This window comes from Pelobates fuscus, chromosome 3 (genome assembly GCF_036172605.1).
Source record: "Pelobates fuscus isolate aPelFus1 chromosome 3, aPelFus1.pri, whole genome shotgun sequence".
NCBI lineage: Eukaryota > Metazoa > Chordata > Amphibia > Anura > Pelobatidae > Pelobates > Pelobates fuscus.
The window spans coordinates 356,737,780-357,227,167 of NC_086319.1; the positions used below are offsets into that span (position 1 = coordinate 356,737,780).

At 42.6% G+C, this 489,388-nt stretch overlaps 6 protein-coding genes across 9 annotated transcripts; 4 read left to right on the plus strand and 2 right to left on the minus strand.

Annotated features, from left to right (window-relative positions):
• The first annotated feature begins 20,881 nt into the window (after positions 1-20,881).
• Positions 20,882-29,969, plus strand: DNAJB1 (DnaJ heat shock protein family (Hsp40) member B1). Its single transcript, XM_063445760.1, has 4 exons — positions 20,882-21,045; positions 24,696-24,939; positions 26,469-27,031; positions 28,510-29,969. The coding sequence occupies exons 2-4, from the start codon at positions 24,729-24,731 to the stop codon at positions 28,738-28,740; spliced, it is 1,005 nt and encodes a 334-aa protein (XP_063301830.1). The 5' UTR covers positions 20,882-21,045; positions 24,696-24,728; the 3' UTR covers positions 28,741-29,969.
• Positions 29,970-64,852: 34,883 nt separating this feature from the next.
• On the plus strand, positions 64,853-94,464 carry GIPC1 (GIPC PDZ domain containing family member 1). Its single transcript, XM_063449219.1, has 7 exons — positions 64,853-64,955; positions 67,916-68,249; positions 74,735-74,920; positions 75,073-75,253; positions 76,306-76,415; positions 81,407-81,488; positions 92,894-94,464. The coding sequence occupies exons 2-7, from the start codon at positions 67,965-67,967 to the stop codon at positions 93,043-93,045; spliced, it is 996 nt and encodes a 331-aa protein (XP_063305289.1). The 5' UTR covers positions 64,853-64,955; positions 67,916-67,964; the 3' UTR covers positions 93,046-94,464.
• A 31,354-nt stretch (positions 94,465-125,818) lies between these two features.
• On the plus strand, positions 125,819-134,185 carry PTGER1 (prostaglandin E receptor 1). The gene is made up of 3 exons (XM_063449228.1): positions 125,819-126,236; positions 126,599-127,420; positions 133,210-134,185. The coding sequence occupies exons 2-3, from the start codon at positions 126,611-126,613 to the stop codon at positions 133,453-133,455; spliced, it is 1,056 nt and encodes a 351-aa protein (XP_063305298.1). The 5' UTR covers positions 125,819-126,236; positions 126,599-126,610; the 3' UTR covers positions 133,456-134,185.
• On the minus strand, positions 128,336-391,270 carry ADGRE5 (adhesion G protein-coupled receptor E5). Of its 3 annotated transcripts, XR_010090463.1 has the most exons (19): positions 390,223-391,270; positions 332,332-332,388; positions 331,697-331,831; positions 328,252-328,428; positions 279,785-279,913; positions 277,963-278,018; positions 276,648-276,734; positions 274,278-274,443; positions 272,462-272,569; positions 271,636-271,826; positions 269,206-269,373; positions 268,669-268,860; positions 251,576-251,796; positions 250,287-250,353; positions 249,717-249,808; positions 229,383-229,551; positions 229,164-229,268; positions 228,991-229,084; positions 128,336-128,346 (listed from the first exon to the last, which is right to left on the minus strand). XR_010090463.1 is itself a non-coding variant. In XM_063449225.1 (18 exons), exons 1-18 carry the CDS (start codon positions 390,260-390,262, stop codon positions 229,052-229,054), a joined length of 2,178 nt encoding a protein of 725 aa, XP_063305295.1. In that variant the 5' UTR covers positions 390,263-391,270; the 3' UTR covers positions 228,694-229,051. The 3 variants fall into 3 exon arrangements, 2 of the variants coding, with proteins under 2 accessions (XP_063305295.1, XP_063305294.1); XM_063449225.1 differs by lacking the exon at positions 128,336-128,346 and having other exon boundaries at positions 228,694-229,084; positions 328,267-328,428; XM_063449224.1 differs by lacking the exon at positions 128,336-128,346 and having other exon boundaries at positions 228,694-229,084.
• Positions 151,918-200,234, minus strand: LOC134603352 (serine/threonine-protein kinase N1-like). 2 transcript variants are annotated; one of them, XM_063449221.1, is made up of 22 exons: positions 200,073-200,234; positions 190,146-190,569; positions 189,618-189,757; positions 187,510-187,624; positions 181,344-181,489; positions 174,437-174,641; positions 170,498-170,668; positions 170,233-170,342; positions 169,602-169,745; positions 169,085-169,160; positions 167,678-167,792; positions 167,350-167,404; positions 165,381-165,436; positions 164,658-164,733; positions 162,575-162,666; positions 161,346-161,522; positions 159,734-159,796; positions 158,985-159,061; positions 157,865-158,007; positions 156,624-156,731; positions 152,781-152,861; positions 151,918-152,540 (listed from the first exon to the last, which is right to left on the minus strand). In XM_063449221.1, the coding sequence occupies exons 1-22, from the start codon at positions 200,142-200,144 to the stop codon at positions 152,337-152,339; spliced, it is 2,850 nt and encodes a 949-aa protein (XP_063305291.1). In that variant the 5' UTR covers positions 200,145-200,234; the 3' UTR covers positions 151,918-152,336. The 2 variants fall into 2 exon arrangements, with proteins under 2 accessions (XP_063305291.1, XP_063305293.1); XM_063449223.1 differs by lacking the exon at positions 200,073-200,234 and adding an exon at positions 198,652-198,694.
• DDX39A (DExD-box helicase 39A) lies at positions 222,398-228,631 on the plus strand. Its single transcript, XM_063449227.1, has 10 exons — positions 222,398-222,527; positions 224,552-224,764; positions 225,164-225,384; positions 225,470-225,653; positions 225,946-226,064; positions 226,846-226,977; positions 227,087-227,196; positions 227,311-227,455; positions 227,572-227,719; positions 228,435-228,631. The coding sequence occupies exons 2-10, from the start codon at positions 224,557-224,559 to the stop codon at positions 228,449-228,451; spliced, it is 1,284 nt and encodes a 427-aa protein (XP_063305297.1). The 5' UTR covers positions 222,398-222,527; positions 224,552-224,556; the 3' UTR covers positions 228,452-228,631.
• Positions 391,271-489,388: the final 98,118 nt, after the last annotated feature.

Consider the following 489,388-nt stretch of genomic DNA (forward strand, 5'->3'; position numbering starts at 1 on the left):
GTTGCTTACAAATTGCCAGGGTAAACTTTTAGACTCTCTGAGTCCTGTGACTAAGTTGCATGAACTGTTGGAAGCTGCCCAATCTGGGATGCAACATTTGAATTTTGAAGTTGCCAAGGGTTGGCTGCAGAGGATTTTCTATATGTTGGATAATGCCAACACAGCGTTGGTCACAGAATAAAGAAAGGATATTCTCTTCAAAACAGAGCCTAAATTGGTCCAAACTGCCTTAAATGAACCTGGTGCTAAGGGTTTGTTATTTAGAGAATCCTTTGTCAAGGATTTGGAACCTTTGTAAAACCCTTTTATGGTCTTGGATAAGGTACAAAGCTCAATAAGGTGTGTGTTTACAGCAGAGGTTTTTGGTGGGGTAGAACGAAAGAGCCATCTGTCTGGTCGTGGTTAACGAGGTTCCTTTCCAACAATGCAACTTCCTCCAAATTTAAACCAGCACAGTTTTTCTGGTCTGGGCAGGCAAGTCTGGGTTACCTAGTAACCATATACCCCCAATAAGCACAGAGTGACTTAAACATAAGAAGGGACTGTAAAACTTGGAAAAAAGTCCCCCATGAATTTGTCATGCCCCTCCTCCCAAACTCAAACCTTCCCAATATGTCACCATTCTCAGAGAGTCGCTGAGACACACACACACATTAAAACACTAAATCTGGTACCTCATGTTTCCACCCTAGGGCAATTTCTGTTACACTCAGTATAAAGACATACTTAAAAGAGGCACTCCAAATACCTAAAGGACTTTAGCTTGTTGTAGCACTTTATCTGTAAAGAGTTCATCCTCTTTTTTTAAAATGTTGCAAAAACTGCAGTTTTCAACAGGAATTGTTGCTTTTATACATTGACCCGCCCCCCAAGGCTGTCAATCAGACATCTGGTCCTGTTACTTCCTGGTTGTACAGCTCAATAGAGCTAAACTCAAGAGGCAGTACCTGCCTTGCAAAGACTTTGCATTGGGAAGTCTGTTATTGGACAGTCACAGATAGTCTGGGCTGGGGAAGAAGTGGAGGGCTTGCAAAGACTTCAGACAAGAGATCTTGCCTGAAGCCAATAAAAACAAGTGTAATTGGGGGGCGGGGCTTGACCGCCATACCGAGCGGACACACGGTCGGTGAGCTCCCCACGCGATCTACCAAAAATCGATTAAATAAAGCTCACCGCCGATCACAGAAACCACAGACCGAGGTCTGAGGGTGCAGAGAACGAGCAGGTTATACTCCGCGACACTCGAGCGCCCGGCGGGACCGAAGAACTGACTCAGTACAAGCGGCCTCTCAGAAACTGAATGGGAGGGACGGACGACCTCCCCATCGGTAACTAAGCAGACTCTGCCGCTACTCGAACCCCGTTCCCCCCCCTGGGGGTTATCCCAGTCCCAGCTGATCACGCTTGGAATAAAGCCCACCACCCTAGCATCTGACTTGAAAGTCGATACGCACTGCTGCATCTCTCATTACCCAAAATGGCGACAGCCTCCCCCTGCAACATGTGGGGCATGGGCCTCATGCAGCAAACCGCTCACAGCTACATCGAACAAGGCAAACAGCACCTGGATGAAATCTTTAATACCTTCTGGGCTAAACTGCAAACCAGAACACAGCCGCTACAACAACAGCCCATACCAGAGGTTAGAAACCGTGTAGTGCTAAAGCAGGGGAAATCGCCTGTGGGCAAAGAATCTTCTACCCACACTCCAGCGACAAACCGCCGTCACAGGCTCAAAATCTCCTGAGGTACAACAGGTAGACGCCGACCAAACCGGCTGAAAATCTCCAGTAGGAGCAACCACCCTCCACCAAGCTCCTACAGCCATCCCGGCAGGGGACCAGGCTTAGCTCCCAGGCAGCCCCGAAACCCTGGATTCCAAGCTATGGCATACACCCATGCCTGGATATGGAGGGGAAACCTACCACAGCGCACACAAGCAAATGAATATGCAGACCCACCGGACTGCACCCACATTTTCCAGCACCTCGACACAGACCTACTGCACTCGCCGTTGGCCAGTCAGCCCTCACTAGACCCTGAGTACACGCTGTTCGGGGAATGTACCCTGCCATTGGTGGGCATTGGGTGAGCTGAGCTCATGGACTGGGACTTACAAAAGGCATACGACCACGCACCTTCTCTCTCCTCACGGTATCTGCGGACATAACACTTTAACGGTGACTTCATCCTGTGCCAGTAGCTTTAATAGGCATGATTGATTTACGTTGCATTTGTAATGTTTCTAAAGCTCACAGTGCTTAGCATGAATGTAGTTCAGCATGTCCATCCATATATTTTATAATTTATCAGATAGTCCCCGTCATGCATGATCTTTTGTTATACTCATGGTTTCTGGCCTAATTAAGCACAGGTCTTAGTTTACATTCAGCAGCTGCTACCGGTGGCATCACTCTCTAATGCAGGATATTACATGAGCACAGCGTGCACTTACCCAGCACTGCTCCCTGTACGCAGTGCCCTAACTTAGCATAGAACATTAGTGCCAACCAGCCTACCAAGCAGACCTTCTTTATAATCGTGCAACATATGACAGCAATTCCAAGACTACACATCTCTCACTGCTTACTCTCCTACGTTGTATTTAAAGCTTAACATGCACGTTCTCTTGTTTAATACTACCTTTTAAAAAATTGTGCTGATTTTCTAATGCCATACATCTGTTTTACTATGTTGAAATAACTGAGCCTGTTTCTGTTCATGTGGCATTACAGGCATCATTGTATTCATCTGCACAACAAAAATAAAGAATATATATAAAAAAAAAAAAAAGTAATTAAATGCATGCCTGTTTTCCATGAAGCTATATCTACTAAATAGTGATTTAAAAAAAAAATTCCTTTAAGGGAAAACTCCAATGTTCAAAATACAGATCTGTATTTATAACATTAGAGTGCTCCTGGTTTCTTTTTGATTGTTACGGAATCTCTGGTGCTCCTGTCTGTGAAGTCAAAACTTTACTTAAATTAATTAACTGAACAGGTATTGAATTAATGTTTTGCAATCCAGACTGGTGGCACTGGGGCGGGTTAGTTCTATTGTTTTGTTAAACTCCCCCTGCTGTTGTTTCCTCTATAAATACCTGTGTGCTGTGATAATAAAGGTTGCACTTCTTTCACCTATACTATGTTTTGGCTAGTGTCTGGGGAAAGGGCTATTATCACTATTGCTGTATCCTGTGGCTGGCAGGAGGGAAAACAGAGGAGACACTCTGGCTGAGTACCAAGCTCCGCTACATTTAGTGGCAGGGGTGGGAAACCATTTCCTCCTTCACAGGGTACGGAGAAAGCAGTGCCGAGAACCTGGTGGATGGAGCACCACTACCAGCAACTTAAAATGAGTAAGCTAAAGGATCTCCTAGCAGCCCGAGGACAAGCAACCAGTAAGCACTATCACATGTAGCATACAATCATATTGGCACACAATCATATTTAGTACTTTGACACACACATACACAAGTCACACTGTTTCAACCAGGGCCGTCTTTAACGCGGGGCAAGTGGGGCCCTGCGATTTGCACAGCCCCCATGGACCAGGAGGTGCGGCTGCACAGAGCCGCCCCGGCCCGCACACTAAGGAGGCCAACTGGTGGCTCATGCACTAAAGGCGAGCATGTGTCAGCAGGGGCTCGGTCAGGCGCTATGACGCTTAAACAGCCAGCTGGGAGGAAGTGAGTGCCGCGCGTCACTTCCTCCCACTGGAGAGAAGAGCCACGCGGGAGGAGGGGAGTTCCAGAAGATAACTCCCAACTGCCTCAGCCTGCCACTGGACCACAGGGATACCACCCTCCAGAAAAAAATAAGTACCTGGAGGGTGGCTAAATGTAGCATGTGTGTCAGTATGTCTGTCAGTGTGTGTGTCAGTATGTCTGTCTGTATATTAGTATTCCGGTTTGTGTGTCAGTATGTCTGTCTGTGTGTGTCAGTATGTCTGTGTGTCAATACTTCTGTCAGTGTGTGTGTCTGTGTTGCAGTATTTCTGTTAGTTGTCTGAGTGTGTGTCAGTGTATGTGTCTGTGTGTGTCAATATGTCTATCAGTATATATTTGTGTATCAGTATGTCTGTGTGTGTCAATATGTATCTGTGAATGTGTCAATATGTCTGTCTGTGTGTGTATGTGTCAGTATGTCTGTCAGTATATATGGCTGTGTAAGTATGTTTTGAATCTCTCTACTTTAGTTGCCCCACAGCATTGGGTGGAAAAGTGTGATTAGGTGTAATTGGGGATGTGGGAAGGGCAGGGCCCAGGGGGCCCAAGAAAATGCTTTGCCCAGGGTCCTATTCATATTATAGATGGCCCTAGTCTAGACCATACATTTAATAAGCCAAAACTCACCAAATTAGATGTGTTTAATTAGCTAGTATCCATGAACTCTCACCCATGCATACATATCTAGCACTATAACTCTCTCTCTCTCTCTCTCTCTCTCAATTTGCCACTGTCTCTTATATCTGCATCATGAGCTACACACACATTCTCTGAAGTACATTTTCCACTTTTCTGTCAGCTGCTGGTTTCTGCGGTATTTGAGTTGAAGGGCTCCTGTTGTTTGCAGCCTTGTTGGCTCTGGTCTCCTGGGTGCTCAGAGGAGATGTGCACAGTGATGGGCAGACTTTGTCGGTCTTCCTCGAGCAAGCTACAGGTTGACAGTCAGCGCTGCCTGGCATCTGATTCAACTGGAGGACACATTAAAGATGCCAAGATGTAAAGTTGTTAACGTAAACCTGTCATGACAGGTGCAATGCATTGAATACACCCTCTGTCACAGAGATGCACAATGTGTTCAGTGTAAAATATATAGATACAATCTCACTTTACCTCCGATAAAGCGCCTCCATGTCCTCTATGTTTGTGGGTGTTACTTTCCTGACAGTTACTTTTTAAAGAACTTAGTCTCACCCTTTAACCGAAGAAAAACTGAGTGTCTTTTATTTATTTTTAATCATCTAATTTTCCATAGAATACATGAAAGTGGTTACAGTACTTTTTTTTTTCAATCCCCTACAGCAGGGCTCACAATTTACATGGGAAGTTTCATGTGCCATGGCCCCTACAAGCTTGCAGTGGCTAGTCATTTTTAAGGTCTGACTAGTAGCTTAGGACTTAAAATTGTAAACCTTGCCCCAGAGAGTACATTGAAATAAGCTGGAGGTTGTTGATGATTATTTTTGTAGTTATAGGTATCAAAAAACCACAAACAATACGGGATACGGCTGTAAAATCTAAAGAGAAAACATACAAAGAACACAATAGTGTAATACAGTTTAAACAGTTAATCTTGCGCTAATAATGAATGCACTCACGAGATGGTGTAGAAAAAAGCGCTCATAAGGGTGCCTCCCCTGATGGTATGGGGGGCTAGTAACCTCCTTGCCAATGTGAAGTAGCTGAAAGGTACACAGGACTCCAAGTAGGATCAAATTCCAGATTTTTATTTTTTAAAAGGTGAAAAAACCACCAATAAGAACAAAGTTAAGAATGCAGCAATAGATCCTATGCGTTTCGTTCAAGCATGAACTTCTTCAGGGACCGCAATAGTTAAATAACCACATACAATATTACACATAGTAAAATCATACATCCTCAAAATCATACATCCGAGGATGTATGATTTTACTATGTGTAATATTGTATGTGGTTATTTAACTATTGCGATATTAGATTTTAGATTTTTTTTGTATTGTTTAAATATCGTTGGTTGTGGATAAACGATCCCGGGAGGCTGCATATTAATTGAAGCTAAGTAATTTACACTTTTTTTCTGGTGTTTATATTTGTGTTCTTTTGCTATAGTAGTTATCAGGTTCAGCCTGCAGGTGGTGCATTCTGCATAGCAGTCATTCTACATTTGCTGCTGTAGAAGCATTTCCAGCCTGTTCAATGTGGGATTTCACCATGTACAGAAAATGGCAAAGACCTGTTTCAATTGCTCTAGCCTCCAGCTTCAGGTTTTGGCAAACTTTGAAGCTGTGAAGCTGTGATGATGGTAAAATCCCCTCTACTGGTAACAACAAGCATAATAAACAATGCAGAAAATGCATGAGAGAAAAGTAACAGAAAATAACATTGCCACCTACAAAGCAATGAAATTAGCACAATTCACTATTTTCTCAGGTCTGATATCTCACGTAAACCTAATCATGATATTAAAGAAAAGCAACGCTGTTTAGACATGGAACAAGTCCACACGCCAGAGTTGTAATGGTTGGGAGATACCCTGGGGCTTAACCCCTGTAAATACAAAAAGAAGAGTGGACTAATGGGTGGCAGATATAAACAAACAATCTGCCTCCCAAAGAGACCTGGTATCCTTATGAAGAAAGCTGCTCTGCAGTGAATCAATATATAAATAGGGCGCAGAGAGCAAAAACAAAAAAACTCTTTAATAATCCCTCGTAGGGGAGAAACTAAAACAAACGTGAAAAAAGAATAAATATAAAATAGGATCCAAATGGAATAGTGTATCGACTAGTCCACAGAGAGACGATATGGTGATGTATATTGATAATTTAATCTCTCTGACTACATGTAGCAAAGTTGCTAAATATTGTTGCAAATAATAGAGGAAATAGGATACAATAAATGTAGCAAACTAGGAGCCCTTGGATGCAAAATAAATGAAGTCTAGAAGTAGAAAGTTAATTGCATCGAAAACAAGAATGGCAAACTAAATCTGCAGCATTACAAAGTAAGCCAGCGGTCTGAATGACCAGTGGTGCCGATGTGAGAAGGTTGCCTATAAAACTATAGGAGATTTGGGGGAAGGAGTCCCTAACATCGTGATAATAATAAACTAGTATCCAATCCTACCATCAGATAAATGAGGACAGTCTAAGAACCAAAATGATCCTAAGTTAAAATCATCCGCTTAGAAGTGCTGAGCGGATGATTTTAACTTAGGATCATTTTGGTTCTTCTTCCCCCAAATCTCTTATAGTTTTATAGGTAACCTTCTCACATCGGCACCACTGGTCATTCAGACCGCTGGCTTACTTTGTAATGCTGCAGATTTAGTTTGCCATTCTTGTTTTCGATGCCATTAACTTTCTACTTCTAGACTTCATTTATTTTGCATCCAAGGGCTCCTAGTTTGCTACATTTATTGTATCCTATCTCCTCTATTATTTGCAACAATATTTAGCAACTTTGCTACATGTAGTCAGAGAGATTAAATTATCAATATACATCACCATATCGTCTCTCTGTGGACTAGTCGATACACTATTCCATTTGGATCCTATTTTATATTTATTCTTTTTTCACGTTTGTTTTAGTTTCTCCCCTACGAGGGATTATTAAAGAGTTTTTTGTTTTTGCTCTCTGCGCCCTATTTATATATTGATACACTGCAGAGCATAAGGATACCAGGTCTCTTTGGGAGGCAGATTGTTTATATCTGCCACCCATTAGTCCACTCTTCTTCTAATAATGACATTACTTGTCATTTTACTGATTAGCATAATTGCATTTCAGCTGGAAACTTTTGTCATAGGGGGCAAAAACAAACAAATAGCCAACATAGTATTTGCTCCTTAAAAAGCAGGAATAAATGCTTCTAATCCAATGGGCTAAGGAAAGTGTGTAGTGGACCTTCAGTAAACATTTTTTTTCCAAATTTCTATTTCAAATTTCTAGGAGACCGCTGATGGTGCAATTGGCTGTGCAGCAATAAAAATGGAAATTCAATAAATCTACAGAGGAAAATTAATTTACAAATATGCAAAAGTATAACATGAGATGATACAGAAGTACATATTGTAATTAATGTACTCACAAACATAATAGTAAGAAAAGACTTGAATATTTCAAGTGATGACTCCTGGGAATCTTAAGCCTCATAAGTTGTAAAACCAAAGAATGTCCACTTTAACTTAAAGCTGACAGACCTCATATAAAACATGCAAATAAAAAATAATATTCAATATAAAACATCTAAATTAAGGTTTGTGTTATTTTATGTAACCTAACATATCACCGTGAAAAACACTCCCACCGTGAAAAATGCTCTGTCTTACGCATCTCATCATTAATGGAACTTTATCAGACTGTCTGCCAATTGATCAGACAAACTTGCCCCATTCCCAGCTGGACCTATTCCATTACCACAGCACCAGTGATGCGATTTTCATCACTGGCCCTCCCATATTTACATACACTCAGGTTCGCTTGCAGGGACAAGGTAGTCCCAAGGTAGGAAATATGTAGGAGTCAGTGTCTCGAGACAAATTCAAATTATTATTGTTTATATAGCGCCAACAAATTCCCCAGCGCTGTGCAATGGGTGGACTAACAAACATGTAATTGTAACCAGACAAGTTGGATGCACAGACACAGAGGGATTGAGGGCCCTGTTCAATGAGCTTACATGCAAGAGGGAGTGGGGTAAAGTCACAAAAAAATTAAGGATAGTAATAGAGAAGTAATGACAGTTGTAGGAGAGAAATTAGATGGGAACTATTCAAAGTTTAATTGATATGCTTTTGTAAAGAAGTTAGTTTTTAATGATTTTTTGAAGGAGTGGAGACTGGATGAGTGTCTAACGGAGAAGGGAGTTCAACAAGAACAGTGCAGTTGTTTTGAAGGCGAGCATCAGAGGTAGGAGTACAAACAGGAGATAGATGTTTGTCTTCTGTAGAGCGTAGGGGCCTCGACGGGACATACTTGTGTATTAGGGAGGATAGATAGGTGGGAGCAGCATTATGTAGAGATTTGAAAGCAGGAACCAGAATTTTAAATGGAGCCCTATATCTTACTGGTAGCCAATGTAGGGACTGACAGAAGGGTGAGGCGTGGGAGGTGCGGGCAGACAGAAAGATAAACCTTGCCGCCGCATTCATTATAGACTTAACGGCAGGATTTGATGATAGACTGAACATGAGGCGTGAAGGAGAGGTCGGAGTCAAAGAGAACACCTAGGCAGCGAGCCTGCGTGGTGGAGCTGATGGTAGCGCCGTTGACTTGGAGGGAGTTGCTACAAAGAAACCTTACTGTGACAAAACTGCAAGTCTGCCACATTCACCCCAATTTCTCAAGTAAGAGCTAAAGTCACACTCCCTGGTTGTCCCCTTCACCAGGCACAGCCCCAAAGAGCTCCCTCAATCCAACCCACCTGGTGACCAAGCCTCACAGGGAAAGCTGCAAGTCTCCTAGCAGTCACTCTGGCTGGCTGCATGGAACTCTCCGTCAGATCAGAAATCAGCCGTGGCCGGCTAAAACCAGATGGTGATTCAACACAATGAGTGTAACAAGAGCGCTCTTTTGACCAATGGAGGCAGAGGGGGAGAGACATGTGAGAGTTATTTGTGTGATTTCATATGTATTAAGGTATACTGTAATACCACCCTGATGCCTGGGGGGTATTTAGGTTATCAGTTACTGATTTAGTTCTCTCCCAAACTCAGAGGTGCCAGAGTGCCAAGAAACCCATGTTGGGGTTGTGTATATAAAAGTATGCTATAAAGACAGATCTTTTTCATCCTTCACTAAGTTTCGGCTAGTGTTTGGGTGAGACAACTTTAACAGCTATAATCACTCCAAGTATCCAGCACTCAAAGAGAGGGATACTTGACAGAGACACTCAAGTTAAGTGCTGAGCACTGACACTTTTTGAGACTCTCTGCGAAAGATCTCTAATGACACATATCCACTATCTGTCAGCTCCTCATAATCTCCCTAAACCATGCCACACTAAAACATGTAAGTAAATGGGAAACTAAACTGGAAAAGATTTTAACTAGCATACAATGGTCTAAGATACATATCATCACATATAAAGCTTCCATTAATTCATCTATGCAAGAAGCTATAAACAGTTAACAAGATGATATTGAACGCCACAAGATCTCTAGAGAACTGACGAAGACTAGCCGATTTCCACACCTATTGCACATAGCTTGAATTCGTTACCACATGGAAAAACGCAAATGTGCCTCCAACTGTTCACCAAATGAAATACTTACATAAAAAAAACTGGGACAGCGCAACTCTGCGCATGCTTCCTTTAATTCTTTCACCTCTACCTACTTTTCTGATTATTATATGTGAAAAAAAATTATCGCAAAAGCACAGATGACTACTTTTAGCTGAACTGTTGTTGCTTGTAGCCATGACAAGTGCACTTTAAAGATTTATATATTTTCCAAGAAAGATGGAAATGATGAACATTGAAAGTTGTCCAGTAAAATATGGTTTCCTTGCATTATTTGATGTGCACGGTGTCATTTGAACAGAAAGAAAAGAAAAACAAAAGAAAAAATATCCTATAGGCTTCACAAAAACACTTTTAAAAAAGGCCAATTTCAAAAGTATAGAGGCATTACAGTGACTGGCAGGAAATAAAACACAGAGGATAAACGGAATGTCTTTAAATTAATATTGTAAAAGTACGGATCTCAACATATACCATTTTGAAAAAATATTTAAAAAAAATAATAATTAAAACAAACGTGGCTTTGATGTTTTGTAAAGCTTGACGCTGGTGGGATGGGTAAAAGGAGGTGTACTCTCCCAGAGAACTGGCAGGTCAGTTTGGCATGAATCCATGACAGGCTGCCTGCCAATTATGTAAGCTGACCCACCAAGGGTGAACCATGCAGGAAGCACTAATGTCCTGAGCTCAGCACAAGTGCATCTATTGTAGCTCTCATGCTAGACTTGTTGAGGACATTTCCCTGTTGTCCCCAAAAACGGGACACCTAGAACAAAGATGGGACAGCGGGAAAAGACCTGAAAATCAGGTCTGTCCTGCCAATATTGGGATGGTTGTGAGGCCTGGTAGGGGGTCAGTCACATAATACAAGGCCATTTAAAACATTTTATTTAGATTGTTCAATGGGCCATACATAAAATATAAGGATTGTACCAGAGATGCAAAAGGGGAACTAAATGTACTAAATATAAAAATTAAAAACATTTTATGAACCCTACTTTCTGGCAAAGTAAGGACAAATAAATGAGGGGGCCCCCTGAGGCGGTATTAAATAAGTGGCTAGATTCACTGCAGTGGAGACATTCATAATGGACGGGACTGTCTAGAAAATGGTGGATCATCCACTGAAAGGGTGTGTCAGTCTGGCATAAAATACAGGCTGACTGCCTGTCTGGCTGACCCCCTCCACCCCCAACCAACAGGACCATACAGGGACTGCTGGAGAAGTGCCTACATCTTAGTTCCCACCTCACATCTCATGCTGTGCTGCCTGGAAAAAGTTTCCTGGTAAATAAATCGGGACAGTGGGAGAGGACACCGAAATCAGGACTGCTCCACTGAAAGCAGGACACTTGGGAGGCCTGTATTTGCTTCACATTCTATGTTTAACATAAATGGCATAATTATTTTGTCTAAGAAAAAAATAACTTGGCAGTTAAATGGGGAATATTCTTTTCAATTAAACGTTTAAGTGAAAGGGAAAAAACACACACATTCCTGTAATTGCTAAATTAACTTGGATTTAATCATGTCAGGATATTCCCAGCTTGTCTATTCTGAGTCAGTATGAAGTCGTATTATAAAGAATGTTTGTGTGTTGCTTAGGGAGTCTCCCAAAGTTCTGTAGTCGTCGGAGCACAGTCATGGAGTGGAAATCGCTATTGCCTGCAGCAGTTTCAGGAGGTTTTGCAACGTTGCTAGAAACATCCAGAAGATCCTCAAAGAACCCCTTGAACTTTGGGAACAAAACAAAATAAAAGCACTAACAAAACGTGTCAAGAAGTTGAAATTCAAATGTAATAATCCAGTTCAATAAAGACATTCCTGTTGATTAATTAATGATTCTCTGCTACCAAACATAGAACATACTTATTCTAGAGGCCAGACCACAAACAGAGATTAAAGGAACACTCTAGGACTGAGAATGCAAATATGCATAATGCTAGAGTGTTACACTAACTAGATAGATTAAGCCCCCTCCTCCATGGAAAGTAATTTAAAAAAAGTCTTACTCATGTCTTCTCGTACCCATCCCCCAACCCCAACTGAGCTTATCATTACTACCGTAATAACCTGAGCCAGTCCAATGCTACCCAGTTGGAAGGCAATGTGGGCTAGTGTGCTAGTGCTGCACTGCACCAATCAACATTTTCTCATTGATGTGCATTGACTCAAGGCAATCTGTATGGAGAGTGTGAAGACACTGAATGTTGGTCCTGCTATCCAGAAAGTCCCTTTAGTGGTTATCTGAGTGATAGCTACTAGCAGCAATGTGAACACTACTAGGCATGCAGGGATAATCTCTTTGCCCAAGAACCTCCACATTAAGATGTAGCGGTTCCAGTGCATTGAGTGTGTTTTTTTCTTAATTCTTTATTTTACTTGTACGAAAAGTGACAACAAGCGTGCATAGCCACAATAGCATCTGCAGGCATTTTTCAAAACATTTCAAAGTGTGGCAGTTGAGACAGCACATTTTTTTTGAGGATGGGGGCCCTAAATACTAATAAGGGGGAGGGACCTAATGTCCTCCCCCCTGGCCCCCACCCCTGAGCGGTGGGTGGGGGCCCTACAGTAAAATAAGGGGGGGTGAACCTAATGTCCTCCCCCCTGGCCCCCACCCCTGAGCGGCAGGTGGGGGCCCTAAATACTAAAAAGGGGGGGGGACCTAAGGTCCTCTCCCCTGTCCCCCACCCCTGAGCGGTGGGTGGGGGCCCTAAATACTAAAAAGGGGGGGGGACCTAATGTCCTCCCCCCGGCACCCACCCCTGAGCGGCGGGTGGGGGCCCTAACAAAAATGTCCCCCCCCCAGGTGACTAGGAGTCCCCAAACCCCTAGTCAACCCCTCACCCCCACAAAAAAAATTATCCCCCTACCTACCCCCCTCACCCTAAAAATAATGAGGGGGGGGACCTTTAACTAAAAACCTGTAAAGAAAAACAAAAAAAAAAACTTACCATTCGATGTTTTCTTTCTTTCCAAAAAAGGGCAAATAAAAAACCATAATAACCGACGGAATAAAAAAATAAAAAAAATAAATAAAAAAAATTATCCATCTTCAGGGCTCCGTGCTCACTGAGCTCTGCAGGGTCGGGGGAAGGCTTATTATGCCCAGCCCTGCAATTAGGCTCAGAGCACTCTGATTGGTGGGTTTAAGCCATCCAATCAGAGTGCTCTGACAGGTAAATGAAGAGACTGACAGGTAAGTCTCTACATTTACCTGTCACCGCACTCTGATTGGTTGGTTTGAAATCCACCAATCAGAGTGCTCTGTGTCATTTTACACAGCGTGGGCAAGTTCTTTGGAATTTTCCCACGCTGTGTAATTTGACTCATAACACTCTAATTGGTTACTTAATCCACCAATCAGAGTGTTATGAGTCAAATTACACAGCGTGGGAAAATTCCAAAGAACTTTCCCACGCTATGTAACCGAAACGAATTGCACATGTCTAATTTACAGGATGCAAATAGAAGATAATAAAAACGAAGGATGGTATAAGATGGAACTTACTGCAGGAGGAGTCTCTAGTTTGGACTGTTTAATCTGGAACACTATTAAATCTAAAAAAAAAGAGAGTACTCCAACACAATTTTAACACATTTATTGAATAGCTGGTTTAAAATAAAAAAAAATATTAAAAAATGAAAATAAAGTCCCAAGCTACTTAGAGCTGAATTTTGTTGGTTGGCTCAGCTATTCGTAGAAGGAACAATTAAAACCTTCATTCAATTAATACAGGAATACAGCTTACCATCAAAAGAGCTGCTTAATTTTTTTGAGACTTAAAGGGACACTATAGTCACCTGAACAACTTCAGCTTAATGAGGTTGTTCAGGTGAGTGCTACAGCTCCCTGCAGCCTTTTTCTTGTAAGCACTGTGAACGCGCTTTGTGTGCTGAGGCTGTCAGCACTGCTGTGGGAGTGGCTCCACAGGGACTCTTTCTGGCCACAATAGTGGTTGAAGGGGGGTGGGGGGAGACCTACTCTCCTTCCCCCCCCGGCCCCCACCCCTGGGCGGCGGGTGGGGGCGATGAAGATAATGAGGGGGGGAACTACTGTCCCCCCCCCCGGCCCCCACCCCTGAGCGGTGGGTGGAGGTCCTAAAATTAAAAATAAGGGGGGACCTACTGTCCCCCCCGGCCCCCACCCCTGTGCGGCGGGTGGGGGCCCTAAAAATAACAATAAGGTGGGGACCTACTGTCCCCCCCCCGGCCCCCACCCCTGAGCGGCGGGTGGGGGCCCTAAAATTAAAAATAAGGGGGGGACCTACTGTCCCCCCCGGCCCCCACCCCTGAGCGGTGGGTGGGGGCCCTAAATACAAAGGGGGGGGGACCCTAGTCACCCCTCCCCCCCAAAAAAAAAATATCTCCCTACCTACCCCCCTCACCCTTAAAAATAATGAGGGGGGGACCTTTAACTAAAAACCTGTAAAAAAAAAAAAAAAATGAGATAAAAACAACTTACCATTCAATGTTTTCTTTCTTCTAAAATCTTCTTTCTTCAGCCCCCAAAAAGGCCAAATAAAAATCCATAAGAACCGACGCAATAAAAAAAAAAATCCATGTTCACCCATGGAGGGCTTCGCGCAGACTGAGCTCTGCAGGGCGGGGGAAGGCTTATAAAGCCTTGCCACGCCCTGCAATTAGGCTAAGAACACTCTGATTGGCTGGTTTAAGCCAATCAGAGTGCTCTGTCATTTTACACAGCGTGGGAAAGTTCCAAAGAACTTTCCCACGCTGTGTAAAATGACACAGAGCACTGTGATTGGATGGATTTCAAGCCATCCAATCACAGTTCTCTGTGTCATTTTACACAGCGTGGGAAAGTTCAATTTTCCCACTCTGTGTAAAATGACACAGAGCACTGTGATTGGATGGATTTCAAGCAATCCAATCACAGTGCTCTGTGTCATTTTACACAGCGTGGGAAAGTTCTTTGGAATTTTCCCACGCTGTGTAAAATGACAAAGAGCACTCTGATTGGCTTAAACCAGCCAATCAGAGTGTTCTTAGCCTAATAGCAGGGCTTGGCAAGGCTTTATAAGCCTTCCCCGCCCTGCAGAGCTCAGTCTGCGCGGAGCCCTCCATGGGTGAACATGGATTTTTTATTTTTTTTGAATCAGTTTTTATGGCTTTTTATTTGGCCTTTTGGGGCTGAAGAAAGAAGATTTTAGAAGAAAGAAAACATCGAATGGTAAGTTGTTTTTATCTCATTTTTTTTTTTACAGGTTTTTAGTTAAAGGTCCCGCCCTCATTATTTATAAGGGTGAGGGGGGTAGGTAGGGAGATATTTTTTTTGGGGGGGGGGGAGGGGTGACTAGGGTCCCCCCCTTTGTATTTAGGGCCCCCACCCACCGCTCAGGGGTGGGGGCCGGGGGGGACAATAGGTCCCCCCCTTATTGTTAGTTTTAGGGCCCCCACCCACCGCTCAGGGGTGGGGCCGGGGGGGGGGACAGTAGGTCCCCCACCTTATTGTTAATTTTAGGGCCCCCACCCACCGCTCAGGGGTGGGGGCTAGAGGGACAGTAGGTCCCCTCCTTATTGTTCATTTTAGGGCCCCCACCCACCGCTCAGGGGTGGGGGCTGGGGGGGACAGAAGGTCCCCCCCTTATTGTTAATTTTAGGGCCCCCACCCACCGCTCAGGGATGGGGTCCGGGGGGGACAGTAGGTCCCCCCCCTTATTGTTAATTTTAGGGCCCCCACCCACCGCTCAGGGGTGGGGGCCGGGGGGGGAGAGTAGGTCCCCCCCTTATTGTTAATTTTAGGGCTCCCACCCACCGCTCAGGGGTGGGGGCCGGGGGGACAGTAGATCCCCCCCCTTATTGTTAATTTTAGGGCCCCCACCCACCGCTCATGGGTGGGGGCCGGGGGGGGACAGTAGGTCCCCCCCTTATTGGATGATATGGGAGTGGATGGATGATATGGATGATGGGAGTGGATGGATTTGGGGATGGATGTGGATGATGGGAGTGAATGGATGATATGGATGATGGGAGTGGATGGATTTGGGGATGTATATGGATGAAAGGAATAGATAGAAATAGATAGATATGGATAGATAGAAAGAAATAGATAGATAGATAGAAAGAATTAGATAGAAAGAATTGGGTAGATAGAAAGGAATAGATAGATAGAAAGAAATAGATATAGATAAATAGAAAGAAGTAGAAATAGAGTGTGTATGTGTTTAACAATATTTATTTAAAGTGTGTGTGTATGTTTAACAATATGTGTGTGTTTGTATGCAAACACTATATATAGAAAAATCTCTATATATAGTGTTTGCATGCAAAGTTTGGAGTAGGAGGGGGGCGGGTATAGAAAGCGAGCTGAGCTGTCAGTCAGACAGCTCAGCTCGCGAACGCGCATTCCGCGCACATGCGCGGTAAAGCGCTGAGTGTCTTCATAGGGCGGCTGTCAATGCCGCTCTATGAAGAACGCGATTGGTGCAGCGCGAAGCCGCGCATGCGCACCACATCGCGATGACGCTTCTCTCAGAGAAGCGCCCTATTGGGCCCCGCGATTTCGTCATTTTGACGAAAAAGGGGGCGCGGCATGGCTGGGAGCTCTGCGCTGGAACGGAGGTAAGTTTTTAATATAAAAACGCTCTGAAAATTATTTTTATTAAATGAAAGTTCATATAAAAGCAAGAAGGAAGGCTGGGGGACCTGTCTTTCCTGCTTTTATATGTTGACTATAGAGTCCCTTTAACAATAAAGGAAGCGTAAACATTAGATGGCTCTACAGGAAGTGTTTAGTAAGGCTATGTAAGTCACATGCAGAGAGGTGTGGCTAGGGCTCTATAAACAAACCAATTGAACTCATAAATGGCAGACAATTGAGTAGTGAGACTGCAGGGTCATGATCTATATACCAAAACTGCTTTATTAAGCTACAGTTGTTTTGGTGACTGTAGCGGATTGGTATCGGGCTGTCCTACAACATGTATGGGAATAATTGTATTTGGTCATATTGCTAGTTTAATGTGTGTGAACATGCATAGAAATCATTGTATCCGGTTATATTGGCAGTTGAATGTGTGTAAAGTACTGTATTCCTCTGGTTGTTCGGTAGAATCATTCGAATGAAACAAGGGAATGAAACTACCGAACAACCAGACCACCCTGTGTAAAGTGTGCCTTCAATTACCGTTTGCAACAATGTTGCAAACAGGTAATTACCTATTCGTGCAGTGTGGTCTTTGTCCTCTGGGTGGCCGCCATTCGGGATACGAACACGTGGCGGCGGCCATCTTAAACTGCCGAACACGGTGTTTTGCCGTCGAGGGTCTGGAACCGAAATCGGACACTTGACTAGGCAACCACCGCTGAGACCACCAGACTCCTAATACTTCGTGGGGAAACTACCGAACGGCCCGCCGTTCGGTAGAAAGAACCCCACGAACTAGGGGATTCATCCGAATCCCCGTCAGGCCACTTATCAGCAATACTTCACCCGTTTGTATTCGCCTGTTTGTGACCGACAGCAGGGCCAAAATGCATGGAACTGTTTTCGGATACTTTACCCCTGCGGTCGGTCAATACTTTAAAGTCCCATAACTCCTGAACGCTTTATCCGAATGGGCTGATTTTAAAATATGTTGTTCCTCCAGACTAGGGCTATCTGGAGATATTGGATTTGTGGATGTACCCCAACTATTTAGGGTACATACAAAACTTGGGTAAAACTATGTACATGATAAGGGGATTATGATGCTAGAGGAGGGGGGGAGATGTGTGGGAGGTTACTGTTCACAGATTGGATAATGTCTTAAGTGATAGAACCTCCTCCCTTGCATGGGAGAGGGCTTTATAAGGAACTGTGGAATAAAGCTTGTCAGTTCTACTCCTGAAACTGTGTGTCGTCCAGTTATTGGGATTGCGATGGGGATATTGCTGTATTACTCTACCTGCTAGAAACCTTGCCTGTGGACTTATCATCACCTTGTTCCTGAGCCTCACTGGGATCTCTAGTGGAGAATAGCTGTGAAAGATCGGCTCTCCGCTACAGTGACTATAGTGTTCCTCTAACACAAGTTATAGGTTGGTTTCAATGTTTTATTTGATTAATGTAATTTCCATAGAAGTAACAGCTCTAACTTAACTAGCCATATAATCAGCCAGGATGTATTTCTCACACTTATACTAGCTGCTTTAGCCAGTTTTCTCCACAATGAACAAATTAGTGTAGTCATATAGGAGTATCTTCAACTATATCTTCAACTTCACCAGACAATCGCACAGTCCTGATCCGATTAACAGTTCTTGAGTGTTTCAGGGTATCTCGAGGTCAGGTGCTCAATGTGTAGGACGAGTCCAGGCAATTCCCAAGTCCAGTTGAGAAGCAAACTAACCTTAGTGCCTCAGTGTCCACATGTCTCCCAGTGTCCTCATTTCTCCCTTAGTGTCTCAGTGTCCCCATATTTCTCCCAGTGTCCCCTAGTGTCCCCATGTCTCCCTTAGTGTCTCAGTGTCCCCTAGTTTTCCCATGTCTCCCCAGTGACCCCATGTTTCACAGTGTTTTAGTGAAGCTATGTTTCCCCTAGTGTCCCAGTGTCCCTATGTATCCCCTATGTCCCCTTGTGTCTCAGTGTCCCCATGTCTCCCTTAATGTCTCAGTGTCCCCTAGTTTCCCCATGTCTCCCCTAGTGTCTGTGTCCCCTAGTATCCCCATGTCTCCCAGTGTTTCAGTGCCCCCATGTCTCCCAGTGTCCCCTAGTATCTGTGTCACCATGTATGTGTCTCCATGTGTCCCCATGTCTCTGTGTCCCCCAGGATCACCATGTCTCTGTGTCCCCATGTCTATGTGTCTCTCAGGATCCCCTGTGTCCCCATGTCTCTCTCCCGTGTTACCTGTTACAGACTGCCCTTCAATTTGTCTCCACCCATCCCTCACTTACCTGAGCTGCTGGCTGGACTGTCTGGGCAGAGCTGCTCGCCCGCAGATCAGTGAGTAGAGAGAGGCAGGGATACGCTGACTTCCTATCCCTATCTCTCTCCACACACAGTCTAATCTCAGTTTATACTCACTTTATACTGAGAAAATTACCGGCATTTTTATTGCCGGTATTACTACACTACCGGCACCGGCCAGGCGGCCTCAAACACAGACTGTGCCGGTAAAATACCAGCCAGGTGTCAACCCTAGCTGTGATTGGTGGTGAGTGAATCGAGCGACACACATTCACGATCCAGTGAATAGTTAAATAAAGATTTCTCTGTGTGAGAATGGGTCATGGCGATCCCCAAAGTTCATCCAGCTCCAGCAGGGATGATTAAAGGCACACTATAGTCACCCAGACTTCAGCTCCATGAAGTGGTCTGGGTGCCAGGTCCCTCAGGTTTTAACCCTTCACATGTAAACATAGCAGTTTCAGAGAAACTGCTATGTTTACATTAGGGGTTAATCCAACCTCTAGTGGCTGTCTTCCTGATAGCCGCTAGAGGCGTATCTGCGACGCTTGAGGCGAAATTCGCATCCAACGTGCAGAACCTCCATAGGAAAGCATTGAGAAATGCTTTCCTATAGACAGTTTGAATGCACATGTGGGTCTTGCCGCGCATGTGCATTCCGTTCCACTCTGGAGCTGACGTCAGCGGGGGAGGAGAGGTCACCAGCGCCGAGGGAGCCCGGTGCTGGATTAAGGTAAGCTGCTGAAGGGGTTTATCCTCCACGGGAGGGGGCCCTGAGGGTGGGGGCACCCTCAGGGCACTATAGTGTCAGGAAAACTGCTTTGATCCTTTAAGCACCCGGGGATCCCTTATACCTCCTCCCCACATTTGCAATAACTCTTTTGTGCACTTTCAGCAGAGGGCTCCGGGACAGGGTCCTTAGTCTGTGGGGACGAGGCTGGCATCCAAGCCCCTCCACAAGTATGATGAATGGAGGCATCCTTTAGATGGACTGTGTATCATGTTATATGTGTGAATATGGGCTGTGTATGGGGGCTATATGTTGTATTGCGTGTGAGGTGTGTGTATGTTTGGTGTTGTGTGTATGAGGGTTGTCAGCTGTATTTGTGTGGGCTGCTAGTGAAGCTGTGTGTGTTTGAACCATTTCATACCTCCCAAATGTTCCTAGTTAAGAGTGGCAGTCCGTGTTTTGGGCCCAAATTCCTAAAGTCCCTCTACAGTATTCTAGAATCTCCATATAGTTGGTGTGTTTTAGCGTATAACAGAACTCCACAACAATAATAAGCGATCACAGATCATGGCAATAATAAGCATTGAAAGATCAGTCTGTGTAAATAAGATAATAATAACAAAGTATTTTACCACCAAAGGTACATTCAAATTACTCTGGTTTTCAAGTATGACCTGGGGATAATATGCAATGTTCTTGTTTTAAATTACATTTTATATGCATAAATTGCTATTGCCAGATCACCTCAAATTTGCTAGAACAGACTTACTCCTGGCCACACCCCAAAAATTAGTGTCCCTCTTTGTCCATTTGAAATGTTTGGAGGCATGGTGCTTGTCACTAGAATGACCCTCATCAATAATCCTGGCTCTGGGTAGGATGGTGCAGGTACCAAATTAAGGAGTGCTCCTTTTCCCAACGTTTGGAATTTTCTTTTACAGATAAATAAACGAGGAGACAAATTACAGTGTTATATCGGTGTTCTAATTCACAAAGCAGTAACCATGGCAATGCACTATGTGAATAAAAACACATTGCTATCTCCAGCTTCACTACCAGGGCTGCCCCTGAAGTCACGTGTCCTGATGACGTTCTATCACAGAACACCGCGACATCAGCGCAGCCTAACAGTTGACTGAAAGAGGCGGAGTCAAGTCGCTTTTCCTCCACCAATCACTTATGTTTTTTCTCGCAAGACCGCCATTGGCCAACGGCCTTCGCAATTCCGATTGGTCGCGTCGTGCGTCCCATCTTCTGATTGGTCGATTTGCGGCTCGCCGAGGAGAGCGGCGCCTGCGATTGGCCCGAGCGAGGGGGCGTGCCGGTGAAGTTTCCGGAGTGCGGAAGAAAGATCTGGAAGGTTCTGGGGGGCGGAGTCGCGCTGGTACAAGAGCTGTGTGAGGATTAGCAGAGGAGACATACCGAGTGACAGAGCGCTGACACGCACAGGTACGGCCACACCGGGCTGGGGGAGAGGGTCTCCATTACTGCTCCAAGCACACAGAGCGGCCCCTGGGGGCCAGTGTGGACAGAGCTCCTATAGAGGGAATCTGATATCAGATCTCAGTGGCTGACAGGGGGGGAGCACAGCTGGCTGGGATGGCTACTCTCTCCCCTGGGTCTCCTGTCTCCATCCTCGCCTGGTGCATTCTGGGACATGTAGTTCCGAAATATCCAGGTGACAGGGGAGCCATCAGTGGTTTCAGGGCAGCAGTCAGTCCCATGGAGAGGAGTGTTAATGGGCTGCGAGCTTGCTGGTGTTCTCCTCCTAGTCCTGGGGCAGCCAACCTTTTGGTAAACCAGATGTATTGGACTACTCTTACAAGAGCACTGCTGGCAAAGCATCATGGGAGATGTAGTCCACAACATCTGGAAGGATGCCTAGTCCAATTACATCAGGGATCCTCAAACTCCGCCCCCCCCCCCCCCATCCCCCAGATGTTGCTGAACTACAACTCCATGATTCTCTGGCTATCTATGTAAATCAAAGAATCATGGGAGTTATAGTTCAGCAACATCTGGGGGGCCGGAGTTTGAGGACCCATGAATTACATCATCATCACCTTTATGTCACAGGAGATCAGGCACCTAATATCTACTGTACAGGTTGTTTTTTTTTTTGTTTGTTTGTTTTTCTCCTCATATGTGGGGGTTTACATTTTACCCATGTTGATGTAAATTGCCATGCACACATGTGCCTGTTGGCTCTCAGTCAATATAAGTGTGTGATCTAGGAATATAATGCATTGCTATTATATTATAATGTGGTAGTCGATAATAAGACGTCATTGCAAATAATTATAGGCTCACATATGTGTGGTACAGTACTGTCAGCCTTTGTAAACTTCAATATCACTTGTGGCCCCTTTCTGTTATGCTTGGCTGCTGGCAGCAAAACTCTGTGTGTGTGTGTGTGTGTGTGTGTGTGGAAGGAACATGGGATGTGATTTTACTTGCTTAAACTCCTTCATGACCAATGGCATTCTAGACCCTATGTGATACAAATAAAATAACTATTCTCTTGTTAGAGTTTAACCCCTTAATGACACAACTTCTGGAATAAAAGGGAATCATGACAGAATATTTCCGTCAGGTGTCCTTAAGATTGTTGCTGTAGTAGCAGAGGTTCAAGATGATATACGTATGCTGATCAGTTGCTGAAGAGATGCTTACTCTCGCATCTCCAGCCCTTGTGTCTTTAATGTATCATGGAAGATTGATCAGTGCCCAATTCTAAAAAAAAAAAAAAAAAAAAAAAAAACACAATGGGCAGTCACCATGGTAACCTGTGTAATCTGCAGGTAGATTCCATTGGTGACTCCTCTACTACATCTTTAAACCACTTTTCAGCACATATCACTCTGATAACCTAGCCCCCCCCCCCCCTTTAGTATGTCACAGAAAAAATACCCTGCTCTGAGTGTCTCTTGTTTCGTTCTCCTAGTACTTTAGTTTGGAGCCCAGTATCTACAGGTTTTCTATGGAGAACTGTATTTTTAACAGAGATTACAGCTCCTAGCAGATAAAGCTACCAGAAATAGGAAGCTGATGGGCATCAAAAGACAACTCTCTAGCTGTGATTCGGTCTTCCTTTTTTGTCCCATAGGGTCCAGGTTTGGGTGGTTATGTCACCTTCATGACGGCTCCACTTAATTCTTGGTGCAGATAAACCAAATCCACTGGTGTCAAGTCTGTTTTAGCAGTAGTCCCCGATTATGGGGTATTTACCATCTCCCCTCCACCCATATCTTCAGGATCTTGCATGTTCGGAGCATAAAAAACTGACTTAAAGGAAAGCTTCAAGCACCCTAGCAACTTCATCCTGTTCTAGTTCTTTTGGTGCCAGGAGTGCCCTGGCCTCCCTCCACTGAGCTAAACACGCCTCGTACAGGGCCGTGCTTATTGGCTCAGTATGCTCTACTGACGTCTCCAACGGTAGAGTTGGCCCTGCTTACCTTGCAGGAGAATCTGGAAAGCGGCCACGTGCACTCAGGGGAACCCAGGTAAGCTGTCAAACTGTTCTCAAACGGTTAAACAAACTGCTCTGGGAGGCTGCCAAGGCACTCGTGAAACAATCATTACTACAGGAGGCTATGGTGCTTGGAGTGTTCCTTTTAAAGAATGTTTCCATTTAATCTATTTTGGCCTAACATCTGAAATTCTCTGTACAATTCCCAATAATACTGCTTGTGTCTTTTTCATCCCTTCATGTTTGATTAGGAGAGCGGTGCATGAGCGTGATGTGGTGCAAGTGTTTTTATTATCATTCCGTTCCTGTGTTTGACAAAACACGCAAAGTATCATGCAAAGTATAATGAAAATTTGTTAGATGGGAGTATGTCACAGCAGCTGAAAACTATTATTGCCTAGTAATTATTGACATCTCTTGGATAACTGGGACTTTCAAGGAGCACTCCAAGCAACATCGTACCACCATAGTAGTGGTTAGATTGCGTCCCTTTCAGAGTGATGTGTTAAACTATTTTAACCTGGGTTCCTCTAGCCTGCTTTTGCAAGTAATGTCTGTTTAGCTATTACTTTTTTTTTTTTTTTCAATTTAAATTTGACATTTGTCTCTCCTTAAGACCAAATCATAGTGATTTTAACTTGCCTGACCGTGCCCCTTGTGGCGACGCCACTCCCCCCCCCCCCCCCCCCAGCTGTTCCTGTTCTGCTCCTGGTGTTTTACGCTGAGAGACGATGCCACTGCTGTACTCTAGCACATGCACAAGAGTACAGTATTAAGGTCTGTGGAGGATTCCACGGGATCCTCCATAGATGGGGCCAATTCCCTGCTGCTGTCACTGGTGATTGCTGGGAGATTGACACTTCTATGTGGCGGTAGCTGCTTCCAGTGTCTTGAACTATCTGGCGTAGGAAGAAATACTGAGAAACTAGTCCCAACTTTAGCTCAGTGTATCTTGTGACTGGGATGGAATTTTAGTAAAACTTCAACAGTCAATAGATTTTACCTTTTATAAAATACTCATTTTGTAGAGGGGGTTGGGGGGCTGGCAGTGGCAATGTTATCTTTTTAGTGTTCATTTAAAATGGACAATTCTAAGCACCATAACCGCTTTGCATGGTTTCAAATGTCCTGTTCCAAAGTTGTACTTGTCTCTCACTATCGCTGAAAAGAGTGGCTTATAATTGTAGTGATTTTGTAAGAAAAAGAAAATCTCTCCACTGAATTTTGAATTTCAGGCTGCCTATATAACATTTGTCCAACTTGTGTGCACATACAACATTAGCTTATTGCACTGTACACATGACTTGCAGAACCTGTATGGCAGCCATCAATTTATTAAGTAGAAAAACTGAACTCTAATGAGGTAAAAACAAAAGTCAATATACTCTGTTATAAAATGTATATAGTTTAAAATACAATGTGTAATTCCGTATATTGTAGTATATTTCTAATTCTGTATACGCAGGCCATAGTTCTATAAACCTATACAGTATGATAATTTAAAGGAACAGTGTTGTCCCTTATTTGTGTTCTACCAATCTATTTTACCATAGAAGTTTGTGCCGACTTTGGTTTTGGAATACAATAAGTAAGGTGTGTGTTTTTTTTCTCTCTCTCTTCCACTGCGTAGGTCTTTCTGTAGTGTTACACTCCACCCAAAAGCATGGGGAAGGATTATTACAAAATCCTTGGACTTTCCAAAGGAGCAACAGAAGAGGAGATTAAAAAGGCTTACAGAAAACAAGCACTGAAGTATCACCCAGACAAGAACAAAGACCCAGGAGCTGAGGAACGCTTCAAAGAGATTGCCGAGGCATATGATGTACTCAGTGATCCCAAAAAGAAGGAAATATTTGACAAGTTTGGGGAAGAAGGTGTGTAGATGCATAGATTTGATTTTTGTTTTGGGCTTTTATAGCACTTCACTTGTTATAAGCAGATACTGTTTGGTGACTCTATAAATTACTAAATGAATTGACAGACCTGCAAAAGTTAGGTCAACTTTAGTTTGGGGGGGGGGGGGGGGGGGGCTAGATGTGCCCACTCATCCTGATGTATTATTGCTTGACAATGTGCAAAGACTGGATCCAACTTGGCACCTGGTACATAAGTGTGTAGCTCTAATCTCTAAATACCAAAAAGATTGGATCCATGTACCTGGGAAGGGTGTGTTTAGTTTTATGCAGTGGGGAAGTGAATAGAAAATGTGTGGTGAGACGGTTTGCTTTTTAAATAAGGAGCAGCACAGTATAGTGACTTTTTTTATTAGGATTGTTTGGCGCAAATTGTCAAAAGGCGTCCTAGTGGGGTTGGAATAAAATTTACTCGCATTTAAATTCTGCAAATCATCTGGCTTAACCCCTTAAGGACCAAACTTCTGGAATAAAAGGGAATCATGACATGTCACGCATGTCATGTGTCCTTAAGGGGTTAATAAGGCTTATGGGCCAACAGTAGCTGTAGATCCACATTTGCCCTGCCCTGATTTAAAAATGAATATTTGATAAAGGGGAGTCCTGCTCTAAATTGGCTTAAAAAGTTGGTTACAACTGTATGTAGGATTGTTGCATTTCTTGAGATGTTGTGATGTATAGCTAGTATGGAACAACTGATTAGCAACTGGTTGCTCTCCCATATCCTTTGAATTTTTGATGCATTGGACTAACCTAGTTGTCACTATATTTGGTAATCCAACAGTTCTCCTTAATCTACTTTAGATCAGTCATGTGAAACTTAATCTTGAAACGCTGCTGTGGCAAAGTGACTGTCACTGAGTTAGTGTTAAAACTGTCAATTAAAGTGGAGAAGTTCTAGAATTAATGTGGAATTCTGCAGGTTGCATCCTGTCTGAGTGCTTTGTATTCCTGCAAATCAAGACATGTCTTATTGCCCTGCCTTCTGCTTTCACTTACTAAGTCTCTGAACCTTGCTATTCATTGACTGTCCATTTATCTTGCACTTTGGACTATTACTTATCAACATAATTTGCAGCTATATTGACTGCAAACTGAACATTTTCCTTCCAGCAAAGGAGTAGGTAAAATAAAATGTCACATCTCGGAATTACTTGAGGTTGTGCATGTGTGAGATATATATCTCTATCTCTATCTCTCTCATTCATGTACTGCAGATACTGTTTAAAAAGTGGCCCTACAGATTGACCTTCTGATTATTTTATTATACCTACAGAAGACAATTCCTTTCTATTTCCGACTTCCTTCACTGACTTTATGCAAAGCAAAATATCACAGAAGGTGTACTTACTTATCCTCTAAGGGTGTGGCCTCTTTCTAAGGTGTCTCCATCTCCCCCCTCATAAAAAAGCAAAAAACAAGCTGTAACCTGATTCTATCCTCAATATAGTGAGGGGCATCCATACTAAATGTTTGTTTTCTCTTCGCAGGTCTAAAGGGAACCCCAGGTGGTGGTGGTGGAGGAGGAGGAGGTGGTCCATCTTACAGCTACACATTCCATGGAGACCCTCATGCCATGTTTGCAGAATTCTTTGGAGGTCGTAATCCATTTGACAACTTCTTTGCCCGTAATGATGATGACATGGACACTGATGACCCCTTTGCTAGTTTTGGCATGGGAGGGTTTAGTCATTATCCTAGGGCTCCTGTGGGCCGACGAGAGCCAGTCACCAAGAAGCAAGACCCCCCAGTGGTGAGGGAACTACCTGTCTCGCTAGAAGATGTATACAATGGTTGCACTAAGAAAATGAAGATCTCACATAAGAGGCTGGGTCCAGATGGGAGGAGTGTGCATAATGAAGATAAAATCCTGACCATTCAGGTTAAGAGAGGTTGGAAGGAAGGCACCAAAATCACATTTCCCAAGGAAGGGGATGAGACCCCAAACAACATCCCTGCAGACATTGTCTTTGTTTTGAAAGATAAACCTCACACTTTGTACAAGAGAGACTCTTCAAATGTTATCTATACAGCCAAGATCAGCCTGCGGGAGGTAAGGGATACATTGGTTATATGTAAACCTAGTAGGAGGGTGTCTACAAATGCATATGACCCTTGAGCTTTTACGTGAACCGCATCATTTGTTGGGTTTACTTTTACACAAACTATTTTTATACCTCCTGGAAAATATTACTCCGTTAGATAAAACTGGTATGTAGAGATATAGGTGCAGCTAAGTTAATTAATGGTTTTGTATTTTGTGCAAATACATCTCAGAACACTGAAGATGTCTGCTTGTTGACAGGGTAATTGCTTACTGTTAAGGAGTGGGAGCTAAACATGTTAACTTTTCTTCATACACCTGTCGAAGTGTGTGTGTGCTTTGTGTTTTTTTTTGTTCGTTTAAAAAAAAAAAAAAAAAAAAAAATTCCTTTAATTCAGTGGCAGAGGGGTACTTCTGCTTGAGGTATTTTGTTAAATCCATTATCGCAAGTCAAAGTGCATGGTCTAGAACAAAATGGTGGTCTGTTTTTTTTTTTGCATTATTATGTCCACACACTGTGCTAACTACCTAATGTTGCAAACATTTTCCTAATTTTTGATTATAGTTTAGCTTCGGACGCTGTCTTCAGTTTTAGTACAGGGTGAAGCAAAACTGCATGGAGGTCCCTAGGGTTTTGTAATCTGGGTAATGGGAGAGCAAAAAAATGACTATTAAAGTGCTTACATGGACACTATAGTCATCAAAACAAATTTAGCTTACTGAAGCAGTTTTGGTGTTTAGATTATGCCCCTGCAGTCTCGCTGCTCAATTCTTTGTGATTTAGAAGTTAAAACACTTTGTTTATGCACCTTAGTCACACCTCCCTGCCTGTGACTTGCATAGCCTTCCTAATCACTTCCTGTAAAGCGTCATCTAATGTTTATACTTCCTCTGTTGCAGATTCTGTTAAATTTAGAATTTCTTATCTTCTCCTCTGTTAATAGCTTGCTAGACCCTGCAGGATCCTCCTGTATGCAATTAAATTTTAATTTACAGAGCTGGAGATTTTTTTTTTTTATTTTTTTTTCCATGCAGGCTGTGTCAGTCACAGCCAGAGGAGGTGTGACAAGGGCTGCATAAACAAGTGATTCAACTCTTTAATGGATGTGAATTGAGCAGTTAGACTACAGGGGCATGATCTATACACCAAAACTGATTAAACTAAATTTGTTTTGGTGACTATAGTGTCTCTTTAAGGTGTACTTCTGTCATTCACATATTTAGTGGATGATTTGCTCACTTTAAAGTAAAACATGATAGTTGCAGATCACAAGTATGTACTCCTAGATGTAAAAAATAAATATTACATGTAGCTGTTATATAGTGCAGGTATTTTCTTGTAAGAAGTCCTGCAAGGATATGGAGGACTGCAACTACAGTCTGTGAACAACTTAATGCCTTCCTGTTGTTGGGCGGCATGCTCGTTTTCTCTCTTTTTCCTCTCTCTGATCTGTATTTTGAAAATATTTTTGTTTCTTTATTGCTAGGCTCTTTGTGGCTGCTCCCTCAACATCCCCACCTTGGAAGGTCGCACCATTCCTCTAGTGGTCAAAGACATAGTCTCTCCTGGGACCAAGCGGCGAATCCCCGGTGAAGGACTCCCACTTCCAAAGTCTCCTGAACAACGAGGAGACTTAATTGTGGAGTTTGACATTCGGTTTCCAGAGCGACTTCCCGCTGCATCTCGTGAAGTATTGGAAAGGATCCTTCCTGCATAAGGACAACGCAGTGCCTAATCTTAGTGACAGACCAAAGTAGATCTGACGGGACTAGCTGTACACTCCTTAAGTTTCAGGAGGGGTTCACTGTCCCAAATGATGGCATACATTGAGCTCAGAGGTGTATATATGAGTTTCCTTATATTTAATGTTTTTGGTTTTAAACTAAATTTCTCACCACCAGAGAGCCATTAACGGAACATTTAATTTACTCAATTTCAGAAAGTCTTAGAAATTAGTTTAGAACCAGGAATTTGAATCTGTAGGAGCCATAAACCTCTGAAATTCTCATGTGCCTGCAAGTCTACATAATGGCTTTGTTCATGATCTGTTGGCAACAAAGGTCATCTGCATTTAATTGGAAGCTGGTGCAAAGCAACAGCAAAAAGTGATGAGGGTGCAGCATTTGGGAATAAATTTTTCAGGTTTTGCACTTTCTAGAAATATTAAAACATGAAGCACAAGAGGGTGCCACAAATGTGTAGTAAATGTATCCCAACCAGGCTCAAAGTACTTATTTTTGTGTTCCTATGTAGACATAAACTTCGCTTTACCCTTAATTACCCGTCATCATACTCTAATCTGAATTAAGGCACTTTCAGAACTCTGTAAAACTGGCCGATCCAAAGACCAGTATGTGTACGTGAATGTATGAAGCATTAGGTTGTGGCCTGCAAATTTTCTTTCGTTGGAAGTAAGAGAAATCTGGGAATATTCTTACATTTGTTGCTTTTTAGTAGATCAATAATGTTCGTATGAATATTTGCCACCTTTCCTGCCCTTGTGATTTGTATGTGGTGAATTCCAATTGTCGGCGTGACTGCAGCCATTCTGAAATGTTGCTTTTTGATTCAGAAACATCTCATCTGGTTTTCTCACAGTGTTCACGCCTCAATTATGTGGTTTGTGGAAACCATGTTTTTGGTTGTGAAACCATATCTCCTTGCTGATCGAAGGCTCCAAATCTTGTTATTCCAAGTTCAGTACTTGTCTTTTTCTGTAAGGTTAAACCTTTACGTGTGTATTTGCTATACATGTTATTTTTTTATATGGGATTTTTTTTATAATATATATATATATATATATATATATACAAGACTCAAATCTTTATCTTGTGGATGTCCAGGAAAGTAGTTTAAGGAATGATCTCCTGTTGATCGAACATGTGTTTATCTATTGTAACTGGAACTGTTTATAACAGAAAACCTGCTTTGAGAATCTCCACTTTTTTATTTTTATTTTTTTTTAATCAATCATTGAACATAAAGATTACATCTATTATATTGTTATGAATACATATCAAATCCATTCTTTTCAGTGCATCTTTTAGCTTGTGCTTTTTCCATGCACATATCAATCTTAAAGTCCTATACGGTTGGAAGTTCACTAATCTGACACAAGACTTCAGGAGCATCCGTTCAATGATTAGAGACTAGATGGACATAAAACTGACAACTTGGGTGAAGAGAAGGATAAGCCATGAGATATTGCTTATATGTATGTATTCCAATATAAAATACAGAGCGGCTATATATAATGCATGTACCTTATTTTTTATTTTATTTTTTTGGCAATAAAATCTGCCGGTCTTTTGCATGGAAAAGAATGGGTAGGATAATTAGATTATTACAGTGGCAAAGTAATATTGCTACATACATTTTAAATGTATTCTTGAACCCAAGAATATCTCCTGATTGTACATTCATGTTTGCCAGTGGACAAAAAGCCAATTCATGTGTAACTGAGTAATTTTAGAATTTTTATATATTTTTTTTTTTTTCTTTCTCTCTCCTTTTTTGTATATACTGGAAATACTGGTATATTCAGTTCTCTACTATGACTTATCCACATTGGCATTGTTGCTGTAAATGAAGATTGGGTACTAGATCAGCTTTTAAGTAATGCTTGGCATCACTTGCTGTACTGTACAGAGATAGGGTTGTGCTTATAAAGTGCGCAATAAATAGCTGTTGGTGTTTTTTTTATTTTTTGTGTAAAACTTCAAATATTCCATGCGCACTGTAGTTAAATAGTGTGCTAACCCTGAAGCTTGTATGTGTGCTGAACTGTGTCTGTGGGAGTAAACATATGGATTCAAGGAATGGATTCCTGTTACGCTGAATGTGATGTTTAAATAAACATATTTTCAATTTGTATTATTGTCTTTATTTACTGAGCATTAATAGTATTCTATTCCATAACACCTTAACATTAAAGTTAAAATAAACTATAGCACTATAGTGCCAGGAAAACACTTTTTTTTTTTCCTGGCACTATAGTGCCCTGAGGGTGCCCCCACCCTCAGGGTCCCCCTCCTGCCGGGCTGGATGGAGTGGAAGGGGTTAAACTTACCTCTTACCAGCGCTTGGCGGGGGACTCTCCGCCTCCTCGGCTGCATGCGCGGCAAGAGCCGGTCTCATAGGAAAGCATTTACAATGAGACAGCCACTAGAGGATGGCTTAACCCTAATATAAACATAGCAGTTTCTCTGAAACTGCTATGTTTATATATTAAAAAAAGGGTTAAACCTAGCTGGACCAGGCACCCAGACCACTTCATTAAGCTGAAGTGGTCTGGGTGCCTAGAGTGGTCCTTTAAGCCAGGCAGCTCAAACTCTGCACCTCCTCCCGATGTTAAAGTACAACTCCCATGACTATCTGGCCAATGTTAGCATTCAGTGAATTCTTAAGATCGTAAACCATTAATAACTGGGGGACCAGTGTTTGAGATCCATTCATTAAACTCTTTCTCCAGTGTTGGGGAGTCTATTGCACTGGGAAAGACAATGAAACTGCACTAATTAACGTATGATGAGGAATGTAATAAGCCGCTTCCAACTGTAGAGTAAGACCATTTATACACAGTCCTATATACACCTATAAGTAACATACTCTTGTTTAACTAAAATGCCTATCCTTAACCCTCCAGCTGCTATTGGCTTGTGTATTTTAAAATGGATCAATAACCATGTTTCATGAAGCACCTGCTGATTGTCAAATCACCATATTTTTATAATACACATGGATGCTGCATATGCTACACATGGTTTGTGCATGAAATGACTATAGTTTTTACAGGATGTAAATGCTTAAAGGAAAAATGTAACCGTTTAAGTATTTACAATGTAGTGGTGCCAGGACCCTCCTGGCACTGTAACCACAACAGACTTTTGTGGTTATGGTGCATGGACTGCTTTTTTATTTATTTATTTTTTTTATTATTTTTTATTTAAAAAATAGCTTCCTTGGGGATCATATTGCTAATGCCCATTTGCATAGTATTTTTTTTTCATAGACATGAGCATTCTTTCCTATATTTATAATACATGCTTCAGTAGACTTACACTTACATTCTCTCTCACCCATAGTCTTTGAATATCATTTCATAAACTTACTGTGAACATCATTTATAGAATTACCTTAATCATTATGGAATTTATCCATGGATTTGCAATAAATATGTGCTTTCTGAATATGATAAACTATAATCTTACAAAATGAGAGACCTTATTTAGCAGTCAGTACCAAGATCAAAAAACTGTGCTATTTGTGGGGAGGGAATTGAGGCAGTAACGAGTTATCTAAGGACACTAAGAACTGGAGGGCGCTCCCTGTCCTGGAGCTATAGGAAGCCAGCATCTATGACTGGGACTTCCCACCCAACAGCGCCAGATTGGAGAGTAGTTGCAGCCAAACTTCCCCTAATGATTGCACATTCTAGACTTCTCAGATTCAGGTGCTTTTTGGACAGCTTGCCCCCTCACGATAAGAGCTTTCCTTGGACATGCACTTGTTTTGGGATAATCTAGGGGAAATGTATTATTTTGGGGGATACTGTTGCAAGGTGTCTAGTAGGTAACTGAATACTAGATAATTTAATTATGTCCCAGGCACCAAGGAGGCGGAGTGGGGAATGTACTGTGTGCTGTGATGACCTCATTTTGAGGACAGGCGTATATTAACTTGACTGTTGCCAAAAAAAGTTGTTCTTGCTTTTCAGCTGACAATTGTGTACACTGCTATAATCACTCTTAACCTCCTGTACCAAGGAAATGGAATACTTGGCGGAGCTATTCAGGTTGAGCATAGGAGCTTTCCCACAGGCCGGTTCCTGTGTTACAGTTGTTTCGGGATATGGGAGCTCTGGATGTTTATTCTGCTTCTCAGTTGCTTTGGAAACCTGTGGGGATTGCTTGGACTCATCCTACACATCAAGCACCTGACCGGGAGATCTCCTTAATCAGTCTGTAACTGTTCACCTGATCGGACTGCCGCAATCCAATAAATCTTTAATCTGGTGTCACTCGGTCCTCTGACCACCAAATAGGGCGCTCGTTGAAGGGGAGGCAATGAGGCATCAGAGAATACCTGGGACCTGAGAGCACTCCCAAGAATCCTAGGAACCCCTTTTGTGAAACAAACTAAATCGCCACACTCCTGGAACTCCTCGTTGAATCGGAGAATAGCCTCGACTAACACGATGTAACTCGGGCACCGATTCTCACATTATTGCAAAATTTGGAAAGTGAAGACACTCTGTGATGCCATATTCACAGATATATAATGTGTCTGGGTGCTGTCCAGGAAAAGGGAGTTCTGGGGGTCATTTTGCATAACATGCCTCTAGGTCTCTGAGGGCACAGCAGGGAGCTGATTGTGTTAACTGGGGCTACCATAATTAAGTCCTCAGACAGAGTGGTGCTGGGAGGGACTGTTGTACTGTACATTTCTTTGTATGGAGGACCCCCTACAGGAAGAATCCACATTTCTCTGTATAAATAGCTGTGTTGTGTACAATAAAGATCTTCTATCCACTACATTTAGTCTCAACCTGTGTGCGTAAAAACTTTAAAGGGACACTCCAGGTGTGGTGGAATCTCGGTAAAAATAAATTTAGTAGGCCGAGATTACCACGTGGCATGTGTACGTGCATATGCTGACGTATCGATCAGTTGGTTGCACGAGGCAAGATACGATCAGTAGTGTACGGAGCATGTGCAAGAATACAGGATATAGTATTCCCCTCCTCCATTGTGCTGGACAAGCCATGCGGTCAAGCAGGAAGTTAATTCTTACTTGTATTGATTGGTCAAGAGAATGTGCGGGTGGAGCTTAATATGGGAGGAGTTATGTGCCTACATAAGGAGCCTGCACTATTGTCCGGGGCTCAGAACTTGCTGTATTTTGGTGACATTAGTCCCTCTGAGTCCCGATCGGTGATCCAATAAAGAATCTCTTCCTTCCTGAAGAAACCTGTGTCCATCTCTCTGTGCTTTGCTTCCGTCAGTTTCTCCGGTATCATTTGGTGCATTGGCCGGGAAGCTCATCGTTCAACGGTAGCTGAGAGGCAGAGGCGTGAGACGGTCTATCTTTGCCCACATTCTCTACGGCTGCACCCCTGAACTTCTGCGTGGACCTCCCTTCGTCTCGGCGCCACTGGTCTGTTGTCCAGGAGATCATCGGCCTCTACGTAAGAAGTGCTGGGGTGTCCCCGTCGATGAGTGTGAACTCAGGTTCAGGAACGAGGAGGTAAGACAACTGCTGTTTTAGACGGCAGACCCACTAGGGGTATACCGATTGTGCGGTAGGCCCATAAGGGCTTTGAATTGTGTATGGAATCTGCCCCCTCTGTCGGAGGGAAGGAGCGAAGGCGCACCGCTCAATCGAACGCTCTTTAGTAAGACCGTTTTATTTGGTTTGGAGTCAGGCGGGGTCCTGTGTAAATAGCCCTAGCCGGACACCGGTGTCTTGTCTAGACTAGCGTTCTAGGGTGTATATTACGTTCGCTAGGTCGGAGGGACCGGGAGACTAAGCGGCGCCTGTGTAAATTCGGTTCGCTAGCTCTCAACCTATCTTGGCTAAGTGGGAAGGCGTGTAAATTTGGAACCCACTAGATTTTTGATAGAGTAATAGACTAAGAGGCGCCTGTGTAAATTCGGTCCTCTAGTTCGCTATATGTGGTGCTTGGGCAGTGTGGCTAACCAAAACGGGTGTATATAGTTTTAGGTAGTCCATTCAAGGTACTGGCCAATAGTTTAGTTGGGATTGTAAATGTGTTAAAGATTGTTAGTAAAGTGTATATCTTGTTAGATAGCGCGAGCTCAGCCGTCTAGCGAGAGTGTTAATAGTGTGTTGCTGTATCATAGTGCACGGTACCATAACCCTGTATATTTACTGACACTGTATATAAGTACTAATCATTGTCGTCTATTGCATGTTTAACACCATAACCACTAATAATTGTATTGTGACCTTAAATTGTGCTTTGACCTATGCTAACCGTACTGTAACCGCTATTTGTAAAAGACGATGTTACTGGGGTGTGTTATAGACGGGTAATTCATATATAGAGAATTATAGCGTGGGTGACTGTATAGTTTCGCCAAAGGGCATAATATTGATTATTTAGTGACTGGTGTAACAGCTGTGTGTGTACGGGAATTTCCTGAGTGTTTATTGTGTTATTGTGTACGTTTCACTTGGTAACCGTACCACGTGGTGCTGTTGTCAGAGGAAACGGGTGTGACTGTTGAATAGAACGCGTGCATAGTATTCGTTGTCAACGACGTTCCATTGATAAGTATGGGCGCGTCGGAGTCAACGATTCCGGATCCCTTAGGTTGTATGGTAAAGAATTTTAAAAAGGGATTCAAAACATGTGATTTGGGGGTTAAAATGTCTCCTGTACGTTTGGTCACTTTGTGCACTAGGGAGTGGCCTACTTTGGTTGCGGCATGGCCGCCACGTGGTAGTTTGGATCCAACCCTGATACAGCGTGTACACGTGGCTGTGTCAGGTAGGCCTGAACTTTACGGACAGTTTCCATATATTGATTGTTGGAGACAGGCCGTAAACGACTCGCCAAAATGGATTCAGATATGCCACGAGGAGCAATGTCGCCTCATGGTGGCCAGGACTTGTTTGTCCACTTGGACTGTGGTTAGGCCCATTTTGGATACGCCCCCTGAGTCCGAGATCCCTTTGCCGCCCCCTTACTTTCCTTTAAGAGGAAGTGACGCGAATGCAGGAAGTTCTGCACCCCTTCCTCCATTGCCCCCATCCACTTCCGCTTCCTCCTCTAGTACAGAATCCACCCCCTCTCGTACTAAATCTCCCCTTCCGGAACCAGAACCCACCCCCGTTAGATCTGAATATCCTGATTTGGCGCCACTTCAAACTTCCGGTCAAGCTTCTTCTAGCTCGGCTCGGAGTATTCTATTTACCAACTTTTCCCAAAATCAAGCTCTATTACCCCCCGACCGGAACCTTCACGTGGCCCCTTCACGTAGCCCCATACTAACCCGACAACTGACCGGTACCCAACAATTAAAACATTACCAGATGCCTCTTCGTCTGAATCCTGGGTCAGCCTATATCGATGCCGCAGGTCAAATGGCACATGCTGACCCAGTCTTCGTATATGTCCCGTTCACGACTACCGATCTCTTGAATTGGAAGACCCACAACTCCTCGTACACTGAGAAACCACAAGCTATGACCGATCTGTTCACCTCGATAGTTCAGACACATAATCCGACATGGGCTGATTGCCAGCAGTTATTAATGACATTGTTCAATAATGAGGAAAGGACAAGGATTAACCAAGCGGCCATTAAAGCGCTAGAGGATAGAGCCCGTGCTTTAAATCAAGCCAATCCGGCAGCATGGGCCGCAACACATTACCCTAATACCGATCCCGATTGGAATGTTAATGGCGCAGATATGGTTCAACTTAAAGCCTATAGAGACGCTATAATTGCTGGCATGAAAGCCGGAGGAAAGAAAGCTATTAATATGTCGAAGACAGTTGAGGTGATTCAGAAAAGTGATGAAGCACCCAGTGTCTTTTATGACCGATTATTGGAGGCATACCGCTTGTATACCCCCTTTAATCCGGAAGACGCTGATAACTCCTGAATGATAAACTCCGCCTTTGTCAGCCAAGCTTACGGAGATATTAAGCGCAAGCTACAGAAGTTAGAAGGGTTTGCAGGTATGTCTATCACCCAACTAATGGAGGTAGCGAATAAAGTATATATGAACAGGGAAACAGAAAGAAAGAGGAAGAGCGCAAGATGCGTAGAAAGGCAGATATGCTGGCGGTAGCGATCGCAGGCGTAGATAGACGGGGCCCAGATAGAGGCGATAGTAGATGGAATAGGGAGCCTTTGAGTAGGAATCAGTGCGCATATTGCAAGGAAGAAGGGCATTGGAGGAACGAGTGTCCGCAAAGAGAGCAGTACGAGAGAGACCAACCCAGGGCAGGTTACGGAAACTTTAGAGGCAGAGCGAGAGGTAGAGGAGGCCCCGGAGGGAGTAATGGTAATAGAGGGAGCAATGGGAACAGAGGAAGTGTTAGGGAAGATAGGTATTATCCAGCAGCGCAAAGGTCCCGCGATAGAGAAGGTAGGGACTTTGTAGGATTTGCTGACACGGTCATGGAGGACTATTGATACCGACCGAGCTCCATCACCCTTGGTCGAGCGGAGCCTATGGTCGATGTATCAATAGGGGGAAAAAGGAGTGCGTTCATGATCGACACTGGTGCTGAACATTCGGTGGTGACTAATCTAGTTGCTCCTCCATCTGGAAGAACTATTACTGTAATAGGAGCAACTGGAAGAAGTGCTGAAAAACCGGTTCTTAAAAGTCGACTCTGTACATTGGGAGGCCACGTAGTAAAACACCAATTCCTTTACATGCCTGAATGTCCAGTCCAATTGCTGGGACGTGATATGCTATCTAAATTACAAGCGCAGATTACGTTCCTCCCAAATGGAACAACATCCCTAAAGTTTAATGGACCTTCAGGTATTATGACATTATCCGTACCAAAGGAAGAAGAGTGGCGACTTTATACAGCGTTGACTAGCCAAAACCCTAGGAGTGATGAATCCTTATTCAACATACCAGGAGTTTGGGCAGAGAACAACCCACCAGGACTGGCCCGCAATATTCCACCTATTAAAATCGAACTAAAACTTGGGGTTTATCCAGTGAGCCTAAGACAATATCACATCCCGCAGAAGGCTAAGAAGAACATCCAATCTTATCTGGATAAGTTCATACGGTATGGTATCCTAAAATTCTGTACTTCCCCCTGGAACACCCCATTGCTGCCTGTTCAAAAGCCCGGTACAGATGAGTATCGACCTGTGCAGGACTTGAGAGCAGTCAATGATGCGGTTGTTAGTATACATCCAGTTGTGCCCAATCCATATAACCTGCTTGCTTTAATTCCGGGCGGGGCTACTTATTTTACAGTCTTAGACCTCAAAGATGCCTTCTTTTGCCTCCGAATTGCCGCAGAAAGCCAATGTATCTTCGCTTTCCAATGGGAAAACGCTGTAACGGGCTCGAAACGCCAAATGACCTGGACAAGACTGCCCCAAGGGTTTAAAAATTCACCTACCCTATTTGGTTCAGCTCTAAGTCAAGATCTACTGGATTTCGAGTCTATCCCAGGAGAGTGTGTACTGTTACAATATGTAGATGACTTGTTGATAGCAGCAGTTACAAAGGAAATATGTCAGCAAGCAACGCACGATCTACTACACATTCTCTGGAAGGCAGGATACAAGGTGTCTAGAAAGAAGGCTCAGTTGTGTTTGCCAACTGTCAAATATCTGGGATTCCATATCTCTGAAGGTCAAAGAATTAAGGGGCCAGAGAGAAAAGAAGCTGTGTGCCAAATACCAATACCTAAGAATAGAAGACAAGTGCGAGAATTCTTGGGGGCAGCAGGCTTCTGTAGGATATGGATTCCCAGCTACGCGATACTGGCAAAACCTCTGTATGCAGCTATCAAAGGTACAGAGCACGACCCCTTCTTATGGACTCAAGAACAGCAAACGGTATTTGAAGATGTGAAGAAGGCTTTGATGAGTGCCCCAGCATTAGGTCTACCTGATCACACACGACCATTCTACCTGTATGTACATGAGCAAAGAAGAATGGCTGTGGGAGTATTGACACAGTACTTGGGATCATGGCAAAGACCTGTTGCCTACATGTCTAAGCAACTGGATGCAGTGGCCAGCGGACTTCCACCTTGTCTAAGAGCCGTAGCTGCAGCCGCCCTGCTAGTAGCTGAAGCCAATAAACTCACTCTGGGTCAAGAACTTTATGTACGAGTTCCACATGCAGTACAGACGTTGTTGGATTACAAAGGAAATCATTGGTTTAGTAACAGCCGTATGACCAAGTATCAAGCAATGTTGTGTGAAAACCCAAGAGTGCATTTAGAGACTGTAAACACCTTAAATCCAGCTACCCTTTTGCCACAACCTACTGAAAGTCAACATGATTGTTTGGAAGTAATGGATGAAGTATTTTCAAGTAGACCAGATCTTCGTGATTTTCCCATCCAGAACCCTGATGTTCAATATTACACCGACGGCAGTAGTTATGTGAAAGAAGGGATCCGCTATGCAGGATATGCAGTAACAACGATAGACAAGGTGATAGAAGCTCGGCCACTGGCAAAAGGAACATCAGCACAAAAGGCAGAATTGATAGCACTGACACGAGCGTTACAATTGGCTGAAGGTTTAAGAGTGAACATCTACACGGACTCCAAGTATGCGTTTTTAACCACTCATGCCCACGGAGCTTTGTATAAAGAAAGAGGACTATTGAATTCAGAAGGCAAAGAAATTAAGTACGCAGCTGAAATCCTACAACTATTGGAAGCAGTGTGGGAGCCGAAAGAAGTCGGTATTATACATTGTCGAGCACATCTGAGAGGAGATGGTGATGTAACCAAAGGAAATCGGATGGCAGATAGTGCAGCTAAGCGTGCCGCTGAATCAGGAAGACAGGAATATGTGGAGCATATAGCTGCTCTTATACCAACTCCACTGTCTCAATGGACTCCAGTTTATACAACTCAAGAAGAGGAGTGGTTAAAGACTGAACCTGGAAAGTATTTGGAGAACAAATGGTATCAGTTAGAAGACGGAAGAATAGTCATTCCAGCATCACTAGCGGTAGAAATTGTCCAAAACTATCACAACGGGACACATTCTGGGAGAGACAGCACAGAAGAATCTCTCAGAAAACATTTCTACATACCAAGATTGTCCAACTTGACTCAGGCCATTGTACGAAGATGTGTAACGTGTGCTAAAAATAATGCAAGACAAGGACCAGTAAAGCCACCAGGAGTCCAGTTCATGGGGGGACTCCCCATGTCCGATTTACAAATTGACTATACAGTGATGCCTAAATCGGGTGGACACCGCTACCTGCTGGTAGTTGTGTGTACCTATTCAGGCTGGGTAGAAGCATGTCCTACTCGTACGGAGAAAGCAGGAGAAGTTGTGAGATTCCTGCTACGAGAAATAATACCCCGATATGGACTACCCTGCTCTATAGGATCGGACAATGGTCCAGCTTTTGTTCATCAGTGCCTACAACAACTGACTCCTATGCTTGGTATAAAGTGGAGGCTTCATACGGCATATAGACCCCAGAGTTCTGGTAAGGTAGAGAGAATGAATAGAACTATTAAGAATCAGTTGGCTAAAATGTGTCAGGAAACCCAACTTAAGTGGAACGTTCTCTTACCCATAGCTTTATTGCGAATCCGCAGTACACCTACCAGAAGGATGGGCCTCTCTCCTTTTGAAATCATGTATGGGCGACCACCTCCCGTACTTGGTAACTTAAGGGGGGATTTGAGTCAGTTGGGAGAAGGAATTACCCGGCAGCAGGTTGTAGAGTTGGGTAAGACCATGGAGGAGGTACAGAAATGGGTACAAGATAGATTACCTGTGAATATTTATCCCCCAGTTCATAGTTACCACCCAGGAGACCAAGTGTGGATTAAAGAGTGGAATAATGTACCGTTAGGGCCCAAGTGGAGAGGTCCTTATGTTGTTCTTTTGTCTACCCCTACAGCGATAAAAGTAGCCGAAGTGACTCCGTGGATACATCACTCCAGGGTTAAACCAGCAGCAGTCGATTCTTGGCAAGCTACAGCAGATCCAGAGAATCCCTGCAAGATCCGGTTAAAACGCACGACTCAGTCGGAGTGACGAGGAACCTTGTGGATTACAAATTTTATTGTTTCAGAGATTTGGTAAGTGAGTGAGAAGGCCATAATAAAGCCTGTCCACCCACCAACGAGTATATAAGTCCGGAAAAGTCTCGAAGGGACCCCTGTGAAGACGAGCAGAACTCCATTCCCTGCAGCCCTTACATCCTGGAAGCTGAGGTGCCTTCGCACGGACGAAGACTGAGGATGACGACGAAAGATGTATTCTTAATAATGTTTTTATATACGTATTTTTATATTCAGGAAGGTAGAGGTACCGACACTCCTAGCTGTGAGGTATGCATTAAGACTACAAGAACAGGTAACCATATATCCCAGACCCTAATTTGGCATTCGCATAATGAGTGTAAAGGAGATGTATCAAGATGTAGATACCTAAATATAGAATATAGTGTGTGCCATTTAGGAGTAGGAGAACCCAAGTGCTTCAGTCCAGAGTATCAACCCCGTACAATTTGGTTGACTCTCAGGAATGGAGATCCTCAGGGGACCCTAATTAATAAGACGGTATTAGAATCCATATATTCTTCAGGTGTTCTGCTATTTGATGCGTGTAAGGCGATATCAAGTGGTAGAAAGCCGTGGAATGTATGTGGGGATCTTAGATGGGAGAGGACGTATGGGTCTAACGATAAATATATTTTTCCCAGTAGTAAAAATAAATATGTAAGTCCTAGATGCCCAAATAGAGATTATAACTTTTGTCCATATTGGTCTTGTGTGGGGTGGGCAACTTGGGGACAGACAGTAGACAAGGACATGATTGCGACTAAGTTGCCTACCAATCCATATTGTAAGTCTATGGAATGCAATCCAATCCATATACTTATAAATAACCCCGACAAGTTCTTAGATAAATATGGTAATTTATTTGGGTTTCAAATATATGGGACGGGTTTAGATCCTGGGACAGTATTGTTTATAGGAATAGAGACTGATACGGTAACCTCCCAAACTCATCAAGTATACCATTCCTTTTATGAAGAGATGAGCATAGATAATAAGATTCCCCATAATGCTAAAAACCTGTTCATAGATTTAGCCGAAAGTATTGCCGGTAGTCTTAATGTTACCAACTGCTATGTGTGTGGAGGTACTAACATGGAAGACCAATGGCCTTGGGAAGCAAAGGAGGTAATGTCCGGTTCTGAGGCAGTTGACCAATTAATATCTACACAAGCCGACTATCATATGAGTGTTAGAGGTAAATCTGAGTGGAGATTAAAGACCTCCATCATAGGTTATGTTTGCATAGCGAGGAAAGGAATGATGTATAATACTTCTGTAGGAGAATTAACTTGTCTAGGGCAAAAAGCTTATGATGATGATACAAAGAATACAACTTGGTGGTCGGCTTCAAATGTCTCAGAACCATCTAACCCGTTTGCTAGATACGCCAATTTAAAGGATGTGTGGTTTGATTTATCCATCACATCTAACTGGAGAGCCCCAGCAAATTTGTACTGGATCTGGGGTAAGAAAGCCTATTCGGAGTTGCCACAGGACTGAGAAGGGGCATGTGTGTTGGGTATGCTCAAACCATCCTTCTTCTTGTTACCTATCGAAACAGGTGAGACTTTAGGTGTTAAAGTGTATGATGTGAATCATAGGAAGAAAAGGGGACCCATAGAGATAGGTACCTGGGAAGCTAATGAATGGCCTCCCCAGCGTATTATAGATTATTATGGGCCAGCCACGTGGGCAGAAGATGGTACCTTTGGTTATAGAACCCCAATTTATATGCTCAACCGTATTATAAGATTACAGGCAGTGGTTGAGATCATTACTAACGAGACATCACAAGCGCTCAATCTTCTAGCGAAGCACAATACCAGGATGAGGACAGCAGTCTACCAAAATAGATTAGCTTTGGATTACCTTTTGGCAGTAGAGGGAGGTGTATGTGGGAAGTTTAACCTGAGCAATTGCTGTCTTCAAATAGATGACGAAGGGCAAGCAATAGCTGAGCTTACTAGCCATATGGTTAAACTAGCGCATGTGCCTACTCAGGTATGGAAAGGGTACAATCCAAGTAGTTGGTTTGGTAGCTGGTATGAGTGGTTTGGAGGGCTTAAGGCAGTGGTAGGTGGAGTCCTACTGATTTTAATGTTGTGTCTACTCCTGCCGTGTCTTATACCCTTAGTAGTTAGGTCTGTGCAAAGCCTGAAAGAAAATATAGCAGAGAGGAAGGCTGCTGCACAGATAATGGCAATTTATAAATATAGGGCTCTAGATCAGGGAGAACCAATGCAGGAAGACGAGTGTTGAAGATTCACATCATAGGATAAGTCTGGTCTGGTTCAAGGTAACTTGTGGTGTAGGCAAACCAAGGTTAAGTGATGCTTCAAGTAATTGTGAAATATCAAGAGGCATCAAAGGGGGGAATGTGGTGGAATCTCGGTAAAAATAAATTTAGTAGGCCGAGATTACCACGTGGCATGTGTACGTGCATATGCTGACGTATTGATCAGTTGGTTGCACGAGGCAAGATACGATCAGTAGTGTACGGAGCATGTGCAAGAATACAGGATATAGTATTCCCCTCCTCCATTGTGCTGGACAAGCCATGCGGTCAAGCAGGAAGTTAATTCTTACTTGTATTGATTGGTCAAGAGAATGTGCGGGTGGAGCTTAATATGGGAGGAGTTATGTGCCTATATAAGGAGCCTGCACTATTGTCCGGGGCTCAGAACTTGCTGTATTTTGGTGACATTAGTCCCTCTGAGTCCCGATCGGTGATCCAATAAAGAATCTCTTCCTTCCTGAAGAAACCTGTGTCCATCTCTCTGTGCTTTGCTTCCGTCAGTTTCTCCGGTATCACAGGCACCCAGACCACTTCTGCTCATTGGAGTGGTCTGGGTGCCAACTCCCACTACCCTTAACCCTGCAAGTGTTATTATTGCAGTTTTTTTTAAACTGCAATAATTATCTTGCAGGGTTAAGTCCTCCCCTAGTGGCTGTCTATTAGACAGCCACTAGAGGGAACTTCCTGCTCTAAAGGTCTCCTCGGCCGGCGGGCGAGATCAGTCTCGCCCACCGGCCGACATAAGCAGAAGGAGGAGCGGCGGGGGAGGAGGAAACAGCGACGTGGGACATGTCGCTGCCTCTGGTAAGTCACTGAAGGGGTTTTTACCCCTTCAGCAACTGGGGATTGGGGGCTGGGAGGGAGAGGGACCCTCCAGTGCCAGGAAAACGGATCGTTTTCCTGGCACTGGAGTTTCCCTTTAATCACTGCTTTACAGACTGGTCCAGTAAAAGAGGTCCTGGGCGACTGGGTCTGAAGCGCTTCAGAGACTCCTGGAAGCAGCGAAGAAGCTGACCTGGCGGAGGTACGGAGTCGGAGTACAGGAGCTCCATCACATAAGCAAAGTAATATCAACAGAATTAAGATGTGAAGAGAGACACTGTAGCCCCTTCGATGAGCTGAAGCAGTCACAGTGCTTACAGCCTACAGTGTTCCTTTAACCCCTTAAGGACACATGACATGTGTGACATGTCATGATTTCCTTTTGTTCCAGAAGTTTGGTCCTTAAGGGGTTAAGTTTGAAACCCTCTTTGAACCATCACGTTAGTAAATAACCCTATATGTATTAGGGACACTAGACCTAACCGGAAAAATAACCCTTGTATAACAGCTGGGACACTTTCCAAAATCCTCAGGCTGCTAAGAAGGACTCCTAACCAGGGCCGGCCTTAGGGGTGTGCGAGCTGTGCGGCCGCACAGGGCGCCATGGAGCAGGGGGCGCCGTGCGGCCGCACAGCCGATTTTAAAAAAAAAAAAATTTTTTTTTTTTTTTTTTAAATTTGCAGCGGGGGCGGAGCTTACCGTGCGGCGGGGGCGGAGCTAAAAGCGCCGGAAAACTGCTGCAGGGGAAGCAGGAAGGAGTCCCTGCTTCCCCACCAAACAGTCACCAGGAGCTGCACTGCCTCCACAATTAACTCCACAGGTAACTGTGTGATTGTCAGGTGAGTGTGACTCTCTGCCTGTGTGTATTACTGCCTGTGTGTGTATGACTGTCTGCCTGTGTGTGTGTGTGTGTCTGTGTATGACTGTCTGCCTGTGTGTGTCTGTGTGTGTGTGTGTGTTACTGTCTGTGTGTGTGTGTGTGTATGACTGTCTGCCTCTGTGTGTCTGTGTGTATGACTGTCTGCCTCTGTGTGTGTGTCTGTGTGTATGACTGTCTGCCTCTGTGTGTATGACTATCTGCCTGTGTGTGTCTGTGTGTGTGTGTGTGTGTGTATGACTGTCTGCGTGTGTGTGTATGACTGTCTGCGTGTGTGTGTATAACTGTCTGCCTCTGTGTGTATTACTGTCTGCCTCTGTGTGTTTGTCTGTGTGTATTACTGTCTGCCTCTGTGTGTGTGACTATCTTACATAGTTACATAGTTAGATAGCTGAAAAGAGACTTGCGTCCATCAAGTTCAGCCTTCCTCACACCTGTTTTTTGCTGTTGATCCAAAAGAAAAAAAAAAAAAAAAAAAAAAACCCCAGTTTGAAGCACAATTTTGCAACAAGCTAGGACAAAAAAATCCTTATTGACCCCAGAATGGCAGTCAGATTTATCCTTGAATCAAGCAGTTATTACCCTACATTGAAAGATTATATCCTTGAATATTCTGTCTTTGCAAGTATGCATCTAGTAGCTGTTTGAACATCTGTATGGACTCTGATGAAACCACTTCTTCAGGCAGAGAATTCCACATCCTGATTGTTCTTACAGTAAAAAAACCTTTCCTTTGCCTTAGACGAAATCTTCTTTCTTCCAGTCTAAACGCATGGCCTCGTGTCCTATGTAAAGTCCGGTTTGTGAATAGATTTCCACACAATGGTTTGTATTGGCCCCGAATATATTTGTATAATGTTATCATATCCCCTCTCAGGCGACGTTTTTCTAAACTAAATAGGTTTAAATTTGTTAACCTTTCTTCATAGCTGATATGTTCCATTCCTTTTATTAATTTTGTAGCCCGCCTCTGCACTTTTTCTAGTGCCATGATATCCTTCTTTAGAACAGGTGCCCAAAATTGCACAGCATATTCAATATGTGGTCTTACCAGTGATTTATAGAGAGGCAAAATGATATTCTCGTCCCGAGAATGAATGCCCTTTTTCATGCATGACAATACCTTACTGGCCTTGGCCACTGCTGATTGACATTGCACATTGTTGCATAGTTTGTTGTCTATAACAATTCCCAAGTCCTTTTTGTGTGTTGTTATCCCTAATTCGCTTCCATTAAGGGTATACGTTGCTTGTGTATTCTTTACGCCGAAGTGCATAACTTTGCATTTTTCAACATTAAATTTCATCTGCCATTTGAGTGCCCAGTCCTCCAGTCTATCTAAATCCTTCTGCAGCAAAGTAATATCTTGCTCACATTGTATTATTTTATAAAGTTTTGTGTCATCTGCAAACACTGAAACATGACTTTCAATGCTGTCTTCAAGATCATTTATAAAAATGTTAAATAGAAGGGGTCCCAGAACAGACCCCTGAGGGACACCACTTGCCACCTCTGTCCAGCTTGAAAATTTACCATTAACGACAACTCTTTGTATTCTGTTTTTAAGCCAATGTTCTACCCAAGAACAAGCATTTTCATCGAGACCGATTTCCTTGAGTTTGAACACTAATCTTTTGTGTGGAACTGTATCAAATGCCTTGGCAAAATCCAAATAGATCACATCCACTGCAACACCCTGATCTATACTTCTACTTACTTCTTCGTAGAACGCAATCAAGTTAGTTTGACATGACCTGTGCTTCATAAAACCGTGCTGATTTTTGCTGATAACCATATTCTTCTCAAGGAATTCTTGAATATTATCCCTTAATAACCTTTCAAATATTTTACAAGCCACAGAAGTTAAGCTCACAGGTCTATAATTTCCAGGCAAGGATTTTGAACCCTTTTTGAATATAGGAACCACATCTGCCTTCCTCCAATCCTCCGGAACACTTCCTGAAAGAAAAGAATCTTGAAAGATTAAAAACAGAGGTTCACTTATTTCTACACTTAGTTCCTTAAGTACACGTGGATGGATACCGTCAGGCCCTGGAGCTTTGTTTATATTAACTTTCTTTAGTTGCTGCAGCACATTGTCTTGAGTTAACCAATTACAATTATTCTGCAAGTTTTTAGTAGCAATCATTTGCACATCTATTGCCATGGGTTCTTCTTTAATATATACGGAGGAGAAATAGTTATTTAGAATTCCTGCCTTTTCTTGGTCTTCATTAACTAACACCCCCGTTTCAGTTTTAAGTGTACCTATACTTTCATTTTTGGGTTTTTTGGAATTTATGTACTTAAAAAATGCTTTGGGGTTGGTTTTGCTCTCTTTAGCTATCATTTTTTCATTTTGAAGTTTAGCAAGTTTAATTGCCTTTTTGCACGCATTATTTGCTTTCTTATATCTTTTATAAGATGCATCTGATTTGTCTGATTTAAATGCTTTAAATGCCCTTTTCTTATTTTTAATCTCTTGTTTTACTTCTCTACTAAGCCACATTGGTTTTAATTTGTTTCTTTTATACTTATTTCCCAATGGTACATACTGAGAAATGTACCTTTCTAATATTTGTTGGAAGATGATCCATTTATCCTCAGTGTTCTTTTCACTAAAGAGTTTATGCCAGTCAATATATTGTAAAGCTTCCCTTATCTTATTGAAATTGGCCTTTTTAAAATTATATGTTTTAGTATACCCCATGTGCTTTTGTTTTTTTGAGTTTATTTCAAAGGACACTATATTGTGATCACTATTTCCCAAGTGCTCACCTACTTGAATGTTGGTCAAAAGATCAACGTTGTTTGTTAAAACCAGGTCCAGACAAGCGTCCATTCTAGTTGGTGCTTGTACAAGTTGTGACATGAAGTTGTCATTTAACAAGTTTAAAAACCTAATTCCCTTTGCTGAGCTACTAGTCCCTATGTCCCAATTTATGTCTGGGTAATTAAAATCTCCAATAATTAAAGTGTTACCAAGATTTGCAGCTTTCTCAATTTGCTCAAACAGCTGTTGTTCCTCGTCAATATTAACATTAGGTGGTTTATAACATATCCCAACCAATAGTTGGTTTCCCTTCTTTTCCCCCAAGCAGATATTTACCCATAAAGCTTCCACATTTTCCTCATCGCATTCAATTTGCTTAAGATTTGGCTTTAAATCATGGTTGACATACAAACATACCCCACCACCCTTCTTGTTTTTCCTATCCTTCCTAAATAATGTGTACCCATTTAAGTTAACTGCCCAGTCATGTGTCTCATCCCACCATGTTTCAGTTATGCCTATTATATCATATTGTTTAGTGTATGCTAATGCCTCTAGTTCCCCCATTTTGTTATTTAGGCTCCTTGCATTAGTAAGCATACATTTAATATCATGCGTCTCTTGTTTATTTTGTGAATTACCAACATTACATAGCTTCTCTGTTCTGAGCTTGCCCCTCCCCCCGTCTCCACCCTCCTTATACTGTTCTAAAGCCCATCTCCTTTCTGTCCTATCTCCATTTTGTAGATTGCTATGACCCTCCCCCCCTACTACTAGTTTAAAATCTCCTCCAACCTTCTAGCCATCCTATCCCCCAGCACTGCAGACCCCCTTCCGTTTAGGCTGTGTGTTTGTCTGTGTGTGTGTGTGTGTGTGTATGACTGTCTGCGTGTGTGTGTGTATGACTGTCTGCATGTGTGTGTATATGACTGTCTGCCACTGTGTGTCTGTGTGTATTACTGTCTGCCACTGTGTGTCTGTGTGTATTACTGTATGCCTCTGTGTGTTTGTCTGTGTGTATTACTGTCTGCCTCTGTGTGTGTGACTGTGTATGACTGCCTCTGTGTGTATGACTGCCTCTGTGTGTATGACTGTCTGCCTCTGTGTGTATGACTGTCTGCCTGTGTGTGTCTGTGTGTTTGACTGTCTGCGTGTGTGTGTGTGTGTATGACTGTCTACCTGTGTGTGTGTGTATGACTGTCTGCTTGTGCATGTGTGGATGTCTTCCTGTGTGTGTATGGCCGTCTGACTCTGTGTGTGTGTGTGTGTCACATACAACCAATACACGCATATCACACACTGTTAATATACCCATTACAAATATCACACATAGCATACATATCACACACAGTCATCACACGTACTATTACATACACAGACAACACAAACATAACAGCATACATGAATGACGGGGGGGGGGGGGGGCGCTGTGAAGATTTTTCGCACAGGGCGTCTAAATGCCTAAGGCCGGCCCTGCTCCTAACACTGTTTAGTGATTAAACTCTAAGTGCAATAACAAGCTTGAGGGCAACTCACTGTAGGAGAGTTTTGTTTTACCTAAAATAACAGATCAGTAAATGGAGCTTATTTGGATTGCAATAAATACAATATTAATATATTACTTGTGGGGATATTTATGGGATGATAATAGTAAACAGTTGAGAATTGCCCACTATTTCCCAAAGATCGTTATCATGTAAGTGAAATGTATTCCATATAAATAAAATCACAATTTGTTATAAAAATAAATACAATTTATTGTGACAATTTAAATAATAATAATATGTAACATGCGTGATAATAATGAATGAATATTCAGTATAACATGAGTATGCAATACAAATGGCATTACATTCCCATGGTTAACACAGCCAATTGTCAAGACAATGATTTATGATGGGCTTCGCAGAGAAACGAAAGTGAAACTTACACACAGAGAGCTGGCAGCTTAAGACCATAAAACTTTAGCTAACCTTTCAATGCTGGTTAGAACTTCTAGGTAATTAAGATCTATTCTTATGTAATTTTAAATAAAATAACATTTAAACCAGCTCATTAGTCATTTCCTAGAACCATCCAATAAGAGTAATCTACCATGTTCTATAAGCAGAATCTTAACTTGCCTAAACAGATATTTCATCTTATGTAATCACACTAATATATAATTAATCTTTTCCATCTGCAGAATAGAATGCTTAATTATATATTCTTTAGTAACTAAGATTTCTAAATATCGAAATCTGATCGTGATTTATCCAGTCATATATCATGCTGTTAGAAAATGTTAATTAATTTAGATTAAGTAAATGAAATCAGTATAATTACCAGTTGAGTAGATATTTTCATCAGATTAGTAGGTAGTCTCAGGAACTGAATGGATGTGTGATTGGTGTGTAAGGATTTCTGAGTGCCCTGGAGTGGATATCTGTCATGGATTTCTCTGAATTGCCCCCGACTGCTCACCTCTTTGCTTCTTTGCTTCCTTTGCATCCCCTTCTCTTCCCTTTGTCTTAACTTTTTAAAGGGAAAATTCACTAGGTGATAGACCAATAGAAAACTGGAGGTGTGGTTACCTTCCAGATAGCAATTTAAGTATTTGGTCTATAGAGGGCAGTCTCGTCCCACTAAACATTCCTATCCAGGAAAGAGTTAACTTTTCCTGTTGGCTATTCTGACATTATTTACCTTATCTTTATGGTTATTTATAATTATATCCCATTAGCATTTAGACAGTCTGTCCATCCCCCGTTCTCATTTCTTATCAACAGGTTTGTATATACTAAGCATTCCTTTAGCTCTGGCAAAGTGGTTAGTTTTACAGAAGGGATAGAAATCTTGTGTCTTTTGTTAGCTTGAAGATAACAAAATGGAGTCTGCTCTGTTCAGAATGATTTAGGCAATATACACTTTAATTTCTATCATAGCACAATATGTCTGCCGATATAAATACCCTGACATACTGAGTCTCTAGACCAGGGATAGGCAACCTTCAGCACTCCAGATGTTGTGGACTACATCCCCCATAATGCTCTTACACACATAATGCTGGCAAAGCATCATGGGAGGTGTAGTCCAAAACATCTGCAGAGCCGAAGGTTGCCTATGCCTGCTCTAGACAGTTGTCTGATATGCAGAGAAGTGTCCTCTTAAATGGAGTGCATTCAAATGCTCACATTTAAGCATTCTAACCCACTTATTTTTAAAAATACATAAATGAACCATGGTGTATTAGTGATTTCATAATTGAAATTAAACAGACGTGGTAGATTCCAAAATCATTACATCTTAATGAAGTGATTTAGGTGCAGTCTTGCAAAAGAAAACAGTGCTGTTTGCGAGAATGGTTTATATTTGGCAATGTTCACAACTACTAACGGCTATAGGACAGTCATTGTGACGACTTCCAACACAAAAAAGATTCAATAACTGAATGTATTTGATGTCTGGCATCAGCACGCAAAGTGTGATTATGCTGGACACTGCATCTAAATATTGTGGTAAACATCTGATTGGACAAAAGCAATGTTTTGATGACTTAACAGTAGGTGGATTGGGCTGCAGTATATTATGGCTTTTTAATGTATTATTTTACACACCACCACCACCTCTCTCCCCCCTCTCACTTTAACAGTTCTCTCACTACTGCAAGGGATTCTGGGTAGGCATGTCCAAATGAGCTCAATTTTTGCCTCATAATTCCACTATATATATATATTCCAGTCCAGTAAGAGAGGTCCTTGAAGACATCAGTCAAGCTACCGCGACTATATATAATTTTATTAAAGGACACGGAGGCTCATATTAGGCTTTATCTCTTTCTTTATTCCTCAGCAGCAAAGAAAGGATATTACATATATAGTTACATAGTTACATAGCTGAAAAGAGACTTGCGTCCATCAAGTTCAGCCTTCCTCACATATGTTTTTTGCTGTTGATCCAAAAGAAGGCAAAAAAAAAAACCCCAGTTTGAAGCACTTCCAATTTTGCAACAAGCTAGGAAAAAAAATCCTTCTTGACCCCAGAATGGCAGTCAGATTTGTCCTTGGATCAAGCAGTTATTACCCTACATTGAAAGATTATATCCTTGAATATTCTGTTTTTGCAAGTATGCATCTAGTAGCTGTTTGAACATCAGTATGGACTCTGATAAAACCACTTCTTCAGGCAGAGAATTCCACATCCTGATTGTTCTTACAGTAAAAAAACCTTTCCTTTGCCTTAGACGAAATCTTTTTTCTTCTAGTCTAAACGCATGACCTCGTGTCCTATGTAAAGTCCGGTTTGTGAATAGATTTCCACACAATGATTTGTATTGGCCTCGAATATATTTGTATAATGTTATCATATCCCCTCTCATGCGACGTTTTTCTAAACTAAATAGGTTTAAATTTGTTAACCTTTCTTCATAGCTGATATGTTCCATTCCTTTTATTAATTTTGTAGCCCGCCTCTGCACTTTTTCTAGTGCCATAATATCCTTCTTTAGAACAGGTGCCCAAAATTGCACAGCATATTCAATGTGTGGTCTTACCAGTGATTTATAAAGAGGCAAAATGATATTCTCGTCCCGAGAATGAATGCCCTTTTTCATGCATGACAATACCCTACTGGCCTTGGCCACTGCTGATTGACATTGCACATTGTTGCATAGTTTGTTGTCTATAACAATTCCCAAGTCCTTTTCGTGTGTTGTTATCCCTAATTCGCTTCCATTAAGGGTATACGTTGCTTGTGTATTCTTTACTCCGAAGTGCATAACTTTGCATTTTTCAACATTAAATTTCATCTGCCATTTGAGTGCCCAGTTCTCCAGTCTATCTTAATCCCTCTGCAGCAAAGTAATATCTTGATCACATTGTATTATTTTACAAAGTTTTGTGTCATCTGCAAACACTGAAACATGACTTTCAATGCTGTCTTCAAGATCATTTATAAACATGTTAAATAGAAGGGGTCCCAGAACAGACCCCTGAGGGACACCACTTGCCACCTCTGTCCAGCTTGAAAATTGACCATTAACGACAACTCTTTGTACTCTGTTTTTAAGCCAATGTTCTACCCAAGAACAAACATTTTCATCTAGACAGATTTCCTTGAGTTTGAACACTAATCTTCTGTGTGGAACTGCAGAGGCGGCTCTAGACTTTATGAGGCCTTAGGCGAAACGCAAACATGAGGCCCCACTAACAAAAAAGTGTCACATATACACATTGACGCACTGTCTACCTGTGTATGTGCCTGAGAGTGTAACTGACAGAGAGTATCCTTGTGTGTGCGAATGTATGTCTCTGTGAGCATGTTTGTGTTTTTGTCTGAGACCCTATGTGTATGGGGTAGCTGATGGTGAGAGGGAACGGGGGTGTGATGGTGAGAGGGAGTGGACGGTGATGGTGAAAGGGAGCGGGAGGTTGATGGTAATGTGAGAGGGAGCAGGGGGTGATAGTAATGTGAGAGTGAGAGGGGGTAATGTGAGAGTGAGGAGGTTAATGTGAGAGTGAGGGGGTTAATGTGAGAGTGAGGGGGTTAATGTGAGAGTGAGGGGGTTAATGTGAGAGTGAGGGGGTTAATGTGAGAGTGAGGGGGTTAATGTGAGAGTGAGAGGGGGTAATGTGAGAGTGAGAGGGGGTAATGTGAGAGTGAGAGGGGGTAATGTGAGAGTGAGAGGGGGGTAATGTGAGAGTGAGAGGGGGGTAATGTGAGAGTGAGAGGGGGGTAATGTGAGAGTGAGGTAATGTGAGAGTGAGAGGGGGGTAATGTGAGAGTGAGGTAATGTGAGAGTGAGGTAATGTGAGAGTGAGAGTGAGGTAATGTGAGAGTGAGAGGGGGGTAATGTGAGAGTGAGGTAATGTGAGAGTGAGGTAATGTGAGAGTGAGAGGGGGGTAATGTGAGAGTGAGAGGGGGTAATGTGAGAGTGAGAGGGGGTAATGTGAGAGTGAGAGGGGGTAATGTGAGAGTGAGAGGGGGTAATGTGAGAGTGGGGGGGCTAATGTGAGAGTGAGAGGGGGTAATGTGAGAGTGAGAAGGGGGTGATGTGAGAAGGAGGGGGTGATGGTGAGTGGGGGGAAGCTGAGGGTGGTGACGGAGGGTTATGCTGAGGGTGGTGATGCTGAGGGTGGTGGGGGGTAATGCTGAGGGTGGTGGGGGGGTGATGCTGAGGGTGGTGGGGGGTGATGCTGAGGGTGGTGGGGGGTGATGCTGGGGGGGGTGACGGGGGTGATGCTGAAGGTGGTGGGGGGAGTGATGCTGAGGGGTGGTGAAGCTGAGGGTGGGGTGAGGCTGAGGGTGGTGAGGGGTTATGGGGGATGGTGAGGCTGAGGGTGGTGGGGGGTGAGGCTGAGGGTGGTGGGGGTGAGGCTGAGGGTGGGCAGGGGTGAAGCTGAGGGTGGGCAGGGGTGAAGCTGAGGGTGGTGGGGGGTGAAGCTGAGGGTGGTGGGGGGTGAAGCTGAGGGTGGTGGGGGGTGAAGCTGAGGGTGGTGGGGGGTGATGGTGACGGTGGTGGTGGGTGTAGCTGAGGGTGGTGGGGGTGAGGCTGAGGGTGGTGGGGGTGATGGTGGGGAGGGGTGATGGTGGTGGGGGTTAAGCTGAGGGTGGTGCGGTGAGGCTGAGGGTGGTGATGGTGGGTGATGGTGGTGGGGAATGAGGCTGAGGTTGGTGGGGGGTGATGGTGACGGTGGTGGGGGGGTGAAGCTGATGGTGGTGGTGGGTGTAGCTGAGGGTGGTGGGGGTGAAGCTGAGGGTGGGGAGGGGTGATGGTGAGGGTGGTGGGGGTGATGGTGGTGGGTGGTGAGGCTGAGGGTGGTGGGGGGTGAGGCTGAGGGTGGTGAGATGGTGGTGGGGGTGAGGTTGAGGGTGGGGTGATGGTGGTGGGGTGAGGCTGAGGGTGGTGGGGGTGATGGTGGTGGGGGTTAAGCTGAGGGTTAAGCTGAGGGTGGTGGGGGGTGAGGCTGAGGGTGGTGATGGTGGGTGATGGTGGTGGGGAATGAGGCTGAGGTTGGTGGGGGGTGATGGTGACGGTGGTGGGGGGGTGAAGCTGATGGTGGTGGTGGGTGTAGCTGAGGGTGGTGGGGGTGAGGCTGAGGGTGGTGGGGGTGAGGCTGAGGGTGGGGAGATGGTGGTGGGGTGAGGCTGAGGGTGGGGTGATGGTGGTGGGGTGAGGCTGAGGGTGGGGTGATGGTGGTGGGGGGTGAAGCGGAGGGTGGTGCGGGGTGATGGTGGTGGTGGGGGGTGAGGCTGAGGGTGGTGGGGGTGATGGTGGTGGGGGTGAGGCTGAGGGTGGTGGGGGTGATGGTGGTGGGTGGTGAAACTGAGGGTGGTGGGGGTGATGGTGGTGGGAGGTGAGGCTGAGGGTGGTGGGGGGTGAGGCTGAGGGTGGTGGGGGGTGATGGTGAGGGTGAGGGTGGGGGGTGAGGCTGAGGGGGGTGGGGGGTGAGGCTGAGGGGGGTGGTGGGTGATGGTGAGGGTGGGGGGTGAGGTTGATGGTGGTGGGGGGTGAAGCTGAGGGTGGTGGGGGTGATGGTGGTGGGGGTGAGGCTGAGGGTGGTGGGGGGTGATGGTGGTGGGGGTGAGGCTGAGGGTGGTGGGGGTGATGGTGGTGGGGGTGAGGCTGAGGGTGGTGGGGGTGATGGTGGTGGGGGTGAGGCTGAGGGTGGTGGGGGTGAGGCTGAGGGTGGTGGGGGTGATGGGGGGTGAAGCTGAGGGTGGTGGGGGGTGATGGTGGTGGGGGGTGAGGCTGAGGGTGGTGGGGGGTGATGGTGAGGGGTGAGGCTGAGGGTGGTGGGGTTGATGGTGGTGAGGGGTGAGGCTGAGGGTGGTGGGGTTGATGGTGGTGGGGGGTGAAGCTAAGGGTGGTGGGGGTGAGGCTAAGGGTGGTGGTGGGTGGTGATGGTGGTCGGGGGTGAGCCTGAGTTTGGTGGGGGGTGATGGGGAGGGAGAGCCTACCTTTCCCTGGTGGTCCAGTGGGCTCCCTGGTGGTCCGGTGGCCCCTGCTCCCGGTCTGCAGCTCCACAGAGCTGCAGACCGTGTAATCTCGCGAGATTCAGAGCGTTGCCGTGGTAACCCGCGGCAACGCTCTGATTGGCCAATTCTCGCGAGTCACATGGTCTGCAGCTCTGCACACTGCGGAGCTGCAGACCAGTGTCTGCGGTGGCCGGCCTGGCAGCAAGGAGGGGCCTCGCACCCGGCGGCATACCGGGCAAGCCGCCGGGCCCCCTCCTGGTGTCAGGTCCTCGGTCACTGACCGAGGACCTGACACACTCTGCCAACAGGCGGTTTAGGCGGCCGCGAGGCCCCAGCCAGCGCGAGGCCTTAGGCGGCCGCCTAAACCGCCTAATTAGAGAGCCGCCTCTGTGGAACTGTATCAAATGCCTTGGCAAAGTCCAAATAGATCACATCCACTGCAACACCCTGATCTATACTTCTACTTACTTCTTCGTAGAATGCAATCAAGTTAGTTTGACACGACCTGTGCTTCATAAAACCGTGCTGATTTTTGCTGATAACCATGTTCTTCTCAAGGAATTCTTGAATATAATCCCTTAATAACCTTTCAAATATTTTACCAGCCACAGAAGTTAAGCTCACAGGTCTATAATTTCCAGGCAAGGATTTTGAACCCTTTTTGAATATAGGAACCACATCTGCCTTCCTCCAATCCTCCGGAACACTTCCTGAAAGAAAAGAATCTTGAAAGATTAAAAACAGAGGTTCACTTATTTCACTTATAATATTGATATTTTTAATATAGCAATTACAAAAAAACAAATAACCTTCAGGGTTAACCATATAACATTCCAGATATATTAGCCAATGGGATCATTCCTTGTACTATGTCTCTTTCTTTGCTGCTGCCTCAGCTAAGTACTTCATATTTTCTACTCTGAAACATTTGTACTGTATTGAAGTGTTTTCCCTAAGTGTTAATGTACCTTGCATATCATTTCATTAATTATTACGGATGTCTTTTACTGTTTAGTGTTTGTTAGTGTTTGTTTTTCTGTTTCCTCAGTGCAGAGTACTTGCCCCTCCCCTGGGACAAGCCTCCACTCTGCACTGCCGCACAGGTTGTTTATAACCCAGTTTCCTTCCACAACCCACCCCCTCTCTCCATCCTCCTCCACCTCCTCCTCCATTCCGCTGCTCATAACAAACAGCCTAGCCGCCCGACGGATCGCGGCCAGTGATAACCGATATTTCGGCCGCCCGCGCATGCGCGGTTCACTCCCGCGCTTCGTGGCGGCCATCTTGCGATTGGCGGATTTGCCGCCTTTTTTCATCCGAAGCTCGTGCAACTCGTTAAGGGAGGGGCGCGAGCTGATTGGCTAAGGGAGGTGTTGGGCAGGTTACCAGTGTCCCCCAGGAGTCATTCCTGAGGGAACACTTGGTAAGCTGCCATATTATTTGTGCAATACCTTGTTTTATGTGCCATATAGTGTGCCTTTGCCCCCAAGTGCCATACTTAGGTCATTACCCACTATAAAGAGTGTCAGTTGAACTGTGCCATTCCCATTACCCACCATACCGTGTAGTGCCTGTTTCCCCAATTCAAGCTCTGTATTAAACTCTGGCCAGTATGCAGTCTCAGGCTGCGGCCATTAGTGGTGGTGAGGAAGCATCCCAGGACCACGTGAACTCAGAGGAGTTCCAGGCGCTCCTGGATGCTACAATGAACAAGTCAGTGACTCAGGCTATATTTAATGCCATGGGAGTGATGTCAGACACCCTGTCACACACTATCTCCTCCGCCATTATGGCATCCGGCAGAACCTCCGGTTCAGCACCCCTTATACCAGCTGACAGCAAGCCAATGGTCCCTAGCGGCCGTAAGGCTACATGCAAGTCACACCACCTAACGGGTCGCCTCCAAAACTAGTATGACGGACAGGTTGCACCCTGTTGAAACTGAGGACGTGATGCCCCCACGTAAAAGAGCCCCCCGCCGGGCAAAAGCGGTGCGGAATTGGAAGCGGGCAAAAGCCCTACCTGATTTGTCCGACTCAGATTCGGACTCAGAGGAGGCTTTAGATGGGTCCGAGGCAATCGACCCGATTTATTCAGACAACTTGTCCCCTGAAAGCAGCGAGACTGCACACCCAGCGATAGACACTGAACAAGAAGTGGATGAATCTGCTGTTCTAGACCCCCAAGGGGAACCCCTCTTTGACCCTGACACTTTGCACAATCCACGCTCAGTGGAATGGTACCCCACAACTCATGTGGCTATCTATATAGCAACCAGGGTGAGAAAACCCCTTGATAAGGCCACAAGGAGTAAACTGAGCGCGGAATGCCCACGTGCCACGTTCCCAGACATGGCCTGCATGACCCCCGAGGTGGAGCCCAAGATTGCCCAGTTCTTGGGCAAGTTGGGATGGAAGGCCAAGAAGGGATTAGACTACTCCCTCATACTCAGGCCTATAGCCAAGATTTTCGACATGGTCGAAACGGCTCTTACTGAGGGGACCCCAATTGACTTACTGGCCATCAGGGGGTGGATCCAGAGAGGCATTTGCCTAGTTGGAAATGCCAATACTGCTTTGGCTACAGAACGGCGTAAAGCCATATTAATGAAAATCGAGCCAAAACTGATACATTTGGCAATTTCAGAACCTGGCACACAGGCAAAAGGTCTCCTATTCGGAGACGACTTTGTCAAAACCCTGGGTAATTATGTCAGCACTTTCACGGCACTAGACAAGGCACAACATAATATGAAGTGGGTGTTCTCACAAAAGGTTTTTGGTGGGGCCGGCAGACAGCGGGGCCGTCTGTCCGGCCGCCCTTCCCGGACATCATACCGGGGCTACAGAGGCTCCGCCACAACACGGTTCCATCCTCCCGAACCCAGGACACAGTCACCATTTTTTCCGACCAGGGGCAGGTCATGGCACCCACGGGGAACTAGGGGATCCTCCTATGGCTGTCGGCCTTATGGTGAGTTGTTTCCCTTTACATATCTGTTCCTTATCACAGGTGGGGGGCAGACTGTTTCATTTCCACGATGCCTGGCACAAAATAACCTCAGATGCCTGGGTCCTAGAGACCGTTCTAGGTTACCGCATAGAATTCACACAACAACCGATCCAACACTCAGTGCCACATCGGATTATATTTTCCCCACAAGACAAAAACTTAGTATCAGAAGACGTTCGCACATTGAAGGAGAAAGGTGCGATCTACAAAGTAACCACTACCGCCCCTGGTTTCCTAAGCAACATCTTCTTAGTGCCCAAGAAGGGTGGAGGCATGAGGCTAGTAATAAACCTGCGACCTCTCAACAACTTTGTCACATACCATCACTTCAAGATGGAAGGCATACACTGCCTCCGAGACCTCCTAAGACTGGGAGACTGGATGGTGAAATTGGACCTCCAAGGTGCATATCTGACGATCCCGATAGCCGAAGAATGTCACCACTTACTTCAATTCCAATGGGAAAACACTATGTGGTGGTTCAGATGCCTCCCCTTTGGCCTGTCCTCAGCCCCGTGGTGCTTCACCAAACTGCTGAAACCGGTAGTCGCCCTTCTCTGCAGCAGAGGTGTACGTATGATCATATACCTCGACGACATGCTGATCATGGCACACGACACCCTTCTATTGAACCAACATCTATCTTGGACGTTGACCCTTCTGCAAAACCTGGGTTTCATAATCAACTGGGACAAGTCAATCATACAACCTTCACAATCGATAGAATTTCTAGGTTTCGACATAGACGCAATTCACGGAATGCTCAGTCTACCTGCCACAAAGGTAAAACTCATAAAGAAGGAAATCCGGCGGACCTTATCACGACCAGTCTTGACCTTACCACAACTGGCCAGGATAATTGGTCTGCTGTCCGCTTCCATACAAGCGATTTTCCCGGGACCCCTCCATTACAGATCCCTGCAACAACTCAAAGCCACCCATCTACGCTTGGGTCAATCTTACTCAGATTCTGTGCCTCTAGACTGCGCAGGAAAAGAGGAATTAGCATGATCGCTTCAACATATGGAAGCATGGAACGGCAAAGCGATATTCGGAACCACCCCGGATCTCATCATAGAATCCGACGCGAGCAGACTCGGATGGGGCGCTCGTTGTAGTCCCACCTCTACAGGTGGAAAATGGTCCTCACATGAAAAGGAACTCCACATCAATGGTTTGGAACTCCTAGCGGGGTCATTCGCTCTCCGGAGGCTCCTCGGACACATAAATGTGTACAGATCGACGATCTCAGCCGGCCACAGTGGATGGGAGGGTTTCCCAGCTGGGAAGCATCTATTGGTTTGTCGCCTTCTACAAGGCATAAAATTTGCATGACTACCACAACCCCGATATACGGCCTTATCGGATGTTAATAAGGTCCTTCGCTTACTGGACGAATGGCCTCCAAATAAGGATCTCACACTCAAGCAAGTGTCCGCAAAATTGGCTATGCTCCTGTGCTTAATTTCCTGCAAAAGGGTGTCAGACGTTCGAGCCCTGGATATCGATGCGCAGTCCTTCACCCCACAGGGTGTCCTGTTTAATATCACCAAATGTACAAAGTCAAAAATAACGTCAGTCTTCTACCCATCATTTCCTCACAACGCTTACCTCTGCCCGGTGGCATGCCTTCAAGAGTACGAAAAAAGGACCCAGTCAGTTCGGAACCCTACAACACACAACCTATTCTAGGCGGTGAGGAAACCTCAACACCCGGTATCCACGGTAACTCTGGCACGCTGGGTGAAATGGATAATGTCGGCTCAGTGATGTATTCTGGATTTGTGCTGCCCTAGGCACGACTAATTTCGTCTCTCCCTTATCTAAATTTGACCCACCAATTCGTGTCCAGGCTTTTTTTTTGACTGACTGACACACACTCACAATGTCAGACACAAACACACACTCACTGACAGTCACACACATACTCACTGCCAGACACACACACACACACACACACTTAATCATACACTCACCAATTATTAATATTTTTTTAATCTAAAAGGACATATCTTCCTCATCGCCCGGCTAGAATATTAGTACTTTAACACCTAGGGGGGCCCTAAGGTGGCAGCCAGCTCTTGGGCCCCCCAGTACACACAACAAACAAGGCATCTACCTGGGCACTTGGGGCGGCATTTTTTGGCGCCCCCCCTGAAAGTGCCGCCCTAGGCAAATGCCTTGTTTGCCTTGTGGTAAATACACCCCTGTGTCGGCTGCTGGCATCGACACATCAGTTTACGGAGCACATACTACTAGAGGCGCTATGGCCTCTAAAGCATTCTCAGTGGGTTGTAAACTGGAGGACCTTCTCCGCACAGCTGATTGGTCCCGAGAATCAACATTTAAAGAATACTATTTTCGGCCAACAGAACATATCTCCTCTATGGTCATCTCACAGCTTTAAACTGGCCTAATATGAGCATCCGTGTCCTTTAATAAAATTGCCAGATATTACTAATTACATGACGTAAAGTCATGATTTTATAAAGGACACGGAGGCGAGTATTAGCCCACCCGATGACAGGTAAGCCATACATGTATCTTCCCACCCAATTGCCTATAAACAGGTAGAAGTGCTTTAGATTTTCAGGTGCAATGTGATACACCACTAATGTTAAATTTGAATCTGAATTTCCTGGACTTAAGGAAAAGGTTTCATATATGAACGTTTTTGAAAAACTGGTACGGCTTATATGCATGACAACGATATTTTAATATATTTTACCATATATATCTCTGTCTCCTACAGCTTAACCCTGTGATGGACTAACCGGGATCATCCTCTAACCCCTAACTATACCAGAAGACTCACCGGAACCCTCTACCGGAGACTATCCAAGTTCATGAATTTTCCCGTTGATGTGTTCGGCTTCGGCGTCAGCTAGAAAGAGGGAGTGGCTTAGGTCACATGAGGGGACATAGTACAAGGAATGATCCCATTGGTTAATATATCTGGAATGTTATATGGTTAACGCTGAAGGGTATTTGTTTTTTTGTTATTGCTACATTAAAAGTATCAATATCCTTTCTTTGCTGCTGAGGAATAAAGAAAGAGATAAAGCCTAATATGAGCCTCCGTGTCTTTTATAAAATCATGACTTTACGTCATGTAATTAGTAAAATCTGGTAATTTTCATTTAAATAGTTTATTGGTTGCAAGCCAAACATTAGTGAGAGATAAGGGAACAGTGCCATCTGCTGTACAAATTTTGCACTACCTTTGCGCTTCCAGAGTTTGCAGCTCATTCACCGTGTGATTTTTGCAATGAATGCATGATACACAGAAATTGAATTTAAATGAGACAGGATAAAAATCTATGTATTATGGTAACAGAATTTCTATCAAATATATAGATTTCTTTAAAAGCTGTAAAAAAAAAAAAAAGTATAGTCCTTCCCCTCATCTGTCAATTTTCAATTGTGTGGTCTCCGCCTGTGCTCCACCAAGAAATGAGTGTCACAACGAACTCATAACAGTAATTGTATTGGGGGTTCCATGAGTTAATACTTGTAGGTGACCTCCGAAAATCCCATGAAATGTAAAACAAAACAGTATATTTCACTGAGTGTGTGACTGATGTATATAAAGGCATTTATTAGGCTTTTTACTAAAGGGACAAGTTCAGCTATCAACCGAAATGTCAGACATGCATTAAAGCCCTTTGAATGTACATTTTTAGCTCAATTAAGGTCCACTTGCATTTTGCAAGCAGTTATATTTCTATGTTATTAGGTACCATGTTTCATATTAAAATAATACATTTATTGTGTGTTAAGTTTTGTAATCTCATCTGGCCACAATAACCTAGGATTCACTAGTTTTAAATCATTCAAGTGGTGGTGTTCTATTAAATTTCCCTACCTGTGAAAATCCTCTACCCTCGTCACGAGGTAGGGGAATTGGATAGAACAGTGGCAGCTTTTATATCGAAAGCAATGTAGGTGATGTTAAACAGAGATTTTTATTTCTTTTCAGTCTAGAGTAGATTATTATTATTGGTAATAATATAGCGCCAGCATATTCCGTAGCGCTTTACAAAATTATCAGAGGGGGAGATTTAACAATAAATAAGACAATTACAAAAACTTAGGTTAGGAAACAATAGGTTGAAGAGGACCCTGCTCAAATGAGCTGACAGTCTAGACTCTAGATCAGCGTTGCCGAATTAGTGTTCCGCGGAACCCTAGGGTGTATGTATCTGTGTACCAATATGTATCAATGTGTGTGTGTGTATATATCTATGTCAGATACATATATACACACACACACAGATACACACTGACACACAGATACACACACTGGCACATCCAAACACAGATACACACATCTTGACACACACCGGCACATACAAACACAGATACACACACACACACACACACAGATAGACTCTGTGTGTCAAGGTGTTTGTATCTGTGTGCCACTATGTGCCAGTGTGTTTGTATCTGTGTGTCAGATACATACACACAGATACACACACCTTTACACACAGACACACTGGCACATACAAAAAAAAGGTTTATGCAAAATTGTTGCTGTTTTTTTTACGGTGGGGGGAGGGAGGGGTTCACGATGTTGATACACTATATGTTAATTGGGAACCCCTGCTCTAGATGAAAAGGGATTTTCGCTCCTTGTATCCACTGAGCCAATTAAAGGGTGTGAGTGAAGTGGCCATGTTAGTGACACTGTGTGAACCAGGCAGTTCTCCTGCTGTCCCTAACAGCAACTACCATGCTTTCCTAGTGGAATACAGAAGTGGACCAGATGTTCTGGCATTGAAGCCAATGTGGCAAGATAGGGAAGTGGGTGTTAAATTTGTGTAATACTCATGGACCATGGATAGTTGTGGTTCTGGCAGCACTTGAAGGAATAATGTTCATGTCATTGCACATCTGCTGGGTCAGGTCTAGATTGCTTTCTAGAGCAAATTATTTCCACGCAGGATAATGCACACTGGCTTTACTGGTTAGCTTTGCGTCCTTGGCCAGTAAGTGCAGTCCTGCATTGGCCGTAGCTCACTCTACAGAGACATCTAGCTTCTCCTACTGGAGAAGACCAGATGCAGGGGTTGTGGTGCAGGCACCCAGCAAGACCCAGTTATGTTGTGAAACACTTTGACATGCTACTGTGGAATGCCGCCAAAGTACTCCTGGCACTATAACCTCTACTGCGAGCATCATTTCCTATGGTGCTTGAAATGTTCATTAAATCAGCATCACTGGCAATGAGCTGAGAGAGCTAGACCGCTTAGAAAGGGCATTTGTCAGCCTGTCAAACTAGCATTCCAGGCAAACTGGCCACCATGCTGGCGAGACCTCCTTCAGGTTGCCTATGTTACACGTGTTGCTGAAGTGCTCTGTATGGATAGAAAGAGCTTTTAATGACACATTTACACTGCACTTACGGAGTTTTCTGTTGTCTTAATTATTAGCTGGGGGCTAGAGAAGAAATCCAAGGAAGGGCCTTAAAATTGGGATTGTCAGCACTAACCTATGGGCATAAATGTTCTTTAGCTTTGCCAATCACTAAAGTATTTATTGTACCTGGGCTGTTTGGATATATTTCCTGTGTCCTTGAAAGCAGGACACCAGAGGAAACCCTAGGATGGCAGAACAGGGTCTCCCATTTGGACTTTCCTGTTGGATCTAGGCAATAGAGACACATGCTCTCAGTTGTCTAGGATTTGAGCATAACCCCACAATGAGCCCAAGGGAGCAATGTGAAAAATATGAACAATTGTAGCTCCTCTGCAACTGTCCTGTTGGAGCCTCCACCACAGACACAGCTGTGCAGTACACCCTTTCCTAATATCATACTAGATGCACTTGTTGTGTGCTTTAATTTGCTATTAAATTCCATTCCTTTTTCAAGCCTACATTTTTATTCCCCCCACCCCGCCCCAGAATTATAAAAAATAGAACACTGAAAGCTAGCTTAATACTCTGTAACTGGGATGAACTGCCCATCATGTAAAGTCATTTGGCTGGCTAGGCATGATGTGAATTATAGTCCACAAATCACCTATAAGCCACCACTACTGGAGCACTAAGATGGATTCCAGGACCCGCCCCTTTCCCCTCTGTACCATCACCATGGCGACAAACAAAACAACAACAAAAAAAAACTTCACTTTTTTTCCCTCTACATTCCAAACCAACTTTATTGATAAACCCGCCCCAATCCACAACAAGCATCCATTCCTGGCTACGCCCCATTCCTAGTCCAGCGCCTGTTTGCTATTGGTCAGTTTTTAACCCTGTCTCACCCGCAGCTCCACCTCCCCTGACTAATACAGGGAGAGACAACGAAACCGGAAGCGGTACCGGGGAGAGAGAGCCTGAAACCGGAAGCTTCAGGAGACACACCGGTGTGACGGGTCTGACAGCAGAGCTGCGCATCCTGATAGAGGTATGGGCACCTATTAGAGAATATAGAGTGTATATAAACATGTTATACTGACAGCAGCCCTAACACTAGGAATAGGGGCACACAAAGCACTTATATATATATATATATATATATATATATTGTGTATTTTAATTTGCTATTAAATTCCATTCCTTTTACAAGCCTACATTTTTACTATTATTTTTATTTATTTTTTATTTTTTAATTTTTTTTTTTTATTTTGCATGTGATGGCTCCAGTTATATTGTACTATTACAGTGTTGGTTAGACCAACTAATAAATATTGTTACCAGTGGTGTATCCTGGTTTTGTGCTGCCCTAGGCAGGACAAAACTCAGGCGCCCCCCTCCCGCCCGCGCCACCCCCACCCAACCCTTCCCCCGCCTTCTAAATACAAACACACACTAACACACAGACATACATACGCACACACGCTAACAGACATACAAACACACACTAACAGACATACACACAGTGGTGTATCCTGGTTTTGTGCAGCCCTAGGCAGTACAAAACTCAGGCGCCCCCCTCCCGCGCGCGCCACCCAACCCTTCCCCCGCCTTCTAAATACACACATTCACTGACAGATATGCATACACTCGCTAACAGACGCATACACTCGCTAACAGACGCATACACTCGCTAACAGACGCATACACTCGCTAACAGACGCATACACTCGCTAACAGACGCATACACTCGCTAAAAGACGCACACACTCGCTAACAGACACACACACTCGCTAACAGACACACACTCACACACACTCACACACGCTAACAGACACACACTCACACACGCTAACAGACACACACACTCGCTAACAGACACTCACACTCGCTAACAGACACTCACACTCGCTAACAGACACTCACACTCGCTAACAGACACACACACTCGCTAACAGACACACACACTCGCTAACAGACACACACTCACACACACTCACACACGCTAACAGACACACACTCACACACGCTAACAGACACACACGCTAACAGACATACACACACACACTCTAACAGACATACACATACATATACACACACACACACTAACAGACATACACACACTCACTCACATATTTAACACATATTTGTTTTTTAAATGTACCCCCCCCCCCCCCCAGCCTCCTTACCTTTGGAAATGCTGGGGGGGGTTGTTTCTCTTCCTCCCTGGGGGTACAGTGGCTGCTAGGTGGGCGGCATTGGCGGGCGGGCGGCTGGCGAGGGAGCACTTCCCCTGAGCTGTCTGCTCAGCTCCCTCGTGCGTCACAGAGTGAGGCTGGGAGCTGGAATAAGACGTCATATTCTGGCTCCCAGCCTCACTCTGCGGCGCGCGTGCGAGGGAGCTGAGCAGACAGCTCAGAGGAAGTGCTCCCTCACCAGCCGCCCGCCTGCCAAGCCCAGCATGTCAGTTAGCCGCAAGGCTAACAAGACATTTGCCCTGGGCATTTGGGGGCTAAGTTCCGGTCTCCAAAAAGGTTCCCGTATCTCTGGGGAGGAGTGCGCTCTCATGTCTAAGTTATCCTTGTATACCACCCCTCCAAATAGTGCTCCATGGACCCAGTTAATAGTCTGTGGGCAGAAGCCTGGCCTTAAAGTCTAACCTAAAGTCTGTGGCATTGGAGCTTCCATCACAACTCTTAAAAGTGGAATGGGGCCAGGGAACGATATGTAAAATATAATATTACATTGAAATACAAGAAAGTGTGCAGCGCTCGTGGTGAATACACACAGTAATATATTAATGGTATATCCCAAGGTGTGTGTGTGTAAGATGAAGGTAAATACCTTATTATAATAGGTCTCTATAAATATAGCTCCTATACATAATAGAAAAGGATCATAGTATAATACTGCAGTGTAAAATAAATCAAATACAGCAGTCTTAATGGTCCCACTCACATGGGTTGGAGCCTGTCAATGAATAAACTGGCTCAGGTAAAAGCGCTTAGGGAGGAGTTTTCTTTGAAGTCCACAAGGCTGGAGCTTGAACCTCATTAGGGGCTCGGTCGGGTGTATATATAATAAGGTATATAATAAGGTATTTACCTTCATCTTACACACACACCTTGGGATATACCATTAATATATTACTGTGTGTATTCACCACGAGCGCTGCACACTTTCTTGTATTTCTGTGTTATGCTTACTGTGGGATTGTGGTGATTAAATCCCACTAGTGTGTTCCAGCAGCTGTCTCTTAGCGCCACAAACTACACCTTTTTTGTTTGTATAATATTACATTGTAGTCTGATACAGTTAATGTTTACATTTGTTTTTCTTTATTTTCCCTTAATAATCTGATTCCATGCAATATGTCATATCAGCTCGTGTGTACACTGTGCAACGTAGTTGTCTTAGAAACGTAAAGATTAGCATTTGTTTTATAAGTCATTTTTATACATCTTTTGCTAGCATTGGCAGTATGAGATTGAAACTAAATATGTTAGTTAGCAACATTTTAGTCTTGCCATTTGGCTGGCACAATGTAGATATAAAAGTGGCCCATTGTAATGCCATGCTATGGGAATCGTAAACGTCTCTAATGAATTACAGTGTAATGCAGTACCAGTTCACAAATTCATGCTCCTATTAAAAAAATAAAATAAAAAATACAAAACCGCACAAATAAATACTTTATCTAAAAGGGGAAGCTTTCTGAGATAAGACAAGCTGGTCCTAACATTTTTAATGAATAATAGCATTGTCCAAACTCACAGTGAATATATTATTAAAATAACATTACCCACCAATTCATATGCAGTATCTATGCCTATGTACAAGGTTTATAATTTGCAAAACAAATGCCTGGTTTAGATCAGAATGTTCCCTTTATTTTATCTGGTGCAAAATGTTACATTTATTTCCGTGCTGAGCACAGTGAACAATCAGTCGCAGAAGATATTTTGTAATGTAGTGTAATTCTTTATATTTATTCCTATTTTCTCCCCTTAGCTTGTGGTTTTGTCGTGTATCTCAGAAACTGTCAGATTGGGGTGCCCCAATGCCGCTGGGACTTGGCCGTAAAAAGAAGGCTACTCCTCTTATGGAGGAGGAAGATGTTGGGGAACGCAGCTCATTGGCAGTGTCGCAAACAGGTGGTGTGTCTGGTGGGACTCTCTCACCGGTTGCTCCCGGCTTGCCGCCTCCTGCCCTTGCCCTGCGCCCTCGGTTGGTTTTCCACGCTCAGCTTGCACATGGCAGTCCGACAGGCAGAATTGAGGGATTCAGCAATGTGAAGGAGCTGTATGCAAAGATAGCGGAGGCATTCAATTTGTCTCCAGGGGAGGTAAGTAGTGCAAGGAAAAATGGCTACATGATTTTCAAAACTGTAATAAATGTCTTTATTTCATTTTATATACATTATTATTTTAATCAGTTGTGTATTGTTCAAGCAGAGTCTAGCTTTCACTAGTCTATTCAAGTGAATAGAATATTATTGTTTCTATTATATACATTAACAATGTCTTTAATGTATTATAGAGAAATCTTGTAAAGTACCTTACGCCATCCTTTTTCATGAGACAACTCTTGAGTTTGTCTAAAGGTTTTCTGTGCTGTAGGCATTTGATAGTGTTCCTTTGGGATCCAGAGCTGAATCCATCCATAATGTTAAATGTGTCATAAGTGCACACTCCAGTTATGTGAGACTGCTCATATTGGTCCATATTTTCTCCGTCACAATTTTCTCTGGATGACTCCATAATATTACAGGAAGCTGGAGAGCAAGTGGTCCTTGATCGTTTCAATGAAAAACCACTTGTTTTTTTTAAATGTATGTAAACTGTGTAAAAGCATATTTTTGCATCTTGGATCACATGACTAGTAGTATGCTGACCCTTAATTTGGGACTATCCCAGCAAATGTACAGTCTAAAGCATGTGTGGCATTGATGGAGCAGTAATACAAGTACAGTGACCATATAGAGGAGCAATAACAATGTATATTTAATTTTCCACTAGGCGTAGTACTGCATGATCAAAGTTATTTAAAGGCTTATGCTTGTTGACACACCTTACAGACGATACATTTAACAATGGAAATGAAAGTGCATGTTTTAGATGTTCTTTAGCAGGGTAGCCCAAAGGTAGATCCTCAGCTGTTGGAAAAACTACAGCATCCACACGTTTTTGCCAGCATTAATGCATTTACTTTGTTAAATCAAACAGCATTAAGTAGAAACATACCTTTTGCTATTCTTCCAGATTATAGTCATATATTAATTTTCATCGATGTTGACCCAAATTTAGCAGTTTCCTTGTTTGTTCAACAAACCGAAACAGTGTTTTAATAAAGCATGTTATGCTATATATGCTGACGACAGATGCCCAGTATGCACAGAATTAACAATAGCCAGCAGCAAAATTAGTGATGTCCCGAACAGTTCGCCAGGAACCGTTCGCCGGCGAACATAGCGTGTTCGCCGGCGAACATAGCATGTTCGCGGTCGTGAACATAGCGTGTTTGCGGTCGCGAACATGCGCAATGTTCGGTCCGCCCCCTATTCGTCATGGAGGTGGAAGGGTCTGGGAGGGAGGATCTGTTGCTGATTGGCTTGAATGTGTCTGCTGACTGTGAGGTACAGGGTCAAAGTTTACTCAATGATGACGAATAGGGGGCGGACCGAACAGCGCAGGTGTTCGCGACTGCAAACAAGCTATGTTCGCCGGCGAACGGTTCCCGGCGAACTGTTCGGGACATCACTAAGCAAAATACATATTCTCTATGTGCAGCATTTCGTAGTGAAAAGGTTCAGCACTAACCCTTGACTTTTTACTGTTGATTTAGACCTAGCAGTGCCAAGTTTAAGGAGTACTATAGATGATCAACTTTAGCAATGTAGAACTATATACCCTAGTATGCTTATCCAGCCTGTAGGGAAACTGTAATTCTCCACCTCTATTGACAAAGTTCACTATCACTGCTACATGAGTTGCGAGGTGAGCATCAACAATGAGGATGTGACTTTATCCTGACTGACTGCATGCTAAGGAAATCAGCTGAATAGTGTGCAGGAAGTGTCTCTGCACCCGCAGTTTTCATAGAAACTGTTATACATCCTAGATCTGAATGAATTAAAAATTCTGAAATACTTTGTTCTTTACATAGTTGAATGTGCTGACAACAAAATCACACAAAAATAAAAAAATGGAAATCAAATTTTTCAACCCATGGAGGTCTGGATTTGGAGTCATACTCAAAATTAAAGTGGAAAAACACACTACAGGCTGATCCAACTTTGATGTAATGGCCTTAAAACAAGTAAAAATGAGGCTTAGTAGTGTGTGGCCTCCACGTGCCTGTATGACCTCCTTACAACGCCTGTGCATGCTCCTGATGAGGTGGCGTATGGTCTCCTGAGGGATCTCCTCCAAGACCTGGACTAAAGCATCTGCCAACTCCTGGACAGTCTGTGGTGCAATGTGACATTGGTGGATGGAGCGAGACATAATGTCCCAGATGTGCTCAACTGGATTCAGGTCCATAGCATCGGGCCAATCCATAGCATCAATGCCTTAGTCTTGCAGGAACTGCTGACACACTCCAGCCACATGAGGTCTAGCATTGTCTTGCATTAGGAGGAATCCAGGGCCAACCACACCAGCATATGGTCTCACAAGGGGTCTGAGGATCTCATCTCGGTACCTAATGGCAGTCCGGCTACCTCTGGCGAGCACATGGAGGGCTGTGCGGCCCTCCAAAGAAATGCCACCCCACACCATTACTGACCCACTGCCAAACCAGTCATGCTGGAGAATGTTGCAGGCAACAGAACGTTCTACACGGCGTCTTCAGACTCTCACGTCTGTCACATGTGCTCAGTGTGAACCTGCTTTCATCTGTGAAGAGCACAGGGCGCCAGTGGCGAATTTGCCAAACTTGGTGTTCTCTGGCAAATGCCAAACGTCCTGCAGGGTGTTGGACTGTAAGCACAACCCCCACCTGTGAACGTCGGGCCCTCCTACCACTCTCTCATGGAGTCTGTGTCTGACCGTTTGAGCAGACACATGCACATTTGTGGCCTGCTGGAGGTCATTTTGCAGGGCTCTGGCAGTGCTCCTCCTGTTCCTCCTTGCACAAAGGCGGAGGTAGCGGGTCCTGCTGCTGGGTTGTTGCCCTCCTACGGCTTCCTCCACGTCTCTTGATGTACTGGCCTGTCTCCTGGTAGCGCCTCCATGCGCTGGACACTACGCTGACAGACACTGCAAACCTTCTTGCCACAGCTCGCATTGATGTGCCATCCTGGATGAGCTGCTCTACCTGAGCCACTTGTGTGGGTTGTAGACTCCGTCTCATGCTACCACTAGAGTGAAAGCACCGCCAGCATTCAAAAGTGACCAAAACATCAGCTAGGAAGCATAGGAACTGAGAAGTGGTCTGTGGTCACCACCTGCAGAACCACTCCTTTATTGGGGGTGTCTTGCTAATTGCATATCATTTCCACCTGTTGTCTCCCATTTGCACAACAGCATGTGAAATTTATTGTCACTCAGTGTTGCTTTCTAAGTGGACAGTTTAATTTCACAGAAGTGTGATTGACTTGGAGTTACATTGTGTTGTTTAAGTGTTCCCTTTATTCTTTTGAGGTGTGTGTGTGTGTGTGTGTGTATGTGTGTGTATATATATATATATCTCAAAAGGCACATTAAAAAGAAAAAAAAAAGGTTTTGCTCTGTAGTGGATATTTATTGAAAATACAATTGATAAAAACTAGGATTCGGGTTTCACATCACTGGTTTTCCCCATAAGTAACATTTTGTTTTTTGTTAATAAAGTTCTCACTAAGGCACGCTCGCCCTCCCTACATGGAATTGCACTCTGTCTTGGGAGAGCAAAAGTGACCTAGAAATTCATAATTTATTCCCAGATCACAGGAAGGGAAATTACCCTCTTTAGAGAAAATCATGATTTCCATAGAATTTACAATCTGCTGCTGCAATCCGTTTGTTCGTGTTGCCAAGTGTGTGGTTTTTTTTTTTTAATTCATATATATTTCATCAGGTCTAGTATTCTAACGGTTTCTGCAGAATCATGTTTCATTGATAAATAACAGATGACAGCTGAACATGTACAGTCTAATACAGGAAATGTTTAATCAAGGCCACTAAGCTGTACTGAGTAGCAATCATAGTGCCTGTGCATTTATATCAGAAACTGGCAGACCAGATGGGAAAACCTCCTTACATAGTATGGAAATCAACCTTTCTATGCAATTGAAAATCCATAAAAAGGCCTATCTCCCTGCAATAATAATCACTTAAGCAAATGTATAAGTATTTCCTTTTAATGCAACTTGCATAAAGAGGATCAGTCGCCAAACACAATGCATGAAAACAAAACAGTGCTTGAAAAGTTTCCCAATAATTTTTTTTCGCCAAGGACAAAACATTTCATGAGAACTATGACTAGAGTTAACAAATATTTTCAAACACGTATATTATTCGTTGTTTCTACTCGAACTCTCATTCTGCATCCTACTGCCTCCCTCCCTGTAACTGTGTCTCAGACCCTCCTAGGACATATTGTACACTTGGCCCCTTTCTTTCTCAGCCTTTATATGAGGCCCACAGCCTCTCTATTTTTCCCTGACCACTACTGCCCTAATCTCATCAAAGATTTAAATCCCTCCCCAGTATTTCCAAGCTTCCTCTGCACATGTTTCTCTCCTCCCTGGTGTGTCAGGCCATCCCCAGTGTCTCTCTACCACATTTACTTTCCCTCACCCAGTATTCTAACCCTCCTGATCTTTTATACACTCCACATTGTGCCACATCTTTAAAGTATGCCAAATATCAGTGGTTTAATCCCATGCGTCATTCCACTCAGTCCTGACCCCTCTGTAATCCTTTTGTCTCTAGCCTCCTGTCCCAAATAACCATTGCCTCGTAATCACTGTCTTGTGCCTCCCTTCTCTGTATCATCTCGATTTGTCATCTCGATTTGGGTGTGGGGGGGGGGGGGGGGGGTGGTATTTTATTTTTGGGGCACTTAGTGTCAATGTATGTGTGAATGCAGTGCTGATCAGTAACACAAGAAGTCCAGGTTCTTGCAGTTATCATTCATACCACAGATAGGAACTTAGATCATTGAGCCTCCAATAAGAAAATCACTGATGATATCCGTTGCACCTTGTGACTGCATACATTAGATAATCCTACATTTGCTTGCTATGGCTTCATTTCCTCTCTCCGGTGGCATAAAGGAAGTCTTATTGTAAATATAAGAATTTTTTTATTTATTTTAATTCACAATTAAATCTTTGTGGTCCCCTCTGTAGCAAGCTTATTATTCAACAACTAAGCTTGACTGCAATTGTTTCATCTATATGCTATTACTATCTGAAATTAAACAGTACTAATTTATCTCTTAACCAATATAATAAACACAAAAGAAATGGTGTGGTGTACTACAATTACATGTGTGAGGATCACCAATGAGATAATATACATACACTGGTTATCTGTCTCCCAAAATATACTGGTAGTAATCCAGTTAGGAAATGATATTCCAGCTTTTAATCACTTAAAAACATAAAACAAAACAGTCTAAAACTGTTAGATACAATGATAAGGTGATTAATGCACTCACAAGTGGTCCACCACTAATGGTGGCCAGAAAGGCACATCAATAGGTCAAAAGACCTTCCACAAAGGGACTCCTAGATGTTCAGTCAGCTCCTGAATGCACCAAGGTTTTGGATTCCAAGGGGTAATAAAGGAGTGAGTTATGGATAAGTATGTCCCAAATAGAGTGGAGAGAGAGTTATAGAGGATCCCTATGTATCCGACCGGTTTCGTTCTCAGGACTTTTTCAGGACTTATAAACCTCACCGATTTTTGTGTTGGTGACAACTAGATGACTCGCTATACTTTTTGTGCTTTTGTATCAATAAAATAAATAGTCTGTCTTATTTTGATCAACAAAATCTAGTAAGTTTAATTACACAAGGTATTTATCCCGTGTTACGGAGCAGGGTCTCTCCATCACTTTACCTACCTTAATTGGTTTAGCTGCTTCAGCATCAGTATAACCACTTCTTCTTCTTTTTTTTTTTTTTTTTTAGCAGTGAATTTAGCCCCCTTCCCCATACACTAGGGGAAAGTTCTCTTTAAAATGCTGCACATACAGATATTACATACATACATACATACATACATACATACATACATACATACATACATACATACATACATACATACAATGAAAGCATTGGATTGGCTGAGAACACCAAGTAGGTGGTGTGGGGGCAGGGTCAGCCAATCAGCTTCTCCTTATAGAGATGCATTGAATCAATGCATCTCTATGAGAAACGTTCATCGTTTCCTTGCAGAGAGTAGACACTGAATGGCAGTGCTGTCCACTGCAGATGTCCCTATGCTTTAATGTACAGTCTTCCTTTTTCTCTGAAAAGACCGTATTTGCAACAAAAAATCTGCAGGGACTGTCTATACTCACCAGAACAACTACAATGCGCTGTAGTTGTTCTGGTAATTTATATTGTCCCTTTTAACACCTCTTAGTAGAGGTGTACAGAGGACTATAGTGATTACGATGCTTGGAGTAACCCTTTGTATGAATTACATCAAAGCAGATTTGTGAGAATCTGTAATTTGAGGCAACTTAAAACTCCCTGATCACAGTGAATCTCCCCTTCCAATTCTCTGCGGTATTTCTATAGTACCTGACAAGATGGCCTAACCGTTTAAGGCATTGTTTTAAAACGGTTTGGTTTGTTAAAGCTACCTCACCTCTTTCTCACTTGTCTTACTTCAGGTTATGTTCTGTACTCTGAATACTCACAAACTGGACATGGATAAGCTTCTCGGAGGCCAGATTGGTTTGGAGGATTTCATCTTTGCTCATGTACGAGGACAGAAGAAGGAGCTAGAAGTCTATAAATTTGAGGACTCCCTTGGACTCACAATCACTGATAATGGAGCTGGCTATGCCTTCATTAAGGTACCTTTTATTGATTTACTGTTATTTTTGTAGCCTTTTTTTTTTTTTTTTTTTTAAGGAGCCTATTCTACTACTTGAACTCTAGTTCAGTTTGTTTTCTAATGAGTACATCCCCATTTTATTTAATATTCTTAATGGTCCATCTTCTGCAGCGTATCAAGGAGGGCAGTACTATCGATCGCATGCAGCTAATTAATGTTGGAGACCTTATCGAATCCATCAATGGAAAAAATCTGATCGGTTGTCGTCATTTTGAGGTGGCCAGGACTCTGAAAGAACTTCCTCGAGGGAAAACCTTCACTCTGAAACTGTGTGAACCAAGAAAGGCATTTGGTATGTATGTCAGCTGTGTGTATTTCTACTGCAGACAGGCCAATATATTAAAGGAGTACTCTCTGACTCAGGTGTGTGTATTCTACACTTCTCAAATCACAGGAACATTAAAACTATCAATAATCCCCAAATCAACCCTAAAAATCACATACAATAAAAGGTACATAATGGCAAAACATATATTGCAGGGAAATGCCTTTTGAGGTGTTTTGGGGACATTCATAATCCAACTGACCTATTGATTTTTATTATGATGTCTGCAGAACTCCTCAATTAAATTATTTTATTCCAGAGTAGCAGAATTCACAGTGATTGCAGTACCAGGTGCTCAAAGTGTCATATATTAGAAATGTATTGGTCCTTTCTTATACTTGCTTACTGCTGAAAGTGTGTCCTTCTGGGGCTTTGAACACCATGTTCAAGGGTTTGTTGGTGTGTGTAATCTCTACCTACAATAATTCAAACCTTGCTTCCATCAAATGCAAGGCTCCAAAACAGTGTGTTGATATGGGGCAAAGAGCTGAGTCCTGCGTTGGGAAATGCTCAGTTTTTGCAAATAAAACCCACATGTCAGAAACCTGGTTGTAGCAGGATGTAGGGGGTTTTAAACCCCAGAGTATTTTTCAAAATATAAAATACCTCTTTTGAACTTTCCTGGCATAATGTAAAGATGCCCAGTTGGGTTATTTATGTATTTTGTATGATCTTTATGCTTCCAGAAGCTACATTCATTCTTACACCCTTAAGTACTTCCAGAGTCCCTTTTCCTTTTTTGTTGAGTTGGCTAAAAGTAGTGCTCAGTACTCTGAAATTCAAGCAATTAAATTAGTGTGTGGGTATTTTTTTTTGTTTGTTTTTGTTTTTTTTACAATCTAGTCTACTTTTTTACAGTTCTCTATTCTCCAAAAGCACATTGCTTGTTTTAGGACTGTACCAGGATTTGTGTAACCCCTTGTCATGAAGGGATTAAGAAAATCTGCCTTACTCTGTGATGTAATGTAAATACCAGCAGTAACTGATTCATTTTGTGTGTGTTTAATAACCCTTCTTAGACATGATTGGTCAACGTTCCGGATCCACTGCTGTCAATTCTGGTGTATCACACTCTGGTAGAGGAACCTTGCGTCTCAGAGCCAAGGGGCCACCCACAGTGGAAGAACTGGTGAGCGAAATTGCTGTATTATTGTGAGAACAGAAGAGCAAAAGAAAGTAACCTTTGTCTCTGGTTATGTTCTTATAATAAAATGTACTGGTTATGTTAGGGGATGGGCAAGAAGGAAAGTGAAATAATATTTCAATAAAAAAAGTAATTGCAGGCACAGCATTAGATCCCTCCCCCCACCTCCCACACCCTTTAGAGTTGGCAAAATGTATGTGTGATTGCTACTTCTTTACGACAACACTGAGTTGCAAACATTTGTAAGAAATGCACACAGAGGGAAAAAAAAAAAAAAAAAAAAGCACATAGACAAAATCGGTGAATGAACCAAATCTCAACTGAGGCGTCTCTATGCATTTCATTGGAAAATACAATCTAAATAAATCTTTCATATGCAGATCAATATTCCAAAATATAGACCATCCAGATTGATCCGCCTCGATATTTGCACCACAGTTCCGGACCTGTATAAAGAATCACACATGCTGTGCCTTTAAGCATTTTTCCCTGTAATCCGTCATGGTTTACACTTACAATATCTGGATAGTTTGAATTTTCGTCTTAGCCTTGCCCACTTGCGTCTCATCCAACTGGATTACACATCATATCGTTTTATGAGTGCCTGTGATTGCATAAACACCATTCTAAAGGCATGGCCAGGAGACAAATACCCTTTGAGTACTTCTAAGTTGTTGTTTTTTTTCTCAAATTAGATCTCTTTAAAAAAAAAAAAAAATTTTAGCTCTTCTGCAGTATTTTTATTTGAAGATTAGAAGTCTCAGAAATGTAGATATATTTCAGTACTTTGTATGTCAGGCTACATTCTCTAAAACCTACTACCGTATATACTCGAGTATAAGCCGACCCGAATATAAGCCGAGGCCCCTACTTTTTCCCCAAAAAACTGGGAAAACTTATTGACTCGAGTATAAGACTAGGGTGGGAAATGCAGCAGCTACTGGTAAATTTCTAAATAAAATTAGATCCTAAAAAAAATATATTAATTGAATATTTATTTACAGTGTGTGCGTATGAGTGCAGCGTGTGTGTGTGTGTGTATGAGTGCAGTGTGTATGAATGCAGTGTATGAATGCAGTGTGTGCAGGGCCGGTGCAAGGATATTTGCCCCCCCCCCCCCCCCCCCCCATATGTCCTGACCTCCCCTCCTCCCCTCCTCCTCCCTCAGTGGTCCTTACCTCCCCACCCCCGTGTTCCTTCACCCCCCTCCCCCAGTGGTCCTGACTCACCCCTCCCCCAGTGGTCCTGACTCACCCCTCCCCCAGTGGTCCTGACTCACCCCTCCCCTAGTGGTCCTGACTCACCCCTCCCCTAGTGGTCCTTACTTCCCCCTCCCCTAGTGGTCCTTACTTCCCCCTCCCCTCCCCTAGTGGTCCTTACATCCCCCCCCCTCCCTCCCATAGTGGTCCTTATCCCCCCCTCCCTCCCATAGTGGTCCTTATCCCCCCCTCCCTCCCATAGTGGTCCTTATCCCCCCTCCCTCCCATAGTGTTCCTTTTCTCCCTCCCTCCCATAGTGGTCCTTATCTCCCCCCTCCCTCCCATAGTGTTCCTTTTCTCCCTCCCTCCCATAGTGGTCCTTATCCCCCCCTCCCTCCCATAGTGGTCCTTATCCCCCCCTCCCTCCCATAGTGGTCCTTATCCCCCCCTCCCTCCCATAGTGGTCCTTATCCCCCCCTCCCTCCCATAGTGGTCCTTATCCCCCCCTCCCTCCCATAGTGGTCCTTATCCCCCCCTCCCTCCCATAGTGGTCCTTATCCCCCCCTCCCTCCCATAGTGGTCCTTATCCCACCCCTCCCTCCCATAGTGGTCCTTATCCCACCCCTCCCTCCCTCCCTCCCATAGTGGTCCTTTTCTCCCTCCCTCCCTCCCATAGTGGTCCTTATCCCACCCCTCCCTCCCATAGTGGTCCTTATCCCACCCCTCCCTCCCATAGCGGTCCTTATCCCACCCCTCCCTCCCATAGTGGTCCTTATACCCCCCTCCCTCCCATAGTGGTCCTTATCCCACCCCCTCCCTCCCATAGTGGTCCTTATACCCCCTTTTTTTTATTATTATTATTTTTTTTTATTATTATTATTTCTTATTTTATTTATATTTTTATTTATTTTTCGTCCGCCCTCCCTGCTTGATACATGGCAGGGAGGGGGGCTCTCCTTCCCTGGTGGTCCAGTGGCAGTTCAGTGGGGGGGAGAGGGGGGCTGGCAGAGCTGTAACTTACCTTTCCTGCAGCTCCTGTCAGCTCTCTCCTCCTCTGCGCCGTCCGTGCAGCTCCTTCTATCAGCTCACACTGTAAGTCTCGCGAGACTTACACTGGGAGCTGACCGAGGTGCTGAACGGACGGCGCGGAGGAGGAGAGAGCTGACAGAAGCTGCAGGAAAGGTAAGTACAGCTCTGCCAGCACCCCTCTCCCCCAGTCTGTATTATGGCAATGCAAATTGCCATAATACAGACCTTGACTCGAGTATAAGCCGAGTTGGGGTTTTTCAGCCCAAAAAATGGGCTGAAAAACTCGGCTTATACTCGAGTATATACGGTATTTTGTTGACTTTGCAGACTGAAATTTAGTCTGCTGCCATAAAACAAAATAAAGAAATAGAAATTACTGTTTAGTAGAGAATACACTAAGGAAAACATGCATGCATTTAATTATGAAAAAGCTACAGTAATCTTGTCTGAAGCCTCTGCAAGCCCTCCCTTTCTAACCCATCCCAGACTTTCTATGGCCAATCACAGACTCCCCAATGTAGCTCAATGATAAGTCTTTGCAAGGCAAGCGCTCTGGGCAATTGCCTGTCTTTTTTGAGTTTAGCTCTACTGAGCTAAACAACCAGGAAGTAACTGGACCGGTTGTCTAGTTTACAGCCAGGGGGTGTAAAAAGGTTAAATTAGAAAAGTTCCAATTTCTGTTGAAATATGTTTATGCAAAATGAAAAAAATGGGATGCATTCTTCACACATGTAGCACCTCAGCAAGCTGAAGTGCTTTAGGGGTGTGGAGTGACCCTTATAAGGATTTAGATGGTTTTTAGTGTCCATGTGTGCAAGGTGAAGTTACAAAAAGTACTGTAGATGAAGAGCACAGACCGGGCAGTGCAGCAAAGGAGTATGATGCGTGGCTTTTAAATCTGAGGAGCAGTTACCGTATATACTCGAGTATAAGCCGAGTTTTTCAGCCCATTTTTTGGGCTGAAAAACCCCAACTCGGCTTATACTCGAGTCAAGGTCTGTATTATGGCAATTTGCATTGCCATAATACAGACTGGGGGGAGAGGGGGGCTGGCAGAGCTGTAACTTACCTGTTCTGCAGCTCCTGTCAGCTCTCTCCTCCTCCGCGCCGTCCGTTCAGCACCTCGGTCAGCTCCCAGTGTAAATCTCGCGAGAGCCGCGGCTCTCGCGAGACTTACACTGGGAGCTGACAGAGGGAGCTGCACGGACGGCGCAGAGGAGGAGAGAGCTGACAGGAGCTGCAGAACAGGTAAGTTACAGCTCTGCCAGCCCCCCTCTCCCCCCCACTGAACTGCCACTGGACCACCAGGGAAGGAGAGCCCCCCTCCCTGCCATATATCAAGCAGGGAGGGGGGACGAAAAAAAAATATATAAATAAAATAAGAAATATAATAAAAAATAATAATAATAATAATAAAAAAAAAAAATAATAATAAAAAAAGGGGGTATAAGGACCACTGTGGGAGGGGGGGGGTATAAGGACCACTATGGGAGGGAGGGGGTGGGATAAGGACCACTATGGGAGGGAGGGGGGTATAAGGACCGCTATGGGAGGAAGGGGGGGGGGATAAGGACCACTATGGGAGGGAGGGGGGGGGATAAGGACCACTATGGGAGGGAGGGGGGTATAAGGACCGCTATGGGAGGGAGGGGGGGTATAAGGACCGCTATGGGAGGGAGGGGGGGGGGATAAGGACCACTATGGGAGGGAGGGGGGGATAAGGACCACTATGGGAGGGAGGGGGGGGTAAGGACCATTATGGAAGGGAGGGGGGATAAGGACCACTATCGGAGGGAGGGGGGTGGGATAAGGACCACTATGGGAGGGAGGGGGGGAGAAAAGGAACACTATGGGAGGGAGGGGGGGATAAGGACAACTATGGGAGGGAGGGGGGGGATAAGGACCACTATGGGAGGGAGGGGGATAAGGACCATTATGGGAGGGAGGGGGGGATAAGGACCACTATGGGAGGGAGGGGGGATAAGGACCACTAGGGGAGGGGAGGGGGAAGTAAGGACCACTAGGGGAGGGGACGGGGAAGTAAGGACCACTAGGGGAGGGGTGAGTCAGGACCACTGGGGGAGGGGGGTGAAGGAACACGGGGGTGGGGAGGTAAGGACCACTGAGGGAGGAGGAGGGGAGGTCAGGACATATGGGGGGGAGGCAAATATCCTTGCACCGGCCCTGCACACACTGCATTCATACACTGCATTCATACACACACTGCACTCATACACACACACACACTGCACTCATACACACACACACACTGCACTCATACACACGCTGCACTCATACACACGCTGCACTCATACACACGCTGCACTCATACACACACACGCTGCACTCATACACACACACACGCTGCACTCATACACACACACACGCTGCACTCATACACACACTGCACTCATACACACACACGCTGCACTCATACACACACACGCTGCACTCATACGCACACACTGCATTCATTATACACACACTGTAAATAAATATTCAATTAATATATTTTTTTTAGGATCTAATTTTATTTAGAAATTTACCAGTAGCTGCTGCATTTCCCACCCTAGTCTTATACTCGAGTCAATAAGTTTTCCCAGTTTTTTGGGGAAAAATTAGGGGCCTCGGCTTATATTCGGGTCGGCTTATACTCGAGTATATACGGTATGTTTGTTTTTTTTTTTTTATTATTTTGAGTTTGTGTGCAAACTTAGTTGATACTTACTTTTTACCTTCTCTTTTGAGATGTCCGTTATTGAAGAGAAAGCGGTGCAGAAGGTGGATGATCTTCTAGAGAGCTACATGGGGATCCGAGACAGCGAGTTGGGTGAGTTAGATGTGTCTTATTAGAATGCTGTTGTCCAACCTATCAGCTCTTTCTCCTCTACTCATTGACACCTTCGTACACCATATCAGACCAAGACATGAAAAACATTGTCTGATATTCTATTGCATACCTTATGCAAAGTCCAAAGTGCTGCATATTCAATACAAAATATAAAAGGTGAAATACAGACTTGATATTTTTTTTTTTTTTTTTTTTTTATAAAGCCTTATTTTAGGTTCTGTGTAAAAAGCTGTGCAAACACTTTAATTCACATAAGATTAGGCAGAAAGAGGCTAAGCAAGTTATAAGAGCCTCCAAATCACACACAGAAGAGAAAATAACACAGTCAGTAAAAAGGGGGGATAAAACATTTTTTAGATAGATAAATGAAAAAAGGAAAGTAAAACAAGGTTTAGTTAGATTAAAAATAAAAGCAGGAAGGTATGTAGAAGAGGATAGAGGTCTAGCTGATTGCCCCAATTAATATTTGTGTTCAGTATTTACAGATGAAAATGAAGGAAAGGGGCCACAGTTAAGAAAAAGGACAGCTGAGTCATTTGATACATGTGAGTTTACAGAGGAAGAGGTTCTATTTCAACTGTCAAAAGTAAAGACAAATAAGTTGATGGGGGCCTGATGAGATACACCCAAAGTTATTAAGAGAGTGGTGTACTAGCAAAACCATTAATGGATTTATTTGACCAATTATTGTTAACAGAGTAGTCCCGGAAGATTTGAAATTAGCGAATGTTGTGCCCATTCACAAGAAAGGTAATAGGGAGGAGTCGGGCAACTATAGGCCAGTAAGCCTTACTTCAGTAGTGGGGAAAGTGATGGAAACCATGTTAAAAGATGTGATTTGTTGAACATCTAAAATCACATAGAATGTGACGGCAGATAAGAACCATTTGGCCCATCTAGTCTGCCCAGTTTTCTAAATACTTTCATTAGTCCCTGGCCTTATCTTATAGTTAGGATAGCCTTATGCCTATCCCACGCATGCTTAAACTCCTTTACTGTGTTAACCTCTACCACTTCAGCTGGAAGGCTATTCCATGCATCCACTACCCTCTTGTCCAGTAAAGTAATACTTCCTGATATTATTTTTAAACCTTTGTCCCTCTAATTTTAGACTATGTCCTCTTGTTGTGGTAGTTTTTCTTCTTTTAAATATAGTCTCCTCCTTTACTGTGTTGATTCCCTTTATGTATTTAAATGTTTCTATCATATCCCCCCTGTCACGTCTTTCCTCCAAGCTACACATGTTAAGATCCTTTAACCTTTCCTGGTAAGTTTTTATCCTGCAATCAATGAACCAGTTTAGTAGCCCTTCTCTGAACTCTCTCTAAGGTATCAATATCCTTCTGAAGATACGGTCTCCAGTACTGCGTACAATACTCCAAGTGAGGTATCTCCAGTGTTCTGTACAGTGGCACGAGCACTTCCCTCTTTCTACTGCTAATACCTCTCCCTATACAACCAAGCATTCTGCTAGCGTTTTCTGCTGCTCTATTACATTGTCTGCCTACCTTTAACCCCTTAAGGACACATGACATGTGTGACATGTCATGATTCCCTTTTATTCCAGAAATTTGGTCCTTAAGGGGTTAAGTCATCAGAAATAATCACCCCTAAATCCCTTTCCTCAGATGTTTAGGTTATGACTCTAGCAAATATTCTGTACTCTGCCCTTGGGTTTTTACTTTCAAGATGCATTATCTTGCACTTATCCACATTAAATGTCAGTTGCTACAACTCTGACCATTTTTCTAGTTTACCTAAATCATTTGCCATTTGGCTTAACCCTCCTGGAACATCAACACTGTTACATATCTTGGTATCATCAGCAAAAAGACATACCTTACCATCAAGATCTTCTGCAATATCACTAATAAAAATATTAAAGAGAATGGGTCCAAGTACAGATCCCTGAGGTACCCACTGGTGACAAGACCAAGCTTCGAATATACTCCATTGACTACAACCCTCTGTTGCTTGTCACTCAGCCACTGCCTTACCCATTAACCAATATTGGAATCCAAACTTAAAGATTGCAGTTTATTGATAAGCCTTACTGAAATCTAGGTAAGCAATGTCTACTGCACCACCTGATCTATAATTTTAGTTACCCAATCAAAAAAAAAATCAATAAGATTAGTTTGGCACGATCTCCCTGAAGTAAACCCATGTTATCCCTGATCTTGAAATCCATGTGTTTTTAGATGTTCAACAATCCTATCCTTTAACATGGTTTCCATCACTTTCCCCACTACTGAAGTAAGGCTTACTGGCCTATAGTTGCCCGACTCCTCCCTATTACCTTTTTTGTGGATGGGCACAACATTCGCTATCTTCCAATCTTCTGGGTCTACTCCTATTAACAATGATTGGTTAAATAAATCTGTTAATGGTTTTGCTAGTACACCACTAAGCTCTTTTAATAGCTTTGGGTGTATTCCATCAGGTCCCATTGACTTATTTGTCTTTACTTTTGACAGTTGAAATAGAACCTCTTCCTCTGTAAACTCACGTGTAATAAATGACTCATTTATCCTTTTTCTTAACTGAGGACCCTTTCCTTCATTTTCATCTGTAAAAACCGAACAAAAATATTAATTGAGGCAGTCAGCTAGAACTTTATCCCCTTCTACATACCTTCCTTCTTTTGTTTTTAATCTAACTAATCCTTGTTTTACTTTTCTTTTCTTATTTATGTATCTAAAAAAAGTTTTGTCCCCCTTTTTTACTGACTCTGCTACTTTCTCTTCTGTGTGTGATTTGGAAGCTCTTATTTCAAGATCAGAGACAACATGGGTTTACTTCAGGGAGATCATGCCAAACTAATGTTTTTTTTGATTGGATAACTAAAATAATAGATCAGGGTGGTGCAGTAGACATTGCTTACCTAGATTTCAAATAGTGAATATACATGATAATACAATTACCACATCAATAAACACCCAATGTGACACTTATGTGGGTATACTTCCCAATAGTAGCGTCTAATGATAACAGCAAGATTCTTTCTTGGAAAATCTACAAGAGACAAATATTGCCACACATAACGAAATCTGTATAATAATATTGTAAGAAAAAATATAAGATAACAACTCCCAAATGTAGAGTCGTGCTAGGCTCTGTATGGTCAGCGTTGGGGGTGCCAATAACTGGCTTTTGAAAATACTCCAAAAGCAGGATCTCAGTAGCAGTAGAAAATTTATTAAAGCAATAATGGTAAAATAAAATAAAAATAGGACATATATAAGCAGTGTGTAAGAAGATAATAGTAGACACTACCGCAGGATATATAAGAGGTCCTAATAAAAGTCCAAATAGCAAACGCGTTTCGACTAAAAATAGTCTTCCTCCGTGCAAGATAAATCATAGCTAGCATCATGTTCCCTATTATATCCTTATAGAGTTGAATTTTCGCGGTAATTCTTCTCATTACTTCCGGGTCGTGGCAAAGTCCGGGATGTGGAATTCTCTGCCTGAAGAAGTGGTTTTATCAGAGTCCATACAGATGTTCAAACAGCTACTAGATGCATACTTGCAAAAACAGAATATTCAAGGATATAATCTTTCAATGTAGGGTAATAACTGCTTGATCCAAGGATAAATCTGACTGCCATTCTGGGGTCAAGAAGCATTTTTTTCCTAGCTTGTTGCAAAATTGGAAGTGCTTCAAACTGGGTTTTTTTGCCTTCTTTTGGATCAACAGCAAAAAACATATGTGAGAAAGGCTGAACTTGATGGACGCAAGTCTCATTCCAGCTATGTAACTATGAAACTATGAAAGTACCGTTTATTTCTGGGTCACGTGGTTGCGGCGTCGGCTTCCGGTTGCGTGCGTGCGTCACTGCGCACGTGTTGCAATCATTTTATGTTGATATAGGAAGTGCTGTATCGTCCATGTAGAGTATGGGCAATGTTGCCCTACATGCAGGAAACATATCCATATAGCCATCATAAACAGAAAGACATTAGTTATATAGTGGTTATATCTACCTTTAGCCCTAATTTTATTCTTTAGTAAGTAGGAATGTATTAACTCAATGTAATACATACATGTATATAATGTACCAATAAGATTATCCATTCATTTTAACTGTCTTTCTGTTTATGATGGCTATATGGATATGTTTCCTGCATGTAGGACAACATTGCCCATACTCTATATGGACGATACAGCACTTCTTATATCAACAGAAAATGATCGCAACACGTGCACGGTGACGCACCTATCCGGAAGTTGACGCCGACAACCACGTGACCCGGAAATAAACAGTACTTTGCAGTGACCCTGAAGTAATGAGAAGAATTACCGCGAAAATTCAACTTCATAAGGATATAATAGGGAACATGATGCTAGCTTTGATTTATCCTGCACTGAGGAAGACTATTTTTAGTCGAAATGCGTTTGCTATTTGGACTTTTATTAGGACTTATTATATATCCTGCGGTAGTGTCTATTATCTTCTTACACACTGCTTATATATGTCCTATTTTTATTTTATTTTACTATTATTGTTTTTAATACATTTTCTACTGCTACGAAGATCCTGCTTTTGGAGTATTTTCGAAGCCAGTTATTGGCACCCCAACGCTGACCATACAGTCTGGCACGGCTCTACACTTGTTGATATCTCATATTTCTTCTTACATTGTTATTATTCTACAGATTTCACTATGTGTGGCAATATTTGTCTCTTGTAGATTTTCAAAGAAAGAATCTTGCTGTTATCATTGTTATCTTGCTGTTATCATTAGACACTACTATTGGGAAGTATACCCACATAAGTGTCACATTGGGTATGTATTGATGTGGTAATTGTATTATCACGTATATTCGCTATTTGTACCTTTTAACCCCTTAAGACCGCAGGGGCATTCTATGCCGCCCCTATTTTGATGGCTCTAGACGCTGCAGGGCGGCATAGAACGCCCTGCCATCTTGTGTACTTACCCGGTCGCTGGCGATCCCACGCCAGCAATCCCGGTATGGGTACTCACCTGGGAGCCCAGGGAATCCCCCTCTGTCCTCTTCGGCCCCCCAGGGCCATGTGATCGCGAGGTCCTCGCGATCACATGGACGGCATAGCCGTTGATTGCAATGCCAGCAGGGGGAGTGCCTGTAATGACAGGTACTCCCCCTGCTGTCTGAAAATGACATAAAATAGGTTAACAGTGTAAAAATAAATAATATATACCGGTACTTAGATCATATATATATATATATATATTACACACATAAATATACATACACTAAGTGTATTTTAATATTAATATATACATAATTATATAAAAATACACGTACGATGTTGATTAAATATATATATCTTTCATTATATATATTTATATGTAATAAATATGAAAATACGTTAAAATTTTAAAAAATAAAAAATAAATTTCAAATATATAATACATGTGTAAGTTCGTTCTAACTGTATTTTAAAATTAATATATATTGATATCAAAATAGAACGAAATAATATATCTACAGTTGCAAGAAAAAGTATGTGAACCCTTTGGAATGATATGGATTTCTGCACAAATTGGTCATAGAATGTGATCTGATCATCATCTAAGTCACAACAATAGACAATCACAGTCTGCTTAAACGAATAACACACAAAGAATGAAATGTTGCCATGTTTTTATTGAACACACCATGTAAACATTTACAGTGCAGGTGGAAAAAGTATGTGAACCCTTGGATTTAATAACTGGTTGAACCTCCTTTGGCAGCAATAACTTCAACCAAACGTTTCCTGTAGTTGCAGATCAGACGTGCACAACGGTCAGGAGTAATTCTTGACCATTCCTCTTTACAGAACTGTTTCAGTTCAGCAACATTCTTGGGATGTCTGGTGTGAATCGCTTTCTTGAGGTCATGCCACAGCATCTCAATTGGATTGAGGTCAGGACTCTGACTGGGCCACTTCAGAAGGCGTATTTTCTTCTGTTTAAGCCATTCTGTTGTTGATTTACTTCTACGCTTTGGGTCATTGTCCTGTTGCAACACCCATCTTCTGTTGAGCTTCAGCTGGTAGACAGATGGCCTTAGGTTCTCCTGCAAAATGTCTTGATAAACTTGGGAATTCATTTTTCCTTCGATGATAGCAATCCGTCCAGGCCCTGACGCAGCAAAGCAGCCCCAAACCATGATGCCCCCACCACCATACTTCACAGTTGGGATGAGATTTTGATGTTGGTGTGCTGTGCCTCTTTTTCGCCACACATAGTGTTGTGTGTTTCTTCCAAACAACTCAACTTTGGTTTCATCTGTCCACAGAATATTTTGCCGGTACTGCTGTGGAACATCCAGGTGCTCTTGTGCAAACTGGAAAACGTGCAGCAATGTTTTGTTTGGACAGCAGTGGCTTCCTCTGGTATCCTCCCATGAAATCCATTCTTGTTTAGGGTTTTACGTATTGTAGATTCGCTAACAGGGATGTTAGCATTTGCCAGTGACTTTTGTAAGTCTTTAGCTGACACTCTAGGATTCTTCTTCACCTCATTGAGCAGTCTGCGCTGTGCTCTTGCAGTCATCTTTACAGGACGGCCACTCCTAGGGAGAGTAGCAGCAGTGCTGAACTTTCTCCATTTATAGACAATTTGTCTTACCGTGGACTGATGAACAGCAAGGCTTTTGGAGATACTTTTATAACCCTTTCCAGCTTTATGCAAGTCAACAATTCTTAATCGTAGGTCTTCTGAGAGCTCTTTTGTGCAAGGCATCATTCACATCAGGCAATGCTTCCTGTGAAAAGCAAACCCAGAACTGGTGTGTGTTTTTTATAGGGCAGGGCAGCTGTAACCAACACCTCCAATCTCATCTCATTGATTGGACTCCAGTTGGCTGACATCTCACTCCAATTAGCTCTTAGAGATGTCATTAGTCTAGGGGTTCACATACTTTTTCCACCTGCACTGTGAATGTTTACGTGGTGTGTTCAATAAAAACATGGTAACATTTCATTCTTTGTTTGTTATTAGTTTAAGCAGACTGTGATTGTCTATTGTTGTGACTTTGATGATGATCAGATCACATTTTATGACCAATTTGTGCAGAAATCCATATCATTCCAAAGGGTTCACATACTTTTTCTTGCAACTGTATATACATAAGTATATATCACTGTGTGTGTGTGTGTGTGTGTGTGTGTAGATATACCTATATATAAATAAAAATAATAAAAAAAATCATATATATATGTATATGTATTTATGTATGTATATATTTATTTATTTATTTATTTAATAATAATTTTACATAATTAGGTCATTTTATTAATTACAATTTGAAGGACCTGCATGACAACCCAGGCCGAAAGTATAGGGAATTTAATTTGCTAGCACTATATTTAACCCTATAACTTTCCAAGACACCATAAAACCCTGTACATGAGAGGTACTGTTTTACTCGGAAGACTTCGCTGAACACAAATATTAGTGTTTCAAAACAGTAAAATGTATTACAACGACGATTCACACACAAATGGCACTTACACTGACTATATAATTGTTGTGATAGTGTTTCAAAACAGTAATATTTGTGTTCAGCGAAGTCTCCCGAGTAAAACAGTACCCTTCATGTACAGGTTTTATGGTGTTTTCAAAAGTTACAGAGTCAAATATAAGGCTTGCGTTTCAGTTTTTTCACATTGAAATTCGCCATATTGGTTAAGTTGCCTTTGAGACCGTATGGTAGCCCAGGAATTGTCGTTCAAATTAATTTTTTGCGTTTTCAAATATTAACACTAACTTTGGCCAGTGTTTGTGACTAAGTGGCTACTAAAAAAGACTGGACATACCCCATTTGCAATACCTTGGGTTGTCTACTATTGCAAATGGTATGCCATCATGGGGGTACTTCTTGTTCCTGGGTTACCATATGGTCTCAAAGGCAATGTAACCAATCTGGCGAATTTCAATGTGAAAAAAACTGAAATATGTAACATGCTATATTTGACCCTGTAACTTCCCAAAACACCATAAAACATGTACATAATGGGGTACTGTTTTACATGTGAGACATCGCTGAATACAAATATGTGTATTTTATTGCAGTAAAAGCATACAGTATTTTGACATTCACAATTAACCTCCCTGGCGGTATTCCCGAGCGTGACTCGGGGTTAATTTTCGCTGCCAGAAGCGGTAACCCCGAGTCACGCTCGGGGTAGATAACAGAGCTGGAGCTGGTAAGATGTACTTACCTCCGCCGCGATCCGCTTCGGGAGGACTGCCTCACAGCCCAGGCAGCCCTCCCACGGCAGATCAGGCCCCCGGGGGCCATGTGATCGCTCTCAAAGAGCGATCACATGGCCCTCTATAGCTGGCTGTGGATCTGCCAGCAGGGGGACTGTTTGAAATATCAGACAGTCCCCCTGCTGGTGGGAAGTATAAAAAAATAAATAAAAGACAAGTGTAAAAATAAATTAAATATATTTTTATATATATATATTATATATATATATATAATATATATATATAAAAATATATTTATTATATATATATATATATATATATATATGTAACGTCATACAAAGTGTATTTTAATATTAATATAAGTATATATATATTAATATTAAAATACACTTAGAATGACGTTACATATATATATATATATATTATATATATATATATATATATATATATATATATATATATATATATATAATATATAAATACGTATAATTAAAATAATAAATAAATAAAATAATAAAATAAATAAAATATTGAAACAAAATTTAGTCACAAACACTGGCCAAATGTTAGTTTTTTTCACACAAAAACAAATATGAACGCTAACTTTGGCCAGTGTTTGTGACTAAGTGGCTACTAAAAAAGACTAAACATACCCCACTTTCAATACCTTGGCTTGTCTACCTTTTCAAATGGTATGCCATTATGGGTGTAATTCTCATTCCTGGGCTACCACACCGTCTCAAAGGTAACATTACCAATCTGGCAAATTTCAATTTGAAAATGGAATGTTCTATATTTGACCCTGTAACTTTCCAAAACAACATAAAACCTGTTAATGGGGGGTACTGTTGTACTCGTGAGACATCGCTGATTACAAATATGTGCATTTTTTTGCAGTAAAACCTAACCGTATTATGACATTCACAGTTAAAATGTCAGACGGAAATGCAAATTTAAAAAAAAATCTTATTTTCTCACTTTTTTTTTACTTTTATTCATAATAAATGATGTTCCATATATGAATAGTTAATGATAGATTAAAGCCCTGTTTCTCCTGAACAAAATGATATATAATAAGTGTGGGTGCATATAATTTGAAAGAGGGGAACTACGGGTGAACAGACATATAGCGCAAATTCCAGTTTTTGTTTACGTTTTGTTTTGATCAGAACGTGCACTATTGACTCCGTCCTGAAGGGGTTAACTTCTCCTTGCGATCCAGCGATGTCCCCGCGCTGTGATTGCCGGTGAGAGCCCTGGCGGATGCCTCCATCTGACTTCCTGGTTCCGTCTCTGTGAGCCGCAGAGGCTCATGGGGGCGGAACTGGGCGGGTAATTCAAATGCAAAAAAATGGTACCGCTTTTGGTACAAAATTCCTGACATAATCATACCGCCAGGGAGGTTAAAATGTCACGTAGAACTAAGAAAATTTAAATCTTATTTTCTCCCATTTTTTTTTTTTTTTACCATTTTATTCATATTAAATTATGTTTCATACCTGAATATTTGATGTTAAACGAAAGCCCTGTTTCCCCTGAATAAAATGATATATAATAAGTGTGGGTGCATTTAATATGAAGGTTGGACAGACATATAGCGCAAATGCCAGGTTTTGTTAACGTTTTGTTTTGATCACAACTTGTACATTTGGCTGTGGTCTTAAGGGGTTAAGGTGATTGGGAACACCTGTATTTACACACACCCTATATATACCACTTGAAGCGCTTAAACACCTCTTAACTCTTTGAGTTTCTGTTTTTACTTAGATTTCAGTAAGGCTTTTGACACTGTTCCACATAGAAGGCTTATCAATAAACTGCAATCTTTAAGTTTGGATTCCAATATTGTTGAATGGGTTAGGCAGTGACTAAATGACAGGAAACAGAGGGTTGTTGTCAACGGAGTATATTTGAAGCAAGGCCTAGTTACCAATGGGGTACCTCAGGGATCTGTACTTGGACCCATTCTCTTTAATATTTTTATTAGTGATATTGCAGAAGGTCTTGATGGTAAGGTATGTCTTTTTGCTGATGATGCTAAGATATGTAACAGGGTTGATGTTCCAGGAGGGATAAGCCAAATGGCAAATGATTTAGGTAAACTAGAAAAATGGTCAGAGTTGTGGCAACTGACATTTAATGTGGACGTAAAAACCCAAGGGCAGAGTATAGGATATTTGATAGAGTCCTAACCTCAACATCTGAGGAAAGTGATTTAGGAGTAATTATTTCGGATGACTTAAAGGACTGGTAGGAAGAAAATGTAATAGAGCAGCTGGAAATGCTAGCAGAATGCTTGGTTGTATAGGGAGAGGTATTGGCAGTAGAAAGAGGGAAGTGCTCATGCCATTGTACAGAACACTGGTGAGACCTCACTTGGAGTATTGTACGCAGTACTGGAGACCGTATCTTCAGAAGGATATTGATACCTTAGAGAGAGTTCAGAGAAGGGCTACTAAACTGGTTCACGGATTGCAGGATAAAACTTACAAGGAAAGGTTAAAGGATCTTAACATGTATAGATTGGAGGAAAGACGTGACAGGGCGGATATGATAGAAACATTTAAATACATAAAGGGAATCAACACAGTAAAGGAGGAGACTATATTTAAAAGAAGAAAAACTACCACAACAAGAGGACATAGTCTAAAATTAGAGGGACAAAGGTTTAAAAATAATATCCGTAAGTATTACTTTACTGAGAGGATAGTGGATGCATGGAATAGCCTTCCAGCTGAAGTGGTAGAGGTTAACACAGTAAAGGAGTTTAAGCATGCGTGGGATAGGCATAAGGCTATCCTAATTATAAGATAAGGCCAGAGACTAATGAAAGTATTTAGAACATTGGGCAGACTAGATGGGCCGAATGGTTCTTATCTGCCGTCACATTATATGTGTCATGCATGTACACGACAAGATAGTATGCTTCTGGGCTTATTTGTGAATTCAACCTTCGAGACCTTCTGAGTGCATGCATACTTGGGTGCATTTGCTGTCTAAATGGGATAATACACTGACATGGGTTAATACATTGGGTGAGACCTCCACCAGTTGTTCAAGAGATTTAAAAAACTAGTAAGCTACCAGTTCAAAACAGTACATGAGGGGCATGCTGGAAAAATGCTATTCTAAGTGACCAGTTTTAAAATAAATATAAATGTTTCATTTATCGACTCTCGTTCCCTTTACAGCTGGCACAATGGTGGAGCTGGGCCTGGATAAACACAACCCTGATGATTTCTCTCAAGCCTTAGACCGCACTCTGGGGGACTTTGCCTTTCCAGATGAGTTTGTATTTGACGTGTGGGGGGCAATAGGAGATGCCAAGGCTGGACGATACTAACTTTACACCAGCCATCCTAAAGCACTTCCCTGATGGGGCTACTGAATCCATCCTCGTCTTCAACACTAAGAAATGCTTTGTTCACAGCTGGGGTTTGGTGGTTGTATGAGGGTTGCACAAACTTAAATGGCCAATGTATGGCCTGCATCTAGCAATAAAATGGACATGCCTGCAGTTGGACCCATACTGTTATACCAGCAGCAGAAATGGTTTCTCTTGGGTTAACTGCACAAGCACAGCCCTGCTATCTGAAGGGACCGTGAAGAGTTAACTGGTTCTAAATGCGTCCAAGTGAAAGACTAAACATCTTAAATAATGGGTTATTTTACCCTTGTAAGAATCATTAAATAATGTACTAGTTGCTAATCCCTTTTCCCGTACAAAGTAAGTGGATGCTGTGAAGATTCTTTTAGAAACTCAAGTGTGTTTTCAATTAGGTCATCCTTTTCCTCATAGTGAGGATTTACACACCAACTATCTGTTCGTAACATGACATGCCGACTGCAAACCTTTCAGTATTTATAGAGAGTCCCTGACACTGGCTGTTTTGAGTTACTCATATGGACAAGGTTTAAAAACAGGTTTTATAAAGTCTGAAGATAATGTTTTAAATGAGGTTCCTAAGGCCTTTGGAATCTCCCTCCTATGGGAGAAGATGTCAAGGACCCGAATATTAAGTGCCAGTGGAATAACGTATATGATGTCATGGAGTCTCATGGAGGTTAAAAGATTTAATTATATAACACTTAAGGCAAAGTGTATCTTTTGGGCATTTTTCTGTTGCATAACAATAGGTTGCCACAAATGGGAGACGTTGTTACTAAATGCTAAAGGGACACTATCTTGATTTTTTTATTTATTTTTTTTGTGTGTTTGTTTAATAAGAATGTCGCATAGATTAGTGGTGAAAAAACTAAACTATACTTTATATGTGGGAGTTAAGGTTTCACTACACCCCGTTTATTGCTTTGGGGGAGGTTTTGTTACAATTTTATACTGTCCATAGTGGTTTTAAAATAGAGCTGGTACTGGCAAGTATTAAGAGAAAAGTAGGCTGAAAAAAATAAATTAAAATAAACGTGTGTCTTTTGTTCTCTATTACATTTGATTGATTGCTAGTCCCGTGGCCAATATTCTGTGTTGTATTTTCATTTTATATTTAAAAAAATAAATAAAAATTACAGTGATCATTTCTGTAACAGCATTGTATGGGGAGGTTTTCTGTTAGTACCGCACACACATAGCTGAGAGGGATGACTTGAAGATGCTTAGAGTATAATTGATTTAGATTTCTAAGCAAAAGTGATTTGTAATGAATACAAAGTCTGAAAAAAAAAACTATTTCAGCAATCCTTAATCTAGATTCATTACATTGCTTTTTGTTCTGCGAATTAAAGTTACACTCCAGGCCAGATCTGATGCGCCTTTTTCTTCTTTGTAAAAATCATGTATCCTTTTTTTATTTTTATTTCCACCTGTGAGTTCTCACCGAACCATGTAATTCAGTCTGCATTTTTTTCAATTGGTTTAAAAAAAACATGAGCAGAACTATTGGGTTGAGCTAATCCAAACCAGTAGCAAACTGTTTCATTCATTAAAAAAAACCATGCTCAAAATAATATATGCCATATGTTATCAGTCTGTCTGTAGTTGGATATGCAAGATAGTACATCTATATATGTTGAGGGGGAGTTAGATATTTAGATGAATCGGGAAACATTTTCATACTTATATTATTTATTAATCTACAAAATCACACTCAAAGTTCACCTATTTGGTGTCCTTAATGAACAACAGCAAGCTGCTGTTATGGTGCCTGGAGGGCCCTGGTGGTCCACATAAGTAAGTAGTCAAACCATTTTTAGAATGATTAAAATTCTTACCTGTGGTTTTCCATGCACCTTTCCCTGACTCCACTCCATCTGATATCCTACTTAGTAGCTTTCATGACTGCTTACAATGGGAGGGTGCGAGGGCACTCATGGCACCATAACCCCTAGAGCACACTGTACTAATTATGATGCTTAAAATATTCCTTTAATTGCAGCTTGTGTGTGTGTGTGTATGTATGTATGTATGTATGTATGTATGTATGTGTGGCATATATACTATGCCATTATTTGTTGGAACTACCTGGAAGAGATACTACTTTAACAGAGTGTGTTATGTAAACAAAGTCCTGCTGAAATGTAATGAAGGTTTGTGCTAAAACACTTCTAATATAGTATGAGTTTGTTGCACCTCCTAATGTTGGGTTATGGTGCTGCATTCATTGTGTAGAGCATATGGTAACAGAAATCGTTAAGCAAATGCAAGTACTGTGTTAATGTAATTTTATAATCTCTGTGGGGGGGGGGGGGGAGAAACATCTTTTGTAACCTTGAAATCTTTTCGTTTACTGCTTGAAGGTGAGATTTTCCTACAACTATATTAATATATATATATTTTCTTTATCAATTCTCCAAGAAATAAGGCAAATTTCTGCCTTTGTTTTTTTTCTTCCCTGAAATCTACATTAGAATTGTATGTTTTGTCACAATACCAGTTACAAATGTTCTTTGAATAAAATGTTTTTTTTTTTCCCAGCTTGTTTTGTATAGTGTCTGCTTTGGTTAAGATGTATCTACAGATGTGGTTTACTGCGCTAAAAACAGATTAGATAACAGTGATGTCACTAATTTGGGCCTGTTAGTGCCCTATTAGTTAATTAAGCCATGCCTGTAGAGGAAATTGTACTAAGGTATGATATGGTGAGTACAATTGTTGCTGCAGTTCTTCTGTTCTTTTCAGTTCTCTGTATGAAAATGTATAAAGTAGAACTGACCAACCTGATGGGCTGGTAAAGTATCATGAGAATTGTAGTTTAACGGCTGAGGATTGAGAATTGTAGTTCAACGGCTGTTGCTCTAAAAAAAAGAATTTAAATTTTTATCTCATTTTCTATTTTTTCATCCATACTCTGTAGATCTCAGTTATGTAGAATAAGCTTCTCTCTAAATCCATTCTCACTCTTCCCTCCATTATTATTTTTATTTTATTTTTTTTCTCCCCTGCACATTTTTCTCTACACCATTCCCTCCTCCCGGTCGGATTCTGTCTATTTTATACACAGACTCTAGGAACTGGTTTATCTCAACTGCAGAAAACAATGTGCTGCTAATCACACCTTATTCTGTCTAATAAACTCCTACAACTTGGTATGTCTGTTTCCAACAATTATTCAAACATCTGACACGAATGCTGTAAGACTGGATTATTAGTCACAAATGTACATTTAAAGCTACTTCATGCAAGCCCTACATTTTCACCCGAAAGCTCTTTTTTTCAAGCTTTAGAAGTCTAAATGTTTTTTAAAAAGTTAATATTTCCTTACATGTCATTTTACTTTTCTTTTGCACAATAAAAATGTAATTGGTACATTTACTCCCTTAAGGACATGGGACGGTCTGTGGCAATGCAGCAGTTTAGTTTTAAGTTATTCTACTACAAAATGGAATATGCCACTTATTTAACATCATTGGGGGTTTTCTAGAGCTGCCAATGCAAAATTAGGAGGATATCTGTGCTGACAGAAGGCATTTTAGGAAACAAAGTGTGATTACAGCAAACAATATAAGAGGTTGGGAATTACTTGCTCCTTATTTGGGAGACTCTATACTCTGTTATTTATTAGTACGTGCTCATAGTTCTATCAGTCTATTTACCACAGCTATCTCTTTCCCTTCCACACCACTGGTTGGTTGTTATTTCTGTAAAGTGGGAGTAATGCTGTTAGTTTGTTTATATATATATATAATTTTTTTGTTTGTTTTGTTTCCTTAAAAAGGACATACAGTTTTATGGGTACTTTCCTGGTGACTCTTTGTACTGTGGTTTGGAGAAAGGCCTCCTTATGTTCTTTTTGTTGCATGTGGAACTTTTGAGATATTGCTGTCTTTTGGTGAGTTTGTTTCCTGACAGCAGACTTTGAATCGTGTGCCTTGGGGTAAATGTAAAACTCAGGGCAGCTCACAGTTCCCGTAAGGTGGAAGTACTTTTTTAAAAGCCCTTTAACTAGGCTTCCAGAGTTCTCATATATTGGAAATCCGATAAGAAACCCGACTCAGTGTTTCCTTTCTCTAATTAGTGGTTTTAAGAATTTAGATTCCTTCGGCACTGCTCACTTTCCTTACCTCCCATGGAATGATCAAGGAGGTATGGTTTCCTTGGCACTGGTCCAATGCAATTCCCCTAATAGAAGAGCATTGGGGACCTGATGAGCTGCAATGAAACATTGCAGTTTCTATAAAAAATAAAACAGAACTATTGCAGCGAGATCACTTTATGGGATATGAAGTGGTCTGCATGACTTTAATGGTCCTTTCAATTTGTCCTTTATTGAATATGGCGGTAGCGAACGGCCTGGCACCACACCTGGGTACCTCCGCCAAACACGCTTCCTAGTAATAATCAAGCTACCATAAGCACTTTAGCTGCCGCAGCTTGGCTGGGGTCTCGCCACCTCTTCCCACCCTAAACCAACCACCTGGATCCAGCTCCCAGTGGTAGTGCTCTTTTCCATAGAGTATAGCTGTATAGCATTCCCCCTCACACACATTACCCAAGACTTAATGCTGGGAGTAGACTGTCTTTATTCAGGGCCACACATGGCTTTCTTATGCAAAAGCCCCATGCAAGGGGTCTCCAACACAACGTTACAAGGTCATCCCTCCCATGATCCTCTGTGCCTGAGAGGCAATCCAGTCCCCTCTCAGGTGCAGATAAATCCTTTTACTTTGTCACATATGATTTGGTAGGCAAAAACCCCTACATGGGGTCTAACACAATGCATTCAGAAAGGGGAGAGGCACAGACATGCAATACATTGTTAAATAACCCTGACCTGAACCCGATAAGTAGGCAAGCATATGGGCATGGTACGCAGTGACGGTGTTCCGTCACAATGTCCCTTAAACATTCGTAATTGCTCACTGATGCCCACTGTGTGTGTTTTTTGTTTTGTTTTCGATGGTTGGAAATAGCTTGGTACTTTTACAGCTGCATAATTCACACAATTTGTATGGTGAAAGAAACAAATAGCACCAGATACTGTTTTTAATAATTTATTAATCCGTTACATCAATAATGAGCAGAAAAATTAAATGGATTTTATTTAGGAAGGGCATACAAGAACTTTGTCTTTTAAAGTATGTAGAGTCAACAAATGAATCATTTTCTCCACTGACTCTTTTTATTGTTTAATAAAACCCTTCCTGACTTGAGCAAAAGTTAAATGGAGTTTATTAAAAATATTGTATATAGATATTTGGTGCTGTCAAACAAAAAACAGAGAAAAAAACGGTGGCGCTAAATATAAGTGAAATATCACAGGTAAACCCAGTGCAGCATAGAGAAAAATCACCAAAGTGTATAGTCATTAAATAACACTTAAATACAAGAGTTTAAAAATGGGGAATGGTAATTGCGCACACATTGGATGATATTTTTGCATTAAGTAAATGATCCCTAGGTTCTGTTGGTATAAAAAACCAACATAGGGTAATATATCAACACAAATGAAATATTATATAATTTGGAAAACTCACAATATTTAGAGCCTTTATGAGTTGGCTCTAAACTATGACAGCAGATACATCAATCAGATGTGGATATGTGGGTTCAGGTCCCTCAGAAGGTATCAGAATTCCTCTTTTTGGAATATCAGGAACCGGGTAACCAAATGAATAAAAGGTAAGTGCTTTTATTTAGACAAATAGAAAATGGCACAACGCGTTTCGACCTAGTGTTGTTTTCCTCCGGTGCATCTAGTGACAAATGTGCAAACTTTTTTTTTATATATATCATACATAATGAATAACATTCAATTACAAACATTAACAGCAGTGTGGCAGTTGGCCATCCTCTTCTCCATATATGGAGTGTTTCCGGCTGTTTTTTTAGGCGCTTCCGCCTCCTCTAGCATGTCCGCCTGGCCGTGCGTTCATGCCGTATCACGGCTAATTGAAAAGAATCGTCACTTCCGGTTACGTCCGGCAGTGATCACGTGGTTTCGGCGGGCTGGGACATGTATATTTCCAAATGTCCATCATCCGTTCTCAACAAACTATGGGCAGAGTCAAAAGGTTCCACATGGTAACAATGTTCATTTGATTGCCATTTTAAAAGAGGGAAAGAATAAGGGCAATTATATAAGTAAAATCAATGGATACAATTTTTAAATGTAATAAATAAACATATCATGAAATACAATGATAGCACAATAATCTATCATCATAAAAATGAATACATAGCAAATATAATGTTATTTATTAAAGGGACGCTATAGTCACCCAGACCACTTCAGCTCAACAAAGTGGTCTGGGGGCCAGGTCCCTTTAGGGTTAACCCTGCCTGCTCTAAACATAGCAGTTTCAGAGAAACTGCTATGTTTACATTTGGGGTTAAGCCAGCCTCTAGTGGCTGTCTTCCGAACAGCTATCACGCAGAGCGTCCATGGCAAAGCATTGAAAAATGCTTTCCTATGGACACTTTGAATGCGCGCGCGGCCCTGCTCCACTGACGGTGGAGAAGGAGAGGTAAGGGAGCCCGGCGGTGGAAGAAGGTGAGTAACTGAAGGGGTTTTAACCCTCAGGGTACTATTGTTTCAGGAAAACCAATTTGTTTTCCTGACACTAGTGATCCTTTAATATAAGGGTGTAATGGAACGCCTTTACTCCGACCGAGTACCTTCCGTTGATGGATGCTCCTAGTGCTTCCTAAGGGCTCCAAGCACTCCACTAGACACCATAACCACTGCAGACCCCACGAACCGCTGCAGCTTGGTTGGGGTCTCACAGTCTTCCTCCTACTCTGGGCCCAAGACTATGGACCAGCTTCCAGTAGGCAGACCTCTCCTAATTCCAGAGAGCAGGAACCAGGAACAAGAACAAGCTCTTACAAGAGCTTATTCTGGGGAGTATTGTGATATAGCAATCCCCAGAGTGTAGGCAATTCTCCAATCCCCCAAACATGAGCTGAAACTTCATGAAGGTACAAGATGATCTGTTTAATCAGCACCAAAGGGCTTTCTTTTATGCAAGTTTTCAGGCCAGAGGCACACCCCCTGGACCTGGTGGTAAACTGTGACAAAAGGGACACAAACCAATGGGGACACTAATTAACAAAATAACACTCCCACATACACAGTAAAATCCCTCCCCTCTATCCTGGAGATAATTGGCTTAAGGAACTGCAGTAAACTCAATTATCTCCAGGTACAGAAAATATCTCCATTTCACACTAACAGTAAAATACATACAAATACATAATTCCTATTATATCACACAGTACCCCCATATTTAACCTATCCCCAGATAGCTCGGATACCACGAACAGAGTAAATTTGCCATAGGGTTAAAGTTTTGCAAGGGCTGATGAGAGATTGAGGAGGGAGAAGGCAGACAGTTTTAACTGGTCTGGCAGTGTCCCTGGGACAACGCCCTGCTGGAGAACAATGGGATAGGTATTAAAGGGGGAGGGGAAGAGGCACATTCTCCCATGGAATCAAAGGGGCAGAAACAGTCTTTAAACGTCCCAATATGCCCACATATAGTTTTTGAAGGGCCATACACCCAAGGGACATAGTCATGAGGCAGGAGGCTAGCAATCAGGCTCCTCCAAAACCCAGTGACAAAAGGCAGTTTGTCACATATCTCCCCTTTGGGGGGGAGACTAACCAGGTACCTGACCTGTTGGTCAGTGCCTGAGTTAGTCGATATACCCACCCACAATAAACAAGAACAGGAATAGCCCACCCACAATAAACAGTTACTGCACCTGGGGATTCCTCCGGTGGTACTGGGCAACACGCTGTGGGGACTTGGGGGGGCAGAGGCCAGCTGCGCTCGGCCCTGATGCCAGCGCTTCTGCTGGGGTAGCCTGGATAGGGGTAGTGACCATCTCCACTTCCAGTGATGATGGTTGTTGCAGGGATGAGGGACCGACAATCTCCTCTCTCTGGGATGCTGGCTGCCACTGGGGAGAGAGACTGGTTGTCTCTTCTCCCTTGACAACACACTGCCGCTGGGGAGTCAGACCGACTGTCTCGACTCCCAGTGATGGTTGCTGCAGGGATGAGGGACAGACAATCTCCTCTCCCTGGGATGCTGGCTGCCGCTGGGGATCTTCCCAGCTGAAGGGGAGTAGATCTGGTGGAATGAAGCTGAGTAGGTGTTGGTAGTTCTGCTCCAGCTCCCACTCCATGGTTACCATGTGAGTCATGTCCCATCTCACCTCGCGGGCAGCAGCCCAAATATGCATGCCCACTCTGTAGTTATAGATGTCTCAGAATCTCGACTCCTCCTTGCTGCCGAAATCCAGGTCTTCCTCCTGGGCATCCCAGAGGCGACCAGGGCCATAGAAATCGTCCCCTTCGGGCCAGTCATGCTCCGCCAATGGCTGCTGAGCCGTATACCACCATAGGGCCTGGTAGGCATCGTCTAGCCAAAGCTCCTGCCATACCCGGTGCTCGAGCTCCTTCACCCACTCCTCCTGAGGCTGCTCTCCCAATAGACACACACGCTCCTGTAGCCGCTGCTCCTCACTGGGGAGATTCTTACCGCGCCGACGCTGCACGTCCTCCAGAGCCTCGTACCACATCCCTTTTCGAACGGCATTTCTCCAGTTCAGCATGACCTCCTCTGTTACAGGCCCATCATGTTGGACCGCATATTGCTGCAACCTCCAGCGGAACTCCTCCTCATATAGATTTGCTGCATAGGGACTCACCTGTCTATGCTGCTGTGAACAGGGGCACTGTACGAATACTAGCGTTGCCCTCAATTTGTAATTCCAAACGTTACCGGTGCTTCTCTTTGCACTAGGGGATTGGGGATTAGGTGCGTTTGGAGCATATACATTAATAATGTGGATTCTAGTGTTATGTAGGGTACCCGATATAGAAATTTACCGACCGTCAGGGTCTGCCACAGAACCCGAAACTTGAATGGGGCAGCTTTTGTGAGTGAGGATTGCTACGTTTCCTGGATTAGAGCAAGATCAGCCCTTTTTGCTTTCAACTCAATCGCCGTTTTGTGGGGTATTCAACCCCTTAACATTAAAAGATAGTATTTTCATCAACATTGTGGGGCCATGTGTGTTTGCTTGGGCAGTGGGGTTCAGAGGTGTAGAGTCGGGTTGGGTGGGTGGGATTGAGTTGTTGCGTTTGTATAGGGCAAAAGAAGCCTGAACGTTCCCCGTGCCGTGGAGGGATACCAAAAAAGAAAAATGAAAACATAACATAACTGAAAATACATAACCTCAGAACAGAGGTGCATAAACAATGAAAACGAACAGACTGGTCTTACAGATTGCCATAGCAGTCTGGGGGTGCAAGCCTCCCACGGTCGGAATCGCATTGTTTCCACTACAGGGTGGTGACTCCCATCCCCAATCCGCTGTGCTACAATGCGCACAACCTATATAACATGTCACCATTTCAGTATGAGTTTAGTAGAAAAGGAGTGATCTTCATTAGGGACAATACAAACACGTTACACAGACTGCCCCAAAAGATTCAGGAAACAATCAGGGCTTACTACGCCAAACTCTACTCGCTCCCACGACCACACACACACGACACGCTGACGAACACCTCACGGACTTGATCAACAAATACCTACACTCACACTCGACGCCCACACTGGACAAGGCTGTAGCAGAGCTCTTAGACGAGGAGATAACTCTGGGGGAACTAACCACGGCGGTGAAGCAGACGAAGCCGGGCAAGAGTCCGGGCCCAGACGGCCTGCCGCTCCGCTACTATAAAACATACGCAGACATTCTATACGCCCCACTAGTCTCCACGTTTAACGCCATTAAGGAGGGCCACCAATTTCCCAAACAATCCCTGGCGGCACACATAACGGTTATCCCCAAAGACGGTAAAGACGGGGACCAATGCGGTAGCTACCGCCCCATATCGCTCATAAACTGTGATCTCAAACTGCTAGCTAAAATCCTTGCAAATAGACTACAAACGCACGTCCCCATGTTAGTTCACCCAGGTGGGATTCGTGATGGGACGAGAGGCACGGGAAAACACCATGCGCATGCTCACAGTGATGCACAGTGGTAGACGAGCCACGGGAGGCCTTCTCCTGCTGTCCACGGACGCGGAGAAGGCCTTCGATCAGGTGGGGTGGAAGTACCTATTCCACACTCTCACACACATGGGCCTTGGGCCAGGGCTTCGGGGATGGATAGAGGCACTATATACACAACCTACGGCACAGGTAATCGTAAATGGTGCCCTGTCAGAGTCATTTGAAATCCTGAATGGCACGCGCCAGGGATGCCCCCTGTCCCTGATCCTCTTCGTCCTGGCCCTGGAGCCGCTACTGGTTGCCATCAGGAGCAACCCAGACATTCAAGGGATACAACTAGGGACTACACACCACAAAATCGCGGCGTACGCGGATGACCTACTATTTTATGTAACCAACCCAGAAATCTCCCTCCCTAACATACTGAAGGCATTCCATGACTTCGGGAACATCTCCAACTTCAAAATAAACCTGAGCAAATCCTTCATACTTAACGTGTCCATCCCGGAGCGCAGGGCAGAGCCATTACGCCAACACTACACTTTCCAATGGGCGAACCAAAAAATTAAATACCTGGGGATTTGGCTAACAAAAAGAGAAGGGGATATGTTCAGGGAAAATTTTGCCGCCATGCAGACGAAGTTGCGCACAGACATGCAGGAATGGGCATACCCACACATCTCCTGGCTGGGTAGGATACAGGTGGTGAAAATGAATTTTCTCCCATGCCTAGTCTACCTGTTCCAAACCATCCCCATAACAATACCCCGCCCTTTCTTCACTGCACACGGCCCTGGGACAATACGTGTGGAACGGTAAACAACCTCGGCTTCGCCATGCACTGCTGACACAACTGAAAAACAGGGGCGGACTGGCACTGCCGGACTTCACCCTCTACTATAAAGCATGCCACTTCCTGCGGATAGTGGAATGGACTAAGGCAGAGACCCACAAACTGTGGAAACAGGCTGAAGAACATGTGGCGGGCATATCGGTCGCGGCCCTACCGTGGTTGGCCTCGGTGGGCGACGCAAAACGCTCCCCCTACACTAGAGCCACTCTACAGATCTGGAACCGCACAAAAGGGAGACACGGCCTTACCACGTACCCGACCCCCCTATTACCACTCACACACAACTCGACCTTCCCACCAGGTCTGGACCCCAGAGCATTCAAGGACCTAATAGAAGACCCAATACCCAGACTTAAACACCTACACACGACAGACGGCATAAAAACACTAGTGGACCTATGTGGAACAGTGGAACACACCCTCCTGACGCAACTAAAATACAAACAAATCCGCAGCTACATTGCAACACTCCCTCAGGGCCCGATACTAACACGGACGACCACAGCCTTTGAGAACCTCTGCCTAGACCCGAACCCAATCACACACGGGGTTTCCACCCAATATACCCTACTACTAACACACACACCAACAGAACTACCTGGATTCTATGGGAAATGGGAGGCGGCACTAGGCCAGACGCTGGAGCAGGAGGATTGGGAGAAAATATGTTACCTCACACACCACTGCTCCAGCTATAGCAAAACACAAGAGACGGCTTACAAGCTGTTAACACAATGGTACTATACCCCCGAGACCCTGTACACACGAATCCCGTCGCACTCCCCTCAGTGTTGGCGATGCGAGGAGGACGAGGGCACTCTCCTACACATATGGTGGGAATGCAAGAAGATAGCCCCATACTGGAATGACATACACAAGATACTCCGACGGTTTACAGACGACCCACCGCCATTCAGCGCAGCGGCCATGCTGTTGCACCACACCACGGCCCCCAGTTCTGCATACAAAAAAATCACTCACGATACGCATATTGAACACAGCCAAATCACTGATACCACTGTTCTGGAAACAGCGAGACACCCCCCCCTAAAAGCTTGGTTCGCACAAATGGAGGAACTGAGATCCCTTGAAGAACTCCACCATACTGCTAATGACACATTCCAAAAGTACTTAAACACATGGACTCACTGGATTCTCCAGACTTCCAAACCTGACTTCACCAACATACTACAAGACACACCCTCCAGCTAACAATACGAAAACGCCAAGTCTAAAACGCCTCACTAGGAGATAGCTCAGGGGACAACGGGGCCTCGGCTGCTACGGGATCCTCCCCTAACTCACACACATCCCCACACAAAACACCACCACACACACAACCTACACTAGGAACAACCCGTGTGACACATAGGCCCTGACGAGGCCGAGGACATGCCAACACACCAGATTAGGCTGCTGACCAACCAGTATAACATACCCTAAGACCCGGACACGAACGACCAAACGGTCACCAGCCTACACGCACCGACATAGGACACCTAACAACATGTCAGACTCAGGGCAAAAGGGCAACAGTGCCAGGACATACATTCCATAGGTAAGAACCTTAGGTTTCTAGAGATCTTTGGGTCATCCAAATCACTCGACCGCACCACCTGGAAATACCACCTACTGTTCGCTCCCGGTGGGACCTGCGAGTCCCCTATACACATAATAGCTCTGATGTACAGTGACCTGCGTGTCACAAAATTGTGTTACAAGTCTTATGTAAACATGCATACTTGTGAGCATGCCGCACGAGTCGATGAACGAACTGTTGGGACCTGCGAGTCCCTGTCGCTTATTTCATAACACAAAAGTAACTTACCTGAAAATGTGAACAACCCAAATAACAATTATATTTACAAAACACAAAGTATGTACTCGCGCATGTTGCGCTTTAAACCCTGTGACTGAAACAATGCTTGCGACCTACGAGCCTCACTGTATCTGGCTCCCATTGTCATAGCACCGCATATACCCGCACATGATACGCTCTGAACGCTATGCTTGACGCACTGCTAGAGGCCTGCGAGTCTCATTATATCTTGTTTTCATTGACACCTAACCGTATATAAGTGCGCATGTTGCGCTTTGAACGTTCTGCTTGGAACACTGCTAGAGACCTGCGAGTCTCACTGTATGTCGCTTTCATCGATATAAAACTAAATAAAAATCATATTTACAAAAAAAGAAAAGGAGTGATCTTGTGGGGGGACTATCCCGTAGGATTGTGAATTGGTTCCACCTGTGACCTTGGAAGGTGGTGCAAATGTTGGTGTGATTTGTATCCGTGAACGCCGCAGGGCAAGGCATGGGTATCCCTGCATACGGACAATGGTGACCGTGCCCCCAATCTCTTGCCCACTGCCTGCCCCCCACAATAAAATGCAAAAATGTGGGGTGATGAAAGTGGGGCAGAAAGGTCACAACAAACAAGACCCAGTGGAGCGCTAATAAAATAACTTGACTCACCCTTATATTAAGGGATATGGAGTATGAGAAAATCTAAAGGGAAAGAAATATAATGGAGACAATGGTTCTTCACTACATTACATTCTGAGCGTCTATATAGCACGGTTTATTTGCTATTGCCCCCCACAATACCCTGAGTGGACTAAATTGGGGATGGGCTAAAAGGATCCCGCCCAAGCAGCAGGCGCATATCCGTTTCTGCTCGAGTGACTGACCACAGTTGTGTGTTCAACAAATGATATATGATCAAAAATACCTATATACAGTGCAACAAAAATAAAATTGTGTGAGTTGTCAGTCAGGCTGTTGGTGGAGTAATATGTGGCATATTAAGGTGTCTTCCACATGTCCTCCCAGAGCTCCCAGCTCAATAGTCCCTATTCCCTCTTGGTACTTCGCCGGACCAGTGTGGAAGTGAGAGTTCAGTCACTGAGGTGTGGAGTCCATCGTGTTAAGGTTCGTGGAGTACTGGTATGGTGTCTTCAGGTGAGGTTTTCAGCACTGCCTGAAACGTCATGCCACTCGCTGGGGAGAGAGGTGAGTGCAGGACATACAGGCAGAGGCATTCGAAAGTCGGGCGGAACATCTATGCGTAATCAATGGAGGAATGGTGCGGGTCACTGCCCGGGTGCAGGGTATAGGCCCTGCAGGCTTGGAACGCAATAAGCTTGAAAGGGTGGCCCCAAGTATATCGGGTGTCATTCTTCCGTAGTAGTTCAGTGATGGGTTTCCAGTCCTTCCGGCGCTGTAGAGTAGTGGGAGACAGATCCTGGTATATGGTCAGCGTGGCATCCTGGTACTGCAGGACGTTGTCTCTGCTATATCGCACTATGGCTTCCTTAGTGGAGTAGTAGTGGAAGCGGAGAATAACATCGCAGGGTACTGCTCCTTCCATTCTTCTGGCATGCAGAACTCTGTCTGCTCGGTCAATCTGCTATTTCTCCTCGGGTATGTCGGGTAGTAGATGTTTGAAGAAATCTTCAAGCTTCACTGCAAAGGGAGATTCTGGGAGGCCTCTTATGCGCAGATTATTGCACCTGGAATGGTTTAAAAGGTTCTCCACCTGCATCTCTAAACTATCCAGTTGCTGGGCCATGTAGTCCGCATGTATCACTGCTGTGTTCTGTGCTCTTACCACTGTTTCCATGTGGTGTTCCAGGTCAAAGGTGCGTGCACCTAAAGCTTGGATTTCAGCTTTTACTTCCCTGAAGCTGTGAGCAATTGCCCCAGCCAGATACATTTTCACCTATGAGAGTTTCTGGAGGATCTGGGAGGTTTCACCAGGGCTGTCCGTCCCGTGCTTCACTTTCTGCCGTGGATGCAGGGGACCGCGAGCCTTGTGGTGTGGTGGCCATCTTGCAAGGTCTGAAGCGCGTGGCAGCCCGCGAACAGGTCAATCACGACATTGCAGGATCCACCTCTCTCTCTTCTTCTTGCGCGGCGGTTTAGCTCCGGACATAGTGAGGTGACTCTGTGGCAGTTTAGGGTTACGTTGCAGCTAGTCTGTGCTAATTACAGTGTGTGTGGATGGGAGCACTCAGTCCATGCGGCCATTAGGGTTGACGGCCAAACCACACTCCTCGGAACTCTATTTTTAAATGGACTATATGGCAAGTCTCCCTGGGTGAGTACATTTTTACCTTATGTTTATTGCATATTTTATTCTACTGAGCGCACTATTAGTTGTCTTTTATATATCTTTCTCCTGAGTGCTGGACATCATCCCACTGGAAGACTCCCAACACATATCCTTTTAAAGTGGGGATTATACCGCTGTCCTGTATGCTCTTCACACCAGAGCTGGCTATAGCTCTTTTAAATGTGAGTTGATTACATGTATTGGTTCATTTTATTCACAGTGGCTTGTACATACTACACCATTGTTTGTCTTTGCTTTTGTTTTTCATACAAGCGGAAAGGTTGGAACTAAATGCATTGAGGACTCCACACCCAAAATAAAGTACCTTATAAGACATTCACCTTTGAGGAGCTTTTTCTTGTATGTAATCCTAAAAGTATTCTAATCCCACTATTTCAGTGAGATCAGATATGTTGTATTACTGTACTTGTTGATACTAAGTATTATATTATTATTTCTATTGCTATTATTATCATCTTTACGGCTTTTTATCTGGCGCAGCCCTTTTTCTTGTTATCTACTGTATTCCACGTTTCCTTCTCAGAGGGTTTTGAGGTTTACCTTCTGTTGAGCCGCTGCCTATTACATCTCCTCTGTTATTAGCACTGACCTCTTTCCCATTTTTTCCTACCTGGGTGTAGCACTGTATCTTCTCAATGTATTGGGTTTAATGTCTCTATCCCCCCTCCCTCTGTCTGTGGATTAGTTACTATCTATATAGCGTTGGATGGGCACAGCTTGTCTCATCATTAATTCATATCCCACAGGAGTACTCTCTCAGCAATAATCCCTGCAGCGCCATTAACACCCATCAACGAAGAGCCGGTGTGTATGTTTAAATGAGATGTGTACGCTGACTTGTTTATTGATGGAATTTATCTATTTCTGCTAGTTTCACAACTGAAAACAGCAACCCACATTTGACTCTTTGGAGACTGTGTTAATATGTGAAAGTTTATACAGTAAATAGATATATATTTACACTGCATTATTGGAAAGCCAATGCTCACTTCCTCTACTGAAGTCTCAAGTGTGTCTTTAGAAGTTGCATCCAGAATTCTGTCAACTTGAGATGGTTTAATTGAGTAGGTCAATAACCTGATATGTGTTTATATGATGACTGATGTTTTGTGCTATATGTTTCGTACGTCTGTTTAGGCATGTGTTGTATGTGTGGGAATCATTTCACTAGCTCTGAGAGGAGATTAGCAGTTCCCTAAACAACCAAAGCCCTTAAATCCCCAAAGACCTACAGAGCATCACTCTATTAACCCTTCTTTGTCACGGACCTGTGTTTTATCACTCATGTTTGTTCTGCCTGTATTGAAAGGGGCTTGAGACTCTGGCTTACTCTTCTCAGACACCACAGGTCATAAATGAAAAGGCCTCGAATCATTAAAGACTGTTATTATAATACATATTCTCTACTGTTCGCCTGTCGTATTCCTCTGCATTTCCTGTAATCCTAACACATATTTCACCGTGGTCGCTTGAATACGGCTCAGACATAAACACACAGCTTTCACACCCATGCTACTGTAATACACACATTCACATCTTCATAACTGTCCATGTTGTAATACAACATCCATCCTCCCATAAGACACACAATTCACACTTGCACTCCTATGATAAACACAGTGCATACAGAAACCCCTTTCACAACCCATACTCCTTTAATTCATGCACGACTTTCACAACCTCATCTGTAATTCGCGATTCATGCACACACCTTTCATATCCTTACTCCTTGGATACACTACGTAGCGGAGCTCGGGTATTCAGCCCAAGTACCTCCTCTAGCTTTCCTCCTTTGTACTGCAGAATACAGTCTAGTGAGCAAAGCCAATCACCCAAAGTCCAGTTGCGACTTGATGAAGTCAAGATATCAATAACACTTGATTACACAAATAACACACACGTTTATACAGACTCAATGCATATTCAACCTGAAGAGTTAATTATGAATAAAAAAGATGAACCCGCTCTGGCACTGTCTGGTATAGGGTGAATACAATCCGGCCTGGAGCTTATACCAGTCTCCCACCCACTGGGAATTTTAACTACTGGCGCTGGCACGTCTGGAGCTCCTGTTCTGCCTTTGTTCCCAATAACCAATGTACCTCTGAACAGCTCACCCCCCAAGTATCCTCTGCCCAAATAGCACCCCGATAGTCCGCATGGTCTCCAGTTGCCACCCAGTTGAATGATTAGCTGGCCACCGTTGAGTCCCAAAACAATGAATAGTTCCAAGTGACCGGCATTAGTTCTTGGTCTTTGGTCGGTGTCTTTAACAGGGTAACTCTGCTATCAGGTAGATAGTGTGTTGGGTGCTGTTCTAGGCTCTGCCTGTCAGGTAGAGTGGGAGAGCTCAGCTCAGTTTTGAGAAAATAGACCATTTTTAATATAATAAAAACAATGTTCAGAGATCCTCTGTAAAGCACTACAACTATTGAATTCTTAGTCCTAACACACACACACCCTGTTTTTTCACTATTCATTTTATAATGCACACCATTACTAATATCTGATGCTCCATTTGTTTATACAGGTCTCACATTTCTACTCTTGTAATCTGTACAAATATATATTTGCTGTTCCAGTAACTGCCACCTGTTATCATGTAATGCAACTACACAGCTCGAACACTTGCCATTCTTGTTATACACACCACTTCTCTAATCTACATTATTCTATCGTTCCTACACGCAATGCACACCGCTTCACGGATTTCTGTTCCCTTGAAGGCACACAAAATGCGCACTCTAATTCCACAGACTCCCCTATCGCTGCTATTCCAGATAATGCACAGGCAGTGAAAGGAGTGTGTGACTTAAAGGAGCATGAGTTCATATAATGCAAACTGCTTCAATGTGTTTTTTGTAATGCGCACAGTTGGTACTCTGCGATTCCTGAAATACAGATATGAAAATAAACTAGCAACTGTGAGCTGCAGATTTTAAGCTACAGTGGAAAATAAGCGGAGTTGGAAAATTTACTACAATTTTGTTACTGCCGTTAGATTTTACAAACTCTTTGTCTGTTCTCCACAATTAATATTTTAGTGAATAGACCTATTCACAATTTACTGCATCATGCACCCTAACATGTTAAATGGACAAAGAGCAAAACTTTAATTTAGGGTTCTGAGTGGGGTGTGGCCAGGGACAGGGCTATCCTGAAAATTTTTACGTGATTTACTAATAATTTAAGCAACTAAAATGTAATTTATACCAAAAAGAATGTATTTATATATGCAGACTGATTTATAAACACATTTATAACTGAGCTCCACAGCACTGTTCAGTTCTCTGCCGTTTAGGAGTTAAATTGCTTTTGTTTCTGTCCATTCATCCCTCACACCGGCTGCATGAAAAATCTAATGTTAATTACTTCAGGTGTTTTTTATCTCCTGCTCTGTAAATTAAACTTTAATCACATACTGGAGGCTCCTGCAAGGTCTAGCAAGATATCAACAAAGCAGGAGACGAGACATTCTAGATTAAACAGACTGTGCAATAAAGGAAGTGTAAACATTAGATGACTCTTTACAGGAAGCATTTAGGAAGGTTGTGTAAGTCACATGCAGGAAGGTGTGACTAGGACTGTATAAACAAAGTGACTTAACTCCTAAATGGCAGAACAGTGAGATCTATACACCCAAAACTGCTTAATTAAGCTAAAGTTGCTTTGGTGACTATGATGTCCCTTTAATATTTTCCTCCTCTTGGCATTTTTTTGAATGAAAAGGGTCTTCATCTAAGCCATGTGAAAACCAGAGAAGCAATCAAAGTATTAACCCCTTAAGGACGCAAGACGGTTCAGGACCGTCGTCGGCATTTTTCCCTTGCCGACCGACGACGGTCCTGAACTGTCCTAAATTTAAAATGTACTTACCCGATCGCCGTCGTTCCCCCTGTGGCGATCGGCGGTGCTCCCGGTGTGGGGAGACTGCCTGCAGCCCAGACAGTCTCCCCATGGCGGATTAGGACCCCTGGGGCCATGTGATCGCCCAACAGGGCGACCACATGGTCACAATAGGTGTCCTAGTCTCTGCCTGCAGGGGGACTATCTGTGCTGACAGGCAGTCTCCCTGCAACTGTAAAATCATAAAAAAAATTAAAGTGAAAGTTAATTAAAAAAAAATATTATTATATATGTGTGTATATATATATATGATATATAGACATATATTATACCTATATAATATGTCTATATATCATATATATAATGTCATGCTAAGTGTATTTTTATATTAATATGTACATATATTAATATAAAAATACACTTATAATTAATTTACACACATGTATATATATAATATATATAATAACTATATATATATTGTATATATATTATTATAAAATACGAATAATAAATAATTTAAATTAAATTAAAAAAATTAAAAATAATAATAAAAATTAAAAAAAATTATATATCTATACGAAATGTTATTCTAACTGTATTTTGATATTAATATATAGAAAAAAGGGGAAAAACCTTGCACTCCTACTTACAATATTAATGACCCGGTGCTCGATTGCACTATTCAATATGTGTAAAGGATAATCAGCACTCCCAGGTTTTCTACAAAACCTGGGAGTGCTGATTATCCTTTACAGATATTAATATATATATATTTATATCAAAATACACTTAGAATGAAATTGTATATATATCTATGTATATATAAATAAATAAAAAGAATACGAACTATTCATATGTCCATATACAAAATGACATAAATAATTATATAAATATACACGTAGACTTCAAATATTTAAATATGCACATATATTTAAATTCTACGTGCGTATTTATGTAATATTTTTACATAATTAAGTTATTTTATTGATTGCAATTTAAGGGACCTGCCTGCCAACCCAGGCCGAAAGTCTAGAGAATTTAATTTGCTAGCACTGTATTTTACCCTGTAACGTTCTACGACACCCTAAAACCTGTACATGGGGGGTACTGTTTTACTCGGGAGACTTTGCTGAACACAAATATTAGTGATTCAAAACAGTAAAACATATCACAGCGATGATATTGTCAGTGAAAGTGACTTTTTTTGCATTTTTCACACATAAACAGCACGTTTACTGATGATATAATTGTTGTGATACATTTTCCAGTTTTGAAACACTAATATTTGTGTTCAGCAAAGTCTCCTGAGTATAACAGTACCCCCCATGTACAGGTTTTATAGCGTTTTTGAAAGTTACAGGGGCAAATATATGGGTCAAATATTTTTACATTGAAAATGGCCAGGTTGGTTACGTTGCCTTTGAGAGCGTATGGTAGCCCAGGAATGAGAATTACCCCCATGATGGCATACCATTTGCGAAAGAAGACAACCCAAGGTATTGCAAATGGGGTATGTCCAGTCTTTTTTAGTAACCACTTGGTCACAAACACTGGCCAAAATTAGCGTTCAATTTAGTTTTTTACTTTTTTCACACACAAACAAATATGAACGCTAACTTTGGCCAGTGTTTGCGACTAAGTGGCTACTAAAAAAGTCTGGACATACCCCATATTGAATACCCTGGGTTGTCTACTTTAAAAAAAATATGTACATGTGGGGTGTTATTCAGCGATTTATGACAGATAATAGTGTTACAATGTCACTATTGATACATTTTAAAAATATATGTTTTGAAACCGCAATATCCTACTTGTACTTATAGCCCTATAACATGCAAAAAAATAGCAAAAAGCATGTAAACACTGGGTATTTTTAAACTCAGGACAAATTTTGAATCTATTTAGCAGTTTTTTTCATTCGCTTTTGTAGATGAATAAAAGATTTTTCACATAAAAGTCAAAAAACATGTATTTTTTTCAATTTTTCATCATATTTTTTCATTTTTTAAAAATTAAATTACATGAGATTATATAAATAATGGTATGTAAAGAAAGCCCCTTTTGTCCTGAAAAAAACAATATATAATTTGTATAGGAACAGTAAATGAGAGAGCGGAAAATTACAGCTAAACACAAACACCACAAAAGTGTAAAAAGATGCCTGGTCGCAAATGTACAACATCGCAAAAAAAGTCCAGTCCTTAAGGGGTTAAAGTAACCCCTCTATTATGGGATCCCTGAGTTGGAACACTTCTTACAGGACAAGCGGACCCATGTTCCTCAGAAATATGAGACTGATAATCACTTCCAGAAAATGCTTACTTGATGACAATAATCATTAATGTTGTTCTAGCAGGTATTGAGTGTATGCATTCATATACTTTTGCACACATGAATAATGTGAATCCTGATGTGTATATTTTGACAAAACCTCACATGTGTAATCCTTGGGGTACTACTGGTGTGTTGAGGGGGTAAGGGGGTGGGTGTCATTGGAACCAGTTTTATTTTGAAACTTTTTGGGAGTTTTATACAATTTTTTTAAAAAAAAGGGGGGGGGGGTAATTGTTGAATACAATTTATTAAAGTTACTAGGAAAAAGAAAAAAGCTGTGCAAAAATGTAAGTAGTAACTTAGTTAAAATGTAATTAATTGAAAGAAGGGAGAATATTTTTTTAGAGGATTTAAGAGGTTTTTTTTATTAATGTGGTAATTGTATTGGGTGCAAAAATAGCAGTCAAAAAGAGAGAAAACAGGTTTTATATCCACTGTCACAGGGAAAGAGTAGTCTATTAAAGCACATATAACGTGTAAAAGTAATAATGTAATACATTGTTAACATGTCTCAGTGGACTGCAGTGTTTAGGACTAAGACCACTGTATGGTAGTGTTAGGGAACATTTTTACAATATTGAAATTAGAATAGAGAGACATGCTATGTTGGATCATTTCAAGAAATTATCTTAACCAAAGTCCCAAAGGTTTGGAGTTTCTAGGTAATAAAAAAGTTTTAAAAGATTGAAGAGGTGGTGACTTTATTAGAAAAGTTACGACAAGTTGAAATGGAGTGGGTTTTTAATTTAAGAACTTTAGCTCCTGAGGGTCTTAATATAGAATTTAATCTTTTAAATTTTTTTAGCAATCGAGAATTTTTTTTTTTTATTGTTTTGTTTAGGCGCTTGGGCCTCATTTGTATATTTTTTTTATTTATATATTCTTTATATTTTTAGTTTTATTTTTTGTAATTATTTTTATTTTGATAATTATTTACATTTAATACTAATCTACTTATACAGATCGTTTAAAATTGACATCTTGGATTTTTTTTTGCCAGTTCTCCACAACCTTTTATCACCCAAGGCAAACTCTTCCTAGAAATCCATGGCACACAAGCAAAAAATATATAGAAAAAAAAGTAGGAATAAGTAAGTGAATACACAGTACATTGTTACCTTGCCCCACAGAACATACCAGTCGGCTTGCCCATTAAACAAATACCAAACCTGGTGCCTATTAATAAATACCACAGTCAGTGTTCCCATTAATAAATACCGCAGTAAGTTTGCCTATTAAACAATACCACAGTATTTTGACCATTAATAAATATCACAGTCATGGTTAACCATTAATGAATATCTCTGTCCTGGTGTCCATTAATTGATATTACAGTCAGTGTGCCTCTTAAACATATGCCACAGCTAAGTGCCCAACGTGCTAGCACGACATTCATCTCCTCTTCTGGGAATAATGCTGTGAGCTCCATACCTGGCTGGGACGTGCACTCAGAATACTATGTGTTTCCAGTTCCTTGCGCAGCGGAGGCACTGTTCTCGGGAACTAATTTTTTTCTTGCACAACCAGTGCAGAGCCGCAGCACTGCTCCCAGGAGGCATTCTTCTTGCGCGGGTGGTGGCATATCCAGCACATCCGGCGCCAGCTCACATAGCAGAGTGACGCTGCACACCAGTTGTGGAGCATGACTTTAGATGAAGTGCCCCTCATTTTATAACCTTCTTTCTAATTCATACCCCTTTTTTTAGTAAGTCTTCGATATTTATCTGGCGTCTAAGTAATCCTAGACAGTCCGTCACTTGTTGCAAAATTGGAAGTGCTTCAAACTTTTTTTTTGCCTTCTTTTGGATCAACAGCAAAAAACAAATGTGAGGAAGGCTGAACTTGATGGACGCAAGTCTCTTTTCAGCTATGTAACTATGTAACTATATAACTATGTAACATTTGTTATCTGGTTAAGGCTGTCATAGACCGTTATTTTTTTCATAGTTTGTTTAATTGTCAGTTGTTTTTTCTTTTTGTTTCTTTGTGGTGGGGGGGTTTTCAGCGCTTTCTTCTTTAGTATGTTATATTTTTTGGTGATCATATATTTTTTCTGGATTTTGTAGCAGAGCTCCGGTAGTCCGGCTGAGTACCTCCGCTAAGAACCTCTCCCTGATTCTGCAAAGTTGTTGGTGATTATAGCACTCACCCATCCATCAGCAATGACTTGTTGTAGGGTGAAAATAGTGAACAGTTTGAGCGAAACACGGGTTTATAGACAGAGAAAATCGATCACATAAGTTGAAGTTTGTTTCACGCTATTATTGATAGATTCTACCTTTCTGTTTAATTAAGTACGTTTTTTTTTTTTGTTTTTTTTTAAAGATGTACTAACATAGATTCCAAGCTGTGGATATATAAGGAGGCTTAAGAGAATGGATTTTTGCACTTGAGAAAACCCCCGTGGGAAGGATGAAACGTGTTGTGTGACGGCAGGAATCCAGGATGTATTTGGAACACGCTAAGGGAGAGAGGGCTGAAGTTTCATTTGTTGCGACTATTTGGGCTAAATTGTAACTCTTGGATACTTGGTATCAGGGCATTAGCCACAATTGTTTCACATCATGTGCCTGAGACCTCCTTAGATATATACAGCACTATGGAATTGTTTTTTTTTTTTTTTTTTTTTTTTTAACCATTTCTGTTTATTAGAAGGATTTTTTTTTATTGTATTTTTTTACTTTTTGTAAGACAAATACAACAATGGTATGTAACAGTGCAGTACACGCAGGTACTTGTGAAGGCATATAAAAAAAACAAGATTGGCAGATTTCCAAATAAAGAAAGTTTTTAATTTACCAATAATCAATAAATGGCAGTGATATTTCTGGATATCTGGGTGTCATCTCCACCCTTATCCCAGCATTGAATGTACCTGCTATGTAGGATTCAACGTTCTCATGGGGCTATTCCTCCCAGAATTCACGTGTTTATAGCCACTCTTCCTTTGTGCATTGCCATTTTTTTTTTTTTATTCTTTATTTTTCTTGTGCATTAGATTACAGAACAGAGTAGTCTGTAGCGCCACGACAGTGGTTACAGGCATTTCAACGGCATACATGGTCACGGCAAAGATAAACTGCACTTTTTTCTTTTTTTTTTTTGTAGGTAAATAAATAAAACACGCTAGGAACATTGTTAAGCTGATAAACATAGTAAATAGATGTTTGCTTTGCACGTCTATTGTGTTGGGTCACGAGTGGGTTGACAAGCTTAAAATATTAAACATAGTATGATTTCACCTTGCTCAGTGGTGATTAGGGACAAGTAAACATTGCCTGACTAGTTAAGATTTACACATTAGACATATCAGCATAATTGCACACATTTTGCTAAGTTATCAAGAGTGGCACTTTTAAGGTAGGTCGTCGCATGCCGCTTGGTTATGTTAGCCTGAAATCGCTTTATAATAATGAACTGCCTAATTTCCTAGCATTTATACAGATAGGCTTGGGATTATGAGGGTATGTTCTCAAGATTGCCTATGTGTGTCATTTTTAAGTAAACAAGATAAGTCAGACGCTTGTGTTTCATAGTATGCAAGTTGTACAGTTGTAGTTAGCCTGATCCAGCAGTTATACACAAACAATTTCTGCCGACTCTAGACAGTAGCAAAAGTAAACTAAGTTAACTGAAGACAGGTTGAACATATATGCCTTTGGACTTATGTGATATTATCATTATATCTAGCTGCTTGCTGACATTCCAGGTTATGTGAAGCTCGGTTAAGGCCCTGCATAACACGCTAAATTCAATGCTTGTGTTTTGTATAGCCCTAATAAAAAGTAGGATGTAACATGCTAGGTAACTTGTTCCCTTTCAAAGTATAAGATGATATGCAAGGCAATTCGCACATTTTAAAGTAAAATACAACCCGCTAGGTTACTATCAAATTTTTAGGGCAGAGTATAACATGCCATGGCCCGGTTTACTTGGTGTTATATTCATGTAGTGGATTCAGCCAGGTTCAGACTGTGATAGTCCCAGTGTCTCTATGTCGTGATCGTTGCATATGCCTCTGGTGTGGAGCTCTGAGGAATGAATGGGGCGCTCCTCCACGGGGAGCTGTTGTTGTCCGTCGTGGCTGGCCCCGCCGGGGTCAGCAAATCGTGGGGTAAGTTCAGGAGCTGGAGGAAGGCCGGGGCGTCTCGGATGTCCTGGATGTTGTGTGAGTTCGTTCCTCGCGTGACTGTTAGTGTCCTGGGGGATTCGCCACCGGTAATCCACTTTGTGGTCACGGAGGATCAAGGTGAGTGGCTTAAGCGATCTGCGCCACGCAAGGGTGCTGTTGGACAGATCCGAGTAGAGTGAAATGTCCATGTTCTCGAATCGGAAGGGGGTCTTGGCTCGGAAGGCTGATAAAATCGTCGCTTTGTGTCCGCTGTTGTGGAGGCTCAGGATGACATCCCTCGTGGCATTGTTTGGCGCGTTCGTTGGTTTGGGGATTCTGAAGATCCCTTCTGGGGTGATCGTTGCGTGCTTTCCTTGTGGTCGTATTTCAAGTAACATGCGCTCAATTAGTTTAGGTAGATCGGCCTCGGCAATGTCCCCTTATTTTTATATTGGATGCCCGCCTGGCGTCTTCAAGCGCCGCGAGGCGATGTTCAATTTGCCGGTTCTGTTGTTCCAGGCCTTGTACCGTGTGTTGTAGTACGGTGACGTCCTGGACTTGGGATAGTGAAGAGCCCTCCAGTTTGGAGATGCGGCCTGTCACGCCCTGCAGGTCTGCGCGGAGCGCTGTGACTTCCTCATGGAAGCTACGTTTCAGGTCCGCCGTTAACGCCTTCATGACCTATGGTGATCGGTTCTGCGTCTGCCCCTTTGCCACAGTGTTGTGCCTTCCGTGGTGGGTCTGGAGGCTGTAAATATCCCCCTTCCTCCGCATCGGATATGTCCTCGGAGAAGTCCGAGCACCCGCCGTGTTGGGCCGCCATGTTGGCTTCAGAGGCACCGTGTGCCTGCATCCACATCTCCCCTATTGTTAGACCCGAGGTGGGCTTGTGTGGTGCTGTTTTCTTCCCCTTTCTCCCCATTTGGTCTTGGGGTGTTCGCTTGCAAGTAAGAGTAAAAAAAAAGGGGGGGTATATTGATCGTTTTTCACCGTTTGGGGCTCGGAGCTCCCTTTGCATGTGTTCAGTCGCTTCAGCGTTCCTGTGCATTACCATTTTAAAGGGACATTGTGCTTTTAATGTGTTTTGAGTGTAGCAGAATCAAGAACTCCAATATACTTTTATTTCCTTTTGTTTGGCTGTCCATATGCCCCGTTAATTTCCTGAACCCCCTTGCTGTGTGGTCCCTTGTTTGCACCTTCATAATCACCGACCACCCCTGGCTGTTAACCACAAATTGCTTTATTAGTTCAAGTGCCCCGGTGTGGCCGCCGTTCGTATACCCGAACGCACGTGTTCAAACCATTTTGTCTCTCGAATGAGGGCAGCGGCACATGGTCGTTGACAGCGTGGAACTGTTTTGCCCATCTAACTTCCCGAATGAGGAATGCTTAAATAACAGTAAGTAGTATAGTCCATATGACTTTAATAAGGTTACCAAGCAGGTGACTTCTGTAGTACAAAGTAACAGTCTCTTAGTATAAAGACATAACTTGGAAAGATTTATCCTGGTATGTGAAGTGGTTGTAGTAAGCTCCAATAGCAATAATTAATATCATTGAGTAACTGGCAAATTATATTTCAAATAGATATAGCAGGTAGAATCTCAGAGGCAGACTTTGGATAACCCTTATACTTCCCAGAAACTTGTGGCTAGAACCAATTAGTAAATGCAATTATAGGAGAACGTATCTTTCCTTAATGAATGATGGGAGTTGACGTCCTTCCAGTCTAGATTGATTTATGGTTCCTTAGAGTAACTGAAGAGATGCAGGAATGCAAAGTTAAGTCTGTTTCTTGAGCGGCAGAGTAGAATGAAGCATAGCCAGAAACAAAACCAGAGGTTCAGTACAGAGGAATTCAAATGAGCAGAGTTCTGCAGTGAAATGGCAACCATGTAGGAAGAAGCGAGAGCACATCAATCACAGAGGATTGCCAGATTGAGCGCCTGAGATCATGTGCAGCTTCATTTTAACTCAGGAAGGGATGACATCACAAGCATATGGGGCCTTATCACTAAATGCTGATCTGGCTGGAATCAAATATGGAGGAATTCCCAAACAACATGGGGGAATCCTGACATAGGGAATGGATCCACCAGTGTTCGTGTTAGAACCCCCGAAAGATGACCGGTCGTTGCCTTGTTTTCTCTGGAACTGTTTTGGGGCATCACCTCGTGGTCGACCGGTCAAAACTTCATTCGAATAGCGTTCCCGAACCACCGAAGGAATCTGAGTGAAATTTTGGCAAAGTGTGCGATTAGATCCAATCTATTCGGTGATATGGCTTTCGTGGGATTCTGAAGTTATTAAAAGTGATTTTTGGATGTTTTTAAATCTTGTAGATTTTTCTGTACCTAAGAGATAATTGAGTTATATTTTTTTCGCACGCAATTATCTCTCAGGCACAGAGGATCTTGGTAAGAAAACCCCATGCTAGGGGCAATGTATAAAAGCTGTGTATGGGAGGAATAATGTCAGTTGTACTCCCAGGACTGTGTGTCGTCCAGTTACTGTGGAGGAGGTGGGATATCTACTTGATGTTTTCTTGTTCCTGATTTTACACTTGGGTGATCCAGCGGAGAGAAAGTCCCTGCTAGGACTAGGACTCCCCTATGTTGAGTACATACAATAATCACAATTTTTTGTGTAGTTTAGAATTTGATATTCTTCTACTTTTTGGGTTTAATTATTTTACATATATTTTTTTTGCACCTTTTTTCTTTGTTTTGTTCTGAATTTGTCTGTTATTTTGGGATGTATAACACTGCTTAGTGCTGCATGTGATGTGATTTATGGCTAGAAACACATCTGTTTAGTTTAGGCTTATATTCATTTATTTTTGGTTGCACTGTTAGCTATTTTAAGTCATTATCACGAAGTTACAGTGCCTACGCTCACCATTATTTTTGTTTAAACATTTACAAAGAAAAATATGTTCCTAATATTATTTGGTTAATATAGGCTTGCGAAACACTAAGCTACTTCTATAACAGGTCATGAACCTGTGGAATTGTTCTTTGTCTGCATCTAGTACACCTCTGTCAATGTGACACTGAAATGTGCGTAGAATTGCATTGTTGATCCCGTAACATTCCCGTAATACACACCTCTTCACTGTATTGCAGAACACGCAACCCTATTACAGCTTCGCCTTCGCTATCCTTTTTTGTTCTTTTATTGATGCGATCTCTATCCCATTGCGCCACTACTCTGACATCACTTACATTCTAGAACATTTTTTTAAACTCTGTTATTTCTAGAACATACGCAGTTTTCTTACTGCCTGCGCTAAGCTATTGCTATTTATTGCTGTTCCACAGAATCATATCCCTTCATTGTTCCTCTCCAACTGTGAATGTACACACACTGTGCTATGTTAAGTCTCCTGGTATGGGATGGTGGGGGGGGGGGGGAGAATTACAAGAATGAAGTTTTCCAGGGTCCTGAAATTGGGGAATCTCCAGGGATTTAGTGCCTTATTAGGAGCGTCACCCTGCAGTGCAGAGGCGTCTGTGTATGTGGGAGGGGGTGGGAGTTATATTTGATATCAGACAAAATGTCAGGAGTCATGATAAACATGAGTATCCATGCCAAAGGGAGGGCGTGGAGTGCAAGCGATAAACCCAGATGTTACCAAAGATAGACCAAGTGACTGTCAGAGGTAAAAACTGTTTGGTGGCAATGTCTGATAAATAATGAGGGGATCCAGTCAGAAATACAACTAAATACTCAGACTGTCATACATGACAGATTGTGACTGGTAGTGACAGAGGCGATTACACTGAATTTTCTTGGCGTTACAGGTATGTGTGGTCACCTTAAAGGCATCTCAATTAAGTGGTCCTGGTGCAGTGGTCGTTTAATTTTAACCCTGCAATGTAAAATGTTGCCATTTAGTAGATACGGTAATGCTAAAATTTCTGAGCTAAATACGCCTCTAGTGGTTGTCCTGAAACAGAAGCATTTCCACTATAACAGAGTCAAATTTGGTTTTCACAGCCAACTTCAATTTCATTGGGGAGCACTGGGCATATGTCCATTTCCCCCGCAATGCTCCTCCATTGAAAAAAAAAAAATAAGAGTTGGCCTGATGCCTCGTTTAGATTTTGGGGCAGACACCTTAAACTAAAGGCAGAGGAGAACACTATAGCATTAGGAATACATATTTGTGTTCCTTTAAATGGACAATCTAAACACCATAATATTTAGCTCACTGAAGTGGTTTTGGTGTGTGGGCCATGTAGTCCTAATGTTCAATTCTCTGCCATCTAGGATTTAAATCACTGTTTCTGCTGCCCTAGACATACCTGCCCAGCTGACACTTACACAACCTTCCTACTCTCTCTCTGAAAACGAATCGAAATGTTTTAGCTTCTCTTCTTGCAAGGTGTGTTTAACTAGAATGTCTTATCTCCTGCTCTGTTAATAGCCTGCTAGAGTATAAAGCAGCCTCCTGTGTGCTATTTATGTCCAAACAAAGTGATGCATTCTAAATTGAATTTAGCAGAGAGACTGCAGGGGCATGATCCATACACAAAAACCACATCATGAAGCTAAAGTTGTTTTGGTGCTTAGAGTGTCCCTTTAAGATACATGTGGCTGGACCTGGGAAGTCATAAAATAGTAGGAATTACAGCTGTAGTAAACATGTGTGTCAGTGAGCTAGTGAGCATGTGTGTGTCAGTGAGCTTGTCTGTAGGGAATCTGTGTGTTAGTGAGCTCTTCTGTAGTGAGCGTGTGTGTGGGACAGTGAGCTTGTCTGTAGTAAGCTTGTGTGTGTATCAGAGTTTGTCTGTACTAAATTTGTGTGTGTGTCAGTAACCTTGTCTGTGTGTGTCATTGAGATTGTCTGTCAATGAGCCTATTTGTGTGCATCAGTAAGATTGTCTGTGTGAGTATGCTTTACTGTATAATTTTATTACCCTGAAAGGACTAATATTTAGAATTAGAAGAAATGTATCAATAATATATATATATATATATCAACACCCTACATAGCACAATGACTTATGGGGCTGGCATAGATTTTTTTTCCAGGGCTGCTTCGTATCCCCAGTCCGGCCCTGCATATATGTGTAGTAGCATAAGCGAATTGTGCTAATACAAAAAACAAAAGTGTTACAGTGCACTAGTGATAAAACCCCACTTCATAAACAGGGCTTTACATAGGACACGAGGTCACACATTTAGGCTGGAAGAAAGGAGATTTCATCTAAGGCAAAGAAAAGAGCAATAAGGATATGGAGTTCTCTGCCTGAAGAGGTGGCTTTATTAGAGTCCATACAGATGTTTAAACTGCAATTGGATAAATACTTGCAAAAACACAACATACAGGAATATAATTTCTAATTAGTGAGGTAATAACTGCTTGATCCAAGCAGATATCTGACTGCTATTTTGGGGTCAAGAAGGAATTTTTTCCTAGTTTGTTGCAAAATTGGAAGCGCTTCAGACTAGGTTTTTTGCCTTCTTTTGGATCAACAGCAAAAACATATGTGAGGAAGGCTGAACTTAATGGACGCAAGTCTCTTTTCAGCTATGTAACTATGTAACTATTGGTATGTAGAGATGGTTCAGGCCTCCCAAAAGTCCCGCTTTGCGTGAGACTGTCCCAATATTGTGGTCCTGTCTCGATTTAGTTCCCAAAACTGTCCCCAGGCAGCACAGCGCAAGTGCATCACTTGATGCCCCCACGCTGTGTAGTGTACAGAAGCACTCCGCAGAGGGGCAAGCCTGTCATTGGGGAGGCTGTTTCTTTTGTGGGCAGGCAAACTCATTGTGGGCATTGCTTGTAATGCGGTCTGCGTTACTGGAGATGCCCTTTCAGTGGCCCATCCGTGTCTTCCCAATTCCATGGGCTTGATTGTTGGGAGATATGTGGGGGGAGATATGAGTTTGGGACATGGGACATGGGCAGAAGCTGTATGATGACTGCTGACCTGTGGCAAAGTGGCAGATATACAGACCTAATCAAGACTCACATGTAACTTGTCCTCTTGCAGTGGATGTGGCATGATGATTGATTGCACCAGGGCTTTACTTAACCAACATTATTATTATTATTATTATATTATTTATAGAGCGCCGTCAAATTCCGCAGCGCTTTACAATGGGTGGACGAACAGAGATGTAATTCTTACCAGACAAGTTGGACACACAGGAACAGAGGGGTTGAAGGCCCTGCTCAATTAGCTTAAATGCTAGAGGGAGTGGGGTAAAATGACACAAAAGGTAAGGATAGTATTAGACTAGTGACAGTTGCAGAAGAGGAATCAGTTGGGAGCTATTAAGAGTTTAATTGATACGCTTTTATGAAGAAGTGGGTTTTTAATGATTTTTTGAAGGAGTGGAGACTGGGTGAGCATCTAACGGAGGAGGGAAGCGAGTTCCACAGGAACGGTGCAGCCCTCGAGAAGTCTTGAAGGCGAGCATCAGAGGTTGGAGTACGGACAGAAGATAGACGTAAGTCTTCAGCAGATCGTAACGGCCTAGATGGGACATACTTGTGTATAAGGGAGGATAGATAGGTGGGAGCAGCATTATGTAGACCTTTGAAAGCAAGAACCAGAATTTTAAATTGAGCTCTATATTTTATAGGAAGCCAATGTAGGGACTGACAGAAGGGTGAGGCATGGGAGGTGCGGGCGGACAGGAAGATGAGCCTCGCCGCCGCATTCATTATGGACTGTAACGGCGCAAGTTGGGAGCACGTAAGACCACTGAGAAGCGGATTACAGTAGTCAAGGTGAGAAAGTACAGTGGAATGGACCAACACCTTAGTCGCATCTGGCGTTAAGTAGGGGCGGATGCGTGCAATGTTTTTGAGATGGAAATGACAGGATTTGGCGATAGAGTGAACATGAGGCTTGAAGGAGAGGTCGGAGTCAAAGAGAACACCTAGGCAGCGAGCCTGCGTGGTGGAGCTGATGGTAGCACCATTGACTTGGAGGGAGACAGACACAGGAGTAACAACACTTGAGGGAGGAAAGACCAGAATTTCAGTTTTGGTCAAGTTTAGTTTAAGGAAGTGGGCAACCATCCAGTTAGAAATAGCAGAGAGGCAGTCAGAGACACTAGTCAAGAGGGACGGGGTAAACATTTGCCTTTACCACTGCTATTATCTTCATCCCAAGATTTCTCTTGTCCCCTTGTCCACACTGCTTTCCTGTCCAGATCCTGCATTTTTTTTTTGCATGCTTTCTTTCTTATTAACTCTTGAACTGACAAAAATCTGAAATAACTATTCTTTAACACAGTCGTTTCAGATTTCTATTCCTTCTAAATTGTTCATTTAAAAAACAAAACAAAAAAAAACATTTGTTTTTTCTCCTAAAAAAAAATCTCATGTCTCTGAATTACAGCTGTCTCTCCCTTTAACTTCAGTCTGTCTCTGTCTTTATAGAGGAGGAGGCACCATCCAGGGGAGGATGAGAGAAAAGACCAGGGGGAACGTGTACACGAGTGAGACATGGCTAGGGTTAGGAGACAGAGAAAAGTGTGAGAGGGCTGATACAGAGAAGCAGCAGTGAACATGACAAGCAATTAGGAATAAGGACGGAAGAAGAAGGAGGGAGTGATACAAAAGCACAGAGAGTGAGAGGGAGAGAGAGAGAGAGAGAGAGAGAGAGAGAGAAAGAGCACATCAGAACACAGTGACACAGAAGAGAGTGAAAAGACCTCTGTATGACATCCTTGCAATGAAGCACACTGTAAAGTGAGATAACCGGACCCCATGGACTATTTAATAGCCACAGACACACCCAGCATCAGCCACCCTGGAGTCAGAAATTACATACCATAAGAATCCGCAGCCAAAGTACCATTACGGAGGTGAGTACTGTACTTATATGAGTGACAGCTTGGATTAGTCCCAGTAGGGAGTTCAATGAAAGGACACCGAGGCCAGCATTTTTATGAATTCTGTAGTTAGAGGTGTAACGTAGAAAACAATCTGCATATTTTGCATTGTGAAATTTGTATCACTGATGAAATGGCTATTTCTAACACAAATACCTTCTCTCTCTCTCTCCCCCCCCCCCCCCCCCCTTGTTTTTCTTCCTTGTCGTTCTCTAATTTTCATATTCCATTTGTCCTGGATTCTTCTGCCTGACTTTACCTTCCAACACCATATTCTTAACTCTTCTCTTTTCCTGTGCCCTCTCTTATATGCCTTCTCTTTTTGCCTAAGACAGTCCTACAATCCCATGTTTCCACCTTTACATGCCAACTCTTCCCTCCCCTCTGTCCTTTCGCCCTTACCTCCTACTTCTCCTACCTTCTCTCCAACATCTTCCTACCCCCGTTCTTCTCCTTCTCCTCTCTTACCGTCTCTATCAATGGCCTTTGGGGCTTCCTCCAATGCACTGGGCCTGTGGATCCTTGCTCGGGCCTATTCCCACTCTCGCAGACTTCGACGCTCTAGAGCCCAGTTTCTACTCTTGGCATCAGGACTTCTAATGACCGACTTGGCTGGACATGTTATCGCTGGTTCTTTTGTCCTTTGGCTGTATTCACAAGGAAGGATTCCAGCTCTTGGATGCCAGTTTCTTGGTGGTTGTATGGTATTTTTTGGCCTTTCTCCTCTACTCCTTGGATTTCTCATGGCATGCGAACGCTGCCTTGGTTTGACCAAACCATTATGGCATTCTTTTATGGTGACACAAACCCGTGCTCGTTTAAGTCTGGCATTAGTTTGGGCTGTAGCCTTTTTGGTGGCCATTCTTCCACTGATGGGATATGGAGTATATGGACTTCAACCTTCTAGAACCTGGTGCTTCCTACAAGGACCTCCAAGTTTCTGTTTGTTATTCTCAGGTCTTGGCTTGAGTTCACTAACCGCTGCACTGGTGTGCAATGCTTTGGTTGGAGTAACCCTGCTGAAAGCCCGACTCTTAAAAGCCTCTGGGGAGGAAAGAAGAAGGAGGCGGCGTGGAGCCCGCTCCCATGACCTGGAGATGATGGTGCAACTGCTGGCAATCACTCTTGTTTCATGTGTGTGCTGGAGTCCCTTGCTGGTAAGAATGGTTGGATGGAGTTATGATTAGCAGTTACTTATTTGGCTGTTCACAGCTTAGTTTAATTTTCTGGAAAAAAAATTCTAATCCAATCTCGCTCTGTTACACTATTACTCTGTGATCTTTTGACAGTATTTACTCACACTGAACATTTCTCGCTGAACTATTTCTCTCTTTTTGTTCATCTTTCTCACTCACATTTTTTCTGCTTTCTTTTTATGGTTGGACATCTTCACGTCACTTGCAAACATTACATTCCAGTATAGAACACCTCTCTAGTATAGATCAAGAAACAAGTGTAAGCAAAGTTCATAGGATAATTTATTATAGGCTTTACAGCTTTCCATAAGAGAAATGAGCTAAGGATAACTGCTGCCCTAGGCTTTTCCTATTGTATACCCACTCTCTCAATTTAATTAGTTCCTGTATCTACCCATGATCCCTTCAATTTGGAAATCGCTATTTCTACCCTACCTATGCCCCTCTTCCTAGATATAAGAAATCATGCATTTTCTCTCCCTCATTAGAATACAGGCTCTCAGTCCCACCCTCTCCAGACTTCAGATTGTTTTTATTTTCCTCCCCTACTCTTGTTCCTTCCCTCCCTACCCCAGGACCTTTTGCTTTGTTTTTTCTTCTCTCACCTCCTTTCCCAGAAATCAGGTCCCCTTCTTTCCTTTTTCCTATGCCTCCAGAGAAAACCAGATAACCTCTCTCTTGCACTCCTACCCCAGAAATCAGGTATCTCCCTCCCCTTAGTCCCCATTTTCTACAAAAATCAAACCTTCTCTTCCTATTTAGCATAAATATCATTATTTCCATCCCCAGAAATCAGGTCACCTTTTTTTTTTTTGAATTTCCTAAAATCCAGTTCTTTGCTTATGGTCTGCTAACATTCCCCATTGTAGGAATCAGGTCATGTCCTTCTACACAAAATAAATCAAATACCTTTCCTTACCTAATTCCAATAAAAGAAAAAGTGCCATTATTCTCTTAGCACCCTAAGTATTTATTTCCTCTCCCCTTCAGAAATAATATCCTCTTGTATCATGCCCTCTTTTCCTTACAGAAATAATCTCCTTTCCCTCCCCAAATTTGTTCTTCCCAGAACTGGCCCGACATGGGTCCAGAGTGGATCCTTTAGACCCATGCAGTATTTAGAGAAGGCAGCATTTTGCCACTGTGTCTGGGTTGTTTTCCCCATCTAGTGACCCCCTCTCCAATCCCCCCCAATATGCAATAGTGGGGGTTAGCACAGTATTTCCTGCTGTGAGGAGGTTGACTATTTCAAGTCCCTCTTACTGCTGGAATAGTGGGGCTTGCCTGGGTTCTGTGCTCTGGTTACACAGACCAACCCCAGGAACTCCATGGTGGGAGGCACTGGTTTATATTGCATCCCATCCTTCACACCTGAATTCAGGATACAGATTGTAAGTATATAAAATTGTGTGTGTGAAACATAGCATGTGACGGCAAATATGAACCATTCGGCCCATCTAGTTTGCCCAGTTTTCTAAATACTTTCATTAGTCCCTGGCCTTTTCTTATAGTTAGGATAGCCTTATGCCTATCCCACGCATGCTTAAACTCCTTCACTGTGTTAACCTCTACCACTTCAGATGGAAGGCTATTCCATGCATCCACTACCCTCTCAGTAAAGTAATACTTTCTGATATAATTTTTAAACCTTTTCCCCTCTAATTTATGTCCTCTTGTTGTGGTAGTTTTTCTTCTTTTAAATATAGTCTCCTCCTTTACTGTGTTGATTCCCTTTATGTATTTAAATGTTTCTATCATATCCCCCTGTCTCGTCTTTCCTCCAAGCTATACATGTTGAGATCCTTTAACCTTTCCGGTAAATGTTTAAGTGTGTGTCTGTATGTAATGAACTGAGGGATAGAGGGAGATTTACAGGGCTGCAGGGACTCCAGGAGGTGGTATTGTGTGGGCTTAGGCAGAAGAATGTCTTGGGCTACCCTGGTTATTTCCATTCCAAATTACTTTAAAACACTCTCCCCAAAAATACTTCCCTTTTCTACTTCCTTTACAGAAACCATATCTGCTTCAGTTACTTTGTGAAAACATCTATCCTATGTCTTCCCTGAAATTAGGTTCCTTTCTGTCCCCTGCTTATCTCCCAATCCATAACTCTTTCACTTCTTCCCCATAAATTATACCTTGAGCCAAGGTTTGACTGAATTTAAGGTCCACACAACATGCATGAAACCAGCAGCTTTTCTTTGGTTAGTTATTTGTATGTTTACTGGTTTTCTTTATCTTAAAAGAACACTCCAAGAATCATAACCACTTTAGCCTGATGTAGTGGTCATGGTGCCAGGAATGTACTGGCACCCCCAATGTCATTAGTCAAAGCCAACTGCATGATAACAAGGTCCTCCTGGTGCTAGTCACCTCCTCCATGAGAACCGGAAGCTCTCTGAATCGAGCTAAGCATGGCTTAACTCATTGGCTGAGAATGATGAGCTAATACTCTCAGCCAATGAACTGGCTCAACACCACAGGGCTTAGCTCAAGAGAGTTAACAGAATCTCTATGTATAAGCTTCCAGCTCTCAATGGAGGAAGTGACCAGCCCCCGGCTGACACCAGCTAAGTTATCAAACTGCTAGCAAATGGTTTGACTACTGACATGGGGAACGGCAGCAGGGCATTTCTGGCACCATAAACACTACAACACATTTGGTGGTTATGGTGCAGGTAGTGTTCCTTTAATTTGTACCCCTTCTCTGACCTAGAACAATGATCTGGAAAAGGGAGAAGGACACCAGAAACCCTAGTTTGACAATACATGGAGTATTAATGTACCTCACCTCTTAAAGCTTTTAACATTTGTCCAAAAATAATCTGACAATAGATATGCTAATGATGCTTTAACATACCATTCCCTATGTACCATTTCCACCACATATTGGGGCTGAACAATGACTCCATTTTAGGTAAAGAATATATATATATATTTTTTTTTATTCTTTATTTTTGTCGTGCAAGAGTTTACAACAGTGTCTGTGTAGCCACAATAGCCATAACAGACGCCTTCAAATTCAACATTTAAAAACATTTTCGTGGCTTATTTAAACTCAGCACGTTTTTATCATTTAAGTATCATTTAAGACAACATTAAGCATTGTACGATTTAACATGTTTGTCGGTAACAGCATTTAAATGGCTAGGGAACATGTTGGTCTACGCATTTATTATGTGTATAAGTAACACGCTTATCTATGTTGACAGGCTAGTAGGCAATGTTTTTAATATAACACGCTAGGGTAGGTATGCCTTTAGAAAAGCTATTCAAGCATGCATGGGTTAAACACTAGTATTGACAATATGGCATTCAGGAGTTGCACATTTTTTTTTTGTAAAGGCATATTTGAAACGATCTAGGAACAATTTTTGCATGAAATGAAAGTGATATCCGTTTAACTGATATCAATAAAACAATGCTAAAGTACCTAGTGCATCTTGATTCAAGCCAGGTTCAAATACATTTTTACAAAGCTCTATAAGATGAAACCACAGGTGTGTTATAATTGCTTATAGTGTCCCTCTTGTGTTAACCTATGGTAAGGTAAAAGCATGAAATTCAAAATTGGGACATGTAATGTGTACTCCGCTGTTTTAAACTAAATGTGTAGCTAGGGCATTCTCTGTATGCATGAGGGTACCTAGGCAACTACAAAGATTTTAAGTCCATCAGAGTCCCGCAGTGCTTGTGCCTCGGCCCCCGTCTTGAGTGGTCATCTCCCAGGCCTGTAAGAAAAAATAAGGGAACAAAAGGGTCTCCACGGTATTAGCAGGGCCGTGGGCTGTGGGCTACTCCGTGAGTCAGTCCATGGTGTGTTAGCCGATGCCCGATCTGGAGGCGTTATGTGCCTGCTTAGGACGGAGGTCAGGCCATGCTGGTGGTATACTCTGGGTCCTCCAGCCCGATTCATGGGTGCGTCTCTGCTTGGAATGGTTCAGGCGAGCCCTCGGCCCAGAAGAGTGGTGGGAGGCTGGCAAGGCTGTGGGCTGTAAAGCAGTGGGCTCTGGAGGGGTGAGTACCCACCGTGCTTGTGTTCCACTGGTTCGTGGCTTGAGTTTGAGTGGCTGTGCTTTGCGAGCTGCTCTCAGCCGGTGTGCTGGGTATTTCCCGCCTCGCGGCCATTTTGGTCTCTTCATCCGTGCCAGGATTGCTGGTGTCCGTCTTCTGTTTAGTCGCTTGTTTGGTGGCGCCGGTGAAGGTGAGTGCTTTTTTGGGTGCTGTGGAGCCTGGAGCTGCAGCCTCTCTTCCAGTTTACTCCAGAATGTTGTGAAGGCTCTGGTCAGTCTGGCCTCTATGTCCGCCCACATTGGGCGCTGTAGTGTCTGGGTTCCTCGTGGCGTCCGCCATGTTGGCTGGGTCGGCAGAGGTGCTCTTTGTTATAGTTCCTCTGTTCCTCGTTTGGTGTGGGTCAGAGTAGTCCCCCAGAGTTAGACCGGGATTACCCCCACCGGTCCAGGGGGGGGGGGGCGGTTGCAGGGTACCTGCTCTACATTATGTGCATCTGTGCCTCTTGGGGCTTGGAGGTCGGCCGTCCCTCCCGCCCGGTGGTCAGCAGGCCGCATGGCTCCGAGTGTGCCGCTCGTTGGCTTCGGTGTAGCTTCTATCCTCGGTGGTGCCTCGTAGCTCTGTGCTAAGTTAGGTGAGGCTTTAGCTGAGTTTTGTCGGGTTAATTTGGTTTAAAAGTCGCTTTTTCGGCAATAATAGTGAGGAGCTCATGCAAGATGCGTCTTTGCTGCTCGGCGGTCAGGCCCCGCCCCCTTTAGGTAAAGAATTTCATTTATTCATCAGTGCGTTGAAAGTCATTGTTCATCTATGCTTTCTTACAAGCTCTTCCCCGGACTCCAATTGTCTCTGGCAAATTCAAATGATTGCTGAGAACGATAGCGGAGTTAAAGTTCACTGCAGCTGCAATGAAAGAGCTTTCAGATACCTGATTTTGGGGGTAATTCCTCAACTACATGTTTTATACCATTTTTATACCCCTTAAAAGACCACCAATGTCGCTCCATGGAGTGGTCTGGGGGCAGCGGTCCTGCCATTTTAACCCTGCAATGTAAATATTGCAGTTTTATAGGGTTAAACATGCCTCTAGTGACTGGAGTCACTAGAGGTGCATCCACTGCACTAATGAAATAAAACACAGTCATGTGTCGTTGCAGCTCATAGAAAAGTATTGATTCAATGCTCTGTTATGAGAAGCATTGGATGCGTGCATGACACTCTCTGCGCATGTGCATCACATGTCCAGTTAATGCTATGAAGAGCATTTGATTAAACCAGGGATAGAAGAAGAGGACAAGAGGCGATAAGCTCCAAGTGAGTCTTGGCGCTGGAAAAAGATAAGTAAAAATCTTTTTCTAATTTTTATTTTTATGGCAAACGGGGTAAGGGAGGCACCAGGGGCAGGTTTCCTTTAAAGGGCAATTTTCACTTGTCTGGAAATTACACTATTGACTATCACATTGAAAATCACCTTGAACTTGTGGTAATTTTGTTAAGATTTTGCTCTGTTTAAATACAATCAAGATTTAGCAATTGTCATTACCACCCAATTCAGTTCCCAGACAGAGAATGTGGAATTCTACATGTAATTTTATTTTTCATATCTCAAAAATATTAATTTGTTAAATATCGAAGATAAGTAAACTTATTATAAAAAGCAAAAAACAAAAAAGAAAAACCTTGGGAAGTGACAGTTTCCCTTTAAATGACTATTTAACTTCTTACCTCTCCTTTATTTACAGGTGTCTGTGGTGATGCAACACACCGGCATCTCCCTTCCAAACTCCGGTTGGCTACTCTTTGCTGTGCGCTTAGCTTCCTGTAACCAGATACTGGATCCCTGGGTGTATATCCTCCTGCGACGTTCCATGTTCCACCGACTCTGCACCATATTTGTAAGATTGGCGCACACTCATGGAGGCAAGCTCAGCCGCTGGGACCCTGGGGACTTCCAGAGTTCAGATCGCAGCGAAGTGAGTCGTTTATAGACTTTTTAACAAATGAAGAGTACCCCTTGCATGAGACTAAAACATAACACAAAAAGTGATACACAATTCTGGGAGAAGCTAACAAAAATCCAAGAAAAAATCTCAAAGTGCATAAAAAATGACAAACTTGCAATCTCCATTTAGACATGCAAGCTGAATTGAGTGATACAAACAAATGGCAAGCTTAATGCCTAGTGACTAGCTCTTTTCACAACACAATTAAACGATTCCCCAAAAAGACGTCCAGCCGGTGGAGAAATGCTGCCTAAAGGCATGTTTAGAGCGTGTCACACATGTCCGTTATGATCATATGAAGAACTGCACATGAGGAAAAAAAAAAAAACTACTGTACTTTTCTTCCAGTCAATGAAGCCTGCTGAGATATTGCCTACTGCATCCCAGGGTAACTTGTTCCCCACATCGACCTATATTTAAGGAAAAGCTGTAATGGAAAATATATTGTAAAAGATAGTGCATGGAAAATTATATTTGCAGCACATTCTAATGATGCACTGTGGTAACAAGAAAGATGTCTATAGAAATACTTTGAATATATCCTTGGGGACACAGATACGAAATCCCAGCTGCTGTAAAAATTAATCTAAATGCATTTGAGCATAAGAAATTATTTTACAAAATGTGGACCATCCAAGCCCGAGATTCTCGCAAAGAATATTTTGCTGTACATAGATTTATCTAAACTATCTATCTATCTATCTATCTATCTATCTATCTACTTTGGCAATAGTTTGTCATGAAGTTTGTGGTGGTGTCTGTGGGCCAAGAATTTCCCCAGCACCGATGGATTTGACCTTTTTTTCATCTCCAACCACTTTATTGTTTGGCTGAATTTCTTTTACATTTTGACGTGACACTATATGCCTCTGCTGTAAGTGTTGTGATTGAGAACTCTATGGCCAGTGATGAGGACGGAGGTCCTTGTAATATGAAGGAATCAGTACTGACACTTGGTCATGTTTCCAGTTTCAGGTAATGATGTTGGCTGAAGGAGATTATTTTGATCCCCAAAACAGGGTTTTACCAGAAATATCTGTCAGTTAGGCACTTAACATACTCAGACATGCATAAAACAGTATAACCACCATCAACGGTTTATAGTGTGATATAAACTTATATATTATATTGGTCTTGTTTCCTCATTTTCCTTATAGAAAGGGTTGAGGTAGTGTGTACCCCCCTTTCCCCGCCCCCAAAAGAACGTTTCCAGTTTATCTATATTGGCCTAAATTTTGGAATTCGCTGTGAATTGCTGATGATTCACACTTTAATGAAAAAATCCTGTTGGTCAGCATTTGACCCATGACGTGGATGGCATAGTGAAGAGCTTGTAGGAACACGTGTTGGTTCACAAAGAACCTTGCTTGTGTGGAGACACCTATACTGACCTCACAGGAATGAGGCAATATTAAAAAGTAAAGAGAAGAGTATGAAAAACAAGGTGGCAGTGGAGATAAAAAGGGGATACGGTTTTGCATGAATAATGATAATTTATTTATTTCATGCTCAAGACCACCATTAGACCTTGGTGTATTGGAACTACTGGGGGTTCAGAGTGCAAATCCTCAGCCTCTATATTTTAAGGGTTCTATTCGCATAACTCTGAGACAGAATTTCAGAATAGCTCTTGAATTAGTTACCATAATTTGAGTCCAAAATCACAAGGGACCCGAATTCTATTCACTAAGCACAGAGATAACTACTGAATTTGGAACTATATTACTAAACACTGGGACAGATCTCAAAGAACCTTCATCTTTTCCAGTTTGTTGCCAGAAAGTGATTCGATTCAGCCAATTCTGGGACTGTTTCATTGTAAATAAACTCTGCGAAGTTGAAAGTTGTGGTATTCTATGGAACTTGGAAAGGAATACAGCCAAGTGTCTCAGTTTAACCTTTAAACAGAAGCTCTTCGTGTACTTTTACCATTCATCTTTGTATGTTCTTTTAACATATTCCATAAATATATTTTCCTCTTAAATATGCTGGACATGTTACCGTAATCCATGGTACATGCCTTTTGCACCGCATTCATTTGAGTGAAATTGTGTCTTATTAAGTCAGTAAAAATGTTTTATTTTGCGTCTCTGAACTGAAGATGTCTGGGCAGGACAACCATGTATAACTATGGTGACATAAACGCCACTTGTGAGTTTGGTAATTGAAATGTATTATTACAATTATATCAAAGGAATCTGTGCAGTTTGAAAAATAAAAATATCAAATATATATATTATTGGTTAATGTAAGGCACTTTTGTCGTTTTCAGGTGACGTCTTAAAGACCGCGTGGTATTGTTTTGAACCCTTACGCCAGAATCTTTAGCATTGGTAGAACATTAAGGCACTGCATTACTTAAAATAGAAATGAGTTTTCTTTGGAATAATAACACATTGTTTTGATAGCTGTAGACTGTCATTGGTCCTTAAGGGGTTAAACGGTATATTCAGCACCATGTCCCCTTCTGCCCACCCTGAGCTCTTCTAGATGCACTAAGCTTCCCAAGGCCATGTGACTCTGCCACCCAAGGCTATGGCATGATCATTGCAATCTTTTGCGAGGTCATCCTGTCTTTACAAAGATTTATGTGTGAATGTCTAGTTTTATTTATTTCTTTATTTCTGGACAGAAAAAAATGTAGTTACAATCCTTTTATGGAGTTGTTGGCTGGGTGTCCTGCGTTAGTTGTCATATAGTTTGGATGGGCTGTCACAATTTGACGTGAAATAGTGACTCTCCAAACTACTAAAGAGTACTCTCAAATCTGAAGCTCTCTATCATAAACAGAGGCTGGTCATCTATTCAGAGCAGGTTATGCAAGGCTATTCTATAATGAATGTAAAAATCTATATACGGCTATTATATGCTGGTGATGTAATCTATATATGACTGCTATATGATGATCACATACTCTATATATGGCTATTGGTGGTGGGATAATGTATATATGACTGTTGTTAAAAGGTGGAGAAATCTATATATGACTGTTATCTGGTGCTTTCATTATCTGTATATGACTATTTTACGGTGCTGGAATTGGTAATGCCATTTATATATGGATATATCCATGTGGTGGTGGTGCCATCTACATATATCTATTACTTAGTGTCGCCATATACGTTTGGCTATTATAGAGTAGCAGTGGCACTATCCATCTATGTCTGTGAATTGTGGTGGGTGTCTAATTTGAACCTAGTGTTCCACTTGACATCTTATCTACTCACTTTTGTAATGATGTGGTTTTCAGTAATAAGTAAGTTGGGGTGAGTTCTCCAAGCCATTTAGTGTTTTGTTTTGTTGTTGTTTTGTTTGTTTTTCTCCCCAATTTGACTATTTTGCTATAGTTGGCAACTATGATTTCCAGTGACATAAACTAAGTATTTTATGAGTAAAACCCTTTGTCATTGACTGAATATTAATTGTAATGGCAGTCCATTGTTCTGGGCAGAACAGTACCTGTTAATCCCTTTCTGTTTAACAGTTTCCATCCAAGAAAATTCTCCCTTCTGTATTGCTGTTAGACTGCTACTGTTTATTCCCAGAGGTTGTCCTATACTTTCCGTACAAAATGTGGCCATCCCGGTGCGTTTTCCATTCACCCAGACAATGTTTTAATATAGCCACGATACCCCACACCTCCTGGGGTAGCGATGTCGCAGCAACCTGGTAAAAACAAAAATGGATATTGCAGGTGACCGGGATGCACCAAAATTGCATCGATCTCCACCGGGAAGCCTTGTTGTTAAAGAAAATAGCCAGGTGGCCATAAGACAGAATGGCGTTAAACTTGATGCTTGCAGGGCTTATAAAAAAAGACACAATGAAATATTAAACGGCGCAATCTGAGAGATGTATGCAATTTGTTATTGTGTGTTTACTGTTAAAACAAAAATGTATATCTGATTACCCAATAAAGCTGTATTCTTTCCCACTCCATCAAGTGTCTGACTGATGGTTGGGGGTTCTTGAGGGAGAAGCAAGACTCCACCGCAAATACTGACACTACTATCTGGTTAGGTTTGTTGGTGATTTCTGTTTATTTGAGGTTTCTTCGGGTGAAGAAGGAACAAATGGTGTAACTGGTAAGGTCTGGATCCAAAGCTAAGGACCAGCCGCTCTGGGGTTTCCGTTACATTGCTCTGTTGCCTGATTCATGGTGTGATTTTAAGAACTCAGTTTACTTGAATCTGTGAAACTGAGTTTTGTTCTTGTACCCTTAATTTAGTGTATCCAGTGATGTAGAAATGTTAGTAATAATCTATAATTAAGAGCACCTTGTCTACTTATCTTCCAGATATATGCACTATTTGTCTTTGAAAACTTCCCTCTAGCCCCGGGGTAGGCAACCTTCAACACCCTAGATGTTGTGGACTACATTATCACTGATGCTTTGCAAACATTATGGCTGTAAGAGAAGGATGAGAGATGTGGTCCACAACATTTGCTCTAGTCTGATCTTTGCACTACGCCTCGCAGTTGACAATTTACAGCCAAATAATAATAATAAAAAAAGACTATCACTATTAATTGGCATTGGACCGCCACTGCACTCAAACTCCTGACGAAATTTGTGACAATTCTCATTAATTTTATTCACACATGCAAACACACAAAAATGAAATAAATAAATAATATTAAAAAAAAAAAAAAAAAAACAGAAAAGGGAAGCATTTTTCACTCTCGATTCCTGCTTACTGGTAAACGTATAATTCACTTTGAAATTGATCAAAATAAATAATAGCATTTAAACTTCTTTCTGAGTCTTAGAGATCACGTAAGGATCCTCACCATCTCTTTACGAATAGCCTTATCTTTCATGTACTGCAGATACACAATACTTTTGATTACCTTCATGCCAGTAAGTCAGTTGTAATTTACAAGTACCTCGCTGCTTAACTATCTGTTTCAAAGCAAACAATACGAATAGTTACAATAAATATTAGCATATTCGCACTCTCAGATACATCCCAGAAATCTCAATCGAGGAGGTTTTGCTGAGAAGAGAAAGTGGCAGTAATATATGCAAGTGAAATACAACGTAGGACACAGCAGGGAATTGTATGAGCTCATCACTTTAGATCGTACATGCACTCGCGAGTATAATAAATATTTCAGCAGGTAACCACATTGGACATATCATGGTCTCCACATCTCTTCCAGAGCTTGGAGTGAGTGATAGACTTAAATACATGAATGGAAAAGGGAAGAAGCCAACCAGGAGATATCATACATCAGCATATGTTAAAGGGTCAATGGTGTCTAAATATAAATGACTTTTATAGGAAATATCAAGCTGAGATAATGTCATATACATATGTTAAAACTATTCGACGGGCCTGTTATGCATTTTTTTTTACAGCAAAAGGCCCTTGGCTTTTAGTGAATGATAATAATGAAAGCCCCAGGGAGAAAGAAGGGGGGAAATTATATTGAAGCTGTATTTTGATTGGCTGCTTGTTATATGTATCTCCTTACTATACAGCTGGAATTAAAATCCCGGTCAGAGACCAGAAAGTGCACGTAATGGCAGCCCCCAGTCTGCTATAAAATGCATACTTTGTGTTATTTAAAAAGCTATAAAAGTAAAATTAGACAGTTACTTTTACATATAAACTCAAATGTCTTTAAGTTTTCTCTTTTTATAGAAAATGAATATATGTTTTACAAGGGAACTATCATTTTCTGGGATAGTTATGACGATTTTTTTATCCTGTTAAATATGAATCTGTTTTCCCAACACTATAGTGTCCATGTGCCCCTTCCACCCATGGCATTGAAAGGAATCAATAGCCCTTTAAACACTCACCTTAGCTCCATCTCCATAGAAGCCTAGAAGAGCTCCAGAGTCGGCCTCCAGGGTCATAGTGGTGCATTTCCACACCAACAAGGATAACGCAGCGGTGCAGGCAGCACTGAGAGGATCCTCCCCATACGCGTTCGAAAACACGAGACTCACATTTTATGCAGATCTCACAGGGGATATCTTGCAATGGCGGAGATCTTTACAGCCCATTACCACACAGCTCAGGGCTCATGATATCTGCTACAGATGGTGATCACCACGAACACTGCAAGTTCACTAGGGAGAGACCACACACTCCGTCCAGGACCCACAGCAGGTGGCGACTCTATTGGACCTCTTGTGGTCTAGGAACCCCCAGCATGGCCTGGACCACAAGAGGCTCCAGCGAAGCAACGTCTCTGGGATCCGGCAAGGGTTGTTCCATTTACACCTCGGGAGGCACACTCAGAAGCATACGCCTCGGCAATGACCTGAAGCACCTTGTACATCCTTCTACCCCAAGGACGCAAAACTCTTTATACATGCTTCTCTATTCGCATAATGATCCTTCTTCAGATCTCAGAAATGTCTTAACTTTTTAAACTTTATTCTACTAGCATATAAAGTAGTTTACATGTAAAACCTCACCGATGATGAAACTAGTCCACCGCTTAGATCTCTCCCTCCCCCCCCCCCCCCCCCCCCCCACAGCCCCTCTGCCTCTACACGCTAACAGCTAACACATTCCCCAGCGAGACTTAGAGGCGCATAACCACCCTAGGGCTATTAGCCTGGCATGTTTTCATTCTGTACTTTCCTACTCTACTCTTCCAGAGTACTCAGGCAATGGCACATACAGAATGGCTGCAAGGCTGGTATACACTACCTTATATCAATGTCCACTATTTCTTTTTATTGAATATATTGTTTTATGGTCTTTATCTCCTGCCAAATGCATTCATTAGACAGCAACCCCACTTAGCAAGACATGCCACTGGCAGGCAGAGCACACAATCACCTTTGAATTGGCCATTATTATGAGAGAATACAAAAATAAAAACCCTCAGCTCCCTGTATGGTCCCTTACACATGCTTTTGCCATCTAATATATACATCTTATATATTGTTATGTTATTGCATACATGCGTATTTGTAACTCAAAGTCAGCACCTCTCACGATGGTGAGCTGGGAATAAATAAAGAATTTTATATATATATATATATATACAGCCTGTGTACATAACATATATTGTTCTTGATCTAAATTACTTTGTACGTGCATAAATTGTTATTAGTAAGCCAGCTAATATTTTTCAGAACAGCCCGGCCGTGGCCACACCCCACACTCACACCCCTAACAGTAATGTGTCCATCTTTGTCCAGTTGAACTGTTGGGAGGGTTTTATATAAGAATAGATGGATAGAAGCCACTGGTGCCACATATATTTCTACATTATTGCCACAAGAGTGAGACCACCAGCATTATGGAACCCAATATCCCTTTCTCTCTGAAAAATATGTGCTAATAATTTAAGAAATGGTGGCCTCCCTAAAATATTTAGCTTTACCGCTTTACATTCCTCTTTTCTTTGCTTTTCTGATTTAGTAGATATACATTTCTTTCCAACATTGGAGCATATGGGGCCTGTCAGTAACCACACATCTCCATGCTACTTCCTCTCCTCAGAGACATAAAGCATGGCCAGGGAGAGGGCCCGAGATGCTTGCTGTGTGATATATATTTCCTTTACATCCAGATTTAGAGATTTCTGGGAGCTTTCTTTTAGTTTGACCCACAGTATTAGGAATGTGCTATAGTCTGAAAGGGAAAAAAAACACATCTAAAGCTGCATTCTTCAGTCTGTACTTTAACCTTTCGAGCGTTAAAAATCCTAGAGGTTGTACAGCGCTGCAGAACATGTTGGAGCTTTATAAATGACAGAATCATGACATTCTTAATTTAGTGTTCCTGTCACCAGGGGGGAATCACCATATAGTCTTTAAGGGAGAAGGTGGTGCCAGTGATGCAGATTTTGTTCTTGGACTGCCACTTTTAGGCTCACCCACTCTATTCCTGATTTACATACCTCGTTATGTTGGAAGGTATTTAAAGTCCCATACTCCAGTTCCCGTTTCACAATGTTGATACTGGTTAACCTTTTAAGACCACATAAATGCTACGACTAATGTTACGTTAATTAACCCTTCATGAGTCTAACTTGTCTTTTGTTTGTTGGATATCAATCTTTCATCTCAGGGTTCCACAGTCTCTGGATTAGAAGTAGACCAGCAAACATCTCTATTGCTTTAAGTTACAGCTAATGTTTGCAGTCTCCATCGGGAATACACAGACCCCACACCACAAAAGGGTAAAAGCCTAGGCTGGGGCTGCTGGCTTCTGTAAGTAAGACGTAGGCTGATATACTGGGTTATGCCATAATAGAGCCGAGATAGTTTAAGGGACATTCCAAACACCTAAAGCACTTTAGCTTGCCAAAGTGCTTTATGTGTAAAGAGTGTGTCCTATTTATTTCATTTTATATAACATGCAGATTTCAATTGAAATTGGCACTTTTATAAATTAACCTTGTTACATCCCCCCTGACTGTCAATCAGACAACAGGTCTTGTCACTTCCTGGTTTGTTTATCTCAGTAGAGCTAAACTCAAGAGAGAGCAATTGCTCAGAGCCCCTGGCTTGTAAAGACTTCTCATTGAGCTGCATTGGGAAGTCTGTGATTGGACAGCCACAGAAAGTCTGAGCAGGGCTAGAAGGGGAGGGTTTACAATGATAGCAGACTAGAACTTCAGGTTTGGCAAGGAGTTTTAGATATACACTCCAATGGAAAATTAACAAATAAATGCATGCATGTTTTGGAGTATATCTACTTAACTGTGATTAATTTATTTTGTATTTGGGTAGTGGAGTGTTCTTTTAAATGGTATATGTAACAAAACAGATCAATACAAAATAATCAAGAAAACCTTGCATGCTATGTTTTTTGCATGTCTCTCATTTCCCTGGCTGTCTATGCAAGGATGTCTATAATCCAAAGCGATCTGTTGTAGAGTTTTTGATGAGAAGGAAACAATAATGATGTTAAAATCCCAAAGTGTTTCTCAAAGCAGGTGTCAGATATTTAGGCATAGAAAACTGATAGGGTATAGTTTTCTGATAGAAACCGGACCTCCCATAGCACACAATGAAAACTCACAAGAGACAGATCTAAGGTAAAGGAGATTGGTTATAAACAGAAATATGGAAATATTCACTTTATTGACTGAGTAGGTGCCAGTGGAGGACTTCTTTCACATATTTATTGTGGGGACACGATTGTAGTTTTGAAGCTGCAGAACAGTTAGTGTAAGGGATGAATAAAGCCAGAACAACATGGAACATTTTTTTTAATATTAATGTAATTTAGTTTGCATAAAAAGATGATAATGGTTTTGACTTTGAAGTCTGTGAAAAACCTGCTTTGAGTTGACGGCACAATTTAATTTGTTTTAAATTAAAAATAAATCATATGCCATATTTGTAATGCATGTACTTAATCAAGGTAAAATATCGATTTCCTAAAATTTGCATGTTTCAAAGCCCTAGAAACTTTAATTAGCAGAATGGACGTCTTCGGTTAATAAAGATCCACCCTCTTTTTGTCCAGCAATGCCTTCTTATTAGTGCTGAGAAGAGGCATTTAGAAGTCTCCATTCCAAAGTTTCTCATAATGATGGATGACTTTATTAAGATTTATGTGTTTGTATAAATACATACTATATGGCTTTATTAGATGGTGTCATTTTTAAACTATTACATTTCAAATAATGACTTGATTTAGGAAGCTATTGTGGAAAAAAATTCTTAGGAATTCAGCCAACCACTGGATGGGATTCATCACCGTTATACTCCACGTAAGCTGTTTAGCACGTGGTTTCTTCACCATGCTATTACATCCAGTTTATAGTTTAACTCCCACTACGGTCAGCCAGAATCTCACTTAGCAAGACAGGAGTTATTGTCCAGCAGAATGTTCGCACTCAAATTGATGAAGTGTGAATTCTCAACAGAGGGGATTGTGTGTTTTTTTCCTCTGACCCCTGTACCTAGGACAGAGGTCAAAAACCAGAAGCAATATATGTTTTTTATCAGGAAATAATAAGAGCATATTTTCCATACTTATTGTAATTTTCTTTCTTGATCAACATGGCAGCATTAATTAATAAGTTATATCACAGCCAAAAGAACAGGAAACACAACTCTAAAATTAGTATAAATAGAACCGTCAATCCCATATAAAGTATTCTTAGCAACTATCATCACAGATTATATGTCATCAAATGGAAAAAAAAAATTATGTATAGTGATTTTATTCTTAAAAAAAATAATTTCAGTATCTAGTTGAAGTTTGGTCAGATTCAACTGCTGCTCAACGTAGTTGCCTGATGTTGCAGAACACCGTGCAATTACAGTAGCAGGCAAGTAAGGTTGAGCAGAGGTTGGTCAGATAGCCGAAAAAACTGACCCCAAATTTTCTAAAAATAAAAATCAATGTACGTTATTTAAAAAAAATAAAATAATTTTTTTTTTAAGTTTAATTAAATATAACCTTTTATGACAGTTGCCATATCATGATGGGAAAGTCATTCTATAATGTTAATTGATACAGTAGACTGTATTGTATTTACCTGATTGGATGAAATAAGCAAGAAGCAATATACTTAATGGATTTACACTAGTGCTTTCATTTATTGAAATAGATTTGCCAAATTGTGAATTGTTAATAGACTACACTACCTAGATCGATATCAATTTAATGCAAAAATGACAGTCAGGTATTATTAGAGTGTATTGTAAAATGTGCTGATACACAGGAAGTAAATGTTAACTTTCTTCAAAACTTTGCTTGAACCTCACTTTGTGTATGACGAATAGTTTTAGGCATCGTGTCAAGAAATCATTACTGCATTTTGACTGCCACGTTGCATTTTAATCCGTCTACTTAGAAAATATATACGTCTCAAACCACAGTCTGTATTCAGTTTGCAGGTCTGTAGTTCAAATTTTATCAAATATATAAAAAAAAAATTCAAATCTAACTGTGCCGACATATAAGGATCTTTGATTACAATAAAAAAAAAAGTCAAATTTAGCTGAAAACGATTTAGAGATAAGCAATAAAAAAAATTCCAGATGTTTTATTGAAAGTTTTAAATATCATAATAAACCAAACAATAATGATAATAATAATAAGAACAACATCCAACAAACAAGGAAAAGTGGTAAATATACAAGTACTATAATCATCCAATACTATTTAAAATTGAAAAATAATTAATCAATAATTGAAAGAACTTGTACAATAATAAGTATAACTTTACCATTGGCAGTGCCTTATTTAGGAACCATAATGCAGTGCAAAGTGAATATAAAAATAAAAAATAAAACTATGTAACAATGTTTGGTGACCGGCTGGGGGGAAAGAACTTAATATGATATTGAGGCCTAATATCTTCTTCTCAAATCGTCCAATCGAGTTGTCAGGTGGTATTCGCATCCTATGGCAATCTTGTAGCTAGCTGACAACGTTTGTTTTCAAAAAGGAGCTGTAATACCTCGATAACTGAAGGGACAGTTGATGATTTCCAGTGTCGTGAGATTGCGGAAGTCACAGAAATAAGCAGATGATCCAACATTACTCCTCTTTGACTTTTGGATATATTTTCCGGTAAATTTATAAATAAACAAAGATGTGGGGATATTTCAACTTGAAATTTTATGATGGATTGAATGAGTTTATGTATGCCTTTCCAGAATGGAGTTATCAAAGCACATGTCCAAAAGATATGATATAAAGTTCCAACCCTCCGTGGGACTCCATAGGCACCAGCAGCTTCAAATATCTGTTTGCTGCTATGTAATGGTATTTTAGCAGCTGCTCTCCTGATCCGATGCACGGATCTGGCATAAATCTTCCTCAATGTGCCTTTATCTGCACGAACTCGTCTGTGCTCTGAATCAGTCACAAATCTCTTAATAGTGCGATGATCACGCTTAAGTTTTCGTGAAATATCTAATGTTTTCATACCTCGTCCAAGGCATTGAACTATTTCACTCTTTTTGGCAGCAGAGAGATCCTTTTTCTTCCCCATATTGCATGAAAATGGTGCTCTGCTTAATAATGTGGAACACCCTCTTTTAGTAGTTTTTCCTTAAATTGGGCTCACCTGGCAATCTAATTATAACAGGTGTCCGAGATTGTTTTCAGTGATCAAAAGAGCCCTGAGACACAATGCCATCCATGAGTTAAACTGAAAAACTAAATATTTAATCTTTGTGACACTTAAATATAATTTGCATAATAATTTGGAAAAAGGTGTGTATATATATATATATGTAAACATCTCCTACTTGGCCTCCGCACTTGATATTATTCAGAAAAAAGTACTTACTCCTGGTGACCGGTGTCTTATTTAACACACAGCTGACATACTTGAAGGTATCCTGTATTTAAAAAATATATTTCCTTTCAAAGCTTGATAAAATGGTTTGTGTATTAAAAATAGTTTTGAGGTGACAGTTGTCCTTTAAGATTCCCAAGTTTTCTTCTTTAAGTTTGTTATATATAAATGTTATCCTTTCATTGACCTCAAACTGCCTTTTTTGTTATCCTTTTTTTTTGCAATTTACCTGTTGATTCCATTAGTTGTTTACATTCAGAAGATGCCATTGTGTTACCATAACAAGACACAAACAGTTGTATGTGCAATCTACATTTTCATTAGTACCCAGGCATACTGTACAACAAGCATGTCAAACTCAAAGTCTGGCACGGGCCGCATAAACAAGGTTTAAAGGACCACTATAGGCACCCAGACCACTTCAGCTTAACCCCTTAAGGACACATGACATGTGTGACATGTCATGATTCCCTTTTATTCCAGAAGTTTGGTCCTTAAGGGGTTAATGAAGTGGTCTGGGTGTCAGGTCCATCTAGGATTAAACCTTTCTGCTGTAAACATAGCAGTTTCAGAGAAACTGCTACGTTTACAAATGGGTTAATCCAGCCTCTAGTGGCTGTCTCATTGACAGCCACTAGAGGCGCTTCCGCGCTTCTCACTGTGATTTTCACAGTGAGAAGACGCCAGCGTCCTTAGGAAAGCATTGAGAATGCTTTCCTATAGACTGACTGAATGCCGATGACGTCCAAAGGAGGAGGAGAGTCCCCAGCGCCGAGGGAGCCCGGCGCTGGAGAAAGGTAAGTGATTTAACCCCTTCCTCTCCCTTCAGCCCGGCGGGAGGGGGGCCATGAGGGTGGGGGGGGACCTATTAATACTATAGTGCCAGGAAAACGAGTTTATTTTCCTGGCACTATAGTGGTCCTTTAAGTTTATGTGGGCCACAAAAAAAAAATACCTTAAATTTTCATAGAAACGTAGGTTTATTTTAAAAAGTACAGTATAAAAAAAAACAGCATACCCCTCTACTAAACCACAGCACCCTCCTCTACTAAATCCCAGTCCCCCCCTCTACTAAACCACAGCACCCCCCTCTACCACCCTGTGCCAAATCTGATCCTCCCGCTACTTCTTGAAACCCTGTGAAGGTGGAGCACGTTGATGTCATGTGGCGTTGCGTACCTCCATACACCTCCAGGTCACAGACAGAAACACACTCACACAGACACACACACACATACTCACTGACAGACAGACACACACTGACAGACACACACATATACTCACTGACAGACAAACACATACTCACTGACAGACACACACACATACTCACTGACAGACCCACATACTCACTGACAGACAGACACACACACAGACACACACACTGACACACACACACACACTGACAGACACACACACACACACATTTACACATTCTTGCACTCACATAATTTAATTTATTGTTCCCTACTTTTGGGAGCTGGTTTGGGGCTCTTCTGTCTGGAGATCTCCTTCCTGCTCCTCATTGCCCGCTTGCGCGGTTTAGTAATGCCGGGTGCCAGAATATGACGTCATATTCTGGAGCCCGGCTTCACTACAGATGGCGAGCGAGAGGGAGTAGTGAGGAGCAGGAACTCTGAGCTCCCTCGCTGGCCCTCCTCGCCGGCAAGGTAAGTTTTAGCAGAGTAGGCACCTGCAATGTGGGGAAAGCAGGTGCCTACTCTGCTATAACACTGAGCATGCACTCATGGCTTGCCGGGCCGCAAAGATAGTCCTTGTGGGTCGCAAGTTTGACATGCTTGCTGTATAACATATAAACCGTCTGCAGCAAAAATATATCTGCACATATTTTATACAGAGGGCACTATATTGTTTTTTTCTGGAACATCCTAACTCTGAGAGATCTGTTGGAAGTACCATCACTTATATCCTACCAGTGGGGGATTAACACCACTGAATGTGTATCACACTAGAGCTTGTACTGACTCCGTAATATGTGAGTAGGACCATTACGCTTTATATATCACTCATCATTTGTTTGTGACATACCACACCATTTTTGTTTTTTCTTCTTTTTTTATGGTCAAAATAGACTGAAGGAGCAGTAATCCCCAGATTCCCACAAGAAAACCAACTGAAAGAGGGTCCTCACTTACTGTACCTCATATTTTTGGACTTTTTATTTTTTATTTCTATTATTTGTATATTGGACTGTTTCAGATTTTTTACCTACTGATATTTTTATCACTAATTTAATATTATCTATTTGTGGCGCAACCTATTTTTGTTCAATTATATGATCGTAAAGACCCAAAAGTCAAGATGTATGCAGGCAAATGCTGTTGGTCTTGGAGTGTGCCAAATAATCCAAGTAAGTAAGGTACCATAAACTTTCAATGTATGTTCTATTGATCAATGACAATTATTTTAGAAACAGAATGCTTCAGTTCTGAGTTAAAACTGTACAACATGGTTTATTGATTTAAGATAAAAGAAATGCATGAAATAGAATGCAGTTAGTTTATCTGGTTTTATATAAAGTAATTGTAGAGTAATTGAAAACATTTGAAATTGAAGCAACCACCCACTTGTCCTGAACTAGTTCACAACAAATCTGTGTCATTGAGAGAAATGAAGCCAAACGACTTGTACATGCGACCTAATGTCTAGGAGTCATCTCCATTCCATACGCAACATCACCTGTCTCCTGTCCAATGTTGGTCCCGCAGTTTCAAAGATTCAAACCAAAATAAATATATAAGATTTTCTTGAGACAAAATGAACAGCTAATAATCATAAACCCAACCTATGTATTAAAGCAAAAGTAAATAGCTTCCAATGTTAGATAATTCTTGGCCTAATCTAGATAACATTTAAATGGTTACCAAATGTACACTATGGCCACCAAACTAACTTTAGCATAATGAAGCAGTTTGGTGTATAGCTCATAGCCCTGCAGTGTCACTGCTTAAAGGAACACTATAGTCACCTAAATTACTTTAGCTAAATAAAGCAGTTTTAGTGTATAGATCATTCCCCTGCAATTTCACTGCTCAATTCACTGTCATTTAGGAGTTAAATCACTTTGTTTCTGTTTATGCAGCCCTAGCCACACCTCCCCTGGCTATGATTGACAGAGCCTGCATGAAAAAAAAAACTGGTTTCACTTTCAAACAGATGTAATTTACCTTAAATAATTGTATCTCAATCTCTAAATTGAACTTTAATCACATACATGAGGCTCTTGCAGGGTCTAGCAAGCTATTAACATAGCAAGGGATAAGAAAATCTTAATTAAACAGAACTTGCCATTAAGAAAGCCTAAATAGGGCTCTCTTTACAGGAAGTGTTTATGGAAGGCTGTGCAAGTCACATGCAGGGAGGTGTGACTAGGGTTCATAAACAAAGGGATTTAACTCCTAAATGGCAGAGGATTGAGCAGTGAGGCTGCAGGGGCATGTTCTATACACCAAAACTGCTTAATTAAGCTAAAGTTGTTCAGGTGACTATAGTGTCCCTTTAATTTTCTGCCATTTAGGAGTTAAATCACTTTGTTTATGCAGCCGTAGGCACACCTCGTTGCATGTGACTTACACAGCCTTTCTAAACACTTCCTATAAAGTGAGATCTAATGTTTACATTTCCTTTATTGCAAATTCAGTTTGATTTGGAATGTGTTGTCTCCTGCAATGTCAATAGCATTCAAGACCCTACAGGAGTTTCATGTGTGGGATTAAAGTTCAATTTACTGAGCAGTAGATACAATCTTATAAAGCAAGTTAATATCTGATTGAAACCATTTTGTTTTCATGCTGGTTTGTGAGTCACAGGCAGGGGAGGTGTGACTAGGACTGAATAAACAGAAACAAAAGTGGTTTAACTCCTAAATGGCAGAGAATTAAGCAGTGACACTGCAGAGGCATGTTCTATACACCCAAACTGCTTCATTAAGTTAAAGTTGTTTTGGTTACTATAGTGTCCCTTTAACAAGCAAGGGAGTGAACACAATTTAGACAAAACCTTAATATAGTGCAAAATAAAAAAATAAAATTCTGATAAAGAATCAAAAGAAATACCATAAACTACATGCATGTATTAAAAATAAACTAGATACAATAGAGCAACTATTCAGGGTTAAAAAAAACAACATATAGAGTTAAATTCCAAATGTAAAATGGATGAAGTCCTTTGTGGCTTGAATTAAGGTAAAACTCCATATAAAGCCATTTTTGCTGATGCCTCTCTTTACCATGTGTATGATGCAAGACAGGAAGCAGATATTTTGGAGTTTTTTATTTAAATGATCTGCAAAATGAAATCAGAAACTATAACCTTTCCATAATTTCTGTTATCTACCCTGAATTCTTGCATCACTTTCTGGACATTACTTTCTACATTTGCAATTCAAATACAGTGATTCAAGTAATTTACTTTCACAAATGTAACGTATTTTATATAAATGTAAAAATTGGTATTCACTGCAGGGAAATTACAAAGCAAAATATCTAGTCACATGTTAAAAACAGATCATATATTTTTATACCGTACAGTAATAAAGTCGAGACCTGGTGATCTCATGGTGCCTGGAAGAGAATAAACCATAAGTAACGTTGAGAATGGGATCCATTGACCCCTGGACATGAATAGACAATTTGAAGCAGTAATTGGCTTTAAAGGGGCTGCACCAATAACCACAACCACTTTAGTTCATAGAGTCTTTGGGTGCAGTTTGTGCCCTTTTCAAACTGCTTAAAGGACCACTCTAGTGCCAGGAAAACACACTCGTTTTCCTGGCACTAGAGTGCCCTGAGGGTGCCCCCACCCTCAGGGACCCCCTCCCGCCCGGCTCTGGAAAGGGGAAAGGGGTTAAAACTTACCTTTTTCCAGCGCTGGGCGGAGAGATCTCCTCCTGCTCTCCTCCTCCGATCCGCCTCTTCACCTCCTCGTCGGCTGAATGCGCACGCGCGGCAAGAGCTGCGCGTGCATTCAGCCGGTCACATAGGAAAGCATTCATAATGCTTTCCTATGGACGCTGGCGTGCTCTCACTGTGAAAATCACAGTGAGAAGCACGAAAGCGCCTCTAGCGGCTGTCAGTGAGACAGCCACTAGAGGACATAGGGGGAAGGCTTAACCCATTCATAAACATAGCAGTTTCTCTGAAACTGCTATGTTTATGAAAAAATGGGTTAACCCTAGAAGGACCTGGCACCCAGACCACCTCATTAAGCTGAAGTGGTCTGGGTGCCTAGAGTGGTCCTTTAACAAACACTAGGGCTCTCCTGGCAATTGAGGCCTGGCCCCTCTACTCTGGATCAGAAAATGTGTAAGTGAGTTTCCAAAATGGTGATCAAACCTTGGATGTCAATGATAGGTTCTAGTTTGGATAGATAATGCAAAAATGAATGTGGGGTTAATGTTGGAGTAAAGCAAGCCCATACATCTTTTATTTTTCATTTGCAATTTGTGTTTGCTCTAACAGCACCACAGAACTGAGAAGAGCAGCCTACGGCTCACTAATGAGGCACAGAAGGGGTTCATTTTAGCTATGGCACACATACCCAGTCACAAAGCACTAGGGAGCCCAATTGATGTTGCAGAGTAAGTGGGATACCATTTAAGGTGCCATTAGGTGAAGGGTTTACTCCAAACACACTGACCTTTAATAAGTCAGTTGAAAGTTATATGAACGGGGAGGTGTTGGCTGCAATGTTTGGGATGGTTTAGATTGATGGGAAAAGTTTAACCCTTTAAGGATGCATGACATGTGTGACATGTCATGATTCTCTTTTATTCCAGAAATGTAGTCCTTAACCCCTTAAGGACACACGACATGTGTGACATGTCATGATTCCCTTTTATTCCAGACGTTTGGTCCTTAAGGGGTTAAGGGGTTAAATAAGTTTGTATGCTGCATACTGACCAACAAATCTTTCATCATAAAGTACAAGACACCTCATTGTTTAAAGGAATCAACAGGTGTGCCATCATCCATAACAAACCAATGGTATTGCGGTCCTGTGGTTCCATAAGGAGTAGTTTCACTTTTGTTGGAGGATATTACTGGTGATATACACCCGCTGGTTAATGGCATGTTACTGTGACTTTGGTGAAATGGGCTCTAGTAAATTAACATCATTATAGTTTCTATTTATTGTTAGCTTTCTTGATTAAAAAAATAAAATAAAAAATAAAAATAAAAAACAGGTATCAATAATTTGCCTGGGGATTTTGTGTTCATTTATTTTTATAAAGTATTTACTATTGAACAGCTTTTAGAGCCCTTCATATCACAGACACATGTGCACATGTAAACACTGTATTTGTTATACAAAGACTTTTATTTACATCACTTGTTCTGAGGTAGAACGAGAGGAGAAAATGAAGCAGAATTATATGAGAAGGAAATGTAGATATGACAAAAAAAGAAACTTTAAAAAAAATGAATTTTTCACAGCTAACCATAACCTTTGTTTTGTCAGTGTCCTACATAAAAGGGGTGTCTTGCCACTCAGAACAGAGAAAGTATGGCGATAGACAGACTACAAAAAAAGGAATGAGGTGGAATGTAATGTGAGTAGCCCGGTTGTATCGGACTTCCGGCCCAGCCCAGGAGATGCCAGGTTCCTCAAGCTCCTTCCCTGACATAGTCAAAGCCTCTGAACAAACTTTGCTCTTGGCTTCCAAGAGGCCGAGGTTCCCTTGGAGGAGTCAGCTCTGGTCCTTCGGACGTAAATTCTGGGTCAAAGTTACTAATATCATGTGGTCCCTTCACCAATGGTGTAAATGGGGGTGACAGACGTCTAGAAAGTAAAGCATCAAAATCCATTTCCTGAGGAGAAAAAAAACAAAACAAAAAACATTGTAACTCCACTAGTCTACCTCCCTACATCAATAGCCACCATTTCACACTTTAAACGTAATGTATAACGCAATAATAATTTTCACACTACACAGCTCTGTTTTAGTATCAGCAGATACTGTTTCACAATGTCTGTCACTGCACCAATCAGGGAATTACATTCCACTGCTCAGACATCACACTATAGAATTATGTCTCAAAGTTCCGCACCTTGAAAAATGGCTGTTTCTTCACATCTTCAGCATCTTTTTCTCCTGATCCCAGACGCCTCTCTGGATTCCTGCGCAGGAGCTGCAGACCAGAAATTTAAAATACCCAGTTATAAAAGGGTAATACAAAAGGGTTATAGAAAAAAAGGACTTGTGTAGGCATTAATAGATAGCTCATAAATTGTAAGCTTGTTCTTCACTTTTAGATATCCCTATTCTATTGTTATAAAACTCCGCAGAATATGCTGGTGCTATATAAATGCTGATAATAATAATTAATGGCACACTGCCATGCTGTATGGCAAAACTGGACGGGACATATTGTGCATTGCTGTATTGGAAGATGAGTAGGATTTTAGTTTGAACTTATATGTGCTGGGTATTTACATTTTCACATTTTTCATTTATTACCAACTTTAGCCGAATCTGCTGGCTACATTACATTTTTTTAAAATAAATTTCACACAGATTTCAGTTTCGTGAGGAATTACACAGGAAGTGAAATACCCCAATACTGACTCTGAGTAAAGCAATAGCCCCATGTAAACCTCTGCTAGATTTTAGAAAAGTTATATGCTCGATTTACAGACATGCCGAATGATTACTTGGTCTATATATCACTTTTGGATTTAAATAGGAGCCAGGAGCTACACTTCACCCCCACCATGGCATGTTAAAGCATGTAAAAGAAGACAACTTGGACTATTTAATGTAGGGCATTTTAAATCTATTCACTTGTGCATTTCATCACTAATTTCTGCCAAATCTCTGATGCTTTTTTTCACAATACATATTGAACTTTAAAGGACCACTATAGGCAACCAGACCACTTCAGCTCAATGAAGTGGTCTGGGTGCCAGGTCCATCTAGGATTAACCCTGCCTGCTGTAAACATAGAAACTGCTATGTTTACTTTAGGGTTAATCCAGCCTCTAGTGGCTGTCTCATTGACAGCCGCTAGAGGCGCTTCCGCGTTTCTCACTGTGATTTTCACAGTGAGAAGACGCCAGCGTCCATAGGAAAGCATTGAGAATGCTTTCCTAAGAGACTGGCTGAATGCGCGCCAGAAGAGGGAGGAGAGTCCCCAGCGCAGAGGGAGCCCAGCGCTGGAGAAAGGTGAGTGTTTAACCCCCTTCCTCCAACTTCAGCCCGGCGAGAGTGGGACCCCGAGGGTGGGGGCACCCTCAGGGCACTATAGTGCCAGGAAAACAAGTTTGTTTTCCTGGCACTATAGTGGTCCTTTAATGGTGAATTTTTCAAGCCTTGTTCTACTACTGTACTTTGAAGACCCAGGATGTATAATCTGCTGCATCTCTCAAGTATAGCAATACCCACATATTTACATTTGTCCTATTTTTTGGTTACCTGTAGGGTCAATTTAGAGACATTATAACATTCCTCTTTGCAGAAGTGACACTCTCTGTCTCACCATACTGAGTCACACTATTTGTAACCTGAACCACCGATATATAAATATATAACCATATTTAACTCAATCTAACACCAAGAAACATTAACCCTAACTCTTTCTAACCTTAAACCAAGCTAACCATAGCCAACACTAAACCTAACACTAACTCTAGCAATGCACTGGTTACTGGATTGAACCCAATTATAACACATAGATAACCATTTACTGAAGTGGGGTGCTGTATAGACTTCCGGTATTGTCACAGCAGTAATAAATTCCTGGCTTGAAAAAGGTTTCTTTTTGAGCCAAAACATTGCTCTGTGCGTGCCTACTGCTATGCACTAAAAAAAACAGTATTACATTATTTTTGGTGAGTGATGGACCCTTTTTTGAGTGAATTGACCCCAAGCTGAATCATCTCTGGGAGCCAATCACACTAATGGAATGCTTCAGCTGACAGCTAAGGAATGTTATTACTGTAATTGGCTCCTAGGCCAGGGGTAGGCAACCTTCGGCTCTACAGATGTTGTGGACTACATCTCCCTTGATGCTTTGCCAGCAATATGGCTGTAAAAGCATTATGGGAGATGTAGTCCAAAACATCTGTAGAGCCGAAGGTTGCCTACCCCTGTCCTAGGCTGATCAGTGATAGCTCATTATTCCAACGATAGAACATTATCACAGTGTTTACTGGCTGGCTGCAGTCTAGTGTAGGACCCACCAATATTGGGAAACTGTGACCAGGGGCGTATTAGCCGCGAGGCAAACAAGGCATTTGCCTTGGGCGGCATTTTCCAGGGGGCGGCAAAAAAAGCCGCCCCCAAATGCCCAAGGCAAATGTCTTGTTAGCCTTGCGGCTAACAGACATGCCGGCGGGCTGCTGGGCGATCGGGCGGCACTGCCTGGCGGGCGGGCGGTCGGCCGGCGAGGGAGCACTTCCCCTGAGCTGTCTGCTCAGCTCCCTCGCCAGCCGCAGAGTGAGGCTGGGAGGCGGAGCCGGAATATGACGTCATATTCCGGCTCCCAGCCTCACTTGCGGCTGGCGAGGGAGCTGAGCAGACAGCTCAGGGGAAGTGCTCCCTCGCTGGCCGGCCGGCCGCCCGATCGCCCAGCATCCACTGGACCACCAGGGAGGAAGAGACACCCCCCCCATCCCAGCATTCCCAAAGGTAAGGAGGCTGGGGGGGGGGGGGGTGTTAAATAAAAAAAAAAATGTGCTAAAAATAAATTTAAAAAAATGTGTTAAAAATAAATTTAAAAAAATGTGTTAAAAATAAATTTTAAAAAAGTGTTAAAAATAAATTTAAAAAAATGTGGTAAAAATAAATTAAAAAAATGTGTTAGTGTGTGTGTCTGTTAGTGTGTGTCTGTGTCTGTTAGTGTGTGTGTCTGTTAGTGTGTGTGTGTGTCAGTGTGTGTGTCTGTTAGTGTTTCTGTCTGTGTCTGTTAGTGTGTGTGTGTCTGTTAGTGTGTGTGTCTGTGTCTGTTAGTGTGTGTCTGTTAGTGTGTGTCTGTGTCTGTTAGTGTGTGTGTCTGACTGTGTGTGTCTGTTAGTGTGTGTGTCTGACTGTGTGTGTCTGTTAGTGTGTGTTTGCCTGTGAGTGTGTGTTTGCCTGTGAGTGTGTGTGTATGTTAGTGAGTGTGTGTGTCTGCTAGTTTGTGTCTGCTAGTGAGTGTGTGTCTGTTAGTGTGTGTCTGTTAGTGAGTGTGTTTGTCTGTTACTGAGTGTGAGTGTGTCTGTTAGTGTGTGTGTGTTTCTGTTAGCGATTGTGTGTTTCTGTTAGCTAGTGTATGCGTATCTGTCAGTGAATGTGTGTGTGTGTATTTAGAATGCGGGGCGGGGGGAAAGGTTGGGTGGGGGTGGCGCGGGGGGAGGGGGGGTGCCTGAGTTTTTTCCTGCCTAGGGCAGCACAAAACCAGGATACACCACTGACTGTGACGTAGTACTGGGCTTAACCCAATATGGCCACATGGTGGAACTGAATCCCCATATTTGTTTGCTGAGATAGGTGATTTTAAGTAACCGTGTAAAATTTAAAATTCAATTTTTGTGTAAGCTTTCCTTAATCTGTATTTTGTATGAATGTTAGTCCAGCAATATGACATTATTACAGTGTGTACTGGGCACAGAACCTGTCTACAGCCCAATGGATTGCTGCCAGGGAAGGCTGTCAACACTATTGCTGGATATTTCATGGGTGGCATGTAATGAAAAATCCCACTGCTACCAATTGTCTAATGTGGCAAAATGGTTAAGTAGGAAAGGGTTACATACATTACATACAATGCTTAAAAATCACACACTGTAGGATAAAAATAGAAAGATATTAGGCCAGCCCAGAAGAATGCTTCATCCATAGCTGTTGACCCTTAAAGGGGAAATCTGGTCAACCTCATTTACTGTCAGAATGGCTCTGTATATTGTACTCTCACCCGTCTCATTATAGCGATGGCTTCAGCAGATAGGAATCGTGGGTAACGGACTTCATCATTAACAATGCTGTCAAACACCTCCTCTTCCTCATCACCCGGGAATGGAGACTGAGACAGGGTTGGAGAGAGAAAGACAAACAACATTAGACAAGAACTTCACTGTCTTGGCTACTCGTCACATCCCAGCTATGAATAAGTTAAAACAGGGATTTATCTTAGAACTATCATGAAAGAATCACAAATAACACATTTTCTCATAAATAATATCTCTGTTTTAAAGGTAATCCATCATCAAAGCTCATTTTACTACTGTTTACTACTGTGTATAAAGTACAGGAGCTCTCGGTGTCACCACAATGTACTAGGATTTCTCTAATTAGAAACGAATTACCCCATTAACAATACATAACACTAGTTACAAAACTAGTGAACAGAGGACCCCAGTGCGAGAGTTTTATGGAGGGCTTTCCACCACTTTCCTTTCAATCCTCTTAATAAGTATATCCTGCCATTTAAATCTTCACACCTCCTGCTAATTATGCTATTTCAACAAATAATCAGATGCTAACATAACTGCCAGTTTACCCCCCTTCCCAATTCCTATCCTCACTGTCTGCTGAAAATTAACCTCTTCCAATCCTAATTAACTAACTCCTCCCTCCCACCTCTCCCAACCTCTCCCTGCCAACGGAGAATCCCTTATTACTCTGCAATTCTCCCCTCAGCCCTCAATTCACATCCCCATGTCCCTCTGGTAATAAACCTTCTAAACCCCATTTGCATCCCTTTAAAATCTGTTTCACCTCCTTCTGCCCTACATACATACAGAGAGGCAGTCACACAATAAAGGCACACTGAAAAAAAACTTCAAACAGATGCTGCACACAATAACACAGAATACACTCACTCATCGATATACTCATGGGTGTAGGAATAAAGGGGGCTAAAGGGCGGGGCAGATCAATATTATTTGATTTACTATGTGAATACATGATAGGGGCTCTGTTTGGGTGACCTCGCTTCTAATGGTTTCAGTACTGTGTAAACACGCATCAGAGGTGACGACTATATCTCCATTTTATCCATATTATTGCCTTGATATAACTGGTGCTATCTCACAGCTACATATCTTTGTGAAGGCACAATAAGCAGGTTGTATTTCTTTGCAAGGTGCCTCAAATGTTAACTCTATCATTGCCATGGATATCCTACCACACATTAACATGCTTTATCCCTCTTACCTCTCCAACCATCATTTCATAAATCAGGACTCCAAATCCCCACCAGTCAACAGCCCGAGTATATGAAGCATCTGTGAGCACCTCTGGAGCTAGAAATTCTGGCGTGCCACAGAATGTGGATGTTCGATCAGATGGACCCATACCTGTCAAAAAGGAATAGAGAAATGAGACCCATTTTACCTAAAGGCAATCGTTTCAGGGTGGCACGGAGGCAGACATTTTTAGAATACGTATAATGAGGAAAAGAGGGGTACGCACTAGAAATAGTTCTCCTTGCCTTAATATTGTTCAGTATTAATTAGTAAAGATGCATAATTCACAAAGAATATAGATTTCTGCAGTAGCCAAATGTGTAGCTTTTCTGATAACTTAATTATGCAGAATATAACATCTTTATAATTAATGTATCAACATTGCCCGTATTACATTTTTAAATATACAAACCCTGTACTAAAATAATCCTTCTATTGTAACAGTTCTGCCATTGACCTTGAAACTGTTAAAGTGAGATCATTAAGTGAAAAATAAAAAGCAGATTTTGTTTGCTTAAAATATAGTTATATTTTCTTTAATTTCAGTTGATGTAAAATTACTCATTAATGAAACTCAAACATGTTTGCTATGTTTAAATGCATCAATTCTGTGCAATCCACAATTAGGGCGCGTGCCTTTTAAAAACGAATAAACATTTATTTAAAAAAAACAAACAGTTTTTTGAGTTTTATCGAACAAAGAAAGTTGCATTTTATATCAGACAGGAGGCTGCCATTAATGTATTGTCAACTCTACAATTTCTGGTCCCTGACTAACACTTGAGTTCTTAGAACACTGAGAAGCCAATCAGGCATCGGATGAGATGTTAAATGCACAATTTGCATAATTGTAAACCTGCCTCTCAATGCATCGCTCAGTACATGTCTTTTAAAACATGAATGTTTATTCGAACTTGTCTCACTACGCTTTTAATATTAAAACCATTTATAATAGTGCATTACTTAATCCTTTAACATTGAGCAGCGCTAAGTTATGTTATTGTATATGGTAAATATTAATAAACTATGAAATCACCCTGGAAGAACATGGAGGCAATTACTAAAAAGCGCACAGAATGCTCACTTACCCTCTTTACAGAGTCCGTAATCTGCTAGTTTTACATAGCCTTCAGAATCCAGCAATAAATTATCCAGCTTCAGGTCCCTGCACGAAAGACAGACATTAACAATTTCAACCACTGTGGGGTACTTTACTAATGACCGAATTTGCAATAGCAACCTTGATCCTTCAAAAAGCTTAGTCAGTTTGTGGTACTTTGATTAAGATTAAATATTTCTATCAGCCAAACTAAAGACAAACAATACATAAAAATAATAATCAATGAAACCAAATTTATCCCTAATTAAAATAAATGTTTTGCTCAAATCAATTAATAGTTATTTCACTGTTAAAACTATGCAACGGAACGGATGAGTGTATTGGGAGCCATAGGTTATGGGATCAGTCCCTATGTCAAGGGAGTCTATGCCAATCCCAGTTCAGCAGTACAGTTTAATGGAGATTAGACTGAATTCTACTAACATATACAAACATTTGGAGGAGGAAGGACTTCGGGTACTCTCAGTTTTTGTCAAACCACCTGAAAATGGTTTGACAAACTGTTCAAAAAAACACGGATTGTTCAAAAAATATTTAATGTCGGACATTATGTATAGGCAAAAAATGTTTTACGATAATGCCAAATAGTGGCCACAGGAGACGACTAGAAAGCAATTATAAAATGTCAATAAACTTTTTAATTTCTTACTAGCAGCTCTCCAAATCAAGTTCTGGTTTTCCCATAACATTCAATGAGACCATGTGTGTTGTCCTTACCTATACACGATGTCCTTACTGTGTAAGAACTGTAGGCCAAGGAGTACACAAGCAGCATAGAACCTGAGGAAAATAAAACAGATAATGTAATTATATGATAGATAAAAAGATCACGAGGATCAATAGTAAGATCATAGAGTAAAAACCAGATAGACACAGAGAGAGAATGACAGACCGAATGAATGAAGGAAAAAGTTAAATGTTTGTAAGACTCTGATTTTTATAAAATTAACGAATGATGATTTAGCAGAATATAAGTCAAGACCAGTGGCGTACATACAATCCACAGGGCCCGGTATGAAAACTGATCCATGGGGCCCCATCCCATTCTGAATCTCTCCTTCCTCCTCCCGCAGGGCTCCCGGTTGTTGCTGGGAGGAAGTGACCGGGGCAGTCACTTCCTCCAAGCTTTTGACATCATAAGAGAGGGCCCGGTCGCGCTGTTAAAGTGCAGCACTGACAGGGCCCCCTGGAAATTTATTTCCATCAGGTGGCCCTAACAGCATGGGCCACCTGATGGGCCTCTTGAATGCGGCCCCAGCGGTTACACTGCGCGGACCAGGGCCGCAACACATGGCGTGATGGGCCCGGTCGCAGCTGCGACCCCTGTATGTACGCCAGTGGCCAAAACTACATATATTACAAATTAAAATGAATAAATCAATCACTAGTCTTGCCACTGAAAGACTTAAAATGTGTTTTTCAGAAAGCCATGTATCTGCTAAAAAACAGTTCTTTTTTTAAGGAACCAGTATATGTTTTTTTGATAGGACGGTGCATTTAAAAGTGAGGCTAATAACTACAACTTTTATTCCAGCTCTAAAAAAAAAGTTAAAGAATGGGCATTTCAATAATGTCTATTGTTTCTCCTGCTTACTTGATTTTTTTTTTGTAGATGTTGCTGCTATAGTTTAGGAAATATAAAAATGTGCTATACAACTACCTCCTGCCTCATGGTGAGATGGAGTGTTTGCCTTTCCTGAATGAAACTCCACCCCCCAAAAAAACTTTAGTCAGCACCACTAAGGCATCACGCATCTCAATTACTCTATGATACCTCTCTGCTGAGTTTTATGACAGTTATAGCAGACACAGAATAACCTCCACCTAAACAAGCAGGACGAAGCACAGCAAAAACATGTGTTAAACTATAGCAGTAAACAAACTACTTAAGGTGTGTAAACATACAATACCATTGATTGATATGCCAAGAACATTGACAAAAAAAAAAACACGGATCCAGCTTTAAAAAAGGTGATGGTTTTGGGAAACGGTACAATAAAAATATATGTCAAATACAGACAATTGTGTGCACGTGTGTGTTGATCATTCACATCAAGAACATTTTCTGAAAACTGAGATTAAAAGCATCAATAATAAAAGGCCACATGTAAAATGGAGATGCACAGCTGTTCTTAATGCATTTTCTGAGCATTGCTCTTATCCTTACTTTGAGTGGTTAATCCATGGTTTCCACCTAAAAGTACTCCCGTAACATTCGTTAACTAGTGGTAACTCCATGACATACAGAGAAGGTAAGGTATGAACATAGTGTTATATGCAGTGCTCTCAATCCTAGACTCCAATAACACGCATGAGTAGTAAAACTTACATTGCACGTGCCTGGCTGAACACTTCACTATGGATATGGGTCATTAGGTCTCCGCCGGCCATGTAGTCCATAACAAAGCAGACATGTTCTGGAGTCTGGAAGCAGCCCAAGAGACTGAGCAGAAAAGGGTGGGAGGCTCCACTTACTGCAACAAACACTCGCTTCTCACACAGAAGGCTTTGGAGAGACAGAAATAAAAAAAAATGTTTAATTGAAAAAAAAAAAAAAAAACAGGGTCAGGAAGCTAAAGACTAGTCCCAATAAAGCTATAATATGTTTTTTTTTTTTTAATCAAGCAAATTACATTAGATACTTTAGGAAAGGTTAGTTATGCTTAAAAATGCTTTTTATCAATGTAATCTTTATGATATCTTTATTTTTTTAAATTCATGTTTATTAAATTTATTGAAGAAATCCTTTGCTTGCCTTTCTGTCTCTTGATGTCTGCAGCATTTATTGTCAGGCACCACTACCTACTACAAGACAGGCAGAAAGAGTGCTCGATTTTGAAAAGGACAATTGAGATTTGGGACAGATTACTGATAATCGAAGGCGCATGATGCCTGTCAGAAAGGGTAATGGGAAAAGTTGGCAAAGGATATCTTCAAAAATGCAAATATACATGAATTTAAAAACAAAAATCAAAATGTGAAAAAAATTAGATGGGATGTTTTAATAGAAAGATTATACAAGAAATACTGGTTTTGGTTAGAGTAACTCTTCCTATCCTGGCATCAGATGCCAATTTTGTACAGAATTCCCCTTTGGCAGCCCGGAGGAGCTGGCTAATGACGCCCTAATGACTCGGACGGAGGTGCAGTTACACCACTGGCAACAGAGGGGATGCACTCTGTATTTGCAATTTTTCAATGCGAAACACTGCACAAACAAATTTCTGGCACTATGACCACTTCAAATCAGTAACATCTTTCCTTTAATGTAGTAAGGTGAAATATTTCAGATTCTTTAATGTTCTGCACCTGAAACTACACACACAATGCAAGTTTCTCTAGAATAAATAAACTCCACACATTTATGTTAAGCAGGTGGACACCAAAGGAACATCCAATATTGAAATTCGTATATTTTGCAAGAAATTATCTTTAAGAATAGCTCTGGTCCGTGTTGACAGCTTTTTGTCTATTCGTACAAAGTGTTTGACTTTTAGCCCCGTTTTACATGGCCCTCGTCATATGGTGATGATGTCCCTCCACCATGTGTATTCTCACCTTTCAACCTCATCCCTGGCTATGATGTCTCCTTTCTTCAGGGCTTTTATGGCATACAGTTCTCCAGTTTGTTTATACTCAGAGAGCAAGACCTGCGATAAAGATGAAATGTGCAGCCCTGAGTGATGATGTAACACAGCAGAAGAATATGAAGAAATAGACTGCTTGGACGAAACCCAAAACGTCTTTAAAGAGAAACTGTCTTGTGCTGAAGAGCATACCGAAGGGACAGCCTGGACTTCAAAGGGTAACAGCACACACATTCCCTTAGTAAATACTCCCAGAATAAGTCACATTCCAAAGAAAATAAAACTCCCAACAGTCCAACCCTGTAGAGAGGCTACAACACAAGATCTACAAATAGCCTAGATACTAGATAGAACCGAGGATCTAAACATGTTCCTAGACTGCAGAAAAGACACCCTTAAAAGATTAAGGGAAAACATAATCCTGTGAGAACAAATCAAATTAAGTTTAATAAGGAATGACCAGTGTTAAAGAAACAAGGACCTCCAGGAGCTACCACAGCAACCTGGTACTTCAGAGCTACTCTAGCAGATCAAGCTTCTTCAGTGGTCTCCCATAACCATCAGCCAACTATTGGATAGACTGACTAAAAAAATTGCCCGCATCTGCCCCTCTCTCACGCAAGATGCAGCCAAGGAGCTTGTTTATTCTCTGGTTATCTCTCGCATGGATTACTGTAACTGCTTCGCTACAATCAGTAATGAATGCTGCCACCAGGCTAATCTTTCTCACCCATTGCTCCTCCCATACCTCGCCCCTCTGTCGATCCTTACATTGGCTTCCTGTATCCTATAGATGTCAATTCAGAATACTAACTCTTATCTACAAAGCACTAACCAACTCTAGCCCCTGTTACATTTCTTCACTGATTCATAGATATGCCCCTTCTTGGTCTCTCCGCTCTTCCGGTCACCTTCCTTTACTGCTAACTCACGCTTGCAGGACTTCTTGTGGACGGCTTTCATTCTTTGGAACAGCTTGCCTACCCCCATCAGACTCTCCCCTTGTCTTCAATTGTTTAAAAAGTCACTCAAAAAACATCTGTTCAGAAATGCTTATGGACTCCCAGAGTAACTTATCTATACTTATCTGTCTCTTGCTCTCCTAAAGAGCCACACTCCACTCTCACCTCCAGCTCTGCTACTTTTCCACCTTATTTGGTGGCTGTCACCCTTGCTGCCCTGTTGTGTATTTGTACCCCATCTCCTCTAGACTGTAAGCTAATTTGAGCAGGGCCCCCATCTACCTATTGTTCCTGTGTCACTGTGTAATTGTCTCATTTATTGTAAATTTCCCCCCCTTTCATAATATTGCAAAGCGCTGCAGAATTAGTTGACGCTATATAAATACAAATAATAATAATAATAATAATAATAATAATCATCGTAATAAATAGCCAAACACGAGACAAGGTTTAGTGCAGAGACAAGACAACTGCTTTATTCCACAACAGGAAGGGTATGTGTGCAGTGCAAGGTATTACAAATGGAAGACTGATGGAAGACTGCAGTGACTCAGTGGGAACCAAGCAGAGTGCTGGCCATGTACCCAGGGCTGGTGCCAGGATGTTTGAGCTACGCTGAGCAAATAGCTGATGGGGGAAGTGAGCCAATCTCTATGAGTAAACTGGGAGTTAATCTATAAAATGGTAACTCTTAGTAATGGAGCCGAGCACCTTCAGAAAAAAGTGCCCTCATGGCCGGCCACACCACCAAGGATTTGGAGGACTGCAATAAAATGTGCACACAATTAACCCTTTTTGTCCTGACAATCCAATGCCTTTTTGTAAAATACTCTCTCCCCACACAATGTAAATCATTTGTGTTTCATGATAGCCTCGGTTCTCATCAGATTTAACCCTTTATGGGTCTCAGTTCTGCTTTTTAAACCCACTGGAGCTGTAGGGGGATTTTCCATCACAACAGGGTCCATATTCTCTGGGTTAGAGACTGTATCAGAACTTTGCACAGGCGCTCCCTAGCTAGCTAGAATGTGATGAAATGTAGGTAATATTCCAACCAGGTCCGAGGTATGATTCCCAGCTTGCATAACTCACCTTCCCAAAGTGACCTCTCCCTAGGACAGCAACAAGTCTGAAATCCTCCAACGAAAGTTCGGAGACACTCGGAACCCTACAAAACAGTCATACACCATGTTTATTTAATCATGTGCCATTTCCCTCCACAGCCTATGAAATAGTGTTTTTTTTTTTTTTTTTACTGAATTGCATTTGAGTAAATTGTTTTAACCTAGAGACTTACAACTTTTAATGTTTTTTGTCTCTCAATGAGCACACCAACAGCTAAGGAAAGTTATTGTACATTTGCTAGTAATCACAGCAGCCAAGCCCAGGGACTGATCACTAGAACCAAGGCCTTTCAATGTAAACAACTCACATTAACACCGGCAGAAAATGACAATCTAGCCGGGCGGCAAATGTACCCACTAAACCAGCAAACCCCATGCTGTGCATGAACAGACACAGGATGCTAACATCAGTACTAAACCTGCGAAAAGTGATACCACAGATAATAACAGGAAATCCTTTAACATGGGAAAAAAACAGCCATCTCTCTTCATCGCTTAATTACTGAACTAGTACTGTAGGCCGTGTGTGTACCAGGATATAGAAAAGGACAGATCACTTTGGAATTCAATACAAATGTCTGTCTTCTTGCCCCAATATCTATTACTGTGGAACAGAATTGCTCTTTTAACATGTGGCAGTAAGCATGAAGCACAGATTCCTTCTCATACAAGTCATTGTACAAATACTGACCTCCTCTGGCTGTCTCTCCTTGGGACTGGAGTCATTTTCTCCACATGGGCATCGGTCTGCCAGCAAAAACACATTGTATTTTTATTAACTGCAGAGCTCCAATATATAGAGTGCTATACTGTCATACAAAATCATGCAAAATACATTAACTACCATGACATATCTGGCCATAGAGTAAATATCATCAATGTATCTACTACGCTTATTATGGCTAAAATTCATGATGCGTTTCCAAAGTTCCAAAACATACGGATTTGGCCGCTGGACAATTGTTATCATTCATACTATTCGTTTTTTGTAAAGGAAAAAAAAAGCTGAAAAAAAAATCATCAATGTAGAATATGTACTGCAATATTGTCCTTGTTTCAAACACGAAATGTGTGAGTTGGATAAGCTTATTTATGTTTTAAATAACTATTATTTACTCAAACATGTTTATTTTAATGTATGTATGTATGTATTTATTTAAAAAATATTTTACCAGGAAGGATATATTGAGATTTCTCTCGTTTTCAAGATTTTCCTGGGCCCACAAACATTGCATTGTTATAATAGGGTACAGTATAATATTAAAAATACAAAGCGATATTAAAATACACATTTAACACAGAAAAAGTAAGAAATATTATCTACCATGATTATAGGCGCATTCTGTACTGAAATATATCGACAGGGATCTTTTAAAGGATTTTAGAGTGGAGGAAGATTTAATTGTATGTATCAGTACGATGATATTAAACACTTGATCTTGATGCTGATTAGTTTATTTACACATTGATTGCTGGGTAAGGCCATATCAGGATTCCTTCAAGTTCCCAAGTCTTCCAGGAAGCCAGTCCTGATAATCAGGAATTGCTACTAAACGTGTGCTGTCTGATTAATTTGGTTGTTTCAGTGTGCAATGGGGAAGAAAAGTGCAGGTTTATTATAGCATTATTTGTAATGTGGAAGCGTTTAATGTTACTACTTCGGTAAGTGTATGATTTAAGAAATGGAACAATGTGAGTTAACAAGTAGTCTCGTTATAGTGCACAATGTGTAGATTGTGAGCTATCGGTCTGTTTCACTGTGAGCCTTTTATGCTGCATGTCAAGTGATGTTTTTTTGCCCGTATGTGCGTAATAAAATAAAAAAATATTATAGAGCAAGCGAGGGTTCAATGTTCATCGGGATTACTGCTTTCTTCACTTTGTATTTCAAATGGATGGACTGTCCTTTTTCAGTGATCAAGAGGAGGGGGCCATATATCTATTGCCCCATGTGGAGCGCCATAATGGCGGCATTTGCCTGCACTGTCGGAGCAGAGTGCTATAAAGACTGTTAATCGGTTGTATGTGGAAATCATGTCCTGCCATTGTAATATCAATTAATTCATCATGGTGGTTGCTTAAGGAATCTGGTTGTGATAACATCCTACCTTAAGGCATAGTTGACTAATTCACTGCACAACTTTGTAATGTTGCTGTAGAATCAAACAATAATAACTATGGGAAAAGTGGATTCAGTAGGAACGAAAAGATGGAATTACAAGGACATCTAGGACATGGATAACACATTGATGTAAATGATAATGATTTACACATTACTGTACTATATCATGACAATGGAGAAAAAAATTATGAGCTATAGATATAACTTCATTGTTACTTAAAGTGACACTGCAGTGTGGATTTACCATACCTTTGAATATGTTATACAAACAATTATAACATCACTACCATTTGAATGGTTTTCTTACAACTGATTTTGTTTCTTTTTTCTAATTTCGACATAATGTGTTCTGTGTGGAGTGCTTCTTTAACCCCTAAAGGACACATGACATGTGTGACATGCCATGATTCCCTTTTATTCCAGAAGTTTGGTCCTTAAGGGGTTAAAGACTAGAGTGAAAATCAAACATAGAAGACCAGGAACATTTTTTTAATTTCCAGTTACGGAACAGGTAATTGTGCAGGTAGATTGATCTCACCTCATCTTTTGTTTCCTGAATGGTTTCCGCCGTTGGAGATTTCAATTGTAGCTCTCTAAAAATCAGTCAAAACAGAGAGTGAGATAGTCAGTTAAATATTGAGTTCTGTGAAGAGAGATAATGACAAGCATGCAGGCGAAGCAGGCACTGAACAAATGGATTGAAGCCAAAAACCAAAATAGAAAGGAAGCAATAAAAGCAGATAATAAGTGGGATGGCTGGCTGCGTTAATCGCAGACAGACCGAATAATCAGAGAATTGATACATAGAGTAATTAGCAGCCAGAGGGAGGATAAGAGTGACAGCAATCAGATGGTACATGGCTTACGATCCGCTATCTGCTGGGCTGTATGTTCCACTGTTTGCAGGAAAGGTTCTGCGCAAGAGGCGGAGCCAAGTGGAAGGGTCAATGTTCATCTGCCGTGCACGTAGAAAGGCCTTGCCTGTGATGAAAAACAATAATGTGTAACAACACCCCAAAAAAAAATCACACACAATATCAAGTCGCCATTTACACAACTACTACACAATGTACACTGCGAATACTGCAGCTTGTCTTGTGTGACACAGATGTAGCACAATGATGACACATGTTAAGATCAACTGGAACTCTAACTCGAATATTGAAAAAAGGAGGCTGCCTGGTACATTTTCCATCTTGTACTGCTCATTCACATAGGTTCTTTAACCCCTTAAGGACACATGACATGTGTGACATGTCATGATTCCCTTTTATTCCAGAAGTTTGGTCCCTAAGGGGTTAAGAAGAGTGCTAATTGGAGCTGAGGTACAGGAGATGGGCAGCCACTGGAACACATTGAGAGCTAGGGGGAGCCCCCCTTCCACGGAACCGGAGAGACTTGCTCCTTTGATTGGCACTTACCTGGCGGCAGCCTGGAACTCTGCTTCAGATCGGAGGATAGCCACAGCCCGGCCAAAACTTACACAATTATTACTCATGCTGGGTACCTCCGACCCGGGAACTTTTTGGATATTATACTTTTAGTAGGACAATGTACACTATACACTGTCCAGGGATCTGTAACATGTTGAGTATAGGGAATCCTATGCTTCAGGGTTACCACTGTAAGGCGCCCTGCTGTGTGGAAGGTAATAAAATCATCCCCCAGTTAATTGAGTTTTCCCCCAGACACATTTGTGCATTTAGTGCTGGGTACTAGTTAACCCCTGAGCACACGTGAATTGAGCTGTGTGGAACCCTGTTCCGGGTTACCTAATGGTAATAATATCCCAAAATGACGGATGTTGTCCGAGCACACCGGGCGCTGGCAACAGACATTATGAGGTTTCTACCCTATATGCCTATATGTCGGCCCTCGCCGTCTCTTTCTATTTCTTAACATGTGTCTGTTTTGTTTTTAAATCCTCTTCTTTCCTCCTTCCTACCTCCAACTCCCTTCCCTCCTTGCATGCACTCAGAGCTAGTGAGCATTGTGAGAATTGTCCAATCAAATGCTTCTGTATAAGTAATGCAGCGTGATGTTGGAGGGGGCATAGAAATGCCTGAGGAGAGCGAGATTCAAAGAAAGCTTTTACCTACTTTGCAGGGTTTTGGGGGTTTAAAAAGGAGAACGGACAGAGTTAGTAGTGCCAATTTGGGGCATTATAACTTAACAAAAAAGAGAATAGTGAAAATTAGTTTTTTTTTGTGATTTCCAATGCTTTATTTAATTGCAAAATTTCCATAAAATAAACATAAAAGACAAAATATTACCTTGCTCTTTAGAGAAGATCTTCTTCTGTCTGCGAAGTTTAGAAAACCTTTCAATCACTGGGTTATAGAACGCCACCTTAAAACCATAACAATATTATTATAATCTCCATATACTGCACGTATAATAACTTGACTCCACAGAGTATATTTACAGTACATTGGCACAACCCTGCTGGATGTGTATATACAGTATTTATCACAATATTATTAGTACAACTCTATCCAGGAATTATATAGAGTAATATTAAAACCAGAAATAGTATACATTGGCACAGCATTGTCAGGTATTTATTGATAGTATATATTAGAATCTGACTATGTAAAGAATATTTCTAGTAGTACGGCAGTGCTGGAGGTTTATACAAAGTATTTTTTAGAACCTGACACAGCAGAGTATATTTATTTTGATACAGCACTGTTAGGTATTTACACACAGTATGCATATATTAGACCAGCAGAGGGTATTAATATCAGTGTATCACTGCTGGATATTTATATATACAGTATATATCCGTACCTCACACTGTAGGATCCCCTGGGGCTCCATTTCAAGGCTAATTTCATGCTTTTGATCATCCAGAAAATCTTCCAACTTGACGTATTTAATAGCACAAAGTGAGCGGAAGTCTCTTCGATACACAGACACCTGCAATTCTCGCGACTGTGTGTAGAGACATAAATATTACATGTTAAATATTCATTGTATTCTATAATATGTCAACATGGGGACAGTACACACAGTGTATGGTGTTCACACTTAACCTCACTTAATATTTAATGTGTGCATCTAGCTTGACACAATGCTTAGTGTTCACATCCAGCTTTTCATAATGTTCAGTGCTAACAAGTGGTGTTACGCAATGTGTATCGCTGGCACTGTGCTTCACACAATATTTATGGGGTTATTCACTAACCAGAGAATTCAAAGTGAATTTTAAACTTGTGGCCAAAATAGGCTGAGTGCTCCTTGTTGGCATCACACACACAGTGATCATACTTAACGATCAGTGCTCTCACCTACCTTGACACAAGGCTGAGCACCCACACCTTGATTGACATGTGATTACTTTATAGCACTATGTGTATGTAGGAGTAGCCATTGCCCCTCCTTTGTAGCATGATGTTATCTCCACCCCCTCTTTTCTCACCCGTTCTAGGTTCAGTTTAAATATCTGATCCCACGCATCTCGTCCTTCTGATTTCCAGGTGGTTTGTCCTGCCACAACATTGTCCAGCCGCAAGACAACGCTCACCTCACCTGCAGGCACATAAATATTTCCGTGTTAAATATAAATCATTGGAAAAGGGATTTCTTTATGGAATATTCATGCTTTTCGTGTGTATATGTGTGCATCATTGTCTGCAGATAACAAAAAGGTGTATTATTTGATTATTTGATATAATTTTACATACTGGAGAGTTCTTCGCTGCGGCTCAAGCTGGCTGTGCGTGAATACATGCGTGTTCGTATACTCCGCCCCTCAGAGGGACTGCTACCCGGTAACCAGACTGGAGAATTCCGTGTGCGACCGGGGACAGTCTCTAAGAGGTTAGAACATCCCAGAAGCCGAACCTCTAGGACACCTGTAAGAAGAATTTAGCCAAAACTTAAAAATGGAATGCAGCCACGTGTTAAATAATGGTTGGTGTATTAAAGGATATTCACATATCAGAGGTTAATCAGATATTGGTCAGAGGTCAAAACAAACATTTGTCCTGCATACATTAAATTAGAATATTAAGATGAAGAAACACATTCAATTTAAATGGAAGATTAGACCATCACCCTTAGCCAGATTTTCACAGTTGTAGTTGAACACCATTTTGGCCTAGTTAAAGGGACACTCCAGGAACCCAGACCACTTCTGCTCATTGGAGTGGTCTGGGGGCAAGGAAGGCTGTACTTGATGGACTCTATTTTCAGCTATGTAACTATGTAACTATGTAACTGGCATCCCTGCTTCCTCAAGTTCCAGAAAACCTATTTAAAGAATTAATGGAACCTATTAAGTTGTTTTTTTCTGCTTTGTTGCAATCTCCAAGTTGCTACTATTATTATTGCAACAATTTTAGTAACTGGTTGGGGAAGTAATTTCTGAAATCACAGCCCAGAGAGCGAGCAACTAATTAATAGACTTTTAAATCTTAATCTGGCTTTAAAGGGACACTGTAGGCACCCAGACTATTTCAGCCAGCTGAAGTAGTCTGGGTGCTGTGACCCTTTTGCTCTTAGTGCTGCAATGTAAAACATTGCAGCTCTAAGTCTGCCCTCTGTAGCTAACAGACAGCCATTGGGGCGCTTCCGGAATCCAAACGGACTTTAGGTCTGTTACCTGACACTGGACGTCCTCACGGACCTCCAGTGTCAGATTTTCCACATAGGAAAGCATTGAATAATGCTTTCCTATGGGGAGGTCTAAAGCGCATGCCAATTGGCGCGCGTGCGAGTTAGGTCTCACCCGCCGACTGATGTTGGCGGGGGAGGAGTGTGGGCAGAGCCTACCCAGCGAAGAGGAACATCGGCGCTGGATTCAGGTAAGTGGCTGAAGGGTTTTTAACCTTCACCCAGCAGTAATCCTTAAACCTACAGTAACTATAGCTCAATACTGGATTTGTTAAGGTTCCTGGGGCTATTTATAGAGGGCGATGGTATTATAATTATGCTTGTAAATTATTTCAAGCTGTAGGTTAATTAATAGGTTTTCTGGAAATTGTTATTATATTTCGTTATAGATAACTGCTCTCAATACGGACCAAATATGGCCCTCATATCATTTACTGATCCATCTACTGATAAATAGCTTTCTGTCTTCAGACAGACCATTTATTCTACAGCTAGGGTCTACAGGACCCCACTGATGCTGTGATCAGTTATTGTAGCAGAATTCGGTACTCGAGTATCTCCACTATCTTCCTTCCTTGTAGCAACGGGATATCGCAGTTGTGAAAATAGCCATTTACCCACACACTAGCTGAAACTTAGAGTGGGTAAACCTTTATTGGCATAACAAACAGGTATTTATAAAGGGAAAAATAGCAGGGGTGATTAACAGAACAATCCCTCCCCAGCACCACCATATCTGAGCTGTGAAACACTGCTTTAATCACTGTTCAGTTAATTACATTAAGTAGAATAGTGCCTTCACAGACGTGAGCACCAAGGATTCCAAACCCCGAACACCTCTCTTCCCAACAGATACTTCCCAAATCTTGTACATCTCCATACAGCTCCCAGGCCCAACTGCACAGAGTTTAATTAGTGCCTGGATCGTAAGGTTCCTAGCTTGAGGTACAACACTCTAGTCTAGTCTAGCTCAGAGTTCCACAATTATGGAAAAGGTGTTCCTGGAGTCTTGGGGAAAGGAGCGCCCTTGAGTTCTGGGCATGTACGGATGCCTTTAATCCAGATACCGCACTGGTAGAACACTTGGTGCTCGACCACCACTCGTCTGAAGTTCTGACTGGCCTGGTTCCTAGCGGTCATTGGTAACAGTGCTCAAGGAGGCCGTGTCCATTGTGGTCAGGTGAAATTCCAAGGTGATTTGCTAGCAATTTAATACATTTCGAACAGTTCTGTAACAGTTATACATCAAGTTAGGACAACAAGAGCAGTGATGGTAAGCCTTTGACACTAAGCATCTAGAGCAGTGATGATAAATATCTTCTCAGGTACACTTCACATCCATCTCTGCATTCGACAGAAGATCTACAGAAGGATATCTCCAGTAACATTCGTTTTCACTGCAGTTTAAACAAAACTGTATAGCAATTTGGGAATCATAAGGAGTAGATCACCACCTTAAGGTACTTTGTGTTACTGCAAATTGATGAGGCTCCAGATTAAAATCACTGAGCTTGAGGACAGTACTGTCTCAGGACAGTAAGGAGGCAGCTATTCTGTTAGACTTAAATTGCTACTCGTAGGTACTAGGGCAGGGGTAGGCAACCTTTTAATAGTACTGTGCCAAAACAAGATCTTGAAGTCTCTTGGTGTGCAGGTGCTATTTTGTTTAGTGCTTTGTATTTGTGAATTTGTTGGCTTTTTTATTGTATATATTCATGTGTAGTTTGTGCTATTGTGTAGTACACATATAAATGTAGGCTGTGTATGGGGGCTGCTTGTGGAATTTTGTATGTGGATGATATGTCACTTAGTGTGTTTTGTGGTATGTATTTGTAGGGATGCTTGTGGTATTGCATGTGAGAGGCTGTTTAAGGTTGTGTGTGTATGTGGATTGTCAGTGGTGTGTTTGTGGGGATTGAGTGAGTGTTTGTGTGTGGGTTTGTATTATTTGTATGGTGGGGCATCTTCTGCAGCTCTGTATATATTCAAACAGAGTGGGTGGCTTCTCTGGGGTCCGACTGGCCAGGTGCAGGTCAAGAGCAGGAGATCTACTCCAATGTGGGTTCCCTTTCACAAGTGCTGGGAGGACGTGATCTGAGATCACTTCCTTTTTTTACTGCAATGCGCTCAGTTTGCACTAGCAGATATCTAAAGTACCAGTGGAGCTCCTCCTGATAGGCCAGAGGCTGTTTTTCTCAGGCAGCCTTGAGTGCTGTGCAAAAGTACCTTGAGTACCATTCATGGCACACGTGCCATAGGTTGCTGAACCCTGTACTAGAGCAACATTTACTGAGATACTTTGTTTCAATTAATCTGATACACACAACAAAGACTAAACAAAGATAATATACCTTGTGTGTATCGTAACTGTATACTCTCAAGGCTAAAAAATGAATATATTTATTTTTTACCTTGGAGTGTTAGCTCACCTTCATTCTAGTGTCAGAGCAAACTCACCACAGCAGTCGCTCAACGTTTTCAAAGACAATAATAATGGATGATCTCGATCCACTGCTTCTCATAGAGAAGAGATGAGAATCTGTGGCGCGAGAAGCATTGGTTGATTCTGGCGCCATCATGCTTCGATTCTAGAAGGTCTTATCGAGGATGTGACTTTAGTGGATGCCAGTGTGACATTCATTAAGAGGCACGTCCTCTGCAAAGTCAAGCATTACTGATTCTAATGGCATTGTCTTACATCGCTAGATAAAAGGAGCAGCAGCTATTCACCGAAACCACTACATTAAAAGGTAGCAGCTTTGGTGCTTAGAGTGTCCCTTTAAGGAATAAATTATTGTACCCTAAGAAGTTACTTTACATGATGTAACTAATATTTCACTCATCCTGATAATTGGTATTATGACAACTCAAACAGGATCTGAGTTGCTTGTGCAATGAATAGTTGACTGAAATATTTTTTTTTGCTGCAATTGAGGTTCCAGGAAATATGTAGGAATTAATATTGATGTAGAGGGATAAAATATGTGTTATAACTTGGGTGAAGTTACCTGTGAGAGGAGCAGGTTTGGAGACTGTGCTATAGGGAGTTGGCGGTGTGGGAGCCCCAAGTCTTGTGGGAGAGACACACATAACCATTTCCTCTCTTATAAGACATCTTTTGGGGTGATCATGTGGTAGGTCCTCCAGACATTTTTGAAGAGAAAGAGTTAGGAGATCCAGTCTCTGCCTAGATTCCACCAAACGAGCTTGAACCTAAATGAAAGGATCAAAAAGTGAGACATAGGTTCAAAATCCATCAAAAAACAATGGAGTAGTAGAGGAAATATTACATGAGTAAATATACACACACTGCATATAGAATAGATCGTCTACAGGGCCGGCACTACCATTAAGGCGAATAAGGAATTCACCTGGGGCGCCGGCCTCTAGGGGGCGCAAACCGAGAGGTTTCCCGGTGGGCTGCCCTGCTGTAGCTGTCTGGGAATGCTGTGCTGGGTGAGCGGCTCCTTAGCCACCCCCCAGCGCAGCCACTCATCTGCTGGGCTCCCTCTGCAGCCGATTACCTTCACGGGCAGTGGGGTTTGCTGTAACCCCATCCCCCGAGCAGAGCACTGTGCTTCCTGGAGGCAGGGGGAGCCTGTGAACACCGGAAGCACGGTGAAGGGAGCAGGAAGCACGGCTCTCCTGCTCCCCCGGGAGAAAGAGCAACATCCTGGATCCTGCAGCCTGGACCTCTTCTCTTCACAGTACCCAGGTATGGCATGGTTAAGTTGGATTTCTTATTGTGGGCATGTTTGTAAATGGGGGAGTGTGTAAATTGGTTTGTTTGTGTGTGTAAATAAAGTGTGACTTTATGTAAAGTTTGTGTTTGAGTGACAGTATGTGTGTTAATGAGTGTGTAAGTGACATTGTGTGTTAGTGTGTGCAAGTGACTGTGAGTGTGTTAGGGAGAGTGTGCAAGTGACTCTGTGTGTGTGTTAGGGAGAGTGTGCAAGTGACTCTGTGTGTGTGTTAAGGAGAGTGTGCAAGTTACTCTGTGTGTGTGTTAAGGAGAGTGTGCAAGTGACTCTGTGTGTGTGTGTGTGTGTTAAGGAGAGTGTGCAAGTGACTCTGTGTGTGTGTGTTAAGGAGAGTGTGCAAGTGACTCTGTGTGTGTGTGTGTGTGTGTGTTAAGGAGAGTGTACAAGTGACTTTGTGTGTGTGTGTGTGTGTGTGTGTTAAGGAGAGTGTGCAAGTGACTCTGTGTGTGTTAAGGAGAGTGTGCAAGTGACTCTGTGTGTGTTAAGGAGAGTGTACAAGTGATTCTGTGTGTGTGTGTTAAGGAGAGTGTGCAAGTGACTCTGTGTGTGTGTGTTAAGGAGAGTGTGCAAGTGACTCTGTGTGTGTGTGTTAAGGAGAGTGTGCAAGTGACTCTGTGTGTGTGTGTGTTAAGGAGAGTGTGCAAGTGACTGTGTGTGTGTTAAGGAGAGTGTGCAAGTGACTCTATGTGTGTGTGTGTGTGTGTGTGTTAGGGAGAGTGTGCAAGTGACTCTGGGTGTGTGTGTTAGTGAGAATGTGCAAGTGACACTGTTAGTGAGTATGTGTTAGGGAGAGTGTGCAAGTGACACTGAGTGGTGTTAGAGTGTGTAACTGACAATGTGTATGCCAGTGAGAGTGTGTATAAGTGAGAGTATGTAGGTGACACTGTGTGTGTTAGTGAGAGTGTGCAAGTGGCACTATGTAGGTAAGTGAGAATGTGTATGTGTTAGAGTGTGTAAGTTAGTTAGAATGTGTAAGTGTGTATGCCAGTGTGTATGCCAGAGTGTGTATTAGTGAGATTGTGTAAGTGACACTGCAAAGGTAATTATTGCAATTTTTAAGAAACTTCAATAATTACCGTTCAGGGTTAACTCCTCTAGTGGCTATGCACGGGGACGTCCAGTCACGGAAATACCACTGCAAGCGTGGCCAATGAGGAGCGAAGGCGGAACGAAGCCAGCACAAAAGACTGCTGGACCCAGGTAAGTGACAGAAGGTGTTTTAACCCCTGCTGCACCACGAGGTGAGATGCGCTTGATGGAGGGGGAAGCTATAGTGCCAGGATAACAAGTTTATTTTCCTGGCACTATAGTTTCCCTTTAATATCTACTCAGTGTGCCTCTTTCCATAAATGTCTATTTAGTGTAATTTAGAGTTTAGTGAATAAGCCTTTGAGGGAATGCAGCTGCGTTCATAAGGGGGCGTCAAAATGTATTCTTGCCTAGGGCGGCAAGAATCCTTGCACCGGCCCTGATCGTCCATGACACAGTCCAAGATCCAACTGTACACTTGACCACAAGTACTGGTTCCTGGCTACAGAGTACAAAACTAGATGAAATAAAGTGCAAAGACCAGTATCCAAAATCCATGTACACAGGTCACCACTAATAGACCTGTGATAGTAAGTATAATTTGCAGGACACAGCCCTTGTGTGTTATGTCACTATGCTCAGCGTTGGCGCAATTCATCCAATAAGATTCTCAAAATGAGCATAGGTGTATACTAGGTGTGCCTAGTGCAGGGCCAAATTGTTAATTATGTCCCCTGCTTAGTTCCCTTTGTACACTTTTTATGTTTTGGGAGAACTTGTGTTCCTAATGGAAAAAACAACAACTTTCCTGGCACAGCCACAAAGAAAGAAAATTAGTAAACTTTATCATGAATGGGTAAAGGGACTTATATAAAATATACACCCTCTTTATCCTAGAACAAACCACTCCACCCACTGCTCAGGTTTTATTTGAAATAATTATTCATTATTATTATTATTATTATGATATTTATATAGCGCCATCGAATTCCGCAGCGCTTTACAATGGGTGGACGAACAGACATGTAGTTGTAACCAGACAAGTTGGACACACAGGAACAGAGGGGTTGAGGGCCCTGCTCAATGAGCTTACATGCTAGAGGAAGTGGGGTAAAATGACACAAAAAGATAAGGATATTATTAGACTAGTGACAGTTGCAGAAGAGGAATCAGTCAGGAGCTATTAACAGTTTAATTGATACGCTTTTATGAAGAAGTGGGTTTTTAACGATTTTTTGAAGGAGTGGAGACTGGGTGAGGATCTAATGGAGGAGGGAAGTGAGTTCCACAGGAATGGTGCAGCCCTCGAGAAATCTTGAAGGCGAGCATCAGAGGTGGGAGTACGGACAGAAGATAGACGTAAGTCTTCAGCAGATCGTAACGGCCTAGATGGGACATACTTGTGTATAAGGGAGGATGGATAGGTGGGAGCAGCATTATGTAGAGATTTGAAAGCTAGAACCAGAATTTTAAATTGAGCTCTATATTTTATAGGAAGCCAATGTAGGGACTGAAAGAAGGGTGAGGCATGGGAGGTGCGGGCGGACAGGAAGATGAGCCTCGCCGCCGCATTCATTATGGACTGTAACGGCGCAAGTTGGGAGCACGTAAGACCACTGAGAAGCGGATTACAGTAGTCAAGGCAAGAAAGGACAGTGGAATGGACCAACACCGTAGTCGCACCTGCCGTTAAGTAGGGGCGGATGCGCGCAATGTTTTTGAGATGGAAATGACAGGATTTGGCGATAGATTGAACATGAGGCTTGAAGGAAAGGTCGGAGTCAAAGAGAACACCTAGGCAGCAAACCTGCGTGGTGGAGCTGATGGTAGCACCGTTGACTTGGAGGGAGACAGGCACAGGAGTAACAACACTTAAGGGAGGAAATACCAGAATTTCAGTTTTGGTCAAGTTTAGTTTAAGGAAGTGGGCAGTCATCCAGTTAGAAATAGCAGAGAGGCAGTCAGAGACACTAGTCAAGAGGGACGGGGAGAGATCAGGAGAGGACAGGTAGATTTGCGTGTCATCTGCATAGAAATGATATTGGGAGCCAAAAGAAGCTAATGAGTTTACCAAGGGAGGCAATATAGATGGAGAACAGTAGGGGACCAAGGACTGAACCTTGGGGGACACCAACAGAGAGGAGTTGGGAAGACGAAGCAGAGCCAGAGAAAGAAACACTGAAAGAGCGCTGGGAGAGGTAGGAGGAGCACCAGGAGAGAGCAATATCTTGTAGACCGATATTGCGGAGGATGAGAAGAAGCTGTTGATGATCAACAGTGTCAAAAGCCGCAGACAGGTCAAGGAGAATTAGGATAGAGTAGTGACCACGAGATTTTGCAGCGAGTAGATCATTGGATACTTTGGTCAGTGCCGTTTCCACAGAGTGCTTAGCGCGGAAACCAGACTGAAGCGGGTCTAGGAGAGAGTTGTACTCGAGGAAGTCTGTCAATCTCGCATACACAATTCTTTCAAGGATCTTGGATGCAAAAGGCAATAACGAGATAGGACGATAGTTTGATGGGGAGTTAGGGTCAAGATTGAGCTTCTTTAGAATTGGGGTTACAGTTGCATGTTTGAAGGGCGATGGAAATATACCAGAGGAGAGAGAGAGATTGAGAATTTTAGTGAGAGGTGGAGAAAGAGAAAAAGACAGAGTACGGATGAGATGCGAGGGAATTGGATCTAGGGAGCAGGTGGTGGGGGGGGGGGGGGGACTGGAGCAGAGCAGAAACCTCTTCCAATGTAGCGGGTGCCAATGAACATAGAATAGCAGAGGGAGTGAAGTTAGGGGAAGTATTGTAAGGGGAAGAAGAAAGATGAGAGTTCTCTTATCTGATTGTAGAGATCTTGTCAGTGAAGTGAGTTGCAAAGTCTGAGGCGGTCAAGTTAGCAGGTGGAGGAGGAACAGCAGATTCATAAATCTTAAATGTGTTATATATTTATATATATATTTGCTAACCTGCATCTGTGCCCCAAGATCGCATAACAGATGATCATTGAAAAGCAAGCAGTCCTTGACTACCAGAAAAGACAATTAAAGGTCACTGAAAAACTGCAACCAGACAATATGCTAGCAGCGGTTTAATGAGCCGCTATCTACAATCCCAACCAACACTATCACAGAGATCAACTAGCTCATATATGCAATCACATTAGTGGTCCTTCAACAGCTTGACTACAAGTTAAGACTGAAAGAGAAGAAGCAATGCCTACCATAGAGACTAAGACTGGAAGCCAAGATAAAGGCAACATGTTAGGAAGCTTGTAAGCTGGAATAACTTCACAGACGTGGAAAGATCAAAGATAGATCATGGCTACTGAGGATATACAAGGGTATGCCCATTTTAGAGGCTCTGGAAAAAGCTAAGTGGAGGCTGACAGCACTCACAACCAGACTGAGCAAATACACCAAAGAAGCAGAGGCTAAGAGAATAAATGCCCTGTTTACCAATGAACCATCCAAACAATATGCACAGTTGCATGGTACCAGCTTGCCCACCTAAGACCCACCCGGAACTGAGACTTTCTCTGGGAGAAAAATGCATCACATAACACCAAGGCCCAGAGTCTGCTAGATCTAAAAGCAAACCACTGCATGCTTCTAGAACAGGAGCCAGTACCCATCACAATTGGAAATACAACAACTAGTAGCTGACATAAAGAGTTGGTCAGCACCTGATACAATCCACACCTACTGTATAAAAAAACTAACAATGATGCATGATTAACAAGCTACTAGCAACAGGTTCCCACCCTGTCTGGGTAACAGAAGGCAGAACAATACAAGTCTTAAAGGACCCTCACAAGGGAAAAGCACCATCTAACTATCGACCAATCACCTGTCTCCCCAAAACAAGGAGGGTCCTGTCAGGCATCATAGTCTCCAAGATCAAAATTGGTACATGAGCAATATGCGGAAGGAGATTGGAAACAAACATCAGAGGCTCAAAACACCAGCTGCTGGTAGACCAGGTAGTCACACAAGATTCCAAGACCAACAGCCCAATATGTGCACAGTCTGAATTGACTACAAGAAAGCCAATGAAACAATGCCACACACATGGATACTGAAATGATTGGCTCTATACAAGGTCAACAATACCGTAAGAGCCTTTATCAAGAATTTGATGGGCAAGTAAAGAACAACTCTAGAAGCCAGTTCCAGGACAATTACACAAATGAACATCAAATGTGGCATAAACCAAGGTGATGGCTATTCCCAATGCCATCTGCATAGGCCTCAACTAGGTTGAAGAGGACCCTGCTCAAACAAGCTTACAGTCTATAGGAGGTGGGGCATAAAACACATTAGGACAGGAAATAGCAATCAAATAAGGTGGGAGTAAAGCAGAGCTGGAGGAGATAGTAGAGTGCTGCCCTTTAGGAGAGAGCAATGGACAGGTATGTAAGGTAGAGGTTACTCTGGGAGGCCATAAGCTTTCCTGAAGAGATGAGTTTTAAGGCACTTCTTAAACGATTGAAGACTAGGGGAGAGTCTGAAGGGGGTAGGCAGGCTGCTCCATAGGAAGGGAGCCGCACGCAAGAAGTCCTGCAAATGTGAGTTTGCCATACGGGTGCGAACAGCAGACCGGAGAAGGTCACGGGCAGAGCAGAGAGACAGAGCCAGATACCTATGGATCTGTGAAGAGATATAAGAGGGGCTAGAATTGGTCAATGCTTTATAGGTATGGGTTAGCACTTTGAATTGACTCCTTTAGGATACAGGAAGCCAATGTAAGGACTGACAGAGGGGTGATGTGGGAGAGGACCGACTAGAGAGGAAAATCAGTCTGGCGGCAGCATTCATTACAAACTATAGCGGGGCAATACGGCTTTTGGGAACACCAATTAGGAGAGGGTTACAATTATGGTGTGCATTAATACCCTGAGATTTTTCCCATTAAAGCTGTAGTGTAAGGTGTGCTTAAATAACTTTCATGTTTAAAAACACTACTTTGATTCCTGCTCTTTGATATTGTTCAAAGCAATAACAGAGATGACAGCACAACACAATAGCAAATGAATTTGCAATATATTTCTAGACAGTCTGAAAGGTGAATCACAAAAAAAAAAAAAGAAAGAATTTACGGAAGGGACACATGGAATTTGAAGCAATGACGTTACCTCGTTGACAGCACTCTTGTCCTGGGTCCTGGTAGTTCCGATAAGTCTCACTGCATTTTCGGCTCCTTCAGACACAGCTCGTTCCACACGATAATGATGTCTTAGCTCCTCAATGTGGAGCTCAGTCTGTGATAATTCCAGGGCCACTAAAGGACACAGACATTTATGATAGAAATGGATACCTAAATTTACGTCAGCTACAAATATCAAAAGTTGTGATAATATTATAAAATGTCAGTGCTCCCGATTAAATAATATTCTAGGATGGCAGTGCTCCCCATTAAATAATATTATAAAATGTCAGTGCTCCCCATTAAATAATATTATAAGATGGCAATTCTCCCCATTAAATAATATTATAGGATGGCAATTCTCCCCATTAAATAATATTATAAGATGGCAGTGCTCCCCATTAAATAATATTATAGGATGGCAATTCTCCCCATTAAATAATATTATAAGATGGCCATTCTCCCCATTAAATAATATTATAACATTGCAATTCTCCTCATTTAATAATATTATAAGATGGCAAATCTCCCCATTTAATAATATTATAACATTGCAATTCTCCCCATTTAATAATATTATAGGATGTCAGTACTCCCTATTAAGCAATATTATAAGATGGCAGTGCTCCCCATTAAATAATATTATAGGATTGCAGTTCTCCCCATTCAATAATATTATAAGATGGCAATGCTCCCCATTAAATAATATTATAAGATGGCAGTGCTCCCCATTAAATAATATTATAAGATGGCAGTGCTCCCCATTAAATAATATTATAAGATGGCAGTTCTCCACATTAAATAATATTATAAGATGGCAGTGCTCCCCATTAAATGATATTATAAGATGGCAGTGCTCCCCATTAAATAATATTATAAGATGGCAGTGCTCCCCATTAAATAATATTATAGGATGGCAGTGCTCCCCATTAAATAATATTATAAGATGGCAGTGCTCCCCATTAAATAATATTATAAGATGGCAGTGCTCCCCATTAAATAAAATTAAAAGATGGCAGTGCTCCCCATTAAATAATATTATAAGATGGCAGTGCTTTCCATTAAATAATATTATAAGATGGCAGTGCTCCCCATTAAATAATATTATAAGATGGCAGTGCTCCCCATTAAATAATATTATAAGATGGCAGTACTCCCCATTAAATAATATTATAAGATGGCAGTGCTTTCCATTAAATAATATTATAAGATGGCAGTGCTCCCCATGAAATAATATTATAAGATGGCAGTGCTCCCATTAAATAATATTATAAGATGGCAGTGCTTTCCATTAAATAATATTATAAGATGGCAGTGCTCCCCATTAAATAAAATTATAAGATGGCAGTGCTTTCCATTAAATAATATTATAAGATGGCAGTGCTCCCCATTAAATAATATTATAAGATGGCAGTGCTTTCCATTAAATAATATTATAAGATGGCAGTGCTCCCCATGAAATAATATTATAAGATGGCAGTGCTCCCATTAAATAATATTATAAGATGGCAGTGCTTTCCATTAAATAATATTATAAGATGGCAGTGCTCCCCATTAAATAAAATTATAAGATGGCAGTGCTTACCATTAAATAATATTATAAGATGGCAGTGCTCCCCATTAAATAATATTATAAGATGGCAGTGCTCCCCATTAAATAAAATTATAAGATGGCAGTGCTTTCCATTAAATAATATTATAAGATGGCAGTGCTCCCCATTAAATAATATTATAAGATGGCAGTGCTCCCCATTAAATAATATTATAAGATGGCAGTGCTCCCATTAAATAATATTATAAGATGGCAGTGCTCCCCATTAAATAATATTATAGGATGTCAGTGCTCCCCATTAAATAATATTATAAGATGGCAGTGCTCCCCATTAAATAAAATTATAAGATGGCAGTGCTTTCCATTAAATAATATTATAAGATGGCAGTGCTCCCCATTAAATAAAATTATAAGATGGCAGTGCTCCCCATTAAATAATATTATAAGATGGCAGTTCTCCACATTAAATAATATTATAAGATGGCAGTGCTCCCCATTAAATAATATCATAAGATGGCAATTCTCCCCATTAAATAATATTATAGGATGGCAGTTCTCCCCATTAAATAATATAATAAGATGGCAGTTCTCCCCATTAAATAATATTATAACATTGCAGCTCTCCTCATTACATAATATTATAGAATGGCAGTTCTCCACATTAAATAATATTATAAAATGGCAGTGCTCCCCATTAAATAATATTATAAGATGGCAGTGCTCCCCATTAATTAATATTGGAAGATGGCAGTACTCCCCATTTAATAATATTATAAGATGGCAGTGCTCCCCATTTAATAATATTATAAGATGGCAGTGCTCCCTATTAAATAATATTATAGGATGGCAGTTCTCCCCATTAAATAATATTATAAAATGGCAGTGCTCGCCATTAAATAATATTTATAAGATGGCAGTGCTCCCCATTTAATAATATTATACGATGGCAGTGCTCCCTATTGAATAATATTATAGGATGGCAGTTCTCCCCATTAAAGACATAGGACACACACTCACAAGCGACCAATGGCAAGACATATTTCATGCTAATAAAAAACTAACCCTCTGCACGACCCACATAGAACTCTCACGCAAACTACTCTACAGTGTGATACCTGGTCCCCACGAGACTCAAACATAGCTACCCAAACACGTCGGACGCATGCTGGAGGTGCCAAGAGAACCAAGGCACCTTACTACACATATGGTGGCAATGCCCGCTACTGCAACAATACGGGACACAAGTCCTAGACCTAGTGACACAATGTACCAAAATGCACATCTCCCCCCTGACAGAAACGTTCTTGCTACTCTTCCTCCCACAAACGCCACACATGCACATTAAATATTTACTATACCATATCTGTATAGCGGCCCTCACTATCATAAGTAGAAAATGGAAACAGTCAACTGCTCCAACGATCAACCAGTGCATTACGGCTATAGAGTCAACCAAAACTTACGAAACTATGGCAATAAAATCAAGACAGAAAAACTCCTACTGGACCGAAGCATGGGATCTATGGGACCAAAACAAACCACACTGAATCACACTGGATGACAAACCTCCATGATCGGAGGCAACAAATAGCACACACGCTGGCTCACGCCTATACCACACCCGACCATACAGAACTTACAAGCACACCATTTTACCCTTGACCCCCCTTCTCCCCCTCCATAAGAACAACACTAACAATACAGGCAGTATTAGACCCCAGACCCGAGTCAAGCTCAGTCCAATGATGACAAACACCGCCCACAAACAAAATACAAGAGTTCAAGCACCATTGTGAACAAGGGTGTAAAAAACATGCTGTGTTAACCTGACGGGCTACTGTATCGAAACTGTGATAATTAATGTGATGTTATCCTACTCCCCTTTTGCCTTCTGTAGCCCCCAACCTTTTCAACAACAAAATAAAAATTGTCAAATTAAAAAAAAAAATAAGATGGCAGTGCTTCCCATTAAATAATATTATAAGATGGCAGTGCTCCCCATTTAATAATATTATAAGATGGCAGTGCTCCCATTAAATAATATTATAGGATGGCAGTGCTCCCCATTAAATAATATTATAGGATGGCAGTGCTCCCCATTAAATAATATTATAAGATGGCAGTGCTTCCAATTAAATAATATTATAAGATGGCAGTGCTCCCCATTTAATAATATTATACGATGGCAGTGCTCCCCATTAAATAATAGTATAGGATGGCAGTTCTCCCCATTAAATAATATTATACGATGGCAGTGCTCCCCATTAAATAATATTATAAGATGGCAGTGCTCCCCATTAAATAATAGTATAGGATGGCAGTTCTCCCCATTAAATAATATTATAGGATGGCAGTTCTCCCCATTAAATAATATTATAAGATGGCAGTGCTCTCCATTAAATAATATTATAAGATGGCAGTGCTCCCCATTAAATAATATTATAGGATGGCAGTACTCCCCATTTAATAATATTATAGGATGGCAGTGCTCCCCATTAAATAATATTATAAGATGGCAGTGCTCCCCATTAAATAATATTATAAGATGGCAGTGCTCCCCATTAAATAATATTATAAGATGGCAGTACTCCCCATTAAATAATATTATAAGATGTCAGTGCTCCCCATTAAATAATATTATAAGATGGCAGTGCTCCCCATTAAATAATATTATAGGATGGCAGTACTCCCCATTTAATAATATTATAAGATGGCAGTGCTCCCCATTAAATAATATTATAAGATGGCAGTGCTCCCCATTTAATAATATTATAGGATGGCAGTGCTCCCCATTGAATAATATTATAAAATGGCAGTGCTCCCCATTAAATAATATTATAAGATGGCAGTGCTCCCCATTAAATAATATTATAAGATGGCAGTGCTCCCCATTAAATAATATTATAAGATGGCAGTGCTCCCCATTAAATAATATTATAAGATGGCAGTGCTCCCCATTAAATAATATTATAAGATGGCAGTGCTCCCCATTTAATAATATTATAGGATGGCAGTGCTCCCCATTGAATAATATTATAAAATGGCAGTGCTCCCCATTAAATAATATTATAAGATGGCAGTGCTCCCCATTAAATAATATTATAAGATGGCAGTGCTCCCCATTAAATAATATTATAGGATGGCAGTACTCGCCATTTAATAATATTATAGGATGGCAGTGCTCCCCACTGAATAATATTATAAGATGGCAATGCTCCCCATTAAATAATATTATAAGATGGCAGTGCTCCCCATTTAATAATATTATAAGATGGCAGTGCTCCCCATTAAATAATATTATAAGATGGCAGTGCTCCCCATTAAATAATATTATAAGATGGCAGTGCTCCCCATTAAATAATATTATAAGATGGCAGTGCTCCCCATTAAATAATATTATAAGATGGCAGTACTCCCCATTTAATAATATTATAAGATGTCAGTGCTCCCCATTAAATAATATTATAAGATGGCAGTGCTCCCCATTAAATAATATTATAGGATGGCAGTACTCCCCATTTAATAATATTATAAGATGGCAGTGCTCCCCATTAAATAATATTATAAGATGGCAGTGCTCCCCATTTAATAATATTATAGGATGGCAGTGCTCCCCATTGAATAATATTATAAAATGGCAGTGCTCCCCATTAAATAATATTATAAGATGGCAGTGCTCCCCATTAAATAATATTATAAGATGGCAGTGCTCCCCATTAAATAATATTATAAGATGGCAGTGCTCCCCATTAAATAATATTATAAGATGGCAGTGCTCCCCATTAAATAATATTATAAGATGGCAGTGCTCCCCATTTAATAATATTATAGGATGGCAGTGCTCCCCATTGAATAATATTATAAAATGGCAGTGCTCCCCATTAAATAATATTATAAGATGGCAGTGCTCCCCATTAAATAATATTATAAGATGGCAGTGCTCCCCATTAAATAATATTATAGGATGGCAGTACTCGCCATTTAATAATATTATAGGATGGCAGTGCTCCCCACTGAATAATATTATAAGATGGCAATGCTCCCCATTAAATAATATTATAAGATGGCAGTGCTCCCCATTTAATAATATTATAAGATGGCAGTGCTCCCCATTAAATAATATTATAAGATGGCAGTGCTCCCCATTAAATAATATTATAAGATGGCAGTGCTCCCCATTAAATAATATTATAAGATGGCAGTGCTCCCCATTAAATAATATTATAGGATGGCAGTACTCCCCATTAAATAATATTATAAGATGGCAGTGCTCCCCATTTAATAATATTATAAGATGGCAGTACTCCCCATTTAATAATATTATAAGATGGTAGTACTCCCTATTTAATAATATTATAGATTGTAAGCTCACCTGAGCAGGATCCTTATCTACCCATTGCTCCTGTATCATTTTGTAATTGTATCTCTTATTGTTACATTTCCCCCTTCCTTAATATGGTAAAGTGCTATATATATAAGTTGGCGCTATATAAATACCAATAATAATAATAATAATAATAATAATAATAATAAAATGTCAGTACTCCCCATTAAATAATATTATAACATCTGTTTTAACATCTACCGTCACACGTTTTCCTACCTCCGCCTGACCCTGTGGTCTCCTGAGTAGCTCTGCGGATCTGTGTGCGCAGGTTGTGGATCTTTGTGTCACTGTCCGATAACATCTGCTGAGCGGCTGCAAGCATCTTCCTATCCTGATACAAAAATAAACAATAACAAAATATGATCACAATCTACTGGTTGTGTAATAATCACACAAATCATATAATTTCACTAATATAACACAACACCACAGAATTTTAAACTGATCACTATCAGTCAATTACGATCCTTAAAGGGACAATCTAATCAGCATAAATGAAAGTAAATATATATAAACAATATACTCACGTGAAGCATTCATAGGCAGAAAGTTATGAACAATTGCAGAATTTGGAGCGAATCCATATCATTGCTGGAATTTCGGCTTTGCCAATGAATAAAAGGATCAAAAGTCATTTGGTAGCACAGCAAGGACTGTAGCAATTTGTGGTGTCTAAATTCTGCTCCAGTCCAGCGCTCACAGACTATCATTGCATGCTAGTATAGGATAATGAGGAAGTAAACGTCCTCAATATGACATCGGAGGCAGTTGTGTGTTTTAGGGTGCCGGGAATTCCTCTTGTATTTGTAAAACCATTAAAACCATTTGGATAAATAGCAGAGAACATCTGAAGTCGCCTCGGCCTTGTTCAATGATTACTACAATCTTTTTAGGGGGCAAAATTATTATTCACTCCTTCTCCATTTACATGTAACTCAAAACCTATGTTCGCCTGAGGTTTCTGGTGAATAACGCATTTTGTTCAGTTAAAGAACATCTCTTTTAAATCAATCATGTTAAAAATATTACCTATCTCATAGCTCTTCCGGAAACATAAACTGGATATATTTTCTATATAGACAGTTAGAAAGATACAAAGACAGAATGGCAGAAAAATAGATAGATAGATAGATAGATAGACAGACAGACAGATAAATAGATACATAGACAGACAGATAGATAGATAGATAGATAGACAGACATATAGACAGACAGATAGATACATAGATAGATAGATAGATAGATAGATAGATAGATAGATAGATAGATAGACAGACAGACAGATAGATAGATAGATAGATAGATAGATAGACAGACAGACAGACAGACAGATAGATAGATAGATAGATAGACAGACAGATAGATACATAGACAGACAGATAGATAGATAGATACATAGACAGATAGATAGATAGATAGATAGATAAAAACAGTTAGATAGATAGATAGATAGAGTTAGATAGATAGATAGAGTTAGATAGATAGATAGATAGATAGATAGATAGATAGAAACAGTTAGATAGATAGATAGACAGATAGATACATAGACAGATAGATAGAGCGATAGATAGATAGACAGATAGATAGATAGATACATAGATAGATAGATAGATAAAAAACAGTTAGATAGATAGATAGATAGATAGATAGAGAAATAGAAAGATAGATAGATAAATAGAAATAGAGAGAGATAGATAGAAATAGATAGATAGAGAGAGAGAGAGAGATAGAAATAGTTAGATAGATATAGATAGATAGATAGATAGATAGATAGATAGATAGATAGAGAAATAGATAGATAGATAGATAGATAGATATATACACACATACATAGATAGATAGATAGATAGATAGATAGAGAAATAGATAGATAGATAGATGGATAGATAGATAGATGGATAGATAGAAATAGATAGATAGAAATAGATAGATAGATAGATTATGTGGGATAGGTACACAAGTACACATGTATGTGAAAATATACACCAATAACCCTGCACTCCATAGAAGTTTTAATTGCAGGGTGCTTAGTAACAGTCTCTAAATATATGTGCCCAAAACGTGCCACAGACTTTTCAAAGCAAAATCTTCTTTTACGCCATTATACTTTGCATTAAACCAGTGTCAAACGGGCACAGTTTTTATGGAAATATAATGGAATAAAAGGACATTTTACTTTGAAAGGTCTGTGAGTTGCGGAACATTTTGGATATATTGTGCATAATGTAATGCATATATAATAATAATAACAACAAAGTGTTTAACCAGGAAAGGTATATTTGCATAATGTACACGCCACCTATCCCATTATAATCAGTAATCACCTTGGCGCCTCCCTGGCTGTACATCTGGAGCATATTCTCAGCACCCTGGCGCACTCTCATCTCAATGTTCAGTTGCCGCTGTAATCCTGACACTCTAGAATGCTGGGCTTGGCTCAGAAGTCCTGAGGTCAAAGGGTTGGCTGAGATTTTTGGAAGGAGAAATAGAGGAAGTAAATGAGTGTGGTACAAAATATCAAGGCTGCTTCACTCTGCAAACATTTTTGTTTCTAGACTTGACATGTAGTTTCTAAGAGCTTAAATAGTGATGGTGCTGATTTAACCCCCTTAAAGGACTATAAGGAGTATAACACATATTCTAGACCAGAATTTGCATATATAAACATGTGTGGGCTTTCGAGTAGCCCTTGTGTATTGCTCCTTTGAAGGTTCTTGTGAGCCACTCAAAATCTAGTGGTAAAGAACCAATAATTTAAGGTTAGAGTCACATGTTATGTGGCCTACTGTGACCATTACCCACAAAATATAATTCCCATTTAATTTAGCCCGAGTTAGTGGCCTTTATGTTACCTCCAGCTGGATCTGGAGAATTAGGGGAAGGGTCGAGGTCTTCCAATTCTTGTCTTAGTATCTCCAGTCTCTTTTCGCATGTTCTTAGCATGGTCTCCACATGTCCCAAGTTCTTCCTCTCCGTGGTGGCTTTGCGAAGTCTCTCGGCACCTTCTTTATACATGAGCTCCCTGTAGATTTCCCTACGTAAACGTTCTCGCTCTTCCTCCATTCCCTGATTCTCCCCCCTTTCCATTTCCAACCGTTGTACTTGCAAAGCCAACATTTCTTCACTTGGTTCACTTAATTTCTCTCTCTCCCCTTCTGTCTCAGGCAGCACCCCCTGCCCACCCCACTCTTCCATTTTACCCCCGTCTATGAATCTCAGCATGTCTTGTCTTCCCTCCTGCTCTGTTCCACCTTTATCTCTACAGGGAACACAAACCTACAAAACAAAAGCACAGTATAAGAAGAGATATGGTTAAAGCAGGCACTATGCAATGCATTGCAATGAATATTTCCACAGCTAGAATTTGTGCATTCAGGTAGAACATATTGATAACAAGTGATCATTACAAAAATGTAGATAAGTAACATGTTCACATTAATCTTTTTTATGAATTTTAACTATTTAAACTTCTACCAAAGTATGCGCTCAAGATGGGCAAATAAGATAAGTTCATAATTTGCAGTCTATGGCTACTAAGGCTACTGGGTAATTTTTTTTAAATTAAAAGTTAAATGCGATCCCAGTTAATAAATCTTGGAGCAAGATATTACTTGTTTCACTAATGCAAGTGCCGCTATTACTATGCTTGTCCAAAGCTTTTAATCTCATGTAAATTCAAACCAGTAATAATCAGCAGACATCTGTTTTTAAACACGTCCAAAAGCTGACTCATATGAAAAGGTTACACACTAGAGATCAGTTTCTACATAACATTTCTTCTTTAAAATACCCTACAAGATCACGAGTGTCCCTCAATCTAGCCACTATTCTACTGCAATGCTTTTTACTACATTGCTCAATGAGATGAGCTTCCCCTTCCTCTTTTCTCATAGGTAGACATGCCCTGTTTTGTGGCATGTGCTCATATTGTGAATATTGATATTTACTTTGATATACGAGTTTGAATTTTAAACTGACCTTCTATCAAGTAATTTGTAATAACATTAAAGGGAAACTCCAGTGCCAGAAAAACGATCCGTTCACTGGAGGGACCCTCTCCCTCCCAACCCCCAATACCCGGTTACTGAAGGGGTGAAAACCCCTTCAGTCACTTACCTGGGACAGCGGCGATGTCCCTCGCCGTTGTCTCCGCCTCCGCGACGCTCCTCCCAGTGATTGCGTCGACCGGTGGGCGAGACTGATCTCGCCCGCCGGCCGAGGAGACCTAATGCGCATGCGCGGAAATGCCGCGCATGCGCATTACGTCTCCCCATAGGAAAGCATTGAAAAATCATTTCAATGCTTTCCTATGGGGTTTTGAGCGACGCTGGAGGTCCTCACACAGCGTGAGGACGTCCAGCGACGCTCTAGCACAGGTTTCCTGTGCTAGAACCCAGGAAGTGACCTCTAGTGGCTGTCTAGTAGACAGCCACTAGAGGTGGAGTTAACCTTGCAATGTAATTATTGCAGTTTATAGAAAACTGCAATAATTACAGTTGCAGGGTTAAGAGTAGTGGGAGTTGGCACCCAGACCACTCCAATGAGCAGAAGTGGTCTGGGTGCCTAGAGTGTCCCTTTAAGCATATCCAGTGCCATTTAGGTTGTCCCGTTATACATGTGTGTTGCTTAAAGGGACATTAAAGTTGCCCACACTGCTTCATTTCAATGAAGTGCTCTGGGTGCAGTGACCCTGTCCTTTTAACCCTTCAACATATTGCAGTTTTCTAAAAACTGTAATGTTTACATTGCATGGTTAAATCCACCTCTATTGGCTTTCTTCCTGACAGCCAGTGGAGGAACTCCCGCTGAGCTGACCGAGTAAAACCTAGTCACATGATTGGACAATCACAGAGGTGGCCACACCTCCTTGATGACATTGCAGGAGGCGGAGAGGTGAGCAGCACCCAGAAAGCCTTAGAACTGGGAAAAAAGGTAAGTAATACAAGTTTGCTATAGGGTTATAATGTACACGGACAAATCTAGTTTTTTGTGTGATATTCCTGGTATGTCACTTGTCCCAAAGGGGAGTAACATTGAAATATTTATTTCTAAATAATTGATATATAAATATGTTAAAAAATAAATATAATTATGTAGCAATAAAAATTATCTATTCAAAATAAAAACACTATTAAACACAATTTGCATTTTATTTTTAAATATATTAAGCAGCCTAAACGAGCCTATGAATGAGATAAGACAACTGAGGACTCATCACTAAGGCACAAACAAAGGTCCTGGACTCTACTCACAAAGTGGGGGTAACCCACAAGTTAACTAAGACTCAAGGCAAACACTTCTCTGCAAGGGATTCATAAAGAGAAGAGAATCCTAATGAATATCTAAGAGTTAGCTTTTTAATATCTGAACAAATACAGGAGACACATACATCAAAGAAGGTGAGAGAGAAGATAAAATGTAAAACAGGTGTAAATAGTACGACTTGTATGGCATAGATATTGCAAAGTTATAGAGCCAAACAGCCTAAGTATCTCTCATCACAGGAGATATACAAATTGTAGAGGTGACTGCTAACTATCATTAAATATAGCTTTCTGTGACTGGCCTGCTCGAAGGTGAGTATATCCCACCTGCCTAGAAATGCATCCTTCCTACCTAATACATGACTGAGTACAATACAGGCCCCAACAATCTACTGATATATCAAACAAAAAACAAAACTAAAAAACTATCTACACCAAGTGAAAATAAAAGCAACAATTAGAGGCTGCCAGACGCTCTGTTGTTTAATAGCATACAGTAGACAGGTATCCAGTCGTGATGCTACTTGCTAAAATGAAGTAACCAATCACGGTTTTGTTTTTAACTTTAGGTAGAATTGTCCCTCCTTTGGGTTTTTTTTTTACATTAGGTCTACTCATTCTTTAGAATTCCAGAACACCTGGAGATCAACTTTACTAAGCTCCTTGTGTGATTTCTCTTATCATTATGTGAGAAGTTTAAACGTTGTTATCTATTGTAATTTGAGATTTTGTACAGGTGGTCCTCACTTTACGACTGACCTGTTTAACGACGAATCAGACTTCCGACCAGCTCTCTAGCTCGGGGATTCACGGGATTCCCCACGTTAGAGAACTGGTCTATGCATACAAAAGAACATAAACAAGTGCACCAGAGCAGGAAATACCTCAAATCTTTGTCCGGGGACATTTCACCGAACATAGATTAGAGGGATTCCCTGCTCTGATCCATTCGTCTATGTTCGATTAAATGTCCCCGAACAAAGATTTGAAAGATTACCTACTCTGGTGCACTTGTCTATCTTCAGGGAAATTTCCCTGAACATAGACCTATACTGGTGCGCATGTTCTGTATCTCATTCTTACTTACTGACCAATTCGTTTTACGACCGAGTCATAAGAACGGAACCCAGTCAGTAAGTGAGGAGCGTCTGTACAAAGAACCACTAGGGATTGTATTGCTGTGTTTCCTTCCATCTGTGGTATCATTTCCAGATATCTGTTTCCTTACTCAGGGAGGAAACTGGCAAATTCTGGTCCACCTCACCGCCTGATCTTTTTATCGGCAGATGGATAATGAAAACAGCTCATAACCCCTGTATGCTAGTAACTCTGGGGATAATTGTCCTCCTGCCCCATTGCTAGCCCTTCATCTCTATCCTGCAACCCAACCATCTGAGACTTGTACACCGTGATTTCTCACTTCAGATGTTTGGTTGTCATTATGGTTTCATCATTATGTTGTTTTGGTAGGAACTTTAAAAATAATAATAAAACATATAATAAAACAATAAAAAACAAGTTATGTATAAAACAAACAAAGATGTACTCCTGAAACAAACGACATACACTTTTCCTAGTTCATTTTCAAACATAGCCGATGTTTATACAAACTGACATACTTTTTCTTGATTATTACTCCATGATTCATTGTGATCTTACAATTCAGAAGGATAACGTCATGTTGGCTTCAGTAGGAACTAATTTTGGAAGTCTGCTGCCAAATTACATCCATGTTGGGCTAGGAATAATATGAAATCTACTTTTGTTTTAATAGCTTGCTCTGTTTGCGTCTTTCTCACAAGGCATTTGTAATTTGAGGGAAATAAAATGTTTTTTCTATACCCTTAAAACATTTTGCATTGTGGCAATTGTCGCATATCTGCCGAACGTACCAATGCTTCTCCATGAGAAGCACTGGAGTGCCTGGAAGATTATCACTAGTGCTATATCAAGCTGGAGTCTCTCCCAGGGGTGCCCAAAAGGTAGAATCCCAGGTGTTATAGAACTACATCTCCCATGATGTTCTGTATGTCTTTGGAATGCCTTTAGAATGGCAAAGCATTATGGAAGCTGTATTTTTTAAACATCTGGGGATCTACCTTTTGGTTGGGTCTACCCAATTGATTAGAAGTAAGTAATAGTTATGTTTAGGAGAATGGTGGCATACATCTACACAGTATTTAAAACACGTTGGCATTGTAAACAAAGATATTTATGCTGAAATGTTGTTTGAATCTAAACAGAAAGACATTGTAACCCTATATATAATCACACAGTGGGAGCTGCTTTTACTTAAATGAACACTATAGTCACCTAAATTACTTTAGCTAAATAAAGCAGTTTTAGTGTATAGATCATTCCCCTGCAATTTCACTGCTCAATTCACTGTCATTTAGGAGTTAAATCACTTTGTTTCTGTTTATGCAGCCCTAGCCACACCTCCCCTGGCTATGATTGACAGAGCCTGCATGAAACTGGTTTCACTTTCAAACAGAGGTAATTTACCTTAAATAATTGTATCTCAATCTCTAAATTGAACTTTAATCACATACAGGAGGTTCTTGCAGGGTCTAGCAAGCTATTAACATAGCAGGGGATAAGAAAATCTTAATTAAACAGAATTTGCAATAAAGAAAGCCTAAATAGGGCTCTCTTTACAGGAAGTGTTTATGGAAGGCTGTGCAAGTCACATGCAGGGAGGTGTGACTAGGGTTCATAACCAAAGGGATTTAACTCCTAAATGGCAGAGGATTGAGCAGTGAGGCTGCAGGGGCATGTTATATACACCAAAACTGCTTCATTAAGCTAAAGTTGTTCAGGTGACTATAGTGTCCCTTTAATACATTTAAAATTCTCTTATTTAGTTGTGACAGATCTCTGTAGTTGGACAGACACGTGAATTTACCTTTGGCATGTCCCACATAAATAATAAATAACTAGGGCATCACATAACTATAAGTACATGGTTGTGAACCCGCGTCTATACATATTTATGGATTTTTCTCAGTCTACAATCTCACTTGTAATTCCCATGAACTTCACAGAACATTATCATATATAATGTGTCACCATAATAGGGTGTATGTCCTGATGATTATTGCTGCCACATGTTGGAATCTTTTTGTCCTGCGCTGTCTTATAGCTTTGCCCTTGTGTCAATTCCCACATTCCTTAAACGGCACCAGATGTTTCATGATATGCCACGATCCCCAAATCGATCACTGAAAAGGACTTTGATCTTTATCTCATGCTGATATGATTTGCCAGGATTGGAGGCCAGGCGTCCAGTCAAATCAAATCAATAGGTTCTTGGATACAAGTACAATAGCAATTCACTACAGCAGACGTTTAAAGGGACAGTAACATCTGTTTACTTGCTGGAAGCTATGGGCAAATCTCACAAACTGCTGGTCTTTGTAGCTTTCAGGGACAGCTGCTGTCTGAAATGTGAGTGCCACTATTTTCACAACTGTGACAGGCAGATTGTAATACAGTTTCTAGGCAAGGAAAATTAGGATCTCATAATCTTCACACACGGTACCTGATCATAGTTTAGAAAGCACAGTGAGGGTTGGAGTTGACTTTCCTTTTTACATGTAGAAAAAATGTAATTGAAGGGACACCATTCCTGGAGCCGACGTACCCTTTTGTGTATTATATAGATAATTAATTAACTAAATGTAAGCAAAATAAATACATTAAAAATAACATCCAATTCAAAAGATACCCCTATTTGAAGATCATTATTTGAAAAACATATGGAATTGTAGATTCTGCAGACCTCTACCCAGTTAAAGACAAGGCTTAGCCAATCCAGCCTTATATAGCAACACTGAGCAAAGAGGTTGAGGTTTCAGCAGGAGCAGTAGTTCAGCTGTCAGCTTTTCTAATGACAGTGGAGAGACATCTCCAAGAAAACTTTGCTGTGCAGTGTGATGGTATAATACAGCTGTATGTGATTACTTACATATGTCCTTTTGGAGCTAAAAGGAGAACTGTATAGAGGAGAAGGATAGAAAGGAATGGCTCGTGGTGCAAATATATTTAAAAAAAAAAAAAAACATAAAAAAATGAAAAAGATCCATACTTGAAATCACCGTAACCTAAACTACAAATTGACATCTGTAGGTGATCAAATTTTCCTTTTTTTTTTTTTTTTTTAAATCTAATGTAAGTAGGTCTACTAAGTTCTGGAAAGAGTTTAGCGGCTTCATTCATTTTTTACGATGAATAAAACTACTTGTGGTGGTGTCTGTCAGGTATCTGGATTTATCTAATAAAGCGACATTGTCAAGTTTGTTTTATTCTTTCAGTTTTCCTTTCCTTATGCCCCTTATATCTTATTGATTATACTTCATCTTTTGTCACTTGCTTTTGTTTATTTTCATTATCTTCTCTTGATTGTGTTGAATCTCAATATCAGGGTTCTCCTACAAAGAGATTTCGGCAGCTTGCCCTCCTGTGAGATTCCTTTGACTGGTGGATTGTGGATAGCTTAAAGGGACACTCCAGGCACCCAGACCACTTTTGCCCATTGGAGTGGTCTGGGTGCCAACTCCCACTTCCCTTAACCCTGCAAGTGTAATTATTGCAGTTTTCATAAACTGCAATAATTACATTGCAGGGTGAACTCCTCCTCTAGTGGCTATCTACTAGACAGCCACTAGAGGGTACTTCCTGGTCTATGGCACAGGTTTTCTGTGCTATAGCGTCGCTGGAGGTCCTCACGCTGTGTGAGGACCTCCAGCGTCGCTAAAATCCCCATAGGAAAGCATTGAAAAGCATTTTCAATGCTTTCCTATGGAGAGGTCTAATGCATTGCCACGCATGCGCATTAGGTCTCCCCCGCCGGCTGCTGGGATCAGCAGTGTAACCCATTTGCTGCCGGAGGTATAACTCATCGGCATCATTGAGGCATTATTAGCCAGCTTGGAACATGACACTCATTCCTTGGCTGAGAGTGAATAGATGAAGCTCTCAGTCAATGAATAAGCAGCAAGATCAGTGGTTTAGCCACCATGGTGCAAACCTCAACCCCAAGCCGAACAAGGTAGGAGGGCAAACCATTGTAATATGGTTTGTCCCATTACTGGGGGTAGCACCAATGCACACCTGGCATCTTAACCACTACATTCCCTAATATGTCGCATGGAATCTTTGGATTGTGTTGGAATTTTAATGAACATTCCAAAGCAGTCAGCATTGTTATTTCATAAAGATTATATCTTTAAATCATTATAGACGTGCTGATGTACATTATTAGATCAATGCAGACTTACAGTTATAAACTGATACATAGTTACAGCTACACCATCGTTTGCCACAGACATAAAGATATATAGTGTTACACTGTCACAGACGTACAGATATACGTTACATTGTTACAGACACACAGTTCTACAACATCACTTTATGACAGCCATACTTTTACATAGAGTCGTATTTACTAAAGTAAAAATTCAAAGTTAATTCAAAGATAAATTAAAATTGAAGGCTAGAGTAGCAGAACTGAAAGCATAGCTGTCTAAGTGATTTTTTTTTCCAGATCGTCTATTTTGACCTTAAATGTATATGAAATTCACTTTGAATACTAACTCTACTGAATAACCCTTATACTGACACATTATTGTTAGTATTATTGGTATTTTATATAGCACCAACTAATTCCGCAGCGCTTTACAATATTATGAAAGAGGGGGGAGGATGGTTAACTATACAGATATACACTGTAACTGTCACATTGCTCCAAACAGAAAGCTGTGCTATATATATATATAAAGCACAGTCACATCAGTAAAATCACACACACACACACACACACACACACACACACACACACACACACTCACTTATACCAGCTGAAACTGACACACAACTTGAGTCCCACATCACCACCTGACTTCCTTATCACAACCATGCTGCATTTTGCAAAACTAACCACTTCTCTGCCAGATCTCTATGTACAAATCCTTCCATTAACACCAGAACATCACTCCCTTAACTGCTTCCTGTCCAGAGATGCAATGGATCCCTCTGACCCCATCACTGACCCTGATCTGCCAAGTCAATAAGTGCAGGCAACTTTTCAACTAACCTCACAGATCTGAAGACATGCAGAGTTAATCCTCCTCACCCACTGCCTAGTTTCCGTTTTAACTTCATATAGAGGAAGTCCGTTATTCACGTGTACAAAAACAGTGCTGCAGACAAAATGTCACACAGAGAGCACTTCACAGCACTGATTGCAAACCTTGGTGGCACACCATATGTTTGCACAATACAATTCCCATGATGCACAGCCAGCCTTATAGTTTTGATGAGCACCATGGGGACTGTAGTTCATAATATGTTTAGTGCTAGGGTTAGCCATTGTATGGTTCACTGATCCTTGGCTTTCCCTGCCTCCCAGACACAGATCTATTTTTGGTCCCCAGTGCAGGATTACTTTATACTGGGGCTGTGCCCAGGGTGGGCTCAGAAAAGAGATTTACTCTCCTAATATGGGGCAGTGGGCGGGCATCCCCTCTGTCAAGCTTTAAGGATAACCCTGCTATTCGTTATCATCAAATTGACAAGTAATTGTTAAATCTCAACACACAATCCAGCAAAATACTAAAACCGTATGTTGGAAGTGACTTAAACACTAGACAAAGGAGACAATGAGCTTGAAATATGTTAATAGAAAAAAAGACACCAGAAACATAATGCCAGTTAACACATAAACGAGACACTGTTTGTTCTAAGCACACTGAAAGACACAATCTCACCCTGTTTTATAATGTCACAGACAATATAATATTACAGAAACATCGCCCTGTATTACAATGTTACATACATAACACTCTGTATTAGAATGTTACAGACAAATCACCCTGTATTACACTGAAACATACATAAGTATCTGTATTAGAATGTTACACCTTCACCACTCTGTATTAGAATATTACAGACAAAGCACCCTGTATTAGAATGTTACATACATAACACTCTATTATAATGTTGCAGATATACCACCCTGCATTGCAATATTACATACTTATCACTTTGTATTAGAATGTTACAATCTCACCACCCTTTCTTAAAATGTTACATAGATAACACACTTGGCATTAGCATGTTAGACGCCCATCACTCGGTATTAGAATGTTACATACATAAGACTCTGTATAAGAATGTTCCACCTCCATCACTCCGTATTAGAATGTTACACCCCCATCACTCCGTATTAGAATGTTACACCCCATCACTCGGTATTAGAATGTTACAGACATAAGACTCTGTATTAGAATGTTACACCCCCTTCACTCTGTATTAGAATGCTACACCCCCCTCCCCTCGACACACACACACACACACACACACACACACACACACACACTGTATTAGAATGTTACATAAATAACGCTTTGTATTAGAATGTTACAGACATATGATCCTGCAAAACTCCAGGCTGACAGCTGAAACAAAACATGAACAATGCAGCCCCCTCCCAATCCCATAGATTGTAACACCCACCTGTTCCTCTCCATCCTGTACCTCTGCTCCTGGTGGAGTTTGAGGCATTCTGTGACACTTGATATGTGACATGTACTCTCCGGGTGTCACCGCTGCCTACCTCCCCTCACACATAGGATAACATTGTGTCTAGCACACACACGGTGACGGGCTGCCTTTGCCGGTCCCTCCCTGTATTTCCTGTGTATGTCCGGAGCACAGAGCTCTGTGTGTGTGTTAGTGTGTGTGTGTGTTCATGTGAGGGGAACTGTGACAGAGCCTGTGTGCCATGAACAGGACAGTATGTAACTGCTTAGTACACACATATAGCAGCACTGGCCAGTCTACATCCCCTCCACATGGGATTGTTTGTATGTGTTACAGGTCATATTATTATTATTATTATTATTATTATTATTATTATTATTGTTATTATGAATATTAATTGTTGTATTTATATAGTGCCAACCTATTCCCAGTGAAATGATATATTCATATATTATATTTACCTTTTTTTTTTTTTTGCTGTGGATGCCTTCTAAGTTTTTTTTTTTTTTAAATTTGTTTACATTAGTTATATATTTATAAAGTTTTGGAAAAAAATAGTGAGTTCAAAGGTGCAGTCTAAGCGCCATACCCACTATAACCACTATGGTTTATTGTAGTGGCTCTGATGACAGGATTCTTTGGGTGCAGTTATTTCTTTTTTTTCTCTTACTACTTTTGAGTGGTTTAGTAGGGAGTGTTTCAACTCCAGCCTTGAACATCCCTTTAAGGTTAAGCGAACCTATTTACTGAGGATTAACTGTTTGGTAATCCTTACCATTCTGCTAACTGTTGTTTCTCTGAACATCTTTTGAAAAAGTGGTTGAAATGAAATCAGAGACTCATATCACCATAACAACTGCAATGAGTTGTAATGGCTATGGTGCTTAGAATCAGACCGGACTGGGCAAATAAATTTGGCACAGGAATTTTTTAATCACAGCAGCCCAGTGAGAAGGGGACGGGGCCAGAGAGGGGGTGTTTTGTCATCACAAAGCACCAATTTATGTTGGTTTAACCCAGCGGTTCCCAAACTGTGTGCCGCGGCGCCCAAGGGCACACAGGGGAGCTGCAAGTTATTTTCTTGGTGCTATGATTATAGCACCAGGAACTGTGCTCTCCTCTGCCGGCTCTGCAGGACCGTGTAATGCTGCAGCTCTGCCGGGTTCTCCTCTCGCAAGCTTGGAGCGTTGCCGTGGTTACCACGGCAATGCTACGAATCTCGCGAGATTGAACTCTAGCAGCTCCTGAGGCTGCTAGAGTTTACTCTTTCCACTGGGACCACCAGGGCTTCACCAGGGATTACAGGAAATATCACCCCTCCCAGGCAGAATTAAATAGGGAGGGGGGATACCATTTTTATTTTTAATTACAAAAAATCCAAAGTATATATTTATTAATTTGCCCTCCTACCCCCACACCACACAATAACTCTCCCCATACACACACACACACACTGCTCCCACATACACACACACTACCCCCATACACACACACTGCCCCCCTATACACACACTATGCCCAATACACACACCCTACCCCCATACACATAATCACTCCCATACACACAATTCCCCCCCCATACACACAATTACCCTCATAGACACACACTGTACCCCTCACACACACTGCACCCCTCACACACACTGCACCCCCCACACACTGTACCCCTCACACAACCTGCCCTCCCCCCACACACACACTGCACCCCTCACACACACACACAAACTACATCCTTCACAAACACAATGCACCCCTGTACACACACTGCACCTCTGTACACACACACACGCACACTGCATCCCTGTACACACACACACATACTGCAACCCTCACACACACACATATTGCACCACACACACACGCACACACACTACAGTCACTATCCCAGCAGATCCCAGGTAAGTTGTCAAACAGTTTTTAAACAGTTCGACTACTTACCCTGGGAGGGCACTACTGGCACTATGGCCACTACAACGTAAAGTAGTGGTTATTGTGCCTGGATTGTTTCTTTAAATAATCTACCAGTGCCACTCCCAAGATTAGGGGCCCAGTATATGCCGCAGCGCGCTGTACATATATACAACCTAGAAAACTGTTTTGACTTGGGGTGCCTTGGAAAAATATTGAAATATTAAGGGCGCCTTGAACCTAAAAAGTTTGGGAACCACTGGTTTATTACCAAAATACAGAAATTACACATATATATTTTTTTTAAATAGATGTATTTATTTTACATTATATATATAATAATTAATACAATTCGATGTGTATTTTGATAATATATATATATATATATATATATATAATTATATAAATATTAATATTAAAATACACTTAGACAGTGTATGTGTATGTATGTGTAAGAAACAGATCAGGGTAGACTAGGAGAGGAACGTTTTGTCTGGGAGCAGAGCCGACTGTGCCGACTGTCTGAGACTCAGATAGGCAAGGCTGCCCCATCCCTAAAGTGCCAGCTGGTAGGTCCTTGGAAAAACAGGCTGGAGCTCATGCGGATCGGGCATAACATCCCCCTGGCTGGACACCTGGGTATCCACTGGTCTCTCTACCGGGTGACCCAGAACTTCTTTTGGCCAGACGTGCAATACTTTCTAGCGAGTTGGGAAGATTGGAGATCGATCCCGGGCCAAATTGCAGCCTATGCCTATTGTAGGGGAACCTTTCACGAGGGTAGCTGTAGACATAGTGGGCCCCTTAATGCAGCCTATTCTCTCTGGGAAGAAGTATATTCTCACCACAGTGGACTAGGCTACACGCTATCCAGAGATGGTGGCGTTGATTAACACTCATGCAGAGACAGTGGTGGATGCCCTGGTAAAAGTCACAATTCATTACTGGCCAGTAAGCAAATTGGAAATGCCGACAGGTTGTCACGGCAGACCGAGCTTATAACTTAGGGTCAAGCCATGTCTGCTGGAATGAGTTCAAGGGGGGAAGCAGTGTGAAAGACACTCTGGTCACCTAACACAGGGACATGCCTCCCCACCTCTCACCCTCCCTAAAAAGACTATTATCACGAAGGGCTGACAATCCATCCTGTGTCTCCCAACACAAATTTACTTGTTCGCAGTCCCAGAACCACCTTTTACTTGCCAGGGAGCCACTGAGACACAATGTGCTTAACCGGGAGTAACTCTGAACTCTTCTGGAACTCTAAAGCAGATTGCAGAATTGCTGCGGTCCCCTGAAACTTCAATCAGAGCGCTGTTGGTACCTGGACCAGCAAACAGGGTGCTTTTAGGAAGGTTAACAGAAAGGGTGATGAGGCATCAAAAGACACCAAGGACTTGGGCAAGCTTCATGTACCCATGGAAAGCACTGTGTTTTTAGGTGACCAGGGATCTCTGCCTAGCACTCTAGAACCCTGTGCCGGATTTGAAGCTAGCCGCATCCCGCAGAACTTTGGACTTTCATCAAATTCTGGCTAGCTATATCTGATTTGTGCGCATTTTAGACTGAATAGGCGCTCAAGTCAAGAGAGACCTTTCCGGAGATGTATGGCATGTGGGGGGGGGGGGGTTCATTATATTCTATGTGTTTTTAAGTATTTGGCTTTCTGTGTTCTATAGATAATTAGTTTAACCGAGAGCTGACTCAATTATCTCCCAGGCACAAAGGTGCCTGGGCAGGCTTGTGTTATTCTGAATGGAGAACCCATGCTGGTAGTCTGTGTATAAATTTGTGTGTTTTGACCCAATAAAACATTCTTCTTCACCCTTCACTAAGTCTCAACTAGTGTTTGGGTAAAACAGTGGTACTTTGCACAGGAGGATATAATCACTCAGGAGCTACAAACACTGGGAGGGGACGACCTAGGTGGTAGTAACCCATCTTCTCAAGGGTACACCGCCACATCTGTGTATTATATCTATATTTTTTCTCAGCTGTGTTTGTCGTTGGTTATCTCTGTATTGTACTCAGCGCTATGTATTTTATAGATACCTTTATGTTGTGCCCAGTTTGTTTTATTATATGGACATCTCTGTAAAATGCCCAGCTCTCTGTATTGTTTAAGTATCTCTGTATTGTATACGGAAGAGCAAAATTCTTCGGGAGGGGTCTGACACCCCACCATCTTAAAACTTTACAAGCCGACACTGTTGTGGCGGAGCCGGTCCTTATACCCTACTGTTCCCCAAAGATTCATTCCCATTCACCGTGATTCAGTACCTTCCTTCTACCGAACGTACTACCAAACGCATGCTCCCTGGCAAATGGTGGCCATCTTGTCCATCAAATGACCCCAGCGGTAGTTAGCCGCAAACCCTGTGGAACTCTGGACCACGCAGTTACTGGTCCACTTATCACCCTGATTTGTCCCACTGGCCGATCTGCCAAGAGAGCTCTATTTGTAGGAAGGTACTACAGACCCAAAACCCAACCCCACATTTCACTCAAAATAGATTTTTTATTAGAAGGAATTCATTGGATTCTATCGAATAACTATTTTTTTGACTACGGCACTTTTTATCTCCAGATCTGTGGCACGGCGATGGGCACCAGATTTGCACCCAGCTACGCCAACCTGTTTATGTCACTGTGGGAACCGAGACATATTTTTGAACACAGGTGGCATGCGAATCTGGTGACCTATCGCTGTTACATAGATTACATTTTTTTTCATTTGGAAGGGAGGCGAATCATCTCTCATTGCCTTTTTAGCACATCTTGAGGACAATGATTGGGGCATTAGATTGACCAGCATTTTTAGCAACAGTTCGGTCAGTTTCTTGGACTTGAACATATATATTGTAAACAATACTATTAAGACCAGTACCCATTTTAAAAAGGTTGACGTTAATAGCTACATCCAAGGCAACAGTTGTCATTATTCCCCATGGCTTTTAAATGCCCCTAAGGCACAACTAATGAGAATAAAAAGAAACTGTACTGATAACGCAAAATTTTACCATAATATTGTAAAGCGCTACGGAATCTGTTGGCGCTATATAAATGGCAATAATAATAATAATAATGTACAAGCACAGAAAATTATTGGGGATTTTAGCGATAAGGGATATGAGGATACACTATTGAATAAAGCCTTCCAAGTAGTTGAAGTTCAGGATAGAGAAGTTTTAATAAGTTACCAATAAAAAAACAGAGTACTGATGACACTACTATACTTTTCATTTGTGATTTTAATTTAAGAAAGTGATATCTAAATATTGGCCAATTCTAAAAAGTGACGAGACCCTTAATTCGATTTTACCAGATACCGTAAGCCTAAAGTTATTTAAAGTGGTGTCTCAAATTTAAAATGCAGTCTTACACAGAACCAATTTTCGACTAAAAAGAATATACAAAATCCATTTAAAGAGTCAAAAGGTTTTTATGGGTGTGGGATGTGTGGAGCATGTAGAGGTACAAAGAGTTCAAATAGAAATATAAAATAATTCACACATCCACAAAATGACAATATCAATTTTAAAATTAAAGAAATTATCACCTGTCATTCAAAACATGTGATCTATATGATCACATGTACATGTAAACTCTCCTATATAGGCCGCACGAACATATCCAGAATATTAAAAATGGTTTTACTAAACATAGTCTGTCTAGTGATTGGTTGCCGAAGGAGCACGACGACCAATCAGAAGAGGAGCTATACATATATAAACAGCAACAGAACAGGAAACAGACATCCCGATTGAAAATATCCGTCAGGCGAAATGCGTCTTGGAGGAGGACCACCCATAATTGTGGACTGGTATCACTAGCACCTTTTATTCATATTTTATTGTTTATTGTTTTAATAAAGTGTATTTTTAAGTGATTTTGAACCCAGAGGTCCATTACTGTTTTCTGTTCATAACATTCAAGAAGGGTAGTGCTCTCTTTAAAGAGACACACTGTTATACAGAGAGCCTAGTATAACTGGTCCCCAAAAGGTAAGCAGTCACTTGTTGCTGCAGGTTTATTCATAGTAGTAATTTCTACAATTCTGCACCAGGAGAATTTTAGTCTTCCTATTTTGAGGAGAATTTGATCAGTAGTCCAGAGAGGGTCTGGTATCACCCAATATACCTCCCTCTAAGAGATTTGAGCCTATCCATATGTGGCTCTGTACCATGTGAGTGTGGTCCATACTTTCCTATACCACTGTTGGGCTTGATATACTTCACTATTGTGCATTATTTTTTTTTCCCTTTTAGGGAACTGTGTAATTATATACTTCCCCCAGATTGTACAGGGGTAAGTTCACTCTGTTGTAGCGCTCCACTAAGTGTACTTTTTTGGTGGTATGCTCCACCTAGGTCACCTGTTTGTTACTATTACTTGTGTGTAATTTGGGGGGTATTTACACGGGTGTTGAGCTGCTGTTCACCCATTTACAGTTATTCTGTTAATTCACAAATCGCCTCTTTAACACAGAGCACTTTTTCTATATTGTACTACAGACTAGGGATCTGCATGGGCAAAAAATTGGTTCGGCACAACCAGGCTCCTCCAATGCAATGTGGCGAGATTGGTCTTGTCACATCTCTCCCCTTTTCCAAACAGACTAACAGGGTATCTGACCTCCTGCCGGTCAGTGCCCTTGTTAGTCCAGCAGGCCACCCACAAAACACAATCAGTAATACAGCCCACCCACAATAACTGGTTACTACACCTGGGTAGAGGAGAACTTTGTCCATGTCCAGGTGCCTCATCACGGCTGTGTGGGGGACTGGTACTGACCCCAAGGAAAGAGCTCAATGGGCAGATAAATACATGGATGCCCAAAGACACAAGCACTCCAGTTACCGAATCACACTTCGCCCAGTCCAGACGTATCTGCCAGCTCCACATGTAAAGCCGCGTAGCAGTACCAACCTAACTCTGGCACCTACAAGAGTCCCAAACAAGTCAACTATACAGTGTCATCAATGTTACCCTTACAGACACATGAAGAGAGAATGTACCCAACCGAGAGACTGTTCCCAGTGGATCCGCCCCAGACCACCAGTGGCACCTAGTGCAGCTGCCCATTGCTACCACTCTGACCCAACGTCTTGCCCTTTAAATCCACAAGTTATGAAGCTGACCTGGTTCAAGCTGCAGCAGACAAGAGGAGGCACTCCGAGGCTCAGGCAGGACAATGTTCAGTCCCTTTACCCCCGACGTATGACGTCTGTCAGCAAGTGGGGAAGAGAGCAGATCGCTGCAGGGCCAAGCTCCATCCCATCCCATCATTGCAGACCCATTCGGCAGCATGGCTGTGGATATCATAGGGCGCTTAGCAAATCCTAGTCCACCTGGGAAGAAGTACATTCTAACCATTGTGGACTATGCTGCTAGGTATATCGAAGTTCTGAGTAACATCCAGACGAAGACTGTGGCTCAGTTCACCGCTGAAGTGACTCACCAGCTATGGAAGCTCCGTGGCATCAAGCCAATTCAGAATTCCCTGTACCATCCCCAGACGAACGGCTTGTGCGAACGCTTCAATGGTATGCTGAAGAAAATGCTTCGTACCTTTGCAGCCACAAACCAGGACTGGGAGAGATTCTTGTCGCACCTTGAAGTTCGGACGGAGGGTAAGAGGACCCTTAGATTTAGTCCAAGAGCATCGGGAGGGAGATGTGAGTCAAGACGGGACTCCCATCATGACATACGTATTGGCATTCCGGGACTGTCTCAAGGAGCTTACCCAGCTGGTCCGAGATAACCTCTAGGCGGCCCAGGGAAGACAGCAAACATGGTACGATCGTGGAGCCATTGTTGGCATCCGTCACACCGTTCGGCCTGTACAAATTTTGGGTCATGCCGTTCGGAATGAAGAATGCACCAGCGACGTTTCAATGGATGGCAGACTGGCTCTAAGATGGCCTCCAGGATTTTGCCTGTGACATCGCAGTATTCAGTAATGCCCTAGCAAAGCCCCTAACCCACTTGACCCGTAAAATTATCTGGACCCCATCAAATGATCTGAACCCTGGGATGCGAGCAAGCTTTCCAGCAACTTAAGAAAGCCCTAGTAAATGCACCCATCCTGGCCACTCCTAATCCAACTAATCACTTTCTTATTCACACAGCGGCTTCTATGTTTGGATTGGGTGCATTGTTGAGCCAGGTCGGGGACGATGGCAGAGAACAGCCGGTAGCCTAACTCAGCAAAAAGTTACTACCTCGTTAAGTGAGCTACGCCACTATCGACAAAGAGTGCCTGGCAATAGTGTGGGCCCTAAAGAAGTTGCAACCCTACATTTATGGACAACAATTCACAACCCGTTGGTGTGGCTTAACCGGGTATGGCTTACTTTGGAGCCTGGCCATCCAGCCCTACGACTTTACTATTCATTACCGACCCGGTAAGCAGAATGGTAACCCCGACGGGTTATTTCGCCAAACTGAACTGAAAAAGTGATCCATGAGTACTCCCCCGGACATCCACAAACCGATCTGTGGGGATTAGACTGTGCATGCCGGCTTGTGATTAAGTGGGAGCTGTGTGGTGGATCCTCTCCTTATACCATACTGTTCTCCAAAGATTCATTTCCATTTCCCCCTGGTTTGGTACCTACCTTCCACCGAACATACTACTGAACGCATGCTCCCTGGCAAATGGTGGCCATCTTGTCCACAGAATGACCCCAGCGGTAGTTAGCCACAAACCCTTTGGAACTCTATAATGCCACTGGTCCATGTGGTTTCCAGTCCAATTATCACCTGATTTTTCTCACTGTCGACCTGCCAGGAGAGCGCTATTTGGAGAGAACAATCACTCCCAGAGAACCAGGGGAAACGCCCATTCGTTTGACCATAGGAGCTCCGAACATTTTACCGGCCAAGCTCACTTTTCCTCTGGAACTGTTTTGGGTTTCACCCACGTGTGCGGCAGGTCAAAACTTTACCCTGGTGGTGCTTGGACAAATCTTCATTGATCCAGGCGCTATTCGCCCAACGTGGGAGATCGAACAAGAGTTATCTGGGGATAGCTGTGGGTTATAACTGTATTTTGGGGTGTTTTTCATATATTTCATGTTCGGCTCTCTGTATCCGGGAGATAATTAACTTACCAGTCTTTAACTCGATTATCTCCCAGATACAGGGACACCTGAGTGGGATCAATATGTAATATAATGGAGAACCATGCTGGGAGTCTGAGCATAAAAGGCTGCATTCAGAGCAATAAACTCCCGGAACTATGTTTCATCTGGTTACTGGGTGGAAGAGAGCTATATTCACACACAGTTCCAGTTTGACTGAGAGGAGAGTTTAGCAGAGGTAACTAGTCGGGTTACCAGGGGTCTGCTACAACTGGTCATATTAAAGGGACACTAAAACAACTTAAGCTTAATTAAGCAGTTTTAGTGTATAGATCATGCCTCTGCAGCCTCACTACTCAATTCTCTGCCATGTAGGAGTAGAATTGCTTTGTTTATGTAGCTCTAGTCACATCTCCCTGTATGTGACTTGCACAGCTTTCCTAAACACTTTCTGTAAAGTGAGATCTAATGTTTACACTTCCTTTGCAAATTCTGTTTTATTTAGAATGTCTTATCTGCTGCACAGTGAAAGTCTTGCTGGGTCCTTGCAGGAGCTACTTGTATGTGACTAAAATGTAATTAACAGATCAGGAAATAAAACTTATAAAGTAAGCTAACATCTTATTGACTTCAGGTGCATGATCTATACACTAAAACTGCTTCATTAAGCTAAAGTTATTTTGGTGACTATAGTTTCCCTTTAATTCTGGGCTAGGGGTTTTGGGCTAGGAGCACCATATTGTTGGTGTTTCTGAGTGTATAACAGCGCTCAACAGCAATAATAAACACAGTAATAATAAATACATGTGTGTAGAAATCAGTCTGTGAAAGTAAGATGCTTGTTTCAAATTACATTTTATTTGCATAAATTGTTATTATTACATAAACCTAAAATCTCACAACAGCTCCTCCCCCTGGCCACACTCCCACACACACCCCTAAAATGTTATGAAACAAATACTAAAATCAGTTAAAAGAGAAATTATTTTATACTTATTGTTTGTCTTTGTTACGGCACCCCCAGGCATAAAAGGGTTAAACCGCCGTTTAGTAGATCTTCCCTTTCCAGAGATACAGGCACAGCTACTGCAGAACACCAAACTCCCGAACCGGAACTTCACGAATAGCTGCTAGCAGACGAATAGGAAAAGCATCCAAGTGGCTTACACTCCTAGCAATCAGTCTCTATCAGCATACAGTTAATCCCCCCCAAAGACGAGACAGAGCTCCGTGTTGAGGGTCAAGCAGTGGTCTGTTTATTGGCAGCAAAAGAACCTTCTTTTTTGACGGTTTCCCTTAGATAGGACCACCCACAGGGTGTTACAAAACAACCAATCATACACGTACATTAATAATAACAAAGTATTTAACCAGGAAAGGTACATTCAGATTACTCTAGTTTCCAAGTACGTCCTAGGGATGTTACCTTAGCCCAACATCCAGGGGTTGTTACTATTACCGAAAACACTCCCAGCATTTACACACAAAATCCTCTCCTCTGCCTGTGATATAATTATAAGAGACTGGCTCTCTATTCCCTGTAGGACACTCTGCCGCTGGGGAATGGAGACTGGGCTCCAATTCCCTGTAACACACGCTGCTGCTGGGGGCCAGGACCAACTATCTCTGCCACCTGTAACTCAGCATGCCGCTGGGGAATGGAGACTGGGCTCCCAATTCCCTGCTGTATCTCCCGCTGGGGAATGGAGACTGGGCTCCCAATTCCCTGCTGTATCTCCCGCTGGGGAATGGAGACTGGGCTCCCAATTCCCTGCAATTCACTCTGCTGCTGGGGGACAGGAGCAACTATCTCTGCCCCCTGTAACTCAGCCTGCCGCTGGGGAATGGAGACTGGGCTCCCAATTCCCAATAAATCATACTGCCGCTGGGGAATGGAGACTGGGCTCCCAATGCCCTGTAATTCACACTGCCGCTAAGGAATGGAGACTGGGCTCCCAATTCCCTGCAGTACCTGCCGCTGGAGTTCCTCCCAACGTGCCAGCTGACCTTCTCTTTCTGCCCGGTATTGCAGATTCTTGAACACTAGGTTCCTCATAAGCTGCACCGATTTCTCTGGTGGATTGGGTCCGTAGTACTTCAGCCGCAATCCCATCATATTGTCAAACTCTCTCATAGAGTAGTTGTACGCCACTGCTGGTTCCATCCTGGTGCTGCCAGGGTCGCTGTACTGGGACATGCATTGCCCTTTACTTGTAAATCCAAAGAAATGGTGTCTCCTGTAGCTGTCCTTCTGGCTGTAGGAACGATCCCGCCGCTTGACACCAATTGTTATGGCACCCCCAGGCATAAAAGGGTTAAACCGCTGTTTAGTAGATCTTCCCCTTCCAGAGATACATGCACAGCTACTGCAGAACACCAAACTCCCGAACATTACACGTACATTACCGAAAACACTCCCAGCAATTACACACAAAATCCTCCCCTCTGCCTGTGATATAATTATGTTACACAATGGTTTAACATAATTATCACAGACAGTAAAAATACAGTTTTTACACATACCCTGTAACTTTGAAACCATACATCCAATCTCCATAAAAATACATATTTGAACTCAGCATACCTTAAACATAAACACTCTCAAAAATCATACCAATCCCTCCAGTGGATGAAAAGATAGACGGAAGTCCTTTATGACCGACCGCAAGCACATTTTCCTGCCCAAACCAGTTCCATAGATTTGGGCTGTGCGGTCGGTCAATTTCCCGCAGAAAAACGTTCGTGCAAATAGCACATTGTAACAGGATGTTCGAATTGTCGAAGTACTTCGACTTTAACCGAAGTGTCGAAGTGGAGGCGACGGTAAGGGTCAGCGGTGTTCGTGTATTTGCGTAGCCAATTTTAGTTCCATAGATTCTTTAGCATACACCGCTGACTGCGTTCGACTAAATTAGAATGGCTGCCGCCACGTGTTCCTTTGTCGAATGGCGGCCACTTCGACGGCTTCGGCACTTCGGCTGCATCCGAAGTGCCATATAAAAAGTACCAATCAGTCCCCACAGTATTTAACCCCTTAAGGACCAAACTTCTAGAATAAAAAGGAATCATGACATGTCACACATGTCATGTGTCCTTAAGGGGTTAAAGGGCCAGAATGAGTGACATACACTCTGGTATGGCTGAATACTGTTTTTAAAGGGCCCAATCTCCCAGAGCCATAGTCCAGAGGCAACAGGCGGGCAACCAGGCTCCTCCAATGCAATGTGGCGAGATTGGTCTCGTCACAGTCTTCAATTTTGGTTATTTTTTTATTCATTTTTTTTGCCAATATAAATTATTAATAAAAACAAACCATTATAACCCAATAAGAATATAATACAATATGGCTATAAGAATAAAAAAAGGCTATGCACAAAAAAATCCTATAAAAAAGAAAAAACAACAACAAAAATGGTAAACCCTTTTACCTATTGAATAACTTTATAATGGTCACAGGAGGGACCGAAACGTTGTCAAAGTGTGAGATGTTCCATTAAAAGTCTGCCTAACAAAGAAAATTGAGTGCCTGGACTATCTTTATAAAAAACAATAACAGTGACTAAGGCAGCTAAGATGGAGGTGCCCAGTTGAAGGATAAAGAGGTGTGGATTTCTACATTTAATTACATTTTTCAGTCCATAAATGCTACATATAGGGATAAGTAAGTATATCACATATGCTAAATATTAAAAATCCTGGAAAGTGAAAGGTCTTGTTACAAACCCTGCATCAAACCTTTACATGTAGGGAGTTGTGGAATGGTAGATAGTCCCTAATGGGGCTTGTCACCACCATATAAAAAAATGAGTATTTCATAAAGATCGAATCTCTAGGAAATACTCAGATTTACTAAAGATTCAAAGAAATTCCAACACAGTCAACCGAGACAAATTAGGGACTACTAGCTCAGTATATTTCCCATGTCTGAAAAATCTAAAAAAAAAAAAGGCGGAGCTACCTTATGTCAAACATATCTTGGAATCCAGAAACCCGGCGGTGATGTCACCATCTTTGCATCAAATTATGCAAAGTCCCCAGACGGTGACAGAGCTGCTTTAAGACTTCTGAGGCCGTGCATGTTACATAATGATGTGCATCATTTAAATGCGCTTTCTCAGTCACGCTGTTCCCTTTAACCCCTTAAGGACACATGACGTGTGTGACATGTCATGATTCCCTTTTATTCCAGAAGTTTGGTCCTTAAGGGGTTAAAGCCAATATCGAAATACTGGAATACAGCCAATATAACTCAGCAACTCCTTTGGCTCAATGCACTTTCATGGTTCTGCACACTAATGTAAAGAACCCATATGATTCAAATGATCTGTGGTGACCCAGCCCATATTTATTTTGATGATTCTCACTTCCGTATTTCCAGAATTGGTTTGTTCTATGACTGATACTTTATTGGTGCAACGCATTGTGATCCTTTGACTTGCTTGTGAATTCTACATATTATTATTATTATTATTATGATATTTATAAAGCGCCGTCAAATTCCGCAGCGCTTTACAATGACTGGACGAACAGACATGTAGTTGTAACCAGACAAGTTGGACACACAGGAACAGAGGGGTTGAGGGCCCTGCTCAATGAGCTTACATGCTAGAGGGAGTGGGGTAAAGTGACACAAAAAGGTAAGGATAGTATTAGACTAGTGACAGTTGCAGAAGAGGAATCAGTCGGGAGCTACTAACAGTTTAATTGATACGCTTTCATGAAGAATTACTGCCGGGCAGTGCACTGAAGCACTGCCCAACTAAATGCAGTCATCAGAAAGGGTTATTTCAGTAAACAACAAATGGTGGTGAACTGAAAACAAAGCTGCAAAATCTAAAAGACTACTCCAACCACCAAGAACACTTCAGCGATTTGAAGTGGTCATGGTGGGAGCAATCAGGATGTGAAGTGTTTCTGCTTGAAACACTGCTGATAAAATACATGTTTTGGTTTAATGTATAACCGGTATTTGAAATATAAGTCTATATATATATAGTGTCTTTTGTTGTAATTAAATGAACACTTTAGTGTGACAAATATAAAGTTGTATTCCTAACACTAAAGTGTTCATATTCCCCTAGTTAATTAATCGCAGAGTGAATTCCACAGGAACAACTTACTTTGATATATTGTTTTCCATTTGGCAACATATGAAATACAAAACAAAATGGCTGAATATTTTTTAGCAGAATTTTATCAGGTGTCTCTTTCTACATTCTTGGGAGGGTTAACAGATGGTGCAGGACACTTGTGAATACTGGAACTTGTGGAGCGGGGCATATGAGTGCTTCCCCACTGTATAAAATCTGCATGTGTTTCCTGTGGGAAATGTGTAACTTTACAGAAGTAATACTGGCTGATACCTTGCATATAATGCACACTATATGTCTATGGCATCTCATAGCACAAGAACATCTTAAACAGACCCCATTCTGTTCCCTCTTCAAGAGTACACCCATGATGTGCCTCCTGGTAGATGAAGCCATCACAGTCTGAAGACCAGGCCAAAGAACAAAATGACAGAGTTGAGAAAAGAGATGTTCATGTCATCTTCATAAGTACCATAAGTGCCTACATCAGGCTACACAAGTGACACGGCTCCTAGTAGGTGAAGTCACTAGGCACTAAAGCTGTGGAGATGAAGATGGTAGCATCAAAAAGAGAGAGGTTCACATAAGCACATCAGTCCTCTCTCCTCTATTCCCAGGCAACACGATGAAAGAAAACATGTCCACTTCATGGGTCTTTGCTGTAAATGGTGGTTCTGTTTTAGGTGTTAACTAATGCTCTATATGGTGTGTTCTAAAAGTTCTTTGCCAATTATGGTGTTTTCATGCAAAACACTGACATTCTTGATACGTATGCAATTTTTAATTTTTTTTTTTAATAGAATACCTGGTCATTTTCTGTTGCTGATTCTTCCATAGGTGACTTCTTAACCCCTGTACCAGAGTACTTCCTAAATAAAAAAAAGTGTAAGATTTAGCAAAATATAGGATGCTTGGTTAGAACATTAAATGATTTTCTAATATACCAGAAATAGGTAACATAGTAAAATGAAGACAAGCTTAAATCAACAGATTGAGAAATATAGGATCAGTTCAGAGGCAATTTGATGTTTAATTTTTTTTTAATTCTTATACTTGCTGAGGTTAAAAACAGAAATAAAAAAATCCCTTAATTTACAGTCCAACATTTTCTATTTTTTTTTTTTACATTTAAATTAGGCACCATCTGCATAAGTCCAATAAAGCCCAAATCACTTGAAACAGCTGAGCAGTCTCAGCCAAAGAATGCAGACTGCTCGCTTTACATAAGAATAAAAATGACAAAATACAACCGCAGGTGTACTGGTGAAACCCAGGTAACTTGTCCATTCATACTAAAATGGCTTGACTTCTTATGGTGGTGACACTCAAGGCCCAGGGCACTCCTGGCACTAGAACCACTCCAGCAGGCTGTAGTGGTTATAGTGCTTGTAGTGTTCCTTAGAATAGTATAGCTTCATTATGTAAAAGATTTACATTTCTGACAAGGTTTGTAGTAAGTAGACTTATCAGATGCTCAACACATTGACATTTTATTACAGTTATTTAAAATAAATTACAAATACTACACTTCTCTGAAAAATTACACAATGAAATAAAACATAAAAAAATCACCGATTACTTGTGTTGAACTATTTTTCAAGAGATGCTCTGGTTTCAATTACATATGTATCAAAGGTTTAACAACTAACACCATAATCCAGTTCAGACTGGGCAAGCCAAGGCTAATGAAGAGGAGAAATAAACAGTTCTTATAACAATGATTGCCAGGAACCCAACATGGAACCACCCAGTTGCAGTATGTGAATGAGGTGTGGATTTCTACATTAAATTTAATTTTTCCCATCTCACACATAAATATGTGTGCAATATAAAGATAAGTAAACAAAATGTTAAATTCTTTTTAAAGATTTACGTTTTCTGCTTTCTTTTTCTATAATTCCTGAGAGGACTGATTAATCTAAGCATGTGAAAATACAAGTAAAAATTTATTCCATTGAGTTTTATAAAAAAAAATGTTTTCTGTTTTGGCCTAAAATGTGTAATTCCTTGCCAGTTCTTGACAATTTAAATTTTAGTGAGTACCTACTTGTTTTAAAATGGCTACTATAGTTTTGAATAACAATGTCCGATATGTAAATTTTGTTCTTTTTTTCCCTTTCATTTGCTATGCTCTTAACTGATATCTTATCATAGAGTAGAAAAAAACACAATGATGTATAGAGACAGTATCTGCTTTCATTGTTTTAACATGTAAAATATGGAGTCCTTAAATTGTCTGTAAGGACTTAGAATGCAGATTGTTGTTCACCCATCCAACTGCCTCTTACTAAATTAGTTAGATATATGCAACAGATTTAAACCTTAAAGCAGCTCTGCAGTCATCTGGAGTTTTCGCATATAAAAACAGATAATATAGAAGGATCGGTTAAACTCAGTTCAGTAAGGTGCTACAATCACCTATTTGGGTCACTCCACCACACAAAAGTGCAATACAATCAAATAACAAAATATGGTGAGAGCACACTAAAAAACATAAATTTTACCACATGTGAAAATTCGGATAATCCTGTAAATCAAAACAGACAGGAAAACACATAGGGTAATAACGTTTAGAAAAAGTGAAACACTAATTAAAATCAGTCTCACTCACATGCTGCCGAGCCACGTCAAATAAGCTGGCTCAGAAAAAAACTTTCTTTTGAGATTAATTTATTTTGTTTAAGTGGAGCTGTCTTTATTTGTATGTTCCAATAAATATTTTATTCCTGGTATCCTGCATTCTCTATGGGAATGTAAATAAGAACAACAATAAAAGCTGCTGATATTTCACCCTGAGACCACCTACATTTATCCATTCAACGCCATTAGTCTGAGCCAGCTTATTTTACGTGGCTCAGCAGTATGTGAGTGAGACCGATTTTAATTAATTTTTCAATTTTTCTAAATGTTATTACCCTATGTGTTTTCCTGTCGGTTTTAATTTACAGGATTATCCAAATTTTCACAAGTGGTAATATTTATGTTTTTTTAGTGTGCTCTCACTATATTTTGTCATTTGATGGGGTCTTTGCATAACTTGCATTGCAGCTGAGGGTCCGGTGGCCATGGGGGCAGGTGAAAATTAGATTTACTTACCTGAACTTGTCCCTTGCGGGCACTGCCATCCTCTTCTATCTGCTCTTTAGCTCCTGGCACTTTAGCTGCCAGGAACTAACGTCAAGCACTCAAGCTCTCGTGCATGCTTGAAAGCAGGGGCGTATTAGCCGCGAGGCAAACAAGGCATTTGCCTTGGGCGGCATTTTCCAGGGGGGCGGCAAAAAAAGCCGCCCCCAAATGCCCAAGGCAAATGTCTTGTTAGCCTTGCGGCTAACAGACATGCCGGCGGGCTCCTGGGCGGTCGGGCGGTACTGCCTGGCGGGCGGGCGGCTGGCGAGGGAGCACTTCCCCTGAGCTGTCTGCTCAGCTCCCTCGCACGCCGCACAGTGAGGCTGGGAGCCGGAATATGACGTCATATTCCGGCTCCGCCTCCCAGCCTCACTCTGCGGCCGGCGAGGGAGCTGAGCAGACAGCTCAGGGGAAGTGCTCCCTCGCCAGCCGCCCGCCCGCCAGGCAGTACCGCCCGATCGCCCAGCAGCCACTGGACCACCAGGGAGGAAGAGACACCCCCCCCCCAGCATTCCCAAAGGTAAGGAAAAAAAAAATGTGTTAAAAAAAATGTGTTACAAATAAATTTAAAAAAAATGTGTTAAAAATAAATTTAAAAAAAATGTGTTAAAAATAAATTTTAAAACATTTGCTAATGTGGGTGGGTGAGTGTGTGTCTGTGTCTGTTAGTGTGTGTGTCTGTTAGTGTTAGTGTGTGTGTGTGTGTCTGTTAGTGTGTGTGTCTTAGTGTTTGTGTCTGTTAGTGTGTGTGTCTGTTAGTGTTAGTGTGTGTGTCTGTTAGTGTGTGTGTCTGTTAGTGTTTGTGTCTGTTAGTGTGTGTGTCTGTTAGTGTGTGTGTCTGTTAGTGTTTGTGTCTGTTAGTGTGTGTGTCTGTTAGTGTGTGTGTCGGTTAGTGTGTGTTTGTCTGTCTGACTGTGTGTGTCTGTTAGTGTGTGTTTGCCTGTGAGTGTGTGTGTGTGTGTGTATGTTAGTGAGTGTGTGTGTCTGCTAGTTTGTGTCTGCTAGTGAGTGAGTGTGTGTCTGTTAGTGTGTGTCTGTTAGTGAGTGTGTTTGTCTGTTACTGAGTGTGTTTGTCTGTTACTGAGTGTGAGTGTGTCTGTGTTAGCGAGTGTGTGTTTCTGTTAGCTAGTGTATGCGTATCTGTCAGTGAATGTGTGTGTGTGTATTTAGAATGCGGGGCGGGGGGAAAGGTTGGGTGGGGGTGGCGCGGGGGGGGGGGGGGGAAGGGGGAGGCGCCTGAGTTTTGTCCTGCCTAGGGCAGCACAAAACCAGGATACACCACTGCTTGAAAGTACGGCATTGAGGTCTATGGAGAATCCCACTAGACCTCAGGATGCTCCATAGAAAGAGCTTTTCTTCCCTACAACCATCACAGCTGGCAGCTGGGGGAAACGGCAAGATTGACAGCGGTAGCTCAGCCTTTTTGTCAAGGAAAAATTTGTTGAGGAAAAATCTTGAGACAAAGTATATCTTTTGACTGGGTTTTGTTTTGCAAAATGCATTTTAATGTTAAAGATTTGATCCTCATGAAATACTCATTTTTGTTATGGGGTGAAAGAGCTGCTTAAACAGAGGTTTATTTACTTACTAATAAATTGTAATAAACGGAAAACAACATTGCAAAACTTAAACTAAAGTAGACAAGGTGTAACCATAACTGACTTGGACAACATTTCCAAATTGTTATTTTAGCATAAGTTTTGCAATTCAGTTTTCAATTAACTACAAATGTGGGACCCTCAACTACTTCAGTGGGTTCTCAGTAGTTGGGACTGGCCCAACAGGTTTGTCTGGGGCTAATCAATTGACCACAAAAAAAGTGTTTATTGTAGAAGCTCTATATTCCTCCTTGCAGTGAAAACTGTGAAAATGTAATGTAGATGTTTTGCAAAATGCATTTTATTGTTAATTGTGTAACACTTGAGGAATGGATTATTGAGATAATATTACAATTCTGGTTGTAACTTTTTTCCATATCAACAAAAGGTGAAGGACCACTACCCTATTCAGTTTTCTTAATTAAGTTGTCTAATTTTAATACTGTAGCATGTTCATGGTATACTGCATGTTAATGTTTATTGTGGTTTAAAATGCAGAATTACCTGAAGAATAAACCTGGTGGTCTGAATTTACCTTTAAGGGGCGGTGTTCATTTAAATAATATCCTGCTGTTATGTTGATTTTAAAGGGACACTGAAGGTGTTTCATCCTCATGATTTTGAAAGCATGATATTAGATAAATTTCATATATTATGACATCTATTATTTTATATGCTACACCATTGTACCCTGCCTAAGAGGCTACTGACAGGATTAGATTAGGAACAGAGCTGTGATTAAAATAGTTCTTCCTGCTGACTTGACTCATATACATACACACATACAGACATACTGCAATAAACGCAAACACACATACAGACATGCACTCACACAGAAACACACACTGTATACATATCTCCAAACCACCCTACTAAAACATAGGGGAGAAAGTGTTCGGAAACATATCCTTTATTTTTGGTTGATAATCTGTTCATAATTATTAAATTGTTCTTAACATGAACCATAATAAGTAAGCTTTTTTTTTTTACTTAAATTCTGACATTTTTTTTTGCAGAAAAACACATTTGAAAAAAGACTTCCAAATGTAAATAGGCATAAAAAGAGAAGTAAAACAGATTTGTTTTTTGGCAGACAAAATGACGGAACAATTGATAAATCTGTTGTGCTGACGACAAAGTGGCATACATTCAGATACGATGGTTAGGGAGCAAATAAATCAACAGTCAGAAAAAAACAAACCCCACAACAGATTTAATAAAAAAAGGTACAAAACCGTCTGCAACTCTTCTCCCCATAAGTTGTATTTCTCCTCTTTTTTGTATACAGAATAAACACAAGACAATGGTATCCCTTGAGTATCAAGATGTATGACATCACGTGAGGTGTGGAAATATAATTTCCAAGTATGTATGCGACTTTGGTGGGCATGAACATTTATAACTGCAATACCTGGATCATTTGAATTGGAGGCCTCTCCTCTCTATATATACCCAGGACATACTTGAAAACAAGAGAGATCTCAACGTATCTTTCCTGGTAAAATATTTTATAAATAAATATGTTTAACCCCTTAAGGACACATGACGTGTGTGACACGTCATGATTCCATTTTATTCCAGAAGTTTGGTCCTTAAGGGGTTAAGTAGTTTGTACTTGAGTGTGATAAAACAGAAAATATATAGTTGGCAGTTTACTTTAGAATTGCCATTTTATTTAAAGTATCTCTCGGCAGAAACTTTCCAAAAAAACTGTCCATACCTTTAAAAAATCAGGTGAAAGATCTCCATCTAACCTTAGGCATGTGGTTAAGGAGTTCAAAGAGCCATTTGTGGTTTTGTGAACAGTGGAAAGCTGTGAGCTACTCTGGAAATCACAGATTCTGATTGGCAGCTGACATCACATGTTCTTTTCAGTATTGTCTTGTATTAGTGACTGTCACTTAGGGTTTGAAAACTGTTAATTCCAAGATGGTTGCCACCATACTGAAATGATAACAGATCCGAAGTGTGGATTACTGATAAGAATACTATAGCTTTGTTAGATGAAAATAACAATAATGTGACACTATCACAGATGAAAACTGAATTAAACTGGTTTAAACGTATTCATGTAAACCACTTTTTTTTTACACGATAGTACCACTTTAATATATGTGTGTAAGATTTAAATTTATCAGAAGCAATCTGAAAAGGTTGATATGTGCAGTTTTTAAAAGATTATTGATACTGATAAAAAAAAAGCAAATTGATTTTTTCAAAAGGTATAGAAAATACTGGCATTTGCAAGACTCCAAAACAAATGGTGGAAAGGCCTGCGAAACCACAAGATTCTCCATAGAACCTTTTGTGCACTAAGATGCCATAGGCCACCTTGGTACAAGAAATAGTCCAATCCCATCTTCATCAAAAGTGATGGCTGATGGAATATGGCAAACTGACTTACCGTAGTTTTGCCATATTTTGACTAGAATCAGTGGTAATCCTACTTTATATTATATAATTTACTTATGTTGGAAATGGACAACTGATGGGAAATGGCATGATACAGCAGGCAGAAACTGATTAAAGCACCAACTTTTACCATATATTTGCCTGGGATCAGCAGTAACCTATAATTGTGTTATATATTTTATTTGCGCTGTAATTTCAATCACAGTCTATTGCAATATATATGAACTTTTCAGACCTATTAAAAGCTCTTTGCTTTGATTAAAAAAAATGTTGTGCAAAAACCTTTGACAAATTTGAGCATGCGCTTTAAACCACATACATTACTGTACCATGAGCTGTAATATAATTTAGAGTTATTATCCTGGTTATTTGATATTCCGTACAATGGTAAAGTAAGGTAAATATTAACTAAAGGTACTTTCTTTTTCACGATTATCGAAAGTGTTATAATATATTGAGATACGCTCCTGCACTCTCAAAATGGTTCTTGTTTTAGGTTATTTTAATTTTATTAAAATGATGGCAAAAAAGCTGATGTAATGTATGTAAGCTTCATATGCTGCAGAAGGGAAAACAGTCATGGACAAGAGATCACAATAATTGTTGTGATTTAAAAAGTTATCTGGAAACCCTATCCAGTGATGAACCCTCTTATTATCAGACTGTTAGTCCTATATTTATGCTATAATAGCAGTAGAGCCAACTGATTAAACGTATTCATTACATTTAGCTGTATTAAACCATGCCCTAGGCCTCTGATTACAGAGAGAGGCCAGCAGGCATTGTATAATTTATTGTTATAATAAAAACACTATTTTAGCGCCGAGATTTAACGGCAGCCATTTTGTTGGCTCCCACACCATTTCACGGAGGACTCTGGGAAAATGGCCTGCAGGCAAACAAATTGGTGAAACGCATCCTACGTATCGCGTCTATTGGCTAGCTTTCCAGCCCCGCCTCTGGGATCGACCAATGAGGTTCCGAGCTCGTCTCAACAAAAGAAGCGCGTCTTCCTTGTATCCGTCTTCACCCGCCTTTCCGCCGACCGCTCATCCAATCAGCGAGCGAGGAAACCCAGTGCGTCGCAAGGCCGCGTCCAATCGCGTGCGGGGGGGCGGAGCGTTGTGTTTAGGCCTCTAAGTATCGCAAGCCGCGCTCTCTGTTCAGGGCGCTTGCACACGTGGAAGGAGTAACACTGGGAACCGACAGGTGAGCAGAGAGCGGGCTGTTTGTGGGTGTGAGCGCAGTCCGGGGGAGGGCGGTCTTGGCCCTGGGCCGCTCTCTCAGTGTTAGCCGGGGCCTGGCTGAGCGGCTTCCCCGGGGATTCAGGCCTGCGGGCAGGGTATAGGCCCAGGAAGCGGCAGTAACGTACACCCACCCCGGCTTCATATAGACACAGAGCCAGGCCGGGAGAGGGGGCCGCCCCAGCTGGAGAGCCGAGCGTTGACTGTCCCCGCTCTGATGGATATAGGCCGGGCCAGGTCTGGGTGTATCCTGGGTAGCTGGGGGTTAGCTGAGGCTGCCGGTACTCGGTGGGAGCCAGGCCCGGTGCGGCTGGGGGGATACTGCCTGGGCCCCGCTATCCCGGGAAGCCGGCAGTTACTGGATGTCAGGCCCAGGTCTCCTGGAAGCTGCAGGCCGGGGAGAGGGCTGGGGGTGAGCCCGGGGTGCAGGCTGGGTGAGGCCGGTAAGCTGTGTAAACACCGGGTGCAGTAGGGCTCACGGCCTGTTCTCCCGGGCTGACTCGGTTCTCGGTATTTACTGTGTCGGTAATGTTTCTCGGTATTTACTAACCGTGTGCATTCTGGCGGTTAATACCCCGCTCTTTGTGCCTCGTACTGTGCCAGGCACACAGTGACCCACAGCCCTACTGGGGGCCGCCATTTTGTTCAGCTCTCTGGCTGTGGATTTGACATGCAGTGGTTATAGTTGTGGAAGCTTTAATCCAGTTATTGCTTATTGTGTATTATTATTGTTTATATTTAGCAGACAGTATGTGGCTTACACATTGTTCCCTTCCCACTTCATTTTTTTTTTTTGAAAAAAATATATTTCTGACCATGGTATAGACTGGGGGATTAATGCATTGTTTGCAGCTAAATTAAATTATTGGGAATTGTTTTATTTATTTGACCAGAATTAATGCTTTATATTCATTTACTTTGTGACTTTAGTTTGTCAGAGCTGGGGTGAGAGGGTGATATAATAATTATACTAGCATGGCCATTTTGTCCTGACATTTAGAGTACGTTTTAGGTTTCTGCAATTCCCATTTTAGATGTGGCGTATTGGGGTTATTGTGAGGCTAGTGTTTGGAAGTATGTGAAACTTTAATTTTCTGTTAATGTTATCTGTCTACAATGCAGATTAATTGGGCATGCATTAAACATTGTAAATTTAACAGGTAGTTGCCACCCTCAATTGCATTTTGTGTAAGATCAATGAGCATTAGTCTATCCGTAAATTATGAGCGTAATTTGGTCATCTAAAATGTTTTTAACAGCAATAGGCATTTAAATTGTGTGATCGGACATATCAAAAGGACAATAGACTGTAATATGGCTTTTTTCTGGATTCATACAATCAATGGTTCTGACTTAAAAAAAAAATAATATATAAATATATATTTATTTATTTTCGAGGGTGTATAGATTGTATGTAGTATTTACTTATTATATTTGTAAATACAGGAAGTGCAGAATTTTGGTAGCTGTCAAACTTAGATGTCAAAAGATGTGTGCATATTGTCAATGCATCCTATGCTGTTGACCTTACCAGATTTCTGAGACAATGTATAGGGAACTAAATTGGTACCCTGGTATTTTTAATTTATTTTTGTATGTTCCGCTGCTGAGAACCACACATTTGGTGCTTTGTTTTAATTCGGGATTGTAGGTCTTTATATGGGCAATAACACAATTTAAAACGGTCTAGTTATAGTAAATGCCATAGAGAGATTCAAATTTGCACAATAAACTGCAAATACGGTTTATTGTCAATCAATGCCCTATGTATAATGTGAAGTTAGTTTTGCTTAGTTGTACATCCATCTTTTTCCTTCAATAATAAGTGGTTCATTCTAAGATTCTGGTGACTTTGTGTACTTTTCCCATAATTTGTCTTTGCAACTACCATCATTTTGATCATTTTATTTCTATACTAATAGTCCATGCCAGGCACTGTTGGTAATGATTCTTCCCATAGGATAAAAAATCACTGTCCTTGTCCTTTAGGTATCATGACTGAACAGGATGTTGAGAATGAGCTTTTGGATTATGAAGAAGATGATGAGCCACAGGCACCCGCTGAAACCCCAGCCCCTACAGGAAGAAAAGAAGTGAAAGGCTCCTATGTGTCCATACACAGTTCTGGTTTCAGAGACTTCTTATTGAAACCAGAGTTACTTAGGGCTATCGTGGACTGTGGTTTTGAACATCCCTCAGAAGGTTGGTATCTTCCACATTTAGTTTTTCTTCCACTGCTTGTATCTGTCTCTTCCCACCTCTTTTAGGGGCTTTTAAAACTATGGGCGCATTCCCTCTGTTTTGTTACACTTTATAGTATTTTGAAAACAGAAAATACACTGTAGCCCAGTCCGTTACCTGGGGCATCATTTGCAGACTTTATTTCCTCATATGTCAAAAATATTTGTATGCGTACGTTTAAGTTATTTATACTTTCTGCTTCTCTAAATTGACATTGGCCAATGGTTTGGTGTCCATTTTTACCACGTTGGCTTGTACATGTTAATCATTTTATTTGGGTTTTCTGATGAGCACAGACTTTGTGCCCGTCCACCATGTTTTAGTTCTATCCTTACAATGTTTTTCTCCCTTTTCTTGCAGTTCAACATGAGTGTATCCCTCAGGCTATATTGGGAATGGATATCCTGTGCCAGGCCAAATCTGGTATGGGAAAGACTGCAGTGTTTGTCCTTGCCACCCTACAGCAGATTGAGGCAGTGGAGGGGCAGGTTTCAGTCCTAGTAATGTGCCACATACGTGAGCTAGCGTTCCAGATCAGCAAAGAGTACGAGCGTTTTTCAAAGTACATGCCTTCAGTGAAGGTAAGCTTTTTCTATTTTGCTTTACAACATGTTTATGCTATAGCGGCCTTAGTAGAATTCCTGCTCACTCAACTTTTTTGTTTAGGTGGCTGTTTTCTTTGGTGGTCTCTCAATAAAGAAGGATGAGGAAGTGATCCGTCGGAACTGCCCTCACATTGTGGTTGGCACCCCTGGACGTATCTTGGCTCTTGTCAGGGACAAAACTTTGAGTCTGAAGAATGTTAAACACTTTGTGTTGGATGAATGTGACAAGATGCTTGAACAACTAGGTGAGATTTCATAAAGCTTTTGGATGGGGCTATAATATTAAATAACAGACTGTAAAAATCATAAATTGTTACTAGGTGATTTATTTTTAAATTTGAACTGCTGACCTTTTAAATTTTGTTCCCTTAAGGACCTAATTTAGAATTGATGAGTAACTTTCGGTGGAGTTTATTTGTGCGAAATAACTTGGAAGTGTAATTTGTACTATTTAATATATAGACATGATTTATATAGTCGGTGTAAAAACGCCACAGAACAAAACATTACCTTTAAGATGTGTAATTTTTTTTTCAGACATGCGCAGGGATGTGCAGGAGATTTTCCGTCTTACCCCTCATGAGAAACAATGCATGATGTTCAGTGCTACTCTTAGTAAAGAAATCCGTCCTGTCTGTAGGAAGTTCATGCAGGATGTAAGTCACTCTGGTCTTATTGTATGGCACAACTTAGTAGTTTTTGAAGTGCATGGATTGGTGAAACGTGGAAATATTGTAAAAGTCACCCAATTTAAAAAAAAAAAAAAAAAATTTTAAATGCATAACTGCTATGGTGTCCAAAATAATATAAAAAAGTAAACATAGGCAACATTCAGCATTCTAGTTGTTGGAATAAATCTCACATAATTCTTACAGTCACAAGGTTAGTAAAGCATCATGGGAGATGTAAATGAAGGTTGCCTATCTGTTGTCTAGACTAGTAACCAAGCCTAGTCTGGTGACTTTGAATAATCTGCAGGATCCTTCATAGAGCTAATTTCCCTGCAGCTGTCACCGATTACTGATGAGGGAATTATAAGGCTGGCTTGTTGGCAGTAGCTCTGCTGGGTGGCACATGTAACTTGTAGTCGCCAAGGCTAAATCTTTACTCACTAATGGCAAGTGGAAACTTTTGAGTCCTGTATGTGGGCATACAGTGGTAATTGAGGTTATCACTTTTTAGTATTATAGTGAGTCTGTGCTGCAAGGGTTTTTTTTTTTCTTGGTTCAGATGTTGGCTTTGTACAGTAAGCTTACAGCTGAAAAGCAACTCTCAAAGCATTTCTATATGGAGAATCATGGTGTACACTTAACACTGATGTAGAATGTTAACAAAACTTTGAGTTGCAACATTTCCGCCACCCAAATGTCACTTACAATGCAAGCAAAGTGTATCCTCCTGATTATTTATAAGTGATTTTGTAATGCTTTATTTTAGCCTATGGAAGTTTTTGTGGATGATGAAACCAAGCTGACACTTCATGGCTTGCAACAGTACTATGTGAAATTGAAGGACAGTGAAAAGAACCGAAAACTGTTTGATTTATTAGACGTTCTTGAGTTTAATCAGGTGAGTGCTCATAAATTAACCCTAGATGCTTTTGTCTGTGGTATCTGCGTTATGCCTGCAGAAGGAATATGTGTGTTTTACCTACGCTTATAATCTTTCTCTCTATCAGGTTGTGATCTTTGTCAAGTCAGTGCAGAGATGTATGGCCCTGGCTCAGCTCCTGGTAGAGCAAAACTTTCCAGCCATTGCCATCCACCGGGGCATGGCACAAGAGGAAAGGTAAGCAGAGACTTTCCCTTCAAAGAGCAAACCTAAACTAGTGTTTTGGTTTAGAATAGTCTTGAGCTGTGCTTCTGTTGAATGTCTTCATTCATATAAAACGCTCTTTTGCAGACTTTCTCGTTACCAGCAGTTTAAGGACTTCCAGAGAAGGATCTTGGTCGCCACCGATCTTTTTGGAAGAGGCATGGACATTGAGAGAGTCAATATAGTTTTTAATTATGACATGCCTGAGAACTCTGATACATATCTTCATCGTGTGAGTACAACTACCTTTCCGGATTTGTTTATTTATTTAGTTTAAGTTCCTAATGCACTATATTTTCCTGTTCCTTAACTGGACCCGCCACTCACTTATCTTTGCCATTTCTGCAGGTGGCTCGTGCTGGTCGATTTGGCACAAAAGGACTGGCTGTCACATTTGTGTCAGATGAAGAGGATGCTAAAATCCTGAATGATGTTCAAGACCGATTTGAAGTCAATGTGGGAGAACTACCCGATGAAATAGACATTTCTACTTACAGTAAGTATTTTCTGCATGCCCCTTTATTTTCCCTTATCGTCCCTTTTTTTTTGTCCTGTCCAACCTCTGCAGTATCTTATTTGATTTTTTTGTTTGCAGCAATTTTAGTTGTGTAGCTTTCTTCTGAGAGTGGTGCACCCCCCCTACTCCTTTAATACATAAAATCTGAACTAAGCCAGTTTCTTCCTTTTGTTGTAAGACTGTACAGCTCAGTGGGAAGATGAACTCTACCATACATTTCCCATAAAGCACCTGGGTATACCAGACTCATCTATGCCATGTCTAGGTTTGGTGAGAGCTCACTGCTGAAAATAATTAGCATGAACTTAAAATATAAAAATATTAATATATTACAGCTGTGCCAGAGTCCTGTATTTTAGAGGATGCTTTAATGAGTATTCGTTATAGAGGAGAATAAAACCCTGATATGTGAATACTGGTGGCATTCTGACCATTATTCATGGTTACAAATAAGCAGGGAGTTTTTCTTTTCTTTTTTAATTTGCGCAATAGTAGATCTCATGATATATCCAACCCCAATTCTCACCAGTGCCACCATCAACGGGAAATAAACTATTTGTATAAAAGTGTAATATACCTTTTTTTTTTTTTTTTTATTGAGAAGCTTTTGCTAGACATGTATATAAATATTTACATATAAAATGTTAACTTATTTGTGCATTAACTTTTCTTTTTTTCTCTCTTCTTTCTACAGTTGAGCAGAGTCGATAACCTGTTCCAGAGATAGTACTGTATCCATGTGTTTGGCGTTTCCTTCTTTGTCTGGCCACACTGTGTTTGGAAAGTCTTTGCTTTTACAGTCTCTGGGGTGGTTTTTTTTTATTATTTTTATTAATGACTGTTTTTGTGTAAAGAATGGGGGGAAAAATTAAAACTTTTTTTATTATTAAATGTGTCTTATGATTTTCTCTATCAGGAAATGACTTAAATCCAGTGTTAAGCTGGCTCATGGGGTTTTACAGAGTTTACAAGTTGTCTTAGTAGGCAATCTGATTCCATGGAGGAGAGTGAAGTAAACAAATGTATTAAAAAGGCATCTTCTGTGTAGTCTGAAGAAATCTGAAAGCGCATTCCATCGGGTCCCATGGTAACTGCTCCAATTCTTGAATATATTGAGCACCAGCAGATTGATCCATGTGGGATGTGTTACTGATACAGGGAATGACTGATTTATTCTACATCCCTGGTTAACACATTCTAAAACTCCAACCTTTTCACCAGAACAGTGAATACATCTGTCATATGTCCTCGTTGTGTGCATTGTTTAATGCCCTTTAGCTTGCTGAGCATAAGCTGATGTAAATGCTGTCTTTATAAATTGGTTTCCTTGCTTGAAAGCTTTGCCTGCAAAAAAACAAACTTTAAATTTAAAAAAAAAAGTTAGGAATTCATGAGGAGTAGAAGCTTTTGATTGTGTTCTTACTTTGCTCTGTGTGGCGCTATTGCTGGTGCTGCTAAACTCTGTGTAGGATGACAGGCTCTTGCAGTGGATGGCAGCACACAGCCACATGGCATACTCTTCACGTACCTACAAAAAGAAATTGGATTTATGTAAAATTAAATGCACAACTTCAAAAGGTGTATAGAATGCATGTGACCAGACCACCTTCCACCAGGTGTTTAAAAAGTACCACACCCTTACCTTTCTAAGCATTATACAGTGTAATAGGAAGATCTGCACTCCCTGGAGGCAGTTAAGGATGGAGAATATGTAGGCAAAAACAGAAGTTGCAGCACCAAACATAAGGAAGCCAAACACCCAGCAGCATCCTAACACGCAAAGCTGGGCCACTGAAGTTGCTGTAAGTGACCTGTGGGGAAATACATATAAATGGACCATGAGACACAATGTGTACAGATCATGTACTTTTTAACAATGTTTTCTCTCATCTTCAACCTTGCATTTACCTTTTCACTCCATTACTATACCACGTCATCACTCTTCTGGGCTGTGCTATTTTTCAATATACACATTGCAATTTCATCTAACCTGAATAGACATTCACCCAGTCTGCATTACTTTGAAAAATCATTAAAAACACACTTAAGGGCAACTTATCAAATTAAGTTTTTCCCTTCCTGCACCCTGATTCCTCTCCTGCAACTGTAAAAAAACAAACAAAAACCCAATAAGCCCTCTGTGAATAAGTTTCTAGCAAGCCACTTTTCTACCCTAAACCTGTGTCCCTTTACCCCACTCACTCTAGCGTGTAAGTTCATTGAGCAGGGCCCTTGACACCTCTGTTCCTGTGTCCAACTTGTTACAATTGCGTGTCTGTTAGTGCTACGCTACAGAATTTGTTAGCACTTTATTAATAATGTAGGCGTGTGTACTCAAAGGTTTGGGAAAATGCTGATCTGAAAACCAGGAATGTTTCCTTGATGTGGTTTGCCAGTTGTGGTATATTTCTATTTTGCGCAGCTTAAATTTGGTTTGTCTCTTGCCAAATACAACTTTGTATTACTTTTTTCTGTCATATGGTGGCAGTACCTGTGGGTTTTGCTCCTCCCTGTGGACAAGCATCTAACAAGCTTAATTAAATCAACAAAAACCCCTCCCCTTTGCCCTATAAGAAGGGCTATCCGGCAAAACCAACCCCAGTTAACTTTCTTGTCCTGAGAGGGAAGGACACAGCATCTGGAGGGTGAGACACACAGGCTGCTGGTCTGGGGGATTCCGGTCCGAGAGCTGCCCGGGCGGTTAGCTGAGAGACCATGCTACCTCCGTTATGGTTACGGAGCAAATTGATACATTGCCTTTTATGCCGAGAAGGTTCCGGCGAATACTTAATGGAGGCGGTCTTGATGACCTGCGCACAGCGGTGGAACACACGCCCGGGAGGTGATGCGTTCCACCAAAAGTTTCCGGTGGTGCGCGTGCGCATGCCGAAACTTTATTTAAAATAAAAATAAAAAATATAAGCCAAGTTTGATGCTCGGCTTAGACGAAGCTGTGCAGTACCCACTGACAGCATGGATGCTTGCCAGAAGTGGTACGCCGTGTCACCAACCCCCCACACGGTTCAGAGGCATTTTGAGGTAAGGTAAATTAATCTTTCCTTCAAAATGATCTCTGTAAAAGTTTAGACACTTCATTTGCAAAGTGTGAAGCCACGAGGTAAGAAGAGGACGAAGATGACGACGATATGCTCTAGGAGGAGTTACTGTGAGCAGTATATGTACCCACTTTATGATGAATTGCTGTGAGCAGTATAGGTACTCTCTATATGCTCTATGACGAATTGCTGTGAGCAGTATATGTACTCACTATATGCACTATGACGAATTGCTGTGAGCAGTATATGTACTCGCTATATGCACTATGACGAAATACTGTGTGCAGTATATGTACTCGCTATATGCACTATGACGAAATACTGTGTGCAGTATATGTACTCGCTATATGCACTATGACGAATTGCTGTGAGCAGAAGATGTATGCAATATATGCACTACGATGTGTTGCTGTGAATAGTATATGTTCTATGACGAGTTACTATGAGCAGTATATATACTCACTATATGCACTGACGAGTTGCTGTGAACAGTATATGTAACCGCTAGATGTTCTATGACGAGTTACTATGAGCAGTTTATGTACTCACTATAGGCACTACGGCGAGTTGATGTGAGCAATTTATGTATTCACTATATGCTATATGACGTGTTGCTGTGAGAGTATTTGTACTCACGATATGCTCGGACGAGTTCTGTGAGCAGTGTATGCACTCACTATAGGCACTATGACGAGTTGCTGTGCACAGTATATGTACCCAATATATGCTCTGTGTGTGGGTGTCTAAGATGCCTCAGTAGGGGTACACACTATAAAGTCCTTGTATAAGGACAAGAACCTCTTTAGATGTATCCACTAGATGCTCTATGTCGCATTGTTTTGTTATCCACTCGACCTTAGTAGATGCACCCACTATATGCTCTGTCGAGTTTGAAGTGTGGACTCCGCTTCATTAGTTGTATGCACTGTATTCGTTAGGAATGAGAACTCAACCTCCGTGCATGCTCTGTTTAGGAGTTACTTGAGGACTCAGCCTTAGTATATGCATCTACTATATACTCTGTCGAGTTGATGTGAGGTCTCAACTTCAGTAACCACTATAGGCGATTTTAGGAGGGTTCACTTCCTTTTATATACTCTTAAAAAAACAAACAAAAAAAAAACAGCCTCTATATGCCTTATGTATGAGGTACTGGGAAGACAGGGCCTCAGTATATGTCTTCACTAGTTTCTCTATGGATGAGTTACCAGGAGTTGTATGCTCATGAGACAGTATAGAGATGGCATCTTCACAGAAGCTCATAAATCTATATCTATATCATCTCCACAGGAGTTGCGTAACCCTGGAATAGGGCATAGGTTGTGTAGGTATGCCTTCTGTTCATACAAGATTCAGTAGAGGTTACTGATATCTCTGGCAATTTGGACGGTTGACGAACACACACAATGTAGGTGTTTTCAAGGTGCTGCCTGATCCAGAGATGTTTTTGTCATTAGTTTTTTATTTTCTTTTTTTTTGCTCAACACACTGCAGAACAGGATTAACCTCTTCCCCAATCGTTTCAGGAATTTCAGAGTTCTTTTCAGGAAGTCTGTCTTCCGTCTAATGTTTTCTGGTTGGGGATCGCTACAGATGCTCTTATTTAATCCCCTTCATGTTTCGTGGTAATGATTAAGGGAAAATCCGCAGATTCCAGGGGTTTGAAGGTGTATTGCCGCCCTTCATCTCTTCAGGCCGTAGATACGGCAGAAGGCTGTAAATATTCATGCGCACACTTGTACAGGGTTGGTACATCAACCGGCAGGGAGGAACCGGTGTAGACGCTCTCTCTCCTGCATGCGGTTATCTTGCTCAGGTGCAAATTCATCTAGTAGATATTTCAGTAGTTCCTTTCAAAGGGATTGTCATAGCCGTCGAGCTCAGAGGAAAATTATTGTTCCAGCCAGGGCTCTGTTGACAAACTTTTCAACGACCAAGTCACTTCCTGTTTCAGTACAGGTCCCTCGGTGATGGATAACTCTCTTTGTAATGTGTCTTACTTCCGCTTACGTTTTTTTCTAGTTGTCTTAGAAAATTAGGTCTATCGGAGCCTTATCCTGGTTCTTAGTCCATGCTGAGCATAAAAGATTCTGATTCCCAAACGTTCAAAGCTCTATCGGTCTCATGATATATAGGGATCTACCCTAGTGGTTCTGTAGAGTTTCAGGTTGATAGCCTGACTACGGCTAGGGTGCTTCTTCATCATCTTCTCTCAGGACGCTTGGAGTATTGGCTGCCTCTGGGTCAGTAAGAACACTTGTTTTTTTTTTCTAGTGGCCATCTGTTAGGCACCATCTTGGGCTTCCATTCCACATTTTCATAAAGCTCTACAGGTTGGAGATGTTCTCATCCTCTGAAACTGCTTTTTAGGCGTATAAGTTGCGACCTACGGTGACATTGGACCCGCCCGAGTTAAGGATCTTGCTATATCCCACAGGTACTGCCACCATATGACAGAAAAAACAGAAATTTTTACTTACCGTAAATTCTTTTTTTCTTAATATGGTGGCAGTACAGCTTCCCTCCCTCTATATTATATTTTCTTGATTACAGTATGAGTTCTATTTGGGATTTTTCTTGCTACTTACTGAGGTTGGTTTTGACGGATAGCCCTTCTTACAGGGCAAGGGGGAGGGGTTTTTGTTGATTTAATTAAGCTTGTTAGATGCTTGTACACAGGAAGGAGCAAAACCCACAGGTACTGCCACCATATTAAGAAAAAAATAATTTACGGTAAGTAAAAATTTCTGTTATCCTATAGTGCCCTCTTGCTGCCCCTAGCCTTCCTCTGCCCTCCACCCCGGCATGTAGAGGGTTAAAATAAGTGTCACTTATACTGTTCCTGTGCCAATGCTCATCTGCCGCGGGCTCATGCACATGAGTCCCTCAATGCTTTCCTATGGGGATTTTACTAGTGCAGAATGTGAGACTACAGGTCATCTAAATGACACTAATTGTTGTGAAGCTCCAGGAAATGCCTCTAGTAGTTGTTTGGTTGACAGCCTTTAGAGCATGCTTCCCCCAAACTCTGGCCCTCCAGATGTTGCTCAACTACAACTCCCATTATTCTCAGCCTGTATTTCATTCATAGAATCATGGGAGTTGTAGTTCAACATCTGGAGGGCCAGAGTTTGGGGAAGCCTGCTTTACAGGCTGTCTTAGTCCTGCAAGGTAATCATTGCAGTTTAAAAAACACTGTAATAATTTACATTGCATGACCAAGTGGGACATGGACACTGCACCCAGACCACTTAAATGAGAGGAAGTGGTGTGGGTGCCTATGGAGTCCCTATTAAGATCATATCATTTTTTACACACTTGAACTTCCTGATTATTTTGAAGACAAGATGACTGACTTATTCATTTCTAATCTTCTCTATATTTCTTAACCACATTTCTTGCACACCGCATGAAACCTTTAACAGAAGTGTCGAAATTGCCAATTTCCTATTATACAGTTATAACATAACATGGGGGGCATGACCTGACTGCCGATGGAGTGAGACGTACTCGACCTGAGCTCCTAGGCCCCAACCTGCTAACCCCAGTACATAGCGAGCATTTAACCTAAAAATGGGGAAATCTAAACGAATGGGTACGGCTGGTACCTCCGGTGCAACCCCGGCTAGGCAAAATCCCGGGCCGATGGACGAATTCCTCACAACACCGCAAGACCTTTGTGGCACTGATAACGACGCCGTCCTCACCAACCTCCAACACGGCACACTCAAGCCAGACCTCCCCAGCGACCTCCACGCTAGCCCAAATATCGGCTGATCTAACGAAAATAACGGCAAACATGCTCACCCGCAAGGACAAAGTGGAAATGGTCGCGGAACTGAGAGCAGTTATCAGGGAGGAAATCACGGCACTCCGCAGGGACCTCACGGCGCTGGAACACCGCGTTGATGATTTGGAAGAATGTCTACAGAACGCCCAATACCGGCAAGCAGCGGACCTGGCGACTGGGAGGCAAGGAAATATGCTTCTAGACCTGCGCCGACAGGTCGAGGACCTCGATAATAGATGCCACAGGAAGAACATTAGAATCCATGGCCTACCTGAGGCGGAGGGTGAAGATCCCCATGAGGTCCTCGTAGGCCTGTTCACGCACCTCCTAGGGGACACAGCCCCCAACGACTTCGGCATCGAGAGAGCACACCGGGCCCTGCGGGCTCCTAGAAGAGACGGCTTACCAAGAGACGTCATCTGCTCCCTAGAATCGTTTAAACTTAAAGAAACCCTGATGCAAGCGGCGAGGACGCAGCAACGGATTTCCTATATGGATTCCCAGGTCTCCCTCTACCAAGACCTGTCCACTATCACCTTAGATGCACGCCGGGCCCTGAGGCCGCTAACTCGGATGCTGCAGGAGAAGAGGATTCCCTACAAGTGGGGGTTCCCATTTAGCCTACAAGCGAGAACAGGCAACATGTGGCACACTATCCGGTGGCCAAATTACGTACCCCGTTTCCTGAACGCAGCCAACTTACCCGCAGTGCAGATCCCTAATTGGATCCTGGAAGGACCCCCGGCCCGGGCAACAGGACCAGCGGAGGTGGCACACAATCTCCGGGCGGATCCGGTCCCACAACACTGCAGAGGAGGCCCAGAGATCCCCGAGGAGTAGGCTGAGTAATGTACCTCCCCTCAGCCTGCAAGGCACGTACACCGGACCAGACCTGCGCTGTCCGTGGCCCTTTGGAAACAGACGACCCACTGAACCAGACCCGCTTGGTAGAAGGCCTGGACTGGGGTATGTACTTTCCCTAAACCCTGCCCAATATCCTCAGGCGAGCGGCCTATAAGGGATCGAGATAGGTGGGGAGGGACGGATCAACCGGAGGGTGCACAAGGGGTAGAAAGTCCCACCAGAATGCCCTATTTCACTTGCTCAGAACAAGGGGAGAACCCTGAGGTTGGGAGGATATGGGCACTCACTGGGGAAGGAGGGAGACCGGGAAGACACTAGCCGCTATCACGCGGGCCTGTGACAGGCAACAGATACCCATGCGAAACCAAAATCGTCTGGGACACAGCAACATCAACGGCCTGAACTGTGGGACGCTGGGTTTCGGGGGCACGGTGGAGTGGGGGGGGACAAGGTCCGGGGAGGGACGGGCGATGAATTTGAAGGCCACCTAGAAGTTAGATCATATACTGTACATAGTTTGAATGTTTACCGATGACATCCCCGGGAAGACAACCCCCTAGATAAGTGACCCCCCTACATACAGCGCACAAACGCTGTAAGCACACGGCATGTACATAGTTAAAATTCACTGATCCGAGTCCTGGAAACCATATAACACTGAGGGAAAAGGGAAGGGAACTGGAGAGAAGGATCTGGAGTAGAATAGACATAAGAGGCAGGCTTAGCTAGAACACAAACTAGGGACAACATAGACCGGATTCCTGAAAGAGAATTAGAGAAGTAGAAAATAGCCAACAAGTGGACGGAATCAAAAAAGAAGGCGAACACCCATTACTGACACACCACAAAAGGAGACCTCCACGTGGGCGACTACCCCCTACATGCACAAACCCCGTGCCAAAAGATTGCACGGAACACAAATCTAGACCACAGGTCACCTACATAACAAAAGCCGCTGCAAACTACACGAAACCCCCCGGGCAATTACGCAAGAAGATAAGGAACCATTGGGTGAGACATGGGCCACATACACCGTCAACCCAACAAAAGACCCACCTAACAAATACTAGAGCCTGCATTCCAGATACACCACTGTAGACGGACACACACTGCAAACTGGCTACACATTTGAGACGGCACACTATAACGATAGAGCCTCCCCAACGACCCAAACTCAACATGGGCCATAACAATTGGAGACATTAGCGCACAACACGCTGGAACCCATGGGACACGCCAACGGAGGGTGACATAGAACTAGTGGGCGGTGAACTGGATGATACGGGCTTAGTTAGAACCTGACTAACCTAGTGGGGCGCTATCTAAGTGAATCACGGGTTATACCGGAGAAAACTGAGAGGAGCACACCAGCACACGATGAAACGTTGAATTGCAACCAAGCCAAACGATGTCAATAGAGACCGGGAGGACGGGAACACATAAAACACCCCCAAACTAGCTACCACTGACGATACAACAACAAACGCCTCTGACAGGTTGGGAGCTGATGGAAAGACGGGGAGACAACTGACCACTAGACCAGACGACACCCCCTCCAAAGGTGACACCACTGAACCTCACTGAGACAGACCCATACTGTAATTACAACCGGGGTTCCGCGGGACGGAAACACCACCCGACCCCTGGAACGATAGCACCCGGTGCAGGGTCGCTGTCACACCCATACTACCACCCACACGACTAGCTGCACCGCTGCGGACAGGGTCCCCCCCCTCCCCGAGATTGTAACCAGACAGGGGTTTTCCCCAGTGCAGCTGACATATTGGTCCAATAACGTCCAGGGACTCAATACGCCAAAAAAGCGCTCACACTTGCACCGACGGCTGTGGACGGCGAAAACGTCCGTGGCGTTCCTGCAGGAGACGCACCTCAGAGGCAGGGACGCACCCAAACTGGAAAATCAATGCTTTCCATTAGGATTCTACGCAAACCATACTGATGCCAAGAAAGCTGGGGTGGCGATCCTTTTCACCCACACGACACCATTCCAATGCACGAAAACCCTAGCAGACCCCAACGGACGATATCTCTTCCTTAAGGGTACAATCGCGGACCGCGTATACACCTTCGCGTGCTTGTATGGCCCAAATAAAAAACAACACACCTTCTTGAGCCGGACTCTGGCCAAGCTTAAAAGGTTCAGGGAGGGCCTGCTGGTGGCGGGCGGAGACCTAAACATACCCATGGAACCCCCACATAGATACCTCCAGGGGCCAGAGCGCGATCCCCACACACTGTCTACGTGCCACGCAACGATCCTTACACAAGTCGGGGCTCGTGGACTGCTGGAGGGCGTACCACCAAGACGCTCGAGACTATACCTACTACTCAGCGGTCCACGCACACTACAGTCGTATAGATTACATATTCATGACCCAGGAATATCTAAACCTACTGCTCAATGCAGACATAGGCTTGATGGACTATTCCGACCACGCGCCAGTTCTGGTGCGCACCAGCTCCCCACTCTACAAACCACAGGAAAGACAGTGGAAACTGAATGAATCCCTGCTAGATGACCTAGAGCTCACTACCACGGTAACTAGTGCCTTAACTGAATATTTTACCACTAACAACAACCCAGATACTCCACCGTTAACGCTGTGGGAGGCACATATATGTGTTATCAGAGGGCACCTTATTGCAGCTAGTACCAACCGCAAAAGAAACCGGAGGACGCACATCGCTAACCTGACGAAACAAATAGCAGAATTAGAAAGGGATCACAAGAACACTTTAGATGAGGGCACGTTCCTCCGCCTCACCGAGAAACGCAGAGAGCTCAGGGATATATTGTCCCAAGGCCTGCTCCATATCGCAAGGAAAACATTAATACTATGAACACTGATAAAAGTGGCAGACTGCTAGCACGGATGCTCCTGGAGAAACAGAGAACACAACACATCCACAAAATCCACACGACAAGAGGTGGCGTTACACGACTCCCTAAGGGTATTTTAAAAGCATTCCGGGATTACTACACGACGCTCTACGACCAGGCGCAGAACCGAACAGGTCCGGCGGCAAGACAACACCAAGAGCAGATAGCCACGTACCTAGAGGACCATGTTAAAATAATGCTTACCCCGGAACAGGAAGCCGACCTAGAACTGCCCCTGGAGATCGAAGAGCTAGCGGCAGCGCTGAAACAAACAAAACCACACAGATCCCCGCCCTACTATGGCTAGGTGAAGCTACACAAGGAGACATGCGCACAGGGAATCCAATGATAGATGCCACTCTGAGGGTCTGGTGCAGAGTACGATACAACAAGAAACTCACGACGTCCCCCAACTCGCTCAAACCCATAACTAACAACACGACACTGGCAGGAGGACTTAGTTCCACAGACCTACGGAACTTCGGAGCAACGGATTGGGTACACATATGCCAATGGTGCAACGGACCGAATCTGAAGACCTTGGCAGAGCTACTACAAGACCGCAGACCAAACAGACTAGACGAATTCCGTTACCACCAAATAAAAACGTACGTCAACGCTGTGAAAGGCAAAGATCACCTACATCGCCCGCTGCTGCAACTAGTACACATCTGCACGACCAGACAGCACTTCGCACATGGTGTATCGCTCCTATACACCACACTACAAAATAACGGAGATAAGAGCCCACTAGGCTTCACGGAGCGATGGGAAAGGGAGACAGAGGTTTAACTAACTGTTATAGCTACTGACTTGGATAGTTTTTCCTGTATTATTTATAATGCACTAGGTTCTGCAGCACTGTACAGTGGGGATAGATAACTGCAATTGACCATGAAAAAAAAAAAAAAGACAGATATAAAAGGTGAAAGGACTGCTATGAATGCTTGTTTCTCTGTTAACTACTCTTATCTTTTTAGGCAGCCTGTTGTGTCAGAACCTGTGACTTTGGCTTATTACAACAGCTATTGCTTCTGCACCTTCTGGAAACCTCACTGAGGCTGCAGGCCATTCTGTCTCAGCTATGTCACCCTACAGCTGGTTTCAGTTAAAGGGGGCAGATTCACGACTTTTCTGTTTTTGTAAATACTAGCTGGTTGCGATAGTCTTAGATGGAGGGTACAGCTGAATATTTAGTTAATAAAGGGAGTTCTCAGATCCTTACACTTTTCATTACAGTAACCATTTGTTGTCATGGTTATTCAAAACCAGGATTGTTCACTAAAATGTGAACTGTCTGACTTAAAATTTTAGTCAAGTTTGAGTAGTGAATAAACCCCCCACAATTAAGTAAATAGAATGTTTTATACCAAATAATGAAATTCAAACGGCAAAATCAACACTAAAATAGATAACCTAGATAAATTCTATAGTCTAAAATCTTCAAGTTTTATAGTAACAGAGTCAACTCAGCTGGCTACAAGTCATTGTTTAATGAATAAGCCACTGCAGAGTTACTCAATAATGTGTAACTTGTTGGGATTAAAAGAAAATGTTAGTCCAAAGTAGCCAAATTGGCAACAAATATGTTTTACAGTATTCTCCCAGTTTGACGTTGAGGCCCAAAATGCCCAACAATTCAAATTTATTTAATATTGTCACTAGATCTTTCATAACGTGTACAAACTGTGTAGGCAATTTTCTTCTCTCCCTTTTTTAATTTATTAATTTCTTTTTTGTCTTGCAGCACCTCAGATTGGAGATTTCGATTGTTCTGCATTTATATTGTTATACTTTTAAAGGACCACTCTAAGCATTAAAACCACTTCACCATACTGTAGTGGTTATGGTGCAACACCCAGTACTCATAGCTTATCTATTTAAATATGTTTAATTTCAGACGTAACATATGTATTAGCGCTTAGGAATTATTATTAACTTTTTATTATTCATTTTAGTAAAAGCATTTTTTTTGTTTAATAATTGCATGCATCTTTGGATCTAGACTTAAATTGTAATTTTTTTCCGTTTTCAATTAGTGTTCCTTCCACTCATTTTATTTGTATTTTTTTTTTTTTTTTTTTTATGACCTGGTTTGGAGGTATTAGAGAGAGTTCAAAGAAGGGCTACTAAACTGGTTCATGGATTGCAGGATAAAACTTACCAGGAAAGGTTAAAGGATCTTAACCCCTTCAGGACGGAGTCAATAGTGCACGTTCTGATCAAAACAAAATGTAAACAAAAACTGGAATTTGCGCTATGTGTCTGTTCAACCGTAGTTCCCCTCTTTCAAATTATATGCACCCACACTTATTATATATCATTTTGTTCAGGAGAAACAGGGCTTTAATCTATCATTAACTATTCATATATGGAACATAATTTATTATGAATAAAATAAAAAAAAAGTGAGAAAATAAGATTTTTTTTTTAAATTTGTATTTCCGTCTGCCATTTTAGCTGTGAATGTCATAATACTGTTAGGTTTTACTGCAAAAAAATGCGCATATTTGTAATCAGCGATGTCTCACGAGTACAACAGTACCCCCCATTAACAGGTTTTATGGTGTTTTGGAAAGTTACAGGGTCAAATATAGAACGTTCCATTTTCAAATTGAAATTTTCCAGATTAGTAATGTTACCTTTGAGACGGTGTGGTAGCCCAGGAAAGAGAATTACCCCCATAATGGCATACCATTTGAAAAATTAGACAAGCCAAGGTATTGAAAGTGGGGTATGTTTAGTCTTTTTTAGTAGCCGCTTAGTCACAAACACTGGCCAAAATTAGCGTTCATATTTGTTTTTGTGTGAAAAAAGCAAAAAACTAATATTTGGCCAGTGTTTGTGACTAAGTGGCTACTAAGAAAGACTGGACATACCCCACTTGCAATACCTCGGGTTGTCTACTTTTGCAAATGGTATGCCATCATGGGGGTAATTCTCATTCCTGGGCTACCATACGCTCTCAAAGGCAACATAACCAATCTGGCAAATTTCAATGTGAAAAAAATGAAATGCAAGCCTTATATGTGACTCTCTAACTTTCCAAAACACCATAAAACCTGTACATGGGGGGTACTGTTATTCTCGTGAGACTTCACTAAACACAAATATTAGTGTTTTAAAACCGTAAAACATATTACAACAATAATATAGACCATAAAAGTGTGAAAAACGTCACTTTTACTTAAAATATCATTGTTGTAATACAATTTACCAGTTTGAAACACTAATATTTGAGTTCAGTGAAGTCTCCCGAGTAAAACAGTACCCCCTTTGTACAGGTTTTATGGTGTCTTGGAGAGTTACAGGGTCAAATATAGTGCTTGCGAATTAAATTCTCTGCACTTTCTCCCTGTGTTGTCAGGCATGTCAATCAAATTTTAATTAATCAAATCACATAATTACGTTAAAAGATTATTTAAATATACACGTAGAATTGTAATATATATGCATTTATAGGTATTTAAATTCTACGTGTATACTAATGTAATCTTTTCTGTAATTATATGTATTTATCTATATATATATATTTGCGGTTATTTGTATTTTATACAACGATAGATATATATAGAATGTCATTCTAAGTGTATTTTGTTACCGATATATATATATTAATAACAAAATACAGTTAGAATGAAATTACATATGCATATATAATTTATATTAAATTTTGTTTCAATATTTTATTTATTTATTTTATTATTTTATTTATTTATTATTTTAATTATACGTATTTATATATAATATATATATGTACATCTATTATATATATAATATATATACATATTATATATATGTAACGTCATTCTAAGTGTATTTTAATATTAATTTATATACTTATATTAATATTAAAATACACGTTGCATGACGTTACATATATATAATATGTATATATATTATATATATAATATATATATACATATTATATATATATTAAAATATATTTAATTTATTTTTAAACATGTTTATTTTATTTTTTTTACACCTCCTACCAGCAGGGGGACTATCTGATATTTCAAACAGTCCCCCTGCTGGCATATCCACAGCCAGCTATAGGGGGCCATGTGATCGCTCTTTGAGAGCGATCATTTGCCGGAGGGGGGCTGCCTGGGCTCTCAGGCAGCCCCCAGAAGAGGATCGCGGCGGAGGTGAGTAGTTGCTGGCTCCTGGGGGCTTAAACCGTTACGGCGTTCCATGCCGCCGCAACGGCTTTAAAGCCCATTTAAAGCGCGACGGCATGGAACGCCGTAACGGCGTTAAGGGGTTAACATGTATAGCTTGGAGGAAAGACGAGACAGGGGGGATATGATAGAAACATTTAAATACATAAAGGGAATCAACACAGTAAAGGAGGAGACTATATTTAAAAGAAGAAAAACTACCACAACAAGAGGACATAGTCTTAAATTAGAGGGACAAAGGTTTAAAAATAATATCAGGAAGTATTACTTTACTGAGAGGGTAGTGGATGCATGGAATAGCCTTCCAGCTGAAGTGGTAGAGGTTAACACAGTAAAGGAGTTTAAGCATGCGTGGGATAGGCATAAGGCTATCCTAACTATAAGATAAGGCCAGGGACTAATGAAAGTATTTAGAAAACTGGGCAGACTAGATGGGCCAAATGGTTCTTATCTGCCGTCACATTCTATGTTTCTATGTTTCTATGTTTCTATTATTGTGCTACGTGTGTGATGTTTGTGCATTTATTGTGTTTTTCTATCAATAGTTTTGTCATCTGAGCTGTATTCTTATTATTTACCACTAGGTGTCACTTTTTTGCTTCTGTTAAACGTGTGATAAAATGTCAAGCGTTATCTTTATCAATGCAGCTATAATGACTGCAATAAATACAGCACTCAAAAGTTGCTGGACATTTTGAATGAGCGATATTGGTGATTAGGCTTTTAATTGACATCTTTGGGATCAGTTGCCAGATATATTCATAATGCATGGCAATCCACGGTGGTATACATTAACTTAACAAGTAAAATGAAGTAATGAAAAAAAAAATCTACACCAGGGGACAGCAACCTCTATGGCATGCAAGGCTATCGGACCCGAATGGACTACATGTGGAGGTCAGAGGCTCTATCCAGCCAGCCAACAGTGCAAGTGAGCCTGTGGTCTGCACCTCGACTGGGTGCAGATACCACAGGGAAGTCTCTTTTGTGATCCTGTGCTTCAGAGTGTTGCCATGGGTAACAAGGCAATGATCTGACACACTGGTAAGGCACCGGAGTGGAGACAAAGGGGATCAGCAAACTTGGGAGGTGCAGCCACACATTTCACCATAGATTAATGAGTTTTTATGCCTCCTCCCTGGCCATAGGTAAGCATGGTGAAGGGGTAAAAAAAAACAAGTATATAGTAAGTTTATTTCACTACACCCTCCCATTTCACCCTTACAAATATCCCCCTGTGACTGATCACGTTTGAACTGGTGCAGGACTTAAAGTCTAACCACCTAAAAGAGCAAACTCACTCTCCCTGGCTCCTTCCTCTGTTCCATCAGTCCCCATGCAGTGGAGCCCTCTATTTTCCATCCCTGGGACTGCCCTACAGGACTGGGTCACCCGCGACTTCTCCAGCAGGATCAGGAGCTAACCGTCTGGATCTCTGAGTTGGACAAGTACAAAGCAGCCACCCAGTGCAACTTACACTTATTGCCACTAAGTTTCCCAGTCCCCTAGGATAGCACTTGTAACGGATCACCTGGCACCCCGACTTGGTACCTCCGTTAATGGATGCTCCTAGTGCTTCCTGAGGACTCCAAGCACTCTGGCAGACACCACAATCATCGAATCCGAGAAACCTTTAAATTCTCCCAAGCATATGAATGCTGTAGACCATTGAATAGGAACCATACGAATAGGCTTGTACTCCTAGCAGTCAACTGGAACAGCATGCAATAAATCCTTCCCCCCAATAATGAGACGACACATCACTTTGAGGGTAAAACAGGAACTCTGGACTGGCTCATCCAGCCTGGCTTTTATTACACTAAACCACATACAGGCCACACCCAGGGGGAGGCATAAAATAACCAATCACATACATGGTTCAGCCCACACATCCCCTCCCCTCAGATAACATTAAACTCAATTATCCGGTACACTTTTTCAGCCAAGTTCTGGATGTACCCCAAAACCCGGGGGTACACCTTTAAATCCAGCATCGCTGGATAGCCCTTATTCAGGGGGACAACATATCCAAAATTCAAGTAATTCGGATGAATGGTTCGTGAGATATGGGGTTCCAAAGATTTGACCGACCGCATGGGTAAAGTATCCGAAAACAGTTCCATGCATTTTGGCCCTGCGGTCGGTCACAAACAAGGGAATGAAAACAGGCGAATTGCCTGTGTTATAGAGCCTGGAGAGGGTTTGAATGAATTCCCTTGTTTATGGGGTTCTTTCTACCGAACGGCGGGTCATTCGGTAGTTTCCATACGAATTTCTGGAAGTATGGAGGTCTCAGCGGTGTTTGCCTAGTCAAGTGTCCGATTTTAGTTCCAGACACTCGACGGCAAAACACCGCTGTTCGGTAGTTTAAGATGGCCGCCGCCACGTGTTTGTTTCCCGAATGGCGGCCACCCAGAGGACAAAGAATACATTACACTGATTGCCAATTACCCGTTTGCAACATTGTTGCAAACTGTAATTGGAGGCACACTTATTCCTGGGTGGTCTGGTTGTTCGGTAGTTTCACTCAATATAATAAATGGAGTGATTCTACCGAACAATCAGGTGAATGCTGCATACATATCCCAGGTTAAACTTAATACACATATAATATTACAGGCAGTACACTAGAATATGTATCACAGTCTTAAAGGGACAGTAGTCCCAAAAGTCCCAATATGTCCATAGATGCTGTTAAAAGGGCCAGTAGCAGCAATATACAGTACAATATGCCCCAAATAACCCAGGGGCCATAGTCAGCAGGTAGGAGGCTAGCAAACAGGCTTCTCCAGGGCCCAGTGGCGAGGTTGGTTTCGCCACATTTCTCCCCTTTTCCAAACAGACTAACAGGGTACCTGACCTCTTGCCGGTCAGTGCCCTTGTTAGTCCAGCAGCCCACCCACAAAACAGAAACAGCAGTACAGCCCACCCACAATAAATGGTTACTACACCTGAGTAAGAGAAAAACTTGTCCAGGTCCAGGTACCTCACCATGGCTGTGTGGGGGACTGGTAGGCTGTTTTGGTGGGTTGCTGAGTGGGCAGAGCCCAGCGGTACTCTGCCCTGGTGCCAGCACTACCCCGGGAGTAGTCTGGTTGGAGCCTTGCTGGAGACCGACTGCCTCCCCTTTAGCTGCGCAGCTCTGCTGCTGGAGACCGACTGTCTCCCCTTGAGTTACACAGCTCTGCTGCTGGAGACCGACTGTCTCCCCTTTAGTTACACAGCTCTGCTGCTGGAGACAGACTGTCTCCCCTTTGGCTAAACAGCCCTGTTGTGGGGGGGCAGGACCGACCGTCCCTACCCCCTGTGCTGGAAGTGCAGAGACCACGGTCCCATCTGCACAGGTGTGGGGCTTACAGTCTCCCCCTGGTACATTAAGCTGTCGCTGGGGAGAGGTGGTAACCAGCTCCTCTCCCATTAGAACACTCTGCCCATCGATGATCCGTCGCTGGGGAGAGGTGGTAACAATCTCCTCTCCCATGCCTACTTTCAGTCTTTGTGGAGGGAGACCGACTGTCTCTCCTCCCAATTCAGTGTCCTGCTGCTGGGGAATAGAGACTGGGCTCTCTATTCCCAAACAATCATGCTGCTGCTGGGGGGTAGGACCAACTACCTCTGCCCCCTGTAACTCAGCCTTCCGCTGGGGAGGGAGGACGCTGCTCTCCTCTCCCTGCACTTCACACTGCCTTCCCGGCATATCACTCTGCTGCTGAGGGGAAGGACCAACTACCTCTGCCCCCTGTAACTCAGCCTGCCGCTGGGGAATGGAGACTGGGCTCCCAATTCCCTGTGATTCACACTGCCGCTGGGGAATGGAGACTGGGCTCCCAATTCCCAACAAATCACACTGCCGCTGGGGAGGGAGGACGGCCCCTTCAGCTCCCTGTAACTTGGGCGCAGAGACCACGGTCCCATCTGCGCTGGTGAGGGGTTTTCTGTCTCCCCTTGGTGGGTTAGGTTGTCGGTGGGGAGAGGGGGTATCAGGCGCCTCTCCCTGCACTGTAGACTGCCGCTGGGGATCAGGGCTGACCCTCTGTACTCCCTGTAGGCAGGGCGCAGAGACCACAGTCCCATCTGCGCTGGTGAGGGGCTTACTGTCTCCCCTTGGTGAGCTGTGCTGCCGCTGGGGAGAGGTAATAACAGGCTCCTCTCCCTGAACCGTAGACTGCCGCTGGGGATCTGGGCCAACTGCCCAGCATCCCTGTAGGGCCGGTAGAGAGATCTCGGTCCCATCTTCACCTGCCATCTGTGGGTCTCTCCAGGACCAGTCTATGAGGTCCCCAACTTCTGCAGCTGGTAGTGAAGCAGGGGGTACCTCAGCCACCTTTTCCCAGCTGTAGGCTAGCAGGTCTGGGTCTGCCACCCAGTTTTCCCGGTCTGCGTCCCTGCTCTGCGGCTGGCAGGAATTTAATAGTTCTACATAGTCCATCTCCAGCTCTCGTTCCATGGCAGCGAAACGGCGGAGGTCTTGTCCCAGTCCAATAGATCTCGGGCCCTGTATCATCTCACCTCGGTAATGAAAGATAGCCCAGTACCGTGACTCTGCTGGACTGCCGAAGTCGACATCCTCCACTAAGGCTTTCCACAACAGGCCAGGGCTCGTGTAGTTCTCCCCCTCTGGCTGGATGCCCTCTGCCCTCCACGTCTCTGGCTGGACAGTGCACCACCACAGTGCCCGGTATGAGGTGTCCAAGCTCAGTTCCCTTTCCACGAGGTACTCGAGTTGTCTTACCCGCTGCCCTCCAGGTTGGTCTCCCAGAAGCGGCATCCGCCAGGCCATTTGTTCCTCCAACCGGTATGCGACACCAGGAAGGCGCTGCTGCCGTTGATACTGGACTTCCTCCAGGGCATCGTACCATAATTCTATCCGGGCATTATCTCTCCATTCTAATTCACTCTCTTCCTCAGGTGTGTGTGTTGCCCAGGGGTCTACGAACCCCATTTTCCCAAATCTTTATGTAAACAGGGACGCTGTATGCACACCAGCGTCGCCCTCAATTGTAAATCCAAACGCACTGTGTCTCCGAGCTGCTTTACCTCGCACTAGGACGCCATCCCACCGCTTGCCACCAATGTAACGGATCGCCTGGCACCCCGACTTGGTACCTCCGTTAATGGATGCTCCTAGTGCTTCCTGAGGACTCCAAGCACTCTGGCAGACACCACAATCATCGAATCCGAGAAACCTTTAAATTCTCCCAAGCATATGAATGCTGTAGACCATTGAATAGGAACCATACGAATAGGCTTGTACTCCTAGCAGTCAACTGGAACAGCATGCAATAAATCCTTCCCCCCAATAATGAGACGACACATCACTTTGAGGGTAAAACAGGAACTCTGGACTGGCTCATCCAGCCTGGCTTTTATTACACTAAACCACATACAGGCCACACCCAGGGGGAGGCATAAAATAACCAATCACATACATGGTTCAGCCCACACATCCCCTCCCCTCAGATAACATTAAACTCAATTATCCGGTACACTTTTTCAGCCAAGTTCTGGATGTACCCCAAAACCCGGGGGTACACCTTTAAATCCAGCATCGCTGGATAGCCCTTATTCAGGGGGACAACATATCCAAAATTCAAGTAATTCGGATGAATGGTTCGTGAGATATGGGGTTCCAAAGATTTGACCGACCGCATGGGTAAAGTATCCGAAAACAGTTCCATGCATTTTGGCCCTGCGGTCGGTCACAAACAAGGGAATGAAAACAGGCGAATTGCCTGTGTTATAGAGCCTGGAGAGGGTTTGAATGAATTCCCTTGTTTATGGGGTTCTTTCTACCGAACGGCGGGTCATTCGGTAGTTTCCATACGAATTTCTGGAAGTATGGAGGTCTCAGCGGTGTTTGCCTAGTCAAGTGTCCGATTTTAGTTCCAGACACTCGACGGCAAAACACCGCTGTTCGGTAGTTTAAGATGGCCGCCGCCACGTGTTTGTTTCCCGAATGGCGGCCACCCAGAGGACAAAGAATACATTACACTGATTGCCAATTACCCGTTTGCAACATTGTTGCAAACTGTAATTGGAGGCACACTTATTCCTGGGTGGTCTGGTTGTTCGGTAGTTTCACTCAATATAATAAATGGAGTGATTCTACCGAACAATCAGGTGAATGCTGCATACATATCCCAGGTTAAACTTAATACACATATAATATTACAGGCAGTACACTAGAATATGTATCACAGTCTTAAAGGGACAGTAGTCCCAAAAGTCCCAATATGTCCATAGATGCTGTTAAAAGGGCCAGTAGCAGCAATATACAGTACAATATGCCCCAAATAACCCAGGGGCCATAGTCAGCAGGTAGGAGGCTAGCAAACAGGCTTCTCCAGGGCCCAGTGGCGAGGTTGGTTTCGCCACAGCACTACTTGAAGGGGAGATGAGGAATATGAAGAACAATTGGGGTACACTGAAAGCCAGGGGTGTTCTCGTCTCTGGACTCAGGAGGACACTTTTCTGTGGACAGGTCCTTAGCTGGCAGTAACCTGAAACTGGTGCCAGATTGGAAAATGACCATGGCCCGGCTAAATCTTTCTATTTCTTCTTGTCATTTGCAATATTTGCCTTGTCTGAACTGGATTATGATGTAATTTTGCTAAATATGTAATATAAATTTAAAAGAAAACTAAGAATCTCATGAATAAAACGTTAAGACTAGTTCTAGGTGATTTTTCAGCTGCTTTATTAAATCGTGTAAATGCCAGAAAAGTTAAAGTTCCCCCTTTAACCCCTTAAGGACACATGCCATGTGTGGCATGTCATGATTCCCTTTTATTCCAGAAGTTTGGTCCTTAAGGGGTTAAGGGAAGCAGCCATAATTTTGTATTAGTATCGAATATAAAAAAACAATTACACACAGTATAATTAGGAGGCAAAACGTCTGGGTTATATCATTCGAAAACTGTTTGGTGCCAAAGGACTCCAGCCTCCCATGCCAACTTCATAGAGATGAAGTAATTGTAGGGCTAGAGAGTCCCTTTAGAGAGGACTGTCGCCAGAGAGCAAGGATAAACCAGGTGACGAACATATTTATGAATGACAAAATAATACATAAAGAGGCTACATTATATTTCAAATTTTACTTTCAATAATGATGCCAGTCTTTCTGTGGAGCAACTCATCAGACATTTTTACAATAATACATATAGTTTGTAATGGCTGTTACCTGATTCTTTTTAATTTTCCTTGATCTGGGTTGATGGATGCCATTTTGTCAGCAAGTTTCCAAACAGTGAGTATGAACATTCCACAATTCACCTGAAACAACGAAAGAAGGTGTCAGAGGACATCTCTGTGGTGGAGAAATGGGAGCAGCTTTTAGTCAAATTTATTGACAGTCAGAGACTGGTTTTAAAGCATTGATGATGAAAACTGGGGAGGAAAGGATGGTGGTTGTTGTAGCGGGACATTAACAGTCGTAGCGTAATATTAGTATAGTATATTATAGTATAAGTATACTATCTAGAGGGGGATAGGGAAGGGTATTTCTATATTATTATAGGGGATAGTAATGTATACTGGTATTAATGTGTAAGGATTATAAGAAGGAAAATTAGTATATAATATACAGAGGGATAGGGAGGGGTATTGGCATATTATATACAGAGATTATCGGTAATGGAATTAGCATAGCATTTATAGGGAGATAAAGAGAGAGGTATTTTTAATTTACAATAATGAAATGAACTTGTCTTCTCGTGTTTAGAAGTTAGGCGATATGACCCGATATAGTTACCATAATTATAACACAGATAGGTCCCATGAAGCTCCAGATAAAACCACGTTCATTGGACAGCCAGCAGCTATAATAAAAACCCCCAGAAAGAATCAATTCATGTTAAACTATGTGCCTATATTATCATGGTGGCCATCCATGCATGTGACATTACTTTTGATCCTCTTATTCAACGATTTTAACATTAGCTTGACTATTTAAATTTTCTATCTCAATATGTCTCCTTCCAGAAATTTGTGTGGGTGCAAATTATTTTATTGTTACAGTGGCAATGTCACTCCTTTTTTAATCTCACTGAGATGCCCCAAATCCCACGCTTGGACTTCCCCCCCCCCCTTTTTTTTAATGGGTTTCATTTGCAACGTTATACATGAGGAAAAGTAGTCATTTTTCTCATTATGTATAAGCAGCAGGTTGACAAAAGTTGACAAAGGGTGGAGCTTTAGTCTAGCTCCACGTCCCTTGTCAACTTTGTCATTGGGCGTCACCTTAATATTCAACCTCCCTCTAGTGTTGCATCACTTCTGAAAGCGATGCATCACAGATCCTCAGTGTTGACTGTCGAGGGAATTCCGAAAGTAAGTTGAGGTCTGTGTAAGCACTGGACACGCGTGTGATTTCATGTGTACACCCAAAAAAGAGCAGAGGACTGCATTTGTGGGCGCCACCATCTTAGACAGTTTAAGATAACTGTGTTGTAAAAGAAGGCAGGACAAGCACCTTGAATAAAAAGGTAAGTTGTACTGGTCCCAATGTCTCAAAAAGTTTGGAGAACTAACCAGATATCTGCAAACAGACCAATATACTAGACCAGAGAATATAGCTGTGCATTTTCAACTCCCTTGCAACATGTCGATATAATATTAGTTGAAATACGTTTTATTATTAGACCGCCACCGTTTCTACTCACATCTCTGTGTCAAACTGTGTGCTAAACCCATTTTTTTCAGGCATTGAATATAGTGGCATATTTGGATGTAACAAGAAGAATTAAGAAGAGCAGATGCTATCATTCCTTTGTCTTCTTATTTCTCAGGATCTTATTTACTGTTGTTCCAAAACCAACAACACTTCCATCCAATCCATTTTTCCTATTTCTGACTATACAAAGTTCTATGTATTTTCTATATATTAATTTAGTACATATTCCCCACCCACATAATATTCTACAGCTGTCTTCATAATTTGATGGTCTGCAGTGGAACTCTATTTATCTCTAGAATATAACCTAACTTCCATAGTGCACTCTCTATACTTAATCATTTCCAATAATGTCCTCTTTTTCTCACTGTTTTTTGGTGCCATATCCTTTTGGGAAGACTGCAGCGCTGATGATGACGATGAAAGCTGGTACACCATACCCCACCATTAGGAGATGTTTCTTCTTTAGAAGGTGGGTATCAAACACTCTCACCAGCATCAGGTAGAGTTCCAGTCCTTCGAGAGCCATCCAGCAGAAGGACGAGAGATAAAGAGCATGCAAGACGCCTGCCACCACGCTACACAAGGTCTAGGATAAAACACAACTTCATTACTTTATTTGTTTTATTTCTACAACACAGCATATAATCTAAAAAAGGGCACATGATTGTCAGTGTGTCGTATTTTGTGAGTGGCAAATTGTTAAACAGAGTGACAGTGTGTGCAACATCCTAATATCTTAACAAAACACAGTAGATATTTGCAGCAGCGGAATACACATTAATAAGGTTTGCCAGTGAGTAAATATTGCGGATTTCTGTAAAGCAGATATATTTATTTCGCAAATTTTAATCCTGGCAGTACAATGAAACCAGTAGATTATTTTTTAATAAATATGCAAATTTGCTCCTGTGAATTGCTGACAACAGATTGCTGAATTAAATGTGCCTGTGGCAAACACTATCCTGGGCCCGGGAACATTTGGTTCTGGGATCACTATTCATTTGTGGGTTGGTCAAGCAACCCCCTAAAAAAGTGGATATATGGGGGTATGTTTGGGTTTGGGATGGGGGCCATGGCAACTTCATGGGGAAATCACTTTCCATGCTAAGCTGTCCCCTCTTGTGTCTAAGTCACCCTGTGCTTATTGTAGGCACAGGGTGACCGAGAAATTTAGGCTGGCTTGCCCCGACCAGACTACCACAGACTAAGCGATTGGGAGAACTCTATGCATCTGACTGGGACAAACCTGGAAACGCTATGGAACAGCCGAGCGGATCGTAACTGTGACAAGAACCGCTAAAATAAAGTGGAGGTAGCACGGACCCCATACAACGGATTATGACGCTATTTTAACAGATTGGCCATTCGAGAACAAGCTATTTGGAGATACCACATGTGTGTGGAAGTTACCACTGTTTTCCTTACGTGTTTTTTTTTTTCATATGTTGGGGGATAATTATATTATCCCCCACAAATATTATATTAACACACACCTATGTGCATGGGAATTAATTGAGTTAGTGATGCTAGATCTAACTTACTCCAAGACACAGGGACGCCTGGGAGGTATTACCATTATTGTACTAAGGACCCCATGCTGGTGGTCTGTGTATAAATGTGAGCATTTGAACCACATAAAGTGTCATAGAAACATAGAATGTAACAGCAGACAAGAACCATTCGGCCCATCTAGTCTGCGCCATTTTCTAAATACTTTCATTAGTCCCTGGTCTTATCTTATGTAGCGGACTCCTGGTAACCCGACTGGTTACCTCCGCTAAACTCTCTGCTCAGCCAGACTGGAACTGTGTGTGAAAATAGCTCTCTTCCTCCCAGTAACCAGACAAGGCATAGTTCTGGGAGTGATCTAAGTTTATTGCTCTGAATGCAGCCTTTTATGCCCAGACTCTCGGCATGGGCTCCCCATTCTCTTACACAGTAATCCTGCCCAGGCATCTCTGTGTGTGGGAGATAATTGAGTCAAGGTAAGTTATCTCCCGGATAAAGAGAGCCGAACATGGAAGCATACAAAAAACACCCCAAAATACAGTTAAAACTCACAGGGACCCCACATGTAATACATCCCCAAATAGCTCTTGTCCAAGTGCCCACGTTGGCCAAATTGCGCCTGGATCCAGAAAGATTTGTCTAATCACCACCGGGATAAAGTTTTGACTGGCCACACATGTGGGAAATGCCCAAAACAGTTCCAGAGGGAAAGTGCTCTTGGTCGGTCAAACATCGAGAGCTCCTGTGGTCAAATGAAAGGAGGCTCCCCTTGGTTCTCTGGGAGCAATTGTTCTAAAGAGTCTGTAGTACCTTCCCTCCAAATAGCGCTCCCCTGGCAGGTCGGCAAGTGGGACAAAACAGGCAGATAAGTAGACTGGCAACCACGTGGTCAAGTAGCCATTTAGGGTTCCATGGAGTTGATTTATTATTATAGTTGCCCAATCAAAAAAATCCATAAGATTAGTTTGGCATGATCTCCCTGAAGTAAACCCATCTTGTCTCTGATCTTGAAATCCATGTGGCTTTAGATATTCAACAATCCTATCTTTTACATGGTTTCCATTACTTTCCCCACTGCTGAAGTAAGGCTTACTGGCCTATAGTTGCCTGACTATTCCCTACTACGTTTCTTGTGAGTTGGCACAACATTCTCTTATTTCCAATCTTCTGGGACTACTCCCGTGAACAATGATTGGTTAAATAAATCCATTAACGGTTTTACTACACAACAAGTTCTATAAAGCCTCTGCGGCAGTGGCTTTGCAACAGTCCGAGCCTGAGTTTCTTTAACAGATAATTTAAAAATCTTAGACTTTAAAAATACAATCTCCTTCTGCAATATAGACAACTGTCTACAGATTAGACAGCATCAAAAACCCCAAAATGTAGAACGTTTAACAAATTCACAACAGCTATGACACTGAGCTATGTCTGCCATTTTAATGAGGTGAAGAATTTAAACCAGGGGTGCCCAAAACATAGATCCCCAGATGTTGTAGAACTACAACTCCCTTGATGCTTTGCATTTAGTTGTAGTTTTAAAACATCTCGGGATCTACCTTGTGGACACCCCTGATTTAAATCAAACAAATCTTACTTTTTTTTCCACCTTCTGTATACCTCAAAATACCTCCAGAGTATATCCAGATTATCTCCAAGTACACTCTATAGCAACAGACAAAGCTAAATTGTGTCTTTTATTTTCACCCTTCATCGAGTCTTAGATGATATTTGAGTAAACTGCTGTGAGATGTTATAATTACTGAAGGTGTCCTGCTGGAAAAGGAGGGATATTAATGGAGATCAAAGGAGGGATATAAATGGGCAGATCCCCACCAGATAACTTTTGTCATAATAATACAATAATGGGAAAAAAACTATAGCCAGTGCATTTAGATGGGAAAAAATTAGATTTAGTCTAAGGCAAAAAAAATATTTTTTTACAGTAAGAACAATAAGCATCAGGAATTCTCTCTCTGAAGTTCTAGTTTTCTCAGAGTCTGTACAGATGTTTAAACAGCAACTAGATGAATAATTGCAAAAAACAATATTCAGGGATATTATTTTTCATAATTGGGGAAACAGCTTCTTGATCCAAGGAGATATCTGACTGCCATTCTGGAGTTGAATGGAATTTTTTTTCAGTTTGTTGCAATATTGGAAAATGATTGAAACAAGGTTTGCCTTCTTTTGGATCAAGAACAAAAACAGATATGAGATAGGTTGAACTTGAAGGCCACGCGTCTCTTTTCAGCCTGTGTAACTATGTAACAGTGGTAAACGGGTGATACACTGACATTGTTTCCGTTTGGGAAAAGGTTAATGTAACGGACCGTTTCAGCATAAAAGGGAATAAAATCAGTTTAGGCGATAATCCCCTTTTTACAAAAAGGCACAGCTACTGCAGAACATCAAAACTCACGAATTGGATATAGGCGAATGCATCAAACTCCCGAACTGTATACCAGGGAATAAGATAGCACTCCAAGCTGGAACCTCACGAATAGCTGCTAGCAGACGAATAGGAAAAGCATACATCAGTTTACACTCCTAGCAATCAATCTCCAACAGCATACAGTGAATCCCCCCAAGAACGAGACAAGGCTCCGTGTTGAGGGTCAAGCAGTGGTCTGTTTATTGAGGGCTACCTGCCCCTGTATTTATGCAGGTCTCCCACCTGGTGGACACTCCCCTAGGGGACCAAATGGAAGACTGAAACAGCAGACAGACATGTATCATTTTCGTACACACAGCCACAATACTTTCCCACAATGCATCCTGGTTTCCTCCTCTCTGTCCTGGAGATAATTAATGAAGTAATTCAATTATCTCCCAGGACAAAGGCCAGATTCCATTATGCACGTGGTGACACAGAAACAGACTATCACTTTAAAATACATACAGACACATTTTATACACAGAACACAGACATGTTACATATCCCCAGATAGCTCAGGTCTGGGTGCACATTATTAGGTGAATGGCACCCAGACCACACAAATACATTTTAATTGCCATGGAGCCAAAGTCTTTAATTCCACGAACAGGCTCCATGGCAGGCTATCTGGGTTACTACAGTTCACATAGATTGTGATACAAATTCAAAGTCCCGAATAAGAACCAGGGGGCTGGAGGCTCAGCGGTGCCTGCACGCAAAAGTGTCCGCTTATAGTGCAGGAAAGCCGGGCAGACAAGCGCTGGCTGCCCGGGGAGCTCCGGAACACTGCCATCGTGTGGCGGCTAGGTGTAACCGCGACCACCCAGTAACAATCAATTAAGCTGCGGTTAACCGCAGCTACTGGGTGGTCAATTGCCGGCACACGCTTGTTAAGCCGCGGTTAACCGCGGCTTCAGGGAGGTCAATAGGAGGCACACGCCAGCTTCTGGGTGGCCCATTAACAACGCCGGCCGGCTTCCCACGGCTCTGGGGAGGCTGAAAAGAAGCTGATTGTTCGGTAGATAGAATCTACCGAACGGCTGGGCAGAAAGGGAAAAATAAACCTTTCTGCACAGTAAAATTAACCCTTTAGCTGCCGGTCCATAGTCCAGAGGCAGCAGGCAGGCAACCAGGCTCCTCCAATACAATGTGGCGAGATTGGTTTCGTCACAGTTAACTTGCAATTCTTCCACTACAGTACACAACGACTCACTGATAATGAATGATGGCTGTCTGGATAAGCCATTGAGGGGAATTAATCATGCGTACAATTTAGGTTGTTTTAGACAACTGTTCAAATCTGCACTCCAAACCTGTTCAGTAAGCCCCTAGCAGGGCGGTTGATTTGGATGTTCACTGCATGATTGTTCAGAACTCCTAAAATCTTGACGTAAGCATTATTTATAAGGTAGGCAAAACGTAGGAGGGCTTTTTGTTTTACTGCTTATTCTGTGCACATCGGATTCAGGGTTTGTGATTTCTATCCCTATTTTGTGTTTTTTATTTGCTCATTATGTTTCCATTAGTATAATGCGGACAAACGTCATTATTTTGACTTAATAGCGAATAGGTCAGACATTGTTTGTTTTAATTTGAATAGTGAAAATCAATATAAAAAAAGGAGAAAACTTTTTATACCCTCAACAAGATTTAGACCCAGATCAGCAGCACAAAAAATAAGACCTTAAGCACTAGTAAAGCACAAAGTAGTAGAGCTCAGTTTTAATATCAGCACACTGTGTGTCTGCTGTTAATGTGTCATCCAATACAAACATTGTGTGCCTTCTAGAAATGTCTCATGTCTGCTCTGTTTACGTCTGATGAAAATGTATGTATGTATGTAAGAACACTGTATGTGTTCTGGAAATAACGCAACCATCATGCTGTGTTTGTCTGTCTGTCTGTTTGTTTAATTTATATTTTGTTCTGACAGCTGTAATAATTTTATATTTTACCAAATTGTATTGTAACAGAGCAGGAATGGTTTAACATAAGCAATTCACTGCTTACTTAATAATAAAAAAATAAATAAATACATTTTTAACCCTTTCGGTGCCAGGGGTTTTCCACTCACATTTCTTAGCAATGTGCTGTTCATATATATGTCACTCAAAGGGTTAAACCATTTGCAATGTGTATTCTTCATTTTGACAGCTATTTTAGAAGGGTTTTCAGTGAAAAGAGGTGGAGTGGAAATCTGTAGGCGGGAACTCATTTCCCACCATCTTAAAACTTCACCAGTCGCCACTGATTTGAAACTTCAAGGAATTATCCCCTGCTACATTATATTGTGGTGGAATCTCGGTAAAAATAAATTTAGTAGGCCGAGATTACCACGTGGCATGTGTACGTGCATATGCTGACGTATCGATCAGTTGGTTGCACGAGGCAAGATACGATCAGTAGTGTACGGAGCATGTGCAAGAATACAGGATGTAGTATTCCCCCTCCTCCATTGTGCTGGACAAGCCATGCGGTCAAGCAGGAAGTTAATTCTTATTTGTATTGATTGGTCAAGAGAATGTGCGGGTGGAGCTTAATATGGGAGGAGTTATGTGCCTATATAGGGAGCCTGCACTATTGTCCGGGACTCAGAACTTGTGGTATTTTGGTGGTCCCTCTGAGTCCCGATCGGTGATCCAATAAAGAATCTCTTCCTTCCTGAAGAAACCTGTGTCCATCTCTCTGTGCTTCGCTTCCGTCAGTTTCTCCGGTATCATTTGGTGCATTGGCCGGGAAGCTCATCGTTCAACGGTAGCTGAGAGGCAGAGGCGTGAGACGGTCTATCTTTGCCCACGTTCTCTACGGCTGCACCCCTGAACTTCTGCGTGGACCTCCCTTCGTCTCGGCGCCACTGGTCTGTTGTCCAGGAGATCATCGGCCTCTACGTGAGAAGTGCTGGGGTGTCCCCGTCGATGAGTGTGAACTCAGGTTCAGGAACGAGGAGGTAAGACAACTGCTGTTTTAGACGGCAGAACCCACTAGGGGTATACCGATTGTGCAGTAGGCCCAAAGGGGTTTGAATCTGTGTATCTGCCCCCTCTGTCGGAGGGAAGGAGCGAAGGCGCACCGCTCGATCGAACGCTCTTTAGTCAGACTGTTTGATTTTGTTAGTCAGGCGGGGCTCTGGTGTAAATAGCCCTAGCCGGACACCGGTGTCTTGTCTAGACTAGCGTTCTAGGGTGTATATTTTGTTCGCTAGGTCGGAGGGACCGGGAGACTAAGCGGCGTCTGTGTAAATTCGGTTCGCTAGCTCTCAACCTATCTGGGCTAAGTGGGAAGGCGTGTAAATTTGGAACCCACTAGACTTTTGATAGTGCGACGAAGAGGCGTCTGTGTAAATTCGGTCCTCTAGCTCGCTATATATGGTGATTGGGCAGTGTGGCTAACCAAAACGTATGTAGATTGTTTTTAGGTAGTCCATTCAAGGTACTGGCCAATAGTTTAGTTGGGAATTGTAAATGTGTTAACGATTGTTTAGTAAAGTGTATATCTTGTTAGATAGCGCGAGCTCAGCCGTCTAGCGAGAGTGTTAATAGTGTGTTGCTGTATTATAGTGCACGGTACCATAACCCTGTATATTTACTGACACTGTATATAAGTACTAATCATTGTCGTCCATTGCATGTTTAACACCATAACCACTAATAATTGTATTGTGACCTTAACTTGTGCTTTGACCTATGCTAACCGTACTGTAACCGCTATTTGTAAAAGACGATGTTACTGGGGTGTGTTATAGACGGGTAATTCGTATATAGAGAATTATAGCGTGGGTGACTGTATAGTTACGCCAAAGGGCATAATATTGATTATCTAGTGACTGGTGTAACAGCTGTGTGTGTACGGGAATTCCCTGAGTGTTTATTGTGTTATTGTGTACGTTTCACTTGGTAACTGTACCACGTGGTGCTGTTGCCAGAGGAAACGGGTGTGATTGTTGAATAGTACGCGTGTATAGTATTCGTTGTCGACGACGTTCCATTGTTAAGTATGGGTGCGTCGCAGTCAACGATTCCGGATCCCTTAGGTTGTATGGTGAAGAATTTTAAAAAGGGATTCAAAACTTGTGATTTTGGGGTTAAAATGTCTCCTGTACGTTTGGTCACTTTGTGTACTAGGGAGTGGCCTACTTTGGTTGCGGCATGGCCGCCACGTGGCAGTTTGGATCCAACTCTGGTACAGCGCGTACACGTGGCTGTATCAGGTAGGCCTGAACTTTACGGCCAGTTTCCTTATATTGATTGTTGGAGACAGGCCGTAAATGACTCGCCAAAATGGCTCCAGACATGCCACGAGGAGCAATGTCGCCTCATGGTAGCTAGGACTTGTTCGTCCACTAGGACTGGTGTTAGGCCCATTTTGGACACGCCCCCTGAGTCCGAGATCCCTTTGCCGCCCCCTTACTTTCCGTTAAGAGGAAGTGACGCAAATGCAGGAAGTCCTGCAACCCTCCCCTCATTACCCCCATCCACTTCCGCTTCCTCCTCCAGTACAGGATCCACCCCCCCTCGTACTAAATCTCCCCTTCCGGAATCAGAACCAACCCCCATTAAAAACGAATATCCTGATTTGGCGCCACTTCAGACTTCCGGTCAAGCTTCATCTAGCTCGGCTCGAAGTGTTTTATTTACAACCTTTTCCCAAAACCAAGCTCCCATATCCCCATACCCTATTTCTCCCCGACTGGAACCTATGACTGACGCCCCTCCACGTAGCCCCATACAGACCCGACAGCTGACCGGTGCCCAACAATTAAAACACTATCAGATGCCTCTTCGTCTGAATCCTGGGTCAGCCTATATCGATGCCGCAGGCCAAATGGCACATGCTGACCCAGTCTTTGTATATGTCCCATTCACGACAACCGATCTTTTAAACTGGAAGACCCACAATTCCTCGTATACTGAGAGACCACAAGCTATGACTGATCTGTTCACCTCAATAGTACAGACACATAACCCGACATGGGCTGATTGCCAGCAGTTATTAATGACTTTATTCAACAATGAGGAAAGGACAAGAATTAATCAAGCGGCCATTAAAGCACTAGAGGATAAAGCCCGTACTTTAAACCAAGCCAATCCATCAGCATGGGCCGCAACACATTATCCCAACACCGATCCCGATTGGAATGTAAATGGTGCTGATATGGTTCAACTCAGAGCCTATAGAGACGCTATAATTGCTGGCATGAAAGCCGGAGGAAAGAAAGCCATTAACATGTCGAAGACAGTTGAGGTGATTCAGAAAAGTGATGAAGCGCCCAGTGTCTTTTATGACCGATTATTGGAGGCATACCGCTTGTATACCCCCTTTAATCCGGAAGACGCAGACAATTCCCGAATGGTGAACTCCGCCTTTGTCAGCCAAGCTTATGGAGATATTAAGCGCAAGCTACAAAAGTTAGAAGGGTTTGCAGGTATGTCCATCACCCAACTAATGGAGGTAGCGAATAAGGTATACATGAATAGGGAAACAGAAAGTAAGAAAGAGGAAGAGCGCAAGATGCGTAGAAAGGCAGACATGCTAGCGGTAGCGATCGCAGGCGTAGATAGACGGGGCCCAGATAGAGGCGATGGTAGATGGAATGAGGAACCTCTAAGTAGAAATCAGTGCGCATACTGTAGGGAAGAAGGGCATTGGAGAAATGAGTGTCCTCGAAGAGAACAGTGTGAGAAAGACAGACCTAGGATAGGTTATGGAAACTTTAGAGGCAGAGCGAGAGGTAGAGGAGGCCCCGGAGGGAGTAATGGTAATAGAGGGAGCAATGGGAACAGAGGAAGTGTTAGGGAAGATAGATATATCCCAGCAGCGCAAAGGTCCCGCGATAGAGAAGGCAGGGACTTTGTAGGATTGGCTGACACGGTCATGGAGGACTATTGATACCGACCGGGCTCCATCCCCTTTGGTCGAGCGGAGCCTATGGTCGATGTATCAATAGGGGGAAAAAGGAGTGCGTTCATGATCGACACTGGTGCTGAACATTCAGTGGTGACTAATCTAGTTGCTCCTCCATCTGGAAGGACTATTACTGTAATAGGAGCAACTGGAAGAAGTGCTGAAAAACCGGTTCTTAAAAGTCGACTCTGTACATTGGGAGGCCACGTAGTAAAACATCAATTCCTTTATATGCCTGAATGTCCAGTCCAATTGCTGGGACGTGATATGCTATAAAAATTACAAGCGCAGATTACGTTCCTACCAAATGGAACAACATCCTTAAAGTTTAATGGACCTTCAGGTATCATGACATTATCCGTACCAAAGGAAGAAGAGTGGCGACTTTATACAGCGTTGACTAGCCAAAACCCTAGGAGTGATGAGACATTATTTAACATACCAGGAGTTTGGGCAGAGAACAACCCACCAGGACTGGCCCGCAATATTCCACCTATAAAAATTGAACTAAAACTTGGGGTTTATCCAGTGAGCCTAAGACAATACCACATCCCGCAGAAGGCTAAGAAGAACATCCAATCCTATCTGGATAAGTTCATACGGTATGGTATCCTAAAATTCTGTACTTCCCCCTGGAACACCCCATTGCTGCCTGTTCAAAAGCCCGGTACAGATGAGTATCGACCTGTGCAGGACTTGAGAGCAGTCAATGATGCGGTTGTTAGTATACATCCAGTTGTACCCAATCCATATAACCTGCTTGCTTTAATTCCGGGCGGGGCTACTTACTTTACAGTCTTAGACCTCAAAGATGCCTTCTTTTGCCTCCGAATTGCCGCAGAAAGTCAATGTATTTTCGCTTTCCAATGGGAGAACGCTGTAACGGGCTCAAAACGCCAAATGACTTGGACAAGACTGCCCCAAGGGTTTAAAAATTCACCTACCCTATTTGGTTCAGCCCTAAGTCAAGATCTACTGGATTTCGAGTCCATCCCAGGAGAGTGTGTATTGTTACAATATGTAGATGACTTGTTGATAGCAGCAGTTACAAAAGAAATCTGTCAGCAAGCAACGCACGATCTACTACACATTCTCTGGAAGGCAGGATACAAGGTGTCTAGAAAGAAGGCTCAGTTGTGTTTGCCAATTGTCAAATATCTGGGATTCCATATCTCTGAAGGTCAAAGAATTATGGGGCCAGAGAGAAAAGAAGCTGTGTGCCAAATACCGATACCCAAGAATAGAAGACAAGTGCGAGAATTCTTGGGGGCAGCAGGCTTCTGTAGGATATGGATTCCCAGCTATGCGATACTGGCAAAACCTCTGTACGCAGCTATCAAAGGTACAGAGCACGACCCCTTCTTATGGACTCAAGAACAACAAGCGGCATTTGAAGATGTGAAGAAGGCTTTGATGAGTGCCCCAGCATTAGGTCTACCTGATCACACACGACCATTCTACTTATATGTACACGAGCAAAGAAGAATGGCTGTGGGAGTATTGACACAGTACTTGGGATCATGGCAAAGACCTGTTGCCTACATGTCTAAGCAATTGGATGCAGTGGCCAGCGGACTTCCACCTTGTCTAAGAGCCGTAGCTGCAGCCGCCCTGCTAGTAGCTGAAGCCGATAAACTCACTCTGGGTCAAGAACTTTATGTACGAGTCCCACATGCAGTACAGACGTTGTTGGATTACAAAGGAAATCATTGGTTTAGTAACAGCCGTATGACCAAGTATCAAGCAATGTTGTGTGAAAACCCCAGAGTGCATTTAGAGACTGTAAACACCTTAAATCCAGCTACCCTTTTGCCACAACCTAATGAAAGTCAACATGATTGTTTGGAAGTAATGGATGAAGTATTCTCAAGTAGACCAGATCTTCGTGATTTTCCCATCCAGAACCCCGATGTTCAATATTATACCGACGGCAGTAGTTATGTGAAAGAAGGGATCCGCTATGCAGGATATGCAGTGACAACAATAGACAAGGTGATAGAAGCTCGGCCACTGGCGAAAGGAACATCAGCACAAAAGGCAGAATTGATAGCACTGACACGAGCGTTACAATTGGCTGAAGGTTTAAGAGTGAACATCTACACGGACTCCAAATATGCGTTTTTAACCACTCATGCCCACGGAGCTTTGTATAAAGAAAGAGGACTACTGAATTCAGAAGGCAAAGAAATCAAATACGCAGCTGAAATCCTACAACTATTGGAAGCAGTGTGGGAGCCGAAAGAAGTCGGTATCATACATTGTCGAGCGCATCTGAGAGGAGATGGTGATGTAACCAAGGGAAATCGGATGGCAGATAGTGCAGCCAAGCGTGCTGCTGAATCAGGAAGACAGGAGTATGTGGGGCATATAGCTGCTCTTATACCAACTCCACTGTCCCAATGGACTCCAGCTTTTACAGCTCAAGAAGAGGAGTGGTTAAAGACTGAACCAGGAAAGTATTTGGAGAACAAGTGGTATCAGCTAGAAGATGGAAGAATAGTCATACCAGCATCACTAGCGGTAGAAATTGTCCAAAATTATCACAACGGGACACATTCTGGGAGAGACAGTACTGAAGAATCTCTCAGAAAACATTTCTACATACCAAGATTGTCCAACTTGACTCAGGCCATTGTACGAAGATGTGTAACGTGTGCTAAAAATAATGCAAGACAAGGACCAGTAAAGCCACCAGGAGTCCAGTTTATGGGGGGACTCCCCATGTCCGATTTACAAATTGACTTTACAGTGATGCCTAAATCGGGTGGACATCGTTACCTGCTGGTAATTGTGTGCACCTATTCAGGCTGGGTAGAAGCATGTCCTACTCGTACAGAGAAAGCAGGAGAAGTTGTGAGATTCCTGCTACGAGAAATAATACCCCGATATGGACTACCCTGTTCTATAGGATCGGACAATGGTCCAGCTTTTGTTCATCAGTGCCTACAACAACTGACTCATATGCTTGGTATAAAGTGGAGGCTTCATACTGCATATAGACCCCAGAGCTCTGGTAAGGTAGAGAGAATGAATAGAACTATTAAGAATCAGTTGGCTAAAATGTGTCAGGAAACCCAACTTAAGTGGAACGTTCTCTTACCCATAGCTCTATTGCGAATCCGCAGTACCCCTACCAGAAGGATGGGCCTCTCTCCTTTTGAAATCATGTATGGACGACCACCTCCCGTACTTGGTAACTTAAGGGGGGACTTGAGTCAGTTGGGAGAAGGAATTACCCGGCAGCAGGTTGTAGAGTTGGGTAAGACTATGGAGGAGGTACAGAAATGGGTACAAGATAGATTACCTGTGAATATTTATCCCCCTGTTCATAGTTATCATCCAGGAGATCAAGTGTGGATTAAAGAGTGGAATAATGTACCGTTAGGGCCCAAGTGGAGAGGTCCTTATGTTGTTCTTTTGTCTACCCCTACAGCGATAAAAGTAGCCGAAGTGACTCCGTGGATACATCACTCCAGGGTTAAACCAGCAGCAGTCGATTCTTGGCAAGTTACAGCAGATCCAGAGAATCCCTGCAAGATCCGGTTAAAACGCACTACTCAGTCGGAGTAACGAGGAACTATTGTGGATTACAAATTTTATTGTTACAGGGATTTGGTGAAGTGAGTGTTTTTAGACGGCCATAATAAAGCCTGTCCGCTTACCGACATATAGTGTATAAGCCAGGGAAAGTCTCGAAGGGACTCCTGTGAAGACGAACAGAACTCCATTCCCTGCAGCCCTTACATCCTGGAAGCTGAGGTGCCTTCGCACGGACGAAGACTGAGGATGACGGCGAAAGATGTGTTGATGATAGTGTTTATTTATGTGTGTTTTTATATTCAGGAAGGTAGAGGTACCGACACTCCTAGCTGTGAGGTATGCATTAAGACTACAAGAACAGGTAACCATATTTCCCAAACCCTAATTTGGCATTCACAATACGAGTGTAAAGGAGATGTATCGAGATGTAGATACCTAAATATAGACTATAGTGTGTGCCATTTAGGAGTAGGAGAACCTAAGTGCTTCAGTCCAGAGTATCAACCCCGTACAATTTGGTTGACTCTCAGGAATGGAGATCCTCAGGGGACCCTAATTAATAAGACGGTGTTAGAATCCGTACATTCTTCGGGTGTTCTGCTATTTGATGCGTGTAAGGCGATATCAAGTGGTAGAAAACCGTGGAATGTATGTGGGGATCTTAGATGGGAGAGGACGTATGGGTCTAATGATAAATATATTTGTCCCAGTAGTAAAAATAAATATGTTAGTCCTAGATGCCCGAATAAAGACTATAACTTTTGCCCATATTGGTCTTGTGTGGGGTGGGCGACTTGGGGACAGACAGTAGACAAAGACATGATAGTGACTAAGTTGCCTACCAGCCCATATTGTAAGTCTATGGAATGTAATCCCATCCATATACTTATAAATAACCCCGATAAGTTCTTAGACAAATATGGCAATTTATTTGGGTTTCAGATATACGGGACGGGTTTAGATCCTGGGACAGTATTGTTTATAGGGATAGAGACTGATACGGTATCCTCCCAAACTCATCAAGTATACCATTCCTTTTATGAAGAGATGAGCATAGATAATAAGATCCCCCATAATGCTAAAAACCTGTTTATTGATTTAGCCGAAAGTATTGCCGGTAGTCTTAATGTTACCAACTGCTATGTGTGTGGAGGTACTAACATGGGAGACCAATGGCCTTGGGAAGCAAAGGAGGTAATGTCCGGTTCTGAGGCAGTGGACTAATTAATATCTACACAAGCCGATTATCATATGAGTGTTAGAGGTAAATCTGAGTGGAGATTAAAGACCTCCATCATAGGTTATGTTTGCATAGCAAGGAAAGGAATAATGTATAATACTTCTGTAGGAGAATTAACTTGTCTAGGGCAAAAAGCTTATGATGATGATACAAAGAATACAACTTGGTGGTCGGCTTCAAATGTCTCAGAACCATCTAACCCGTTTGCTAGATACGCCAATTTAAAGGATGTGTGGTTTGATTTATCTATCACATCTACCTGGAGAGCCCCAGCAAATTTGTACTGGATCTGTGGTAAGAAAGCCTATTCGGAGTTGCCACAGGACTGGGAAGGGGCATGTGTGTTGGGTATGCTCAAACCATCCTTCTTCTTGTTACCGATTGAAACAGGTGAGACTTTAGGTGTTAAAGTGTATGATGTGAATCATAGGAAGAAAAGGGGACCCATAGAGATAGGCGCCTGGGAAGATGATGAATGGCCTCCCCAGCGTATCATAGATTATTATGGGCCAGCCACGTGGGCTGAGGATGGTACCTTTGGTTACAGAACCCCTATTTATATGCTCAACCGTATTATAAGATTACAGGCGGTGGTTGAGATTATTACTAACGAAACATCACAAGCGCTCAATCTTCTAGCGAAGCATAACACCAGGATGAGGACGGCAGTCTACCAAAATAGATTAGCCTTGGATTACCTTTTGGCAGTAGAGGGAGGTGTATGTGGGAAGTTTAACCTGAGCAATTGCTGTCTTCAAATAGATGACGAAGGGCAAGCAATAGCTGAGCTTACTAGCCATATGGTTAAACTAGCGCATGTGCCTACTCAGGTATGGAAAGGGTATAATCCAAGTAGTTGGTTTGGTAGCTGGTATGAGTGGTTTGGAGGGCTTAAGGCAGTGGTAGGTGGAGTCCTACTGATTTTAATGTTGTGTCTAGTCCTGCCGTGTCTTATACCCTTAGTAGTTAGGTCTGTGCAAAGCCTGATAGAAAATATAGCAGAGAGGAAGGCTGCTGCACAGATAATGGCGATTTATAAGTATAAAGCTCTAGATCAGGGAGAACCAATGCAGGAAGATGAGTGTTGAAGATTCACATCATAGATAAGTCTGGTCTGGTTCAAGGTAACTTGCGGTGTATGCAAACCAAGGTTAAAGTGATGCCTCAAGTAATTGTAAAATATCAAGAGGCATCAAAGGGGGGAATGTGGTGGAATCTCGGTAAAAATAAATTTAGTAGGCCGAGATTACCACGTGGCATGTGTACGTGCATATGCTGACGTATCGATCAGTTGGTTGCACGAGGCAAGATACGATCAGTAGTGTACGGAGCATGTGCAAGAATACAGGATGTAGTATTCCCCCTCCTCCATTGTGCTGGACAAGCCATGCGGTCAAGCAGGAAGTTAATTCTTATTTGTATTGATTGGTCAAGAGAATGTGCGGGTGGAGCTTAATATGGGAGGAGTTATGTGCCTATATAGGGAGCCTGCACTATTGTCCGGGACTCAGAACTTGTGGTATTTTGGTGACGCTAGTCCCTCTGAGTCCCGATCGGTGATCCAATAAAGAATCTCTTCCTTCCTGAAGAAACCTGTGTCCATCTCTCTGTGCTTCGCTTCCGTCAGTTTCTCCGGTATCAATATGATATCACAATGAAAGCTTTTTTGTTACATCATATGATGTCACAATGAAAGCCTGGCTGCTATATCACATGACATCAACATGACAGCAAACCTGATGCATCAGGTGAAAACACAATGAAAGCAAACATGCTACATTATATGACATCATAATGAAAACCTAGCTGCTACATCACATGACATCACAGCGAAAGTCTAACTGCTACATCATATGACATCATAATGAAAACCTAGCTGCTACATCATATGACATCATAATGAAAACATAGCTGCTACATCATATGACATCACAGTGAAAGTCTAACTGCTACATTATATGACATCATAATGAAAACCTAGCTGCTATATCACATGACATCACAGTGAAAGTCTAACTGCTACATCACATGACATCACAATGAAAGTCTAACTGTTACATCATATGACATCATAATAAACACCTAGCTGTTACATCACATGACATCACAATGAAAGGCTAGCTGCTGCATCATATGACATCATGGGAGATAACAGTGGACTCCTGCAAGAAAGGTCTTATATAAGGTCACAATGGCTACATGCCTGCAACAAGGTATGATATCACAATGAAAGTTTAACTTGTCCATCATATGATTTCACAGTGAAAGCTTACCTTCTACATGATATAATATCGCAATACTTGCTTATTTCCTTTTAGGATATGATGGCAAGGAATGTTTCCTTACTACATCATGTCTTTACATTGAATTATTTTACAGTGAATGTCTTCTTAGTAAAGCAGCAGACACCGAATAAAGGTTTACAGGATGCCTGTCTTAAAGAAAGAATGACCAGCATTTGTGCAATATTATATCATTTGTATTTTAAACACATGTGCTTTGCAGAGAAACTCAGTTTTTGTTAACAATAATTTGTTTATTAATTTCCTAATTTTTTTTTTTAATGTCTGTGTTCTAAATCAGAACACTTTGCAGCCAATAGATAAGTCTTACAGGTATCCAAACTGCCATTGGTTGTTCACAGTTTGTCAGTAAAGCTCCTATGACCTGTTCATCCAGGTCTGTGAAATGATCAGTAGCACAGCTACACTGGGAATATAATGCAATATAAAAATGACGGACTGATGGATTTCACAATCAAACCAGAATGGATAAAGTAGACATGGACCGTAGTATGTCACACGGCATTGTGTAATTGTTACCCAGATTACCTCGTTGTCAGTTGGTGTAATTCCCAGAAGGAAAATGCAGTTTCCAAGTAAGAGGGTCGCACACAGGTGTGTGTGGATGGTGTTACGTGTACCTCGGATTGCCCGGCAAAAGCAAAAGGTGATTAAAGCCAAAGTAAGACAAATAATCGAAATGGACAGCCCAATCTTTGTGATGAGACTCAGTGTCCAACTCTGAGAGGGAGAGATAAGATAATATTAGTATAAAAAGGTTAGAAACATGGAAGGGATAAAGACAGATATAAAATAACTGGTAACATAGTCTCTGTTAGGGCCATTTGTTCCTATAGGGTGTGCGGCTAGGCACAGTGTGCTGACTGAAATAGTCAATGTGAAATTAAATTTTTGCCAAATTATAGCGAATTTCTAGGACGCAAGATCCTTTCTAAAAAATATTTGTGATCTGTTCATTCCCATTATTCCTTCACCTTGGTTGGTCGTGAAAGAGCATGTAGAAGGAGAGACACGGAATACAGGAAGGAAAAATACAACTATGCCATGTTATGCATTGCCTGTTACCTCAACGGCGTCCACATTCAGAGCCATTAAAATGGCAAAGCTGGTTAAGTGAGTGCATTCGCAGGTAGTGTCTTCTTTAGTGCTGTTCACTTTGTGACATCCATCACTGCTCCACCCAGTGTAACTGTGTGACCAGAACACACACAGTGTTTCCCTGTTTTCCTCTGTCTGGAAGCAAAAATAAATGAAATCAAAATATCCAAACAATTTTGAACAAGCTCCTTAACCCCTTAAGGACACATGACATGTGTGACATGTCATGATTCCCTTTTATTCCAGAAGTTTGGTCCTTAAGGGGTTAAACACACTATTTTTTTAAAGAGATGCTTGGTCCAAAGGAGCTACTTTCTCCCAATTTTTATATCAGATTGAGATTATGAGAGTTAGCTGGATCATGCCTTTGGGCATAGTAGAGAGCAATGAATGTATGACCAACGTTGGGTGGTTACAGAACTATATTAAGTACATATGGATGTGATATGAGTGTGGATTTATTTCATGCAATTAAGACGATCTGACATCCTAGTCCAAGTGACACCCATATTGCTTGTAAGTACAAGAGTTTAGGTTGGTTAAAATATAAGCTATGGTCTCCCTTCTGCTGCACATGGCTCTGCAAAGTTATGCTCCACCCCCAAAAAATAAAACATGGCTCCGCAGGACCACCAAGAAACAAATCAGATTCGCCACCAGATTTTTCCAAAATCACATGTGCTGTACTTAGGGACACTGCAAGCACGAACACACCCTCGACTCCATGAGTAGCTTAAGTGAAAGGAGGTCTCCTGTCTTTGTCTCTATGTTCACAATTTCTTCTGACTGAAGTGATTTTCAAAAATTGCTGCAACCATAAGCCCCTGTATGGTATGTACCAAGTGGTGCCCCACATCAAGTGTTCACAACATCCTATGAGATGCTCCTGCATTGTGTTCTATGAAGGAGCAGAGACCCATATTTGTACTTATAGCCTCATTCATAAGAAAAAATAATGAAAGTGAACTATAGGCAAAAATAACTAAATAAATATAAGAAAAAATATGAAAGTGAACTATAGGCAAACTGGTAACAGATGCTTTTGACTTCTATCAGTTTGGGCAATAGTTTTATTTATGCTTTTCATTAATGAAATTGCTACTGGAGGCAATCTACATATCCCATAAACTGGAATGGGACGTGAAATGGCGGCTTCAGAGATATTCCCAGTACTTTCACTCTTTTCCTACCCCCAATCTGTGTTTCTCTTCATCTCCCCTCTTATGTGTCTATTACTATCTTCATTGCCCCTAAAAAATATCTGAATGTTTTTAAAGTGAAAACTTTCAGTTTTCCTTCCCTTATGCTTCCTGTATCTTATACTCTCTCCATTGACACTTGCTTTTGTTTATGTTTACTATCTTTTTTTCCTTGTGTCGGTTCTTAATATCTGGGTGCAGCCATTTTGTTTTTTTGGCCCATGATATCTGCTGTTTGCCCCTCCGTGGGACTGATTTTACTGATGGATTATGGGTAAATTTGATAGACAACTAAAATTCAACCTTGAAGTGGAGCAATATTTAGGTGAAAAGTCCCACACCAGAGAATTCAAATACGTAATGTAAGATACTTATGTAAACAGTAGATGGCGGCAGAGGGTCACCCTAATCACATAATTCATGAAAAAAAGCAAAAAACACAAATGATAGTTCAGATCTCCTTAGTAGTAAAATTCAAATAAATATCAGATAATTTCCTCCATATATATGTGTGTATAAAAGAGGTTCAGTACTAATAGGTAAACGTTGTTATAAAAGTAGAAACAAATAAATAAAGAAAAAAAAGTGTTCAAGGTTTCCAAAAAGATTTTTATTTGAGTTTTCTGGTGTGGGACTTTTCACCTAAATATTGAACCACTTCTTTTACAACTCCATTTTTGTGTTTGGTGTGTTTTTAAGGTAAAACACCGAAGTGTGTAGCATAGATTTGCTAGCAATGCATTGCAAGCTATATTTTAATATTTATTGTGTATTTCGGGAATTATGTTTAAAAAAACTTTTTTTAAGCACTCCAAAATATTTGCCAACCTTACTCTAAGCTCCACCTATTGTCAGATTTTCTTAACCTGACTTCTGTACATAAGGAAAAGTAGCCCTACATTTATTTATATATTTTATGAATACTTGAGACTTCGGGAAAAATTTAAAAAAGATTCAGATATAGGGAGCTATATAAAAGAAGGTTAGATAACGGTTATTTTTGGTGACAGATGTTTGTTAACCAGTGAACGTGAGATTTTTTTACTCTCCAGTTTTATGTTAATTATTAGATTTACCGCATCATTTTCATATACGCATAAAGTTACAGAACTATAGAGATAAAACCCGTTTCATTAATTAGTACGAGTCATTAATGAAGGGCGATGGGGATATGGTGGGTTCTTGTTGCAGATCTTACCATTGCATTGTGCCTGATATTTATAGTGATTGGGTTGGTCAGGTTCTTAGTATCGTTGCGAGTTACAAAGATGCTGAGCACAGGTGAGATCAAAGTATGGTTCTGGGCTGTTGAATTCTGTCCCAAAAGTGGGGCACCTGCTAGCAGGGAAGACAGTTTAGGATACTCCAAAAGTCCAACCATTGCCGAATCTGTGAAAAAATCATAGAATGTGTGAGAAGTTGAGGAAGAAAGAATACAAATTATTGGAACTAAACTATATTTATTGCATATATATATATTGCAAGGATTCTATAGCAATTAAAGCACCACTATAAGCACCCAGACAACTTAATGTCAATGATGTCACCTGGGAGCAGTGACCTGCCTGCCATTTTGGTCCTGCACTGTGAAAAATTGACGTTTTAGAGATACAGCAATGTTTACATCGCGGGGCTAAAAACATCTCTAATGGCGGTTACACTAACAGACACTAGATGGTGCTCCCACTAAAAGAACACAGATAAACATGGTTCTGATATCAATGTTTCCCATAGAGAAGCGTTGGATTGAATGGCACATCACATAGATCACTAGGAAAAACATAAACAACATTATGACATCAGAGAGGTGGATCTGGCTGCTCAGAAAAGGCTGTCAGGCGAGTAATGGGTTAATTGAATTAATTTGTATTATTCACTGTTTTATTAAAAATGGGGTTCTGCAATATATAACACGCTGCCCTGATTTTGGTAGGATAAAAAAAAAAAAGGAATGAGGGGAATATAGTGTTCCTTTAAATCGTAAAGTGCTACAGTACACACTGACAGATATCATGCACATTTACCTGGTAAATTGTCATTTGCTGCTGTTGTCACGTCCAAAGTTACAGTGCTCCATTGACTGCGCAGAGAGAAATTCCCCTTTTTTGTAAAATTGGTGAATATGCTCATTGCTGCAATAATAAGCAGTATGGTCAACTCAACAACAAATGGCCACTGCTTTACTTACACTTATATATATATGCAACTACACCCATATGATGACATATAGTACCTCTAAACAAAAAACATTCCACACACAACTCAGAATTCAAGAAGAATTTCTCTGCAAGCATGACATCTATCAGATATAACTTACACAGTAGATTCAGCACTCTACAAAAACACACAAACCTGCAAACACATAAATATACAAAAGTCCATTTAACTGAAAAGTTTAGACAGAAAAAAACATTCAAACAGTTACATGCCCAATTATCTGCAGGTTCCTTCAATACCATTTACATCAATTTGCACAAAGTCTTACAAACAGCTACACCCAGCACACTGCACACACCTGTATACAGTGCTCTAACAGAAAAAACCTGTACACAGTACTTTAGCTGGTTGCACACACCTGTATACAATGTATGCAGGACACACAGTATGCTGCCTAAAATCATAGATACTTACACAAGGTTTTATGCAGAGAGCTGTGCACAATTACACACATATATCCTACAGAGCAGCTCACCATGTACCTGCACACAGCAGGTTTCAACAGTCTACACTACCCTATGGGCCTACAAATGCTTCCTAATCCCAGCAGAAACATAAAAAAAAAAATGCTCTGTGCTGTTAAACTGCTTAGGGTTACCTAAGCCAGGACTTTGCCCAATTCCAATATGGCCGCCAGAGAAGAAGGGAAGTGATGTCACACTCACACAGCGGAAAAGACATAACAGTCCGTTGTTTTGTTGTTATATGTTTTGTGTGCTCTCCTGTCCTGCTGATGCTTGCTACCATGTACCATGTTTCCCCAAAAATAAGACATTCCCCCATAATAAGCCCTAGCTTATTTTTGGGTAATCCTCGTAACATACGCCCAATAAACCCTAGTCGCTAGTTCGCTAATCCATGTTTGGGAAATTTCCCCTGAACATAGAGTCGTGGGATTCCATTTGTGAGTAAGCTAATCTATGTACGGGGAAGATTCGGATCTATTACACTAGAAGCCTTTCTGTTTCTTTCTCCCACACTCATTTCTCTTATGAGGTGATCCACATTGAAAGAAAGAAGAGGTCCCTGTGATACCTGGGTACACAAAAGTGGTTGTGATTTGAGGTTATCCCAACTGGCTCTTGTCCATGTAAATGTGCCGATATTGTAGATATACCCCACTTATCCCATATAACTGTAATAAACTATATTTATTTACTTTTTACAGCTTATGTTTGCTGAAATCAAGCCTTAGGGGTAAGTTTAGTGATTATTATTTATTTGAGCGCTCCACATTTGGAACTAGTGGTGGCGTCTTTATCACGTAGTTTCTTTTTTATTCCAGTAGAAACATGTACATAGTACATGTACATAGTACACAAGTATGCAGACACCAACAAACATCACGCTGCCTTCACATACACCTTGCAGAACCACACACAAAATTACTTGCAGAATTGAGTAATTTTTAGCAGAAATCTGTATCATAACATATCCTGCAGACACTTGTGAAAACATCCCTGCATTCATTCATTCTTAGTTTATTTAAGGCAACTGTGCACAATAACCCCCCACCCCCGCAGACAACCACACATATTAGCAACCTGCAGTGAATTCCATGAGCACTGTGCAGATACTGTCGCTCTGCTCAATGCTGAAAAGAACAGCACTTGCAGCACTCACTGGTGTTGCTCGGAGAGTGGGTTAGTTTGATGATATTCCGATATAGCATAGCAAGTATTCGTGCCAATTGTTCCACTGTTTGAAGCATATTCCCCAATTTCTTTAATCTTTCATTGGTCTCAAAGCTGCTTTCATTATTCAACAAATCCCCCAACTTGGACAGAAACTAAAAATGAGAAAAAAAAAGTTTAAACCATAGAACAAACTGCACAAGAATCCAGTAAAATATAATCATATAAGTTACATATCAGACTTGGGCATTCATTTTTCAGACTAATACGCTTTCGTCCGAAAGACGAATGAACGAATACGAATTAAAACGAATGAAACAAAAAAAAGACAAAATTGATTGCTGAATGAAATTTCAGTATGCAATTTGTTCTTTCATTCATATATTTTATATTACAAGTAGATAGCTACAGGCTCCTGTTTATTTTAGTGGCCCCCACTCACATGCACTGGTGGGGGCACACTATCCTTCCCAGTTAGTTATTTTAGTAAGTGCCCCACCAGGAGAGAATAGGAGATCAGTGCCAGGCCCCCCTTTATTGGATTAGCGACTGTGCAGCAATAGCCATTGGCTGCTCATTGACTTGTAGATATGCCCCTATCTTGTGGCACAGTGGGTAGGGGCAGGACAGAGGATTTAGCTTCCATTATTTACTAATACAAAGCTTTTTTTAGTTAGAATTAGTAAAGTTGTCTGAACCACCAGAATTAAGAAAAGGAACAGCTTTTCCTAATTTTTAGTCTTTCAGTTTCTAAGTAGATAGCTTTCTGATCCTTGTGGGATTGCTATAAGGATGCCAAAAATGGGCTATCTACTAAACAGCTTCCTAATTTGGTATTATTAAATATGGCAATACCACAAGGGCACCAATTTAAAATTTTTGCAAATGCAGTCACAGTCCGTGGCACAGTCGAGATTTAATTTGTCCAAATGAATATTTCCTGAAACAAAAATAATGATAGAATTTCATTTGAAAACTAATGAACAGACAACTTTTTTTCCCCTCCGAATGTAGACAACAACATGTAAATAGTCAGTAGTAACATATTTACAAATATTGTAATTGAGCAGTTGAAACAAGATTTCAAATGTTAGTTACTTACACATCTGTTACTATTTGCAACACAGTCCCAGCAGACATGGTTACCCAGGAAACCCCAAGATAACCTTTTCAGTTTGACCATAATAGTTACGCCTATGGTTATAGTGAACTGACGTCCCCAAATGGCAACAGATTTGCATCTAATTTATTTTACAGCTTGGCTTCTGTCATTAGATCTAAACTGCTGAATAGCCTCGGACTTGCCTTTAGACAGTAGCCAGTTTCCATGTAATTTGGTATTTTTATTCCAGTTTGCGGACATGGGTCAGCTAATACATCACACTATATGTACTTCATAGAGCCTGTGTTCACAAGTCTTCTCTAAGCTACCCCTGATCTATGGCTCAGAGCCCCACATTTGAGGCTCATCTCTAATTTTCAACAGAGAGTACATTTAATAAGTACGCAAACTTAGTGTAGAATTTAGTGTGATTCCCTTGAATAAGAGGATTATTTGGGGCTTTGTAATAACCTCACAATAGTTCTACCATGTAGCACTTTCACTACATTTTTCTCACATAACCTTCTGAATACCTTGGGGTTTTTTAATGTAGGATAATTTTGATGATCTCAGCCAAGGAGGCGGTGTGGAGGAGGAGCCAAACACTGCCCGAAACAATCATCATCTTTTCATAGAGATATATTAAACATTCAGTGTCTCTGTGTAGAGGGTGGAGACGCTGAACGGCAGTGTTGCACACTGTGCAGCACTGACCCAGGAACAACCTCTAGTGGCTCTCAGAGAAGTGGCACTAGAGGTGTTCCTAGGCTGTAATGTAATCACCACATTTTGTTCTCTGAAAAAAACAGTGTTTACTGCAACATTGTCTGCAGGGAATGATTATACTCAACAGAACAAATACAATAAACTGTAGTTATTCAGGTGACCATAGTGTCCCTTTAAAGTCCACTCTCGGCAGGATGCAATGATGCTTTTGTTGCATACAGTGACACTGTAACCAATAAACTACAATGGGTGTAACATTGACTTAAAAAGAACACAGTGGGAAAACAATTAGCCTAAATTCTGCATGTTGGTACCCTGTTTACCACATTTCTTTATTGTAATAATTATTTTGTATAATCGGATTTTTTTACTCCATCTAGATACAAAAATGTGTAATCTACGATAGCAGTTGCTCTTTCATATCATGTTTTTCAACTCATACTATGTCAGCCTTTTTTTTTTAGAAGTAAAGATGTCTTTGCCAGAATGCGATAGACAAACTCACAGATTTATTTACACAGTGCTGCTCACCTCTTCCATTCTACGTTTCTGCGATGTTTTATTCTGACTACAGGTTGGCCGACCAGACGAGAATGTCTTCTGCAGTAAACAATTCCACTTGCAAAAAAAAAAAACCCAATAAAACAAAAATTATTTACTAAAACCATTAAATGTAACATATGTATTTGGGATTTACCTACATAACCTGCTTTAACGGCAGAACCTTTTTTACCCACAGTACCTTTAACAAGACAGAGAGCACAGTGTGCGTGTGATAACCTTTGGGCATTTACAAATACATTTTTCAGCCTAAACATAGCAAAACATACAGGAACGTCAAACTTAAATACTGAGCAGAAGGCTGACTTGGGATGGGTTAATGCAGTCTGGTGTACTGAATATACCAAATGCTTTTAGAAAACATGAACTTAGAGCACTACAGTTTTGCTTGCATACAGCACTGCCCATTTTGTTTATGTCTTTTATGTTTTCTTTTAGAGGAACACTACACACTGTGCGGTATGTGTCTTTAGCCTGTCGCATTTGTGACAATTTATAAAATTGATGGTTTCAACAGAGACACTGCCCTGCCTATCAATAAAAAATACAGGGAAGTTTTCCTCCACTTCTGTTACCTCCACAAAACAAATGGAAGTGGCAGGAACAGAGTACAAGTGTGCATGTGCCTTCCCCTCTTTTCGAGGAGCTCTATTACAACACTTGATTTCAATCTGTGCTGGGGGAAACTATGAAGGCTTGCAAAGGCTGCAGACAAAATATCGGCAGCTTTTGCAAGCTGTCTTTAGATGTGCCCCCAAATATATTTTTTTAAATGCATACCTGATTTAATAGGGGGTATATATGCTAAACTGTGATATGGCAGACGTGCATTTGAGTGATTTATACGCTAAGAATGACCACTTACCCAAAGTAGTAAAATATTAATTATGTTGTCATGTTGGTATGATTCATGCTTAATCAGAAGAGTAACAGTTTATGGATTATGTTGTTTGGCAGGGGAGCCATAGACTAGTGACTACAGTGGCAGAAATACTAATTTGTCACAAGATCACTACCATCTGTTGACATTTTCTCAAAGTGACATGTTTTATAGAAGAGCTGGTAATAGACTGACCACAATATTACGCCTCTGGGAAAGGACTGGCTGATGAAGTATTGTTTGTCAGTGGAAGAGTAAACATGAATATTAGGTTGGCATTATTATTTATGCATTGGTAAGTTTGTAAAATATATGTAAAATTATGTATATGTAAAATTCTACAGATCTGTTTACATTACTTCACATTTTAGGAAAGGTTAAACTGATTACAACTGCAGGTCATACCTGTTGTGCACAACTTTGATTCTTTTCATCCTTTGAAATATCGTCTTTACATTGCACTATAAACACATAAAAGTTATATAATAAGTAGGAAGACGAAACAGAAGCCAAAAAATATTGACAGAAAAAACAATATGGATATGATAAGGTGTGAAAGTTTGAGATACAACGGCCTGAACAGAAAGTAGACAATAATAAAAATAGAGTTTACATTGATTAGACCAATGGTTCTTGGACTTTGGGTCAGGACATAAGGCTGGTCCCCCATGCTGATTCTTTGGGCCCTTAGTGGTTAGAAGAAGCGTCCAATACTGATCAGTTTCTAGACAACTGGTTTTATGCCTTCCCGATATTTCCTTTCATACTGGGAAGAGTCTAATGAAGGTGTATTGCAGAATATTGTTTTACTATCTATAATATTACAATTTAATAATGAGCCACTGAACTAATTATATAATTGAATAATGGATTGACAAGCAAATACCATATACATTATTTGAATCCATCATCAAAAAGGTTAAAGGGGAACTGTCTCTTCCCCAGAATTTCCACCTTTAAATAAAACACTGAAAATCACGGATAACTTGCATTAACATTCTTGCTCCATTTTCTTTTAATTAATATTAAGAATTTAGCAAATGGAATTATAATCCAGTTGAGACAAAGCAAAAAGCCAAAATTGCAAGGGAGGAGAAGAAAAAGAAAAATAGTTTTATTTTTACTATATCCTGTATGCTTTTCTATGCTGACGGCCAGGTGCAAAGGAAAGAACTCGTAACAATGAGTGAAACAATATTTGTTAAATATAGCCATAAGTGAACAATATTATGTAACACATTGATGTTGTTTTTTTTTTTTTTTGTGGGACGAGAGGTGGATTTTTGATAAATTAGTGATTAGGGATTTAGGGACACCTAGCTGTTAACCATTTGGTATCAGGGACCGGGAATTTCCTCTGTTAGGTGGGGGATTGGGAGCCCGAGGAGTTGGACACATTGTGGAGGCTGCCATTTTCTAAAGCCTATGCTGTAAAATTGATTTTATCTTCAATGTTGAATGTGGAGTGCTGGATCACATTTATAGTGGCTCTGTCATCAGAATAAAACGGAGCATTTCATGAAATACTCATAAAGACTCCTTTGGAATTTCATTAAAACTCCAATGCATCTAAAAGATATAAGACAAGGTAGGGACTAATCGTTGGTATAACTCACCATTGCTGTACCCCGTGACACCACATTCAAAGCGGCGATGTCACCATTAGTGGTCTTTGCTGTGTATTTCTAACGGTTGTAGACTATATTTGATAGGGGCTGTATAAATGTGGTTAAAATGTATACGAGTAATGGGAAGGGTACTTTATAGAACTGATGAAAGGTCTCCAACATTCTAAGCAGAGTCTTAGTCTTTATCAAATATAATTCATTGTTCATATTTTATACTAAAAGGTTTATGTAATCAGACTTCAATATCCTTGAGCATTGTACTTGAACTATATTTATATTCATATAAGAAATTATAAGCAATCCTGTGTGCATACTCATGGTTGTTGTACCTCTGCAGAGCAGTACATGTAAGCAGTCATTCTAACTACACAGTAATTTCCAGTGAGACTCCAACTTATTGCTGCAGGTATAAACATGATCATATAGAGAGGGGAAATACAGGTTAATGTTTTCTAAGAGAAGAATAATACATGGACTTATAAGTAAAATAGAGAAAATGAAGGATGAGTTCTGTCAAAAGAAACAATAAAAGAAAGAAAAAAAGGGACAAGGAATGGATGGAAATGTGCATTGGAAAATAAGATAACTCCGATACTCACCACAATTTGGAGTTTTAGATTTTGATGGGATACTTATAGTTCCATTCTGACACGAGCAAGAGTACGAACCAATAGTATTATGACAGACAGTGTTATTCGTACAAGGCGAATTCTCACATTCATTTATATCTGTGGAAGAGAACCATACAGGGCATGTTTTATATCACAGCTTGTGTTATTAGTGTGTCTGAAGATGTCACAGAGCTCAACCACAACAAACCTCACAAAAATGTAGGATGTGTGTGTATAAAACACAGCTCCAGAGAAATAAAATTCAAACTAATGTGCAATGTATGATTGTACCCACAGCAAGGAAACTTACAGAAGACATCACAGCACAACTGTGGAAAACACCACTAAAATACTATATCACTCCCCTGGCCCTCTGTTACCCCTCCCCTCCATATGAACCCAACAAATTCCTATCTCTGCCTGTCTGCAAGCTATTAACTGACTGAAACATACCGAACAGGTCAGCGGGACCTCTCTGAGTTCACCCTGAAACTCCGACTCAGTCACACATGTTACCTTGTTCCAGCTAACCTGCAATTCGGTTTTCACAATACCCCAGGAGAGAGCTGTTTGAAGGGGAGCTATAATACTTTGAGAGGAACAGTCGCTACTTATAACCCTCTTAAAGTACGGACAATCCCTATAACCGCCTGTAACTATTTTCGGCATGAGACCAATCTAGAGGTCGGTCTAAATATTAACGGAGTGGCGTTTCCCCAAACTTCCATGGATCAGAGCGCTATTTGGACAGATTGGGCACTCCACCAAGAGCTATCTGAGGATATAGGACTTGTGGGGGTTCATAACTGTTTTCAGTTTGCTTTAGGAGTTTTATTGTATTCAACTATTTATTGTATTGTATCCGAGAGATAATTAACTTACCTGGTTTTGACTCAGTTATCTCCCAGACACAGAGATGCCTGGGCGGGATGAATGTGTAAAAGAATGGGCATAAAAAACTAAATTCTGAGCAATAGAAACAGATTACTCCCAGAACTATGTCTCGTCTGGTTACTGAGGGGTAGAGAGCTATATTCACGAACAGTTTCAGTCTGGCTGAGAGGAGAGTCTAGTGGAGGTACCTTTGCCTGATCCTTTCCTGAGCATCATAATTCTTATTTCTATTCCTTGTCTAGAAGATATCACATATGGCTGATGGGATATTCTCGAGATTCGAATAATTTAGTTATACTTAATCAAAGTGTAAATTACTCTCTATGTTTTTGCATCTATTGAATAAATGTCAAATTATTCTGTTGATCTGGTGCTTTATTATTGCCGTTGATTACTGACTGCCGAGTACAAAGAAAAGAGCTTGTAACAATGATTGACACAATGTTAATGTTGCTATTTCCCTGTTCAGGATTGTCTGTATATTATTATTATGCAGAGTATATTGCATACAGGGTTAATATGTGCTGCCGCCACACTATCATCACTGAACTCCGGATCACTGAACTCCAGCTTCTGCTAGCAGGCCCGACCAGTACATCAAAAGAACAGAGCGGTAGCCGGTAAAATTGCACAGCTACTGTAAATACTGTATGTTACGAACGCTGGTATTGTAGATACCCGTTTGCCTATTTCCTCACGAACTGAGTGATTATAGCTCACAGTTTGGGTGTAGATTCGAATGTTTCCTAGACGCATGCAGCATCCAAGCACTTTCTCCCCAGCAAGTAGACAGTTACCCAAACATCAACCTAAACTAGATGAAGGGTACAACAGGAATTAAGTTCCAAAAGTCCCCATGCAAGGGGCACTCCCACTTGTGGGGGACTACAACACAAAGTTACAAACCAATAACAACAAGGTTACAAAGTATGACACTATCACACATACCATACAATCCCCCCTCTCTGCCTGGGAGATTATTGAGTCAGATACTGTAATAACTCAATTATCTCCAGGCAGAAAAAACAAATTTTCCATAAAACTTCAAATGTACCCCAAAACACATAAAATACCCACAGTTACAGTTGATAGCCCTGATCTGGGTGACCAACATATCCAAAAATCCAGATCAGTTCAAGGGTTTAGGAATGGAGGTCATTTTTTCACCGCCCGCACACAAGGCTCCTGCCAAGAAATAGTTCCATGAGTTTAGGTTGTGCGGTCGGTCTATTTCGGAAAGTCAGAAAACAGAACAAATCCATGAACAGTACCCCCTGGCTCATAGTAGCGCTTGTTCCCCTAGTTTGTGGGAACAAAACTACTGATTAGCGCTCTCCTGGCTGGTCAGGGAAAGGAAGCAGGCATTCGCAAAGTTTGACCGGTGTTCCAGAAGTCGAGTGTCCGATTTTAGTTCCAGACACTCGATGACCAAGTCCCGCTGCCTCCTTTATTGTGAACAAGATGGCCGCCGTCTCCTGCACGTGGCGTTCGACTTTACGAAAGGCGACCGCACAGTGAAAGCACTTAATTCACTGTTCTCTTTGAAGTTTATGAGCTAGGGGGGTGATCGTGTTTGGTAGTTTCAACTACTGAACGGAAAAAAGTCAAAGTACCGAATAAACAGGGTAGTTTCTTCACACTGTACATGCCTTTTAATGTAAGGGTTCCTAATAGGGAAGGGGGGTTTCCATTAAATACATGAATAATAACTTTTACAGTAAGGATTCTTTTGTATCCTTTAAGGTATGTTAGAAATGCTTTCATCTACTACACAAAACATTGTGTTACACTGGAAGTGGACTGCAAGAGCTGGCAGATTGCCCACAATACAGACTACCCTAGGACATTTGAACAGTATATATGTTTTAATATATGTTTTTAAATTTATTTTATCTCTATACTTTAGATAGCTCTGAGTTCGTTAAATATTAAGGGCTTATTTACTAAGCACTGACACATTTTTTAAATGAAATTTTTTAATTTTTATGTGGAATTCGAGGGGACATTTCTTTTTTTAAATTCTTTATTTTTGTATTCGACAGAAAAAGGCAATGGCAATAATCAAGCAACAATGGGGCTTGCGCAGAAGCCAGGCTCAGGACAGGTCAATCTCTTATACATAGGTAACAACATCAAGCGATAGTATACATCCTATGTCGACTTTTAGTACCCCACTCTTAATCAAGTATCACAGGTTATCATTTCTCTATGCCTAGTCGTCTGGTATTGCGAATGTACTGTAACCATGCAGCTTACGCAGCAGTCAGCTCTTTTGCGCGCAGTCTGTATAAATTTGTACGCACACCAAGCCTGGCCTAATGGCAATCCCCCTCACAACCCGGTCCTGGATCGTTCATGGGTTGCCTCCCTGTCGAGAACAGTTTTAAACTTTTAATCAAGCCCATTATTAGGATTGTCAAAGCTCTGTGACACCCAGATAGGGTAGCCAAACGATTCCACTGTACCTTCCAATCCGTCAAACAGGCTAGAGAGAAGAGAAAACAAAAAAAAGAGAGTGCGAAAAAAAGGAGAAAAGAGGAAAAGGTCCAGATAGAGGATAAGAAGAAAAGGGGAAAGAGAGTGGTGGTGAGGGGGGAAGCCCCCTCAGAGAAAGATGAGGAAATTGAGAGGTACGAGACAAGGACGATCCTACTTCTATCAGAGAATAACATATAGAGGATGCTTAAAGAATGGAGGGGAGGAGGAGGAGGGAGAAGGGGGAAACCACCGAACAATGATCAGTAATGAAAAGACACGGCTCCCACCTTCGTTCGCACCCAGTCAAATAGCCACGGGCCTATTCACTAGCCTCTCTGATCAGGCCAGAGCGCAATTGTCCCAAGGTTCCCATAGTTTCAGGAATCTCTCCACAGATCCCTTCACCCTGGCCGTCAGGTCATCCATAAGCCTGCAGTCCTTTATTTTGGGTACTATGGTTTGTATATCAGGGCCTTCCGGCGACAGCCACGCTGTGGCTATTGCCCTGCGAGCACTTAGGGTCACCTTGTGTATTAATGCCTGTTCTCGTTTGGACCAGCCCTCTACAGATCTGTTAAGCAGATAGGTCCACGGATTCAGGGGCAGTGGCCTGCCAAACACCCTTATCAGTATGTCTTTGACTGCTGTCTAAAGGGCCTGAACTTTTGGGCACTCCCACCACATATGTAGATAAGTGCCGCGCATGCCACATCCTCTCCAACAATTGTCAGTTTCCGTTTTGTGCATATGGTAAAGTTGTATAGGGGTGGTATACCAACGCAGCATGGTCTTCCAGGATTGTTCCTGAAAAGTGGTGCATATGGAGGCCTTAGAGTTTGCCTCCCAGATTTCTTGCCATTCAATTCCTTCGAGCACTTCTCCCAAATCAGATTCCCATTTATCTTTGTATGGTAAGTTTCCCCATTCCTTGTTCTTCTCGCTTAGGTGGCCGTATAAGAGCGTAATCGATCCCTTGGGAGTTACCCCTTATAAGCACATCGATTCATAGAATGTCATCTGTTTCATAGCTGCTGCTTTTATGTGTGCTTGTCTAGCGTAGTCCCGGATTTGAAGATACCTAAAGAAATCTGCGGGGGTCATGTGGGAGTCCTGTTGGAGGTCTGCGAATTGAATTATGGTTCCGTTCCGGTATAGCTGGTGAATCCTTTGTAGTCCAGTTCTTTCTATTCGTTTAAATTCCCGAGGTGCCATTCCTGGAGGAAAATCGCGGTTCCGCAGTATTGGAGTGAGAGGGGACGGTGTGGATGCGAGAGAATATTTGGATCTGCTACGGTCCCAAATGTGAATAGAGTTAAGAACCGCCGGGCACGTCGTCCGAATGATAGGTCTGCTGTCTTTGGAGGCCCCACATGGCAAATTGGGGGACGTTGGATCCAACCATCATGGACTCTATGTCCACCCACCTCCTCTCGGCGGGTGGTGAGTGCCACATCGCAATCTGCATTAGTTGAGCAGCCAGGTAATAGAAGTATAGGTTTGGGAGGCCAAGCCCGCCTCTATCTTTGCATCTGTAAAGCACCTGTCTGGATATCCTGTGCCTCTTGTTGTGCCAAACGAAATCTCCTATTGCCTTTTGTAGCGGAGCCAGCTGTGATTTAACGACCTGGATCGGCAGGGCCTGAAACAGGAACAGGATGCGCGGTAGGATGTTCATTTTCACCGCGTTTATCCGTCCTATCCAAGATATTGGTTTGTCGTCCCATCTTTCCAGGTCGGTGATCAAAGATCTGATCATGGGGGCATAATTAGCCGCGTATAAGCGTGTCCGTTGTCCGCCGTCAGATGAATCCCTAAATAGGTCAGCGTCCCAGTTTCGATCCTGATCTTATGGGCCTCCCTTATCCGTCCCACTGCTTCCTCTGGTACTCCTATCGGTAAGGCGCTTGACTTCTGCATATTGGCCTTATAGCCTGAGTAGGTCCCGTACTCTGTTATTACGTTCCGCAAGGTTGAAATCGATTCCTCTGGGTTTGTTAGCGTCAAAAGAATATCATCCGCATATGCTGAGACGGTAAATTCTTCAACCCCCACCGTCACCCCGCTGATCCCAGGGTCACGGCGTATAGCCTGCAGTAGAGGTTCCAGTGCCAAGGTAAAAAGTAGGGGAGATAGGGGGCACCCCTGCCTCGTCCCGTTGAAAAGTCGGAAAGGAGACAACGGGGCACCTGTAATCTGTATTTGGGCTCTCACGTTGTGGTACATCGCTTGTGTCGTCGCAATGTATTCGCCAGGGAAGCCCAAGTGCTTCATAACCGTAAACAGAAATCGCCATCTGACCCTGTCGAAGGCTTTCTCAGCGTCAATAGACACCACGAGCGTTGGGGCAGCTACAGCTGTCTGTTTCCATATTAAGGCGATATTCCTCCTGGTGTTTTCGAACAGCTGCCTGCCCCATATAAAGCCTACCTGGTCTGGCGTGGATAATCGAGGTCAGAAGTGGGTTTAACCTATCTGCTTGTATCCTAGCTAATATTTTCAGATCATGGTTGATCAGAGATATGGGTCTAAAATTTTCAGGATACAGGGGGTCCTTGTTCGGTTTGGGCAGTAAGATTATGGTAGCCAAGGTCATATCAGATCGTAATTGTCCCCCCTCTCGCAAGTCCGCGAAGAGATGTACCATATGTAGGGTCAGTTCCTCCCTAAAGGCCTTGTAGTAGGCTCCATCAAAGCCATCAGGACCCGGTGCCTTATTGCCTTTCAGACTAGAAATGGCTTTGTCTATCTCTTCCTCCGTAACTTCCATGGCCAGGCTAGATGCTGCCTCCCTAGTCAGTTTGGCCATCCCCAATCCGTTGAGATAGGCGAGAATGTTTCGTTCTTCCTCTAGCTCGGACAGTGTAGTCTCCGGTGTGTGGTTGTAGAGTCGCTTATAAAAATCTTCGAAAACTCGTGCTATCTCACTGGGTTTGGATGTTGTCAAGCCATCAGGGCGCTTAATCGACGTGATATGCGGCCTACGGTTCCTAGGCCTTAATGTTCTGGCCAGGAATGTGTCCATTTTGTTTGCGTTTTCAAAGTATGTGCGTCTGGTCCATGTCATAGATTTAGCTGCATCGTCGAGCAGTAGCGTTCGAATAGACCTTCTCACCGAATTAAGCTGTGCAAGTGTACGCAGTTGGCTCAGGAGTGCCTCCAAGCGTTGGTGTTTCATCTTTTTCCTCCTCGTGGCCAGTTTGATTAGTATTCCTCTTATCACCGCCTTATGAGCTGCCCATACCGTACTGGGGCTCACGTCCGGAGTATCGTTCATAGCAAAATACGCCGTTATCTCCTCCCGTATCTGCTCTGCTCTGCTATTACATGTCCTGCAAATCTGGGAAGAAGGGGGGGTGATGGCCCATGTCCTGCAAATCTGGAAGCAGAGAAAAAAACCCCCAATAGAGGGCCGTGGCAATTCAGGGCGACCCATCTCTCTCCCCATGGCAAAGAGGTACCCCAAGCAATAAAGTCTCACCCCCAGCCCGGGGTCCCATCCGTGTAGGTCGGGGCTGTAACTTACAATACCAGGGGACCTCAGCGTTAGACAGCGGCACCTGCTACCTGCCAGTCGAGGCTCAGCTGCGAGATATCCTCCGGGTAAGGAGACATCGTCGGGAGATCCGGCGGAGGGCGCACGTCCAGCTCCCGGAAGAATAGAAGAGGGTCGCCTCCAGGCAGAAGGGTATGTACTCTGTCTCCGCGGAAGACGTTCAGTTTAAATGGGTACCCCCACGAATATTTGAGGCCTGCTCCGCGTAGGGCCCCTGTAATAGGCCTCCAGTCTCGTCTTCTCTGTAGCGTGGAGGGCGATAAGTCCTGATATATGGACAAGACGGAGCTCCGGTACCTAATGGGACCGTCTCGGCTCCTCTTGATGACGCCTCTTTAGTAGGAAAGTAGAGAAATCGGACAATGATATCTCTCGGGTTGTTAGGGTCGGGCCTCTGTTTCCTTAACGCTCTGTGCGCCCGTTCCAGGACCCAGTGTTCCGCCGGTATTGTAGGTAGAAGTGGCTTGAGTATATCTAACAGGAGCCCCTGCAGATCCTCTCCTCTCTCCTCCGGCATGCCACGTATCCGGAGGTTGTTCCTCCTAGAGCGGTTCTCCATATCCTCCAAGGCCAGTTCAGAGTCTACCATATGCCTGGTTACGTGGTTAACTCTGTCGGCCATGTCGTTATAGGCCCGAGCTGAGGAGTCCATGCGTTCCTCTAAGCGCGACGTGCGCACTCCCAAAGCCCCCATTTGGGCCTGGAGGACTGCAGTCGATCTGGCGATCTCCCCCGCCAGGTAAGTCTTAACCTCTGCGAGTTTCGCCAGTACGAGGTCCTGGTCTGCGGGGGGTGTCCCCGGTGCTGCACAAGGCGAGCCCTGTGGTGAGGCCCCGTCGCCATCTTGGGTTCCGGCCCTGCACGGCCTGTGGGTCATTAGGAGGTCGAGAACGGTGCTCCCTGACTCGGTAGCTCGTCTCAATTGCTTCTTTGGGGCTTTCTTATCCATATTGAGTACCCCAAGGGGGGAATAGCCAAAGAAAAGGTCGCTTTTTGCAGCTTTTGGGCTGTAGGGCAGAGGAGCACTAGCAAGGCACATCTATTCCCATCGACGGTCAAGCCACGCCCCTCTCGAGGGGACATTTCTGATGTGTATAGCTGCTTTTTCTTTAAACATTTGTATTGATTGTTATTAATCTTTATCTTCTGGAATATTGTTTGTTCTGCTCTCTCTTTTTTGTCATTTACATATTTATATATTAAATATATAATCTATAAATGCACATTTTTTACTACTCTTTTCTTGCTTTCTTTACCCCTCTTTTTTTCTCAATTGGTTACATTTCCTGTGATTAAAATGGCAGGAAAATGCTCCCTATTTGTTTACTGCAAAATAATATTTATATTATCGGGGGGGGGGGGGGGGGGGGGAAGAGGGGGAGGGACCAAGGCAAATGCCCCCTGAGAAGCCAAACCGAGGCTTTCAAGGTCTCTACAGCTGGCTGGTGGGGAGATTGAACACCTCCCTCTTTTGCCAGGACAGGCCCCTGGGTAACTGGGAAGGAATGAGAACTTGGTCTGGACCGAGTTCTTGGCTCCTTCTACAGCATCTCAGAGCATTGCCACAGGTTACCACGGTAACCCTTGAAGACTTTTCCCCCAGGCGTCATACAAAAGCAACTGTGTGCACCCAAGTATCTTCTTCCACCAGATCAGATCAGAATTCTTCACTCTCTGGCCCAATGTAAACTTTTTTTTTTTTTATGCATAATCCAATTACAGAATGTGACAGTTCACCTGTTCCCCAACTGAGCATAACCATCCAAACAGCTTCTTCCCGCCAGCCAAACCACAGATGTCAGCCTGTTCACGAAGACTAAGTCAGCTAACACCTCTCCCACAAGAACAGCAGACACACACAGCTTGAGGGTAGAACAGCAACTAATGTTTACTAGACACACCCAGGTATTTGTATACAAGTAAACTCATTAGTAAACACACAAAGGTTTGGAACAGCAACCAATCAAACTGGGCCTAAACAAAGAGCCAATCACATTAAGCCCATTAATAACCAAAAGGACACACCATCACAGAACACCTACTTTGCATTCACAGGAAAACATTATGCATTAGGTAAAGGGATTAACACACAGTCAACAATAGGTGACTCAGCTCCCTAAATCCCTAAATCCCCCTAAGTCTGTGCAGTCTAAATGGCCGTTTCCCACCAGAGTCCACCCAAACAAAGGAGCCCTTGATGCCCAAGTACCAGCGTTCCGTCAGACAGAACACTACCAGAGTCCCTTTGTTCTGGATTCCCTCTTGTGCAGGCATTGATATTTTTGGGGGGCATTTATTTTTAGAAAGCGCCAACTTATTCTGCAGTGCTTTACAATATTATAAAAGTGGTAAATGTAACAATAAATTTGGGAATTATGAAATGCTACAGGAACAAAAGGGTTGATGAGGACCCTGCTCAAACAAACTTACAGTCCAGAGGAGGTGGGTTATAAAAATACAATAGGTAGGGCTGTGAGGGGGATAGCAACCAAATAATAAGGAGGGAATGTAGCAGAGATAGAGGCGAGGGTGGAGTGTGGTCCTTTAGGGTAGAGCAAGGTAAAGGTTTGTGAGACAGAACTTACTCTGGAAGGCCATACACTTTCCTGAAGGGATGGTTTTGTGACAGTAGTCACCATCACCAGGAGCTTCAGACAGACTATTTATGTAGGTCCCTGGACTAATCTTGTGATTTAGTCACCCTGTGCCCATTATAGGTGCAGGGTGTGTGTAAAATATTTAGTGTATTGCTGTTACATTAATATATGTTAGTGTACTCTTCTGTATTGCTAATGCATGCAATCAACTAGGTGGATTTGGATGTGGAGCCTGTACAGCACCACCTGTTGGTTGCAATGATCTAGTAACTGCTGTATGCACTACCTGAATAGCAAAGATTGCTAATTTGCATATTCATGTAGTTTTGCATATTGCCAATTCTGCAGGCTGGAGAGATATTTTGTGTTGGCTATTGTCTTCCCATCCATTTAGAAATATATTATTATGTTATTATAATTTCCTGTATATTTTGTGACATGTTTTGGCTATTTGAATTGAATTATGTTTGTCACAACAAGCTTTATGTAATGCGCATATGGGCTAGTCCCAAGTTAAAAATAAAGTATGGTATGTTAGTTCCATTTGGAGCTCTGTGTCCTATGTGGATTTTTTAGGGATCTCAGTGACAGTCTTCAAACCTGCTGGCTGCATCATCCCTCTAGCTCTGGCATAAATCAAGAGCGCTAGCCCTGAGAGCTGTAAGGCAATAGAAATCACATTGCCTGGAAGGAAAGCTGCAGCCTGGTTGGGTGGAAAAGCTCCAGAAGGACACCAGTCAAGCTGCAGCGACTGTGGCAGAAGCGCTTCAGGTTTTCCCGATTCCAACTAGGAAGCAAGCTTGGTTGAGGTACCCAGCCGGGGTATAGGGATCTCCATCACAGGGTTTGAGGGACTTCTTTAATGAGTGAATATTAGGGAAGAGCCCGATGGGGTTAGGCAAGGCGAAGAAAAGGAGCCACCCGTATGAAGTCCTGCTAGCAGGTTTAAGGGTGCAAGCAGCAGTCAGGAGGTGGTCACTGGCAGAGCAGAGAGACAGAGAATAGGTGTATCCATGAATTAGTGAAGAAATAGAACAGGGGCTAGAGTTATTTACAGCATTAACAGAGATTAGGGTTAATATTTTGAATTGACTCCTGTATGATACAGGAAGTCAATGAAAGGATTGACAGAGGGGCAAGGTGTGTGCAACAGCAGAAAAAATTCAGGCTGACAACAGCATTCATTACAGACTGTGGCAAGGCAGTGTGGCTTCTGGGGAGACCGATTAGGAGAGAATTACAGTAATCAACGCGAGAAATGACTAAGGAGCATGAACAATAAAACTGCTAACTTAAAGTTGTGTGCCCATACTGATTTGGATTTGCTGGACACTTTATGGCTAAAGCTACGTGATAAGAAATAGGACAGAAAAACAAGGACAGCCACAGTAATGGAAAACCACAACTTGTTAAACAAGCAGCTAATACTCACCAATGCATTGTGAGTCATTAACACTTGCCAAAATGTTTCTGAATCCACTTGGACAGAGGCAGGAATATGAACCCGGATAATTACGACAGAGAAGGTTTGTTGCACAAGGAAATGGTTTTTCTAGGCACTCATTAACATCTGTGAAAGAGAACAATACACATTCCCTATATATACATACATATGTAGTTTAGTCTTTACCTGCCGTAAACATATAAGAAGTGTATTACAAAAAATATGCATACTAATGCACAAAGGCTAATTAAGCCTATTACTTTGTGAAGGGTCAGAAGGTATGTCTATTCAGCCTCCCCTCAGGGACTGCACTTTCTGACCCTTTAAATTTGCACTCACTTGTGTTAGACCGCCTAATCTAGAATGATCCAGTAGTAGAGAAAGGACATTATTAAAAAATGGGACAAATGTTAGACAGTTTTAGCAAACATGGGACAATTGACAACTATGCAAAATGCTAAACCTTTGGTTGTAGCACTGAAAGGATACACAGAAGGAATAATGGCCTTGGAAATCTACACACTTTCCCCCTTTAAGGAAGTAGAGCTACTTATAGAAAGGGAAGCATGATGTACCAAAATGTATTAAAATAGAGGGGAAGACCGCTGAAGAAGGAACAGTAATTTTAGACATTAAAGTAGTAAACAATGTTTACTTATACGCATAAAGGCCACTGAGGTAGCGTCAAAAGCATAAGAAAGTGTATTGACTTTTTTCTACATTAATTAAAGAACTATACTTGAGTCCAGCAGTGCAGAGTAAGAAAGATCTGTGCAGTAACACTTACTGCAAGCTCAGCAGAGAGGGAAAGGTAGACATCTGTGGAAGCTTGTTGGCTTGTAGGGAGATGACCACGGACCACTGACTTTATCTCTGAATAAACAGCAGCAGTGATCTTCGGTCAGACAATGTCTGATACTGACCCAAGATCACAGAAAATGGTAGGCAAGGGAAGGTGACAGAAAAAAAAAAGTTCAACATTGGGTGTATGTGTGTGTGTCTGTCTGTATGTATATGTGTCTCTGTATGTGTGTGTGTGTCTGTATGTATGTCTGTGTCTGGGGGGGAGGGGGGGCATAGATCAGTTTCGCACCGGGGCCCCATGGATTGTGTGTACACCACTGGTTGATAGCATTTACATTCTCGTGGCTCCAAGATGAATCCAACTGCTGAATTTGTATGCTTAGAACATACATCTGACAATTCTATGACATCATTAAGTACTTAAACAATTTAACAATTATTTGTATGTTTATAGGGAACCCTCCAGGACCCACCATATTGCAAACTAGAAATCCAATACAAAGTATACTTAGACTGTACAGTTGTTTTAAATTAATATGTAATATACAGTTATTCAACACAATTTAAGGATTAAGGCTGTGAGGCATACGCTATATGAAAATCCAGAAATACGTATGGAACAAATCAGATTTTTAATGGATGTATTGATTTTCTTTTAACGAATATTATTTTCTGGCATAAGGATTATAATTTTATCACATGACAGGAGGCTTCATATTTTGCATAACTTTCTTTACTTTATGCCTCCAGCAGCACAAGTCAATCAGAAAACTTTAAACCAATCAGTAACAGGCATCACATCCATATATAAAGCCCTGACAGTCACATGATTTCCTCTTTCTTTGCTGCTTACCAGCCAAGGCACAGGTCAGAGTATTTTGCTTCAAACTGTTTTTCATTTATATTACATTTGTGGTCGGTTAATATCGTATAGTGAAGTACCTTGTTATTGGAATTAAGTCGGTGTGGTGTGTGGTGTGACGTAGAGGGTAGGCCTGAAAAAGAGGGCCCCCCTGAATGAATTGTATAAGAGGGAGAGGTGGGTGGGGTGAACAGCGTGCGTACGGCAAGGTAGGAAGGGGGGAGTAGCGTTATATAGGAACGCTAACTCCTCCCACAAATACAGGCCTTACGGCCTTAAACTTGTGGTCGGTTAATATCGTATAGTGAAGTACCTTGTTATTGGAATTAAGTCGGTGTGGTGTGCCGGAACCGACGTAGAGGGTAGGCCTGAAAAAGAGGGCAAAAGGAAATGCCAGAAAAACACACTTATAGCACTATATGAAATCCGTTGTCTTGCTACTCCTGCGTTGGGAATGTTCCTGTATAATATATAGCCGATTCCTAGTGCCTCTAATTGTTTGTTCCGGCGTACTGCTACTGGATGTCGTTCTTATAGAATGGATGTGAAAATAGAAGCCAGTGGTCCTACTTACTCTAATGACAGGAGTGTGAATGTAGAATCGTATTTAGAAGTAGTTAGGGAATGATTAGTAGGTCAAGTGTCTCGATTGTCTGGTTCGAACGTTGACGTGACGCGGTGTAGTGTTTGTACCTTCTTAAATTTTCCTTGGTGAGACATGACTTACCTGTCTGATTAGTTATGATCGTGGAGTTGTAGGGTTCCCAAACCCTTGTATGGTTGCAGGCACATAGGTTTAAGACCTGGTTGTGTGGCGCGAATGCTGTTTTTGGGAGTCTGATACTGCCCGGTATTCCCATCTGTGTACGTACGTTACTGTGAGGCGATAAACCAATTATCTCTGATATCTTGTGTAAAAAATGGGGTATGGTTTGAAAGGCTTGTCAGAAACGTGTATGTCAGTTCGGAATAGTGCGATCATGTACATATGAAGGTTTGAATAAAAGGTGGCAAAAATGTAGAAAAGACTACAGGGTGATCAGTATGCCTGTGGAAGTCATGCCCCACTGATTCTTGGAAGAATGTCACGATTCTGTCATATGTATCTTAGAGCAAACGAATAATGTTCTAGACGAAAACTTGTGTCGAGCCCCAACAGCCGAGTGACCGGAAGGGGATGCCAAAATGCGGATTGTGCCTGAGAGATGTGAGTTGGGTGAGGTACGAGACTGAGCGACTCATGGATAGTCGGCCCTAATAGACACGAAAATGCTGCAATCCCTCGTCTAACGTTGCGTTTGTAGGACATCCTGAAAAAAAAACAAACATGACAACAACAATGAACTCAAACAACAACAATACGGTTAAGTAAAATAGAACTGGCTGGCTAACTAGTGCCGAAGCGAAAAGCTCACTACCCCGTGACAAGTGAGGCCCTGCTAGTAGCCAAGCGGCTGGTGAGAGGCTCTACCTATGATTTGGGCGTGGGGCTCGAGCCACTAGCGTGGTGGCGGGGTGGTGGCCTCTCGGTGACAGTAAAGATCCAAAACGTGTGGCCGTGTCAGGTGAGGCCCTAACTATAAACCCGATAGGTGGGTGAATGCGAGGCACTAACTATGATTTGGACCGAGGGGCGAAAATCTCCGTGTTGAGATTGGGGAGTTGGCCTCGCGGGACCAGCTACGTTGTACAGCTAAGGCCAGCTCCTAACCCTAGATAGCCAGTTCTCTGACCCTAGACGGGGGCTTGATAAGGGGGTAACGTAACGTGCTTGGAAACCCAAGTTGTAGTAAATGATAGGTACCCAGATATTCCCAGATAGAGACAGAGGAAAAGAAGGGAGAGAAAGGAGGAAGAAAGAAGGAACCGAAGTCGTGGGAAGGAAAATAATGTGCAGTATAGTGAAGTACTATGGAGATATAGCTGATAGTGCAGTATCGATAGACCCTGAGGGTGCTGAAGATTCTCGTGATGGTTACTACAGAAGCCTGAAAGGAGATGAATGGAGGCGTTGTGCCAAGAAAACGTCGTAGCAGCTGACGGAGAGAGGAAGGTGAAATTAGCAAGGTAGTGAGTAACAAAACGATTGTTACGGGTAGTGAGTACGAATGAAGAGTTGTGGAGAGGAGCCGTGGCCTGACGAGGCAAGGCAGGAATCAAGCCCCCGTACCCCAAACATGTAACAACGTGGCCTAGTAGAGGCAGTTGTTTGGAAACACAATGAAACCAAACCTGATAGAAACAGGTGAAAATCGTTTAACAAAGGCCAATTGTGTAACAATTGTAGGAAATGTGAACGAAAACACATTTATACCAGATAGAAACAGGCGGCAATAGCGAACCAGTAATTGTCTACTGCTAGCAGATGACAAAATGAAACAAATAGTAATTGTGTTTTGATGGTTCGATACCCCATCGTGTAACAACGTGGCCCTGTCGAGGCAGTTGTTTGAAATGTGGACGAAACTTAATGGTACCTGATAGAAATAGGCGACAATAGCGAACTAGTGATTGTCTAATGATAACAAATGACAGTAAGCAACATTAATCGTATATATCGGGGTATGACCAATGGCGGTAACGCCTGAACCTGAGGTAATTCGATACATGTATAACAGGAGTTGCACAAGTGCAGTGTAGTCTGGTAGATAAAATAACCCAACACAGACAGCGTTTCATTAGTTAGATTAACTTGACCCAAATAAACAGTACATGCATGGATTACTTTGATTGCCAGACAGTTGTCTTCAACCAGATGCTGCTATTAGTTAGAAGCTTGATGACAGGGTATTGGTAGTTAATCCAGCGGCCCTCTGGCAGTGTAAGAACTATCAATAATAATGCCTGGTGGATTTATGTAAGACAAGGGTAACAGAGAGTAATATAGTGTTAGGGGTGATATGCCGAGTATACCAACAATTATAGGATTGTAAAGAGGGAATGGGCATACAAAGTACATTGATTATTAAGTGATGTTATGCAGGTATGTTAACCAGACCAACCGAGGGAGTCCCAGGGGACTGTACTATGTAGTAAGACTTATAAGGGGCGGAACTGGAAAGCGACAGCAGGAGGCTATCATATAAGACATAGATAGATCATTGTACATGTCCACAAGTATAAATATTTCTGTCATAATTAGGCCAAAGCCTGACGCCGGCAGAATTTGATTCCTGTTACAGCAATTGTATAAAGGCTACACAGATTGTCACAGTGATTGACTGGTGTAAGCATACGCTATATACTGCATTGAACAGGCATTGCTTAATCTTTAACCACATAAACAGTAAAATCAAGAATTAACACGTAAATGTAATGAATATTCTGCTAAAAGGAACCTGGGATTGCAGGTCTTGTGGCTGTTTGTTCGTATGTAATGAGAAGAACGTAAAATTGAAAGCGTTGAACGGCGGGAACAGCCTGAAAGTGGCTATTCTCGCCGATTACCTGGTGTTGACTTGTTAGACGGTACTTTTGACAGTACGAACGGAAGGTGCTGACTGCGGGAAAGCAAAGAGGTTGACAGGAGCGGAGGAGCGCTGTCTGGAACCGGGAGTCCGGCTGCCAAGGGAAGGCGAGGATATCCGGAGGTGAACAGCGTGCGTACGCCCGGGACCGGAAGTGCGGCGGAGGGGAGACCCGGATGTTCGGCCGGACGTTCACTGTTCAGTGTTCCGGCTGAGTTTCCCCAAACGGAGGGGGAAGCTCTGAACTGGCGTGACGTGCGGCCGTAACCCGGAAGTGCGAGGTCATTGAGGAGGACCAGTGAACAGCGTGCGTACGGCAAGGTAGGAAGGGGGGAGTAGCGTTATATAGGAACGCTAACTCCTCCCACAAATACAGGCCTTACGGCCTTAAACTTATCATTATATTTGAATGTTTATGGTGTGGTATTTGTCCCCTGCTACCCTCTCCCTTCTCTACCCTGATTATCTGCTAAATTGCTTTTAAATTTTGGTATTAGACTTGCTTTTCTTCCCTGATAATTTGCTAGTTGCCTTTTCAGTTGGTATTAGTTTTGTCTCTTTAATATGATAATTTGCTAATTCCCTTTTGCTTTGTGGGGATTACATTGGTCCTTCTATCCTGATTTTTGCTGTTGATTTTACGTTTTTATATTGGACTTGTCTCTGCTGGCACTTTGTTGTTTCACTTTCTCTGATTTAATCTCGCGCGGATCGCAGCGTTTTACCGCGATCGCGTTTTGTTTGCTCTGGTGCCAGGACTTCAGGGCAGGTCTCTGGGGGTTGGGGGTACCGGGTGGACTCAGTACTGCACCGGCGGGCCGCGATTGCTTTGGCGATCGTGGACTGCGCGGCGCATTTGCGCGTGAACGGCGGCCATCTTGAATCTCGCGGCTCTCGCGAGATTCACGTCGGCCATTCGGTTTTAGCCAGTTTGTGATTCCCACGAACTGGCAGTCTGCTCTACATTGTCAAAAATAAAGTTCCTGTGAAATGAAGTTCTCCAAGTCTTTTTCTGGGAGATTATGTATTAAATGTTCACTGCTGAAATCAATCCTGTTACACAACACTGGCAGGTGGAATAAAGTTGACAGGATTATGCACGGAGTGTCCACTTATGTAAGACTGATCCCTGCTGTGTGCATATACTGGATGCAGTACTGCTGGCAGTTTGCTCTATAATGTTACATACAAATGTCATGTGGAATAAAAGTTTCTGGAGGATTTTCTGGAAAAAAAATTAAGGATTAAGAATGGACTTTTCCCTGCTGTGGGCACATAGTGGATGCTTTACTCTATCTGCTGGCAGGGAAATTAAATAGAGCTGATAACTTACTCAGCTCCCTAATCCCACTGGACCTCACAACCACTGGATATACTCCATCCCCACAGGGATACAGGACACAGTAGTGGAGACAAATAACGGAGTGATTAACAGGGGTGACCCCCCTTATGCTGGGTGAACCCCAAGCATGGCAGACACCTCTCCAAAGTGACATTGTGGTTCAGGGGTGACCCCCCTTACACTGGATGAACCCCAAGCGAATCTGGTCCCTGTCCTAGTGACATACCTATACCGGGGTGAACCCCCTACGCTGGGTGACCCCCAAGCGAATCTGGTCCCTGTCCTACTGACATACATATACTGGTGCTGCCATAATCTCCACAGTACTATATCCAATAAGGGTGACCCCTTGGATAATTTGGAGGCTACCATACCTCCCCATACAAGGGCTTACGTTCCGACATTACTGACCGCTCATCCCGGTCTTATTGAGGGTGACCCCCTCCTCAGACCACTCACAGGAAATCTCTAAGTGGTACTGATTGAAACAATTCTGGGTGACCCCCAGTTGTACATGGAGGCCCACCAGTGGCAATAAGTGTACTGCCGTACCTGACACCTGTTCGGTACCCCACAAACCGAAAGAGTGTCCCAACATGCCATAAGAGACATACATACAGGGGTGACCTCCCTACGCTGGATGACCCCCAGGCTAGTCTAGTGCTAGTGGCATAGGTACGAAGGGGTGACCCCCCACGCCCTTTTCTAGGGCTTCTACCTTCAGAGTACGCTCTGTCATTGTATGCACAGACCAGGGCACACTAGATGCATGTGTTCCGACACCTCTATGCTTCAACTGGAGGATCCGCACACCCTTCCCTTAACCGAGAAGGAGAACTCACAATACTGCCAAACTCCACAATTCTAGGACATATAAGGATGAACCCTTGGATTATACATAGGGAGGCTTTCACGTCTCCCACACTCGGGCTACGCCCCGACATTGCAGACCGCTCATCCCGGTCCTACTGAGGGTGTCCTCATTCTCAGACCACTACCCAGATCCTGAGAAAGTGGTATCGATTGATCGAAATTCTGGGCGACCCCATTTATACACAGAGGCACACTGAGTGGCAATAAGCGTACTGTTGTACGATCCTGGCTCCACAGACCGAAAGGGTGTGAACCAACAGGTCGGACTTCCCTCAATTCCCCCGACCGATTTTCAGGTGAGGATTAAAGCCGCCAGGGCAGCTCTGGGGGAAGAAGCCCTCTCCAAGATACTGACTAACAAGTCGGACACCTTACCACCTAAACACCATTGGAAGGGCCCAACACGGCTTCCCCAAAGGGGAAGAGCTAAGTCGGGGTCTTAGCGGAACCGTCTCTCAGAACGTCCTGTCCATTAAACATCTCAGGCTCCATCATCAGGGGACGAGGACTTCATCCCTCCCCCTTCTCTGGAGATCATGAGAGAATGGAGAGTCTCCATCGGAAGAGATAAAGTGACAGAACCCGCCTAGCAAGAAAGGTTTCCTTTGGCATACTGGACAATCTTGTTTGACTCACGTACCACCCGACATCCAGGGTCATCCGAGAGGGGTTTACCGGAGCATCGGGCACACTTTGCCAACTTCCGGCTTCGGGGAAAAGAAGTCCGAAACAAGCTCAGGGTGGAATGCCCATGCCCTCTATGAACGAACAAGATCGTCCTCACCAGGGAGCTTGGTGTCACTGCGGGGGTATCTATGTCCCGATCAGGCCGGGATCCACGTAAAGGTGTAAGAGAAGGACTCAAAACCAGTTAGGATGAATTACTGGACATGATCAGCCCCGAGTAAAAATTCTATACTTTGCGGAACTGACCCCACCCAAGACTCACCTCTAGAAACTCACGATGTGAAGGAATGGGTGCAAAGGGCAATATGTAGGTTGGGGGAACGCAAGGCAGGCAGGGGCGCAGAACAGCGCAAAACAGCCCAATTAAAGATGGATTTTACACCTTTGAAGTTAGGGACGAAAGAACAAGGACCTCAGGTGGACGGACTATTGTTTTGGTAGTAAGGAAGAAGACAGGAGACTATCGCCCAGTCATCAATCTAGGCCAACCCAATAGTTTTGGGGCGTACCGACAACTCAAGAAGGAAGGTATACATCTATTAGGAGGGGCAGAAGTCAGAGACGACGCAGGGAATGAGAGCATCCTCTCTGAGTATCATTAATCTCTCTCCCTTGGTCAGACCGAACTCAGCGTATTGGAGAAGGGTCTTTCATTCGTACCCATTCCAACATTCAGCAAGTTCAACTGGACTAAGGATGTAAACCTTTTTGTGAGAAAGCTTGCCTTGTATAAATACCATGCAGTACGTAAAGAAACTAAGGCCCAAAGCTTGGGTCTATCACCAAACGACTTGGAGTGCTTAGACACTCTGGTGGAATTACTTAACTCTGGGGATGGTACTATACAATCTGATATACCACATACTAATTTGAAACCCAAGAGTAAGTTTACCCCTCATTTTCAGGATTATAAAAATGTGGAGGTATTTTTGGAAATGGTTACCAGGGAAATAGATAAGATAAAAATTGATGACTTTGATCTATCCCCTAATGGCAACCTTAATACTCAGGAACTAATAGCCCTGAAAAAACTACAGAGCTATACAAATTTGATTTTCAAACCCTCTGATAAAGGGGGCAATGTGGTGATACTTGACAGAGACCACTACATTCGTATAGCTGAAAGACTTCTATCCGATAAAAATACTTACCGTATACTAGCAAAAGATCCTACAAAAGCGTTCCAAGCTGAGTTAAAAACTATGCTTACTAAGGCTGTGAATCATCAACTCATTAATCAGGATGAGTTTGAATTTATGTGCACCAAACAACCATGTCTATCTACTTTTTATTGTTTGCCTAAAGTGCACAAATCACTAACCGATCCGACCGGTAGGCCGATAGTTTCTGGTTGTGATAACCTAACTCAGAATGTAAGCATTTATGTGGATAAAATTCTGTCCCCAGTAGTACAGAAGCTACCATCTTTCCTACTAAACAAATGTTGCATTTATTGACCAACCTTATTTTACCCCCAAATGCTATCCTGTGCAGCCTTGACGTGGAGGCCCTTTACAGCTCAATTCCTCATAACCTAGGTATTAAACACACCCGTGAACTATTAAATCTTGAAACTGACCTAACTGAACATTATGTGAATTTTGTGATGGAATTACTTGAATTCATTTTGACTCGTAATATCTTTCTGTTCAATGGCAAAATCTTCCACCAGACCACTGGTACAGCTATGCGGACGTCTTGTGCGCCCTCATATGCCAATCTCCATCTAGGCTGGTGGGAGAGGTGTATTAGGGCAGATCCCAAGCTGAAATCATACACTAATCAGATCTTCTATTGGAAAAGATACATCGATGATGTGTTTTTGATTTGGCTTGATACATCAGAGAGATTCAAAGAATTTGTATGTCTGCTGAACAGCAACGATTTTAACTTACGATTCACTAGTGAAGTAGGGGGTCAAAACCTTTGCTTTCTAGATCTAGCACTACAGGAATCTAAAGAAGGCAAAATTGAAACAACCTTGTACAGAAAGAAGACAGCCTCAAATAACCTGCTATGCTGGTCTAGTCATCACCCCATATCACTCAAATCCGGTATCCCAATAGGCCAATATTTGAGACTTCGACGAAACTGCTCCACGATGGAGGAGTTCAAATTAAAAGCAAATGAGCTGCGACACATGTTTAAGGCCAAAGGTTACCCAAATAGGGTTCTGAAAAGAGCCTATCTGAGGGCAATCCACACTGAACGGGAATCCCTAATTACAGATGGGGGTCGTAAGACTGAGGAAAATAAAATACGCTGCATCGGTACATATGATGCAGGATGGGACACTATGTTGAATGTCTTTCAAAAATTTTGGCCTATCCTCCAATCAGATAAGCATCTGAAGGAAATTCTGCCATCACTCCCTTCAATTACAGCACGGAGGGGCAAAAACTTGAGAGATATCCTAGCACCTAGTCACCTCTCAACTACGTCCCCGTCAGGTTATTTTCAAAACTACCTACCAATGGGTTCTTTCCAATGTGGTCACTGCAGTGCATGCCCGTTTATTACCAAGAGGGCCTCTGACAGCAAGGGCTTAATGAATTTCAAACCACGTTCCTTCTTTAATTGTAACACAACAGGAGTAGTTTACCTACTGTCTTGCTCCTGTGGCCTAAAATATGTAGGCAAGACTTTTCGCCACTTTAGGCTAAGGATACGTGAACATGTAAATTCTGTCAAGAGACGTTTGGAAACACCTGTCTCAAGGCATTTACATCTACATCACAATCACTCCTCGGCAGGCATCCGGTTCATGGGTCTTGAACATGTACCACAGCCTCCTAGGAAAGGAAACTGGGACCTAAAACTAAGAAAAAGAGAGGCGTTTTGGATTTACCATCTCAAAACGCTATCTCCCCTGGGGTTAAATGAAGGGTTTTCATATTCCCCGTTTATTTAAAGTACTGCAATAATTCTGATAATAAATGGTATCTTAAGTTATGCCTGTATATATGTATATATTTATTTATTTCTATTAATATTTGGTGTTCATATGTCCATTCACTTTTCTTGTATTATAGGTCTAAGAGGTTAGGGGTCTGTTTTGTGTTTGCAAAACTAATGGGTTACTATTTACAGTGGCAATAAAATAATTGTCGGCTTCTGTGTATGATTGCCCATATAGCCATTGTACTTATCCCTTACTGGTTTACAACGGTTATAAGTTGTTTCTTTAATTGTACTAAAGCTACACAATACAGCCATAAGAATCAATCCACATACTTGACCTATATGACACAATTAGGACATACCAAGGGTTAACTGTTAAGCTATGGATACTGCCCTTTAGACATAGTAAGTATCCATTTATATCTGTTCCGGGCGGGGCACTCAAAGGGTTAATTCCCTTCCACCTGATTATGTTCAGCTTTCTGTTCTGGCCACCTCTGACATAGAAATGTGGGCTGACACTATGGTGTGTTACACCACACCCCCACTGCCCCATTCGCAGGAGGACCAGAGCAGCTTAGACACAATCACAGGTGATTACAATAAAGCTTATGAGCTTAAGGTATAAATTTACCACCCGGACAGTTTCTGCTCACTGCTGATACCCCTGAGGACGGCGTGTGGTCATGCCGAAACGTACGTCGGGTTCTTCTGTGTTTTTAATACTCTTTGAGCACTTTGCTCTGAGCACCTTTTTCATTTATGTTTTTCTAGCATGTGTGTGTAACCTGGGGCTTCAGATGTTATGACAGCATTTAGATTAGAACACCCACGAAGGTGTTTTATAGGAGATAGGGTATTAGCATAGCACTACTGTTCGGTTGGGAGTGTGTGTTTCTCCCTTTCCTTGTTCTCTCCTACTGCTTTGTTACCTGAGTTATGTATGGGGGTACATATATCCTTCTATCCCCCATCCGTTTTTTGTGAGGGTTCCTTTTGGCTATTAGGCTCTTGACTAGCCCTGTTCCTACCATACATATTTCTCCCTATATTATTCTGTCCATCACTGATAACCCAGGCTTTTAATAGATTTCAATAAAGGCTTTTTTATTTTTTGGCAACTACACTACTGTTGAGATTGGACTGGGTATTTACCCTCTGGGCGGTCTTTATATAAGACATCCCTTTTTGTTTTTTTTCTTCCTTTTTTCTACATCTATTAGGAGACCTACTCCTCAAAAGGGGTTTGCAAGATTGGATTTGAAGGACACTTACCTACTGGTTCACATGGTGCCTCAAGAAGTTTCGGAAGCTGTGTGGTGGAATCTCAGTAAAAATAAATTTACTAGGACAAGATTGCCACGTGGTATGTGCACTTGCATAGGTTGATGTACCAGTTAAGTCAGTTACACGTAGCTAAGATACAATCAGTAGTGTAAGGAGCATAAGTAGGAATACAGGATATACGAGTATTTCCCCTCCTCCATTGTGCTGGGCAAGCCATGTGGTCAAACAGGATTTTAGTCTCTATTCGGTTGATTAGATAAGAGTATGTGTAGGTTGAACTGATTATGGGAGGAGCTACATGCCTATATAAGGGACCTACACTGTATGATCAGGACTCAGACTTTGCTGTTTTTTGGTGACATTAGTCCCTCTGAGTCCCGGTCGGTGAATCGAATAAAGAATCTCTTCCTTCCTGAAGAAACCTGTGTCCATCTCTCTGTGCTTGGCTTCCGTCAGTTTCTCCGGTATCATTTGGTGCATTGGGCCGGGAAGCTCATCGTTCAACGGTAGCTGAGAAGCAGAGGCGTGAGACGGTCTATCTTTGCCCACGTTCTCTACGGCTGCACCCCTGAACTTCTGCGTGGACCTCCCTTCGTCTCGGCGCCACTGGTCTGTTGTCCAGGAGATCATCGGCCTCTACGTAGTAAGTGCTGGGGTGTCCCCGTCGATGAGTGTGAACCCAGGTTCAGGAACGAGGAGGTAAGACGACCGCTGTTTTAGACGGCGGACCCACTAGAGGTATTGGATACCGATTGTGCGGTAGGCCCATAAGGGGTTATTTGGAATCTGCCCCCTCCAGTGGAGGGAAGGAGCGAAGGCGCACCGCTCAATTAAACGCCCTTTAGTAAGCCCGTTTAATTTTGGTTTGGAGTCAGGCGGGGTTCTGGTGTAACTAGCCCTAGCCGGACACCGGTGTCTTGTCTAGACTAGCGTTCTAGGGTGTATATTTTGTTCGCTAGGTCGGAGGGACCGGGAGACTAAGCGGCGTCTGTGTAAATTCGGTCCGCTAGATCTCAACCTATCTTGGCTAAGTGGGAAGGCGTGTAAATTTGGAACCCACTAGATATTTGTGACAGACCCATCCTGCTGGGCTAAACCTAGTGGGTTCGTCTGATTTGCCCAGTACTTATGGTCCCTGAGAGATCCTGCGGAGAGTTGTGACTTTGCACAACTAACAGTTCGAATACAGCCGAAACCAACGAAGCGCTAAAGCTATCAAAGCCTCGTGGTGGCCGACATCGAACAAAGGGCCACGTGGCGGCGGCCATTTTACCTTCGAATCCGCCGACCCGTACTATCGACGATACTTCGACAGTACAACGTAGTCGAAGTACCGATCCACTTCGAACAGGACGTAGACATTTTTAGGCCAACAAGTGACCGACCGTATAGCCCGAATCCAGGGAACTCTTTTGGGCACGAAACGGTAGCTGCGGTCGGGCATAAACGGACATTCGAGTAACTTTGGATTCACTGGAGGGATTGGTGTGATTTTTGAGACTGTTTATGATTTAAGTATGCTGAGTCTGAATATGTGCCTTTTATGTGAATATGATGGATGGATTTGGAGTTATGAAAGTTGTATAAAAATATATTCTAAACTGCCTGTATAATAAGATTATGTGTCACACCAAGGGGAGGGAATGTGTGGGATGTACCATCGATGCCAGTGGTTGTTTTATGCCTCCCCTTGGGTGTGGCCTGTGTGTGTGAAATGCAAATAAAAGGCAGGCTGGCTGTTCCAGTCCTCAGTTCATGTTTTTACCCTCATAATGGAGCTTGGTCTCGTTATTGGGGGAACCGGGAATACAAGTGACTAACGACTGTGTCTGGAGCTCGGAAGGTGGTACCGTAACAACTGGTGGCAAGCGACGGGATGATCTTCAACGCCCAAAGAAACCGCTACGACCAAGAATAAAATGGAACTACAATACCAAAACCTGAGAAGAGCTACCTTAAAAGACTTATTGGAACAAAGGGGCGGACAGGCCAGTAACCTCAAGAAGAGGGACATTATTGCTTTATTGCTGGAAATGGATGGAGTACCAGCGGCAGAGGGAACCAATGGCCCCAGCCCAGACGACAGAACCCCCGAGGAGGCAAGATTTGACCGGGCGGTAAGAATTCGGCTGGCCCATTATGGCCCCAACCCCTCCGCGGAGATCGTCACCCAGGTTCAAGCCGCTGTGGAGGCCAGCCTGCTACGCCAAAACGGTACTGCAGCGGCCCCAGTCACAGCAAACCCGGGGGACAAACAGAAAGTGCCATTTGCGGCCTTCAAAGCCTTCAGTGAGACCGAAGGAGAGATTGACGGGTACCTTGCGGATTTTGAGCGGCAATGTGCCCTACACAAGGTACCCCCGGCAGACTGGGTTGCTATACTGTCCGGCAAGTTATCCGGCCGGGCCAACGACGCTTTTCGGGCTATTCCGGATGAGGAGATCGGGGATTATGTTACCGTCAGGGAAGCTTTACTCACCCGGTATGCCGTTACACCCGAGGCATACCGGAGGAGGTTCCGGGACACTGCAAAAACAACTGGGGACTCGTACGTGGAATGGGCCTGCAAGGTACATCGCACAGCCGCCCACTGGATGGCAGGATGCCAGGCGGTGTCGGGAGAAGAGGTGCTGCAGATGTTTTTATTGGAACATTGTTTCGACAAATTGCCGACAGGGGTCAGAGAGTGGGTACGAGACCGTAAGCCTTCCACTCTACACGAGGCGGCTCGCTTGGCCGATGAGTACACTGACGCTCGCAGACTGGACAATTCCACCACCAAGGCCACAGCCAGAGCGGAATACCAACCAGCCGCTGCCACGTATCAGCCTCCCATAAACAGACCATCCGCACCCCCTCCGGCTGCCCAGTACCAACGTCCACCCCGGTTTAACGCCCGAGAGTACTCTGAACCCCTTCGGTGCTTCCTGTGCAATCAGCTAGGGCACAGGCGACAGGAGTGCCCGATGAACCGTGCCAACAGGAACCAGTCCTGGAGGAAACCCACGGGGGCCCCTTCCCCAGCACCTCTTCCAGCAGTCCACTGTGTAGAGGAAGAGGAATGCTGGGGCATATTACATGAGGCGGACCCTGTTCAGGCTGCCCACCAGGACAATCGACAACACCATAGACAGAGTGTAAAGGTCAACGGAAAGGAAGCCAGTGGGCTACGAGACACTGGTGCAACCCTGACTTTGCTCCAAAAGCACCTAGTGTCCGAAGCTCAACATACCGGGGATACCGTGGCAGTACGAGTAGCCGGGGGTGCAGTATTTCGCCTACCCGTGGCCCGGGTACATTTGGATTGGGGAGTGGGCGCTAGACACGTGAATGTGGGGGTCATTAAGGATTTACCCGCTGATGTTCTTCTTGGCAACGACTTAGCCCCCCTGGTTTCGGCTTTTGCTCCCATGGGCCCCGCTGCAGTGGACGCTGTTACGACCCGTGCCCAGACCCGTGCCACTGAGGCCGGCCCACCTGCTGTTGAGACCCAGGTAAGACTCTCTACCCCGACTTGTACCTTAGACCAGGCCCCGTTCGGCTGGGATACCCCAGAAATGTACGGGAAAGAAACTAGGGAGGACCCGACATTAGCCAAGTACAGAGCCAGGGCCGACGCTGGGGAAGAAGGAGTAGGTGGGGAACACTACGAGTGGGTGGGGGATAGGCTGTACAGGATCCCGAAACCTTCCCCGAAACCGAATGCCCCTCCGCAGAAACGACAACTAGTAGTACCTGCAAAGTATCGGCAGGAGATTCTGCGGATTGGGCATGACGTGCCGTTAGCAGGTCATCTAGGTTCCCACCGCACAGCTCATAGAATCTCCCAAAACTTTTTCTGGCCCAATTTTAACCGAGATGTGCGAATGTATTGTAGCACGTGCGACACTTGTCAACGGGTAGGTAAGCGGGGAGATCATCCAAAAGCTAGGCTACAGCCGATGCCTATCATTGGAGAGCCCTTTTCCCGCATAGCCGTTGACATTGTGGGTCCACTGGCCAGGGCTAGTCCCTCCGGTAAGAAATATATTCTTACTGTGGTAGACTACGCCACCCGTTACCCAGAGGCAGTAGCGCTGTCTAATATAGAGGCAGAGACAGTTGCTGATGCCCTGGTTAAAGTCTTTACTAGGGTCGGGTTCCCTCAGGAGATCCTCTCTGATCAGGGAACCCAATTTACCGCTGTGCTCACCCAGCAGCTGTGGAAGGTGTGCGGCATCAACCCGCTACTTAGTTCACCCTATCACCCACAGACTAACGGTCTCTGCGAGCGATTTAATGGCACCCTCAAACAAATGCTGAGGACCTTTACTGACACTTGCAGAGACTGGGAGCGATTCCTGCCTCATCTGCTATTTGCATACAGAGAGGTGCCCCAGGAATCAACTGGGTTCTCCCCCTTTGAGTTGCTCTATGGGAGAAGGGTTCGTGGACCCCTAGATCTCATTAGAGGACACTGGGAGGGGGAGACGGAGCAAGAAGGGACCCCCATAGTACCGTATGTGCTGGAACTCCGGGACCGTATGGAGAAACTATCCCTGATGGTAAGGGAAAATCTCCGGGCGGCCCAGGGGAAACAGAAACGATGGTACGATCGGGGTGCTCGACAGCGGGTCTTCCAGGTTGGGCAGAAGGTCCTAGTGCTCAAACCTGTGAAGGCAAACAAGATGCAGGCATCTTGGCAGGGCCCGTACAAGGTGTTAGCTCAGGTATGCGATACTACCTATCTCATAGCCAGCTGTTCGGATGAAAGGGTACAACGATCCTTTCATGTGAACATGCTCAAGGAGTATCAGGAACGACCCGAGGATGTTGCAGCAGTTTGTGCCCCAGCTACCGACGACCCCGAGAACTTACCTTTACCTGACCTATTAGAAAGAGATCCCCAGACCGACCTTACTAGCCTCGTACAGTTAGGTGACCGACTAAGCCCGGCCGAGAAAACCCAGGCAAGACAGCTTCTGTGGGAGAAGCAGGCGACATTCTCCCAAGAACCCGGGTACACCCCACTAGCTATACACAAGGTCGAGACACCCGGACAGAACCCCCTACGACAACCTCCATACCGTATCCCGGAAGCAGTCCGAGAAGGAATGCGGAAGGAGATACAGGAGATGACCCGGCTGGGGGTTATTGAGCCCTCCGATAGTCCGTGGGCGTCGCCCGTAGTCCTAGTACCCAAGAAAGATGGGACCACCCGGTTCTGTGTGGATTACAGGCGGCTCAACGAGCGGACTACCACGGACGCCTACCCGATGCCCCGGATAGACGAGTTATTAGACCGCATTGCCAGGGGGCGCTACCTGACCACCATTGACCTATGTAAAGGGTACTGGCAGATCCCCCTGGCCGAGGATGCTATCCCCAAGTCGGCCTTCGTCACCCCGTTTGGCCTATACCAGTTTAGGGTTATGCCATTCGGGATGAAGAACGCTCCGGCTACCTTCCAGCGTATGGTGGATAGGCTCCTAGATGGCTTCCAGGGATTTGCATGTGCATACCTGGACGACATCGCGGTTTACAGTGAGTCTTGGGAAGACCACCTAGTACACGTAGGGGTAGTGCTGGACAAGATTCGGGCCGCCGGCCTGACTCTGAAACCAGACAAGTGCCATTTAGGCATGGCAGAAGTGCAGTACTTGGGTCACCGGGTGGGTTGTGGGAGCCAGAGACCCGAACCGGCCAAGGTGGAAGCAGTAGCTAACTGGCCCACACCTATCACCAAGACCCAAGTACTTGCCTTCCTAGGGACAGCGGGTTACTATCGACGTTTCGTCCCCGACTACAGTACGATTGCCAAACCTCTAACTGATTTGACTAAAAAGAATTTACCTAGGCAGGTCCTGTGGTCTCCAGCTTGTGAAGCCGCGTTTCAAGCCCTGAAGCAGGCTCTTGTGAATGCCCCTGTCCTGGCTGCCCCAGTCCCTAACAAACGTTTTCTTGTCCACACAGACGCTTCCATGTATGGACTGGGGGCTGTGCTGAGCCAGGTCGGGGAGGATGGCGGAGAACACCCTGTCGCATATCTCAGCAGAAAGTTACTACCTCGAGAAGTGAGTTATGCGGCAGTAGAGAAAGAGTGTTTAGCCCTGGTCTGGGCACTGAAGAAACTGAGCCCCTACCTATACGGACAAGAATTTTCCCTCGTAACAGACCACAACCCCCTCGTCTGGCTTAACCGGGTCTCTGGGGACAATGGCAGACTGCTGAGGTGGAGTTTGGCCTTGCAGCCTTATAATTTCACTATCAGCTACCGACCCGGTAAGCAGAATGGGAATGCGGATGGGTTATCCCGGCAAATAGACGTCCCTATTCTCTCTAAGTCCGGTCATCCCCAAGTTGACCCGCCACAGGGTCAAGCCGGGTCTGCCGGAGTGTTCCACAAGGAGGGAGCCATGTGACAGACCCATCCTGCTGGGCTAAACCTAGTGGGTTCGTCTGATTTGCCCAGTACTTATGGTCCCTGAGAGATCCTGCGGAGAGTTGTGACTTTGCACAACTAACAGTTCGAATACAGCCGAAACCAACGAAGCGCTAAAGCTATCAAAGCCTCGTGGTGGCCGACATCGAACAAAGGGCCACGTGGCGGCGGCCATTTTACCTTCGAATCCGCCGACCCGTACTATCGACGATACTTCGACAGTACAACGTAGTCGAAGTACCGATCCACTTCGAACAGGACGTAGACATTTTTAGGCCAACAAGTGACCGACCGTATAGCCCGAATCCAGGGAACTCTTTTGGGCACGAAACGGTAGCTGCGGTCGGGCATAAACGGACATTCGAGTAACTTTGGATTCACTGGAGGGATTGGTGTGATTTTTGAGACTGTTTATGATTTAAGTATGCTGAGTCTGAATATGTGCCTTTTATGTGAATATGATGGATGGATTTGGAGTTATGAAAGTTGTATAAAAATATATTCTAAACTGCCTGTATAATAAGATTATGTGTCACACCAAGGGGAGGGAATGTGTGGGATGTACCATCGATGCCAGTGGTTGTTTTATGCCTCCCCTTGGGTGTGGCCTGTGTGTGTGAAATGCAAATAAAAGGCAGGCTGGCTGTTCCAGTCCTCAGTTCATGTTTTTACCCTCATAATGGAGCTTGGTCTCGTTATTGGGGGAACCGGGAATACAAGTGACTAACGACTGTGTCTGGAGCTCGGAAGGTGGTACCGTAACAATATTTGATAGAGTAAATAGACTAAAAGGGTGCTGTTGTAAATTCCGCCCTCTAGTTCGCTATATGTGGTGCTTGGGCAGTGTGGCTAACCAAAACGTAAATAGATAGTTTTAGGTAGTCCATCGAAATACTGGCCAATAGATTAGTTGGGAATTGTAAATGTGTTAAAGATTGTTATAGTAGCGTGTATATCTTGCTAGATAGCGTGAGCTCTGACGTCTAGCGAGAATGTGAATAGTGTGTAATTGTATTATAGCGCACGGTACCATAACCATGTATAATTACTGATACTGTAAATAAGTACTAATAATTGCCGTCTATGTTGCATGTTTTAACACCATAACCACTACTAATTGTACTGTGACTTTAAATTGTACTTTAACCTATGCTAACCGTACTGTAACTACTGTTTGTAAAGACGATGTTACTGGGGTATGTTATAGACGGGTAATTCAAATATAGGGAATTATAGCATGGGTGACCGTATAGTTTCGCCAAAGGGCACAGTATTAGTTACTTAGTGACTGGTGTAACAGCTGTGTATGTACGGGAATTCCCTGAGTGTTTTGTTGTGTGCGTTTCACTTAGTAACTGTACCACGTGGTGCTTTTGGCGAGGGAACGGGTGTGACCGTTGGTAGAGTGTTTGTATAGTTTCTGTTGGAAACGACGCTCCATTGTTAAGTATGGGCGCGTCAGATTCAACGATTTTGGATCCCTTAGGATGTATGATAAAGAATTTTAAAAAGGGATATACAGTATGTGATTTTGGGGTAAAGATGTCTCCAGCACGCTTGATTACATTGTGTAGTAGGGAATGACCTACTTTGGTTGCCGCATGGCTGCCACGTGGCAGTTTGGATCCTAATCTGGTACAGCGTGTACACGTGGCTGTATCAGGTAGGCCTGAACTTTATGGCCAGTTTCCATATATTGATTGTTGGAGGCAGGCCGTAAAAGACTTGCCAAAATGGATCCGAGTATGCCACGAGGAACAATGTCGCCTCATGGTGGCCAGGACTCGCTTGTCCACTAAGGCCGTAATTACGCCCATTTTGGACACGCCTCCTGAGTCTGAGATCCCTATGCCGCCCCCTTACTCCTCCTCCACCGGAAGAGGAAGAGGAGGTGCTGCTGGAAACGCTCCTCCCCTTGCCCCGTTGTCCCCACCTACTTCCTTCTCTAGCCCAGAGCCCAGCCCTCTTGTTTTAAACCCTCCCCTCTCAGTACCTACCTCTGTCAACTCCACCTACCCAGATTTGGAGCCATTTCTAGTTCCTGGTCAGGCTCCTCCTAGCCCGGCCCGGAATATTTTACTCACCGACCTCCCCCTCAGTAAAGCGTCCCCATCCCCTTGTCTTACTACCCCTCGACCGGAACCCCTAACTGACATTCCTAAACGAAGCCCCATACTAACCCGACAATTGACCGGTACCCTACAACCCCGACATTATCAAATGCCACTTCGACTGACACCTGGCCCGACACACATTAACGGTGACGGCCAGATACAATATGCTGATCCAGTATTCGTTTATGTTCCCTTCACAACTACTGATCTATTTAATTGGAAGACCCATAACTCCTAATACACCGAAAAGCCTCAAGCCATGACGGATTTGTTTACCTCCATAGTCCAGACACATAATCCCACTTGGGCTGATTGCCAGCAACTGCTTATGACATTGTTTAATAACGAGGAAAGGACAAGGATAAACCAAGCGGCAATTAAAGCGCTGGAAGAAGTGGCCCGTACACAAAATCAGGCCAATCCGGCAGCATGGGCCGCAGCACATTATCCAAACACTGATCCGGAATGGAATATCAATGGCGCAGATATGGCCCATTTAAAAGCATACAGGGACGCTATTATTGCTGGCATGAAAGCTGGAGGAAAGAAGGCGATTAACATGTCTAAGACGGCTGAGGTATTGCAGAAATGTGATGAATCGCCCAGTGTCTTTTATGACCGATTATTGGAGACATACCGCTTGTATACCCCCTTTAATCCGGAGGCCCCTGAGAATTCCCGGATGGTTAACTCTGCCTTTGTCAGCCAAGCCTACGGAGATATAAAGCGCAAGCTACAAAAGTTAGAAGGGTTTGTAGGGATGTCCATAACCCAGCAAATTTGTACTGGATCTGTGGTAAGAAGGCCTATTCGGAGTTACCATAGGACTGGGAAGGGGCATGTGTGTTAGGTATGCTCAAACCATCCTTCTTCTTGTTGCCTATTGAAACAGGAGAGACTTTGGGAGTTAAAGTATATGATGTGAATCATAGGAAGAAAAGGGGACCCCTAGAGATAGGTACCTGGGAAGATAATGAATGGCCTCCCCAGCGTATCATAGATTATTATGGGCCAGCCACTTGGGCAGAAGATGGTTCTTCCGGATATAGAACCCCAATATATATGCTCAACCGCATTATAAGGTTACAGGCAGTGGTTTAGATAATTACCAATGAGACATCACAAGCGCTCAATCTCCTATCGAAACATAATACTAGGATGAGGACAGCCGTTTACCAAAATAGATTAGCCTTGGATTACCTATTGGCAGTAGAGGGAGTTGTATGTGGGAAGTTTAACCTAAGCAATTGTTGTCTTCAAATAGATGATGAAGGGCAAGCAATAGCTGAGCTTACTAGCCATATGGTTAAACTAGCGCATGTGCCTACCCAGGTATGGAAAGGGTATAATCCAAGTAGTTGGTTTGGTAATTGGTATGAGCAGTTTGGAGGACTTAAGGCATTGGTAGGTGGAGTCATGCTAATTTTGATGCTGTGCCTTCTCCTACCATGTCTGATTCCTTTGGTAGTTAGGTCTGTGCAGAGCATTATAGAGAATATAGCAGAGAGAAAGGCTGCTGCACAGATAATGGCTATATATAGGTATGAGGCTCTAAATCAGGGAGAACTAGTACAGGAAGAGGAATGTTGAGGGATTCATATCGTTAGGGAGTCGCAAAGTCTGGTCTGGTACATAGCAACCTGAGGTGTAAGCAAACTATGGTTAAGTGATGCATCTGGAATTGTGAAATATCAGAAGCATCAAAGGGGGGAATGTGGTGGAATCTCAGTAAAAATAAATTTACTAGGACAAGATTGCCACGTGGTATGTGCACTTGCATAGGTTGATGTACCAGTTAAGTCAGTTACACGTAGCTAAGATACAATCAGTAGTGTAAGGAGCATAAGTAGGAATACAGGATATACAAGTATTTCCCCTCCTCCATTGTGCTGGGCAAGCCATGTGGTCAAACATGATTTTAGTCTCTATTCGGTTGATTAGATAAGAGTATGTGTAGGTTGAACTGATTATGGGAGGAGCTACATGCCTATATAAGGGACCTACACTGTATGATCAGGACTCAGACTTTGCTGTTTTTTGGTGACATTAGTCCCTCTGAGTCCCGGTCGGTGAATCGAATAAAGAATCTCTTCCTTCCTGAAGAAACCTGTGTCTTTCTCTCTGTGCTTGGCTTCCGTCAGTTTCTCCGGTATCAGCTGGTCATGGCGCACTGAAGAGCAAAGGGTATCCGCTGTAGCATACCTAGACGACTTGCTGACCTTTTGCAAGTCCAATTCCTGACTACGTTTACAAACGAGATTTATGTTACTGTTTCGGGAATTGTTGGGATTCATAGTGAACAGAGAGGAGTCGGTTCGATCCCAGTTCCGAGTAACTACGTACCTCTACTTCGGAATAGATTCCACCTTGGGCGGATTACACCTTCCCACATCAGCGATAGCGATTTTTCGTAAGGAAATTCGACGGGTACGGCCGAAAGGCTCCATAATCCCTTGACTATTTCCCAGGACCACTTCACTACCGGGCCAGACATCGGCTGAAAGCTCACTGCCTGAGATCCGGGCACACCTATGAAATTGGGATCAGAATGGCAAGGACTTCGATAGTACTCATTACCGAGGTAAAGGAGCCAAGCGTGGCACCTAGAATTATTGTTTTTAATTGGCATCATCCTCTGCTTCTTCAGTTTTAACTTGCCTTCGGCACAGATCCAAAAGGAGAACATCTTCTATTGATAATGCAGGAGCGGCTAGAGTTGGTGGATTGGTGTCTTCCAAGGGAGACTGGTATGTCAAGGGACTATCGCAACCAACTAGAGACCTATTATGGGACTCATGGACAACAGGTATTCCCCGAAATAACTAATCCGCATGGAACACTTGGAGTTCGCTGGGGTATGGAAAGGGACTGCGATCCTTTTATTACCCCTATCTACCTCGATGTTGAATCTTTATCATAATTTTCACTACGGGCCGATCGGAACGATCCGACCGTTCCAATAACGGGATACGTTCCGCTATTTCGATGGCGCATAGTACGATTCACGACACTCCGGTCGATCAAGAGCCTTTGATAGGCCGCTTTCTGCGGGGTAGCAAACGGTCCAGAACCATGAGTCAAAGTATCACTGTTGTGGGACTTTAATTGGGGTCTTTTAGAACTAGTCAGATAACACGAACCTATCCCTCCGTCAGCCGTCAGCCATAGTCACGTTACTTTAGATTTTTTCGTCGGGTATCAGATATACTGGAGTTCGACGTAGATGGTCTTTTCGGTATCACCAGAAGGAAGGATCTCTATGGTGTCTCGTAGAACTAAATCCTATTCGCGTCCGTATTTTACCCAGTTCCCGGCGGTTTCCCAGTCTTTGTGCAGTTATAGCGGTGTTTTGTTATATGGAGATCCCGACAACACTTAGATTGTCACATTAAGGACATCTGCTGGGCTTATACGAACCATACAAGCCAGTTACCATGAACACTCCGTCTAGATGGGTTCATTGGTTGTTATCGCTAACGGGGGTGGAGACGTGCTTTGGGTACTCATTCGGTACGAGGCGCGGCTGCTTCTCAGGCCTTCACGGGGGGGGCCTCTATATTTTACAGGCGGCGAATTGGACACGGCGAGACAACTTCCGTATATTTATTTTCGTCAAACCACACACATGCATCCTTCTCGCTCATACCACAGCTTTAAAAATGCAAAATATGAAGCCTCCTGTCATGTGATAAAATTGTAGATTATGCTAACGTAGTGTACCTATAATCTTAATTTTAATAATGACAGGAGGCGAGTATTTTCCCTCCCTGTTTCCCTCCCCATACTCTGGGAAATTCTAATTTTCTGGTTGTTGTCATTTTCACAGTCTAATTATAAGGTTTTGGGTATTTCAGTATATTTATGGGATGCTTATCTGGTTGACAGGTGTTACAGCCGTGGCGATTATTAAGTATACTATGGTTGTTTAATGTTTCAGTATATTAACATAATATATATAGATACATATAGTACTGGATTTAATGTGGACATCAGTTGGGTTCCATCACCTTTCACGTATTTCTGTTCTTTTCAGAGTAACCATCATAAAGATAAAGATCAAGATAAAGCTGGAAGGTTTCAAGTCGTGTTCCAAGTTATGTTCTACACGTTACTCAGGACTGTTATTTGAATTCCCTGACGTTATAATGGACTGTTTTTCGCATCAAAGAAAGACGAAATCATGTGACTGTCAGGGCTTTATATATGGATGTGATGCCTGTTACTGATTGGTTTAAAGTTTTCTGATTGACTTGTGCTGCTGGAGGCATAAAGTAAAGAAAGTTATGCAAAATACTCGCCTCCTGTCATTGTTAAAATTAATCTACAATTATTTCCAGCTATGGGGACTAGGTTTGCACCGAGCTACGCCAATATTTTATGTCCTATTGGGAAAATCTTCACATATGGGAAGGACATGCTGGGTTGCAAACTTAGTCCTATATAAATGTTATATAGATGACTGCTTTTTTTATATGGGAAGGATCTGAGACGGATCTTACCAATTTTTTAACTTATATTAATAAGAACAGTTTTAATCTATCTTTTACGTACATATACAGCACTACTAACATCGACTTTTTAGATTTGATTTATTATGTGGACGAAGGAATTTTAAAATCTAAAACTTTTTTAAAACAGTTGATATTAATAGTTTTGTCTGGACATCCAGTTGTCATTATCCCTCCTGGTTATCAAGTGTTCCATATGGACAGTTCCTTAGAATCAAAAATAATTGTTCTGACCAAGATGTATGTAAAGAACAATTAGAAAAAGTAACAAAGCAGTTCATAGATAAGGATTACAACCCACAACTTCTATCCTTGTCTGTAGAAAAGGTTGAAACTATAGACAGAAACCTACTGGCCCCTGGAATTAAAGAGAATCAGAACACTAACTCCTCGGATTTTTCCTGCCCAATTGTTTTTTAATTTCAGTGCCCAATCTAATTTTTTAAAGCAGAGTGTCCTGAAACATTGGGACCTTTTAAAACAAGATCAGGTTTTATCTGCAGTATTACCTTTGAAACCTAGAATCATTCTTAGAGGAGTACCTACAATAAAGGACAAACTGGTGCATAGCTACATTAGACCGAACCCTGAGAAACATTTTTTAAATTCTCTTAAAGGTTTTTCTAAATGTGGAACATGCACCATATGTAAAGTAGTAGGTCCACCTTTTGGGAAAGTTGCAGATTTTCAATCCACAGTTACCAAAAAAAGGTTTGAAATAAAATAGTGCATCACCTGTAATTCCAAACAGATTATCTACTTACTAGGATGCTCTTACAGTACGTGGGGTAAACAAAACAAATGTTGAAAATAGGTTGGGAGAACATGTTTATAATGTTAAAAGACAATTTGAGAACCATACGTTATCCCATCAATTTAAAACTCACCACAACAGCAATCCTGTCTCCCTCACTTTCTGTGGTATTCAACAGGTTAAGGTACCATGGAGAGGGGGAGACTTGGCCAAAAGTCTGACATATAGGGAAACATTTTGGATTTACAATTTAAAAACCCTGGTTCCGTTTGGACTGAATGCAGAACTAGAATTAGTAAATATACTATAACCGCTACACAATACCCAACAGAAACGTGTTTTTATTATGCTTTTCTACTGGGATATAACATTTTTCTAAGGGGAAGATTGCCTAAGCGCTGACACTATTTATTTTAATCATTTGTTGTCTTTTGGAACTTGGGAAGGTTTTATTGTATTTAGCTGCTTTTTAAATTGTCTGGAATATTTTATACTGTTTGTGTGCTTTCTTATACTGTATACTTGTGAATTTTTATGAATACCAGAGAGAAGAAAATCCTATTAGAAAGAAATATCACTGGCGTATATGCACATGACCACGTTTCCATTGACATTTCTATGGCCAGGAAAGCGGTTTAATATACTAATGTAAATTTAGTATGTAATCTGTACTATTTAATATAAGCGTTTAGAGTGTTTTTTTTTTTATCATATTCAGAGGATAGCTTTAAATATTCCTGGAATCTTGTTGATCCAAGGAGAAATATGATTGCCACTTAGCACTCAAGAAGAATTTTTTACAACCCTTCCCTCCCCACCCCCCCAAAAAATCCAGTGTAAAGTGCACACAGTGCGAAACAAAGTGAACCGACCAAAATAAACAAATGACAATACAGAAAGACACCTGATAAAAAAGAAAGGAACAGAGAGATCTCATGGTAAAATAGGCTGATAACAAGAACTAAATTTAAAAAAAATCAAGTAAAAAAGGCGCAGTATAGTATCTATATATACATGTATATACATAAAGTGCAAACCAAAATGGTGAAGGTGCAATAAATAAAGTGCTACAGTAGAGCAAATTGTACAGTATATTTATATACACATTGTGAACTTTCCAACCATTATGCATTCTGTGATAAAAAGTTAATAGTAAAAATAGAGCACTTACTCCTTTATAAATTAAGGAAAGAAATTTTGGCAATATAACTTTCCAGATATGGGTAACACAGCTCAGAACATAAATAGGAAAAAAAGAAAAACAGGGGGGAAACAATAGTGTAATTCTGTGTAAAAAATATCAAAGAAAAAAGAAAATCAGGCAACTCACAAGAGTGGAGCAGTGAAAGTCAGCTCTAACTTTAATAGCTTTGATGTCCTACATCAAGGACCTTGATGTGAAAGCAGGACGATGTAATTGGGTATAACAATATAAACCAAAAATCTCTTTGTTAACTGACTGGACGCATATTACAGGGGCTCCTGAGAAACAGCCGATATACTGGGAATAACCCCTGATCCAAAGGGGGAACCAATGCCAAACAGCGCTACCCATATCAGAAAGACCCTGGCAAGCATTGTGACACCTTTCCCGGGCACTACCGATACCGGGAGCCCGAAGTGGTTGACTGCGGCCTGCGGGTGCCGGAGCTGGGGAGAGGCGGCCGCTCTCCTCTTCTTTGCATCTGCGGAGCGGACCCACTAGCCTCCTATCCCCCCCCCCAGATCGGTGGGGGTGATCCTGGTCTGCTTCTAGCGGGCAACCAAGCAGCGACAGGTGCATGGAAAGGTGCCGAGCGAGCAGACTGTGGGCACGGAGCCACACAACATGGCGGACGCCACATGCTCGTCAAGCTGTTGCAGTGAGAGGCCTGATCTCGCGAACCGGCTAGATAGCATATTCAACACCTTCTGGGAAAAACTAACGCTACGACAAACTATCAGGCAAGAAGCAAATGTTCACCCACCTAAGCAATCACCTCCACGCACCCAGCAGAGACCTGCGGCCCTAAGAGTGAAGAGAGTGGGAACTAAGCGGAGGAGCAAGCAGCCTCTCCCACCTGCACAAGACAGTCCACGGATGAAGAGAGAGGCAGCTAGACCAAGACGCCACAGACGGGCTGTATGACCTGTAACCGGCTTCCTTCATCGGCAAGTGGCAGAGATCACAAGGGGAACAAGGTGGCCCATGGAAAGAACTCTCAAAGTGTTGAAGGCACCGGGGGAAACCCCCTCACACTATGTGGACACTGATGAACCTGAAGGCCTGCCACTATACCGCCTAGGTCGAGCCGCAGCTATGAGGGCGTCTGACATAGGTTGAACTGGGTTCCCAAACGTGTGGTCACCGCACCCGACCATCCCATGCTAAATATATGTCAGAATGTTGTGCCCTGAAATATTATATTATTTTGCATTTCTCACTATTATCTTTTGTTTTAACACCTTGCTCTTCTCCTGTTATCTGTTATTATCTTTCTCGACAGTTACTGAATAGAGCAGCGCAGGCCTATCACCTGTTTAAGCTAAGCAGTCTGTCTATGTATAATCGAGCAAAGTATCACTAAAGCAAAGCCTAGCGTAGACGTGAATTCTGTCAGTTTTACTGTGCTAAATTTGCTGCAATATTAGCTAGAACCGCTATACTATTAATCACACCAAAAGCGTAGTCTCACTGGAAATGTATAGAAAGCTACAGTTATTATATTAAAAATGTGCCGATTAACCCACTGCTCCTACTGTTATGCATGAAAATATGCTCGAGGACTGCTATTGGGGCTGTCACGATACTGGGGAACCCAACACGCTAACACACACACAGACACACAGACAGAAAGTGTGCAGTACCGGTCCTTAGAGTGGCCGGGCTAAGCACACACAGAATAGTCAGGAGACAAGCCGAGTAAGGGGAACCAGAAAACAGAATAACGAGAAACAAGCCGAGGTCAAAGGGTAGGAGAAAGTCACAAAGTTAGTATAACAAGCCAGAGAGTACGTAACCAGAAAGCACACGTTCAGAATCAATACTATAAAGCAAAGACCACAACAGGGCACAGATAGACAGGAAAGGTAAGTATTTAAATCCTAGCCTGAATCCTGATTGGCTAACCACCAATCAGTATTAACAAACACACGTGGGGGATATCTATACCCCCCACTGTGTTTGTTGCACTGTAGCTTTAACGCTGGGTCACGTGAGTGACCCCGGCGCTTAGATAATAGTGCCGGCTCCCAGCGTGCAGCGTTAGACATGCTGCCGCTGGGAGGAGGAGAGGAGGATGCGAGCGGCGTGTCAAGAGGAGAGGACGCCGCTCGCTTATCGGTAAGGGGAGAGGGGACCGCGGGTAGCGACGGACCGAGGGTGAGTGCTGCGAGAGGATTGCAGCCTCCCCTCATCGCTGCCCGCGGAGCCCTGACATAACCCCCCCTCGAAGACCGCCCAGAGGGTGGGAAGCCGAAGGCTTCAAAGGAAACCGCGCATGAAAGGAGCGGATCAAAGAGGGCGCGTCCAAGTCAGAGACAGAAACCCACGACCGCTCCTCCGGGCCGTAACCCTTCCAATCCACCAGATACTGCAACCGACCTCGAGAGAAACGAGAATCAAGGAGAGCAGCCACCTCATATACGTCACTAGAGACCGCGCGGGGGGCATCGGAATGCCTGAGAGACCCAGAGAACCGATTACAGAGCAAGGGCTTCAAAAGGGAGGTGTGAAAGGTGTTAGGAATGCACATGGAAGGGGGCAAGGCCAGGGAGTAAGACACAGGATTCACCCTACGCAACACCTTATACGGACCAAGGAACTTGGGCGCGAACTTCATCGAGGGAACCTTAAGGCGGAGATTCCTAGAGGACAACCAAACCCTATCACCCGGAGCATAAGAAGGAGCCGCACATCTGCGACGATCAGCAAATCTCTTTTGAGTAGCAGCAGCACGACAAAGAGCAGCATGGACCTGATCCCACATCTTCCGTAAGGAGGCGAGGTGCTCGTCCAAAGCGGGCATTCCCTTGTCGGAGAACACACCGGGAAGGACAGCGGGTTGGAACCCATAAGCCACCATAAAAGGACTTACGCCAGTAGAAGAATGAGACACAGTGTTCCTGGCAAATTCAGCCCAGGGAAGGAGATGGGACCAGTTGTCCTGGTGTGCATTCGTGGAACAGCGTAAATACAACTCCACAGACTGATTTGCTCGTTCGGCAGCTCCATTAGATTGCGGATGATAGGAGGAAGCAAACGATAAGGAGACCCCCAACTCAGCACAAAAGCCTCTCCAAAACCGAGAGACAAACTGAGGGCCCCTGTCAGATTGATATCTTGTGGTATACCATGCAAGCGGAACACTTCTTTGGCAAACACCTGAGCCAACTGAACCGCAGAAGGCAGCTTCTTAAGCGGAATGAAGTGCGCCATTTTGGAGAACCTATCCGTTACAGTCAAAATTACTGTCTGCCCATCAGATGAAGGAAGATCCACAATGAAGTCCATGGATAAGTGTGTCCACGGTTTCTTGGGTACAGATAGGGGCATAAGGAGTCCCAGGGGTTTAACATTAGGGGACTTACACTGTGTACAGACACGGCAAGCCTGCACGTAATCTACCACGTCTTTTTTGAGTGAGGGCCACCAAAACTGTTGGAAAAGACCCTTGTAAGTCTTGGTAACCCCTGGATGACCGGCCGTTTTGGCTGTGTGAAATAAAGATAACAACCTCTTTCTGTCTTTTACTTTCACGTACAGCTTACCAGTAGGAGTCTCAGAGGGTGCTTGGGATTGGTATGACTTGATACCATCAAGAAAAAGAGACGGGATAACCAAACGGGTAGTAGCTATTATATTAGTTGTGGGTACAATGGGCTCAGGAGTGGAGGTAATTGAATCTACAGGTTCGTACTGGCGGGAGATGGCATCAGCCTTGACATTTCGATAACCAGGCCTGTATGTGATTATGTACTGAAAACGTGAGAGAAATAAAGACCATCTAGCCTGACGAGAGGATAACCTCTTAGCATCTGCGATATAGGATAGATTTTTATGATCGGTTATAACCAAAATCTTGTGTCTAGCTCCCTCTAACAAGTACCTCCATTCTTTAAATGCCATCACTATAGCTAATAATTCCCTGTTCCCAACGTCGTAATTCTTTTCAGACTCTGACAAGCGTTTTGAAAAGTAACCACAGGGATGGAGAGGTTCGTCATACGATTGTCTTTGTGACAACACTGCTCCTATACCTGATTCAGAGGCGTCTACTTCCAGTACAAAGGGAAGGGAAGGATCAGGATGGTGTAACACAGGGGCAGTGGCAAATGCCTTTTTTAGAGTCTCAAAGGCCACAATAGCATTAGGATTCCAAACCCTGGGGTGTAAACCCTTTTTTGTCAGTTTAGTGATAGGGGAAATAATGGATGAGAAGTTTTTAACAAACTTTCTATAATAATTTGCAAACCCTATAAATCGCTGTATTGCCTTAAGTCATTGGGGAAGGGGCCAGGACAGTATAGCTTCCAATTTTGAAGGATCCATGCTGAATCCTTGTTCAGAAATAACATAACCCAGGAATTGTACAGAAGTTTGGTCGAATAAGCATTTCTCTAATTTACAATAAAGACCATTCTGCAACAACCTTTTAAGCACCATCCTAACATGAGTATGATGTGTCTCCAAATCCGGAGAATATACCAGTATGTCATCAAGGTAGACTACGGCACAGACATGCAGTAGGTCTCTAAGGACATCGTTTATGAGATCCTGAAATACGGCAGGAGCATTACACAATCCAAAAGGCATGACTAGATACTCGTAATGCCCACTGCGTGTATTGAACGCCGTTTTCCATTCATCGTTCTCCTTGATACGAACAAGGTTATAAGCCCCCCTGAGGTCTAGTTTTGTAAAATATTTAGAACCTTTGACACGATCAAACAACTCCGTAATGAGAGGGATCGGATAGACATTTTTAACCGTTATATTGTTTAGTGCTCTGTAATCTATACACGGTCTCAAATCGCCCTCCTTTTTCGCCACAAAAAAGAAACCAGCACCAGCCGGAGAGGAGGACCTTCTAATAAAACCTTTAGATAAGGCTTCCCGTATGTACTCCTCCATGACCTGGTTCTCTTTCTCAGAAAGAGGGTAGACCTTACCCCTAGGAGGCATAGTACCCGGTAATAGGTTAATGGCACAGTCATACTCACGGTGTGGGGGTAGCTTATCTGCCTCCCTTTTTTCAAAAACCAATGCAAGGTCTGCATATACAGAAGGGACGGAAACAGAAAGTGGTTTAGCTGTGGGCACGTTGAGTAAACAAACGGGACGTACCTGGGCCATACAGTCTCGTTGACAAGATTCCCCCCAGGAGAGTATATCTAAACAACCCCAATCAAGTACTGGGTTGTGTTTCACTAACCAGGGAAAACCCAGAACGATGGTAGCAGTAGGGGAGTCAATTATTTGGAAGGTTAATCGTTCCTTGTGTAAAGCACCCACAGACATAACTATATCTTGGGTTTCATGGGTCACCAGAGGTTTCTCAAGTGGTCTACCATCTATGGCCTCAACGGCCAAGGGTGTGGCCTTTCGGATCAAAGTCAGGGCTGCGGTTTTGGCAAAGTTCTCATCCATAAGGTTGTCTGCCGCACCTGAATCAATCAAGGCTTTGGTAGTTATAACGGTTTTATTGACCAAAAGAGAAACTGTAATAAACGGTCTGGAGATGGACACATGAGGGGACAAGGTCATAACACCCGAGGCCGACCCCTCTCTGGGCCTTAGGTGCTGTAGTTTCCCTGTAACTTAGGGCAGGTATTACAGTGGTGCCCCCTCTTACCACAATAAAGACATTGTGGGAGGGGCGTATGACTCACCTTCTACCTACTTAAGGGACACCCCTTACCTGGCTCCATACCGTCCGAGATCAGCGCTGCATCACCCTCCCACCCACTCCTCTTTATCAACTCCTTTTTCTTACATTTCTTCTAGGTGGGCCCTCTTTATTTACAGGTCTACCTCATCGTCGGTTCCGGCACACCACAACCGACTTGCTCTTGTAATACCATCCCACACCTAACAGTGTTTGTATCTTCTGTACTATCAGGAGCCCTTAACACAAATTTAGTTTGTCTGGCTGATATTTTTACATTTTCAGTGCTTTAACACACTTAAAAAATGAGACACAATATACAGGCTTATTCCTCGGTAATAATCAGATATATACAAAAAGCTGTGCTCTTTAGCCTCCACTTGATAAAGAACATATGCACTATTTCTAAGTTTGCATTATTTCAGAAAAAAATGCTTATAATTGAAAATTACTATTTTATTTTAGATGAATAACACAAATGGTGAAGCGCTGGGGAGTACAATGGTGAGATGAAGTAGGCAGCCACACATCATGGCCAGTGGTCTCTCTCCTCCATCTAATAATGGTATACTTGAGGAGGTGAGAGTGGTGCTATTACAGGGACACCCCAGACTCCTAAAGCACTTTAGCTTGTGGAAAAGCTATATGTGTGAAGAGTGTGTCCTATTTTCTCATTTTAGAAAATGTTTCCTCTAGAAAAGATTTCAATAGAAATGCACACTTTTATAAATTAAAATGGTTACACACCCATGGCTTTTCAAGCAGAAAACATGTCCTGTTACTTCCTGGTTTGGTTAGCTTAGTTGCCCTGAACTCAAGAAGCAGCAATTGCCCAGAGCACCTGCCTTGCAAAGACTTCTCATTAAGCTGCATTGGAGTGTGTGATTGGACAGCTAGAGAAAGTCTGGGCGGGGTTAGAAGAGGAGGGCTTGCAAAGGCTGCAGACAGGTTTTGTAAGCTGTTTTTAAGATATATCCTTAATTTAAAAAAGCATAATTAAATGCATGGATGTTTTCATTTGGGGTAAAATACTAAACAGTGATTTTTAATGCTATTGTATTTGGGAATTTGAGTATCCATTTAACATCCTTATGTGCAGAAGTATGAAACAAAACAAAATAGGACAAAAGCAGGAACTACCAGTGTAGTATGTTCATATAAATGGAGGAGGATAAGGAAGTGTACTTACAATAGGTAGTATGGTATTTTTTTTTTAAAATAATACAAGCTTAAAATGAGACACAAAATACAGGCCTTTTCCCCAGGGATAACCAGATGTATACAAAAAGCTAGGCTTTTCACCTTCCATTCGATAGAGAACTAAAACTGATTCTACAGTGCAGAAAGGGATCTGGATGGAGGACAGTGCAGTCAATCTGACCCCCCCTTTAGTGTGTGCTTGTGAACACACCGCACTCCCCCATGACTGAATTATAGTTTTTGAATGTAGTTGAATAAGCTGATATCTAAGGCCATATCAATTACTGGATTACATTGGATTACATACTCGCTCCTTCTTACTCTTTTCAACCTTGACCTTCATGAAAACTGCCAATTTAGTGTTCTCCCTGTGTGGCCACGTGTAAGAGAAAATGGCATCCATCTTGTTCGCACGAAAGGAGGCAGCGGTACTTGGTGGTAGAGTGTCTGGAACCAAAATCAGACACTTGACTTCCCGAACACTGGTCAAACTTTACGAATGCCTGCTTCCTTTCACCGACCAGCCAGGAGAGCGCTATTCAGTAGATTTGTTCCCACGAACTAGTGGAACAAATGCTACCTATGAGCCAGGGGAACCGTTCGTGGGTTATTTCGGTTTTGTACTTGTCGAAATGGACCGACCGCACAGCCCAATTTCATGGAACTATTTCTGGGTAGGAGCATCGTTTGCGGTCGGTCGAATTAAGAACTCCATGTAACTTTTGAACCCCTGAACCGATCTGGATGGTGTTTGCATATGTCTTTTGTGGGGTTCCCATGGAGTTTGGGGTACTTTCTACGTTTTACCAAAATGTATGTTTTTTGTGTTGGGAGATAATTGAGTTCAGTAAATAGCTTGACTCAATTATCTCCCCAGTACAGGGGAAGATTCTATTACTGTATGTAGAAGTGTCCTGGACCTTAGAGCCAATAGACTTACAGAATGTATTTTGTCACTGTCCCCTCTCAGGTCCAGTGGGGAATGCCCCTGGAATATGTCAACTGAAACCCTGTGCATTGTTCACTGCATAAAAGCCAGGCGGTTAGCCTGAATAAAGCATTCCTGTTACACCCTTCATCTAGTTTCAACTGATGTTTGGGTACCTGTCTACTTGGCTGGGAGAATATACTTGGGAGCTGTAATTCGTCTGGAGAAGCGTTCGAACCAACACCCGAACTTCGAGATATAATCACTCAGGCTCTAGCAGTTTGGGAGGAAATAGGCGAACGGGTACCTTACCTTTCCTGAATTCAGCTGAATACTCGCTCCCTGGTGGTCGTTCGCACGAACTAACCCACTAAAAGACTTCAGCGGTTCTTAGCCGCGATGACTCTGGAACTATTTTCGTCTATTTGACCTTGCGGTTACTGGACATCTTTGTCCAGTGTTTTGACCCCCTTGCTGACCTGCCAGGAGAGTGCTTTTTAGATAGAAGGTGCCTGAGACTCTGAGGAACAAGTTGACCAGCAAAAGCACCAAATGGTCTTGAACTATTTTGAGCAGGGACCCTGTATGCAGTCAGTCAGAACTTTATCCCGGCGGCGATTCCACTACACTGCATTTATCTTAGCGGTATTTGGACAACTTCGGAAGGGTATTTTATTGTACTGAGTGTTTTTTTTTTTTTTTTGGCGTGTTGTAACCTCTGTGTCCTGGAGGTAATTAGTTTACCGGTTATCAACTCAATTATCTTACGAACACAAAGATGCCTGGGTTATGTGGAATACAATGGACCCGTGCTGGGGGTCTGTGTATAAATTCTGTGTGCCTTGCCTGAATAAACCAGTTTATTTTCACTCTTCACTCAGTCTCGACTAATGTTTGGATGGACCAGCTATACAGCTATACTCTCTGCAGGAGAGCATAATCACTTGAAATTGTACTCAGGACCCTGTTCCAGGGTGGGAAGCTACGAAGAGACCCCAGCCAAGCTGAGGCGGCTAGGGGCTGAAGCACTACGGGTGTCCCAGTGGAAAGCTAGGAAGTGAACTTGACGGGGTGCCAGATGGTCCGTAACATCACCTTTACATTAAAGGACCACTCTAGGCACCCAGACCACTTCAGCTTAATGAAGTGGTCGGGGTTCCAGGTCCAGCTAGGGTTAACCCATTTTTTTTATAAACATAGCAGTTTCAGAGAAACTGCTATGTTTATAAATGGGTTAAAGGGACACTGTAGGCACCCAGACCACTTCTGCCCATTGGAGTGGTCTGGGTGCCAACTCCCACTACCCTTAACCCTGCAAGTGTAATTATTGCAGTTTTTCATAAACTGCAATAATTACATTGCAGGGTTAACTCCACCTCTAGTGGCTGTCTATTAGACAGCCACTAGAGGTCACTTCCTGGGTTATAGCACAGGAAACTCTTGCCGCGCGTGCGCATTCAGCCGACGGGGCGGAACGGAGGAGGATCTGAGGCAGAGAGCTCCCCGCCCAGTGCTGGAAAAAGGTAAGTTTTACCCCTTTTCCCCTTTCCAGAGCCGGGCGGGAGGGGGACCCTGAGGGTGGGGGCACCCTCAGGGCACTCTAGTGCCAGGAAAACGAGTATGTTTTCCTGGCACTAGAGTGGTCCTTTAAGCCTCTGCTAATGTTCAGGGAATGGGCTATAATCTCTTCAGAGCTATTCACTAATGTGAAAGTGAGTCCTTGGCGGCGACAACCCAAGCACCACAAGGTATCTGAACTCTGCTACACTTATCAATTAACATCTTAATGATTGCAATTTGCTCTTAATAAACCTTCCACATACCCATACAACCCCACTTCAATATGTTATGAATGTGGCTGCCAGGCTTATCTGCCTCATCCACTGCTCATCTCACACCTCAACCCAATCTTTGCCAATCTTTATACTGGCTTCCTATATCTTTTAATTTATTCCAACGTATTTAAGTATGTAATTTTGTATAATAAGGTGCTCTTGTTTTTACCATTCATCAAGCCTCGACTGGTGTTTGGGGGGAATGACTTACTTCACAAATACTTCAATACAAAAAAAATCAAACTGGTAGAAAAGACTCACATGAGCTCCATGAAAATTCCACAGGAGAGAAAATCAACACATTTTGTGTGAACTTACTTGATCTTGGTCTTAAATACTGTACTTTATATCTCCAATATATAATTGTGGAATATGTTGGCACATTATAAGTTCTAATAAATATAATTCAGAAGGAACTTTACATCACTGCTTTCAATTTGCAATGTGTTTTATAGCTTAAATAGCTCTTCCAGTTAACCTCAGTTTTGTACCCAGAAGCAACTGTTTTGCAGAGATTTGAAGGGCCTGGCCATGTGTTGTATATAATTCATGTTTGATGTTCAGTATGACAACAGAGCAGCTGCAAAATTGAAACAACAACTGCTAGAATGTAATCTCACATGAGAGCTCCAATACTGACCTCTGGGATACTCACCATCACATTTATTGTTAGTCGTGTTAATGAAATCAGGACAGAATACAGTTTCATTATTTCTCTTGAAGCCAGGATTACATTCACAATAGTAACTGCCAATTAAGTTTTTACAGTATGTGTTGGCTCCACAAGCCAGATTGTTAGATTGACACTCATTTATATCTGCAAACACAAACCAGAGACATAGTAAAAAATAGTAAAAGAAAACAATAGGTCATGGGAAAGGTAGACACTATATACTACTATCAGTAATTAACATATACACTCCAATGATCTGCTCACCCTCCATTATTTAATTCAAATGCAGAACGCCACGCCGTGACAACCAAATCTCTCTGAGACCATTTGATTGAAGTATCAGAGTTTTACTCCTGCACAATGGAAATGTTTTCAGCTGCAGGGTTAAAACGCATGGCACTTGGCACCCTGACCACTTCATTGAGATGAAGTGGTATGGATGTGTGATGGGATTTCAGTTAGGCCCAAAATTTAGTAGGCCTAAAATCTCCATGTGGTATATACAAGTACAGGTATCAGTTAGTTAGGTGTAGCTAAGATACTGTCATCAATGTACTGAGCATGTGCGAGACCTGAAACCACATTCCAATCTCTCCTAGTTCCATATTGCCTGTCCATATAAGGTAATCCTGTGTATCCTGTTTGCTGATTGGTGTAAGGGTACAGATAAGGGATGTATAGTCTATTAAAAGCCTGTACTCAATGTGATCGGGGCTCAGACATTTTGGACAGGAGTTCAGCTGAGACCCGATCAGTGAGAATAAAGACCATTGCTTCCTGAACTGACCTGTGTCCGGACTCTCTGTGCGTGGCTTCTTCAGAATTCTCCAGTGTTCCTTTAATAAATACCTTTAACTTAGTAAATGTAGTAGTGAGTGCCTTAGAATTCTGTCAAAGGTTCTGCAAATCCGCTCTTAAATAATTTAACTCTCTAACACCATCATTTAAGAATACACGTAAAATGTTTCTATTTTATCTCTGCCCTGCCGAGATGGAAAGGTTTGTGGCTGAGGCTAGTGGGATTAAATATATATATATATATATATATATATATATAATGTAATAGTATAATAAGGCAGCCACTAAAACACCTTATGTGGAATATAACTGATCAACCTCATTCAGTAGTTAGCTGAGCTTGATAAGTATTTTAGCTCACAAAAGCCTTATATAGCAGGTCACCATTTCAATAGACACATAAAAATGTATATTTGAAAATGGCACATTAACTAACAAAGCCCTAAAATTGTATTATTTGTTTTAACAGATCCCTAAGTCTCTCTATGAAACCAATACCCAGCAGGGGCAAGTATGAAGTATGTACTGGGCAAAAAGGGGGTGGATTTCATGAGTTGCAGATGCCAGTCCTGTAGCTAATAAAATGTAGTTTCAGCAGCTTCAGATGCGTTTCACCCTTAGGCTTTTTCAAGTGATAAAGCCTAAGGGTGAAACACATTGCCATTGTATAGAAGAACTCTTATTTGTTGTATCTATTTTTGTATGGTATATCTCAATAAAACAGTTTTTTTGCCATCAACATTTGTATGTACCTTATTTTGTCCTGCCATCTTATTTATTCAGGGGAGTTTCTATGGACGCTGCTGAATCTATCTAAATATATCCTTGGTGGTTGACAAGGTGCACCCTAAGCCCGGCAGACCCTCCATATCTGCCTGCACTATTCTGCTACCTAACACCTTTGCCTGGATGAAGAAGTACTGATCCACCTGCAGCCCCTTGCCAATTAGACTCAGCTGCTCCTAATCAACAGGCTGTAAAAGGTGTGTGTGTGTGTGTGTGTGTTAAAGGTGTGAGCACTATATTTGTTTTATTCATTTCATATGCTGGTTGCACTGTGAGCACTCGAAAAGGATGCCGAAAGACATATCCGTGAGCGGGGCTGAAACTGTTCTAAGAACTGATTGGAGGCTCTCCCTTTGTGAGTATATTTTTATTTCTATAGAAAGTAGATCTTTGAATATACTGGGTTACACTATTCTTTTCTATGTTTACATTTCATATAAGACCTCAATACCAGAACCAGAACAGATTGCCCTCTCACCTTGCACCTGATTGTTTGCCCATCAAGGTGGATCACAGACTGACCTCCAAAAGACATTATCTCTAGCAGGTTTTACTTCCCTACTTAAAAGACTTTTCTCTGTGGAACATATACTGCACTTTGTATTCAAAGTGTTAGATGTAAATCTTATACATCCACTTATTTATGTGATACATATATTTGTGTATTTGGCACAGTTTGTTTTTTAACTACTATCCTTTCTTTTCGTCTTGTATTGTTGTGGTATCCAAGTTACATTCCTGCTGCCTTTTCTTTCTGTTTGTACAATTAGGATGTATGTGTTCACATTTTAGTAAATGCATTATTTTTTGCAGCAATTAATTATATGCATTTAAAAAAGATAAAAAAATACATATTTATGTATTTTTGGACAGATTTTTCATTTATGTATATAGCAAGGAAATATAAACACATGTGGGCGTGGAAAACACAGTTACAAAAGACTTGGAGCAAACATTTGATTGGCAAATATGGGTTCAAATGTGACTGCAAGTACATAGTTTAAACTTAATAAGGTAAGGGAAATTAAGTTCTAGAGCCAGATAGTGTTCACCAATAGGTACTTACAGGATTATTAACTAAAGAATTCTAAAATTATTAACTAAAGAATTCTAAAATTTCAGGCCATAGTAGTCAAACTGAAAGCATAGCTGACTAAGACAAGTTTTCCAGTTCGACTAGTTTCGACTTAAATTTGAAATTCGCTTTGAATTGTCACATTACTAAATAGTCATGATAGTGACTTTGTTTTTTTTTTGTTTTGTTTTTTAATCATCAGAATTCTTTCCTCTCAGGAATTGTGCCCAGTGTTTGGTATTGGATATGTAGAGGCGTATCTAGGTTAATTCACACCAAAGGTAAAAGTCTGTTGGCACTCCTATGGAATTTAACATTACTATAATTCTCTGCTAGCTCTGTGTCTGTTCAGCCCCTCTCACCCCCATGTGTGTGTCTCCAGCACCACTCTCCCCTTATGTGTCTCTCCAGCCTGCCATACCACTATGTGTGTCTCCCCAGTCCCCCTCCCCATACCCCAAATACCAATATTGTAGCTTGGGTAAATGGGACAGTTTGAGAGGTTCTCCATTCTCCTCTGCCCTGTCTGTCACTGGAGCTCCAAGCAATTTGCAGAGTGAGTGACATTCTGGTTGAAACTACATTGAGTACCACTGCCATGATCATGCATGGCCTCACCACAATGAGAAATCGTGTATGTATGGGTTTCTGTCTCCCTTGAATATACCACTAGAAGAATGTCTTGTATAAAATAATGTAAATTTGGTTCTGGAGATATACATTCTACACACATGGGCAGAAAAGTACACTCACCTTCGCAAGTTATTGCAACTCCTTCCTTATGCTTAATGTATCCTTTCCGGCAGGAACAGAATTCATGGTCTTCACATGTTTCATTGCTTCGGCATATCATTCTCTCGGCTCCAGTATTTTCACAAACTGTTCCATCTGTTAGAAGCATGGAGAAATGGAGCATTACCGTGTTACTCCACCAATGCAAGTTAAAATAGTAACACAGGGGAACTTTCCCTCCTATTCCATTGGAGACAATTAGGGTTATTCACTAAACTCATAATTGTATAGAACTGAAACTGAGTAGCAAGTTGAGGCTAACATAGCCAAGTTGTAACTAGAATGTATGGGGGTGGGAAAAAAACATGTCCCCTTTATCGATATTATAACCTTAACCCACAACACAAGGTTTTGGGCTTGGGTGACACAGGCACGCCTCCCCCCTCCTTCTCTACTATAGCCCTGACCAACTGCTTAGTGATGGGGGCTGGAGGAGATGGACCCGTGTCTTATTTTAGAGCTCCCACCTTGTGGCCATGGGGAACAGTGACATTTCCATCCTTATTGTTGACATTTAGTTACCATTTAATGCCCACTACTGTCACAATTCCAAAGAGTCTGTCCACCGAATCACATTGTAACTCTGTAATACTTACCTATTTCTTCTTTTTGCGGACATTGTAAATTTGCTTTATTTGTGTTCACAGTGGAACCTGTAGGCAGAAGGAAAAAAATAAGTATCTATTCGTTATGTTGTGGAGGATGTTTACATACTGCGTTTTATCTAGAATGCAAAGTATTAATAATATAATCTTAACAATAATGAGCTTCTGTGTCATGTGACCAAATCTGGATGCAACTGCTGCCTTGCTGTGATGATAAGTGTAGACAGGTGAGGCGAACTTCTCCTAATTAGCCGGTGTATCGCTCCCTGGGATTACCTTTTATCACTATGAAAGACCCAGAGTGATTATAGTAAAAAAACTAAAGTAGTATTAGCGCTTGAGTCATAAAAAAAAAAAATATGCAGTACAGCTGCACTGCCCCAAAGTGGCACTACGTGGCACACAAATGCAAATAAATACCAAAAAAAGGAGCGAGCTAGCAGATGCAGTGATGTGAGCATTATCATGTCTCCAAATAAGGGTTTAACCCCTTAAGGACACATGACATGTGTGTGACATGTCATGATTCCCTTTTATTCCAGAAGTTTGGTCCTTAAGGGGTTAACTGGAAGCACTGCGCCAGAAATAGCATTTGTTTGCACTATAACAAGCACAATAAGTCATAGTGATAACAGAGTTTAGATTGACCTTGAAGGATTGGTCAAGCATTAGGTTTTATGATAAGGTTCTACATATTGTCAGGGTACTCACCTGTTAGACAGACAGCCAGACGTGGCCGCTCCTGGAGTTCCCAACAGGGGACTTGAACTGGGGAACTTATCAGTCTTAGTCCTGATTTCTACCTCTGAGCCACAGCAGCTTTACACAGAGACTACTGAGTCCGGTCCTGTTCATCCTGGCAAGGCTAATACACCGGGGGCTGCACCTTGACTTGGCTGTGTCTCACCTGACTCTCATCGGTCATCAGCAGGGTATTTAAACTCAGCCTCGCCCTGTGCTCAGTGTCAAGTCTTTGATCTAGTGTTCCTGTGTTGTACCAGTGTTCCAGTTTATCTGCTTCGTATAGTTGACCTCGGCTTCTGACTACGTTTATTCTGACCTCTGGCATCCCTTGACTTCGGCTACTCCTCGTTGTTCCTGACCTCTGGCATCCTTTGACCTCGGCTATCCCTCGACTATCCTGCTGGTTCTGTCCTTGCCTGTCCTGCGTATTTGGTACTGCATCCTGCACAGACCCACAGGCCAGGTGAATTCTTACCTGACCACCTCGGCCTGTGGCTATCTGCAAGGGTGAGCAACATATCTGTGCTACAGACTCCCAACTCAGGTAAGACCCTGACAAAAGACTTGACCAATATGGAGTCCGCAGAAATGTGCTCACCCTCACTCCAGCAAGTGTCCAGTCTGGCCCAGACTGTTTCGGAGTTGCAGCAAGATATTTTTTCTCTTAAAGGTGCAGTACATCCTGCTCTGGAACCCTTTGTCATCATGCCCGACAGATTTGATGGTAACTACACGTCCTTTCAGTCATTCAGGATGGATTGCGAGGTATTGTTTTCTTTAAAGCCTCGAACTTACGCCACGGATTTCATCAGGGTCAGAGCGGCTATCAACCTGTTGTCTGGACGCATCAAAGTTTGGTCTTACCAAATGTTGCAGAGGAAGAGTCCTGTCCTTGTCAGCTGGGAATCCTTTATTATTGCTATGGACTCACAGTGCAGGACCACTAAGCCCAAGCCAGCTCCACCTACTAAAAAATCGCGGAGTCTACGTAACCAAGGAACCGAGTACTATCACCACACCCCAGTGATGCCCTCTTATGATCCAGTTCCCAGGAAAACTCCAGAGGTATCCTGTGTTCCACTTGACCCTGAGGAACCTATGCAAATTGGACGTGTCCACTGCAAAGTCACACCTAGGGAGAGGGACCGAAGGAGAAGCCATGGTCTGTGTTTTTACTGTGGAGAAGGACACTTCATCACGCTTTGTCCTGTTCGCCCTCCTAGACCTCCAGCTCACCAACTGGGTAATAGTTTCCTTCGTCCAGTGTACACTGCATATCAGCCTAAAGAGCTACAAGGGAGCCGTTATTCCTGCCCAGGCTTGGCTTCCATGGAAAATGCTATACCTCCTGCTCCAGAGTCGTCTGCATCTACTACCAAAGCTACTTCCTGTAGTACCACCACTACTTCCTGCCCACTTGAAAAGGATTTACCTATGGATTGTGTCATTGCTTCTAATGGCACTACGGTCTGTAAAAAAGACCTAGAAGTGTTCGAAAAAGCACTGCTAGCTACGAGCACTGTTCCTGCCGAAGTTGTGGAAGTTCTTGCCACCTGTACCCGGAACCTAAAAATCCTGGACAGATCGTCAGCCGTACCAGAAGCTGGTACTGGGAAATCCCGAGCTAATAAGGGATTCCATACTGAGGACTTTCACTATGGGGACTCGATGGATTCTGATAGTGACTCTGGAGAGGCGGATTATTTCGATGAAGAACCTACTTACGCCCAGAGGTCGTTTTTAAAGGGGGAGGTACTGTCAGGGTACTCACCTGTTAGACAGACAGACGTGGCCGCTCCTGGAGTTCCCTACAGGGGACTTGAACCGGGGAACTTATCAGTCCTAGTCCTGATTTCTACCTCTGAGCCACAGCAGCTTTACACAGAGACTACTGAGTCCGGTCCTGTTCATCCTGGCAAGGCTAATACACTGGGGGCTGCACCTTGACTTGGCTGTGTCTCACCTGACTCTCATCGGTCATCAGCAGGGTATTTAAACTCAGCCTCGCCCTGTGCTCAGTGTCAAGTCTTTGATCTAGTGTTCCTGTGTCGTACCAGTGTTCCAGTTTATCTGCTTCGTATATTTGACCTCTGCTTCTGACTACGTTTATTCTGACCTCTGGCATCCCTTGACTTCGGCTACTCCTCGTTGTTCCTGACCTCTGGCATCCTTTGACCTCGGCTATCCCTCGACTATCCTGCTGGTTCTGTCCTTGCCTGTCCTGCGTATTTGGTACTGCATCCTGCACAGACCCACAGGCCAGGTGAATTCTTACCTGACCACCTCGGCCTGTGGCTATCTGCAAGGGTGAGCAACATATCTGCGCTACAGACTCCCAACTCAGGTAAGACCCTGACACATATGTCCTCTTCAAGTTTTCAGTTTTCTTGTTGTCTTTCTCTCTTGTAGACTTTCCTCTATATATTATATCAGCAATATCGACACGATAGAGGTTTCTTCAGCCTAAAAAGTAATTTACAGCAGCACCACATGGGGAAATATACCATCTTGTACTGCAAACACAAAGTGCAGAGCACGCACAGAGTATGGGGTACACAGAAGAAATCGTTCAGCTACTTTTGGCAATGACAACTGGGGAAATTCCACTGCTGATGGCAGAAGTATTGGTGTAGTGAAAGTGTTAAATTTAGTGACAGCTTAGCATTTGAGGTTTTAAGGTGATAGTGTTTAGGACTGGGGCTCATATGATTAGGTACATAATACTGAACCAGGTTTTGCCTAAAATCTAAACCCTCTATACCCTAAACCTACCATCAGTGGAAGTATTCCTTTAAAGGAGGTTCCTACTAATCTCTAATCCCATTGTAATTATAAGGTACACTTTTTTTATACCTGTGATCACCTTGCCGGGCGCTACAAACACTGCCCCCACAATAAGGCTTTGAATTGAAATCCCAAGTGTCTATTTTGTAACTATGTGTAATTTGCAATTGTGCCCCAGACTGCAACATAGAGAGTATTAATACATTCGAAACTACTTGATTAGGTAGATGGCCATACCTGTGTAAATAAATATCTTATAGGTCAATTTAGTGATGCAGCTAGAGCTTTTGCCGCCAGAGTTTTTTGTCCCTCTCAATACACACCATAAATAATCCTGCAGTCTGGCCTCATCACTAAGGCGCTGCCAAGCCAGCCTCTCTGAGGAATACAGGGAGCAGGCATATGACATGATGCATATCCTTGCCCCCTCCACACAGCCTGCGGCATGCTCCAGAGCTGGTGGATCGGATGGAGATGCTGGCAGAGCTCAGCCACGCTACATGAATTCACCGGCAGGTCACTTAGACATTGCACCCAATGGCAACCGCCTATGCTGCCTCATGGTAGTGCAAGCTCTATGTCTCACGTGAAAAGTGCCGCACTGAAAAAAGTTACACAATCAGAGGCGTAACTAGAAACCACAGGGTCCTGGTGCGAAAATTGCCCTCCCCCACACACTTCCATTTTTATAATATACAGATGCATACACGGACACACATACTAATACACAGACACACAGAATGACACACATTCAGATACACAGAATAACACTTCTACACATACAAACACTGACACACACCTTCAGACAATTTGTATGCCTAGTTAAAAAGATAATTTCCAGCCCTGTTCAAACTGGCAGGATGGCAGCAGTAACGGAGTAACGGAGTAAACCACACATTACAAGAGTGCAATGCATTGGAGTATCTCTGAACGCAAAAAAAAATATCAAAACCTTAAAGTGAAAGGGCTACAGCAGACGAAGACCACACTGGCTTTCACTACTGGCATGCTGTAGTGGTTATAGTGCAAGGCGTCCCTAGGCAACATCTGGCAGCAATATGTCAAATAGCTAACTAATGGTTTGACACTCATCTTGATGTTGAGGAGGCCATAGTCCAGTTTAGTCCAGTCTTCATATTTCTGCCTCATCCTATATCAGGTTTGGGCAGTATTCATTGGTTAGGAGTGTCTGCTTCAGTGGAGTATCCTGGTTTTGTGCTGCCCTTTAAAACTCACTGGAAGTGACATCTCCGCTGTAATTGATGAGATTCTATAAAACCCTGAAAAAAGATATAAGCCCAGCAAAAACAACCCAAAAAAGGCATGGAAGAGGAGAAGCAATTTTAACAAAAACTAAAAAAACTAATTCAAAAACTGAACCAAACAGGTCTCTAATTTAGCCCTGTAATTTAACAAAATTATATTTCTACTTTCATGAACATGACAGAGAGCAGTGTATTGAACATGGTAGTACAGCACAATAATTACACTAAAATATAACTACGGTAATTATAATGAAAAAAGAAATGAAATATAACAATCACTACACAGAGGGATTATTGCTACTAAAGAGGGACACTTGAGATAGTTGGTATTGAAAAGAGCCTGTCAGAATACATCACATGTACTAATTCTGCACATAACAGAACAGTTTAAGGAAACAATCTTAAAATAGGGAAGGAACTAGAGATTAAGGACCCCCTCATGATGTATTTTACCAGTGAAAAGAAGAAGTCTGACGTTTTGCTCAGAAAAGGGATATTTTGACTTATCAACCAAATGACTCTGATAAGAGATCATTAAAAAGGGAGAAACCGGTATTTGATGTAAACATGATTGAAGAGATACAAATTTCGATTCCAAAACACAATATTGAAGGGTTTATTCACTAACTTCTGAATTGTAGCTAATTAAAATCCAAAATGTACAATTACTACTTTTTTAAAAAATGTGTTAAATACTTGATTTAACAGAATCTCCAACTCTGTTACAGTCACAGCTTGGCTATTTTAGTGTAAATTTTGCTATCTGATTTCAATTGACTACAATTCGTTCACTTAATAAACCCCTAAGAATGGTTCAATGCTTCTATTCTCATTACTTTTTGTTGCTCTGTTTATGTTAATTCATTTCTATTTCAGTGTTTATTTTTGTGTTAAAAATATTACTCTTAGAACTATTTTTATATACACTGAAAAAAGTGATAAACGCAACACTTGTTTTTGCCCCCATTTTTCATGAACTGAACTCAAAGATCTAAGACTTTTTCTACGTACACAAAAAACCTATTTCTCTCAAATATTGTTCACAAATCTGTCTAAATCTGTGTCAGTGAGCACTTCTCCTTTGCTGAGATAATCCATCCACCTCACAGATGTGGCATATCAAGATGCTGATTAGACAGCATGATTATTGCACAGGTGTGCCTTAGGCTGGCCACAATAAAAGGCCACTCTAAAATGTGCAGTTCTATCACAAAGCACAATGCCACAGATGTTGCAAGTTTTGCGGGAGCATGCAATTGGTATGCTGACTGTAAGAATGTCCACCAGAGCTGTTGCCGTGAATTGAATGTTCATTTTTCTACCATAAGCCATCTCCAAAGGTGTTTCAGAGAATTTGGCAGTACATCCAACCGGCCTCACAACCGCAGACCATGCGTAACCACACCAACTCAGGACCTCCACATCCAGCATCTTTACCTCCAATATCTTCTGACACCAGCCACCCGGACAGCTGCTGCAACAATCAGTTTGCATAACCAAAGAATGTCTGCACAAGCTGTCAGAAACCGTCTCAGGGGAACTCATGTGCATGCTCGTCGTCCTCATTGGGGTCTCGACCTGACTGCAGTTCATCGTCGTAACCTACTTGAGTGGGCAAATGCTCACATTCGATGGCGTCTGGCACTTTGGAGAGGTGTTCTCTTCACGGATAAATCCCGGTTTTCACTGTACAGTGTAGATGGCAGACAGCGTGTATGGCGTCGTGTCGGTGAGCGGTTTGCTGATGTCAATGTTGTGGATCGAGTGGCTCATGGTGGTGGGGGGGGTTATGGTATGGGAAAGTGTATGTTATGGACAACAAACACAGGTGCGTTTTATATATAACATTTTGAATGCACAGAGATACTGTGACGAGATCCTGAGACTGAGGCCCATTGTTGTGCCATTCATCGACGACCAACACATGTTGCAGCATGATAATGTAAGTGTACAGATCCCATGTTACAAGGATCTGTACACAATTCCTGGAAGCTGAAAACATCCCAGTTCTTGCATGGCCAGCATACTCACCGGACATGTCACCCATTGAACATGTTTGGGATGCTTTGGATCAGGGTATACAACAGCGTTTTTCAGGTCCTGACAATATTCAGCAACTTTGCACAGCCCCAATACAGTAAAACTGCACATTTTAAAGTGGCCTTTTATTGTGGCCAGCCTAAGACACACCTGTGCAATAATCATGCTGTCTAATCAGCATCTTGATATGCCACACCTGTGAGGTGGATGGATTATCTTGGCAAAGGAGAAGTGCTCACTAACACAGATTTAGACAGATTTGTGAACAATATTTGAGAGAAATAGGCTTTTTGTGTACATAGAAAAAGTCCTAGAACTTTGAGTTCAGTTAATGAAAAATGGGGGCATTTATCATTTTGTTCAGTGTACGTTGTACACTATGCTTTATTTTGTAATATGGGTATATGAGAATGTCTGCTCTTTTTGTATCCTATTCTACAATAAAAAAAAGTTTGAAACAAAATTATATTTAAATTTTTTGTATTTGTGCTTAATAATGTATCTGGTGCCTGCATCACCGTTATTCACAGGACAGACATCTGTCTGTGTATGTGAAAGTGTGGTTAACATGTTGTACATATGTTGTAACAGGGCACTAATGGTTATTCAAGTCTAACGTCACTAAGGAGAATTTTTGGGCCCAAATCTACAGATTCCTGGAGCCAACCTGGGGAAGTGAAACTATTTGCATCAGCAAAGGTTCCACTGACCTTTCGTGGCATTTTGTTTTCTTTCCTTTTTTTTTTTAAATGTTTTACATTTTTTTGAATAATGAATGCATTATGTTTATAATGCATTAAGACAAATAGTGTCAATATAAACATGATCAATAAGTTTAGTACTAAAAGCTATTGTTCCTCAGGGCAGGTGTGTATCTGCTCATTCCCTCTGTCTGGCGAGTTTTAAAGGGCTGCACAGACTAGGGAAGCAGACACATAGAAGTTAAGTTTGACATTGCCATGCTCCCTCCACTAAGCTGCCTGGGAAGAGCTCCTCTTCCTACTGGTAGAATTTGACCAGCAGAATAGGAGCTCTGTAAAATCTACTTTTATTAATTTATTTTTATATATGATTGTGTGCCCGAGAGAGTATCTGTATTTAAGTTGGAGTGTGTGTCTTTGATTGTCTCAGACACTGTTAATCTTTTTACAACATTTAATCTACAGTGTAGGTCACAAAAATAAAGGCCCCAAATCTGCAGATCTCATCATTGTCAGTCTGTCTTGACTATTGTTAACTCATGAGTGAGAATTCCCAGCAATAGGCATAAAGGTTGCCCTAATGGCACAGAGGTACCCAGCTTTCTCGAATAGTGAAGAAAAGCCCAAAAGAATCCATCTTCCACCTCGGAGGTGAAAGATGGAGTCTCCTGGGTCCTGTCTTCACTATCACGGCAGCAGTGGGCCTGTATGTGCATTTATAGCCACGTACACCTGCAACCCTATTATGGTGGCCCTAGCTCTAGGTATTCAATAGCTGTGGCCCCACAGGGTAAGGCAGCATTGGGGTACTCCAGAAGGACTAGCAATTGCTGACTGCGAAATGAACGGGCCTTTTGCTGGATGCCTCATGGGTGTGGTAGTCCTGCAAGAGCCAATCAGAGGCTACCTCAGGCAATGTTGTGATGTACGGAAGGCAACTTCTGTACAGTTCAGTGAAGTAGTCCAGCAATACATGCTGACAGGCTCTCAGTTCCAAACACAGTATTCATTAGGTATAGTTTTGCTTTAAATTTACAGTCTCAGCATACCATATTCTAACATTTAAAGGAACACTATAGGGTGAGGAACACAAACATGTATTCCTGACCCTATAGTGTTTAATCCACCATTTGGTGGCTTACCCCTCCTTTTAGCCTCGTTAGAAAAGGCTGATGCTTGCCCTGCCCCGATCCTCCTTCATGGATCAATGCATCTCTATGAGGAAAATTCAACATCCCCATACAGAGCATGGAGATGCTGAATGGCAGGGCTGCTTACTGTGCAGCATGGCCCAAGGAAGCACCTCCAGTGGCCATCTGAGCAGTGGCCATTTGGAGGTGTGCCTAGGGGGAATTAAAACATGACAATGCCTGAAGGCAATGATTATACTCACCAGAACAAATGCAATAAGCTGTAGTTGTTCTTGTGACTATAGCGTTCCTTTAATAATACAACTGTAAATCTCCTATTGAACTATTTGGCATATATCTGCTAAAAATGCATTGGGATCACACAAGGTATTCCTAAACCCCAAATAAATGAATCTATTTTATATATATATATATATATATATATATTTTTTTTTTTTTTAATTTAAGTGCACTAGTTGTGTAGAAATTCTAAATAAAAAGTATATATTTTTCTTAATTTCCCCACTGATTTTACATTATCCTGTTCTTACTTATTGTTTTGTTAATAAAAACTTAGAGGGTACCAAAAATAAAATCCTATATGTCCTTTAACCCCTTAAGGACCGAACTTCTGGAATAAAAGGGAATCATGACATGTCACACATGTCATGTGTCCTTAAGGGGTTTAAAAACAATATGTAACATTTATGGGTACTAGTGATGTCCCGAACGGTTCGCTGGCAAATAGTTCCTGGCGAACATAGCTTGTTCGCATTCGCCATGGATGGCGAACATATGCGATGTTCGGTCCGCCCCTATTCGTCATCATTGAGTAAACATTGACCCTGTACCTCACAGTCAGCAGACACATTCCAGCCAATCAGCAGCAGACCCTCCCTCCCAGACCCTCCCACCTCCTAGACAGCATACAATTTAGTTTAATTCTGAAGCTGGATTCTTTTTTTTTTTTTTTAGACAGATGTGTGTTATATTTGAGCATGCTAGGCTGAACGTGCGTATATCATGGCTAGTTGCACTGAGGGTATGAGTATATAGCAGTACATTGTTGTGAAAGATGGCTGTCATGTTTAGGGTGTAGCTTGCACGTCAGAGGCGGCTCTTTAATTAGGCGGTTTAGGCAGCCGCCTAAGGCCTCGCGGCCGCCTAAACCGCCTGTGGGCAGACTGTGTCAGGTCCTCGGTCACTGACCGAGGACCTGACACCAGGAGGGGGCCCGGCGGCTTTCCCGGTATGCCACCGGGTGCAAGGGCCCCTCCTGGCTGCCCGGCCAGCCACCGCAGACACCGGTCTGCAGCTCCGCAGTGAGCAGAGCTGCAGACCATGTGTCTCGCGAAAACCGGCCAATCAGAGCATTGCCGTGGGTTACCACGGCAACGCTCTGATGGTCTTGCGAGATTACATGGTTTGCAGCTGCAGACCGGGAGCAGTGGCCACCGGACCACCAGGGAGCCCACTGGACCACCAGGGACTAAAGGTAGGCTCACCCCCCCACCACACTCAGCCTCCCTACCACCCTCCCCACCACCCTCAGCCTCATCACCCTCCCTACCACCCTCAGCCAGCCTCACCACCCTCCCCACCACCCTGAGCCTCATCACCCTCCCTACCACCCTCAGCCTCCTCACCCTCAGCCTCACCACCCTAACCACCACCCTCAGCTTCCTTACGACCATCAGCCTCACCACCCACAGCCTCACCACCCTCCCCACCACCCTCAGCCTCACCACCGTCCCCACCACCCTCAGCACCCCCCACCACCCTCAGCCTCACCACCCCCACCCCCCTCAGCCTCCCACCCTCCCCAATACCCTCAGCCTCACCACCCTCACCACCACCCTCAGCCTCACCCCCTCAGCCTCACCACCCCACCAGCTCAGCACCCCGCACCACCCTCAGCCTTAGCACCCCCCACCACCCTCAGCCTCACCACCACCCTCAGCCTCACCACCCCCAACCACCCTCAGCCTCACCATCCTCACCACCCTCAGCATCACCCCCTCCACCCCAACCACCCGCAGCATCACCAGCTCACCATCCTCAGCATCACCCCCCACCCCCCTCAGCCTCACCCCCACCACCCTAAGCCTCAGCACCCTCAGCCTCACCACCACCCTCAGCCTCACCACCCCCCCACCACCCTCAGCCTCACAACCCCACCACCATCAGCATCACCCTCCCTCACCACCCTCAGCATAAGCCCCCTCACCATCCTCACCACCCTCAGCATCACCCCCCCACCCGAACCACCCGCAGCATCACCCCCTCACCATCACCCCCACCCCCCGGAGCCTCACCCCTCTCAGCCTCACCCCCTCACCACCCTCAGCCTCACCACCCTCAGCCTCACCCCCCTCAGCCTCACCCCCTCACCACCCTCAGCCTCACCCCCTCCCCACCCTCACCATCAACCCCCCTCCTTCTCACATCACCCCCCTCCTTCTCACATCACATCACCCCCCTCCTTCTCACATCACCCCCCTCCTTCTCACATCACCCCCCTCACTCTCACATCACCCCCCCTCACTCTCACATCAACCCCCCCTCACTCTCACATCAACCCCCCCTCACTCTCACATCAACCCCCCTCCTTCTCACATCAACCCCCCTCCTTCTCACATCAACCCCCCTCCTTCTCACATCACCCCCCCTCCTTCTCACATCACCGCCGCTCACTCTCAGCATTACCCAGCTCTCCCTCTCACCATCACCCCCCTTTCCCTCTCACCATAACCCCCCTCACACCATCACTCACCATACACACAACACACTTCAGTCTCAGACAAAAACACAAACATGCTCACAGAGACATACATTCTCACACACAAGGATACTCTCTGTCAGACACACTCTCAGGCACATCCACAGATAAACTGTGCATCAATGTGTATATGTGACACTTTTTTGTTAGTGGGGCCTCATGTTTGAGTTTCGCCTAAGGCCTCATAAAGTCTAGAGCCGCCTCTGTTGCACGTTATCAACTGTGTATTTATATCAGCAGCTCCACCACTAGTTATAAATCAAGTGTGAGTCGCCCCATGAGATGAGACTAGTGAATAACATAATACATGAACGGTTAAGGTAAAGGCATGTAAGGAACTATGACAATAAACTCTTTAGGAGGTGAAATAATGACATGTTTAAATGCTTGCTACTTTACGATTAGTTAATGTGAGCAGTTCATGTGATCAAAGGCATGGTGTGGAGGATCGGGGGGGGGGGTGTGTAACGGAGCTCCTGCCGGGAAGTAGCTGCTCCTGGGCATCCCATGATCGGGAGGTCGGCCGCCTCTCCCGCCCGGTGAGCACCAGGCCACACTTGCCACGCAGAGGTAAGTAAGACTCTGTCGAGTTGCTGACCGCTATTAAGCATGTCGGGTCGGTCAAGTAGGAGCAACATTGCTGGGTCATCCCCTTCTGGGGTGAAATTCGCTTGTTGATAGCTGCTTAAAGTGAGATATTAAGGGAGCTCACACGAAGTGCGTCTTTCCTCCATGACAGCTATGACAACTAGGCCCCGCCCCCCGGAAGCTGCATTCTTAGTGAGAGGATGGACAGTGTAGCTGCTAATGATTTAATAGGGAAATTGATAGCTAGGCTAGGGTATTCAGTGTCCACTACAGTCCTGAAGGACTCATCTGATCTCTGCTGTAAGGACAGCACCCCAAAAAGCCCTCTTTAGGGCTAGAACATCAGTCTGCTTTTTTCCTGTGTAATCTAATTGCAGTTGCCTGCCTGCCTGCCAGCATGTGTGTCAGGCTCACAGCGTATACTGTGCCCACTTGCCCAGTGCCACCACTCATATCTGGTGTCACAATAGCTTGCATTTAAAAAAAAAAACCACAACTTTTTTGATTGTAATATAATAGCAGTCAGTTTCCTTCACACGTGTGCGTTTCAGGGCCTGCCAGGGCACAGTGTCACACCAGTGCAACTCACATCTGGTGTAACAGTAGTGTACATAAAAAAAAAAAAAAAAACTAGAAATTTGACTGTGAAATAATAGCATTCAGTTTCCTTCACACGTGTGCGTTTCAGGGCCTGCCAGGGCACAGTGTCACACCAGTGCAACTCATATCTAGTGTAACAGAGACCAGCAAATCTTCAAAACAAAAAAAAAAGAAAAAAGGAAAAATTGACACATTCATACCTTCATTCACACTATATCTTCCAACTACCGTATATACTCGAGTATAAGCCGAGTTTTTCAGCACATTTTTTGTGCTGAAAAACCCCAACTCGGCTTATACTCGAGTCAGAGTCTGTATTATGGCAATTTGCATTGCCATAATACAGACTGGGGGGGAGAGGGGTGCTGGCAGAGCTGTACTTACCTCTCCTGCAGCTCCTGTCAGCTCTCTCCTCCTCCGTGCCGGTCCGTTCAGCACCTCGGTCAGCTCCCAGTGTAAGTCTCGCGAGAGCCGCGGCTCTCGCGAGACTTACAGTGTGAGCTGACAGAGGGAGCTGCACAGACCGCGCGGAGGAGGAGAGAGCTGACAGGAGCTGCAGTAAAGGTAAGTACAGCTCTGCCAGCACCCCTCTCTCCCTCACTGAACTACCAATGACACTGGACCACTAGGGAAGGAGCCCCCCTCCCTGGCCAGCTAGCAAGCAGGGAGGGGGGACGAAAAAAAAAAGATAATTAAAAAAAAAAAAATTAATAATATTTAAATAATAAATAATAATAATACAAAAATTAATAATAATATAAAAAAATTAAAAAAAATAATTAATAATATATCAAATGTAAAAAGGATACAATACACAATATGCGGGAGAGAAAGTGTTAGCAACCAGTGCTATAAACCACCTGAGTGGGAGCCCCTTATACCACTCTAAAAATCAAAATACAAATACATACAATTGGTGGAACACTTTGGGCGAATCTGTAGGAGAAATATATCACATAGGGTAATATTGTAAAGGAAAACAAACTAATTTATAATCGAGAGTAAATACTCACAAACATGGAGCCAAATAAAATCATAAGGCTCTCATGAGTAGCGCAGGAGGACTCTTTCAGGACGTCCTCAATCCTGCTTCTTGTTGTGTTTGGTGCAGGTAATAGATGAAAGACGACGTCTTTGTGAAAGGACAATTCTTTATTGCACAAGCAAGCACCTATATATAAGTGCTGGTAGTGGTTTAAAATCAGATATCTGGGGTATCTCTGTATGGGTACTGTCTGGGATCAGATCAGACCCAATCATAAAAGTCCCAAAAGGAAAACAAATTAAAAGTCCAATATATAATGTGAAAGTCCAAATGGTACCTTAGGTAACTTCTGTACCAGTGCCGATACGCGTTTCGCCCCTATGGGGGCTTCCTCAGTCGGTGTGGTGTTCTGGGTCCTCTTTGCTTTATATATCTTCTTGTTGGCGTCTATTTCCGGGTTTCTCCTTTCAGCTCATAGCTTCCGGGTTCCGGCGTTGTGCGCACTTGGAACGCAACGTGCGTTCCAAATTGTGCGTCGTTCGCTCCATTTCCGGGTCGCACAGGGTGACGTCATTTTGTTTCGACCCTTGCGTCCCTGGAACGCACGACGTCACAAATGTGCGTTCCAGTGTATCAACAATACTCAAATGGTGTCAACAGATAGAATACATATTGCTATCTCTAATTTTGAACGAAAAAATAGCAGCAACTTTAATTCTTAGAACTGTATTATATAGTGCTCAATTTTGTATGGGAAAAAGTAGTCCCTAGCACATACTGTTACAGCTAACTGGTCTGAATAATAACTACATCCATATAAAACCATATACAGTAAAATACTTAAATAATTGGTATATATATAAAAAATAACGTGTGTTCTAAATTTCAAACTCTCATATGTAAAAATATATATATATATAAAAATGAATAAAATGGTGAAAAATATGAACAATATAAAGGAATAGTTTAAAAAAATAATTTAAAAAAAGTGGCACAGTTCAAAATCCGAATTAAGACCATGTGGTATTAAAGAGTTAAAGTTAAAGATAAACTTCATTTCCTCCTTTCCTAGTTTGTTAATATAGTCCCCACCTCTCCAATCTTTTTTCACTAATTTGAGGGGACGAAAAAAGAGGTTTTCTGGGTTTTGGTTATGGTGTACCTTGAAGTGGTTAGAGACGCTGTGGGTTTCTAGTCCCTTTTTAATATTCCTAATGTGTTCTGAAACTCTCACATTTACACATCTAATGGTCCTTCCTATGTATATTAAATTACATGGACACTTCAAAAGGTATATGACCCCTTTTGAATAGCAAGTTAGTTGATCCCTAATAGAGAAGGTGGTATTGGTAGATTCTTTCACTTCTGTTATATGTCTTTTTCTACTCTTCGTACTTCTGCAGGCTAGGCAAGATCCACATCCAAAAAAACCTGTTGTTTGATTCATAAAGTGCTTTGGTGCATGGGGTTCCTTACTACTGTGGACTATGGCTTTCTTCAGATTTGTGGCCCCCCTATATATGATCTGAGGTTTTGTAGGTAGCACTTTCTTAAGTATTGGATCGTCTTGTAAGACGTGCCAATACTTTCTAATGGTTCTATTGACTCTTTTGCTGTTGCCATTAAAATTGCATATAAATCGAGCACTCTGCGATGTTTTTTCATAATTTTTCTTTGGTTTGTAGGTCAATAATTGTTCCCTTGGGATTTTTCTCACCTCCTCTATCGCTGTGGTTAGAAGTGAGTCATCGTATCCCTTCTCCAAAAATTGGCTCTTTATCTTTCCTGCTTGACTTAGAAAGTCTTTGTCGCTGGTACAATTCCGTTTAATCCTTAGGAATTGGCCTTTTGGTGCATTGATTAGCCATGGTTTGTGGTGACAACTATTTTGATCAATATATCCATTGGCGTCAACAGGTTTAAAATAGTTTTTGGTCTTAATTAAATTATCTTCTATAAAAATATGAAGGTCTAAAAAGTTAATACTTGTTGGACTGTGGGTCGTAGTGAGGATAATTCCCCATTCGTTATTGTTAAGAAAGAGTAAAAATTGTTCTAAAACTTCAATGGAACCATTCCAGATCAAGAGGATATCATCTATATATCGGCGATAGGACACCAAATTCGCTACCCATTATAAATGGTTCTCGATTATAAATTAGTTTGTTTTCCTTTACAATATTACCCTATGTGATATATTTCTCCTACAGATTCGCCCAAAGTGTTCCACCAATTGTATGTATTAATAATATATCAAATGCCCACCCCCACCAACACATACACAAACGCACACTGCATCACACACACACTGCATCACACACACACTGCACTCACACACACACTGCACTCACACACACACTGCACTCACACACACACTGCACTCACACACACACTGCACTCACACACACACTGCACTCACACACACACTGCACTCACACACACACTGCACTCACACACACACTGCACTCACACACACACTGCACTCACACACACACACTGCACTCACACACACACACTGCACACACACACACACACTGCACACACACACACACACTGCACACACACACACACACTGCACTCACACACACACACTGCACTCATACACACACACACACTGCACTCATACACACACACGCACTGCACTCATACACACACACGCACTGCACTCATACACACACACGCACTGCACTCATACACACACACGCACCGCACTCATACACACACTGCACTCACGCACTGCACTCATACACGCACTGCACTCATACACGCACTGCACTCATACACGCACTGCACTCATACACGCACTGCACTCATACACGCACTGCACTCATACACGCACTGCACTCATACACGCACTGCACTCATACACGCACTGCATTCATACGCACACACTGCATTCATACGCACACACTGCATTCATTATATACACACACTGTAAATATTCAATTAATATAATTTTTTTAGGATCTAATTTTATTTAGAAATTTACCAGTAGCTGCTGCATTTCCCACACTAGTCTTATACTCGAGTCAATACGTTTTCCCAGTTTTTGGGGGTAAAATTAGGGGCCTCGGCTTATATTCGGGTCGGCTTATACTCGAGTATATACGGTAAGTCAGTCGTTTTTATTATATATTATGAGGAATAATGTCTATTTCATTCTTATCTCTCTAGGGCTTATTAAGACGTTATTAATAATTCCCTCTCTAGTTGCTCCAGTTTTTTTTATCCAATTTACCCATTTATCATAGTCCTTATATTGATTTTTAATTTTATGAAGCCCTGTTTCGATTTGAATCTGATATTTCAATTGTTGAATGAGCTGTAACACATTAAATGGCTGTGTATTTTTCCAATTCCTGGCAATAATAATCTTTGCCGCTACCAGGCAATGTGTTGTCAGAACTTGATTCGTTTTACTAAGGAAAGGCCATCTCAAGTGCAACAACTTAATTTCTGGTGTAGCTTTTATTTTTATATCATTTAAACTATACAGTAATGATTTGGTCATAAGCCAAAAGGGTAATACCTTTTTACAGCTCCACCATATGTGGAGATAATCCTCTTTAGTTTCACCACATCTCCAACATAGATCATTATTGTCTTGTAACACTCTTGACAATTTTGAGGGTACTAGATACCATTTATTGATCACTTTTAAAAAGTTTCCATTAAGGAGAGACTGTGCACATATTTATTTACTTTGATTATTGCTTCATACCACTCTTCTAGTTCTATAGGACAGTTCAGAGCTTTTTCCCAACTGGGAGTTTTGCCATGGATCCTCCTCCGGCATGCCACAGTCCAGGTCTTAGCCCCTTAAAACAACTTCTCCATCACTATTGTGGCCAGAAAGAGTCCCTGTGGGTTTTAAAATTCGCCTGCCTATTGAAGTCTATGGCGGTTCGCCCGGTTTGCCCGTTCGCGAACATTTGCGGAAGTTCGCGTTCGCCGTTTGCGAGCGGAAAATTTTATGTTCACGACATCACTAATGGGTACATATAGCGTGAAATTGCGAAATCATTGTGTAATACACAAATAGCACGGTGCTAAAATTTCTACCGTCTCTGAGCTCACAGAGTGTGAAAAAGACTTATCAGTTACTAATGACTATCTTAGTGAATAACCACAAATAATGCCAGATGTTAAAGAGGACAGTAAATAGAATGGTCACTGTGGTTTAAATATTGTTTAAATAGCTTATGTGCTAAAGGTGTTACATGTATCATACAACGGGCCCGTAGTCAAGAGCAATGTGTTTTCTCTGCTTAATATAAAAATATGACTGGTCCCACTTGGAATGAAGCCTCGTGAAGAAAACCAGAATGTGTAAGCAAATGCTGAAGAAGGGAGAAGACAAGTTAGTGAGGGGGGAGAGGAGTAATATTGGAGAGATTGTGCAAATGGAGGAACTAAATCTATGGAAAGAGAATGGGTTAAAGTTCAATGTAGCATATAGAATTTGAAGAAATGTTTGATGGTTGGTGTGACTAAGTGCCCTTCGACACTTTGTCCTGGAGAGGTCTGCTTGCCTGCCTCCTGCCCTGGGACTATGGCCCCTGGGAGATTGTACCCTTTTAAACCAGCATTTGGGCTTATGGACTTTTATTGGGCTGCGTATGGCCCTTTAAGAACCGTCTGTGGGCACATTGTGACTTTGGTGAACAATGCCCCTTTAAGACTATGGCCCCTGGAAGATATTGCCTGTTAAAGACTATTTTAGCAGATTGGATTTTAAAAGACTCTTGCTGCTCCTTTAAATTGTATTGGAGCAGTTCTGCAGCTTTATATTGGCACTTCGGATGCAGCCGAAGTGACGAAGTAGTCGAAGTGGCCGCCATTCGACAAAACAAACACGTGGCAGCGGCCATCTTTGTTCATTCGAACGAGGTCAGCGGTATGTGTAGCCAAATCCATGGCTACACATTTCAACGAACACCACTGACCCTTACCTTCTCCTACACTCAGTTTTCAGCTACAGAGACTAAGTCCCGTTCGGCAGTTTGAACTCACTGCTATACTAAGCTAAATGCACGAACGGCCCTGTTCATGCATTCGAATGGGACTTCGTCATATTTCTGTGTAAAATAGACCGACCGCACAGCCCAAATCTATGGAACTGTTTTGGGCAGGAAAATGTGCATGCGGTCAGTCATAAAGGACTTTCAGCTAACTTTTTAACCCCTGGATGGAATTGGCTGAATTTTGGATATGTTTGTAATTAAAGTGTGCTGAGTTCGAATGTGTATTTTTTATGAAGATTTAATGTATATTTTAAAGTTACAGTGTATGTGTAAAAAGTATATTTTTCCTGCCTGTGATAATTACTTTAACCCATTGTGTTCAGTAATTATATCACAGGCAGAAGGGAGTGTTTGTGTGTAATTGATGGGAGTGTTTGTACTGTATACAACGTGTTTATTGGTTGTTCTGCAAAACCCTGTGGGCGGTCCTGTATGTGTAAAACCTGCATGAAAGAAGGCCCTTTGGTGCCAAGTAAAACGCAGATCTTCTTGACCCTCAACACGTAGTCTTGTCTCGTGATTGGAGGGGACAGCTATATTCACACTGGGGATTGCTATGCTCTGCATGCTACCCTGAGCTTTAACCCCTTAAGGACACATGACATGTGTGACATGTCATGATTCCATTTTATTCCAGAAGTTTGGTCCTTAAGGGGTTAAGCACTTAGCTCTTTTAAGAGCTGTCCCTGTTACGCTCTCCTGTAGGAGAGGTCTTCCCCACACGGTCCTGGAGGACAGAATCTGATACAGGGTGGACAGAAGACGGCGAGACTCCAGTTAAGCTACGGTGGTTGTGGAGTCTGCGATGGTTGTGGTGTCCGGTCGGAAGGTACTCGGTCGGAGTACAGGGAGTTCCATTACAGTTGGTAGAGGTACACGGCATGGAAGAGGGGAAATGATTAAGAATTCATTGTAGTATAATCCTTGTTAGGCCTCTGGTACTAATTAATGTTTATTTATTGTTTTGTTCTTGAATAAAGAACTAATTATAGATATTTTACAGTTACACCACATGCATCAAATTATCCCCTGGTACAGAGCAAACACCATTCCTTGCCGACATAGCTGGGGACCTCACAGCACGACAGGGAAAATCCTCCAAAGCCACAACAGTTTTATTTTGGGACATTGTTCCAGAAGAGGGATGTCTGGGACTTGGCCCTTTTCCTGAAATCACTAGACAATGCAGGCCAGTGTGATCACTGTACCAACCAAGTTTTTATACATTATATTGTTATGTTTTAATATATGAAAACATTTCTAGGACATGTCTAGTCTATGTTATATAGTAGAAACTTAGTAACCTCTGATCTCAGGCAACATCTAGAAAGGTTTCTTAAAACATTTTCACATATAAACTAGAATACAGCAATCCTACATATTTTTGTGTCCACAATGCTACCATCATAGTGCCTAGATTATAGTGATAAATTTAAGATCAGGGGTCATTTTAGAAGTTTACAGAATCTAAAATGGTCACTGTTTACAAAATTTACAACTTTTCTTGGTGTGACTAGGTGATCTAAAGTCCGGAAAGTAAAAAAAAAAAAAAAAAATCACCAAGTGTCCATTCCTAGGCAAATCAATATTTTGAAGTTTGGTGTGTTATACGAAATACCAAATGTTCCTCTGGTACATTTAGTTTAAATGACTTAATTTTCCTATTGGTTTAGAGTCAGGAAGAGTCAAAATAGTTTTCGCTGATGAGTTGTCTATAAGTTAATATTTGAGTAGATCACTGTATTAAGGACAAATATATCATTATCCCGGTGGAGAGGTCTTTGATGAGACACATGGGCCCCTGGCATGCTGTGATTGAGTGCCTAAGTTAAATCATGTTCTTCCCAACTCCCTAACAAGTCTTTAAAGTGATACTGCCTCCGTATGGGGTCCTTGCATAATTTTCAGAGTCCTGGTGGTGACATTACTGCTCGGGGGTCTGGTGGCCATGGGCAGGCAGGGAAAGGTGAAGATCACCTGAATCTGTCTCTCACAGACATCTCTATTCTCTTTCGTCCAGTCGTCTTCAGCTCCTGATATCAGGAGCCAATGCAACTGCTGTATCTCATGCATGTGTGAGAGAGTACAGCATTGAGGTCTGTGGAGAATCCATCAAGACCATGGAATCCTCCATATAAAGAGCTTTTTTTGCCCTAGAGATGTCCAATGTGTTGGCTGTGGGAAATGACAAGCTTGACAAAAGGTAGCTCCAGCTTTTTTCCAAGCTTGTCAAGCGTAGGAAAAACAGAGACAAAGTAGTCCCTACTTAGTCTCAGTATACCTTTTGACTGTGTTGGCATTTCAGTGAAATTCCAACCCAGTCAATCTAAGTATTTAATAAAGATTAGATCTTTATGAAATACCATTTTTTGGAATGAGGGTGACACCAAAAGGATATAGGCATTTCCAATTTTTGTTCCGATGTAGATAGTGACAAAAACCATTGCCATGCGTTAAAGGACCACTATAGTGCCAGGAAAACATACTCGTTTTCCTGGCACTATAGTGCCCTGAGGGTGCCCCCACCTTCAGGGTCCCCCTCCCACCGGGCTCTGGGGGAAGGAAGGGGTTAAACTTAACTCTTTCTCCAGTGCCGGGCGGGGGACTCTCATCCTCCTCTCCGCCTCCTCTCCTCCTCTTCGGCTGAATTTGCATGCGCGGCAGGAGCCGCGCGAGCATTCAGCCAGTCCATAGGAAAGCATTCACAATGCTTTCCTATGGATGCTGGCATCTTCTTACTGTGAAAATCACAGTGAGAAGCGTGGAAGCCCTCTAGCGGCTGTCAATGAGAGAGCCACTAGAGGCTGGATTAACCCATTTATAAACATAGCAGTTTCTCTGAAACTGCTATGTTTAAAGAAAAAAGGGTTAAACCTAGCTGGACCAGGCACCCAGACCACTTCATTGAGCTGAAGTGGTCTGGGTGCCTATAGTGGAGCTGATTTGAGAGCCACTGCTCTAGTGGGTGTGTATAAGGCAATGATTTTGTCTGGTAATTTGTATTGTGGAAATATAGTCCTGTGTACCAACTGATCTACAAAGATAATACAATCTCATATTTATCATTGCATTAACAGCTGTTGATGAGCCATGAATAATGTTAGTGCAATCACAATTCCCCGATTATGATAATTATCAATACCACTTTTAGCATTGCCAATTCAGATTCTAATATCTTGCATTAGGTAGCCAATTTTCGAAAATCACAATCCTCTTTTCTGATGAGAGCAACTTTTGCATCTCATTTGGAAACCAAGGACCCAGAGTCTGGAGGAAGAATGGAGAGGCACACACTGCAAGATGCTTGAAGTCCAGTGTGAAGTTTCCACAGTCTGTGTTGATTTGGGGAGCCATGTCATCTGCTGGTGTTGGTCCACTGTGCTTCATTAAGTCCAGGGTCAACGCAGCCGTCTACCAGGAGATTTTGGAGCACTTCAAGCTTCCTTCTGCAGACAAGCTTTATGGGGATGCTGACTTAATTTTCCAGCAGGACTTGGCACCTGCCCACACTGCCAAAAGCACCAAAGCCTGGTTCAATGACCGTAGGACTACTGTGCTTGATTGGCCACCAAACTCGCCTGACCTGAACCCCATAGGGAATCTATGGGGCATTGCTAAGAGAAAGATGGAAAGATGAGAGACATGAGACCTGAACGCACCTGAATGCAGACGAGCTGAAGGCTGCTATTGAAGCATCTTGGTCTTCTATAACACCTCAGCAGTGCCACAGGCTGATAGCTTCCATGCCATGCCGCATTGAGGCAGTAATTGCTGCAAAAGGGGCCCAAACCAGGTACTGAGTCCATATGCATGCTTATACTTTTCAGAGGTCCAATATTGTTCTATGTACACTCCTTGTTTTATTGATTGCATGTAATATTCTAATTTACTGAGATTGTGGATTTGGGGTTTTCATGAGCTGTAAGCCATAATCATCGCACTTATGACAAATCACGGCTTGAACTATCTTGCTTTGCATGTAATGTGTCTATCTCATATATTAGTCTCCCCTTTTACATTGCATTACTGAAATAAATGAAGTTTTGCACGATATTCTAATTTTTCGAGTATCACCTGTATATGTGATGCTATTTCTCTCTCTTTTTTTTTTTAAGGGTTACTCCAAGCATCATATGCTCTACACTCCACTGTAGTGAGTATGAAGTGAGGAGTACTGGCCCCATCTCCCATTTTACAATTCACCCTTTTGCCTGAGTAACACTGCACATACATAATCCAGGCACCATGACCAATTCAAATCCCTGAAGTAGTCTTGGTGCTTGGGTAAACCCTCTTAAATATTAACGATTCACCAGGTGAAATAACAATCCAGTTCAGGCACAGCCAAGGCACACGATGCAAATAAGGAGAAATGTTCTCTGTATGCTTTCTGATGCCGTATACCAGGATCAATGACAGAGCAGTGATTGGCAGGGAGCCAGAGAGAGGTGCCCAGTTTCAGGATAAATATGTGTGTACTTCTACAATTAATTTTATTTTTCACTCCTCAGAAATAAAATATTCGTTTAATATATGGAATGAGTAAGAACATAATATTACAAATCCTGAGACCTGACAGTTCCCCTTTAGTAAATACAACCGTGCTCAACACATGAAATGTCCATTTGATCACCTTAAAGAAGCACCCACAACAATGCCACTATGGAACATCATGAGTATGTACTGTCTGAAGAGCCCATGTACTGGGGAAACGTGCATGTCAGGGAGGGCTAAACAACCCCTGTCTGGCACGATCTGACACCATACTGACTAGCAATAATCTGTACATTCGTGATAAATGTTGGATATTTAGTTTATTTCACTTGGATTATTTTCTATTATTATATTCTATTGTTTTGAATTCTTGGTGTTTGGGAAACTCGATCTTCTTTCATTGCTACTTTGTGACCAGTAAGTAACTGGGACGTCATTACATATTGTAATATTGTTGCAATTGCATAAACCAGTACCCAATAACCTTCCCAGCTACAGTAAGTTATAGACATTATTAGGTCAGAAATGATCAACTTTTAAGTAATAAAAGCTACGTTTATTTGGCAACTTAACAGTTTTCCTTTGATAAGACTATAGGGGATTACTCCCCCCCCCCCTTTGTACTTTTACGTTTCCTTAGGAATATATTTGAATTAGCTCTTTCCATTTTTCTTCCTATCACCAATTAGCAACATTAATGCACCTGGCTGTCTGTAAACTTCAATCTGTGATGTAATAATAATAAAAAAAAAACAGAAGCACAATCTTTGTTGTTGCACAAACATTATATTAGCCTATTGAATGCAAGATTAATGATAAAATCACAAGTAAAGCCTGGTTTAAACATGATCATTTTTCTGACTTGAGCAATGTCACCAGCAGGTAAATGAATCATGAAATTAGCATCATGGTCACTTTCATAACGGTCTGACGATTCTGGTCAAAAGTTAGAATACGTTCTTGATCGGTTATCAGTCATAGGTGGTGTTTCTTATCTAACTTTGTACTGCATTTTACTAACGAAGACAACAGGGCACAGGTCTCATGGTGGACTGAAAATAAATACACCTAGCATCAGAGCAATGCCAAAATGTAATAGGATGTTGTCTCTGAAATAATGCCATGCCTGTGTCATTTTGGGCGTAAGAGAGGCTTAGAATGAAGTGGTCTGCATCAATCGTAAAATGGAACAGAACGTCGTACAACAAAGATGTCACCAGCATGACGTATGGCATCACATTATGTAGCAGAAAGTTGCCGGGATGAGCACGGTACAATGATAAAGCTAAGCACAAGAATTAAATGACAAATTTATGCACTATAACAACTTAATTGAAACAAAGTTGCTATGGTGCCAGAAGGTCCTTGATGCTTTCTTACCTGAAGAGGTAAACCTTTCTCAAATGGTTTAAACCCAAAGGTTACTTTCCAGTGCCGGATCACCCTTTCCCCACAAAGTTGTTATGGTGTCGAGGGTGTTCCTTTATCTGAATTGTCAAAAACCTGTTGTACCGTTTTAATTGTATTCTACACAACTATTCAGATAAAAAGTCTTCATAGGGAAAGGTACCCCATGGTAACTCAAGAATAACTATTAATTTAAACTTAAACTAAATGCCACTCGTATTTTGTAGGTATGAAACAGTTAAATTACAAAAGTCAGTTAGCTGTTTTCTACAATTAACTTGATGTTTTAAATAGCATTATGGATGAAATATTATATACAGAAAACCAATGCTTCAAGAGATCTATATATAATAAATATCACACTTCTGTGTTGCCATTTTTTACCGATATGGTCAAGATTCATAGGTAGTTGACATAAACCCTAATGTTTGCACTGTACCATCATAAGACATACTGCTTTATTTATCAGTAATTATCACATTCCTAAACATTCTAAAAAAAAAAAAAAAAAGCACAACTGTGCAGACAATCACTAACAAATATATAGTATATATGTAAAAAAAACCTCTGCCACTCTGCTAGGAAGGGGGTTTCCTGCTGCTTTGTAGATTTCAATGAAGCCTTTGTTTGATCCTCAGGCCTCTTCTTGATATGATTGAAGAATGGAATCTATCCAGTGTTCTAGCAGTTATTCCAAAAAGAGAGATGCGGAAAGTAAATGCACTTGAGATCCTTGAGCAGCAAATTTTCTGACTCCTTCAATATAGGGGTATCCAGTTTGAGCTCTTTAGTTACTGTGGAATCCCAATTGCCATATTTTGCCATCATTTCTATATGAATTATAAAAAATGCAGTCTAATAACAGATGGAATGGAAATGCTGGATACTCCCGCCTCGGAAACTATGCAAGGCATGTGCCTTCTACTGGCTTCCCAAACATCCTAATTTTAGGATTTCTGTCCTTTTTGTCTGTTTTTTTTGTCTGGTGTCCCACTTTTGGGGGCAGTGCTGAAAAAGTTTTCTCCGTGTGATCTGCTCTCAGTGAGCTGGCTAGTGTGATTATTATGAAACCTGGGTTATGTCCACCCCAGGCTAGTCTGTCAAGGATGCCTATCAAGAGCAATTTGAGTTCTTAACAAGAACTAAACAGCAGAACATACTGACATCACCAAGCCCACATGTCCACATCTGTAATTGCATTCTTCATGCTGAATTAGTTAATGAGAGTTAAAAGTAAAAATCCTGTTACACTAGGATTAAATCCATCTACTAGCAGTGGCCACACTGGACACATTAGGCACCTTAATGAAAAATAGTAACTTGAAGAGGTGGCAATAGTTCAATAAACCCAAAGTATCGTAGATCTTAGACACCAAGAGCATCAAACCATTCCCTAGCTTAGTACAGGAATTCCATAGCCTCAGAGGGAGCTGAGGGTGAAACATAAATGTACAAATGCATTTGTATGTATGCATGTGTTTACAAGCAAACAATAGAACCAAGCCTCTCTCTCTGTTATAGATCCCTCCAGACCAAACAGGTTAAAACAAAGGTACACAGAAACAGAGATAGTGTGCAGCACACGTATAAGACCCACCGATCTTAGAAAATACAAACACAATCAGTGGATATGTGGTAATAATAAAGGAAATAAATAACCCAATATCATTCAATCTTTGAGAGTCATAAGCCTGTATAAAAGCTGGCTCAAGTAGTATGGCTTTAAGATGTAATATCTCAGATTTGGTCTTGAAGTTACTCCCAGGGATGAAGCTTGATCCTCAGAGTATAGAAATTATAGAGCAAGCAAACAACAAATTAGAAGAGTAGAAAATCACATTTATTACAAGTAAATAAAAACCCTTACATTGAGGTCTTGAAAAATCAGCATAAACATCAGCACAACGCATTTCGACGATTGATCTCGTCTTCCTCAGGTGAAGTTCACAATATCACAAACTGTACATACATTTAAAAGCCTTTTGGCACGGAAAACGGGTATTTGGGACCCGCCCCCTTTGCCATCAGACCAATCAGCAAAGTCCTCTTCTGAATAATGATAAATTCCAGATGATGTCTCGTTCGCCGCCTGCGACTTCCGGGTCTGTGCGTTCCACCGCTTTTCACTTCCTGGATCGCATGCGTTCCACGATATGCACTTCCTGCTTCACTTCACTTGTTCTTAACGAAGGAGATTTGGTTGAGAGCTTTTGCCCATAATAGTGTTTATACTGTTGATAGTCCTTGGGCTGAGGGGGTCAGAGTGCCAAAGTATATATATATATATATACACAAATGTGAATATATATATATATATATATATATATATATATAAATACATAAAAAAATGGATAAGAGAAAAGATTAATAAAAACCACAACCTTCTAAACTAATAAAAAAATAAGCTTACATCTGTGTAAGACTGCAGACGAATATTTAACAAATATATAGGAATTTAAAAAACATTAAATATAATTTTACATATCGAAATCAATATTTAAGCCATTTGAAGAGAGGGTTTCCAACTCAAAGATCCATTTCATTTCTGTTCTATTTAGGATCTTCGGATGGTCCCACCCCCCTCCAAGGCTTCTAAATCCTTTGGATCCCCCAAAAAGATAAACACTTCGTATTACCATTATGTTTTTGATGAACATATGCAGACACTAAATGGTTAAGAACTCCCTTTTGTACATTTCTAAGATGTTCACAGATTCTAACTTTTAAGGGCCTAGTGGTACGCCCTATGTACTGCAATCCGCAAATACATGTTAGTAAGTAAATAATATTACTCGAATTGCAGGTTATAAAATCTTTAACTACATATTCTTTTTTTTGTATTGTTAGAGATACATTTCTCGGTTTTCCTATCTACAATTTTACTCATATTACATGCTCTACAATTCCCACAATTAAAAAACCCTTTTAATTTTTTTCCAATGTAGATCTTTATCTCTAAGGTTTTTTTTTAGGGATATAACTCCTTGTCAGAATATCTTTAAAATTGTTGGCACCTCTATAAACTACTCTCGGCTTTTCTCCTAAATATTCACTGAGGTCTTCATTTTGCTTAAGGATATACCAATGTTTTTTTAAGACTTTATGAAAGATGTGGCTTTGGGAATTAAAATCACAAATAAAAGATACTTGTTTATCTTGTGTAGACTCCTATTTTTTCTTTTATACATTAGCAAGTCTTTTCTAGATATGGTTAAAACTTCCTCAAATTGTGCCTCTACGTCAACCTTTTTATATCCTTTCTGATAAAACTGTTCTTTTAAGGTATCGGATTGTTCTAGGAATGTTTTTTCTTACGTGCAATTCCTTTTATCCTCATAAATTGACTTTTAGGGATGTTTGAAAGCATAGATTTAAAATGACAACTCTTGCTGTTGATGTAACTGTTAACATCAACAGTTTTAAAGAAGGTACTGGTCTTAATGACTCCATTATCAATAAAAATCCTTAAATCTAGGAAGTGTGCTTCCTGATTACTAATTTCCGAGGTGAGCCTGATACCCCAGGAATTAGAGTTACATTTTTTTTTTTAAATTATCCAACGATGTCTTACTGCCCCTTCTGATCAAAAAAATGTCTTCAATATACCGCCTATAGAGGACCAAGTGCCACCCAGTAATGCTCAGTATATATATAGGACTCTTCCCAAAATGCCCTAAAAAGGTTGGCATAACTGGGCGCGAACTTGGTCCTCATGGCATTACCCCTTCTCTGGATATAGAATTCCCCCTCAAACCAAAAATTATTTTGTAAAATAATCTTAATGTTCTCAAGAAATGCTCCACTGCCTTGCATCCTTTTTGATGTTCTATGACTGTATAAAGACTACTAACATCGCCTGTCATGAGGAAGTAGTCTTCTTTCCAGTCTACTTTTTGTAGTATCTGAAGGAGATTGATGGAATCTTTTAAATATGCTCGAGTTTTTCTAACGAGAGGTTGTAATAAAATATCAATATAATGTGACAGGGGTGACAACAAGGAGTCCACTCCTGCCACAATAGGTCTCCCCGGGGGCTGCACTGGATCCTTATGTATTTTGTGGAGAACATAGCTTACGGGTGTAATGGTGTGTTGTTTATTTAGGAACCTATATTCGTCCCTAGTCAGAATCCCCTGTTCTAATCCCTGATCCAAAAATTTCACTAGTATTTTCTTAATGCTTTGCTCTGGGTTATTCTTTAACACTCCATATGTTTCTTCATCCTTTAACTGTCTAAACATTTCTTCCACATAAAATGCTTTATTCATAATAACAACGCCTCCCCCCTTATCAGCGGGTTTGACTATCATCCCTACTAAGATCTTCAAGGGCCTTTTTCTCTTCCCATGTGAGGTTGTATTCAAATTTAGAAAGAGGTTTAATTTTTTTGAGGTCAGTAATACACGCCTGTTCAAAGGCCTTCATACTTGGCGTCTTGAGATGGTATGGAAAAAACGATGAAGTCGGTTTTAGGGTAGTGTGATTAAACTCAGCAATTTCCTCTATTTTGATTTCCTCCCTCTCTTTCCTATGGAAAAACTTTTTTTAAGCAGAGTTTCCTCATATATCTATTGAGGTCCACAAACGTATCAAATGTATTAATGTTTGCAGCTAGGTACAAATTTGAATCCTTTTGTGAGGACTTTTCTATGATCCCGATTTAAACACTTATTGGACAAATTAAACATTTTTATAGGTTCCGTTTTTTTCACCAGTTTTATCCTCAGTAACCACAGCTCTCTTGGCCTTCTTCTTTCCCTTTCCTCCTCTTGTTCCTCTTCCATACGTCGCCTTTTCAGAGGGGAACGTTGAGGTCTTATAAACATGGTATGTGGGTTGGGAGTTCCTAAAAAAACTCTTTCATCATTATTTCTGAGTGGTTCATATCTATTCCTATGGGCATATAATCTCTCTGTTGGTATATCCTTAGAATAGTTTTCTCTGGGTTGTGGCACATATGTTTTAGATGTTCTGGAGTTCCTGTAGTCCCTTGGTGTCTGGCTATAGTTCCTCCTTCTCCTAACTTCTATCCATTGATTTTTGCCTGCCTCATCCTTATGTCCATATGGTTCTACATAATGTGGTCTCGGGGCATCTCGGTTAATCCGCTGGCTAAAAGGCTCTTGGTTATTTTGTATTACATAGTTCCTTCGCCTCTCGGATCTACGGGTATCTGTTTTTTGGTTTAGTGCCCTTCTAACATTACCTCTTTTGTAATCATCCAGATCACGTATATATTTCTTCTGTTTAACATGTAGGGTATCTTTTTCTATCCTGTCCAAATTTTTATTAATTTTAAAAGATAGGTCCTCAAAATCGTTAGTGGTAGAAAATGGCTCTAATTTCTCTCTTATGCTCTTAATAGCTGCATCCAATTTTTTAAGAGTTAATGCCCTTTGATCAATTATGATTCTGATCATAGTGATCGAAAAAGACTCAAGGGCATTATTCCAAATGCCTATGAACCTACTATCATCTTTATCAAATGTGGGAGTTTTGTAAAAACTCCTTAAGATATTTTTCTAGGGTAAAAACTTCCCATTTAATTTTTAACTCCCTACTCAATAGGTTAAAACAAATTTGTCATATATGCCTAGGTGGGATGAGGAGTTGGGTGCCACTTACACCTTTCAAGAGTGGTTTACAGCATAGGAACCGGTGAGAGGCGCATTCCGTTGTGTACAGAACTGGGAATGCTACTGCAAATTAATAATGAAATGGCACCTCACACCTACCTAGGTCAGATCATGCATTTCAAGACGCAACGCCAATTTGCTACCTCTGTAACTGTATACTAGACCCTGCAATATTTGTATTAAACATATTTCCAGACCTTTTTTCCTAGGCACCTTATGTCCCTGATAATACATATTCTAACAGCTACACACATAGTGGCAGGCCATTGGGAAAAGAACCACCACAGAATCGAATTCAGGACAAACTCAGGTCAACATATGATTATGAGGAGATGTCCCACAGAACTAGAGGAAAAGAGACCCAATTCCAAAAGATATGTGAGGGCTGTCGCCAATATCTACAAACATAGGGACACATGGCAAAAGATAATTCCCCTAACACATGGAGGGAGCGGATGGCAGGGGTCGAACTGGAAAGTAGGAGGCGCAATGTTGTCATTACAGTTATCATAATGTTATCCCAATGGTTTATGCTAAAGCTCAGGCTGGGCGTCAATCCTAACCAAACTGGATTGGGCTATTGGGGGGATGTAGGGTGGAAGGGCCGTCATGGCCTTTTATTCCATCTTGGCTAGTACCACCCATTAAACTGCGTCACTGGTACTAAAGTTAAACTATAAATGGCAGTTGAAATTAAATAAAAAGTTTAAATGACTCTGTAACATGGACCCATGTGAACTTTAATATGCTGGATGTTGAATATTTTACAATAAATAAACAAAACTGAAAGACAAAAGTAATGGCTATCAGAAAATAAGAGGGAACAAGACAGAGTAATACGTGGAAGCTCGAAAACTGGAGTGAGTGGGGTTTCACCAAATCCCAAGGATTAACGTAGAAAAGATACAATTTATCCAGGAGCTTTTACAATAAAAAGAAGAGAATGCCTTATAGTTACACAATAAAATTCTAATTTCTAAAAATGAGGAAATTCTTAAAATGCAAATGTGTGTACTCAGGCAGACAAAGTTATACTCAGTATAAAATCACAGCATTATGTTTCATAGCAGCAAATAGTCCAAGTATAAATATAAAAGTCCCAAATTGGATGAATAATATATACCAGTCTTTTAGAGTGTGTATCATAAACCACCTTTGATCTGCTGGATGAAATAGCAAGATCAACTGGGGTATTTATGAATTTATATACTTTCAATACAAGAAAGATCGAGTGCAAAAGTAGAAAATTAGTGATAATTCAAAAAAATAGATCCAAAATGTCAGTAAATAAACCAAAACATAAAAATGTAAATGGAAATAAAATAAGGGCTAATTAGTATTGCTGACTAACAGCCAAAATGCTTAGTCTCTCACCGAAAAAAATCTGGGCTGACAGCCTGAGAGTGATAATTGTGGCTGTAGCAATCAAAGATAAAAAATATATTGTGTTAAAGTCGTGACAGGATCCGTGTATAATCCGTGTAATGCCAATAAAAGATAAAAACTTGTAGGTGAAAAATAGAGTGTTATTTTATTTGATTAAAAAAGGTAAATCATCTAAATATAGGTGAATAAAATATTATAGAACTGCTCCAAAAAAGAAGAAAGCAAAAGTATCATCGGTCAGGTTATTTAGCCAATTTTGCTTTCTTCTTTTTTGGAGCAGTTCTATAATATTTTATTCACCTATATTTAGATGATTTACCTTTTTTTATTTTTCACCTACAAGTTTTTATCTTTTATTGGCATTACACGGATTATACACGGATCCTGTCACGACTTTAACACAATATATTTTTTATCTTTGATTGCTACAGCCACAATTATCACTCTCAGGCTGTCAGCCCAGATTTTTTTCGGTGAGAGACTAAGCATTTTGGCTGTTAGTCAGCACTACTAATTAGCCCTTATTTTATTTCCATTTACATTTTTATGTTTTGGTTTATTTACTGACATTTTGGATCTATTTTTTTGAATTATCACTAATTTTCTACTTTTGCACTCGATCTTTCTTGTATTGAAAGTATATAAATTCATAAATACCCCAGTTGATCTTGCTATTTCATCCAGCAGATCAAAGGTGGTTTATGATACACACTCTAAAAGACTGGTATATATTATTCATCCAATTTGGGACTTTTATATTTATACTTGGACTATTTGCTGCTATGAAACATAATGCTGTGATTTTATACTGAGTAACTTTGTCTGCCTGAGTACACACATTTGCATTTTAAGAATTTCCTCATTTTTAGAAATTAGAATTTTATTGTGTAACTATAAGGCATTCTCTTCTTTTTATTGTAAAAGCTCCTGGATAAATTGTATCTTTTCTACGTTGAATATTTTACACCTCCCCTTTTTCTTTTTTGTACCTTCATTTTTTGGAACCTTGTAAATGTCAAAAAAATGTAATTTTGAAAAAAAAATACTTTTGTAAATATAAATGTTAGATCAAGAACAATGTATTTTATTTATACAGATTGATTTCCTAACACATTTATTGTATGGACACATTACTGTGAATATTATAGCGGTGGAGCTGTATTATACACTTAGACACCAACAATATGGACCTTCTAGAAGAGAGGGACATTAGAATTGAACAGAGAGACAGAGGAATAAGTGCCCAAAATAAGGACCGTCTCTCTTAAATAGGGACACTTTGTAGGTAAGTGGGAAAAACAGCGTAGAACAAATACTGGACAGAGCTATATTAACTTGTCCTGATAATGCGTTGCATAATAGATTCAATTCAACAAAACAGTGTATTCTGCACAGAAATGGAACATTCCACATTAAATTATAGTAAATGTATGGGTTAATGGGTAGACTAATAAGCAGAAGGATTGACCACCTAGTGTGACAAACACAGGAAAGGACGAGAGAGATATTAGCCCGGGTGTATCTCTGTTGGCAGTCTCTCCATGTCTAGAGGTACAGATGAAAGAAATCTGACTCCAAGGAATAACATCGTTTACAGCTACAGTTAAAAATACACTGTGTGAGTCGTTGCTACTGATCTGTCACAATTCTAAGTTTGAATAATGAAATAGGAATACATGCAGGATATGTTGTACTAGGGGAATGCAGCTGAACAAAAATTGCTTTTTTATTTGCTTTTATAGAAAAGCAAACCTCCCAAGTGTCCATGTTTAGGAGGGACAGTCCCTATTTTGGGGCCAGATCCCTCTGTCCCTTTTCTAGGAGCTCCATACTGTTGATGTGTCTGAATGTATAACAGAGTTCCACAGCAATCAGGGCCGTCTTTAACATTGATTGGACCCTGGGCATGCATTTGCTTGGGCCCCCTGGATCCTGCCCTCCTGCCCCCCCCCACCGCCCCCTGCCCCCCCCCCCACCACCCCCCCTTTCCTGCCCCCCCCCCCCCCGCCTCCCCCCCTCCCCCGGAATGTATTTGTGTGCAATGTTAGATGGGATGTATGCATTTCCACACGCATATACACACACACAGTGAGATACACACACCCACAGTGAGATACACACCCCCCACACACACACACACACAGTGAGACACACACACACAGTGAGACACACACACACAGTGAGATACACACACACACACACACAGTCAGACACACACAGTCAGATATACACATACACACATACAGTCAGATACACATACACACATACAGTCAGATACACATACACACATACAGTCAGATACACATACACACACAGTCAGATACACAAACACTGAGATACATACACACACACAGATATACACACAGTCAGACACACACATTTAGACACACACATACAGTCAAATATACACACATACAGTCAAATATACACACATACAGTCAAATATACACACACAGTCAGAACACACACACACACACAGTCAGATATACAAACATACAGTCAGATACACACACTCACACACAGTCACACACACACAGTCAAATATACACACATACAGTCAAATATACAGTCAGATACACACACACACAGTCAGATATACACACACAGTCAGATATACACACACAGTCAGATATACACACACAGTCAGATATACACACACAGTCAGATATACACACACAGTCAGATATACACACACAGTCAGATATACACACACAGTCAGATATACACACACAGTCAGATATACACACACAGTCAGATATACACATATACAGTCAGATACTCACACACACAGAGTCAGATACACACACACAGTCAGATATATATACACACACACACACAGTCAGATATATATATACACACACACACACAGTCAGATACACATACACACACACAGTCAGATACACATACACACACACACACACAGTCAGATACACACACACACACACAGTCAGATACACACACACACACACACACACACATCAATTTACATAGTTTAGCCACCCTCCTTACCTTTACAGAAGTGTGGCTTCCCTGGAGTCCAGTGGGAGCTGGATGGCTGAGATTGATGGGAGTCTTCTTCTTCTTGGTCTGTACCTTCTCTCTTGGTCACCTTCTCTCCCTGTATGCCTCCTCCTCCCCAGGCACTCAGTTAATTGGGAGGAAGTGACCTCACAACACTTCCTCCCAGCAGGCAGGAAGACAGAGGCCCGGTCTGGAGCTCTCTTAAAGGGCCGGGGGCCCTTGATTACCTCACCTGCAGCAGCCCACTATTTCTTAGTATCCCGTGGGCTGTTCAGACCTGGCTGCGGGCAGGGGGCCCACAGGGCAGCTGCTTTGGGCCCCCCAGGAGCAACAGGGCCCGGGGCAGCTGCCCAGTTTGCCCCTTGTTAAAGACGGCCCTGACAGCAATAATACTCCAGTCAAGTGTCTTTAAACTATAATAAATGTGTTTAGAAATAAGTCTATGTAAATAAGGTACAAGATTCTAGTTCTAAATTACATTTTAGTTGCATAAAATGTAATTTGCCAGTCGTCTAAAATCTTTTTGAACAGCTCTGCCCTGGTCACATCCCCACTCACGCCACTAAATTGTCTATATCACTATTAGCCTTTAGCGCTTCACCTGGAAGGACATTCAAGATATCTACTACCCTTTCTGTATCACAACCTTCCAGTGGAAGTAGTGAAGTCTAACAAAGATATCCAAAGGGTAGTAGATACATGGAATAGCCTGCCATCGGAAAAGGTAAAGGCTAGAGGTGATATGGAAATGGTAGTACATACTTGGAGCAGTCCTCCAGTGGAATTGGTAAAAGCTAACATTGAATGTATGTCCTGCGTGTATACTGAATGTATATGATATACACACTATTCATATAGACTGTATGTGATATACGCAGGATAGCAAAGGAGGGAGCTATCTTCAAAACAATTGAAAGATCAAAACTAAAAAAAATCAAACCTTTTTACATTTTGTTCTTTCAGAAACCTGTTCAGTAGATAGATCCCTACTGCTACCCTTATGTGGGATAGACATTAACAATACCAAATTGGGGAGCTATCTACTAAACACAACTGCTCCCACTGTACCCTTAATTATGGCAATCACAAGGACACCACATTTTGGAGCTGTTTACTGAACAAAAAAAGGAAAATTTAGAAAGAAAACTTTTTAATTTTGCGGTTTCAGTTGCTTAGTAGATTTACTGTAGATATAATTCCCTAATTTGCTACCCTGAATTATGGCAATCCAACATAAGGATACCAAACTATGAAGCTATCTACCAAAACAACTGAAAGAGCAAAGGTAAAAAAAAAACTTTTCTTAATTTTGTTTTTTCAGTTACTTGGTAGATTATTATTATAATTTATAAAATATTTTACCAGGAAGGATGTCTTGAGATTTCTCTTGTTTTCAAGTATGTCCTGGCTAGATGTAGATAGGTCGCCATGGAGCCTAGCAATTTGGCCTTGGCGCCTGGGATATGTGAGTCCAGCGGGAGGCCGGCTGGGTATTTATGTAGCCGGGCGGCAAGTTGAGGTATTATGTAGCCAGGTGGCAAGTTGGGTGCTCATGTAGGGATCATGCAGACGAGTGGTAAGTTAGGTGCTCATTGAGGTAGCCGGCTAGCTGCGCGAATATTGGCGAGGCAGGTGTGATGTCTCTGCTCTGCTTCCCCGGGTGCTGTTTAGTGAGATCGAGGCCGGAATGTGATGTCATATACCGGCCCTGGTCTCACTAAGCGGCACACGGGGAAGCAGAGCAGAGACATCACAGCTCCCTCTACACCTCCCTACTATTCGCGAAGCTAGCCGCCCGCCTCCACGAGCAACTAACTTGCCGCTCGCCTGCATGACCTCCCCCAGACGGTCGCCTACTGGACCCCACAGGCATTTGTTGTCATAGTGGGAGTATATGGGTCTGTCATACTGTGTGTGTATGTGTCTCTGTCTGTCATGATATGTGTGTCTGTCTGTCTGTCATGGTGTGTGTGTCTATAATGGTGTGTGTGAGTGTATGTGCGTGTCTGTCATGGTATGTATGTGTCTGTCTGTCATGTTATATGTGTGTATGTGTGTGTCTGTCATGGTACATGAATGTGTGTGTTTAGGTTACCTGACCCCTTCCGTTCGCAAGGGAATGGTGTTTTTACTCACCTTTTTTCCCCACGCCATGCTGGTCTCCCCTCGACTGGCCCTGCCTCTATGGCTGAGATCATCAAGCTTGATGATGTCAGCCGATCCAATGTTTTCCCAGAGAATTGGCTTCAAAACACTGTACCAATCAGCCTCTCCTCATAGAGATGCATTGAATCAATGCATCTTGATGGGGAACATTCAGCGCCTCCATGCAGAGCTTGAAGATAGCTGGCTCCTATAATCAAAGCAAATTTGGCAAGCCCTGCATTACCGTATGTCCTGAGTATATGTAGATAAGTCTCTAATTGGTACCCTTAATTATGGCATAAGAGTATTACATTTGTGAGCTCTGTACTAAACAGCTGAAAGAACAAAACAAATTTAATCAAAAGCCCTTTTATTAATTTAGATCTTTTAGGCACGGCTTTAGTAGACAGCCCGGTGATCTCACAGGACTCTCCATTCACTGCGCACCTGTTACCTAGCCCTATAGTAAAATCTTAAATTTCTTCCAGTCTGCTGGTGCTGGCTCTGCCCCTGATCTGCCTCCTTGACTGACATCGTTAGAAATAATAATCTCAGGCAATCACAATGTTTTGCCATAGGATAGCATTCGATTGGCAGAGATTGTCAATTCTGGTGATCTCAGCCAAGGAGGTGGGCTGGGGGTTGTAGCCAAATGCCACCCTGTCCAATCAGCATCTCCTCATAGAGATTAAATCAATGCATCTCTATGAGGAAAGTTCAGTATCTCAGAGCGTGGAGTCACTGACCCTGCGCAGCACTGCCCCAGGAAGCACCTCTAGCAGACATATGAGGAGTGGCCGTAATGTAAACACTGCCTTTTATATGAAAAGACAGTATTTACTGCAAAAAGCCTGCAGGGACTGACTGTAGTCACCATAACAAATACATTAAGCTATTGCTGTCCTGGTAACTATAGTGTCTCTACAAGCTTTACTGCTTCTTTTTAAGTAGTTTTAGTTACACATAGCAAACTACATAAGTGATAAGTCAAGGACTTCCTGTAACATTGACAGAAAGGTTTTTTTCTTACAGGGGAAATCATAGGAAATGACTATCAACTATTTCTCATACATAGTACTTTCCTGTAGATATATAGATGTGGTAAAAGTGATGATTCCTTCTCATCACCCACAGCTTTTGATGGGCACCCACCGTTCTCACTCTCGGTGGTTGCAGGATTTTTATTTCGATGGCCATACTGGGCTGCTGTATTGTGTCACACATCCACTAATGACATTGGTAAGAAACAAGCATTATTTGCATTTTAGCTATTTATTTTGGGTGTTCTCTATAAAGGGTAATTCTGTGACAAAGTGGTAAATGTGTAGTAACCACTTTAAATATTCCACTGGTTTCCATGGTGATAGCTCCACTTTTACATCTTTGCCCATACATACTCTTTATACATTACCCTGTTTGTTTGTTTGTTTGTTTGTTTGTTTGTCCTTTGGCCGCCCACTCATTTCACAAGTACAATCTGGTTTTGGTTTCCTCCTTTTTTTTTTTTTTTACAAAACTCTAGTTTTTGTTTGCAAGACGTTTAATCATCTGCTTTACAGGCTGTGCTCATAAATGTTAGTGGCTTACATAATGTGTTATCTAGAATAAAGCTATGCATCAATCTACTGATCTGTCAGTGAGCACTTGGGAACAGTACAAGTGCAGTGGCACAGATGTCGTTAGGATTGGGGGTAGCTAGAGTGAATCTTAGACTAAAGAGAATTCACATTCAAGCTGTTGTATACTGCAGCTCTTATTAATCTCAGTTTCATCACGGGACACAGTCTGCAACTCCTTGAAGTCAGGTACCCGATAACCTCCCTTAACCCCAAGTAACCCTAACAATGTGTAAGCCGTAACCCACCAAACTAGTGCTTTAAATGCACATGTATATTATTATCTTTATTAGCTGTTATTAGATATACTCCCAATTGAAAAAAATAAGAAATAAATGCAGGCATGTTTTCATTGAGGTTATATCTACTAAATATTTTTATTTTTATTTGGGCAGTGAATTGTCCCTTTAATCCTTCCCTAAACGTTATGTTAGTTGAATTTGTCTTCTTTTTATACTCCATGACACAAGTCTCATTTTCCTTTATCAAATGATAGTATCTCATACCCATCCTATTTGTATGCAACCATCCGTATGAAAGTATTGGAGTGACCCAGTCAGTTTGTGTATGTATATACATCTGACTTGTCATAATGCAGATGTTTTTGTAAACAAACTAGTTGTTTGTTCCTTGATATTTTTTTTTTATTTAGTTTGTAAATAATAAACACTTAAAAGGAAAATAAATTTTAGCATACAGCACAGTGTATTAATAAATATATATATATATCATCTTCAATAGGACTCCGTCATCTATGGCATGCTGGACACCGTCTATAATTTTTATTAATACGTTTTCAATCTCTTCAGCATCTACAGGGGCAATCCCAATTTTTGGTCTGCTGTCCTGCTGTCCCGGACTGGTGTCTAACGTCTGAAGGCTCCAGCAAGTACAACATGAGTGTGTCATTAACCACTTATGCAAAATAGTGCCACGACACTAGGACCATGCAGAGATAGCTTCATCGTTGCTCTTTACATGGACTGCCCCCTGATGCCAGTCAACTGCTCCATCTTTTGATGGCTCTGGTTTTTTTTTTAGGCAGGACTGTCTAATTTTGCCCATAGTCTCCCATACTTTCTGTCCAAATGTCATACCCCTTGATTTGGGAAGTATGCTTTGGTGTTTCAAGTAAAATTTTAAGACAATCACCTGAGAGTTCAAACAATAATTTCCTGCCACCTGTACAGTGAAAAACTGTGAATCACTCTGCAAATCACAGAATTTTACAGGCTGCTGGCATTAAATGTTCCCTGGAGCCTTGTTTTAATCAGGAAGTGTCACTGAGGGTTTGGGAACTGAACTGTGATGAATTTCCAAGATGGCTGCCTGCAAGCTGAAACACTGATAGATACTGAAATGATAATTCAAGCTAAACATACTATAGTTTGAGTAGGTCAGGGGTCAGCAACCTATGGCACCTGTGCCAAGCATGGAACTCCAGGAACCAAACAGGCTCTGGCCTATCAGGAGCCCCAGTGGGACTTCAGATATCTGCTAGTGCAAAAAGATGTTGAGGGACAATCCTCAATTTATGCATTGCAGCACTTAGATACCCAGCACGTGTGAACGAGAGTCCACAGCAGCTATCGCAGTTCCTGCCCTTGACGTTTACCTGACCAGCCCGGTCCCCACTGGACCCCAAGGAAGCCACCCGCACTGCTAGATATATACAGAGCTGCAGAATAAGCCTTCCCCTCATACAAATAATGCAAACATCTCACGCACAAACACATACACAGACCCCACAAAACCACTGACAATAATACACACACACACACACAACCAGCCAACCCCCAAAACAGCCTCTCACATGCAATACCTCAAGCAGCCCCATACACAACGCACCAAACACACTATGTGACATATCATCCATACACAATTCCACAACCAGCCCCCATACACAGCCCACATTCAAAGGTAACACACCTCAATTTAAAAAAAATAAGACCAGCACACCAAGGGACTTCAAGATCTTAATATGGCACAGTACTACTAAAATGTTACCTACCCCTGGAGTAGGTAAACACAGTAATCTGTTTACATTGTTCTTTCCAACAGTATTATTAAAAGACATGCTTAGATGACAGAATAATTTAACAGCCCTCTCAGGAACTCTCTCAAGAGCCTTTTTGAAAGAGCTATAAAGACTACATCCACCACACTTCTGTGGTCAAGTTTCTAGCTACACTCGAATAGAAAGCACATAATGTGTTTTTTTCGATAAACAGCAACTTGTGAAACCTTTGTGATATCTTCATGTTATTTTCCACAACATGTACTTGACTATTATAACTTCTGCACTTAAATACCCTACGCAAAGATCCAAACATAGATCTTAAAAGAACACTCCAGGCACACTGAGGGACTGCATTAGCTTGAGGATGGATATTTGAATAGGTTGGAGATGGCCTATACTGATACCAATGACAAATTCAGAGTAAAATGCAAAGTCCTAAAGAATGATTTCAGGGAATAAGAAGCAAAAATTTAAGACGACCTGCATGTGGTATTTTCTGAGATACTATCTGTTCCTTATACTATCTGTTCCTATAGTAAAGGCAGCGGAAAATAAAACAAACAAATGGTAACCTTACATTTCTGCTTACTAATGCAAGAAGCTCGTATAACAAAATGGGGAAGCCTGGTCTATTGGTATACAAGGAACAGTATGACATAATTAGTATTACTGAGACCAGGAGGGATGAAACATATGATTGGGCGATTCATTTAAATGCATGTGCATTATTTAGGAAGGATAGAAAAGGGATATGTTTATATATCAAACTGAATTGAAGCCAAGTGTTAAAGAAATGGCATGTGAAGAAACACGCACAAATTTGGAAGCAATATGGGTACAAATAAGCATAGGCGGAAGCAGTGAAGGTCTGTGAACAGTGACGAGGAGACATCAAACTTGATATCAGTCAATGCAATACTTTCCCACAGGAAAGCAGTGAGAGGCTATTGGGCATGCGGAAAAACGCAGTGCCAATCAGCATGTCCTCATAGAGAAGCATTGAATCAATGAATCTGTATTGGAATCATTCACCTGAATGCTAGTGACCCAGGAAGCACCTCCAGTGCCCGTGTGAGTGATTGTCACTAGAGGTCTTAGTTGGCAGTAATGTAAACACTGCCTTTTCTCTACATTAGGCTGTAGCTTTTCTGGTCACTGTAGTGCCCCTTTAATCATTGGGCTGGGGGGGGACTAGCAGTACAGTTAGAGAAAACAGGATTTGGAACCTGATAATTGAAATTTTAAGTCTTAATTGATGAAAGCACCAATTAGAATAGATGCTTGTCTGGATCTTGCAATAACTAATAATATTGACCTATTTTCAAACATTCAAGTTAGGAAGCATCTAAGAAATTGCAATTTGAGATCCCTTCAAAAAAACAATTTATAAGGGATTCAAGAAAATGTAAAATTTTAGAAAGGCTGATGGCAATAGGATAAGGCATCATTACAACTAATTGCCTGGCAGAAAATATTAACTGACAAAAGCATGAAGGATAAATGGAAAGTCTTCAAACAAATACTACAAAATCCAACATCTCAACATATACCATTGGCAAACCAAAAAGTAAATGAAAACCAATATGGCTTAGAAGAGAGGGTCCGTAAACGTAATAAACAGTAACTAAAGGGCATTTAAAACATTTAGATCAGATCAGGGCCGGATTAACATAGGGGCTGATGGAGCTGCAGCTCCAGGCCCAGGCCCATGGAATAGGCCCATTTAAAAAAAAAATATATATATATATTTTTTTTTTTTTTAAACACACTACTCTTAGGTTTGCCACCTGACTGGTATTTTACTGGCACAGCCGGTATTTAAGGCTACCTGGCCATGCTGATATTGCAGTAATACCGGCAATGCAATTGCAGGTATATTTCTCAGTATAAACGGAGATTACTCTGCAATACTAGCACCGGCCAGTAGGGGTCACTGTGTGGAGAGAGGCAAGGATAGGAAGTTACAGCATATCCCTGCCTCTCTCTACTACTCACTGATCCTTGGGGGAGCAGCTACACAGCACAGAGTCCAGACAGCAGCTCTACAGCTCAGGTAAGTGAGGGATGGGGGGGAAGGCTACAGGGAGACATGGGGACACTGAGACACTAGGGGACACATGGGGATACAAACACTAGAGGACACTGGGAGACCTGGGGACGCTGAGATACTTGGGGACACTGAGACACTAGGGGACGCTGAGACACATGGGGACATTGGGAGACCGACACTAGTGGCTCAGTGTCCCCAAATGTTTCAGTGTCCCCATGTCTCCCAGTGTCTGTGTCCCTAGTGTCTCAGTGTACCCATTTCTCCCAGTTTCCCTAAATGTCTCAGTGTCCCCATGTCTCTCAGTGTCCCCCGGTCTGTCAGTGTCCCCATGTCTCACTGTGTCCCCAGTATCCTAGTGACATGGGGACACACTGAGACATTGGGACACTGGGAGAAATGGGGACACTGGGAGACTAGGGGATTGGGCGACATGGGGACACTGACACTGTGATACATAGGGACACTGAGACACGGAGACAATTTGAGCAATTAATCTATACAGCAGAATCAAACTGTGAGTAGTTTGTTGGTGATTTTACAGAATTTTCTCTGATGTCACTCCTTGTGATTTACATCATGTGATGTCATGCATAACTAATTAAATATACAAATGGCTGGTATTTTTTTTTCCATGAAAGGTGGAAACCCTAACTACTCTTCACATACTCTTGCTTAACCCCTTAAGGACCAAACCTCTGGAATAAAAGGGAATCATGACATGTCACACATGTCATGTGTCCTTAAGGGGTTAAAAGAACACTATAGGGTCAGGAACATAATCATGACCCTATTATGTTAAAACCACCACCCTGGCCCCTTCTTGCCTCCCTAAATACAGTAAAATATTACTTGTATTCAAGTCTGCAGCTGCTGGCTCTGCCTCTGAACTGTCTGCTGACATCATCAGAAGTGGTGGTCTGAGCAAATTAAAATACTTCCCCATAGGATTGTCTGAGACTGTCAACTAGGCAGATCAGGGGCAGAGCCAGCACAAGTTCAATATAGCCCTGGCCAATCAGCATCTCCTCATAAAGACAAATTGAATCAATGCCTCTCTATGAGGAAAGTTCAGTGTCTGCATGCAGAGGGTGGAGACACTGAATGGCAGTGCTGCACACTAGGCAGTACTGCCCCAAGAAGCACCTCTAGCAGCCATCTAAGGAGTGGCCAGCGGAGGTATTTTCTTTGAAAAGACAGTGTTTACTGCAAAAAGCCTGAATGGAATGATTCTACTTACCAGAACAAATACAATAAGCTGTAGTTGTTCTGGTGACTATAGTGTCCCTTTAAGTTTGGAAGCTTAAGAGGGATGTATGGGAACAAAACTTGTGTGGACTGGCTGACAATAAAATTAGTTTAGATAATGCAGACGTTGGTCACTGTGGCATGTCCCATTTCTTCAACACTCACTACATCCACCTGTTCTCTGTCTCAGACTATATACCAGGAACTTCTACCTGCTAGTAAGAAGGTAAGTCAAGTGGACTAGTGAGTGCTAGGGGACAGTCCTTAGAAAGCATGGAGTGAGCGCATCATTAGACGCATTTATGTCAAGCTCAGGTTCCTGCCTGCATAGTATGCCCCTAGTTGGTTTGCCTACATAAATTAGATAAAGAGATTAGCATAGAGTATGTGTTTTCGTATAGCTGCATCCTGTGAGTTTCCCTCCAGCACCATCTCCATCATATACATGACGCTAGAGAGGTATGACTGTTTTAGTGTTTTTGGTCGATAAGATTCTGTAATTAGGCCCATCATAACGGTCAGCACCAGGCCCACTGGGCTCTTAATCCGGCCCTGGATCAGATGGGTCAACATCATCCTGTAAAAAATTTAAGCATGCTAAAAAGACTTGCAAAAGGGCATTTATATGGCTAAACCAGAAAATGAAAAGCTTATAGCAGAAACATCGCTTTATGTACGTTAATGCCAAAAAGGTTAATAGTGAAAGTTTTAGTCCATTCAAATCTGAGATTGGTGTGATAATCATAGCAAAATACAGCAAATTAAGAAGTAAATTGAGATAATTAATTATGAAGAAAGGCTAGAAAAACTGCTTTTGTTTTCTTTAGAATAAAAGGTGTCTCAGAAGGTATATGACAGCATTATACAAATATACAGGTTTGGTACTAAGCACTATGTGCTTACCAGTTCATTAGCAGAAATATATAACAGACAGGATGTCATCCATTGAGACTGAAAGAAAGGTGCTTTAGTTTACAGCAGAAGGAAGGGGTCTTACAGTAAGAACAATACAAATGTGCAATTCTTTGCCAAAGAAGAGATTCTTATCAGATTGCATACATATTTTTTTTTAAAGGCCGGGATACTTTTTTTCTTTCTTTTTAAAAAACAAAATATTTAATGACATAATTAATATGTATGTGAACAAGTTGTAGATCAAATTAGAAAGAAGGTGGTTTTCCTTTGTTTGTGTAAAATTGGCTTTTGCTTCAACCTGTTTTTTTTATAGTTTTTTTTTTTTTTTTTTGCATTATTTTGGATTGACAGCATACATATATTTGCTTAAAGATTGAATTCTGTGGACTGGAGTCTTCTTTTCAGCCAAGAATGCTATGTAACTATGGAAAGTATGTGAATGATTATATGAGTTGTTCTATTTTAAAACAAAGTACTTTATTGTCTTTTTTTATTTGGTGAAAAGAATGTAGTGGTTAGGTTTCCTAGAGTCTCTGGACATCAAATCCCTGGTTTAATACTTTGAAGCAGTTTGACAAAAATTAACTCTCCGCAAGATCCAGACACCGCCTGTTCCTTCGAAACATTGATAAAGCAAAATTAATACTTCCTCATTATCAATATCAATTCTGTCCAACATGGCCAGCATTGATTGGTTAAGAGCACTTGGCTAACCCAGCCCCAGCACTTTCAGCCAATCACTATTATCCAGATTGGATGGAATTAACAATGATATTGAGGATGTGTCGAATAAACAGTCCTAGCACCATAACCACTACAGCCTGCATGGAGCTAGGAGTGCCCTGGTACATTTTTAAACACTATCAATTATATTGGGTCCCCTCCCAGGCTCCTTTGTCCTCCTCCAGTAGAGTGTGAGGCTCTTTCAAGGAGCTTCTGTTAGCTCCAGTAAACTAAACACTCATGCAGAGCCAGCTCATTGGCTGAGAGCATCAACTGAGTGATGTAAAAAAAAAAAAAAAGACCTGCATCGCAGGAGTGCTCAGAGCAGGAAACTTCTGGGAGCACAGGAAGAGGCAATTGGCAGATACCAGGAAAGTTGTGAAATCATTCTAGAATGGTTGGAATACTTACCTTGAAAGGGAGTCTGGGCACTCCTTGCACCATAACTACTAGAGGGACACAGGTTTAAAAATAATATCAGGAAGTATTACTTTACTGAGAGGGTAGTGGATGCATGGAATAGCCTTCCAGCTGAAGTGGTAGAGGTTAACACAGTAAAGGAGTTTAAGCATGCGTGGGATAGGCATAAGGCTATCCTAACTATAAGATAAGGCCAGGGACTAATGAAAGTATTTAGAAAACTGGGCAGACTAGATGGGCCGAATGGTTCTTATCTGCCGTCACATTCTATGTTTCTATGTTTCTATGTTTCTACTACAGCAGATTGCAGTGATAATGGTGCTTGAAGTGCTCCTTTAATTTTGAGTGCCCTGAAAAACCCTATTTGTTGTCAGACCACTTCTCTAAAGATTGACATACAACCAGGGGATGGCACCCATATATTCTATAACCACCTGAGTGCCCCTAATACATTAGCAATGAGTGAGTGCAAAATGACATGTTTCTCAAAACCTTCACAAGTGATTAAAGGCTGATTTTTAATTTTCCATAGACTTGAACAAGTTTTACATTGTTGATGTACTAAATAACTGTGTTACAGCACCAGCAATTATTTTAAAGGGACACTAAAGTCACCAAAACAACTACAGCTAATGTAGTTGTTCTGGTGTCTACACCATGTCCTTGCAGGCTTTTTAATGTAAACACTGCCTTTCAGAGAAAAGGCATTGTGTACATTACTGCTTAGTAACACTTCTTGTGGCAGTCACTCAGACGGCCAGTAGAGATGCTTTGTGGGTCATTGCTGCACAGTGTGCAGCACTGACGTGCTTAACACTCCCTTTAGAGATGCATTGATTTAGTGCCTCTGTATGAGGAGATGCTCATTGGTGCGCAATAGCCTCACAATGCTTTCCTATGGGAAAACATTAGACTGGTTGAGATTATCATATTTGATAATCTCAGCCAAGGAGACAGAGCTGGGTGGGGTCAGCCACGGTAAGCAGAGTAGTGCCAAGAACCTAAACTGTAGTTTTACAACTATAGTGACAGGAATACGTTTGTATTGCTGGCACTTTATATAGTGTTCCTTTAAGTATATGAATAACTACTAATTTAAAGAAGTTGATTACCGTCTTAGCACCTCAAGTAGTCTACATATTTAAAAACAGAATTTTCTGATTATGACCTTGATTTTAATAAGCTTTCCAAATGATCCAATACTATTAGAAAAGCTGTCTAAATGAATTATCCACAAATCATCGCAAAGACTGTCAGGGTGACTTCTGTAGATAAATCATTTGGAACTTTCTAACAGTAATGAATCATTTGGAAAACTTTTTTTAAATGTGAGTTAATTGAAGCAGGCCTCTTTAACTCTAAAAACAATCAAAGGCTTTTTAATTATATAACTTCGAGGTTGTTTCAGTCTGCGGTCATGCACTGGATGAATTATGTTTTGGGGATAGCATACATAAAGGAACAAACATGCATTCCTAACGCAGTAGCCTTAACCTATTTACCAGTCTAACCCTCCCTGTAATCAGGTGCATTTATACTTATATTTTCTGCCTTGGCGCACTGGTCTTGAGGCTGTAGATCCACCTTTCTAGCTGAGATCAAGGTTGATGATCTTAATTAATCAAATGTTTCCCCATATGGAATCAAATGCTCTCTTTGAGCAGCAGTTGATTCAATAACCGATCTGACTGGATATTGCAGCAGAAGCGCCTCTAGTGGCTATCAGGAAGAAAGCACTAGAGGTGTACTTAACTCTGCAATCATAACATTGCCATATCTTCTAAACAGCAAAGTTTTACATGGTAGGGTTCAAACTAAAAGGCTTCGGTGCCCAGTCCTCTTCATTGAGATGAAATAGTCTGGGTGCCACTAGTGGTCCTTTCGAACACATTTATAACCACTTGCATTGAAGGTTCAAGTTAAGCAGCTACACTGTGGACTATAAACAGCCATTGCTGATGTGTATCTAATCTACATCCACATGTACAAACAGGTATTTTGTAATAATGCAAAGCACTTTTCTGTTTTGTTTTTTTTACAAGTCTACCTAGACAACTGTGGTATTTATACAGACTGTATTTGTACTTTATTTATATTTTGTACTAGCAGCTGCGCCTGTTATACTCTCTTTTATTTTGCTGTTGGGACTCATATTAGGAGGATAAGTCCTTAATCATGTGTCTTTTCAGTTGTGAGATGAGCATATTTTTTTAGATAGATATCACTAAATCAAATCTTGATCTGGCCATCCTGTGAGATTCTCTTTATATCAAAGGAAACCACATGACAGGAAATCAATGGTGATTCTGATAGAAGCCCATGATGAAAGACTTCTCTTTTCTCTTTTTTCTCTCTTCCCCTGAAAAAAAGGCTGTAAGAATCCTAAGTAAAATTAATAAGAAATAAAATGAAGCAATACTGTTGGTGGTCACCAAGACTTCCTCCCCCCAAAAAACCCACCCAAATGGGAGCCCCCAAATCCTGCCTTTACCTGTACATGATGTGATAATGTTGAGGAGATTAAAACCTTTGGCGTCTGTCTAATATCCCTATCACATTCTCCCACTCCTTTGCAAAGCAATGTTTAATTGAGTCAGCCCATAAACTTTCCCCCTGAATTTTTCTCCTGTAACTTCTCAGGAGGTTTGCCATTAACACATGTTATTGACTGGACATACATACAATGAATTACACTGCAGATGAGGGCCAAATGGATGATATACGTGCAGAATTGAAGGACATTGGTTTTGATATATTGAATTTTTTTAATTTTTTTCAGACTGTAAGGTTGTTTGAACAGGCCCCTCATTATCTCTTTTTTTCTGTAAGTCAGACTTATATTGTTGAATTTACTTGTTTGTCCTGTGAACCTTTTTTAAGCACTGCGTTAAATGTTATACATTATAAAATTAAAGGTGGATAATATTCGGTAACAATATCACATTTTATGAACATTTATTTTACTGGGATCCTTCTTAACTAAAGGTTATCAAATAGCTATCCGTCCTCTAAAAATTAGAGATAAAGGGTGGTTGATAGAGAACAGTATTATTTCATATTGTTTTACAAATGACAAGCAGGTCGTAAAGGGGGCAGATGGTAACAATGAGTACAACTAGATTGGTACATGGCCAGTACAGGAATCGGTAGTGGGATAAGAGGCAAGTATGTGTGCAGACTGAGTTCCACACTTATTTCAGGTGCATTATAAATTGTATGGGATGTAGACTTGTGCATGGCATAAAAATGGGTTTTGGCTGTAATACGTCATCTGAAAATAAAATAATTTGTGGGGTGGCCAAATTTTGGGGGTATGGCGGTTTGGCGTATCAAAAGAAGAGATTCAGAATGTGAACACCATAAAACTGGCTTGTGACGATAGCAATTGATATACTATACTACAAACTATGCATTGTTAGTTGAGAAGTCTGCAGCATCCTCTGCTGCTGGTATGCAAATGAGGACAATCAAATAAGTAGTAACTATGTATATAGTGTTGCTGCTTAGTGTGTTTGAAAATGTTACTTGTATTAAATAGTACCTGTATTAATTATAATAGCTTGTTCTCTATGTTCTGTATATTTAGATTTTAAATAATTTTCACCACATACCGGTATTTAAGGACAGGTCACCAAAGGCTAGTCCTTGTCCAAAAATAAAGCATTGCCTGTTAGTTCCTCATGGAACTGTGTGGCCTGGTTTCTTATTCTGGGATCCTGGTAATCTTTGGACCTGTAGGCTGGATGCTTGGTCCCTGGATCCTGGGATAAGTCAAAAGAGCTACACCTGAGTTCATTTGTAAAAGCAGTAGCAGCATCTGCCTGGAAGAAGAGAGCTGCAGTTCGTGAGAGACCCCAGTCAAACTTCGGCGACTGGATCTGAAGTTTCAGAGTCCCCTGTGGCATTGGGGAAGCTGATATGGAGAAGGTACTCAGTCGGAGTACGGAAGCTCCGTCACACAAATAATGAATCAGACAAACCAAAAAATGGCCCAATAACAAAATTATTATAAATAATATGTATATATTTTGCATTACACTGATAGGAACATTTTCCCGCCTTTAACCCCTTAAGGACTGGACTTTTTTTGCGATGTTGTACATTTGCGACCATGCATCTTTTTGACACTTTTGTGGTGTTTGTGTTTAGCTGTAATTTTCCGCTCTCTCATTTACTGTTCCCATACAAATTATATATTGTTTTTTTTCAGGACAAAAGGGGCTTTCTTTACATACCATTATTTATATAATCTCATCTAATTTAATTTTAAAAAAATGAAAAAATATGATGAAAAATTGAAAAAAAATACACGTTTTTTGAATTTTATGTGAAAAATCTTTTACTCATCTACAAAAGCGAATGAAAAAAACTGCTAAATAGATTCAAAATGTTGTCCTGAGTTCAAAAATACCCAGTGTTTACATGCTTTTTGCTTTTTTTTTGCATGTTATAGGGCTATGAGTACAAGTAGGATATTGCGGTTTCAAAACATACATTTTTAAAATGTATCAATAGTGACATTGTAACACTGTTATCTGTCATAAATTGCTAAATAACACCCCACATGTACATATTTTTTTTAAAAGTAGACAACCCAGGGTATTCAATATGGGGTATGTCCAGACTTTTTTAGTAGCCACTTAGTCGCAAACACTGGCCAAAGTTAGCGTTCATATTTGTTTGTGTGTGAAAAAAGTAAAAAACTAAATTGAACGCTAATTTTGGCCAGTGTTTGTGACTAAGTGGTTACTAAAAACGACTGGACTTACCCCATTTGCAATACCTTGGGTTGTCTTCTTTTGCAAATGGTATGCCATCATGGGGGTAATTCTCATTCCTGGGCTACCATACGCTCTCAAAGGCAACGTAACCAACCTGGCCATTTTCAATGTAAAAATATTTGACCTATATATTTGACCCTGTAACTTTCAAAAACGCTATAAAACCTGTACATGGGGGGTCCTGTTCTACTCAGGAGACTTTGCTGAACACAAATATTAGTGTTTCAAAACTGGAAAATGTATCACAACAATTATATCATCACTAAAAGTGCTGTTTGTGTGTGAAAAATGCAAAAAAAGTCACTTTCACTGACAATATCATCGCTGTGATATGTTTTACTGTTTTGAATCACTAATATTTGTGTTCAGCGAAGTCTCCCGAGTAAAACAGTACCCCCCATGTACATGTTTTAGGGTGTCGTAGAACATTACAGGGTAAAATACAGTGATAGCAAATTAAATTCTCTGGTCTTTCGGCCTGGGTTGGCAGGCAGGTCCCTTAAATTGCAATCAATAAAATAACTTAATTATGTAAAAATATTACCTAAATACGCACGTAGAATTTAAATATATATGCATATTTATATATTTGAAGTCTACGTGTATATTTGTATAATTATTTATGTAATTTTGTATATCGACATATGAATAGTTCGCATTCTTTTTATTTATTTAAATATACATAGATATATATACAATTTCATTCTAAGTGTATTTTGATATAAATATATATATATTAATATCAAAATACAGTTAGAATAAAATTTCGTATAGATATATAATTTTTTTTCAATTTTTTATTATTATTTTTAATTTTTTTAATTTAATTTAAATTATTTATTATTCGTATTTTATAATATATACACAATATATATAGTTATTATATATATTATATATATACGTGTGCAAATTAATTATAAGTGTATTTTTATATTAATATATGTAAATATTAATATAAAAATACACTTAGCATGACATTATATATATATGATATATAGACATATATTATATAGGTATAATATATGTCTATATATCATATATATATATACACATATATAATAATATATTTTTTTTTTATTAACTATAACTTTAAATTTTTTTATGATTTTACAGCAGCAGGGAGACTGCCTGTCAGCACAGACAGCCCCCTGCAGGCAGAGACTAGGACACCTATTGTGACCATGTGGTCGCCCTGTTGGGCGATCACATGGCCCCAGGGGTCCTAAACCGCCATGGGGAGACTGTCTGGGCTGCAGGCAGTCTCCCCACACCGGGAGCACCGCCGATCGCCGCCGGGGGAACGACGGCGATCGGGTAAGTACATTTTAAATTTAGGACGGTTCAGGACCGTCGTTGGTCGGCAACGCAAAAATGCCGATGACGGTCCTGAACCGTCCTGCGTCCTCAAGGGGTTAAGTTCAAAGATTGAGTGAGAAAAAATAACCAGCAGAGGGAAAAACAGGAGGAACAGCATAAAAGCATAACAATCTATATTTATATATTACACATATATATATATATGCAGTATCTCACAAAAGTGAGTACACCCTCACATTTTTGTAAATATTTTATTATATCTTTTCATGTGACAACACTAAATAATTGATACTCTGCTTCAATGGTAATGTAGTAAGTGTACAGCCTGTATAGCAGTGCAAATTTGCTGTCCCCTCAAAATAACTCAACACACCCATTGATGTCTAAAATATTGGCAACAAAAGTGAGTACACCCCTAAGTGGACTTTTTCAAATTGGGCCCAATTTTGGGTGGCCACCATTTTTTCCAGCACTGCCTTAACCCTCATGGTCATGGAGTTCACCAGAGCTTCACAGGTTGTCATTGGAGTCCTCTTCCACTCCTCCATGACGACATCACGTAGCTGGTGGATGTTAGAGACTTTGCGCTCCCCCACCTTCCGTTTGAGGATACCCCACCAGGGGTCAAGTCCTGGGGAATAAAGTGTGGAGACACACACACACACACATATATTTTTTTAAATTAAAAATGTCCACCCAGCCTCCCTACCTGGAGAGCTGGCGTGGACCTGTCCCTGGGGTCCAGTGGGGCTTCAGTGCGGCCGGCTCTTGTCTCGCTGTCAGACGCGGCGAGGGAGCTGTTTTCTCTCTGCTCCCTCTCGCCGCCATATTCCAACTCCCGGCATCAGCAAACGGCGTGGCGAGAGGGAGCAGAGAGAACACAGCTCCCTCGCCGCGTCTGACAGAGAGACAAGAGCCGGCCGGGGGGGGGTCCATCAGGTGGCCATTAGGCCACCACTTGGGCCCCTCATGACAGGGGGAACACGGGGGCATTTGGGGGCGGCATTTTTTGCCGCCCCGAGTGCCTGCAGGACCACAAACAGAAACGGCGTTCCTGCTCTAAATAAAGTGCAGGAACGCCGTTCCCACGCGTTCCTGCAGGACTCGAGCCCTGTACCCCACAGATGCTCAATAGGGTTTAGGTCTGGAGACATGCATGACCAGTCCATCACCTTTACCTTTAGCTTCTTTAGCAAAGCAGTAGTCATCTTGAAAAGGTGTGTTTTTGGGTTGTTTATTTGGGGGGCCACAGACAGAATTCTGAATCGTAAACTAAAATAAACATGTCCACTGTCTGTTTCGTTTGGTACATGATCTGACTAAATTTCAGCTCGCAGACCTGGAATCTGTACGATCACGTTATGGACCAGAGCTTCCTTGCACCCTCTTACATCACCAGTAGTGAGTACTTGATATGTAGGCCGTGTCTTAGCTCTTTAGAAGCAAATAAATATTAACCCTGAAAGTCCCAGTCTCCTGTTAAGGTTTCACAGTGTCCATATGGTGAGACCCTTTATGTGCACACAAATACTCCTTTAGGCAATATCAAGACAGGAAGTACAGGGTTCGTATATTTAACGTATTAATTTATTCACGGTGATTTAAACAGTGTATAAACATAGTTGGATTTCTACACTGGGCAAGACCAGGCCCTTGAGAACTGGTCATAAGTTGATATCTTTGGTATAACTGCGATTTTGCATGTTACAAACTTAAACTCCTAATTACAGATGGCTCTTCCATTACAAGGCACTATTTATGATTGGATTGCTCTGGATTCCAAGTACAATTGGCTGTTTTTACATGTATGATGCTCATTTGACCTTTGCTCTTTGTCTTATTTGGGGCTGGAGGGGAATATTTTTAACCCCTTAAGGACCAAACTTCTGGAATAAAAGGGAATCATGACATGTCACACATGTCATGTGTCCTTAAGAGGTTAATCTCTGAGATCCATAGTGTCTGTGTGAGAGGATAACCAGAGTGCCTCTCTAACGAGGTCTGTTACAAATATATCTAAAATAAAAATGCACCTTTGTGATGATTAGATGCTTGGGAACACCCTTTTCATGCGGTTATTCATTACATCACATTTTTAGCAATAGAGTTTGATTCCTTGCAACAACAAATACAGTTATTTATTACCAAACTACCTGCCCATGTTTCTGGTCTTTGTCAAGTTCTGGTGTTCAAGGCTTATTGACCTCTGCAAAACACAGTGGGCAAGGTGTTGAAAGTATTTTTTATTTTTATGAAAAGTGTTTGACTCATTGTGTGCTGATATTATTGTCTTATTCATTAGACAGAGATCTAACACAATCAGTGTAACAAAGTCACTTTCTAAGTATGCATTAAAGGGCAACTGTCATCAACTATTCACTTGTAGTTTTTAAAAAAAAATTATATTTCATAGAAACATAGAAACATAGAATGTGATGGCAGATAAGAACCATTCGGCCCATCTAGTCTGCCCAATTTTCTAAATACTTTACTTAGTCCCTGGCCTTATCTTATAGTTAGGATAGCCTTATGCTTAAACTCCTTTACTGTGTTACCCTCTACCACGTCAGCTGGAAGGCTATTCAATGCATCAACTACTCAGTAAAGTAATACGTCCTGCTATTATTTTTAAACCTTTGTCCCTCTAATTTAAATAGCAAGTTAGGTAGAGTAGCAGTTGGTCAGATAACTAGAGTATGGCCCAATATGACTGCTCAGGCAGATAACAAAGTGAATAAAAAAAAATAAATAAAAGAAAATCAATACACATAATTTGAAAAAATCTATTTAATTTAATAAATGTAATAACGTTTTTCAAAATTAGAAGTGAAAATGTGATGCTAATTCTCTTTTAACTGTCTCATCAACACTGGTTTTCCACCATAGACTTGTCACTGAAGTGACCACCAAATGTTTACTTGCATTACAGTTCTATTGTATCAGAGTTGACATCTATACTAGAATGGATGTGGAATGTAATTTGTGTATCAAGACAAGTTAGACTTGTTATGTATTAATATTATTAGTATGATTTGTTATTATTTATAAAGCGCCAACAAGTTCCGTAGCGCTGTACAATTGGTGGACTAACAGACAAGTATTTGTAACCAAACAAGTTGGACAAACAGGAACAGAGGGATTGAGGGCCCTGCTCAATGAGCTTACATGCTAGTGGGAGTGGGGTAAAGTGACACAAAAGGTAAAGGGAGGGTAGAAGGGTAAGTTTCTACGATATTGTTCATTGAGGGCTAATAGTAAGCCATCTCATTACACAGATCCACATAGGAGTTACAGCACTAGTTTACGATTTTAATCAGAACCACTAAAACCACTTTGTTTTCACGCCTTATAAGTGGTTACATATAATGTTTTGTTAGGTTATTTTAGATTCTAAAAGTGAAGATTTATGTTCTCTGAACATCAGACGGATTATTCATTTTAGTGCAAATTATTGGGAATTCCTAGTGAGTGAATTATTGGGAATTCCTAGTGAGTTCACAGTTAATTTTATATTTTAGGTCACAAGTAAGATATGTTTGCAGTTCTGTCCAACAATTCACACAATAGTGAATAACTCTGTAAGCTATAGTAAAATGAAGATCAAACTGCAAAATATAGGCCAAAATGGCTAGGATGTGGCTCTAGCTGATTTTGAGAAATATTTTTAAAATCATTTACTTCTGCCTAAATTTTTCAGTTCATTTTTCAATTAAATACCTTGTATTGTTGTAGTCGAGCGCTCATACTCAGCCCGAGTATGTCAGCTAAGTATTCCCTTTTTGTGGTACAAGAGGTTTAGAATGATTATAGCAGTGTCCCGAATCATCAGTCGAGGCTTGACGAAGGGTAAAGCAAGAATATTTTTATTCGGTAACAACCCGTTTATATACACCTGTTCCCAACAGGGGTTCAATACAGCACACAATATATTCCCCACCATGGTGCTTGGTGTCTGGGACACAAAAGATTCACAACCAGAAATTCTGATTAGCTACCAGACACCAGGACGCCTTAGAACAGTATCCTCAAAATATTACATTTTCCCCAAATTAAACCCAAGCAGTGTGTGTCTCTGGAAAGCTCTCATCATGAGGGGCAAACTGTCAAAAAGCACCGAGATGTCTGAACCGAGAAATCATTAGGGGAAGTTTGAACGAGCTCTGACTATTTGCCGTTCTGGTGCTGATTTTCAGGCTGTTAAACGAAAAGTCCCGGTCATAGATGCTGGCTTCTTGTAGCTCCATGGCAGGGAGCTCTCACTATTCATGGTGTCCTTGGATGTCTTGTCACCTCTCTGATCCCACTTTCAAATAGCCCTCTGTTTGATGGTCCTGGGACCAATTGCTACCCAGATTAAGCTTTACCAGATTCAGAGCACAGTTCCTTGCAGTTTTTAGGTTGCACCCAGTTGGGCGCAATGTGCCTGAAAGAGCCTCTTTCTAGTCCCTGATGGTAGACTAATTCGGTCCACAATGTCACAAAGGCAAAGGGTGGAAGGAAACCTAAGTAATTAATCATTTTAGGGAGTCCTTCACCAATTGTCATCTTGACTGGGGTCCAAACCATTGACAAGTCCACACCATCACAATTGCTTAGTGTAGGGATCAGTAGCTTATGGTTAGCATGTCATTCATGGCATTTGGGTTGACCTGGCATGGTATGCAAGGCTGCCATACCCAAATAGCTCACAATCTCATCAGTGGATGCATACCATTGTACCTCTCGCTCACAATCTGGTGGTTACCTTGGTAATTCTCTGATTCACTAAGTGTCAGAATTGATGAAAGGTAAAGTGGTCTGCATGTAATAGAGGTGCAGACCACGGGCTCCACCCACCAGACCACAACATGGATTCATGCCCTCCTTGCTGGCCAAAAGTAAGCAAGTGGGAAGGGAGTGTATAAAAAAAAAAGTAACTTTTTTCGCATTATTTATATCATTTTATTAAATTAATTTCTTAAAGTGAACCTGTTGGTTAAAATTAAACTTTATTTATATATATTTCTGTAGTTTTAAAACTGACGAAAAGGGGAGCACCATTTTTATATACATTTTTATATATTTTCTAGCAATTTCGCTTGCACAATGTAGAGATGAAGAAATTAATTTGCATGAGGAATCGTTTCAGTTAGTGAAGCATGACAATAAGCATGGCAAATATCTTTTAAACAGGTCTCCCCCCCCCCCCCACATTTCTTTTAATAGTCCTCATATAGCACTCTTATCTATAAAGCGTAAACATGACGCAGACAATACTACATACACATCCATGACGTAATCCCACAAAGCAACCTATGTACTCAAGTGTTAACAAAGAAAAAGTAATCTGCAAAAGGGACTTTTTGGAAAAACACAACCAAAATAACGCTTACCCCCAACCTCAGTGAATAGCCTTGCCTGTTTAAATTGCAGCCAATTTACAGTTGCTGGTAGTATTACACGCTTTACAAACATCAAGCCTTGCTGTCAGAGAGATAATGGTGGTGGTGGTGGTGGTAGGGGGGGGGGGGGGTTATCAGGGCAAAATGGTGGCTTTTCTGGGTGCACACTGCTAAATATTTGGATGCATTATTTTGGTTTCCATGGTGATATCTCTCACCTTTGCAAAATGAGCACCTGATAGATCTTTTGATAAACCTCCCTGTAAGCGGGTCATCCCACACTGCCCGACATGCAGATTTACAATAATGAAAAATATTACTCGAATATTTCCATTGACGTACAAATATTACACCCCTTCCCATCGGCAATATTAGAATATTACACCCTTTCCATTAGTAATGTGAAAATGCTATTCTCCTTCCCATTAATGATATGAACATGTTACTGTGTACTGATATTAATGTGACAATATCACAATCAATAATACAGTATTATTGGACCCATTCCCACGAGCGATTCAAAAATCCCATACAATGATATACCATGTTATAAGATTAACTAACTGTCATTAATATTAAAATATGACATTCCTTGTCAGTAATATCACACTACCCTTCTCTTTACCATCAGCGATATAACTATATAATACCTATGTCCCAGTGATGATTGTATACAAAGTATTACCGAGTATCAGTAGAGTAATTATGGTGAGGTTCCTGTCCATGCTGTGTGTCTGTCACGGTTGGCTATAGAATGTTCTTTGTATCCTCCAGTCTGTGTGATGGATTCAGGACTCCCCCGTTCTCCTGGAGGTTCTGTTTACACTGTTCCCAGAGGATTGTTATCCAGTAAAGTAACTTCTTGTCTCCTATAGCTGAATCATTACACTCTCACAAGTCCATGCTGTGGGAGTTTCCCTTTGTAGTACTGTCTGTGTACTCAGTGCTGCTCTGACTGGATCTAATTTGAGCAGAACTCAGTGCTATATTTTGTACTATTCCCTGCCCTCTAGCTAGTTCCCCATGTTCACTCTGTGCTGATCTGATGTATTTCCTCTGTATCTCTCTGTGTAATCTCCCCAGCCCCTCCCTTTACACTGTATACTGTCCTGCCTATATCCCCTCTCAGTACCCCTGGTACCCGCAGTGTGCTCTGTCTGTATAGTGTGTAGGTGTCTGTTAAATCATGTGTCTTCTCTGTGTACCCAAGTTTACCCTAAACGCTTCTCTTTTTATCTTCTGCGTTTTGAATCCAGTTACTACTGTACAGTCCTGTAAGTACCCTCTGTGCTATGTTACTCCTGTGCAATTCTTCTAGTATTTTCTGTACTGTACCCTCTCTGTTATTCACACGCAGTCCGTCCAGTGTTCTCTGGACTACACAAACTGCAAAACCTGTGCATTTATTTCAACTCCCTCAGTGCTGTACTCCCTCTAACCCCTTTTGCAATATTGTCAGTATACTCTGTGCTATGCTCCCCTTATACATTCAGTGTGCTCTGTGTCCCCTGTGCTAGACTCCTGTGTGGTTGTATCTGTATATTCTGCACTATATTCTGGTATTTCATTCTCTATATCTGTACCCCTTGGTATTCCTCCTTACCTCTGTAAAATGTCATATGTAACCTTCCTCTACACACCATAATCCTATTCTTTTCACCTGCAATGTTGGTCCTTTGCAATTTTATTTGTATGTCCTGTACAATATATCCAGTGATCTTTATAATATACTATGGTATAATTTTATATACTTCCTCAGTGTATCCTTTGTCCTATCAGGGTGTTCTCCCCAAGCAGTTCTCTGTATCCCCTTGTGCCACCCTCTGTAAAATCTGTGTACATGGGGTTCTTGTTAAATCCCTGCAGCCCCTGCTTGTACTAGTTATCAATCACCAACACACAAAACTCCGTAGCCGCTTAAATTTTAAATTCACTTTGAATTCTCACTGTAGTGACTATATCTTCTGTAATGCTAAATGAGTCCGGGGACACAGATTTAGATTTCTGTGTTTCCATACGATTTCCCCTTGGACTCTTTCACAGCTCTCGGCATTGTAATTTCTCAACATGCCATGCTTTCCTTCTCAACGCGACTCTACGGGAAGTGCTGTGTAACTGGGGGTGTGAAAGTGAGGTCACTACCAGGATACAGACAAAAGGGTAAAGGGGGGAGTGGTGAGTGTGTGCAGGAGTGTGGGAGGAAAACGACTCAATGAGAACAGTGTAAAGAAGTTCACAGGGAACTGTCACTTTTTCGTTAAAACATTGAAAATTGATTGTGTTAACCCCGTCTGGTGACGCTTCATTTTCTTTGAAATGTTTATTAAAGATTTATTGAATTACATCACAATCCAGTTCAGTCTTGGCACAGCCTGGGCACTCATTATATTGGAAGAAAAGAAACAAAAGCCGTACACCTCGATTCAAGAATTAGAGGGTTAAAATGGCATGGCAGCAAATTTACCGAAAAATTGAGATTCAGTAACTGGCGTAACTGTGAGAAACACCAATTAGCAAAGGCATCCTACAATTCAGGCTCTCCGTAGGAAACCACAGAAACTGTGACACCGCTTGGTATTCAATAAATGGTGTTGCAGGTTTGAGGGTTTAAAGAAAACATTTTAGTAAATGCTACACCAAATGTAAGATCTCACTAAGTGCCGTCAGTCTAGTTAACCCTTTCAGAGCTGCAGCTTAGAGCAGTACAATGTGCTGCCCTCCAGAGGCGGCTCTAGACTTTATGAGGCCTTAGGCGAAACTCAAACATGAGGCCCCACTAACAAAAAAGTGTCACATATACACATTGATGCACAGTTTACCTGTGTATGTGCCTGAGAGTGTGTCTGACAGAGAGTATCCTTGTGTGTGAGAATGTATGTCTCTGTGAGCATGTTTGCGTTTTTGTCTGAGACTGAAGTGTGTTGTGTGTATGGCGGGTGATGGTGTGAGGGGGGTGATGGTGTGAGGGGGGTGATGGTGTGAGGGGGGTGATGGTGAGAAGGAAAGGGGGGTGATGGTGAGAGGGAGAGCGGGGGTGATGCTGAGAGTGAGCGGGGGTGATGCTGAGAGTGAGCGGGGGTGATGCTGAGAGTGAGCGGGGGTGATGCTGAGAGTGAGCGGGGGTGATGCTGAGAGTGAGCGGGGGTGATGCTGAGAGTGAGCGGGGGTGATGCTGAGAGTGAGCGGGGGTGATGCTGAGAGTGAGCGGGGGTGATGCTGAGAGTGAGCGGGGGTGATGCTGAGAGTGAGCGGGGGTGATGCTGAGAGTGAGCGGGGGTGATGCTGAGAGTGAGCGGGGGTGATGCTGAGAGTGAGCGGGGGTGATGCTGAGAGTGAGCGGGGGTGATGCTGAGAGTGAGCGGGGGTGATGCTGAGAGTGAGCGGGGGTGATGCTGAGAGTGAGCGGGGGTGATGCGAGAAGAGGGGGGGTGATGCGAGAGTGAGGGGGGTTGATGTGAGAGTGAGGGGGGTTGATGTGAGAGTGAGGGGGGTTGATGTGAGAGTGAGGGGGGTTGATGTGAGAGTGTTGGGGGTTGATGTGAGAGTGTTGGGGGTTGATGTGAGAGTGTTGGGGGTTGATGTGAGAGTGAGGGGGGGTGATGTGATGTGAGAGTGAGGGGGGGTGATGTGATGTGAGAGTGAGGGGGGTTGATGTGAGAGTGAGGGGGGTTGATGTGAGAGTGAGGGGGGTTGATGTGAGAGTGAGGGGGGTTGATGTGATGTGAGAAGGAGGTGGGTGAGGCTGAGGGGGGTGAGGCTGAGGGTGCTGAGGCTTAGGGTGGTGGGTGCTGAGGCTGAGGGTGGTGGGGGTGCTGAGGGTGGTGAGGGGGTGAGGCTGAGGGTGAGCGGGGGTGATGCTGAGAGTGAGCGGGGGTGATGCTGAGAGTGAGCGGGGGTGATGCTGAGAGTGAGCGGGGGTGATGCTGAGAGTGAGCGGGGGTGATGTGAGAATGAGGGGGGGTGATGTGAGAGTGAGGGGGGGTGATGTGAGAGTGTTGGGGGTTGATGTGAGAGTGAGGGGGGTTGATGTGATGTGAGAAGGAGGTGGGTGAGGCTGAGGGTGGTGAGGGGTGATGCTGAGGATGGTGAGGGGGTGATGCTGCGGGTGGTTGGGGTGGGGGGTGATGCTGAGGGTGGTGAGGATGGTGAGGGGGCTTATGCTGAGTGTGGTGAGGGAGGGTGATGCTGATGGTGGTGGGGTTGTGAGGCTGAGGGTGGTGGGGGGTGGTGAGGCTGAGGGTGGTGGTGAGGCTGAGGGTGCTGAGGCTTAGGGTGGTGGGGGGGTGAGGCTGAGGGGGGTGAGGGGTGAGGCTGAGGGGGGTGAGGGGTGAGGCTGAGGATGGTGAGGGGGTGATGCTGCGGGTGGTTGGGGTGGGGGGGTGATGCTGAGGGTGGTGAGGATGGTGAGGGGGGTTATGCTGAGGGTTGTGAGGGTGGGGATGCTAAGGGTGGTAAGGGAGGGTGATGCTGACGGTGGTGGGGTGGTGAGGCTGAGGGTGGTGGTGAGGCTGAGGGTGCTGAGGCTTAGGGTGGTGGGTGCTGAGGCTGAGGGTGGTGGGGGTGCTGAGGCTGAGGGTGGTGGGGCGTGCTGAGGGTGGTGAGGGGGTGAGGCTGAGGGTGGTGGGGAGGGTGGTGAGGCTGAGGGAATTGGGAGGGTGGGAGGCTGAGGGGGGTGGGGGTGGTGAGGCTGAGGGTGGTGGGGGTGCTGAGGCTGAGGGTTGTGGGGTGCTAAGGCTGAGGGTTGTGGGGTGGTGGGGAGGGTGGTGAGGCTGAGGGTGGTGGGGAGGGTGGGGAGGCTGAGGGTGGTGGGGAGGGTGGGGATGCTGAGGGTGGTGGGGAGGGTGGGGAGGCTGAGGGTGGTGGGGAGGGTGGTGAGGTTGAGGGTGGTGGGGAGGGTGGTGAGGCTGGCTGAGGGTGTTAGAGAGAGTGATGAGGCTGAGGGTGGTGGGGGGTGAGCCTACCTTTAGTCCCTGGTGGTCCAGTGGGCTCCCTGGTGGTCCGGTGGCCACTGCTCCCGGTCTGCAGCTCCGCAGAGCTGCAGACCATGTAATCTCGCGAGACCATCAGAGCGTTGCCGTGGTAACCCGCGGCAACGCTCTGATTGGCCGGTTTTCGCGAGACACATGGTCTGCAGCTCTGCTCACTGCGGAGCTGCAGACCGGTGTCTGCGGTGGCTGGCCGGGCAGCCAGGAGGGGCCTCGCACCCGGCGGCATACCGGGCAAGCCGCCGGGCAGGGATGGACTGACAGCCTTCTGGGCCCCCAGACAAAATTAGATCCAGGGACCTATAGGAAAACATGTATGTGTGTGTGTGTGTGGGGGCAGTGTATGCAGTGTGTGTGTATATATGGGTGGGCAGTGTATGCAGTGTGTGTATATATATGGGTGGGCAGTGAATGCAGTGGGCAGTGTATGTGTGTGTGTATATGGGTGGGCAGTGTATGTGTGTGTGTATATATGGGTTTGCAGTGTATGTGTATATATGGGTGGGAAGTGTATGCAGTGTATGTGTATATATGGGTGTGCAGTGTGTGGGGGCAGTGTGTGTGTGTGTGTATATATATATATATATATATGGGTGGGCAGTGTATGCAGTGTGTGTATATATGAGTGGGCAGTGTGTGTGTGTATATATGGGTGGGCAGTGTGTGCATCGTGTGTATATATAGGTGGGCAGTGTGTGCCGTGTGTGTGTGCATACATGGGTGGGCAGTGTGTGTGTGTGTGTATCTATGGGTGGGCAGTGTGTGTGTGTGTGTATCTATGGGTGGGCAGTGTCTGCGTGTGTGTGTATATTTATGGGTTGAGCAGTGTATGCTGTGTGTGTGTGTGTGTGTGTATATATAGATAGATAGATAGATAGATAGATAGATAGATAGAGATAGATAGAGATAGATAGATAGATAGAGATAGAGATAGATAGATATAGATAGATAGATAGATAGATAGATATAGATAGATAGATATAGATAGATAGAGATAGATAGATAGATAGAGATAGAGATAGATAGATATAGATAGATAGATAGATAGATATAGATAGATAGATATAGATAGATAGAGATAGATAGAGATAGATAGAGATAGATAGAGATAGATAGATAGATGGGCAGTGTGTGTGTATGTATATATATTATATATATATAATTAGGTTATGGTGGGGAAAAATTGTGATTGAAAACCCCTTCCACCTGAAGTCTGTGGATACTTAATACAATGTTAAACAAAAATCTGCACACCAGTCAAGCCATAAGACTTGCTTTTCCCACAGAAATCCCAAAACTGCAGCGATGTTGCAACCGCCAAGGATTCTGGGTGGGCATATGCAAATTAGTTCAACAAAGAATCACATTTTTGCCTCATTCCATTTTAAACATGGATTCCTTTTAATCTGTGTTTGCAGTATACAACTGCTTGGAACACAATTTAGGAAAAGATGCAAAACCAGTGAACCACTCATGGACAGCTGTTTCGTTGTTAATGCAACTCATCAGCATGAGGTTGGTTACTGGTTTGCTTATTGAGGCTTGGTAGTGCTTGGGAAGCAAAATCCAATTAGGTTATGGTGGGGAAAAATTGTTATATATATATATGTGTGTGTATATATGGTTGGGCAGTGTATGCAGTGTGTGTATATATGGTTGGGCAGTGTATGCAGTGTGTGTATATATGGTTGGGCAGTGTATGTAGTGTGTGTGTATATATTGGTGGGCAGTGTATGTAGTGTGTGTGTATATATTGGTGGGCAGTGTATGTAGTGTGTGTGTATATCTATCGGTGGGCAGTGTATGTAGTGTATGCAGTCTGTGTGTATCTATCGGTGGGCAGTGTATGTAGTGTGTGTGTGTATATCTATGGGTGGGCAGTGTGTGTGTGTATGTGTGTATATATTTATGAGTTGAGCAGTGTATGCAGTGTGTGTGTATATATATGGGTGGGCAGTGTGTGCGTATATATATATATATATATGGGTGGGCAGTGTATGCGTTTATATGGGTGGGGGCAGTGTGTGCATGTGTGTATATATAGGTGGGCAGTGTATATATATATATGTGTGTGTGTGTGTGTGTGTGTGTGGGCATTGTATGTATATGGGTGGGCAGTGTATATATAGGTGGGCAGTGTGTGTGTGTATATATATATATATATATATATATATGGGTGGGCAGTGTATGTATATGGGTGGGCAGTGTATGTATATGGGTGGGCAGTGTGTGTGTGTATGTGGGGGCAGTGTGTGTATGGGGGGGGGCAATGTGTGTATGGGGGGGGGCAATGTGTGTATGGGGGGGCAATGTGTGTATGGGGGGGGGTAGTGTGTGTATGTGCCTGCTTACCTGTACAATGTGATGTTTTTCTCCCTCCATCTTCCTCCAGCAGCACTTGTCATGCCAGGCTCCTCTTCTCACCCTCCATCCATGCTGTCAGTGTGCTCCGTGTGAGAGGGAAGCAGGGGATGTGATGCCACTTCCTGCCCCGCCTCCCAGCCTCACACTGAGCACGGAGCAGGGAGAGAGAGACCTGGCAGTGAGAGCTGGTATAATGCTGCCAGTTCTCTCACTGGATGGAGTGGGGGGATTGATGGGTTGCAGGGGCCCTTCGACTCATTATGGGCCCCCTGCAACCTTCTTACAGCACTTTCTTTAACTTCCTTCTGCTGTGGAGATCTTTGATCTCCACAGCAGAAGCATGGCTGCTGCCGGGCCCCCTGAATGACTCGGGCCCTCGGTCAGTGACCGATCTGCCCGACCTGTCAGTCCGCCCCTGCCGCCGGGCCCCCTCCTGACACAGTCTGCCCACAGGCGGTTTAGGCGGCCGCGAGGTCCCAGCCAGCGCAAGGCCTTAGGCGGCCGCCTAAACCGCCTAATTAGAGAGCCGCCTCTGCTGCCCTCCCCTGTGGTGATGGAAGTAATAATGGTCATCATGTAATAATAGAGACCCTTAAATCTCTCAGGGTGTCCCCAAATTCCAACTATTCTAAGACTTTTTCTTTTTAAGTTGTGGCACAAAATAGACCAAGTACTTAGGATGGAGCACTATAGGTAATGATTGTGCGGCGGCTTTTGCTCTCCATTAATGTAAATGTGTTAAGTGTACAATCTCAGTCATTGTGGTATTTGCTGACACATAACACTAGAAGGGGTAGTGCGCCTTTAATAGTTGGACTTTGGGAGATCTAGGGGCCAAATTGAGTTTAATGATGTAGCCCTCTCAGGAGGCCACAAGTGACTATTTTTGATAGTAATACCCTCTCAGAGGCACTGCTGGAAAAGGCTTTGGGGGGCTGAAACAGGTCCAGAAGTCAACGCTTTCCTTAGGGGATGGCCGTGTAAGCACATTGCATCACAATGACATCAGAGAAGGTAGAGACTGAACCAGCGCTAAAGGACTTCACTGCTGGAATTGGGGAAGTGGAAAAAAGGGTTTTTAACCCTTTGAATGCCGCGCAGGGGAGTCGGTATTGTTCCCCAGGTGACTGTGAGGAAGAGGTGCTGGGGTACACCGCTCTATAAGTTTGGTAGCATGGAAGGATTGCATTGAATACCTGGCTGGACAGCATGTGCTTGTTTCTGGTTATGTTTTCATTGAGATTCCAGAGAGCATTAGCAGCAAGCTGACTGGTTTAGAGGACAAGACTTAACATAGAAAGGTGGTGATATATCCCGACATATATCCTGACATATCCTCACCTCTCGATTGGTATAAGAATCATCAATGCTTCTTTTGTAGAAATACTTGAAAAGAGAGCGCAATTAGAAAATAAAAGACCCATATAAAAAATCGATGTGCAGTGTGGATAATACAAAAAATATGGTACCTTCTGGTACTCGAACAATAATAGCTGCTAAAACAAAAAGAATTTTCCCAAATTCCAAAGAACAAATTTACAATAAAAATTTCAGCGCTAAGTAGATGTTCCCCTTTAAAATTAAAAAGGGTGCATTAATATGCAGAAATAGAAAAGTCATATAAAAAAGGAAAAGAAAGTGTCCAAAAGTTCTGTCTAAAACAAAGTCCTGAAAAAAGAGTCCAAATGTCGTGGTGGTTTGCAGGGGCTCAGTAATTAGTAGAAATACCTTGGAAAAAAGGAAACAGGAAAAGATACATAGCGTGATACTGTATCAAAATGTATTACCCAAAGAATAGGAACAAAATAAAAGTCCCCCCCCCCCAACTTAAAACTCGTACATTGGATAAAGTTTTGTACTCATCGTAATATGTTGCAGAAAAAAAGTCTGTCCCAGCAGCTGGTGTATCTACCCGTGACAGCTCCTCTCCGGTGCACTCGGGAAGGCTGTCAGTGATGTAGTGAGAGGGAGAACGCTGGCTGAAAAGTCCGGCTTCTGCTGGGCACTTGTATGATCTGCTGCAGATGGATGTTGAAAATAAATGATGTAAAGCACCCTATCAACGCGTTTCGCCCTTCTACCGAGGGCTTTTTCAAGATAGGTGCTTGGAGCTTTGTTCGGCAGTTTTATACCTTGCCGGGTAAAATAAATTCAAATTCCTTAAAGGTGTACACTCATTTTTTAAAAACGTATAGAAAAAATAAGGCAAATTCATGTAGACAAAAGCTAAATAGGTCATGCATCTAAAACATAATATAAAATGAAGGTTATATAGTCTAAGCTTTATACACTGACACTTTTAATGGGTTTAAAATGTAAAATAGCCTTAAATATACCATTATACTGCTTGCTTCATGCTTAAAGGTCAAGCATAGGACAATCATGATAATGATGATTGCTGTAAGCTTGTTTATAATAGTTGCATGTAATACATATTCCTTATGAGTAATACAATTGTCAACTTAGTAGCTATAGAGTATATACACTTGTCTAAAGTTTTCCCATCAGGACAGAAGCTTAATAACAAAATGTATCTCCAAGCATAATAATCTCCATATAAAAAAAGCAAAAGGGAGGAAATGCTAATTTATAAGGCTCAAGGTAAAACTTGCACTTAAAATCCATGTATAAAACAAAGACGTATATAAAAGTATAGAGACTCATGTTAGTTCTACTACTCAATTATAAAAACTCTGTACATATGAGTGATGTGTAATCTGACAACTAATGTACATATTCATAATAAGTGGTATATATGTTAACTAGTGGCTGTAGAGTATATATATTTGTCTAAAGTTTTCCCATCAGGACAGAAACTTAAAAAAAAAATCTTTTTGTTTTAGCAGCTATTATTGTTTGAGTACCAGAAGGTACCATATTTTTTGTATTATCCACACTACACATCGACTTTTTATATAGGTCTTTTATTTTCTAATTGCGCTCTCTTTTCAAGTATTTCTATATTTTGTATTTTCCCATCTTGGAGTAGCAGCAGATTGTTATATCAATATGTCCCTGTTCACGTTCAGGGAACAGTGTAAGATTGATCTTGCCTTAAAAAACGACCATAATGAATGTGTCACAGTGAAGGATACACACTGGAGAAAACAGGTGTTCCAACTTGAGAAGCTAATTATTAAGGAAATTAAATTAAAATTAGAAATAGCCTCTCTGGAACAGTACTGGGAAAAACGTATTATCCCGAGAGGTTTACGTATAATGCTAAAATCAGCAACAGATAAAGAGGATGAGGAATTCAACACCGTTTGGGACAGAATTCTGGACCATTGCTCTTTTGAGCTTATGAGCCATATTATCTGTAAATGAAAACGTATGCTGGCAGCCCTGGATGAGGAGATCAATAACATAAAAGAAATTCTTTCTCCTCACCTGGCACTACCAGAATGCATACAACTTATGGAAAAAATAAAGGGAAAGTTAAGTTCTGCAATTGAGGAAATCGTGTCCCTAAAAAAACGTAAATTTGAGAGAGACCAAGAAGATTTCAGGGACAACAAAGTCAGAAACTATAAGAAAACCCAGAGGGAAAGACCTTATAAATCTTCACCTAGAGGCAAAAAATATAATGCCTCTAAGAAACCGAGATACCACAACAACACTTACGCCCCAGATAAAGGGATAGGCCACAATCACACTGAAAGGGGAGACCTGAAGTTGAGGCAATACACACCTAAGAGGGCCATAAACAATGAATGGACCACAGTCACCTATAACAACAAAAAAGGAACCCCCAGAGATCACAGGGCAATCAATATGACACAACACCAAGGATCAGACATCACAACCAGAGTTGGCGCCCACACAATAGGTTTGAGGCACTCCGTATAGAGGAGACAAACCGTAGAGCTGAAAAAGAAAAGGAAGGAGAAACCCAACAACCCGAATGATTTTTTAGGACCACAAAGTCAATATTTCAGTCGGTACCAATCGGAGCCCCCACAACCCAGCACCAGAAAGAGACCTTTTTTAGAGGATGCAGGGGGGGGAAGAGATACCGCAGAAGACAAGAGAATGAGAAAATAGAACAAATAGGAATATTCAATTTGTCCGAGGTCATTTTAACCAAAAATCAGATTAAGGTGCTAAACAAGGGATTAAAATATGCTCCCACAGTGAGGTCAGATCCTTTTATGGCATTTTTAGATGTACAAAAATACATGAGAAAATTGACTTTAAAAAAATTCTTTTTAAACAATACAGTCCCTGGGGCACTGAAACCAGAATATAGCACCTTTCACCACACAACCTTAAGGAACAATTCAACTTTTTGTCCTACGAACCAAACCAGTGGCCCAATGTCGGCTTTCAGCCTGGCAGTAACCGCGGACATAGACAAGTTACCTAAAAAAGTAGCCAAACAAAAACAAAATCTGAGTGTATGGGAACGCACGGCACTTAAGGAACTTAGTGACAACACTGAGATCACAATTAAACCGGCAGACAAGGGAGGGGGAATTGTGGTCCTAAACACTAAAGACTATGACACTGAGTGCAGGAGAATCCTCAATGATCCCATGACATACAAACTGATCAAGGGGGACCCCACACTAGATACTAAACAACGCTTGTTCAATATATTGGAGAAGGGAAAGTTCCTAAACATTTTAACCAAAAAAGAACTAGAGTTCATCATGGTTGTATATCCAAAAAAAGCAGTATTTTACCAGTTACCAAAAATACATAAAAGCCTCTCAAATCCTCCGGGCAGACCCATTATCTCCGGGATAGGATCACTTACATGCAATTTATCCCAGTTTATTGATGTAATATTGCAACCGTTTGTTAAAAAAGCAAGATCCTATCTAAAAGATAGTGGAGACCTCTTAAGAAGTATAGAAGGCCTAAAATGGGACCAAGATTATTTCATGGTAACCTGTGATGTTACATCTTTGTACACCGTTATCAAACATGACCAGGGACTAGAGGCAATAAGAAAAACGCTATATGAAGAACCTACGATGTTAATGGAACAAGTGGAATTTTTAATTGAGTGCATCGACTTCATATTAAACAACAATTTTTTTGGGTATGGCAGCGACATATACCTTCAAACCAATTGTACCGCTTTGGGGACCAGGTTCGCCCCCAGCTACGCCAACATCTTTATGGCCCACTGGGAGAGTTTGTTTGTCTGGCAAGGACACCAGTGGGGGGCGAACTTGGTCTTCTATAGACGGTACATTGACGATTGTTTTTTCGTGTGGAAGGGGGAAGAGACAGAGCTCATCGATTTTCTGGCATATATCAACAAAAATACATATAATTTATCGTTTACATATAAGTATAGCTCTACGGACATAGACTTTTTGGATTTGATCCTCTATATTGATGCACAGAACACTTTAAAGTCCAAGACATTTTTTAAAAGTGTGGACATAAACAGCTACATTTGGACTTCAAGCTGCCACTACCCATCATGGCTGTCAAATGTCCCGTTTGGCCAATTTTTAAGGGTAAAAAAAAACTGTACAGATCCCGAGATATATGAATCACAAGCACAAAAAGTAAAACAACAGTTTGCGGAGAAAGATTATAATGAGAAAACACTGGAACTAGCCCTCCAGAAAGTAAATACGATAGAACGTACTGATACCGGAGAAACTGACGGAAGCCAAGCACAGAGAGATGGACACAGGTTTCTTCAGGAAGGAAGAGATTCTTTATTCGGTTCACCGATCGGGACTCAGAGGGACTAATGTCACCAAAAAACAGCAAAGTCTGAGTCCTGATCATACAGTGTAGGTCCCTTATATAGGCATGTAGCTCCTCCCATAATCAGTTCAACCTACACATACTCTTATCTAATCAACCGAATAGAGACTAAAATCCTGTTTGACCACATGGCTTGCCCAGCACAATGGAGGAGGGGAAATACTCGTATATCCTGTATTCCTACTTATGCTCCTTACACTACTGATTGTATCTTAGCTACGTGTAACTGACTTAATTGGTACATCAACATATGCAAATGCACATACCATGTGGCAATCTTGTCCTAGTAAATTTATTTTTACTGAGATTCCACCACAGTACTACCCTTTTACAAACCAGGCAGGAGAAAACCAAAGGGGACAAAGACACAGAAAATATATGCCCTGTAGTATTCAACTATAGTGCACAAGCTAATTGCATAAAAGCGAGTGTACAAAAACACTGGCATCTGCTTCGCCAGGATCCGGTTTTAGCTACACTTTTACCCACACGACCAAGGATAATATTCAGGGGGGCCCCCACACTGCAGAACAGACTAGTACATAGTTACAACAAGCCCACGAGACCTAACCATTTTTTAACAGGTCAAAAGGGATTCTACAAGTGTAGAAACTGCAACATATGCAAATTGAGCTCTAAAGGGAAAAACCACACCACCTTCCAGTCTTCAGCCACAAAAGAAATGTACAATATTAAACATTGCATTACCTGCAACACCAAGCAAGTTATCTACAAGTTGGAGTGCCCTTGTGGCCTCCAATACGTGGGTCAAACAAAAAGGACACTCAAGATTAGACTCAGAGAACATGTTTACAATATTAAAAGGGGTTTCGAGCAACATTCTCTCTCCAATCATTTCAGAACACACCATAATGGGGATCCAGCACTCCTCTCATACTGTGGGATAGAAAAGGTAGAAGTACCATGGAGAGGAGGCGAATTAAGTAAAATCCTAACATACCGGGAAATGTTCTGGATCTATACCCTTAAGACCTTGATCCCTCAGGGTCTTAATGCGGAGCGAGAATTAGCCAACATATTATAATATAGGATCAGAAGCAGTAATAGCTTATAACATATAGCATGATGCATAACCGTTTGCCAAACTATCTAACTTTACCACTGTTTAGATAAAAACAAGGATTTACATTCCCAACCAACTGGGAACCCTTAAACAATATTGCTTCATCTTTGTTTACACTCACAAAAGACAACTTACCCACCTCTAATGTACATGCATTTTATACGTATATATCCAAGAGTTTTTACAATTCAGCAGTAGAACAAACATGAATTTTTAAAACTTTCTTACACGTTTTTTACATATGAAAGTTACGTTTTAGTTCGAATCCTATAAACTACGTCTTTGTTTTATACATGGATTTTAAGTGCAAGTTTTACCTTGAGCCTTATAAATTAGCATTTCCTCCCTTTTGCTTTTTTTATATGGAGATTATTATGCTTGGAGATACATTTTGTTATTAAGCTTCTGTCCTGATGGGAAAACTTTAGACAAGTGTATATACTCTATAGCTACTAAGTTGACAATTGTATTACTCATAAGGAATATGTATTACATGCAACTATTATAAACAAGCTTACAGCAATCATCATTATCATGATTGTCCTATGCTTGACCTTTAAGCATGAAGCAAGCAGTATAATGGTATATTTAAGGCTATTTTACATTTTAAACCCATTAAAAGTGTCAGTGTATAAAGCTTAGACTATATAACCTTCATTTTATATTATGTTTTAGATGCATGACCTATTTAGCTTTTGTCTACATGAATTTGCCTTATTTTTTCTATACGTTTTTAAAAAAAGAGTGTACACCTTTAAGGAATTTGAATTTATTTTACCCGGCAAGGTATAAAACTGCCGAACAAAGCTCCAAGCACCTATCTTGAAAAAGCCCTCGGTAGAAGGGCGAAACGCGTTGATAGGGTGCTTTACATCATTTATTTTCAACATCCATCTGCAGCAGATCATACAAGTGCCCAGCAGAAGCCGGACTTTTCAGCCAGCGTTCTCCCTCTCACTACATCACTGACAGCCTTCCCGAGTGCACCGGAGAGGAGCTGTCACGGGTAGATACACCAGCTGCTGGGACAGACTTTTTTTCTGCAACATATTACGATGAGTACAAAACTTTATCCAATGTACGAGTTTTAAGTTGGGGGGGGGGGGACTTTTATTTTGTTCCTATTCTTTGGGTAATACATTTTGATACAGTATCACGCTATGTATCTTTTCCTGTTTCCTTTTTTCCAAGGTATTTCTACTAATTACTGAGCCCCTGCAAACCACCACGACATTTGGACTCTTTTTTCAGGACTTTGTTTTAGACAGAACTTTTGGACACTTTCTTTTCCTTTTTTATATGACTTTTCTATTTCTGCATATTAATGCACCCTTTTTAATTTTAAAGGGGAACATCTACTTAGCGCTGAATGCTTCTTTTGTGCTCATGCCCCAGCATTGGATAATCAATAAGTATTTTAGATCAAGGGATCGTGTTTGCGTATGTTAGTACAATTTTTGCTCCAACCAGTCAGCTGATACATTTTGTTTTGTTAGGTATAGCCTCTAATCGGTACTTATACCATTAGTCCTGTTGCTACAGTTCAGCTGAAGTTCAATTACTTTGTTTATGCATCCCTAGCTGCACATTCACTGCCTGTGGCTTACACCATTAGCTTCCCTTTTGCACAATGTGTTTTATTTAGAACTTCTTATCTCCTGATGTCTTCATAACCCACAACAACCCTTCTGTGTGATTAACGTTAATTTAACAGAGCAGGAGGCAAGACACTTTAAAGTGTGACGTAAGGTCTGATTGAAAATTCGATATATTTTTTTTTTTACCTGGTGCCTGTATCACAGCCAGAGTAAGTGTCACTATATTAACTGAAGTATAAAAATCTCCAAACCAGCTATGCTTCTTGTTCTGCTACTAGGGCCTTAACCCCTTAAGGACACATGACATGTGTGACATGTCATGATTCCCTTTTATTCCAGAAGTTTGGTCCTTAAGAGGTTAAAGGAACACTGTAAAAACCAAAACAACTTTAGCTTAAAGGACCACTCTAGTGCCAGGAAAACATACTCGTTTTCCTGGCACTAGAGTGCCCTGAGGGTGCCCCCACCCTCAGGGACCCACTCCCGCTGGGCTCTGGGGGGAGGAAGAGGTTAAACTTACCTCTTTCTCCAGCACCAGCAGGGAGCTTTCCTCCTCCTCCTCTTCTTCCTCGCGACGTCATCGGCTGAATGCGCATGCGTGGCAGGAGCCGCACTCGCATTCAGCCGGTCGCATAGAAAAGCATTCATAATGCTTTCCTATGGACGCTTGCGTGCTCTCACTGTGATTTTTCACAGTGAGAATCACGCAAGCGCCTCTAGCGGCTGTCAATGAGACAGCCACTAGAGGCTCTGGAGGCTGGCTTAACCCTCAGTATAAACATAGCAGTTTCTCTGAAACTGCTATGTTTATAAAAAAAAGGGTAAAAGCTAGCTGGACCTGGCACCCAGACCACTTCATTAAGCTGAAGTGGTCTGGGTGCCTAGAGTGGTCCTTTAATGAAATGCTTTTTGTGTAAAGATGTCATGACTGCACTTGCCTGCAACTCCCCGCCGTGTCTGCACTCTGATTGAAAATTAGATTTTTTTTTTACCTGTTGCCTGTGTCACAGCCAGGGTATGTGTGACTAAGGTTGTGTAAACAGAAACAAAAATGAAATAACTCCTGAATAGCATAGAATTTAGCAGTGAGACTGCAAGGGCATAATATATACTACATATATACATACTATATATACTATAGACTTAGGGGCCACCGATACTCGGACATTATTTTCCTTTCAGTAATTCCATTCGGACAAATGGTATTGCACCAAACAGTTCAGAGAAAAATCAAACAAGGGGATTCACTAAAGCCCGAATGACCTCGAACCGAATGGGGCAAACCCACTTGCTGTTGTACATGGTCAATCGAACAAAAAAATCCAGACATTGTTCAAGCTATTCATCAATTTCTGGATTTTGCAGATACGCCTACAAATGAGCCTGACTCGGGACTGAGTGGCAGGCGGACCGAATGCTTTAAAGAAGCTAACGAATTAAAAGAAACAATACCACCCAAATGCTCAATACAAACATTCCCACAGAGCAAATTTGGACTGACCAAATTTGATTGTTTAATGCTATTCTTATATACTACTTCAACAAACTGCCTTTTTTAACACAAGGATATAGCACACACCAGTGGACAAGCCTTCTCTACATTATATCATAGGAGTGAGCTGATTGAACAGATGAAAATCAGCTCACTCACATGTCCCTCATTCTGGCCCTTTAAATACAGTGGGGTCATTCAGTACTTGCCCTGTGTGAGCGGTGATACCCCAGATAGCTATGCCATGGAGCCCATTCATATAATGAAAGACTATGGGAAAGACTTTAGCTCCATGGCAATTGAACTGTGTGAATAGGATCTGAGCGCTATTCGGTAGTTTTGTGCGCTCAGATCACAGCTATCTCGGGATATGTGAAATGTCTGTGTGTTATGTGTAAAAGGTGACTTTATGTATTTTAAAGTGTTTTATGTCTTTTTGCAACCATGTGCTCAATGGAGTCTGCCTCTATCCCTGGATAATTGGATTACTTTCCCCATTGTCTCCAGGATAGAGGCCTCTGTAAAATCGGTTGGAAAAGTCGGAAAGCCATGCTGGCAGGGGTTTTAAAAGATACTTTACTAACTTTTGAACCCCTGGTCTGATTCATGCCATTTTTAATATGTTGTTCCCCTGAATGGATTGATTGTGGATATGTATTTTTATGTGAATGTGATGTATGGTTTTAGAGTTATGAAAGTTGGGTAGAAAGTATGTTTAACTGTATGTATAATTGAGTTTCCTCTCAGGATAAGGGGAGGGAATCTGTGGGATGTAACTGTGACGTGATTGGTTGTTTTATCCCTCCCTGTGGGCAGTCCTGTATTTGCAATAACTGTAATAAAAACCAGGCTGGGTGTGCCAGCACCTCAGACCACTGCTTGACCCTCAACACGGAGCCTTGTCTCGTTCTTGGCGGGGATTCACTGTATGCTGATAGGGACTGACTGCCAGGAGTGTAATCCGCTTGGGAGCTTTTCCTGTTCGTCTGCTAGCAGCTATTCGTGAGGTTCCAGTTTGGAGTGCTATTTTGTATCCAGTTCGGGAGTTTGGTGTTCTGCAGTAGCTGTGCCTGTCTCTCAGAAAGGGGCATATCGCCTAAACAGATTTTAACCCCTTGTCTGCTGAAATGGTCCGTTACAATTGGTGGCAAGCGGCGGGATCGTTTCTACAGCCAGAAGGACAGCTACAGACACCAGTTCTTTGGATTGTACAATTTGAGGGCAACGCATGTCTCAGTACAGCGACCCTGACAGCACCAGAATGGAACCAGCAGTGTAATACGAGGAGGAGGACCTGGATGGCCGGGATGCATTAAGGAAAGGCATCTGGTACCAGGCCTTGGATAATGTACAGTACCAGCGGGGCAAGAGTCTCCCCAGTGAAGAGCAGCGATTGCAGACACGACTGGCACTGCGGATGCCCTTCCTGGGAGAGCAGCCTTTGGAGCAATGGGTAAAGGAGCTCGAGCACCGGGTATGGCAGGAGCTGTGGCTAGAGGATGCCTACCAGGCACTCTGGTGGTATACGGTTCGGTATACACCCTGGACAGTGGAGCACGATAACCCAGAGGGAGAAGAGTTTAATGGCCCTGGCTTGCTGTGGGAGGCGTTCACAGAACCTGACTTTGGGAGCCCTGCAGAGATTCGGTTCCATGATATCTTTGACTGGAGGGAGGGTATGCAAGACTGGGATGACCCCCACGAAGTGGGACCGGACTTGGTACACCTCGCAACCCTGGAGTGGGAACTGGAGCAAGATTACAAAAACCTGTTCCGCTCCATCGAGGGTACCCAGCAGGAGAGCATCGTGACAGACCCCTTCAGCTGGGAAGATATTGTAGAGTTTTACTGGGAAGAACCCCAGGTGGCCGGTAGAGATGGGACCGAGGTTTCTCCACCGGTCCTGCAGGGAATTGGGAGCCCAGTCTCCATTCCCCAGCGGCAGTGTGATATGCAGGGAATTGGGAGCCCAGTCTCCATTCCCCAGCGGCAGTGTGAAGTGCAGGGAGAGGAGAGCAGCGTCCTCCCTCCCCAGCGGCAGGCTGAGTTACAGGGGGCAGAGGTAGTTGTTCCTGCCCCCCAGCAGCAGAGTGATATGCCAGGAAGGCAGTGTGAAATGCAGGGAGAGGAGAGCAGCGTCCTCCCTCCCCAGTGGCAGACTGAGTTACAGGGGGCAGAGGTAGTTGTTCCTGCCCCCCAGCAGCAGAGTGATATGCCGGGAAGGCAGTGTGAAATGCAGGGAGAGGAGAGCAGCGTCCTCCCTCCCCAGCGGCAGACTGAGTTACAGGGGGCAGAGGTAGTTGTTCCTGCCCCCCAGCAGCAGCATGATTTTTTGGGAATTGGGAGCCCAGTCTCCATTCCCCAGCAGCCGAGTGATGTGCCGGGAATTGGGAGCCCAGTCTCCATTCCCCAGCAGCCGAGTGATGTGCCGGGAATTGGGAGCCCAGTCTCCATTCCCCAGCGGCCGAGTGATGTGCCGGGAATTGGGAGCCCAGTCTCCATTCTCCAGCGGCAGTGTTATTTGTTGGGAATTGAAAGCCCAGTCTCCATTCCCCAGCAGGAGAAACAGCAGGGAATTGGGAGCCCAGTCTCCATTCCCCAGCGGCAGAGTATCCAGCAGGGAATAGAGAGCCCAGCCTCCTTTCCCCAACAGCAGGACTCTGTGTTGGGAGGAGATACAGTCAGTCTCCCTCCGCAAAGACTGGAAGTATGTGTGGGAGAGGAACTTGTTACCACCTCTCCCCAGCGGCAGCTTAATGTACCAGGGGGAGACTGTAAGTCCCACACCTGTGCAGATGGGACCGTTCCAGCACAGGGGGTAGGGACGGTCGGTCCTGCCCCCCCACGACAGGGCTGTTTAGCCAAAGGGGAGACAGTCGGTCTCCAGCAGCAGAGCTGTGTAACTAAAGGGGAGACAGTCGGTCTCCAGCAGCAGAGCGGTGTATTTAAAGGGGAGACAGTCGGTCTCGAGCAACCAGGCTTCAACCAGACTACTCCCGTGGTAGTGCTGGCATCAGGGCAGAGTACCGCTGGTCTCTGCCCACTCAGCAACCCACCAAGGCAGCCTACCAGTCCCCCACACAGCCATGGTGAGGCACCTGGACATGGACAAATTTCTCCTCTAACCAGGTTGTCACGTCTAAACATTTGTTATGAAGGAACACAACTGCAGATTTCGTATAGTTTGAATATTTATTATAAAAAGTAAAAGGTAATGACTTTAATTCCAATTTACAGGTACTGTTGTTTTAAGTAATAAACGATAACTGAAGTCCACAATTACAGGCACTGTAGCTTTAAGTAGTAAATGATAACTGAAGTCCACAATTACAGGCACTGTAGCTTTAAGTAGTAAATGATAACTGAAGTCCACAATTACAGGCACTGTAGCTTTAAGGAGTAAACGATAGTAAATTGCAGACACTGAATCAATAAAGAGTCTCTTAGTAGAATCAACGGTTTAGGTGATAAGCAGTCACAATAGCTGTTCCATAGACTTTAACCGAAGCAAGACAGATGCAGCTAACTGAGATAAAGTATGAGTTGAAGTTAGCTGTAACGGTTTTGTATTATCGTAGGATTTTGGAGACAGGAAATAACAGCTTTAGATGCAATGCTTATCACAGAGGTTTTACTTGGCTTCCGGCACATAGAACACTGGTTCCCGAGATCTCCTCAGAGGCGTTTATCCTGGATGGAGAGTGTTAAGCTTTTAGTTGTTGATGAGGAGAGGTGAAGGGAACTTGCAGAGTCTTTCAGTCCGGTCTGGTAACAGAGGTTTTCACAACGAAGTTGTAGCCGGTTCGTGAGTACGGAACGTAGTTCAATAATCCAGCCTAGATCAGCTGGTGCAGTCAGATTAAATTGGCAGACCGTGTCCTAAAGGGGTGTGGCTAGGCTCCATGGAACCAGGAAGTAAGAGGATACCATAGTTAAGGCATGACAGTACCCCCTCTTTAATGAGCAACCTCTGGGTGCTATTGACTTGGTTTAGAAGGGTAACGCTTGTGAAATTTGGAAATCAATATGTCAGCATGAACGACAGAGGAGTTTTCCCATGTATCTTCATCAATTCCATATCCTTTCCATCTGATGAGGTATTGTAAGGAGCCACGATGGATCCTTGAATCCAGTATACTTTGAATTTCGGATTCTTCTTCACCCTGGACCAATATGGGATCAGGAGAAGTAGTGACATTTCTTTGGAAAGGGTCAGGATGATGAGGCTTCAACAAGGACAATTGATTGGATCTTTGGCATACAGAACAAGATTTGACATAAGATTCGATAGTTTGGTCTTGACAAGGCCACCAACAGTATCTTTTAGACAATTCAAGGGTCCTTTTCATACCTGGATGACCTGCCAGAGGAGAATCATGAATAAATTCAAGTACTTTAATTCTGAAAGAGGGAGGTACATAAATCCGGTCTTTAAAATAGTAGAGACCGTTTTTCTTGGATAATTTCATTGATTTAGGAAGTTCAAGAGCATCTTCACTGAGACCTTTAATGTCGTCAATAAGAGAAGATAAGATTCCAATGACTTTAGGCAAAGGAGGTTCTTGAGGAGTTTTGTGTTGAGAAAGGACAGCTCCAATTGCAAATTCCGAAGCATCCGTTTCAAGGACATAAGGATATGAAGGATTTGGAAGTTGAAGGATAGGAGCTGTTGTAAACTTTCTCTTTAATTCACCAATGACTGTAGGAGGAGGAGACTCCAGTTCGGTGTCAGAACAACATGAGGTTTTAGCTGGTTCTTTCGTAGACTGAAGAATTGGAATTTGCTGTAAACATGTTTCTTTACAATAATGTGAGTTAAAGGTGAGAGAGAAAGGAAACCATGAGATTTGAGGGTTGTGGTTCCTTAACCAGTTGATCCCTAATATAATAGGAAAAAATGGTGATGAGATAACATCAAATATAAGACTTTCCGTATGAGTATGATTGATGGTTACTTTTAGAGGGACGGATTCATGAAGTATTGGTCCCGATGAGATGAGGGACCCGTCAATCACTTTAACAGGTACAGAAGTTCTTTTACGAACACAAGGAATTTTATTCTTTGTTACAAAGGCTGAGTCGATGAATACTCCATTTGCACCGGAATCGATAACAGCCTTGGTTATGATTCTTTTATTGTCCCACTGTAATACAAGAACGATAGGGGACATTTGAGTATTTGCTGTAGAGGGAAGTACACTTAGGATGGAAGAGGCATGAGACTGCCTTCTGCCTTTTATCCGTTTTAATGAAGGACAATCAGAGACTAAATGAACTTGAGAGGCACAATACATGCAGAGGTTTAACATACGTCTTCGATTTTTCTCTTCAGGAGTGAGGGGACTTCTTATTATCCCTATTTCCATAGGTTCGATTGGTTCAGATGGGTTGTCAGGAGGCTTTGGAGCCCCTATTTCCATAGGTTCACGTGGTATGGAATTCTTATCTGGAGCTTTTGAGGGAGTGAAAGGTTTGCGGTCTTTTGAATGTGAAAGGGCTTTTTCGGCCTTTCTTTCTCTTAATCTTCTGTCAATGCTGATTGATAGGCGAATTAGAGCGTTCAAATTAGTAGGGAGTTCTGTTCTAGATAATTCATCTTTTACAGCTTCCGATAAACCAATTCGAAACTGGTTGCGCAATGTGATGTCATTCCATTGCGTTTCTATAGCCCATCTTTTGAATTCAGCAATGTAATCTTCAACGGGTCTATTTCTTTGCTGTAGTGTTCTGATTGTTAAATCAGCTGTAGCTTGTTTGTTAGGATCTTCATAGAGAAGAGACATGGCTTCAAAAAATTCATCTAGTGAATTTAAAATGGGGTCATCGTTTTCCAGAAAGGAATGGGCCCATGACATAGGTTCACCTCTTAGAAAGGAAATAACCGAACAAACTTTAGTTCTTTCTGTAGGATATGATCTAGGTTTCAAAGCAATTAAAAGTTTGCAAGAGTTGAGGAACTCCCTGTATTTTGAACGATCTCCATAGAACTTTTCAGGGTTACACACAGCAGGATCACTAGCCGAGTGCAGAGTAGTATGAGGAGTATGAGTTTGTAAATCTCTGATATAAGTGAGAAGTCTTTCGTTAGTAACTTGCAGGTCTTGCACACTTCGGGCTAGTGCATTAACTCTTTGATTCAGCGTAGTTATAGTAGAATCGAAATCTGCTGGATCCATTACAATGGCTGGATTGTTCTGTCACGTCTAAACATTTGTTATGAAGGAACACAACTGCAGATTTCGTATAGTTTGAATATTTATTATAAAAAGTAAAAGGTAATGACTTTAATTCCAATTTACAGGTACTGTTGTTTTAAGTAATAAACGATAACTGAAGTCCACAATTACAGGCACTGTAGCTTTAAGTAGTAAATGATAACTGAAGTCCACAATTACAGGCACTGTAGCTTTAAGTAGTAAATGATAACTGAAGTCCACAATTACAGGCACTGTAGCTTTAAGTAGTAAATGATAACTGAAGTCCACAATTACAGGCACTGTAGCTTTAAGTAGTAAATGATAACTGAAGTCCACAATTACAGGCACTGTAGCTTTAAGGAGTAAACAATAGTAAATTGCAGACACTGAATCAATAAAGAGTCTCTTAGTAGAATCAACGGTTTAGGTGATAAGCAGTCACAATAGCTGTTCCATAGACTTTAACCGAAGCAAGACAGATGCAGCTAACTGAGATAAAGTATGAGTTGAAGTTAGCTGTAACGGTTTTGTATTATCGTAGGATTTTGGAGACAGGAAATAACAGCTTTAGATGCAATGCTTATCACAGAGGTTTTACTTAGCTTCCGGCACATAGAACACTGGTTCCCGAGATCTCCTCAGAGGCGTTTATCCTGGATGGAGAGTGTTAAGCTTTTAGTTGTTGATGAGGAGAGGTGAAGGGAACTTGCAGAGTCTTTCAGTCCGGTCTGGTAACAGAGGTTTTCACAACGAAGTTGTAGCCGGTTCGTGAGTACGGAACGTAGTTCAATAATCCAGCCTAGATCAGCTGGTGCAGTCAGATTAAATAGGCAGACCGTGTCCTAAAGGGGTGTGGCTAGGCTCCATGGAACCAGGAAGTAAGAGGATACCATAGTTAAGGCATGACACAGGTGTAGTAACCAGTTATTGTGGGTGGGCTGTATTGCTGTTTCTGTTTTGTGGGTGGGCTGCTGGACTAACAAGGGCACTGACCGGCAGGAGGTCAGATACCCTGTTAGTCTGTTTGGAAAAGGGGAGAGATGTGATGAGAGCAATCTCACCACATTGCATTGGAGAAGCCTGGCTGCCCGCCTGCTGCCTTTGGACTATGGCCCTGGGAGATTGGGCCCTTTATAAACAGTATTCGGCCCTAATAGAGTGCATGTCCCTCATTCTGGCCCTTTAAATACAGTGGGGTCATTCAGTACTTGCCCTGTGTGAGCGGTGATACCCCAGATAGCTATGCCATGGAGCCCATTCATATAATGAAAGACTTTAGCTCCATGGCAATTGAACTGTGTGAATAGGATCTGATGTATGGTTTTAGAGTTATGAAAGTTGGGTAGAAAGTATGTTTAACTGTATGTATAATTGAGTTTCCTCTCAGGATAAGGGGAGGGAATCTGTGGGATGTAACTGTGATGTGATTGGTTGTTTTATCCCTCCCTGTGGGCAGTCCTGCATTTGCAACAACTGGAATAAAAACCAGGCTGGGTGTGCCAGCACCTCAGACCACTGCTTGACCCTCAACACGGAGCCTTGTCTCGTTCTTGGGGGGGATTCACTGTATGCTGATAGGGACTGACTGCCAGGAGTGTAAGCCGCTTGGGAGCTTTTCCTGTTCGTCTGCTAGCAGCTATTCGTGAGGTTCCAGTTTGGAGTGCTATTTTGTATCCAGTTCGGGAGTTTGGTGTTCTGCAGTAGCTGTGCCTGTCTCTCAGAAAGGGGCATATCGCCTAAACAGATTTTAACCCCTTGTCTGCTGAAACGGTCCGTTACAAAAACAAACTACCACCAGCAGGCAAAATCCTTACACTAGATAGGGGTGGAACAGGCACTATTGCTAGGTGGTTATGCTCATCCCTAAGACAAAGAAAGTTTGCAGATCATAGATTCCTGGAAAGTCTGATTTGTCCTCCGGGAGGTATAACCACCAGCAAAGCTAGTGGGTAGAAAATCAAACTAAGGTTTTACTGGGCAACCACCTTGCAACTTTCAAGATAATGGGGAAGGGAAGGCCCATTGATGCTGCTCTAGTAGCCGAGACGCCCCTAATTGAGTGGCCTTTGAACACAGAAACATCAATACCAGCAGAAGACATGGTGGAAAGTATCCACCCTCTAACTGTATTAACCTTGGCTGGACGAAATGGATTCCTTGATGTAATAAATAATTGACTGATATCATTTCTAAACGCAGCAGAAAGGTCAAAGTACGATTGTAACAGACTGACTAAACATAAGCCTGGTTCAGAAGGATTTTGAACCAAATCCACTGGACCTGGTGAAATATGGGATTTTTTTGTCTCCCTTTTAGTATAATATGGAACCCTCCCGGGATCCAGGACAACCGCAGTTTTGAAATATGGATTTGAGTTAACTCAGCTCCTCTAGCTGCCAAAGTCAAAGACAGCAGAAAAGCCAACGTAATAGCAGTCCATCTTAAATCCATTTTAGCATTATCTAGAGAATTAAGGACATTTAATAAAAGGGTCTACATCCCAAGTAAATGTGAAACATATGGGCGGCAGACTGTATATGGGCGGCAGACTGAAAATCTTTTTAGCAATCTCAAATACAGGGCAACCTGAGTAAGGTTAGGGATAAGGAAATGTAAAGCAGATCCATAGGTCTTGATAGTATTGACCGATAAACCAGAATGGAACTTAAGGGTAAGAAATTCTAAAGCCAATAGAATGGTATCAGATCCTTTAGAAGTAGATAGAAAAAAAACTCCCATTATTTGAATTCCTTAATCATCTTTCTATATCTTACCCTTGTTCTGCATCTTAAAGATGAATTAATGACATCCAGGACCTGATCCGATAAAAGGGGATGTGTTAACAGCCTACCAGGGCTGCGATCCACATCAGCTGTGGTAGCTTGAACAAAAGATTGCTGGTTCCCTGAAAGCAGTCCACATTAATGCCCAATGGGATCTTGGTTCCCTTGACAAACTGATGGATCAAGGGGTATCAAGGTCTGGAATACTGGGTAAACAAGAACTAAACCTTGTACCCTGTCCCTGCGGATTTTCTCCAGCACTTTCAACAGTCAAGAGGGAGGGGGAAAGGCAGAGCCGTACCGGCCCACTGGGATACCGGGAATTTTCCCAGTGGGCAGCGGCACCTGGGGCTGGCAGGAAGCCCTAATGATTTATTCAAATCGTTTTTCCACATATGCCCTGGCCCAGCATGTATGGAAGCTCCGCCCCTGCATGGAAGCTCCACCCCTGTTCGTAAGCCCCACCTCTGCATTTAAGCTCCGCCTCCCACACTCAAGCAGCGGACCTTGCTGCAGGAAGAGGCCTGAAAATGGCCTCCCAAAGAAAACTTCATCTCCCACAGCCTCCAGTGCCAAGTAGGGTTTAAATACTGTGTCTGTAGTGAGTGTGTGTAGTGAGTGTGTGTGTGTCAGTGATCTTGTGTGTAGTGAGCATGTGTGTTTCAATGATCTTGTTTCAGTGAGCTGAGGGGGGGTGTGATGAAGGTGTGAAAGAGAGGTGGGTATTGAGGGTGTGAGGGAGGGGGTATCGATGGAGGGGGGTATTGATGCAGTGAGGGGGAGGTGATGATGGTGTGAGGGAGGAGGGTATTGATGGAGTGAAAGAGGGGGGTATTGATTGAGGGGGTTATTGATGGAGTGAGAGGGGATGATGATGGAGTGAGGGAGGTGGGGTATTGATGGAGTGGGGGTATTGAGAGAGTCAGGATTTTAATGGAGTGGGGGGGGTGATGATGGAGTGAGAGGGGCAGGACCGGCCTTAGGGGTGTGCGAGCTGTGCGGTCGCACAGGGCGCCTTGGAGCAGGGGGCGCCTTGCGGCCAACACAGCTCACACATTGCCGGCTGCCCGTGTGGAGGATTTCATTATTAAACAAAAAAACAAAAGCATTGCGGTGGGGATGGGGCTTTGCGTTCGGCGGGGCAAAATGACGGAAGTGCCGGACCGAGCAATTGCTGCATGGGAAGCAGGAAGGAGTCCTTGCTTCCCCAACAAGCAGAATCCAGGAGCTGCAGTACTTTCACCTCCAAATGAATAGAGGTAACAATGCGTGCTTGTCTGCCTGTGTGTGTGTGTGTGTGACAGTCTGCCTGTGCCTGTGTGTTGTCAGTCTGCCTGTGTGTGTTGTGTCAGTCTGCCTGTGTGTGTGTGTGTGTTACACTGGCTGGCTGTATGTACGCGACTGTCCATCTGTACATGTGTGTTTGTAATTGTCTGCCTGTAACTGTGCTTGTGTGACTGTCTGCCTGTAATTCTGTGTGTGTAATGAATATTTATTTTTAAATCAATATTTAATTAATAAATCCCCTATCCAATCGCTACAGTTCTATACACACATTATACATGGATGACAGGGGAGGGAAGGCATGCCCTGCAAGGTCTTTCGCACAGGGCGCCTAAAGACCTAAGGCCGGCCCTGGAGAGGGGTGATGATGGTGTGAAGAAAGTGAGGTATTGATGGTGTGAGGGAGGGGGGTATTGATGGAGTGAGGGGGGTATTGATGGAGTGAGGGGGGTATTGATGGAGTGAGGGGGGTATTGATGGAGTGAGGGGGGTATTGATGGAGTGAGGGGGGTATTGATGGAGTGAGGGGGGTATTGATGGAGTGAGGGGGGTATTGATGGAGTGAGGGGGGTATTGATGGAGTGAGGGGGGTATTGATGGAGTGAGGGGGGTGATGGAGTGAGGGGGGTATTGATGGAGTGAGGGGGGTATTGATGGAGTGAGGGGGGTGATGGAGTGAGGGGGGTGATGGTGTGAAGGAGGGGTGGTATTGATGGTGTGAGGGACAGGGGTATTGATGGAGTGAGAGGGGGTGATGATGGAGTGAGAGGGGGTGATGATGAAGTGAGAGGGGGTGATGATGAAGTGAGAGGGGGTGATGATGAAGTGAGAGGGGGTGATGATGAAGTGAGAGGGGGTGATGATGAAGTGAGAGGGGGTGATGATGAAGTGAGAGGGGGTGATGATGAAGTGAGAGGGGGTGATGATGAAGTGAGAGGGGGTGATGATGAAGTGAGAGGGGGTGATGATGAAGTGAGAGGGGGTGATGATGAAGTGAGAGGGGGTGATGATGAAGTGAGAGGGGGTGATGGTGATGATGGAGTGAGGGGGGTGATGATGATGATGTGTGTAGGAGGGGTATTGATGGAGTGGGGGGGGGGTGATAATGTTGGGAGGGAGGGGGTGCTGGTAAGGGATTAAATACCTTTTATTTAGCTCCCTGGTGGTCCAGTGGCCATAATATCCGGTCTGCAGCTACGCAGAGCTGCAGACCATGTATATTGTGAGAACCAGTCAGAGCGTTGCTGTGGTAACCCACGGCAACACTCTGATTAGCCAGATCTCACAAGGCATATGGTCTGCAGCTCTGCATATTGCGGAGCTTCAGACCTGTGTCTGCGATGGCCCTCTCCGGCCGGGCAGACTGGAGGGGCCGCGCACCTAGCGGCATACAGAGCAAGCCGCCGGGCCCCCTCTTGTTGTCGAGTCTGATACAGTCTGCCCTAAGGCAATTTAGGTGGCCTCGAGGCCCCAGGCAACGCAAAGCCTTAGGCGGCCCCCTAAATTGCCTAATTAGAGAGCCATCTCTGACCACAGTCTAGCAACCGATATTAAAATAGTGATTATATTAAAGCAGGAGTGCAAGGCAAGATTTAACTGTATATGTATATGTATGTATATATATATGTATATACATATATATATGTAATATATACACTTATATATATAAACATATATATACACATTCACACGTATATATACACATTCACATTACGTGGCACAAGGACCCATAAGTGGCTGGCATACATTTTATTTCCAGGGCTGCTTTGAATTCCCAGTCCGGCACTGGGGAAAGGTATAAGGGGCTGGAACATTTGTCCATTGGAAAGACAGTGCATCCATTTTCCAGGCTCCCTTTGTCCAAATCCTGGACAAACCTGGGAGTTTGTGCAGATGTTTAGGATGCAAACAGACCTACTTGTCTCTGGCCAAAATTTATTTCTATCCATTGGAACAGAGCAATCTTTAATTTAATCGTTAACAGAGACAAACTCTGGCGAGAGAGAGAATCTGCGAGCTTGTTCGCCTCTCCCCGAACGTATTCTGCATCAACCCGAACTTTGTTTGCTGAAGCCCAAGACCAAATATGTAGAGCCTCTAAACAAAAACCCCTTAATCTTGTGTCCCCTCTGTAGTTGATATAAGCCACTGCTGTCCTGTTGTCCGATTGGACCATTACCGACGTTGGTAACTGATTTGGAAGAACTAGGCCCTGGAGAGCTAATTTTATTGCTCTTAATTCCAAGATGTTAATATGAATGAGTCTCTCTTGGTCTGACCAAATTCCTCTTATCGCGTTTTGGGCTCTAAACGCACCCCGACCATGATTTGAGGCAGCTGACGTCAGAGTAACTGCAAACGCCTGCTCTAACAGGGGACGAGCAAGTGGGATTTCTAACCCCAGAACAGACTTCAACTCTTCTCTGACCTTCTAGGGGAGAAAGAATTTTGATTGGCCACCCTGTTTTAATCAATTCCCTAAAAACAGCTGACTTCTTCTGAAAAGTAAAGGGGAATCGTCGTATGCTGGTGTTAAAGCTATTCATTTCCCCATAATCTTTGCCAGTTCTCTCAAAAACCAACTCTGGAGCCTGAGAGATAAGGTCAGATGTACCAATAATTTGCCCCATCTATCCTGAGGGATTCCTAGTGACATAGTCCTGGTGTTCAGTACAAACCCCAGAAAGAAAATGCTTTGAGTGAGAATTAGGACTGATTTCTGTAAATTCACTACGAATCCTATTTCTTGTAAAAGGGACGCAAGATAGTCCCTCTGAGAAGCAAGCATAGATAGTGCATACACATGTAACCTTTTAGTCTGACATGGGCTATCACTGATTTCATTATTCTGAAGAATGAGTATGGTGCATTGGATAGGCCAAACACCATAACAGTCCACTGCCACACATTTCCTTTCCACAAAACCTGAGGAAACGCCTGTGTTTCTTGGCCATAGGGACTGAATGGAATTGCCGGGTGCAAACCTCTGAACTGGGAACCTTAAAAGGAGGAGTTTTAAACCGCTTTGAAAAATCTTTACAACCTATTTGTCTGAAGAAATATCCTACCAATTTAGTGGCGAGTGAGGAGGCACACTTACTTGAATGCATAGGTTTTCTTTTGGAAACTGGACCACCTCATGGATGAGCTCCTCTGCCACCGCTTGTGTTTTCCACTGTAGTGGCAGTACTGGGCCAGGTGAGATACTTCTTGGGACTCTCCTGCAGCCCGATGTGGGCGAATCTTTCTATAAGGGCCTTATAACGGCCTTTAACCTCCTGAATGAATGAGGGACCGAATAGGTAAGAATCTTGCAAATTTGGGAACTCATGTGATTTAGGAGCTAGGTCAGACATTCCTGCTGCGTGGAGCCAGCGGGTTCTGCAAATGTTTGAGATGTAATTAAAGGATTGGCCAATAATTAGCACTGCCCTGCCGGACGCTTTCAATAAAGCACATCTTAGACACCAGCAAAGATGAAGCAGAAGGTTTCTGAGCATTTCCTTCTTTATCCAGCATCAGTTATAGTGAGCCCACAACATCAGCAATTTTAAACTGTATGTTACGAAAAGTCTGGTCTGTGGGATCTGTAGATACACTGCTCCCTGTGATAGATAATGGAGCAGAATCTACCTCAGGAGCCATTAAATCCTGGATGTCCAGAATAACAATGCGGTTCCTGAGGAGAAGGTCATCCTCCTTAACCAAGGGGGATCTAAATGTTAGTTTGGCAAAATCTCTAACCTCAGAATCGTGCTCCATTGCCCATCTGGAGTGAAATTATTTTGATGGGAGAGTCTTTCCTAGGAGACTCACTCTAGCCATCTGAACGTTGCTAAGTTATCCTTGCTCAGTGGAAGCTGCTGAACGTACCACTTCCTCAGATTCCCAGTCTATTTCTGGAGAGCCGTGTCTAGAACTGGATCAGCTTTGGGAGGAGGAATGAGCAAACGCTCTAGAAGAAGGAGGACTATCTAACCTCTAACGAGATTTGTCCTTTTTCCCTGGAAGGTGTTTCTGGTGCTCAAACGAGGGAAACACACTATTTCTCTTTTGGGATCATGTCCCTTTAATTTTGCGCTTACTTAAACGAGTATGAGGGGAACTTGCAGAAGAGATCCGTCGCTTTTCTTTATTATTTTTTGACGTAAAACTGGGTCCATATCCTCCTCAGAAGATGAAGAGGATAGATCCCTGGCAAGGAATGCTCTCTTATGGAGCTTTCTAACATTGATGGGACTGCCTCTAAGAGAGGCATCCGCTAAATCTGTGGCAGACACCCATATGGAGTCCTCCATCAATGATGCCATTTTAAAAATCTGAGGTAATCAGGATTCCCAAGGTCAGCACGGCTCTCCCGATTACCTGATTGGCTGAAATTCTGTTTCTGTGCAGGAGCACAACACAAGCGTTTTTCCAGCTCTGGCATTTGAGTTTGCTAGTTGGTTATGCCTCCCAGAAGACAAATACAATGATCAAAACTGAGTATATTGTAGTAGCGAACTCGTATGGAACTGCGCTGCAGGCTTCAACTTATATGTATTACCATTCATTAATGTGTCTTCATCAAAAGACCACATTAAAGGGACAGTCTAAGTACAATAACCACTACAGTACACTGTAGTAGTAATGGTGCCTGGAGACATCAGGTGCCAGCTCACAGGATGGAAATAATTTTTGAACAATTTGACTTTTACATTGTTTGCGCATGTGCCTGCAAGCCCAAAAAGGCAATTCTCATTCCATTTTAGATATAACAGATTTTTTTCCCTATCAGACATGCAAAACAGACATTAATTGGATGAAAGTGTCAGCTAATATCACTGTTCCACTCTGTTTATCTATATAGATTCTCAGTTAATTATTGATGTCTTCACATAGAACAAAGATGCTTGGAATGCTTAAAAATACAATTGATGCTAAAAGAACGAGAATTAATCAAGAGTCACTGAGCATTGGCAGTAAGACATTTATAGTCAACAATAGTTAACCAGAAGTTGGTCTGTATGTTATCCTTTGGAAAAACCCATCGAGGGCCAGGCAGTCAAGTGGGATAACACAAACACTGTCAGGTGGGTTAGATTTTGATATTGTACGTCAGTTTATTTTAAATGATTTGTGTTCACATTACAGTCCATAGAGGTATGACGGTCCTTTTAGTAACTTGATTGAGTGCATTACAAATAGGAATTAACTCTGCTATCGAAGCCTGGTCTATATAAGTGACCTGCTTGCTGTATGCATTATTTATTACTACCAGTTCTCGTCTGTTCCCAGACAAGATCTAAAACAAATTAAATTGCTATTTATGTAGTCCATGACAAAGTGTACAAATATTTGTGGTTACCCATCATGGAAAATTGTGTTTTTTATTTTAAACAATATTTCGATAATCACAATTGTCAGTGACTGTATACTGAGTACCTCACAATAATTCTGAGTGACTGAGTGTGTCATTCACTATGATTCAAGGACTATGACTCTGATGTCCACTAAATTAAATCTGTTTAAGACTTCAAGAGGTTTTAAAGGAGCACTCTAAACACTAGAACAGGGGTAGGCAACCTTTTAGCAGCACTGTGCCGATATAGGATTGTGATGTCCCGTAGCGTGCCGATCCTCAGGCCCGTTGCTACCAGGCAAGCTAACCAAGCAATTGCTTGGGGCCCCGAGCTGGCCTGGGCCCCCAAGCAGGGCCGGCCATTTCTATAAGGCTGCAGCCGCCTGTGCGCTCTATAGAGAGCTTCAGGCGGCTGCACCACTGCCTCTTTCATCATCTCCCCTTCCCTGTAGCGTGGCCGCGCTCCTCTTCCTCCTGTCAGTCCGGCTGGGTACCACGCAGTACAGGAGATTTAGTTTCCTGTTCCCAGCCGGACTGACAGGAAGTGCACCCTGAGCTCGACCACGCTACAGGGAAGGGGAGGTGAGAAGAACATAGGGAGGGAGGGAGGGAGGGGGGGAGTAAAAAGAACATAGGTGGGGGAGTAAGAAAGACACCTGGGAGGGGAGTAAGAAGGACACCTGCGAGGGGAGTAAGAAGGACACAGGGGGAGGGGAGTAAGAAGGACACAGGGGGAGGGGAGTAAGAAGGACACAGGGGGAGGGGAGTAAGAAGGACACAGGGGGAGGGGAGTAAGAAGGACACAGGGGGAGGGGAGTAAGAAGGACACAGGGGGAGGGGAGTAAGAAGGACACAGGGGGAGGGGAGTAAGAAGGACACAGGGGGAGGGGAGTAAGAAGGACACAGGGGGAGGGGAATAAGAAGGACACAGGGGGAGGGGAATAAGAAGGACACAGGGGGAGGGGAATAAGAAGGACACAGGGAGGGTGGGAGGGGAGTAAGAAGGACATAGGGAGGGGAGTAAGAAGAACATGGGGAGGGGTGAGTAGTAAAAAGAACATGGGGGGAGTAGTAAGAAGAACATGGGGGGGAGTAGTAAGAAGAACATAGGGGGCAAGGAGTAGGAAGAACATGGTGGCAGAAAGAAGAACATAGGGAGGGGGGAAGGAGTAAGAAGAACACAGGGGGTGAGGAGATGAGGAGAACACAGGGAGGGGGAGGTGAGGAGAATAGGAGAACACAGGGAGGGGGAGGTGAGGAGAAGGGGAGATTAGGAGAACACAGGGAGGGGGTGAGGAGAAGGGGAGATTAGGAGAACACAGGGAGGGGGTGAGGAGAAGGGGAGATGAGGAGAACACAGGGAGGGGGTGAGGAGAAGGGGAGATTAGGAGAACACAGGGAGGGGGGTGAGAAGGGGAGATGAGGAGAACACAGGGAATTTTCAATTGTTGAAAATGTTCAAGTTCTATGCACATTATATGCAACAGCAGTATTTGCACTGTAAATCTTTTTTATTTATATAACGTGTGGGTGAACTTAAACTGTATTGCTATGCTGTGGTTCTTGTAGGCTTTGAGTGCGGGGGGGGGGGGGCACCATGTCCATTTTGCTTGGGGCCCCCAAATTCCTTCCTAACGACCCTGCCGATCCTATTTTTTTAAATTGAGGTGTGTGTGCTGCCGCATTCTGCTTGTGTTATTTATACTGTAATTGCTTTGTATCATTGTATTTGTGCGTATATGAGCTATTATATTGTATATGTTCATTAGTAATTTATGGTATCGTGTATGATACATATGAATGTGGGCTGTGTATGAGGGCTGCTTGTGGAATTGTGTGTAGATGGATATGTCACATTGTGTGTTAGGTAGTGTATGGGGGCTGTTTGGGGTTTTTGGACGCGAGAGGCTGCATGTGGGATTGTGTGCATGTATGTAGATTGTTAGTGGTGTTGCATTTGTGGGGATTGTGTGTATGTTTGTGTGTGGGCTGTTCGTATTATTTGTATGAGGGGAGGCTTATTCTGCAGGTCTGTGTATATCTAGCAGTGGAGGTGGCTTCCCTGGGTTCCAGTGGGGACCAGCCTGGGCAGGTACAGGTCAAGGACAGGAGCTGCAACATCAGCTGTGGGTTGCTCTACTACAGTGTGGATTCCCATTCACAAGTGCTGGGAGGAAGTGATCTGAGATCACTTCCTCTAAGTGCTGCAATGCATAAATTGAGGATTGTCCTTCACTACCTCTTTGTATTAGCAGATATCTGAAGTTTCACTGAGACTCCTGATAGGCCAGACCCTGTTTGGCTCTAGCAGCCTTGAGTGCCGTGGAAAGACACCTCGAGTGCCGTGCATGGCACTAGTGCCGTAGGTTGCCTACCCCTGCACTAGAACCTCTACAGCTTAATGTAGTGGTCTTGGTGCTTAGATTCAGCTCTTGACAAATGAAAATAATCGAACAGACACTGAAATCACTCCCCCGTAAATGCCTTCATTTTCTGATGGCTTTCACATCCAATTTTCATGATAAGCTGATAAAATGTCCTAATAGAGAAGCATTAGACATTTCTTCTCTATGAGAAGAATTCTGTTACAACAGTACGGCAATTGCCGGGCATGCACAGTTGGGCTCTCAATGCTTCCCTATGGAGAAACATTTGATTGACCTGAGATCATTTGGATGCATTAACTTAGCAAGAAGGGGTAGTGGCAGCTGCAGCCGACAGGTGAGTTAAACTGGAGGATTGGTGAGTTAAACTTTGTTATTTTTTAAAGTTTTTTTTAATGACCCAATAAACTAAGCTCTAGCAAGAATACTATAATGTTATAAATAAATATATGTATTTAAAACCTAAAAAAGTTATGATTTCAAAAGAGTAGTAATAATAATAGGACTAAAATGGAAATAAAGTAATCAATACACAGAAAAGTAGCAGAACCACCAAAAATTATACTTAAAATGTTACAGTGCTATCTAAAATAAAGAGGTTTTTTTAACTTCTCAAAAGAAGAACAAATTAGATACAATCAAGTGCTGACAGTGACGTGATAAGCGGTTCTCCTTGTTTCCTAATAAGCTGCAATGTTTCCACTCATGTTGTTTAAAATACATTTGTTGAACTATATCTAAAGTTACAGAATAAATGGCGTTGTTATCTGTACATGGGCTTGGATGTTATAAAAAATAGTGTGTAAATAATGGTACAAAATACATCTCACACAGTTTTTAAAGCAGGCATCTCAGAGTACCATGCCATGGGCCATTTCTAGTTCCCTAAACACTTAGTGCTAGGAACACAAACATGTATTTCTAACGCTCAGGGCCAGACTGGGAAAAAAATTCAGCCCGGGCATTTTTCAATCACCCCGGCCCCGTGTGAAGGGGGCGGGGCAGGAGAGGGTGTGTTTTGTCATCACTAATGACAAGCACACCCCCTCTTAAAGTGAGCATGATGGTTCAATGTGCAGAGCCCCGCTGTAGAGCTCTAGCATGAAAATAAGGCCCTGTATTTGTTCTGCGCAGCGCAAGCAAATGTAATAAAAGGCTTGCGCTGTGTTTGCTTTTAACTTGTCTCTGGTTTCTCCATAAGTGGGATACCAGAAGACAAAAGGGCCAGGAAAGTGTATGGTGCATGTGTTTGGAGCCTGCTTGTGGGATTGCGTGTGTGTATAGAGTGAGCTGATTGTGGTGTGGTATTGTGTAAATAGGTCGATTTAATTCGTGTTTGTGGTGTAATGTGTGGCTAGGGGCTGTAGAGAGTGTGTTTATAAGGGTCATTGTGTGTATAGAGGATGTAGCGAGTCTGTGCATGTGGGCTGTAGTGTGTGTATGTATATAGGTGACGTGGTGTGTGTAGGGGTTGTAGAGACACAATGTTGTATGTGTTTGCTTACAAGGAATGTGGTGTGTGCATAGGGGATCCAGAGTTTGTATGTCAGGAATGTAGTGTGTGTAGGTGGAGCAGTGTGTGTGAAGGAGATCTAGTGTGTAAAGGACCCAGAGTGTGTATAGGAGTGTGTGTGTGTGTGTGTGTAGAGGATTCAGAGTGTACAGGTGATACTCGAAAAATTAGAATATCGTGCAAAAGTTAATTTATTTCAGTAATGCAACGTAAAAGGGGAAACTAATATATGAGATAGATGCATTACATACAAAGCAAGATAGTTCAAGCCGTGATTTGTCACAAGTGCAATGATTATGGCTTACAGCTCATGAAAACCCCAAATCCACCTCTTGCTCCTCTTAACCATCACAGATTCACCTGTTTGCAGTTCTTGGTCACGCACCACTGCGTATGCCCGAGAACTCACCTACCGCGGGCTGTCCGCAAGTGTGGATTTACCATACAATGCTACGACTGAAATCACATGGGTATGCACATCCACGCATCCTGTGGAAATCCCACACTCAAACCATACCTCACTTAACATGCATAACATCCTGATAAGAGTACATCAGCAAAACTCTCTACTACATAACAGATTATGAAAATACAAACCCACAACGTACGTGGCTTAAATACACCACATAAAAGATGCATCCTTCTGGAGGACACTAAACAAAATAAAGTAGATATCCTGTGTCTGTAAGAGACACATTTTGCCACCCAAGACTATCCAACTCAATATCACTCCACTTACTCCTCAAAATCACGGGGAGTATCCATACTCATACATAGCTCGCTAATGATTGACTTTTTACAACTAAAAAAAGATGCAAGGGGCAGATACTTAATCCTGCATTGTAGAATCAATGATGTCACATACTTGATAGTGGGTATATTTGGCCCCAATGAAAACCAGAGAAATTTCCTTCACAAGGTGCTCTCTAAACTCCCTAGAACACAGCAAACACCAATGATCTTCTGTGGAGATCGTAACCATGTATTGCAACCACACAATACACACACGACATTAACAGACACCTCTCCCAGACTCAAATACTGCGTACACAGAGTAAAGCCCTTGTGAAACTACTGTCTGAATATAACCTATACGATGCTTGGAGGACACACCACCCAAACAGTAGACAATTTTCAGTTTACTCCTCAGTGCATAAAACCTATTTGAGAATCAATTTAATTTTTGTCTCCCAGGCACACAACACTGCAGCATGGGCAACATAGTGTGGTCGGACCATGCTCCAGTAACGCTGACCATGAAAGAGGAATGTCAACATAGGGGCAAAGCACCATGGCGTCTCAATGACGCCTTATTAAATTACGCAGATTTAAAAAAATAAACTTACAGATGACATATCAGCATACTTCAAACTCAATGAAACACAAGGAACTGGCAGGCACACAAAGCAGTGCTTAGGGGCCTCTTAATTAGCATCTCATTTAAATCGCATTGCTAAAAATGAATACATAACCTTACTACGCTCACTCAGAGATGACACAACAGCTCAAATTCTACTCCCATCGGTTATAACCCAACAACTTATTGACAACACAAATGTCAAACTAAACGAGATACACATTCAGCATACTACACTCATGATTCAAAAATGTAAAATGAAAGCATACACAAAAGGGAACAGGGTGGGAAAAGCCTTGACAACACTCATGAGACACAAGCAACAATGATCTAAAATACCTTTCCTGCTCAATGACAAAGGGAACAAACTTTACAATCCTCAAGTCATTAATGACACCATGGCACAGTATTATAATAGCCTTTATAATCTCAAGGAGGATAAACACACCCACCAACTCACCCAATCGGACATAGAGAGCTTCCTAGCCAAACTTACACTACCTGTAGTATCAACGACACACAAGCAACAGATAGAGGCACTGATTTCACAACATGAAGTTCTACAGGCTATTCATTCACTGCCACAAGGGAAATCACCGGGCCCGGGTGGGTTTACCAACCTTTACTACAAAACCTTTCAACAAATCTTAATCCCAAGTTTAGAAAGGGTGTACAAACACATACTTCAAACAGGTCTCATGCCACAAGAAATGATGATGGCCCACATAGCAACACTACCTAAGCCAGGTAAACCCCCCCACAAGTGGCAAACCTGCGGACGATCTCCTTGTTAAACACGGATATCAAGCTCAAAGCAAAAATATATGCCACAAGACTAGGCACTGTTATACCAACGCTAATAAGGGAAGATCAGGTGGGGTTTGTTAAAGGTCGACAGGGGGCATGGTAAACCTCATGCACATACTACAGAGAGCAGGAAGGCCCAGTGTACTTCTCTCGCTGAAAAAGCTTTTGACAGGTTACACTGGGACTTCCTTGCATCAGTTTTACGGACGTTTGAATTTCCAGAAAGATTTTTAACCTTTCAGCATTGTACACAGAACCAAGAGCGCGAGTAGTCAATGAGGGATTCACCTCACGTCCATTCTCAATCTCCAATGGTACCAGACAAGGTTGCTCTCTGTCATCCATTCTATATATACTAGCTCTGGAGCCTCTTATACAACTCATAAGTACAACCGACACCATACAAGGAGTAAAAGTGGGGGACAGGGAATATAAGGTGACACTATTCGCAGACGACGTGATGGTATCACTAACTAGCCCAGAAACCTCCCTGCCGCATCTGCAGCAAGTCCTATAACAACACTGCCTATGCTCCTATTATAAACTAAATGTAAACAAAACGCAGGCCATGGACCTACACATACTGAAACATATGCTTAAAAAACTACAAGATACACACGCCTTCGACTGGAGGAAGGGCCATCTCACCTTTTTAGGAATAGCCTTCACTGCATCTAGACATAACTTATACTCGGTCAGTATGTAAAACTACTCAAATTTATCAAAATGCAAATTCTAAGTTGGAAAGGTTTCATGGTCAGGCAGGATGGCGGCAGTGAAAATGTTGCTCTTGCTAAAACTGCAATACATGTTTCGCACACTACATATCCGGATCCCAAAACAATACCATAACCCCTTAAGGACACATGACATGTGTGACATTATTATTATTATATTATTTATAGAGCGCCGTCAAATTCCGCAGCGCTTTACAATCGGTGGACGAACATACATGTAGTTGTAACCAGACAAGTTGGATACACAGGAACAGAGGGGTTGAGGGCCCTTCTCATTGAGCTTACATGCTAGAGGGAGTGGGGTAAAATGACACAAAAGGTAAGGATAGTATTAGACTAGTGACAGTTGCAGAAGAGGAATCAGTTGGAAGCTATTAAGAGTTTAATTGATAAGCTTTTATGAAGAAGTGGGTTTTTAATGATTTTTTGAAGGAGTGGAGACTGGGTGAGCATCTAACGGAGGAGGGAAGCGAGTTCCACAGGAACGGTGCAGCCCTCGAGAAGTCTTGAAGGCGAGCATCAGAGGTGGGATTACGGACAGAAGATAGACATGTCATGATTCCCTTTTATTCCAGAAGTTTGGTCCTTGAGGGGTTAAAGAAGCACAATCTGTCATAAATAGTTATATTTGGAATGGAAAAAAACCTCGGGTAGCGGCAGAAACACTGAATAGACTCTTTCACAAGGAAGGAATGGGTATGCTGAACCTAGATTAGAAGAGAAAAGAAAAGGGCTGATACACACAGTCACAATAAACTTGTGAAAATTTGAGATCTGTCATAGAAGACCACTGAGCTACTCAGCAGGGGGTAACCCAAAGGGAAATAATGTAAATAGAGGAGACCCTTGAAACAAGGGGATCCCAAATAGTAGCTCTGATTACACAGAAGAGGACAATAACCAGATAGAATCAGGGAAAGTGAAGGGAGGCAGTAAATAGTAGCACAGTTACACTAGAAGATAGGGGTAGGAAACCCCAACAGGCGTCCCAGTGTAGATAGTAGGGTATATATATATATATATATATATATATATATATATAAAAACTCCCTATACCTGTAATGACTCAGATTTGACAGAATGAATCTTGCTGCCCACAAGGAAAAAAGGCTCCCACACTAGCGAAAAAATAAAATAGTAGCCAGCTTGTCAACGTGAAGTAATGTAGAGTCGCCCAGGGTAGATAAACCTAACCTAAAGCGCCAATACCCTATGTCAGGTTAAATAAAGATGCTGAGTACAACCACCAACGTATAAGAACATAAGTGCTGCCTAGCGGAAAAAATTAATAAAAGTTAGAAACGCTCGACGCGTGTTTCGGCGTATCTACACGCCGTCGTCAGGAGCTACTAAGTGTGAAAGCACCAAGAACCGGTAAATATACATCCCTAATGAGGGAATCAGTCACAGCTGATCTGGCATACAGCCTATCCTGGAGGAGGATGACTAATTACATAATCCGTCACGCCTCCTTCCAGCATCATGTCGTGTGACCCGTTCCCATTGGGTTGCCGCAGGGTCAATCATTGCAGGGGGATAGTTGATGACGCCCCCTCACAGCATCATATCATACTCCCACTAAAGTTAATTGGTGGGGATTTCGATGTGGGAGGGGGGAGGGATCAAAGTTAAAACCTTTGTATTGCCACTGGGATCACCCATGTAGATGGCATCAAAATATCACATTGTAACTAAGTGTAATAAATTTAAATCTATAAACACTTAGAAGGATGAAAGGACATTTCGAACATATTTTTCATGTCAAGTGAATGTGTCGATACCAAGAGTGTACTGACGTGAAAATCCATACTAGTGGTCTCTAAAGGAATATAAGTCCCACTACATGGACCAAAAAGATCAGTAGGGCTATAATTGGGAAATTAAATCAAAAGATCCCAATGTATCGATTCACTGACTTGAAGCATCAATATGGGAATGCTCTTAAGTGATTAGTATAATGATGCTCACTATTGGGTACCGCCGGATTGAATATGAATGCTGGATGATCGTGGGCATGGTCAGCTATGGGATGTGTATAGATAATAACCGGTTGTATCTATATGGGCTATTTAGTAAAAAGCAATAAAAATAAAAAAACTTTAATTATTTATTTACATATAGACATATTTACAGACAACAGAATCAAGAAACAAGGAAAGTGGATTTGTAGCATCTATATTCTGTGGTTGTAAACTACATACACTCAATGGTCTATAGAAATGATGAGAAGGAAAATCCTTTGTTCAGTCCCTGTGGTGAAAGTGTTTTTAGTTTATAGATCCAGTATGATTCTCTTTGCCTTAATTTGCAGTCCCAATCGCCTTTTCGTTGGGTTTGAGGCATGAGTTCTATACCCATAAAGCGTATCTTGTTGGCCGAATTGGCATGATATGTCTTGAGGTGCCTTGAGATGGGGATTTCCAGTCTCCTCCTAACGTGTTCTCTGATACGGAATTTAAAGGGACGAAATGTCTTTCCAATATATTTAATTCCGCAAGAGAATATTAGAAGGTATATGACTCCTTCTGTGCGTGTGTATAGTGTGTACAGTGTGTGTGTATATTGTGTGTAAAGTGTGTGTGTAAAGTGTGTGTGTATAGTGTGTGTGTATAGTGTGTGCAGTGTGTGTATAGTGAGTATGCAGTGTGTGTATAGTGAGTATGCAGTGTGTGTATAGTGAGTATGCAGTGTGTGTATAGTGAGTGTGCAGTGTGTATAGTGTGTATATAGTGTGTATGCAGAGTGTGTATAGTGTGTATATAGTGTGTGTATAGTGTGTATGCAGTGTGTATAGGGTGTATGCAGTGTTTGTATAGTGTGTGTAGAGTGTGCATAGTGTATGCAGTGTGTGTATAGTGTGTGCAGTGTGAGTATAGTGTGCAGTGTGTGCATAGTTTATGCAGTGTGTGTATAGTGTGTGTGTATAGTGTGTATGCAGTGTGTGTAGTGCATGTAGTGTATGCAGTGTGTGCGTAGTGTGTATAGTGTGTACAGTGTGTGCATAGTGTGTACAGTGTGTGTATAGTATGTACAGTGTGTGTGTATATTGTGTGTGTATAGTGTGTGCATAGTGTATGCAGTGTGTGTAGTATGTGTATAGTGTGTGCAGTGTGTGTATAGAGTGTGCAGTGTGTATAGTGTGTATATAGTGTGTATGCAGTGTGTGTATAGTGTGTATGCAGTGTGTGTATAGGGTGTATGCAGTGTGTGTATAGGGTGTATATAGTGTGTGCAGTGTGTGTATAGTGTGTGCAGTGTGTGTATAGTTAGTGCAGTGTGTGTATAGTGTATGCAGTGTCTGTAGAGTGTGTATAGTGTGTGCAGAGTGTGTGTAGAGCAGCGGGTGGGGGCCCTAAATGAAAATTCCCCCCTCCCCCATCAAAGGTGACTAGGGGTCCCCAAGCCCCTAGTCACACAACCAAATAAAAAAGCCCCTACCTACCCCCCTCACCCTAAAAAATAGTGAGGGGGGAATAAAATGACTACCCTGAAAAGTAAAATTCAACTTACTATTCAACGTCTTCTTTTTTCTAAAATCTTCATTTTTCAGCACCAAAAAAGGCCAAATAAAAAGCCATCATACCCGTCGAACTTAAAAATACAATAAAAAACCCGAGCGCCAAAAAAAATTAATCCATCTTCACCCATGGAGGGCTCCGTGTCAGTGTGTATCAGGAATCCTTAGGATAGGTGTCAATCCATATATGCCAAGTGACCCTATGTAGGGGGAACAGTCCCTATTCTGCTCTGTGTCAGTGTCTGGAGGGAGTATCTGCAGTAACACAGGGTGTCTGGAGGGAGTATCTGCAGTAACACAGGGTGTCTGGAGGGAGTATCTGCAGTAACACAGGGTGTCTGGAGGGAGTATCTGCAGTAATACAGAGTGTCTGGGGGGAGTATCTGCTTGTATCATTTATATGCAAAAAAAAATAATAATAATAATACATTGGCAAAAATAAATAAAATGGTTGCAGCTTCCGAAATAATCTAAAATGGATGCTGTCCAGTAGGTGGGAGGGTCTGCTAGGGAGGGTGTGCTGCTGATTGGCTGTAATGTGTCTGATGACTGTGAGGTACAGGGTCAAAGTTTACTCAATGATGACGAATAGGGGGCGGACTGAACACCGCATGTGTTCGCCCGCGGTGGCGGACGCGAACATGCTATGTTCGCCGGGAACTATTCGCCAGCGAACCGTTTGGGACATCACTACTCCACATACTTTGCAGAGGTCATCTTTACACCTTCGGGGACCCTTAAGGGGCCGTCCAGCTCTCTTCCCATGATTCCGGCCCAAAACACCACCTTGCTGACGTCACAACCTTGTTGGAACAGGGTGGCCGTCCACCAACCATCCACTACTCCATCCATCTGGACCATCCAGGGTTGCACGGCACTCATCAGTGAACAGGACTGTTTGAAAATTAGTCTTCATTTATTTTTCTGCCCAATGCAGCTGTTTCTGCTTGTGAGCATTGTTTAGTGGTGGCCAAATAGTTTATACAGTTGCAAGACTCTGGAGGACTCTACACCTTGATGTCCGTGGGACTCCAGAGACACCAGCAGCTTCAAATATCTGTTTGCTGCTATGTAATGGTATTTTAGCAGCTGCTCTCTTGATCCGATACATGGATCTGGCAGAAATCTTCCTCAATTTGCCTTTATCTTCACAAACCCGTCTTTGCTCTGAATTAACCGCAAATCTCTTAATAGTGCGATGATCACGCTTAAGTTTTCTTGAAATATCTAATGTTTTCATACCTCATCCAGGGCATTGAACTATTTCCCTCTTTTTGGCAGCAGAAAGATCCTTTTTCTTCCCCATATTGCATGAAAATGGTGCTCTGCTTAATAATGTGGAACACCCTCCTTTAGTAGTTTTTCCTTAAATTGGGCTCACCTGACAATCTAATTATCACAGGTGTCTGAGATTGTATTCAGTGATCAAAAGAGCCCTGAGACTCAATGCCACCCATGAGATAAACTGAAAAACAAAATCTTTGTGACACTTAAATAGAATTTGCATAATAATTTGGAACAGGGTGTACACCGCAGCACTAGCGGGAATTATACTAGCGGCTTCTAACCACGTGGAACTACATGCGTGGAGCTACATGGAAAACACGCACATGGAGGACATACAGATAACCTTTGTCTTGGATACCCAAACCATTTAGACCACTATACAAGAACATATTCCCCACAACAGCAATCACATTACAAGCATGGGACAATTACCAAAAATCAAACCCACTGGAGGCCTATGTATCCCTAGCCATGCCATTGCAAGTGTTCAGGGTGCTTATACCAGGTTTTGACCACAGGGTATGGTACACACATCAAATCACACACCTCTCCCAGATCATGCTAAATGGACAGGTATTAGATTTTAACTCCCTTCAATCCTTATATAATCTCCCTCAAGGGACAATATTTTCATACATGCAGATGAGGTCTTGACTCAAAAAAACATTACACTCAAATGACATCGCATGTAAATGGACAACAGCTGACAGAGGTGGAAAAAATCTGCTTAAAGCAGAATCCACCCAAAAAACTAATATCACTACTGTACAACTCAGCAGTGAACAACAGGACTAAAGATAAACCTAACTTTGTGTTGGCTTGGGAGAAAGAACTCAAACATAATATAGACAAGGTGGAGTGGCCAAAACTTTACTTAGCACATAAACAGCTTACACTGTGTACCTCACATATCGAATTATCTAGACAAATCCATTACTGATGGTACATGGTTCCAGTAAGGTTAAAATATGTGGACCCCACCAACTTGGGGAAATTCTGGAGATGTCAAAAGTACCAAGGCACCATGTCACATATATGGTGGTCGTGTCTAGTCCCTTCGGATCCCTCACAAGTCCAAAACATACTTACTACTTTTGGCTGCAAATCAAGGCACCAGCCATATCCTTATGTATTGAAACTATAGCCAGAACTGCCCATAACTTTGTAAGATGTCCTCTCTAACAAAGTTCTGGGCAGCGGCATGGGACAATTGGGAAAACTCATTACAGACCAACACTCAGAGTGGTGGCACCAAACCGGCTTCTAAAACTTAAGCCTTGGTACTCTGCCATGTTCTACGCCATTCAGGCACTATTATTACATAGGAATCTTTCAAATTGAGGAGGAGTACTCCACTCCAACAGCTGTTTCCATATCATATCTGAACCTGTAAAAGGGCAAATGTGTGAGGAAGTACATAGATATAGAGACTAATGGTATAAAAACAGTATAAAAAGATGGGAAGAACGTCGAGCATTTACAGGACCGAGTCCATATGGGCCAACCTACGACATTTCCTGAACCACAATTTAGTCAGACCAAAAACACTGATTCCCTAGCACTGGAACAAAGATAACGATAGCTCGTAGTGGATGAAGCTATGATGGATCTACCTCCACACCCCTCACCCCGTCCCCCCTTGTCCCCTTTTTGGTTTGCACAGTTTTAGCCTGCAATTACTAATTAATTGTTATTTACTGGTTACAGTTACATAAAGAGTACACTCAACAGGGACTGAGAACATTGTGGAGGCAGAGGAACGAAGTTAGAAATTTCTTTTTTTTTTAATATATATATTACCATCCTCGATGCACATTGTTGTCTCGCAGTACCGACCTTGTAACGTTATACCATATGCTTTGATATGTTTGATAGGTATAGTGTACCTTTAAAAATGCTAATAAAATTTACGTAAAAAAACAAAACAAAGGAAAAATGTAGGCTACATCATACTAAGCAAATACAGCAGGCAAAACCTTTTACAGTAAAAAAAAAAAAGAGTTAGGAATTAATAATCTTTCTAAAGAAAAAAAAAATCCATGATGACAAAATACAAATACGGTAACTGTAATTTTCCCTAGTCAAGTACTCAGTTTGAGATTTGAATTTTTAAGCCAGTTACATAATAATAGCTTCCCCTTAGCATTTCCTGAATAAGAGACATGTTTTGGAGCTAAGATTCCATTTTAGCCATTCAAGACTTGCATCCCATTTCTCTATCTCAAATAAAAGAACCTCAAACGAATGTAAACAGCTTTACTGATGTTACCCCATTTGTTTGATTTATATGCTCATATGCCCTTTGTGACTTGATCTAATTAAGATATGCCCACTTTAACCCCTTAAGGACCAAACTTCTGGAATAAAAGGGAATCATGACATGTCACAAATGTCATGTGTCCTTAAGGGGTTAAAGAACCCCTGAGGATATAGAGGAAGAAATATCTGGGATCATGCCTCCTGACATTGGGAGATATATAATCTGAACAGAAAAGTATCAGAAGGGGCAATAATGTAGACTGGTTTTGCTAGTCGCCAAGTGCAAACCACTTGTTATATTTTACAGGGGGAATACCCAGAATAGGGGCATGAAAGCCACCCAGGGCTTTCCATGTGCAGAATTCAGACATACACAGATTTGTATTGCTATGGCCTTGTATTATAACAAGCTCATTTAGTGATTTGAAAAAGCTGTGGTTTAGAAAAAAATAATTAATTACTGTATCAATTACAAAAGTATCTTATTGTTTCAATAATGAGCACATCTATATTAACTTGTAATGAATGGCCCATTGTTTGCTAACCATAAATAAATAAAAAGCAGAGAAAAAATCCAGTAAGTATTTTGCGTAAAATATCCTCTTGAATATTTAATAAAATAAAAATTCACATTAAATAGAATGGAGACACATAGATTTCAGCATATCTGTCTCTATCGTAGTGGGAAATATAAAAATGATTCTCTCTGGCTGTTACACTATGCCACATTTCTCTCTCTCTCTCTCTGGCTGTTACACTGTGATACATCTCTCTCTCTCTCTGGCTGTTACACTATGCCCCATCTCTCTCTCTCTCTGGCTGTTACACTATGCCCCATCTCTCTCTCTCTCTCTCTGGCTGTTACACTATGCCACATCTCTCTCTCTCTCTGGCTGTTACACTATGCCACATCTCTCTCTCTCTCTGGCTGTTAAACTATGCCCCATCTCTCTCTCTCTCTGGCTGTTACACTATGCCCCATCTCTCTCTCTCTCTGGCTGTTACACTATGCCACATCTCTCTCTCTCTCTGGCTGTTACACTATGCCACATCTCTCTCTCTCTCTCTGGCTGTTACACTATGCCACATCTCTCTCTCTCTGGCTGTTACACTATGCCACATCTCTCTCTCTCTCTCTCTCTCTCTCTCTCTGGCTGTTACATTATGCCCCATCTCTCTCTCTCTCTGGCTGTTACACTATGCTCATCTCTCTCTCTCTCTCTGGCTGTTACACTATGCCCTATCCCTCTCTCTCTCTGGCTGTTACACTATACCCTATCTCTCTCTCTGGCTGTTACACTATGCTACATCTCTCTCTCTCTGGCTGTTACACTATGTCTCATTCTCTCTATCTCTGGCTGTTACACTATGCCCTATCCCTCTCTCTCTCTGGCTGTTACACTATGCTACATCTCTCTCTCTCTGGCTGTTACACTATGTCTCATTTCTCTCTATCTCTGGCTGTTACATTATGCCCTATCCCTCTCTCTCTCTGGCTGTTACACTATGCTACATCTCTCTCTCTGGCTGTTACACTATGTCTCATTTCTCTCTATCTCTGGCTGTTACATTATGCCCCATCTCTCTCTCTCTCTGGCTGTTACACTATGCTCATCTCTCTCTCTCTCTCTGGCTGTTAAACTATGCCATATCTCTCTCTCTCTCTGGCTGTTACACTATACCCTATCTCTCTCTCTGGCTGTTACACTATGCTACATCTCTCTCTCTCTGGCTGTTACACTATGCCTCATTTCTCTCTATCTCTGGCTGTTACACTATGCCCTATCTCTCTCTCTCTCTCTCTCTCTGGCTGTTACACTATGCCATATCTCTCTCTCTGGCTGTTACACTATGCCCTATCTCTCTCTCTCTCTCTCTCTCTCTCTCTCTCTCTGGCTGTTACACTATGCCATATCTCTCTCTCTGGCTGTTACACTATGCCACATCTCTCTCTCTCTGGCTGTTACACTATGCCCCATCTCTCTCTCTCTCTCTCTCTGACTGTTACACTATGCCCCATCTCTCTCTCTCTCTCTCTCTCTCTCTCTCTCTCTCTCTCCTCAACTCTCTGTGGCTGTTGCTGGTCCCCCATCCCCCTCTCACTTCTTCTCTATGTTCTAAATTCTCTCCTTGGTTATTACTGGCATGCATCCTTTTCATTTCATGCATGTGATTGTGTGTCTCTTTGATTTACTGACTGTGGCTGTTGGAGTCCCATCTCCATTACTGTTAATGTGAGTGCACATCTTTAACTCTGCCCCTGACAATTACTGGGTTTGCTGCTGACACTGGCGGCCAAATTGGTGTCTCTATCTCTGCCTGGCCCTGACAGTAAGCTTCTTTTCTCTGTGTTGCTGTGTTTGTGGCTGTGTTTTTCTTTCTCATTGCCTTTTATTGCTTGTGTCTCCTTTTCTTCTTAAATGTGAGTGCTCAGTGAGTGAGTGTCTGCCTGTGTTCCCCTTTTCCTACTTTTTATCCCTATTGACTGTGACTGTATGTGCACCTTTCTCTGCTTGTGACTTTGTGGGCCCCTTTCTCCGTAGTTGTTGTAGATGGTGTGCGCCCATGTATCCATAGTTATTACTGTGTGTGTCCCTTTCTCCATTATTGCTTTATTGGGCACCCCTTTCTCTGTGGTTGTTAAAATGTGCTCCCGTTCCTCCAAGGTTAATATGGTGTGCGGCTCTTTCTCCATGGTGGTTATGGTGTGCGGTTGTTATGGTGTGCATCATTTCTCCACGAATGTTCTTCTGTGTGCTCCTTTCTTTGTGGTTGTTGTGGTGTGCTTCTCTTTCTCCATGTTTGTTATGTTGTTCACCCTTTCTCCATAATTGTTAATTTGTGCACCCCTTTTACCATGGTTGTTATGGTAAGTGCCCCTTTCTCCATGGTTGTATAATAAATAACAAGCAGAAAATATCCTCTCGAAAATCTAATAAAATAAAAAAATATTCACATTAAATACAATGGTGACATATAGATTTCTATATGTCTTTCTCCATTGTTGTGTGGAATATGTTCCCATTCCATGGTTGTTATGGTGTTCACCCTTTCTCCATAATTGCTAATGTGTGCACCTATTTCACCATGGTTGTTATGATGTGCACCCCTTTCTCCATGGTTGTTATGGTGTGGGCCTCTTTCTCCATTGTTGTTATTGTATGCGTCCCTTTCATTATGGTTGTTATGGTGTGCGCCCCTTTCCCTATGGCTGTTATTGTGTGGGCTGCTTTCTCCATGGCTGTTATTGTGTGGGTCCCTTTTTCTTCAGGTCTGTGACCATGTTGCCTTGCTGATACTTTGGACCACATTCTCTTTCTGTTATTTAACACACAGTTAGCCTCTGTGTAATATCTCAGACAGATCTCGGTTAAGATGTCATGTAAACCTGTATCAACATGTGATACCGGGCCGGCAGTCATGTGGAATAACAATAGGAAGACTAACTATAGAAAAACTAATAATGGGCCTTTTCTTCTACAACAGGAACAGGGTGTCTGGTCCCTGACTTTGGATCAAGACCTGATCTTGCTATTGTGTGTGTCCCTTTTCCATGCCACCAGGCACCTCCAGGAGTTACCGGAGCAACCTGGTACCTTATGACTACTCGCCTAGCAGCCTGAGCTTCTCTAGTGATATCGTCCAACCATCAACCAGATACTGGATAAAGTGATGAATAGCTCTTATCACCTTGTACCCAAACATAGGCAAGACTGAGAGCAGGGACAAGACAATACTAGTGTATTGAACAATAGGCAGTATTCAGTCACAACATTACAGACACAAGTGATCAGTCACAACAATAAAACTACCTGTTTAAAATTGTGTAGTTCCCCATGTGATGCCAAAACAGCTCTGATGCACTAAGGCATGCACTCTACAAAACCTGGCTAGTAGTGATGTCCCGAATGGTTATGCGATAGTCGGTCCACCCCCTATTCGTCATCATTGAGGAAACTTTGACCCTGTACCTCACAGTCAGCAGACACATTCCAGCCAATCAGTAGCAGAACCTCCCTCCCAGACCCTCCCACCTCCTGGACAGCATCCATTTTACATTGTGAAGCTGCATTCTTAGTGAGAGTAGGGACAGTGTAGCTGCTGCTGATTTGATAGGGAAATTGATAGCTAGGTAGTATTCAGTGTCCACTACAGTCCTGAAGGACTCATCTCATCTCTGCTGTAAGGACAGCACCCCAAAAAGCCCTTTTTAGGGCTGGAACATCAGTCTGCTTTTTTTTTTCTGTGTAATGTAATTGCAGTTGCCTGCCAGCCTGTGTGTCAGGCTCACAGGGTATACTGTGCCCACTTGCCCAGTGCCACCACTCATATCTGGTGTCACAATAGCTTGCATTTAAAAAAACAACAACTTTTTTGACTGTAATATAATAGCAGTCAGTTTCCTTCACTAGTGTGCGTCTCAGGGCCTGCCCAGTGCCACCATTCACTCACTGGTGTCACAATAACTTGCATTTAAAAAAAACCCACAACTTTTTTGACTGTAATATAATAGCAGTCAGTTTCCTTCACGAGTGTGCATTTCAGGGCCTGCCCAGTGCCACCACTCACTCACTGGTGTCACAATCGCTTGCATTTAAAAAAAAACTAAAAAACCTTTTGGACTGTAATATTATAGCAGTCAGTTTCCTTCACACGTGTGTGTTTCAGGGCCTGCCAGGGCACAGTGTCACACCAGTGCAACTCATATCTGGTGTAACAGAAGTGTACATTTAAAAAAAATTTTTTTGACTGTAATAGATTGAATAGCAGTTAGTTGTCTGCAAGCGTCAGGCCTACAGCATCTACTTTGCCAACTTCTGCCAGTGCACAGTGCCACTCATATCTGTTGTCACAGTAGCTTGCACGCATAGTACCACTAATCGAAAAAAAAATGACAGGCAGAGGCGGGCCACCCCGCAGGGGCCGTCGTGGTCGTGGTGCTGTGATTCCCTTTGGCGCTAGAATAATGCCCATTGTTCAGAGGCCACGTACCCTGAACTGGAAAAGTTCTGAGGACATAGTTGACTGGCTAACACAGGACACCCAATCTTCTACAGCTTCCGCTCGGAACCTTGATGCACCATCCTCCTCCAGCTTAGCTTCGGGCACCTCTCAAGTTACCACTCGCCCGCCTGCTGCCACCACCAACACTAGCACCACAGCCGCTTCACTTGGTATGTCAGAGGAGTTATTTACACATCAGTTGGTAGAAATGAGTGATGCGCAAGCATTATTGCCAGAGGATGTAGATAACAGGGATATGTCTCAGTCAGGCAGCATTACACACATGGACGTACGGTGTGATGATGATGATGATGTTGTACCCGCTGCTGCTTCCTTTGCTGAGTTGTCAGATACAAGTGAAGCGGTTGATGATGACGATGCGTCCGTGGATGTCACGTGGGTGCCCGCTAGAAGAGAAGAAGAACAGGGGGAAAGTTCAGATGGGGAGACAGAGAGGAGGAGGAGGAGACGAGTTGAAAGCAGGGGGAGGTCGTCGCAAGGAGCTAGTGGCACAGTCAGACAGCATGCATCGGCACCCAGGATCAGCCAGACAGCACGCCAATCAACGCATGCTGTTGCCACCACCAGAATGCCGTCATTGCAGAGCTCAGCAGTGTGGCATTTATTTTGTGTGTCTGCCTCTGACAACAGCTATGCCATTTGCAACCTGTGCCAAAAGAAACTGAGTCGTGGGAAGTCCAACACCCACCTAGGTACAACTGCTTTGCAAAGGCACATGATCGCACATCACAAACGCCTATGGGATCAACACATGAGTACAAGCAGCACACAAACTCAAAGCCGCCATCCTCCTCCTGGTCCAGCATCTTCAGCCACGTCAACCACTGCTGTCCACCTTGCCCCCTCTCAACCATCCGCCACTCCGTCTCTCGCCTTGAGCAGTTCCCGCTCATCTGCCCACAGTCAGGTGTCTGTCAAGGACATGTTTGAGCGTAAGAAGCCAATGTCACAAAGTCACCCCCTTGCCTGGCGTCTGACAGCTGGCTTGACTGAACTCTTAGCCTGCCAGCTTTTACCATACAAGCTGGTGGAGTCTGAGGCGTTCAAAAAATTTGTAGCTATTGGGACACTGCAGTGGAAGGTACCCGGACTAAATTTCTTTGCACAAAAGGCAATCCCCAACCTGTCCTCGATTGTGCAAAATGAAGTAATGGCATGTCTGGCACACAGTGTTGGGGCAAGGGTCCATCTGACCACTGATACCTGGTCTGCAAAGCATGGTCAAGGCAGGTATATCACCTACACTGCGCATTGGGTAAAACTGGTGATGGCTGCCAAGCATGGAATGCATGGCTCTGCAGAGGAGTTGGTGACACCGCCACGACTTGCAGGCAGGCCTGCTGCCACCTCCTCTACTCCTCCTACTCCATCCTCTTCCATAATCTTCCATCCTCCTCGGCTGAGTCCTCTTCTGCTGCTGCGTCTTGCTCCACATCAACGGCACCCCCCCCCAGCTCCCCAGGTACTATTCCACATCCCGGATACGACAGTGTCATGCCGTCTTTTGTTGATTTGCCTGAAAGCAGAGAGTCACACCGGACCAGCACTCCTGTCCGCCCTGAACGCACAGGTGGATCAGTGGCTGACTCCGCACCAACTGGAGATCGGCAAAGTGGTTTGTGACAACGGAAGAAATTTGTTGGCGGCATTGAGTTTGGGCAAGTTGACACATGTGCCGTACATGGCACATGTGTGTAATCTGATCGTACAATGCTTTGTGCTTAAGTACCCAGGCTTACAGGACGTCCTGAAGCAGGCCAGGAAGGTGTGTGGCCATTTCAGGTGTTCCTACACGGCCATGGCGCACTTTTCTGATATCCAGCGGCGAAACAACATGCCAGTGAGGCATTTGCGACAGCCCGACATGTTGGAATTCAACACTCCTAATGTTCGACCGCCTGCTCCATCAAGAAAAAGCTGTTAACAAGTATTTGTATGACCGGGGTGCTAGGACAGCCTCTGTGGAGCTGGGAATTTTTTTGCCACGTTACTGGACGCTCATGTGCAATGCCTGTAGGCTCATGCGCCCTTTTGAGGAGGTGACAAACCTAGTCAGTCGCACCGAAGGCACCATCAGCGACATCATACCATTTGTTTTCTTCCTGGAGTGTGCCCTGCGAAGAGTGCTGGATCAGGCTGTAGATGAGCATGAAGAGGAAGAGTTGTGGTCACCATCACCACCAGAAACAGCCTTATCAGCATCGCTTGCTGGACCTGCGGCAACGCTGGAAGAGGATTGTGAGGAAGAGGAGTCAGAGGAGGAATGTGGCTTTGAGGAGGAGGAGGAAGACCAACCACAACAGGCATCCCAGGGTGCTCATTGTCACTTATCTGGTACCCTTGGTGTTGTACGTGACTGGGGGGAAGAACATACCTTCAGTGAGATCACTGAGGACGAGGAACGGGACATGACTAGCTCGGCATCCAACCTTGTGCAAATGGGGTCTTTCATGCTGTCGTGCCTGTTGAGGGACCCTCGTATAAAAAGGCTGAAGGAGAACAACCTGTACTGGGTGTCCACGCTACTAGACCCCCGGTATAAGCAGAAAGTGGCTGAAATGTTACCAAATTACAACAAGTCGGAAAGGATGCAGCATTTGCAAAATAAATTAAAAAGTATGCTTTACACAGCGTATAAGGGTGATGTCACAGCACAACGGGAATCTAACAGGGGAAGAGGTGAAAGTAATCCTCCCACGACCACGCCTGCAAGGACAGGATGCTTTACAGACGTGTTGTTGATGGAGGATATGCGGAACTTTTTAAGTCCTACGCATCGCCACAGCCCTTCGGGATCCACCCTCAGAGAACGACTCGACCGACAGGTAGCAGACTACCTTGCCTTAACTGCAGATATCGACACTCTGAGGAGCGATGGACCCCTTGACTACTGGGTGTGCATGCTTGACCTGTGGCCTGAGCTATCCCAATTTGCGATAGAACTTCTGGCCTGCCCCGCTTCAAGTGTCCTGTCAGAAAGGACCTTCAGTGCAGCAGGAGGTATTGTCACTGAGAAGACAAGTCGCCTAAGTCAAAAAAGTCTAGATTACCTCACCTTTTTTAAGATGAATGAGGGATGGATCCCGAAGGGACTGACAGTTGGCGATACATTCGACTAAAAAAGGCCTGATGAGATGAGCTGCCTTGGGCTAAAAATGGTGACCCTATGTAGGAGGAACAGTCCCTATTCTGCTCTGTGTCTGTGTGTATCAGGGTCCCTGAGGACAGGTGTCAATCCATATCTGCCAAGTGACCCTATGTAGGGGGAACAGTCCCTATTCTGCTCTGTGTCAGTGTGTATCAGGGTCTCTGAGGACAAGTGTCAATCCATATCTGCCAAGTGACCCTATGTAGGAGGAACAGTCCTTATTCTGCTCTGTGCCAGTGTGTATCAGGGTCCCTGAGGATAGGTGTCAATCCATATCTGCCAAGTGACCCTATGTAGGGGGAACAGTCCCTATTCTGCTCTGTGTCAGTGTGTATCAGGGTCTCTGAGGACAGTCCTTATTCTGCTCTGTGCCAGTGTGTATCAGGGTCCCTGAGGATAGGTGTCAATCCATATCTGCCAAGTGACCCTATGTTGGGGGTGTGTATCAGGGTCTCTGAGGACAGTCCTTATTCTGCTCTGTGCCAGTGTGTATCAGGGTCCCTGAGGATAGGTGTCAATCCATATCTGCCAAGTGACCCTATGTAGGGGGAACAGTCACTATTCTGCTCTGTGTCAGTGTGTATCAGGGATTTTTGGGATAGGTGTCAATCCATATCTGCAAAGTGACCCTATGTAGTAGGAACAGTCCCTATTCTGCTCTGTGTCAGTGTGTATCAGGGTCCCTGAGGACAGGTGTCAATCCATATCTGCCAAGTGGTGATGTCACAGCACAATGGGAATCTAACAGGGGAAGAGGTCAAAGTAATCCTCCTCCTTGCACGACCACGCCGGCAAGGACAGGACGCTTTACAGACGTGTTGTTGATGGAGGACATGCAGAGCTTTTTGAGTCCTACATATCGCCACAGCCCTTCGGGGTCCACCCTCAGAGAACGACTCGACCGACTGGTAGCAGACTACCTCGCCTTAACTGCAGATATCGACACTCTGAGGAGCGATGAACCCCTTGACTACTGGGTGTGCAGGCTTGACCTGTGGCCTGAGCTATCCCAATTTGCGATAGAACTTCTGACCTCACCTTTATTAAGATGAATGAGGGATGGATCCCGAAGGGACTGACAGTGGGCGATACATTCGACTAAAAAGGCCTGATGAGGAGGACGTAACAGGGTGTCACGGCTGCCGGCCCGCCGCATGATATTTAAATCCCTAGCTCACCCCAGTACCTTGCCCTGTCGTGGTTTCCTGTTCCTGGTTTCCTGAGAGTGCTTTATCATTGTGAATCTGATTTCCTGGTATCCTGATCTTTTCTTTTCCCTGGTTATTCTGAATTCTGGTTTCCCTGGCTTGGCTTGTGTAAACGGTATTGTGTATTTTCTGGCTTCCTTGACCTCGGCTTTCCCTTTGACCATTCTCTGTCTCTAGCGTATTATTCCCTGGCTTGGCTTGTGTAAACGGTATTGTGTATTTTCTGGCTTCCTTGACCTCGGCTTTCCCTTTGACCATTCTCTGTCTCTAGCGTATTAGTCCGGCCATTCTAAGGTCTGGTTTACGCTTTGTCCTTTTATTTTCCTTTTCTTGCCTATGTATATGTTTATGGACTGTTTGCGGTTGTTTGCAATGCGTTAACCCCTTAAGGACCAAACTTCTGGAAAAAAACGGAATCATGACATGTCACACATGTCATGTGTCCTTAAGGGGTTAAACGGGGAGTTTGGTCTGTCACTGTGAAGCGGGCGTAACCCTTACACTACCTGATCGATACAACATCATACCTGATGTTTTAAAGCACGTTATTCCAAACAATTTAGGAATGTTAGGTGATTTATGCCCTTTATGGATTAAAACCAGACTCTGTATCAACTATGTAATTTTCCATGGGAGTTTTGCCATGGATCCCCCTCCGGCATGCCACAGTACAGGTGTTAGTCCCCTTGAAACAACTTTTCCATCACTATTGTGGTCAGAAAGAGTCCCTGTGGGTTTTAAAATTCACCTGCCCATTGAAGTCTATGGCGTTTTGCCGGGTTCGCCCGTTCGCAAACATTTGCGGAAGTTCGCGTTCGCGACCCGAAAATTTTATGTTCGCGACATCACTACTGGCTAGCTTTCCTTCCCCATGTGCATTAATGAGCCTTGTGCGCTCATCGCCCTGATGCCAGTTCACAGGCTGTTCTTCACCACTTTTAGTGAGTACTAACCAATGCATACCAGGAACACTCCACAAGACTTGCCATTTTGGAGATGCATTGACCCAGTCTTCTAGCCATCACTATATGGCTCTTATCAAAGTCCCTCAGATATTTTTGCATGCCCATTTTTCCTGCTTCCAACACATGAACTGCAAGAACTGACTATTTACTTGTTGAATAATATAAATCACCCCTTGACAGGTGCCATTGCAATGATATAATCAATGTTATTCACTTCACCTATCAGTGGTTTAAATGTTGTGGCTGATCAACATATACAGTACAAAGTGTTATAGTAAGGCGTCACAAAAATGCCAAACACAGATTGCAGTGACACAGTAGGAACTAATCAGACTGCTGGGCATGTACCCATCTATGGTGCCTGTATGTCTGGGCCAAGCTGAACAAATAGGAACAAATCCCTATGTGTATACTAGAGGGCAACCAAAAAATGGGGAGCTCTCCATAGAGGAATCCCCTAAATTTAAGGACACTACTAGATAGATTATTCCCTTAGCTACATATGCTATAAATAACAACTATTCTGGTCACCAGGGGTCAGAGCAACATTCCTTGGAATGTTAGCAAGTCTGTGACATAATTGGTTGAGTGTGGTGCTTTGTGGCTGGGTAGTTCCATCTGCAGAGCCTCAGTAAAGCTCTGGGAAGTATACTGATATGTACCACGAGGCCCGGAAGGGAAAGAGTACTCACAGTTAGCTACACTGACCAGGGTTTCTTGGTCAGAAAAAAATGTGATTGGGTACGGCATTTTAAATGTTAAAACCAGACCACAATTAATTCTTTCAGTCCTGCTAGGTCAAACACAGTACTCTTTTAGAAACTGCACCAGTCCAGACAATGTTAACTCTTTGTTGTCGACATTGGTTTGGGATATACAATACTAACCCTTTGTTGTCCACATGGGTTTGTAATCCATAGAGGTAAGTTCCAATCTCCAATTGGTGGTTGTCCTTAATGATTAACCGGTTAAATGCACATGCTTAAGTGTTTGTACTGAGATGCTCTGGATGGTTTAACCTTTCAGGGATGTTGGGTGATTTCCATCACTATGGGTTCATAGACCGCAAGCCTCTCTGCAAGGTTCCATGGGAAAATATTTGCCTTCAATATGCATTGGCTTTGGTTCTTGAATTGGTTGCTGTGGAGTTGAAAATGTTACTCAACAAGACTTGTTGCAGTGCAAGTTAATAATGAGAAGTAGCTGTGTGTGATCGGAGAACTTATAAAGGGCTCCTGAAATACATCAACCAGTTACCACTGTGGTAACCGAAAGAGGAAGCAAAAATCCTCTTGTAATTTCCTATAATGTTACTACCTCATCATCAGTTCTATGTGGGGGGAGGAAGAATTGTGTATATCAGCTGTATGGAAAAAAAATAACTAGATTGCTGCAGTTACTTGAAATGATCCACGAAAAAGTGTCAAATAAAAACACTCAATATTTCATATTAGATACTTTTATATATTTCACTTTTTCAATGGTAGAAGTAATGTTGAGAGGTCTCTGGTGCAAAAAAAGTTTGTTGGACTCCCCTATAGAGCAGGGGTGTCCAAAAGTTAGATTTTAATTGGCATACAACTCAGAGCTATTTTGGATACATGAAAATGACCTACATGATATTGGGCAGGTGGTTTTATTGTTATGGCTGATCAGTGCATGTGTGATTTTGTATGGAGTGCGTGTGTGTGGATATTTGTGTTTATAGCTGATGTTAGAATGCAGTTTGTGTAGTTTTGGAGTTTGAATGCTGGGGTATGTGTTTTGCAGTGCTAGCATTGGAAAGCAGGGGAGCAGGGGCGTTTGCGTGTAGTGGTGATGTTTGCACGCAAGGCTGTTTTATGTACAGTGTTGGTGTTTGAATGCAAGGATGGGTTTCTTTTAATGTTGATGTTTGAATACTTAGGTGTGTTTGTTTGCAGTGTTAGAATTTGACAGCAGTGGTGTGTTTGTGTGAAGTTTAAACTTTTGAATGTAGGAGTGAGTTTGTGAGTATTGTTAGTGTTTGAATGCAGGTGCATTTGTGTGTAGTGTACAGATACGTGTTCACATATACACATACATTGCCATATACACATATAGATGTTCATTGCCACACAAAAATACACACATAAACATAAATAGGCGTGTTCAGCACATTACATTAGCGTGTGCACCCAGATGGGCGGGGGCTGGGCGATCATGTCTGTGATGCAGCTTGCTTCACTGGGGATGGCCCACATAGGTGAAAGGCTCATCGACAGAAAGGGTGTGTCAACATGACACAAATGCACACCAGTGCTTCTGAAGTATCCTCTGTTTGGCCCTAGAGCCCTCATCACAGTGCAAGAACCTCTAATTATGCTGGTTCAAGAAGGTAGCCTGGCGTCTTGGCTGTGTGGAATGTAAGGGTGCGTTTCTATGTGAGTATATGTGGGTGATATGCACAGCAGTGCAGTAGAGTGAAAATCTCTTTTGTAAAATGATATGTAAAATGATCTCTAGTAGATGATAGGAGATGGGTATGGGCACTCCTATCCTAAAATGAGAATTACACATTGGTCTATGTCAGAGAACACTTCTCAAGGGCACTACTATTTGACCTGAATACGAGTGATATATGAGTAGTAGTAGTAGTCACCATCACTGGGGGCTGAGGATGGACACTTTATGTAGGTTAATAAGTTATTTTTATGTCTTAGTCAACCTGTGCCCATTATATATGCAGGATGTGTAAAATTTATTTTTTATTGTTAAATGTTTTGTGTGCTCTCCTATCCTGCTAATGCTTTCTACTAACTATGTTGATTTGACTGTAGAACCTATACAGTGCCATCTGTTGGTTGCGAATATATTGCATCAGTTATATGCTGTTCCACCTGCAATAGTTAAGTATAGCACCCCCTTTTGGTTGGAACTGCATGTGCACTACTTGACTGTAATTTGTATAGTCACGTAAATCTATATATTATGTTTTTTGCAAGTAATAGAGATATTTTGTGTTAATTAGTGTTTTCCCCACCCATTTTATAAATATGTTATGGTGTTTTTGTGAGTTGCTGTGTCTTTCCCCACATGATTTGATTATTTGTATTTTATTGAGTTGTCATTGAGTTAAATGTCATGTGCATATGGGCTAGTCCTGTGTGTGCTAGTACATTTAGGAAGTGCGTGTCCTGTGTGGATTTGGTCAGGGATCCCAGTAACAGTCTTCAGACCTGTTGGCTGGCTCCATGGTCCCTGTTTCACAGGATAATTCAAAACACTCAAAACACTTCCGGGTTCAGCACTCAGCGGTGAGGAGCCGGACCCCGCCCCCCTCTGACACAGCTCTGATGGTATTTAGGGAGACTGGGCCAGAGAGAGGGTGCTTGGTGATTGATTGTGTGAGCTAACGTGTGAGCTGCCTCCGCGAGACCGCGGGCTCCACAGGCTCAGCTACTGGGAGCTACTTCCACCAAACTTCCCTCTCCACAAGCTCAGACAAGCCGTTCCAGCCTTTGAGCAAATGCAAGGATTGTTGCATGCCATAAAGGATTACTGGAGAACGGATACTTTGCTACTTTACAAGTGGACCATATCTCTGAACTATTGGAGGACTACCCATATTAACCTTAAGTATATCTTTCAGCTATTTGTCTGCAATATCATTTATTAATGAACTAATGCTTGCTTACTCAAATCTTCATTGCTACAAGTTACTAATCTCATGAAGGACAACTCCCATCATGCTCTTTCACTATGAACTCTTTCTTGCTTTGCAATTACATTCAGTGCTTCACGTTACTAATCTCATGAAGGACAACTCCCATCATGCTTATTCACTATGAACTGTTCTTGCTTTGCAAATATTCTTAGCTACTTGATTATTGTTCCTATTGAAGGAATTATTATTCTCATGAACTAATATTACTTAATGCATCTCTGAAGAAATACTTAACAATGAACTTTGTGTTGTTGATTACTTGCACTTCTTCTTATTGGATTATTGCCTAAATGCAATTCATTTAAGTTTAACACTTATTAAAACTTTGGTTGAATCAAGATACCAGTGATTCTCTCTTTTCTTAAAGCTACAGTATTGATACTTAAGGATTCTCAATTTCTTCACTATTGTAATTTTGGAGATTACAAGCTGCAGTTGAGTTCCAATCCAAATCACCCCTAGTAGCGTAACACATCTAGACCTCTATTTTGGCAGCAGAACGTCCATTGGTGTTGGTGCGACTGGGAAGGGCCCCATGAGGCCTCTGGGAGCACATATCATCAGCAGGGTCCTAATGTGGTACTTTTTAATTTAGTATCTTACCGTTATCTATGTGCCTGGCCTGCTGGCTGTCATCATATACTGTCATGGAACTAAATAATAGAATAATATCAACAGAAAACGGTAGGGGCATTGTTGGGGGGGGGGGGGGAGTGGGGAGGGGGGGAGGGGGTTGGGGGCTGTCCTGGGCTGTAGAACTGAATAGAACCTGAAAAATCCTGAGTTTGATTCTGATCCCATTTCCTTATTAGCCCAATGTCCCTGTAATATTGAGATATCAAAACACATGCAGTGACATCATTTGTGATCGTGCCACTTTAATGCATCGTATTTAGAGTTAGTTATGCAGCACAGGGGAGGTATTTCTTTGGGTGCAGGTTTAAAGGTTTAATGCTACAGTGCAGTGTTAATGCAAAATGTTGTGGGCTTAATACAGATAATTGTAGTGGCAAATATAATACTCTGAATTCATCGAAAGATCTGGCGCCATAATGTGAGTTATAGAAAATGTTCGGATTCAGGGTTGGTTATAGGGCATGGTATAAGATGTGGTTTCTGGTTTTCTGCAGGGGCTAAAGTTAGTATATGCAGTCGGAACTGTAAAACTAACCCTTAGGCTGAAGCCCTGGTCTTCGTACCACAAAGCAGTAAGTCAGAACTGCATTTTTCACCATCGTCCATAGTTCCATTCATACACAGTAATGGCACGGGCGTTTCTATTATACATCCTAGTATCCTTTTCCCTACTTTATGTAAATTGTGGTTTTGAATTCATACAAACAAAGTAGTAACTCTTTCTCTCTTTTTCAGACACAATTGTTATGTCTCCCAACCACATGTTTACTTTGGCATGCATTTTCTCTTGGCTCCGGGAAATATAAGACCCACACAGATCACCCTCAGTAAACGGCAGCAATGTGAAATAATCGAATATGAAATGTCTGAAAAATCTGAATTACACATTGGTCTATATGACAGAGAACACTTCTCGTGACAGGTAAAAGGGGCAAAGCAGAGCGTGTGCAATCAGTGCACAAACTTAAAATGTATTCATATGAGTCACTCACTAGGACCTGAACTATATTTAAAAAGAAAATACAGGGTTAGAGCTTAATGTACTTTGTGGTATTTCCAACAAGACAACCAACAGGAAGTTGGATAAACCACAGAGGCAAGATTGCTGATTTTTTTTTTTAAATAGATGTAGAAACAGAAAAATTCTGGAGTGACGAGAGTAAAAAAAAGTTATAGAAATGTATTATATTTAGAAATTAAAAAAGTCAGAAGAAAATTAGCAAAGACAGAACGAGAACAGTTAAGGAAAAACATTTGAAAATAGAAGTTTAACTAGAGTGTTGGGGAAATTGAAAGCGTGGTTAGAAGACTATTTTGGTTAAAGTATGGATGGTTGTTTGCTGGCTTGAAGGTAAGAACTGTGTTATGTATAGAAAAAAAATTGAAGAATAGAGAGAGAATGGCTTTGATGACAACATTTGGTAGCAAACGATTAAGGAACATTTTATAAATATTTATTGGGGTTCACGAAGTAAGGAAAAGAAGGAGGATATATAGAGGCTAAGAAGATCCTAGATCAAAGGTGTTCTAACTTGGCATTTAAGCTTAAATGGACTACAGTTCTCCAAGTTCTCTGACAGCTAGCTGTCATGGTATAAAATATTCCAACACATATTACTAGACCACACACTATCCTAGAAACAGAAAGGATAGAGGCTTATTACTAGTACTGTACTTTACACATTCAAATATACTGGCCGGACTTAACACCACCAAAGACAGACTAAGATTGAGGGTTTCCAGAAGAAAGACAGAACAATAAGCCGATAAGCCAAGCCGAATCTGGGATATCAGAGATCAGAATAATCCCGAAAAGCTGAGTCAGTAACCATATATACCAAATCACTATAGACACGCTAGGTGGCTAGAATCACAACAGGGAGATGTATTTCAGCGCTTGAGGGGTATATATAGTAATTGACACTGGAGTAGCATCTTGCATCATCTCCACACACCAAGAATTTGTGTATATACTGGAACGACGCTGGTTTTCCATGCATTCTTATTTTGATGCAGGATCAAGAGCTATAAAAGCTCAGAGCAGTAAAAGGACCTGGGTTCTGAGCACCCAACAATAGTCCACAAGACACTGTCCACTGACTCCACTACCGCACTGTAAATGTTAGCTCTTCTGGCTCCCTGGCGTTAGCAGTGGAGGAGGGGAGTAATACCCAGAAGTATACCCAGAAGAATACCCCAGGTAAGTCAATACCGTTAAAACTTGCTTGACTATTTACATTGGGGGCCACCAAAGCACTGCGAGCTGTAATGATTACGGTGCTTTGAATGTTACTTCGATAACTCTTATTTGGGGATTTAAAATTATATGTAAAGATAACCAACTCTAAATGAAAAAAATAATTCTGCAGAGATTCAGATGGTCATTTTAACTCACTAAACTTGGTTAGATGAGACTCCTATTAATCTCTAAAGAATATTGATTTGTGTAAAGAAACATTTTACTGTTTTAATAAACAAAAGAGCTGACAGAAAAGGCAGCAGTAATAGGGCATAAGCAGTAATTGTACGAAGAACAATTTAGAGATGAGCAACTCTGAAAGAAGTAGGTGAAGAGCTATAGTTGGCTTTATTAAACTACAACTTCCATGAACCTTTGCCAGACACATCCTGTATTTGTGGTTACTAGAGGTCCATGGGAGATGTAGTTTGCTATGCAGATGGTGTTGGTCTTTGAATAACACTGACAAACAATGGAAGCAAAAATCAATTGAAAAAAAAGTAAGAATGGAATGGAAGAGAAACATCTGGCTTGGGACAGTCTTTCTTCCTTTGGGCTCCCTGGGGCCATAATTCCCATTAGCGACAGCTAATTTATGGATAATATGAAAATTGACAGGAACAGACATCTAACAGAGTAAGCCTGGGAAATCAGTGTGGGAGGCAGGGGAAAGTACCAAATGAAGAGGGACTCTGAATGTAAGAATGAGAGAATATAAGAGTAAAACAAGGAACGATTGGACATGAGACTGTAATTGTGATATGAAAAAGAAAATGGGATAACGTAAGAAAAATAGAAAAACGTTAAAACGTTGAAAAACATAATGTAGGGGACCAAAAGGGGAAGAATTAAATAAATATATTTTGCAACATATTTTATTTATTGCAGTACAATTAGTGGAGAACGTACAATATACAAAGACAAATACAAGAGGTAGAGATAGCCCTGCCCGTAAGCTGATATCTAGCCATTGAAGCTCTTTTATACAAAGTGCTGGTTAGATAGCCCGTGCTAACAATCTAACGCAGGTATAGGCAACCTTCAGCACTCCAGATGTTTTGGACTACACCTCCCATGATGCTTTACCAGCATTATGGGGGTAATGTCAGGATCGGGATAGGGATCCAACACGCAAAGTACAAACAGGACAGGGTACGTATACCGGACCTTAGAATGGCTGGACTAATGTACGGAGAGTAAAGAGAATGGTCAGAAACAAGCCGAGGTCGAGGGAACGAGAGGACAGGTGAGCGAGGAACAAGCCGGGTCAAGGATACCAGAGGGAAACAGAGTAAGTCAAACTAGCCGGGTCGGAACCAAAGGAATAACTGAAATCGCCAGAGCACTGTGTGACTAGACAGGCTAGAACCACGACAGGGCAATGAGTGAATGGGAGAAACAGGTTTAAATACCCTGGTTACAGTGAGTATACCCGCCTCCGACGAGTCCTGAGTGGCTTCCAGTCACTTGAGTGACAGATCGGTCCGGACTGACGTCATGACGTCGGGCAGCGTGCGTGACGTCATAAAATGAGATGGATCCCTCGCGGCCGGCGTGAGAGTGTCTAGGAGAGCCGCGAGGGATGGAGGAAGCCGACCTGCTGGAGGAGTAAACTACTAAGTCTCTACCTCTTTCGGAGGTAGAGGCTTCAGGTACCCTGACAGTACCCCCCCTCTCAGATACGCCCACCGGGCGGAAGGAACCGGGACGAGACGGAAAGCGTGAGTGAAACGCCCTGCGAAGGCGAGGAGCATGAACATCCTCTTGTGGTACCCAACTTCTCTCCTCAGGACCATATCCCTTCCAGTGGACCAAATATTGTACTCTCCCCCGAGAGATACGAGAATCAATGATGGAGTTAACCTCATACTCCTCCTGACCCTCCACCTGAACAGAGCGAGGAGGGGCGATCGTGGAGGAGAATCTGTTACAAACTAGGGGTTTCAACAATGAAACGTGGAAGGAGTTAGGGATGCGTAAGGCAGCTGGGAGAGCTAGACGATACGCCACTGGGTTAATTCGAGTCAAGATCCTGTAAGGGCCAATATATCGAGGAGCGAATTTCATGGAAGGAACTTTAAGCCGAATATTCCTAGTGCTTAACCATACTCTATCGCCTGGAACGAAAATCGGAGCCGCCCTTCTACATTTATCGGCGTGTTTCTTAACCAGCATAGAATTGTGTAGAAGAATTTGTCGAGTCTGATCCCACAACTTCCTCAAATTGGCAACATGTACATCAACCGACGGTACACCTTGGGAAGGAGAAACCGAGGGAAGAATAGATGGATGAAAGCCATAGTTCATGAAGAAGGGGCTTGAATGAGTAGAGTCACAAACGAGATTGTTGTGCGCAAACTCCGCCCAAGGAATCAAACCGACCCAATCGTCCTGGTGTTCGGAAACAAAACAACGTAGATATTGCTCAATCTTTTGGTTAGTACGTTCAGCAGCTCCGTTAGACTGGGGATGATAGGCAGAAGAGAAATTTATTTTAATACCTAGTTGAGAACAAAAGGATCTCCAAAAACGGGAAACAAATTGGGACCCTCTGTCAGATACGATTTGGGAAGGTATCCCATGTAAGCGAAAAATCTCCCTCGCGAATATCTCTGCAAACTCTTGGGAGGATGGAAGTTTAGGCAAGGGAATGAAGTGGGCCATCTTGGTGAATCTGTGAACCACGGTGAGGATAACAGTCTATTGTCGATCTACCTATCTCTAAAAAACAAAGTCCATGGCCAAACAAGACCATGGTTTCTCTGGTACCTCTAAGGGATGCAGGAATCCACTTGGGAGCGTATGAGGTTGTTTGGTCTTAGTACACACTTCACACGCAGCGATGAAATCTTTAGTATCTTTACGTAAAGCAGGCCACCAGAAGTCTTTAGAAATCAAAGCATACGTCTTGCGGATACCAGGATGTCCCGCCATCTTGCTGTTATGGAAACATTGCAACAGCTCCAGTTGAAGAGTAGGAGGAACGAAATGTCGACCCTCAGGAGTCTGTTTAGGTGCTAGATGTTGCAGCTTAATGATCTCGGCCAGTAACGGAGAATGAATCCTGAGATTCGTATTAGCAACAATCTTGCATTTAGGAACTATAGAAGAGAGAATCGGTTCAGATACAGTGAAAGGTTCATATTGTCGAGACAAAGCATCGGCCTTAGAGTTCTTAGAGCCAGGTCTGTAAGTAAGTACATAATTGAAATGAGTCAGGAATAAGGACCAACGAGCTTGCCTAGAGGACAAACGCTTAGCCTCCCCAATATAGGACAAGTTCTTGTGGTCCGTCAAAATAGTAACCGGATGTAAGGTGCCCTCCAATAGATGTCTCCACTCTTTCAAGGCTTTAATGACTGCTAACAATTCCCTGTCTCCGATGTCATACCTGCTCTCAGGCCCAGAAAGTTTCTTGGAAAAAAAACCACAAGGATGTAACGGTTTATCCACCCCCAACCTTTGTGAGAGAACGGCACCTACTCCTGTCTCAGAGGCATCGACCTCAAGTAGGAACGGCAAGGATGTATCAGGATGGACTAATATTGGGGCAGAAGCAAAAAGTTCTTTGAGATTTTTGAAAGCAACGAGAGCTTCAGTAGACCAAGTCTTAGTATCAGCCCCTTGTTTGGTCATATTGGTAATAGGTGCAATAATAGAAGAGTAACCCTTAATGAAGCGCCTATAATAATTGGAGAACCCAATAAACCTCTGGATAGCCTTGAGTCCCTTAGGCAATGGCCAATCTAGAATAGACTGGAGTTTGTCAGGATCCATCTTAAAGCCTTCCCCAGAAATCACGTATCCAAGAAAATCTATCTGGGTCTGGTCAAAGCTGCATTTCTCCAATTTGCAGTATAAGCCGTGTTGTAGAAGTTTGTGTAATACCTTTCTGACTTGTCTATGGTGGGTCTCAATCTCTCTAGAGTGTATGAGAATGTCATCCAGGTATACAATAACACAATCCTGTTGAAATTCCCTAAGAACTTCGTTAATCAGATCCTGGAATACTGCCGGTGCGTTACAAAGGCCAAAAGGCATGACCGTGTACTCATAATGCCCGTAGCGGGTATTAAACGCCGTCTTCCACTCGTGACCTTGTTGAATTCTCACCAAGTTATATGCCCCTCTGAGGTCCAACTTGGTGAAAATCTTAGAACCTTTTAGCCGATCAAAGAGCTCGGTAATCAAGGGGATCGGATAGGCATTCCTAATGGTTATTTTATTCAAACCTCGGTAATCAATACATGGTCTGAGTGAGCCATCCTTCTTTTTAACAAAAAAAAATCCAGCACCGGCGGGAGAAGAGGATCTCCTAATGAATCCCTTGTCTAAATTCTCCTGAATATATTCCTCTAAAACAGAATTCTCTTTAATGGATAGAGGATATACATTACCCCTGGGGGGCATGGTGCCGGGCAAAAGATTAATTTTACAATCAAAGGTCCTGTGTGGGGGTAGTGTATCAGCGTTCTTCTTATCAAACACTGCTTTCAAGTCTATGTACAGAGGAGGTATCTGTCTCCCTGTAGACTGGGTAGAACTATCTGGTGTGTTAATCATAGCCAATGGAGACACCCTGCGTAAACACCTCTCCTGACAACCCTGGACCCATGAGATTATCTCCCCTAATTCCCAATCGATAATAGGGTTATGTCTCTTTAACCATGGGTAGCCCAGGACTATGGGAACAGAAGGAGATGAAATGAGCATAAGTGATAAGTTCTCCTCGTGTAAGATACCAATAGTTAAGTTAATGGGTATAGTCTCACGAGAGATAACAGGCTCAAGTAAAGGTCTACCATCTATGGCCTCAACGGCCAAGGGTGTATCCCTTAACTGGGATGGGATAGTGTGTTTAGTAGCAAAGACTTGGTCGATAAAATTCTCAGCAGCTCCGGAATCTATCAAGGCCATGGTCTTTAGCATTCCCTTCTCCCACGTTAAAGAAATTGGTAGCAGAAGCCTGTGATCTTTATAATTATGCGTAGAGGACAAAATAGAAACACCCAAGGCCTGTCCTCTAGAGAAACTTAGGTGCGGGCGTTTCCCGAGCGAGTAGGACAATTCAGACGCAAATGACCTCTGGCTCCACAATACATACATAAACCCTCCCTTCTCCTGTACTGCCTCTCCTCTTCAGAGAGGCGAGTATTGCCTATCTGCATAGGTTCAGGATACAGTGAGGTATTGGAATCAGGACTTTGAAATGTAGGGGCTAATTTAAAGGCAGGTCTGAAGTTCCTCTCTCTAGTATTCTGTCTCTCTCTTAAACGCTCATCAATACGAGAAATGAACGAAATTAAGTCCTCTAAATTCTCAGGAAGCTCCCTAGTAGCAACCTCATCAAGGATAATATCTGATAGCCCGTTCAAAAATACATCTATATAAGCCTGCTCATTCCACTTGACTTCTGCCGCCAGAGACCTGAACTCTAGTGCATAATCCACAAGTGTTCGGTTCTCCTGTCTCAGGCGCAACAGTAATCTGGCTGCATTAACCTTCCTACCAGGAGGGTCAAAAGTTCTTCTAAATGCAGCTACAAAGGCATTATAATTATATACCAATGGGTTATCATTCTCCCATAGTGGGTTGGCCCATCTCAGAGCTTTCTCAATGAGTAGGGTGATAATAAATCCAACTTTCGCCCTATCTGTGGGATAGGAGTGAGGTTGTAGTTCGAAGTGGATACTAATCTGGTTCAAAAAACCACGACACTTCTCCGGTGAACCACCATAACGTACAGGTGGGGTAATACAGGAAGAGGCACCTACAGTGGCTACCTCTAGACCAGAACTTACAGGAGAGATGGAAGTAGTACGGATCTCCTCAGGTGGGTTATTGGCATGAGATAATAGCGCCTGTAGTGCTAGTGCCATCTGGTCCATTCTGTGTTCCATGGCGTCAAACCTGGAATCAGAGGAACCAACCTGACTGTTTGTACCTGCAGGATCCATTGGCCCTGTCGTAATGTCAGGATCGGGACAGGGATCCAACACGCAAAGTACAAACAGGACAGGGTACGTATACCGGACCTTAGAATGGCCGGACTAACGTACGGAGAGTAAAGAGAATGGTCAGAAACAAGCCGAGGTCGAGGGAACGAGAGGACAGGTGAGCGAGGAACAAGCCGGGTCAAGGATACCAGAGGGAAACAGAGTAAGTCAAACTAGCCGGGTCGGAACCAAAGGAATAACTGAAATCGCCAGAGCACTGTGTGACTAGACAGGCTAGAACCACGACAGGGCAATGAGTGAATGGGAGAAACAGGTTTAAATACCCTGGTTACAGTGAGTATACCCGCCTCCGACGAGTCCTGAGTGGCTTCCAGTCACTTGAGTGACAGATCGGTCCGGACTGACGTCATGACGTCGGGCAGCGTGCGTGACGTCATAAAATGAGACGGATCCCTCACGGCCGGCGTGAGAGTGTCTAGGAGAGCCGCGAGGGATGGAGGAAGCCGACCTGCTGGAGGAGTAAACTACTAAGTCTCTACCTCTTTCGGAGGTAGAGGCTTCAGGTACCCTGACAGGTAAGAGCATTTTGGGGGATGTAGTCCACAACATCTGGAGTGCCGAATGTTGCCTACCCCTGATCTAAAGTATACCGTGGGGATTTGAGACAAAAGATAGCAGGGGAAATTTGGAAGTGATGGCTAAAAGAGTTAACAGAGAGAAGCAGCTATTGGTAAAATGTTAAGGGAATGAAGACTTAATTGAGTGAGAATCTCAAACAGCTGGAATGAAGAGGTAATTGAGTGAGAATCTCAAACAGCTGGATGAGCATGCTATATATTTAGGGGGAACCTGGGTGGGCGGGAAGTGGTGAGAGCAAAAATAAATAAAACACAATCGCTGTTCCTATGAGTGAGTATGACTGTGAGATGAGGCCTGAAAAACAGAGATGGGGATAGAACAGTAATTTGAAGGTATTTGCAGCCAGGAGGAGCATGGGGTAGGGCACGGGAGGGGAGGTGAGGGTAGGGGAGGGGTAGAGATGAAATATTGGTCAGAAACATTAAATGACAATAATACAAACTGCATACACAGAAAATTACAGTGGCAAACTACAGATATGATTGGAAACAATTCAATAGTAACACATGATAATATATTAGCAATGTAAGAATAAATGAGGTGAGAATATATTCAGCACAAGTTGCCAATACAAGTCCAGCAGAGGGCACTTCTCTTGCATACTTTAACAAACTATATTTAAAAATGAATGTTACACCTGCCTACATTTTAACCATGTCTTCACATTTATTATAAATTCATACTTACTAATATTCCATAAAGTCAAATAGCAATTCTTCATTTCAGGGCTTTATTTCTTTAGGTACAGTCAAGGGGCAGGGCAGTACTGGAACATTTTAGGTAGCTGTGTGGCATGTTATCGAGTTAGTTAACCTCCCTGGCGGTATGATTATGTCAGGAATTTTGTACCAAAAGCGGTACCATTTTTTTGCATTTGAATTACCCGCCCAGTTCCGCCCCCATGTCAGGCATGTCAATCAAATTTTAATTCATCAAATCACATAATTACGTTAAAAGATTATTTAAATATACATGTAGAATTTTAATATATATGCATTTATAGGTATTTAAATTCTACGTGTATACTAATGTAATCTTTTATGTAATTATATGTATTTATCTATATATATATTTGCGCTTATTTGTATTTTATACATATATAGATATATATATAGAATGTCATTCTAAGTGTATTTTGTTACCGATATGTATATATTAATAACAAAATACAGTTAGAATGAAATTACATATGCATATATAATTTATATTAAATTTTGTTTCAATATTTTATTTATTTATTTTATTATTTTATTTATTTATTATTTTAATTATACGTATTTATATATAATATATATATATATATACATATTATATATATATAAAAATATATTTAATTTATTTTTACACTTGTCTTTTTTAATTTTTTTTATACTTCCCACCAGCAGGGGGACTGTCTGATATTTCAAACAGTCCCCCTGCTGGCAGATCCACAGCCAGCTATAGAGGGCCATGTGATCGCTCTTTGAGAGCGATCACATGGCCCCCGGGGGCCTGATTTGCCGTGGGAGGGCTGCCTGGGCTGTGAGGCAGTCCTCCCGAAGCGGATCGCGGCGGAGGTAAGTAAATCTTATCTACCCCGAGCGTGACTCGGGGTTACCGCTTCTGGCAGCGAAAATTAACCCCGAGTCACGCTCGGGAATACCGCCAGGGAGGTTAATAAGTCTGCTTATTGTATATCTGTTTATGTAATTAACCCCTTAAGGACGGCAGGCGTGCTATGCCGTCTTAGGGGACTCGGCTCTAAACGCCGGGGGGCGGCATAGCACGCCCCTTTCTTCCTATTTACTTACCCGATCGACAGGTAATGACAGGTACTCCCCCTGCTGCCTGAAAAAAAATGAATACATGTTAGAACAGTTTAAAATGAAATTATATATACTTAGATCATATTTATATATCATATTTATATATATATATATATATATATATATATATACTAGTGTATTTTAATATTGCCCTGTACAGAAACAAATCCTGCCTAAGCCCTACAGTAAAGGAAAAGATTGTACAGCAAATGCTGATGCCAATCATTGATTATGGGGATGTAGTATATGCACCTGCACCGCAAACCCACCTTAATAAACTCAAAACATTGTATAACTCGTTCTGCCGATTTGTGCTACAATGTAATTACAGGACCCACCATTGTGACATGCTAAAAGAACTAAACTGGTTGTCGCTGGAATCCAGACGCACCCTTCATCTTTCCAGCCGTGTGTTTAAGAGCTTTTCTGGGAAACTCCCACCCTACCTGAGCAGAATGCTCTCCTCAACTGTTCTCACCTCCTATAACCTCCAATCCAGTACCAGCACTCTATTTAGCCTACCTCAATACAAAAAGAAAGCTGCCCGATCCTCATTTTCCTACAGAGCACCGCAATTGTGGAACGACCTCCCGCACACTTTAAAATCTTCCCCAAGCCTAAAGTCCTTTAAGAGATCCCTCTCTACATACCTCAAAACAGAATGCACGTGTCAAGGTTGATTATATATTTCCTACCTGTTCTATGTTAAATTTTGAATATATTGTGTATTAATATTGTTTTTGTATTTTATTGTACTATAATGTATCAATGCAATGTTTTGTGAACCCAGGACATACCGGAAAACAAGACATATCTCAATGTATCTTTCTTGGTAAAATATTTTTGAAATAAATACATTTTATAAATAAATATATATATATATATATATATATTAATATCAAAATACACATATAATGATATTGATTAAATATATATATATCATTATCATTATACATATATATATATATATACATATATATATATATATATATATATATATATATATATTTGTGTAAGGGGCAAATAGCCGTATATGGAGTAAGGATCCAGCATAAGCGTAGGATAGTATAAAGGGAGCAAGTCGGTTGTGGTGTGCCGAGACCGACGATACGGTAGGCCTGTAAATAAAGAGGGCCCACCAAGTAGTAAGAAAGTAAAGTAAATGGAAAGAAAAGAGAAAGTGTTGAAATGAGGAGTGGGTGGGAGGGTCATTCTGATGCTGACCTCAAGGGATATGAGTCAGGTAAGGGGTGTCCCTTAGGGGAGTGAATTAATTTAAGCCCCTCCCACAAATACAGGCCAAACGGCCTTAATACTTGTGTAAGGGGCAAATAGCCGTATATGGAGTAAGGATCCAGCATAAGCGTAGGATAGTATAAAGGGAGCAAGTCGGTTGTGGTGTGCCGAGACCGACGATACGGTAGGCCTGTAAATAAAGAGGGCAAAATGAATAATCAAAGATTTAATACAGTCAACAAATATATACAAATTAACCAGACATTTCCCTAAATGCATTACAGTATTTAATTCCTGGAAGAATTTTGAAGGTAGGAATCTAGGACCGAAAGTGGACACCATTTGTTGTGGGTAGGATAGTATGTTATCTCTACTGTTGGTCCGTGTTGACTCGTTTCGGAATGTGGTAGAGCCAATAGGTAATGATATATGTGTTTACGTACGTGGGATCGTTGAAGACAATGATCTGTCTGAGTGGTGTTGATGGTAGTGGATTCTCTGGCCAGAGAAAGGGAGCAAGTCGGTTGTGGTGTGCCGAGACCGACGATACGGTAGGCCTGTAAATAAAGAGGGCAAAATGAATAATCAAAGATTTAATACAGTCAACAAATATATACAAATTAACCAGACATTTCCCTAAATGCATTACAGTATTTAATTCCTGGAAGAATTTTGAAGGTAGGAATCTAGGACCGAAAGTGGACACCATTTGTTGTGGGTAGGATAGTATGTTATCTCTACTGTTGGTCCGTGTTTCCGTGTTACTCGTTTCGGAATGTGGTAGAGCCAATAGGTAATGATATATGTGTTTACGTACGTGGGATCGTTGAAGACAATGATCTGTCTGAGTGGTGGTGATGGTAGTGGATTCTCTGGCCAGAGAAAGGCATAAAAGGCAATGTGCATGGCTGGTAATGGCCGACTTGGTAGTATAATTGAATGGTTGTAGATCTAAAATTGGATGGCTATTGGTAATCTCTGAGAGTATCGTGGGGGAATGGGTTCCTGAAAACCTTTGAGTATATTCTTGTCTGGTATGATAGCATGAAGTTATGGTAGTTTTGGCCATAGGTTATCCTGTGTTGTTGAATGCCTGTAAAATATATAATTAATGGTGTGTGAGATAGTTAAGGGGGCAAAAAGAAGTAAAACCTAGGAGAAATGTTATGACACAGGTTGAGCTATGTTGTGTTCCAATGAGATTCTTTAAGCCAGGTAAAAAGCTGTGTTATGTGTTCTACAAGTATGGGATGAAAGTGCTAGATGGGATAGTGCATGCTATGCTGCATGAGTATGTCTAATCCATGATTTTGTTTCTGGAACAAAAGAGTGGCCGTGACTGTATGGGCGGCTGTAGGAAGCGTATGATGAACATGCCTGGAATATAAATGAGACAATTGTCGGCAGGGATGTATACCCCCGTCTGGTACATGAAAGTGAAATGTGATAAGTGGCCAACCAAGTGAGCTCCTCAGAAATATCATGACCTTATGGATGAGTAGTGGTGTTTGTTGATGATATGACATGTGCCTAGTTGTCTGAGTAACAACGGATTGATGACCCTGACCATGATTTACCCCATGCCACAGCAGATGCTACAATGGGGTAGATCTCCCAAAGGGGCTGAGGTGGTGGAAAAATTTCCAAACCTGGGGGGCGGAGCCAAGCCAGCACACAGGACGGACGTGCAGAGAGATAGCTCCGTACTAATAAGCCCAAAAACGGCAGCAAACCGGTCGATAAATCGCCGATACACAGACCAGCACCCCCAAACTGCAATGGGGAAACGGGCAAAGAAAATTAAAGCAGCCCTGGCCACGGGATCCCGAAATATCGGAGACTACATGCAGGGAGGCCTCCCGCGCATGGCGCCCAAAATGGCGGACCCACAAGCTGAAATCTCGTCGTCCGAGGAAGAACTCTCTCTGGACGCATTGGATGAGATCCCCCAAACCGGGGGCCTGCATGCAGAGTCCTCGGATGAGGAGAATAACATCCCAGCCACAAAAGGAGATATTAAATCTCTACTCCGAGACATCCGCAAGATGTTCCAGGCGGACCTAACAATACTGAGAGAAGATATGCTCTCAATCACAGGGCGAATAAAAGCTGCAGAGGAGACATCCAACCACCTCAAAGCCGAGCAAAGCACACTTACTACAGAGCAGAAACGGCTAGCAGACTCACAAGCCACCATGTCCCTGAGACTGACCGAATTTGAAGATCGCAGTCGCAGCAAAAACATCAAGATTAAAGGCATACCTACCACGATAGAGAAAACAGAACTGCCACAATATATAAGAAGTCTGCTTCAGCAACTGCTTCCCCACAGGCAGGCTAAAAGCATCTTGGTGGACAATATTTACAGAGTCCGCAGACAGGGCAGGCTGCCCCAGCAACCTCAAAGCGATGTCATAATACAGCTTGTCACATACCTGGACAAAGCGGCAATCATGACAGCGGTCAGGGACTCACCCTCCCTGTCCTTCGAGCAACACACACTGTCATTTTACAATGACTTATCGAAGCCCACCATGCTCTGGCGGCAAACAATGCGCCCTGTTACCAGTGTGCTGAGACAGAAGAAGATTCCATATCGCTGGGGCACACCACGCTCCCTTCAGGTCACGGTGGAGGGAACAACGCACAAGCTACATTCACCAACGGAGGGCCAACTGCTCCTGACCCAGCGGGGCATCACACCGCAGACGGAACATAGGAAGGGCAGCCCCAGGAGACAACAATGGGATGTGAACAACATCACCCCGTTTGAGCCAAGAAGAGGATCCCACCCAGCTACAACTGACCCAGGGGACTAAACACAAGGGACTACTGCTACCTGGCCTTGCAGAGGCATGGGATATTTACCCAAGTTACACACCTTCCCTGACCGTGGTCGGGTCCAAATCCCGGTTTGGACTACTCTGCAATAATCTAGTCAACGTTTTAAAATGTCAGTTACCGTTAAACAGTTAAAATGTCTGTATGCATAAATTATTTCACCCACAGAACTCAGCCCGAGCACTACCTGCGCAGAACGCGTACCACCTGTGGCCAGACCGCAAGCCTGGCAAAAGCACATACCAGCAGGCCAACAAATATGCCAGCTCCCAACCAACTCACACCCCTCCATGCCCACCACACGACAGTAGGGATGACACCCAGACGAAACACAGGAGGACCTAGCCAGAGGCGACACGCAGGTCAGCAGCGAGGCCAGTGCGCTCCGCTCACAAGAGCGCTGGCCACCTTAAGCACTCACACAACCCCAAGCCATTTTTCTTTTTTTTTTTTTCAATTTATTCTTTATTGAAATTTTTTCACAGTTAATATAGAGCATAAACAGGGGTACAGAAAGGAAAAAGGGGGGTGATGGGGAAAGTGTTGTTAGGTTCAGCAGAATCTCAGATTTTTCATATATTGCACATCATGTTAACAAGGAAATAAGTAGAAGAGAAAACAAAGAAAACAGAAAAACATAAACCGTTTACAGTAGAGTCTCTTTCATCGCAGGTGACTTATTAATCCACATCCTTCTAACCATGTACATTTAAACCGTTTGACACAAAGCTGGCTTCGTTGGCCGTGTGGCCTTCTCTTCCTCAATTTTAGAATGGAAAAAAAAAACATCATATTACCAAAAAGAAAACATATTACTATAGGAAAGGTATGAGCACCTGTGTGCTGACAGCCTGTGTGCTTGTTAGTCTTTAATATAGAAAGTAGCCCTTGCCCTTATTGTTATTTAAGGCTCGTTTGGGGGGTCATGATACCCTTGTGTTGTCAAGCATTCCTCTCATCTTATAGCGTCTTACTTACGCCGTTAGTGTTCGTGTGTTAAGAGATTGGGTCTCTTTGTTCCCACCTTGTATAAACGAATCCCACTCTTGTTTGGCCTCCAGAAGGTGAGTCGGGGTAGAGTAGGTGGTCGTGAGTTTAGTTTCGTATGTTAGATTTAGATCAATCTGAGATAGGAGCTCTGTTGATTTAGGGCAGGCGGTCTGCTTCCATGCTCGTGCTAGTGTTTGCCGCTATTAGTATGTGAAATAGAAGTGTCTTGTGTGCTTTGTGGAGCTCGTCTGGAATCATGAAGAGCAGTCCATTCTCCGGTTTTAGTGCTATGTTCGTGTGTAAGGCGTCATTAATAATCCCCCCCACATTCTCCCAGTATCCTTTTATCTTTGGGCACGTCCACCAAATGTGGTACATATTTCCCACCTCTTCCCTGCATCTCCAGCATAGGTTTGTTGTGTTTGGGTAGATTTTAGCTAATTTGGTTGGTACCATGTACCACCGATACTGGATTTTCCTCATCAGCTCCACGTGTGAGGAGCATCTTGACCTTCCTTTGTGTGCTGTAAAAGCCTTTTGCCATTGGTCATCTGTAAATCGTTTGTGTATGTCTCTGTGCCAGTCCTCTCTGAGTTTATCGAGTGCGTCGTTTGGTGTGCTGTCATTTAATGTTGCATAAAGCGTAGAAAACATTTTTTTCGGCATGTTGCCTGTTTCACTTATTGTATATAGTATCTTTAGGGGATGGGAGGTGGTTTTGCTAGTATTGTCCCCTAGTAGGGATTTTATCTGGAGGTACGAGAATATAGTGCTACTTGGCAGGGTGTATTCTTGCTGTAAGTCAGGAAATTGTTTGACTGTGCCCCTACTTACTAGTTGGCCTACTCTCGTGCATCCGGCTTGTACCCATGGGCGAATGCTTATAGTGGGGTTGGCTATAGCCAGACTCTGCATTGGTGTCTGTAATGCCCATTTTTTATCGTGTCCCAATTTCCTTATTGATGAGTCCCATACCTTCAGCAGTAGCGCTGTTGTCGGCAGAACTTGTAGTGATTTTGGTCTTAATTTGTGTGGTACCCAGAACAAGTATTTTAAGCCTTTATGACCTCCCTCGGCAGATTCTATCTCTTCCCATTGTGGTCTTTCCCCTTTTTCCCTCGTTTCGTGTGTCTGCAAGGCTGTTGACATTAAGGCGGCCTTATAGTACAAGTGTACATTCGGGAGGCCGAGGCCTCCATGTTTCAGTGGTTTGCATAAGATTTTTGTGGCTATTCTGGGTTTTTTGTTTGCCCATACAAATCTCGTGATTGTTTGTTGTAATTTATTGAGGTACGAGTTTGGGAGGAAAATTTGCAGAGTGCGCAATAAATATTGGAACTTGGGTAGTAGCATCATTTTTATGGCCCCCATTCTACCTATCCACGACAAAAATTTGCCTTCCCAGCTGTTCATTGTGTCCCCCATCTCCCGCAGTAGTCTACCATAGTTTAGCTCTAACAACTTCACAGGGTGTTTGGGGATTTTTAGACCTAGAAATGTGAGATAATCCTCCCTCCAGTCAAACTGAAATCCTTCCTTAAGTTGGGTCAGTATTTTATCAGATAACCCTATCCCCATAGCTTGTGTTTTAGTGAGGTTAAGCTTGTAGTAAGAGTGGTCCCCATATTGTTTGATTTCTTTGAGAAGATTGGGAAGTGAGATGAGTGGTTGTGTGAGCGTCAGAATGACGTCATCCGCAAACAGACCTGCCTTGTATTCGGTATTTCTTATCTGTATGCCATGTATATTCATATTCTCTCTGATTTTGCTGGCTAATGGTTCAAGGGCCAGGATGTAAAGCAGTGGTGACAGGGGGCATCCTTGTCGTGTGCCATTTGTTAGGTGAAAGGGCTCTGACATGAAGCCTGAGTTCAGGACCTGTGCTGTAGGTGCGCTGTACAGTGATTCCACCACTGCTGTGAATTCTTGTGGTATCCCAAATTTAGTTAAAGTTGCCTTGAGGAATCCCCAATGCAGCCTATCGAAGGCTTTCTCCGCATCTAAGGATACAAAGAGGCCTCCTTGTCCCTGTGTCTGAAGTTTGTGCAGCAGGTTTAGTATTTTCCTCGTGCTATCAGATCCCTGTCTTCCCTTTACAAATCCCACTTGATCCCGGTGTATGAGATGTGGTATGATCTTCCCTAGTCTTGTTGCATAAAGTTTCGCGAAAATTTTCGCATCAGTGTTTAGCAATGAGATGGGTCTAAAGTTTTGTGGGACTGTAGCGGGTTTATTGGGTTTCGGCAGTGTGACTATATGGGCCAGCGACATGGCTCGTGGGAGTTATTTTGTGGCTGTTGCATAGTTAAAAGTTGAAGCTAAGTGGGGTGCCAGTGTTTCGCTAAACGTTCTGTAGTACAGGTTCGTCAGACCATCTGGTCCAGGTGATTTGCCTATGGGTAATGTTTGAATAACCGATCTGATTTCTTGGGCGTCTATCGGTTTAGTTAAGTCTGCTTTTTGCTGTACTGTGAGTTCTGGTAGAGTTATCTGTGTCAGGTAATCTTGGATGCCCGTTTCTGTAGGTTGGACAGTGTTATCATCTTCTTTCAAGTTGTATAGGTTATGGTAGTATTTGGCGAATACATCGCTTATGTCTTTGGGTTTGGTAACTTTTCTGCCTTTGGCGTCTAGGAGGTACGCTATTTTCTGGTTTGCTTGTTTCTTTTTGAGGTGGGACGCTAGTAGTTTGCTTGCTTTATTTCCCTGCATATGAGTTATTTTTAGTTTCACCATGTGTGACTGAGTTTGTTCTAGAGCCTGTTGGTGTATTAGTTTGGATACTGTCATTATTTTTTGTTTAAGGTCTGCTAGTGGACGTAATTGGTTTTGGGAGTTGAGATCATATAATTCCTTTTGCCATGCACTAAGTTTTGTTTGGGTGATTTTTTTAATGTGCGCAGCTCTTCTGATCAGTAGGCCCCTAATCACTGACTTGTGTGCCTGCCATAAGGTCGCTGGTGTCACCTCTCCATTGTCGTTAGTCGCGAAGTAAGCGTTTATATCATTTTGGAGATCTTTAGTGAAGTTCCTGTCTTTTAGTAATGAGTTGTTTAGCTTCCATGGGCTACGATGTTTAAAATCATATGTGTTTTTCATATCTAAAGTTACTGGTGCATGATCTGACCAAGTGATCTGTTGTATATCACAAGCTTGTATTTGGTCTAAATGCGAGCCTGATATTAGGAACCCATCTATTCTAGAATAGGAATTGTGGACGGCAGAAAAATGTGTAAATTGCTTGGTCTCCGGATGTGTGATTCTCCACGAGTCGTAGAGATGGTGTTCGTGTAGGATTTTTTGCATACTTTTACATTGTCTTGCTAACGGGCGATGCCGGTGGCGATGTTGTGGTAACGTGGTGTCTAATTTAGGGTCTAGTATGTGGTTGAAATCTCCGCAGATCACCATAATGCCCTTTTTGAGCTTGTTTAGTTTGTTTAGTACGCTGCGCAGAAAGTTTCCCTGGTTAGTGTTAGGCGCATATACGCTCACTAAAGTATATGGCATATCGTTTATCGTTCCGGTTACTATTACATATCTGCCTCCTTTGTCCACTTCCTGGGTGTGTGGTATGAAGTTAATGTGTTTGCTTATAAGTATGGAAGTACCTTTTGATTTGTGTGGTGACGTTGAGTGGTATTGGTGTGGGAAATTTACTGTTAAGATCTGTGGGTGATCGTTATGCCTAAAATGTGTCTCTTGTAGGCACAGTATATCGACATCTAGTGATTTAATCTCTCTATTAAGTAGGTGTCTTTTCGTGGGGTTGTTTAGTCCCCGCACATTATAAGTACAGATCTTCACGGTGGTTTCCTGTGGTGTTTTGCTGTGTGGTGTTCTGTCAGTTCTATGTTTGCGACACCCTGCACTCCTTCCCAGCTTTTAGAGCCGAGTGAAGGTGTCTGTTGGGCTTGGAGGTGTGTGCTCCTATGGTCCGGTCGTGCCAGTCCTGTAATTCTACTAAGTTTTAACTCTGCTAGTGTCAGAGATACCTGCGTTGGGTGTCCCCGTGTAGTCTCTACTGCCTTGTGATTATTGTTACAATGACCTTGTGTAGCGGTATATGAATAAACCAAATAGGGAAATAAAAAATAAAACTTAACAACTCTAACATAGTTATATACAACATTAAACATTGCCATTAGTGTGGCTAGGCACTGCATCTTCGTGCCTTGGGGTTGAAGCTAAGCTTCCGTCCGACATCTTCTCCGTCCTCTAACCTCAGTCATTTGTTATGGACTTTGGCAAGTAGTGATTGGTGTCGGCATTTGGTACATACATACATTTAACCTGTCATGGAGAGCGTCATTGTATGTGTGGTCCCCTAGGAGGGCCTGGGTTTATCTATTGTACCGCGGGTTCTTTCCCGCCTGGCTAGCAGTCTTTCCTGCTGTAATGACCCCTTCCTACATTAATATCACCCCATTATTCATGTTAGCAAACAGTAATAATAAACAGTGTATAACAGTCTTTCCCATAATATCTCTATCTGCAGTAGTCTTTTGAATAAAGGGTGCCAGTGTATCAGTCCTTCGTTAGTCACTGTGCCATTTTATTACTTTACCCACTCTTGGCCTTCTCCAGGTTTTAGCCTGATCAGTCCAGGGTTGTCTCCATGTGGCGTGTGTTCAGCTTGTGGTCAATTTTGGCGCTTTTTTGATTTCTGCCAGTCTGGGGAAAGTCTAGTGATGTGCCTTCTTTCGGTTGTGGGGTCCGGTAGTGTGATATCCCAGGATTTGAGAAGGTTGTACCCCTCCTCCGGTGATTTCACTACCGTCGTCTTCCCTTTCTTGGTGATTAGGAGCTTTGTTGGGTATCCCCATCGATATGGGAGATGGCTGTTTCTCAGTGCTTGAGTAATGTCTCTGAACTCCCTCCGTCGTTTCAGTGTGTGGGTGGAAATGTCCGCGTATATGGCTATGTTCTTGTACTCCTCCGGCGTCGATTTTTTCATTCTATTAGCGTTGAGTGCTGCATCCTTAGCGTGAAAATAATGCATGCGGAGCAGCACATCTCGTGGAGTGTCCGGCGGTAGAAAGCCAGGTTTCGCCGTTCTGTGAATTCTATCAATCAGGAGCATCTCCTGGGGCCAGTCAGGTAGGAGGTGTTTTAGGAGCCCTGTGATGTAGGCCATAAGGTCCGGTGTGTTTACCGTTTCTGCAACACCCCTTATTCGCAGGTTATTTCTGCGGGCCCTGTCCTCTATGTCCGCAATTTTGACATCCTGCTCTTCTATTCTGGCGAGTAGGCCGTCCATAGTGTCCGCCATGGTGTTATGGGCCGTTTCATAATCCGCCATTTTGTCTTCGAGGTGCGATGTTCTTGTGCCCAGTTCTCGTAGATCTTTATGTATATCTTTCATGGCTGAATCCAGTTTGGTGAGTATTTTATTGGACATCTCTTCCAGCAGTGCTTTCATTGAGTCCTGTGTTAAGACGGGTGTTTGATTTGCCGTCTGTTCCTCATGTTCCACGTTGTCATCGTCGCCATCTTGGGCCTGCTCTTGCGTCTGTACATTTTTCTGCTGGCTGGCTCTGGAGGCGAAGAAACTTGCTTTCTCCGACCTGTCAGTGTTCCTCTTCCCTTTTTGTTGCGACATCTCTGCTTTTTAGCTATTTATTTTAAGCTTTTTCCAGCTTAATGGCTCTTCTGAGGTTGATCGGGAACGGAGCTGCTAGTGCATGCGACTGCTCAGCTCTCCGGTCAGGACACGCCCCCCCCAAGCCATTTTTCACCAGGCACCCACCTCCTGCATACTAACCCAGTGCCTCAGTAGACACCTGCGCACGCACTAACATCTACCCAGGCCGAGGGAGCACTTAGCTTTACCAGGGGACGACCCCCCGAGCAACATGTTAAGCCCCAGAGGGATTAGCTCACACACCACAACACAACAGCAAAACCCAACTCATGCAAACTAACTGCATATACTTTATTAAGCTGCTGTAAAGATACTTATGAATGTTGAATATGCATGTTTTTGTTACCATACTTACCATTTAAAAAAAAAAAAAGTGGATAACAAGATTACTGTACCTCTCTTTGCATGTGCATATCCACAAACAAAATAAAGAATAAAAAAAAAAAAAAAAAATTCAAAACCTGGATGCCATGGCCAACAGCTTCAAAGCAATTGTTCCCGGTAAATCGCTGCCAAACCCGTGGTAGACGCCGCATCTGACCATCTGGTTGGAGAAGTGTCAGACAATCCTGGAAGGAACATGCTTTTACCATGCCAAGTGGTTAAGAAATCCCCCCCCCATGTGCAAGTCTGCTGTTGCTGAGGTGTCTAGGGACATCCTCTGATCGTCATGTTGGAAGTGTGGAAAAAAGGGGAAAGTACTCTGGATGTGAAAGCGTGGTCTTGTGGTATGATTGGCATGGCAAAATTAAGGAACCTGGTAGGGATTGTAGTTCCTTGCAGTTGTAAGTACTAAGCAGGAGGTAGTGATTGATATAGTTGAGAATGTTCCCTATTTGTCTTGTGGTAACTTGCGTGTATGGATGCCGACTCAAGTCATATGCCCAGTAATGTGATGATAGTGTCTGAGCCTTCTGTTTCTTATGGGGTACTGGGACGCCCAAGTGGTCAACCAGACTAAGCTGCCGTGAGGCTTCTAGTGAAAAATATGTTATCTTTGATCAACAAGAAGTCTTCTAGATAGTGTATGACTAAGGCCTCTGGATATGTTATCATAACCAGCACAGAGTATCTGCGAATATAGTATAGTATAGTATAGTATAATATAGTAGGCTAATCTGTAGCTCGAAAGTTGAGCAGGGAAAGGATTACCCAATTTATGCCATGTAAGTGCCAGTGTGTAGGGTAGATGGTAGATGGTAATTCTGATGCTGACCTCAAGGGATATGAGTCAGGTAAGGGGTGTCCCTTATATAGGGGAGTGAATTAATTTAAGCCCCTCCCACAAATACAGGCCAAACGGCCTTAATACATATAATGTAAAATAAATATGTAAATACGTTAAAAAATAAAATTAAAAACTACTAAAAAATAAATAAATCATTTTTTTATATATGTGTAAATTCGTTCTAACTGTATTTTAAAATACAGTGGGCTAATGCATCAGCAGAATCTGTTCTAACCCATGGGTCGCAGGTTCAAATCCTGGCAGGGTTGACTCAGCCCTTCATCCTTCCGAGGTAGATAAAATGAGTACCATTAAATTGGGTGATAGTAACAACCCCAGGACGTACTTGGAAACCAGAGTAATCTGAATGTACCTTAACTGGTTAAATACTTTGTTATTATTATTATATACTGATATCAAAATACATGTAGAATGAAATAATATATATATCCATATAGTAAATAGTAGAGAACCAAAGGTGTCACTTAAATAGAAAGTGACAACAAGGTTAAATTTCCAATCCACTCCAATAAGATCTTAAAGGAGAAAATAATAATAAATAACAAAATAACTTTATTAGTAACTCTAAAAAGTACTAGGACAAATTAAACTGAGTGAGATGCTCAATAATAGATAGTTAATAAAAGCATACCACGCTAGTTCCAAACGGGTATGGATTGGCAGTACGAGAACTAACTAAAGAGATAGCAATCTCCCCCTTTATGTGTTTAAGCCCTCATGGGAGTATATACAGCACTGGTTACGACAGAGCCTAGTGTGATCTTCCAGAAGCAAAAACTAAAACATAAAAGGAATAGTGAGAGATATGCTAAATGGTGAGAACAAAGCACACAGGAAAAAATATAAAAAATGAAGGGTACAGTTGCAAGAAAAAGTATGTGAACCCTTTGGAATGATATGGATTTCTGTACAAATTGGTCATAAAATGTGATCTGCTCATCATCTAAGTCACAACAATAGACAATCACAGTCTGCTTAAACTAATAACACACAAAGAATGAAATGTTGCCATGTTTTTATTGAACACACCATGTAAACATTCACAGTGCAGGTGGAAAAAATATGTGAACCCATAGACTAATAACATCTCCAAGAGCTAATTGGAGTGAGATGTCAGCCAACTGGAGTCCAATCAATGAGATTGGAGGTGTTGGTTATAGCTGCCCTCCCCTATAAAAAACACACACCAGTTCTGGGCTTGCTTTTCACAAGAAGCATTGCCTGATGTGAATGATGCCTCGCACAAAAGAGCTCTCAGAAGACCTACGATGAAGAATTGTTGACTTGCATAAAACTGGAAAGGGCTATAAAAGTATCTCCAAAAGCCTTGCTGTTCATCAGTCCACAGTAAGACAAATTGTCTATAAATGGAGAAAGTTCAGCACTGATGCTACTCTCCCTAGAAGTGGCCGTCCTGTAAAGATGACTGCAAGAGCACAGCGCAGACTGCTCAATGAGGTGAAGAAGAATCCTAGAGTGTCAGCTAAAGACTTACAAAAGTCACTGGCAAATTCTAACATCCCTGTTAGCGAATCTACAATACGTAAAACACTAAACAAGAATAGATTTCATGGGAGAATACCACAGAGGAAGCCACTGCTGTCCAAACAAAACATTGCTGCACGTTTACAGTTTGCACAAGAGCACCTGGATGTTCCACAGCAGTACTGGCAAAATATTCTGTGGACAGATGAAACCAAAGATGAGTTGTTTGGAAGAAACCCACACCACTATGTGTGGTGAAAAAGAGGCACAGCACACCAACATCAAAACATAATCCCAACTGTGAAGTATGGTGGTGGGGGCATCATGGTTTGGGACTGCTTTGCTGTGTCAGGGCCTGGACGGATTGCTATCATCGAAGGAAAAATGAATTCCCAAGTTTATCAAGACATTTTGCAGGAGAACTTAAGGCCATCTGTCTACTAGCTGAAGCTCAACAGAAGATGGGTGTTGCAACAGGACAATGACCCAAAGCATAGAAGTAAATCAACAACAGAAGGGCTTAAACAGAAGAAAACACGCCTTCTGAAGTGGCCCAGTCAGAGTCCTGACCTTAACCCGATTGAGATGCTGTGGCATGACCTCAAGAAAGCGATTCACACCAGACATCCCAAGAATATTGCTGAATAGTGATGTCCCAAACGGTTCGCTGGCGAATAGTTCCTGGCGAACATAGCTTGTTCGCGTTCACCACGGACGGCGAACATATGCGATGTTCGGTCCGCCCCCTATTCATCATCATTGAGTAAACTTTGACCCTGTACCTCACAGTCAGCAGACACATTCCAGCCAATCAGCAGCAGACCCTCCCTCCCAGACCCTCCCACCTCCTAGACAGCATACAATTTAGATTAATTCTGAAGCTGCATTCTTTTTTTTTTTGTGTGTTTATTATACATTATCCTCCATAGCCAGTAACCTGTGTTTATTATACATTATCCCCACATAGCCAGTAACCAGTGTTTATTATACATTATCCCCCCATAGCCAGTAACCTGTGTTTATTATACATTATCCTCCCCATAGCCAATAACCTGTGTTTATTATACATTATCCTCCCATAACCAGTAACCTGTGTTTATTATACATTATCCTCCCCATAGCCAGTAACCTGTGTTTATTATACATTATTAGTGTTGTAGCGAACCCGAAATTTTCGGTTCGCGAACGGCGAACGCGAACTTCCTCAAATGTTCGCGAACCGGCGAACCGCGCGAACCGCCATTGACTTCAATGGGCAGGCGAATTTTAAAACCAACAGGGACTCTTTCTGGCCACAAAAGTGATGGAAAAGTTGTTTCAAGGGGACTAACACCTGGACTGTGGCATGCCGGAGGGGGATCCATGGCAAAACTCCCATGGAAAATTACACAGTTGATGCAGAGTCTGCTTTTAATCCATAAAGGGCAGAAATCACCTAACATTGACACCTGTCCTCAAAGCCCCTGATACACACTGACACAGAGCAGAATAGAGACTGTTCCCCGTCCTCAGAGACCATGATACACACTGACACAGAGCAGAATAGAGACTGTTACCCCTACATAGGGTCACTTGGCAGATATGGCGGGGTCGTGGGAGGGGGAGGATGACTTTCACCTCTTCCCCTGTTAGATTCCCGTTGTGCTGTGACATCACCCTTATACGCTGTGTAAAGCATACTATTTAATTTGATCAGCATGGCCACTTGAGTTTTTATAGTTTTCACGCTGCTTGTAGTTTATATATGGTTCACAAAAATCAAACAAACGATAAAGTAAACATGTAAGGATTCAGAATATTCTTTCAAACCCTTACACATTGTGTGTACATACTTTTTGTCTTAAGTTTGTGGCTTTAAAGAGGTTCACGTTGTTTCTATGATGTGCATAACATGTTCTTGTAAATGTTTGTTAAATTTTTCCTGGAATTGTAATTTTTGAATCTGAATAAAGATAGTCAAATCCCTGATACACACTGACAGAGAGCGGAATAGAGACTGTTCTCCCTACATAGGGTCACTTGGCAGATATGGATTGACACCTGTCCTCAAAACCCCTGATACACACTGACACAGAGCAGAATAGAGACTGTTCCCCCTACATAGGGTCACTTGGTAGGTATGGATTGACACCTGTCCTCAGAGACCATGATACACACTGACACAGAGCAGAATAGAGACTGTTCCCCGTCCACAGAGACCATGATACACACTGACACAGAGCAGAATAGAGACTGTCCCCCCTACATAGGGTCACTTGGCAGGTATGGATTGACACCTGTCCTCAAAGCCCCTGATACACACTGACACAGAGCAGAATAGAGACTGTTCCCTGTCCACAGAGACCATGATACACACTGACACAGAGCAGAATAGAGACTGTTCACCGTCCACAGAGACCATGATACACACTGACACAGAGCAGAATAGAGACTGTTCCCCGTCCACAGAGACCATGATACACACTGACACAGAGCAGAATAGGGACTGTTCCCCCTACCTAGGGTCACTTGGCAGGTATGGATTGACACCTGTCCTCAAAGCCCATGATACACACTGGGGGGAGCTACTGTCCTCCCCAACCACTGCGCGGTGGGTGGGGGCCATAAATCACAATGGGGGGACCTACTGTCCTCCCCCCCTCGGCCCCCACCCCTGCGCGGTGGGTGGGGGCCATAAATCACAATGGGGGGGCCTACTTTCCTCCCCCCCAGCCCCCATCCCTGCGCGGTGGGTGGGGGGCATAAATCACAATGGGACGGACCTACAGATAGGAGTGGAGTATTGTTCATATCAGTTTAATACCTTCCGCGTCTCCTATCAGTGGACGTGTATATGGCAGCCATTTTAGGAACCGCACACCTGGGACCCGAGCAAGGTCACCTCGTTCAAGCTGCTCTGGTTCCTTGATGAGCCAGCTGCCCGTGAGTTAACATGTCCCGTGGAGAAGCACTCTGTCCTGTAAAGCCTCACCACAAAAAAATTAAATAAATAACAGCACTCGGAGTGGTGAGTTTAGTATTGTTCATATCAGTTTAATTCCTTCCGCGTCTCCTATCAGTGGACGTGTAAATGGCAGAGATTTTTAATTGTTGAATCACCTCCCCTTTTTAGGCCAAGGTGGGAAGATGCTTAGACCACTGGTATATTGGTGCCATCTTGGAGGATTTTTTTTTTGTTTGGTTTTTGAAGCCACAGTGCTGCACCAGTGGGCCTAAAAATTAGGCATGTACACATGCCTGAAAAATTTGGTATTGTTGCAGCCGCTGCTGTAGCAGCGGCCAGAAAAATTGATGTTTGTTTCACAGGCAGAAAGTGCCCTAAAACATGGCGGCTTGAACCCTAGTTGGTGGCGGATAAGTCACGCAAGTCAAACGTCATTCAGAGCTAAAATACAGCAGCGTGTGGACCATTTTTAGCCCAAGGCAGCTCATCTCATCAGGCCTTTTTTAATCGAATGTATCGCCCAGTGTCAGTCCCTTCGGGATCCATCCCTCATTCATCTTAATAAAGGTGAGGTAATCTAGACTTTTTTGACCTAGGCGACTTCTCTTCTCAGTGACAATACCTCCTGCTGCACTGAAGGTCCTTTCTGACAGGACACTTGAAGCGGGGCAGGCCAGAAGTTCTATCGCAAATTGGGATAGCTCAGGCCACAGGTCAAGCCTGCACACCCAGTAGTCAAGGGGTTCATCGCTCCTCAGAGTGTCGATATCTGCAGTTAAGGCGAGGTAGTCTGCTACCTGTCGGTCGAGTCGCTCTCTGAGGTGGATCCCGAAGGGCTGTGGCGATGCATAGGACTTAAAAAGGTCCGCATGTCCTCCATCAACAACACGTCTTTAAAGCATCCTGTCCTTGCCGGCGTGGTCGTGGGAGGAGGAGGAGGATGACTTCCACCTCTCCCCCTGTTAGATTCCCGTTGTGCTGTGACATCACCCTTATACGCTGTGTAAAGCATACTTTTTAATTTATTTTGCAAATGCTGCATCCTTTCCGACTTGTTGTAATTCGGTAACATTTCCGCCACTTTCTGCTTATACCGGGGGTCTAGCAGCGTGGACACTCAGTACAGGTCGTTCTCCTTCAGCCTTTTTATACGAGGGTCCCTCAACAGGCAGGACAGCATGAAAGACCCCATTTGCACAAGGTTGGATGCCGAGCTACTCATTTCCCGTCACTCCTCCTCACTGATGTCATTGAAGGTATGTTCTTCCCCCCAGCCACGTACAACACCACGGGTACCAGATAGGTGACAACGAGCACCCTGGGATGCCTGTTGTGTTTGGTCTTGCTCCTCCTCCTCCTCCTCCTCAAAGCTACATTCCTCCTCTGACTCCTCTTCCTCACAATCCTCTTCCAGCGTTGCCGCAGGTCCAGCAAGCGATGCTGATAAGGCTGTTTCTGGTGGTGATGGTGACCACAACTCTTCCTCTTCCTCTTCACGCTCATCTACAGCCTGATCCAGCACTCTTCGCAGGGCACGCTCCAAGAAGAAAACAAATGGTATGATGTCGCTGATGGTGCCTTCGTTGCGACTGACTAGGTTTGTCACCTCCTCAAAAGGACGCATGACCCTACAGGCATTGCGCATGAGCGTCCAGTAACGTGGCAAAAAAATTCCCAGCTCCCCAGAGGCTGTCCTAGCACCCCGGTCATACAAATATTCATTAACAGCTTTTTCTTGTTGGAGCAGGCGGTCGAACATTAGGAGTGTGGAATTCCAACGTGTAGGGCTGTCGCAAATCAAGCGCCTCACTGGCATATTGTTTCGCCGCTGGATATCGGCAAAGTGAGCCATGGCCGTGTAGGAACGCCTGAAATGGCCACACACCTTCCTGGCCTGCTTCAGGACGTCCTGTAAGCCTGTGTACTTATGCACAAAGCGTTGTACGATCAGATTACACACATGTGTCAACTTGCCCAACTTCAATGCCGCTATCAAATTCTTTCCGTTGTCACACACCACTTTGCCGATATCCAGTTGCTGCGGAGTCAGCCACTTTTCCACCTGTGCGTTCAGGGCGGACAGGAGTGCTTGTCCGGTGTGACTCTCTGCTTTCAAGCAAGTCAAACCCAAGACGGCGTGACACTGCCGTATCCGGGATGTGGAATAGTACCTGGGGAGCTGGGAGGGTGCTGTTGATGTGGAGCAAGACGCAGCAGCACAAGAGGACTCAGCCGAGGAGGTTATGGAAGAGGATGGAGTAGGAGGAGTAGAGGAGGTGGCAGCAGGACTGCCTGCAATTCGTGGCGGTGTCACCAACTCCTCTGCAATGCCACGCATTCCTTGCTTGTCAGCCGTCAGCAGGTTTACCCAATGCGCAGTGTAGGTGATATACCTGCCCTGACCATGCTTTGCAGACCAGGTATCAGTGGTCAGATGGACCCTTGCCCCAACACTGTGTGCCAGACATGCCATGACTTCCTTTTGCACAATCGAGTACAAGTTGGGGATTGCCTTTTGTGAAAAGAAATTCCGGCCGGGTACCTTCCACTGCGGTGTCCCAATAGCTACAAATTTTTTGAACGCCTCAGACTCAACCAGATTGTATGGTAAAAGCTGGCGGGCTAATAGTTCGGACAAGCCAGCTGTCAGACGCTGGGCAAGGGGGTGACTTGGTGACATTGGCTTCTTACGCTCAAACATGTCCTTGACAGACACATGACTGTGGGCAGATGAGCGGGAACTGCTCAAGGCGGGAGACGGAGTGACGGATGGTTGAGAGGGGGCAAGAAGGACAGCAGTGGTTGACGTGGCTGAAGATGCTAGACCAGGAGGAGGATGGCGGCTTAGAGTAGGCGTGCTGCTTGTACTCATGTGTTGATCCCATAGGCGTTTGTGATGTGAGATCATGTGCCTACGCAAAGCAGTTGTACCTAGGTGGGTGTTGGACCTCCCACGACTCAGTTTCCTTTGGAACAGGTTGCAAATGGCATCGCTGTTGTCCGAGGCAGACACACAAAAAAAATGCCACACTGCTGAGCTCTGCAATGACGGCATTCTGGTGGTGGACACAGCATGCGTTGATTGGCGTGCTGTCGGGCTGACCCCGGGTGCCAATGCATGCTGTCTGACTGTGCCACTAGCTCCTTGCGACGACCCCCCCCTGCTTCCAACTCGTCTCCTCCTCCTCTCTGTCTCCCCATCTGAACTTTTGCCCTGTTCTTCTTCTTGCCGAGCGGGCACCCACGTGACATCCATGCACGCATCGTCATCATCAACCGCTTCGCTTGTATCTGACAACTCAGAAAAGGAAGCAGCAGCGGGTACAACATCATCATCATCACACCGTACCTCCATGTGTTTAATGCTGCCTGCCTGATACATATCCCTGTTATCTACATCCTCTAGCAATAATGGTTGCGCATCACTCATTTCTTCAAACGGGTGTGTGAATAACTCCTCTGACATACCAAGTAAAGCGGCTGTGGTGCTAGTTTTGGTGGTGGCGGCAGGCGGGTGAGTGGTATCTTGAGAGGTGCCTGAAGCTAAGCTGGAGGAGGATGGTGCGTCAAGGTTCCGAGCGGAGGCTGTACAAGATTGGGTGTCCTGTGTTAGCCAGTCAACTATGTCCTCAGAACTTTTCAAGTTCAGGGTACGTGGCTTCTGAAAATTGGGCATTATTCTAGGGCAAAAGGGAATCACAGCACCACGACCACGACTGCCCCTGCGGGGTGGCCTGCCTCTGCCTGTCATTTTTTGGGGGATTAGTGGTACTATAAGTGCAAGCTACTGTGAGACCAGATATGATTGGCAATGTGAACTGTAAGAGTTCTGCAGAGCACACACTGTAGGCCTGAGACACCCGCTTGAAGACAAGTAACTGCTATTCAATCTATAACAGTGAAAAACAAATTTTGGTTTTAAAAGCACGCTATAGAGACACCAGATATGATTGGCAATGTGCACTGGAACAGTTCTGCAGAGCACACACTGTAAGCCTGAGACACCCGCTTGAAGACAAGTAACTGCTATTCAATCTATAACAGTGAAAAACAAATTTTGGTTTTAAAAGCACGCTATAGAGACACCAGATATGATTGGCAATGTGCACTGGAACAGTTCTGCAGAGCACACACTGTAGGCCTGACACACCCGCTTGAAGACAAGTAACTGCTATTCAATCTATAACAGTGAAAAAAAAATTTTGGTTTTAAAAGCACGCTATAGAGACACCAGATATGATTGGCAATGTGCACTGGAACAGTTCTGGAGAGCACACGCTGAAGGAAGGACTGACAGAGCCGCTTGAAGGACACTGACTGGCTGCTATTAGCTTACACTAGAAACCTTTTTTCTTTGTAAAAGCACGCTAAAGAGACACCAAATAGGATTGGCAACTGTCAAAGCACGCTGGAACAGGTCTACAGAGCACAAGCTGAAGTAGGCCTGACACCCAGACGCTTGCAGACAACTAACTGCTCTTCTATTACAGTGAAAAAAAATTATTTCTTTTAAATCTAAAGCTTAAGCTATTGTAAAAACAGATATGAGTGGTGGCACTGGGCAAGAGGGCACAGTATCCACTGTGAACCTCACACAGAAGCTGTCAGGCAGGCAACTGCTCTTCTATTACAGAGGAAACAAAATGTTGGTTGTAAAAGCACGCTATAGAGACACCAGATATGAGTGGCAACTGTCAAAGTACGCTGGCAGGGTTGTGCAGGGCACACGCTGAAGGAAGGCCTGACAGAGCCGCTTGAAGGACACTGACTGGCTGCTATTAGCTTACACTGGAAACCTTTTTTCTTTGTAAAAGCACGCTATAGAGACACCAGATATGAGTGGCAATTGTCAAAGTACGCTGGCAGGGTTGTGCAGGGCACACGCTGAAGGAAGGCCTGACAGAGCCGCTTGAAGGACACTGACTGGCTGCTATTAGCTTACACTGGAAACCTTTTTTCTTTGTAAAAGCACGCTATAGAGACACCAGATATGAGTGGCAATTGTCAAAGTACGCTGGCAGGGTTGTGCAGGGCACACGCTGAAGGAAGGCCTGACAGAGCCGCTTGAAGGACACTGACTGGCTGCTATTAGCTTACACTGGAAACCTTTTTTCTTTGTAAAAGCACGCTAAAGAGACACCAGATATGATTGGCAACTGTCAAAGCACGCTGGTACAGGTCTGCAGAGCACACGCTGAAGTAGGCCTGACACCCAGATGCTTGCAGACAACTAACTGATCTTCCATTACAGTGAAAAAAAATATTTCTTTAAAATCTAAAGCTTAAGCTATTGTTAAAACAGATATGAGTGGTGGCACTGACTGTGCAAATGGGCAAGGGATCCAACCTGACACAGAAGCTGGCAGGCAGGCAACTGCTCTTCTATTACAGTGAAAAAAAATGATTTCTTTAAAATCTAAAGTTTAAGCTATTGTTAAAACAGATATGAGTGGTGGCACTGACTGTGCAAATGGGCAAGGCATCCAACCTGACACAGAAGCTGGCAGGCAGGCAACTGCTCTTCTATTACAGTGAAAAAAAATGATTTCTTTAAAATCTAAGGTTAAGCTATTATTAAAACAGATATGAGTGGTGGCACTGACTGTGCAAATGGGCAAGGCATCCAACCTGACACAGAAGCTGGCAGGCAGGCAACTGCTCTTCTATTACAGTGAAAAAAAATTATTTCTTTAAAATCTAAAGCTTAAGCTATTGTTAAAACAGATATGAGTGGTGGCACTGACTGTGCAAATGGGCAAGGCATCCAACCTGACACAGAAGCTGGCAGGCAGGCAACTGCTCTTCTATTACAGTGAAAACAAATTATTTATTTAAAATCTAAAGCTTAACCAATTGTTAAAACAGATATGAGTGGTGGCACTGACTGTGCAAATGGGCAAGGCATCCAACCTGACACAGAAGCTGGCAGGCAGGCAACTGCTCTTCTATTACAGTGAAAACAAATTATTTATTTTAAATCTAAAGCTTAACCAATTGTTAAAACAGATATGAGTGGTGGCACTGGGCAAGTAGGCACAGTATCCAATGTGAACCTCACACAGAAGCTGGCAGGCAGGCACCTGCAATTACATTACACAGGAAAAAAAAAAAAAAAAAAGCAGCCTGATGTTATAGCCCTAAAAAGGGCTTTTTGGGGTGCTGTCCTTACAGCAGAGATCAGATGAGTCCTTCAGGATTGTAGTGGACACTGAATACCCTAGCCTAGCTATCAATTTCCCTATCTAATCAGCAGCAGCTAAACTTTCCCTCCTCTCACTAAGCATGCAGCTTCAGAATGAATCGAAAATGGATGCTGGGAGGGAGGTTGGAGGGTGTGGAAGGGAGGGAGTGCTGCTGATTGGCTGGAATGTGTCTGCTGACCGAGAGGCACAGGGTCAAAGTTTGCCCAATGATGACGAATAGGGGGCGGATCGAACCGCCCATGTGTTCGCCCGCGGCGGCGAACGCGAACACGCTAAGTTCGCTGGGAACTGTTCGCCGGCGGACAGTTCGGTACATCACTATACATTATCCTCCCATAGCCAGTAACCTGTGTTTATTATACATTATCCTCCCATAGCCAGTAACCTGTGTTTAATATACATTATCCTCCCATAGCAAGTAACCTGTGTTTATTATACATTATTCCCCCATAGCCAGTAACCTGTGCTTATTATACATTATCTCCCCCATAGCCAGTAACCTGTGTTTATTATACATTATCCCCCCACAACCAGTAACCTGTGTTTATTATACATTATCCCCCCACAACCAGTAACTGTGTTTATTATACATTATCCCCCCATAGCCAGTAACCTGTGTTTATTATACATTATCCTCCCCATAGCCTGTAACCTGGGTTTATTATACATTATCCCCCATAGCCAGTAACCTGTGTTTATTATACATTATCCCCCAATAGCCATTAACCTGTGTTTATTATACATTATCCTCCCATAGCCAGTAACCTGTGTTTATTATACATTATCCCTCCATAGCCAGTAACCTTTGTTTATTATACATTATCCCCCCATAGCCAGTAACCTGTGTTTATTATACATTACCCCACCCACAGCCAGTAACCTGTGTTTATTATACATTATCCTCCCATAGCCAGTAACCTGTGTTTATTATACATTATCCCTCCATAGCCAGTAACCTTTGTTTATTATACATTATCCCCCATAGCCAGTAACCTGTGTTTATTATACATTACCCCACCCACAGCCAGTAACCTGTGTTTATTATACATTATCCGTCCCATAGCCAGTAACCTGTGTTTATTATACATTATCCCTCCCATAGCCAGTAACCTGTGCTTATTATACATTATCCTCCCATAGCCAGTAACCTGTGTTTATTATACATTATCCCCCCACAACCAGTAACCTGTGTTTATTATACATTATCCCCCCACAACCAGTAACCTGTGTTTATTATACATTATCCTCCCCATAGCCAGTAACCTGTGTTTATTATACATTATCCCCCCATAGCCAGTAACCTGTGTTTATTATACATTATCCTCCCATAGCCAGTAACTTGTGTTTATTATACATTATCCCTCCCATAGCCAGTAACCTGTGTTTATTATACATTATCCCTCCCATAGCCAGTATCCCTCCCATGGTGTTTTGGAAGTTACAGGGTCAAGTAGAGCATATTACATTTTTCAGTTTAGACATAAGGAAATTTGCCAGACTGGTTATGTTGCCTTTGGGACCAAATGGTAGCCCAGGAATGAGAATTACCCTATGGTAGCATGCCATTTGCAAAAGTAGACAATAGTGATGTCGCGAACATAAAATTTTCCGTTCGCAAACGGCGAAAGCGAACTTCCGCAAATGTTCGCGAACGGGCGAACCGCCATAGACTTCAATAGGCAGGCGAAATTTAAAACCCACAGGGACTCTTTCTGGCCACAATAGTGATGGAAAAGTTGTTTCAATGGGACTAACACCTGGACTGTGGCATGCCGGAGGGGGATCCATGGCAAAACTCCCATGGAAAATTACATAGTTGATGCAGAGTCTGGTTTTAATCCATAAAGGGCATAAATCACCTAACATTCCTAAATTCTTTGGAATAACGTGCTTTAAAACATCAGGTATGATGTTGTATCGATCAGGTAGTGTAAGGGTTACGCCCGCTTCACAGTGACAGACCAAACTCCCCGTTTAACGCACCGCAAACAACCGCAAACAGTCCATTTGCACAACCGCAAACTCCCCATTTGCACAAGGTTGGATACCAAGCTAGCCATGTCCCGTTCCTTGTCCTCACTGATGTCATTGAAGGTCTCTTCCTCCACCCAGCCACGTACAACACCAAGGGTCCCCAAAAGGTGACAACAAGCCCCCTGTATTTTTTTTTAAAATGTTCACTACTGTTACACCAGATATGAGTTGCACTGGTGTGACACTGTGCCCTGGCAGGCCCTGAAACGCACACGTGTGAAGGAAACTGACTGCTATTATTTCACAGTCAAATTTCTAGTTTATGTTTAATGTACACTACTGTTACACCGGATATGAGTTGCACTGGTGTGACACTGTGCCCTGGCACGCCCTGAAACGCACACGTGTGAAGGAAACTGACTGCTATTATATCACAGTCAAAAAAGTTTTATTTTTTTTAAATGCAAGCTATTGTGACACCAGATATTAGTGGTGGCACTAGTCAAGTGGGCACAGTATACGCTGTGAGCCTGACACACATGCTGGCAGGCAGGCAACTGCAATTAGATTACACAAAAAAAAAAAAAGAAGCAGACTGATGTTCTAGTTCTAAAAAGGGCTTTTTGGGGTGCTGTCCTTACAGCAGAGATCAGATGAGTCCTTCAGGACTGTAGTGGACACTGAATACACTAGCCTAGCTATCGATTTCCCTGTTAAATCAGCAGCAGCTACACTGTCCCTCCTCTCACTAAGAATGCAGCTTCCGGGGGGCGGGGCCTAGCTGTCATGGAGGAAAGACGCACTTTGTGTGAGCTCCCTCAATATCTCACTTTAAGCAGCTATCAACAAGCGAATTTCACCCCAGAAGGGGATGACCCAGCAATGCTGCTCCTACCTGACCGACCCGACATGCTTAATAGCGGTCAGCAATATGACAGAGTCTTACTTACCTCCGCGTGGCAAGTTTGGCCTGGTGCTCACCGGGCGGGAGAAGTGGCCGATCTCCCGATCCCGGGATGCCCAGGAGCAGCTACTTCCCGGCAGGAGCTCCGTTACCCCCCCCCCTCGGACTGATGGAGGTTATCCCGGTCCACCCCTGAGATGCTGTCTGGAGCTAATGGACGCACAGGGCACAGCCGCCCAGGCTGACATACTCATATGTGACTCTCCCAATATGGCGGCAGCCGCGTGTCCTCCTAGTACAGCAAAGCATGCAGGATATTGAGTCTAAGTTGGACAGACTCTTTAATCAATTTTGGAAGCAAATAACAAGCAGGAAGCCCCACCTAGCTCCACCACAGCCCCAACATGCTCCACCACAGCTAAGCAAAGCTGTCCCCATTAAAATCCACCAACGCAAAAGACGTCGAAGACGGGACCGGAGGCACAAACAGAAATGCAGAGCCTGCCCCACGTCAAGCACTCTCCTCCACCTTAAGCCACCACAATCCCGCAACGGACGTGAAGCACCACCGGGACAAATCCGACCACCGGACAAAACAAGCTTCCACCACCTCAAGCCGCGAACCCAGCACTCAGCCAGAGACTTGCCTTTGTTGTTCCAGGTATCAGGGAATCCCAGGGTCTGCACCTGGCACCCAGAAGGGATCGGATGAGCACAAGCAGTAAACAGCAGCCTGCCAAGCATGTCCCACTATAGCCGATCCTCCACACCATGCCTTTGATCACATGAACTGCTCTCTGCACATTAACTAATCGTAAAGTAGCAAGCGTTTAAACATGTCATTATTTCACCTCCTAAAGAGTTTATTGTTGTTGTTCCTTACATGCCTTTACCTTAACCGTTCATGTATTATGTTATTCACTAGTCTCATCTCATGGGGCGACTCACACTTGATTTATAACTAGTGGTGGAGCTGCTGATATAAATACGCAGTTGATAACGTGCAACAGAGGCGGCTCTAGACTTTATGGTGAAACTCAAACATGAGGCCCCACTAACAAAAAAGTGTCACATATACACATTGATGCACAGTTTACCTGTGTATGTGCCTGAGAGTGTGTCTGACAGAGAGTATCCTTGTGTGTGAGAATGTATGTCTCTGTGAGCATGTTTGCGTTTTTGTCTGAGACTGAAGTGTGTTGTGTGTATGGCGGGTGATGGTGTGAGGGGGGTGATGTGAGAGGGAAAGGGGGGTGATGGTGAGAGGGAGAGCGGGGTGATGGTGAGAGTGAGCGGGGGTGATGTGAGAAGGAGGGGGGTTTATGTGAGAGTGGGGGGGTTGATGTGAGATTGAGGGGGGTTGTTGTGAGAGTGAGGGGGGTTGAAGTGAGAGTGAGGGGGGTGATGTGAGAATGAGGGGGGTGATGTGATGTGAGAAGGAGGGGGGTGATGTGAGAAGGAGGGGGTAATGTGAGAAGGAGGGGGGTTGATGGTGAGGGTGGTGAGGGGGTGAGGCTGAGGGTGGTAAGGGGGTGAGGCTGAGGGGGTTGGAGGGTGAGGCTGAGGGTGGTGAGGAGTAAGGCTGAGGGTGGTGAGGGTTGATGCTGAGGGGGGTGGGGGGTGATGCTGAGGATGGTGAGGGGGTGATGCTGCTGGTGGTTGGGGTGGAGGGGGGATGCTGAGGTTGGTGAGGATGGTGAGGGGGGTTATGCTGAGGGTGGTGGGGTGGTGAGGCTGAGGGTGGTGGGGGTGGTGAGGCTGAGGGTGGTGGGCGGTGCTAAGGCTGAGGGTGGTGAGGGGGTGAAGCTGAGGGTGGTGGGGAGGGTGGTGTGGCTGAGGGTGGTGAGGCTGAGGGTAGTGGGGGGTGCTGAGGGTGGTAGGGGGTGCTGAGGGTGGTGGGTAGGGTGGTGAGGCTGAGGGTGGTGGGGAGGGTGGTGAGGCTGAAGGTGGTGGGGAGGATGGTGAGGCTGAGGGTGGTGAGGCTGAGGGTGGTGGGGAGGGTGGTGAGGCTGTGGGTGGTAGGGAGGATGAGGGTGGTGAGGTTGAGGGTGGTAGGGAGGGTGAGGAGGCTGAGGGTGGTAGGGAGGGTGATAAGTCTGAGGGTGGTGGGGAGGGTGGTAGGGAGGCTGAGTGTAATGGGGGGTGAGAGAGCCTACCTTTAGTCCCTGGTGGTCCAGTGGGCTCCCTGGTGGTCCGGTGGCCATGTAATCTTGCGAGACCATCAGAGCGTTGCTGTGGTAACCCGCGGCAACGCTCTGATTGGCCGGTTTTCGCGAGACACATGGTCTGCAGCTCTGCTCACTACGGAGCTGCAGACCAGTGTCTGCGGTGGCTGGCCGGGCGGCCAGGAGG

Bases quoted from the DNA above. Each gene is read 5' to 3' on its own strand.
- LOC134603352 (XM_063449221.1), bottom strand. From the start codon at position 200,144: ATGTCACATATCAAGTGTCACAGAATGCCTCAAACTCCACCAGGAGCA. The intron at 169,161-169,601 runs GTACGGATATAT...TATGGTTTTAAG, and splicing joins AGGGGATCCTACAGTGTGAG to GTGGCGTTCTATAACCCAGT. The intron at 152,541-152,780 runs GTGCGGAACTTT...TTTTCTCCTCAG, and splicing joins AGAAACAGCCATTTTTCAAG to GAAATGGATTTTGATGCTTT.
- ADGRE5 (XM_063449224.1), bottom strand. From the start codon at position 390,262: ATGGACAGGAACCTCACCATAATTACTCTACTGATACTCG. The intron at 272,570-274,277 runs GTGAGTGCTGCA...TTATTATTGCAG, and splicing joins CCACTCTCCGAGCAACACCA to CAATGAGCATATTCACCAAT. The intron at 229,552-249,716 runs GTAACAGCCATT...ATTTCCCCACAG, and splicing joins GGAAAATTAAAAAGAATCAG to GTCACTTACAGCAACTTCAG.
- PTGER1 (XM_063449228.1), top strand. From the start codon at position 126,611: ATGTTTCCACCTTTACATGCCAACTCTTCCCTCCCCTCTGTCCTTTCG. The intron at 127,421-133,209 runs GTAAGAATGGTT...CTTTATTTACAG, and splicing joins TGTGCTGGAGTCCCTTGCTG to GTGTCTGTGGTGATGCAACA.
- GIPC1 (XM_063449219.1), top strand. From the start codon at position 67,965: ATGCCGCTGGGACTTGGCCGTAAAAAGAAGGCTACTCCTCTTATGGAG. The intron at 68,250-74,734 runs GTAAGTAGTGCA...GTCTTACTTCAG, and splicing joins TCAATTTGTCTCCAGGGGAG to GTTATGTTCTGTACTCTGAA. The intron at 76,416-81,406 runs GTGAGCGAAATT...TTCTCTTTTGAG, and splicing joins CACCCACAGTGGAAGAACTG to ATGTCCGTTATTGAAGAGAA.
- DDX39A (XM_063449227.1), top strand. From the start codon at position 224,557: ATGACTGAACAGGATGTTGAGAATGAGCTTTTGGATTATGAAGAAGAT. The intron at 225,385-225,469 runs GTAAGCTTTTTC...TTTTTTGTTTAG, and splicing joins AGTACATGCCTTCAGTGAAG to GTGGCTGTTTTCTTTGGTGG. The intron at 226,978-227,086 runs GTGAGTGCTCAT...TCTCTCTATCAG, and splicing joins ACGTTCTTGAGTTTAATCAG to GTTGTGATCTTTGTCAAGTC.
- DNAJB1 (XM_063445760.1), top strand. From the start codon at position 24,729: ATGGGGAAGGATTATTACAAAATCCTTGGACTTTCCAAAGGAGCAACA. The intron at 24,940-26,468 runs GTGTGTAGATGC...TTCTCTTCGCAG, and splicing joins TGACAAGTTTGGGGAAGAAG to GTCTAAAGGGAACCCCAGGT. The intron at 27,032-28,509 runs GTAAGGGATACA...CTTTATTGCTAG, and splicing joins CCAAGATCAGCCTGCGGGAG to GCTCTTTGTGGCTGCTCCCT.